The 576,716-nt window shown below is 38.4% G+C and overlaps 1 protein-coding gene and 1 non-coding gene across 2 annotated transcripts; one reads left to right on the top strand and one right to left on the bottom strand.

Annotated features, from left to right (window-relative positions):
* Positions 1-122,598: 122,598 nt before the first annotated feature.
* GUCY1A2 (guanylate cyclase 1 soluble subunit alpha 2) lies at positions 122,599-447,185 on the bottom strand. Its single transcript, XM_036065829.2, has 8 exons — positions 446,880-447,185; positions 417,327-417,388; positions 408,161-408,282; positions 374,348-375,066; positions 263,992-264,477; positions 238,466-238,609; positions 176,396-176,550; positions 122,599-135,393 (listed from the first exon to the last, which is right to left on the bottom strand). Exons 1-8 carry the CDS (start codon positions 447,162-447,164, stop codon positions 135,186-135,188), a joined length of 2,181 nt encoding a protein of 726 aa, XP_035921722.2. The 5' UTR covers positions 447,165-447,185; the 3' UTR covers positions 122,599-135,185.
* On the top strand, positions 381,631-381,750 carry LOC118518831 (small Cajal body-specific RNA 7). The gene has a single exon (XR_004908890.1).
* Positions 447,186-576,716: the final 129,531 nt, after the last annotated feature.

Genomic DNA, 576,716 nt, shown 5'->3' with positions numbered 1-576,716 from the left:
TTTTAAAATGAGAGTCATATAAACATTTCTAAATCTTTTATTAAAATCTGTTTTATTTTCTATAAAAAAGAGCTAATAAAGATACAGTAAATTAACACTTAATAAGGTAGAAATTTTTAATGACTAATGAGGGATTCTATACTATAATGGGGAGAAAACACTGAATTAAAATCAGAGGATATGATTGAAGAGTTGGAACTTTCAGCCTCAGCTCCCTGGGAAGAGGCTGGAGGTTGGATCAATCATCAGTGGCCAATGATTTAATCAACCATGCCTATGTAATGAAGCCTCCATAAAAACCAAAAAGGATGAGGTTCAGAGAGTTTCCAGGTTGGTGAATAGGTGGAGATGTGGGGAGAGTGGTGCATTGAGAAATGGCATGAAAGTTCTTCACCCTTTCCCCATACTTTGCTCTAGGCATCTCTTCCATCTGGCTGTCCCTGGAGTTACATCTTTTTACGATAAATTGGTAATCTAGTAAAAAAAAAAAAATTAGGGGTTGTGCATTCCAGGTCTGAATCTGTGCCTTACTAGCTGCGCTGACATTGAGAGAGTGATGTAACTCCTCTCAGCTATTGTTTTCATGTTAGTAAAATTGGGATAATAATATCTATTCTTTCTACCTCAGATAAGTATTATGTATCAAACCCGTGAAAACTGTAAAGTGCTTTAAAATTGAGGCACCATTGAAAAGTTATTTAAAAAGTATCAGAAAATAGACAAAATAATAGTTGAACTTGCTGGCATAAATTTAATCTGGCACTTTTTTTTTTTTTTTTACAACTCTCAGTTGTCCAAGATCCAAAGCATAAAGTTAGAAGGAAACTATTTCAAAGGACTTTTTAACTGTTGTGACTCTACTTGTGTAAACAATTACCAAAAAAAAAAAAAATCTATTTTCTCTGGACCACTAGAGCTTGAATTTGTTGCCATATTGCAGAAGGCTGATTGAATATCAAACACCAACATATGCTTCTGCTTAAGCATCCCATATGGAGAAAAACAGCTGACTTCACTGCTATTTTTGATAATCTGCTACTTTGGTAAATCAGATATTGTCTACTCCCTTGAAGGCTAACTGAAGTTACTTAAAAGGGGATCCATTATGACTTACAGATTAGTTTTAATTAGAAATTAGCATTTCATTCAGGGGACAAGAGCTCATCCTAACACAATTCTGTGTGTTGCACTCAAAGAGATTCTCTAAGAGCATTTTTCAGTGAAACAAGGATGGCCCACAGTCTTTGCCACCATTTCTTCTGATATCATTCTAGACAGCTTCAATATTCAGGAGAATGATTTTATTTTATTTTTTTTAGCCTCTTAGTTTTTTTGTATTTCTGGTCCTCAGTAGCCTCCCCATAAGGCACTTCTCCCTGGATCATATTCTTGATATTGTCTTCCTCAAATAATATACCACTTCTACAATATTGACTTCTCTAACTACTACCACCTGTCTTTCCAGCTTACCTAATTTGTTCGTTTCATTCTAGCAATTATTCACTCTCTGGAGACTTTTTTTTTTTCCATATTTGTTTTTAAAGGAACTTTAAATTTGAGACTAAATTTGGAGAAAAATTGTGAAGAGAATAGAATTCTCATCTAGCCCACACCTAGTTTCCCCTATTATTATTTTACTTGTGTAATTGAACCAATATTGATATATTATTAAACATTGTGTATACTTTGTTAGATTTCCTTAGTTTTTACTTAGTGTTAATTTTCTCTTTAAAGATTCCATACAGGATATTTTGATACATTTGGTCTTATCTCCTTAGGCTCCTCTTGGCTGTGACAGTTTCTAAGACTTTCCTTAGCAGTTTTGATGAGTCCTGGTCTAGTACTTTGAAGGTTATAGATTTTTCTGATTAGAATAAGGTTATGAGTTTTGGGGAGGAAGACCACAGAGGTGAAGTATTGTTCTCATCTCATCACTTCATATCAAGGATACTTATTATCAACATGACTTTTTGCTATTGATATTAGCCTTGATCACCTGATTGAAGTAGTGTTTGTTAGTTTCCTCTAATGTAAATCTACCTTTTTCTCCCTTTCCCATACTGTACTCCTTGGAAGAAAGTTAATATGCACAACCCACACTTAAGAAGTGCGGAGTTAAACTCCATCTCCTTGAGGTTGGAGTATCTATATAAATTATTTGGAATTCTTCTGTACTGAACATTGTCTCTTTTTCATATTGACTTAATCATTTTTACATCAGTATAAGCCATAGATACTTATTTTTTACTTTGGGTTATAATTAAAAGCTACATATTTTATTTTTAAGGTGTTTTAATTCCAGTCTACTTAATATACAGTGTAATATTAGTTTCAGGGGTACAATATAGTGATTCACTTCCATACATCACCCACCCATACATCACTCCTTAATCCCCATCACCTATTTCACCCCTACCCCCACTCACCCTCCATCGGGTAACCATCACTTTGTTCTCTATAGTTAATAGTCAGTTTCTTGGTTTGCTTCTCTCTCTCTCTCTCTCTTTTTCCCCCATGATCATTTGTTTTGTTTCTTAAATTCCATGTCTGAGTGAAATCATATGGTATTTGTCTTTATCTGATTGATTTATTGCACTTAGCATTATACTCTCTAGCTCCATCCATGTTGTTTCAAATGGCAAGATTTCATTCTTTTTTATGGTTGAACAATATTCCATTGTATATATATACCACATCTTCTTTATTCATCCATTGAGAGACACTTAAGCTGCTTCCATAATTTGGATATTGTAAATAATGCTGCAAAAAACATAGTGGAGTATGTATTCCTTTGAATTAGTGTTTTTGTATTCTTTGCTAAATACCAAGTAGTGCAATTCCTGCATTGTAGGGTACTTCTATTTTTAACTTTTTGAGGAACCTCCATACTGTTTTCCAGAGTGGCTGCCCCAGTTTGCATTCCCACCAATAGTGTATGAAGGTTCCTTTTTCTCACATCCTTGCCAACACTTGTTGTTTCTTGTGGTTTTGATTTTAGCCATCCTGACAGATGTGAGGTGGTAGCTCATTGTAGTGTTGATTTACATTTCCCTGATGATGAGTGATATTGAGCATCTTTTCATGTGTCTATTGGCCATTTTGCTGTCATCTTTGGAGAAATGTCTGTTCATGTCTTCCACCCATTTTTAAATTGGATTATTCATTTTTGGGTATTAAGTTGTATAAGGTCTTTATATATATTGGATACTAACCCTTTATCAGATAGGTCATTTGTAAATATCTTCTCCCATTCCGTAGGTTGCCTTTTAGTTTTGTTGATTGTTTCCTTCACTATGCAGAAGGTTTTTATATTGATGTAGTCCTAATAGTTTATTTTTGGTTTTACTTCCCTTGCCTCAGGAGCCATATTTAGAAAGATGTTGTTATGGTTGATGTCAGAGAAATTACTTTCTTTGTCAAAATAGTTGCCATTCACAAACATGCTTTCTATACTCCATAACTTCTTACCTGATATTTTTTCCTTAAATTAGTCCTTACATTTATTTACTACCACTTTAGTGAGATTTTGGGAAAGAGAAGAAATAAACATGCTCAATTTGCCATGGTTTATCAAAAGTCTCAGATTTCAATAATCCTGCTTTCTCAGATTAATGCTTCTATTTAATCACCTATTTCTTCCCAAACTTCCAGATTCCATCATCGATGGAGTCGAAGGACCAAATCTAGAGAGAAAAGAACTTTTGTCTTTGAAGCTCAGAGGCTCTGATTTGGATCCTAGTCAGTCTGTCTAGAGTTACATAACATCAAGATTAAGAGTGTAGTCTTTTTTTTTTTTTTTTTTAAAGATTTTATTTATTTATTTGAGAGAGAGAGAATGAGAGACAGAGAGCATGAGAGGGAGGAGGGTCAGAGGGAGAAGCGGACTCCCTGCCGAGCAGGGAGCCCGATGCGGGACTCGATCCTGGGACTCCAGGATCATGACCTGAGCCGAAGGCAGTCGCTTAACCAACTGAGCCACCCAGGCGCCCCAGGAGTGTAGTCTTAAAACAGCAGAAATTCTGTTTCACAATTCTGTAGGTCAGAAATCCACTCTCAGTGTTGGAGCAGGGCCATACCTTCTTCAGGGGCTCTTGAGGAGACTGCATTCCTGACCTCTTGCAGCTTCACTGTTCCTTGGCATGTGGCTCCATTTTTCCAGTTGCTGCCTTTCTCTTCACAGAGTCTTCCCTGTATGTGTCTTTCTCTGCCTCTCTTTTATGAGGACATTTGTTGTTCCCTTATGTCAAAATTCTTAATCCTTAATTTCATCTGCAAAGACCCTTTTCCCAAGTAAGTCAATATTTACAAGTCCCAGGGATTGGATCTTCATATCCGTGGGTAGTCATTATTCAGGCTACCACTGTAGGGGTGTCAGTAAGAGCATTTGCTTGTAAGCAACAGGAACGGACCCTGGTTGCCTTGGAAGAGCAGGAATCTATTGCAGGGAGGTACTGGAAGCTGACAACTGGAGACCTGAAATTCAATTTGAAGAAATGGTGAAGAACAAAGAGGGAGTGACCAGAGGCTAGGCAGTAGGTACATTCTGCCCCAGGACAATGCCACTGTGAATAAATTGTAATCTGATTTTTGCCTTTGAGTTATTTGATCAAGATTCAAAGCTTTCCCCGAGGGCAGCTGGTTGGCTCAGCCCAGGTCATGCATCAAGCGTCTGGTTCTCAAAGTCAGAGAGTTTGTGGCACTTGCCAAAAAGAAGTATCCCAAAATATGACAATGGGGTTGAAGTTAGGGAAAGAAGGAAAGGAAGGGAGGAAGGGAGGTGTCCACTGTAAGGAATAGCTATATTCCTCAATTTAAAAAGATGGAGAAACAGGTACTCAATTCAATAAGCGTGGAAAATAGGATCAAATTCCAGGGCTGCTAACTTCATAGTTTATATTCTTTCACTCACTGATGTTGCCTTCTGCTATACCAAAATTTGCTTTATTTATAGAATTTTGCATTAATAAAGTAATTAATTATATATATATATATATATATATATTTCCTAATTCACAGGGTAAATAAATGTCAAAAACATAAATGACTGGTTTGAAGGAAAGTTAGGCTCTTCCCCCTCATGGCATATAAAAAATATTCAAACTTCATCCTTCAAATAAATATTAAACAGTACCCATTCAAATCTAATTCTGAAAATCCTATTTTTTAAAATAGTGCTGTCATTATTCAAAACAATTTTAGAACTCCTATTTTTAAAATTAAGACCACAGTCCCCATATTGCAAGTTTGTGTCTTAAAGACCAATTATGCATGTTTAAATTATGTTATTGTGTCTACTGAAATATTTATTTTAAATGACATCCTGGCCAAAAAAATAAATAAGTAAAGATGCTTTCAAGAAACAATTTTTAGCCTAAATTTTAATCTGCAGACATCTCGTCAGAAACTGCTGGTTGCTACAGAAACCACTAAATTCAGATTTCAAGTTCTATAAAAAGTTAGAAAGGGAAGCCACAACCTTTATGAAGATACTCTTGACTTGCCAGCTTTGTAAGAAAATAAAATCTCTATTTTATAATTAAAGAAATTAAGAGAGTTTACATATATCTATTTCAAGATCTTAGAGCTATAAGCACTCAGAGCTTTTATTCTAGACTAACAATAAAACCCAGGCGAATTTTAAACTTAAAAAAATATAAGAGAAAGTAGAGTTATATCTCAATTTTCTTTGCAAGGAAGACAAGATAGCTTGTAAAATACAGCTAGGGGGAAAGAAATCTGAGTTTCTTTCTTTGTTTCTCTCACTTGAGGCAAAGTTGAGAGAATCTCTATGAGGCAGGGGGTGAGTGTGGGTGGAGAGATGGAGTGCACTAGGGAGAAGAAGGCCCCCTTCACTGGGGGTGGTGGGGGGTAGTAAATAATCCCTTCATGGTTTACCAAGGAAAAGCAAAACAAGGATTATGCTGTAAAATAAGTGCTTAGTGGAAGAAATACTAAATTGCATTAATTCATTCTTTCTTTTGCAAAATGGTCTTTACAATTCTAAGTTTAGTTTAGTTTTTTTTAATTTTATTTATTTTTTTCTTATTATGGTATGTTAGTCACCATACAGTACTTCATTAGTTTTTTTTTATTATAAAGATTTTTATTTACTTTTTGAGAGAGAGAGAGAGAGAGACAACAAGAGAGGGAACACAAGCAGGGGGAGTGGGAGAGGGAGAAGCAGGCTTCCCGCGGAGCAGGGAGCCCGATGTGGGATTCGATCCCAGGACCCAGGGATCATGACCTGAGCCGAAGGCAGACGCTTAACGACTGAGCCACCCAGGCGCCCCAGTACTTCCTTAGTTTTTGGTGTAGTGTTCCATGATTCATTGGGACCCAGTATATCCCTTAGGATATATATCCCTTAGGTATAACACCCGTGCTCATTGCAATACGTTTTTAATGAAGATGTCCCCTGTCGCTTGTTTCAAAAACAGTATACGAGAAGGAAAATACTCTTCCTTTTTTCTCTTAGTTATCTATTAAATGATTTTTTTTTTTAGGACATATAGTTCAGGCTTATTAGAGCACAGTCTCAAATATTTGAAATTCTGATTTCTACTTAATGGCCTGTTACATAAATAACTTGGCATATGCCGTAGCTGCGGACTAACCACGTCGCCCCTTTTTATCGGGTGGCTTCTGCTCACTCTTCCCACCCAGCTCACACTGCGCCAGCTCCGTAAAGCCTTACTCAGCCTTCCTAAGCAGAGTGCTACCACAGTACTTGATAGTATTGATTCTCTCTGAGTTATGTTATAATTACTTAGGAGCCTGTCTCACACATGTCCATGAGTACCTCAAAGATAGGAATTGTGTATTACAAAGTTTTTTTATTCTGAATGCCAAGTATAGCATCTGGTGCAATTGACTAAAGTTATCATAAATATTTTTTAAGTGGGTGCAGGATATCTGAGTGAATGAATGCAAGGAAAAAACTGAATGAGCAAAATTCTGTCTCGTGGGGTGAATAACGGAATACACTGATTCATGCAGTCAGTTATGTTTTTCCATTATGAGCTCTAGCTTTTATTTTCTGTAAGACTTGGATTGATTATTTTGTCCATGTTGCTGAGAAAATGGTAAGAAGGACAGCAAAAAATGAATATAAAACAGCTAGGAACCTAAGCCTGATAAGACAGGCTAGCTCTGTACTAATCCCTGCCAATTATTCAAAGGCTCCACACCAGTTCTCAGAGCCAGCTAAATGCCTGTGAGTTTAAAGAGGACTCACTTCTGAGCTGGGTGTCCAGGGCAGACTCTGATAGTCATGTGGCAATAGCAGAGCATATTTTAACTCTTAACAAGCCAAAACCATTCCTTGTTGTTTAGCAGATTTTCCCCACCCTCCTACAAAAGCCTTGACTTCTGCAAAGCTCTAGGTCATTAGAACTGAAGACTTACTAGAGAAAGAAGTATTTTCTTGTTTTTCTAAATATTAAAAAGCAGTCATTTCTGAGATTTTTCATCTGAGGTTTTGGACTCAGAGGGAGAAGTGTGGTGGGTGAAAATTCCTGTCGTCATAATGTTTTCGAGATAATGAAAGACACTTGTTTATTTCTCTCAGTAGACTGAGACCTCTGACATCTTCTATGTGAACTGGTAGCTTTTTTGTAAATATTTATAGGAGTTGGAAAAGTCATAAGGAAGGGAAGTGAATATATACATTTTCTCATCTGTTTGAAGAGACTGTAAATCCCCTACCAAGTTATTCAGCCAGGGAAACATCAAAACCATATGTTTAGGGAAAAATGATTGTTAAGTCAATTAGTAGAGAATCAAAACATTAGTGTATGCTATTTATATACAAATGAATTAAGTAAAATTTTTCTAGTTCTGCAATGCTGGAGAGCTTATAACACACTAAATTCATCTACAATTACTGGAAGAAGTCTGATTTTCCTTTTAATCCAAAACTTTTTAAAGACACAGACCATATCTGTTTTGTTTGTAGCTCTGTTGACACTCTCTAGCTTTATATATTCTCACAGTGGAGTGCTGATATTAACCCGAGTCAATTTTTTTCTTTTTCTTTTTCCTTAAAGGCTTTTTTCTCCTAATATTTGGGAGAAGCAGAAGAGAGGTTGCCTGAAGCTCTCTTCTACCTTATCCACTTAATCACTGCTCCTGTGAAATACTTGATTTTAGGTTGAAGTGAAGAAATATAGAAAAATAAGCCTGGAAAATCATTTTCCAGAAAATAAGAGGACTGTGAAGAGAAATGAGGTATTGTCGAAATGACCTCTCAAATAGGCTCTCACTGTCCAATGAAGGGACAATTTGAGTTTCAAAAATAATAATAACTGTGATTGATTAAGACACATTTAATATACAAAAAGGGATGCATTCATAATTGTATCTTAAAAAAAGAAAAACAAACCAAAACTCATTGAATTTTGGACATCCATTAGAGATTGTCTGGGCACCAATTCAATATTCTGAAAATTGGCAACTGAAGGGAATGAACTCAGCATTTACCTTGCCATCTGGAAGTAAATGGTATTTCAGGATATCCCATAGGTCCTATGGATGTAGGAAAGAATTTCATATAGAAGTGTTCCCAGTTAATAAATGCAGAAAGAATGATGGAATTAGAAAATCGTTATGCAACCATTAATGAAGTAACTAACAGGTAATCATCATCAGTAGATGATAAAATTATTAAATGTGAGGTTGATGAGTAATTTGTTGTCCAAACAGAGACACTTTACAAGTGGAAGATGTACTGTGAATAATTATGCAAGACAACAAGCATGAACTAGGCAATCCAGGCAAAGGTATGTCAGGTCATCCTATGATCAGGAACCTGACAGTGAAGAGAACAGCCTGTCACTGTCTGAATTCACTGATCAGTTTTAGCAGACCAAAAGACAATCAAACATAGTGTCCCTTCTGATGTGAGGTAGGATGAAGAACTCAGTACTATGATGCATTCTTGCAAAATAATGCATAGATGTGTTATTATATTATATAATTGTATTATGTGTTATATATGATTTATTATATATTATAATGTACATATTATATATAATTAGTAGAACGTTATATTATAATGTATACTGTATATGCATATATCAAGACTTTAAATCTTATCTCTAGTCAACGAGAAACACAGGAGATCGAAAACAAGTCAAATGATATCAGGGGAAGTACTTATCCAAATGCAGAATATGGGGTCTGCTGCAGTTTCCTCAACATTGCAATAGTGTTTTAGAAAATGATTAAAACGGGTTTAAAAGAGACTAAAACAGATTAAAATGGTTTTTAAGTTGACTTTTAAAAAGCATGATGCAAATAAATTAACTGAAAAAAAAAGGCAGTCTGGGGACTACTTGGGTGAATTTTAGTTGGGCATTAGGTGATATTAAAGAATTGTTGAGAAGTGTAGAGATGACACCATGACATCATGATGCTGTAAGAAGTCACTTGCCACCTCCAGGTGTTGAGATACCTGGGAGTAAAAATCATGATGACTGGACATTGTTTTAAACTACTGCAGCCAAAAAGGAGGGTAGTAGATGAAACAACTCTGGCAAAATATTGAAGGTTGTTGAAGGAAGGCAGGTGGGTTAGGGTTGGTGGAGCCCCTACATTGCTCCTCCATGTCTCCCAACCCTCTGCACTGTGCCACAGGCCACCACGGCCTCCTTTCTGCTGGCTGTGGGCTGGAAGTTACCATGGGCAGTCCTTAAATCTCATTTTCACCCACTACCACACCAAGTTGTACTGTTATATCAAACTTCATGAACGGGTAAAAGGAGAAGAAACTAAATGGAATGACAAGACAGGAAATAATGCCTTCCTAGCTTTTATTCTGATATCTGTTTTATAAAATTCCACATGTAGGGGTGGAAAACTTTTCCCTCCTCCCTTCTAGATTCTTTGGCTGGTCTAATGATTCAGTTGACATAAGATAGATTAACAGGAGAAAAAAACAAATTTTGTATGTATGGTAGCCCCATAAAAATATAGGACTCCCTCACAGTCAGGTAATTGAGACTTATATATCCTGAGCTAAGGAGTAGAGGGTAGGTGTCTAGAGCTTCAACAGGGAGGAAAGCAATTCACAGGAAAAAGAGAACAAATATTGGGTAAACAAATGTTAAAATTATCACTGGTAATAGCTTTCTTCCTGATACAGGCCCCCTATCTAAATTCTTTTAGTCACTTAAGGGGGTGGTTAAAAGCTCTCTCCAAATCTGCTGGGCCTTTATTGTCTTCAGCTTAAAATAATCCACATGCCACAGCAGCACATTCTGGGATGGCATATTCTGGGAAGTTGATGGTAAATTATAACTATTGTAGTACATTTCTCTAAGTCTGAGTAAAACTATTGATCTCACACAGAAGTACAGGTGCACATACACACACACCCCTCCTCCCAAGGGTTATCATGAATACTCTACCGTTTCATGGTCTACTGAGGGGGAAAATACGTATCTCTAACTGCTTCATAACTGCAACTCAGCTTCTACACTTAGTCAACTGGTCCTTTATATTATTATGCAGGGTGGTGGTAGTTCCTTCTCCTCAGTGGCATCTTGGTCCAAAATAAAGATTGTTGAACATACTAGAAAAAATAAAAAGAGTCCGTGAGCCACACACCCTTTAATGACATATCCCTTAGCTATAAATAGTTCATGTCATGGCTTTAAAATTGTAATTTGTAAAGACCCAATTATGTTCCAGACCTGGTACTGACCTTTTTCCCAGTCTGGTATGGAAGTGGGGAGGTGGTTTGCAGTCTCCCAGTTACATTAAGTTTAATCAAATTAAATTAAGTTAAATTGAATTGAAGCTCTGAAAGTCATGCTGTCATGTAAAGTTTGAGAATTGAGTGGAAAGTAGCATCAAAATTTTCAAAATGAGGGCAAGTACTACTCCATTTACTTCAGGGAATTAGACAGACTCTAGATAGTACTGATTCTCTTTCAACAGAAAAATTAGAAGCCATGGAAACAAAAACTGTAGGCTAAAGACTGCCTACATGAATAACAAAAGCTGACATTGAACCATATCCCACAGGATCACAGATTTAGGCACATTTTCTGTAACCTGAGAACTTAATGGGCTGGGAATCACACTGAAAGAAGCCTTGGAGTTAGAATGGAATGGAATGGGTGGTGTGCTACCTTCTTTCATAGCATGGGTTCTGAATCAACACTAGTAACCCGATAGTAGGCATTGGGCTAGGTCCTATATTTAGGACCTTGTAACATAAAGGGTACTTAAAATCATGTTACATAGATAAAACAAGCCTGACTGTATGAAAAATCAAATAGGAAAAGTCAACACCCAACCTAATTTTAAAACTAACAAAATAAGAAATGCTTTGAAAAGTAATATAGTTTTCAAGAGAGAAGTAAAAACAGTGAGTTCTGAAAAAGTTATAAGTGGACAGATTCCATTTTATCACAGGAGACCAGAGAGGCATTCTAAAAGAGATGGGATTGATGTTGGGTTTGGGGGGGAAAAGATAGAAAGCAGGGAGAAGGCCAGGCAGTAAGAAGAATAAGTGAAAAGCATTGAACAGTCAATGAAATTCTTCAGTTCACAGACTGACAACCCTGGAGTAGAGAATCAGCGGAAGTAAGAGTGGAAAGATGGGTTGGTAATATTGTCTTGGGGTCCCTTACACAGCTCCTCCTAAGCATTCAGATCCTGTCCTCTCCTGCATGCACACTAAACAATGTAGCTCAGTGGCTTATCAGCAAAATAGTGAGTCAGTCCTGTGGCTGAACATCATCAGACTTTCTTCTCAAATGTTTCTTTTCTCCCCTTCTAAAACATACCTAGACCTTGCCTGAGTCTTTGCCTCTTGGGGTTCCAGAAACAAGTCATTCATGAAATGTCCAAAACAAGTCCATTCCTGATATAACTTAGATGTTAAGTATTCCAGACTATAGATTTGAATACATTTATTTTATTTACACAAATCCAGACTTCAGACTTCTACTTTTAATGTGACTTTCCCATTCCCAAACTAAGATATTGGTTAATTTCATTTATTCACTGCTCCTTTCTTTTTAAATCCAGTTGTAATGTTCCTCATTACTATTTATTTTTTTACTCTGTCCAGTGGAATCCCATTTTCTCATTTATTTTAATTGGTTCAGGAGTTCACCTCCTTGACTATTTTTCCTGAAATGGGCTGATTTAAGAAAACTGGCCCTGATTGTTTTACCTAATTGCTTTAAACAATCTATTATGCAAAAACTTTGTTAACTTTTCCATTAAATGCATCCTTAACTCCAAACAAGCAAAGCACTATTCATCATCCCTGCCCCAGTATACTACCAACCTTGCCCACTGCCTGAATATAAGCAAATGACTGTAGGTTACATTAAAACCTAATTAGGTCTTTGGTCGCTTGAAGTTGATGGCTCATTTGTTTGCAGTGAACAAACATATTTTCACACTAAGTCAAGGAAAGGATACTTGTTCTACAAATACCAATGAACTAGAAAATAAACATTAACAGGGACTAAGGCAGCCCTAGGGATTGGCTATACAGTTTCTCTGTTACCACAGTATCCTCTTCTAGCTTCTTTGCTTTACTCTGTGGATCTACTTTAGGAACCTCTCTGTGTCAATAAGCATTTTTTACACTTGTAAAAATTCTGTTTCTTCAAAATTTCAACTTTGCTTTACCATGACCATTCTAGCCTGGAGGTTCCTCATGGGATTCCTCTAGACAAATTTTGTCTTCTCTTTAATATTTTCAATGCAATAATTCCTAGAGAGGAAATTGATTGCCTCAGTATACCTTTTCACACCAAGCCATGGATTTAAAAGTATAGATTATACAGTAATTTGTCGGCTTGCCAATTGGCTCACTGTACTTAGGTCAAGTGCCCAACTTTGTCTGACAGTCGATGACTAACGGCGCCAGCATATTCTGGTACAAAATTTAGTCACTATCCCCTCGTCAATGCCCTAGGTGGAGCTCTTTCTCTTCGAAGGGGAGGCAGACGTGGGAAGCCCTAAACCTTTGAAATATAGATGTACCACAGTCCCTGAGAAGTGGACCCATGAATAGTATGAAAGGACCGGACTTTGTACCCACCATGAGAAGAAGAGATTCTCAGCCCAGGGTTAGTCTTAGGAAAAATGGCAACAGGTTGTTGATTGTTTTAGGGGTGTGAGTGAGGCTCTGGATCTATTCAGACACTGAAGGATGCCTGAGGATCCTTTGAAGGTATTTTCTTCTGAATAACCACTCTCCAGGATTCCTGACAAGAGGTCATCCTGTTTCGACTTGGATACCTCGGGTGATAGGGAGCTCATTTAAAGGGGCTACGAGCCTTCTAAGGAACTGCTATCACTGAAAGGAAGAGTTTGTTCAGTTATGTTCAATATTTATGTTTTATTATGAAAAACAAGAATGTTCTCAGTTGCCTATGCATTAGTTAAGACATAAATAACAGAAACAGACTCTGAGAGCTAAAATACAAAGTAAATATATTGATGGAGTATTTGTATCAAAAACCCCAGAGCAGGCTTAGGGAAAACAGGAATCAGAGCGTCCATGGGAGTTTAAGGAGTCTGTAGAGCTTTCCTCTAAATAACGCAAGTAATGTTACTCAGTTACCGATAACTCTTACCCCTGTGTTTCCAAATTTAAAATTCTGAAGTCTTAAGAAGAATCATTTGTCCATAAAAGGGTCAGCAAATCCACCCTTCAGTAGTCAGCCATGGTTACAGGGTTAACCAGCAGAAACATGCTTCTTTGAGTCTTGCCCTGGGGAGGGAGTGGGCAGTTCTGGGAGAAGGGTGGTGCAGAACACAAAGTGGCCATCACAGGCGTGAGTAAACGTCCAAACTCTTTCAGACAGTATTCACATGTCTCAGGGGTCTTGTCTCAACCTCTATTTTCAGCATTGTGTTTTACTACTTATTTTCCCTGTCTGGCCCTTTATTTGGGTCACACATGATTGTGACTAGATACCGTTTATCATCATACTTTTCTGTTCATACTGTTCCCTCCACAGGGAAACCACACCCATAACTGTCCCATCAGCACCTGATTTTTAAATTTTCATTTCTATCCATTAATTTAATAGTATTTTAAAAAACAGATTGTCCTTACCTCTCTTCAATCTTATTTCTGCTTCCCAGAGGCAACTGTTTTCAACTGTTGTGGCTGCTACTTAGGATATTTACGTCCATATTGCCCCATATAAAATTTGTATCCTTCCATTTTACTTTATATTTTTATTTTCATTCATACTTAACTGGCCTCCCACTATGCGAGCTTCCTTCTCTGCCCACTTACACTTTCCCTCTCTTCCCCATGCTTCCGAGATTGTTTGTATGCTTGTAAGTTTTAGTGTGACAGCTGCTCAGCATGTACGTTATTATAACAATGTAAGTATTAATGACAACTAAACCACAAAGGGTACATTTATTTTCTTGTATAATCTTTTCTTTTTCATGGAGCTAAGGATTGATTGATTCTTAGTTGCTCTGTTTTCTAAATACTTAGCACTAACTTACCCACAATTTCTCTACCATTGATATAAATCTCACTGATAGGTTTAAAGGTACTGAATAATGTATCCATCTCATCTTTTTCTTTGAAACATTCCTTCTGGAGTCTTCTTTCTCTGAGTATGATCTAGATAAGCTGTTTTCTAGAACTGTGGCAACTCTGTTACCTTTGGACATCTCTTTACCATCTTCTTGGGGCTTCTCTTTCTTTCTCTCCTGTGTTAATGCCAATATCTTCCTTTCTCTTTGTGTACTCCCATATAGCTCCCCCCAAATGCATGGATGATTAGTTGTAAAGAGCTTTTATGACAGAAACTATCCTTATTCCATCCTAACCCTCGATTATTTTGGCTGTATATAGAATCCTGTGTTGAAATAATTTTTCCTCAAAAGTTTGAAAGCACTGAACCATATTAATGTAGCTTCCACATTTACCATTATAAATTTGATGGCATTTTAATTCTAGACACTTTGGACATAATCCCTCCCTCCCTCCCCTTCCTCCCCTTCCTCCTCCTCTCACCCTCTCTCGTGTATATTTCTATGTTTCAGAGTTTAGGATCTTCTCTTTGTCCACAGTGTTCTCAAATTTCATGATGATGTATATTGCTGCGTCCTTTTCTCATCCATTTTGCCAGACAATTGAAGGGCACTTTCAACCTGGAAACTTTGACCTTTCTGTTTTAGAAATCTCTTAATGTGTTATTTTGATGATTTGCTCCCTTTAGATAGCTGTTATATCTTTCTGGGAGTCTTATTTTCCCTTTTAGAAACTGTAAAGTTGATCTTATATTTTTTTTTTATTTTTTCTCACCTTTTTTTCGATCTTGCTCTTTGGTATTCTATTTTCTTGGAGATTTCTCCATGATAGTCTCTTGAAGGAGGGGATTTGTGGTGAATGTGGGTGTGTTTGTGTGTATAAGATTCATAATGCATAGATTGTAAACATTTTTACCAACAAAATGCCTCTATAAATTCTCTAACTCTTCCACATTCCTAATTCAGTTCCATCTACAGTAAAGATTTTTTCATTGGTGTTCCTTCATAGTGTACTGTTCAGAATAGCCAAATATTTATGGTTTTTATGTTCGAATCTAAACTAAGATACAAGCTTCCTAAAGGAAGGACAAAGCCATTAAAGTTCTTGGTTGTGTTGCGTATTATAAGTGGCACAGCATTTGTGGGGCCCACCACAAAATGAAAACACAGGTGACTTTTTAAAGTATTAAGAATTTCAAGATGATGATAGAAAAGCATTAAACCAAATGTGGGGTTAACGTGACTGTACATATTGCATGCTCACGAAGCCAGCTCTTGCCTCAGCCTTTAAACACCAAAATTAATCATAATGGTGCTACTATTAATAAAGACCTTTTTCCTATGACTATTTTCAAAGCCTGAAATGTGCCATGATTCCGCCCCCCCCCGCCCCGACTTCTTTGGCTCAGATGGTTTCTACTCCCTGTGTCTCCTGCCCTTCTTCCATCTTGACCCTGCTGCATCTTACTATTCCTTATAAACTCAGTTCAGTTATCTTCCACTCTGGAAATGTTTTTCCTGACCTCTCCCCTCCTCTTAACTTCCAGCTTTGATTACATGTCTCCTTATCATCCCATGTATGCATGTTTGTGGTGGATTCCATATTTAAATCGTTTGTATCTTTGTCTTTCTCCCAGGCTTGGGCTCCTTGCCGTACCCTTTGACGTCCGCAGAACCTCAGACAGTCTTGCTACAGAGTACGTGCATAATAAAAGATTATTGATTATAAAATTAAAAGTAAACTTATTTTAGAATTTAGAAGTTCAGAATTTTATTTCTGGGTTTCATAGCATATAATTCTTCCCCTTGCATGGAGTGAAAAGTACTTATTTTGCTACCATATACCAGCATATACTGTGTTAAAACTGTCTTCACTATATGTCATGAAGACTAGAGGGAATAATTTGACCTTTAAAGTTGATAGGAGTCTATACTACAGCTATTAAGTACCGAGTTTTAATTCAACATTTTGATGCGTCATACTGTAGCCTAAGGAATAATTAACTTTTCAGAAACTTTGCATATTTTAGAAATACTCTGGAGCTTTTTTATTGATTTTTTGTATGTTTCTTAGCTCCTTGCTAATATTATCAGTGACATTTAAAATCTAAAATTTATCTAAGATCCAGGGAAATGGATCTGTCAGTATTTCCTCTTTTCCCATGTTTGTTTTTATTGAAATGAATAGTGCTCATATATATGTGCATATATATAAAGTTTTGAAGATTTTTATTTTCCTAAGATACATATAAATGGGTCAATTGCATTACCAAATTACTCCCCACAAAAATTCTACCAATCTACATTGCAGATATCTATGCATTGACCATTTCTAACATTGTGTGTCTTCTTCTTCATCTCTTTTTAAAAAAATATGAAAATATTGTTTAAATATACATTTGTTTCATTACTAATGAGATTTATGAAGTTTGTACAAATGATATCTTTTATCCACTGAAAAAACATGTATCGAGCACCTGTGTTTCCATTGTTATGCTATGGACTAGAGCTAGAGCAATGGTTTTCTCTTGGGACCGGTCTTGCCCCCAGGGGACACTTGGCAGTGTCCACATAGGTGTTTGGTGTCTCACCCGGGGAGGGGAGGAATGCTAGTGTGTAGAAACCAAGGATGCTGCTAAACATCCTACAATGCAGAGGACTGCTCTCTATAACAAAGAGTTATTCAGCTCCAAATATTAATAATGCTGAGGCTGAGAAATCTTGAGATAAAGCAACAAATGAGATTGAGATAATCCCAGCTCCCAGATGGTCCCTACTTAGAGTGAACTTGTGGTTAGTTTAAAGTAACCCTTAAGAAGAAAAAGTTACAAGAGTGGCAACATGACTGTCAATATAGTTATGTCTGATTCCCATTACATTAAATATATATAGTATAGCTTTTAGCCCAAGGCAGGTGAACAGTGACCATATACTGAGTAATAGAAGAGGTGATACCAGCCTCCTTTGTTTCGCTCTGTATGTTGTCATTCAGGTATGGATATATGAATGTGTCTGTGTGTGTGTTTGCATGTGAAAGAACATGTGCTGTTGGAATGTCATGTTAATTTCTTTCAATAGCTTTATTGAGACATAATGGACATACAGGGTACTATGCCATTTGATAAATTTTGACATGCGTACACACCCATGAAAACTTTCAAAAGTCATGAAAATGAAGATACCCATCACCACCAAAAGGTTACTCATGGTGCTTTTTAATCCCTCATTACTGTTAACCATCCATTTTCTGACTCCAAGGCAACCACTGATCTGCTTTCTGTAAATTAGTTTGTACTTGCTATAATTCCATATAATGGAATCAGAAAGTATGTACTCTATCTTGTCTATCTACTTTCATGTGGTAAAAAATATTGAGAAACAACTTTATTCCTTGTTGTTGCCAAGTAATATTCCATTTTACAGATATACCAAAACTTCTTTCTATAGATATACCAAAATTCATTCACCCATGATGGACACTGGGACTATTACAAATAAATTGCTGTGAATACTCATGTGCTTTTGTTCATTTCTTTTGGATAAATAACTAGGATAAATATTAGGACACATATCCTATGATAGGTGTATGTTCCACATTAATATTAAGAAACTCCCAAATTGTTTTCCACAGTGGTGGTACTACTTTATATTTGCATCAGCATTATGAAAGAGTTCACATTTCTCCACATCCTCACTAACTTTTGCAATAGTTACCCTTTATAATTTCAGCCATTCTAATAGGTTTGTTGTGATTCATGGACCTGTTGGGTTTCAAATTTGGAAAATTTTTAGTCCTATTTACATTATATAATTTTGTCTTCAATTACACATATTTAGGCTGCTTGAACTTTCCCCACGACTCACTGATTCTCTTTTCATTTCTCTTCAGTTTTTTTTTTTCTCTGTGTGTTTCATTTTGGATATTTTTCATTGCTTTGTCCTCAAGTCCACGGTTTCTTCTACAATGTTCAATCCAATCTGCCATCAATTTCATCCACTGTATTTTTCAACTTAGACATGATAGTTTTTATCTCTAAAAGTTTGGTTTGCTTCCTTTTAAAATATATTTGCTGTTTCTACTCAATGTTTCCTCTGGTTTCTTGAACATATGGGATGTTTAAATGTCCTTTTCTAATAGTCTTTCCCTGGCCTTAGAAGGTTTCCCCACAAAGTTGTACTTGTAAGTTCTCACCTGAGATCCCTGGGAGGACCGTGTATCTATCTCTGGAGTGAGCCCTCTGTGCCTTCCTCATTCCCAGTACTCTGCCCTGTGAGCAGGCTGCGCTGGCTTCTTCAGACTTCTGTGTCTGTAACTCTGGCAGTGTGTCCAGGTCTACCTTGGTTTTCCTCCCTGTCCTCCGGCAACCAAGCATAAAAACAAACTCAGACATTAAGCTGGGGCAATTAGAAGATTCATCTCCTTTATTTTTCCTCTGTCAACATCACAGCCTTTTTTGTCTCATGTCCAAGCCATTGATTTTCCTAGTTTGTTCAGTTCATTTAGTTGTGTCAGTTGGAAGGGTGAATCCAGTCCTGGTTACTCTATCTCGACCAGAATTGAAGTCACTGTTTTTGGAATTTGATTATTTTGTCTCCTTAGATTCAGGTCTATCTAGATTCTGCTCTCGCTGAGCAGTCCATTTTGTATAATGTACCATCTTCCTTAAATAATAGTCTTTTAGAGACCAATATTTGATGCTCCCCCAAAGAGAGGGTCCCCATTTATTATATATTAGGGATTTCAAAACATGTATTATTTATATTCTGCAGTGGAATTACACATGCAATGTAATGCAGAAAATCACACTCTGTGTTTTAAGTTCTGTGATCCTAGTAACTAAAGAGAAGGAAAAATGATCAATTAAAGATGTTCCCATGCTGAAGGTATTTGCATATTAATATAGAAAATACAAAAGCACATATAAAGGCACAAAAATATGACAAGATGCATCATCATAAAGTTATAACAGTCAACTAATGGGTTTCTTAAGCTCTGACAAACTATATCTTCTTGGAGGAGAATCAAGAAAATCATTAGGAAGATGTCCACAAATTCCCACCATTACATCTACTAAATTGCCTGTTTCTGTACCCATAATCTCAGACTTCTCTTCTGTTACACATTCCAAACTCTGTGCATTACTTACTTTCTTTTCTATTCGTAAACATTGCTCCAGAAATTCTTTTAATTTCCTGCATCAACAGTTTTTCACTCCTCTTGTATCTTTTTCACCAGCTTACAAACCTACTTTTAATACTCCCATTTAAAAAAATACCTCTTGACAGTTAACTTCTTGTTCATCTACAAGGACATTTCTCTCCTTCCCCATGCAGTCAAATTCCTTACTTTCTCCAGTATCTCTCCTTGATATTCTCTTGAGTCCCACTCTAATCTGGCTTTATCAGATTTGCTATTATCAAAGTTACAAAAATATCTCTACTTTGCTAAATACAAGTATAAGTTCTCAGTTCTCATCTTCCGTGAATTAAGAACAATATTTCACACAGTTTATTTTTAATTTCAAGAAACAAAACAAGACAAGCCTTCTTTGCCTGCCAAAACACAATTCTCCAGGCTTCTTATCACTGAGGGTAGTCTTTTTCAGTTTGCATTGCCAGGGTCTCCTCTCTCCCAGCTTCTTGGGCTCAACCTCAAGGATCAGAAGTCTTGGTCTTTGGATCATTACTCTTTTTTTTTTTTTTAGTTTTTTTAATATTTTATATATTTATTTATTTTAGAGAAAGAGCATGTGCATGAGTTAGGGGAGGGCCAGAGGAAGAGGGAAAAAGAGAATCTTAAGCAGGTTCCACACTGAGCATGGAGTCCAACGTGGGGATTGATCGCATGACCCTGAGATCATGACCTGAGCCGAAATCAAGGGTTGGACGCTTAACCGACTGAGCCACCCAGGCACCCCTGGATCATTGCTCTTACCTACACTAATGTTCTTGATGATTGCATTCATTATCATTATATTAAAAATGTTTTGCTGAGTCTCAGTGTGTATTTTAAGCCTAGCACATTCATCTGATCTCTTCTACCTCTTTTGTAGCATTCATAGTATATTTTTTTAATATATAGTACAGGAAGACATAACGAAAACACTAAAATATCAAATTTTTTAGCTTTCCCTTATATAGGATTATATGTGTATATTTTATATGTTTATATACATGAAGTCTACTGCTGAACTGTAAGTCTCCCTATTCGATGTTTGTGTCCAGCTACCAGTTTTTTTCTATTTGTCTTTAAGTAATCAAAGCAATGATTTGAACTAGACCAAACTTCTTCCAGGCTCTACTGCCTCTAGAGCTTCTCAGATCTACAACTTTTTTATTTTTACAAAGTTCACGCACAGCATATTTCTTTCCCTCTTTTTTTATTTCTTGATATTTCCACTTTGCTTTATTTAAAACTAGCTGAAAAATTCATCTTTTTTATTAGTTTACATCTTCAAATGTTTTCCTTCCTTATGATTTCTTTCTGCATTTAACTTTACCATACTATTAGAAAACTGACAGCATAAATCACTTATTTCATAAGCCTTCTGTAAATGATGACATGCAAAATGGTATTTTTAAGTAGAACTTGCAACTCTGATCACTGATGGCAAATTTAAAACCTTGGCAACATGAGTGGGTGTGTTTTTCTTAGTTTTGCCAGCAATGATAGCTTTCCCTTTTAGGCTGCTTTCGGTTACTGATGAAAATATTAACCCAAACTAAACCTAAGTAAAATATACATTAGAGGCCAGTATCATCCGCTTTAATTTCTGGAAGGGAAAGCAAGTAAAACCAGTCAAAGAAATGAATTTATAAAATGCTACATTAGGACAAGTGATAAAGAGAAAATTAAAGTAGAGGAAAACAAACAAGGATTGTTTTTGGGAAGGGGAAGTTTGAGTTAGTGTGGTCAGAAGTGGCTTGAGGCGATAAAATTTGCCTAAAGAAGGTGAGGGACTTATGCTATCTGGGAAGCAATGAACAATCAGAAGGAATAATAAGTGTAGAGATGCTGGCCTGGAAAGTTTGAAAGACAGCAAGGAAACTTTGTGCTTGGAGATGAGTATAGCAGAGAATAAAAGGACATAAGAGCAGAGAAGTAAAAGGGAGCAGGTTATATAAGATTCTCAGGCCTTACTAAGAATTTAGGCTTTTTCTTACAGTCCATTTGAAATCTGTTGGGGAATGGGAGAGGTGGTTCAGCAGAGGAGTGCTATGAGCTGAGGTAGTTTTTGATATGGACTGAATGTTTCTGCCCCCCCTCCCCAAATCTGCATGTTAAAACCCTAATCCCCAATATGATGGTATTTGGAGATGATGCCTTTGGAAGGTAATTGGGTCATGGGAGTGGAGCTCTTACGAAGGGGTTAGTGCTCTTAAACAGAAGAGACAAGAGTGCTTGCTTCCTCTCTCTATGCCACATGAGGACACAATCAGATTTGAGAATCTAGATTTGAGTAAATTTCAGAATTATCAGCATATAGATTGTACCTAAAGGCATGATATCATGAGGTCACCAAGGAAATGGATAGAAATTGGGAAAAGTAGAAGTCTAAGCACTAAGCCCAATCACATGCTGACCTTAACGAGGTGATGAATTAGAAGGAACCAGTAAAAGAGATTAAGGTGGAGCAGCTAAAGGGGCAGAAATAAAACCAGAAGAGGGGTCTGGCAGACCCATGAAGCAAGTGTTTCAGGAACAGAGAACAGGAAATAATCAACCACGTCAAATGCTACAGCTGTATTGAGTAGAGAGAATTTACTCTTGGACTTAGCACTAGATCAAAGAGGTTTTAGGGGCATGTTATAAGAGAAAGCAAGATTAGAATGGCTTTAAGATAGAATGAGAGTTGGAAAATTGGAAATAGGAAGTACAGAAAGGTTTTCCAAGGATTTTTGCTGTAGAAAGAAAAAATGGAGCAGTAGCTGAGAGGTAAAGTGAAATCAAAGAAAAATTTTTTTTAAAGATGCAGGTAATAAAAGTACGTTTGTTGGCTGATAACAAAGATCCAATGAATCACTGGGGCCATAACCTTGAGTGAAGGAAAGGGGCTGTGGTCTGCTGCTTAAGTGTAAGGCGTCGTCTTTACTAGGATCACTGATACCCATACAGAGAGAAGGGGGAGCTGATTCCTTGGACACAGATATAGGCAGGAGGGAAATGTGCTGTGGGAATGGGGTGGAAACTTCTGATATTTCTACTATGTTCACAGTGAAATTGAAAGGAAGGTCATCAGCTGAGTATGACAATGGGGAAGAGATGTTGGAATCTGAGAGAAAAGGCGGTATGAAATAGTCATCTAAGTAGGAGAATGTGTGGAACAGACAAATACAGTAGACATCAACTAGGTTATCATGTGAATTCAACTTTTGGTTTGGTTTACAAAAGTGGATGCAACAAAGTGAAGGAGGGGCAAAAGAGTGGAGGGCATAAACAAGGAGTGATTATATTGATAATGATAGCAATTTAGCAAGTTGTGGAAGGAAAAGGGGAGTGAGGCATAAAGGACAGTGAAAAGTTGATAGGATAAATGGATTTTAGCTTCTTTGTTGTGTTGAAGAGTTGCTGGAGTTGGAGAACTGGAGGGAGTGAACTAAGTAGGAAGTGGTAGTTAAAGGCTATGGCACTTGAAATGGAGTCTACAGAGGGGTTTCAGTTACTGATAATTACATGGTAATAGGATGTGTCCACTGGCAGCACTGCCTGAAGTGGAGCGGAGGACAATGTTACTGGAAGAGCAGTGGTCAAGGGACTGAAGTTAATGTTGATGTTGTCGGTAGGTATCAGTAAGGATCCCATAAGTTGTCTCTTCCCCAGTTGCTCTGCTTCCATTAGCTGAGGTTCAAATTGATCCATAGGACTTGAGTGTGCTCCTGGCTAGACCCCTATGTCTAGCTGCTTGGTGACCATCAGACTTACCATGTTTTTTCTTCCTATTTACATATGTCACCACAGGAAGCCCAGGATTCCCTAGTCATGCACTGTCCTACAGACTGTAACTCCCAAATGGTTCTATACATTCCTTTCTCTGACACCATCTTCCACATTTACCTGTCTTCTGAATCCCTTCACTCCCTGCATCTCAGAATCAATCATCAACAAAATTTCCCATATTCTCTTTCCAACATCTTCATTTTCTTTCTCTAACATAAACCTGTCTCTCTTTTCTGAGCATAGCTTCTCTACTGGTCCTCTCCAGTGGTTGATGTGTTCTCTCCCATACCCCTCTTACCTCTGGACCTGGAGGTGGGGCTCCTCACTGCCTCATCCACTTATTCTCCTATCCGTTTTCTCATGAACATACCAGCTGACAATCTCATGTCATTAAACAGCACCACCCAGAAACCTTGCTTGTTTCAGTGATCTACTGGCTCTGTGTAACTCCTCCTTACTCCTTGAAGGTTTTAACTACATGCTACTTCTCCCTCACGTTCTCAAACACTACTTCTACCAAAATCCTTGATGATTAAAATATCCTTCAGTAACATGGCCAGTGTTGCATTAGATTACCAGTGGTCTGAGGTGATGTAGGTGTAATCTCCCTGGAAAATCAGATGAGGGACTAGATGCCATCTCAAGACTATTTTGGCACAAAAAATATGACTGGGTTGACTGAGGAAAGGAAAGATCAAGTGTTCTAAATAATTGTCTATCAAATATTTAATAAAGTGGTTCTCTATTATTATTATTTTTTTTAAGATTTTATTTATTTATTTGACAGAGAGAGACACAGCAAGAGAGGGAACACAAGCAGGGGGAGTGGGAGAGGGAGAAGCAGGCTTCCCGCAGAGCGGAGAGCCTGATGCGGGGCTCGATCCCAGGACCCTGGGATCATGACCTGAGCCGAAGGCAGACGCTTAACGACTGAGCCACCCAGGTGCCCCGGTTCTCTTTATTATTATGTTATATTAATCACCATACATTACATCATTAGTTTCTGATGTAGTGTTCCATGATTCATTGTTTGCGTATAACACCCAGTGCTCCATGCAGAACGTGCCCTCTTTAGTACCCATCACCAGGCTAACCCATCCTCCCACCCCCCTCCCCTCTGGAACCCTCAGTTTGTTTCTCAGAGTCCATCATCTCTCATGGTTCGTCTCCCCCTCCGATTCCCCCCCTTCGTTCTTTCCTTCCTGCTATCTTCTTCTTCTTTTTCTTCTTCTTCTTCTTCTTCTTCTTCTTCTTCTTCTTCTTCTTCTTTTTTTCAACTGAGGGTGATTTTGCTTCCCAGAAGATACTTGGCAATGTCTGGAGTCATTCTTTTGTTGTCACAAGTTGGGGGTTGAGTGTGCTACCAGCATGCAGTGAGTAGAGGGTGTGGATCCTACTAAGCATCCTGCAAGGCACAGGACAAATCCCCACAACAAAGAATTATCCAGCCAGAATTGTCCACAGCACTGGTTGAGAAATACAAGTTCAGGATGGTGAGTGTTCATTGCTTTAAGATTTTCACCCATGAAAATGCAGTGGTTTATCTCTTTAGTTTGAAGTAGGACACTAGCAGATTTAGATAGAGTAGGAATACAAGTAGCAAATACTTAAAAAAAAAAACAACTCTGAAAACTCTAGGGGATTAAAAGATTTTTTAAAAAAATATGAAAAGATCACATTTTTAGAGCCTCCAGGTTTTTATAATCCCCTCCCTCATGAGCACAGAAAGTCTTACTAGTGTTTCATCTGAAGTTGAAATGGGGCTTACTACATCACTCCAAGTTTCTGTTTCTTCTTTATTGCCTAAGCAGCTTTTTATTTAGCCTCTTTTTTCCTGGGCTTCCATTTGGAAGAAAAATATTTTGAAACAGAATGTGATGCCGTTGATAGAAACTATTCTGTTTGTGAAATGGGACTCGGGCTTGGTCCTTGGAGCTGCTTCCTTTCAGCGTGGGTAGAAGAGGAATGTTAACCTCACTGGTGACCAGTGGCATTACCCTGTAGAGTGGTTGGCTTTATTCCACTGTCACTCATTTCTATCCACTCACATATTTATTTCAAAAGTACTTGTTGAATTTCTACTCTACGCTAAGCAACGTGTTGGCTGTGAGTATATAAGGATGAATAAGAAAAGGGTTCTGACCTCAAGTTGCTTTCACAATGGTGGAGGAGAAAACCACAGAAAGTATAATAATTTAATAAAATATTATTTAATAAATTAATTTAATACATTAAGATAAATAATAAGAAGTGTTAGAATAGCACACAGAAAGAAGCGATTTATAATTCTGTGTGATGCTGGAAAGAAGTTCCAGCAGATTTATAAGATCAGATGATACTCGAGCTGAAATGTGTAGATTAAAAGAAAGGGTAATTTCATATTTTAGCGGTATTCACCATAAGCCAGATCCTGTGCAAGGCACTTTATGATCTTTTTCTTATTTAATTCTCACTATAACCCTGGATGGTACGTTATCTACATTTTATATATCAGGAAACAGGATCAGTTAGATTGGTCAAGGTTACCATGTAAATAAGTAGCAGAATGGAGATCGGGCTCTGTATCAGAGTCCTCATAACCACGTTCCCTCCAATAAGCCGGAAAGAGGGGACACTGAGGGTGCAATATACTCACATTTTGCCAGACTCTTTCTCGTAACCTGCTTTGCCAGGAGCTCCTGAAGCATGTGGTTCCCTCCCAGCTGCCAAGCACAGCTAACGTGACCCACATTGGACATGTCAGCATGCGGAGCTGAGTCAGTAAGATTGTCTCCCAAGAATGTCAGCAAAAAGAGTATATTCATGATGGTGTCCATGTGGTGACGGTTTGCTGCTCCAGTAGGACACGTCGTGACAAGGCTGACACAGACTGGAGAGAAGGAAGTGAACCGGAGTCATTTGTAAGCCAACATGCTGTAGGATCAGAAACCATGCTTGAGCAGAGAAAACTGTCAGAAGTAGAAGAGATGAGCAAAAAGAAGCTTCTGGAGAACAAAAGGCACTAAGACAGCAGCAGTTACAGTTCTTGAAGGAAGCTTTCTGTTTCCCATTAAGCCTGGCTGTACTTTTTCTCAATGTCCTGCCTCGTTACCCTTCTCGCCACCACCACCATATATGCAAGCCTTTAACTGGAGTTAATTTTTTTTTTTTTTTTAGAATTCCTGTAATAAAAAGAGATTTGAACTGAACAAACATTAATAAAGGTAAAAAACCAACAACTATGCGACAGTAAAAGATAGTAGCTTAGAATCAATGGAACAGAGTGGGCGCCTTGTTTACACTAATGAACCTGGAGAGGGATGAGGCCAGGGTGAGGATATGAACTGCTTTTTAGGTTTCTCCAAGGATTTGGACCTTCTTCTAAAAGCCTTTTGGAGACTTGAATGCTCTTAGGCAGTTTCTTGAGCTATAGTGGTTGGCTTTGTTATCCCTGTTATCAGTAGCACCTGGGTGAGAGACCTGTACACAATTTATGTTTAATAAATATTTGTTGTAATAATGAAACAAACATGAGAAATAAAACTAATCATGCAGTTCATTCATTCTCTTTACTAACACTGACCTCTTTGCTAGTCCTTGAAGACACCAGGCATTGTCCTGTTTCAGTCTTTGTACTTAACTCTGTTCTTTACCTGAACACTCTTCCCCAACATATCCCCTAAGCTCACTCCCACATTCCCTTTGCTTTCTGCACCATGTCACCTCAAGAAAGCCTCCTTTATTAGTATTTTAAATCACACTTCCCCTCACCCCAACATTCCCTCTCTTTCTTCCATTTTTTTAAAGACTTTTTTTTTTTCCAGAGCAGTTTTAGATTGACAGCAAAATTGAGAGGCAGGCACAGAGGTTTCCCATATACATTCTATCTGCACACATACATAACCTGTCCTGTTACCTGTGTCCCCTACAAGAGGTATGTTGGTCAAACTTCTATGCTTTTTTAATATAGCATTTATTATCACCTACTATACTCTATATTTTTCTTATTTTGTTTATTATCTCTTTTACTCTCCAAGATGACGCGAATGTATTCTGTGTGACATATTCGTTGGTTTCTCCCAGGACAGGTGCTCTCCACAGCCTCCCTTTCAGACCACAGTGAGTGTTCCACTGGATTACATCCTTACTGATACTCGGCATTGTCAGTCTCTTTCTCTTTGGCCATTCAGGGAGAGAGGGAGGATTAGCTCCTTGAAAGATGGGAGATGTTGTTTCTGGAAGAAGGAGTGTATACTATGGGACAAAAGCATCAGGATATACACACCAGCGCAGGGAAAACACCGCTCTATATTATACACAGGACTTGTAAAAAATTAAAATGTGGAATGAGCTCAATCCAGTCCAGACTTCTCTAGGTTAGGCATTCAACTGAATGACAAAGGGATAAAAATGTGGAAAATTTTAATGAATTGATGACATGTGCCAAATTATTTCTCTTGTTCTTCAGTGGGCACTGTCGAAAATCCCTGTCAGGCTTTTGGAATATGAGGCAGATAGTTGTTAATTTCATGCTTTTGCAAAGTTTGAGAGATTTTACAGTTCAGTTATTTAAAACATCATTAAGTTTACTAGAGCTAATTTTAACAGTGTAGAAATTCCTTATTTTTTTAATATCATTGAAGCAAAATTTAAATACAAGAAATTGCATTTATTATAAAGCTACAGCTCAGTCAATTTCACAAATTGAACACACCAGTGTAAATATTACCCAGATCCCAAAGTCAAATATTTCAAGCATTAATGGGTTTTTTTTTTTTTGCATTCGCTTCTACTTACTATCTCTTGTCAAGAATAACCACTATTTGGGCTTCTTCCTGATTACTTTTGTCTTTTTTTTTTTTTTTAAACCTTATATAAGTGGAATGAAATCATATTCACTATTTTGGTAATAGACTTCTTTTTTTCAATGTTATTTTTGTAAGCTGAATCCATGCTGTTGACTGTAGTCGTAGCCTATAATTGCGTTGCTGTATGGTATATAACAACTCATTTATCCATTCCACTATCAGTGGGTATTTGAGTATTTCCAGTTTGGGCTATTGTTCTGCTATTAACATTCTAGTGCGTGTCTTTGGTGAACACAACATGCATACACAACACACACACACAGTCTATTGTATATACACCAAAGGGTGGAATTGTTAGCTTATCAGTTACTGTTTAACTTTTTTTTTTCTACTTTTTTAAGAATACAAGGGTTTTACTTCATTTTTTGAAGTTTTTATTTAAATTCCAGTTAGTTAACATACAGTGTAATATTAGTTTCAGGTGTACAATATGGTGATTCAACACATTCCATATATCACCTGATGCTCATCATGATAGGTGCACACCTTCGTGCCCATTCCCCATCACCTGTTTCACTCATCCCCCCCTCCTCCACTCTGGTCACCATCTATAGTTAAGAATCTGTTTCTTGGTTTGCCTCTCTCTCTCTTTTTCCCCCTTTGCTCCTTTGTTTGTTTTTTTTTTTTTAAATTCCACATCCGAGTGTAATCATATGGCATTTGTCTTTTTCTGACTGGTTTTGCTCACCATTATCCTCTCTATCTCCATCCATGTTCTTGCAAATGGCATGATTTCATTCTTTTTTTGTGGCTGAATGATATTCCAGTGTGTGTGTGTGTGTGTGTGTGTGTGTGTACTACATCTTCTTTACCCATACATCAGCTGATGCACACTTAGGCTGCTTCCATAACCTGGCTATTGTAAATAATGCTGCTATAGATATCAGGGTGCGTGTATCCCTTTGATTTCGTGTTCTGATATTCTCTTGGTAAATATGCAGCAGGGCGGTTGCTGGATTGTTGGGTAATTCTATTTTTAACCTTTTGAGGACTCTCCATACTGTCTTCCACAGTGGCTGCACCAGTTTGCATTCCCACTGACAGTGCACAAGGGTTCCCTTTCCTCCACATCATGGGTTCAGCTTTAGATGATATTAAATACTGCTGACATTCCCACTTACTTCTTAAAATACATAGCGCATTTGCTTATAGGAAACAACCTGTTTTACTATGGGGTTAGTACAAGGATATAGGCAAGCTGCTGATATGTGTGTAATTTGTTTTGCAGTTATATACTATAACAAACCCTGTTTTTAGTTTATTTTCTCTCAGGGATCATAATCCTGTGCTGCCTATTGCCCAGGAGTTGTTTTATATATTGTTTCCAGTTTTCTTTTTTTTTTTTTCCCCAGCTTTGAGGAATAATTGACAAATAAAATTGTATATATTGAAAGTGTACAATATGATGATATGATACACATATACCTTGTGGGGTGATTACCAAGATCAAGATAAGTAAACATCCATCACCTCACATAGTTAACTTTTTGTTGTTGTCGCTGTGAGAATGCTTGAGATTTAATCTCAGAATTCCCAAGTATGCGATACTGTATTGTTAACTGTAGTCACCATGCTTCCCATTCAATCCTCAGAACTGTTCTTCTTATAACTGAAAGTTTGTACCCTTTGACTTAAATCTCCCCATCTCTCCCTCCCTTCAGCCCTTGGCAACCACCATTCTGTTCTGTTTCTATGAAATCAGCTTTTTTAAGATTCCACCAAGATTGTTTTCATTTTTCTATTTACATATAAAAAGAAATCCATCAATCTATCACAGTTGGAGGGCGCCTGGGTGGCTCCGTCAGTTAAGGGTCTGCCTTTGGCTCAGCTCATGATCTCAGGGTCCTGGGATCGAGCCCCCATCGGGCTCCCTGCTCAGAGGGGGCTCTGCTTCTCCCCCTTCCCCCTGTTTGTGTGCTCTCTTTCTCCCAAATAAATAAATAAATCTTAAAAAAAAATCTACCACAGCTGGAAAGGAAGTTTCCTTCTTTATCTTCTCGCAGTTTGTCTTGAAGTGTTCTATGTAGAGGTCTTGAAATTTATTTATTCCCAGATGTTTGATGCTTTTTAATACTATTATAAAATACATCTTCAATGGGGCGCCTGGGTGGCTCAGTTGGTTAAGCGACTGCCTTCAGCTCAGGTTATGATCCTGGAGTCCCGGGATCGAGTCCCACATCGGGCTCCCTGCTCAGCAGGAAGTCTGCTTCTCCCTCTGACGCTCCCCCCTCTCATGCTCTCTCTGTCTCTATCTCATTCTCTCTCTCAAATAAATAAATAAAATCTTTAAAAAAAAATAAATAAAATAAAATACATCTTCAATATTTTTTATTCTATTTACTTTTTGCTCGTATATAGAGAAGCACAGTTGATTTTTAAATATTACCCTGGTATCCAGCAGCCTTTCTAAATTCAGTGATTAATTCTAATAATGTATCTGTGGACTATTTTTTAATGTTTTAGGATACAGTTATCCATGTTACGGGTGCCCAGCTCTGACTGGAAGTCACAGAGAGGATTAAAGAAAGGCTTCGCAGTAGTGGTGACTCTCACATGTAACCCTGAGTAAAAAGCAAGAGTGCGCCAGGTAGAAATGAGGGAACAGGCATTTTAGGCAGAGAGAAGAGTTGGTCCAATGACAGAAAGAAGTGACTGGGAATGAGGGATCCTGAGATTATTAAAAAGCACATAGAAAGGGTAATAGGAGATGAAACCAGAGATATAAGTGGGACCCAACTGGTAAAAGTCCCTGTAAGTCAAATCAAGGAGTTTGGAGTCTTCCTATCGAGTCTTTAGAGTCACTAACAGAGTTTCAGGCAGGGGAATAAAGTGGTCAGTTTGAGATTGAAAGACGTCACTCCTGAGGCCCAAACTATCACGTATGACCACAAACATTATGCTTATACGGGTCCGGGAATGCCATTCACCTTGCTGCCATGGAAACGGTGGCCCCTGGAATTGTGTGCCTTGTGGAAGCATGGCAGATAGATTGGAAAGGTGCTCCTGGAGGCAGGGAGACATCTGTGAAATAAAAACAAATCTAAACTTCAATGAGAGACTGTATCTGAAAAGAATATGGGAATAGGGAGAAACTCTGACTATAAGATAAGTGTCTCAAGGTCAGACAGAAAAAGTCCTTTCTTATATAAGGAGGAGGAAGCGAGGCTAGAAAGAACCAAGATGAGTGGGTAGGACAGAGATGCATGGGAGGGGTCCTAAGGAAGAACAGTTTTGCATTATGATGCTGGGTCAGGCTCCAGTCAAATTTCAGGGTCATGTGGCGAGAGGAGAATCTCAAAATCAAATCCACAAGCATTTTGTTACTATTGACCAGTGGGGACAAACAGCTCAGCTAATCACTGATTAAGTAAAAATTGGGAATTGGGAGGGTCTGTGCGTGGCCTTGTCCTAAGGTGAGCAATGGGGCTGGTTATTCACAAGTCTTTCTAAGACATTTAGGAATCTTGGCTTCTTATGGTAAATCATTTATTTCCTAATACACAAGGGGTAGGGGAATTCCTTTAACGATAGCTGCTGTCCGGGATTAAGGGGCTCCAGTGAAGTTCAAAATTATCATTAGTGAGGAAACTTCTGTAAATGTCCAGGTAAAAAGTGGTTAGAAAAAAAAAAAAGTGGTTAGAAATTAACATATTTTAAGTGACCGTATTAAGGTATCCAGAGCCCTCTTGGTTTTTGAACCACAACAAGTGTAAACAGAGCAACATCCTTATCTTGCAGAGGAAAAAGGAGTTAATTCTTTTTTTGTTCATGGAGAAGATAAGGTCCCTGCCTCCAACTGTCCCAACAGCAGACCCCCTTTCTGCGGTTTTACCCTTTTACCCAGAGAACCCCTGATACTCTTTGCATCCCACTATCTTATTAGGGATGTTATAAATACTAAAAGTTATAATTAATGTAAAGTATTAACGTACAGCTTAGTACACAGTGAGCTCTCCATAATTGTTAGCTTTTTCTGCTTTCTTTGTTCTTGTTTTGCTGTTGCTGAACAAGGAATATGTTGTCCCTGAGTATGCAAATCCAGCCCACGGTCTATTTAATTCATGGGTATGGTAGACAAATGAATGCTAGACAAATTTGATTATTAATTACTGGTCAGGTTCTCTAGAAGCATAGCGCAGATCCACTGTATACAAGGCCAAGGGTGAAAGATAAATTCCTGCCCCCACCCTGCCCCGCCTGGTGCACAGGAACACACTTTTCTGCCGTGGGAACTCACGAGTGTGAATTAACTTCCATCCCTTAGTTTTCAAGTTACGTGCCACAGCACTGTATTCTGTTATAATTCATTGTCTACAAGTTGCTGGGCGGTCACAGGGAAACTTTTTCTATACTTTGTATTGTACTATTACCTCCAGTAAAAACCTCTAATTATGCCTCCAGCTGAGACAATTAGTAAATAATTACAAATTCCTTTTCTCATGATTTTCATCGGTGCTATTTAAATTCTGAGAAGCTGTGTTCATTTTGGTGGCTTTTAATAATTTCTCTCTTTTCCTCCCCTAAAAAAAAAAAAAAAAAGGTTCGGTGTTCTCAAAAGCTTTCTTAAGAGTCATTGCATATCAATGAATTGCATGCAGTAAGCAAGACTGATTTTCTAAGGGAAAAACCAGGCTACCTCAGTGAAACCACTGAGACCATAGAGTAGTTACAAGTTATATCTGAACAAAGAAAGGACCCTGAAGCATTCCATAAATATTTTTTTACATTCATAATAATTGAATGCATTAGTTGGACAGGGTCATATTAAACCACCCATCCATACATCTGTTGGTATTTTTCTTGAGAGAAAATTTTTAAAAAGAAAAAGAGAACAGAAAAATACTCATTTGCTCAAATATCCTGCCTTTAGCTATTACTGTATGTTCATTGAGTCCTGGGTGCTCTTATATGTAAAATTTAAACAGCAATTCAGTTTGCTGTCACAACATATGCAATCATGCCCCAATTCAAACCAATGAGATGACATATTTAATTTAGACTCTTGATCTCAAAGAGCTCACCCGAGAGCTTACTGGAATTTTAAAATAATCTCTGAAATTAGAATATGCACTTTACCAAGATCCCAGGTGAGGCAAATGCCTATAAAGTTTGAGAAGCTCTGCGCAAGTCCGACTATGTACATCCCAGTCACCTTAAAAAAATGCACCTGCCAGGTTCTCAGGCCGGATTTAATGGAAGCAACTCTTGAAGGTGAGATCTAGGAATTGCTAAAAAAACTTAAAAGGTGATTTTGATAAAATGCCAGGACTTGGAATTACTGATCTAAGGGAATCCTTAGTTACATGGTGATTTACCTCTGATGTAATTTGCTAAATCACTTACCTACACTTTAGAAAAGCAGACTGAAAAAATAAAGATACTAGATTCTATCTACTCCCACAGGCAAAGATCCAAATATAGAAAATATCTCAGTAGGATAAAATCAATACTTGTATAAACAGTTGTATCTTAAATAATTTTTGGAAGGGAGAAATAAATGAAAGAATCCTTGGTTGCTAAGTAGTGATCAGTCCATTTTGCTAAAATTTTAATAGATCATGTACAGAACCTGGGTTATAGTTGGCTGAGAAAAACTAGAGCTAAGTGACATAGACTTATTTGAATATAGTTTCAATACTAGAACCCAGAATGTGTTCATTTATTTATTTTTATTTCCTCTCATGTATTTATTCTGACAAATACTTTATTTCATTGAATGCATCCTAAGTGTGGACCTCTCCACCAGGCACTGAATAAGATGACATGTAAAACTCTGAATGCAACATAAATATTCTCTCGACTACTTTAGATCAGTGAGATCGGATAGATCTCTTGCTTGGATAAAGCTATAATTTTAGCAAATGACAGAGTAAGCAGAGTGACTCAACCCTTACTTTACTTCTCTCTTCTCTGCCATTAAGAACAATATACTAACAGGAAAGGGTAGATCAAACATTGTATAAAAGGAATTAAAACCCAAAAAGGAAATAAACTATTAAGAGAACACATAGTTATTACAAATTAACATGCCTGCAAAATTACCTGCCAATGCATGGCAGAAACTTGCAGGTGTGTCGCTAGAAATAGAGTAAGTGTTGAGAATGTTAAAATCATAAGCAATGTTTGCCTTAGGGTTTCGATTCCCTGTATTTTGCCTTTCTCACTGCACTATGCTATCACTACATCTCCTCAATATTCTTTCATTACAATTTCCTCAACAAATTCTTTCATTACAAACAGCACAAAATGGCTTTTAGCCTGGTTACACTGAAAGAATTATTAGTTTAAAATTATGGGACGCCGTTTGTGAAGTCTTAAATGTGTTATTAATGATGGCTTACGTTCAGTGGTATACTGGAGCAAGCTGATTGTGTGCCTCCCTTCCCAACCTTGGGTTCTGTGACACCCCATTGGATAACTTGAAATTGTCCATGTTGGGAATATTTACACTGGAAATCAGTAAGTGCTACAAGTGAGTGTCCTTTTTTATTTTGAGAGCTTGTTTATCAATACATCATTGGACATATTGAGTATGAGTGTGTTGGTTAAGACCAATAAAAAAAATGCACTGCAGAAACAAAAATTCAGGGAAACCTAAAATTTGTTTAATTTCCTTTCTTCTCCAGTACCAGCACTGTTTTTGTTTTCCAGACGCTATGATTCTAGAAGAGACCTTTATAGTTTCCTGGATAAGATACTGCAATGACCCGCTTAATTCTTGCAACTCTATGGATTAATTTATTGTCATAACTCCGTAAATTAATTATGGAATAGAATGTTGATGAAAATCTTATAAAGGGATTCATTCACTTTAAATTCTTTTTACATATGGCATCTTTTTTTAAATTGAAGTATAATTAATATACAATGTTACATTAGTTTCAGGTATATAACATTGATTCAATAATTCTATACATTAGTCAATGCTCACTCTAAGTATAGTCACCATATACCATTATCACAATATTATTGATTATATTCCCTATGTTGTACTTCTTATTACCATTATTAATTTATTTTATAACTAGAAGTTTATAACCTTTTAATCCCTTTATCTATTTCACCTATTCCCCCACCCCGACCCTTTGACAACCACCAGATTGTTCTCTGTATTTAGAAGCCTGTTTTTGTTTCTTTTTTTGTTTGTTTCATTTTTTAGATTCCACATATAAATGGAATTATATAGTATTTGTCATTCTCTGACTTATTTCACTTAGCATAATACACTCCAGGTCCATCCATGTTGACGTAAATAAGGAAGATCTCATTCTTTTATGACTGAGTAATATTCCTCTGTGTGTGTGTGTGTGTGTGTGTATTCCATTGATAGTGGAATTATTGGATGATATTATTTCTATTTTTGATTTTTTTGAGAAACCTCCATACTGTTTTCCACAGTGGCTGTGCCAATTTATATTCCTACCAGCAGTGCACAAAGGTTCCTTTTTCTCCACATCCTCACCAACACATGTTATTTCTTATCTTTTTGATAATAGTCATTCTGACAGGTGTAAGGTAATATGTCATTGTGGTTTTGATTTACATTTCTCTGATGACTAGTGATGTTAAGTATCTTTTCATGTGTCTGTGGACCATCTGTAATGTCTCCTTTAGAGATATGTCTGTTAAGGTCCTCTACCCATTTATAATAGAATTGATTTTTTTTGGTTTTGAGTTGTATAAGTTCTTTATGTATTTTTGATATTAACCCTTTATAGGATATCTCATTTGCAAATATCTTCTCCCATTTGGTAGGTTGCCTTTTCATTTTGTTGATGGTTTCCTTTGCTGTGCAGAAACTTTTTATTTTGATTTAGTCCCAATAGTTTATTTTTGCTTGATTTCTCCTTGCCTCATGTTTAGAGACAAGGGACATATCAGAGACATATCTAGAAAAATGTTGCTAAGGTCAGTGTCTAAGAGATTACTGCCTATGTTTTCTTTCAAGAATTTTATGGTTTTAGGTCTTTAATCGATTTTGAGTTTATTTTTGTGTATAGTGTAAGGAAGTGATCCAGGTTCATTCTTGTGCTTTTATCTGTCCAGTTTTCCCAGCTCCATTTATTGAAGATTCTGTCTTTTCCACATTTTATGTTCTTGCCTCCTTCGTCCTAGATTAATTGGCCATACGGGGTGTTGTGGGTTTATTTCTAGGCTCTCTATCCTGTTCCATTGATCTCTGTGTATATGTTTGTGCCAGTACCATACTGTTTGGATTACTGTAGCTTTGTAGTATATCTTGAAATCTGGGATTGTGATACCACCAGCCTTGTCCTTTTTTATCAAGATTGTTTTGGCTATCTGAGGTCTTTTGCGGTTCTATAGAAATTTAAGGATTATTTGTTCTAATTTTATAAAAAATCTTATTGGTATTTTGATAGGGATTGCAATTAAACCGTAGATTGCTTTGGGGAGTATGGACATTTTAATGATCTTCCTCATTCTTTGAGCATGGTATATTTTTCCATTTGTTTGTGTTGTCATCAATTTCTTCCAAAGTGTACGTCTTTCACCTCCTTGGTTAAATTTATTCCTAGGTTTTTTTATTCTTTTGCATACAATTGTAAATGGGATTGTTTTCTTAATTTTTCTGCTACTTTGTTATTAGTGTACAGAAATGCACTAGATTTCATTATTATAATTTTGTACCTGCAACATTATGGAATTCATTAGTCAGATCCAATAGTTTTTTGGTGTTTGGAGTTTTCTATATATGGTATCATGCCATCTGCAAATAGTGACAGCCTTACTTCTTCCTTACCAATTAGATGCCTTTTATCTCTCTTTCTTATCCAGTCACTATAGGTAGGACTTCTAGTACTGTGTTGAATAAAAGTGGTGAAAATGGATGTCCTTGTCCTCTTCCTGATCTTAGAGGAAAAGCTCTCAGTTTTTCACCAATGAATATGATATTTGCTTTGGGTTTTTCATATATGGTCTTTATTATGTTGAAGTATGTTTCCTGAAAACCCAGTTTGTTGAGGGTTTTTGTCATAAACGGTTGTTGTTTTTTGTCAGATGATTTTTCTGTGCCTTGTGAGAGGATCATGTGTTTTTGTCCTTTTATTAATGTGATATATCACATTGATTGGCAAATATTGAACCATCCTTGATTCTTAGAATAAATCCTATTTAATTGTGGTGAATGATTTTTTTAATGTACTGTGAAATTTGGCTTGCTAATAATTTGTCAAGGGTTTTGTATCTATGTTCATCAAAGATAGTGGCCTGTGGTGTGTGGTTTTTTTTTTTTTTTTTTGTAGTGTCTAAGTCTGGTTTTAATAATAGGGTAATGTTGCCCTTGTAGAATGAATTTAGAAATTTTTCTTCCACTTCTACTTTTTGGAATAGTTTGAAAAGAATAGGCATTAATTCTTCTTTAAATACTCAGTAGTATTCCCCTCGGAGGCCATGTGGTCCTAGACTTTTGTTTGTCAAGAGTTCCTTGATTACTGATTCAATTTTGTTACTCCTAATTGGTCTGTTCAAATTTTTTATTACTTGCTGATTCATTTTTGGAGAATTCTATGTTTCTAGGAATTTATCCACTTCTAGGTTGTCTAATTTGTTGGCATATAGTTTTTCATAATATTCTCTTAAAATCCTTTGTAGTACTGTGGTGTTAATTGTTATTTCTCCTTAATTGCTGATTTTAATTTAGGCTCTCTTATTTTCTTGATGAGTCTTGCTAAAGGTTGATCAATTTTGTTTATCTTTTCAAAGAATGAGCTCTTGGTTTCATTATATTTTCTGTTATTTTTATAGTCTTTATTACATTTCTATTCTAATCTTTATTATTTTCTTCCTTCTACTGGCTTTAGGCTCTGTTTGTTCTTCCTTTATTGCTCCTTTAGGTGTAAGATTAGGTGGCTTATTTGAAAATTTTCTTGTTTCTTGAGAAAGGCCTATATTGCTATAAAATTCCCAGTTTGAATATATTTTGCTACATCCCAAACAATTTGTAACATCATGTTTTCATTTCATTTGTATGCACATATTTTGATTCTTTCTTTGATTTGTTGGTTGACCCATTCATTGTTTAGTAGCAATTGATTGTCCTCCATGTGTTTGTCTTTCTTCCAGAATTTTTCTTGTGATTGATTTCTAATTTCATCCTGTATGGTTGGAAAGCTGCTTGATGTGATTTCAATCTTAAATTTATTGAGACTTGTTTTGTGGCCCAACATGTGATCTATCCTGGAGAATGTTCCATGTGCACTTAAAAAGAATGTGTATTCTCTGGTCTGGAATAGAATGTTCTGTATATATCTGTTAAGTCCATCTAGTCTAATGTGTTGTTGAAAATCACTGTTTCCTTGCTAATTTTCTATCTGGATGACCTATCCATTGATGTTAAGTGAGGTGTTGAAGACCTCTACTATCATTGTGCTGCTGTCAATATTTCCCTATGTCTGTTAGTATCTGTTTTATGTATTTAGGTGCTTCAGTGTTGAGTGTTATTATTTTATAATTGTTATATCTTCTTGTGGGATTGATCCTTTTATCATTATGCGGTGCCCTTCATTGTCTCTTGCTGAAGTCTTAGTTTTAAAGTCTATTTTGTCTGATGCAAGTATTGCCACCCCAACTCTCTTCCACCTGCCCCCCCATTTGCAGGGTATATGTTTTTCCAAACTTGCATGTCCTCTGGGTGTCTTTAAAGTGAAGTGAGTCTCTTGTAGGTAGCATATAGATGGGTCTAGTTTTGTTTTATTTTATTCATGCAGTCATCCTATGTCTTTTGTTGGAGCATTTAGTCCATTACATTGAAAGTAATTCTTCATAGGTATGTACTTACTGCCATCTTGTTAATTGCTTTCTGGGTTTTTTGTTAGTTCTTCTCTTTTCCTTTTTGTTCTATTCCCTTGTGGTTTTGTGGCTTTCTTTAGTGTTATGCCTGGATTCATTTCCCTTTATTTTTAGTGTATCTATTACAGGTTTTTGATTTGTGATCATCATTGGGTTCATATATAACATCTTCTATGTATAGCAGTCTATATTAAGCTTGTGGTTGCTGACGTTTGGACATATTCTAAAAGCACTAAATCTTTACTTCCCCCCCATACACATTTTACATATATAATTGCATATATTACATCTTTTTATTTTGCATATCCCTTGCCTAATTTTTCTTCATAATTTTCGTAATTTCTTACCTTTTCTTTCCACTTAAAGAATTCCCTCTAACATTTCTTGTATGGCTGGTTTAGTGGTGATGACCTTTAAATTTTATGCCTGGGAAACTCTTCATTTTTCTTTCTAATCTAAATAATAAATTTGGCAGGTAGACCATTCTTGATTGTAGATTTTTCCTTTTGGCCCTTTGAAAATATCATGCTATTTTCTTCTGGAATGCAAATTTCTGCGAAAAATCAGCTGATAGCCTTATGGGGTTTCCCTTATATGCAAATGTTTTCTCTTGTTGCTCTTAAAATTCTCTCTTCATCAGTACTTTTTGCCATTTTAATTAATATGTGTCTTGGTGTGTACCTCCTAGTGTTCATCTTGTTCAGGGCTCTCTGTACCTCCTGGATATGGATGTGTTGTGGGTTTTTCTTCCCAGATTAGAGAATTTTTCAGCTATTATCTCTTCAAATAAATTTTCTGCCCTCTTTCTCTTCTGGGTTGCCTAATGCCTAATGCAAATGTTATTATTCTTGTAATATTGCTGAGTTCCCTTAACCTGTTCTCATTTTTTATTATTCTTTCTTCTATTTGCTGTTCAACTTGGTTACTTTCCATTACAATGCCTTCCAGATCACTGATCTGTTCTTCTACATCCCAATCTGGTGTTGATTGCCTCTAGTATATTTTTATTTCATTTATTAAGATTCTTCCCTTCTGACTGGATCTTTTATATATTTTCTCCCTCTTTGCTGAAGTTCTCATTGAGTTTATCTACTCCTTTCTCAAGTCTAATCTTAATGAACATTACTTCAAATTTTTTATCAGGACATATTGATTTCTCCATTGCCTTTAGTTCTTTTATTGTGATTTTGCCTTGTTCTTCAATTTGTGACATATTCCTCTGTCTTACAATTTTGTTGTCTGTATGTGTTTCTATGTATTAGATAGGTCAGGTATGTCTCCTGGTCTTGAGAATGGTGGTCTTGTGTAGAAGAGGTCCTGTGGTGCCCTCTAATGTAATCTATCCCGGTCCACCAGAACCAGGCACTTAAGGAGTGCCCATTGTGTGGGCTGTGTGCACCCTACTCTTGTAGCTCAGCCATAATTGCCTTCACCCCAGCTGGCTGAAATGACCTACTTTGCTTTCTGTGGGTACACGGCAACATTTGTTGCCCATGCTGTTGAGAGATCTCCCTGAGGCCACCAACTGAGAGACTCTAGTTAGTGGGTAGAATCGGCAGTCAGCCTAGATTATACAATTAGGTTTTTGGGGGGGTTTTTTGTTATTTTTTTTTTTTTTTGAAAAAGTGTTCAACATCACTCAACATCAGGGAAATCCAAATCAAAACCTCAATGAGATACCACCTCACACCAGTCAGAATGGCTAAAATTAACAAGTCAGAAAATGACAGATGTTGGCGAGGATGCGGAGAAAGGGGAACCCTCCTACACTGTTGGTGGGAATGCAAGCTGGTGCAGCCACTCTGGAAAACAGTATGGAGGTTCCCCAAAAAGTTGAAAATAGAGCTACCATACGACCCAGCAATTGAACTACTGGGTATTTACCCCAAAGATGTACAATTAGTTTTTCTGCTACAGTTGCTGGAACACCAAAGGGTAGGCTTGTTCCATGCATAGGCAACTGAGAGGCTCTCATTGGTGAGTGGGGCTGGCACTCAGACTAGCTGTCCACATTAGCCTCTGCCACAGATGCTGAGCACTGAAAGGCAGGGCTTGCTCTCTGTGCCATCAGCTAAGAGGCCACACTGCTGGAACTGTGGGTACACTGGTGTGTAGTATTAATCCTCTCCCTCCCCAGGGCAGGAGTTACCTTGGAGGGGTGCTGGTCCCTGCTGGGGCTCCTGCAGGTTGTGGTGGGGCAGGAGCCATTTTGGAGGGATGCCAGCCAAGGTGAGGATGTTGGGCAGGTCTGCAGAGAAGCACTGTGGCAGGGCAGAACTGCCCCCTGCAAGTGTCTGGTCATCTAGGCGGGGGAGGCAGAGAAAAATGGCACCCATGGCAGTATTGTCCCTGGAGAAATTTCCTGAAGACCCTTGCCCTCCAGCACACATTCTTAGATTAGTCAGTAAATCTTCTTCACTTTACCTCAGGCACTTTGCAAACTGCTGCTTCTGGCTATGTCTTGGGCTGAAGTATTTATTATGTTGACTATTTAAGGGCAGGCATTCCATCTCCTTTCACCCTCTAGCTCTCCCACAATTAAGCTCCCAAATTAAGCTGGCTTTTGAAGCTCCCATAGTTAAGCCCTGCTGGTTTTCAAAGCCAGATAAGATGGGGACTCATCTTCCTCGTGTGGGTCCCCTGTGCCAGAGGTGACTGGTGTGGGGTCTGAGTCTCTTGCTTCTCCCAGCTGTGTTTAGTCCCACCAGGGGTTTGGTTCCCAGTCCCAACTCTGGCCCTCCTAGACTTTTTGATGTGGTCTCCTCTCTAGGATTAATTGTAGGTCTGTTCTATGAATCTTAACATTGTTTTCAAAGTTATTTGCATAGATATAGATGTTACCTCAGTGTGTCCATGGAACAATTTGATCTCAGGATCCTCCTACTCCACAGTCTTCTTGGCTCCCTTCCCCCATGTCTAGCATCTTTTGTTTAATGTTAGGCTATTAATATTTATCCATACTATTGCATTAAACTAGAATTTATTCATTCTCATTGCTGTATAATATAATATACAACATTTTTTCCCAACTACTATTGACAGACTTTTGAAATGTATCCTGTTTGGTGCTATTACAACTGCACATTTATATGTACTTTATTGGCTAGAGCAAGGCTAAAATACCTGGGTCAAAGGATATGTGTGTGTTTCAACTTTAGTAAACACTGCTAAAGAGTTTTTAAAAGTGCTGTAGCAATTTATATTCCTGTTCAGCATTCTATGAGAGTTGAGTTACTTTATATTCTTACATACACTTGGCATTGCCGGTTTTTTAAATTTTAGTCATTTTGGTGAATGCATAGTAGATTGTCACTGTGGTGATAAGCAAGGAGGAAAAACATCTTTTCGGTGCTCATTGGTCATTTGGATGTGCTCATTTTGGAAGTTCCTCTTCAAGGTTGTTGTGGGGTTTTTTTTGCCAATTTTTCTAATGATTTTACTTTTTCTATTGATTTGTAGAAATTCTTTATATCTTTTAGAAATGAGCCTTTTATCAGATGTAATTATTGAGAGTGTGTTCTAATTTGTGGATTTGCCTTGTCACTCTCTTAGTGGAATCTTTTTATTAATGGAAATATTTCAATTTTAATATAGTCAAAATAATGTTTTTTGTCAAGAGTAAAAATTAAAAATATAAAAATTATATTTTATGCTTTACTCTTCATGTTTAGATTTAATTTCACATGGAATTTATGTTTCGTTATGAGCTAGAATTGATTTCCACCTCCCCCACAGATAACTAATTGTTCCAACATTATTTTCTGAGCAACCTTTACCTATAACCCTATTTTTTGTAATCAAATGTCCATATATGTATGGGCCTCTTTCTAGAATCTCTATTTTAAATCATTGGCCTATTGTTTATCTTCACAGAAATAGCATATGACTTAAAGTAATGCATAATACATCTTGATATATGACATCGTGTGTCTTCCATATGTGCTCATCTTCATCAAGTTATTGGTGAAGTTTTACATATACATTTTAGAAATGGCTTGCCAATTTACACACACACACGCATGCACACACACACGCACCCTGGAATTTTGAAAGAAATCATGTTGAGTCTATGTTTTTCTTTTCCCTAGGTTTTAGTATCAAGATTACACAGATCACATACAACATCTTGGTAAGTGTTCCATTCTTACTTTCTGGAAAATATTTATAACAGGGATGTCATCATTTCTTTAACTGTTCATTAGAAATCATCAAACATTTGCAACAAAACACCTGAGCATGGAGTTTTCTTTTGGGGAAGGTTCTGAGTAATGAATACAATTTATTTCATAGATATAAGAATAATCTGATTTTCTGTTTCTTTGGGGGACACATTTGGCAAGTTGTGTTTTTCTAGGATTTTTGTCCATTCCATCCATATGTAGCCAGAAAGTTTTTCACTTTATCCTTACAGTATTACTTATTATTACTTATTATTTCTTATCTTCATTATTTTGTTCCTTCTATTTTGGGGGGGGTTAATTTTCTATTCTTTTCCCAATTTCTTGATATGGATGCTTAGGTAATTGATTGTAGTTTATAGTCTACACATGTGCATCTATAAATCTACGAGCATGAATTTAGGTATATATCATTTGTTTTCGGATATGTTGTTTTCATTATGATTCAGTTCAAAATATTTTTTAATCCTCATTGTGATTTATTCATTGAATCATGAGTTATTTAAAAGTACGTTGTAGAATTTCCAAATATGATAGAATTTTCTAGTTTGATTTTTAATATCATTCCATTCTACAGTAGTCAGAGAACATACCTGGTATGATTTGAATCTTCCTAAATCTGTTCAGACTAACTTACCACATTTTATATTGTCAATTTAGTAAATGTCCCATGTACACTTAAAAAGAATGAGTATTCTAGAACTTTATATACAGTGTTGTACATAGTATGTTAGGTCAGTTTTGTAAATATGGTGTTCCATATTTAGTCTTGGTAACTTTTTGTTGTCTTCCTGGTCTATAAGTTACTGAGAAAAATATACTAAAATACTCCACTACAGATGTTGCACATTTCTCCTTGTATCCTTTAATTTTTCCTTTTATGACTAGTTTGCTTTATTATTATAAGCCTCATCATAAATTAGCACCTTGAAGTAGTAGATGTGAAAGTCAAATAGATTATAAAGCAGATCTCTTCATTTCAATCTCTTATCAAACAATCATTGTTATACTGTACTTTATCTTGATTGACACAGTATGATGGACAGAAATGACCACTTTCCTACTCCTGCTCAATGGAAGCTCACAGTTGTATTAATAGACACTAATCCAGAGATCTGCAAGCTAGAAAAGACTAGATTCAGGAACACTGCTGGGCCCTGGCACTGGTGAGTAACAGGCAAGAGTTCAGGTTTTGCTGCTCATTCCATGAACCAAAATGTCTATGGTACTGCCATAGAACCACTGGCCACGGGTCAACTACAAATGAAGTATCCAAGGGAAAATAATCAGTTTCCTTAGGCTGCCACTGCAACACTGGAATATAAATTAGCAACAAAACTTACATAATTCTTAGGCATGAAGAAAACCTTAAATATTGGGTACAACTAGCAGAGCTCCTTAAAGACAGAAACTATGCCTTATGGATTATTTCAGTCTTAGCACTGAGTCTTCTCCTGGCATTTAATGACAGTCCATAAATATTTTTTGAAGGAAATTCTTGGTCCTGCTTGAACAGAAAGGAAAGAACAGTAGGTCACATTTCAATGAGCCTGGAAACCCATGACAGCACAGGTGGGTCTCTAAGGCTTTAACAATCTCAAGAAATAACACATGTTCTCTAGCAGAATACAAAAACTGCAAGACTAAAGCTACCTACACTAGGATAACCTCTCCTATGACTGTTATCTTCCTATGTCTTAGATCATTGGAGGAAAAGGTTACATTCATCAGCCCTGGAAATTGGATCACCTAGGCCAAGGTAAATCTAGGCAGCTTAATGGTTCTTCTTTCTTTCTCTTCCTCTTCTCCTGGTGTGCAAACTTAAAAATGGCAGCATCCATTCTCAAGAATGACTAATGAAATTTCAAAGGAACAAAGATATATTTAACCTAGAGCCCCACAGATTAGTCTCCATTGTAGTATATTTTCAGCGATAATTGTTTTGAAAGTAATACGCCCTTTTAAAAAAGTACCCTGATTGTGTGATATCAGTCCTTAGGAAGAGAGCAGTCTAAACACTGAAGAGTTCAAGAATCAAGTGTCATTGTTTTTGTACATTGAGCAATTTACACAAAACTTGAGTCAGGTGCATCTTATACTCAATGCTCTTATCTGTTTCCTTGCCTCCTGCCCTCTTCTCTTTCTTATTCCCCCCTCTCCTCCCTCCTTTTCCTGTCACTTTCTCTCTCTTTCTCTCCCTCTCTTGCTCCTCCACTCTTGCCTTGCCTTTATACTAAATTCTGAATAACCTGCTCTTCCACTCACCCCAGCCCCCATTCCACAACACACACTATTCCCTGCTTCTTGTTCTTTCCTTTGTTAAAACTAATTTAACCAAGATGTTTAAAACTACCTATTGCATCTTTTTTTTTTTTTTTTACTTTTTTAAGCTAACATTTATATATTAACAATGACTTTTATGTAATAAATCCAGAGTGGAGAAGACCTTTGGTCTAGCAAGACACAATAATGCTATAGTGACAAGCGTGAATTTTTACATACTAGAGAGAGAGGAGAAATATATTTATCAGATTGCTACACATTAAGCAAATGGGTGGAGAGAATAAAATAATTGTTTTGTCCATATTATCTCAGCCATCTGAGTGATAAAGACCTCAGTGGCATGGTATGCTCCGAGAGCCATGAAATCCCATAAAGTTAGCTTTCTCTCAGACAATTTCTTCGGATTACCTAGGGCTCCAGAAGAACAGTGTCCTAACCCCAATATTTATTGCAAATTGCAATTTTCATACATATATTTCTTATTCATTTGACTCAACTAGAATATTTTCCTTCAATCTTTGTATCCATAGAGTGATTGAGCCTTAGATTCCTCTTTTATAAATTAGGAACAACAATTATTTTAAAGGGTTATTTTAAAATGTAAGTAGAAAAACAGATGTAAAGTTTCTAACATAACTCAGCATATAGCAGACACTCTGGTAATGGAAGTAGTATTATCACCCCCTAATCCTTCAAAGTGATCACTCCCACCTCTGATCACCCTAATACTGGCATCAGTGTCTTTCTGCCTGGTCATCTTTCTTCATCTTTCACTGTAAAAATAATTTTTTTTAAAAAGTTGACCCCTTGTGTAGTGGAGCCCTGGAACTGAAGGAGAGTACATTTCCTCCCATCTCCCCTGTATTCTTTGGAACTTCTGGAGAGACAAGTAAAGAAATGTTCAGCTTTGACAGTATAGGCCAAGTGAGCTGAAGAGAATTTCCCTTAGCTGTTCAATATTTGGGGTCTTCATGACAAAATGTGGTATCCCCAGTGTACACCAGGGAATTTTTCTGTAGCCCTTTTATAGCCCAGAGGATGGAGATCCACTATGGAGGCCAGTGCACTGATATCTGTAAATTTGGTCATGATCTCTCAGCAGAAATGATGGCCTGGAGATAATTGTCTTTTAAGTAAAAAGTCAACCAGGCTGCCAAAATATTTTCATGGACCAAGACAGGTGTCATTCACCCTGCTATTTCAAAGAGCTTCCTATAATTCTTTACTTTTTTTTTTTTTAAGTCACTAGAGGAAACAATTCAAAGAGTAGGAATTGCTATGATCTTTTTTCAAAAATCACCTCTTTCAGGGAAACACCAACTGCTTCCTTTGGTTTATAATTGTCTCATCTGTGTTTGGCCACTGTCCACTGCTAAATATAGATGATCTGCTTCTGAGTGAGTTGTATCCCACCCAACAGATGGTGTTGAATCTGGGCACTGTATGTTCATAGTTTTGGACAGAGTTCTAGCCTAAGTACCACCAAACTACAGAGATAATGAAATTTGGCTTACTTATATTAGGGCAATGACTTAGGCTGAAAAAGTTGTTGGGTGGAAGTGACTGGTTGTAATATTAATATGTAAGTCTCTCTTGCCTTGCTTCTATGAGTCAAATACTAAACCAGTAGAGCCCTGAGACTCCACTGATTTCCCAAGAATCATTGTCCTTGCCTCCTGTCACCCAAATCCATTGCAATGACAAGTCCTGTCAAATTTACCTTCCAAATACCTATTGAATACACTCATATCTCTCCATCTCCACTCTCTGTCTGTCTCAACTACCACCTTTTCTACTTTGGTCTACTCTAATGTCACCTAACTGACCATCTGCCGTCCACTCCTGGCCCCCTCAACTCATCTCCTGTGCACAATAGCGAGAGTAATCCCTTAGAACATAACTGGGATTGTGTCACTGCTGAACCTAACACCCTTCAATGATGTCTTTCACTTAACTCCAAACTTATCATTGTGTTCCTCATCTTCTCCTTCACTGGAATGTAAGTTCCATGAGGGAGAGACTATATCTGTTTTGTTCACAACTGAATTACAGAACCCAGAATTAATTAATGGAGTCATTGTAACTAGAATCCAGCCTTCTATCCTTGCATACTCACCATAGCATCAGTGGAGTGGATTCCTAGCGCAATTTAGGAAAACTTTTCCAGACAAAACTCTAGAGACCTGGGCCCTGGTAGCCTGGGTACAAGAATAGTGGTGGCATTGCCCCTGCCCCATTTTTGCAGCATGAGAGATGATGGGAGAGTGAAGACAATGTCTAGAGAATTCTAGGCTGGACACAATCTAAAACAAGTCAACAAATCAAGCAGGCATAGACAAAGAATAGAAAGGTAGGGGGACACTTAAAATGAAGAACAAAGGGGATCTGAAAAAAGACCTTTTGAATCAGATGCTGGAAAACAGGGACTTGAGATATTCCTGATCCTCAGTGTAAGAGTCATAGACTTGAATACTCATGGCATGACCCTGCTGGGAATGAGTAAAGTGTCAGAGGCAGAGTGCACACAAGTTTTCAAGCCTCACTGCCATCTTTAAATACACACAGTGCACTTCACAGTGTACTTACTGTTTACTCATTCACTTATTCATTCACTCATTTATAATACCATATTTATTGAGAATTTGTGAATGTCTTTGGAAACTGAAATGCAGCGTATCTCAAAGCGTCATACTATCCATCCATAACAAGGCAGACTGATTTTTCCACTTCTAATACTATTCCTTCTTTCACTCATCCTCAGTGACATAGAGAACAAAAGCAAAAGCAAAAAAACTAAATGTCCTTACAACTTACAGCCCGCTGACAAGTCCTTGAGACAGGCAAAGTGACCTTCCTGTAGGGACTCAGCTGCCTCCATGTTAACATTTTGCTAAGAGCAAAAAGGCAGCCTTAGCTTAACATTAGCCTGACCCCCAAGATCCTGTAAGTCTACTTTAACATACATAAATTCCTTTGGAAACTTCCTTTATCTCTGCCCCCCAAGATATATGTTAGCAATCATCCCCAAAGCATATGGCCCACTGAAACACATCTGCAGGGTCTCATGACTAAGTCATGAAGGGTCTCATGACTAAGTAGTAAATGACTTTTTCCTCACAACAGCAAGCCCCTCAAGGTCCTGGAAACCTTGCTTCCAAAATTCCTTGGAGATTTATGCTACCCCTAACACCCTCTCAGCTTGAAAGTATGTAATCAGTCACTCCTCACAACCGCAGGGCTGCTCTGTCTGCCCATGGGTCCTGTCCCTGAGCTTTATTAAAACCACCCTTTTTGCACCAAAGATGTCTCCAGATTCCTTTCTTGACCATTCATTCCTGAACCTCAACATTTTCCCGTCACTCAGGATTCAGGAAAAGTCCCCCTGTCATCTAGGGTTTTTGGAATTTCCCCCGTTTTTCCCTTACCGGAGATCCATGCATATACAATGGCCTCACATCTTTTAAGCCTTGAAGAGTGGCTGTCTGTAAAATTTCCAGACTGTGTATACCTCAAAAACTGACACACTTTGTTATATCCCTGTGTTTTCCTCATGGAACTCAGATATGGAGATTTAGCATATGGTAAGTGCTTGGTAAATATTTCAAATCGGTTTGCTGCTTAGTAGAGTCACTGTCCCCAGGTTAGAACTCCAGTTGAGTTATTCCTCTTATTCTTTAGTTAATTTGGATTTATGAGAAGACCTTTCTCAGCAGTTTCAGACTTGTATTGCATCTGTCTGCCAGCCAGAACCCATTCTCCCTGTTTTCCCAACTCGCTCCTGTAATAGCTCTTTGGTTAGCACACTAAGCCAGAGTAGATTTCTGTTTGTACCATTTGGTTACCGGACACCTTGAATCCTTTACTGTAACCGATCCAGGAATTCACAAATATTAAAAGTAAATACATTTTAAATATACACACATGTATTCATTTAGAGAACATTGTTCAAATAGCATTTTTTTCAAGTTTGTTATACTTTTTCTTTTCATTTTAAAAGTAACACATGGAAATTAGAAATTTTTGCCAGAGAAAAGAAAATCTAATTCCAGCTTCACAATAAACTTTGCATCTGGAAGTATGATTGCATTTTTGTCCACCTCTCCCTCCCCTTTTTATCTATTCATTTTGGAGCCTGACTTTTTCTTTTCCACTTCATATGGAAATCTTTCATGATGTACTTATCAGTTCCTTCATATTCTTTGTTATCCTCTCGGCTTTGAGTCTGTCACCTTCCCTGGAGAGGTTTAAATGAAATAAAAGGGAGGTGCTATGTACTGAATATTCTATCAGGAACAATTTTCTGTGTTGTTGTATATCCTTCAAACAATTGCTTTTAATATTTCTGTGAACCACATGTATGCTGTTAATATTGTAGTCAGTAATTCATGTGCAGAGGCAGTGATGCTAACATGGGCTCATTTTATTTTGGCTTCTATAACTGTTTTCCTACTCCTAGAGGTCCATGGTCAGGTCGCTCACGCAAACCAACACCTGCAGGATGTGGCTCTGTGGGGGTGGTCGGGAGGGGCACATGGATCTCAGAAGAGAAGGGGAGGGAGGGCAGACAAAGCAGGATGAAAGCAACTCTGAAGTGGAATCCTCCTCGGGTTCAATTGCTTTTGCAGCTTTTACTCTTACTCTTTGTACAGAGTTGGAAGTGTGATATTTTAAAGTTAGTTTTTATAGAAACAAATGTCAGGAGAGGTGAGTCATCCTAATATCTCTAAAAATAAAACCAGGTTGTCAAAGAAATCAAAACTTTGTTCTCAAGTTTAGCCGGCGAGAGAGCAAGAGTCTTCCCACCGTGGGCTTGTGCAGCTGCTTGAGGTAATCCCAGAATCCGCGGGCAGCATGGGGCTGCAGAGGTTGCAAATAGGAAGCAGAGAGAACTTGGGATTTGGTTTTTAATTTAACTGGAATGTGGCCCTCAGGAAATGTACTATATTGAGAAAGAGAGAAAGGATTTGACTATTTCAAACGAGGGCCAAGACAGGCTTCCTAGGGGAATACCCTCCATTGTTCAGATTTTAGTTGCATCAGCAGCCTAGAAAGTTAACATGTGATCATCAGCATCCATAGTAGAATGAAATCAGAGGGAGAAAAAAAATTCCAAACCCCTCCGTGGAATATTTGGGATCCTAGGCTCTACCCAGTATGTGCCCTAATGTAGACACATCAATGTCAAAAGGGAATAAAAATTGAGTTCCAACTTCAGAGACGGTAAAGCCATCTGTGTTTGGTGTTCTCCCACGTTCCTTCCCTGTAGCCCTCTCTCTTCAACAGCCATCCAGAGGGCCAGTACCCTTTGGCTTTCTTGCCCAGGCCTGGCCACAGAATAAAAGAATATTTGCCCCTCTCTGCTGTCTTGAGAATAGCAAACGGTCAGGTTTCGTTGTTGTTTTTGTTTGTTTAAATCCAGGAGATCCCTGCATTGTGCTAGGGATTGATGATACAGTGCTGAGAAAGAAGAAGTCTCTGCCATCACAGAGCTTCCATTTTATTGTGAAAACCAGACAGTAAACATACTTACCATAAATATATAATATAACTGATGTGGGGTCATTGAGTGCAATGGTCAAGAAAGAATTCTTGAGCTATTTTATGGTGCAAAAATGTGCTTTTTATTATAGCACAGGGGCAGGACCCCTTGGGGATTGTGAGGTATGCCTGATTATATATTTTTAAGTTGGGGTAGGTGCGGGGGGTAGAGATAACTGAAGTCTCTAAAGGGATTTCTATATGTTAGAGAGCCCCTACCGGATCCTGGAGGTCTGGCTATTGTCAAGCTAAGATTGATTTTAGTCTCTAGCAAAGCATTAAACATTAAGGCAGCTGTGTGAGTTTCTTGAGGAATGTCACACTCTGCATGTCTCAGGTATTTATCAATGGGCTGCAATTTGTCAGGACATTTAATTTTATCTACATTTCTCTTGTCTTTGTTCTCCTCATTTTCCCCCCTGAGAAATTTTGACCCTTAAATCTTTAAGGTTGCTGGGAGTGGAAGGTCTTATCTCCTATAACATCTTCCTGCTGAATAGGGGTGTAGAGATGTCCCTACCTATGGGTCAACAGTGGTCAGATGAGGAATTTATACATTAGAGTTACCGAAGGTAGAGGCAGCCAAATGCAAGGCAGACAACGTACATGAACCTCCTTGAGTAGAAAGGATCATCTGTCATCTGGAAGTTATGGCAGAGAAGGAGTCTGGGCACCAGGCAAAGAGATGTCAAAAAACACAACAACATAAGATTAATATTATGAAAAAAATAAGCCTAATAAAAAGACCTGATCATTGTCCAAAACCCACCTCCAGTCCAGGAATATAACCAATCACTAAAGTAGAGATCATTTAAAACACCCATCCATCTCTTTCACGGTCCTATTATATTTTTGTGATAATCTGGAATAGACACAACATTCTGTTTTAACAATGGCTCATGTTCCTCCTTGTGCTGCTGACAAGACATCTAAGGCCATTCAATTTTGTAGGACTGCTTTACACATTTGAGTTACTTCAGTATTTAATAATGTAATGCTCTTTTGAGAATCACTTAAGGCCTTAATTGTATAGCAGGTGGGGTTAGCCATCATGTAGACCCTGTTTTGTTTAGCAAGCAATCAGGTAATTAAGAGAGGAACTTCTATGGAAACAAAAGAAAAATTTAAGTTAATGGTTGGAGCACATTACAAACCCAGTGTCTGAGTTTGCAGTCCTGCCAGTGAGGTTTTAAAGGTCAGGCTTGAAGCATCCTCGGGCAGAGTGGGAACAGGCAGCGGGGATCAGATGAGTTTTTCTGGTTTGTAATTCAGGTGTCTTTGGTGATCCTTCTGAATGGCCCATAGAGCGACAGGAACAAAGATTGTGTATACGTGAGTTTTGTGGTAATTTCTCTGAAGCTGACCTCAAGTTGTCCAGCATCAGTTTTCAAGGCTTCAGGAAAAAACGGCAGTTTTAGTTTTCAATGACGTTAAGAGACTGGAAACCTTAGTTTGGAGACCCATAGCCAGGTAGTGGAAGAAACCAGAACAATTCAGAATCTAGTCCCGTATACAATAAAGAGTACTTAAAATCTAACATTTACGAAGATGTGCTATTGAAACATATTTTCTCTCTATAATCATCCTCATTTTTATCAAAGATAGCCAAATCAAGACTAATTTGTTTATAAAACAAGTCCAGTTTTAATAAACTTGGCCTAATTATTTACATAAGCTTAGCAAGACTATTGATTGATCATATAGATCTTTTAAAATCCGCTTTGCTGGAACTTTTCAGAAGGAATCTCTAGATTGAACTGTTAATCATCTCTTGAGGCCAGAAGCCAATCCAAATACTTGCCATCAGGCTTGCCTGAAGTGCCTGTAGATTTGGGCAAATCCCTCTTCTCGAGGGCCCCAAAATATCCTGAGGTTCCTGCACTGGCCAGGAAGTGACATTCTCTACTCACCTGGTGAGGTTGCTGGGAACTCTGTAAGCAAGGTATGAGGCCGGCACTTCCAAGGGCTTTATGGCTCCATAAAGCCAACCTTAGTTCCTTAAAGCTGTCTGGTCATATCTGAGTCTATGCATGTCTCTCTCAAATAGGACATTCTAGTCAAAGCCTTGGTAATATAACCAGTGTTTCCAATGGTGTCCTGTTACAAGGAGAACAGATTCTCATTAAACTTCTGCAAATAATTATAATCGCCATGGAAGAAAGAATACTCACTGAGAGTTTATGAGTTTCAGAGGGTTCAGGTAGGAAGAAAAGTTAAATGCTCAATTTGTTCAGAAAGGAATGTTATATCATGTTTTTGTATATCATGGATGTCTTAAGAGAAAGTTTCCTTAGTCTGGAAGAGCAAACTTTAGAGAACCAGCAATGTTTCAAATAAGAGTCACAAAAACTGTAATCATCTTCCTCATTTCATTTAGTCCCATGTTAGTATTTCTTGTTCAGCTTGAATGCAGGTTTTTCTGTTAGTTCTGGAAATTCTTAGCCATTTTAGTTTGATGATTTTAAAGATATCAAAAACCTGTATTTGTCAAAAGTCATTTTCATGAATCTCCTTGAAGGTGAAACACATTTTGCAAGAGAGTAAGAACAATGACTATAAATGACAAAAGATTCAAAAATGGACATGGGTAAAGATCTGATTTGAGAGTTCATTATAATATAGCTGACAAGGAAATCTGGTTATTTCTGTGACATGTAACACTTCACTGATCAGAATATCAAGTGATGACCTTATACCAGAACATATTAAAACTTCAGGAATTTTATATAATTTCTGGAACAGTTATACCGTTTATCCCAACGATACAATGTAAAGTTTATCATCATTTATTTGACAGTGTTTCCCAAGTGACTTAATATAACAAATAAACAAGCCCAATTAGTCAAAAAGACTTCATTTACAATTCAAATCTTGTGAAGTTTGTTAAAGCCCTCAGAAAATTCTAAAGCTCAAGCCTAAATCAGATTACAGATGATAATAAAATTAGTATTTACATTTAACCAAGGTGGCAATAAGAGATTCTACAGCAAGTTATACAGTGTTAGTAAAACGTAGCTTCTTTAATATTGTGGAAGTTTTGACTTTATTTATTTATTTTTAGAATAGACATTTTGGCCACATTTATTATTTATAGATGCTTGGTATGGAAGTTTTGACTTTATTAAGTAATCAAAGATTTAAGAAAAACAAAACATAGAAACCTTGGTTTTCTGGGCAGATGAGGAATTATAAATAAAATTTTTTAGACCAACAATCCAAGAAAACTTTCTTTTTAACAGAGAGAAAAGCAGAATTTCGGTCTTACACCAGTGCACTTTTAAAGTCCATTCGTTTCGACCTTAATCCTGATCATACATAAAATTCTTTTGCAAAGATTTCCCTTCACAAACCTTCTACAACTTTCTTCTTCATTCACATTTTGTCCTAAGCTTTTTCTCTCTAAATAACCAGTCTCATTTTAGGGCAAAGTTACTTTCTTTTTCCTTCAACAAAATATATTCCTATTCCTCATATCTTTCTCATATATCTCCTATTTTCCTACATACAAAGTTGCTTCTTCCCTTATCCCCAGCAGTCTCAACCACATTTATTAGAACTTTTACTTTCAGAAACCTGTCTCTAGGGAAAATTAAGTGGTGACCAATTGTGAACTATTACACCAGAATTCTCTCTGAGATTTATAAATATATTTTATAGTACCTAAAAACATGCTTTTCCACAGTACAGTCTTAAAGCACAAAGCATGTTTACCAACAGACCCAAGGATCTTCAGTTTCTCTGCAATAAGAAGTCAAAAACACAAACCTACGTTCAGTAATCAATGCTTTAGTATTTTATCTTACTTGGAAAAGACTTAGATATCCAATGAACTCAATCCAATTTATCATCTAAGCAGAAGTTTAAAGTTTAAGGTTACCAAATATTTTGAAACCTAGAACCTTTTTATTTATTCAACCTACTTGTTTTTTAATAATTACACATGAAACCTTTGAGACAGACAAAATTAATCATCATTTTAAGTCATCTTTTTGCTGACAAATTGCAACAGAAATAACACGAGCTTATTTGACCTTCAGTAAACCTTGGTAGAATAAAAGTTTTACATTTGATGCTGATAACTCTAAAAACATGTCTATCTTAATTAAACTAACAAACTTTAGTTGCAACACAGAATATGTTGCACCCATGTCCACTTAAAAGTCACTCAATTTGGGGCACCTGGGTGGCTCAATCGGTTAAGCAGCCAACTCTCTTGATTTTGGCTCGGGTCATGATCTCAGGGTCCTAGGATCAAGCCCCACATCAGGCTCCTTGCTCAGTGTGGAGTCTGCTTGAGATTCTCTCTCCCTCTTCCTCTGCCCTTCCCACCCCCACCTACCCCCCTCACTCTTGCTCTCTCTTCTGGAATAAATAAATAAATCTTTATATATTAAAAAAAAAAAGTCACTCAGTTTGTCCCCCATGGTCAATTTTTACCTAGGTGCCTGTGGGAAAATCTGAAGTGGGTAGTTTAAGTCCAGGGAAGGTTTAAGTCCTGGATGCCTTCATATTGATTAGGGAGGTGTTCCTGTTTGAACCTCATAAGGAGGTGGCCCAACCACTTGGGGTGATTTTTGCTCACGGATAGAGAGGGTGGAAGCAGCACAGCCATTAGCACAACAGGTGTAGAGGACGGAATAGAGGCAGGTTGTGCACGCCATGCCCTTGGTGGTGCAGAAGAAGGACGTGGGGACAGGAAGCTGAAGAGGTGAGCTGGTGCTCGCAAGGCTGGAGGCAGATTAAGAGCCTAGAGGGCAGAGAAAAAGGATTCTTAGTCCTAAAGCTTGACAGCTCCGACATTAGACCCTTATGTTACACATATATAAAAATGGACTCAGAGTGAATCAAAGACCTAACCAGAAAAGCTGAAGCTGTAAAACTGTTAGAATTAAACATAGGAGTTCAGCCTTATGCGTGGCATTGGACCTGCCAATGACTTCCTGGATATGACACCGAAAGCACAGACAAGAGTAGCAAAAAAGAATAGATCGATAGGACTACCTCAAAATTTAAAATTTCTATACTTTAAAGAACTCAGTCAACAGAGTGAATACAATCTCTACAGAATAGGAGCAAATATTTGCAAATCAATCTGACAAAGTATTCATATCTAGAATATATAAAGAAAAGTTGTACAACTCAACAAAAACTCAATGTAAAAAAATGGACAAAGAATGTGAGTAGGCATTTCTCCAAAAAAGACATACTAATGGCAAAATAAGCACAAGAGAAGTTGCTCAACATCACTAATCATTAGGGAAATGCAAATCAAAACCACAATATGTTACCACTTCATACTCGCTAGGCTACGTATTTTTAAAAAGCAAAAAAAAAAAAAATTTAAAAAATGAGTGTTGGTGAGGTTGTAGAGAAATTGGAATCCACACACACTGGTGGTCAGAATATAAAATCGGGTAGCTACTAAGGAAGACAGTATGGTAGTCTCTCAAAAAAATATTAAAAATAGAACTACTACATTATCTAGCAATTCTACTTCTGGGTTTATACTCAAAAGAATTTAAAGCAGGAACTCAGATATTTTTACACCCACGTTCCTACCAACATTATTCACAATAGCCAAAATGTGGAAGCAACCCAAGTGTCCATCACTTGATAAATGGATAAGAAAAATGTAGTATGTGCATACATATGTTGGAATATTATTCAGCCTTTCAAAGGAATGGAATTCTGATACATGTTAGAAGATGCATGAACCTTAAAAAATTATGGTAAGCAATATAAGCCAGACACAAAAGGACAATTACTTTATTATTCCACTCACACGAGGTATAAGAATGGTCAAATCTATAGAGACAGAAAGTAGAATATATAATGGTTATTAGGGACTGGTGGGAGGAGGTATGGGAAGTTGCCTTTTAATGCATATAGATTACAGTTTGGGATGGTGAAAAAATTCCAGAGATGGATAGTGTTGATGGTTGCATAATGATGTGTATGTACTTAATGCCACTGAACTGTACACTTAAATTTAGTAGATTTTATGTTAGGTGTATTTTACCACTATAAAAAAGAAATAAAATGTCATAGTATGGGAGTAAGGAGGCATATAGGAAATTCAGTACTTCTCTCTTAATTTTGATGTGAACCTGAATCTGCTCTTTAAAAAATGTTATGCCATTTGGTTTTCTTCTGGTCGTCTCCTTGTAAAGTTCAAGGGTTTGAGATGAATTTTACAACATTTTGGCCAGAACCAACAATAAAGAAAAGTCAGTAGTCCATCATAGTCCCATCATCCCACTTGGAGGTGTGTGCTGCTGCCATTTTACATTGGCTGTACCATTCCCAAGTGGTTATACCATTTGCATTCCCACCAACAATGAATTAAGAGCTTCTGTTGCTCCACATTCTCATCAGCATTTGGTGTTATCAGCGTCCTGGATTTTGACCATTCTATTAGCTGTGTAGTGGCATGACGTTGTTTTAATCTGAATTTTCCTAATGGCATATGGAGTAGTATCTTTTTTAGTGAGGTGTCTGATAAGATCTTTGGTCCATTCTTTTTTTTATCTGGGTGTTTTTTTATTGTTGAATTCTAAGAGTTCTTTGTATATTTTCAATAACTACCCTCTATAAGATGTGTCTTTGCAAATATTTTCTCCCACCCTGTAGCTTGTCTTCCCATTTTCTTGACATTGTCTTTAACATAAGAGAGGTTTTTCATTTAAACGAAGTCTGGCTTATCAATTCTTTCTTTCACCATTTCTGCCTTTAGTGTTTTATCTAAAAAGGCATCTAGATTTTCTTCTATGTTATCTTCTACAAGTTTTATAGTTTTAGATTTTGCATTTAGGTATGTGGCTCATTTTGATTGTGTTTTTGTTTTGTTTTTTTTTGTGAAGAGTGTAAGGTCTTTGTCTAGATTCTTTTTTTTCTTTTTTTCTTTTTTTGCATGTGGATGCCCAGTTGTTCCAGCACCATTTCTTGAAAAAATCGTCTTTACGCCATTGTATTTCCTCTGCTCCTTTGTCAAAGATAAGTTAACCATATTTATGTGCATCTTTCTGTGCTGTCTATTCTGTTCTACTGATGTATTTGTTTATTCTTTCACCAATTTCACACTGTGTTGATTATTGTAGCTTGATAGTAAATCTTGAAGTTAGGTCAGATCAGTCCTCTAAGTTTTTTTCTTTTCCTTCAATATTATGTTGGCTACTTTGGGTCTTTATTGCCTTTCCATATAAACTGTAGAAACGGTTTGTCAGTCTTCTCAAAATAACTTGCTGGGATTTTGATTGGGATTGCCTTGAATTTACAGATGGGCGGAACTGACATCTTGAAAATACTGTCTTCTTATCCAGTTAGATTTATACTTTGGAATTTTATTTTATTTTTTGGAGAGCTAATTTAAATGGTATTGTGTTTTTAATTTCAAATTCCATTTGTCATTGCTGGTATGGGGGAAATAATTAACTTTTATATATTAACTTTATATCCTACAACCTTGCTATAATAACCTTGTTTATTATTTATTATTATTTATAAATCTTGTTTATTATTTCCAGGAGTTTTTTGGTAGATTCTTTCTGATTTTCCATATAGATAGTTTTATGTCATCTGTGAACAGAGTCAATTTTTTTTCTTTCCAATATATATATATGCCTTTATTTCCATTTCTTGCCTTATTGTATTAGCTGGAATTTCCACTATGATGTTGAAAAGGAGTGATGAGAAGGGGCATCCCTGCCTGGTACCTGATCTTATTAGGAAAGCTTTGAGTTTCTCACCATTAAGTGATAACTAGGTTGTTTTATAGAGATTTTTTATCAAGTTGAGGAAGTTTCATTCTCTTCCTAGTTTACTGAGAGTTTTTATCATGAATGGACGTTGGATTTTGTCAGTTGCTTTTCCTGAATCTCTTGATAGGATCTTGTGATTTTTATTTTTTTTTGTCTGTTGATGTAATGGAACATTTATAGATTCTCAGTTGTTGAACCAGCCTTACATACCTGGGGTAAAACCTGCTTGGTTGTGATATATAATTCTTTTTATACTTCATTACATTCAATTTGCTAATATTTTGTTGCATTCTTGCATTTTTGCATCAACAATGGCAAGGGATCTGGGCCCATGCTAGAGTTTCAAGCAGAAATCAGAGAGGAGAATGTGACCCCACTTCCACAGACCAGTCCTCACTAACAGATCATCCCATAGCTATGAAATACATGGTTTTGGTTAAGAATCTTGACTGTTCTAGCCTGTAGAAAGATGCTGACTAAATCAGCAGGGCTGTAAAAAAGCCTTTTAAAAAAGTCATTGGATACATTTTTCACTCCCTGCTACACTGTAAATTGCTGTGAGGTAACAAAGAACTCACAAAGTTGGGACAAACATGCTGAAAGAGAACTCTATCTTTAGTTTTGAACATTATGTGGATCGTGCGTTGCAGAAATAAATAATTTTGAATTTAGGAGCCACCTTAAATAATAGATCAAATACTAAACAATTTTTTTGGCTTTTCTGAAATTTTGGTTGATTTTGTATCTAATTTTTTAGATCATTGCCTTGGATTTAAATGGTAGAAAGTTGGTACCCATGTAGCCTTTTGAAATAGACTGAATTTACATGATTCTTTTTTCTACTAAGGTGCATAAAGTACTTTACATTATCAAAGTGTTCCATCAAATGCCCTATTGAAGGGAATAGAGACACCTTTCAATGGGGAAGTGGATGACTAAGAGATAAAATAATCTCCACCAGATTACAAAAGAAATTAGAAGAGGACACTTCTTCTAATCAGCACCAGCTGGGGACTTGCGAGAAATACAAATTCACAGACCCTTCTCCAGGACAGCTGAATCAGGAATGTTAAGGGTGGCGCTCCGCAATAAAAAAGAAGTATCACACTCTCAAATGGAATATGTTTTATGTGATTTAAGAGCTGCTGAAGAGCTGTTTCTGCTCCAAATTACCCTTTATTTCATTTTTTTAATTCTACCTGAAACTCTGCCAATTAGAGATTCATTTTAGATAATTCAGTATTAAATAAGAAATAATTCTAGGACTCTGAAGCTCTTTGTAGTTCACACATTTGTATGGTTTAGTTTTTTAGGTTTGTTTTTGTTTTTATTTTTGTGTTTGTTCTTCCTAACTGAGCTGAACAGTGCTGAAGAAAGTAATAGTGGATGATGGGAAGGGAGTGGAGAGATAGAGATAATTGAGAAGAGTGGGACATTTAATACGCTCTCATTAACCACTCTAAGGCAGTGGTCTGAATCCTGGCTGTGTGTTAAAACTACCAAGGGATTTATTTTTAAATGAAAACCACAAAACAAACAAAGATCAGTACCTAAGCTCTTCATCCCCCAAGGACAATTACATCAGAATCTTTGCAGGGGGAAGGTTTTCTGGGTTTCGTTTTCTTTTTAGTTTCCAGGATGATTTTAATTTAACACAAGAGATTGAGAACTACTCTCTCCGTCCTGAGGTCCAGGTTATATATGCCCTGTATCGATTAAATTAGGAAATCTAGAGCAAGGGAACTAGGCACTGTGGTTTTTTCCCCAAAGATCCCCAAATAATTCCACCGTGCAGTAGAGTTGAGGGACTTGAGCTTACATCAGAAAACTCGTTCAAACAAATATTGCTGAGTGCCATCCTTAACATTCCTGATCAGCTGTCCTGGAGAAGGGCCTATGAATTTATATATCTCACAAGTCTCCAGGTGGTGCTGATAACACAAGTGTGGGAATGCACTGGGTAGGACTATTTTGGAAACCTGTTCAGTACTAAGTGCTAAAGGTGGTTATACATGATTACCCAACAATTTTCCCCCCAGTATGTTCCCTACAACAATTCATATTTGTATGCACCAGGAAACCTATATAGAATGTTTCTTTGCAGTATTATTATTATTAGGTTTTTATTTATTTATTTATTTATTTATTTATTTATTTATTTATTTGACAGAGAGAGAGAGAGCACGAGAAAGAGCCCACAAGCAGGGGGAATGGCAGGCAGAGGGAGAGAGAGAAGAAGGCTCCCCGTGGAGCAGGGAGCCCAATGTGGGGCTTGATCCCGGGACCCTAGGATCATGACCTGAGCCGAAGACAGATGCTTAACCAACTGAGCCATCCAGGTGCCCTGCAGTATTATTTTTAATGACCCAAAACTAGAAACAACCCAAATACCCACCAGTAGTAGAATGGCAAAACAATTTGTGGGGTGTTCAAGTAATGAAATAACATACAGCAATGATAAATATAATAATGTACATATATGCCTATACACCACAATATAGATGATTCTTTAAAATGTAATATTGAACAAAAGAAGCCAGACCCATACACAAAATATATTCATTTATATAAATTTCAAATAAACTGGGCAAGTCTAAAAAAGTAATACTTGGAATTTATACTTCAGAGTTAAAACTACAAAAAAAAAAAGTCAAATATTTAATTAATTTCCTTAGTATAGACGTGGTTTTCTCTGGGGGTGACAGGATTTTATTGGAAAGTGCCTCCCAGGGGCTTCAAAGAAATGGCAATGTTCCATCTCTTTACTTGGGAGATGACTATATAGGTATTTTCTTTATAATTGCAAAATACTTGTTTTTATGTACTTTTGTATATGTCTACAATAATTCACAATAAGCCATAATCAAATATCAAAAAATAAAATTAGGAAGGCTGAGTCACTAGTAAAAAAAAATAGAATTAATGCTAAATTAAAAATTGAAGCAAGATGAATTTCAAGTTGTCTATATTAAGGCAAACTTTACTGAAATCAATTCTATGAACTAAGTAAAGAATATTTCAATCATTTTGTTTGGAAAGCGAGAACTGTTGTCATTGATTTTGATCTTTTAGGGGAAAATGATGACAGCCAGGGCCTTATTTGTGAAATAAACTGGTTTATACCTCTTGTCCTAGTGTATTCTTAATAGCACCATTTCATTCCCAAAGTGTCCTATTTGGGCAGTAAATTACAAGTTTATGTGTATTTGTAACATTATTTTGTTAGATACCTGAAACATTAGAGAAATATGTCTTTCCAATGATGAATTTTAGTCTATGCAATAAGAATTTCCAACTGGGGGTGGGGGGAGAAGAGACAGCTGGGTGGCTCAGTCAGTTAAGCGCACAACTCTTGATTTCAGCTCAGTTCATGATCTCAGAGCCATGAGATGGAGTCTGCTTAAGAGTCTCTCTCTCACTATGGACTCTGAGAAACAAACTGAGGGTTCTAGAGGGGCGGGGGGTGGGGAGATGGGTTAGCCTGGTGGTGGGTATTAAAGAGGGTATGTATTGAATGGAACACTGGGTGTTATACGCAAACAATGAATCATGGAACAGTACATCAAAAACTAATGATGTAATGTATGGTGATTAACATAACATAATAAAAAAAAAGTCTCTCCCTCTCCTTCTCTCTCCTAAAATTAAAAAAAAGATGGAGATTGGCTTATTCATATGCATATTGTTTTGGGGGAAAAAAAACACTATGCATTTTCAAAGCTATAGCTTTTCTTTTACTTTACAAGGTTTTCTCCTTTCTCTATATGTATAAGGTTTGGCCTAATTTGATAGTTCCACTGAAATTAATCAATTTAAGTACTCACGCCCAGTCTGCCAAAAAACAGACTTCTTCAAAAATAAAAAAAATAAAATAAGTTTAGAAAAAACCAAGTACACCAAGACCCCCAAACCTAATGATTAAATATTCAACATCAGCAGGGCCATCTGCTTTTAAATGTACATATCACTTTCAGAAGTTTTTCTGATAATCAGTGAAAATTGAAATCGTGCAAGAGAAATGCAACGAGGGGAAGGAAGTTAGGGAAGGGAGGTGAGCGTCAGAGCATAGAGGATTAAGAACCTGTGCTGAGTTTCTTCCAACTTGAACTTCCTAAGTAAAATCTCTAAGTAAAACACAGGGAACATCAACGTGTTCCCACATAGTCACCTCCTCCTCTTCTCCCACCCACTCTCGGGAAGGAAAAAGCTAAAGCTTTCAGATCAGATTGAAATAACTCAGCAACATTTATTAATACTCGCCTAATTCTTAGGCCCTCAGGATAAACTCCCATTGACGTCAGCAGGAGATTTTTTGTGTAGACAGTTGTGAATCCATTTTAGGAGGGAGCTTCAAAGACCTTACCTACCAGTGCTGGGAAATTGGCATCGAGAGTCCCAAACACCCAGATGCAGCACTCACTCCTGCTGTTCCTGAAGGATGCTGCTTGAATTTTGTATCTGCCAGGAAGAAATAGGATGAGAGTTTGCCTGATTCTGGAAAATTGTCTTTCATGGCCATTGTCAATTTGAAAGTGTAAGGACTGGCCAGTAGAAGTGATATTGTTGATTAGAGGAGCCAAGAGTCCATTTATACACATCCAAGCCATGTCTGCACACACAGAGTGGTTAGAGGACAGGGAGCTAGTTACCGTCAGCCACAGACCTTTCCAGAAATTAACATATCACCCTAGAATCAGGTTGCAAGGAATAAAGCCCATTTAAACTAGCTTAAGGTAAGGAGAGTTTAGTTTTAGCCTAAAATAGACAACCTCATAGGCATTTAAGGATAAGAAATGAAATAGAGCCTTGCTACCTGGGGACAGACACTAGAACAGAAAAATCTTTTGCATGCTCATTCTTTGTGTTTTTATTTTTTTTTATTTATTTTTATTTTTTTAAAGATTTTATTTATTTATTTGACAGAGAGAGACATAGCGAGAGAGGGAACACAAGCAGGGGGAGTGGGAGAGGGAGAAGCAGGCTTCCTGCGGAGCAGGGAGCCTGATGTGGGGCTCGATCCCAGGACCCTGGGATCATGACCTGAGCCGAAGGCAGTCGCTTAACCAACTGAGCCACCCAGGCGCCCTCATTCTTTGTGTTTTTAAAGCAAGAGAGTCTCCCTTATATCTGCTTCTTTCTTTTTTCTCTTGTTGAGTTTCATGTGGTTCCACATTCTTCTACTTGCCCTGAAATTTCCATTGTCCATTACCTTCTAAATAACAACCCCTACGTCTCCCAAGTGCAACTTCTCAAGAGAAAGAATCTAGTTAGTTCAACTCAGTCCCTTCACTGGTTCTTCTTGTGTTTGCATTCAACCCTAGCCTAGTCAGCTAGTGGTGAGGAGTCACTTCCTACAAAAGGGGCTGTGAATGGGATACATTCCAGAAAAGGTAGTGTGGCCTGGGTGAGTGCTCCTAGAATGTTTGCATAACAAGTTGATACAAATTACTTATCCTGTATCCTGTATGGACCTGTGTAGAGATGCCCAAAGTGCTAGCTCTTTTTCCCTTCTCTTCCAGATCAATATGAAATTCAGGAAATAGATAACCAGCTTTCAAATGACAGTGTTGAGGCCACAACTGGAGTTTTCAATCTCCTGCAATGGGGGTGTATTTTTAAAAACTAGATGATGTCTCCAATATCCATGTCTTTCTTTATCAAAAGGCCTCTGAGCTTGGATTGCTTCCGTTCCCTAATGAAGGTTTATACCTTTCTAACATGTTTCCGGTTAACAGTCTTTTCCCCCAAATCTGAAGTGAGGAGTTGCTTATATTTTACATTAATAATGATAAGAATGCATTTGGATTTTACTAGTAAATGTAAAGATTTCCAAAACATCATGCATTTGGGTCCTACTGAGATTCTCAGAATATATATGAGCCAATGGAGTAATTAAAATAATATTTGGATGCGCTGTTTTTCTGTGGTTTTAATTTCATCTTCTAGCTAATTTTTTCCTCTAAAGTTAGAATACTCAGTTTATTTTCTCTTACTTGAAGGAAAAACAACTATTAGTTATTTTTTTTGATCACGTCAAAGTTAGTTTTTGCAAAAATTACATATTCTGATGTGTGCTTACTGCTAGAGATTTACATATCAGATACAATATGCGTAACTGATCCATTTCCAGGAAGGACAAACTGCTTTTTCTAATGAATTCAAGGAGGATAAAGAAAAGTCAACAATGCAATGAAAAAAATTAGATTTCTTTTGACATATTTTCTTGGCTTTAATATTGTGGGAGTGGAAAGTTTGGGGTGATTTTTATCTTAATGTCTTAATATCTTACCTTAATGTGCAAAATTTCCATTTAAATTTTTAGACTTTTCAAGGTGTAGCTATCACCACTTAGGAGTGTAATGAAACTTAGTTTCACAGTTTATTTCTTTGTTTTTAACCAACTTGCCTTGTTCCTCGAAAGCTCAAGATCTGAGATGGGGTAAGGAAGGTAAGCAAGATCTTTCAGTTGCTTAATCTCCAGCCAGGAGATGTTATCTGTGGCCAAATGTTATCTGTGGCCAATAAATCAGTTCTGGGCATGGAAATAGTTTGGCCTCATATTGGAAATCATGCACGCTGAGTGTCTCCTGGCTACGCAGTGCTGCCCATGTCACCTGATGCATATCTGTGGCAGTTAACACCGAAGGAAATGTCAACTACTAAGGATGAGCTTTTTTTTTTTTAAGTGAGCAACTGATTGATGGATTTAACTTTATTCATTCTTTTATTTATTCAGCCATTTACTCAATGAAGCAGCAAATGTTTAATAAATGTTTATCGAACACCTACTATATACCAAGTACTCTGCCAGATATGGGGATACAGATGTAAGTCAAAATGATACAGTCCCTACTTTAGCTCAGTGGGGAAGACGGTCACATTGATCATTTTCGTGTGAAGGGCTGTAGAGAGCTGTGAGAGGGAGAGGAGGAAGGCATACCTGAGGTTGGGAATCAAAGAACACCTTTATGTGAAAATAGCATTTAGGTAAAGAAATGAATGTTAAGTAGGAGTTAGGTAGGATGGTTGTGAAAGAGGAAGAAAAATTTTGTATTTGGGGAACTGAAAAGTCAGAGTAGCTGGCCCATAGAAATCTCTGGATAAAGTGGCTCAAGGCAAGACTGGCCACAGTAGCCTGAGCTCCGAATCCCCATTAACAGGTTGGGGCTCCATCTATTCATGAATTCTGAGCCAGGGATGGCGAGATCTCATCACTGGAATGAAATAGAGAGAGTCAAGAGGGAATGTACAGTAAAGTGACTTTAAATTAGAGTGGGGGCAATGGAAATAAGGAATAGTGAATTGATGGAAGACCCCTTGGGAGTGTATCCAGTCTATCAGCCATTCTATTATTTATGAGTATAACAGAAGCAAAAACCATCAATGGGGTTGAAGCTGTAGGTTGCCTTGTAGTGCCATTTGATGAGATGGGGAAGATTGAAGAACGAGGGTGGTCTGAACTGAATTGTGCCCCGTCACATTCCTGTGTTGAAGTCCTAACCCCCCGTGTGACTGTAATGGGAGAGGGCCTTGTGAGGATGTGGTAAAGGTATGAGGTCATACGGGGTAGGCCTAGATCCCTTATAAGAGGAAGAGAACCTAGAATTCTCTTTCACTCTGCCACATGAGGACATAGTGAGTAGGTGGCCATCTGCTAGCCAGGAAGAGAGCTCTCATCAGAAACCAAATTGGCTGAACCTTCATCTTGGACTTCTATGCCTCTCTGAGAAATAAATTCCTATTGTTTAAGACACCCATATGTTTAAAACATCATAGGTATTTTTGTCATGTCATTTTGTCATGGCAGACCTAGCTGACCAATCATAGGGCTTCAGAGGATGCCTATAGATTGAGATGGATGTGCGCTAGTTGATATGATGGGTGTGGAGCTCAGAGTGAGGTCCAAGCCACACATCAAAATCTAGACATCATTAGCGTTTATAAGCTATTTGAAGTCACAGATGTAAATGAATCCTCTAACCAAGTCTATAGATAGAGAAAAGAGCATGAATCAAATCCTGAGTACCCTTTATATATAGAATTTGGTGCCGGAGTTGTAGCCACCAGCCAAATACGTTGAGAAAGAGTGGCCAGAAAGGTGGGAGATTGGTTATCAGGACTTTGTGATATTAGTTAGGGAAGCTAAGAGAAGACTGTATTAAAGCAGAACAGTAGTAGTCAACAATGGTGAATATTGCTAAAGGGTTAAATAAGAGGAAGACAAAGAAGCTACCATTAGATTTGCAGTGTAAAAGTCATTGGTGACCACTGGGAGAACAGTTTTGGTGTGATGGTGTAGTAGAATCCGTATTTGAGTGGATCAAAGGTAAAGAAGTGGAGGCATCTTTCATAGATTGTGTGTGTGTGTGTGTGTGTGTGTGTGTGTGTGTGTGTAAGATATTTGACTGTGACAGGAAGCAGACTAATAAGAGGGTAATTGATCTAATGGGGGGGGCTGGGTCTAGGATGAGTGATGTTAGTTGCTCCTTAGGTGATGAATGTATCTCTATATCTAGTACCCTAAAAATTAAATAACGAAGTCTTTCACTATCATCTCTTATGGAAAATTTACTTTCAGTATATTTATTTTGGGGTTAGGTTTTCAAGAATGCACCTCCTTCGTTATGGCAAGAGCTGTCTACATTTCCATTTCTTTGAAAATGGAAAACTTTTATATCCTCTCTCCAGTCAGGAGGTAGCTTTGTGCCCCTGAATCTGGCTACTTTGGTTGGATCCTTGTGACTTACTTCCAGACCTTTGGAGCAGGCTACCTACCTCTCCAGTCCTCTGCCTATTTCCTGCTTTTATCATTTCCTTATATGGATCTTGGCCCATCTTCGGTGAATTCTTTCTGCATACTTTGAGACCTCCATGATGCCAACCTGGCTTTCTGGATCATGTTCTGTCACCTGGCGTTTGGGCCTTCTTTGGCCACCTGCTCTGATTTTCCATCCTCATGGGATCCAGGCTGCGGACAGGTTACATGTATAGTGGGTTAAGAGTTCTCTAAGCCTAGGTAGGATCTTTCCCTGTAAAGGTTGCTGTGAGTGCTAAATTAAATACCAGCTATAACATTTACCTAAAACAGAGAAAATTCTAACTTAGTGGTGATTATCTCCAATAGTGACCTAAAGAAATTCTTTAGCTAGCTTCATTTGCCTTCTCAGATTTGTAATTTCATTTGTGTTATTAAGTCAGCTGGAGTCTAAATAATAAAAAAGGTGATCTTTAAATCTGTCTCACTTCTTCATTTTAGAAATTAATGAACTTTAAACACTCGGTAACACTGTTTTAAATGTAGTCTGTGACTTAACTCTTTTTTGTAAATAGGAGAAAAAAGTCTTCAAAAATGGTTCCTTGGTCATTCAATTATTTAATCCATTTACCATTTCTGGATTCTAGTAGAATCACATTCTCTAAAGTATAGGGAAGAACACAGGTGAAAGAGGAGTAAGTGATGTGATTAAGAAAGTGAGAAACAAGGGGCATCTGGGTGGCTCAGTCATTAAGCGTCTGCCTTCGGCTCAGGTCATGATCTCAGGGTCCTGGGATCGAGCCCCACATTGGACTCCCTGCTCGGTGAGAAGCCTGCTCCTCCCTCTCCCACTGCCCCTCCTCTCCGCTTATGCTGTCTTTCTTTCTCTAAAAATAAATAAATCTTAAAAAAAAAAAGAAAGTGAGAAATGAATGTCAGATTTACCACTACATTTTTCTTCCAACTCCCAGAGTTTGCTTCACTCTAGTACCGATTAAATGTTAGGCAAGCTATGCCCAGTAGGAACATAAAAAGCCACATATGTAAAAAAAATTTTTTATGAAATTTAAAATTTTCTACTAGTGACATGTACTTTAATAATTCACTTTTAAAAAGATTTATTTATTTATTTGAGAGAGAGAGAGCCTGAGCATGGGCAGAGATAGACAAAGAGAGAGAGAGAGGGAGAAGCAGACTCCCCGCTGGGCACGGAGCCAGACTCGGGCTCAATCTCATGACCCTGAGACCATGACCTGAGCCAAAATCAAGTATCCGATGCTTAACCGACTGAGCCACCCAGGTGCCCTTTAATAATTCATTTTTATTTACTTGTTTATTATTAATTTGTTTTTATCAGCTTTATTGATACATAATTGATCTATCATACAATTCACCCATTTAAAACCTATAATTTAGTGGATTTTAGTATACTGACAGAATTGTACAATAATCAGCAGAATCAGTTTTGAAATATTTTCATCATCCTCAGAAGAAACCCTGGAGGAGTTAGCTGTCACTCGCCATTTTGTGCCAGTCTCCTATGCTTGGCCCTGGACAATCATGAATCTGCTTTATCTCTCCACAGATCTATCTATTCTGCACGTTCTCTTTGGCTGTCATTCACAGTGTGTAGCATTTTGAATATGGCTACTTTATTTTATTATTCTATTTTTTTTAAAGATTTATTTCTTTATTTGACAGAGAGAGACAGCGAGAGAGGGAACACAAGCAGGGGGAGTGGGAGAGGGAGAAGCAGGCTTCCCGCTGAGCAGGGAGCCTGAGGTGGGGCTCGATCCCAGGACCCTGGGATCATGACCTGAGCCGAAGGCAGACGCTAAACGACTGAGCCACCCAGGCTCCCCATGGCTACTTTCTTTTAGCACAATGCATTTGAGATTCATGGGTGTTGTAATGTCTATCAGTAGTTCATTCCTTTTTGTTCCACTGTATGACTACATCATAATTATTCATTTATCTGTTGGTGGAAAATTGGGTCATTTCCAGTTGGGGTGAGTACGAATAAAGTTGCTATAGACATTCTCATATACATTTTGCTGTGAACGTAAGTTTTAATTTCTCTTAGATAATACTTTAGAGGTAGGATTGGTGGATCATAGAACAAGTGTTATATTTAACTTCATAAGAAATTGTCAAATTGTTTCCCCAGATGGCTGCCCCATATTACATTCTCATGGCACTGTATGAGAGTTTCAGTGGTTTTCTATTGTTGCTAGCACTTGGTATGCAGTGTTTGCTTTTGTCTTTGCCAGTCCAATAGGTGTAATGGTGTAGCCACATTTTAAAAAGTTTAAAAAGATGAAATTAATTTCAATAATATATTGTATTTAATCCAATGTACAAAAATGTTTATCATTTCAACAATAAATATAGCAATTACTAATATATTGTTTTCTAATATAATGATTATTTCTCATACCAAATTTGGAAATCTGGTATTTTCCACTTACAGCACATCTCAGTATAATTGCTAAATATCCACAATTAAAGTGAAGTAGAATCCTATCAAAACAAAGTTTGGTTTGACTGAAAATATTTTATACTGCTTCAGTTTTTCAATTTAAGTAGAAATATATTGGAATAAAATAAAAAGGCAATCCCTCAAGTGCACTAACCACATTTCAGGTGCCCCTTAATTACATATAACTGGTGGCTAGTACTATTGGACAGCAGAGGCAGAGATAGTCCCCCATTTACTCTCACCCACAGTACTTGATTGCTTTCCCAATCTCTGAACCATGGGGCCATCTAAGAGGCATAGACTTACTCAAGACTAAATAAGATTTAATGCCACCATGTTGAATTAAGTGCCTCATTTTGGGGATCCCAAAATTATTATGCTCTAATGATTTAGTTTTTACTCTTCTTGCTTAATCCAAGTTCCTTCCGGGCACACACTATGTCTTTATTTTATTTACCAGTGGATCCCCAGCACCTAGAATAGTACCTAGCACACTGTAGTAGGTGCTCAGTAACTGCATTGAAAGAACAAAGGAACAAATTAATGTGAAAATACTCTTGCACTACTGTAGTAACACTTGGTCAGAACAAAGTGAGTTTCCTACTGTATCTATGTACTGAGTCTGCTGGCACCCCGTTGAGGGTGGTCTTACCTGTCTTCAATAGTGAGGCTGGCATCTCACTGAATTTTTACTTCCCACTGAATTTTGTCAGTGTTAGGGAAACTCTATGTCAATCAGGTGCAGCCAGCTCATAGAATCCAGTTGTGGTCCAGGTAAAGACACTTGCTGAGTGAGAGCATGGGGCAACCTCAGAGGTGTTCCTTCCTGTCATTGGAGACCAGGAGCTATGTCTGTACCATAGGTTCAGGCTCAGGTTCAGTGGTGGATGCAGAGGGAAGTATCCGTGTAATCTCTGTAAGCAAAGATCTAAGAAGAGCACAGTGCAGAAGGCCTAGGGACCAGGCCAGTATTCAGAGAGAGGGCTGGGGTTGGGGAAGGGATAGCATTGCTCAGAATCACAAACAAATACACCACAGAAGAAGGAGGAGGAGGAGGAGGAGGAAGAGCAGGAGAGGAAAGAAAGGAAGAAAGAAAATAAAAAGCCCTCAGCAGACCGTTTGAGGAGACGAGTGGTCCGAGTCAGAAGCACAAGCATTAAAGGGATGTTGGGGATCGTGTGCTGAGTCTGGAATGTAGGCAGACGTCTTATCCCCATCTGTGCTCCCACAGAGCCCCTGGTCTACACTGTTACACCTGAGACCTCTCCCTGAGAAAGGTTTGCCAGAAGGAGTACAAAGCCACATCAGCCTCAAGACCAAAGGAACAATAACTGATTGGCAGTGCAAGTGAAATAAACAGAAATAACAGTCCACGCATAGACAACAGCCTTAAATCTGTGCTTTACAAGCCACTTTCATAGACCAGAATGACACAGTTCATACCAAAGAGGCAGGTGTTTAGGGCTCAGAATGATGCTTCTCTGTGGTTCAGTTTACGTCTTGTCCCCTGGGGGAGAGAGAGCACAGCCTAAAGGAGAAAGAGAACGCTTGGGCTGACCATAGCTATTGAGAGTGCAGGGGACTGCTCAGTGAGTGAAACTCCGGATACTAGACAGAATTGGGAACAGTCTCAGGCAACCAGGACATCGATTACCGTAGATGTGTTCTCACTTCCAGGCTGAATTGTGTCTCCCCAATTTCCTAGATGGAAGCCTTCACCCCCAAAGTGACTGCATTTGAACACAGGGCCTTTAAGGAGGAAGTGGAAGTGAAATAAGGTCGTAAAAGCAGGGCCCTGAGGCCTCAGCAGAAAGCAGCACTGTGAGCACCTTGCTGTTGGACTTGTGGCCTCTGGAACTGGGAGAAAATCCATTCCTGTTGTTTCAAGCCACCTCGTCTGTGGCTTTCAGTCATGGCAACCTGAGCTGACTAAGACAACCACCAAGTCGAATCTGCATTTCCTTGACCAGAGCCCCAATCTGAGTAGAGCAGATGATCAGGCCAGTGTTGCTGGCGACTCCCTGGCACGTCCTCATTTCAGAGGGATGGTGCTGAAGTGGTCCTGGGGCTGGGGATCAGTTTCTGAATCAGGTATTCTGTTTCTGTCCAGAAGGTATTCCTCTTAAAAAGAAAGAAAGAAAGAAATGAAAAAGCCAGGCTTCATCAGATATTCAAAGGATAAAATCATGGTTATTCAGTCCCAAACCCTGTTCCAAAAAAAGTCAGGAATTGGAAGGCAGAATATAGAAAGAACCAGGGGCAAACTGCTGTGACTTTGTTCAAGCAAAAGGCCACCTCATGGGAGTGAAAAAAGCCTGTGTTACTGTTTGGATAATGGTACTGACGATCCTCCTCACATTTGTGATGTGAGCTTGGGTACTAAGCACCCTTAGAAAATGAGTGAGATCCTTTCCTTCTGTTTAAATAAGGTATCTGCCATATGATAGAATATCATAGAGCTATACTGATGTGGGAAAATGTCCATGATAGTGTTAAATATATTTAAAAAGTAAACTTCAGACCTATTTGTATACTATTTTAAGTATGTAAACATCTATAGAAATCTAAATATTATCAATATAAATGCATATGCATGGAAGATTTCTGGTAGCACCGATTACATCTGGAGGGGAGACTTAGGGGTGGAGTTAAGGAGGAAGGAGAGAGTTAATTTCACTAAATACGGATTATAGTTGGTCTCCAGGAGAAGTTAATGAATTCGTCATCTAGTTACAGAAGAGATGAGTAAAAATAAGTGCAATAAAGCATTCTAAGTACTAAAAAAGAAATATGCATAGGGTTAAGCAAGGATATAAAGAAGGGAGTGTTCATTTTTATACGGAATGGTCAGAAATGACTTTTCAAGGAGAAATGATGCAGGAGCTAAGCTTCAAAAACTGGGAAATGAAAAAAGGAGCAGGGAAGCCCCAAATCAGGGAGAGAGACCCTGAGTTAGGAGACATCATGGAACATTTGAGAATCTGCATGTGGTCCTCTAAACCCACTGCAGCCAGTTGAATATATTGGGGGGGGGGCGGCAAGGCAGAGAGGTATGGCCATGGATAAAATCGATGAGGGAGATAATAATAAGCATATCTAAAATTTAATGAACAACGTTGAGAGGTAAATACTCTCCTAAGAGCTTTGTCAATACAGAGGGAGGGGAGGAGGTTGAGACAAACTTTGAGGAAAGGTTGAGTAGGCAACGATATCAACTAGTACATCAAGGATCAGCCCTAACAGCCTGGAAAGAGTTCTCTGTTTCTCTCTCTCAGTGTTCCGTGAGTTGAAGAATAACACACACTGTGGCCTGTGGTAGTAATGACAAGGCTGCCAGGTGGTTTATAACCTTGAGAGCTCAGGTCCCATGTAGGTTCCAGCTCAGGTCCCAAGGTGAGATAGTTAGATTGCCTTTGCCCCGCAGGTAGACCAGAAGTTGCTCAGTGACCATTTTCGGCCAGTGAAGAAAACTTCCTTCACAAGAAGTGACAGGAAAGGACGTTGACCTGGTGCTGGAACCTCCACAGCCCATGGTGGCTGGGTCTGCTACAGCTTCATGATGTTTAACCAGGGAGGCCTAGAGCATCTGGGGGAAAGGACCCACATGGCTGGGAGCCTGGAAGCAGCCTGGGTAAAACAGCCCTTGAATGAAATAGTTCTCTTTTGAGAGTTGTATAGGTAATTGATTATTTTATTTTTTTAAACATTTTATTTTTAAATAATCACTACACCCAACATGGGGCTCAAACTCCCAATCCCAAGATCAAGAATTGCATGCTCTATCAAATGAGACAGCCAGGCACCCCTTTTAGGTAATTTGGAACTTCTTTCCTTTGAGATTCCCATCTGGTTCTATCCAGAGCTATAAATAACTCCTTGTGCCTTAATTAAAATGTCCCATTGAATTCACTTTTGCTTTAAGATTAGAAACCAGGCTTTCATTGTTCCATACCCTGACTTAATAACACATGAAAAAAACTTGCTGTTAAAGTGACCTTGTGATGAATACCAAAATATGTTAGCAGAATAAAAGTTGTCTGAAAATACCAAACAATGAGCAATGAACCCAAAAACCTAGTGTTTAGGCATCAGGCCCACTTGGACTCCAACCTTGGCTTTGCCACTTGGCTGGGTGATTGGACTTCAAGCCTCCACAGCTCTGCCATGAATTGGGAGGAATATGTGAACTACCTCATGAATTTTATTTGGAAGAACAATTGAGAGAGGGTATTTAAAGGCCTAGCATAACATCATGCAGAATGTAAGAACCTCTAAAAGAGCTATATTTCATTACTATTATTTTAAGAATTTATCCCTTCATAATTTTATCTGACAAGTTTTGCTTGCAAATGTACTCAATATAATTTATTTTCAGGTGTGTAGTTAAAGGCAATCTCAGGTTTTAATAAATAGTACTCATGGTAAGCCATCTGAAATCCTTTGGGCTCTAAGACATATTATTTTTTTTAAATCTGGTAACAAAGCACTGATTGTGTATAGGAATTTATTTTCTTTGTACTTGAAGGGTAGTGAATTTATGTATTACTCATTGCACACCTTAAATGTATGTGAAATATCCCTTTGTACTGATTTGAGTGGTGTGGTATAGTAGAAAAATATAAAAGTGCAGTCACCATATGCCAGCCCATTGTCAGTTTGATTCTTACAGTGCATCCCTGAACTAAGTACTGGTCATTCCACTTCATGAATGAAGAATATGAGGGAGGCATTACATCCTTTGTTCAACGTAATAGGAAGGGAGGCGAGCTAGGATTTGAACCCAGGTCTTTGAGACCATAAACCCCACCCTCTTCACTGTACTGTATGTACTACGTACTGTCAGTAAAATAAAGCGAAAGAAACTCACTAGGCACAGTTACTATGAGGACTGATGTTAAATAACAAATATTCGACTAAATACATTTGAAGACCTAATCAGCTTTATACATGATGCCTGATTCGGGCAGCATCCCATCTAGCCAAAAAAAAAAAAAAAAAAAAAAGGAGCTGGGTTGAGCTGCCAGGAAAGGAAAGGTTTTTAAAGGCAGAGAAGGAAAAGAGAAAAGGAAATTATTAGCCCAGGATGCCTTGTTTTAGGTAACGTTTCCGTCCTGAGGGGAACAGAAGGGGTCTTTCCTTGGATCTCCTCCTAGTACAGAGCAGGAAACCCCGGACTGCCTGGTGAAAGGTCACATTCCCCGGGATTGAAACCTCCAGGAAGTGGGGTATTAAATTTTGGTTTGCTGATGTGGGGCCCTAACGTAAGTGACTCCATTTGGGGGCCGGTGAATTTCTTTTTAACACCGGTGATAATGTATGTCATTTCACACGGTAAACTTTAAATGTTAGCAATTTTTAAATTCTCATTTCTGAGAATCATAGTAATCTGAAATGAAAAAAAAAAACAACTAGGAGTGCCTGGGTGGCTCAGTCGTTAAGCATCTGCCTTCGGCTCAGGTCATGACCCCAGGGTCCTGGGATCAAGCCCCACATCGGGCTCCCTGCTCAGCGGGAAGCCTGCTTCTCCCTCTCCCACTCCCCCTGCTGGTGTTCTCTCTCTCGCTGTGTCTCTCTCTGTCAAAATAAATAAATAAAATCTTTAAAAAACAAACAAACAAAAAAAACTAATATTTTGGAATTCATAAAATACTCAAGTTTCCAAGTATACCCGGCAATAAAATGCATAATGTGGACAGAGTCAGGACTAAGAATGTCATAGATAGTGACGCATCAGACTTTTAATAAAGCAAAAAGAGGTGTTTACGTATGATGAGCAGAGTCCAATATTTAAATTTCTATCTGATGGCACATTTTACCCACTGCTCATTTTGTGTGAAATAAGGAAGAACTGACTGTTCTATTAGAATTTTTAATCTGCTTAACAAGGAATTTCTGTGTGTCCTTTTAAAAATGCCTTTCTTATTCAAGAAAACAAAAGTATGTTCACAGTATTTTGTTATTATTCTTTTTATATTTTAATCTTAATGTTTTCCTCTCTGTCTTTCCCACTTCTAGCTTGGGTGAACTCAGTGAGTACTTTACATGAGAGCAAAAAACCAACGTCATTTTCAAATACTTCAAATTATGCCAAACAGGTTGCAATTTGCCAAATATATTTTAAATGACAACTATTAGCATTGCTGTGTTTGTTCAACTTCAGAAAGACAAAAGTAGCCACACTGATGGTTTTACTCTACACCAAAAAAGTTCAGAGAACTGCTAATTAGTGAGTCATCCCCCAAACCCTGTCAAGTCCTCGGGTTCCATCAATGCTAAAGGACCCAGACTAACAGAGAGGAGAGGAGGTGTAGGGGAGTGAGGGGTGCTGCTCCCAGTCCATCTGGGAGTGGGCTTCCCATGTCTATACTGTGTAGAGTCCTGTCTGTGTAGCCCCCGCAGATTTCCCAGAGTCAAGGAAAAAACAAGTTTTAGTCTTGCTCAAGGAGCAAAAATAAATCCAGCCTCAACTCATGTATAATTTTGGATTTAGTCTCCCCCAGTAGGTGAATACAAAGTTAGAACAGCTCATTAAGGTTATACTAGGGGATGCGCTTACCCTCCAAAAGTAGAGATATGTCAGTTTTCACAGTGTGCTTGATCTCCAGGTCTCCGACCTCTGACAGAAATCATCACCGCAGCTGAGTTCCAATCTATGATCAATAATTGAAATAGCCAAACCTCTTTTTTTTTTAATTCAGTTTGGATTCTGTTGTTACATAAGTCTGTGTATTGTGGAAAATTAGCTAAAATGTTAAGTATTTGTCTAACACATTCTAAATTAGCATTTTCTCCCCTTCTTCCCTCCCTCCCTTCCCTTCCCCTCCTTCTTATCTTTTTTTCTTCTCTTTTAGCTCTTTCCTCTCTCTTTCTCCCTCTCTCCTTCTATTTCTTCCATTTTACCCTTTCTGCCTTCCTATCTTCCTATCTGCATTTTATTACATGTGTTATGGTTATAACATATTATGTATACCAGTTATCTTACACCAAATGATGAGGCAGGATCTTATCAAGGGACGCCTAACCCTCCTGACCAACTGGCCACTTAGTTTATTCATTACAAGCTAATCAAGGAAACCTTAAAGGATTTACCTAAAACTTTTTCAAGTACTGGACAAATCTTCGGTGTATTGCTACCATACAATGAAGAAAATAAAGAATATTTCAAGCCTTTTTCTCCATTCTAATGTAGATTTGTGCCCACACTTCAGAAAGCCAGGTATCTTGGGTCACAATTTTCTTCAAATTATAATATGGTTGTTGAGGAAACTAAGCAGAGAAAATGACCTCCCTCACAAAGCTTTTGTGAGACAGACAAGAGGTACCTGAATCAGGAAGAGACTTATTTTTCTATTATTTTCATCATGGAAATGCTAACATTGAAATGCTGTACGTATTTTTCTCCATTGGAGCTGGGCTTCAAGCGTTGTTCATCTCCTTTCTACATCACTGGTTGGGCAGGTGGCAATTTCATCAGGACAACTTTTATTGCAAAGTATGCTCTTAAATGAAATTCAGGGCAGATGAGCTAAAGCTAGGATGCTGTTGGTTTACCAATGCCAATCTTCTACTCACAAAATTCAAGTGCTACTTGTCTTGTAATTACAAGTGTAGGGATATATCTTCCCTCACTTAGAAGCACTCACATAGTACTAGATCATTATCAGGCAGGACAGCATATGAATCTTAAATTATCACCCATCCACGTTCACAGTGCAATTTGCTCTATAGTGATTTGGAGGGTCAAGGAGGAAATAAGTTTTGGATTTCTCTTGATTCAAGTAGGGGGCATTGAGTGGGTTCAAGTGTTAGTGTTCTTTTTGCAAAGACCAATATATTCTAATTTTAAAAATGCATACTCCATTTAAATATGAATAACTTGGTAGATTTTGACTTTCATTTGGGTTTTTTCCCTCCTAGTGCTAAGCAGTGTTCAGAGGTCATCATGTTATAGTTGGCAAGGGGACAAATGTCAAATAGAAAGATGAAGCAATGATGTCTTCCCAATAAAGACAGGCTGATAGTGAGGATGGATAGCCACCTCCTTTATACTTAATGTGAAATATGTCAATGTGAGCTTGTAAAAGAGCCAGTGTGCTCATGACAGGGCATGATCTTTCTTTTTCTTTGTTTCTGCTCCCTATGATGAAAGTGGAATTGAAAATGGCTACTGTGGAAAAGTAATCTAAGCTTTTCTTCCGGGGGATTGTAGACAAGTATTTAAAAGTCTTGCAAATGATGTGATGAGCACTGGGTGTTACACGTAACTAATGAATCATTGAACATTATATCAAAACTAATTATGTACTATATGTTGGCTAATTGAATTTAAATAAAAAGAAAAAAAGAGATAATTTAAAATGATCATACTCAGGGTGCCTGGGTGGCTCAGTCGTTAAGCGTCTGCCTTCGGCTCAGGTCGTGATCTCAGAGTCCTGGGATTGAGCCCTGCTTCGGGCTCCCTGCTCAGCGGGGAGCCTGCTTCTCCCTCTGCCTCTGCTGCCCCCCCCCGCTTGTGCTCTCTCTGTGTCTGTCTCTCTGTGTCAAATAAATAAATATTTTTAAAAATAAATAAATAAAATGATCATACTCTAAAAAAAAGTCTTGCTTGAAAATAGGATGTAAAACAAAAACAAGATGCAACCTGCAAGAGTTTGACACAGAATTAATCAAGAGCATACTGGCCTTTTTCACCTAAGGAAAAATACAGAGCTTGATAGATTTAGAATAAGAAAAAAATTTCTAATTAAGCTAGAATGAGATCAGTTAATTGAGCAACACTTGATGATATCTGTATTTGTGGGCAACCTTGAATCTAGCTGCTTGAATGTAGGCTTAGTAACATCCAAATATTGGTATTTTAAAAATAGGCACTATTAAATTCAGATTGCTTTAATTACCATATAATTGCATAATATTTAGCAATAGTCATTCATACAATTTTTAAGACTCTGCTTCATAAAATTTAAGACAACATCAGTTGCAAGACCCACTATTATTTTATGAACCACTGAGAAAAACAAAAATTCTGCCAAAATATGGCACAATGCACTAAAGAAAATTCTCCGTGATGCATGAATTGTTGACACAGCGTCTTATTGCTTAGAAATTACTTTCCTCTGTTCTAAGGATCATGGTGGTTTTCCCCAACTTCATTGTGATGCCTCACACGTTTGAGACAATTCTTCACGTTTCTCACAAACAGAATGTACCACAACTTCATCTATTCATAAGTGTCTTCCTTTCTTTGATCCTATAACAACACTTGGTCATTATTTTGAAAGACAATACGGAATTGTGGTTATTCTCCAAACAATGGATATTTGCTTCACTCATTTCTTTTCTTTATCATTTTGAATAGAGAGAAGCTTTTTCTTTTCTATAAAAACCCACCATGAAATCTTTCAATACATTTTAGATAAAACTCAACACAGGTAGTAATTGCCAATGTTCCTAACTCTAGAAATATATTTTCTAGTCCTAGTCCATCCTTGTAGAAAAAGAAGACAATGGCATGACTTCTGCCTGATCTCAAAGAGCTGAAAGCCACATGGATTTTTTTTTTCTTAAGATATTTACTTTTTATTCCCTCCAAATGGATTTTTCTTCATATATATATATTTTTTACCTTTAGGTACATTTGGGTTTTTTCTCCTTTTCTTTTATGCATATACACACACCCCACATATACAAGTTTGGATCCAGTTTGTTTTAGATATTTTGCATTGATAATTTTTTTTCCTGTGTATTTTTTTTATTATGTTATGTTAATCACCATACATTACATCATTAGTTTTTGATGTAGTGTTCCATGATTCATTGTTTGCGTATAACACCCAGTGCTCCATGCAGAACGTGCCCTCTTTAATACCCATCACCAGGCTAACCCATCCCCCCACCCCCACCAGAACCCTCAGTTTGTTTCTCAGAGTCCCTAGTCTCTCATGGTTCATCTCCCCTCCGATTTCCCCCCCTTCATTCTTCCCTTCCTGCTATCTTCTTCTTCTTCTTCTTTTTTTTTTAAACATATAATGTATTATTTGTTTCAGAGGTACAGGTCTGTGATTCAACAGTCTTACACAATGGTGAGCACTGTGAATTGCCCCATGGATTTTAACATATGTCCTTATTCCAAAGATTTTAAGATGTACCAAAAACTCATATGTTTTAGAATCAATGAAAAGCTTACTTACTTTATAAGAGTACTTACTTTACCTTCTTATGTATATCTTCACATAAGAAAAAATATATCCATTCCATAACTATATTAATAAATACTTTGGGAGCTTAGAGGGATGAAGGAGAAGACCATAAAAAAGTTCTCCAAGCCACCAGGGAAGTTGAGTGCTGGAAAGCAAAGTGCTCCAGAGGAAATAAACAAATTCTAGAACACTTCCTGCAAACTTATATTTGTAAAGATATGTCAATATAAAGGGATAGCAATCTATAAAACAGAGTGCTGGCACTTTGTTAAAAATATTAGGGTAAAAACTAGTAGAGTCAAGAGAAAATGAGGGAGGCAGTGTTGGGAATTACTTATTACCAATTACTGGAAACTAAATAATACGAATAAGTCAAGTCCAGCCCCCTGAAAAGCATAATCTAAGTCAGGGGTTAGCAGACTTTTTCTTAAAGACCAGATGGTAAATCTTTTCGGCCTCATTGGCCACATACATTCTCTGTCACATATTCTTGTTTATTTTTTACCATCTTTCAAATCATGAAAACCATTCTTGTCTCAGGGCCCTACAATGAGATTGCGGGCTAAATTTATCTCTGGCCTCAGTCTGCAGACACTGGTTTAGATCAGAGGTTGTCAAATTTTAGCTTGCATCAGCATCATTTGGCGGGTTTTCTAAAACTGACTGCCACCCCCAGAGTTTTGGATTCAGTAAGTCTGAGATAGAACTTGAGAATTTGCATTTCTAACAGGTTCCTAGTTGGTGTTGATGCTGAAGATCCAGGGACAACATCTGGAAAAATCCCTGGTCTGGTGGTAAAAAGTGGCCTGGGAGCAGTAACATTTAGGTTAAAATTCTCACCATTTCACTCTACACCTGTGAGAACTTAGGCAGCTTACAGAACTTCATTAAAATTGCAGCTTCTTCAGCTGTACAATAGACAGAACCTCCTTTTCTGGGCTCTTATGAAGTTTATTTTATTATTATTTTTTATATTCCATTATAGTTAACATACAGTGTTATATTAGTCTCAGGCGTACAATATAGTGATTCAACGATTCTGTGCATTACTCAGTGCTCATCATGATAAGTGCCCTCCTTATCATCCCCCTCTCCTATTTCACCCATTCTCCACCTTCCCTCTGGTAACCATCCGTGTGTTCTCTATGGGTCTGTTTCTTGGTTTGCTTCTCTCTCTCTTTTTTTTCCCCATGATAATTTGTTTTGTTTCTTAAATTCCGTATCTGAGTGAAACAATATGGTATTTGTCTTTCTCTGTCTGGCTTATTTCACTTAGCATAATACTCTCTAGCTCCATCTATTTTTTGCAAATGGCAAGATTTCATCCTTTTTGATGGCTGAGTAATATTCCATGGTATATATATGCCACATGTTCTTTATCTATTCAGCTATCCGTGGACACTTGAGCAGCTTTCATAATTTGGCTATTAGATGAAGCTGCAATAAATATCAGGGTGCATGCACCTCTTTGAATTAGTTTTTGTATTTTTTGGGTATGGGCTCCTGTGAAGTTTAAGATAATATTTGTAGGGCATTTAGCACAGTGCTTCATGCAGAGTACTTGCGACATAAATGTTAATAATGATGAATCCTATCAGGTGGGAGCAGATGCACACTCATGTGATGACATATCATGTTGAAGGAGCCCAAAATGGAATGAAAGAAAGAAGTTATAATCCTATACCTTACATCGATGTATTTGAGGTGAGGAAAAATATAAGTGAGAAAGTTTAGAAGAAAAACATAAAGGAAGTAGCAATGTTGGCATTTCTGGAAAAGATACCAGATTCTTTCACATGTGAAAAGACATGGCATTTTTCTAAAGGTGACTCATGAAATAAATGGCTAGATTTATAGTCCATGATCAAACCTTGTGATGACCTGAAAGCCTAGCAGGCTGTGGGAGAAGTGAAACAGCTCAGAGGTTCTTCTGCGTAGAAACGTGGAACTCATTTTTAGTGACGACACATGCAGTTAAGCAGCTGCTACTGTTTTGTTGTCCTCACGCTCCAGCCGTTCAGACGGTGCTTGAGCAATGTCTCTCCTACCTGGTATAGTTGTGAATGCTCCCTCTGGCTCTGTTTGGACTTGGTTCCTGCGTGTGGTCATTCTAACAAAGAAGTCAACAGCTCAGCTATCAAAGACACCTTTGGGAGTTGTTGAAAAATGATCCACCTCCACCAAGACAGAGATAAAAGGAGTGGGTTCCCCATGCTAAGAAGCTGGCCTCTTCTCTAGTGTGCCAAGTACAAAGGATGTTCTCACCACAAATAATTAGAATGAATAAAATGCTCCTAGCACCCAACGAATGGCACCTCTTTGGCAGATAACTATTAAAAACATTCATAGTGAAGCCAATGAACCACTTTGGCTTTGCCTTGGGCTACTTCCATCACGAGTGTGTATCTTCTAAGATAAGCATTTCATGTCCAGGCAATGACGTAGGGATAAAGGATCCCAGGCTTTGGGTCACATGATCCTGGACATGCATTATGAATCTACAGGAAGATCTTGGAATTGTTGAACGTGTCTAAACAGTGGTTTCTTCTGCATCATTATCTGTCTCATGCTTTACTCTTGCTTTCATAAAAGCCATCACCCAGAGTACATTTTTGAAAAGTAAATCCTATCAGTTCATTGCCTACTTAAAACCCTTCTGTGGCTTCAGTGACACTTGTAATTTTATATTAACTTCTTATCAAGACCTGCAACATCAGATCGCCTGGGAACAGAATTGCAGGCCCTACCACAGAGCTCCTGAAACAGTTACTATTTCTTAATAAGATGTCCAGATAATTCTTACGTACATTAAAGCTTGAGAAGAACTGGCCTATAAGGCCCTCCTGACCTCCCCATGAGTCTCTGACTTGACTCACTTAACCTACCCTTCATTATACTCCAGGCACTTGGTCAATCCTAGAATGCAGGACCCATAGGGTCTTTGCCCTCTACCTAGGATATCCAGCACTTAGATCAGCTCATGACTAGGACCTTCTTGTCATTTGAGTTTGAGCTTACAATTTGCTTTCTCAGAAACACTATTTCTTTGTTTTCTTTCTTATCATATGATTCCACCCAGTATAAGAACTGTAAGAGCTAGAATTTGACCTATCTTGTTCATTGCTGTATCCCTAGTACATAGAATAGTGCCTAATATATGGTATATGGTTAATAAATAGCTTTGAATATGTCAAGAAATATTCACCTCCCAGGATTGTACTGGGGATTAAAGTACATTGTAGTACATAGGGGTTGCTTACTTTACTTTTTCCTCCTGCATTTATCTGTATGGTACTGACATGCCTGGATTTACAGACCATGTCTGTGGTAACCCAAAGCATTCTATATCAAGATCTTAAAAGAGGCCTTATAATTGTGTCAGCTTTTGACTTCTCTGAGCTTCAGTTGCTTCTGAATCTAACCTTGACAATTTTCTCCAATAGATGATGGGTCAGAAGCACATTTAGTAAAAGGAATAACGAAAGAGGGAATAGAGGCACTTAGTCTAACAGATCCTGAGACACAGCTGCACCCTTTACTTGTGTCAGGACGGTCCTAGATCTCAGGTAAGGATGATCTGAGCAGGAGTATGCAGCGTAACTGTTCATTTACATAAAGGAAATTTGGAGTGCTGGGAGTTCGAACCTGTGTAGTTTATTCATTTATTTTTCTGAAGTTGGGTTGTCAGAATGTGGAACACAATGTGTGGCAAATAGAGCCAGTTATCTAGCCATGATACCTGAAATGGTTCACTTTCAGTACCCTTGAAAATACCAGGAAAATGCTGGAGGTTGAGAATTGTGGGGGTGAGACAGCAAGAATATCTGTGAAACTTGAGGAAGTGAATGGAGTGATGTGTCAATGAGAAACCGTTTGCAGGGGCAAGACCACAGGCTTTGAAGGGCTATGGATAGGTGTTGGGCTTGTCTGGTAACTAGGCATAACAATAGTAACTACTGTTGTTTACTAACTGTGAAGTATTACTTAATCCTTCTGGCCCGTGGTGCTCTAATCTGCAAGAGTTAGAAAATGTTAGTGCCCTGCTCCCAGAGTTGTAAGGAAGAGATGAGATCTGTGCGTAAGGCGTCACTGTGCACATGGCAAGCAGGCACAGCATCCTGCAGATCATAGTCAATCAATACACATTAGCAATTGCCAGAATTATTGGGAGCCAGAGAGCAGACTGACGGGGTGACATTCCTGCCGCCCCCCTATTACAAATACATGTGGATATCTTTCAGATGCCCCGTTTGTCTCTCCCTGTACTCTCACACCTTCCTCTGTCTCTCTACATTTATCTTCTTCCTCCGGACAGAAATTCTGCAACGACCAGATGGATGGGTCAGAAACACGGTTCGAAATGGGTAGAGTATAAAAGCGAAGGGACCAGGTGGATGGTAAACAAGCTCCCTTTTGTACCTTGTCCAGATGATAAAACCTAGGAATTCATTCCTCTACCCAGATATAATTGGCTGCTTCAGGAAGTAGTCGCCACCAGGAACAGTTTAGGGAATGTCTATGAAAGCCGTGAAAGAGAAAAATGAGGCGGAGTGGAGGAATGGTTTTATCTACACTGGGGTCATAAACTGCAAGAGCAATTCCTCCTTGGCCTGGCAAACAAAAATGAGATGAATATTCCACTTGATAGGACTTGAAAAATGAAACTAAAGTGTAACACAGTGGAATAATTTAAACAGTATCAGAATAAGTATATAATTTCTTTAATGTAGGAAGGTAGGCACTGATATTTTATTGCAATGAAATACCTGATTTTTTTCTTCCCTGGGCTAAGACAGTTTTTATTAATTACGGTGGTAATGTTGAAATAAATTTCACTTTTCTCTGTGAGGTTTTGTAAGCTTGTTTCTCTGCTGTAATGATAATGAGGAAAATCCTAAATATCTTCTCTTCTCACTACTCTTCACAAATTTCTAATTCTGTGGTATTTATTACCCATGAGCTATAGAGCTTTGAGCTATTTAGAACACTTCATTTATTACTCTCCCAATTAGCTGGCATAAATGTGGGCAAATAATCTGTCTCATTTCTGATAAACAAATGTGCCAGGTGTTCCATTAAAAATAATTTACTTGTACTCTAAACCCCACATTTTCTGATGAGATCTAGGAATAGGAATGATTTGCCCAAACACATAGGTATTTGGACTATGGCTGAGATTGCTTCACTTTTATTTCATTCCAAGCTCTTGTCATGACACCACATGGATTCTTTTTGCATAGAAATGTATTATACTTTACATGACCAATACTGGGAACTCCAGGGGTTTCAGCTTGAATTTTTGGTAGTTGGCTCCAGGCTTGGGGTTAATTCTAAAGCCTGCTAAAATATAAGCCAGTGAATGTCATTAAATCTCTTGACAAGGAGACTACTGTGCCATGAACAGCTTTATCAGACAGGGTGTATTAGCTACTTATTGCTGCTGTGACAAGTTAACCACAAATTGAGTGGCTCAAAATGAAACAAATTTATTACCTTGAAGATGTGGAGATCAGAAGGCGGGAATCAGTCTCAGTGGACTAGAATCAGCAGAGCTGCAGTATTTCTGAATGATCAAGGAGTGAAAGCATTTCTTTGCCTTGTCTGGCTTCTGGAGGATGCCCTCAATCCTTGGCTCATGGCCTGGCATCACTCCAATCTCTTCTTCTCTTGTCATGTTCTGATCTCTGACTCTAGTCCTTCTGCCTCCTCCTGTAAGGCCCCTCATGATATTATTGGACCCACTTGTGTAATCCAGGATAATCTCCTCATCTCCAGACCATAACTTAATCACCAATTCCCTTTTGTCAGGTAAGGTACCGTATTCACAAATTCTAGGAATTGGGATGTGGACTTCTCAGGGGAAGAGCATTATGCAGCCTCATACAACAGTCCTATAAATCTTCCAGTTTTTTGCCTTGGCCTAACTGGCTCACCCCCATAACAAATCTGTGCTGTAATTACAGGTGGAGGGGAAGGTGGTAGCCATTTGTAGGGACTTCCCCACCTCCATCCATCCATTCTGGGCTGTCTAGTTTGTGGCCATCTTCACAACACAGCCATCTCTAAGACACTCACCTAACAGCTTGACCTGTGAAGATGAATCAGCAATTCCTATATGTGAGTTTTATTCAGCCTGGCCACATTTATGGGGGAGGGGGAGGTTGATATTGCTTCTATTCTAGTCTGCGTAACTTGGAAAGTGTTGGGTCTGACTACTCAAAAAGCTAGTGTCTTCCATAGACAACTAACGTCATTGCCACAAAGAAATTGTCAAGAAGGGATTGCAGATTTCTTAGCTTGGCACAGCCCATGTGCCTGTGTTTCATGTGCAGCTCTCACAGCCCTCTGGAACTAATTTATATGTCCCAAAAGCTCACCCTACATTCCATATTCAGTATTATTATTTTTTAAAATTCTTCACATAAATTGCTATTTGAGAATTCATCATGGATTTATTCAGTGTTGGCTCTCTTCCAAGCATTGCCCTACACTCTAGGGATAAAAAAATGAATACACCATAGCATCTACCTTCAAGGAAGTGACTGTTCAATATAGGGGTTTTAAAAGTGTGACCTCTGGATCCATCAGCATCACCAGGGATCTTGATAGAAATGCACATTCTTGGGCCTCATCTAAGACCTACAGAATCAGAAACTCTTAAGGATGATTCCTAGCAATGTGCAGGTTAACAAGCCCTCTGGGTGATTCTGGTGTATGCTATAGTTGGAGGACTAGTAACTGGACTAATAGGGGAGACAGAAACATAAACAGATGACGGCACAGACACATAATCCCGGCTCTAAGAATAGTGTTGAGTATGTGGTGTAAAAACCCAAATGAGGTTACCAGAAAAGCTGAGCAGGTTTCACATCAAAGGTAACATTTGATCCGGGCTGGAATGGATAAGTAGAGAGCTTTCTTAGATTATCCTCCAAACCTTGATGTACCTTGAAGTCATGGAGGTTCCATATGGCTGATGCACAATGCATGTGGGGTAGAGTCAGGGTAGGTAAATGCAGGAGTTAGAAAGGACTTAGGTTTTGAAGGACATTTTATCTCAAGCTGAAACAAATGGGATGGTTTTCTTTTTCATTAGAAGACTCTGGCACCAATATGAACATGGATCAGAGAAAGTAGGTATCAGTGGCGAGGATGTCAGATAAAAGACGGAGGCAGAAGTCAACATGAATGATGAAAAGGGCCTGAGCTCTTGGTAGCTAAGAGCTTTTAAAAACATTTTGAGAATTTTCAAATAAACAGAAAAGTTGAAAGAATTTTCCAGTGAGCACCCATATGTCCACCAGCTACACATTATTGTTAATATTTGACTAAACTTGCCTTGTTACACATCCATTCCTTTATCCAACCATTTGTTTTATTTTTTTAGTCGTTCTAAACTGAATTCCAAACACATGCCTTCTCCCTGCATATCTGGTATGCACGTTGTTCCCCAGAGTTCAGTGTTTGATATGCTTTTATGTTTTGAAGTAACATTTATGTATAATAAATTACACTAACGTTAAATGTTCGCTGAATTTTTAAAAATACCTGTAATTAGTATTTTTAAATTGATAGATAACCTCTATCAAGACATAAGACATTGTCCTTACTTCAGAAAAAAAAATCTACCACTGCCCAGTCAACTCCTGTGTCCACTGCTACAGAAACATGCTACTCTGGTTTTCTTTCGACCATAGATTTTGTTTGGGCTGTTCTAGAATTTCATATCAATGAAATTATACAATATGTACTTTTTTGTGTAAGATTTGTTTCACTCAGCATAACTTTTGAGATTTAGCCATACTGTTGTATGTATTATGAGCACCTTTCTTTTCACTGCAGTAATATTCCTCTGTGTGAGTCAATATACCACATTTTGTTTATACGTTTTCCTATTGAGGGACACCTGAGCTGTTTCCAGTAGTTGGTTAGTATTAAGAAAACTGATGTGAGCATCCCTGTGCAAGTCATTTTTTTTTTAATGAACACATGTCTAATTCTATTCAATAAATGCCTAGGAGTGGAATTTTAGGGTCATAGGGTGGATACATGTTCAGTTTTATAAAGAAATAGTGAAATCATTGCTCAAAGTGGTTGTATTCCATGTACATCCCCACCAAACATTGTATGAAGATCCCAGTTATTCCATATTTTCACTAGTTTTGCAGTTGTTAGTCTTTTAAATTTTGGCCATTCTGATGGGTCCACGGTATCACCTGTGGGTGGCTCTAACTGGCATCTTCCTGATGAGTAATGGGGTTAAGCAGAATTTTATGTGCTTACTGGTTATTTCTATATCTTTGTGAAATATCTTTTTTACAATTTAATTAAATTCAATTAGCCAACATATAGTACATCATTAGTTTTTGATGTGATGTTCAATGGTTCATTAGTTGTGCATAACATCCAGTGCTCATCACATCACATGCCCTCCTTAATGTCCATCACCCAGTTACCTCATCTCCCCACCCACCTCCCCTCCAGCAACTCTGTTTGTTTCCTGGAGTCAGGAGTCTCTCATGGTTTGTCTCCCTCTCTGATTTCTTCCCATTCAGTTTTTCCTCACTTCCCCTATGATCCTCTGCACTATTTCTTATATTCTACCTATGAGAGAAACCATATGATAATTGTCTTTCTCTGATTGACTTATTTTACCCTCCAGGTCCATCCACATCAATGTAAATGGAAGATATTCTTCCTTTCTGATGGCTGAGTAATATTCCATTGTATATATGAACCACATCTTCTTTATCCATTCATCTGTTGAAGGGCATCTCAGCTCCTTCCACAGTTTGGCTATTGTGGACATTGCTGCTATGAACGTTGGGGTGCATAGGGCCCTTCTTTTCACTACATCTGTGTCTTTGGGGTAAATATCCAGTAGTGCAGTTGCTGGGTCATAGGGTAGCTCTATTTTTAACTTTTTGAGGAACCTCCACACTGTTTTCCAAAGTGGCTGTACCAACTTGCATTCCCACCAACAGTGTAAGAGGGTTCCCCTTTTTCTACATCCTCACCAATTTTTGCCATTCTAACTGGTGTAAGGTGGTATCTCATTGTGGTTTTGATTTATATTTCCCTGATGGCAAGGATGTGGAACATTTTTTCATGTGTCTGTTGGCCATTTGTATGTCTTCTTTGGAGAAGTGTCTGTTCATGTCTTCTGCCCATTTCTTGATTGGGTTATTTGTTCTTTGGGTGTTGAGTTTGATAAGTGCTTTATAGATTTTGGATATCAGCCCTTTATCTATTATGTCATTTGCAAATATCTTCTCCCATTCCATAGGTTGCCTTTTAGTTTTGTTGACTGTTTCCTTTGCCGTGCAGAAGTTTTTATCTTGGTTAAGTCCCAATAGTTCATTTGTGTTTTTGTTTCCCTTGTCTTTAGAGATGTGCCTTGCAAGAAGTTGCTGTGGCTGAGGTCGAAGAGGTTGCTGCTTGTGTTCTCCTCTAGGATTTTGATAGATTCCTGTCTCACATTTAGGTCTTTCATACATTTTGAGTGTATCTTTGTGTATGGTATAAGAGAATGGTCTAGTATCATTCTTCTGCATATGGCTGTCTAATTTTCCCATCACCATTTATTGAAGAGACTGTCTTTTTTCTTTCCTGCTTTGTCAAAGGTTAGTTGACCAGAAAGTTGAGGGTCTTTTCAAAACTTTGACCCATTTTATTGGGTTGTCTTATTCTTAGTTGTTGCAGTTTTTTTATATATACAGAACCCTAGCTATTTGTCAGATTTAGGTTTTGTACTCCCCAATAATTTGAGAATAAGCATGTATAACAAACATGGTATTGGCTGCCTGAGTATATTCAGTAGAATTCTGAGGCTGCAGAGATTAAGCAGGAAAGAGTAGATGATCCATTATCAAGGCCTGCCAGGAGTGTGGGAGAGAAAATAAATATATATATTTTTTATATTTTTGCCTTTAACTAATATAGTACTAGTGCAAATGGAGCGTGTCTTAATCAGCATGGGTTCTTATAACAGAATTCCAGAGACTGGTTAGCTTAAACAACAAACATTTATTGCTCTCCATTTTGGAGGCTGGGAAGTCCCAGATGAAGGCACTGGCAGATTTGGTATCTGGTGAGGGTCCACTTTCTGGTTTATAAATGGCACCTAGCTTTAACCTCACTTGGAAGAAACAAGCTGGCTCTGTGGGGTCTCTTTTATAAGGACACTAATCCCATTCATGAGGGCTCCACCCTCTTGACCTAAGCCCCTAATACCATCAGGTTGGGCATTAGGTTTCGAGGTATGAATTTTGGAGGGATGCAAACATTCAGACCATAGCAGAGGATAACAGAATGGAGACAAATCTCTGAGGTAAAATGCAGACAGTGGTGATCATAGGAGAGATGGTAGGACTAGAGAGATGACACAGTTGAATATGATTCTAGAATGCTAGCTCACACCACTCAAGGGCTCAGGTATAACTATGATAAAGAAAGAGGAAGGAAATATAATGAGATTGATTTGGAACTTGCTAAATTTTGCTATTTGGACATGAAAGTGTGAGATGTGTAATGAGTTGGACATAAAGATCTAGAACTTTTTATAGATGAGCAATTCCATGCTCATTTGACTGATTAGGAAACAAAAGTCCTAGAAAGAAAGAGTAATTCAATCAAAATCCTAGAACCCAGGGCTCTTGCTCCTTTATGTTGTGTTTTCCCTACCCCTCAGGGCACTCAGAGATGGCACTCCCACAGCGGAAGTCAGAATATTAGCGCATAAACAGAACTTTATTTGGTAAACATTTAAATCTTCTCTCCAAACAGCAGTGCACCAAAGGGAACTCCTAGATGCTTTTCTGTAGTTCATTAGCTGCTTTAATGCCAGGTGCTGGGTTTGCTCATCAATGGTGATGAGAGGTACAGGTTGTTTCAAACGATGCCAGGTGTAGTTCAAGTCCTTTGGCTCTTCTGCCTTTTGCTCTTTAAAGGAGATTAAGATTTGGATGCCAACGTGGTATAGCTTAATTGACTACCTGATATCAAATAAGCTTGCCAAAAACAGATGTTTGCTAAAGCAGATGCAAAAGTGAGAGAAACAAAATAATGGCTGTGATCTTATGTTGAAACAGATTGGCTCCACAGTCCATCTTTTTTTCAGCAGTTTTTTAGAAACAAAACAGTTTCCAGTTGTTCATGGCTAATATATAAAAATACAATTTAGTTTAGCATATTGATCTTGTATCTTGGAACCTTGCTAAACTCATTTGGTTCTTGTATAAGTTTTTATTTAAATTTTATTTAAATTTATTTAAATAAAAAATATTTAAATATTTAATTAACATACAGTGTAATATTAGTTTCAGGTGTAGAAATTAGTGGTTCATCACTTACTTACATCACCTGGTGCTCATCAAGACAAGTGTCCTCCTTCATCCCCTTCCCACCATCCCTCTGGTAACCATCTTTTTGTTCGCTATAGTCACATTCCACCTTGATTCTGATTCAGAAGCCAACGGTTTCACGTGTACTATTTTATAAAGTCTTGAACTTGACCTTTCAATTACTAAAACCAAGACCAATGACTACTTAGTAGATTGGCCAGCACTACAGACTCTGTCCACCAATTGTACAAACCTCCAGATTCCAAGCATTATTAAAATCAATTCATTTCCAAGAGTCACCTTAAGCATTCTGGGATTTAAAAAGAAAGCTCATGAGTATAATTTTATTATAGAGAATACTATAAATTCCAGCTGGAGGCTTTCTTATACAAGTAAAACAAAAATATATGCATGCAAACTTGTGAGAAGTTGGCGTTATACATGTGGCAGCAAGAATTAAAATACTATGTCTATCTGCTTATTAAATAGGTATCCTACCAGTGAGTAGAGAATGAGAGACTTTCTTTAAATTCAGATTCCAAATGAGAATTGAATAAGAATTCTAAGCAAAAAAAAACAAAAACAAAAACAAAAACAAAAAAAACAAAACAAAAAAAAAAGAATTCTAAGCAAATACTCTATGGTCCCAGACCCTCTTCCAAATTGACTCATTTCCTTGGTCAGTCTCTGCTTTACCAATTCAGAACTGTGACTCTTCTCCCCCATCTTTCCCTTACCTCTAACTCAGATAGAAACAAATGCTCGTGTAGAAACAATTGTACTTTGAAAATCATAATAATACATCTAAAGAAATTATTTTCCCTCATCACCTTATATTACCACTTATCTGGATTTCATCATTATAATCAGGTCCAAAAATTCATTTAACAAATATCTAAGTGCCAACTATGGATTATAAGCTGTCCTAAGTGCTAAATCCTATTATAAGCACTAAGTCCTAAGTGCTAAATCCTATGTCCTAAAGAACATAGCAGTAAACAAAATACAAAGAAAAATCCCTGCTACCAAGGGATTTATGTTCTACCAGATAATAAGTAATATTTGTATAATGCCTATTCTGCTAATGTCCTACTTATTTACATATTCTGTATTATTGACTCATTTACTCTCTAGCACACCCTAGTTAGCCTCATTATACGGATAAACTGAAGCACAGAGAGGGTAAATAATACACTCGAGGTCAGAAATCTAGTAAATATCAGAGCTGCTGTACGACTCACATCCTTGGTTTTCCTTTCTACTCATTTCATATTCATTCCCGTGAGTACTTCATCTAGTCTCCTGCTTTTAAATAACTGATGGGGCACCTGGCTGGCTCAGTTGGTTAAGTGTGTGCCTTCGGCTCAGGTCGCAATCCCAGGGTCATGGGATTGAGCCCCACCTCCAGCAGGCTCCACACTCAGCAGAGGCTGCTTCTCCCTCTGCCCCTGCCCCTGCTCATGCTCTCCCTCTCTAACTCTCTCTCTCTCAAATAAATAAAGAAAATCTTTAAAATAAATATATAGATAAATCAATAAATAACACTCATATGGCAACGGACCCCCAAATTTATATCTCACATTTTTTTTTTCTCCTGATTACTAGGTTCATATATCCCATTGCCTATCAACTATCTCTGCTTTGATTTCTATCAAATTTTAGTTCCAGATGTACCAAATTGATCTCCTGATCTCCCATAAACCTACTTACAGTTTTTTCCATCCCACTGGATGATGTCAGCATCTTTCCAGTTGCTCATCCCAAAACCTCTGTTTCTACTATGTCCCACATACATTTAGGCTCTACATTCAACAGTCTCTAATCTTCACAGCAGCCCATTGCTACGCCCATAACGTAAGCCACATCATCTCTCCCCCGAACTGTTGCAGTCTGCTTTATCGACACTGGACTTCCCAGTCTTCATTGAACAGACAGGCTTCTACCTTATGGCCATTGCACACAGTCCCTGCCCTCTACTAGGACATCCCCCCCCCCCCCCAGATATCCACATCTGAAATCTTGCCCCTCCGTCAGACCTCTGCTCATATGTTACTTTCTTAAAGAAGCCTATCATGAACTTGGTATTTAAAACTATAACATCCCCTTCACTCTGTATATCTATTCCTGCTCTAATTTTTCTCCCTTGACACTAAATCTCCTCTATTACTTTTCTGCAGAACTTTTCATCTCCTAAGGAATTACATAATTTACCTGTGTTATTCATTTTGTCTATTCTGCTAGAATGTAAGCTCTGAGCGATTTTTGTCTCTTTTGTTCATTAATGTATCCTGATAACCTACAATAGTGTCTGATACATAATAGCTGCTCAGTAAATAATTCTTGCATGAATTGATAAAGAGTCCTTTATAAGAAGTCAGGGAAAGTAGCATTCCAGAGTTAGAGAACAATTAAAGAAAAGAACTTAAGTGGGTGTGACCTTGGCATTTTTATGAAATTGAAAGAAGATCAGTGTAGCTGTACCCCGTAACTGTGGGGGGAGATGGTATGAAGTTGTCTTGCAGAGGTCAAGAGGAGCAAGGCTGTGGAGAGCTTTATAAGCAAGGGTAAGAAGTGTGGGCTTTATTCTAAATGTTGTCTGAATCATTTGAGGGTTTTTAAGCAGAGTAGAGACATAACCAAGCTTAAATTTAAAAATACAAACTGGCTGCTATGTGCAGGGTAAATTGTAGGGAGGCAAATTTGAAGGAGGCAGGTGATTTTGGAAAAATGCTTGGCATTATCTCCTGAGGTCAAACGTAAGTATATCCTAGACTGCAATTCCGTGCTTAGTTATGTACAGAAAGTTAGTGTTTAGTTAACATGTGCACTAAAAGGACAGGCAGAAGAAGACTCATGACAGCATTACTCATAATAGACAAAAACTAGAATCAACCCAAATGACCTCAACAGTAAATTGTGACATTCATGCAATGAAATAAAACATGGCCATAAAAAGGCCCTGAACTCCAACTACGTGGAACCACATGAATGAATGTCACACACATATTCTTAAGTAGAAGAACCTGGACACAAAAGATAACATCCGTGTGGTAGCTGGTCTCCAAAAATGGCCCCCAATGGACTAGGCCTCTAGGAATTTTATACAGGTGCCTACAGCAGTGAATATGGCCTCAATTATGACTACCTTTTACCCATAAATGTGGTAGAGGTGACGTGTGCCAACTCTGGGCCTAAGCATTAAGGAGGTTTCAAAGTTTCCACTTTGGTGCATCTGAGATTTATGAGCCACATGTAGTTACCCTGCTGGAGAGACCAGTTGGAGAGGCCTGAGACTCTCCTGGGCCGCCATCCGACGGTAAGCACGAGAGACAGCCAGAGCAAGAACCACCCACTGAGTCCAGTTCATCCACAGAACCATGAGAGACAGTCAAGTATTATTTCAATCCGCTAAGTTTGTGGATGGTTTGTTGGGCAGCAGTAAATAACTAAAACATGACTTGGCGCTGGGCTGCTGCTCTAATGAAACCCTAGACGTGTGTCATTAGCTTTGGGCATATGGGCAGCATACGGAGGCGAGACGGCCTCGCGGTGACTGTCCAAGGAGGCTGCAGTCAGTGACCATGTAACGTGAGGACGGATAGTGTCAACACTGTCATCAGCTTTAACGTGGAAGTAGAAGCTGTACCTCGCAAACTTGGTAGGTTGGGCTGAGGGAATTCCCATGCAGGATGCTGGCAGCACCATCCGTGCCCCTTTAGCTTCACGTAATAAGATGTAGATACAGAGAAAGGGACCAACTTTAGTGGGAACTATTTGGTTTTTAAGCAGACAGAGGAAACATTTCCAAGTCGGAACCTTCCGGATCCCTGGAAAAAGAATCTCCACAAAAGAAATGGCTTTGAGGGAAACAGGAAATTCAGAGTCTCTCACTTAAAATGTGATCTTCTGCTCAGGATCTCAAAGGTGGTCCCTTACAGACCCTCTCAGTGCATGTAGGGGCTTTGAAAACCTTAAGGGTGTGGTTTCCTAGCACCCTAACACTAAACCCAATGTAAAGAGGGCCCTGTCTTGAAGAGATGTGTGGGTATGGTTTTTGTCAAATTATCATTTGAAATCCCAGAAGGCTGACAGAGTTTTTAAAGGAAGTATAGCCTTTGGGACTGAAAAGGCGAGAGGCTATTCAAAATGCAAAAGGGTTTTGGAGGCCCTAAATCCTTATGGACAGGAAGCAGGCTGAGGCTATGAAATGGGTTATTTCTTTTGGAAAATGAAAAATGACCCAGAGGCTGGAGCCCAAAGGCATTGTAGAATGACTTCTATCCAAGGAACAGGATGGGCCTTTGTGGGGAACTGGCAACGTGTTCCCGGCCGCAGTTGACATTTGTTGGGAATGAGTGATTGCCTTCTGCTTCTGTGTTCTTCCTCCAGGTGAAGGGAGTGGCTGTTGTGGTCCTCTTGTTCCTGTCTCATCACCGTGTATTGGGGGGTGGTAGGACAGGACTCCCACCTAAAGAGCTTTATCCACACCAGGACCTCATTTAGAAAACAGGTTCTTAAAACCCAGCCCTTCTCCCCATGCTTTACAGGAATGAAGTTTTGGGGGTGGGACAAAGTGGGTTTATTTTACATGAGGGTTATGTGACCCTCTGGGAGCCATATGACAGACTGGCCACTCAACTGGAAAGATGGCTCCCCGGTGAATATTCCTGGCATTCACTGTACAGTAATTTTCAGGACCTCTTTGTCTGATTATTCCTTTCCCTAGCATCCTGTTCTTGATTTATAGGTGAGATATCTGTTAGTCTAACTAAAAATACTTATTTGAGTTATTTGCCTTTAAAGTAACATTCCCCTCCCCTGCCTTGAATTAACTCTTGTTTTACCTCAGGTCATTATCTTTTTTTCTAGGCATGTGTGTATGTGTGTTATTTTTTCTTCATGTTGAAATTTTCCCCCAAATAACAGGTGATGTTGGGTTGTCCATTTATATTTAAGAAGTAGACAATGAAAATGCTAACTGGAAACATAGATGGAGTTTGTTGAACAGCAAGACTTCATTTTAAGACCAACAGTTTTTCCTGGATCAAGAACTCTGTACTTGGGGTCACTGGGTTCTTCGGTCTGTTAAGCATCCGACTCTTGATTTCAGCTCAGGTCATGATCTCAGGGCTGTAAGATCAAGCCCCACGTGGGGCTCCATGCTGGGCCTAGAGACTACTTAAGATTCTCTCTCTCCGTTTCTGCCTCTCCCCCTTCTCTAAAAAACAAACAAAAAAAACCCTCTGTATTTGTTCTGTATAACTGGGAACTCCTTGAAATACATTTTCATGCCTAGTTTCTTTTGGTCATTGAGGTGTCCCTTCAAATGTCCCATATTCATCCATGCCTTCCCTGGGAAAAGTATTTATTACATACCACCATCACCACACACATACACACCATATCTCCCTACATTTTATACTTAGTAGGATTGATTACTATTTTAAGTGATCCTGCTGGCTTGCTTATTTCATGTGTTTGGTTGGCTGTCTCTTGCACTGGAATGTAAAACTATGAGATCAAGGATTTCAGCGGCTCTCTTCACCATCGTATCCTCAACACTTACAGCAAGGCAGTGCACACTGCATGTTCTTAATAAATATTGATTGAGAGAAGTAATGATCAAAGCCCATTCAGCCATTTTTTTTTAAGAGAGAGCAAGGGCAGGGAGGGGCAGAAGGGCAGAGGGGCAGAGGGAGAGGGAGAAAATCCCAAACTGACTTTGTCCTGAGCAGGGAGCCCAAGGCGGTGCTCGATCTCACAACCCTAAGGTCAAGACCCAAGCTCAAATCAAGAGTCTGATGCCCAACTGACCACACCACTCAGGCACCCCCCCCCATTCAGCCATCTTAGTGCTGAAAGTCTCACAAAGTTATCTTAACTCCTCTTCTACAATAAAGCCTCTGAGTGCCCTAATGCAATGTTAAGAAAATGACCATAAAATATTATAATAGATGCTATTGATGTCTGCTATAAAACTCTCTTTATGACAATACTACTAGATCATAAAAATCCAGGCTGAGGAGACTATTTTTAGCAGCGTTTTTAAAAGAAAGATGATTTCATACTGCGTTGTCTTTCAGAGCAGAAGTGAGGCATGCAAGAAAAGGGCTCAAGAATTAGGTCAGAACGTCTGTGTTTGAATTAGGCTCTGTCACTTATTAGTTGTGTGACCTTATTCAAATAGCTTAAGCTCTCTGAGCCGATATCTTTGTATGTAATTTAAGGATAATAACCCACAAACACAGTTGAAGATCTGTGCGAAAATACTCACATAGTGCATGTCACGAAGTAGTCAATGAACAATCCTTTGCTTCCTATACTATTACATTTGGAAGTATTCTATGATGTTTATGTTAAATCTCTTCTGCTCTTTGTTCTCTATTGCAAATGTGTTAACAGAAACTACCCTACAAATATGATGCTTCAAAAGTTTTACACTTTATAGTTTCATATAAATTTTGAAATTGTTCTATTTCTGTGAAAAACATGTCATTGGAATTTTGATACAGATTGCATTGATCTGTAGATTGCTTTCGATAGTATGACACTTTAGTTATATTATTCCAGTCCATCAGCACAGGGTATCTTTCCATTTATTTGTGTCCTCTTCAATTTCTTTCGTCAATGTGTTATAGTTTTCAGGGGACAGATCTTTCACCTTCTTGGTTAAATTTATTCCTAGGTATTTTATTCTTCTTAGTGCAATTATAAATGGGATTGTTTTCTTAATTTCTCTTTCTGATAATTTGTTAGTAGTGTATAGAAACACAGATTTCTATATATTGATTTTACACGCTGGAACTTTACAGAATTTGTTTATTAGTTCTGACAGTTTTTGATGAAGTCTTTAAGGTTTTCCCTATATAATATTTCATCTGCAAATCATGACAATTTTACTTCTCCCTTTCTGATTTGGCTGCATTTTATTTCTTTTTCTTGCCTAAGTGCCCTGGCTAGGATTTCCAATATGATGTTGAGTAAAAGCAGCAAGAGTGGACATCCTTGTCTTCTTCCTGATCTTAGAGGAAATGGTTTCAACTTTTCCCCACTGAGTATGATGTTAGCTGTGGGTTTGTCATATAAGGCCTTTATTATGTTGAGGCATGTTCCCTCTATACCCATTTTGTTGGGTTTTCAGCATAAATGGATGTTGAATTTGGTCAAATGTCTTTCCTGCATCTGTTGGAATGATCATGATTTTTATCCTTCATTTTTTAAAAATGTGTGCATCACACTGATTTGCAGGTGTCAAACCATCTTTGCATCCCCGGAAGAAATCACACTTGATCAAGTGTGTTATTCTTTAAATGTACAATTGAATTCAGTTTGTTAATATTCGGTTGAGGATTTTTGCTTCTATGTTCATCAGGGATATTGACCTTCCTTTTTTGTGGTGTCCTTGTCTGGTTTTTGTAAAATGAGTTGGAAGTGTTCCCTCCCCTTCTATTTGTTGGAAGAGTTTGAAAAAGATTGGTATTAATTCGTTGAATGTTTGGTAGAGTTCACCAGCGAAGCCATCTGGTTCTGGATTTTGGGAGGTTTTTGGTTACTTGTTGACTCTCCTTACTAGTAATTGCTCTGTGCAGATTTTCTGTTTCTTCATGATTCAGTCTTATAAGTTTGTAAGTTTCTAAGAATTTATCCATTTCTTCTAGATTGTCCAATTTGTTGACATATAATTGTGCATAGTTGTCCCTTATGATCCTTTCCATTTCCATGATATCAGTTGTAACTTCTCTTCATTTATTTCTGATTATACTGGGGGGGGTCCTCTTATTTTCTTGGTAATTCCAGATAAAGATTTGTTAATTATATCTTTTCAAAGAACCATCTCTTAGATTCATTGATCTTTTCTATTGTCTTTTTAGTCTCTATTTCATCTATATCTTCTCTGATCTTTGTTATTTCCTTCCTCCTAAACTTGAGATTTGTTTGCTTTTTCTCATTCCTTGACTTATAAAGTTAGGTTGTTTATTTGAGATTTTTCTTGTTTTTTGAAGTAGGTATTTATTGCTGTGAACTTCTCACTTAGGACAGCTTTTCTTGCATCCCATATCTTTTGGTATGTTTGGAGGCATCATGCTCCCTAATTTCCAGCTATATTACAAAGCTATAGTAATTAAGATAGTAAGGTATTGCTATAAAAATGGACACAGATCAGTGGAACAGAGTAGAAAGCACAGAAATAAACCCATGCATATATGGTCAATTAACCTATGAAAAAGGAGCCAAGAATTTACAATGTGGAAAGGAGAGTCTCTTTAATAAATTACATTGGGAAAACTGGACAGCCCCATGCAAAAGAATGAAACCAGACTCATATCTTACACCACTCATAAAAATTAACTCAAAATAGATCAATGACTTGAATGTAAGACCTGAAAATATAAAACTCCTAGAAGGAAACATAAGCAGTAAACTCCTTGACTATAGTCTTGATGATGATTTTTGGGTTTGTCACCAAAAGCAAAGGCAACAAAAGAAAAAATAAGTTGGATAACATCAAAGTAAAATGCTTCTGTACAGCAAAGGAAACCCACAACAAAATGAAAAGGTAACCTACAGAATAGAAGAAAATACTTGAAAATCACATATCCAATAAGGGATTAACATCCAAAATATATATAAAGAACTTACAAAATTCAGTAGCAAAAAAAAAAAAAAAATCCAATTAAAAAATGGTCAGGGGACACCTGGGTGGCTCAGTCAGTTAAGTGTCTGCCTTCAGTTCAGGTCATTCTCCCAGGGTCCTGGGATTGAGCCCCACGTTGGGCTCCCTGCTCAGCAGGAGCCTGCTTCTCCCTCTGCTTCTGTGCTCTCTCTCTCTTTCTCTCTCTCTCTCTGACAAATAAATAAATAAAATCTTTAAAAAAAGGGCAAAGGACCTGGATAGACATTTTTCCAAAGAAGACATACAGATGGCCAACAAACACATGAAAAGATGCTCAACATCACTCATCAGGGAAATGCAAATCAAAACCACAATGAGATCCCACCTCACACCTGTCAGAATGGCTAGTATTCTAAAGACAAGAAATAGCAAGTGTTGGCAAGGATATGGGCAAAAGGGAACCCTTGTGCGGTATTGGTGGGGATGTAAATTGGTGCAGCCACTGTAGTAACAGTATGGAGGTTCCTCAAGATATTAAAAATTGAACTATCACATGATCCAGCAATTTGGCTTCTGTATATTTATCTGAGAAATTGAAAACATTAATTCAAAAAAATATATGCACCCCCATGTTTATTGCAGTATTATTTACAATAGCCAAGATATAGAAACAATCTATCCATCAATAGATAAATGGATAAATAAATTGAGGGGTGTGTGTGTGTGTGTGTATATATATAATGGGATATTATTCAGCCATAAAAAAATGAAATCTTGCCATTTGTGACAACATGGATGGACCTAGAGGGCATTATGTTGAGTGAAATAAGTCAGAGAAAGACAAATGGAGTATGATCTCACATGTGGAATCTGGGGATGGGGGAAAGCTCCAACTCATAGATACAGGACACTTTGGTGGTTGCCAGAGATGGGGGTGGGCTGGGTGGGTGAAATGGGTGAAGGGTCTAAAGGTACTAACTTCCACTTCTAAAATAAATAAGTCATGGGGATGTAATGGACAGCATGGCAACTCTAGTTAATAACACTGTATTGCATACTTGGAAGTTGGTTACAAAGTAAATCTTAGAAGTTCTTGCCACAAGAAAAAAACTTCTGTAGCCACGTGTGGTGGCAGATATGAGCCAGTTACGGTGATCGTTCTGCAATGTATATGGCTATCAAGTCATTATGTTGTACCCCTTAGATTAGAAACAAATCTAATGTTGTATGTCAATTATAACTCAATAATTAAGTTAGACACTAGCTTTCTAATTAAGAGGGACAGCATTTATAAATAAAGTTTTATTGGAATATAGCCATGTCCATACTTTTACATATTATCTGTGACAAGGCTGCCTTCATGCTACCACAGCAGGGTTAAGCTATTGCAAGAGACTGCATGAGAGCCCAAAATATTGAGTTGTGGCCCTTAAAAAAAAAAAAAAAAAAAGGCTGACCCTTGTTTTAATCCATTGTCATGCTAACTTTTAAGAAAATATAAAATTTTAAACAGAATTTTTTTACAGTAACCTTCTTTAAAAAATAAGGCAAAAATGTGTAGAAGTCTTAGGCCATTGGCATGCAAAAAAAAAAAAAAAAACTTACTAAAACAGCCGATTCAGAAAAATATTAAAAACTTTAATTATTCAAGGGAATAAATCTTTTCCATGTGGAATAGGGGCTCACAGCGCGAGCAGCTCTGTCCCCTGGTGGGTATTTGGCAATGCTTGCAGATGTTGTTGTCGCAACTGGGGGTCAGGGTGAGGAGTGAGCGGAGGCCAGAGGTGCTACTGAACATAGCGCAGGAGACAGCTCCTACAACAAGGAATGACTCAGTCCCAAATGTTAGTAGTGCCAGGTCGAGATTGAGAAATCCTGCTATTAAATGAGCTATATATACACAGCTCCCCTGGAATCTGTTGTTTTTTCTAGTATGGATTCCAAAACATTCTTCCATGCCGACTGGCTCTGGAAGGAGAATCCAGAACGTTCACCCAAATGAGGCTGCCTTCTATTTATGATTTACTGGCAAGTAAAAACCTTATGATACTCTGTTACAAGGCAACGGATTTTTTTTTTGTTCACACGTTCCCATTTCCAGCGTGCAGATAGTTGCACCTTCTCCGTTTCCCAGACCTCTCTCTGCACCTGAGGTCCTGGAACAGACTTCCTCAGGTCATTAGACCCTCAATGCTGTCCCCTGTCAGGAATCATCCAGGTAGCGTCCAGGTGTTGTTGCTAGCCGTTCCTAGCCAGCATTTCCTTTATTCTCCTCATTACAAGTTGGTTTTAAATGTGGGCTAAATTATTTATTTCTTCTTTTAATCAGGCAGTAGGGAGAATAAGAAGCAGTGAGCACTCTCTGTGGAAATAGGCAACAGTGTTTTGTGCCCAAAATAGCATTCATACACCTGAAAAATGCTTTGGGGAGAACACAATCATTATAATGAGCATGTATTATATATCATTTTCTCCCCCACAGAATAGCAAATTGACAAATGGACAATTTGGTGCATCCTTAATGATTTTGCGAAAAAAATTAAAAATGTTTTTTATGGAAAGACTGTGCTAACAAAGGATCTCTGTGAATACATCAGGTGCATAGCATGCCCCACACCCCTTCCTTACGCTGCCTATGTTTGGATCCATGGCTATGTTTGGATCCATGTGCTTCCACACCAAGCTTGATTCATTTCTAAATGCAGCATCTTATGGTTGTAATATAAAATAATAACTTACTCTGAGTCTATTGTCTTCTTTAATGGCATAGATATTAATGAAATAGAATGTTTAGGGGCGCCTGGGTGGCTCAGTTGGTTAAGCGTCTGCCTTTGGCTCAGGTCATGATCCCAGGGTCCTGGGATGGAGGCCCGCATTGGGCTCTGGCTCAGCGGGGAGCCTGCTTCTCCCTCTCCCTCTGCTTCTACCCCTGCTTGTGCTCGCTCTTGTTCTCTCTCGCTCTCTCTCTGTCAAACAAATAAAATCTTAAAAAAAAAAGAAATAGAACGTTAATAGCTCAAAGTTATTCAAGTTCCTGTGATTGACTGTATCCCCCTCCCCAAATCCAATTACATGTACAAACAGGAAGTGCAACCCAGTACTTCTGGGCTGTATGAAGATCTGGGCTAGTCTACTGGTTTAGCCAGTATTCTTCAGAGAAACAGAACAAATAGAAAGTGGGTAGGTCGGTCGGTTGGTTGATCGATCTCAATAGGTAGCTTTATTCATCTATCATTTATATATAGAGAGAAGAAAGATTTATTATAAGTAATAGGTCTGCAGCATAAAGGCCTGAAAACCAGGAAGGATAATAGTGTCGAGTTCCAGTCTGGGTCCAAAGGCAGGACCAGACCTCTGCCCTAGCTGAAGAGTATCAGGCAGAGAGCCAGTTCTCTTTTGTTGAACTTTTTGTTCTCTTCAAGCCTTCAACAGATTGGATGAGGGCTGCACATATTGCTCAAGGCAATCTGTTACTCCATCTACTGATTCAAATGTTAATCTCACCCCAAAACACTCTGACATACCTATAATAATGTTTAAACAAATACCTGGGTACTCTGTGTCCCGGCTAAGTTTACAGAAAAAAATTAACCATCACATCTATGCTCACAGTATACCCCCTTCAGGGTAAAAATGCTATTAAAAACTATGGAACAAACAAACTGAGGGTTGCTGGAGTGATGGGGTGGTGGGAGGGATGGGGTGGCTGGATGATAGACACTGGGGAGGGTATGTGCTATGGTGAGCGCTGTGAATTGTGTAAGACTGATGAATCACAGACCTGTACCTCTGAAACAAATAATACATGTTATGCTAAAAAAAGAAGAAGATAGTAGGAGGGGAAGAATGAAGGGGGGGAAATCGGAAGGGGACACGAACCATGAGAGACTATGGACTCTGAGAAACAAACTGAGGGTTCTAGAGGGGAGGGGGTGGGAGGATGGGTTAGCCTGGTGATGGGTATTAAGGAGGGCACGTTCTGCATGGAGCACTGGGTGTTATACGCAAACGATAAATCATGGAACACTACATCAAAAACTAATGATGTATGGTGATTAACATAACAATAAAAAACTATGGAACAGGTTTGATAAAATGTAAATACAAATATGTGTGTATACATACAAAATTTAAACTGTCATTTGCTAACAGCGAGTTAGGTCGGACAATACTCGCTTTATAACCAACACTTGAGAAAATATTTTAAAATCTGCTAAAACAGAGGTGAAAATTCTTCAGAATAGCTTCTGTTCACTCAGTGACATTTTAGTTATTTGTGGCCAAAAACTAGTTTAATCTGAAGAAATAAATGATCACTATTAGAATTTTGGATATTAAGACATTGGAGGTGAGGGTGGCTATTGGCTTTCTGCCCCGTGTGCTGATTGGGTCAGCATTAAGCTTTGGCTTCCACCTCTATTTCTGCATCTCACATGTCTGTTAAGGATGGTGGAGCTGATAGAAACAAGATTAGTTTGATAGATCACAGTTCTGGAGTGCCACATTCTATTAATTACCCAAGACCCTGTCCACCGCAATCCTAGGCCTGGGATTTTGGAGTCATTTAGGAAGGCAGAATGGAGAGGATACCAAGTTAGCCAGGAATTTGCTTGTGAGCTGAAAGTGAGAAGAACTGCAGAAATTCAAGGTCATTTTTGTTATGCAGGAATAGCAGCAATAATATATTGCCATAGTGAAGTCTAGAAGGACTAGATAAACATGAGCATTTCCAAGAATATAAGAAAACTGCTACAGGGATATTTCTGTAAAGATCAAAAGGACATCCCTGTAACAAACCACTTAACAGCACTGTGTCAGATGAGAAGTACTGCAGGTAACAGGTGCATTTAGTGGCTGGTTTGAATTGAAAGAACAGCTCTCTGCAATTTCTTTTGGTAGAGTCATATCCTATTAAATCTAATATGGTTAAAATTTATTTTGGTAAAGTTTAAATTCAGCTAGTTGCAGCCAGACACCAAGATCCATTTGTTGCCTCTTACAAAATGATTTTTGTTTACATATACCAAACCATGATAAAGGAAGGGGCTAGAGTACTCGAAGAGATACAGAGCACATGATTGAAATTGATTCACCAAGCAGTTTATTTAGACCAAACAAAGCCAGGGATCTAAGGTGATTTGTTAGAGACAATTACAGGGACTTATGTAGGTAATACTTTATAACAGAAGCAATCTTGGTGTTAAAAAAAAAAAAAAAAAAGGAAATGGGAAGGGCTGGTGAATGCATTCATCGCAACTTAGTCATTTAAATATATTATGTGGTTCAGATAATACCCTTCATGCTAGTCAGTGACCCATGAACACAGTAGTTGAAATAAGTGTGTAGAGAATCTCTAAGCACACTAACAACCACGTGCATGTTAATAATGTTCCAAGGGTAAACCTTTAAGAATTATTTCTAGAGGGACGCCTGGGTGGCTCAGTTGGTTAAGCGACTGCCTTCGGCTCAGGTCATGATCCTGGAGTCCCTGGATCGAGTCCCGCATCGGGCTCTCTGCTCGGCAGGGAGCCTGCTTCTCCCTCTGACCCTCCCCCCTCTCATGTGCTCTCTCTCTCTCTCTCTCATTCTGTCTCAAATAAATAAATAAATAAATAAAATCTTAAAAAAAAAAAAAAAGAATTATTTCTAGAACTGGGAGTCTGTTAATTTTAAAAAGTAATATCAAGGGCAGCAAATATTTAAACTCTAAAAATTTATTTAACATTTGAGCTAGATTCATTAAAATACATAAGAGTTATTAATATGAAATATCCCCCCCAAAGAAAAAAACCAACAGCAGTTACTTTTAGAATGCTGAGATCAAAAGAGGAAAGAAAAAAAATGGACAAATCTAGAATAGATGAATTTAACACACTTTTCTTAATATTAGAAAGTTTCAGTGTGTAGCAAAATAGTAATTGTATAAAATCTGTAAAAAAAAATGTCATAAGGTGGCTCTTCTGGTTAAATATAAAACCTGAAATGCATGTAATGGAGAATACATTTTCCTTTTGAGTATACATGGAACATTTTTCAAACACTGACCATATGTTTTCACACACACACACACACACACACACACACACACCCCTCACTAGGATTCAAGAACAAAGAATACATAAAATATCCCCTGTCCGATGCTATAAACTGGAAATTTACAACAAAATAAATAATGATAACAAAGTAGTTCCTCTAACTGGAAATTTTACAATCCTCTATATTCAAGGAAAGAACTTTTTAACTATTAGAACTTGTAAAAATCTGGGGTGCCTGGGTGGTGCAGTCCGTTAAGCATCTGACTCTTGATTTCAGCTGAAATCAAAGTCATGATCTCAGGGTCCAGGGATTGAGCCCCAACATGGGGCTTGAAGAGAAGTCAATAGGAAATTTCCTAACTGAAATTCAAAGCAGAAAAAGAGAAGGAAAAAAAAAAAAAAAACCTATAACAGATTATTCAAGAATTGTGGGAAATTTTCTAAAAAATTTAACATAAACATAATTAGAATAGCAGAATGAGAAGAGAGAACAGAAGACATAATTGAATTAATGAATGAGAATTTTCAAGTATTAAGGATAGACCGCAAACCACAGATATAGAAAGTCCAGAGAACACCACAGAGTATAAACATGAAAAGTCTATATACAGGCATAATATACTTAATCTGCTGAAAGCCAAAGACAAAGAGAAAATCTTGAATGAAGTCATAGAAAGAAAACATCCTATCTTTAGACCAGGAATAAGAATTAGTTTGGACTTCTCATTTAAAAATCATGCAAGTAAGAAGAGAATGGAGCTATTTAAAGTGTTAAAAGATCTAGAATTGTATACCCAGTAAATTCTTCAAAAGTGAAGACAATGAAAAGATTTTCTAGACTCCCTCCCCAAATTAAGGGAATTACTAGCAGACCTGCCATGCAAGAAAAGTTAAATTCTTCAGGTAGAAGGAAAGCTATATAGACCAGACACTTAGATCTACATGAACTAAAAACAAATATTTTAAAAGGAATAAACGAAGGTATAATAAAATCCTGGGAAGAAAAAAAAATTCTCCTTTGTGCAGAAGACATGACTGTATGCCTAGAAAATCTTAAGGAATCTACAAAAAAGCTACTAGAACTTATATGTGCCAATTTCACAATATTTCAGGACACAAAGTCAATAAACAAAAATTAAATGCATTTCTGTGTACTATCAACAAACATTTAGAAAATTAAATGAAAAAAATACCATTTATAATAGCATCAAAATTATTAAATAATGATTAATAAAAGATGAGTAAGATTTTTATACTTAAATATATCAGTGATAGACAATAAAGGAAAATTAAATGGAGAGCAATACCATCATTATGGATTGGATGAGTTAATATTATTAAGATTTCAAGTCTTCCCAAGTTACATTAATTCAAAGCAATACCAATCACATTCAAAATATCAGGAGGCCTTTTGTAGAAATTCTCAAGATGATTCTAAAATTTATGTGGAAATGCAAATGATTTCAAATATCTTGATTAAATCATTTTTAAATACAAAATCAAAAGATTTATACTACCTTATGCTGCATAATTTATAAGACTTACTATAAGCAACATTAATCAAGGCAGTAGGATATTGATGTAAGGAAAACATTATAAATCAGTGAAATGGAATAGAGGTCCAGAAAATGACCCACTCTTACGCAGTCTATTGATTTTTGACAAAGGCACCAAAAGCAACTATGGAAAAGGACAGTCTTTTCACCAACAGGTTCTGGAATGGTTGTATATCCATATGGAAAACTAAATTTTAACCCCCATTTTCAAAAATAATTTGAGATGGATTGTAACATTCTTCTCCAACAAAACAAAGGGGAATATCTTCAAATTTTGGGTATAGGCAAAAGATTTCCTAGGACACAGAGAAGTATTTTGAACTTTGTTAAACTTAAAATCTGTTCAGGAATAAATATATTGAGAAAATGAGTAGACCATCCATTAATTGGAAGAAAATAGTCGCAATATGTTTATCTGACAAAGAAAGAATTTATATCCACAATATGTAAAGAACTCTTAAAGTCAATAATAAAATTCCTAAAAAAACTCAAAATAATGAGAGAATACTTCCAAAGGGAATGGCTAATAAACTCATGGAATCATTTCTAACATCATTAGTTGTCAGGAAAATTCATATGACAACCACAGTGAAACACAACTACACACACACTAAAATGGCCAATATTAATAAAATTGACATCACCAAGTGTTGATGAGTGTGCAGGACAGTGAGGGCACTCACACATTGTTAGTGAGAGGAAATATTGGAAAGCCAACTTGGAAAATTATTTCCAATTTAAACATACCTCTACCCTATCAACTGGCAATTCCATTTCTAGGTATTTACTCTAGAGAACTAAAACTGTATATCCACAAAAAGAATTTGTACAATATGTTTATATAACTCTTTAATCATAATAGCCAAAATCTAAAAAAAAATTATTAGAATGAATTAACTAATATATTCATTTAATGAATTTCTGCTCAGCAATAAAAAAGAATGAATTACTGGTATGTGCAACTGTATTGAGGAAATCTCACAAATATTATTTTGGGCTAAGAAGTGAGATAAATAAGGCTAATTACTGAATCTTTCATTTATATAAGATTCTAAAACACATAAAACTAATCTCTTGCAATGGAAATCAAAGAAGTGGTTGCCTTTGGGAAGTGGGAATTGATTATTAGCCATAAGAGAACTTCTGGGGTGATAGAAATTCATTGATAAGACAGTGAATGCATTCATCAACACTCTTAGAATTTTACATATAAGATTTGTACATTTCACTGTGTATAAATTATATGTAAAAAAATCAAATAGCAACACAAAATTATAGATGAAACCCATTCTGAAAAAAACTTGTTGATTTTGGCTGGCTGTAATATGGGGTGTCATTTTACTATGTTCTGGTTTTTGTATGTTTAAAATGCTTAAAATAAACATTTAAAGGAGACCCAAAGTCATTACTTCTTGTACCTAATATATGCAGAAAACACTAATGACACAACATTTTCAAAGTGTAATGTTACACTATTCTGCATCTCCTTTGAGAGAAGATGAGACTCATGCATTCGAATTACCCAGATTTTAACTTTCCTTCACCTGTCTCCTTAGAATGCTAAGGAACTCTTAGACACTAATTCAGCTTCTTGGATTCTGGGATCCTCCTGGCAATGCCGGGAGGTAGTTTGTGTTTCCCATAATCTCCATCAGTACCACAGTTCCCTCAAATAATGATACTGACAGTGATAATGAGGATAATAATGTTAGAAGATGTAGGTCTCTACTTAGCATAAAAGCAATGCATAAAACCAGTGTGCTTGTATACAAATACTACTTCAAAACAAATCCATGAGCCCTGCCTTCCTAGAGTTTGCCAACCCTAACCTCTCCTACATAGGTTCAGACCTGCAGTGGGAGATAAAATATCCTATTTTATCTTCAGCCCTCTCCACCACTCAAATGCTTCTATTCTCGCTTGCAAACATTTCTAGTGCTTGATGAGGGAAGTAAGAAAAGGCAATCACCCTTTCAGGCCAGTTCCAGGTATTTGATCTATCCCAGTTGTTCCTTTTGCTATCAGCACTTCTGAAGTCAGTAAAGCCTAGAAAATTCTGTGCTTGAGTGATGTTTACGGGCTCTGCAGAGGCTTCCTCGAAATATATTTCTCTGTGCACACTCTGTCCCCATGAGTGGACATTGAGATTTGGATGCATAGGAGTCGTTTACCTGAGAACAGAACATTTGCTTTGAACAGAAGAATCTGAGACCCCTCTGTCACAAAGTATTTTCTGAACGCTCTTCACAGCAGAAGTGTTCCCAGTCTCATCCCTTAATATGCTTTTGACATTCCCAGCCTCTTCCTCTAACTCCTCTCTGGGAAGCTTTTGATCCTTTTGGTTATCTTCAGAGACCTACAGTTCATCCTACTCGTAGAATGTCAGATTCTCATCTTAAACTAGCTCCTCAGGGAAAGCATTGTTTTTCTAGATTTTAGAAGAAAAACTTCTGTTTCCAATTTCTCAGCTTTCTGTTGTTGAATTAGTGATAGCTGACCTCTTGCCTTTCCTTCACGTACCAATATGCATACTTACCAAGAAGTTGTAAAACTGTACCATAAAAAACTTACGAGTTCAATCAAAGCTAGGATGTTAAATGTTACTCTCAGTTCTATTTCTGCTGCCATCTGTTCACATGCGTGTCTAGGGTAAGATAATGTTAATAATTTAATGCATCCAACAGTGGACTCTGAATTAAAAGGCTCTGTCAGCCTACCTTTCTTTCAACCATTATATTGTGATGCATTAAGTAGCCCTGAAGCACTTCAAGAAATGAAAAAATATTGGAACCACCAAAAAATTTAAAAAGCAAAATCTGCTTTTATTTGGATAAAGCTTTAGGATTGAATACATTTCATTTGACCTATTTATAACCTGACAATTTTTGAGTGGCATATACAGGAATTTATGTTAACTAAAATGTTTGATTAAACCCTACTATTTCAAAGGAAGAGTGATAGCCCAAGTATTTAACAAACAGTGCGGCCCCAGCCCTAACTCCTTCAGAATGGGCACCAGTCATAAGCCACCAGGTTGAGTCATACCACAGAGTTTCTAGTCTGCCTCTTCTTGGTGCTTTTGACTTCCAACATTTTTTCAGCGTTAGTAGGCTATTTCCCTAGCCCCCATGCTACTCCTATTAAGCTCTAAATATATTACTTAATGGCACTATGTTGAAACATCTCAATAAAAACACTTCACATATTTCAAGACATTTTCGATTACAGGATTAATTTTTTTTCTATAGGTAGCTATACCATCCAATTATAAAATAAATGTATGGTTTGTTAAATGACCTGAACATTTTGATCTACCCCTAATTTCCTGGGGTAGAAGTAGGCAATCAATATGTTATCTTAATTGATAAAATGGAATCCAGAGAGATTAATTAATTTGCCTAATATACTTGAGAGCAGACCTAGGATGTTAAGGAGAACACAGGTCTTAAAATTGAACTATTTTTCATAAAAGACAGCCCCATCATCTCAACTGCATTAACACTTGTTGACTGACTGTCTTCCCTGTTCCAAACACCCTGCGTTGGACACTAGGAAAATAAACAATGAGGACACAGTCCTTCCTTGAAGCTACTGTGCATCTTGCAAATGGATGATAGACCCATATCTCTGTGTGATAAATACTGTGTAGCTGTGTAGTTAAGATAGCATTTGTTTCTATGGGCCTCAGAAACAGGTCACAGACGAGATGATAGATACTTCAGGTGAATTCTGAGGATGAGTCAGATTTCACAAGTCAGAGAAGTAAGACCAGGATACCAGAACAGTCTCTGCTCTTGCCTATACCCATGGATGGTATCCTGCTGTGTCTGTTCCTATTTTTATCCTTACCTTTAATACAAAATTATTATTCGTATATATTTCAAACACATAAAATTATATAGAGAATAATATCATGGATACCATGTGCCATCCCATCATTTAACTTTATCAAATCCTGTCAGTTTTGCCTAATCTGCTTCACATCACTCTCTCTCTCTTTTTTTTTATTATGTTATGTCAATCACCATACATTACATCATTAGTTTTTGATGTAGTGTTCCATGATTCATTGTTTGCGTATAACACCCAGTGCTCCATGCAGAACGTGCCCTCTTTAATACCCATCACCAGGCTAACCCATCCTCCCACCCCCTCCCCTCTAGAACCCTCAGTTTGTTTTTCAGAGTCCATCTTCTCTCTTAAGAAGTAAAATATTAAGCCATACAGATAAAGTGATACCTTCTGGGCATCTGTTCCTGACCATCTGTCATCAGAGGTAGCCACTGTTGCGAATTTGAGATTTAACCACCTTGATTCTTAAAATTTGAGTTCTAGCTAATTCGAATGATACTGTATAACTTTATCATTCTTTATTTTTGTACTTATCTTCTTGTGCCCATATGCATGAATTTCCCCTGGATATAAACCCAGGTTTAGAATTGCTGGATTTGGAGATGTGGGCATCTGAAACTTTAAATTGGCTTTATATCCTTGCCAAATCGTGGTTTGTGACACTTTGTAATTTTTGCCAACATCTGGATTTGAAATGGGATATCTTTATTATCTTAATTGGCATTTCCTTGGTAGTTTTAAAACCCAACCACATATTTGTGTATCCCCAAAGAATACATTTTTAGATTTATCTCCTTTGAACTTTTTGGAACTAAAATCATATTATATGAATTTTTTGAAACATGTTTCTTTTGGTCAACGTTATGTTTTAGAAATGCATCAATGTTGAACCATTTTATTTCATTAATTTTGTATACTTTGTTGTAGATAATTTTAAGAATATACCATAAGTGACTTAATTTTTCCATTGTTGATGGGCATTTAGATAGTTATAGTTTTTTTCTTTGTAACAAGGCTTCTGTAAATATTCTTGAACCTGACTTATGGTGCATGTGGGAAAAAAAATCTCTAAGGTATACACACAATAGTGGAATTAATAGGTCTGAGGTTATAGGTTTATTTTGTATTTTCAACTGAATTAGTGATGTCAAACTGGTTTTCAAAATAGCTTTACTGTTTTACATTCCCATCAGAAGTGGATGAATATTTCTATTCCTCCACACATCCCAGCCATCACTTGATAATGTTTGACTTTTAAATTTTGCCACTCTGAAGAATGGAAAATCACATGGTGGTTTTGATTTGTATATCTCTAACTATTCATGAGATTTAACACTCTTCCTATGTTTGAGTCAGTTGTACTCTCTTCTGTGAAATTCCTTTCCCTTTTGTTTATTTACTGTTTTCTCATGAGTTGGAGTTAATATATGCTAGTTATAAATGTTCTGTTGATTATATGCAATGAAGATATAGTCTTCCAATTTGACATTGCTTTTCCACTTTGTGATTCTTAAAATGTATTTTTCTTTATGACACTTTCTGGGTCTCATTAAGAAATTATTTGCTGACCTAAGATCATACAGATTTTCTGCTCTATTTTCCTCTAAAAGTTTTATAGTTTTTCCTTGTACATTTAAATCTTTAAACCACCTGGGATGTATGCTGTGTATGATATGAAGTCTAATTTAAATTTTCAACACGAATGTTACAAGGATCAGTGGAAAGTTTTACAGTTTTGAAATTACAAAATCCAGTGATTTATAGGTCAAAGAACAAACATAAGGGAATTTGACTAACATTTAAAACTGAAAACTAATCCCTTGGAATTTGTTGAGACATCCTATGGCCCACTGTGGTACAATTTCAAACCTATGCACTAGAAAAGGAAGAATATTTTGCAGCAATTAGGTATTCTATATGTGGTGTTAAGTGTGTTATTTAAATGTTCCACATCCTTATGGATCTTTTATCTGCTCAATCCATCAATTACTGAGCAGTGTCCAAAAAATATCTTTCATTATAATTGTTGATTTTCTTATTTTACCTCTTAGTTCTGCCAATTTTTATTGGAATGTAAATATACTTTTATATAGAATTATAATCATATTTATCTTTAGCGTATCTAACACCATTTTTTACAAAGTTTAAGTTTACGATTTTACTATCTAGAAGTGACCAAGCATTTTATAATTACAAAAATCACTTTTCAACATCCAGTAATTTTTTTTGCCTAAATTGCTAATTTCCATAATACAGATATAGCTAAATTTTTTTCTGTTGAGATCTGATTTGGCAATTTGTTCAACAGATTTTATTTTTAAATGTTTTAATTTAAAAAGTTTTTATTGAAGTACAGTTGACACAATGTTACATTAGTGTCAGGTCTACAGTATACTGATTCAACAAGTCTCTACCTGTTAGGCTCACAACTGTAGCTACCACCCATAATTAACACTGGCTAATACTTCCTTTTGTCTCCATGACTTGTTCATTCCATAGCTGGAAGGCTGGATCTCCCACTGCCCTTCTCCCATCTTGCCCATCCCTCCATCACTCTCCCCTTTGGCAACCATCAGTTTGTTTTCTGTTTTTATAGGTCGGTTTCTGCTTGTTTGTTTATTCGTCTTACTTTTTAGGTTTCATGTATAAATGAAATCCTATGGAATTTGTCTTTCTCTGCCGTATTTCATTTAGCATGGGCCTCTAGGTCCATCCATGTTGTCACAAAAGGCAGGATCTCATCATTCTTTATGGTTGAGTGATACTCATGTGTGTGTGCACGCACACGTGCATGGATGCACATCCATGCCACATCTTTTTTATTCTTATATTGTTGGACACTTGGGTTGCTTTCATATTTTAACTATCATAAGTAATGCTGCTGTAAACACAGGGGTACCTAGAATATAGTTATATTTTTTAAGTATAGCATTTACTTAATATATCTTTTTTCTGCTCTTTTACTCCTACCTTTCTGTGTTTTTATATTATAAACATATTTTATGTAAATAATTTATAGATCCACCTTTTTCCCAGTCTGAGAATTTTTTCTTTTAACTTGACTTCTAAATTCATTTTGCTTTATTACAATTACTGACACATTTAGATTTATTTCTAACATGATTTTGTGCTTTCTTTTGCCCAGCATTTTCTATTTCTTTTTCTTTATTTTCTTGCCTTGATTGACTATTTCATTTTTTCATTATATTTTTGATCTGCTGATTTTGTTATTTCATAATCTATTCTTATTATTGTAATGTTATTCTATAAATTTAAAGATAATACATAACTTCCCAAAATCTCAGGTTAATCAATGCCTTTGTTTAGACTCTAACAAATAACACAAGGATCTAATTTTAGAACATTTAAAGATGTATAAATATCCTCCATATTATCTTTCTGATCAACCTATCCCAACCTATGTGCCATTGTTGTCAGATATTCTGGTTTTATCTTATGTTTTACAACCTCAAAATATTGTTATAATTGCTTTACATGGCAAATGTTTTTTATTCACAGTTTCTCACTTTATTATTTTTTTTAGTTTATTGTGGAGTCTCAGATTTTTTTTCACCTGAAGAACATCCTTTAGTATTTTTCTTAATACATTTCTGCCAGAGACAAACTTGGCCCATTTTCTCTTGCCTTATAAAAAGGTTTTATTTTGCTTTCATTCTTGAGAAAACTTTGTGTTGAATAGAACTCTCATTAAATTGACATTTGTCCTCCATCTGCCTATGGTGGAAACCATCCATTGTCTTGTGACTTCCATTGTTGCTGTTACTCTACTCTTCACTCCTTGGTAGGCAACCTCTTTTTTTTTTCCTCACTAATTTAAAAATCATTGTATCCGAAGTTCTGTCTAGGTTTAGATTTCTTCTTACTTGTTCTTCTTTGGTATTGTTTGGCTTCTCCTTGTTCTGAAAAGTTTAAGCCATTTTCTGTTTGTATATTACTTCTGGCCCATTCTCCCCCTGGGTGGCATTCCAGTTAAGACACATTAATTCTTCTAACTGTCCTTCATGCACCTGCTCTTTATTTTATATTTCCATTTCTTTGTTTTTCTGGTCTGCCTTCCCTTAATCTCTTTATTTTCTCCTTCATTATTCTTTGTTAAATGTATCCATTCTGCTGTTAGGCCAAAGATTGAGTTTTAAGTTACATTATTATATTATGCATTTCTATAAATTTTTCTTAGCTCTGTTTAAATTTTGTTTGCTCTTTATTCTCCCTGTAAGTCTTCTTTCAATTTCTTGACACATATTAAATATACTCATGTTATATTGTTTTGCATTAATTCCATCATCCAAAGGTTTCACAGTATCAGCTTTGCCACTTTTTTCTGCTGCCGCTTTCTCATAATAGTGCCTTATTTCCTTGTGCATTTGGTTATTTTTATCTGTGAGATACTACTTTCTTTGAAACTTATCTGAGCAAAAGTTTTTGTGGCCAGGGCAAAGATAAGTTCCTGTAGAAAATGTCTCTATGCGCTTCTCAGGTGTTTGGAATAGAGTCTCAGATGACTCAAAATAATTCTTGGTTTGGAAAAAATAATAACTCTTGGTTTGAGGTTATTTAGCCAACTCAGGGAGTGTCATTTTGGCTTGCACACCTGTGTGTGAGTCATAATATGGCTTTAATTGCTCAAGGAGATTTTTATTTCCTCCTCTAATCAGTATCAGTGAGTGAGACAGATGAATGTGTTTGCTATTTTCTGGTTGGTAGAATAGGGTTGGGAGGAAGAAATCATATATTAGTTCACCCCTACATTAACCGTATGGTTCTGTGCGTTTGAGTTGATAGAGCACAAGATGGATTCATCTTCTGTTTTCTGATATTACAAGTCCTCAACTTATAAATGTTCATTTTCACGGGGCATAGTGATGTGTTCAAGACGAAAGTTGGCTATATTTAAGAATATGATTTTGTTTCATATACACGATATTGATATATTTCACATTATTTTTTAGTTTTCCACAGGAGGGCCCAGGTACCTAAACTGCCATATTTCTAGAAATTGAACAAATTGAACATGTTTTTTCAATATCTAAGGTGAAAAGTCTCATATTCAAACGGGTGATATTGGTTTACATTATTGTCATTAGTCTTATATTTGATTTAGATACATTCTACTTTGTATCTTTTCTTGACCATACTTTATGCTTTTTCACCATTTCTTTGTATTAATTGAGTTTTCTTTTTTTCTCCCCTCCTTTTTTTCTATTTGGCAGTTTTACAACTTATTTCTGTTTCTTTCAGGTTTACTCTTCAGTTCTGACAGAAAGCTACCATAGCAAACCTAATGCTAACACTCATACCCACTTCTCAGACCATTGAAGACCTTAATGTACTTCACACTGATCCTTCACTCCCACCTCCCATGTCATTACATTTTGTATGAATCCCATCTCAACTTTTAAAAATCTCTTTAATTGGCATTATGGTTATTATTTATTTATATGGTCAGTGCCTGTTTGGATTCACCAACACATGCATTGGTATCTTTGCTGCTTATTCTCCTTATATCTCAGAAAGTTTTTCTGAGGTCCTTTGCTTTCTTGCAGAAGTATATTCTTAAGCTCTTCTAATGAGTTTATTTTTATGTAAAAACGTCTTTATTCTGCCTGAATTCTAAATTCAAACTCTTTCTCTCAGCACACTGAAATATGCCAACCTCTTTCTGGCTTATGTCATGGCTACTGAGACACATGCTATTTGTCTAATTATTGTTTCCTTGTAGGACATCTGCCTTTTCCCCCAATTGCTTTTAAGTTCTGTGCTTGTGTAAGATGATTCTGTTACATTGACTGAAATCAAGAACCCCTCTCCCTCTGTGTTTTCCCCCTATTGTTCTGTTTTGTTTCTTCCTGGTGGCAGTTTCCCCCGCCTCTATGTTTTAAAATTTTAGATTGTGAGCTAGGTTTGAGAAAGCTTTGTTTAGAAAAGCATTAATTTACTCTGGGTTGAAATGGTGTCACCGCAGAGATGCTTTGCATTTTCTCTTGATAGAAGCACAAGGGATGTCACCAGGACAGGAAACTTTTTATAGTAGTTCAACGTTTAAAACATACAATTCTTAAATTAAAAAAAAAAATTTAAAAATCCTAACTGGTTTCTGGTTATCAGTTCTTGAAGGAAACTATAATTTTTGTCCCACCTGAGCACTACTGAAACAGAAAAACTTCCTCCATGCAATTTTCCAGCTGAGGGTGGATTTTTTTTTTTCTGGTCTGTTTTTTATTGATAGTGCGATCCCATGTGAGTTCTGGCTTTATCCTGAGGGTATCCATTTCCGTGTGGCCTATCCTCATGCCTGTTGGGTATTAAAGTCCCTTGTTTAAAGAACCTCTCCAAGCTTCCCCTCCCCCTTCCCCCCATCCCACACCACAGTCAGACTTCTGCATGCTCACATATTCCTTTTATTTTGGGCTTCTACTTCATCTTCTTACTTTGTTCCCCAAGCTATCTACCTTATCCTTCATTTCTAGCCCTTTTTTTTTTTAGAAGAGTGGTTTCCGGTTGTCTCCTCTATCCCAGGGCTAGAGATCTTCCCCTACTATTTTCTATAGAATTCCTACTCACTCATCAGTTCTCAGCTCAAAATTTACATCCTCGGTGATGTATTTCCCCATCTCTATTATATACTATGACAGCACTTTGTAAGTTTTCCATTCCATATTATTTGCAATTTTTGATTATGAATCACTATGCAATTCTGATGAATCTTTGTCTCCTCCACCATTTACTCAGCTTCATCATGAGACAAAACATGTATATTTTGCTTACCCATGATGCTCCCAGAACCTAGTACAGTTTCAGGCACAAAGTTTATGTTCAGTCACTATTTGATGAATAAAGGAAGAGCCCGGAGGATGATAACAACTTAGCATATAACATTCAAGTGCTGGAATGGAGGCTCTGTAATGTAAGGTGAAGAAAATTGAAGCTGATTTTAAAATGAAGAAAAATGTGAAAAGGAAAAACAATGCCCCTCTGTAAGTGTTGGGAAAATACAGGGAAGGGCACTAAATCATATGGTTAGCTCTATAATTTATCAAGTGATTTTGGAAATGCCCATTGTCTTTCTATTTTTTTGACAATAATGCTCACCTGGTAAGGTTACTATGAGGATAAGTAAATTAAAGAATATACAGTAGGACCCAGCACATAGTCCAGATTTACTAGTAACTGTAGCCCTTCTTCATCTGGGAAAGTTTAGAAGAGAATTTACTCAGGTAAAAAAAAGTAGACTGGTTCTGAAGAAACCCCTCCTGAGTATGAAGATGTGCAGGAATGGACCAGCGAGGTTGGGGGGATTTGTTGGCTTCTGCTGGAGGCCTGCGTCTGGGGCCACTGTGAAGATGCCCAGTGGGTTTGAGTCATCCTGACTGGAGGTAGGGGCTGGACGAGTTGGCCATTTAAATATTTCCTACGTTTAAATATTTCCTACCTAGGAGTCTGGGGAGAACAGCAGTCTCATTGAAGATTTCACTTCATCTCACTAGCTGAAAAGCTTGTTCTATATTTGAAAGTGTTAATATTAAGCATTTCAATCACTTCTCACTGTCTCACATTAGCACTAATAAGCTCAGAGTTACATTATCTTAATAAGGCATCTTGATAATGAAGTGCTTCACCTGTGATCCTGAGAAAACTCAGCCTTCTGGCCATATAGGGACAGCTGTTCCCTCAAGTTCAGTATCCCCTTGAGCATGAACCTCCTCCCAGAGAGAGCATGCAGGACTCCTAGCTGAAAGACGATGAGCCGAAAGAAGGAAGAGAACTTTTTAAAAAATCTGTTTAGATTAAGGTTTTAATAAAATCTGTTTAGATTAAGGTTTTAATATCTCTTCACATGGTAGGTTCTGTCCCAAAGTCTCTGCCCTCAGTGCAGTTAATAATTTAAAAGTGGTATGATTTAGCAGTGACAGAAAACCTCACATTATATAATGTCTGCTCACAGAGGTGTGCATGCACAGAGCAGAAGGCTGCCTACATGATGTGATCTGAAGGACGCTGGAAACTGTCCTTCATCCTGAAGTGTCAGCCTCCATGCAACATCTCAACAGGGCAGCTGAGTCCTACTTTGAAATACAAATGCAAACATCTCTAATACGTTTAATTGGCCACACCGGGACGCCAGATGTGTACAAGACGCTGCAGATTCTTGGTGACCCATAAGGAGACTAAGTAACCCTGAGATATTTTGCACCATTATGGCAACCTCCCCAAATCCACTCCACCCCTTCCCCATTGGATAACAGCCAATCAAAAAGATGTTTCTTATTGCCATAAGCTAACCGTATAACCTGCTCCCTCTTTAAACCATGATTAACTTGTTTAGAAGGTCTCTGTCCATGAGAACTAGAGAACCAAGACACCCTCATGGCTACTGTCATAGGCACGGTTTCTGAAAGATTCCAGCTCTGTTTTTTTTTTTTAATTTTTTTATTGTTATGTTAATCCCCATACATTACATCATTAGTTTTAGATATAGTGTTCCATGATTCATTGTTTGTGCATAACACCCAGTGCTCCATGCAGAACGTGCCCTCCTCAATACCCATCACCAGGCTAACCCATCCTCCCACCCCCCTCCCCTCTAGAACCCTCAGTTTGTTTTTCAGAGTCCATCGTCTCTCATGGTTCTTCTCCCCCTCCGATTTCCCCCCCTTCATTCTTCCCCTCCTGCTACATTCTTTTTCTTCTTTTTTTCTTTCTTAACATGTATTGCATTATTTGTTTCAGAGGTACAGATCTGAGATTCAACAGTCCTGCACAATTCACAGCGCTTACCAGAACACATACCCTCCCCAGTGTCCATCACCCAGCCACCCCATCCCTCCCACCCCACCCCCCACTCCAGCAACCCTCAGTTTGTTTCCTGAGATTAAGAATTCCTCATATCAGTGAGGTCATATGATACCTTTCTCTGTTCGACTTATTTCGCTCAGCATAATACCCTCCAGTTCCATCCACGTCGTTGCAAATGGCAAGATCTCATTCCTTTTGATGGCTGCATAATATTCCATTGTATATATATACCACATCTTCTTTATCCATTCATCTGTTGATGGACATCTTGGCTCTTTCCACAGCTCTGTTTTAAATAAATAGGGAGACATGGCCAATGACGGACGGCTGCCCCATGGCTCATCAGGTGTAGCCAGCCCCGCTGCACACCCAGGAACTTTCTTCTATTTCCTGAGGAAGTTTTCGTTGGAATGATCCCACGTGCATGTGTGCATGTGTGCGTACACACTTTCTCTTTTTTCTGCCTCCTTAGTGTCACGGGCTCAGAAAAGTAGTTCTCAGTGGCATGACCTCAAAACAGCAGATGTCTATCAGAAGACTAGGACAGAAGATGAGAACAGCTCTGTTGGTGGACAAAGGACCGACACCCCCTTGGGAACTGCTAGAAATAGCTAGAAATAGATTTGTATAGTTGAGATCTCATGGTTATGGGGGAGAGGGCCAATACAGTAACAAAGCTAACTTGATTTTGTATATATTCACTGCAGAAATATAGGAACACGGGATTAAAATGGTCTTAGGTACGGGCAGCATCTAATCTAATGGTTGGATGAAGCACCCAGTGGGTGTTCAGCTGACATTTAATAATGACAGTAAAATGATCCCATTTCTCTGTCCTTTCTGGAAAGCAAACTGACCATAAGACAAGTGAATCATGCCTTTTCTGTGTGATATATATTCAGAGTGCATAAAACTATAGAAATGGTGACCTGTGCTGTTTGGTTTTGTAAGAGAATTAAGAGATCTCATATTGTAAAAATAAATAGTTGTGTCATTAACATCATCTGCAGCCATAATGATAATGCATTGAAAACATTCATTCATTTACTCTTCATTCGTATTTTTAGTCATTGTCACTCGGTGTGAAAGAATATGCTAAAAAGAATCTACAGACTCCTCTTTTTTGGTATCATTTATTGATTTAAATATTTTATAAGTGACAGTTTGGACTTAGAAAGTAAATAAATGCATGACTTAGTTTTGTAATGAATTATGTAAATATAACACAGAACTGTCATTTCCACTTTGTTTTATAAGAACCCCAGGCTTTCACCAATCATTTTTCATATACAAATTTACCTTATTCTGCAGTCTGTAAATACAAAGACATTTTTCATAACGAAACATGCTATTTACACTGTGTGTGATTTAGAATAATTACAAGTAAAAATAATCACATGAGTAAAAAGTGGTGTTACATGAAAACCAAAGAAGATACAGTGGATGTTTATAATCCTGTAAGTGCTTATATACTTTTACACGTACTAGTATTCTTAAAATTCTAGTGAAATGAGGCATATTTTATCATTTCATTCAAAAAAGGTCCTCTAAACCTGTACTACTAAAGGAAAATATTTTAAAATATAATATGAAACAAATGAAACTTTTTAATGAATGGTACAGGTTTAAGAGATGCATTCATCTTTAAAAAAAATAGCTTGACATTTCAAAATATATGCAATTTAACCATGCCTTACAGATATATTAGTATATTTACCTGATATTATTAATGACAGTGTAATTTAAGTTTGATAACTAGATTTTTAAAAGAAATGACTCACAAAGAATAATCTGATAGCAAAATAGCAGATGTACAATAGTATTTACATTGCAAGCCAAACCAAAAATTTAGACCCATGAAATTACAGCAAATGAACTGGCCAAAGGATTAAAATAATTAAGGTATCTCATTACAAAAAACCTACCCCATGCAGAGGAAGCGAATGAAGGCCTAGCACATTATAACTATGTGTTTTTATTGAGTTAGGAAGCCTATCGATGATTATAGAGTGCCAGAATGTTTGATGGAAATGCACTGGCTATTTATCTTATACACTGAAATGAACAGGCAAGTTTTGTTTTTTGGTGTTTTGTTGTTTTTTTTTTTTTATCTAAAGTATGGTTTTGGGAAATGAGACCCTTTGGTTTTGTAAAATGGCTACTCACAGTTGAAGAGTCAGAATTCAGGTAGGTTGATTTTGAAATGAAGAATGATATGTGTTATTTCTGGAATGCACTTAATCGGTACATTTTAAAAGCATAATGAGACAGTTCCGTGACTTGATTACCAAAGTTATAATGGAGTTACAGGCAGATGTTAGAAAACGTCAGAGTTTTTCCAAGGCCAAACTCTGAGGAAGATTTTTTTTTTTTTTAAATAAGGGAAAAGCTGTTTATCCATCTCTAAGAAAAATAAGAAAGTCTTTCTCTCCATGGTCCATTTTTCAAATTTGAACCTAACCTGATTTTCGTGGTAGTCAAAACCTGCCAGGATGGCTGAATTAATGTCCACACAGTTGGAATAATTTTTGCTTATCTCCAAATTCTTAAAGGAGACAGTGATTAGACAGTGATTTGCCAGTCTGGGCCTTAGATGCCAATTCAGCAGGAACAACAAAATGGAGAAAATAGGACTGTGGGCCACTGCTGTTCACATATGATCTTAATTTCTCCCGTTTTCCTTAACCATATTTATACTATTTTTACAGTGATTATTAAACATATTTCCGTCAAGAAATAAAAATGGTAAAGGCATTAAAGGCAAACAAGTATTAATATTTTGTATTATCTCAAGACACAGGCTTTCTTAACACTGGAAATCACAGGAAGAAAGTACTTTGTATTTTCCTAAGTGTCAATTTATATGGTAGCTGCCTCTTTCTTCACAATTTCACAGTAAGTCAGTGTGAAATAAATGTCAATTGACATTGAAATTTACCCTTTTCAAGTTTTTAATTTTTCTGAAGTTGTCATATCGTTCCCTGTACTGACCACCTGATCTGTTAGAGTAGAAGACCCTTGAGATGTACTAAAAAAAAAAAAAAAAAAAGTCTAAATGAGAAGTGAGAACCAAAATTCAAAGATATTTGACTTACAGAAGCATATCTTTCCAGAAAAATACAAAAGCTGTATTATTTCTATATAATTTTCTGTTAATTAACACAAACTTACATCATGGAGACTACTTGATAAGGAGTTTGACTATATTATTAATACACTAACAAAAAATGAAAATATTTTCAGTTCAGGGATTAAAGATTCTTTAAATCTTATTCAATACTTGCTCAAATTATTCTAGTGTTGAGCATACCTAAAATGAAAAGCATAATGTCTTCTTCATTTTTACTCTTTTAAATAAGATAATTCACTTCTTTTCCCTCAAGAATAAAATACTTTGCTAGAAATGATTGAATTTTCCCTGGGGAAAAAAAAAATGGCTTTGAATTGGGACTTGAAAAGGATCCAACCTGTGTCTGTCTGTATTGAAGAGCATGGTAATTAGTTAATTCTGGTGAGTGAGTGGAAATTGTGGTTATAAACAGCTATCTGAATATACACTAGGATCTCAAAGGCAGAGAGCTAAAAATAGGGGATACATTGTATATTGCTTTTTCAATACAGTAGACTTGCAAAATTGATGGCAAATGTTTTCAGACCCTCAAAAAAGAACCCCAAACACCATGCTATGCCAAACTAAGTTACAGAGGGGTACACAGGAAGCAGGACAGTATAACGGTCACCTCTAGATAAAGACCCAGTAAAATCAAGTAGCATTGGCCTTACTGGAAAGTCGTTTTTAAAAACCAATGTCCTTACAAGTGGAAGAAGCTTCTTTTCTATTTCAGTGATGAGCAGTGTGGTACCCAAATAAAAATTTACTATTTGAAAATAAGAGGATTTTCTAAATGAAGATGTCTGTGGGGCAAAAATAGGAGGTTGTCCGAAAAGCTTGACCCTGATACTTCTTGAGAAAGTTTTCAAATTCAGTGTAAAAGAACATAGATGTATTTTAATCTCCCATTTTGTGAACTGAGAAGCCAGCGTCTCAGTTATCTCAGTCATTTCCATCCCCAAATGATCTCTAAGAGTGCACCTTGTTTTTCTTATCTCCTGAAGCCACACTGTGCTCAGTAATGTGCAAGTGAAAAATAGAAGCCAAATAGTGAAACACTATTATCACATCTTTCATAAGAAAAGAAGAAAGGAAGGTAGGAAGGAGAAAAGAAGTGGGGAAGGGGAAGGAGAGAAAGAAAGAATGAAAAGAAAAAAAGCAAGAAGCTGAGGATGCTGGCCACCTTTGAGGGCCTGATTAGTTTCCTGCCCACAACACCTGGACACAGAGGCCATGCCCCTTACACTTGCCAAGAGCCTTCCTCAGAAACAATATCGAATTCTACTGATGCTCAAGTTATAGCCACACTTGAGATTTGGACCCTTTCACTGTTTCTCATTATCATAAAGACTATACTAGCATTTAGTGAGGACGTGTGGCAAATACTGACTGAAGACATAGTACCACATATTCCCAACAGAAGACAAATTCTGTATGGGGGTGGGGCGGGGGGCATCTATAAGGCAAGAAGTTCTTGTACTTTTAAATAGATTCATTCTGATGAGCATGTTTTTAAAGTTTGTTTATCAAAGTTTTGAAATGATGAACTTTGACATTCTGTTAAATATGAACACTGTATTTAAAAATTATAATCAGGTTCTTTTTTTCAGCTTTCTTCTGGGTTAATGGGGCTGGGCTATAGACATAATTTTAATGTAGGCAAAATTGGATTTTTCTGTCTCTCTTCATCTTCCCTATTGCTATCCTTTTTCCTGCAGTCCAGCTGAATCCAGCCACAAGTATTTAATAGATGCTCATAAAATAGGATACCTCCTACAGTCAGGTATCCATTTGCATGTTAGTAGGAGGATTCTTTTAGATAGGGAATAAAGTGTTTTTAAGGATCAAAAGTAAAAGCAATGAGGTCTCATTATTCCAGGTCATTGAGTGGTATAACAAAGAAAGGGATGGACTTTACAAGTGCCTGATGACAGTTGAAACAGATTTAAAAAAGGAATAATAATTTTGACTGTCATCCACTAATCATCTCTGTACAACAAGAGCAAAAATTAAAGAATTTTTAAAAACACCTCTCTGAATTAGTGTAGAAAGTTATACAGTCATCTAGGTTATTGAGATCCTCCTGGCTAGAATGAGATCTACCATAAGAGTTAATTTTTTCCTGATAGTTCTTTGTAGTCAAGTAATATAAAAATTCATCTGAGACTCCAAGCCAAGCTTTGGCTTTAATTTCAACATGGTAATTTATACCAATAAAATTTGGAAGTGGGGTTTCATGTTGTTGATAAACTTTCTGGCCACTCCAATATTTTGTTTCACTTCATGGAGATTTGAGTGAAAAAAGCAAAAAAAAAAAAAATGTTTTAAGTGGTTATACATAAATATATTGATCCAGATCACCCCCACCCTCAGAAGAAAGCTATCTTCTCTTGCTGGTCTTGAAAGTTAGCAATATTGAGCATAAAGGAGAGACCATAAAAGTAGAGCAGTTCTAGGATTTGATATCTCATTGGGTTCAGACATGTATAGATTCCTGTTAGTCAGAGGTGATGTAGAATATTTATATTTATTGTTCAAATGATTTGAATATAAATTAGCTTTGACTTAGATTTTCTGAGAATAATAGGAATATGGATATGAATAATCCTAACGTGAACAAGTCTTAATACAGTATTATTTGACTATTCTTCTTATCCCTTATGTCATTAAAAACAGCTTAGTATTTTAAGTAAAAGGATGTTGCCAAATTCGCAAACCACGGCTTAATGTCACAATTTGTAAGTCTGTTTTTGTGACCTCCTCTGTATCTTTTCTGTCACAAATGGAAAACATAGAGAAAAAAATGATTTAAATGCATTTTATGATTATATGTTATTTCCAGGGGATAAAGCCTTAAGGAATCCACCAATAAAATTCTTTTTCTTTCTCAGTGCTGAAGAACTTGATACATTTAGAAAGCTTTCAAAAGGGTCTAGCATTCTGACTTTGGGATGTAAGCTGACTCTTTCAAGACAGCAAATCTTTGTCCTACATTCTTTTTCTAGCTGATAATTCTGATGAAAAGTGATTCAGATTTGTTTACTCCCTTAAAAATTTTTCTGTTCTAAACAATCTCTGCCTGAATTAACCCATTACATATAAGTGAAACATCTTTCAGTGTAGATAAGAGCTATCTAACCGCTTCTAATTTCGCAAGACCAAGCATACCTCTTCTCTCCTGCAGAACGCCCCCCTGCTGGGGTGACTCCTCCCAGCTCCAACTCTGCAGCCTCCCTGCAGGAGCTGGGTGGGCTCGGGGTCCGAAAGGCTTCTATCTGAAGTCCAACACTTGTTCTGCTAGCAGCCCAAGCCCCAGCTGAGGACGATGTGGAGAAGAATATGGAATAGAGTATGGCTCCAAAAATGATCTTACTGATTTTAGAACACAGGGTATTTTTCATTCTTTGTGATTAAATTTCCCAACTAGGGAAAGATATCATTTCTATAATGTCAGAACACACAGAAAAAGGGTGTGTAAAATCATATTGTATTCTTCTCACTGAGTGTTAGCTCAGCCAGGCATGTTATAAACGGGAAAAAAAAATGTTTTAATATCACTTGCACACTGGTAGTTGGTTCTTTGGTGCTAATTTTAGCAGGCTATTCTGTGACCTCTGGCAGAGCTGCTATTTGGCCTCCTTTGTTCCTTCAGTCCAGATGTTGTGACATCTTCATTTACCTTCATCACAGTAACCAAGACTAGTTCTACCCGCCACCTTCAGAGAGTTTCTATCTATAACTCTGTGAGATTCTAATCCCAGTTGCACTGATCTGTGCAGCTGCTGAGAGGCTGACATTACCTCCCAGGAAAACTGAAAATGGCTTGTGAAGGATCTTATTTTCCTCTTTTCTTGTTAAAATAAGAATGACCAGCAGTCAAATAAGTCATCTGGTTTTCATCAAACCACATGTGTCTATTGTGGAAACTGCCTCTCCTTTAAGAGTATCTATACCTTCATGCAGAAAAAAATTAAATCTTTTTGCTCCATCTCTTCTAAAGCTCTGGCCCATCCCCACCCTCTCCATCTGTCCCTGGGTCCTGAGTCTGACGTACAACTGCCAGGCAGAAAAATACGAGGCTTGTCTTTAAAAAGTGGGGTGGTGTGAAGAAGCAATTCTGCACATTTCTGATAGTACCCCAATTAATGCATTATGGTCCTACTTATATTTAATTATATTTAATAGACCACAGTAAAAATAGATTTAGTAGAATCCCCTCTTTATCTCCAAATAGTGAAAAGGCCACAGAAGAAGGCTGAATATGAACTGATTCCTTTATTTTTAAACTATGCATCAAGACTCAGAAACAAGCTATTACTTAGGCTTGCTTTTTTTCTGCTTTCAAATAATAAGCAACAGTACATAAGCCTAATATTTAGAATGATCAGATCACCAGCTAGATGAATTAAATGAAAGGATAAATTCACTGTAATAGATTCAAATTAAGTATTTTCCATTATTTGTTAACAATGAAAAGCATGTTTATTAAGAATTCAGCATCCAACGATATGCAAAAAGATAATTATCAAAAACTTTCTCAGGGAATCAACAATGCTGCTGGATTTTTTACAGGGGGGTTTTCTAAATTGTGAAAAGAAGGATGCTACCTTAAGTTTTGCAATGGTTAACAGGAAGGTAAACTAGCAGCAAACCCACCCACCACTCCAATTGTATTCAGATTCATGATTAGAAGAGCGTTTACCCAGAGAGGAGAGGCAATAATAGGAGCTGTGATCTTATTTAGAGGTTTAGGAATGGATCCTAAATTTATATGACTTTGCTAAATAACAATCTGATGTTTAGAAATTCCTCATTGTAACATAAGTTTACCACCTGCCTTGAGCTATGTTATGCTAAATGATGGAGGAGTAATCTAACTATAAAGGACTGATTATTATTGACTATGCTATATTTGATTAAAATTACATTTTAAGGTTAAAAATATGAATTACTCATTTTGAAATATATAAGCTTTAGTGCTTTCATCAAAATAGTTGAGAAGAGCACGTTATTTCCAATATGGCTACCTGATCATTTCCAGACGTTTATTAACTATACCACAGATGATGTCCAACCACACTATCACACTTACTAAATATTTGCTATCATAGAAAACAGTAGTAATGAGCTCTTTTCATCTTTACTCTTGCATCTTCTAAGACCTTACCAAAGCAAGAACTGAATTAACTTATCCCAAGACCCATCTATATTTTTGCAAAGCCTACATTCTCAATCAACTCATCCAACCTACGCTGTACCTTTCCTCATTTATCCATCCTTAAATAGTCCTCACTATTATATTCTACAAAGATCCGAAAGTCTGGGCAACATTACATACACAGATCTCTTCAGAGGAACAGAAATCTATTATGATAGGTATTTTTTAAGTTATCCAGCAGAAATAACATGATGGGAGTCTATTACTTTACAGCATGTGTGCAAATGAATGGCTTCTGAGATAGATGAACCATGTCGTTTGCTCAGATAATTTTTATCCAAGTTATCACTTGCTCATTTTGCTGTAGGGGAGTCACGACTATCTTTTGAAAGTCCACACCCGCTGTATTATTGCTGTATAAAACACGTCTCTATTTCCCTAAAGGTTCTATGAAGTGCACAGAAGTGCAGGTTTTATATGGCATCATACAACGGCTTAAATTATTGCTTGAAGGGTTGTAATAAAGTATTGCTAGGAAATCATTTTTAGATGAATGCACAATTCAGTGTGAGAAGTACAGAGTGAGACTAAGTATTAAGTTGGTGATTTCTTTATAACATAAAAATCAAAGCATTCAGAAATCAGGCTGTCACTTTGACGTTCACTTTTCTGTCCCAAAGTTTGTAGTTCACAGCCTGGCGGTGCGGATCGGTAAATACTGTGAGCGACTGCACAGCTCTGCTGGTCGACTCAGGAAAAGGCACTGGGCCTACTGTGCCTCACAGCCCGAGAGTGAGCAGTAGTCTCTCCTCATGCTTATTAGTGCTGACTTCTGTTTCTACTAAGTTTGAAGTCTCCTGCTCCAAAAGCAGACTGTAAATTTGAGACCAAAGCTAAAATTAGAACTTGTGAAAGAAATAATGCTACAAAGCCCAGAATACTTAGCTTTTCAAAATAACTACAAATGAAATAATATACTACTCTCTTAGTCAACTTGCTTTTATTCCTGGTAATTGGGATTATTTGAATGCTCTTCAGTGATGCCCAAATCTGGCTTTTATTCTCATTACCTAGAGTGATTTTCTAAATACAGACTCCTAGGCCACACCTGCCACCTACTGAATCCAAATCTCTGCAGGTGTAAAGCTCAGTAATTTGTATTTCTGAAGGCTTCCTAGGTAATTCTTACAGGGGCAGCAAGATACTGTCATGCTGATGAGTTGAACCATTGAACAGGATCATTTCTTAATAAGGATGGGAATGCAATGAAGCACTTGACTGAAGTTGTGTTCTGGTCACAACATATTGGAAATAAAAATGCAAACTTCTCGACATTCCAGGCCCTTCCAAAATGTCACTCCTTTTAATCACGTAATATCTACATGCAGCCACACACATGCACACATGCCTACATCCACCCACAAAAAGGACTCATTACTTTAGAAAACTGAAACTATTTTACAACATGAGATTGACTGTATCATTGACTTTTTTTTTATGAAAGGGAAAAGGAACAAAGGAAGGAAACAGAAAGGTAGCAGGACAGTAATACTTAGGTTTCAAGTGTGAGAAAGGAATTTTGCACACTATCTCAGTGTATTCTGACAAGATTTCTGTTCATCTGTATATAATACCCGTGTCTGTTCTTCATTCACCACCTCGAGGACCCTCAAACTGAGTCCACTGCTGGGGCCAATTTATCCATGTAACAGTAAAGTTTGTTCAGTCATGTTAACACACTTTATGTAGATATGAAATCAGCTACTTGTGAATGATGTATATGCATATCTAGAGCTGCCCGTAAGGAATCGTCATGCAGACTGGCATATGTTAAATTCTCATTACTCAGTCTCTCATGCACCATGTTTTTCCAGCTGTATCTGGTAAGATAGGCTTATAGAAGCCCCTAAAATAACATAATTTTTATAGTTGAGGATCTGTAACCTAATAATAACAATACCTAGGTTGCTATTGACTGGTTCTTGGTTCTTGGACTTGAGTTTCTAGGCATTGTTGGCTAAAAGGCCTCTGGTGTCCCCCAAAGCCTATTCAGGACCATACATAATTCACTTCAAATGAATTTTTGGTAAAGTTACACCAAGTGCTTGGAGTCAGAGTGTTTTTGGAAGAAAAAGCACAGGGAAAAGCTTCAGATGTTAGCAATGCCCCAGCGCAAATGGGAATGGTTCGTCCACTTCAGAAGCACATTGTTACGTGGGTCTTCCTGTCTGCCTGAAATCAGCAACTCTTGCCATGGCTACGTGAGGTTCAGAGGTGCAGAGAGGCTAGTGTTTGTTGGGGCCGGGTTTGAGGGAGTGAGATGGTTTCCACTGACAGCACGGAGTAGACAGGGTCTGGGCATGGGCTCAGTAGTGCTCAAAATGCTTGATAAGACAGAAACCTACGTGTACAAGTTTTATTCTCTGCCCTAATGATCCATAACACCTTCCCTCAGCAAGCCAGGATCCCAAGGAGCCTTCAGTGAATATATTTAATTACAGTCGTGATCTTGATTTCCTTCTTGATATCTCACAACCTCAAATATGTGATATCAATTGGCAGCAATATTTCTGTACAAAACACAGAGTTTGGTGGTTTTCCAAACTCTGAGGCTTTGCCTTTTGTATATATCAATTTAATTTTGCTTTATTGCTGGAACTCTTTGGAGCATTTTACAGAATTAAAAGCCGGGCTGCACTTGTGAATGAGATTTTGTCTAAGTTGTTGCCTTGCTTTGCTCTGTGTTTCCCGGAGAGACACACTTTGCACTTTAACAACAGAACACTGTCTCTGATACTGTTATCCCTGGACAAGAGAACCAAGCGTGAGACTGTGAGAGCTCACATGTGAAGTGCTGAATCCATGGTCCCACTGCAAGCCTCAGGCAGAGGTGCCGACTCAGTCATAACAGGTCATGGCTCACTGGACTCCACAGAATCATATATTAAAAGGGAAATCCAAAATAATTTAAAGTAGAAGAAATGAATATCAAGGCAGGTTTTAGGCAGTTTGGTCACCTGTTATGTAGAAGCTTTATCTTCTTTCCCTCGCTGTATACCATGCTATAGAGTGGAGAGATGCAACGATTCGTGTTCTGCAGGCATTGAGGAGTATTCTTTTTTTATTATGGCTAATGGTACCTATTTATTAAGATTCCCAAAACACATCCTGTGCACTGTTTGGGGGTACATATGTGACTTTGTTGGGTAACTGATTTATTTGCAAATGACTTTGTTTCTATCAAAATAATACTGATGCCAATGTGAATCTCTGGTACTGATGCCTAGTCATAAAGTGACTTCTTCAAATTAGTTGCCTAAAAAAACCCACTAAACCAGAGGAGCTGTACGTACCAAATTATGTTTTAATGTGTCCCTTTTAGAGTGGGTTAAGGCCATTTCCCTAATTTAATATCACCTTGATTTCTAATAGGACATCCATTTACATTCTTTTTAATCTGCCACACTAAAATGCATGATGTTTGCAATAATTTTTAGGTAAGAATACTGTACAGATATTAGTCAAATGAAATACTAACTATGACCCAGTGTTGCAGTCACAATTCCTAAACGGAGGATATGTAGACTGTATTACATAGGACAAATAAAAATATAATAGTTTTTCACAGCTTCTAACTAACTATGAGTGCAGCTAGAATGAACAGCCACTTTATGCAGTAACTTGCAAACACATAGCAACAGTGTAACTAATAATTGGCAATATGGTAACAGATTAGACTATTGCCTCAGACTATAGCTTCAAGGATACATTTAGATTACATTGTTTGAAAAGTGTAGTTTATATTCTGTGATATATAATAGATCTCTGGTATATTTTTCATTGTAACATTTGTGACAAGGTAAATGGCTACCTCTTCTCTAAGTAGAACCATATGAACTAAAAGAGTTTGTTATTCTTTCGACAAATTGAATGTATATACAATTCGTGTCTTGGGCCCTATTACCAATTACTGGATAATGAAGTGGATTTTCAATGATGTTTTTAAAATATGCTTCCCACAGATATTCTTAAGTATAGAGAGAATGATGATATATCTAGAGTAGTTGCTTAGACAAATCTTCACAAAAAGCAGAGAAATAGATTGGATGATTACTGGAGGTCCCTTGCAGCCTTATGGTTATGAAACACATTGCTTACCACCAAAACATTTATTGATTTAGTTTATCATAATAAGCTCTAAGTTCCTACGCAAAATAAGCATAAATTATTTCAGGGAAGCTGGGTTCTCTCCCCATGTTCCTGTGCTGTACAGAGCACCTGGCTAAAGTGTTGTCTGTTTTCAGTGTGAGGACTGAGGTGCTCCCAGCCTGTTCCATTCACAGTAACTGTAAACCTCCCCCTTGTTCCCCGTGAAGGAAGTGGGCTAATTTCCCAGTCCTCTGAAGAAATTCCTTTGTAATTACCCCCATGAGAGCACCCTGTCCCCAGTCTATAAAACTCCCCTCAAATAAACACACTGGCCTTCTGGCCCCCCACGTTGTTAAAAACAGAGACCTAGACCCAGGGAGGAGAGGGATAGGCCAGGCTTCAGAAAGCTCATGGTCTAGATCCTGTCTCCAAACTGTGTGTTGCACTAGTGTCCTCATAAGCCTTGGGGTGAAACAGAGTTCAACAATTACAGAAGTGATCACCATTATAACAAATACTTTGCATATCGATAAATGTTTTCTAGCTACACACCTAGAGAACTGAAAAACACTAACAAGCCTCGCAGACTACACTGGACATCAGTTAATATGCTCCGTAGCTGAGTTACAGCATAAACAAATCATAATGCAGCCAAAATGCCTGACCAGAGAAATCACTCTATTACATTCAGTAGACATAAGCTCTCAATGAGTGTATCATCTGGAGAAAAACGGCCACTCCAAGGTTTCACGGAAACAAATATTTCCAGTTCATTAACCTCAGTAGAAACTTGGGTTTTAGATTAGATCCAAAATAGGAAAACTCTGGATGTACTGTGCTCCTAATTTCAGGGTGAGTGTGTGATAATATTTTCATGCAGTGCTAATTAGTGGGAACAGGTCTTCATTTTAGCACCACATGCGATAGAAGCCTATCTGTCACTATGGCAATGACTGGGCCTGGAGGCTAGACCTACTTCAGTGTTCATGAAGGTGATTCACTGAATTTAAAGCCACATCAATCAAACTGCAGAAGAAAAATTCCTTTTTTTTTTTTTTTAAATCTCAAAGCCATAAAACACAGGTTTTCTTCCCCCCTTATTTTGCAAGAAGCAACATTCTCGGCAAAACATCCTACAACCTCTTTCTCACTAATGCCAACATCTAGGAATTTGCTCCCAGTGTCAGGTAGCCCTTAGGAGGCATCCAGGGGGCAGAGTGGGTGGAGTGGGCAGAGGTGGGGGGAGGAGTAACAAGTCATGGATATTATTAGAATATAGTTGAGTACATTGTACAAACTACCTATTTTATAAGTGCTAAGTTGAAAAGGGTCCAATGTAGCAAAGCATTTCATTTTAACTGACGTTTTTTAGAAGATGGCAACAAGACTTTTCTGTAATCCTAATTACAGATAAATCTCTTACTGGGAAATTCTATTTCCTCTGGATTCCATGCTACATTAATTAAATCTAAAAGATATATTTACTAAGCAGACATACAATGCTTTCTCAGCATCTGAAGTCCTTGGTTATATGTATTCTCAGTCCAAGCACTAATCTGTCTAAATAAGTGAAAGTATATTTGATTAATAGGTTACAGTTACATAATATACCAACTACACAGTAGCAGATTCTGAAAATCGAGTAATGTTGTGTGAAATGTAATTATCTAGAAGAGAGATGTATAAAAATAGGTAATATCCCTAAAATATTTTGCTGAGTTACAGTTCTTCCTGCTGGGAAGTTGACCACACTGCCATGATGTATGTATGAAATGTCTGTTCAGAAAAACAAAATTAGAAAATAGTCCTCACACACCAACTCACTAAATGTAGGAATATATCATCAAAAATGGCTCTCAAAAGTGATACAGATAAGTGGGGAAAGATACCTGTATGTGTGACAAACAAGAAAACATGGAATCTATTTATTAGTTGTGAAAGGGGGCCCATACTTAAAATATATATATATATATATATATATATATATATGTATATATATATATACGACCAAAAAACACTCACATGGATGGACACATCTCATTACCTCCCCCCTCCATTTTTTTTTTTTAATTGACAGTCATCATCCACCTTTTTCTAGGATTATTGCCTAACATAACACAGAAATTCCGCTGCTTATTCTCAGCCAAGTAGTGAAAGAGAAACCATCTCATTCCACTCTCCTGTCATGACCCATGTTCTGGGCTTGTGCTTTTTGGAGGAGTCTTTGATCTGCGGTAGGTCTCAGAGGCTTGTCTCCCGGAGGAACATGGTGCCAATGTTGTAGGAAACTTTTTTTATCCTCGAGGAAGAAAGAGAAGGCTTTGGCTGCTTAGGACCAGTCCTTACCTCCAGGAAATAGCAGATCCCAGGGATTTCCTTTGGAAAGTTATCTGGAAGCTCTTCACGGGACCGAGGAATAAATGTGAAACTTTCTTCCCGTTTTAATAATCTAAGGAGAAAATACAATGTGAATCAAATAGGCAGGGCAGATGAGAATGAATGGACAGAAAATTTAAAGGCTTGGGAAGCCTATCAATGACAAAGTTCAAGGTAACACCCCTATTTCTTCATATGGATGTGGCCTTCACAGGGCTCCAAATGCTAGGAAATGTTTCTTGAGAAAGATACCTTCATATAATAATAATAATAATAATAATAATAATAATAATAATAATAGCAGCAGCTGTGCCTTGTCCCACTTGAAATGTTTTTTTCAAGTTTGATTTTTTTTTCCTAAACAAAAGATGAAGGAGACTGTGTAATGAAATTTTTATTCAAACATGTAGTATTTACCCTTTCTGTTTTTAAAACCTACCTAAATTCTGAAGCACACCTCTTATGTTCTATAGACTCTCCATAGGCTTTAAACATATCCTGTGTGTCAAAGACATCAAACAATTCCTGAGCATTGTAGAATAACACTCATGACTCGGAGTGTCTGCCATAGGTGATGGATTTCTAGCAGTTCGTGCATTGTGAGCTCCAGCATTTACCGGTCAGACGGCATCACTCTTCCCTCCTAGTCACACTTAGAGACCCTTTTCTAGCACACTAACACTAGAGACTTACTCTCTGTCCAGGTCCCTGACATGTTAAATTTGATACCCAGAACTCAAAACATGGCCCAGCAATTCACTTTAATTCAACAGCTCTTGTGGACGGCTTCTCATTGCCCAAGAACAATCTCCTAAGCACTCTTGTGAATATAATGTTGAATAGAATACCATGTTTTGTCAAGAGAGACAGAAACAGGGAATTAAAGAAGCATAAAAGACTGAAAAGCAAACAAGCAAAAGCCCAAGGTAATACAGAAACTTAGGATCAGTATCAGCACGTGTCCAACCTTTTGGTAGCCTTACAGAATGAGGGAAGAGAGCGAGAGTGAAGGCTGATAGAGTAGGGTAAGATGAAGTTTTGAAATACTAAACTTAATGTTTAGACTTTTGTTTGGAGCCAAACCCAACATCCCCTTTTTCCTAAAAACAACTCCTGTTCCTAAGACCGGTGGATGTTAACAGCAGATGCAAGTTGTGCATGTAAGAGGGGGGTCAGGGAGGAGGAACCGTGGTGACAGAAGGCAGAGTCAGAAGGGCGGGAGTGCGAGGAGAACAGAGGATGTGTGGAAGTGCGAGATCACTATCACCTTTACACAAAGAAGGGAAAAAATCATTCTTTGACTCTTAATGGATAAAAATATCTGAAAATAACAGTTGGTAGCACTAAGAATTCTCACAGTAGGAGCAATCTCTTTTTACTTTTACAAATGGGAGTTCTACCATTCTGCTTTATAAAGGATTTTTGTTTAAAGTTTTAACTGACCATTTCTTTAAAAGAGTTATACAATGATACACTAACTTGGGGTAAAGAAATGAGGCTCATTCTGATATTTCAGAATTCTTTCAGATACCTTATTTCATCCATATAACCCTATCTAAAAATCTAAACATGCTCTTTCTTCTCTGACAAATCTATGAAAGGTAAAAGTAGGTCCAGAATAAGTTAGAGTGATCTGCTCATAGGTGCAGCCGGACAGCGATGGCATTGGAACTAGAATCCGGATTTGTTAACTCCTAGTCAAGTTCAGCCCTACAAGAAATAGTAAGACTACACTAAGATCGCTTTCTTTCACAAAACTGAGATGTAGGTAAGGCATTAATGACAATCAGAATGAAAGTCGTTGGTATGGTTTGATTTCTTTCTGTTTTTACAGATGTCAGTTTTCTTTACATGTAACATATAAACAATTACTTCAGAAGTAAAATGTAAATTTCCTAAACAATAGTTAAATTTAGCATTGAATTCCACAATAATTTTGCTTAGCTCAAATACAACAGTCATCAATGTGAAATCTGGGTATCAATGATGTCAATCAACAAACATGTTGAGTGCTGGTGACATGCCCTAATAGTCCTCTGAATGGAGGAGAGGGCGTGGGGATGCGCAGAACAAGTTAGTATAGAACTAAAAGGGCAAGAAATACTTACAGGAACAAATTAGCAGCAATGCAAGACAGCATATAGGAAAACATATGATAAAATCCAAAGGAGTAAATTCTATAGGGTCCATGGAGAAATGAGGACTGTGGATCTTAGTACAAAAGTCAAGAACCAGAGCATAAAGTTCACGCTTACCAATTATAAAATAAAGCGTAACCCCAATCTTTGAAACAAGGCTCCTTAAAGGCCCAGGAAATAGGTAGGACTCCACATGAGCTGCATTCTTCTCTCCCTGTATGTTAAACCCTCTATTTTCTTCATGCTTTATTTGACACACCAAGGTCTTCATATTCTGCTGTACTTGAGATGTTCTGACAGTAAGAACGAGCACCGAGTTGACATCTACGGAAGTACTTGTACCTGACTGGAAAGAAGGTGTACTACCTGCTTGGGATGCCAGGACTTTTAAATAATTCACTGCACTTTGGTAGGAAACTCTTCACAATGACTTGATCTCCTGACATTTTAAATACATCTCCTATTTACTGTGCTAAAATGACAAAGACAGCAGCTTCTATGGGGCTTTATTCTTTTCCAGATAACCATTTTGGTATTAATAAACGAAATGCAATTTTAAATTTCAATAATATAAGTGAGAGCACAGAAGGGTAAATTGATCCAAGCTCCTGTGTTATCCAGGGTTTAGCAGCCTTTGTATGAATGAACACTCCTGTGCAATATTCAGATGATTTCCAATAGGCCAATCTGAATGAGCGACTGGTGGGGCTGTGCGAGAGGTCAGGGGAAATATTTCACACAGCATGCCTGGTGATGATGAGTCGTGGGGCTGAATAAATGATTAAATGTGTATACAGAGATTAGGAATTTATACCCTGATCACCCCAGAACCTCTGATCCCATTTCAGAACCTCTGATCCCCTCTGAAATGCTTTATTAAGTCCAAGTCCCTGGGCTGGCTCCAAAGCTCTGCCTAACAATCCCTTTCTTCAGCAACTCAGGACGGATAGGGAAGCTTAGATTCCACACAAATATAAATGAATCCCCAGCTGTAATCCCCAGCTAGTTGATATACAACCTGGGGGTTTTGGCAACATGTTTAATAAGTATTTGGAAGCCACACAAATCCTAGCTCACCTACCTGTAACTATTCCTCCTCTCAACAAAGTTTTTCTTAACCAATTGATTTTCATGATGAGAATTCATTGCTGCTTTGGATCACTGGATGGCCCCCCAGCATGTGAGGGGAGCTTGATACTTTGGAGGTCCATGGACCTGCACCCTCACTGCCCATCTCTGACTCATTCAGTCCTTGTTTGCATGCCCATTTCTGCCCATTTGCACCAAGCTCCGTGCTCTATCCTATATCTGTCCTGTAAATGACCTGAAACTTACTCACACAGAGGTACAAGTGACCTAAATGTAATTTACATTTTTAACACAAGACCCAGAGTTTTAAAAAGATAGTGAAATTACAACAATGACATTTCAGGCAACTCATTCTGGGATTTTTATCTTCTGCAGATCATACTTAAATTGGCTTATATAAAGTACAGCTTGGTTCTCTATAGGCTAAGGTCAGAATTCAGTCTTTTATTCTTCTATACACTTCTGTATACTTTTCTCCAACTCTATACATTGATTTCATTGTGAATTAGGGTGGTCTTCATGGCCATTTGCTATGTGCATTTCCCATACTGCTCTAGACTGCAGAATTAGGAAAGATAACCAATCATGTAATTCTCTTCCCCTTCATGCAGTCTTTGGTCAGTGAGTTCAGCAGCTGGCCAGTCCACAGTTATTAAACACCTTCTATGAGCTGAGTGCTGACCCAGTGCACGCCTGCTTCTGATCATATTAGTTATGGGACAGAAGACTGAGAGAGAAAGAATTTTTATTTTTGCTGAAGATGTCTTTCCATAAAGCGGTCGTATTTTTTATTTTGTTTTAGCTGAGTTGACACCGTAGACAATTCCATAGACACAGCTAACCTTGCTGAAATTAATACAGCTAGCCGTAGCCTCAAACAGTGACCAACTAGTATATGCGGTCCTCTAAGACCTGCCTGTATGAAGTCATCATGTGAGATTGGAAAACCTTTGTTTCAGCAACCAGAAAGGCCTGTGTAATGTGCAGAGCTCTGATACAGTGACCACCCAGAAGGCTATCTACCAGAGTGCTCACTAGCTTGTCCACTAATTACTGTGCTACCAAAAGATGCTGTAAGACCAAGGCAAGGTAAAGTAGTATGTGCTGCATCTTTCAGAGCTCAGGGCTAGGCGGAGTATCTGCAAAGTGGCCTTTTAAAGATCTGGATGTCTGAAATGTCTTTAGTTCACTCTCAGCTCGATTGGTTTCATTAGGCATTAAATTCTTGTTTGGAAATGATTTTCCCCTCAAAATTTGCTGCTAGAAATTCAGATGTCATTCTGTTTTCTCCTCCAGTGGATATGATTTTTCTCCTTGTATGTCCATCAGTCTGTCTCATCATCATCTTTCTGTCTCTGGTGTTAGGAAAATTAATGACAGTATATCTCAATGTATCTTTTTCTCTTTTTTTACTGAAGGACAGTTAACACACAATGTAACAGTTGTTTGGACAACTCTACGTGTTAGGCTACGCTCTCCACGAGTGTGGCTACCATCTTTCACCGTGCAATGCTATTACAGTACCACTGACTATATTCCCTGGACTGTATCTTGTATTCCCATGACTTATTCCGTAAGTGGAGGTCTGTACCTCCCCCTCCCCTCCATCCCCATTTTTATTTATTTATTTATTTATTTTTTTTTTTAAGATTTTATTTATTTATTTGAGAGAGAGAGAATGAGAGAGAGAGCACATGAGAGGGGGGAGGGTCAGAGGGAGGAGCAGACTCCCCGCTGAGCAGGGAGCCCGATGCGGGACTCGATCCCAGGACTCCAGGATCATGACCTGAGCCGAAGGCAGTCGCTTAACCAACTGAGCCACCCAGGCGCCCTCCATCCCCATTTTTAAAAAAGATTTTATTTGAGAGAGAGAGAGAGAAAGCACAAGCGGGGGGAGGGGCAGAGGGAGAAGGGAGATGCAGGACTTGATTCTAGGACACTGAGATCATGACCTGAGCCAAAGGCAGCTGCTTAACCAACTAAGCCACCCAGGTGCTCCCCCTACGCTTTTTTGCCAACCCCCTCCTCTACCAACCACCAGATGGTTTTCTGTATTATGGGTCTGTTTCTGCTTTTCATCTTTATTCATTTTTTAGATTCCACATGTAAGTAAAATCATAGGGTATTTGTCTTTCTAACTGACTGACTTTACTTGGGATAGTACCCTCTAGGCCCACTCATGTTGTTGCAAATGGCAAGATCTCATTCTTTTTTACTGCTGAGTAATAGTGGAATGTTTATATATACCACATATTTTTTACCATTCATCTATGGATATTTAGGGTGCTTCCATAACTTAACTATTGTAAATAATGCTGCAAAAATCTAGGGGGTTTCTCTGGGTAAATACCCAATAGTAGAATTACTGGATCATACAGTATTTCTAATTTTAATGTTTTGAGGAACCTCTATACTGTTTTCCACAGTGGCTACATTCCCAGCAGTGCATGAGGGTTCTTTTATATCCACATCCTCATCAATTCTTGTTATTCCTTCTCTTTGTGATACTGGCTATTAGGACAAGTGTAAGTTGATAACTCATTGTCGTTCTGATTTGCATTTTCTGGTGATCAGTGATTAGTGATGTTGAGCATCTTCTCCTATCTGTTGGCCATCTGTATCTTTCTTTAAAAAAATGTCAGATCAGGTCCTCTGCCCAATTTTTACTAAGACTATTTTTCTTGCGTTAGGTTGATTAAGTTCTGTATATATTTTGGATATTAACCCCTTATCAGATATATCATTTGCAAATACCTTCTCTCATTCAGCAGGTTGCCTTTTTGTTTGATGGTTTCTTTCGCTGTGCAAAAGCTTTTTATTTTGGTGTTGTCCCAATAGTTTATTTTTGCTTTTGTTTGCCTTGAACAGACAGATCTAGAAAAATGTTGCTAAGGCTGATGTCAAAGAGATTACTGCCTATGTTTTCATCTAAGACTTTTATGGTTTCAGGTCTCACATTGAGGTCTCTATTCCATTTTGCTTTTATTTTTGTGCATGGTGTAAGAAAGTGGTCCAATTTCCTTCTTTGGGTGTGTAGCTGTCCAGTTTGTTGAAGAGACAGTCTTTTCCCCATTATATACTCTTCTCTCTTTTGTCATACATTAATTGACCACATAAGTGTGGGTTTATTTCTAGACCATTCTATTCTGTTGATCTATGTGTCTTTTTTTGTGCCACTACCATACAGTTTTGATTAGTGTAGCTTTTAGTATACCTTGAAATCTGGGATTGTGATAACTCCAGCTTTGTTCTTCTTTCTCAAAATTGCTTTGGCTATTCAGAGCCTTTTGTGGTTCCATACAAACTTTAGAGATATTTGCCTAGTTATTTGGAAAATGCTGTTGGTATTTCTATAGCTTTGTATAGTATGGACATTTCAACAATATTTATTCTTCCAATCCATGAGCATTGTATGTCTCGCCATTCTTTTGTGTCCTCTGCAATTACTTTAATCAATCTTTTATAATTGTTGGGTACAGATCTTTAAACTCCTTTGTTCAATTTATTCCTACATATCTTATTCTTTTTGGTGCCAGTGTAAATGGAATTGTTTTCTTAATTTCTCTTTCTGCTACTTCATTATTAGCGTATAAAAATGCAACTGATTTCTCAATTTTGTACCTTACAACATTATTTATTTATTACCTCTAATACTTTTTTGGTGGTGTCTTTAGGGTTTTCCATATTTTCTACGTATCATGCCATCTGCAAATACTGACAGTTTTACTCCTTCCTTACCAATGTGGATGCCTTTTCTTTTTCTTATCTAATTGCTGTGACTAGGACTTCCAGTACAATGTTGAATAAATGTGGTCAGAATGGACATCTTTGTCTTAGTCCTGGTCTTAGAGGAAAGGCTCTGAGGTTTTCACCATTAAGTAAATGCTACCTGTGCGTTTGTTACACATGGACTTTATTAGGTATGTTCCCTCTAAAAATTCACTTTTTTGAGAGTTTTTGTCATGAAAGGATATTGTGTTTTGTCAAGTGGTTTTTCTGCAGCTAGTAAGATGAGTATATGATTTTTATTCATTTTATTACCATAGTGTATTGATTGATTTGCAGATACTAAATCATCCTTGCACCCCAGAATAAATCTTATTTGATTGTGGTAAATGATCCTTTTAATGTATTGTTGAATGCAGTTTGCTTGTATATTGAGGATTTTTGCATCTATCTTCATCAGCGATATTGGCCTATAATTATCCTTTTCATGTGCGTGTGGTGTCCTTTTCTGGTTTTGCTGGCCTCATAAAATGTGTTTGGAAGATTTTGTCTTACATTTTTTGGACTAGCTGAAGAGAATTGGTATTAATTGTTCTTAGGTATTGGATAGAATTCACCTGAGAATATATCTGGTCCTGGACTTTGGTTTTTTGGTAGTTTTTTTATTACCAATTCAATTTTGTTACTAGTAATTGATCTATTCAAATTTTCTATTTCTTCCTGATTCCATTTAGAAGAATGCATGTTCCTAGAAATGTATCCATTTCTCTGAAATTGTCCCTTTTCACAGTACTCTCTTATAATTCTTTGTATTTCTGTGATATAGGTTCTTTTCTGCATTTTAGATTTATTTGGTTCCTCTCCCTTTTTTTTCTTTAGGAGTTTAGCTGAAGCTTTATCAATTTTGATAATGTTGCCTTCCAAAGAGCCAACTCTTATTTTCATTGATCTTTTCTATTGTTTTTTTAGTCTCTATTTCTCTTATTTCCACTCTGTCAATTTTTAATTTTTATTTACTTTCTTCTACTGACTTTGGGCTCTGTTTATTCTTTCTTTGTTTCTTTAGGTGTAAACTTAGGTTATTTGAGATTTTTCTTGGTTTTTCGAGGTAGACCTGTATCACTACTAATTTCCCTGTTAGAACTGCTTGAACTTCATCCCAAAGATTTTGGACCATTGTATTTTCTTTTGTCTCCTTGTATTTTTTTGTTTTTGAATTTTCTCTTTGATTTTTTGCTGACACATTGGTTGCTTAATAATGTGTTGTTTACCCTTCATATGTAGGCCTTTTTTCCAGTTTTTTCTTATAGCTGATTTCTAGTTTCCCATGATTATGGTCAGAAAAGGTGCCTGATATGATTCCAGTCTTCTTAAATTTATTGAGAGTTGTTTTGTTGCCTAACATGTGATCTATCCTGGAGAGTGGTCCATGTGCACTTGAAAAGAATGTATATTGTTGGTTTTGGACAGAATGTTCTGGATGTATGTTAAATCCATCTGGTCTAATGTGTCACTCAAAGACACTGTTTCCTCAGTGATTTTCTCTCTGGATGATCGATCTATCCACTGATGTAAGTGGGGTATTAAAATCTCCTAGTATTATTGCATTATGATCAATTTCTCTGTTTATGTCTGTTAATATTTGCTTTATGTATTTAGATGCTCCAACGTTGGGTGCATAGATATTTATAATTATTTTATCTCCTTATGGGGTTGATCCCATTATCATTATGTCTTCCTTTGTCTGTTGTCACAGTCTTTGTTTAAAATCTATTTTGTCTGATAGAAGTTTTGCTTCCCAGGCTTTTATCTGCTTCCATTTGCGTGAAATTCTTTTACCATCCCTTCACTTTAAGTCTGTAAGTCTTTAAGTCTGAAGTGAGTCTATTGTAGGCAGCATTTGGTTGGTCTTGTATTTTCATCCATCCTATCACCCTATGTGTTTTGATTAGAGCATTTAGACCATTTACATTTAAAGTAATGATTGATAAGTGTACAGTTATTGGCTTTTTGTTACTTGTTTTCTGGTTGTTGTTGTTCCTTCTCTTGTTCTCTTTCCTTGGGAGTGATGGCTTCTTTAGTATTATGCTTGGCTATTTTTTGTGTCTACTATAGGTTTTTGCTTTGTGGTTACCATGAGGTCCTATACAACATCCTAAGTATACAGAAGTCTATATTAAGTTGATGGTCAGTTAAGTTTGAACACATTCTGAAAGAACTTCATTTTTACTACCTGACTCCACATTTCATGTATATGTTGTGCTATTTTATGTCTGATTTTGTGAGTCCCCTTAACTAATTTTTTTGATGTAACTGATTTTACTACTTTCATTTTTAACCTTCATACTAGCTTTATAAGTGATTGCAATTCTTTCCATTCAGAATTTTCTTATTTCTAATTATGGCCTCTTCTTTTCCACTTTAGTAAGTCCCTTTAATATTTCTGCTAAGGCATATTTAGTGATTAAGTCCTTTAATTTTTGTTTGTCTGGGAATCTCCATTTCTCTCTTCACCCTGAATGATAATCTTACTGAGTAGAACATTCTTGGTGGCAGGTTTTTTTCCTTGCTGCTAACTGTGAATGTATCCTGCCACTCCCTTCCAGCCTGCCAAGATTTTGCTGAAAAATCAGATGATGGGCTTATAGAGTTTTCACAGTACATAACTAGTTGCTTTTTCATCTTTAATCTTTGACATTTTAATTATTATGTTTCATGGTGTGATCCTCCTTGGGTCCATGATGGGTCCAAGATGAACCTCCTTGGTTCATCTTGTTCAGAACTCTCTGTCCTTCCTAAACCTAGATGTAAATTAAAGAAGTTTTCTGCTATTATTTTATGAAGCAATTTTTCTGCTCCTTTCTCTGTGACCCCCTATAATGCAAATGTTTTTTCACTTCAAAAGAACTTTACCTTTCCTCATTTTTTAAAAATTCTTTTTCCTTTTTGCTGTTCAGCTTGGATGCTTTCCATTACCCTGTTTTCCAGATTGCTGATCCATTTTTCTGCATCCTCTAATACACTACTGATTCCTTCTGGTGTATTTTTTTATTTAAGTTATTCTATTTGTCAACTCTAGTTCTTTTTTTAATATTTTCTCTTTGTTGGAGTTCTCATTGAATTTATCCACTCTTCTCTCCAGTCCAGTAAGCATCTCTATGAACATTACTTTGAACTCTTTATCAGGTAGATCGCTTATCTCCATTTCATTTAGTTATTTTTCTAAGATTTTGCCTTATTCTTTCATTTGGAGCATATTCCTGTCTCATCATTTTTCTTGACTTTCTGTGTTTGGTTCTACGAATTAGGCTGAACTAAATTTGAAGGAATACTCTTTATATGGTCATCTCCTGTGTACACTGTGTGTACCTGGTGACTTTGGCTAGCTGGTTGGAACTGTGGCTGTCATGACCTGGAACTTCCAGAGCATTCTGAGTTGAGACCACCCTAGAGGAGCAGCTAGAGCTGAAGTTGAATGCAGGCTGGGGAGGTCCTAGGGCTCTGCACAAAGGGTATGCTGGCCAGAGAGCTGGAGCTGAAGTGGGTGCAAACCAGGGAGTCCCAGTGCTCTCTGCACAAAAGGAAATTTGCAGGACAGCTGAAGTGGGCATTGCCCGGGGAGGACCTGGGATGCTTTAGGCAGAGGGCCCTTGGGAGGACAGGTGAAGCTGAAGTGAGTACAAGCCAAGAGTCCTGGAGTGCCCTACAACAGGGGCACCATGGTGGGCTAGCTAGAGCCAAGACAGGGGTGGGCTGGTGGTTCCCTAAGTGCTTTGCACAGGGGGTGCCCTGGTGGGAACAGCTGGATCAGAGGCAGGTATGTGGGTGGGAAGCTCTTGGGGAACTCCATGCAGGGGCCCTCTGGCCTGCTGGCTGGAGCCAAAACAGGCACGGATGAGGGGTTCTGGGGTACTCTGTTTGGAGCCAAAGTTGTGTGGACCTGGAATGTTACTGGCTGCTTTGCATCTCTGTCACCTTGGTGAGATGGCTGGACCTATAGTGAGCACTGATCGGGGGTGTCCTGTTGTGTCCCTTGTGGGGGCTGCCTAGGTAAAACAGGTGAGGCAAGTGTGGGCTTGATGCCTAGGAGTCACTGAGGTGGTAGGTTGGCAAGGAGTCCCGGACAGTGCTCCTGTCTTTGCTGTCAAGGTGTGTAAGGGGGTAGGGATATAAACTATGGTACTTGCCAGTCCCTTCCACATGGAGGGAGTTCCAGCAGCTCCCCTGGTATTTGGTAGTGCTCTAGGGCTGGATCCTTTATTTTCTAGTTGTTCTCTGAAACCATGCCTTTTTTTTTTCTATGTCTCAGGCTATCTGTGGCTGTTGTGGGGTAGGGATCCAGCTCTCACTGAAGCAGCTGGTTGGTTATTATACCCAGAGTCTGGTCTGTCCACGCTATCAAGTTGGAGAGGGAATGCAAACGGTGGCCCTCACCAGCCCCTCCACCATATGGCAGGGTTCTGGGTTGGGTTCTGTTTCCTTTATATTCTAGTTTACCTTCTTCAGTACTATTCCTCCCCACTGCTGTTTGTGGTGTTGGGGAGTGGGCAATCCTTTCATTACCATGTCCCTGTTTCTCTTGCCATTCTCTTAGGTGGTCTATCTTTTGTTGTGCAGATGCTGTTCAGTCAGCCCTCAGTTCTTTAGGAGGAACTGCTCTATAGATGTAGGTTTGGTGTGTCCATGGAGGAGGGGAGTGCAGTCTTTCTGCTTCGCCATCTTGGTCCACAACTCCCATCAGTGCACCTTTTTTAATCATTAAAATGACCCCTAGTGGAAGCTTTTAATATAGCAAGTTCTATCTTTCAGTTCTGGGAAATTTTTTGTTAATTCTTTGACAATTTCTTATGCTTTTTCTGTATGTGTTCTTCTTCTGTATTTCCGCTTAGTCAGATATTGGACTTGGTATTGATTCTTCAATTGTTTTCTTTTCTCTCTGATTTACTTTCTACTCTCTGCGAGATTGCCTTCAGTATTATCTTCTCATTCTATAGAATTTTAAAAGTCGAGCTATCACATTTTTAATTTCCAAACTTAATTTGTGTTACATGATTATTTTTTACTCTGCTGTGCTCTTAATTACCATCTGAAACTTATGACAATACTAATCATCTTTTTATTGATTTTTGGCTTTGGTTGTTTTTCTCTGTATTGTTTCTGCTTCTCCAGATGTTAATTGGCTAGTTGCTATTTTCGTGTTTATTTTGGTCTTTCTTTTCCATGTTAAAAGCATTCAGGAAATGACTAGTATGCTTGGGATTCTCTATTTAACTGTTAGGCATTAAAATTTGATTGGAAGCTTTATGATAAAAGTAGCTAGATTGTGTGGAATTGTAGATTTCCCCTGACCATGTCATTATGCTCTCTAAATATAAATACATTTAGTGGCTTTCCTTTGGGCTAATTTGCCCAAATACTAATATTGCAATCATGCCCACTGCATTACACCTAGCTTCTAGCATTCTGGATGCAGAATGGAGGAAATGAGCTAGAAATTTCACTGTTCAGTATGCGGACTTTTACTTAATCCCCTATATTCACCTACCGAAATTTAGAACAATTTTGGTTCAATATCTCAAGAAACACAGACCTCTTATATCCTTCTAGAGTTACTTGTCCCCTCAAATCTATTCTTTCTTAGTAATGGAGCTTCAGGTAAGCACATAACTACCCAACTAAAAAAACAAAACAAAACCGTACTTCTAAAAATTCCTGGCAACTATTTGTGTGTGATTATTGGGTTCTTAGATGTATTTGTCCAATATTTGAATAGCAGAAGTGAAGTAGACTCCATTTTCCTTTAGCAACAATTGGCATTGTCAAGATTAGAATTTTGCAGATGTCTCTAGTTCCTAGTTTCCTGAGTGTCAAAAAATGGCCCCGTATTGTTAACTTTCTCACCTAATTTTCTAATCACTGGAATGTATACATAAGGCATCCATTTTTCAGTTTCCTGATGTTCAGAGGCAGGTATGGTTGTGGCCATGGCTCGAGTGGTAACCTCAGGGGTTGGAGCTTGCCTAACTGGCCAGTTCTATATTTTAGGGGCATTGTTTAGAGATATTCAGTTTAGAATCTGCTCTTTTTCCCCTTTTATTGATTTTGTAAGCATATCACTCATTGTATGAAAACTCCTCCTGCTTAAAATACCTGGGCAGTTTCTCCTTCTTGTTCTTATTCCGGAAATCCTCTCAGTTTTACGCTGCACTTGGTGGATTAATCTGGTAATTAGTTCCTTTCTCTTATTGTGTGTGTGTGTGTGTGTGTGTGTGTGTGTGTGTGTGTGTGTGTGAATCAACCAATATTTAGATTTAGAGTGAATATGGTTGCTCCTTATCTGTACCTTTTTCATTTGAACCTGAGACTTCAGCTTTCGCCTCTGTACAAAGCCAAATACCACTCATGAATGCACCTTCCATCTTGCTGTCTTCCATTCCTTGTATGTATATGTTGGGAGAGGGCTATACTTCTTTTATATGCTTACCATCATGTTACTATTGTTTCAGAAAAAAATGATAAATTCAGGCATTCAATCTGCTGTATTAAATTACAGGTCTCTTTTCTAATTAGTCATCTGAATATCTTTTTGATAGTATTATAATGGCCTTAGACATGATACCTTTGAGTGCTGGAGAAGAATGACAGTTCTGAAAAATGAAAATAAAAAAAGATGGAGATTCTTTGTATTTTCCTAAGTATTCTGTAGGTCTTGAATTTTTCCTCTTCCTCTTCTTTCCAACTGAGTGGAAGAAATGGAACTCTGCTCTGTATTTTTGCTTTGTGCTTCATTGCTCCATGATCTGATGCAGTTTGAAGATAGGTCCAATGAAACTATAGTTATTGAGTCAGCTAGACAGCCTAAAATCCCTTGAAATTCAATAATTTGTGCTCTGGAAATAACATTCCTGTTCAAATAAGGAAAGTAAGAATCTAGCTCACTATGAAAACAGAAGGATCTCACCAAATTTGTATGCATTTTAAGGTTACAGACATTAGAAATTGCAGATTTTGTGGCAATTCTATAGGATTATCAATTTATGGGTATTAAAATTCAAGTTAAGTTCTCAAAAAGGGATAGTCTTCCTGTATGTTCTCTGAAAAGTATAGGGCAGAGAGCCCTACTCTGACACTGTGACTCATTTTTTTCTGGAAGCACCCATAGTTAAATATTGACAGCAAAGTGCTTACTATGGACTCCATAGTCTGCATGCCTGGTGCTTTTTTCTGGCATGCATTTCCTATTTGAAGGCCAAAATAAATGCCTCTTAAATTCATGAATTTCAGGATACTAAATAGCTAAAGATGATTCAGCCCCAGTGGATTCTGCAGACATTGTCAATTCTGACCTTTACCAGCCTAAAAACTCCATCTAACAGACCAAATACCAAAGAGATTTAAAATTCAAAACACTAAAAAGTTTCCCATGTCTAAGAGCAGAACTTAAGAGATGACAAATGAGAGATTAGAAAAGATAACTGTAGTCAGCTCTTGTCAATTAAATAATTGCCTCACATTTTTTCACTTCTCTCTGACCAAAATTATTTCTTAAAAACAAGTCCATCATCATACTGGCCATTTTGTATAGAAGGGACAGAGTAGAAAGAACATATGAACATTTATTTTGAGAAATGGACAATTCTCCATTGATTTCATTATTTTAAAAATTGCGACCACAGTCAATTTTAAGGAAGTCTTTGTTCTCTATTTTAAATATTCCTGAACCAATCAGATGTAGAATTCACCTAGATAAAGAGTTATAATGAGTTCAGACCCAAAGAAGGCAAGGCAGCATGAGGAAAATATTTAGAAGCTAAAAAACAAAAGTAAACATTCCTTGCAACTTCCCCTAAGGTCATGCTTCTCAAAAATACTAATTTTTGTGGGGAGCAAATATGGTAAGGGAGTAATAGAAATGATACAGGAGAAGAGGCTGGTAGATAAACTATGTAAATCTGATCTCTTAAATTTTAGCGTCCCTCCCCCATACAGGTGACATAAGAACAAATTAGCAAATAACCTTGATTAAATCACTTAAGTTCTCTGGTTCTCAATTTCCTTGTGGAAAAAGAGCCATAAATAAGCTTTGAAATAAATTCGATCAAAATATTTCTAACATTTAGTGCAGGTTGAGAATCCATAGATCATTCAATTTAGCTAGATGAGACTTTTATTGGCATATTTACTAGGGTAATATTAATGTTGCTGTCTGTAATTGGAAAAGTAGAAATATAATTCTTGAGGCACCACTCAAGTTTTCCTTTTGGGAAAACCATTAAGTCATTTGTCTTCAATGATTATTTTTCTTTTTCGTAAAACATCGTGTTTACTGCTTTGATGCTTCCATAAAGGATAAGATGATCAATAAAGTCAGTTATGAGGCTGACAGGACAGCATAAAATAACAGACCAAATACTTATTTTCTTTAAACATCGAGTGACTGGTGCATATGAGCATTTTGATTTTTTAAAAACAGGAGGCTAGAGGGAGAAAAGATGGCAGAGGAGTAGGGGACCCTATTCCAACTGGTCCCAGGAATTGAGCTGGATATCTACCAGACCACTCTGAGCACCCACAAAATCAGCCTGAGATGTAAGAAGATCTGGAAGAATATCGCAGGCGGTTGGTTTCAAGGTACAAAGCAGGGAGCCCTGATTCCACAGGCAGATATGGGAGGATAAATGGCAGTGGGAGGGAGCCTGGCCATGGGGATCCTACACTGCTGGTGAGCGACAGCCTTGCGTGCTGGGGATGGGTTGCAGTGGGGAAAGGACTTTAGGGAAGCCCCCCAGGACGGAAACCCTGAGTGGTGGGGTCGCCCATGCGAACTGGGAGCGGCTGGTGGTTTTAGAAGCACAAAGGGCAGAGACGTGCCCCGACCTAGAGGCAGGACTGGGGGCACTGTGGAAGGGCGCACAACCCAGGATGCTGCAGTTTATAGCAGCACAGACAGAAATGGAGATAGTGTGGCCTGGGGAGCTCACTGAAGAACAGCCTGCGATCTCTCTGCTCTGAGGCAGAGGGTTGGAAATGGTCTCTTCTGCTCTGACTCTCGGAAGAGACGTGGAAAGCAGCCAGGGAAAGCTGCCAGTGAACAAAAGCCCCCCCAAAAAAACTATTCCCAATGAGCCCATCCCCTGCTACAGGGGGCAGGTCAACTCTGCCCAAACAGGGTTGCCTGAGTAACAGCACGGCAGGACCCTCCCGCAGAAGACAGGCTGGGAAAACAAGAGGCCAGCAACCCTAAGGTCCCTAGAAAACAGGTGCATCTTGCTTGGGTTCTGGTCAATAATTTGGACTCTATACATCCCCTCAACCACCCATCAACGAATGACTAGGAGGAGGAGCCCCCAAAAGACTCAGAGATTATGACTTATGCCACAGATTTACAAATGGATGCAGATATAACCAAGATGTCGGAGATGGAATTCAGGCTAGAAACTGTGAAGACAATAGCGAGAATGGAGAAATTGATTAATGGCAACATAGAGTCTCTAAGGGTAGAAATGAAAGCTGAATTGGCAGAACTTAAAAATGCTATCAGTGAGATCCAATCTAATCTAGATAATCTAACAGCTAGGGTAAGTGAGGCAGAAGAACGAATTAGTGACCTGGAAGACAATTTAACAGATAAAAAGGGAAAAGAGGAGGCTAGGGAAAAACAAGGAAAAACAACTCAGAATCCATGAAAATAGAATCAGAGAAATAAGTGACACCATGAAACGTTCCAATATCAGAATTATTGGAATCCCGGAGGGAGTGGAGAGAGAGAGGATTAGAAGATATATTTGAGCAAATCATAGCTGAGAACTTCCCTAATCTGGGGAATGAAACAAACATTCATGTCCTAGAGGCAGAGAGGACCCCCCTCAAGATCAAGGAAAACAGGCCAACACCCCGGCATGTAATAGTAAAACTTGCAAATCTTAGAACCAAGGAAACCATCTTAAGGGCAGTTAAGGGGAAGAGATTCCTTACATACAGAGGGAGGAACATCAGAATAGCGTCAGACCTATCCACAGAGACCTGGCAAGCCAGAAAGGCCTGGCAAGACATATTCAGGGTACTAAATGAGAAGAACATGCAGCCAAGAATACTTTATCCAGCAAGGCTTTCATTTAGAATGGATGGAGAGATGCAGAGCTTCCACGACTGGCAGAAGCTGAAAGAACATGTGACCACTAAGCCGGCCCTGCAAGAAATATTAAGGGGGGTTCTATAAAAGGAGAAAGACCCCAAGAGTGATATACAACAGAAATTTACAGGGACAATCTATAAAAACAACGTCTTCACAGGCAACTTGATGACAATTAATTCATATCTTTCAACAATCACTCAACATGAATGGCCTAAATGCTCCCATAAAATGGCACAGGGTTGCAGATGGGATAAAAAGACAGGACCCATCCATATGCTGTCTACAAGAGACTCATTTTGAACCTAAAGATACATCCAGACTGAAAGTGAAGGGATGGAGATCCATCTTCCATACCAGCGGACCTCAAAAGAAAGCTGGGGTAGCAATTCTTATATCAGACAAATTAGATTTTAAACTAAAGTCTGTAATAAGAGACACAGAAGGACACTGTATCATTCTTAAAGGGTCTATCCAACAAGAAGATCTAACAATTGTAATATCTATGCCCCCAACATGAGAGCAGCCATCTACATAAGCCAACTGTTAACCAAAATAGAGTCATATTGGTAACAATATGTTAATTGTAGGAGACCTCAACATTCCACTCTCAGCAATAGACAGATCATCTAAGCAGAAAATCAACAAAGAAACAAGAGTTTTGAATGACACACTAGACCAGATGGACCTCATAGATATATACAGAACATTCCACCCTAAAACAACAGAATACTCATTCTTCTTGAGCGCACACAGAACTTTCTCCAGAATAGACCCACATACTGGGTCACAAATCAGATCTCAACCGATACCAAAAGATTGAGATTATTTCCTGCATATTCTCAGACCACAATGCTTTAAAACTAGAACTCAATCACAAGAAAAACTTTGGCAGAAATTCAAACACTTGGAAGCTAAAGACCACTCTGCTCAAGAATGTTTGGGTCAACCAGGAAATCAAAGAAGAACTTAAACAATTCATGGAAATCAATGAGAACGAAAACACATCGGTCCAAAACCTATGGGATACTGCAAAGGTGGTCCTAAGGGGGAAATACATAGCCATCCAAGCCTCACTCAGAAAAATAGAAAAATCCCGAATTCACCAACTAACTCTACACCTTAAAGAACTAGAGAAAAAGCAACAAATGATGCCTAAGCCACGCATTAGAAGAGAAATAATTAAGATTAGAGCAGAGATCAATGAATTAGAAACCAGAAACAGTAGATCAGATCAATGAAATGAGAAGTTGGTTCTTTAAAAGAATAAGATCAATAAACCACTGGCCAAACTTATCCAAAAGAGAAAGGACCCCAATTAATAAAATTATGAATGAAAGGGGAGAGATCACGACTAACACCAAGGAAATAGAAACAATTATTAGAAATTATTATCAACAACTCTATGCCAATAAACTGAGCAATCTGGATGAAATGGAGGCCTTCCTGGAAACCTATAAGCTGCCAAGACTGAAACAGGAAGAAACTGACAACCTGAATAGGCCAATAACCAGTAACGAGATTGAAGCAGTGATCAAAAACCTCCCAAAAAACAAGAGTTCAGGGCCTGATGGATTCCCTGGGGAATTCTACCAAACTTTCAAAGAAGAAATAATACCTATTCTACTGAAGCTGTTTCAAAAAATAGAAACAGAAGGAAAACTTCCAAACTCATTCTATGAGGCCAGCATTACCTTAATCCCCAAACCAGGCAAAGACCCCATCAAAAAAGGAGAATTTCAGACCAATATCCCTGATGAATATGGATTCCAAAATCCTCAACAAAATCCTAGCTAATAGGATCCAACAATACATTAAAGGGATCATCCACCACGAACAAGTGGGATTTATCCCCGCAATGCAAGGGTGGTTCAACATTCACAAATCAATCAATGTGATAGAACACATTAATAAGAGGAGGGAGAAGAACCATATGGTCCTCTCAATTGATGCAGAAAAAGCATTTGACAAAATAGAACATCCTTTCCTGATTAAAACGCTTCAGAATATAGGGATAGGGGGAACATTTCTCAAGTTCATAAAATCCATCTATGAAAAACCCACAGCAAATATCATCCTCAATGGGGAAAAGCTGAGAGCCTTTCCCTTAAGATCAGGAACACGTCAAGGGTGCCCACTCTCGCCACTGCTGTTCAACATAGTACTAGAAGTCCTAGCAACAGCAATCAGACAACAAAAAGAAATAAAAGGTATTCAAATTGGCAAAGAAGAAGTCAAACTCTCTCTCTTCACAGATGACATGATACTTTATGTGGAAAACCCAAAAGACTCCACCACCAAATTACTAGAACTCATACAGCAATTCAGTAATGTGGCAGGATACAAAATCAATGCACAGAAATCAGTTGCTTTCTTATACACTAACAACGCAACTGTAGAAAGAGAAATTAGAGAAACGATTCCATTTACAATAGCACCAAAAACCATAAGATACCTCGGACTAAACCTAACCAAAGAGGTAAAGGATATATACTCTAGGAACTACAGAACGCTCATGAAAGAAATTGAAGAAGACACAAAAAGATGGAAAAATATTCCATGCTCATGGATCGGAAGAATAAACATTGTTTAAATGTCTATGCTACCCAGAGCAATCTATACCTTCAATGCCATCCCAATCAAAATTCCAATGACATTTTTCAAAGTGCTGGAACAAACAATCCTAAAATTTATATGGAATCAGAAAAGACCCTGAATCGCCAAGGAAATGTTGAAAAAGAAAAACAAAGCTGGGGGGCATCATGTTGCCCAATTTCAAGCTATATTCCAAAGCTGTGATCACCAAGACAGCATGGTACTGGCACAAAAACAGACATATAGACCAATGGAACAGAATAGAGAACCCAGATATGGACCCTCAACTCTATGGTCAAATAATCTTCGACAAAGCAGGAAAAAACATGCAATGGAAAAAAGACAGTCTCTTCAATAAATGGTGTTGGGAAAATTGGACAACCACATGCAGAAGAATTAAACTTGACCATTCTCTAACACCATCCACAAAGATAAACTCAAAATGGATGAAAGACCTCAATGTGAGACTGGAATCCATCAAAATCCTAGAGGAGAACATAGGCAGTAACCTCTTTGACATCAGCCACAGCAACTTCTTTCAAGATACATCTCCAAAGGTTGGTGAAACAAAAGCAAAAATGAACTTTGGGGACTTCATCAAGATAAAAAGCTTCTGCACAGCAAAGGAAACAGTCAACAAAACAAAGAGGCAAACCACAGAATGGGAGAAGATATTTGCAAATGACACTACAGATAAAGGGCTGGTATCCAAGATCTATAAAGAACTTCTCAAACTCAACACCCAAAAAACAAATAATCAAGTCAAAAAATGGGCAGAAGATATGAAAAGACACTTCGCTGAAGAAGACATACAAATGGCTAACAGACACATGAAAAAATGTTCATCATCATTAGCCGTCAGGGAAATCAAATCAAAACCACATTGAGATACCACCTTACACCAGTTAGAATAGCAAAAATGGACAGGGAAAGAAACAACAAATGCTGGAGAAGTTGTGGAGAAAGGGGAACCCTCTTACACTGTTGGTGGGAATGCAAGTTGGTACAGCCACTTTGGAAAACAGTGTGGAGGTGCCTCAAAAATTTAAAAATAGAGCTACCCTATGACCCAGCAATTGCACTACTGGGTATTTCCCCCAAAGACACAGATGTAGTGAAAAGAAGGGCCATATGCACCCCAATGTTCATAGCAGCAATGTCCGCAATCACCAAACTGTGGAAAGAGCCGAGATGCCCTTCAACAGATGAATGGATAAAGAAGATGTGGTCCATATATACAATGGAATATTACTCAGCCATCAGAAAGGATGAATACCCAACTTTTACATCAACATGGATGGGACTGGAGGAGATTATGCTAAGTGAAATAAGTCAAGCAGAGAAAGTCAATTATCATATGGTTTCACTTATTTGTGGAACATAAGGAATAGCATGGAGGACATTAGGAGAAGGAAGGGAAAAATGAAGGGGGGGGAATCGGAGGGAGAGATGACCCATGAGAGACTATGGACTATGAGAAACAAACAGGGTTTTAGAGGGGAAGGGGGACTGGTTAGCCCAGTGATGGGTATTAAGAAGGGCACGTACTGCATGGAGCACTGGGTGTTACACGAAAACAATGGATCGTGGATCACCACATCAAAAACTAATGATGTATTGTATGGTGACTAACATAACATAATAAAATCAAATAATAATAATAATAAAATAAAAACAGGAGGCTACAGGTAAACTACTAGATAGGAATTTTCTGAAGCTCTTCGGCTATCTTCCCCCACATTATCTTTATGAAAAGTAAGTATATTGCAGCCAGCCCCAAATTAAGGCTCTAGAGTATAAATTTGAATTCTGACTCCCACATTTATTTAGCTGTGAGTCCTTGTCAACTGATTTAATCCAAGTTTCACTTTCCTCTTACCTAAAAAATAGACACTCATAGGCTTGCTCTGAAGATTAATGAGGTAATGATGTGAATGATTTGCTTCCAGAGAATAAGTAATTCAATAAACATTCGCTATTACTTTTTTTTCCTATCTTCTTTTTTTTAATGTATAATATATTATTTGTTTCAGAGGTACAGGTCTGTGATTCAACAGTCTTACACAATTCACAGCGCTCACCATAGCACATACCCTCCCCAATGTCTATCACCCATCCCTCCCACCCCCCACCACTCCAGCAACCCTCAGTTTGTTTCCTGAGATTAACAATTCCTCATATCAGGGAAACCATATGATACATGTCTTTCTCTGATTGACTTATTTCACTTAGCATAATACCCTCCACATCATTGTAAATGGCAAGATTTCGGTTTTTTTTTTTTTTAATGGTTGCATAATATTCTATTGTATACGTATATACCACATCTTTATCCATTCATCTGTTGATGGACATCTTGCTCTTTCCATAGTTTGGCTATTGTGGACATTGCTGCTATAACATTGGGGTGCATGTACCCCTTCGGATCTTATCAAAGTCAACACCCAAAGAATAATCCAATCAAGAAATGGGTAGAAGACAGGAACAGATATTTTTCCAAAGAAGACAACCAAATGGCCAACAGACACATGAAAAAGTGCTCAACATCGCTCAGCATCAGGGAAATCCAAATCAAAACCTCAATGAGATACCACCTTACTATTACCTTTTAAAGCTAAAAGATATTTTAGAGAGCATCTTGGTCACTATAGACATGAAGATTATAGACATGAAGAGACCAAGCCCAGGAACTTTACCTTGTTTGCCAAAAATTACACAGCAAATTAATCCCTGAACCAAGATGAGATTCCTAGCCTAGGACTCCAGAGAACTGGTTCTATGCATTATAATGACTCAAGCCTCCACAACATGGTTTATGGAGTGTTAAGCTTAGTGTTTTAAGTTAAGTATTACAAGTTTGGAAGTGCCTAGCTTTTTAAGAGATTATATGGTGGGGGCGGGTAGCTATGTCTGCAAGCAGACTGTGAAGTGAGGAGACAGCATTCATCTTTATAAAAATTCCATGTTTCTCAGAGCCACTCCTTAATCTCCTCAAGGAAAGGCCCCCACTACTTCTTAAATGGAGAAGTGTAATTCAGTCCTTATTATGGACTGACTTCATTTGTTCAAACCTTACCCTGCAGTGTGATGGTATAGGGCGTGGCACCTTTGGAAAGGAGTTAGGATTAGGTGAGGTCATGAACTTAGTGCTCTTATAGTAGTAGTAAGAGAACTGGCTTCCCCTCTGAGGATGTAAGAAGAGGCCAGCCACCTGAAAGCCCTAAGAAAGCTTTCAGCAGAACCAACCATGCTGGCACCATGATCTTGGATTTCCAGGATCCACAGCTGTGAGAAATACATTTCAGTTGTCTATAAGCTGCCCAGACTATGACAGAGCTATAGTTCTAGGCAGATTTAGCCCTTGGATTTTTTCTCTTGTTACTGGCAGAATAAACTACTCCCTCACTAAAAAAACAAACAAACAAAAAAAAAAAAAACAAATGCCCATGTCCTAATGTCTGGAAACTGAGTATGTTAGGATACTGGCAAAGATGAATTAAGGTTGCTGGATTATCCAGTGGACCCAGTGTCATCACAAGGATCCTCAAAAGTGGAAGAGGGAGGAAGAAGAGTCAGATTAAAGAGATGTGACAATAGAAGCAGCATTAGAAAGATGCGATATTCCTGGCTTTATGATGTAGGAGGGAAGCAATGAACCAAGGAATACAGGTGGCCTTGAGTATCTCCTAGAACTTCCAGAAAAGAATGCAGCCATCATGACAACTTGGTCTTAGCCCAGTGAGACCCATGTTAGAATTCTGTTCTACAAAACTGCAAGATAATGAACTTGTATCATTTAAGCCAAAAAGTATGTGGTAATCTATGTACCTCTGCTTAAATCTGGGGATTTGAAAAGAAAATAGGTTATTTTTTAAAAATCACATTACTATGACTTAGTCATCAGGAAGAGGCCTTTGCTAATAAAAACTTGTAGGAATAAGCTGATTGTAGCTCAATTCTGAGTCATGGCTTAAAAGGGCTTTGGCCAAATTACCAAACAGTGTTTCTTTGGGATTGCCAGATGAGGCCTGTAATCCAGCTATCACACATAATTCAACATGGCTAAATTTATAAAATGAGAGTCAAGTTCAGAAATAAGATGATCTATTCCTTCATGGAAATAACAGGATGGAGTTCTGGTCCCAGACGGCGATGTAGGAAGACCCTGAACTCACTTCCTCCACAAACACACCAAATCTACACCTACTTACAGAGCAATTCCTCCTCCAGAAGAACTGAAGGCTCACTGAACAGCTTCTACACATCAAACCACAGGCGACAGAGAAAATGGCAAGAGAAACAGAAACATGGTAAGGAAGGGAATCCCATCCCAACACTGTGAACTACAGTGAGGAGGGATAGTACTGAGGAACACTGAGCAGATATGTCTGCTTTGGGCCACACACAAAAAGTCCCAATATAAAAGGGCAACTAGAATATAAAGAAACCAGTCAGAAGCCTGCCAAATCATGGGGGCGGGGGTGGGGAGGCTGCTGCTGGAACTCTCTCTAGTTTGGAAGGAATGAAGAGCATCACTGTTTCTGCTAGAGCAGCCCTCACTACAGCTCGAGGCATCTCACCAAGGTGACACAGCACAAAGCATCATGGAATACTCCAGGCCTGTACCCCTCTGGCTCTAAAGGGCATGCCAGGTCACCCCCAGCACGAAGTAACACAGCACATCCCAGCTATGCCCACTTAGGCTCCCAGCAACTCACCAGGCTGTCTTCTATGTGGAGGAACCCAGAAACCCTAGCCCTTGCATGCCATGGTTCCAGCCACACTGCCAGACAGCACCCTGTGCAGAGCACCCTACCTTGCACCCACTTGAGCACTCCTACCTGGGTGTCCTTTGTGTGGAGAGTCACAGGATTCCCCCCATCTGCAACCACTTGAGCTCCAGGTGTCCTGCCAGGGCACTGTCTGCACAGAGAGCCGGGAACTGCGTCAGCCTGCAAGTGCAGCTCCATACATCCCCCCAGGGGTGCCCCAGCATGAAGTGCACCAACATCCCCAGTCCATCACAGCCGAAACTCCAGCCCACCAAAGTTACCAAGCACATGCAGTTTGCACAGGACACAACAGTCCACAAGACCATTTCTGACTAGTTCATGGAAACATAAGAAGTCAAGCAAAATAAGGAAACAGTGAAATGTCCCAAATCAAAGAACAAGATAAAACCTAAGAAAAAAGAATTAATATATGGAGATAAGCAATCTAGTTGATGGTCATAAAGATGCTCACCAGACTGGAGAGAAAAGTGGATGAACTTCAAGAGATAGAAAATATAAAAAAAGAACCAAAGTTGAAAAATACAGGGAATCAACAATACATTAGAGGAGGCAGAAAAACAGATCAGCTATTGGGAAGACAGGCTAATGGAAAGCACCTAAGCTGAACAACAATAAGAAAGAAGAATAAAGAGAAATGAGGATAGGTTCAAGCACTTCTAGGACAACAAGTGAACAAACATTCACATTATAGAGGTCCCAAAATGAGAAAAGAGAGAAAAAGACTGAAAACTTCCCTAACCCGGGAAAGGAAACAGACATCCAGGTCCAGGAAGCACACAGAATTCCAAACAAGATGAACCTAAGGAGGTTCACACCATGGAACATAAAGAGAGAATTTAAAAACAGCAAGTGACAAGCAACTAGTTACATACTACAAAAGCTCATAAGGCTATCACCTGATTTTTTTTCTGGAGAAACTATGCAGGCCAGAAGGGAGTGACATGATATATTCAAAGTGCTAAAAGGAAAAAAAAACCACTACAACTAAGAATGCTCTACATGGCAAAATTATCATTCAGAATAGAAGGAAAAATAGCTTCCCAGGCAAACAGAAATTAAGGACTTCATCATTAAACATGCCTTAGCAGAAATGTTAAAGGACTTATTCAAATGGAAAAGAAAATGCCATAATTAGAAGAAAATTATGAAAGGAAAAACCTTCATGAATACAACCTAACATAAAGGTGGTAGAGCAATAATTTATAAATGATGGTTAAAAAATAAAAGTAGTAAAATCTATTATCAAAAAATTAGTAAAACAGACTCACAAAATTATATGTAAAATAGGACAACATATACATGAAATGTGGAGGCTAGCAGTAAAAATGAAGATTTTTTAGAATGTGTTAAACTTAACTGACCATCAATTTGATATAGACTGCCATATACTTAGGATGTTATATATGAGCCTCATGGTAATGAAAAAACAAAAACCTATAATAGATACAGATCAAATAAAACCAAGCATAACACTCAAGAAGTCTCCAATCACAAGGGAAGAGAGCAAGAGAAGAAAAAAGGAACAGAGAATAACTACAAAACAACCACAAAACAATTAACAAAATGCCAGGAAGTACATACTTATCAATTACTACTTTAAATGAAAATGGTTGAAATACTCCAAGCACCCAGTGTGACAAAATGGATGAGAAAACAAGACCCATCTATATGACGAATACAACAGTATCAAGAGACAAAGAAGGGCACTAAATACTGATGAGAATATAATAAATGTAAACATCTATGCACTCAACATGAGAGCACCAAAATACATAAAGCAAATATTAACAGACATAAACAGAAAAATTGACCATAATCTGGAAATAGTGGGGGACTTTAACACCCCACTTACATCAATGGATAGATCATCTACGCCGCAAATAAATAAGGAAACAGTGTCTGCAAATGACACATTAGACCAGATGGACTTGACAGATATATACAGAACACTCTATCCAAAAACAGCACAACATAATTTCTTTTCAAGTGCACATGGACCATTCTCCAGGACAGATCATATGTTAAGCCACAAAACAAGTCTCAATAAATTTAAGAAGACTGAAATCCTATCAAGTCTCTTCTCTGAGGCAATTACAAGAAGAAAAAAAAACTGGAAAAAACACAGACACATGGAGATTAAACAATATGCTATTAAACAACCAATGGATCAGTAAGAAATCCAAGAAATTAAAAAAATTCATGGAGGCAAATGAAAATGAAAACACAATGGTCCCAAATCTTTGGGACACAGTGAAAGCACTTTTGAGAGGGAAATTAATAGTGATACAGGCCTACCTAAAGAAACAAGGAAAATCTCAAACAATCTAAACTTACACCTGAATGAACTAGAAAAAAAGGAACAAATGGAACCCAGAATTAATACAAGGAAGGAAATAATAAACATCATAGTGGAAATAGAGTAAAAAGAATACGAGAAAAGATCAGTAAAACAGCTAATTCTTTAAAAAGGTATATATATATATTGGAATATTATTCACCCATCAGAAAGGATGAATACCCACCATTTACATCAACATGGATGGAACTGGAGGGGATTATGCTAGGTGAAATAAGTCAAGCCGAGAAAGACAATTATCATATGGTTTCACTCTTACGTGGAACATAAGCCATAATAGGGGAAGGGAGGGAAATCTGAATGGGGAGAAATCAGAGAGGGAGAAGAACCATGAGAGACTTGAATCCACGAAACAAACCGAGGGTTACATAAGGGAGTGGGTGGAGGGATGGGGTAATAGGGTGATGCACATTAAGGAGGGCATGTGTTGTGATGTGCACTGGGTGTTATATGCAACTAATGAATCATTGAACACTACATCAAAAACTAATGTACTATACAGTGGCTAACTGAACATAAAAATAAATAAAAAGATAAACAAAACCAATAAGCCTTTAGCCAGACTCATCAAGTAAAACAGAGAGCCCAAATAATTAAACTCAGAAGTGAAAGAGGAGAAATAACAACCTACACCATAGAAACACAAAGGATTTTAAGAAACTAGGACAAAAACATTATATGCCAATAAATTGGACAACCTAGACAAATGGATAAATTCCTAGATATATACAATCTCCCAAAAGTGAATCAGAGAGAAATAGAAAAATTTAACAGACTAATTACCATTCAATTTTCTTACTAATGAAAAACAAAACAAAAAAAATAAAAAACTCGAGGACCAGATAGATTCAGAGATGAATTCTACCTAACATGTGAAGAAGGGTTAATACGTATTCTACTCAAACTATTATAAAAAGTAGAGGAATAAGGAAAACTTCCAAATATATTCTACAAGGACAGCATTACCCTGATAGCAAAACCAGATAAAGACACCACAAGTAAGAAAATTACCAGCCAATATCTCTGATGAATATAGATGTAAAAATCCTCAACATAATATTAGCAAGCCTCATTCAACAATATATTAAAAGGATCATTCACCAGGATCAAGTAGGATTTATTTCAGGGATGCAAGGATGGTTCAATATCTGCAATCCAATCAGTCGATACACCACGATAAAGTGAATGCTCATCTTAGTAGATGTAGAAAAAACATTTGATGAAATTCTACATCCTTTAATGATAAAATTCTACAAAGTAGTTTTAGAGGGAACATACTTCAGGCTATATATGAGGCCCACATGGGCCATATATGAAAAACCCACAGCTAACATCATACTAAATGGTGAAAAACTGAGATTTTCCTCTAAGATCAGGAACAAAATGAAGATGTCCACTCTTGCCACTTTTATTCAGTGTAAAGTCCTAATGACACAATCAAACAAGAAAAAGAAATAAAAGTCATCCAGATTGGTAAGGAAGAAGTAAAACTGTCACTATGGCAGATGACATGATACTATATATAGAAAACCCTAAAGACAGGGGCACCCGGGTGGCTCACAGTCCTTAAGCGTCTGCCTTCAGCTCAGGTCATGTTCCCAGGGTCCTGGGATCAAGTCCCACATCTGGCTCCCTGTTCAGCAGGAAGCCTGCTTCTCCCTCTCCCACTCCCCCTGCTTGTGTTCCGTCTCTCGCTGTGTCTCTCTCTGTCAAATAAATAAATTCAAAAATTTTAAAAAAAAGAAAACCCTAAAGACAGCACCAAAAGCTATTAGGACTATTAAATGAATTCAATAAAGTGGCAAGATAAACAGAGAAATCAGTTGCATTTCTATACATTAATAACAAAGTAGCAGAAAGAGAAATTAAGAAAATAATTCCATTTATATTTGCACCAAAAAGAATCAAATACCTGGGAATAAACTCAACCAAGGAGGTGAAGGATCTATACTCTGAAAACTATAAAAAACTGATGAAAGAAATTCAAGACAACATAAAAAAAAAAAAAAAGAAAAGATATACCATGCTTATGGAGTGGAAGAATCAGTATTGTTAAAATGTCCACACTACCCAAAGCAATCTAAAGATCCAATGCAATCCCTATCAAAATACCAGTAGCATTTTTTTCAAAACTACAACAGATTATCCTAAAATTTATATGGAACCACAAAAGACCTTGAATACCCCAAATAATCTTGAAAAAGAACAATACTGGAGGTATCACAATCATAGATTTACAGATCTACTATAAAGCTATAGTATTCAAAACAACACAGATAAATATAACAGGATAGAGACTCCAGAAATATACCCATACATACATGGTTAATTGATCTATGACAAAGAAGGCAAGTATATACAATGGGGTAAAGACAGTTTCTTCAATAAATAGTACTGGGAAGACTGGACCGCTTTCTTACACCATACACAAACACTCACAATTCACTGAAGATCTAAATGTGGGACCCAAATCCATAAAACTTTTAGAAGAAATACAGGTGGTAATCTCTTTGACGTCAACCTAATTATTAACATTTTTCTAGATGTGTTTCCTCAGGCAAAGAAGACAAAATAAAAAATAAAGTAGCAAGACTAAAAAAATAACCTTTTGCACAGTAAAAAAGTCAACCTACTTGATTGGAGAAGGTATTTGCAAATGTTATATCTGATAAGGGGTTAACAACCAAAATAAAGAACTTATACAAGTCAACACCAAACAAAAATATGATTTTAAAAACTGGTCAGAGGACCTGATTGGACATTTTTTCCAAAGAAGACATACAGATGGCCAACAGACACATGAGAAGATGCTCAACATCACTTACCATCAGGCAAATGTAAATCAAAACCACAATGAAATATCACCTTATACCTGTCAGAATGGCTAGTATCAAAAAGACAAAAAATTACAAATGTTGGCAAAGATGTGGAGAAAAAGAGAACCTCATGCACTATTGGTGAGAATATAAATTGGTGTAGATAATGTGGTAACAGTAATTCCACTACTGGGTATTTACCCAAAGAAAATGAAAACACTAATTCCTAAAGATATATGCACCCCCATGTTTACGGCAGCAACGTAAATGTCCATTAATAGATGACTGGATAAAGAGGATGTTGTATATATCCAATAGAATATTTTTCAGCCAAAAAAAAAAAATAATAATAACGAGCTCTTGCCATTTGCAACAACATAGATGGACTTACAGGGTATTATGCTAAGAGAGAGAAGAGAAAGATAAATACCACATGATTTCACTTATATGTGGTATCTAAGGAACAAAATAAGCAAACAAAAAAGCAGAAGTGGGCCCATGAATACAGAGAACAAACTGGTAGCAGCCAGAGGTAAGGAGTTGGGGATGGAGGAAATGGGTGAAGGAGAGCGGTAGATACAGGCTTCCAGCTATGGAATGAGTAAGTCAACAGGGATAAAAAATACAGCATAGACAATATTGTCAGTGGTATTTTAATAGTGTTATATGGTGATGGATGGTAGCTACCCTTGTGGTGAGCATAACATAGACTTGTTGAGTCACTATGTTGTACACCTGAAACTAATTTAGCGTTGTGTGTCAACTACAATTTAAAAAAAAAAGAATGGGATGAAGCAGTAAATGAATTTTGACTATGTTCAAAGTATTAAGAGATTTATAAACAACACGTTTGATCCAAACAATAATCATTAGAAATAGGTACCAATCTTAAAGATGAGAAAACTGGGTTCAAAGAAATTAAATTGCTAAATTTCATACAGACATTAAGCTTTAGACCCTGGATTCCAACCTCGGCACTCTGATCATGAAACTCGTGCACTCAACCACTACCTTATCGTATCTATTATAGGTCCCCTAATGTGATGAGCTATCCATATGGCAGTAGTCACATGGTGACTTGGTTTTAAGAGGAGACTTTCACTGTGAATGAAAAATAGGTATTTTCAAAAGCCGAGAAGTACATCAACTGTAAAATGAGAAAAACGAAAATTGTTTGAAGGTTAAGGAAACTATTTCCTATCACTGTAGTTAAAGAGTCTTTGCACATGTTCAGTTTGCAACTAGCAAGGAAATCAATTTTGCTTAGGCAAATCATTTGATAATTCATGCCATTTCAAAATTTGCTAACACGATCCTTAATATAATCAATTATTTTGGTTTCACAGATCAGTAACATAATGACAAGAGACAAGTGTTTATTAAGTGTGCACTATTTCAAAACTGGGATGAGTGAATAAAGACGGGTATAAACTTCACATTTATTGGAGAAAAAGGGGGAAAACATCAAACATAGAAAACTAAAATCTAATTAACTATTTCTCTTTTTTTCCAGAAATAAAACAAGCAATAACCTGCTCTAGGTGAAGAAGGAATGGTCCTTGGCCATTACTGCATGCAATAAAGATGACTCACACACAAAAGGTCTAAAAAAATGAAGACTTATCATATAGAAGTTATGACTATGATTCTTAAAACTTTATTCCTTATGTCTACAAAATTTTGAGAAAATACCCAATCATTCCAACTCTTGTATAAGAAACTCAATTTATATGATATGAAATGTAAAGTGGCTTAAGTAATTACATGTAAGTAATATTCACAGGAACACACTTTGTAATGGTTAAAATTAGGAAAAAAATGAGTGTTGATCAATAGAGGAACAGATGAATAAATACTAGAATATGGTGTGGTCATACAATGGAAGGTTGTATAATAATTAAAATGATGAACAAGTCTCATCATAGTATTGATCTTAAACATACAAAGTTTTGTTTAAATAAAAACCAATGTTAGAGAAATTTTCATATAGTGAGATATCACTTATGCAAATTAAAATATATAAAATTCTATTGTGTATGGATATTTTTGAGAAAGTTAATGCATAGAACAGTAAACTTCAAACACACCAAATTCATTAGGGTGTTTGTCACAATGAAAGGGAGTAAAAATTCCCAAGGAAAAGTTGTATTTTTTTTTTAAGATTTTATTTATTTATTTGACAGAGAGAGACAGAGAGAGAGAGGGAACACAAGCAGGGGGAGTGGGAGAGGGAGAAGCAGGCTTCCCGCTGAGCAGGGAGCCTGATGCGGGGCTCGATCCCAGGACCCTGGGATCATGACCTGAGCCGAAGGCAGACGCTTAACGACTGAGCCACCAGGTGCCCCGGAAAAGTTGTATTTTATTAAGTAATACCTGAGGCAAATACAGTAAAGTATTAAACCAGTGCTGAGATCCTGGGTATTATTCCTGTTAATTTTTAGTGCTCCAAAATATTTATAAAAGTTCATTGATTTAAAAAAATAGTATTTCAGGCAAAATGTATTTAAAATGAACAATTCAGAAAATTATTTCAGTTTATCATAATATGCAAATAATCCACACAATGTTTATCATAATCCTATAGTCTTATTAAAAATAAAGTCAATATAAACCTCTCTGAAGATTTTAAGATAACCAGACAATATTGGACGTTCTACAGGATTTAATTCAGGAAAGAAAACTGGAAATTTCAAGCTCTCATGAGCTAAACTTTCAATTTTAATTTACAAATTCCCATTTGCTCTAAAAAAGTGCAAATTGCCTCCTTATAGAGAATGTCCCTGAGAATTCAATCCTGGTGTTTAACTTTCAGCATCCTTGGAAAAGGGAAGTACTTTCTATACTTGCGGGTTTACAAGTCACCTTGTGCAGTGACTGAACTGTGCGAATTAGCATAGACTAAACCAACAGAAGGTACTTAGTCACACCAAGATCATTGCCAGGACCCAAGGTGCATTGTTTTTAATGGTATCCCAGATTTAAATGGATGTCAAAGGTCAGTGAGTCCAACTGCTCTTCCAAAGCATGGGATGACAAGTAGAAATAGCAAAAGGACTCTGCAGTATCATTAAGCTGTGCCCTCAATCAATGGAGTGCTGCCCCTCTGCACCCCCTAATCTGGTCTCCTTTCTATAACCTTGGTGATTTTTAAGGCACAAATCTGGTCAAGTCACTCCTCAGCTTAAAAGTCTTCAGTATCGGGCACCTGGGTGGCTCCGTCAGTTAAGCCTCTGTCTTCAGCTCAGTCTCCATCCCAGCACAGGCTCCTTGCTCAGGAGGGAGCCTGAGTCTTCCTCTACCTCCTCCCTTGCTTGTGTGCTCTCTCTCTCTCAAATAAATAAAAGCTTTAAAAAAAAAAAGTCTTCAGTATCTTTTCTTGCTCTTAGTATTAGGCTGAAAGCTCTAAACATGACCTACCAGCTTCATCTTAGCTCACTCCTCCTGCTCTAACACTCTAATTGGGGTTACTTCACCTCAGCACCAGTCTATTGTAATTAATTGTTTTACTCAGGTACATTTATCATCTAGTCTCTGGTCTCATCCATGAGGGGATAGATCCTATTGATGCTGTTCATCATCGTTATATTAGTGCCTATCTGCTTGGAATATAAGAGGTTCTCAGCAAGTGTTTGTTAAAAGAAGGGAAGGGGGGTGGGGAACACAGGGAAAGAGGAAGAAAAGGTGGGGTTTTTTTGTAAAATGAAGTAAATGTAAAAATATTTTTATAAAGCATTAGTAGGAATGACATGATTTGGGGCCAATCAGAAAAAATATCTTTTAGAATCTATCCACATGGCAGCTCAATGTGTTTGTCCATGGCTCCATTTGATTTTTTTGTGGGTGGGATTGGGGGGGGCAGACACTAACACAACAAAATGTTTTGGTGCCTACAGTGACTGAAATGATTCAGGCTGAAGACCTTACTGATCACCTCACTGAGGATCATCATAAACTCAATGTGAAAAAGAGTATGAAAGAGGTAGGACCCAAGGGCACGGGTCCTGTGTGGCTTGTGGGGGTTTCCTTTCTGTTCATGTGTAAACAAAACCATTTACAGCTATCATGTCTCAGCTCAGGGCACGAACTCCTCAAACAGTTAATGCATTCTTTACATGTCATTTTTTAAAATAGAAAAATTTTAACATGGAAACTGTCAGATCATCTGTATTATGCCCAGAATTGTGTTAGAAAAAGTGGAATAAGTTTAAAAGAGGCAAAACCCTCATATAAATACCCTTTAAATAACAGGTAGTTCTTAAGCAACTTTCTCTTGAATTTATATTTGAAATTTCAATTCCTTTTCTCATCACCTCAGAAATCTGGATATTTATTTCATCTAAAAGAGTAACTTTCTCTATAGAGTATCAAAATTTTCAAAGTATCACCATTTGATTATTATCAACTTTTGTTATCTATATATACAAATTTTTTGCTTCAGGTTTTTTTTTTAAGATATAATTTAAAAAATCAAGGGAAATTCAGGGAAGATTGACGAGTAGGAGGATCCTAAGCTCCCCTGACAGCAACTAACTCTGAAAATGACCTGAAGACTGGCAGAGCAAACCCTAAACAATTAATTCTTGAGAAGAGGCTACACTGAATAAGGGAGGAGGCATGGAGGTGTAGTTGGGAACCTAACTCCCAGCAAGACTAACTATAAGTGGAAAGAACTTCACAAGCATGGAGAGCAGTAGGAAACTGAGACCCCACCCTTCAAGAGCTAGTATAATAACTCACCCTGAGAAACAACACAGAAACAGCAGTTTGAAAAGAGCCTGGGGTATATGTGAAGGAGACTTATTTATTAATCTCAGAATATGGTCTGGACAGGCAGGGATCTTCAAGAGATTTCTCCAAGGAGAAAAGTGCTGGTGGGCATCATTTTTCTTCCCTCCCCTAGGTAGCTGGACACTTACAGGAGCCAGCACTAACACTTTCTATCTACATTGCTAGAACTGCGTACCCAGCCCCCACTTTCCTATGTGACCACCACAATTCAACCCACCGAACTTAGCAAGACACCCTTCCAAAGCAGCTCCTGCCCTGCCACACCTTGTAAATAGCTCCAGCAAGGGTAAGCACCACTCCCACCGCCCTGGGGAAGAGGTAAGATAACCCCACACACCAGAGTGCCCTCAATTCCAGCATCATGGCCTCTTAGCTGTCTGCAGAGGCAGGAAGCCCTGCCGTTCACTGTGCCAACAGCTGTGGCAGAGATGCTCACGCCCCGCTGAGAACCACTCGGACTAACAGGGAGCAAATCCTGCCCTCTGGTACTACCTGCAGTTCTGGCAGAAAGCCTAATTGCAGACAGTCAGCTGGACTTCCAAACTGGCCCACTAATGACCCACAGCAGCCTCAAGTCTCTCAACAGTGGGGAAACTAAACACTGCTCAGTGCAGCAACGCTAGGTAAAGCAGGTCATAGCAGCAGGCTGGGCTGGAGGCAATCACGGCTCAGCCACAATGGAAAGGGACATGTGGCCCACAAAAGGGACACCCCTGGAGCACCTACTTTTGGTGACCAAGGGGATATCCCGATAGGACACCACAGGACCTTTTCTACAAAAGACCACTACTTTAAAGACCAGGAGACATAACTGACTTCCCTAATACATAGAAACAAACACAAAGAGTCAGACAAAATGAGGAGATAAAAGAGTATGTCCCAAATGAAATAAAAAGACACAATCACAGTAAAATAACTACATGAAACAGAGATAAGCAATATGCCTAATAAAGAATTCAAAGCAATGGTCATAAAGATATTCACTGGATTTGAGAAAAGAGTGGATGAAATAATGAGAATTTCAACAATAAGACAGAAAATAGAAAAAAATAACCTCTCAAAGATAAGGAATTCAATTAATGAAATAAAAAAATACACTACATAGAATCAACAGCAGATGAGAGGATGCAGAAGAATGGATCAACAATCTGGAAGACAGGGTAATGGGAAGCAACCAAGCTGAACAGCAAACAGAAAAAAAAATTAATAAATGAGAAAAAGTTAAAGGAGCTCAGCAACATCAAGTATAATAACATTAACATTATAGGGATCCCATAAGGAGAAGAGATAAGGAAGGGAAAAGAGGGACGCCTGGGGTGGCTCAGTCAGTAAAGCGTCTGCCTTCGGCTCAAGTCATAATCCCAGGGTCCTGAGATCGAGCCCCGCATTGGGCTCCCTGCTCAGCAGAGAGCCTGCTTCTCCCTCTGCCTGCCGCTCCCCCTGCTTGTACTCTCTCTCCCTCTCTGACAAATAAATAAAATCTTTTAAAAAACGGGGGGAGGGGGGAAGAAAATTTATTAGAAGAATAGCTGAAAAATTCCCAAATCTGGGGAAGGAAACAGACATTCAGGTCCAGGAAACAGAGAACCCCTAACAAGATAAACCCAGTGGGTCCATACCATGACAAATAACAATTAAAACAGCAAAAAGCAATGATAAAGAATCTTACAGCTGCAATACAAAAACAAACAAAACAAACAAAATACAAGGAAAACCCCATAAGGTTATCAGCTGATTTTTCAGCAGAAAATTTGCAGGCCAGAAGAAATTGGCTGGATATATTCCAAGTGCTGAAAGTTAAAAAACAAACGAACAAACAACCAAAAACACAAAACAAAACAAAAATACCAAAAGTACTCTATCCAGCAAGACTACCATCCAGAACAGAAGGAGAGAAAAAGAGTTTCCCAAACAAAAGTTAAAGGAATTCATCACTAAACCAGCCTTATACAAAATGTTAAAGAGAATTCTTTAAGTATAAAGGTAAGGCCATAACTGGAAGAAAATTATGAAAGGAAAAAATTTCACAGGTAAAAGCAAATACATAGTAAAAATAGATCAATCACTTATAAAGTCAGTATTGAGGTTAAAACACAAAAGTGGTAATAAAATCAATTATATCTACAAAAATTAGTCAAAGAATACACAAAATAAAAAGATGTAAAATACAATATCATAACATGAAACATGGAGGAGAAATAAAAATTTAGTGCTTGGAATGTATTTGAACTTAAGGAACTATAACTTAATATAGACTACTATACACATAAGATGTTACATATGAACACACGGTAACCACAAATCAAAAACCTATAATATACACACAAAAAAATAGAAAGAAAGCCAAGCATAACGCTAATCAAAGCCATCAAACCACAAGGGAAAAGAGCAAGAGAAGAAGAAACATAGAAGAACTATAAAAACAACCAGAAAACAATTCACAAGTATATGCTTATCAATCATTTTAAATGTAAATGGTCTAAATGTTCCAATTAAAACACATAGGATGACTGAATGAATTAAAAAAACCAAGACCCATATGTATTCTGCCTACAAGTCTCACTTCAAACCTAAAAACATATGCAGACTAAAAGTGAAGGGATAGAAAAACATATGCCATGCAAATGAAAGTGCACAAAGGGTAGACTTCAAAACAGACTGCAGCAAGAAACAATGAAGGGCATTACATAACGATAAAGGGAACAATCCAGCAAGAGGATATAACAAATGTAAATATCTGTATACACAACATAGGAAAACCAAAATATATAAAGCAAATATTAACAGACAGAAACAGAAATTGACAGTAATACAATAATAGTAGGGGCTTTAACACCCCACTTACATCAATGGATAGATTATCCAGATAGAAAATCAAGGAAAGAGTGGCTTTGAAACACACATTAGACCAGATGAACCTGACATATATACAGAACATTCCATCCCAAAACAGCAGAATAAAAATTCTTTTACATGCACATGGAACACTCTCCAGGATAGATTACATGATAGGCCACAAAATAAGTTCCAGTAAATTTAAGAAGATTGAGATCATATCAAGTATGTTTTCCAACCATAACAGTATGATACTAGAAATCAATTATAAGAAAAATCTGGAAAAAAACCACACAAACATGGGCGCCTGGGTGGCTCAGTTGGTTAAGCGACTGCCTTCGGCTCAGGTCATGATCCTGGAGTCCCTGGATCGAGTCCCGCATCGGGCTCCCTGCTCAGCAAGGAGCCTGCTTCTCCCTCTGACCCTCCCCCCTCTCATGTGCTCTCTCTCTCTCATTCTCTCTGTCTCAAATAAATAAATAAAAAATCTTTAAAAAAAAAAACCACACAAACATGCAGAGGCTAAATAATGTGCTACTCAACAATCAGTGGGTCAACCATGAAATCAAAGAAAAAAATCAATAAATACATAGGGACAAATGAAAACACAACAGTCCAAACTCTTGGGATGCAACAAAAGCAGTAATAGGGAATTTTATAGCAATACAGGCCTACCTCAAAAGACAAGAAAATTCTCAAATAAAGAACCTAACCTTACACTTGAGGAGCTACAAAGAAAAAAAAAAAGAACAAACAAACCCAAGGTTAGTAGAAGGAAAGAAATAAAGATTTGTGTAGAAATGAACAAAATAGAGACTAAAAGAACAATGTAAAAATCAATGAAACCAAGAGTTGGTTTTCTAAAAAGATAAACAAAATTGAAAAAATTTAAGCCAGATTCATCAAGGAAAAAAGAGAGAGGATTCAAATAAAATCAGAAATGAAGGAGAAGAAATAGCAGCTGCCACCACAGAAATACAAAGTATTATAAGAACATATTATGAAAAATTATATGTTAACATACTGGATGACTTAGTCAAATGGATAAATTCCAGAAACATACAATCTTCCAAAACCGAATCAGGAAGAAATAGAAGATTTGAACTGAGCAATTACTAGTAATGAAATTGAATCAATAATCAACAAACCCCCAACAAACAAAAGTTCAGGACCACATGGCTTCACAGGTAAATTTAAATATTTAAAGAAGAGTTAATATCTACTCTTCTCAAACTGTTCCAAAAAATAAAAGTGAAGAAAACTTCCTAACTCATTCTACAAGGCCAGCATTACTGTGATACCAGACATTTTTCCAAACAGACTTAAAGATGACCAACAGACACATGGAAAGATGCTCAATGTCACTCATCATCAGGGAAATGTCAAAAAACAATCCCCCCAAACAAAACAAAACAAAAAACCCAAACACTTTACACCAGTCAGAATGGCTAATATCAAAAGGCTGAGAAACAACAAGTGTTGGCAAGGATGTGGAGAAAAGGGAACCCTGGCAACTGTTGGTAGGAATGCAAACTGGTGCAGCCCACTGTGGAAGATAACGTGGAGTTTCCTCAAAATATTAAAAACAGAAATACCATATGATCCAGTAATTCCACCACTGGGTGTTTATCCAAAGAAAAAGAAAAGACTAATTTGAAAAGATAGATGCACCCCTATGTTTATGGCAGCATTATTTACAATTGCCAAGATCTGGAAGCAGCCCAAGTGTCCATCAATAGATGAATGGATAAATAAGGGGTGTGTGTATATATATATGTGTGTGTGTGTGTGTGTGTGTGTGTGTGTGTGTGTGTGTGTGTGTGTGTTATTCAAACATAAAAAAAGAATGTGCTTTTGCCATTTGCAACAACATTAATGGACCTAAATACAGAGGCCACTTTTAGGCAAATAGGTTTTAGCAATGGGATGAGAAAAGGACCACATGGACCACTTGGATGACTACAGATATGCCCATCAGGAACCCACCCCACCTCAAAACATCCTTAGGCCCTAGCTGACCAATGGGCTACTTACAACCAGGCACAGTTACCAAAAAAGGGAGAATTCCATATGTTGCCATACCTCCTCACCTTCCGCCTCATGGTAGACATGCAGCCCTCACCCATTGCCTCATGGTAGACAACCACTCCTCTACTGTCCTGCTCACCACTCCCTTGTGGGGTATTCAATAAACTTCTATCTCCTTTGTTCTGCCTTGGGTGAATCCGTTCACCTCCCTTGCCAGCAGCTTCCAGCTGACCATTGCCCCACATTTGGAGGCCCCCATTTGATTCAGAGACACTCCAGCTGGGCACCACACTAGAGCATATGACACCAAATGAAATAAGTCAGAGAACAACAAATACCATAGGATTTCATTTATATGTGGAATCTAAAAACCAAAACAAAGAAGGAAAGAGACAAAAAAAAAAACCTGATGCTTAAGTACAAAGAACACTTGCTGGGTGCCATCAGGGATGTGGGTGAGAGGATGGGTAAAATAGATAAAGAGGATAAAGAAGTACAGAATTCCAATATAAAATAAATAAGTCACAAAGATGAAAACTACAGCATAGGGAATATAGTCAATAATATTATAAAAACATTTTATGGTGACTTATGATTGACTACACTTATTGTATGAACACTGAGTAATGTATGGAATTGTCAAAGTAATATGTTATACACTTGAAATTAATATAACATTGTATGTTAATTATACTTCAATAAAAAATAAAAAATATCGGGCGCCTGGGTGGCTCAGTTGGTTGGGCGACTGCCTTCGGCTCAGGTCATGATCCTGGAGTCCCAGGATCGAGTCCCGCATTGGGCTCCCTGCTCGGCAGGGAGTCTGCTTCTCCCTCTGACCCTCCTCCCTCTCATGCTCTCTGTCTCTCATTCTCTCTCTCAAATAAATAAATAAAATCTTTAAAAAAAAAAATAATAAAAAATATCAATGGTCACTATTTCCACTCTACAGTTTTACAGTATGATTTTTTAGTTATCCAAACTATGGCACCAATTAGCTTGCACAACAATGCCCAGCATAAAACCAATGTCTAGCATACAGGAGATAGTCATACCATCTTCCTAATCTAGAGCAGTCGATCCTACCAATGCATTCATTAATTCAACCAATATTTAGAGAGTGCTTATTATGTGTTAAGCATGTTTTATAAGTTCTGGGAATATAATGATGAGCTAAAACAGGCATGGTCCCTGCCTGTAGGAAGCGTAGTAACTAGCGGGTGAGAGGACCTCCACCGGGTAGAAAATACAGATGTGTTTGGCTGTCAACTGTGTGTGTAGAGTTGTCAAATATGATCTTTAAGATAAATAGAGTTTGAAGTTTTACTCTGTGCCCAATATATATTTAACTTTAGAGATTCATTATTTACCTTAATTATTCCAAAGAATAAAAGCAGATAAAATGTCTTTTCTATCTCATTCTTTGACTTTTATAAACACTGAGGAACATTTTGACAATGTGAGGACTCTGGGTATGAAGCCAATCTTCAACACTTGTTCTCCTGTATTTAAACAGGTGTACCTCAGAAGGACGGCAACTGTGGGAAATGACAAACCTATGTTTACCTCAGTCAAGTCAGGCTCTTCGTGCACTCTCTCAGGGTGCACATAAACGTTTATGTCACAATTGCTATCTTTCAGACTGGGTGGATCTACTCCTATTACCTTAGAGAATCACAGGATAAAAAAAAATATACAGGGTCTCACAAATGACAGGATATTATTAGCTCAAGGCAAGGCCAAAGACAGGAGGAGGAGAAGAGGTCAGAGAACACTTACTGGTAAGTGGTCGGGCTGACATTGATGCGCCGAGGGTGACTTCCTGATTCGAATTTGCTTGCCAGAGTGACATTATTTCCAAACAGGCAATATCGTGGCATTCTCACCCCAACAACTCCAGCGAGCACGGAACCCGAGTGAATGCCTATCCTCATCTAAAAAAGAAAAAATGAAAAGGATATATTTATACTTTCTTTTGGTATGCAGTTATTTTAGTGAAAGGTAATTTTGTAAGCCACTGAACTTGGATCTCCTCAAAGACAGGAACTGGGTCTTGGTCATTTTTGTGAGCCTGATATCTGGATCATTACAAAGACAATGAACATGAATACTGTGGAATAAATGAATAAATTAACTATAGGAAAAATTATGTTTAATTTGCTACATAAATCCAGCTATATTACAAGTCAAATCACATTTCTTTTGGACAGAACATGTTCTAATATATAAAAAATGTATTATTCTCCCTCCAGTTATTCTTATATATGACCCTATTTTCCTTTCACAAAATTAAGCACTATTATAAATTAAATATATTTCTGTTTATTTTGTTTAAATGTTGGATTGTCTTATGAGAGAAGGATCCATGTCTATTTCCTTACTGCTGAATATTCAGTACTTAGTATTGTACCTAGAGCAAAGCAGGCCCTCAACAGTAAATGATAATTGTTGATAAATTGTCAAAATTCTTCAATATTATATTAAAATGGAGTTATAGAGAATTTAACCCTTGAGTCAGTCAAGAAGTGCCTATTGAAAACCCTGGAAAATAAGCGCTGTATATTTTACTCTGTGAATCTGATAAATATTAGTCTGGCCCATGCTTTGAAGGAGCCCTCAATGTGTAGCTGATATACACTTAAATGTGATTACAGCAATGCAGTTGCTTCTACACAGTCTACACCAAAATAACTGAAGCTAATGTTGACCCAGTGGGGAATGATATCCTTAGTCCTAGGGGAATGTGGGCGAGAAGGAAGAGATCTGACCCCTAGATGCCTACTACGTAAGTAAAGTATCACTCTTCACTACCATATCTGCTTTTGCCCCTGCGGGTGTGAAGACAAGAAGTCATTCTGTGACTAACCTTTGTCATGGACTGGAGAGTTCGGTACTTATCAACTATTAACAAGACAGGCTGAAACCAATGTGATCCAGCTGCAACTCTTAATAAACCTCTTCATCTACTTTTTAAAAAATGATCCTAACATTTATTTGGAAATTCAACATGCTAGGAAGAATCAAGGTACATTTCAGAAAGAAGAAAGAATAATTTCCCTATTAGTATAAATATATCTAATTAGTGCATGGATATCATAATACTGGTGTATAGACAGAGAAACAGATTAAGAGAAGAGATAGGACAGGAAGACTTCCATACATATATGATTGATATACGATAGAGTTGGCATTTCAGATTGGTGAGAAAAAGATGGTATTTTCATTAGGATGCTCTGAATCAACTCTATCTTTATGTTGAAAAAAAAATTCCAAGTAGATTAAAGATCTTAATGTAGAAGGCACAAATTTACAGCTTTAAAAATAATTGTTTTAAATAAGGTAAAGGTCAATGTACAGTATCAATAATACTCTAAAATACAGAAACCCTAAAAAGTACACTTTTATTAGTCTCTCAGTAATAGTTTCCAGGTGAGTGGTCCAGATTGTCAGGAAGCTCTGTTCAGTCAGGGACCAGTTCCTTATCATCATGTTCCTCCTCATGCTTGTCACATATTCCTTGTTGGGAAACTTGAAGCTGAATCAGGAGCACCCTCATGTTCTAACTCATGATGGGGCAAGATAGACCCTTTCTGTCCAGGGGAAAAGTCATGATCGCCTTTTCAGGTGATCTTCATTCCTTTGGGAAAAACCAGATTTACGTCTGCTATCATTTTCCTTCTAAAAGAATTTCTTAAAGAATTTTTGCACTATAGGTCCACTGATGATGAATTCTTTCAGCTTTTGTATGTTTGAAAAAGTCTTTACTTTGCCTTCCTATCTGTCAGATATTTTCACTGGGTTTAGAATTCTAGGTTAATAGTTTTTTTCCCTATCCTTTCCGTACTTTAGTGATGTTGCTCCATTGTCTCCTCCTTTGCATTGTTTCCTATGAAAACATTGCTGCCATGCTTATCCTAATTCCTTTATATGTAATAGATCTTTTTTCTTCTGGCTGCTTTAAGTTTTTCTATTTCTTGCTAGTTTTGCAAAATTTATTTATGATTTATCTTGATGTTGTTTTCTTCATGTTTCTTATGTATGGGGTTTGTTGGGTGTCTTGGATCTGTTGGTTTATAGTTTTCATCAAATTTGGAAAAATTTCACCTATTACTTCTTCAAATATTTTTTCTATCCACCTTTCTGTTTCTCTCTCAGAGACTCCAAATACATGTCTATTGGGATACTTGAAGTATTTCCATGGTTGACTAATTTATTCATTTAAAATATTTTTCTGTTTATTTTGGATAACTTCCATTGTAATGCCTTCAAACTTACTAATCTTTTCTTTTGAAATGTCTAATCTTTTGTTAACCTCATCCAGGGCATATTTCATCTCAGACATTGGGATTTTCATCTCTAGAAGTTCAGTTTGGAAATTCTTTTTCTTTTTCAGGTATCAAATTACCTTTTGAACATATGGAATACAGTTAAAATAACTGTTTTAATATTTTGATAATTCTAACATCTGTTGGTCTATTCAGTTTTGATTGGTCTTTCTCATCATCATGGGTCATATTTTTCAGCTTTACAGTATGCTAGTAATTTTTGGTTGGATGTTAGGTATCATAAATTTGACTTTGTTGAGTGCTGGATATTTTTTATATTACTTTAAGATTCTATTTGAGAGACAGAGAGAGAGAGAGCATAAGCAGGGGGAGGGACAGAGGAAAGGGAGAAGCAGACTGCCTGCTGAGCAGGGAGCCCAATGCAAGGCTTGATCCCAGGACCCTGAGATCATGACCTGAGCCAAAGGCAGACGCTTAACCCACTGAGCCACCTATGTGCCCCTATTTTTTATATTTTTATAAGTATTCTTGAGTTCTATTTAGGGATGCAATCAAGTTACTTGGAAATAATTTGTTTTTTTCAAGTCTTGCTTTTTAAGATTTGTTGGGCAAGACCTGAGCAGTATTTCATGTAGGGCTAGTTTTCCCCCACTACTGAGGCAAGAATACCCTGTACCCAGTGCCCATGATTTAGGAGGTTCTCCAGTCTTCCTGATGGGAACAGGCATCTTTTTGTCCAGGTACTGTGTGAGTGCCAGGAACTTTTTCCTCTAGTCCTTACAGGTGTTTTTCCCTGTTGGGTTCAGGTAGTCTTCTCACACACAAACAATAACCCATGCAGAACACATAGGAGGCCCCTTGCAAGATCTCTGGTGGTGTCTGTGCAACTTTCTCCTTGCTCGTACTCTGTCTGTGACCTCTAACTTCTTCCATCTCTCCAGACTCTCAGCTCCATCTCTTCCACTCCAGGAGTTTGTTGAATGCCTCCTGGTTTGCTTCTCCTTGCACCATAGCCTGGATGTTCTCAAAGCAATATACCAGGGAAATCATATGTCTCATCTTATTTGTTTCCTATCACTCAGGGATCACTGTTTTCTACTGCCTAGTAGCCAGTGTCATAAACATTGTTCTACTGTATTTTTTCTCCAGATTTTTAATTAAGGTAGGAATATAAATCCAGTGTCTGTTATTCTATATTAAGTGGAAGCAGAAATGAGATAATACTTTTTTTTTTTGAGAAACCTAACTTTCTGAAAAATGTAGGCCTGTTTAGATGAGTGACTGTCTATTTGGGTTTAAAAAGGTAAAAAATAAATGCTGAATAATAATAGTCTTTTTAATCAAGATAATTATAAACCACCTTTCTCTAAAGTTAGCAAAGCATTTTGCAATAATATTATATTTCTTTAGGATTTTTTTGCTTTTATAAGGCCTATTTATATTAAACTCCCTTGTGTAACACAGGCTTGCCTGAAAAACACCCAGACCTCAGATACAAAGATTATCAGTTTGGGCCTATGATCACTGTACTGATCCCTTTAAGCAGGCGGCAAAAAGAAGTGAATATCACATTGACACACCTCACGGCCTCTTTATTCTGTGCTTTTTGTTTGAGAAAAAGACTCTACACCCCACACCAACTATATAGAAGGTTTATATGGTTCTACCAATGCCTCCTTTCAAAAGACCTGAGGGTTTTTTTAAACCAAATTATCAAAAGGAGAATTATTTTTTTTTTTTTAAAGATTTTTTATTGATATATTTGAGAGAGAGAGAGAGACAGTGAGAGAGGGAACACAAGCAGGGGGAGTGGGAGAGGGAGAAGCAGGCTTCCCGCTGAGCAGGGAGCCCAATGCGGGGCTCGACCCCAGGACCCTGGGATCATGACCTGAGCCGAAGGCAGACGCTTAACCGACTGAGCCACCCAGGCGCCCCAAAAGGAGAATTATTATAACCTGAAAAATGTTGGCAATAAAAACCCTGATATCCTTGGGGAGGGGGGTGGTTGGTGGATGGAGAAATGGTCATTTAAAAAAAATTATCTTTTAGAAGGCCACTTAAAACATGCACAAAAATATCAACAACCACACAAATAGCACAAATTTGTTGTCATTGTCTCTACCATATAATAAAACGGAACTCAGAGAATTATTTAATCTTGGAAGTAAGGAGATATCATTGGGAACTTACAAACTGAATCATCAGACTGTTCTATTTTGCATTTCCTTTGACAACTTATTGAGATTTCCGAGGAATTATTGCCTCGGAAATAAATGATTGCCTCCCTCAGAGTATGTCAAGAACATCTAGAAGTTACACAAAATAGTTGCATTTAACGCTCAAGGAGGAATTTAGATTCACTTTGAAAGGATTTAACATTATTTAAATAATTTAACCAGTGAGTCACATTGGCATCTCTCTGCCCAGTATGTCTTAACTAAAGAGGGGTACTGTGCACTAAACTGGTGGTTGTTAACGGGGGACATTTGCGCCCTTCAGTCAACATCTGGCAATGTCTTGAGACATTTTTTATTTTCACAACTGGGATGGGGAGCTGCTACTGGCATCTATTCAATCGAGCTAGAGATGCCCAGGACAGCTTCCCCACAACAAAGATTTTTCCAGTCCAACGTATAAGTAGTGTGGAGTCTGAGAAACCCTGCACTAAACAGACTTCTGGCAACTGATAGATACTTAGTAGACCAACACACATGCAAAATAATCAGATCAAAGCTTTGATGTGTAACACCAGACTTCATTTTTTAGAGAACATTTATGGAAAAAAATAGTATTTGTCCTAGGGATTTACTGAAAAACACAGTAACTTTTGGATCTATGCTGAGGTTAGGATATCTGTTACCCCATCTCCTATACCTATATGTGTGAAATACTACACAACTCTGGGAAACATCAAAGTCCCCAATTATCAAAAGATGCAGTTATTCTCATAATACTGTAGCGATCATTCATTAGCTGAGGCACATAAACAACTGCATTTTTAGATAACATTTCTCCCACGACTCCTAAAAATAGAAGGCTTATGCAGTTCAACCTCAGTTAGCCAAAACTCTCCCTGGTTTAGTCAAGAAGGAATCTTCGGGTTGGAAGGGCAGCACGGATTCATTAGTCAGGCTCATTTCACAAATAAACTGAAGTCCAGAGGAACACAATGAAAAAGAGCAATTAGTCCATAATCGGCACTTAAAAAATGTCAGTTCCCTTCCCATACCTCATGGTACCCATTGCACTGCTTATGGTGTCGAGGACGATACTACAGACCCATTTATAATTCAGTAAATAGATTTACTAATTCCCCAATGGCCAAATCAAACTGAAACCATGATTAACATGAGTTATGAGCCAGCAAGTTATTAAACAAATACCAGTTTGTGCTGAAATAGTCCTATTTGAGCAAGACAGAATTTCCACATTAAAACAGAAGGTCCATAGTAGAAAAAACAAGAAAGACTTCCAGTAGAAAAAGCCAGTTAGTGTTTTACTCATGTTTGCATTTAAGTATTATTCTTAGCTTCATGTAGTTAAGATTTTAAGCTGTTAAAAATAGTTAATTAACCGTTTTAATAGTCAGGACACTAAAATCACGATTCACATGGTTAGGAAACAGGGTTAGGAAATAAGTACTTCATCCTTCTATCAGTATTAACATGCATAAGTTTTATCATAAAATATTCCTTTCACTAATAAAAATAAATGAAATTTATCTTCATATTTTATCTTGTTATTAATAACCACTATCTCCCTGACAAGAAAATATCAATTAATGTTTTAAATTCTAATTTTAAGAGCTCAAGATTCTTAGGCAGAATACAATAAACCCATATAACCTATGTAGATTTTTACAATTTCTCCTTGTTTCCCCCATGTGCAAGAAAACAGGGAGAAATAATCTCTGTAGATATGTGGCATTTTTCCTTCTATCAGGGGACTCAGCCTCCAACTGGTGGTGTCAAAATGTCACATTCTCAAGTAATATGCTTGAACAAATAGCACTTTGGGCAAAATGTCTTACTGTGTTTACTTTAAACATTACAGAAGTACCATTCATAGATAATTTCAATTTACAGAAATATTTGACCAAAAAAAAAAATGGTTCTCATCACTGGTATGGTAACCTATAGTTTCAGACACAAGAAATATAGTTACTTCTATAAAATAAAATGGTGAAATTTCAAATAATTGGTACTTTAGAGTTAGGGGAGAAAGTGAATTTGTAATCTTGTTTATGTGTTTTTGATGGGGAAAGATAGGACCTTACAAAAGATGATTAGGAGGGCATGCCTGGAATCCTCCAACAGATACCACTGAACATGTTACTGGAGACTGTGAAGGGCATACAGCAATATAGCTCATCACCACCACCTTCTTATGGGGCACTAATCATTAAGTATGTGGTTATTTAAATTATTTAAATACATGCCTAATAAAAAAATTTAAACTTGACTGAACTTTTGGAGAGTTATTATTAAGGCCTCTAAGTTGAATCTGAAAGTTACCTTTGTGCAGGAAAAAATGCTTTAAGAATTGTTTCTCAAAGGGAGACACTGATTTAAAGCAATTGACATATTTAAGTTAAAAGTGCATATATTTAGGAATAACCAACATATAATGAGCAGTTGAGAAACATACCATTTTGTGCCAGAAATATGGACAGTTGATACATCCCTTAACATAGTGCTACAACTTAAAACATAAGGAACTGCTCATTATAATAACAATAGCAGAATTAAAGAGAATATTTTAGAAATTTGAGAAAGTGATTGATACTATTTTCTACCAGCATTTGATTTTCATTCTGACATGCAGAAAAGAATTCAAAACTTTTTTTAAGAAACATCCAATCTTGGCTATCTAACCAAGGATGCTAAGGAAACACTCTACTAATCATAACATTAATCAAATCATTGTATCACATACATCTTTGCTATTTAATCACACAGATTGAAATTTATTTCTAATATCATAAAGGCATTCCTTGTTAATGGCTTCATTTTTAACTAACAAAGTCTGTTAATTGCTTAAACTTCAAAGCTCTTAGAAGCTTCTATTTCAAGACTACCACTAAAAAATATTGCTACTAATTCTGTTAACTGATGTAAATCATTTTCTGTCAGAAAGCAGATTTTAACAGATAATCTGGAGCAAATTTCTAGTCTAAAAGAAACTTTACAATATTGTGGATTCAAAAAAATGATTTTAAAAAAGCTTAAATACGTAGAAATGGGATAATGGGATTTAGCAAAGAATTCTAATAGTAAGGAGTGTGTATTTATCAATTTATAAATTAATCCATCTAAACTGTAAGCAATTTATATTTATGTTTTTATTTATTTCTATTTTTAATATTTTTATCTATTTATTTATATCTTATTCTCAAGACCAAGGACCAAAGTCAGCCAATAGAATTACTTTCCTTTCAACAAAAATATCCCGAAGCTTGAGCCCTTTTAATAGTAACCTGTGAAATGCACAATTTCAAAGAACAGAAAATAACCCCAGCTTTTTCATACCTCAAAAGAATTGTAAGACACAAAATGTGAGAACTTGTTTGCCCTTCTCCCATCCCCCATTCCTTCCTTAGCTCCCATGTCTTCCTTTCCCTGCATACCCCTCTCTCTTTCTCTCTTCCAAAGGTTCTTACATAACAATTCAATCTCAAACACTTACTAGGCATTGTGGAAGACAGGAAGGACAGAAAGACCTTATTCACTTCAAGGAACCTCAGATCTTACAAAGTTAAGGAAAGACAGAAATCTTATTTAAGAAAAAAATACACATGTGGTCAACAAATACCACCTTCAAAATTTTAGATATTAAAATTACTATGTTACAAAAATTAAAAATAAAATATGCAAATACATGATTTTCCACTTAGATACTACTTAAAACAAAGTTCTTTTATGAGAAAATGGCATATATTTTATTGTGATGTCCATGCTTACTGCTGATAATCTAATTTCTTCAGGGAAAATTTAGTTCATTTCACGTCTTAAAAGTTCTATATCTCAGAAAAAAATGCACTTGATAGATGTGTTAAGTAAAAAAAAACTTTAATGAGCTTGATTACTGAACTTTAGTGATTATCCTCTTTTGTAATCCATACCTTTCTCATTTATAAGAATTGATGGCATGGACAAGTTCACCCCCCAAATAAAAGGAAAGTAACAATTAAACTCCTGCATTACAATGTATAACTCTTGGCTACACATCAGAATCACCTAGGGAGTTTTAAAATTGCTGTTTTGTTTCTCACTTCCAGAGATTTTGATTTAATGAGTTTGGAATGAGATGTGGGTGTGGGGACTTTAACTCTGGAGTTGCTAATGTGCATCCAAAGTTGAGAACCAGAAGTGTAGAACATCATTTAAGTTTCACAGATATATTAACAAATTATCAATACTGCAGGAGCCAAGTAGTTTCAAAGGCACTTCTCTTTCCCAGCCAATGGTTTTAGTCAACACAGTGTAAATACTTTCATATTCATATACTCATAGGCTTTCAGAAGACAACATTCCTGTGTATCTCTTGAAGACTTTTGAAATCAGTAAAAATATACATTTAATTAAACATCAGCAAATGTGGGGCACCTGGGTGGTTCAATCAGTTAAGCATCTGCCTTTGGCTCAGGTCATGGTCTCAGGGTCCTGGGATCAGGCTCCCTGCTCAGCAGGGAGTCTTCTTTTCCTTCTCCCTCTGCCCCTCCCCCTGCTCATGCTCTCTCTCTCTCTCTCTCAAGAAATAAATAAAATCTTTTTAAAAATTAGCAAATATGTCATTGAAAATAGAAGGACAGATAAAAAGCTTCCAGGACAAACAAAACCTAAAGGAATTTGCAAACACAAAACCAGCCCTACAAGAAATCTTGAAAGGGGTCCTCTAAGCAAAGAGAGAGCCTAAAAGTAACATAGACCAGAAAGGAACACAGACAATATACAGTAACAGTCACCTTACAGGCAATACAATGGCACTAAATTCATATCTTTCAATAGTTACCCTGAATGTATATGGGCTAAATGCCCCAATCAAAAGACACAGGCTATCAGAATGGATAAAAAAACAAGACCCATCGATATGCTGTCTGCAAGAGACTCATTTTAGACCCAAAGACACCCCCAGATTGAAAGTGAGGGGGTGGAAAACCATTTACCATGCTAATGGACACCAAAAGAAAGCTGGGTGGCAATCCTTATATCAGACAAATTAGATTTTAAACCAAAGACTGTAATAAGAGATGAGGAAGGACACTATATCCTACTTCAAGGGTCTATCCAACAAGAAGATCTAACAATTGTAAATATCTATGCCCCTAACATGGGAGCAGCCACTTATATAAGCCAATTAATAACAAAAGCAAAGAAACACATCGACAACAATACAATAATAGTAGGGGACTTTAACACCCCCCTCACTGAAATGGACAGATCATCTAAGCGAAAGATCAACAAGGAAATAAAGACTTTAAATGACACACTGGACCAAATGGACTTCACAGACATATTCAGAACATTCCATCCCAAAGCAACAGAATACACATTCTTCTCTAGTGCCCATGGAACATTCTCCAGAACTGATCACATCCTAGGTCACAAATCAGGTCTCAACCGATACCAAAAGATTGGGATCATTCCCTGCATATTTTCAGTCCACAATGCTTTGAAACTAGAACTCAATCACAAGAGGAAAGTCGGAAAGAACTCAAATACATGGAGGCTAAAAAGCATCCTACTAAAGAATGAATGGGTCAACCAGGAAATTAAAGAAGAATTAAAAAAATTCATGGAAACAACTGAAAATGAAAACACAACTGTTCAAAATCTTTGGGATGCAGCAAAGGCAGTCCTAAGAGGAAAGTATATAGCAATACAAGCCTTTCTCAGGAAGCAAGAAAGGTCTCAAATACACAGCCTAACCCTACACCTAAAGGAGCTGGAGAAAGAACAGCAGATAAAGCCTAAACCCAGCAGGAGAAGAGAAATAATAAAGATCAGAGCAGAAACCAATGAAATAGAAACCAAAAGAACAGTAGAACAGATCAACGAAACTAGGAGCTGGTTCTTTGAAAGAATTAACAAGATTGATAAATCCCTGGCCAGACTTATCAAAAAGAAAAGAGAAATGACCCAAATCAACAAAATCATGAATGAAAGAGGAGTGATCACAGCCAACACCAAAGAAATACAAACAATTATAAGAACATATTATGAACAACTATATGTCAGCAAATTAGATAATCTGGAAGAAATGGATGCATTCCTAGAGATGTATCAACTACCAAAACTGAACCAGGAAGAAATAGAAAACCTGAACAGACCTATAACCACTAAGGAAATTGAAGCAGTCATCAAAAATCTCCCAACAAACAAAAGCCCGGGGCCAGATGGTTTCCCAGGGGAATTCTACCAAACATTTAAAGAAGACTTAATACCTATTCTTCTGAAACTGTCCCAAAAAATAGAAATGGAAGGAAAACTTCCAAACTCATTTTATGAGGCCACCATTTCCTTGATCCCAAAACCAAAGACCCCAACAAAAAGGAGAATTACAGACCAATATCCCTGATGAACATGGATGCAAAAATTCTCACCAAAATACTAGCCAATAGGATCCAACAATACATTAAAAGGATTATTCACCACAACCAAGTGGGATTTATTCCTGGGCTGCAAGGTTGGTTCAACATCCGCAAATCAATCAATGTGATACACTACATTAATAAAAGAAAGAACAAGAACCATATGATCCTCTCAATAGATGCAGAAAAAGCATTTGACAAAGTACAGCATCCTTTCTTGATCAAAACTCTTCAGAGTATAGGGATAGAGGGTACATATCTCAATGTCATAAAAGCCATCTATGAAAAACCCACAGTGAATATCATTCTCAATGGGGAAAAACTGAGAGCTTTCCCCCTAAGGTCAGGAACACGGCAGGGATGTCCACTATCACCACTGCTATTCAACATAGTACTAGAAGTCCCAGCCACAGCAATCAGACAACAAAAAGAAATCAAAGGCATCCTAAATCAGCAAAGAAGAAGTCATACACCCACTCTTTGCAGATGATATGATACTTTATGGGAAATCCCAAAAGACTCCACCCCAAAGCTGCTAGAACTCATACAGGAATTCAGTCAAGTGGCAGGATATAAAATCAATGCACAGAAATCAGTGGCATTCCTATACACCAACAACAAGACAGAAGAAAGAGATATTAAGGAATCCATCCCATTTACAATTGCACTCAAAACCATAAGATACCTAGGAATAAATCTAACCAAAGAGGCAAAGGATCTGTACTCAGAAAACTATAAAATACTCATGAAAGAAATTGAGGAAGACACAAAGAAATGGAAAAACGTTCCATGCTCATGGATTGGAAGAACAAATATTGTGAAGATGTCAATGCTACCTAGAGCAATCTACACATTCAATGCAATCCCCATCAAAATACCACCCACTTTTTTCAAAGAAATGGAACAAATAATCCTAAAATTTGCATGGAACCAGAAAAGACCCCGAATAGCCAGAGGAATGTTGAAAAAGAAAAGCAAACCTGGCGGCATCACAATTCCGGACTTCCAGCTCTATTACAAAGCTGTCATCATCAAGACAGTATGGTACTGGCACAAAAACAGACACACAGATCAGTGGAACAGAATAGAGAGCCCAGAAATGGACCCTCAACTCTATGGTCAACTAATCTTCGACAAAGCAGGAAAGAATGTCCAATGGAAAAAAGACAGTCTCTTCAACAAATGGTGTTGGGAAAATTGGACAGCCACATGCAGAAGAATGAAACTGGACCATTTCCTTACACCACACACAAAAATAGACTCCAAATGGTTGAAAGACCTCAATGTGAGACAGGAGTCCATCAAAATCCTAAAGGAGAACACAGGCAGCAACCTCTTCGACCTCAGCCGCAGCAACTTCTTCCTAGAAACATCGCCAAAAGCAAGGGAAGCAAGGGCAAAAATGAACTATTGGGACTTCATCAAGATAAAAAGCTTTTGCACAGCAAAGGAAACAGTCAAAAAAACCAAAAGACAATCAACAGAATGGGAGAAGATATTTGCAAATGACATATCAGATAAAGGGCTAGTATCCAAAATCTATAAAGAATTTATTAAACTCAACACCCAAAGAACAAAGAATCCAATCAAGAAATGGGCAGAAGACATGAACAGACATTTCTCCAAAGAAGACATCCAAATGGCCAACAGACACATGAAAAAGTGCTCAACATCGCTCGGCATCAGGGAAATCCAAATCAAAACCTCAACGAGATACCACCTCACGCCAGTCAGAATGGCTAAAATTAACAAGTCAGGAAACGACAGATGTTGGCGGGGATGCGGAGAAAGGGGAACCCTCCTACACTGATGGTGGGAATGCAAGCTGGTGCAGCCACTCTGGAAAACAGTATGGAGGTTCCTCAAAAAGTTGAAAATAGAGCTACCATACTATCCAGCAATTGCACAACTGGGTATTTACCCCAAAGATACAAATGTAGGGATCCGAAGGGGTACGGGCACCCCGATGTTTGTAGCAGCAATAGCCAAACTGTGGAAAGAGCCAAGATGTCCATCGACAGATGAATGGATAAAGAAGAGGTGGTATATATATACAATGGAATATTATGCAGCCATCAAAAGGAATGAAATCTTGCCACTTGCAATGACGTGGATGGAACTGGAAGGTATTATGCTGAGCGAAATAAGTCAATTAGAGAAAGACATGTATCATATGATCTCACTGATATGAGGAGTTCTTAATCTCAAGAAACAAACTGAGGGTTGCTGGAGTGGTGGGGGGGAGGGATGGGGGGCTGGGTGATAGACATTGGGGAGGGTATGTGCTATGGTGAGTGCTGTGAATTGTGTAGGACTGTTGAATCACAGACATGTACCTCTGAAACAATACATTATATGTTAAAAAAAAAAAAAGAAGATAGCAGGAAGGGAAGAATGAAGGGGGGGAAATGGGAGGGGGAGGTGAATGATGAGAGACTATGGACTCTGAGAAACAAACTGAGGGTTCTAGAGGGGAGGGGGGTGGGGGGATGGGTTAGCCTGGTGATGGGTATTAAAGAGGGCACGTACTGCATGGAGCACTGGGTGTTATACGCAAACAATGAATCATGGAACACTACATCAAAAACTAATGATATGTATGGTGATTAACATAACAAAATAAAATTTTTTAAAAAATCAGCAAATAGGGTAGAACTGTGAATACTCCTCAGACTTAATGCATTTCAGTTGGTTGGTGACAAAGGTTTCTTTGAGAGGTCATCACATCTGTTTGTGGGTGGTTGGCAACCCAGGCTCATATATAGCATTTCATAAGAGTTTCACATGGCTAGGGGCAATAGGATTATAAAGAGAAACCATCTCATCTTGGAGTGTTGGTCATTAGAGGGGTCCTAGCGTAAGCATGGCAGCTGGGATGGAACGCACTGTAGGCTTATGGGTACTGAAAGGGGTGCTGTCTCTTTGGAAGTTGTCATACTGGGAATCTGACCCATCACTTCTTTGCTAAATGGTCCTGGGCAAATTACTTCTCTAAATTTTGTCATCCATAATATAGAGATAATGCATCAGCTTAGGTGGGTACCTAATAAATCTTCACTCATATCCAATATGAAACATTAGGATTATTAACTTGCACTGGGAAAATATTTTTTTAATCTTCTCATAGTGCAAGGGCTGGGGAATTTCCTGGTTCACAGACCTTATTCCACAAATACGAAAACAAGCAAAAGGGTAAATGGCCTGCTAAAGAACACAATTAGTGAGGATTAGACTCCAAGTGGAAACATAATTCTTACAGTTTCTACTGCATTAGTCTTTGTATAATAACATTTTGGTAATTCTCTTTCTTAATCTTTTTCTCATCATTATAAGAGAAGAAAATGCACAATGATAATTTATATTTATACAAACCTCCATAAAATCTGCTTAAATAGTTACACATTATTATCAAAGGAACAAAACAAGGGAAATTGTCTTCTGAAAATTTTTAAGAAATATTTTATAAACTAACAGAAAGTTACAATAAAATTCAAATATACAACAATTGTCATAACTAAGCCTAAGAAGATGTGATCATTAAATGCAATGTGCTATCCCAGATGGAACCCTGGGACAGAGAAAGGACAGTAAGGGAAAATTGAGGAAATCTGAATAAATTCTAGATTTTAGTTAATAATAATGTATCCTTGTCAGTTTATTAATTGTAACAATAGTGCCATACTATTTTGGGGGAAAAACTGGATGTAGAGTTTTGGGAACTCTTTGTACTATCTTTGTAATTATTCTGAAAATCCAGAAGTGTTAGAAAATAAAAAGTTTATTTTAAAATGTAAATCATATGACCCTCCACCAATAAAAGGACAAATGTACAATTTTTTTTTATCTTTACAAATATTACATACCCTAATCCTGTTGTGTTACTATTGTTGTTACCAACATTTATTCCATTTGGGCATTAGATGGCGCTCATGCTCATTTTACGGAGCAGGTTGGCTTCTGAATATCAGCAACAGATCTCTCAACTGGAGATGCATCTGGAAGATTTGGCCTAAAATTAATTTTAAAGGTAAACTGTTTGAAAACACAGTTAACCCCATAATAAAGTTTAAATAAACCTTGGGTTGGGAGGCAAAATTCAAACAATAAACAAAACTAGAAATTAAGAAATCATTAAGCAGGATTCATAAATCCCAAGGGGTCCAATGGTAGACTTCAAGGCATCTACAGATCTCCTGAAGATGTGCTTATGTGCTGTATCCATCCTTTTTATCAGTTTTATGAAAGAGGCATGGATACCCCAATATTTGAGAACCATTACTTTAATATTCCTTTCAGTTTCAAACCATGTCTGTATCTTCAACACCTACCACTCAATTTTGTATTTAGTACACAATCTTTAAAAGTTTGTTGACTGAATAAGTGAACTGATCAGAAGAATGAATAAAAGGAAATTCTATGCTGAACACAAACGTCCCCCTTTCCTTCCTCGAATAACTTACTGCAGTATATTTTTACCACTCAAGTTATTGGATACTTATTTATCTTTGTAACTCTCATCAATATTTGCAAACTACAAATGGAAAGCATCTTTTAAACAATGGACCTTGAATCAATGTTTTAGATATGACCCTGCCTCTGCTTGTCTTTTTGGTCTAGTAATTGATACAGTAACATCATCCCAGAACTTTATAAGTATCTTTAGATCATCCCAAATCTGGCTAAAAATGAGTAGAAACTAGTTAATGGCTGCAAAAAGAAAACAAAAAGCTTAGCAACTGGAGCTAAAATTACTATTCAAATCTCAAAATTGTTCTTTTAGGGCTGCTTCAGTCCAGCTGTGATGTTTTTATTTTTGATGGTGTTCTCTCGTACAAAATACAAGGATAATAGATTCTCATGAATCACTGAGTCCATGGACTAGAGTAAGTCATCTGATTTAACTAGGGCTCTGCCTTGAACCTGGGTTTTGAGAAAAAGCTCTGAGGTTTGAAATGAAAGGCTTTGTAATATTTACTTCTAATTAGCCTGGCCCTGACGCCATCCAAGCAAGCCAAAGAAAAAAGAGTAGGAAACTTTTTTCTTCGAAAAGGTAACTTGATAAATGAAGAATCTATACAAAGCAGTCATCAGAGACCAATTGTGTGTGTGTGTGTGTGTGTGTGTGTGTGTGTGTGTGTCGCACACAATGTTAACTGTAAGGAATCTCTTCACACATGAACTCCTGGAACAGTTAGCGTTTATGGATTTGTTTTGAACCCATTTTCTGAGCACATGAAATGCAGGATAAGAACTTGGTAGCTTTAACTAAACCATTTTTTAGTTTAAAAAAAAAAGGATTTCTGATTCTTACTTTGTGTTTATTAATGTATGACTTTATAAAACTATTAAAATATATATATAGTTCTTTTGATATATTTTATTAGGGTACCAAGTCACCTACAGGTACCTAAAAATACCAACCTGCTCTACTCCCCTGGGCCTTTATTGTTGGTTCTTTCCCACTTCTCTGGGGTAATTCCCATCATCTTCAGAGACCCAGCTTAGCCATCATCTGTGCCCCCATGCCTGTGCATCAGCTGCTCCCTCTGCTTCCCTTAATTCCTGACCTATCTGGATGGCTTCTCATCTCTCAGACCACAGCTTGTATATCACCTCTCCCAGGTAGCCTTTCATCAGGAAGACAGGTAACCCTGGCATGAACTGTAGTCACCGTATTTCCCCCAACAGTTACTACATTTTATTAATTTTTTTCATTATCTATCTCGTCTGCTTGGGGCTAAATCTGGGAAAACAGGATTGCATCTGTCTAGCTCACTGTTATAGCCCAACACCTACCAGAACGTTCTGCACATAGTAGTGGCTCAATAAATACTGAAGTGAAATATGAATAAGTAATTTCTTTAAACACCTCAGAATCTTACTATGCCTTCTGAATTAGATATGTGAAATGTATTTTGTTTTCTTCAACTGTTCCTCTTCATAAAAGAAATATCCCCCCCAAAAAATGGATTTAAGTAAAGAATAATTTGCCAGAAACTTGCCTAAGGTATTCCTCTATTTCTTTTCACTTTACTTCTTCTACCGAGTTAAAAACAATCACATGAACAAACAGAAGTAACTAAGTCAGGCTAAGTGAGTGTATCTGAGCAAAGGCACTTGCCCTGTGGAACAACCTAAGGGTTGCCTGTGAGAGTTGTAACCAGGAGCCAGGCACACAGCAAAATGCAGCCAAAACCTACCTTCTATGGACACTAGTCACTAAAATAGGGAGCTGTGATGTCTATTTGGTGTACGGCGGGGGACACAGATCTCCAACAATTACCAAAATTATACCAAATACTGCAATTTTAAACATATATATATATATATCTTAAAGCTATTTCAATTAGAGAAAGGTATTATCAAAACAAAAATCAAGACATGGTAGAATATCATTTTTAGTATAAAATAACACATTTCAATAGGTAATTGCTTTCTGTCACAATATTAATGAAGAATATATTCTCACTGAAAGGAGTCAGAAGCGTTTCAGAGTACTCTGAACAAAATATCAGAAATGTTAAGATACCAGTTTGTATTATGAACTCAAGAGGTAGATGGTAACAGACATTTGCATGTTAAATTAAGTGCCTGAATCTCTAGGGACTATCACAGTGACAGCAATGGACCCTAGCTTCTTACACCAGACTGTTTCTGTCCCTTCTCTATAGCCATGCACGGACTATGGAGTACTATTTTTTGGGGGGGGGGGAGAAGCCAAATAAAAGCATATCTTATCCAGTATGATTCCCATTTTTTCAATAGGTAGGGAAGAACAGACTGTGGATTTTATTTTATTTATTTATTTATTTTTTTAAAGATTTTATTTATTTATTTGTGAGAGAGAGAATGAGAGAGAGCACATGAGAGGGGGGAGGGTCAGAGGGAGGAGCAGACCCCCTGCCGAGCAGGGAGCCCAATGCGGGACTCGATCCAGGGACTCCAGGATCATGACCTGAGCGGAAGGCAGTCGCTTAACCAACTGAGCCACCCAGGCGCCCCAGACTGTGGATTTCAAATATGATAAGGACCTCTGATGTGATTCAGAAAGCCATCAGGACACTGAGACTCAACTGTGTCTGTCTTATAAATAGGTGACTGATAAATATTTATGTATTAGGCAAACAAGCAAAACTTAAGTTGTACATTGGCAGATTATATTTCTGACTTAGAGTATTAATATGGGCTACAGGGTAGAAAATGATTTTAGACTTTTGGCTAAGCAACCAAGACTACAGGCTAAAGGAGTTCTTAGTGAAATGTGAGAGTGATAATGCTGATGGAAACAAGGAGCCTTTTTACAGAGACATGTAGGCAGCCAATTGGCAGGACTTGGTGAATGAATGCAGGTAAGGATAAAAGAAGAATTATAGGGGAGGATGCCCCAAACTGGATTAGTGTGCTGGGTGTCATAAGGGCTATAGAAGAAAGAAGACATGCCTTTGGGAGAGATGAAGATTTGAATGGGAACATTAAACATGAGTTAGATTTGAATAGGAGATAGCCGCTCTGAAGCGGTTCCAGAAGCCTTGGCTTTGGCAGATTAACCAGTGAAGCATGGGGGAAGGAAAAAAATAGAGCTGGTTAAATAATTTTGAAGAACAAAAATATTTAAAAGATTCATAATCAAAGTAAAGCCAAGGATCTGAACCCAAGTCAAGAGTCTGAAATTGTAGAGCAGACATATGTAGGAGTTGTAGATCAGAGCAAAATGGCAGGACAAAACCAAGAAGTAGATGATGCATGAGGAGTTAAGTAATGAAGTTTGAGGCCATGAAAGAAAGGGGACTTTGATAATAAAGAAAACCTGTCAAAACAAGAGTCAGTCCCTTAGCAGAGCCTGCCTAAGTTCTGGAGAAAGAAGAAGGCAGTTAGGAAGGAATCTATGTTGTGGTGAGCAAAGTCTCGGGGACTCATTCTGACAATGGGAGACCAAATTCAAGAGATGTCCTGAGAAAGCCCATCTGGAGAGTTTCCCTGCTCAGAGTCCCCTGAACCAGACTCACTGCATCTGGCGAACAAAATCCAGCCACTGGCATTTTCCCACATCTGCAAGATGAGAACATGCAATGGAAGACATGAGCGTCTCAATTAGGTGACCTTCGTCTCTTGATCTTGGAAGGAAACCACAGACATTCTTAATTTCTTAAACCTCAGAAGAATTTTCAATGTACTAAACACAGCACTAAGGTCACATTTTTGAATTGTTCCTTTGCCCCAGTCATTTTAAAAGAATTCAACAAGAAGAAAAATACTGTAACACTTATGGAAAAAATATCACAGATCTCTTAAAAAGAAAAACAACTCCTATTCAGAAGCTAGACGTGGTACACTGAAATTACTTAGAAATCTCTATTTGGCTTCTCTTCCCCTTCCTACTGTTCCCACTTACCTGGAGTTGTCATTCTCTTACCTACACTGTCACAATGATCTCCTAGCTCGTCTACCTGTGTCCAGCCTGGTTCCTCGTCAATCTTCCAATACATAGCTGCCAATGGTACTTTCTAAAACGTTTTAAGACATTCATCTGAAAAGGTTTCTCCCCAATTAAAATCCCCCAATGGCTCCTAACTTCCCCCTGAATAATATCCAAACCCCTTTGCAAAGAATTCAGATTTTTTAATGGCCTGGCTCCTTGACAATGGTCCCATTTCATCTGATACTACTTACAGTTTTGCTCTTAAAACACCCCATGCTTTGTTGTTTTCTAAATTCACTGAATAATTTCACTTTTCTGGGATTTTGTATATGTTATTTCTTCTGCTTGTACTGTCCTCTCCACCTCAATTACCTGAGAAATTCCTATTCATTCTATTTAATCCTCACTACTCATTTCAAATTCCCTCTTAATAAAGATTTTCCTGCTCTCTTGACCTCCCTCTTCCCACCCTTCACCAGCCATAGTTTATCATCCCATTCTCTCCTGTATCTTGGTTTCTTGTACACTCTTCTACTTTACCCATGTATAAATAATAGTAGACTCTTAAAATTTTACTGAAGAGATGAAGACGGCATTCCTTTGGCAATCCAAACAAATCTTAGGAAATCTCTAAATTCACAATACTACATCATCAAATACTTTCTCCTGAAAATGTTTATTTAAGAAGGAGAAACTCTCTTTCCCTCTCCTTCTGCCCCTCCCCCCACCTCTAAAAAAAAGAGGGGTGTGCCTGAGTGGCTCAGTCAGTTGAGCATCTGACTCTTGATTTCAGCTCATGATCGCAGGGTTGTGAGACTGAGCCCTGCGTCAGGCTCTGCGCTCAGCATGGAGTCTGCTTAAGATTCTCTCTCTCCCCGCCCTCCCTGCCTAAAAATTTTAAATTTTTAAATTTAAATTTAAAAAAAAATTTTTTTAAAAGGAAACAGAACACAAAATGTGTAGATGGTGAACAACAATTCAAGGTCACTGACTACTCCTACATCTAGGTGAAAATATTATTTATGATGTATACCTACCCTGTACTCACTAGTGAATAATTGAAACTGAGAAAGTAAATGTTATAAATACCAAGAATCAATACGATAGCACTTACTTGTTTAAACATTTGCCACCCCATCTAAATCTACATTCCACGAGAAGAAAGACTGTGTCTATTTATTTTTATGTGAGAAATAGTAAATGTTTAATAAATTTTAAATGAATAAATGAACCAAATACCTGAAATTCAATTGCAATGTTAAAAAAAATCACAAAATGCTCATTTCCTTCTCCCCTGTTTCGAGAAGAATGTAACTGTGTCTTCCTATTTATAAATAGTATTATTGCTAGAAGATGTAATTCATTCAGTATTGATTTATTTCATTTATATATTCATTCACAAACCAAATATTTGTAGAGTTCTTAATATATGCTACACAAGGTTCTATGTATTGAAGAGACAAGAATAAATACAATAAGATGAGGTCTATGCTTTGATGACATCTGCATTCTAATGGACATATAATAAGCGAATAAAAATCTCATACTACCACAAATTCATATTTTTAAAAATTCATCTATTCTTTTTAAAACCTAATAAAAACTTAGATATGGGGGTTGAAGTTAGGAGGGAAGAACTGCTCCACTCTCTGCTGCTTCCACTGCACAAGGCAAACTCTGAGCTTTGAAATTTCAGATCTTGAATATTTTTCAAATCCTTGTAGTGTTCTGAACCTGTTTGTATAAATAGCATTGCCAACTGAATGACTAAAACAATTTTTCATTTCTCTGGGCTGGGTGTGTGACTTTGCAAACACACAACTTTGCCAGGAACCTGAGAGGTAAAAAGGTCTTCCTTTTGTCATAGGGAGAGACTTAGCTGAAGAAACCAAAGGGAAAAAATACGTAGTCATCTAGTGGAAACTTCCCTTTAGAAATTCAGTAAAACTTAATTAGAGACCATTTTCTACGATGACACAAGCCAGCCAATTGTTGTAAAATCAGCAAGGGAAAAAAATGACTCCTTCAATGACAAATTAGCTCTTTTTATAAATTTAGAGGATGTCATACCTGCCAGAATCATCACAGTTAATGATGGCAGGGCTAGGAAGATGGAAAACAGCCTGATAGTTTCTCACAACTCTCTCTCCTCTGGAATCAGTTCCCCTCTACATTCCTCCAAGATCCAGCTTAAGGAACCCATCTTTTGAACGCTTCTCTCATGACATTTAGTACCACTGTACTCTATATGTATTTCAACTGGTTCATTGATAACATTGTACTTTAATTATTTTTATAAGCCTGCTTCCTATTCTAGATTGTAATCTTCTTGGGCCCATGTATACCTTGAATCCCCAGAAGCTATCTTTCTGTGTTTCTACATTGGCTTAACCAAGCATATCATTTTAAAGTGATAAGGAAGAGAAGTCACTCCTTAAATGGCTATCATCCTCCTTTAATCAAAATACAGTATTTTTGTATTCACATTCTTCAATTTTAGGTACATACAGTTAGCTTCATAAGACATTTATCCACCTCTGCTGAATTTGTTCATGATGACAAAATGGAATAATAAATCTTTAACCCATGATATTAAATATCAAATATTATGATTGCCTTTCCATACTGCCAACAACATATTTAGGCAAAAATGATGATGATGAAGCATCTCCTTGAAGGAAAAAAAATATGTTATCCCTAACCCTGAAATGTTTAATGGGATTACACTTTGTGAGAAACCAATATGGGGAGCAGGAAATCCTTCAAGCTCTGACTTTAAGATGGATGATTTTTCTCACTACAGAATGTAAGAGAGAGTGGACTCATTCGTGAACAAGGCAAATGGATCCGGAAATCACTTAAGCAAAGGTAAGTAAGAACGAAGCCCAAGATAGGATCAAAGAGAGTAGAAAGTATAAACTAGATTTTATAAAAACAATACCCTTACTCTCTGTCTCTCATCTATCTGCTACAAAATCATGTGTAGAAATTTAGTCCCTGAGACAAAAGTAAGCAGGAATGGAAAATTCAGAATTGGAATAGTCACAGACGACTGTGATCTAAGATTATTTGTTACACTTTAGCACTGTAATGCTTTCTGAAATACTTATTTTCCAGCAAAGTAACTTACAGGCTTCCAAACGTATTTCTGATCAAGCTTGCCAAAAGAACTTATTTTCTAAATCAGTGCTTTTTAAACTGCTGCTTCCAATCTTTTAGTGAGTTGTAAGGTTAAGTTTTGTTTTATTATTCTTTTGTTTTAATTATGTATACCTTACATACACACATGAACATATACGTGTGCAGTGGGTCAGGGAGTAAAATTTATTCATTATGCCTTATAGTTAGACCATTTGAAAGCCATCATTTTAAAGAACATGAATATATTAACTATGTTTAACAGAAATGTTTAAATTCTCTGAGGCAACATTAACTCAAGGTATAAATGAACTAAATGAAGCCTTCTAATAAGTTGATGGAAGACTCTAGGCACTATTTTCTCAGCAAGTTTATTCCCTAACACTGGCCAAGGCGCCATGCTCTTTCCACCTCACCTTGAAGTCTCACCATTAGTGCCCCCTGCAGTTTTACTGAGATGTAACTGACACAGAACACTGCAACTTCAAGGTGCGTAACATGTTGCTTTGATTTACCACCATAGTATTAGCTACCATCTCGCTTCAGAGACATAGTTATCATTTCTTTTTTTGATAAGAACATTTGAGATCTACTCTCTTACCAACAAGTCAAGTACATGATGCAGTATTGTTAGCTATAATCACCATGCTGTGTATTAGATCCCTAAATTTATTAATCTTATAAGAGGAAATTGATACCCTTTGAACAATATCTCCTCACTTCCACTGATACTTCTTTAAGACTGAAAAAAAAGTCTGCTTCAAGATCGTTTTTAAAGTAATGATTTTTATTAAAATGAGATGATTTTTAAAGTCTACTTTATGATATTAGCTATTTAACAGACTGAAGCCACAGAAAGACTGGCTCCAAGGGAATAAGAGATACTGAGCACAAATACCACATCTTCCTAATGAGAGAGCCAATGGAGTGGTGGGGGGACCAGCAAGGGGCACTAACTGGTAAAGGAAAGGGCAGGGACCTGGTCTCCTCAATAGCCAGAAGGAAACAGTGAGGATGGTGGGCCAGGAGGAGGAACTTCAGGGAAGCGATGCCCTAACTTGAGTAGCAGAAGAAATCAGGGAGTATCTCTTAGAAATATTATCAGTCTTCTCCTGAGCATGCATTCATCAGCTCCTAGAGGAGTATTCCTCTAACTCCTGGAGCCTCAAACATTGGGCCACATATAGCCTGTAGATTAACTGGTCAGTCCTAGCATATGATTGTGGGTGTGAACAGAGAAGAATATATTAATCTTCCTCCACCCCATCTTCTCCAGACAAATCAGTCTGAGTTCCTATTTTATTGGTAAAACAAGAAGGACCATTCAATAGTAACTAATACTGCAGAGTGCTTTTCCAATGTGCTTTTTATGTAACCACCTTCTACAGAACACAAAGCAGGTATATTATTTTCCCCAGAGAAAACCCAGAGGGGATATGACCCATACAATTCAAAAATCCAGCAATTATTGAAGCAAGAACTAAAAACATGAGTCTTTGCACTCCAAATCCTTTGCCCTTTGATTGTACTGACCTGCTTTTCCATTTGAGAAAGAACAAAAGGAGCCAAAATCCAAGATACACTTTCCTTACTTCATGGCTTTGCCCTTGGCCCGCCGAGGCATTTCACGGCATTCACACTAAGAATATTCCGCAAACCTGACGATATTATTTGGGGCTTCATCTGTTTACTTATATTCTTTCACAATAGGTTGAAAAAACACTGTATTTCATAAACTCGAAGACTCAATAAGTTATAAGATGCATGATTATTTTATGTACCATTAAGAAAGGGGAAAAAAACACAAGCAATTAAACCATAACATAACTCTTTCATATCTCTTAGAATTTCCTACAACAAATACCAAAATATTTCTTTATACTTATTTAGGTATAAATTTTTTATCACACTCACTCTGCACACCCATAAAAAAAAAGTAGGAGCCAAATAATTGGGTGAAGCTATTCCTAAGAGTTCCTCATGTTCAGACTCGGACTCTTCTGACTCATTTTCCAAATGACTGTTGTCCATGGTTTCTCATCTGTGTCATCCTCTGTGACCACAGGTTCCGTTCCTCAGCAAGCACGAACGTTGAAAGGTCTGGATTTTACCAAAATGTGAACAAAGGATCGTTTGCAAACAATTACTATGACTCATAGTCTTTCCTCAAATCGTCTTGAAATGGTTGATAGATCGAGGTATCTAGGGCTGCATGTATGTACACACACCACCAGGAACAGTAACAACGCTACATACACACAGTCAGGACCAAAGACGTCAGCCTGGGGACGTGATGACGACACAACTACTGTAAGACAGCTCGGAGGTCCACCGACGTAACGGGGTGGGGTGGGGGACTCGGTGTTTTAGAATTCTTAAATAAAATACATTTTCCTTGTATTGTCTTTTTACTTTCCCTTTAAAAATAATCGGTAACAGGATTTCTCCAGGGCTCCTGGCAGGTTGGCCTCAGCTGAAGGTCTCCTTCTGAAACTATTCAGCCCAGCGGGAAAGTTCACGGCTCTGTTCCCTGCAGTTGATTTAGACTCTGCTTGGGCTGCTATGGCCACCACCTCTTCAGTGACACCATTGGCTGGGCTCCCCCAAATGCCCTGGGAGCCAGGGTTTTGAATTAAAGAATAAATGCGGGGAGGAGGAGCAAGATGGCGGAGGAGTAGGAGACCTGGATTTCGTCTGGTCTCAGGAATTCAGCTGGATAGGGATCAAACCATTCTGAACACCTACGAACTCAACAGGAGATCGAAGAAAAGAATAGCAACAACTCTCTGAACAGAAAAGCGACCACTTTCTGGAAGGTAGGACGTGCGGAGAAGTGAATCCGAGGCGATATTCGGGAGGATAGACGGCGGGGGAGGGGCCTCCGTCGGCCGCTTCTGGCAAGTGATAGAGCCGCGGGGCACAAAATCGGAACTTTTAGAAGTCTGCTCCGCTGAGGGACGTCACTCTGGTGGCTAAGCGGGGGGTGGAACCCTCGGGACAGTGTGGTCTCAGGACCCTCGGGGTCACAGAAAGACCAGGGGTGCCTGAATGCAGCAGAGCTCCCAGGGATCGGAGCGGGGAAGCCGGCTGCAGAGACGGAGCCCAGGCGCGGGCTCTCAGCTCGGGGTTGCCATAGACCGTGATCCGCGGCACAGTCGGGCCACTGCTCCTCCAGCAGGGACCCAACAAGCGGCAGATCCGGGGAGACTCACCTCCTTCCCCCGGGAGGAGAGGTGCGGGAGCGCACCGCGGGGATCTGCTGGGTTTGGAGACTCCACCCGGGGTCGGGGGCCAGATAGAAAGGTGCGGTCACAGGCCGGGTGAGCGCGGAGTGCGGCCGGAGACCGGGGAGATGGGAGTGACTGACTGCTTTTCTCTGGGGGCGCACTGAGGAGCGGGACCCCCAGTTCTCGGCTCCTCCGGGGCGGAGACTGGGAGGCCGCCATTTTCACTCTCCGCCTCCAAAGCTGTACGGAAAGCTTGCAGGGAACAAAAGCTCCGAGAGCAAACCCGAGCAGATGACTTAGCCCGGACCGGCAAGGGCGGGGCAATTCCGCCTCCGGCAAAGACATTTGGGAACCACGGCAACAGGCCCCTCCCCCAGAAGATCAGCGAGAACAGCCAGCCAAGACCAGGTTTACTGATCAGTGAGAACGGCAGAACTCCAGCGCTAGGGGAACACTGCACATAGAATTCATGGCTTTTTTACCATGATTCTTTAGTCTTTCAAAGTTAATTTTTTAAATTTTCTTTTCTTTTTTTTTATTTGAATTTTTCTTTCTCCCTTTTCAACCAACATCTTATCAATCCCTTTTCTAAAAAATTCTTTTTTATTTCTCATTTTGAGTCATATTCTACCCCTTCATAGTAGTTAACCTTATTTTTGGTGTGTATATATATATATATATATATACACACATATATATATGTTGTTCTCTCTTTAAAATTTTGGGATACAGTTTCTTCTAATAGACCAAAATATATCCTAAATCTCAGGTATATAGCTTTGTTCTAGTCTCCTGCCTGATCACATTCTCGCCCCCTTTTTTTTTTAAATCCTCTTCTTTCTTTTTTCAACCAACTTCTTATCTTATCAAATCCTTTTATAAAATCTTTTATAATTTTCATTGTTAGTCATATTCCATCCCTTCATCGTATTTATGCTTATTTTTATACATATATGTTTTTCTTTAAAATTTTGGGAGGCACTTTCTTCTAACAGACCAAAATACACCCAAAATCTAGTGTGTGGCACTGATCTATGCACTAGCGTGATATTTGATCATATTCTCTTTTTTGTTTGTTATCTTTTTCTTTTTTTTTTTTCTTTTTTCTTTCTTTCCCTTTCTTATCCCCTGATTTCAGGTCTCTTCTGATTTGTTTAGTGTATATTTTTCTGGGGTTGTTGTTGCTTTGTTAGCAGTTTGTTCTCTCATTCATCTATTCTCCTCTGGACAAAATGACAAGACGAAAAACTCATCTCAAAAAAAGAACAAGAGGCAGTACCGACTGCCAGGGACCTAATCAATACGGACATTAGTACGATGTCAGAACTAGAGTTCACAATGATGATTTTAAAGATACTAGCTGGGCTTGAAAAAAGCATGGAAGTTATTAGAGAAACCCTTCCTGGAGAAGTAAAAGAACTAAAATCTAACCAAATCAAAATAAAAAGGCTATTAATGAGGTACAATCAAAAATGGAGGCTCTAACTGCTAGGATAAATGAGGCAGAAGAGAGAATCAGTGATATGGAAGACCAAATGATGGAAAGTAAAGAAGCTGGAAAAAAGAGAGATAAACAACTACTGGATCACGAGGGCAGAATTCGAGAGATAAGTGATACCATAACATGAAACAATATGAGAATAATTGGGATCCCAGAAGAAGAAAGAGAGAGAGGGGCAGAAGGTATATTGGAGCAAATTATAGCAGAGAACTTCCCTAATTTGGGGAAGGAAACAGGCCTCAAAATCCAGGCAGCACAGAGAAACCCCCTCAAAAATCAATAAAAATAGGTCAACACCCCGACATCTAATAGTTAAACGTACGAGTCTCAGAGACAAAGAGAAAATCCTGAAAGCAGCTCGGGAGAAGAGATCTGTAAACTACAATGGTAGAAACATTAGATTGGCAACAGACCTATCCACAGAGACCTGGAAGGCCAGAAAGGACTGGCATGATATATTCAGAGCTCTAAATGAGAAAAATATGCAGCCAAGAATATGATATCCAGCTAGGCTATCACTGAAAATAGAAGGAGAGATAAAAAGCTTCCAGGACAAACAAAACCTAAAGGAATTTGCAAACACGAAACCAGCCCTACAAGAAATATTGAAAGGGGTCCTCTAAGCAAAGAGAGAGCCTAAAAGCAACATAGACCAGAAAGGAACACAGACAATATACAGTAACAGTCACCTTACAGGCAATACAATGGCACTAAATTCATCTTTCAAGAGTTACCCTGAATGTAAATGGACTAAATGCCCCAATCAAAAGACACAGGCTATCAGATTGGATTAAAAAACAAGACCCATTGATATGCTGTCTGCAAGAGACTCATTTTAGACCCAAAGACACCCCCAGATTGAAAGTGAAGGGGTGGAAAACCATGTACTATGCTAATGGACACCAAAAGAAAGCTGGGGTGGCAATCCTTATATCAGACAAATTAGATTTTAAACCAAAGACTGTAATAAGAGATGAGGAAGGACACTATATCCTACTTCAAGGGTCTATCCGACAAGAAGATCTAACAATTGTAAATATCTATGCCCCTAACATGGGAGCAGCCATTTATATAAGCCAATTAATAACAAAAGCAAAGAAACACATCGACAACAATACAATAATAGTAGGGGACTTTAACACCCCCTGCACTGAAATGGATACATCATCTAAGCAAAAGATCAATAAGGAAATAAAGACTTTAAATGACACACTGGACCAAATGGGCTTCACAGATATATTCAGAACATTCCATCCCAAAACAACAGAATACACATTCTTCTCTAGTGCCCATGGAACATTCTCCAGAACTGATCACATCCTAGGTCACAAATCAGGTCTCAACTGGTACCAAAAGATTGGGATCATTCCCTGCATATTTTCGGACCACAGTGCTTTGAAACTAGAACTCAAACACAAGAGGAAAGTCGGAAAGAACTCAAATACATGGAGGCTAAAGAGCATCCTACTAAAGAATGAATGGGTCAACCAGGAAATTAAAGAAGAATTAAAAAAATTCATGGAAACAACTGAAAATGAAAACACAACTGCTCAAAATCTTTGGGATGCAGCAAAGGCGGTCCTAAGAGGAAAGTATATAGCAATACAAGCCTTTCTCAAGAAACAAGAAAGGTCTCAAATACACAACCTAACCCTACACCTAAAGGAGCTGGAGAAAGAACAGCAGATAAAGCCTAAACCCAGCAGGAGAAGAGAAATAATAAAGATCAGAGCAGAAACCAATGAAATAGAAACCAAAAGAACAGTAGAACAGATCAACAAAAGAAGAAGCTGGTTCTTTGAAAGAATTAACAAGACTGATAAACCTCTGGCCAGACTTATCAAAAAGAAAAGAGAAAGGATCCAAATAAATAAAATCATGAATGAAAGAGGAGAGATCACAACCAACACCAAAGAAATATAAACAATCATAAGAACATATTATGAGCAACTCTATGCCAGCAAATTAGATAACCTGGAAGAAATGGATGCATTCCTAGAGATGTATCAACTACCAAAACTGAACCAGGAAGAAATAGAAAACCTGAACAGACCTATAACCACTAAGGAAATTGAAGCAGTCATCAAAAATCTCCCAACAAACAAAAGCCCAGGGCCAGATGGCTTCCCAGGGGCATTCTACCAAACATTTAAAGAAGACTTAATACCTATTCTTCTGAAACTGTCCCAAAAAATAGAAATGGAAGGAAAACTTCCAAACTCGTTTTATGAGGCCACCATTACCTTGATCCCCAAACCAGACAAAGACCCCAACAAAAAGGAGAATTACAGACCAATAACCTTGATGAACATGGATGCAAAAATTCTCACCAAAATACTAGCCAATAGGATCCAACAATACATTAAAAGGATTATTCACCATGACCAAGTGGGATTTAGCTCTGGGCTGCAAGGTTGGTTCAACATCCGCAAATCAATCAATGTGATACACTACATTAATAAAAGAAAGAACAAGAACCATATGATCCTCTCAATAGATGTAGAAAAAGCATTTGACAAAGTACAGCATCCTTTCTTGATCAAAACTCTTCAGAGTATAGGGATAGAGGGTACATATCTCAATGTCATAAAAGCCATCTATGAAAAACCCACAGTGAATATCATTCTCAATGGGGAAAAACTGAGAGCTTTCCCCCTAAGGTCAGGAACACGGCAGGGATGTCCACTATCACCACTGCTATTCAACATAGTACTAGAAGTCCCAGCCACAGCAATCAGACAACAAAAAGAAATCAAAGGCATCCTAAATCAGCAAAGAAGAAGTCATACACCCACTCTTTGCAGATGATATGATACTTTATGGGAAATCCCAAAAGACTCCACCCCAAAGCTGCTAGAACTCATACAGGAATTCAGTCAAGTGGCAGGATATAAAATCAATGCACAGAAATCAGTGGCATTCCTATACACCAACAACAAGACAGAAGAAAGAGATATTAAGGAATCCATCCCATTTACAACTGCACCCAAAACCATAAGATACCTAGGAATAAATCTAACCAAAGAGGCAGAGAATCTGTACTCAGAAAACTATAAAATACTCATGAAAGAAATTGAGGAAGACAAAAAGAAATGGAAAAACTTTCCATGCTCATGGATTGGAAGAACAAATATTGTGAAGATGTCAATGCTACCTAGGGCAATCTACACATTCAATGCAATCCCCATCAAAATGCCATCCACTTTTTTCAAAGAAATGGAACAAATAATCCTAAAATTTGCATGGAACCAGAAAAGACCCCGAATAGCCAGAGGAATGTTGAAAAAGAAAAGCAAAGCTGGTGGCATCACAATTCCGGACTTCCAGCTCTACTACAAAGCTGTCATCATCAAGACAGTATGGTACTGGCACAAAAACAGACACATAGATCAATGGAACAGAACAGACAGTGCAGAAATGGACCCTCAACTCTATGGTCAACTCATCTTCGACAAAGCAGGGAAGAATGTACAATGGAAAAAAGACAGTCTCTTCAACAAATGGTGTTGGGAAAATTGGACAGCCACATGCAGAAGAAATAGATGTTGGCGGGGAAGCGGAGAAAGGGGAACCCTCCTACACTGTTGGTGGGAATGCAAGCTGGTGCAGCCACTCTGGAAAACAGTATGGAGGTTCCTCAAAAAGTTGAAAACAGAGCTACCCTATGACCCAGCAATTGCACTCCTGGGTATTTACCCCAAAGATACAAATGTAGGGATCTGAAAGGGTACATGCACCCCGATGTTTATAACAGCAAAGTCCACAATAGCCAAACTATGGAAAGAGCCAAGATGTCCATCGACAGACGAATGGATAAAGAAGATGTGGTATATATATACACAATACATAATACATAATATTATGCAGCCATCAAAAGGAATGAAATCTTGCCATTTGCAACGACGTGGATGGAACTAGAGGGTATTATGCTGAGTGAAATAAGTCAATCAGAGAAAGACATGTATCATATGACCTCACTGATATGAGGAATTCTTAATCTCAGGAAACAAACTGAGGGTTGCTGGAGAGGTGGGGGGGTGGGATGGGGTGGCTGGGTGATAGACACTGGGGAGGGTATGTGCTATGTTGAGCACTATGAATTGTGTAAGACTGTTGAATCACAGTCTTACAAATAATACATTATATGTTAAAAAAAAAAAAAGAAGAAGAATGCAGGAAGGGAAGAATGAGGGGGTGGGAATCGGAGGGGTAGACGAACCATGAGAGACTATGGACTCTTAGAAACAAACTGAGGGTTCTAGAGGGGAGGGGGTTGGGAGGATGGGTTAGCCTGGTGATGCGTATTAAAGAGGGAACGTTCTGCATGGAGCACTGGGTGTTATACGCAAACAATGAATCATGGAACACTACATCAAAAACTAATGATGTAATGTATGGTCATAACATAACAATAAAAAACTAGTGATGTAATGTATGGTGATTAACAGAACATAATAAAAAAAAGAATAAATACCAGTTTTCTAAAAAAAAAAAAATCATAATCAGCGACAGATTTGGATGAAGACACTTAACCAGCCCAATTCCTTGTTGGGAGTCAGCCAAAGTCAGAAAAATATTCAAAATTCGTTAACCAAGAGTGGTCAAACATAATAGCTGACAGTTACTGAATACCACAAGGTACCAGACACCGCATCTCATGTTATTTCTAATTCTTACCGGTCTGCATGGGAGGCTTTGTTCTACATTTTACAGATCAGGAAACTGAAACTCAGAGATAAAGCAACATGCCCCCGATCAAAAGGCAGTGCATGCCCAAGCCTGCATCCAAACCCTCAAGACACCCCACTGCCTCAGCTATGACCCTCACTTCTCTCTTATCCTCTCAGCCTCTCTCATGGGCTTATCTCTGTCTATAAAACATTCCTTTTGGAAACTGCCCCCCCACCTTCCTTCATTCCTTTCTCTGTCTCTATCTCTTGTGTTCACTTTCCTCACTCATGAAATACTTTGTTGTGAACACTAAGCTATCCTAATTCTCAGGAGACACACTACTAGGAATCCTGCTCTCCTCTTCCCATTCCCTAGGGGGGTTACCCACAGGTGTCAGGGGAGCTGCATCCTGCCTTCCCCCCTTCAGGAGCCATAAACTGAGTTGAGCTCTGCATAGTTCCCAACCAGCAGGACTGACCAGTGCTTCCACAGTCCCTCGTCCCCATCCTCACCCGCAGGGCTGGGCTGGCAAGAGGCAGGCAGGCAGGGGAGACATGCTGCTCAGGGCCACTGCTAAGGTCTATAAATATTTCCCAGACAGATGTTCAGTTTCTAAGGAGATGGGATCAATAACACGTGAGGAACCTACTTCAGCAGCCTTTCTTGTCACCAGGCCTTTACCAGTGTGGTTTTCTCTACCAAAATGCTCATGTCCTGCTCTTAGGATGGTCGAAGATCCCTCCTCGGGCGCTCTGTCAGAAGCGATGGCTCACTGTCCTCTTCACACCCTTAGGTGGATCTTACCACATGATGCTGATGGTGTTCCCCTCACCTCTAGTTCTGTCACCTCAGAGCAGAAAGCATGACATTTTTAACTCCAGTGACATTTATTGCAACTCTGTGCAAGAGAAATGCAATGCACACCACATACGAAATTTAAACTTTCCTAGGAGCTGTATTAAAAATCAGAAACAGGTCATCGTACGTTTTATTTAACCTAATATATCCAAAATACAACATTTCAAAGCGTAATCAAATTGAAAATTGAGATTTTATATTCCTTTTTTTATAGGAAGTATTTGTTTTGTTTTTTTTAGAAAGAGAACAAGCAGGGGGCAAGGGCAGAAGGAGGGAGAGAGACAATCTCAGGCAGACTCCCCACTGAGCATGGAGCCTGACCTGGGGCTCCATCTCACAACCTTGACCTGAGCAGAAACCAAGATTCAGAGGCTCATCAGAATGACCACCCAGGCGTCCCTTATAAGAAGCATTTGAAATCTGGTGTTTTTCATTCACAGCACACCTCAGGTCAGAGTAGCTATGTCTAAATTGCCCACTCGCCACTGTGGCTCAGGGCTGGAGTACCAGACAGAGCAGCTCAAGAGCTACACACTGAAGCTCGAATAGGAGGCAGACCTTACATTTTTACCAAATGAAGATGGCAGTGCAAAGAGAAGATCAGCAAGGAATCAGAGATGGTGTTTCCTTAGTAGGAAGAGAGAAATTACTGGAACCAGAGAATTTGAGGGACTAAAATAAGAGGTGGTAAGTTCTATGCTGCTGTCAAATTATTCTGAAGGAAAGAAATATAATGCTTTCTGCAAAAGTGTGGTACCTCTTCTAGCATCACCCACATATAGGCATTTAGAAAAAAATTTACTATGGTCATGACAAATACATGTGACCTCCCCCTGTGCAAACACAAGCAATGACAGCAAACATGATGGATTTTACCATTAAATAAAAATGTCACAATCAAGTGCACTGAATCCTTTTAGTTCTTAATTTAGATAACCGCTTCCTGAATGGGACTAATATTCATTTCTATATAGTGCATATGGCTAAAGAGACAAGCCTGAATAAACTTATGACATATGAATATGTAAGAAGCCTGCTCGTTACTCTTTCCTCAGCCTAACAGATTTATTATTTGATAAGAAGAAATGACCCCACCACATCTACTTAGTATCACTTAGCACTTACGGTCTTTCAAGTGACTATCATTTGAGCTATTTTGCCACAGTTCATGTTGTTATCAAAATACATTCAACAAAATCAAATAATAAGTGGAGGAAAAAAAAAAAACAAGCACCCAGAATTTCAATTGAATGACATCTCAATAGGTAGAGATATTGAAAATGCTGAGTTTCAGAAGTGCTCTTTCCATGAAGATCCAATTTTCATTTGGTATTTTTTTCCTTTGGTATTTGTCTGTTAACCTAAACATTTTCTTCAGGTTTTAATAAAAAGGAAAAGTAAGTGAAAATGGTCTTTTGGCCTTTGATAGCTTCCTGTTAAGGTCATAGTATAGCATCACTCAACTGCAGCCACCCAAGCCAGGATCCTGGGAGCATTCTTCTGTTCCCGCGTGCACCCTGTCTAATCAAAGAGTGATTGCTGTCAGTTCAGAGTCATATGTGGTTTTGAACCCTTTTTCCTTTCCACCAATACTGCTGCTTTAGTTCAGACTCACATCGTCTCTCACAGGACTCCTACAATAATCTCCTAATTTATCTTTCTGTTCTCAAGATTCTCCCTTCAAATTCATGAGCCACAGAGCTACCCGAGTGGTCCTTTCCCTGCCTGGAAAAAGTCGTGCTCCTCAGCCTGACTGCAGAGCCCTCCGTGATGTGCTGTCTGCCCTCTACGTCTCATTTCGTGTCCTTGATTACCCTCCATTCACTCTGTGCAAACACTGAACCTGTGTTTTTCCTGACTCTAGCTTGGATTTGGGTCCTCCTTGATCTTTCATATGTTATCCACACACTAATTTTTCACTTACATATCATCATGTGTTTATATGCCTGTCTCTCCCACTAGTTTGAGCTCACCGAGGTCAGGGAAAGTCATTAATGTTTCTTTTAATCTTTCGTTCCTCACATAATTTAACATATACCAGGATCTTCTCCATTCAAGAACCTAATTTCTCAGAACAGTGTTTCACACCTAAAAGACACTAAGTACATGTTTGTCAAAATGAATTAAATCTATGAACATGCACAGAGTTGGAGACAAAATTCCAGAGTTTAATATAATATTCTGGAAACTAAAACGTTACCTTTTTTTTTTTAGGTCCCTAGTTTAAGAATCCCCCCCCAATCTTAGATGAATCATGTCCCAACTAAAAACTAAGTCAGAAATGCACTACCAAGAAAATCCTGGATGTACAATGTACATCGTTATTAAACGATGAGTGTACGTATCCATCACCCATTACTTCATTAAGGGGAGAAAATGGTTCGCAATCACTCAGGACTGTTTCAGAGCACTGAAGACAAGGCAGTTGGGGAGTGTGTAAGAAACTTTGGAAACTTTCATTTAGCAAATATTGTCCTGTGTGTTCATCAAAATGAAGGGTTTTTTTAAATTAAATTTTAAATTAAATTAAATTAATTTTTTAAATGATCAGATCTGTTGCCTTCCTGAAGGATTTAACTTTATTTTGTACACACTTGCCCCACGCTTATTCTTCTGACCCTTACGTTTTCTTAGGCCTTTTTGAAAGACATGCTTATGAAAAGTAGTGAGTAGAAGAGTTTTCCTTGTCATGTCATATAACGAGCCTGTTTTATGAGCTGTTTGAAGAGCAATTGAGAACCTGTATTAGTGAAAACAGAGGCACCTAAGACCTCCTTAACATTTGAGGATCATGATTTGTCATCACAGAATGATGACCTGGGGGCTAGGGGCAGGATTCATTTTATGGTCCACAGAAAAACAGCTAATTACATACTTCCTCAAAAACCATATTTCAGTATGTACTTACATTGTCAAAAGTGGATAAGGATTGGCTTTTCTTTGTCCTTGAACTGCTACCTTTTAAATTATGTTTCTACCTTGACGTTTCCAAAAAGCTTGCCCAAATATTTTCTTCTTTTTGTTAAGCTCCTGAGTGTAAACCACTTGGTATAAAATTATTTAAAATCCTAAAACATTGTTAATCACACACACAAAAAGAATAAACATGATTAGATTGTGGAAAGAGAAAAGTAAGTTAAATTCTCCACTAGTTAACAGAGTATGTACAAAGTAAAGGAAGGACTGAACTGTTCGGCACAGATTCGCTCATACTCCACAGTTCACAGCAAGTGGGACTAGCAATTACCAGAATATAATATTCAAATTAAAAATTATTTAGCTCTTGTATTTTTATTTAATGGTATCTTTACTTAAAGAGTCTTACTAGACTCCACAATTCTTGGGTAACGTGTAGTGAGAGTTGTACACACGCACACGCGCACGCAACACACGCACACACACACACACACTTTTAAAAAAATAGATGTTTTGTCTAATTAGCTTTTGCCTTCTTCCAAAAAATACTTATTAGCCATTTTATTATACCACTGTGTATTACATCCCTCATTAAATTGCATCCCACTTTTAAACAATGAAATCCTATCAAGTATTTAATTATCCCTTGTTGCTACATACCAGTATTTCAGTGGATTGAGATTTTCATATTAAAATGCCTTTTATGACATGGCATAAACATTAATCAGTGTTTATTCCATAACAATAAAGGCTAATGGATACTTCCTTTCAACTAGTCACCCATTTGTACACAACAGATACTCGATAAATAATAAGTAACCGTACAAGAAGACTGCCCTAATATGCAACACAGCCACTGTTAGAATAAACTGTATTTGCAACTTTGGCCCCTCATGGTCAATGTAATGTCTTGCATCTGAATAGCAATTTATATCTTTTGTCAATAAGTTTCTCAAGCATTCCTTAAATGCTGCCAAGGTTCTTCACTAATAACAAGGGGATATATTTTGAGCCCAGAAGATATGTTTACCATCTAATGTAACTCTAAATTATACCCTTTCTTAGGCCTTTGTTTTCAAAACTGCATATTTTCAATTATTTTGAGAGTCACCATCAATATCTGTTAGAGAAACACATGGTGAGTTTCCATTTTTAGCCCCACGGTTAAGATTCAAGAATAAAAGTGTTTTCTTTTTGGCTCGAAGTTCAGGCACAGTCCTGGTAAAGCAGAACCGCGACGTAAGCTACTGAAATCGGGGAGCATGTCAGCACTGATCGGGGAGCATGTCAGCACCGGGCACCTAAGGGGTGTTCAATACTGGGGAGCAGCAGGTCACGGCGGGGGAAAAAGTTCCATGCTCTAATGGCTTAGGTTTGATTTCTGGCTCTGCCATTTATTACCATGTGAGTGAGCGAGTCACTTCATTGATCTGAGCCTATTTGTAAAGTGAGAAAAGCAAGGCATACATTATGGGCGTGCTGAGAGAACTAAAGAAAATTAACGCTGACATATGTTCTCACATGTGCTTGGCATGAAGTGAACACTCAACCAACGACTAGTCCTCCTACTAACAAAATGATGATGATGATGATGACAATGTCTGAACGGATAAATGAAGATCATCATCAGAGAAGTAAGGTAATAGCCAAATGCACATCTATATTCTGTTTTCCTTTTCCTCAGAGTGTAGCCCCTCACCCCTCCAGCACCCAAACTCTATTAGGCTTTCACAGCGATCCAAAACTGCTGGATGGAGGGGGGGAAGCAGAGGAGTTCACTCCTCTGCAGTATGAAAAGCCATCTTGATGTGCCAAGTGAATCAAAGGACAAGAATCAAGGATCAATATTGGAACTTTTTAAATCTGCATATACAAATAGGCATGATTGTGTAGTTTATAGCTAATAGCACTGACATAGACTATGGGGATACGATAAAGCAATTATCCAGCAGAGGAAGCCTTGTTTGAAGGGATGAGAGAGTTCCCAAGTGAACTGAAGACAAAAAAGCATTGTAGAAAAAGCGATGGCAAGGTCATCTAGGAAAAAAACAAAATGGCACTCTGGTTCCAACCCTGTTTTCCATACTGAGTTATGCAAATAACCACTGTCTTTCAAGATATCAAAAGATGGTTTATGAAATAATATATCTGGGAAATACTGGGTTTAAAAAGTCAAATTTCTTAACCTTGAGACTTGTCAGAATCTTGAAGCTGCTCACCTGTTTTGCAAGCGCTCGTGCACTAGGCAGCACCCCCCGAAGTCACGTCAGGACCGAACTCAGGTTTCAGATGAAACCCATATAACGTCACATGAAGTCAGTTTCAGGGCTGTTGTACTAAAAGCTCCACTGTAATGTGAAGAATGCAACAGCTACCCAAGGGTTACTACTAAAGATGCTTCTTAGAAACAGGTGTGATCCCAGTTGCAGAGGACATCCAGCAATAAATGGTAAAAGGTGCTTTCCATACCCCCACCAATCCCTTTGTTTTTTTTCTCCAATATTGGAAGATAATCAATTACAACTGGAATTTTATGAGCTCTTAATACTGATAAGTGACCTGCAGATTTAGTGGTGTGTGTGTGTGCGTGTGCACGCACGTGCATGCACGCCCATGTATACATCTGCTATCTTTCCCATGAGATGGATTTACAGGAGTGCTGGTGGGGGGAGCTCCCAGAAGGGGCTGTCTACACCAGCAAAGGTGGTGTTCCTATATGTGAAAGACCTTATGAAAAGGTTACGGCTGATGCGAGGGTTACTATCCCCTCTAACAGTGCCCTTTTATTAGAATGTGTTATAACTGCTGTTGCTTATGGATTCCCACGGCAATGATTTTTTTTAGAGAGAGAGTGTGCAGGCAGGGGGGCATAGGGGCAGGGGAAGAGGGAGGAGGGGGCTCTCTGCCTCTACCACCCCCCCCATGACCCTGAGATCATGACCTGAGCTGAAATCAAGAGCTGGGTGCCTAAGAGACTGAGCCAGCCGGGCGCCCCATCCCATGGCAAAGATAGTCTTAATCACAACAGCTAACAGCGAGAAGAGGCAACCAAAGCTCACGGAAGCTTCATGGGATTTCCCAGATTCTCGATCTCTCACTTCCTCCAAAGAACATGAAGAAACAGGAAAGAATGAAGTAGTTTCTTTTTCAAGAAAAGCACCATTTGATTTGGAGCGTGAGGTGGGTGGTTGAATTATTATGATACACCTTCAGAGCATAAAAATTACAGGTAATTTTCTCCTTTCTGAAAGGTGATTATGATAATAGGTCTCTGCTCTTATGAGACTAAAAGCTCTTCCTCTATGAGAGGAGAAAAGAAGCTTAAAAAATGACAACTGTCAAAACAATAAACCTGAAACAAACATAAAATGCAAAAGGATCCCGAGGTAATATACCAGCTAGCTCTAGTGACAAGCAACATACAGCTGGCTGTGAATAGATGCACGGACCCACGCAGAACGTGCATGAGGTCTCCTCCTGCATACACATGCACTTGGACAGCAGGAAACAAAGCGGCCGAGGGAAAAACAGGAGACACAGCACCTCATTATTCAGCCCTTCTGTGTTCCCACCCTGTTCGTTCTCTTAGGGAGCTAGATGTTCTTTACCCATTTATAGATTCTGAAACACTGACAGATGAAATTTAGAACCATGGAACATGAACCCAAGCAACCCTATTTCCTAACTTCTTAAGAATTCAGCCTACTCTTTTAGCTGACCTTGATAGTATGACCTTGATTTCTAAAAATTTCCTTGTATGTGGCTCCAGTTCAAATGATTTTAATTATACTAGCATGCTATTTTTTTTAACTTCTTAGTAAGTTAGTTTAATTATCTTTTCAGCCAGTGTTTTCCAAACTATGGATTAATTTCAAAAATTAATTTAGAATTATGAACAGCTGTTTTATTTTTTTTTTTTTTAAAGATTTTATTTATTTATTTGACAGAGAGAGACACAGCGAGAGCAGGAACACAAGCAGGGGGAGTGGGAGAGGGAGAAGCAGGCTTCCCGCTGAGCAGGGAGCCCGATATGGGGCTCGATCCCAGGACCCTGGGATCATGACCTGAGCCGAAGGCAGACGCTTAATGACTGAGCCACCCAGGCGCCCCAAGAACAGCTGTTTTAAATTAAGAAGAAAACAGAACAAAATAGCAGCATAGTACAGATTAGATTGCTTTGTACACAGTTAAAGGTATACATTGTTCAATAAATTTTTGTCTTTGTATGCCCAGTAGATTCATGATATATATTTTTTCCTTATTGTTGTTCATAAGGAAAAAAACATATTTGAGATCTGTTGTTTTAGGTGATATTTGGGTGTCAAAGTTTTCCTTTGTGCCGTGGAATCAGCAACAATCCCTATCAGATCCTTCCAGTGCCCCACTGTGCAGCCTCTGAGCCACCACTGAGGTCAGCCGTAGTTTTAGAGGACATTTCTAGAAGCTCTTAGACTCACTCCGCATTGCTAACCTCACACCTATCCATGTTTGTTTTCTTTGTTTGTTTTGTTTTTTCCCCTGAAATTTCTCTAATGCTGTGGCGTTCACTGGGGTGATTTAGTGCAGCCTGGAAATGAGTGGTAGTTAATACCCTTGGGGTAACCTTCAACCCATATAGGATGGAGCCAGTGGTCTATGCTTTTGCCTGCCTTTCCCTAGACAGAGAGTTTCAGAGGCATTCCCTATGCCCTCTGGGAGGAACCCCCAGCAGAATCTAGTCCACACTGCTCACAGGAGTGTGACCTTGAAAATGTAACCTTATGTTGTTCTTTCCTCCTTCTTGGTCTCAGTCTCTACTCTCACTTCTGAGTGCTGGTATTACCTTCCAAACAAACCACCTACACCTAAGGTCTTATTTCGGACTCTTCTTTCAAGGAACTCATGCCATTACATCTACATTTCAACCTAGAATTATCAAGTATTAAGTTTGGGAGGTTCCTGAGAAGTCATCTACTTCCAGGATCCAACTTGGGTTAACTTCACTGACAAAGGGTCTTCTATTTATCTTTGAAGTAGCTGTATTTCCAATTTATATGCACACTTCTGTCAGTTGCACTAATATTTAGTAGTAAATACTTCTGAAATGTCTGAAAGAACCCGGTGCAGTTTTCATCAAGTATTTATCATGCAGCTTAATTTTTATGGAAATATTCTAGGAAACTATCTTTCTACTTATTATTGTCACTAATAAGTAGAAATAAGAAAAATATAAAGGAGGGCTGAAGGTTTCTGTTGTTTGTTTGTTCGTGTGAAAGGATATGTTTCCTTCAATCTATTTTTGTAAGTGCAGGAGAGTGAAGCTTGGGACATTGGAATTATATCACCATTTGCCCTTATTGAAAAGCAGGTGGGGAAAGTTCAGTATCTGTGAGGTAAAGAAATGTACTCATCAATTTCACCGATAGCTCTTCATAGAATCACCAAAGTATTAATCTTAAATAATGCACAATAAGCCTTTTTTCAAAAAATTTTATGGAAGAGACTGAGCATCACCATTTTTAGAGTGACATTATATTTCAAAAGGTTTGAAAAAGTAGCTGCCAACCAAATAAAATCTCTAGAAGAAATGTATACTACATGAAGCTAGGAATTCCTCAAAATCCACATGCAAAAAAGACCATGCAAGCTCTCAATGAAATTTTTACTTAAAAATATGGCATTTAAGATGGACAAAAATCACAAAGGTTGGTGAGGATGAGTAAATATTAAGGTTGGTTGGTGAGGATGAGTAAACATTAACGTGGCTGGTCAGAATGCAAAATGGTGCAGCTGCTCTGGGCAACAGTGTGGCAACTGCTCAAAAAGTTACAGAGTTACATACGAGCAACTGTTTTCCCAGGCATGTACTCAAGAGAGTTGAAAATACATCTTCACACCAAAGCTCCTACAGGAATGTTCAGAGCAGCAGTATTTACAGTGGCAAAAAAATAAACAAAAAAAGAAAACCAAAAGCACAACCAATGGATGAATTACTAAACAAAACATGGTAGGCAGAGCCATACAATGGAGTATTGTTCAGCCACAAAACCACAACACGGATCAACCTTGAAAACTTCATGCTAAGTGCGAGAAGCCAGTCACAAAAGACCACTGACTGTATGATTCCATTGATATGAAATGTCATAAAGAGGCAAATCCATAGGGAGAACGATCAACAGTGTCAGAGGCAGGGAGAGGGTGGGGAAATGAGAAGTGACTGCTAATGAGTAAGTACAGAGTTCCTTTCTAAGATGGCAAAAATGTTCTGGAATTGGATAGTGATGGTCGAACAACGTTGAATACTAATTAAGTATACTAAAAACCACCAAACTGTATACTTTCAAAAGGTGAATGTTATATGTTAATTAAAGCTCATTAAAAAAAATACAGTATCAAAGTTCCAGTCTTTCTTACACCAAGACAGAAGGACATGGAGCGATAAAATGCCACAGAGAACACAGGCCCCAAAGCTGCACTTCTGTCTGTCTGTCTGTCTGTCGGTCTCACTGACAGAAGTGGGTGATGAAAACCACATCTACTCACATGGCTTAGATGACCTCCAGCAGAGCACAGCCACATGCAAACACTGAGAGCTAAAGGTACCAGTAATAACAACATAATAAAATATTGACTATTTCAATAAGCTATTACAAAACTAAAATTCTGAATTCTTGTACAGGAAAGATAAGCCCTTCCTGCAATTACAAAATAAAGTACCAATTCCAATTGCATGAAAATACAGAATGACACCACTAAAAATTAAATGAATTATGCAGTACCATAAATGGTTGCCAAGTAAGAATGAAGTATTTGATTTATACCAATCATCCCACAACTGAGGCATTTTCCAGTCCAGTGGTTTTAGCACCATAATGGATATAGAAAAATGTCTATATTTTATCTTGAATATGTTCTTAATCAGAAAGGCTGTTTCCGTTTTTTTCCCCCTCCATATATTTCTTTCTTTTCTCTCAGGAAATATTTTCAAGGTGCCCCTGAATTACAGGAATAGAGACATACTTGATGGGTCCTACTTGTCAATCAAGTTGACAGCCATAAAGTAAAATCAGTTATTCTGCTACAGTTTAACTTCTAAGGATGAATTTTTAACTCAGATTTAATCATGTGAGTGCTCCTTAAATGAAAAGATGATGCCTGGTTAATTCTGTGTCCCTGCATATTAATTCACATGTCTCCTCTTTAAGGATACTGTCCTAATAGGATAATGTCGCCCTGTAAAATGTTTGAAAATCTCAGCCATTAGTACATTTTGTACTTTTCAATGCAAAGGGCTGATAATGACTCTAATAATAGTTGATGAGAGAAAGGGCTAATTATTCAGTCTTTGGTAACTTCAGTGAATTTCACAAGCAGCCTCTAGATTCAAGACATTAAAATGTACACAAATCAAAAGGAAGAATCTGTTCTATTTCTAGAGTCTTGTCAGCTTGGGCAGTAAAGGATGTACAATAGAAATGGACATGATCAGTTTAATTAAGCCCAGTTTATGGGACTCTCTTATGAAGTTTTGCTCTCCTTCGGTTAGTGGCATCCATCTGGTCATTAGATTATATCACCTTTCTTTTTTTTCTAAGTTTTTAATTCTAGTTAGTTAACATACAGTGGTATATTAGTTTCAGGTGTACACTTCCAAACATCACCCACCTATACACCACTTTTCTAACCCTTCAGGGACTCCCTTCATTGGACTTGACATAGGGACCTGGTTTCCAATGTGTCTGACTACTGATATGAATAGTACGATGTTACAACCCAGGGTCCTGAGCTATGGTTATTAACAGACCACATGCAAACATCACAAAAAATTTCTGACTTATTTTAAAAAAAAAAGCTTTGAAAAGATATATGCACCCCTACGTTATGGAAGCATTATTTACAAAAGCCAAGATATGGAAGCAACCCACATGTCCATCCATAGTTGAATCAATAAAAAAGATGGAATGGAATATTACTCAGCCATGACAAAAGAATGAGTGCTTGCCATTTCTAACAGCACAGATGGATCAGGAGGGTAAAATGCTAAGTGAAATAAGAAAAAGACAAATACCATATGATTTCACTCATATGTGTAATTTAAGAAACAGAACAGATGAACGAAAGGGAAAAAAGAGACAAACCAAAAAGACGAACTACAGAGAACAAATTGATGGTCACCAGAGGGAAGGTGGGTAGGAGGATCGGGGAAATAGGTGATGGGGTTTAAGAGTGCACTTATCATGATGAGCACGGAGTAATGTAGAGTTGTTGAATTATTATATTGTAGACCTGAAACTAATATAACACTGTATACTAATTATACCTGAATAAAAAATTAAAAGAAAAATATGGGGGAGAAGGAAGATAGGTTGTGCAAAATAATTATTAATATATTCAAGATAAAATTATAGAAGTTCACAAATACATTCAATTAGATGCATGTCTACAAAAAATTATCAACTTTTTTGTTTTAGTTTAAAATATAAAGTCATATAGGGCGCCTGGGTGGCTCAGTTGGTTAAGCGACTGCCTTCGGCTCAGGTCATGATCCTGGAGTCCCAGGATCGAGTCCTGCATCGGGCTCCCTGCTCAGCAGGGAGTCTGCTTCTCCCTCTGACCCTCCTTCCTCACATGCTCTCTCTCTATCATTCTCTCTCTCTCTCTCAATAAGTAAATAAAAATCTTTTAAAAAAAAAAAAAAGGGCGCCTGGGTGGCTCAGTTGGTTAAGCAACTGCCTTCGGCTCAGGTCATGATCCTGGAGTCCCTGGATCGAGTCCCGCATCGGGCTCCCTGCTCAGCAAGGAGCCTGCTTCTCCCTCTGACCCTCTCCCCTCTCATGTGCTCGCTCTCTCTCATTCTCTCTGTCTCAAATAAATAAATAAAAAATCTAAAAAAATAAAATAAAATAAAATAAAATAAAATATAAAGTCATATATACTACCCAAATGCTATTGATGCTATCGTTATGGATTTATTTATAGAATGAAATTATATAATAAATTGCATTTTTTTCTATACCTATTGAATATCTGGTATCAAACACAGAGTAGTATCTTGACAAATATTTTAGATGGAATAGCAATGTATGAAAAAACAAAGAATTAGTAAGTATATATCAGGATATTATTTTCCCTATTCATCAGAATGAATATTCTGCATTAGTGTATTAGTTTTAACTTAATTCAACAAATATTATAAATCGCTTGCAGTATAATGCACAAAGATGAAGACACAATTCCAGATATGAACATTCTTACAGTCTAATTCATAACACACAGGAATATACATAAACAATTTTTAATGGTAAATCCCAAAATTTATTATTTTAAATTTGCTATGTAGCAGGACATTTTACTACAGAGCCCATAATTGGTGACTAAAATATACATAAGCAATTTATTTGCAAGATAGTATATGATAAATATCAATAGTTAAATGTGGCAAAAGTAATAGATTTCCTAAAGCATCAGCAAATAATTGCCATTAAAGAGAACACAAGCGTCAGTGATGACTTTACAGGAGTTAAGCTGGGCCAAGAAGGATGGAGAGAATAGGAAAAACAAACAACCCAGTAACAGTATGGCTAAAGTGAAGAGGCAGGATTGTACAGAACAGCAATTAGCCTGCTTTGTTAATGCCATGATATTGTGGTGGGATGTTACTTATTTAACTGGATGGAGGTCTGAAAAGATAGCTGGGGGACAGATTGAAGGTATTGATGAGGATTCAGTCCCTCGTTTACAGGCAATCAAGAGCCAACCAAATGGCTTTGTTGCTGTTTGGTCACAAACAGAGAAGCAGAATATGGCATAGTTAGAGAGGAAAGCTTTCAAAGAAAATGAAAATTTTAGGTTAATAATAGAAGAAATTTTGCTGACACATGGGGACAAGTTGAGGAGTAGAGATGAAAGAGGCAAAGGAGAAAACACCTGAAGAAAGAACTGGCGAGCAGTGTGGAAGAAAAGGTGAAATCATTCATATTGAGATCTTCCAACATTTCATTCAATTGGGAAAGCAAGAGTCTGTTAAGAATCAAAGCAGCAAGGATAAGAGACAAACCCTTTTAAAGAGTGAAAAATATTAGCAAGAGTCACCAAGAAGGGATAGTAAAATGATATCCTGGAGAATTTAGGGACCAGATGCATTCAAAGGTATGCATTTGTAATGGATATTTAATTACCATGATTGTGTCAGTTTCTCCAGTAATGTTCATTAATTCCAGACCCAGAATGGTCTATGTTGGTAGTCCAGTGTGACAGGGGATAATGAAGAGTAAAACTAGAAGGCTGTTAGGAACAGTGTTGACTGGGATATGAGATAATGGGAACCTGGCTAGATAAGGTGTTTATGGGTTGGATTGTGTCCCACCAAATTCACACATTGAAATTCTAACCTCCAGTACCTCAGAATGTAATGTAATGTAGGAAATAGGGTCATTGCACATGGAACTGGTTAAGATGAGGTCGTACTGGAGTAGGGTGGGGTCCTCTAATCCACTAAGACTGATGCTATGATAAAAAGGAGAAATCTGGACACAGACAGACAGGCAAGCAGGGAGAACACCATGTGGAGGCCTGAAGTTATGCTGTCACAGCCGAAGAACTACAGATGGACGCTTTCCAGGTGTCTTCAGGGACTTCTGGCCCTGCTGATGCCTTGATCTCAGATTTCTAGCCTCAGAAGTGTGAGACAATAGAATTCTGGTATTTTAAGACACCCAATTTGTGGTACTTTGTTATGGCAGCCATAGCAAACTAACACAGAAGGCAAATAGCCAGAAGACAAATTACAGACTGAAAAACTATGAATGGATAAGCTTGGAGGTCCCGGTGATCAGTGGGAATGGCAGAATACTAAATGGCGGAAGAACAAGAGGTCGTGAGAGGGCAGAACATCAGGAGGTGGAGCAGTTCTAGGCTCTGATGCGTCCTGAGGCATGGCTGTGTGTGGATTTCTGAAGTGGGTTCTAACAACAGGCGAATGTAGAATTATCATTCATGTGAGCATAAATTTTTAAATGGTCATAATTTTTCCTTAGAATAGCTTCTTATAATAAGTTCATAGTATTTATAACTTGATACTTAGGCAAAGTGTCTAAAAATAATTCTTCTGTAATTAATTTCTTTGATAAATTTGAAGAAGATGACAATAAATATAAGAGATAGGAAAATTTTCATACCCGAAGACACATCACGACACTCTACTATTTTCAAAAATAAATATGTTGTTAGAGAGGAGACGGAGAGGCATGGGTGATTCAGAAGGGCACTCACGTACTGATGTTTTGCAAACTAACAACTGACCCAGCTTACAGCAGGAAAAGCTGAAGGTTAAAAGAAGAAATCTACTTGTCAACTTTGACCGAGTTCTGTGGGAAGAGTTGCCCCCAAAATCATAATGAGGGTCTCTCACAGAAGGAAGACTCAGGACCTGGGAGAAAAGAGTTTTTACAAGAATTAAATGAAATGGTAAAAATGGCAATAGTCTTTTAATAGACAGAAATGACACTCAAGAGGTCAAAATAATTAGACTTCCCTGACACAGCTTTGTGCGATGTTTTCTACTTCTTTAATATAATAACCTCAAAAAGACTCCAAATGATATTTCTTCTATCACAATGAGCAGTTGCTGGGACAAAAAACAGAAACTGCAAAATTATTTTTCCTGCTTCTGTCTGGCCTTATTTTCTTCATTAGCTTTCTTGGTAAATCTCAAATGTTGAGATTCCCCTGCTAACTAGTTACCTAATTTTTTCTACCTGTTTTATTGCATGTGGAATGAGAGAACTGTCCTTCAAATTTTCTAATTTTTACAATCAACAATTACCAATTGTTAATTATTCACAACTGAATCTCCTAAGCTCCCATATAATTATCCTTTTGTAAATTATCTCTGGTTAGTTCTGGCTAAATTAGACTAGAAGAAAGAAAAACAAAAAAAGGAAGGTCATTTTATACCCAGCTTAGTAAAGCCAAAAACCTGAAATTAAATTAATGGTTGTATGGCTTTACCAGACAGCAACAGCAAATCAGAAAACATCTGGAATCTTCAGACAAATGTATATGGCTCTAGAATCTGGCATTAATTGGCCATCCGAACAATGCCATAGAGCTGGAGAGAAACATGTTCGCTTTCGATAATTTTGCAAATCAAAATACTAATCTATTTAACACACTACTAACTTTTCCAACTGAAAATAAGGATTAGTGATTTTGGAGCAAATATTTGAGGTCATAAACAACCCTTGAAGCATCCACCTTAAAAGGAAGCTTTGCCATTGTTGTTTATGGCCAATAGAGTAGGCTTAGACTCCCGATAGAGTGTATGGTATGGCACAACTCTTACTTCCCTGAGCATGCCTTTTTAATCATAAGATAATAAGCATTTTCATAAATTAGAGTTAAAAATAAAGAAAAGGAAAAGGACATTTATAGGCAATAATGTTTGGATATAGCTTCCTATAATAGCACAGCTAGAGTAAAATGATTTCAATATAGCACAGTGCAGAGACTTCATCACAGTGGATCATAACCCCATAATATATATCCTCAGGATCGGCATGATGAAGAAGTCCTACTTTGTTTCATTATATTTTTGATAGCACGATTACTAATTTCTGCCTTAAGTGGTAAAGGTGAAACAGGGGCCTGGGATACAGTTAGCACTTTTCAAAAGATGTAATTCGGAATACGAAAACCTAGAAAACAAAAGAGTAATATGAGAATATCAAAAAAATGGAGACAACTCTAAATTCATACAAACACCAAAAGTCAGTGCATCTACTTGTACACCAGGTAAGTGACATGGCAAAAAATTTGCAAACGTAAAAGTATATTGACTTGTACAATGAAAGACCAGAGAGAAGAAACTGTATACACACAAGCAAAGTAAGATAGCTATCAATATCGTGACAACTAAATTCTTTACTTTCTCCTTTCCCCACTTGGTAAAATTTAATTCCATTTATTGAGCACAGATGTCTAGAACATCAAATAATTCCTATGACTAATAAAACAGTGACAGTTTGAGGCATTTGGATTCCAGCAAAGAAATACAACAAATGAAGGCAGCAATTTACCAATGCTGAAGTTTATCATGAAGAATTTTCTGAACTAATTGCCATTAAGTAAATTTAATTCCTTGATCTATTCTCTATATAACACAGTTAAACTGATTCTAATGCTTTACATTTCTAGTTGTATTCCTCTGAAAATATTTTAATTGGCATCAATTCTTTCCCATTTAAAATTTACAGTGACGATTTGTGACTCAGTAATCAGACCTTTGCTAATATTAATTTCTGCCAGCATACTTTTCTTCTATGACCATTATTTCTACCAACCCTCATTTTCCTGGCCAAATGCTTTAGTGCACAATTTTGCCAAAGATTACTTTTTAGCCAATAAAATTCTTCTGCTCTGTTCAGTTTTAGGCATGATCTGCTGGATTACTCCTTATGAATTGAATACACAGGTGAACATTTGGGCTTCTTCATTTTTAAACTATATTTATATTTTTAAAATCATAGATACCTATAAAGAAGTTAAGAAAAGCAGTCCATTATAGCACAGCTGGGATAACTGTTATGGATACTAAAAATGAATATATAAAGTAATCCATGCCCACATTTGGAAAATTTAAGCAAATAGAAAACTTGAAGGTTAAAGGTAGAAAAGGCCCCTTCTCCTAAATGAACCAGTATCAACGGTTTTATGTGCATGAGTCATAACGATATTATTTTGTGTAATTCTAAGGTAGCCCATGGGAGAATGACAAGCACATTTATGAAATGGGAAGAGAAAGGAAATATGGGGGGTCCCGGGGGTCTGGTGGGCTAGGGATGGGGAAAACAAACTCACAAGCCGGCAACCAGAACGGACAGCAGAGAACACCACACCGGTCTCTGCAAACTCTGGACTGAGGGCCCCTGAGAAGCAGGACTTGCCATTTCTCTCTTCCATGTCTGCACCTTTCCTTAGGTGAGGTGCCTGCCAAGCACGATGAAATAGCTACATACAGGCTACTGACTACTTGACATCGCTTTCAGATAAACTAATAATTAAAGCAAACAAGTTGAACGGAATCCTAGACTCTGAAAATCTGGGCGGCTGATTGCATTTTTGACTGAATGGATTTAAGTGACCAGATGTTGTGGTATTGTGTAGACAGAATTTTTACTTAATGAGAGCCAAGGAAAAAGCAGATTAGTATTTGGCACTCCCGCAGTGCAGTCTGCTACTCAACTATGTAGTTTTGTACAGGAGAGAAATTCAGTAAATGCTTGCTGGCTGGGTGATCAAACCATTTTACTATATTTTTCCACTTCCCATCAGTGCTTTGGTTATTGTAAACAAAAAAGTGATCTTGGATAACTTAACATACAAAAGAATCAACAGATACCATCTGGAAAAGAATATGTCTTAAAGAACAATATTTCTTTTGGATTCTCTGCTATGGTTTTAAATCTCTGTTTTCCTGGTTTGGGATTATTACACTGCCACAAAGAAGAGATTACATCTTTTTTTTCAGAGGAAGCTAATATTACAGAAGTTCATATTTCAATATTATTCCCAAATTAATTTTTCCTTCAGAGATTTTGAAATTTTATAAAACTACCAATTTTTGGCTCCCTCTTTTTAAATGCAGACGTAATTATCCTCATTATTTTAACATCTTCACGGACAGTTATAGTCAATAGAGTTTGCCCCAAATTAGAATGCCTTCAAGTCATTGCTCTGCTACTGCATCTGAACATTTCTTTTTTCTTTTTTTCAAAGATTTTTTATTTATTTGACAGAGAGAAAGCCAGCCAGAGAGGGAACACAAGCAGGGGGAGTGGGAGAGGGAGAAGCAGGCTGCCTGCTGAGCAAGGAGCCCGATGCGGGGCTCGATCCCAGGACCCCGGGATCATGACCTGAGCCGAAGGCAGACGCTTAATGACTGAGCCACCCAGGCGCCCCTGCATCTGAACATTTCTTAAGGAAGACAGAAAACCAGTATTTTTTTTTTCAAGGGAGATTAAAGTTATTAGCTTAGTCGTAAGATTAGAAAATCATACGTTCTCATTATATTGCGGAGGCAGTGTAGGGAGATGGTTAAAGATCGTGGACTTTGAAGTCAAACAGATTTAAATTCTAATTCAGAATCTACTCTTATTTATCTATTTACTCTTATTTGACAATAAATCCCTTAACCTCCCTGAGTCTTGGTTTTCTCATTTTTAAATAAGGATGCCATCTTATTCATGGTCCATGGTTGTTGTAGGGCTTACCTGATAATATTCAATATCTGTATATTTCACAAATATGAAGACATGCTTATAACACACATGCATACATGTAAGTCACACATATGTATATGTACATATGCATGTGTATAGACAGATAAGAGAAAGAGTGAGCATGCACACACTCTGGCTTAGCACAATGCCAGGCACATAGTAAGTGCTCGATGAGAGGGAACTCTTGCTAAATGTTGAGATCACAGAATTGTAGCCTGGGCATTCTGGCGAGGTTCTGGCCAGCTTGGTAGAAAGAAGTTCAAGGATTTTTTTTTTTCCCAAGCAGACAGATCCATGTTCAAATTTAGTTCTGCAATTGACCAGCTGCATAATCTTGGTCAAATCATATAAAGTTCCTTGCTTTTTTTAAGATTTTACTTATTTATTTCAGAGAGAGAGAGAGAGAGAGCACAAGCAGGGGGAGTGGGAGAGGGAGAAGCAGGCTCCCTGCTGAGCAGAGAGCCTGACCTGCGGCTGGATCCCAGGACCCTGAGATCATGACATGAGCTGAAGGCCGACACTTAACCAACTGAGCACCCAGGCGCCCCAAATCATGTAAACTTCTGAATCTCAAATTCTTTAAATGTAAAATAAGATTGAAGAATTAAATAATAAGATTAAATGTACTTTGCAGGGTTTTGGGGGTGGGCAGGATTAAAAGAGATAAAGTACATAAAGCACCTGGCACAAAGTCTGACATAGAGAAGAGGCACAATATATATATATTATTTTTCCATGATCTTACACAGATTCTTTAACCCCTGACATTTCACTTCATCTTTAAAATGTATAAAAACTGCACCTGTAAGCTTCATAGGATTGTTGCAGAGACTGAATGGGACGATACATAAACTATCAACCCAGCTACCGGCACACACTTTGTTTTCATTGTCTTTCCACTCCAGTTCCCTAGATACATACAAAATCTACAGACACCAAAATAATGTAGATCTGAATGCACAGCAACAGTATCTTGAATCTCCTAAGAAGAATTTAAGGTCTTTGCTACATATTTTCAAGAACCTAACAAAAATTTCTCACTCAAGATGGAAACAGTACTGAGAAAAATCCACGTGTCTATTTCCACTCGATAACTGAGTCCTTCATTTATAGGTGTTGGCTCCATAGACCGTAATTTCTGGGAGGGTCAGGGCCATATCCGGTTTAATTGCCCTTACATCCCCAGTGCCTAACCAGTGGTCTAGAAAATAATCAGTACTCAAAACACATTTGTTGAACAGGAGTAAAAGTCACTCCTGGCAATGCTCCAGCCAGGATCACACAGAATCAGCAAACTGCAAACTGCCTCCGAAGAAAAAGCCCTTTTGGCCCCTGAGACATTCAGAGCAAAGTCCAGGCCTATGTTCCTACCAACCTGCTGATTACCTGGTCATCTGACCATTAAAATTAGTCTGTTTCTTCAACTTCGCCAGGCCTCGGGCTAGGAACTATTTGCAAGTATTTCGGACATTGTCATCAAATTCACCATATTTCCCCGAAGAGTACAATCTGAATTAATCAGGTTTTACTAAATCTATTTTTTATGGTTGGATTAACCTTTGAATGAGCACATTAAAGGCAAGTGATAAAGCAGTATAATTTCTTAGAATTGAATCTACATGTAAATTTGATGTTGTAACATTTACACACAAGGTGACAATTTCTGATGCAGTAGAAAGCATTACAAATGTGCTGAAATCAATTCAGCCATTAGGAAAAAGCGAGAGTTGCTAGGAAACCACATCCCAAATGAGGAATATTATAGTGGTGACCCAAACAATCACCATATGCTTGACATGACATCAACACAAAGCGTAACAGATTTTTAAAAGCACTCGTGACACTGAATTGTTCCTACCACATTTGCAACTCAGGTGATTAAAGAGTTGCCTTGCCGTGACTTGAAAATTCAACTGTCAGAACAGGAAAATGCAAAATCAAAGTGAGTTAAGAACAACGAGAGATGTTTCCTAGGACTTCCCAAGTCTCCGCTGTGTATTTAGGATGCAGGTGTATCCATGGTATACGGCCACCTAACTTTACTTCATTGAAAGAAGTCCATTCAATTTTTAAAAGAATCTACTTTTCAAGTCTGTAAACTCTATTTCTATGTGTTTGTGTATTCACGGGAAAAAAAGCCTTTTAGAATATGCAACAAAATTTAATATGTGGTTATGGTGTGTTGGTAAATTATAGGTGATCTTGACTCTCTTCTGTGTGTCAGTTTTCGGAGGTCATTTTACCTTTTGTAGTTTCGGAAAATGAAAAAAATTACTTTGAAGTAATTTTTAAATTTTTATTTGGAGCTAGATATTAGATTTCAAGGCAGCATAACAAACCCAAAACATAAATCCTAACAGTATGGTCAGCATTGCAGAGAGCACATTACTCTCTTACATATTATTCCATCTTGCTATTTTCACATCACTTTTGGTATTATAAGATCCGAGCTACTGGTGTTGGCATACATATATGTCCCAATTAACTCTAAAAGAGATTAAGTTAAACTGGCAGTAAAAGATAAAAGCTCTCTTGTTCAATAATGCCAGAGAAAGAGACCATATTCTAAAATACAATGGGCTAACCTACCCCCAAAATGGGTTGGTAAAATCACAAATTAATGTCTTTTTAGGGGCAAGACTTGGCAGACAAAGATTATTATTCTTTACATAAAACTCAGATAAATAAAAACATGAGCTACCTAACTACTCAGTGGCTTCATACTTCTGGAACATACCACACAAGAATCAAATAAAAATGAACCCCTTTACAAATATAATTTTTAGCCTCTTCTTAGGACATTGTACAAATATTCCTGGGAGGGACCCTCTCTGCAGACAGGCTAAAGCAAATGAAACAGATTGAAACTTCTTGAGGCTTGTTTACCCCATAGTCATATTATCTAACAGAGTAACTTTATAAAACATTTAAACTGTGCCTCCGCTAAAGAATGCATTTCTCTTCTGAAAATGTGCAGCTGTGAAGACTGGTACACAAAACCAAGCTAGCAATTTTGTATTTTTCATGCACAATTTCATGCAAATCAATTTAGCTCTCCCTTCCTTGCTTGGTTTTGTTTTCCCTTTCATAAACTTATTATTGCTATTTTTCTTTCATGTAGCAAAAACAGGCAAATACTTTCACAAAAGGACTGCTTGGAAAATCTGTTGGACAAAAATCATAACAAAACTTTTCAGCAAGCCCAGCACTTTCAAAAGTGTGTGCCTGATAAACTATTTTTTTCCACAGATTGAAAAGGTGATCAACAGTCTAATTAAATTATTATTAGAATCAATCACGATTAAAGATAAAAGCTAAAATCAACTAGCAAGGGAATTCTATCTCACTGACATACACATCGCATAAATAATAATGTCTATTAAATCATTAGGCCAACATTTTATAGAAGGATTGTTAAGGCAATAAGTATGCCCTATTACAGCACAATACTTCAGCATCACACCAGAAGACCAATTCTGTGATGAAAACAAATTTCTGGTGCAACATATAAAAATAACTAATTTGAGTATAAAACACCACCTTAAAATTCAAAGACTACCCTATGGAAAAAATGTAAATATAACATTTTGAAATATGGACCTTCTGTATTAAAATCCACAATAAACAAAGGGAAAGTAAACAGAAAAAAAGAATGCAGTAAATTGGCTGATGGGTGCGTCCAATCAATCTGGCTGGTGATTCTAATTTTTGAAAGAATGATGGGAACACAGCCATTCCCTGCCCATGCACACATCACTGAACTTACCTCTCTCACTTTATGATTTTAAAAATTAATCATTTTGGATGGAATATCTCTAAAACACATTACTCATTTCCATTCTCTTGAAGAGGACATCTAATGTAAGTTTACATTTTCTTGACTGGAGCCATGAAAAGTCTAATTTGTTAGTAATGGAATATGCAAGCAGTAAGAAAAATTTGACAATATGAAATTTATTTACACTTCCATTTAATAAGTCTATAGAGTGCAGTAATTAGGAGTGCTGGTTAGCTAAATTTTTTTTATTCTTTTCTTCAACTGTCAAATGGAAATAATAGCAATACAGTCCTCCTAGATTTGTGAGACTCAGAAGAGCTACAATGAATCGTGGATCACTACATCAAAAACTAATGATGTATTGTATGGTGACTAACATAATAAAATTAAATTAAATTTAAAAAAAAAAAAAAGAAGAGCTATTACATGGCAAGGACTTGGATCAGTGCCGCCTGGCACACAGTTAAGTGTTTCAATAGATGTTTATTTATTGTTACTCTACAGTAGCTAGTTTAAATACAGTTAGATGTTTTTGTCTTTTCTATTTAAAGATAATGTCATCTGTGACTTGGGTCGAAAATAGGCACAAATGTAGATTAGTGAGGATGAATCATTATTAGTAAAATAAAACTCTTATAAAAATGTACATGACTTTGAACTTCTATTTCTAGTAAGAGCAGATTATATAATTTGAACACCCTCCGGCAGGTCAGCTCACAAGGCAATGAAAAATTATTACACCAAGATAAGGAGGGAAATCAACGTCAAGGAGAAGTCAGTGCTAAATCTGAGGGTGCTTGTCCACTCCAGGTATCTTCTGACTTCAGAAAGGTTAAGGAACTGAGCAGGACCTTTGGTACCGTAACAGTCTTACAGAACCATGGACACAAAATCCAGAGTCTGAGGGTTGCCAAAGGGGGAAGCCTCAGTAAACCCTCCAGACTTTGAGATGAGACCTTGACAGCCAACACCAAAGGTATAAGGGTGATACCAGAAACAGAAGGTGACTCTGAACTAAGCTGGTCCCCACAGAGAATAAATCCTAGCATTAAATCTTCTGATCTCTGATTGCTAGAGCTCCTACCATTCTTCCCACCAGAAGAACATGTAAAATTTCCCTACGGGAGGGAAATTATTTCTATAATATTTTTATACACAATCTCTAGCACTCAAACAAAAAATAACAATAATTAGGCACACAAGAGATGTAACATGACCAAAAATGAAGTGAAAGGACAGATAATGTAATAGACCACAAGACTCTAGAGAAGGGATTTATCAAGCAAAGAATTTAAAATTAATTACGGCTGACACAGTCAAGGAAATAAATAAAAACAGTATGAAAATTTTTGTCAGATGAATGGAAACTTAAAAAACTATCAACTGCTACCACATTAAGTATCAAGTGGATGGGTTTAATGGATGAATTTCATAACCATTTGAGGGGAGTATTAATGAGAAGATCTGGACAGAATATACAGACTCAAGCTCTAGTAATTAAACAGAAGCAAAGAGGAGAATCTATTATCATCTCATGTATTGGTAAACTCTCAATGAATACTTTAAACATATTCTTTAAAAAACAGAAACATCTTTCTAGTACCAAATAAATTCACTATACGGAACAGATTAGAAAATATATTTAGCCATAAATTTCACCAATAATATTATAGTAATTTTGTATAGTATTGCTACAACAAAACAGTAATTTACTAAAATTACAACGATTTGCATTACCTAAAAGATTAAAAGCAATTTCAAATGTGTCTACTGGATAAACATGGGAGGTGAGAATAGCTGGGCTCAGTATCTTAACTAACAGTGAGTTCATATAATGCCTAAGTAGTTCTTTCTGAATCCTTAGGTTTAAATTCTAAAGATAGAACATTTTAGGTAAGTATACATACTTCAGGGTAAAAGTACATATTAGAATTTTATCCACAGTTATCAATTAGTTTTTTTTTTCTAAATACAATCTTCGGTTATATTCTCATGGGGTTAATTTAATACCACAATATTTGCAAAGAAGAGATCCCTCCAAATATTAAAGTAACAACATCAGATTTCCTCTATAAATAACAAGTATTTAAAAATTAATTGGAGAATAATTATTTCATAATCTCAAAAAATCCTGTAAGCTCACTAGAAGACTAAGTTGAAGCTTAAAGGAGCTACAATTTAATGTATTACATGCAAATTGTAAGTATATGTAAATTGTGTGTTAGTATTCCTGCCTTTGGACTATGCTGTTAGAAAAGATACACAGCGTTTCCCTGATTTGCAATTAAGATTGCTAAGCACATTAGTATTACAACATGATTATACATTGTTTTTTTAACTCTCTCTCACCATCTCTGTATAATTGCCTCATTATATAAAATGTACTGTTCTCTAAACTGATGAAGCAAATTTGAATTATGTGCCTGTGTGATAAAATTCAATGAAAATATTTTTTAAAAACTGAAGTCCCGAAGTAAAACTTAGATATTTGGACACACTACTCAATCTTCTTCAAAAGCCTTAAATCACGAAAATGCTACTTGTCTTTCCAATATATATTTAATCACATTCCCTAGTCAGTTCTCAGTTCAGCTTCTCTTTCCCTATCAACATTTTCATTTTCAAGGAATAAAGCATAGGCAGTAATAAACATTTTGTTATTTTCATTAAAGAGTGGTTAAATTATTAGTAAAAGTTAGCCTTTCAGCATTAAAAACTAGTCAAAATACTTTGGTAAGATTAGGATCACAAGGTTAAAGAATAGCATGAAATCATACAATTTTTTAGTGAAATCACAATATGGCTAGCTCAAAAGAGAAAGAATATAAACTCGATATTACTTTTCTTCAAGTGTCTACTGTTGAAGGTGTAAGAAAATCAGATTTCCTCTAGGGAGGGAAAAAATGGAATAAGCATGATGCTGACATTTCTATAAATTCAGCCAGTAGACTCCAACACTGTTTGACAAAGTATTAAAAATTCTAATCATTATTTTTAAAAGCACTCTTAATTAAAGTCCCTTTGGCTGATTTTTCAGATTTGCTCTATAAATAGACCATGTTTGTGTTTGCTTTGTAGACACAGTCTAACTAGCCTCTGAGTTTCATTATTTATAAAAACTGATTTGCTTGAGTATTATAAAGCTAATAAATGAAATTTTCTTTTGTTACTTTTAAAATTGTTTAAATTAACCCAATTTTAGATTTAGTGATTCAAGGACATTACCAATCATTTGCAAGCAATTATAATTGATAATTCGGGTACCTATTTCCTGTCATGAGGGGTGCCTGGAAGGTTTATACAGTCATATAAACATTATCAATTTATTTTTCAAAATGTGAGAGGTTTGAGGGAGTTTTCTTTTGAATAATTATTGCAGCTCAAATAGCTTAAATTTTAAACACAGCCTAAAACTTACACAGTTTGAAGTAAATAGTCAGCTGGTCACATAACAACCCTACTGCACACTCAAGCATTTTTAATAAAAGATTCTTTCAATAAGTCTAGAAATGTTCCAATGGCACCAAGTTGGAAGCCAATTCAAAGTCAAATTAATATGCCAAAAACAATCCCAAACCATGCAAATAATATGAATTAGTAATGAAGCTAAAATTATTAAGGTGAATTCTCTTTCTGCATTCTTATTAAATCTTTATAGACATTTCCTCTTCTGATTTTATAAGACTATCTGACTCATAAGACAGAGTCACGTTATATCCCACAAATGAAAATATGGATGAGCCCACGCAAAAACACAATTCCCTGGTTTTGTTCTACGGTAATTTAAATTTGCTTTGACAGGGCTGAATCAATACAAATCATCTATCTCCTATAAAAGAAAATCCAACATAGAAAAACAATCCCAAATGAGAAGACTGCCCAGCTAGTAGTCTTAAAAATTTAAGAACTGATAGGAATTCGATCTGGACCGTGTATATTTGCAGTTTGCAGCAGATCTGAGGTGGCATCCCTCCGGTTTGTTTTTCCTGGCCGTGGGAGAAGTGTCATGCACATACTTGATAACTTGATAATTATGTCCTGAGGGTACTTAAACTATTTTTTTAATGCTCCATGCTTTCCTATTTTCACTACTGATAGGAGTGGTTAGAAAACTCTCTTTCCACATTTTAAAATTGCCAAACGTAAACGTATTGTATACACATAATAGCGATAAAAGGAGTCATTCTGTCCTCTACCCCTGTCTGCACTTTCCCGACTGCATCCTCCCTCTTCCCACCATCTTCTTCCTCTCCCTTGGAGTGAAGCACCACCTTGAATTTGCATTAACCATTCCCTTTTTTCCTTTACACTTTTCCCATCAATATGGATATTTCTAAATAACATATTGTTTCAATTTTCCCAGTTTTGAAACTTAATTAAATGGAATAATACTATAGCATTCTTTGACAACTTGCTTCTTCTGCTCACTATTAAGGTTTTGACATCCATCCATGCGGATGTCAGTAGCTAAAGCCATTCATTTTCCCAACTGTATGGTATACCATGGTATAAATCTATCACAGTTCATCTATTCTATTAGAGGGTTATTTATTTCCAGTTTGAGGCACTTATCAAAGTATTGCTGTGAATACTCTTGTGACTTTCGCTGCACCTGCACCTACTTCCCTGGGCAAACATCTAGGGAAGGGACTGTTGGGTGGTAGGAAAGGCACAAATTAAACTTCACTGGTGAATGCCAAGGACACAGTACCATTTACACGGCCACCAGCTGTATGTGATTTCCTGCTGCCCCAGAGCCTCACTAACGATGGCATGGTCAGAGTGTCAAAGTCGGACCAAACTAGTAGGTGGGAAACTTGGGGTATGGCACTGTCAGATACTTTTAATGGTTAAATGTGCTGCAAAAAAACTCTCCTAGGGGCGCCTGGGTGGCTCAGTTAAGTGTCTGCCTTCAGCTCAGGTCCTGATCCCAAGGTCCTGGGATCCAGTCCCACGTCAGGCTCCTTGCTCCACGGGGAGCCTGCTTCTCCCTCTCCCTCTGCCCCTCCCCCTACCCGTGGGCTCTCTCTCTCACGCTCTCTCTAACAAATAAATAAAATCTTTTAAAAAAATTCTCCTAGTCTGTGGTTATCTTTTTGTTCTTTTTAGGTGTTATTTGATAAACAGGAAGGTTTTAACTTTAGTGTAGTAAAATTTACACATATTTTCCTTTATGATTTGATAATTTTTGACTAGACTGGTTTACAAAAAAAAATTGTTCCTTCCTCTAAGTTAAAAGCTCCAAATTATAGATTTATAGTTTAATAGTATGGCCCCTCACATTTAACCCAGATGGAATTACTTTATGTGCAGACTCATGAAGTAGAGATCCAGTTTTAATACTTTTGTCCATGTGCATAACCAGCTGTCCCCAACCTTTCCTGGAACAGCCCATCCTTTTACCACTTATCAACGTCACCTTTGTCGTTGAGCCACTCCCCCTTTTCTCTGAGGCACTACAGCATTATTAAGACATGTTTAGTTTTGAATTCCTATGATTTACCTTCATAGAATCCCTTAGGATTACTGTGTCTGAGAACTGACTGATGTCTTTTAATTGTTCCAGAAAAAAAAAAAATCCTTTTTATGCATTCCTTCTGTACCTACGTTTGGAAGCCCAACTGAACATACATTTTCCCACTCTGTACTCCATACCTCCCACATATTTTATATTTCACATTATCTTATTCATATTTCCACATTTTTAACTCTCTGGACCGAATGATGTGTAATTTCTTCAGTTCTACCTTTCGGTGTACTTATTTTTCCTTCAGCTGTGTCTAATCTGCTTTTAAACTCATCCACTGACCATTTTCTTTCTGAAGTATTATGTTGCTGGATTAGGAGTTCTCTGGTTCTTTTTCAAATCTACTGTTCCTGCCTCACATTATTAAGCTTCTTCTTTTTTTCTTTAATTATATCAAATATTGTCATTTTGATTCCATCTGAAAATTTTGATATCTGACAACACTCCACTGTTTTTCTTATCTATTGTTCCCATTGATTCTCACCCATAATACTTTGAATTCTTGTGTGAATGTGTGGGTTTGGGGTTTCTTGGGGGGGGGGGGGAGGAAGGAGTTATTTTGTTTTTAGTATTAGCCATTCATTCCCCAGAGTACTTTACCTGTGGAAATTCTTTGAAGATGGGATTGAAGTTGACCTCCTCCAGAAAGAAGTAGTGTTTCCTAGTTTCCTGTTACCACTGCTCATGACAGAGCAATTAATTTAAATTCACCACTTAGATTTTGTCAGTTTACACATGTAATGCAACTGGAACATTTTTTCCCATTAGTTCGGTGATGTGCTCAATAGGTTTAAAAATGTTAAATAGTGTTAAATATTTTTTAAAAAATTTTGACACAGCATTTTAATAATTTTAGTCAGAAGGGACACTGAGAATATCTAATTTGCCATAACTCCAGAATTAGGAATGTACCACATTTTGAGGCTTTCTTTTCTCTATATTTTTAAGTCAAATTTCATGAGCTGTTATAAAAGGGCTGCCTTACATTCATGGTTACTTCTCCAAATACACGATTTCTGGTTTATAAGAGTTCACAGTAATAATACTCCTGGGATCCACTGGGTCCTGGCAAGACTATAGGTAGGTGACCTCATCCATTCTTAGAGGTAGATCTTAGATTGCAGAGAGCCATCAGTCCCAAAAAGAGTACAGTGTACCAGGAGCTAATTTTCTACCATTTTTAAATTTCCTCAGTTACTGGGCTCCAACCTTCAAGCTCTGCCACATTAAAAAATAAATAAAATGCAGAAGTAACCCTGAGTGCTGAGGCTTCATAAAGAACATCTGTACATTACCTGAAGGAAGCTGTTCAGATCCACCATTTTCTTGTCTCTTCGTTTCGTGCTTTTTTGGATTATCTCTGCAACTCCGATTCTCACTACCATCCTTGGTTGGTAGTGTTGAGTTGGTCACTGACAAGTTTTTCCTTTGTCTAACACTTTAGCTTTCTTTTCTCCAAGGCGATGAGCCTTTCACATACATTTTCCCATTTTGGACATTATTCCATCTGTTCTTTTCTTGGATCTATGAGTTATCTCTAGTTAACCCTCATCCTTCTTGAGTAACCTACTTGTTTAAATGTGTAAGTTACATAAGTAGAACTCAGAACAGAATTTCTTGCCCCCCCACACCCGCAGTTAAAGGTATGCTACTACTCAAACCAAACTGCAGAGAAGGTTACCTGAATTGGTCTTCCATCAGGTGTCAGCACCTCTTCTGAAAGTCCCATCATCTTGAGCGCCATCAGAGCAATGGGCTTAGCATGGCAGAGGCTTTTCCTATGGAGTCCTGCAGCAACACAGTACGCATCACCTATTGTTTCCACCTGCAGCCATCAGACAAATCAAACGCAAACATATGATAATGAGCCAGAAGAGAAATGATGAGTCATGTGCAATCACAAATGTTGCTGAAAACATGTCAGCAAAACATCAATAAATTAAGCAATTAGACAACTGAGCGTAATCAGAGCAGTTTGCAGACAGCTAGTCAAATACTGACATCTCACTCTGGGGCTGTTCATCCACGTTATCACCATAGATGATCACTGAAATTGGGAACAACTGGAATATAGAACAATTATCCTCCACAAAAAAAGAATTGCCAGTATTTTGCCTGAACAATTTCCAAATAATGACCTTTTACAAAGCCACCCTCTTGTTTCCTTCAAACTTCCAATATTGGTAATATTTAAGAGATGAGAAACTGATGTGCAGAAACCCATCCATAATCTTACAATTAGAGTGAAAAGACACTGCCAGAGTCTTTTCAGACCCTATTCTAATTTCATTGTCAGCATCCATTCCATTCTAAATAGCCACTGCTTTTGTTATAATATTTTAAGTATTTACCCCAGACTAAACTCCTCAAATTTCCAAAGCATATAGCATGGTATAAAAACTGGGCACAACTTATTTTCAGAGGAAAGTTCTCTAATTATCCAAAGTATATGGTGGTATACTTTGGATAATCTGCAAATGATATAACTAATAAGGGGTTAATATCCAAACAATATAAAGAAATCATACAACTGAACACTAAAGAACACAAATAATCCAATTAAAAATGGGCAGAGGACCAGAAAAACCCTTTTCCAAAGAAAACATACAGATGGTCAACAGACCCATGAAAAGATGCTCAGCATCACAAATATTCAGGGAAATCCAAATCAAAACCACAATGAGATATCACCTTACACTTGTCAGAATGGCCAAAATCAAAAAGACAAGAAGTAACAAGTGTGGGTGGGGATGTGGAGAAAGAGAAACCCTCATACACGGTTGGTGGAAATGTAAATTGGTACAGCCACTGTGGAAAACAGTATGGAGGTTCCTCAAAAAAATTAAAAATAGAACTACCATATGATCCAATAATTCCACTTTTGGGTATTTACTGAAGGAAAAGGAAAACACTAACTCAAGAAGACATATGCACCTGAAGGTTTATTGCAGCATTATTTATAGTTAGTCAAGACAGAGAAGCAACCTAAGTGTCCATCAATAGATGAACAGATAAGGAAAACATGGGATATATACACCCCAGAATATTACACAGCCATAAAAAAGATGAGATTGTGCCATTTGAGACAACATGGATGGACCTAGAGGGTATTTATGCTAAGTGAAATAAGTCAGAGAAAGAAATACCTTATGATTCCAGTCATAAGTGAAATCTTTAAAAAAATGAATAAACAAACAAAAAGCAGCAGAACTATAAATACAGAGGACTGTTGGTTGCCAGAGGGGAGGAGGGGGGGAGGTGGGTAAAATGGGTGGAGGGGAGTGGGAGATACAAGCCTCCAGTAATGGAATGAGTAAGTCAAGGGAATTAAAACAGCATAAGGAATACAGTCAATGTTACTGTAATAGCAATGTAATGGGACAGATGGTAGCTGCATTGTGGTGAGCACAACATAATATATAAACTTGTCAAATCACTAAGTTGAACACCTGAAACTAATGTAACATTGTGTGTCAACTATACTGAAATTAAAAAGTATATGGTGATAAAATCCTCGATGATTCCAATATTTTAATTAGAGCAAAGTGATGAAACATTTTATTAAATGTCCAAATCCAATATCACCTTTTCTACGAAACCCTCCATGGTCCTTCCATTGGTTTTTAGCAGAAGTAACCATTTCTGCTGTTCTGTTTCAACAGCACTTTTCATACCTCTCTGCTACAGGCTTTCATCATAGGTTATAATCAAGATGTATCCCCAACTGTGATGTCAGCTCTTTAAGAATGGGACTATTTTTTTCATCTCTATATTCATAATGCTTATCATGGTTTCTAAAATATAGCTATTTAATAAACACCTACCAAATAAATAAATCAACCATGTTTATCATGATTTTAATAAGTCATTCTAATTGTGTGTTCATTTTCACCATTCATTTCATGAGCACCATGTACATGGGTGCAGAAAAAAATTGTCTCTGAATGACTAGAGATGCTTCTATCATAAATATACCAAAACTTACAAAATATGCTATTAAAGATTTAATAACCATAATTAGATTTCATGCTGAATGCATTCTAACAATATAGTATTAAAAAGATGTACTGAATTAAATTCTGTGGGTGCTAATTTAGGGGATAAGGTGAGAACAGTTAAGCTAGGAATGCCAAAAGACCATTTGGTCACCAAAATCTTATAAGGAAATATGCATCGAAAATTGTTCCGATAGCCTCAGACCTATCATTAATTTCAACATTTTCACTTCAAGACCTGTTTTCTTGTGCCAGAAAAATGGAAATAAAATCATAGGGTAAGAAAAGAAAAACAGTGCAATGTGAGTCAGCAAAGTTTTTACTCCAAAGGCTGAAATATACTTCCCCCAAGGAATTCCCACTGAGGAAGATATCCAGTAAATAATAAATGTCTAAAATGTGTCAATTTGGGGCACCTGGGTGGCTCAGTCGGTTAAGCGTCTGCCTTTGGCTCAGGTCATGATCCCAGGGTCCTGGGATCGAGCCCCGCGTTGGGCTCCCTGCTCAGCGGGAAGCCTGCTTCTCCCTCTGCCTCTGCCGCTAGCCCTGCTTGTGCTCTCTCTGTGTCAAATAAATAAATAAAATCTTTTTAAAAAGTGTCAATTTACTGTTTTCCCCCTAGAAACACAGTGATTTCTTCTAATCCTATTTATCTCATCCTTTTGTATTTCTATACACTTTGATTTTTTATGTTTTTATATAAATGCCAGGTAACACACAGTGTAATATTGTTTCAGGTGCACAATACAGTGATTCAACACTTCCATACGTCACCCGGTGCTCATCACGTAGGTGCACTCCTTCATCCCCATCACCTACTTCACCCATGTCCCCATCCACCTCCCCTCTGGTGACCATCAATGTGTTCTCTGTAGCTAAGAGTCTGTTTCTTGGTTTTTCTCTTTTTCCCCTTAGCTCACTTGTTTTGTTTCTTAAACTCCACATATGAGTGAAATCATATGGTACTTGTCTTTGACTGACTTCTTTTGTGAAGCATTATATTCTTTAGCTCCATCCATGCCATTGCAAATGGCAAGATTTCATCCTTTTCCATAGCTGAGTAATATTCCATTGTGTACATATACCACATGCTGTGAGCTATGTGCTTTGAAACTAACTTCTGATCTTCAGATATCAGAACACATAGGCAATTATTTGTATAAACAAACTGCTTTACAGCCCCTGTGAACATGCATGCTCCTGGAACATGACCACTTCTTGAAATCCCTATCCTCTTCTCCCTCAGCAAATATCATCCTCATTATCATTTTAGCAAAAGTTTATTGAGTTCCATGAAATGTGTATTTCTAGAATTTGTACCATAAGAATACAGGTGAGTTATATGTTGCACTTTCTCTTTTAGCAGTATATAATGTAGGAGTATGGAGAAGATGGATCAATAGGTTACCAATGGATATGACACATAAATCTAATAAAGTGCAAGATAAATGTGTACACAAAAGAATAAATTCACATTAAAATCTATATGTGATCATGCAAGCTTTTACACTACTTAGTTCTCAAATATTTGAAGTCAGTTTAACTCTCAGAAACAACAGGATCAAGAACTAGGCAAGAAAACAGACATCAAAAAATAATGGCCCCTATCAAGATGTACAATTCTCATAATAAATGCCCAACATATAGAAAAAATCTAAAAGATGGTTCCATCATGCTAGGCTAGATTATGTTGCAATCACAACCTAACTTCCAAATCTGCATGCATAACAAAGGCTTATTTTTGATTCATGCTATGAATTCATGTGGATTAAGGGATTGGAGGACAGGGGAGAAATATGGTGCCATGTCTCTTCACTCCAGGAACAAGGCGAAGAGAAGGTCCCCAACTGGGGCTGGTTGCCATGGCAGGGAAAGACAGGTTCTGACAAACGGTGCACCAGTTCGTGCAGCTTTCTCCCAGGAGTGACATATAGAGCTTCTCAGGATTCATTCACCAAAGCAAGTCACATGGCCATGCTTAATGTAAAGGAGATGGAAAAATTCAACCACCCTTGTGCCCAGACACGAGCCAGAAATATTTGATGAGTAGCACTAGTAAGCACATGAACGAATAGGTAATAGCTTAAAATTTTTCAAACATCCAGATGTCGGTAAAGTGCAGGTAATGTATCTCTATGATATTTTCTCTTTCCTTACAGATATATTCAGCATCTTAACCTGAAAATCTTGACAAAAAAGCTACCACATTAGTAATACATCCTTCCACAAAAGTTCTATTTTTCTCTCCTCTCCCTTCATTTAATTCAGATCTGTGCAAGTTTAGCAGAATTAAGTATATGTGCAAATTTTAGTGGATTCCCCTCAAAAACATTAGCTGATTTTGCTTCACAGGGAGCAGAAAAAGTGAAAACATTAGATACCCATTACATTTGCTCCTGAGGTGGTTTCCTTGAGTTAAACCAGTTAAACAGGTGGACATTGTAAACATACTAAAAAGACAAAAACAAAAACCTGTCTGGAAAGTTGACTATGTTCTGAATTCCTTTACAATTGACTCAGTGTTTTTAAATAAGATCTTAAATACAACAGACACCATCTAAAATAATGCATCTCAGTTATTTTTGATGTCTCCAACCTGTTCTTGAACGACATTAGAGAAGAATAAAGATTGGCTAACCTAGTCATGGAGATGGAAAAGATAGTCCTTGCATCCTTTTCTGAACACAGAAGAGGAGGTTTATGCACTAAAAATATTATGTACAACTGTTGCCCCATATATTATTATAGATGCTTTTATCATACTAAAAAATGTACCCATCTTGGACTATCATCTTTTCAACCCTTTATAGTAAAAGTCTGCACATTATTCCAGAAATAAAGGTGATGCAGATAAACTTCTTAGAGCTGTGCACTTATCCTTTTTATTTATTTTATTTTGATTTTAAAGTAATCATTTAAAAGAATTCCTGTAACATTCTTTACCCTCCCCTCCAGGCTACTGCTCATGAAATATCTACAAGGTTTCTTGGAAATTTGGGCACAGTGAGGAGGCAGCAGTGTCTGTGTGTGTTGTGGTATTGGGCTAGGATGAGCCTAAAAGAACACTGCATATAATGGGGCAATGAATAATCCCAGTCCCACAAGACTCACACTCACCTCAGTCCTTCAATCCCACAGTCCTGGGTCTGTCTTCTTTTGAACTTTCTAAGACACGTAAAAGAAAGCTTGGGGAGAGGGTAGAGACATCTGGCAGCCTATGTTACTGACAACCTCCCTCTCTCCCTCTAGATAGTATCAAGAAGAGAAGCAAACGAGCAAGTCTGCCATCTAGTTGTTTGCTTTCTGTTTTTGGTCCCTCAAGTCATTAAAAACAGAAAGAGAAGGAGAGAAAGGGTGAGATAGAGACAGAGAAGAGTAGAGAGGTATTGCAGAGAGGTGTAGGCAGACAGATGAAGTCTACAAATGAAACACGTCTTTTCTCTCCAGGTCTCTCCACGACTTGGTCACCCAGTTGTGATCACATGGGTGAAAGGGGGCTAAGAAACATGCCACATTCTTCATGGGCTCATTGGCTGTGGCTAAGAACATGGGATTCCTAGAAAGGATACCATATTCACCCTTGCTGAGAGCATGGATGTATGTCCAGCCCAATCACCTGTCTGTCATCAGGTGTGGTTCCTGAATGACAGTGAAAGGGGGCTAGACAGAAGAGTTTTCCAGTGGTTGGTAGGGAGCCTGAGTCCACAGGAGGTTCTGAAGGTCCCCATCACATAGAAACCAGACAATGGGGTTGCTGGTGGTCTGGACACAGATTATCCAAAAGGCTGGAGAGAAAAGGGAGAGCATGGAACAGGCCTCTATGAAGACTTACCAGTACCAAAAACTCAGGAAAAACTTGGGACTTGGGTAGATTGAGGTCCCTTACATACTGCCCTTTACCTCACACAGGCTCAGCAGCTTTCCATTATTTATGTCCCTGTTTTCTCAGATACTCAGCAGGGTGGGTGAAATGAGCGCCTGTCCAAAGATGAAAATTCAGGTGGTGGTCACCAACCAGAGGATTTAGGGCCATGGAATGATCCCCTGGAATCTGAGCAACTTGCCACAGACATTAAACATGAACCCAGCTTTTCACTGTTCTGGAGGTTGGGGTTCTTGAAGATACAATGATCCTCTTTAAATATGATTCTTAAGAACCTAAGTTAGAAGCAGGTGGGTGGCTCAGTCGTTAAGCGTCTGCCTTCGGCTCAGGTCATGATCTCAGGGTTCTGGGATCGAGCCCCACGTTGGGCTCCCTGCTCAGGGAGGGAGTCTGCTTCTCCCTCTCCCTCCCCCCACCAGCTCCAGCACATGCTCTGTCTCTCTCAAAAATAAATCAAGAAGGAGAAGGAGAGGAAGGGAGGAGGAAGGGAGGAGGAAGAGGAGGAGGGAGGGAGGAGGGAGGGAGGAGGAAGGGGAGGAGGGAGGGAGGAGGAGGAAGAGGAGGAGGAGGAGAAGGAAGAAGAGGGAGAAGGAGAAGAAGGTGGGAGGGCCCTGACTCAGACAAGGCTTCAAGCAAGTAGATGAAGGTGCTGTTGTCTTCAGCGTCATTTCCTTGGCTTAGACACAACGATGGCCACGTCATAAGAGCTACATTCCTGTGGACGAGAGCGCTGAAGGGGGGGTGGGGGGGTAACAGAGAAGCCAGCACATGCACACCACTCCTGCCCACACAGAGGTCCGACTACTCATGGCAGGTCATCTGGAGCAAGGACAATCTCCAAAGGTAGAAGTGACTCACACTAGCACCCAAATAACTTGAGTACCTCCGTGGGCCACCCTGCCGAAAGTAGTCCGATTTTCCTTCACACAGTAGGTGGCTTTGTAGGAATTGGGCCACAGCTCCCCTTTAGCAATAACAGCCACTCGTCAGAGTCAAGGAGGCTGTAGTCTGAGGTGAAGAAGGTGACAGAGAAACAGGGGCTGTCCTGCTCCTGCAAACGAAAGACTGGAGCGTGGGGTCCTGATCCTAGGTTTAGAATGGAAAGGAAGGACACTTGTCCAGAAGATCTGACCTCATCGTGTTCTGTAATGATCGCCTTGTTTCTGCAGTGAGTTTGTGCCGAAGACCTTGAACTTGTAGCCTGTCCTGAGATGTCTGAACTCATTCATCAGTTACTGGTATAAAACCTTAGCAAATCTGCTCTGTGGCCCTTGAGCATGGCTGTTAGGTGGGGGCTGGTTCAAAAGGTGGGGTCTCACAACACAGGTATATTTTGGTTGACGAATCTCATGGCCTCACCCAAGTGCCACTGCGTTTACCCCAACCTGGGCTCCAGCTGGAGGAAGGCCCTGTCAGCCTGGGCACCCACTGTCCCTACTCCACACTCAACAAAGTTCTTGAAGAGACCACATTCAGGGGCCGGACCTTGCTGCTCCCTTCACTTCTTATTACTTCATTTTCCTTCACCATCTCTCTTCCCTTCACAGGAACATCCCTCCCTTGTCTTCTGCTCTACATCCTCCTTCAATTTTTCCTTCTCCAGCATTCCTGTCTCTCCTCCAGCTTTTCATCCACTCCTTGCTTCTGCTGCCATGGAGAAGGTGGCACACCTCAGCTGTCACCTGAGTCCTCAGTCGTCACCTGAGACCTCTAGGACACCATGAACCAGATCTCTGCAGGCACTCCACCTGACATTAACAGGGTGTGGTGGGGGGACACCCTCCTGAAGGTAGGTCACTCACCAGGACCAGAGGTGCGGGACAAAACTGAGGTTTCACAGGCGATGGCTGGCAGGATGGGGTAGCCTGGATATTGCTACACCCCGGCCACCCCAGCTCTAAAGGAGGGGGCACCACTGGTCCCAGTTCCTGGGATTAGACAGAACAGGAACTTCAACTCAGCAAAAAGAGGTTCTATCTCCCACAGAGGGGGTCAAGAAGCAGCCTACACCTCCTTAACATATTCATTTAATTAGACATTATATTGGGAATCCACCTGCACATATTAATACCCTTCCTATACAATATGGTTATCAGAAAGCAAAATTATTAAGCTGTCCTTTTTAGTTTTTGTAAATAATCTTGTAGTCATCCAATATGAGCACCTTCATTATAGGGTCTTATTTCATGGTGATAAAGGTTGATATTCTGGAAATTATTTTGATGTATTAATGAGTTAATGTTGCAAAGGCTAGCACTCTGTACTGGTCCTTATGCCGTCTTTGTGATGAGTCATTAAAGTGACCTCATAATACTTCTAACTTTCTATCTCTATCGATGTTACCCCTTGTCACACGGGAACTGAAAGTCTTCATTTGGCATAGTCACTAACCAGACTGGCACTTCAGAGTGAGGAGTCTCCGTACACCGACACCGATTCTTTGCACACTCTCAGGAAAATAAAAGGTCATCCGCTCCTAAAGTCCACTGTCATTGCTACCAGTGGATGGCTGCTTTCCCCAGGATAGCTTTTAAGTCACAGCCTGATTATCCTCAGAGATCCTGACTCAGAGGATGGGTTGAAACCAGGTTTATTTACTCTTTTGAAACCTTGAAAACCTCGTGGATATGCTCATTATTTTGAAAGATGTCTCACAAAGAGAAGACGAAAAACTATTTCTACCTCACTGGGTACACAGCTTTTAGGGCACGTTCCAGCACAGCAAACTAGACAAACAAAGTCTATCTCAAGAAGGAGCCCTTACTTTCAAGTTTTTTTTCCCTCCTTCTGGGTCTGTAACTGGAATACACATATCCAATGGATAAATTTCTCTTTCTGGCACGATATCATGTTGGTGTATGTGGGTGTGTTGGTGTGTTTATATTCTACCCCTACTAGATACTTATTTAACTTTTTCTATGTCTGAACCCTAGCACAGTAGCAAGATGGTCTTTAAGAGTTTTATTGAGTGCTTTAAACTGTATCTAATTTCTACATTTATAGGTTGGAATTGTCAAGTTTTCAAATACAAAACTCAGGACCACCTATATAAAAATCACCCAGAGGGTAACTTGCTCAAAATGAGATCCCCAAGGCCTCACACCCAGATCTACTAAATCAAAATATAGGTATAAGGCCCAGCTATCTGTACTTTCACATGTTCTCAGGTATATTTTATGATTTCTAAGGTTTGAAGACTTCTGGTATATTATGTGAGCTAAAAACACTACAATTTTCACCCAGATATTCACCTTTTTTTTTTCAAGACCCAAAGAGCTCTTGAAAGGAAGAAAGAAAAGAAAAGCACTGCTACTCTTGAACCCGAGCCATCCTATATACTCCTGCTCTGTCTGCTACCCTATCCGCAGGGCAGTAAACTTCTCTAGACATTTCCTTATCTGCCAGAACTTTAAACTACAACTCCCAGCCCAGACATAACCTCCATCCCGCCAACACACCCAAAATGCTGAGCCATTTGGCAGAGTAGGCATTCAGTGACCCAAAGAAAGTTTGTTGAGTTCAATTAAATACATCCACGTCAATTGTGTATAATGGTTTAGCAGTTCGAATGGAAACAACTTTAAGGAATTACTAATAAAAGCCATTTCAAAAAATCCCTCATTCTTTACAAAAAAAATCTGTCTAATTATATTCATTTTGGTTGATTTTCTGACCCAAATACTACTTCTTTTAAGGATGTCTCTACAGTGCTCAGCCGATACAGCATTGGAAAGGAGGTCATGGATATAAATAGAACAGTGATTTGGCCTGTGAACTACTCCCAAATGAGGGAAAATAGATTCCAAATGACTGCCTATCAAAGAAAGCTTTTTTCCTGATAAAACACTCAGTAGATCCGTCAGTGCAAACTCCACTTTCTTCCCAGGGATCTCAACCATGTGGAATATGCTGTTGTCAAGCCCCAGGTTATTTACAATAAAAGTTATCGAATACTGGGTCATGTGAACAAAGAAAAATACATTGAAACACCCAGTCAAAATTTCTTTCTAATTTCTTGTAGGATCATCAATGACAGGGCTCCAACTTTCCACTTTCATCCCGCACCACCACTTTAATTTACTCTATGCTCCAATCAAAATGAATAACTCAAAGTTCTTGGCAAACTCTCTGTATCTCCCATCACCATGTTTATACTGGGTTACTGTTCTACTTGGAATCATCCATTCACTCTTTAGAAAATAATTACTGAGTCGATTATTTTCAAGAAAAGTTTTCTAGAGATTCCTGATTTGACAGAACTTTAAACATTGTCCCTAGAGAACAGTGAATGTCTGCTATATTTTCATAAACACATTAAGAGTTAAATGTTGTTGAATTGATGTCACAAAAATAGTTTCAAGACTTACAATAAAGCTATAGTAACCAAGGCACAATAATACTGAAGGAATAGACAAATACATCAGTGGAACAGAACAGTGAATCCAGATGTAGATTCCCATTAATATAGGCAACTGATCTTTGGCAAAGGAGCAGGGGAAACACAATGGAGCAAAGATAGTCTTTCAACAAATGATGCTGAAACAAACGGACATCCACATGCAAAAAAATGAATCTAGACACAGACCTGACACACTCCACAAAAAAATTAACTCAAAATTAACAGACCTAAATGTAAACTGGAAAACTATAAAACTCCTAGAAGATAAGAGAAAACCTAGATGACCTTGGGGGTGGTGATTGATGCCTTTCTAGATACAATACTAAAGACATGATCTATGAAAGAAATAACTGATAAATTGAAAGTGCACTTAATTAAAATTAAAGCCTTCTGCTCTGTAAAAGATAATATCAAGAGAAATGAGAGGACAAGCCAGAGACTGGGAGAAAATATTTGCAAAAGACATATGTGATAAAGGACTTGTAAAACTCTTAAAACTCAACAACAACAAATGACCCAATTAAAAAATGGGCCAAACACCTTCATAGACACCTCACCAAAGAAGATATATAGATGGCAAATAAGCATATGAAAAGAGACATCACATCATAGGTCATCAAAGAAATGCAAATTAAAACAATAATGTAGTAGTTACTACATGCCTATTAGAATAGCCAAAATCCAGAACACTGACAACACCAAATGCTGACGAGGATGTGAAGCAATAGGAAATCTTTCATTGCTGTTGGGAATGCAAAATGATAAAGCCTCTTTGAAAGACATTTTGATGGCTTCTTACACAACTACATATACTCTATGACTGATAACATATGAATGATCCAGCAATTGCACTCCTTGGTGTTTACCAAAGGAAATGAAAACTTAAGCCCATACAAAAACCTACCCACAGATGTTTACAGAAGCTTTATTCATAACTGTCAAAACTTGGAAGCAACCAAGATGTCCTTCAGTAGGTAAATAAAAAAATAAAGAGTGGAACATCCAGAAATGGAATATTATTCAGCACTAAAAAGAAATGATCAAACCACAAGACACAGAGACTTAAGCGCATATTACTAAGTAGAAGAAGCCAATCTGGAAAGACTACGTACTGTATGATTCCAACTATATGACCTTCTGGAAAAGGTAACACTATGGACACAGTAAAAAGATCAGTGGTTGACGGTGACTGACAGATAAGGACAGGGATGACTAGGCGGAGCACAGAGGATTTTTAAGGCAGTGAAAATACTGTCTTAAAATAAGGCAGTGAAAATGATGAAGATATGTCATCTTACATTTGCCCAAACCCATAGAATGTGCAATACAAGAGTGAACTGTAAGGCAAACTATGGATTTGTGGTGATTACGATGTGTTAATGTAAGTTCATCATCGGTAAAAATGTACCATTCTGGTGACTGATGTTGATAATGGATAAGGCTACGGGGGCAGGGAGTATATGGGAAATTTCTGTACTTTCCTCTCAATTTTATTGTAAACCTAAAACTGCTCTAGAAAAATTAAGTCTTCTTTTAAAAAGTGAACAGTACAGCCCAATGAGCAAATCAAATGGAAATATGTCATTACAAATTTGTTTCTTTTTTTTTTTTTTTAAAGATTTATTTATTTATTTATTTGAGAGAGAGAGAATGAGAGACAGAGAGCATGAGAGGGAGGAGGGTCAGAGGGAGAAGCAGACTCCCTGCCGAGCAGGGAGCCCGATGCGGGACTCGATCCCGGGACTCCAGGATCATGACCTGAGCCGAAGGCAGTCGCTTAACCAACTGAGCCACCCAGGTGCCCACAAATTTGTTTCTTAAAGGAATATGATCTCCATAAATCCCAATAGCCTCAGGTATCGATGGAATTATTATCTTTTTTCCTCCTAGATTTAGCTTAGAAAACAAGCTTTCCCCAGCCCCTCTTCCATGAGTCAAACATGTCACATGCTTCCAAGTCCATTTTCATGCTGTATCTTTTCTGATCCTTCAAATCCTTCAGTAGAATGTTATCTTTGCTTTTTGTAGAAACTCAATAAAGCTTGGCTTCAGCATATCATACACTGCAGTCATCTGTGTTGGTACTTTGTTATCACCCTGTCTAGATTACTAGGTCGTTTACTCTTTAAGGCGAGGATAATATCCTGGTTATCTTTGTAAGTCCTGCAGGGGCTGATAGAGTGCTAGCACAGTAGATGCTTCGAGAATTATGACCGCATCAAATTGTATTACAAACATCTCCATCAAGAGCTAGCTAGGTCAATATAGATAATGTCTAAATTACTTTTCAGAATCAAAGTCATTGTTAACAATCAACTCAGGTTAAGCCTACATAATACCAAATCAAGAACATATTCAGGTGATCAGGCGATTTGCATGAATAATGGAAGTATTTCTATTAAGTAGACAAAATTAACCACTTCCTTCAGGTTTCCAACATTGACTCAAGCCTCTCATACACACCTGCCGCCCCAGGGAATGCTACCACCATTTCTCAGTTGAATGATGGTAATAATATCCTTATGTTCTGCTTTTGCTCACTAACTCCCCACCTGAGATCTATACCCCACATAATTTTTGAAGTGATTTTTATGAAGCAAATCTACTTGTGTCACTCCTCTATTCAAAAATCCTTCAATAACTTCACTTTGTTCCAATGATTAAGACCAAAATCCTTAAAATGGCTAAAACACCTATAGGTTCTAGTTCCTACCTACCTCTCTATCTTTATCTTGTGCTACTCTTGCATTATTTAAGTTTGACCATGGTGATCTTCATTTAGTTGTTCCAATTTCATCATGTTCCTTTCTGACTCAGAGCCTTTACATATCCTGACCCCACTGCATAGAATCCTCTACTCCCAACATCTTTCCTACCCAATTAGCTCCTTCTCATCCTTCAGATCTCTATTTAAAGGTCATCTCCTCAGGGATGCCTTCCTGAACTCCTAGACTAAATCAGGTGTCTCTACCACGGGCTCTCATAACACCACATAATTTTTCTCAGTCATTCTTATGGTAGTTTATAATTACATATTTTTTGAGTAGTGATTAATCGCTGTCTTCCTCATTAGACTGTGACCTTCATCATCGGTAAGAATGTGCCATTCTGGTGACTGCTGTTGGTAATGGATGAGGCTACGGGGGCAGGGAGTGCCTGACAGACCATGTACCTGACGTGGTATGCGCTCAAGAAACATTTCTTTAAGGTATAAATGGGTGAAAGTAGTTGGTCAAGTTGTGGACCACCTTAAGATCATGAAATTTTGAGACCTCCCCAAGCACGCTTCTGGAATGGAAAAAGCCTGAACAATGCTCAACCCACCATCTATTAGCTTTGTGACCTCAAACAAGTTCTTTAATCTTTTTGTCTCATTTTCATCTTCTGTGAAAGGCAGATAATATCTATTTTACAAGGCTGCTGTAAAGATTAAATAATTTTGTACCTCTCTAGTGATAACCATAACTTTAATTAATCATTAACTGTCTATGTAATTATTTGTTTAATGTTTAACCCCAATGCTCAGTTATAAGCACCTAAGAATTTGGACCATGCTTGCCTAGGCAGCACTATGCTCCAAGGCTTATTAGCTTAGTCTGTAGAATACAGTAGGTGATCAATAATTATTTGTTGAAGATAAATCAATAAGCATATATAAAGAATTTAGCATGGTACCTGGCACATAGTAGGCATTCAACAAATATCAATGTAGATTGAATGTTTGTGTCCCCCCAAATTCCTATGTTGAAACCTAATCCCCAGTGTAAGGATATTGGGATATAGGACTTTGGGGAAGTGATCAGAGACCTTTGGGAGGTCTCTACCCTCATGCATGAGATTAGAGCCCTTATAAGAAGACCTCAGAAGGTGAGCATCCTTGTCCCTTCCACTACGTGAGGACACAGCAAGAAGACAGCCATCCATAAACCAGGAAGTGGGCCCTCACTAGACGCTGAATTTGCTGACAACTTGATCTTGGAATTCCCAGCCTCCAGAACTGGGAGGAATAAAATTCTGTTATTTGCAAGCTACCCGGTCTATGGTATTTTTGTTACAGCAATCCAAATGGACTCAGACACTCTTCTTCCCTCCCTTCATAGCAAATTCCCCACGATACTCTCTAGCCCTGATCTTCTTTCATTTGAGTGGAAATGGAGTCAGCTGCTTGCACTGTTCATTAATTCACAAGGTATTTAATTTATGTGTCCACTGTGACAAAAATGTTAGATCAGTACTACTGTTCCCACTTTGTAGAAGCAGAAGGTATGTGATGTGACTTAATCAAGTAACAAGACAGAATTAAAATGAGCTTTTCAGGGGCGCCTGGGTGGCTCAGTCGTTGAGCGTCTGCCTTCGGCTCAGGTCATGATCGCAGGGTCCTGGGATGGAGCCCCGCATCGGGCTCCCTGCTCAGCGGGAAGCCTGCTTCTCCCTCTCCCACTCCCCCTGCTTGTGTTCCCTCTCTCGCTGTCTCTCTGTCAAATAAGTAAATAAAAATCTTAAAAAAAAAAAAAAAAAGAGCTTTTCAGGCTTGATACCCAATACCCTTCCCCCTACACTTAAATGTCACTGCACAGTCATAAGCAAATTCAACAGTCTCATCTGGCCTCCCTGGGAGAGTCAAAGAAACTTCTTTCATCAGCAGGGCATGAGTAATGAAATTAGGTTAAGTGGAAAAAGGGAGAAGTAGAAAATTTTCTTTCCATGACAGAAGAAATCTATACAGTATCAAACTTTGAGTATCCAAGGAAAATAGGAAATTAAAAAATATTGCTTTGGACTATTTTAAGAACAGCATTATCTTAACAGGCAGCTTTCATACATTCCAACATTTGGATACACAGCTGAATCAGCAGTCCAATAAGAATTTTGCTTCAGCTGATTTCTTACAGTTTTCTAGATTATTAAAAGTCCTGTTAACAATTTCAAAGCTTGAAAAATGTATCAAAATAGGCAAATGTTTATAATCAAATACTTGAACTTAAGATAACAAATTTAAATTCTCATTTTTCCACTTTAAAAAACCTTTACAAAGGGGCGCCTGGGTGGCTCAGTCATTAAGCGTCTGCCTTCGGCTCAGGTCATGATCCCAGGGTCCTGGGATCGAGCCCCACATCGGGCTCCCTGCTCAGCGGGGAGCCTGCTTCTCCCTCTCCCACTCCTCCTGCTTGTGTTCCCTCTCTCGCTATCTCTCTCTCTGTCAAATAAATAAATAAAAAATCTTTTAAAAAAATTTAAAAAAAATAAAAAAAATAAAAATAAAAATAAAAAACCTTTACAAAAACAAACCCAAATCATTTCAAATTTGCCATATATGAATAACCTATTAATAGACAATCAGCAGGGTTGATTTTCACTTTGGGAACATTTTCCTAGCCAACTACATATAGCTCTAACACGAAATATTTAGAATCTTAGAATCTCACGGAATGAAGTGACCTTTTGAGATTTCCTTCCACCTATTCCATCAAAAGACTGTAGTTTGTGCTTGAATCACTCCAGTGACCAGAGTATACAGCTCTAGCCAATCTATTTCATTTTTGGGAACACTGACTTTCATAAGGATATTCTACTGTGCTTAAAGTATTTTTTTTTAACTTCCGCATAAAGATTCTCTTTAACCTCCCGGAACCAAAGAGACCGAGTCTTTATGAAATCCAACACATAATAAAAAATGGTACAGATTTGCTGAATGCCTTTAAAAAGGAGACCTAGTTATATTCTTAACTCTAGGCTAAAATTCAAATGGCAATTTAAAATTTCAAACTCATCCTTCAACTATTATTTCAAGAGCCTTGTGTTCATGATAAAGGGTTCTGGCTATTCTTTTTGCTCTCTCAACAGTCCTGTGACATACCCAATGTTCTCATTGTAAGGTATGAAATTTGTCTTGTGATTTTCAGTTACTGGATGCAGGATACCAATTTATGAAATACACATATATAAAAGCTGGAACAATCTTTGATCCTACTTCTGCATCTAATTAGGAATGGCAGCTATTTGATACATGACTGACTTCAATCACTGTTTTCTACAATATAAACTTTTAGCTGAATCAGAACTAAATTCAAATGACATCTCTGCTACTTACTAAAACTCATCTTCAAAAGGGACATAAGCACACCAATACCACAGTGTTCTTCTGGAAAATACATAAGATATCACAATTAAGGCATTTAGCACTGTGTTTAGAACACAGTTTAGAGGGGCGCCTGGGTGGCTCAGTTGTTAAGCGTCTGCCTTCGGCTCAGGTCATGATCCCAGGGTTCTGGGATCGAGCCCCGCATCGGGCTCCCTGCTCGGCGGGAAGCCTGCTTCTCCCTCTCCCACTCCCCCTGCTTGTGTTCCCTCTCACTGTCTCTCTCTCTGTCAAATAAATAAAATCTTAAAAAAAAAAATAGAACACAGTTTATATTTAGTATATGTGAATTCCACTTTTTAGTTCCATTTTGCCTTCAGAAATTTTCATATTTAAATCACTGTGTTTTAAGTGGTAAAAAGTGGGAGATTATGTACTACATTTCTGCTACATAACAAACATTAATTAAAGGTTGGTGAGGAAGGTAACAGAAACAATCCAATTCAAAAAGATTTGCAGACTGCACTGAGGCTATCCTATCAAATAAGTGACAGGCAGTTGTCCTGTCTAGAAGATCATTTTCCATTTTAGTAAACTCATCCAATACCCAGGTATTACAAACCTTGATGGGAATACAACTGACATATTCACATTCTAAAGCTTGCCAGAAATCGTCGGCTAAATGGCCTCAGGGTAACAGAAATGATTATATAATGACAATAATTTTTTACAAAGAAAAATTGATATTTTTAAAATGAAATTTTTGAATAAACATATCGGAGTAACTCACGGACTAGGTGGTAAGCTTAGAAGTGCAAAAGGTATACAAAGTAAAAGCTAGGTGCTCACAGCGTTCTGATCAAGGTGTTAGTGACAAGGGCAAACATGCTGGTGAGCTCAGAGCTTAACTTCTTCACAGTTTATTGAAACACAACAGAAATAAACTCTGTAATAACACAAGCTCCATAAAGGCTAGTGAAAAATCTTTCACTTGGTCCATGGGGTAACATTACCCTTACAGATACAGGAAATTCTAGCAACATGGGCTTCATATAATAAGAAGACCTGCTAGATTCTTGTGTCATACATTTCCAGACAGTTTTTAGAGTTGAGAGACATTTCCTTGGTGTCTTATTCCACTCAGGCTGCTATAACAAAATACCATAGATTAGGTGGCTCAAAAAACAGGACTTTCTTTCTCACAGTGTTGGTGGCTGGAAAATCCAAGATAAAGGTGCCGGCTGATTCAGTCCCCGGGTGAGGGTGCACCTCCTGGCTTGCAGATGGCTACCTTCTCCCTGTGTCCTCACTTGGCAGAAAGAGAGGGAACTCTGGTCTCTTCCTCTTCTTATAAGGACCCTGATCCCTTCATGGGGTCCTTTCCTCAGAACCCCATCTAAACCTAATTAATAACCTTTCCAAAGGCCCACTCCAAATACCATCACATTGGGGGTTAGGGTTTCAATAAATGAACTTTGGGAGGATGCAAATATTCAGCCCATAACACCTGGTAGCATAAAAATAAAAAACACCAATCTCTTAGCAGCTGCCACCATTCTTTAGAAGATTAAAAATCAATAGGGGTAAAAAGAACCACCCACAAACACTTTGTTTGATAAAGTCAGCAAGACACTTCAACAATTTCAATTTCTGCTTGGTGATCCAAGTTATTGTAGCCTTCTCTGTGTTTCAGAATTTGTCACAACACAAAAGAAAATGTTTGAATATAGAAGGAACATCATTTGGGATGTCAGATTAAAACATAAAAAAAATAAACATTTTAGGTTCAGTGTCATAGTGTTGGTCATAGACATTGCATGAGTGAATATTATAGAAAAACACTGTCATCTTCATAAATTCCATTTGGTAACTTGGGTTATTCAGATAAAAATGAAGACAGACTATGGACCCATCATCAGGAATGAGGATCCACAAGGACCCAGTGATGATGCTACAAAAAATGCGTGTCAGGGAGCTTCTCTCTTAGCCCCTACTTTGACCTCTCTCCATACCCTTCCCTCATCCACTTTCTCTGGTATACAATGTAATTCTAATAACCTGAAAGAATGCACCCAAGCAAATGAGCATTTCATCTATTTCTAAAAGCACTGGCTCCACGGTATTTATATACAAACACACACACATACAAGCATGTGCATAGAAAACACATACCTACTCACCATCTATGCCCAGAAACACCTATTTGAGAAAGGACAGTTAGCATGGATATTTACTACCATGGACCAGACACTGCAATAAGCACTTTACAGGTCTTTCATTTAAAAGCTCATAAAATATAGCTATGAGGTAGATGAAATTAGTTTATTTACAGATGGTGAAACTCAAGCAGAGATGGTAAGTAAGGGGTTAAATGTAGCAGGACCAGAACTCCGAGGAATGCAGGGCAAGTTAGCAGCAGAGTTCAGCAGCTCTGGCTGAAGGCAGAGGTGGGAACATGCAAAAGCATCTGCCCTTCCCCTTGTTCCTCCCTAATCTCCAGCCTAAGTACTTGCTCAAGGCAAAAATTTAAATGAGGCAAAACTCTGGTCAGGTAATTTTTAGGGCATTAATGTATTTTGAAAGTGACAATACAATCCCCCTAGTAGAAAAGATATCAGAACAGAATGCTTATCTGTGACTTTCACCTTACCTTGTAAAGCATATAAATTAGTTCTTCTCTACTCATTAAAATTGGGCTAAAAATATATACTAATTTCCATCACATTTTATAAGCTTCCATGGGAGTCATACCCTGTTATCAAGCGAGTGAGTCAAAAATGTTTATTAAGTGAATGAATGATATGAAAAATATATATATATATATTCACTTCAGAAATTCCTGTTTTCTAGACTTATGAGAAGACACTGTGACTTCATTTCTAGCAAAAATCAGTGGCACTGATATTGATGGAAACCCCTGAGAAGAACTAGTACAAATCTTTGGTAACTTTAATTTCAAAAGTATGTGCACTGATCATTAAAGCAGAAAATATGTAAATCTCAGGGGAAAAAAAAAAAAAATGAACCAGTCACTCACTCGTTACCAAATGGAACTGGCATTCTGTGCTGGGAAATGGAGTAAGATGATAGATACATATTTCTAAAATTCCAAGAATAACCTAAGTGCTTAAGTATTTTAAAAGGCTATTTTATCATAAAACAAACCAAGGGGGAAGAAAGGCATTTCAGTATATTTTTTTTTTTTTTGTCCTGCAGAATCCAATTCATGCTAGAGTGATATCCTTGAGATTCTGCTTCATTTTCTGGAAGCCGGCTGAAGGTCCAGTGAACAAAGGCTGTGGGAGTGCTCCATATTGTCAAAAGACAAGACAAATCAAAATTCTCGAGGCATCGAGTTCTGTAGCCTGGTGAGTTTGCGAAATGTCTGCTTTATCCAGTTTACAAACCACTAGCTTATCAGTGCAAAGCATACGCAGTCTTCACCAAGACATCTGAATCCAAAGGGGTGCCTCTCAGTTTCCGTGGGGTATTAACATGCCTATTCAAAACTGAACTCTGTCCACCTGATATATAAGCCTTTCTATTGTGGATATTTATCACCTTTTACTTCTGTGTTCTGTATGCATTTTTAGGATGTACAGGCTTTTTCCACAAAACTGTTCAGGAGCTACAGTTAAAAGGAGTCTATAGCTCAAAGACCAAAGCAGAATAATCTACTTATATAAATTATGTGAAATGCATATGATCCTAATGGATTTCTAGCTCTTTTTATTGGTGGTGTATTTATAGAAGTTTGGAAGTTATAAAGTCAACAGTGTTTCCACTGGTTTTCAGAGATTTTCAGAACTCAAGCTATCTGGCAATTTTCAAATTATATTAATGTCAAGAGTGTCCTTCCAAATACGTTCTATTCATTTTCAAGAATGGATAGAATTAACTGGCTAACTCCAGTTTCTCTGTGGGTCTAATCCCTGTTTCAGCATTTAAAAGCTCAGTGGACATCCCTATATCCTTCGATGAGGCTGCATTATTTGGTTACCCGTTGACTCTACAGAGGGGGTCCTATGCATCCGCTGGCTCTCAGGCTGGTCCCGGAGAGGGAAAAGACTCTGGTTCTGTATCAGTTGGTCCTGATGCCTATCTTCATATTTGCTGCCTGGACACAGTGCCCGATTTCCAGTTCCTGGAATCCAGTCTCCTTATGCTCAGTGCCGAGGTCTTGTTCCCCTAAGAATGAGTCTGGATTTCTGTTCCTTCCTACTTTGCTGTACTCAGCTTTTCCACATTAACTTAGAATACTTGCATTCCCTGTCAATATGAATTTTGTGTCGTTTTTTAGATGATAAACATCAGGTTCCTTGATCCAACAGATCTTCTGGCATTTTCTGGCTGCTCTGTCTTGTTCTTCTACACCTTCTCCCCAACCCAAGTTGGACAGTGGGGCTCAATGTTTAACTTCACTGACATCTGCAAACCAAGCTTGGGGTTTGCAATGGAAATGCTCTTTCTACCCCCACCACAAAAGAGGAGAAGATTTTATTACTAACATTTTTTAAGGGTTTCCTGGGCAAGATGATTTTTAAAAATCAACTTTTATTCATTTTATTATTTTAAAACTATATTGCCTATTGCCCGCTGTTCCATTCTCGGTATGTTGTTTCTGCATAAAAAGAATTAGGAGAGAAGATGCTACGGGTTTCCGACAAAAAAGGAGGATGGCAGAGGGGAGAGTCCGCAACTTTTTTTTTTTTTGAGAGAGAGAGCGAGTGGAGAGAGAGGGGCAGAGGGAGAGGGACAGAGAGAATCTTAAGCAGACTCCACACCCAGCATGGAGCCCAATGTGGGGCTCGATCTCACGACCCTGAGATCACAGCCTGAGCTGAAATCAAGAGTCGGACGCTCAACTGACTGAGCCACCCAGGCGCCCAAGAGCCCCCAACTTTTAAACGCAGCTTCTCAAAACTCTGAACTATTTGCTACTAGAAGGGAAGTGGGAAGATTTGGGCAACGCAATCACAGAACTTTTCTTCAACAGCTGACAGCCTAATTCTAGTTACCGATCCTGCAACAGAGTTTTAAAACCAGTTCCACTTTTTCTTTTTATTATTTTATCTTTGTCTAGATAACAGCCCAGACTTGTGAAAATATTATAGGCTTTTAGAATCAGATAGAATCAGCTGTAGTTCAAATTCTGATTTATGAGTCACGCTGTCTGGATTATTTAACCTTTCTCAATGGACATAATGAAACAACCCCACATGTTAATCATGGGAGATTAAGTGAGATGATTTTTCATTCTTTTGTCATCAGCACTGGGTGCACTGTTACACACATACAAAAACGCACAGATAGTCACATATTCACGTTCCGGTAGGTCCAGACGCACCTGGCCGAGAGCTAACAAGGACAGCTCCCAAGGACATTCACTCCTACTCCTATTCTAAGCACTTTGCCCCTATCAGCTCATTGAAATACAACGGGAACTCTGGGGTGGGGACATTTAGTATCTTAACTTTACAGGGGACAGAAATGGAGAAACTGCAGTTTAAAAAGTCTTTAAAGGTGCAAAGAAGAGATGTCTAAGGAATACATTTGAGATAGCACTGGGGTGCGGTACCCTCGGCTCAAAGGAATGAGAGGAGCATGAAGGGCTCACTAACCCTTCTTGCTTCTCCCTTATTTCTAACCAATGGTCTTGCCAGAGGCAAAAATATAAAATAAGGCAAAACCCTCATTAGGTTGCTTCAATATCCAATGCCATCATCATCATCATCATCATTATCATTATCTATATGCCAATAATAAGAAATTTAGAATTGCCGGTTCTTTGTTCATCCCCGATACCCTATAAAACCTAAAGAGCAAAATATTATACAGCGCGCTCTTTATGTTGACTTTTTACTAAATATTTGCTTTTCTAATTATAAGAGGATCAAAATTATAACCCATGCTTCCTTCAATTTACCTAGCTTTTATGTAGCATTCATACACCTGTAACATCTTGGCAGCCAAGCATTGTAAAGGCTTTAATTTTCCCCATGCCTGAAATAGGCACGGTAAAATCTATAGCTTTCTCTTACACCTCCTTCTGTGTAGAAGGTGTGTTTCTCATTATGGCCTAATTTAGCTGAATTCTACCCCTGGAATCTATCTCTGCATCATCTTCCCTAACGATAGGTAAACACGGAATAATAAGATGATCAAGAAAAGGACAACCATCAATTTGGAAAGTGGAGTCTCACTGGGCAGGAACAGACTTTAAATGCCCCCCTGTGGGGCACTCTCTCTAGGTTTTTCCCGGCATTCAGTTCCACCTGGTTTCCTTTCACATTTCTAACGTAAAAGTGGGCTCCACCGTATTTGTCTCTGCAGTATGATTATTCACAAATATTTTAAATGTACTTTAAGTCCAGCAAGTACTTATGAAATCAGTGGGTGTATGGTCCTTTAAAAATTCTACTTTGGAATTTTTTTTTCAATAGCCATTAAAAATCTAGCAGATAGCTCATGGTATAAAACAGCACTGTATAAATTTTCTAAAAAAATAAGCTAGTCTATTTATGATGATTAGAAATCTCAAATTAGGCATGTAAGAGGATATCTAATTTATATTCCTCCTAATGCATTTCCTATAAGGTACATTGTTTTATCCTATGCAAGGGTAATATTCTCTCTTTATTTTGTCTTTCCCTCTCTCTGGCCATGTCATCAACACTCCTGCCTCAGCACATAACATGTTTCCTTGTCTGGACCCTAAACTCAACACCCATAAACCTGAGTAAACATGAAAACTGCCTCAGACACCTATTCAAGATACAGACACCATCATCAAAGGGATGTTAAAAACACCTGGCCTTGAAATTGTATTACTTTATACATTTATTGCTGAAATTTCATAAGCAAGTTCTGTTTAACAGAATTTGTGAACCAGGAATGTTTTGTTTATACATGAAGGATGGAAAGCCAGTCTTGAGTATCGGGGAAATTGTAAATCCATTTTATAAGTTAAAACTGGCTGATAGTTATGTATCACTATATGGAACTGTCCGTGGTGTAAAAAACATACAGAAAAATCTGAGGATCCTGCAGGATATTGCCATGCATTTTTTGTGTGTGTGTGTGAGGTGTCCTAGCTTATCTGAAGGGAAAGGAAACTTGATGTCTGTGAAATCCGTATTCTTAAACCTTGAGGCTGTTGTGGTATCCTCAGGAAAACACCACATTTCTTCTTTTCTCAAAACCTGATGCTTATATTTAACTTACGGATTCCCTTGCTTTTCCAAGGAAGACTCTATTTATCTGCTTATCACTCTCATTCAGTTGTAAGAGTTTAGGGCCAAAATAACATGACTACTTTAGGCCAAGAAAGCTAACACAGCAAATCAGGGGTTCACAGAGGAAGGGGACCGGTCGTTGCTGAGATTAGTGCAGTAGAGTCCCAGCCTGGAGAAAGCAACGCACTGGCAAATTCTGGCCAATCGCTCTACTTCCTGGAAATGACTGAGTGTAACAGTGACAAACTCATTGTAGTGTCTCTCTGGTTTAGGATCAGACTTCCGGCTACCTCTATCATAAATTATATAACAATAAATTATAAGGAAGTTGAAGATAATTTATAAGAACTCATTTTGTACAAGGCAAATCCCTCCTATATACCGCACAGTGAATGTTCACCCCTCCGAAGGGACTCACTAAAATATTTACCACCGGCTGCACGTTATACATAATGGAACTACAGAACATGTTTCTCTAAAGGAGAGACACCTTAATGAAAACACCCTATGGGATAATAAGATGAAACTACAATGTTTCTTTCCAAGTCTTCTTATGTGTAGATCATACTATAACACAAAGGAGCAGTTTAAATGGATTAGTAAAGAGAAAATAAAAGCCTACAGTTCACTACTATTTATACTAAAAGCACTTTCTGTCCTTTATATAAAAAAAAACCCACGTACCCCAACATTGTGTAATCATGTGAAATTATGAAAAGTTACAGAGTTATTCATTAGGTAGATATGAGGCTGAATCACTCAAGAGATTGCTCTGATTTTAGTAAGAAATTCATTAGGAGTTCAACAAATCAGACCCAAAAAATGGTGATGGGTAACTATTTTCAAAGTTCTTCCACTATTTAGTTGGACAAATTAAAGTGCTTCCACTAAAAACCACTGGTCATTTGGTAATAGCTAGAATATTTACAAGTATTCCTTCAGAATTAGAGGGACCTACCTTATTTGACAATGCAGTGCAAAAACACTGATTAATCATCATTTAACTGATAATGCAATGCATATTTTAACATAATTTACTTCTTATGAACTGTCAAAAGAAAATTCTTAGTTTATATTGGAATCCTGTTCTCTAAGAAAGACTAATTATGTTTGAAAAGTTGCCTAGAGCTCAGCAATTTAATTCTGTAATGATAATGAACTTGAAGAACTAGCTCTACAGCCTTTTGCCGTAGTGAGCAATATTAGGATTCAGTTAGCTATAGTATGTCAATACCATAAACTGACTGATAATGGAAATTGACTCATTCAACAGAAATACCTATATTCTAAAATTTCTAAAGAGATTTCCATCATTTACTACCAAGTTTAATTTAAAAAAAAAACTGCATCCTAGCAATTTAAGATAATTTATGATTAAAAAATATTTGTGGATGTTGCTGGAGTGGAGGGGGGTGGGCGGGATGGGGTGGCTGGGTGATGGGCGCTGGGGAGGGTATGTGCTATGGTGAGTGCTGTGAACTGTGTAAGACTGATGAATCACAGACCTGTACCCCTGAAACAAATAATACATTATATGTTAATAATAAATATATATATATATATATATATACACACATATATAAAATATTTGTGGATGAGTAACTAAACCCCTTTACCTTATAAATATCCAAAAATCCACACTGGTGGTCAAACCTGGTGTACAGTTCATTCAGCATGCTGATCACCTGCATGGGGGTGCACTGAGCACAGATGGCTGTGAATCCAACAATGTCCGAGAAGAGCATGGTGACGTCGTCGAACTTCCTGGCCTGCACCTGCTGCCCCTGCCACAACAGCTGGGCGACGTCACCGGGGAAAATAGAATACAGAAGATCGACTGTTTTCTTCTTTTCTTCTTCCAGGGCCTGGTGAGTTCTTTCCAAAGTTGCCTTTAACTTATCCATCCTCTTCTTCAAGCCATCCTGTGCCTTTGCTTGCTCACCAACCAGAATGACGTCTCGGGTGGCGTCATGGATCGGGATGTCCGAGAGATGCAGCCCTCGGCCCATGAGCTCGTCCAACTTGTCCACGCACGGAGAGCCCAGGAATAAGATGGAATTTGATTCCGGGACGTGGATCATCTGTCCTTTGACTTCCATCACCTGCAGAAGGAACATGAAATTTTAATCCGTGCTCTTCTTCACATAGTAGGTTCACAAAAATTTAACTTACTATCTGATGAGGAGGAGGAGCAAGAAATGTACCATGAGCTATGCTGAATTTCTGCATCTGTAGGAGCAAATTTCAGTATGGTTTACAGCCCATGTAAAATTCACCGTTCTGAACGGAAATCTTTGTTACCACACCCCACTTTGCCACTTTTTAAAGACAAGGATGAAACAAAGAGTGAGATCAATGAGAAATGAACCTGGGAAACATGTTTTATTCAAAATGAAATTACACTCAGCCACAGCACGAAACGGGCTCATGAGTCAGTTTAACACCTTTCAGCCTGCTTAATAATAAAATTAGGACAAATCCATCTGTCAGAACAACTATAGTCAACTGTCATTAAAATAACACTCAGGAAAAAAAGGCCAGAAGATTAAAATAAATCAAAATAATTGTTTTGCCTTAAGTAAGTCATTTTTCAAGCAGTTTGTAGACCTTTGAATATACAGTAGTTCTTGCACTGACTAGGGAATGATTCACTTAATCTTAAAAATAAAAATTTAAACGAGACATGATAAGTCAGGATTATGAGGAAGCAACTATCAGTCAACTGGCATGTTCACTATAAGCTGAAAATAAACCCCCAAGTCAGACTAGAACTAAAGGAATTCAGGTAAGAAGATAAAGAATCTGAAGAGGGTCCCTCCTTTCTGTGCTCTTTGACTGGAGAACTTGGGGGACTGATGTTTCGTGTTTTCCCTTAGGGAACAGACTGATGCTATCTCAGCTTGGCGCCCTACAAGGCCCTCCACGCAAGGAGCAGCCGCAAGAAAGGAAGCACACTTAGGCTGTGTCTACACAAATACAGTTATCTGGGTCAGAGTAGGGTATCTCAGCACACCTGGAGAGGAGACTGGGTGGAATGACCTAGAAAGGACAGCCTCGGAGCTGACCAGCCAAGACTGCACATCTGTTTAACCTAAGTCATCTTCCACTGCCAAGTGGAATGTGCTCAATAAATTTATTTTCCTCTATTCTTTTTTTTTTTTCAAAATATTTTTTTTAAAGATTTTATTTATTTGTCAGAGAGAGAGAGAGAGAGCAGGAGAGCACAAGCAGGGGGAGTGGCAGGCAGAGGGAGAAGCAGACTCCCTGCTGAGCAGGGAACCCGACGCAGGACCCGATCCCAGGACCCTGGGATCATGACCTGAGCCGAAGGCAGATGCTTAACCAACTGAGCCACCCAGGTGTCCCATTTTCCTTTATTCTTCATAAGCATGAAGTAGTTAGGCTGGTTGATGAAACTAGAGGCATAGAACAAATATGCGGTAAAACTGCACACATTTGGGTTTTGAAGCCTACATCTATCTTGTACTTCGTTCCCCCTTCACCATTCACTAAGATCCAGTACAGGCAAGGACATAAAATTGAGTCCTTGCTTGACGCTATAATTTTTACGAAATGAAATGTTCGCTTCATCCTATGTGAAGTTTCTGCTAGTATTTCCTCCTTTGGTACATAATACTCTCATTTGTTCATTGAAATATCTGTTTTCTCTTCACTCACACTGCTCTGGGTGATAAGCATAAAATGATAAAAGAAGATTCCCCATCTCCGAGATACCAAAGGATGGTGCTGGGGGCCAGAGAACAGTGTGCAGAAGACACTTCCAGCTCCCACGCAAGGTAGGCTCCCAAGCCTGCAGCCTATGGTCTGACTATAGACAGAAATAATTGTTCTGAGAAGAATTTCCAGGTTGTTTTCTACCTACCTAGTATGCTTTTTGGGGGAAGGGTATTGTTAATGATACATACTTCCCCATTGTTGGGATGGTGAAGGTGTCATAAGGAAGACACAAAATGTACAACATCGTAGCTAAAAACTGAGCATATTCAACTTATTCTTAAGATTTAAGGTAAAAGCAAACCTCTGATACTCAGGGATTTAGACTTGTGTGTGGTCTCTCTATTTCTCTCCCCCCCCCCATTTCTAGTTATTCTCTTTTTCTTCACCATCTAGCTTTCTTCTCCCTTCCGTTCTGGGGACTTACACTTCCTTCCAGCATCCTCTCTCCACTCAGTCTTTGTCTCTTCTGCTGCCTGTCTCCCCCTCCCCCACCATGCACTCCCTCCCCCTTCCCTCCTTTCCTCAATGCCTTTCTCTTTGCTCCTCCTTCCAAAGTATCAACCTCCACGTGTCCCATCACAAATGGACCCTCTTCTTTTCTTCCTTTGCCTCCATCTCTCTCTTTATGTCAAATGTGGAATCAGCCTATGTGTATATGCACTAATAACATTATGTATTATTTGCTATATGTAATAAATAATAGTGTTTTCATTTAACTTACAAAGAAGCTGAGTCGAATATCTAATATTCCTATCTCAAGAATATAAAACATAAATAGGTTCATGATCTATGTGTGGCCATTAGTTAGTTTTGTTTTTGTTTTTGTTTTTTTGAAATCTCTGAATCAGCAGAGCCTGAGAGAGGAAAAAGTAACTGCTTACCTCCTACACTACAGAATAGCAACTCATAAAGAACCCCAATGTACCCAAGAAATAACTTCCTTTTTTTATATTTTTCATCAGTGAATTTTTCCCGTATTTAATAAATGGGCAAATGCAACTGGAGTATGTGTCTCTATCATAAATGCATTTTTACTTTAATTGGTAATAACATAAATTATTCCTCCTGAGTTCCTTCTGTTCCATTGTAATTATAAATTCAGGAATTCACCATGATCCTCACTTGTTCATCTAGCAATGTGCAAAACTATTATAGAAACTATATATTCTTATGTAGAAGAAGATTTGTGGAAAACTGCATAAAATGGAAACATCTAAGTTTTTACTGCATCTCAAATTATACTAAAATTTAAATGAAAGAGCATAATGCCTAAGAAAAACTATCAGATTTAAAAACTATCAGATTTCAAAAACTAGTAAGCATCATACAAAGGAGTATTTGGGCAAAAGGGTTAAAAGTCATCCTTTTACAAAGTTTGGTGATCAGGTTCTATTAAACCAGGTGGGTTACTTTTATTTTTATGCATAGATAGCTCTACAAAAATATTTACCACTATAAATAATAATTAATTGAAAATTGAATATGTCTGGATCATACAATTGTACATCCTTGTATTTCTGCATATCCTGAACATGAACTAACAAACCCATGCTCCCATGGAGACTTAAGTCTCGCCAAGATAATCATTGGTGGCATGGTTTTGTACAATGGTTAGCAAAGAGGATTTGTAAAAAGTCCGACCTGGGTTTGAATTCCAGCTCTCTTGACACTTATATGGGCAAACTGACTCAGTTACTTATACTTTCAAAGCTTTGGTTTATCTCTAAAATGGAGATGAAATGATAATGATGTTGATGAGGACATGCACCCAGCTAATTCATCACATGGGCTGAGTGCTTGCCACCAGCTAGGTACTACGCCGACTTAACAGACATGTTGTTATTAAATTTTACTTTACCCTATTACTGTCCTCATTTTTTAGATGAGACTTAGGGAAGTAAGAGACTTGCTCAGAATGCACAGGCTAATAAACAGCAGGGTCAGCATTTAAACCCAAGTTGGATGGACTCCAGAGGATGTGCTCTTAACCACTGAAGAAGCAGGATGGATAAGGGTGTTGGGTGGGGGCCGAGGGGGCAGTAATAATTCTACACGCAAACCAATGTGATAGCAAAATACCCTTAATGAGATTCACAACAGGCAGGAGAAAAGACAGAAGTTGCTGCTCTTGAATCAGATTTAAATAGCTACCTGCATGCCTCTCGCCCTGCATCAGTGTAGTGGAAGAGTCACTTCGAGATGTGATTTTGGATAGTTCAGATCTTTGGGATATAGCTTACGCAAGCAGAGGCAGAACGATTCGTCCCTGGTGTCCAGGTGGGCCTTTGTTCTCACAGAGTAACATTCACTTTGAAGAATTAGATCCAGAAGAAAAAGAAAGAAAGAAACACTAGCAGACACATGTGCAGCCTGAGAAACTTGTACGTCCTCACAGTGCTGAGATTCTCCTGCTCTCAAGGCCCCTCCTGAGGCACCACATGGCTGGAGCCACCAGGAATAAGGATCTCGCCGCCAGAGCCCCGTCAAGAAGTACTCGTTTCCCACATGCTTGGGAAAAACCCCCTCTTTTGCATAAAGGTACCAGGGCACCTCACCTCTGGGAGCTAGTTCTTCCCCCTCAAGCAGCATTAACAAGAGCCAGTGGGAGCCCCAGATGCATTAAATGAACCCAACAGATGAAAAGAGCACCCTGTAAGCTCTGAAAATTAGTCACTGCAGCCACTGCCCACGGAAGGAGGCCAGGACCCGCGTGCCAAACCTAAACAGAGCGACCACCTGTGAAAATAAAAACTGCAACAGGCTCTCCTATCTTCTAACATAACAGCCAAACTGTCCAGGCTGCAATAGGAAGCCACGCATCATAATACGAACCAGGAAAATCACATCTTGAATGAGAAAAGGCAATCAATCCATGCTAACGCTGAAATGGATCAGATACTGGAATTATCTGTCAAGAATTTTAAAGAACCCATCATAAAATGTTTCGACAAGCAATTACAAATTCTTTTGAGGAGAACAAAAAATTAGAAAATCTTAGTAAAGCAATAGAAGATATAAAAATAACCAAGTGTTGATCAAAGAGCTGAAAAATGCCACGAAAATAGAAAATTGGCTGGGTGGGCTCAAAACGAGAGTAGACATGATGGGACAGAATCAGTGAATTTGAGGATAGTTTGAGAGAATTTACTCAGTCTGAACAGAGAGAGAAAACAGACTAAAATAAATAAATAAAAATAAACAGAGCCTCAGAGACCTGCAGAACAACAACAACAACAACAAAAATCCAACCTTATATTATGGGAGTCCCAGGAGGAAAGGAGAAAGAATAGGACTAAAAAAGCATTTGGAAACATAATGGCTGAAAAAGTCTCTAATTTGATGAACAATATAAATCCACAGGTTCCACGAGCTATGTGAACCTCAGACAGGGTAATTGCAAAGAAACCCACTTTAATTCATACCCTAATTAAACTTCTGAAAACTAAATTCAAAGAAAATATCTTGAAAACGGCCACAGAGAAAGGATGCATTACTTGCAGAGAACACTAATTTGAATGGAAGTGGGTTTCTCATCTGGAACTATGGAGGCCAGAAGAAAGGAGCACGCTTTCTTGAATATCAAAAGAAAAGAAGTGTCCATGTGAATTCTACATCTGGGGAAACTATTCTTGAAGAACCTAGGGAAAACAAACCCATATGCAGCTGAAGAAAAACTAAAAGTCTGTGTCCTAACAGACCTACTCTTAAAGAATGGCCAAAGAAAAATTTTCAAACAGAAAGATATTAAGAGAAGGAATCTTAGAGCATCAGGAAGGAAAAAAACAAAACAAAACAGAAAGACTAGAAATATGGGTAATTACCAGAGAGTATCCTTCTCCTGAGTTGTCTAAATTATACATAATGATTGAAACAAAAATTATAACACCATCTGCACTCATCCCAAGTGTCCTTATAAGAGAGAAACGCAGGGAGATTGTACACACACACACACGCATGCACACGCACACGCATGCACACGCACACACACGCACACACACCACGAGGATGTGGAGGCAGAAACACAGGCAGTAATGTCACTACAAGCCAAGAAACACCAAGGCGAGCCAGCAGCCACCAGGAGCAGGAAGACTCAAGGAATAGATTCTCCCCCAAACCCTCTGGAAACACCATGGCCCCACCCACACTGTGATTTCAGACTCCAACCTTCAGGACGGTGTAAGAATAAATTTCTGTTGTTTCACATTCCCAAGTCTGTGGGAATTGGTTACAGTAACCATGAGAAACTACTACATATTGAAACAACAAAATGAGCCAATACGATGTTACTGACAGATATAGGATGAGCCACCTAACAGCAATACGGTACGCATTTTTTTTTCAAGAACTCATGGAGCATACTCTAAGCCAGACCGTATCCTGGGCCACATAAAAAAGCAACCCACCACAACACTCAGGTCATGATCTCAGGATGCTGAGATCAAGCCCCGCGTCGGGCTCCGTGCTCAGCGGCTTGTCTGCTTGAGATTCTTTCCCTCTCCCTCTGCCCCATCCCTGCTCACACATGCTCTCTAAATTAATTAATTAATTAAATCTTAAAAAAAAAATTGTTTTAAATTGAAAGTATATATAATATGTTCTACACCGAATAAAAGTAGAAATCAGTCACCGTAAGACATATTCACAGTGGCCCAAAGTGGAAATAATCCAGATGTATTTTAGTGGGTAAATGGTTAAACGAACATGGAATATTATTTAGGAATATAAAGAATATTCTACTGACATAAGCAAAATTGTGGATTAATCTGTAGGGAATTATACTAAGTGAAAAATTGCTCAGTTGATAAAATGGCAGAGTTTCGTTTTCCTGCTTTGCTTATTTTTATCATTCACTTGTTTGTGTTTCGATTCTTAAGACTATAATTATCTAGAGAAATAAAGTGTTTTGAAATAAAACCAATTTTCTCCCAGGGGACTATTGGTTTTTCCAAATTCTAACCTACTATCTGCATTTATAATAGCTGTAATTTTTAAAAACTGCAAAATTTGTTTTGATTATCTCTGACAAGAATCCTTCATTAAATATTCTTCCCTAAAGAGGCAATATGGAAATTCTTAAGTACACTAAATATAAAAGAAATTAAAAGCATTCACTTATTTATCTATTCATCTGTTTTACAAATATTTACTTAATATCTACGACCTATCAGTACTATGCTACTTACTTTAAATATGCAGGAATTCAAGCAGAACATCTTTGCGGTTTTAATGAATTAAACAGCAAATTTAATAGTAAAGTATATATATCTGGGGGAATATTAATATCTGAAGCTAATTATGATACTTATTCTGTAGACTGAAATGAGACACAATAAAATTCATACTGTTTCTTGATGAAATCAGCAAAAAAAAAAAAAAAAAAAAAAAAACCCAACAACATAACCCTCCAGAAGATTTTATCTTAGAATAGAAATGCTTAGCATTGGAATGCTTGCTTTTCCCCCCAGTGTGTTTGTATTTACTTTCATTGCTATTCTTGCAATCTCAAAACTTCATTCTATAAATGGATTTGAATTCTGTTTTGATAGATAAGCCAGTAAACCACATAACAAAGTCGATTTAATGTTCCATGATTAGATGCCACTTTTCCTTTTAAATCACAGCAGGATTCATATAATATTTAAGGGAAATAGGTTTATGCTTCATAGTCGAAAGAAGTGCATCAGCAAATGTTTTGGTATTCTGTTGTGCAAATTTTCCAAATGTAAAAGGCTTATGTTCTGCTTTTAGATTCATTTTTTTTTATTTAACAATCTCACACGATGTGGGGAATATGAAATTGATACACGGTTTTGAAGACCTTGCGTGCAGAGATTGCCTTTTCTCCCAAAGAGCGCAAATGATTTTTCATCACATTCACACAATCAGTAAATCACACACATTCAAGGAAGAGCGCTGAGTCCTCCCTCCTTTAACACCCACAGTGAGCCTCACCTCTGGGGCGCCTCCGTCACCACCCTGCCACTTACACGTCCCATGGGAGATTTGGGTTACATTTCTATAAAATGAGCTGATAAAACTACACTTCAGAAAGCTGTAGTAAATTTTTGGAACCACCACTAAAATATTCTGCCAAGAGGGGATATTCTATAGCCTCTTCAAGGAAATAGTACAAAAATAATCCTGCACAAAGCACTACCTCATTGTTAAGTAAGTATGAAGGAAGCCTCCTCATAGTAACAGAGTACAAATAATTAATAAGAATCTGGATTATAAAAAATATTAGCCATTCTCACCCAGCCCATTTAATATGAGAATATTCTGATAAGGCCTCAAAAGAAAAACAAAACAAAACAAAACAAAACAAAACAAACCCCTAACTTCCAATTGTCCAATTCTACTGTTATTTATGTATATGTGTGTATTTATGTTAAAATATTTGTTCTCCCATACCTCACTTCGTTCTTGTGAATCAGAGGTCAAATGGAAGATCGAGGGTGGCTATTTTTAGTAATAGGAATAGTGTTTTGCATTTTGACTCAATTGCATTAAACATTTAAAAGAAATAACTAGGGTTTGCGCTTAGACTCAGGTTGGCAAAACCCACTGTTACATACTGAGAATCGGGGCTGTTGGAAAAGCAGAATTAAGGATATTGGCGTACAGAAGGAGTTTCCTAATGGAATAACCAGGCAGTTGCTCAGTGTAGGGCACATACCATGGCGAAACACATACGGACAGCTGCAGAATCTAGTTTTTGTACAGAGGATGGAAACCTTTATATAGAGGATTACTATCCAGGAGATCTTTCTGAAATGATGAAAAGAGGATGACCAAAGAACTAAATTTTAAGTTTTACTTGATTTTCATTAATTTAAACTAAAAGGCATATAGCCACATAAGGCTACTCGCTAATGTGTTGGACACCATGGCGCTGAAGTAAAATTCATGGCTCCGATATTCAGTCCATCACTTGGTCCACATATCATTTTTCATTTCCTTGTGGGTAAAAAATGAATTGGTATTTGGGTCACAGAGATGTTTTTGCTTTTAACAATGTCACATAGAAGGTTTGAGAATGTATTACATATAGGAACTCTACTCAGTACTGAAGATAGAATTGAGTTTAAGAGAATCAAGGTCTCTACCTTCAAGGAGCTTATACTCTAACAGAAGAGACATATATTTAAAAAAAGAAAGAAAGAGGAAAGAATGGACAGGTTATGGAGAGCTAAGGGACCTTCCTGCTGCAGAACAAGTTGCTCGTGATGAAAACATCCTATTGAGGCAGTGGTGATCTTCTAAGAGGTAGGAGAGGTTTCCAAGGACACTCCCACAGACACACACCAGAAAACAGAACAACCAAATAAAAACAAAGGAAACAAGTAAGCCAACAAAAAAATTGAGATGTTGAGCTGGATCCCTGAGAGGAGCAGAGAGAAGCCAGGCTGCCCTGAGAGCCAAGAGGAGAGGGCACTGCTCTGGGGACTCTGAGACCTGGGACATGTGCATGGTTAGGGAGCCTGGTTTCACACTCGGAGCTGAAGCTCCACCCTCAGAGAAGGCTGCAGTGGTCCTCAGTCACAGGCAACTAACCCCTCCCCAACTTAGGCTCTCCAGACTCTTGATTTGAATAAGCTCGAGCAATAGGCAAAAGCATGGAAACAATGAACACAAGATTCAGATCTCCAGGATTGTCAGGTTCAGAACCTAGAGCTACAACATACGTATAAGTAAGGATACAATCACAAAGAAACGCAAGCCCCTGGAGCCTGTTAGCAACGAGCAAGCAGTGAAAAACCTGGCATAGGTCATAATGCGAATCAGAATAGCATTTACCCCAAACCACTGTAATGATACAAAAAGTCCTCTACACCATGTTGAGCACAATATCTGGCACAAATTAGCCTTCACTAACTGTTAGGCAACTCACTGTGGATTCTGATCCTGCCTCAAAGGTCCGGAATCAGAACACCCAGTTGTTGGGCTCAGAAATGGCTTCTTTTTTTACAAGACCTTCATGTGATTCTGAAAATTGGCTAGACTTGGGAACTACTGTCTCAAATGTCGTCTTGTCCGATCCATCCATCTCATACAAGTAAATGAAGAAAAGGACACGTGGGGAGGACAGCTTGCATGAGGGTGCCACGCATGTTGGTAAAAGTGCAAGGACTCGAACCAGACCTCTCAACATACACAGACTCACTATGTATAGTTCAGTATCGGAAGATGTGTTCTGAATAAAGCAGGAAGGAACATGAAGTTCAGGGATGGCTCAGAGCTAGGACATCAACGAGCCCATAAATTCATTAATCAAAGGTGAATCCCAAAACTGTTTCAACAAACACTCTAGACAGTATTTGTTGTGACAACTTTATGAATGACTTCCCTCTATTTTTGTGGAACCATTAAAGGTGTGAAGGGGGTCCCTTACATTTTTTTTTCCATTGGCACCCCACTGCATTTTACAAGAAGAATGTTTTGTTATCCAGTTTAGAGATTTGAGTTTTCCGGGTGTATCCTTAACATTTGCCAAGGGTCTGCTTGACAAAGCCTATTTGTGACCCAGTAATCTCTCTTCATTATCCCTTGGAATCGTACAAGTTTCAAAATGTTTCTCTAGACACTGCTGCCCTTTGCTCTCTGACACTGGAAGGAGCACACCATCAAGGTTACTATAGTTAGGGAAGCTGAGACCAGGGAGGCCTGAGTCCAGAGATCACACAGTAGGTTAGTTAGGAGCCCTAACAGGAGCCTGGATGGCCCGACCAAGGCATAGTGTGGAGCGATGGATGAAAGGAGTGAAAGCTTTGAAACTAAAAATGATAGTTTAGAGCCTAATTCCACCACTTGCTGGCTGAGTAACCATAGACAGATCACATGGCCCCTTGGGGCCATAGCAACCTCATCTGTAAGACTGGAATAATAACAATTCTAATGGAATAGCATTAGGATGAAGTTTAAATTAGGTAATATGCATAAAAAGCCCAGCCTAGTACCCACAGATGCATGCACTCAGTGATTATTATTATATTATTGTTACTCTTGTTATTAAGCATTATGACAATGGTAATGATGATGGGGCTGATGCTAGAGACACACCACAAATAAGAAATGATAATGCAATTATGTTGAAGAAATTATCATGAGAATACATTTTATGAAGCTATACTGAATAGGCATGGGATATGGGTTAAAAATACATCCCTTTATTCACTGCAGCATTTTCAGTAACAGTAAAAAAAATAGTAAGCAACTTAAATGTCTGTAATAGATTTCTACTTAAATGAGTTATGTCCCATCAATTAAAAAAAAAAAAGTTTCACAAATCATACAAAATGCTACCATAATTAAAATATCACAATGAAGGCTGACTTTGCACTGGCAATATTTCTCAGACACACATAATCAGTATTTGTCTTTGTAAACATCGCCAGGAACATGAACCATGTGTAAGAATTCCTTGTCAAGATAATAGCACTCGACTGAAGAAGCGTGCTTTGGAGGCTGTTCACGACGGTGAAAGGCACAGGTGTCGGCAGGTGGCAAGGGAAGCGTTCCAAGGTGGATGAAGGCCAACTCAAAAGCCCAGAGAAAACAGAGGGCTTAGCACACTGAGGGCACTCAACAAGGTCTGGACTGATCACAACAGGGAGCAAAGGGGTCTAGTCAGGTCAAGGCCATGCAAGTGAGTCATGACCACTGGATGTGAGCCTCGCCATGTGACTCTCCAGTCCTCCCTCTCCTCCCTCCTCTGTAACCATGGAGGACACATGTCCAAGATGGTGGAATAAGAAGGAGGAGCCTGGGTTTCGAAGTCTCTCTTGCAACCCAGCTGCTCAGATACCTAACCAGCCCCCACACCTATGATGAGAGCAAGAGATCAATCTTCACTGTGTCAAGGGAGTGGGATTTGAAGATTGTCACGGCATTATTTACCTCGACTAATGCACCAGGTCTTGGTAAAAGATCACTTTCCCCCATCTCCATCACACACTTGAGAAAGGGTCTAGAGTTATACCACCTCCATTCTACGACCTTGGAGAAAAGAATCCATCATGGCAACCTGATTTTATTCACTATCATTCTAGTTAATATCACTCCCTCTCTAAGGTTCTACACCACCAGTGAATTACAAGAAGAGTCCTGGGATTAACACATAGTTCAATCTATAATTCTGAATCTAAAGCTTTGTATAAAGGACTAACATATGGTTGGTTTTATGCTTACCCAACATGAATCATAACTTGCTATCAACTTTTTTATCTCTTTGAAACTAGATTACATGTGTATCTTTCATTCCAGTGAGATGATATCAAAGCCTTTCAAGTATATGATAAATAATTGAAATGAGTTCTTAGATCTAAATGTTTAAAGGATATAAATTAATACATTGTGGAGATAGTGAGGGGATAGTTCCTTGAAAAATAAAAATCTCTAGGGCAAACTATGGATTGGAGACTATTTCTTTGTTGTTTATTTTTAAATTTAAATTTATCCTCTGATTTGATTTTACAGTTACCCAGTTAATATGAGCAAGTGTAAGAATGGAGATGGAAGAAAGCTAAGTGATGTACCCAAGGTCTGTGGCTAAGGAAACAGAAGTGGGACTAGAACATGGATGTCCTCATCTTGGGCATGCCTTTTCCATGCATCTCTCACTATCACCAAAACAAGACTTCAAAAAATTGTGTGTTTCCATGTGTGTGGGAAACCCTCAGGAAAATCTCCTATTCAAGGCCCAAGAATCTCTGCATAGTCATGTAAAGTTTGTTCAAATGTTTTTCTTCTCTGGGGAAGTAGATGGCATGACCAAAATGTGACTCCACATCTTTAAAATGACAATAATGGGCGAACCTCTGTAATAGGATTGCTATTTGGATACATACTGGCTAATATTTACAAATTATCTAGAATAGTCACTGGCATATAATAGACATTATATATTCATTAAATAAAAACCTCCCGGCTCATACTAGGCTATCAGCAGTTCTTGAACTCTTTTGCTTGTCATCTCCTAGTGTCCAACACACTGTGAAGCTTTAGTTATAATGAATTACTGATTGTCTTGGTTTGTGAGGGCTACTTTAACACAGTACTGCAAATGTGAGTGGCTTGAACAACAAAAGTTGAATGTCTCAGTGTTCTGGAAGCCAGAAGTCCAAGATCAAGGCCCTGCTACTCTAAATGCCTCTCTCCTAGCTTCTGGGGGAGCCTTGGCTTATGGCAGCATGACCCTCATCTTCAAGTGGTGTTTTTCTTCCCTGTGTGTATGTCCATCTCTGTGTCCAAACTTTTCTGTGTTTATAAGGACATCAGTCATACTGGATTAAAGCTGTCCTAAACACCTCATTTTAACTAAATTACTTCTGTAAAGACTCTATCTCTAAATATGGTCACATTCTGAGGTACTATGGGCAAGGCCTCTAACACCTCTTTTTTGGAGGACACAATTTAACTCAGAACACCAACTTCCTAAACGATCTGTTCACCTGACCATGGGAGTGTTCCGGCCAAGACACATCAGACCAGGTTCTAAGGTTCATTAGCCAAGTGCTCAGAACCAGCAAATCCATCTATCTGTCGTTTTCTTAGCCCCACCATACTTTATTCCTCTTGCAATGTTTACTGTTCTCCCTAGCCCTTACCATCCTCCCATACTATCTCCCTACTCTTCCTTGTTTATGTCTGTCCTGAGAATAGAAAGGAAGATCTGTACGTCTAGAGACTTCTAATTGTGCCTTCCTGTGTTTTCTATCATATGGAATACTATGTGCCATATAGTGGGCAATCTACAAATATTAATAAAATTATTAAATAAATTGATATGAAAGGAACCATGCCTAAATGGATAAAGATTTTATTACCTAATGGAAAAATGGACATATGACATCTTTGGCCTGACTTCACAGATCTGAGATTTCTTATTGGACCAACTCCCTCTTTTCCCTTCCTTTGAACATTCTAAAGCATATTAAAATAAGGCAAACAGAAATTTTAATAAGAGTTATCCACTAGTAGTCTCCTAGTCTCCCAGTGGTCTAGTTATTTCTTCTGTAGAACAAGAAGATTTCAAATATTTTATTAATACAATATTTTGGGTAATATCTAAAAGGCACAAACTAGCAAGATCTGGTATAGGTAACAAAACCGGACAAATTAAAATGCCAAATTAGTGTTTGTTTGTTCTAAAATATTCCTGTTTGTCTTATTTATATTGACGAAAGTATTTTGGTATTCCCATATTGCTACTGGGCTACAATGATCTATCATTCAGCTTCCAGGAGCAGGCAATTTTCAGGCTCTAAAAGAGTATCTTGAGAATAAAAAAAGTAGATCCTGTACAAAACGTAATTTTTATAGCATTGCTGAGCTTTAAATAGGTGCAGTAAAGCTCCAAGGGGCCTCAGCAAAAATAAAAGCCCTCATCTTGAGCTAAAATTTTAACCGTGAGCTATAGTGCAAACTAAAGGAGTAACTTGAGGGTGAACGCCAACATCAGCACCACGTTCTGGAGATACAGCTTTCCATTAGCAGTGGGAATGGGGAGGTGAACCTGAGATGCTTGGATTATACCAGAGACCCTCAAAGGGTTTCAAATGGTCCCAGTCTGCAATGTCCCCACAGTCCCTGTGGAAACACACAAACCCTCTCTCATATGGAACACACACTGCATTCAGGCTCCAAGTTCTTCTTCACAATAAAATAATGTCAAACAGGAGATAACAGCCAACAATCACAAAATGTTCAGGGAAACTACCACTAGAAATGAGACTTGGAAGAAATGAAAAAAAATAGATTCAGACCACCCAGGACATCAGATACTGAGGTCTCAGACTTAGTATTACAAAATATGTATGAAATGTTTAAAGAAATAAAGGGTAACACCCCAAACATGCAGTGAGAGATGACCAAAACTGACTAGGAAGGTTTAAAAAAGAAGAAAATATAAGCTTTATAATTGAAAAATGTAATGGTTGAAATTTAAATAAAACCAAAGGGCAGATGTGTTAAAGAGAGTATGAGATGCCACCCCCCAAAAATTGGTGAACTAGAATCTGAATATAGATCTGAAAATCCTGTGACATGTCACACAGAGAGACACAAAGGTAGGAAATATGGAAGACAGATCAAGTGATATATAAGAAAAAAATGTGAAAAATCTAACCTAACTTTAACCAGAGTACCTGGGAGAGAGAATAGAGAAAAAGAAGTAAAGGTAATATTTGTAGCACTAATGATTGTGAATCTTCCTGAATGAATGAAGTATATCAATCCACACCACCAAGCCCAATATCCAGGAAAAAGAAATAGGTGGAAATCCAGAACTAGACACTTACACATTACAATGAACCTGCAGGATACCCAACTTTGACAAAGATCATAAGAGTAAACAGAAAAGATCACCTGCAAATGACAGAATGACAACAGATAGCCACATTAGGAGCCAGAGACAATCTAATAATATTTCAAATGGACTGGGAAACACTAACTGTCATCCTAGAATGGTGTACTCAGAAAAAACTATATTTTAAAAATGCTAATGAGATAAACATAAGTCAACAGATTTATGAACAATAAACACACACACACACACACACAATATATATATATTATTGGAGGGAAAAAAAGGAAAACAAACCCAGAAGGATGATCTACAATGGAAAAACAGATGGTAAACAAAAAGGAGGTAATTCTAAAAAAAAATATTGTCTATGAAATAGGACATGAAATGTTTATAGAAATTGTAGTATTCTACTTTTTTACAAGCAACCAAGATGGTTTTTTTTTTCCTTACTGGATATGCTTAAGAAACAATGATGTAATGGAAAATGTTTTACAGACCATATAGAGGTAATAAAAAAAGTAAATTGTGAATGAGAAAAGTAGAGTGAAAAATCAGGGCATGTAAATTTACAGTCACTGCTACCTTACAATTCTTTCTTTCTTGTAAAATATATAGTAGATAAATAATCCCCAGGGCATTCTCAGTTTCTTCCTAAGAAACCTACCTCTGTTATTTCTTTGAATAGTTAAGTTTTTGTTCATTTGCCTGTTGCAGAACAAGCAATCTAGACACCATTCCAAGCCTTCTCAAGATCCAATCTTACTGCATACTTTGCATCCTTACTTCCACTATGCTCCTGACAAAACCAAACCACTCTGTTCTAAGCACATAAGCTATGCTAATACTTTATTCACAGACAGAAATGTGCTTTTCTCCAATCCTACCATGGCTCAGTCCTATCCTTTCTGAGAGAGGCTTTCCAACTGTCACTTCCTTTAAGAAATCGTTCCTGACCTCCAGCCCTACCTTCTCAGGTAGAAACAACCTCTCTTACCTCAGAAGCAGCATGGTTTCGCTCAAGCTTCTCTTTTGGGACTTAGCTCATTCTCTCTTACAATGACTCTTCACATCTCATCTCCCTACTAGACTTCATGCTTGTTGAAAACAAGATCTATTTAAGAGTAGATTTTAAAAACAGAACCTAGCATGGGACTTTACATAGAGCAGGGTTTCAATATTTGTGGAATGAATAAATGCGTGAATGTATGAAATGGAAAACATCTCTAAAACAAGTAAAATTTCACGAACAATATGAGAGATCAATCACTTGCAAACTATATAGACTGTGTATATACATTTATAATTATATATCCATATTTATATTTAGCAAATAACTAATGGGCCAATAAGATTCCATCTTTATAAACAAACAGAGACCCTGAGAAAATGGTCTAATCTATTATAAACTACGTATTAGAGAAATTCCACATTTGGCAAGATCAGAGCCTATTATATACAACTTCTCCTGTGCTCTTCATGATGTGAAAAACATCTACTTTAAAATAATTTAAAATGAGCTACTGAATCCATAAGCCTTGAAAAATACGACACCATAAGCTGGTTAAGAAATCATTCCTTCTGTGGAGAAACTGAAACCATCATACATTGCTAGTGGGAATGTGAAATGCTGCAGCCACTGCAGAAAACAACCAGGCAGTCTTCCAAATGCTTAAGTAGAGTGACTTATGACCAGCAGTTCTACTCCTAGGCATAGGCCCAAGAGAACAGAAAACATGTCTACACAAAAACCTGTACACAAATGTTCACAGCAGCATTATTAATCATAGTCAAAAAGTGAAAACCACACAAATGTCCATCAACTGGAGAATGCATAAACAAAATGAGGTCGAACCATACAAAGGAATATTATTCAGCCATAAAAAGGAACAAAGGGGAGGCCTGGGTGGCTCAGTCGGTTGGGCGTCTGCCTTCAGCTCAGGTCATGATCCCAGAGTCCTGGGATCGAGTCCCACATCGGGCTCCTTGCTCAGTGGGGAGCCTGCTTCTCCTTCTGCCTGCTGCGCCCCCTGCTTGTGCGTGCACACTCTCTCTCTCTCTCTCTCTCTGATAAATAAATAAATAAGGAACAAAGCACTGATACCCACTACAACATGGATGAACCTCAAAAACATTAAGCTGGCTAAAGAAACCAGGCACAAAAGGCCACATATTGTATAAATCCCTTCACATGAAATATCCAGAATAGAAAAATCTATAGTGCTGGAAAGTAGATTCATGGTTTCCAGGTGCTGGGTGGCATTGGGAATTGATTTTGGTGAGCAAGAAGGACCTTTCTGGGGTAACAAGAATGTTGTAAAACTAGATTTTGCTAGTGTTTCATAACCTTGCAAATAAATTTAAAATCACTGAATAGTGAAAAAGGAAGAAGAGGAAGAAGAGGAGGAGGAGATCATTCCTTCAATCATATCCATCCATGTATAGATTCATGTCTGAGAATAATATATTACCTCTCATCAGCACCAACAATGACAGTTCTTGGTATTGAAAGAAATAAAGTGTTACTGATTGCATTATTTATTTCCCTGTGTCAGGATCCATCAGGACTACTCTAGTGGTAAAAGAAAAAAAAGGAAAAAAGAAAACACTTGGAAAAGTAAGACAGAGAAAAAGATGACTGGCAGCATCTGCAACACTTCTGATAGTGCTCTTATGATAGAATTTTACAATAAATATTTCTATGAAATAATAGTGTCTGAATAGATGATTCTAGCACAAGAGATACTCTATGTCCTTTTCAGTTGGCTAGCATTCAGAGAAATACATATTGACCATAATGTATCTTCTCCAGAAGGCAAAGTAACTGCATTGTTATAGACGCATCAAGTGCCAGAGGTGGATGATGAAGGACCCTTTAGGTGAGCTCTATTACCGATAAAGAGAATTAAGAATTTTCAACAATAAGCATAACACACACACACACACACACACACACACAGAAATAGGCATGGTATTTACTTGCTAATTGTCAACCTGATTTCTCATCCTACTTTGGCAATAACCAATTAAACATGGTTCTATCTTCATAAGGTTGTTAATAAAGAACACTGTCATAAATTTCCTTTAAAAAGATATTATTAAAGGGGCACCTGGGTGGCTCAGTCGTTAAGCGTCTGCCTTCGGCTCAGGTCATGATCTCAGGGTCCTGGGATCGAGCCCCGCATCGGGCTCCCTGCTCAGCGGGGAGCCTGCTTCTCCCTCTCCCACTCCCCCTGCTTATGTTCCCTCTCTCGCTGTGTCTCTCTCTGTCAAATAAATAGATAAAATCTTTAAAAAAAAATATTATTAGGTTGATGTACAGCAAAATATGACAGAAAATTCAGAATAATTCAGCTATTTTCCTACATTAAAGGAAAAAATTAAACTTGGGGAAAGTTTTGAGAAAAATGCCTTTCTGTCCTTTTCAGAAAAACTTCCAGTAGACAATGAATTCAAGTTTTAGCTGAAGTGGTAATAGTAAATCCAATATTTTATATTCATAATTTTCCCATTTGATCAAGTGATTCACTAATTATAATATTTCAATAGTTTCACACGGCTTTATGGTACCATGCTTCCTTTGCTTTCTGTTCCATGTGTAAGAGGTTCTCTTCCGTTTGTTAAATATGGCATATTCTGTTCTCTCTAATCCTTCTGAGCTTATGATCTGCTCTGGTTGGAGCACCCCACGCTGCCTTCTCTCCGGCACCCACACACATCCTCACCTCCACTGCTTCCCTCAACCGCCCTTCACCATCACTACCCTCCATTACCTGGCTGACTTCCTATTTCTATTTCAGATCTCAAATGCCTCAAGATGTCTTCTTCTGGATCTCCGGTCTAAATTAGGTATACCTGTTATAAAGTCCCAAAGAACCCTATATTTCTCTTTTCATCATACCTGAACTATAACTATTATTAATCTTCCCAATGAGATTATAAATTCTGTATGGATAGGGGCCATATCATTTTTGACTCATTATTTCTGAAAAATTTAGTCACAAAGATATTGTTTGGTATTCAGCAGATGCTTAATAAATACTGGCTGAATAACTGCAACTGAATAAATGCAACTAAATATATACCATATGTATATTCTAGATTTATTTCATCTTTTTGCTTTTAACCTATAGTAGCCTGAAGATGGGGTCCATGTTTTGTACCTGAGTGTCTTTAATAGTACCTATCAAAGAGAATGCATTTAATACAGATTAACATCATTCTGTTTTTTTAAAACTTTTCACAGAAGTATAAAAATACTTCAAAGTGCACATTCTGCTACCTCACTTTTTCCTAGAAAATTATTCTTGCTGTTTAATATACATTTGTGTTACACATTGTATAACATACAATCATATATATATATGTATGTATAAATATATATGCAAACAAACAAAACAAACCTTTCCATTACAATTTTACTCTATTTCCTGTTATCCTATTTACAAATCCAACCATCTTAGCTACTGTGTCGGCCATTCTAAATGTGTTCTCCAGAATCACTCACTTACGTTCTGTACCTTGCTCTGTGCCCCAGGAGGACAGGTTATATGGACTTCATCAATTGGCTCTCCAGTTGCATTCTGGTTTCCATTTGGGTTTGGCCAATGGTAGCCACCAGGAGGTGAGTAAGAGAGTGGAAAAAGTATATTTTATTTATTCTTCTGGTTTGCTCCATGCTGATGTGTGGTATGGCAGTGTTTGTATCCTTCTGCCTAAAGCAAGAACTTCTGTAGGGGGCCCCTCCTACAGTTGAAGCTCTCCCAAGGTACTTTTCCTTTCCTTGCTCCATCAAGATTAGGAGTGTCAATAGTTCCCACCACTGCTAGTCGCTGGGCACTTCACCATCTCTTATTGGTTCTCTTAACCCCGCCCACAACACTGTAAATACCCCTTCTATTAGAAAGGCTTGTCAATTATCTTAGTTGAGTATGTCGTTAAGTTCCTGCTGGGCCCTTGACTGATAGACTACCATACATAAAGACCATCACATAGTCCCTCCTTGAAACAATATTGTGGAACGGACAGGGCACTGGACTGTGTGTCGGTGAAATCAAATACAACTCTGCGTTCTTGACTCCAAGACTCTAAAAATGGCATGGCGTCCACCACTACTTGTTCTTCTCGCCCAGTGGGCTTCCAGCTGAGGATTGGTCAGTGTGGTGCATCAAAGGACAAAAATGTACCATGAATCCCTGTGGGTTAACTAGTCCAGTAGTTTTCAAGTGGAGTTCCAGGCATTTCTAGAGCTGGGCTTCTCAAACTTTACTGTGAAACTTATCACTGCTGCACCTATTAGAATGCAGACTCTGATTCAGCGAGTCCAGCGGGGGCTTGAGATTCCCCATCCCTAACTAGTTTCTGAGGTTCTGTGTCTCCAACCAGCTGCTGCTGCTGACCACATTCTGAGGGCCAATATCCTCCAGTGTCTGTGGTCCTGCCTCCAAGTGGGTCTCAGAAGTATGGGGGAGCCGGGGAGAAAAGACTTCCTCCCCTAACATCTTGACTTTCAACAGTTTTACATATTATGATTCCAAATAAGATTTCATGACTATCTCTTTAAACATTTATGAACTACTCCAATACTAGCCTGATGCTCACTTCGCAAGTGACATCAAGAGGTAAGATGATTTACTCTAAGTCATAGCTAACTGGTGACAGAGACACAACTAGAATTCAGGTCCTGACACAACAACCACTTAGTCTTCTTTACTGACTCTGATTCTTTTTTCTTCTCTTTTTCTTATTTCTATTTTGAACATTGCAGTACTTTGGAAATTGTGAGAAAAATCTACTCATGTTTACATGGGTTGTTGAGTCCCAGCATGGACTGGACCCATCTGGGGGCACTGAGAACTTTCCAGGGAATGGGGTGTAGCATTGTAAAATAATTTATAATCCTCTCAGAGGGCACTCAAAGTAACTACCTTCTTATAAGGGTGCATATTATTCTAGATAATGTTGGCAAATGCAAAGAAAAAATAGTGCTTATGTTTCAAGTTTGGCTGACATTACTTTTCCTCTGTATTCTGGAATATGTGAACTAAATATTTTTAGCCTCAGGACCCCATACTGCCTGCTATTCTGCTTATCTGATTCTCTAAAACTTGTGCTTTTCTGAAAATATAATAGAGGAACAGGAAACATTTCCAAAGGGATTCTTTCCACCTTTTTACATAATATATGTATTTTTACATTAGGAATATGTGCAAAACCCAAGAAACACATCACTAGAAAAATTTAATAGTTTGTAGTATCAGTATTTATTCATATTCATCTTCAATTTTGTCATTTTCAGTAGATACCAAAATTGAAACCTTACTCTGATCTGAAGCCCTGACATGGTTGGTTTTATGCTTTTTATCCACTATCCGTGACTCACTGCTCTTGATTAATATCCCTTCAAAATATTTACATTCTATTTCTTGTGTCTCATAACCAGTATTTACAAGCTTGAAATCCACTTTTCAAACCTGTGGCTAAAGCAGAAACATGAAAACCAAGCTTGGACTTTTTTGACTTTTACAATATCATAGCTATGTCAGGACATATTTTCAATAAACCATGTTTTGCTTACTATCTTGCTACCTAGCAAAGGCTGTAATGTCCTGCAAATGGGCCTACCAGGACTGAGGTGACAGGGCTTGCTATGCTACAAAGGATAGGCTGGATATCATTATCAAGAAGAGGATCTTAATCTTCTCTAAATAACGCAATCACAGCAATCCTTCTGCCTGAGCCTTTCAAATGAAAGAACCTTATTACATCATCTTTCAAGTTACCTTTCAGGTAAACGTGCCAAGAAAAAAGATCTCATAGAGGAAAAAGAAGAGCCAATCTTTGCCATCAGGCAGTTCGCCTCTGCTCATGTGCCTATCTGCATTTGGAGGGACCTCCCTCAATCTCTATGTTTCCAACTTCCACCTATCTTTCAAGCTGAGCTACTTCTTCTTCCCCTAATGGTTCTCAGCCCTGGCTGCACATTAACATCATTGGAGAGACATTCAGGTATCAGCTTCCAGGCTCCAGGTCCACACCAGTCCAAGGGAATGAGAAAGCAGCTCACTCATGTTTCATGGATGCAATATTCTCTTCTTATTTAAAAGAGCCAAACAAAACAAACACAACAAATAAAAAAAAAAAAAACTTGAGGCAGATGTTTTCTCAAATACTCTCTCCATTTTCCTGCAACAAATCAATTTCTGAGTCCTTAGGGTATCGGTCTCCCTTATCTTTTGGAATAATTTTAATATTTGGCACTGGATATTTCTTTACTTTTTACTTGAAGGAAGATAAACATATCTAAGCCTTAGCACCAGAGAAAAACATGTTATGTGGATTGTCTTTGTTTTCCTTAAAGATTATTTATATGCTGGTTGAATTCCCCTCCCATATTGGAAGTTAGAGCGCAGGTTAATGTAAGTACACTTTATCTATGTTCCTGGTGTCCAGCAGACATCTATCAGCACTTAAGTCTTTTTTATTAAAGAGATCTCATGCCAATCCACTGGACAGAAAAAAGAAGCAGCTCAGCATATTTTTGCTTCTCGGTGTCATACAGTAGGAGGTACACAATATTGCCATACCAATATTCTTGCCAAAAACCTTTAACCTGAAGAAAGAGAGAGAGAGAGAGAGAAACCAAGACACAGACTCTGAACTACAGAGAACAAACTGATGGTCACCAGAGGGGAGGTGGGCGGGGGGATGGGGGAAATAGGTGACGGGTATGAAGGAGTGATGTATGGGTGGGTGACGTATGGAAGTATTGAGTCACTATATTGTACACCTGAGCCTACTATTACATTATATGTTAACTATACTGGAATTAAAATAAAGTAAATTTTAAATAAAGAAACAAAAAGTGTTCTGTGGTTTTAATATACTCAGATAATACTGTGAAAGCACTTTAATTGGCGTTAAAGAAAAAAAACTTTGTGATAATTAAAAAACAAACAAAAAACACCTTTAACCTAATCTGACTCATGAGGAAACAACAAGAAAAATTCAGATCATGGAACTTCTGAAAATATGCTAAAGTCATAAAAACAATAATGGGAGTCTGTTTATTCTTTATTTTTTTTAAGATTCTATTTATTTGAGAGCAAGACAGTATAAGAGAGAGAGAGAAAATGAGTGGGGGGAGGGGCAGAGGGAGAAGCAGACTCCCCGCTGACCAGGGACCCCAACACAGGGCTCCATCCCAGGACCCAGGGATCATGATCTGAGCCAAAGGCAGCCACTTAACTGACTGAGCCACCCAGGCGTCCCCTGGGAGTCTGTTTAGAATAAAGGTGGTTAAAAAACACAAAAACCAAATATAACATATAATGCTCAATTGGATCCTAGGGGAAATAAAATTGGGGGGACAAGTGGGGAAATTTGAATATAAATTATATTTTAGATAATGTACTTTCCAAGTTAAACTCTGGGGGTTTGACAATGGTATTATGACCATGTAGTTGAATCTTGGCTTTGGGAGAGAGATGCTCAAATCCTAGGGATTAGGTGGTGGGACTGAATCTCAAATACTAAAAAAGTAAAACTCTCACTATTTGCATAAAACATGATATCACGTAATGGAAAACCTTAAAGATTCCTTCCAAAAACTGTCAGAACTAATAAACAAATTCAGTTAAGTTGCAAGATACAAAATCAATGCACAAAAATCTGTGTGTTTCTGTACACTAGTAATGAATTATCAGAAAGAGAAATTAAGAAAACAGTCTGATTTACAATTGCAATCAAAAAGGAATAAATTTAACCAAGAAGTATTAAAAAACTACCAGACATTAAAGAAAGAAATTAAAGAGGACACAAATGGAAAGATATTCCATGCTAACGGACCAGAAGAAATAATATTGTTAAAATGTCCATACTACCCAAAGCAATCTACAATAGTAGACAATGAGAAGATAAAGGCAGAAAGGTCATCAAAACAGAAAGTGGATCTCCAGTCTTTACCAACTTGTGCCTACCTAGATGAGACAGTTATGCCTATTTTATTAAAGGGAGCTGCTGTGCTTGCAAAAGAAAGACCGCCAAATCCCAAAGAATTTCTAGCATTGTACCTTTTAAAAAACAAGGCACAGTTTGAAGATCAAAACTGACTTACTGGTAAGAACAGAAAAATCTGGTTTTTACTGTAGGTTTACATGATCAAGAGGCAGCTTTCATTGCCATGAGTTTTCTCCTTTTTGGAAGTATAAGACCCTTCGGGACAACAGAACTTATTTCCAGAATTGCAGAAGAAAACATATTTCCCTTATTTTCATTTAATCACCATACTTAATGAGTGTATTCTGTACAATTTTTTCTCAGATTGTCTTTAACTTTGTTTTAAAATGACCTTCAAAATAAACTGTTAAAATGTCTTTTTTTAAAAGCTATAGTAATTAAAACAGTGGGTATTGGCATAAAAACAGACATGTAAATCAGTGGAACAGAAAATAGAGAGCCCAGAAATACACCCACACATACATGGTCAATTAACTTACAACAAAGGAGCCAAGAATGTACAATGTGGAGAAGACAGTCTTTTTAAAAATGGTGCTGGGAAAACTGGACAGCCGCATGCAAAAGAATAAAACTGGACTATCACTTTATGCAACACACACAAATTAACTCAAAATAAAGACTTGAACTTAAGACCTGAAACCATAAAACTCCTAGAAGAAAACATGGGAGGTAAATTCCTTGACAAAGGTCTTGGCAATGCCACCAAAAGCAAAAGCAACAAAAGCAAAAATAATCAAGTGGGACTACATCAAACTAAAAAGATTGTGCACAGAAAAAGAAATCATCAACAAAATGACAAGGTAACCTACTGAAGGGGAGAAAACAATTGCAAATCATAGATCTGATAAGGGGCTAATATCCAAAATTTATGAAGAATTCATACAACTCAATAGCAAAACAAAACAAAAAAAACCAACCTGATTAAAAAACAGGCAGAAGATCTGAATAGAAATTTTCCAAAAATATACAGATAACTAATAGGTACATGAAAAGGTGCTCAACATCACTAGTTATCAGGGAAACACAAATCAAAACAATGAGATATCACATCTATTAGGCTAGGATCAAAAACACAAGAAGCAACAAATGTTGGCGAGGATGTGGAGAAAAGGGAAACCTGGTGCACTGTTGGTAGAAACGAAAACTGGTACAACCACTATGGAAAACAGTATCGTGGTGCCTCAAAAAATTAAAATAGAACTACCATATGATCTAGTAATTCCACTTCTGGATATTTATCTGAAGAAAATGAAATCACTAATTCAAAAAGATGTATGTATCCCCATGTTCATTACAGCACATTTATAATGCTTAGATAGGGAAACAACCTAAGTGTCCCTCAATGGATGAATGCAAGATATATATAATGAATTTATATATATGAATATATATTTAACTCAACCATTAACAAAGGAAATCTTGCCATTTGTGACAACATGTATGGACCTCAAAGGCATTAGGCTAAGTGAAAAGTCAGAAAAAGACAAATACCATATGATCTTTCTTATATGTGGAATCTTAAAACAAGAACACCAAGCTCATAAATACAAAGAACAGACAGGTATTCATGAGAGGTAGGGTGTACAAAGAAGTGGAAGAAATGGGTGAATGTTGTTTTTTGTTTTAGTTTAAGTAAGTAAAATAACAACTTAAAAAATAAATAAAAAGACCCTATATAATCTCACCCTGTGTAACACCTAACCTACAGGTTAGGTGTTAAACACAAGTCAGCCCATAACAGATACATGGGGAAAATACAAAAAATGGTCTAATATACATGTAAAAAGAACAAAAAAATCTAGCAAATTATGTCATAGATCACTCCAATTAATTTGAAAATATTATTCTCAAGGATGCAATAAGCTACAATATTAATTTTTTATTTTATTATTATCTAAAGAGTATTTTTTAAAGTTTTTATTTAAATTCCAGTAAGTTAACATACAGTGTAATATTAGTTTCAGGTGTACAATATAGTGATTCAACACTTTCATACAATACCTGGTGCTCATCACAGCAAGTACTCTCCTCAATCCCTATTACCTACTGAACCCATCCCCCCACACTCCTCCCCTCTGGTAACCATCAGGTTGTTCTGGACAATTCAGAGTCTGTTTCTTGGTTTGCCTCTCTCTCTTTCTTTCCCTTCGCTCATTTGTTTTGTTCCTTAAATTCCACATATGAGTGAAATCATATGGTATTTGTCTTTGTCTGACTGACTTATTTTGCTTAGCATTATACTCTCTAGCTCCATCCATGTTGTTGTAAATGACAAGATTTCATTCTTTTTGATGGCTAAGAAATACAATGGAATATTACTCAGCCATATAATATTAATTTTAAAACATTTGTTTTACTCCTAGTGTCACAGTATTAATATACCCATTAGCTATGATTCAAAAGGAGTTAGAAGCAAAATAAAAATTACATTTAATAAGATTAGAAAATATTTTTAAGAAGAAAAAAGTTATTTTGATATATAACAAATTTTTAAATGCTATCATGTAAACCAGAGATTGGAAAAAATGACCCTAATTACATGAAAAATCCCTAACTACATGTAAATTATGAATATAGCTAAAATGATATTGCTTTTCTGACACCAAGTATTTATTGTTTTGTGAAATCAACACTCATGATGACTCATAAAAAAATAGTACAGTGTTAACAATCAGTAAATCTAGATATCAAAACTGCATTTTGCTAGTTTCCAACTTTTCAAGAAGCTTAAAGCTTTCTAATAAAAGTTTGGTGGAAAAAGTTTCAGATTTTGAGTTAGAGTATTAACATCTTCACAGAAATTGGCACATGGTAAATTCACACTAAATGACTGTTAAATACTAATTTTAAAAACCAGTTAAAGGAATCAGTCCTCGATTTGTATTGCTGCAAAGATTCTATGATGGTTAACACACGTTAAGGAGGTATTCAGGGGAAGTGTTTTGGGTGGGCTTCCCAGACAGTCTGACCTTTTCAACAGTAATTATCTTGAACTCTATATATCACAATTGTTCCTACTCTTTGCTCTTTCTAATGCCCAATAACTTTGAACATCTAATCATTTTGTATTTCCCTGAAATAGAGAATGAAACAATGAAATATAAAACTATTCAAAGCTATAACACAGGACATTTTTGGTGAAATAAGGAGAGAACTCAAACTTCAGACAAAAATGGCATACCATGTATCGGGGAAAAGCTTATTAAACTTCAAGATTAAATACAAAATTCTTCAGGCACTCAAGCAGTGAAAAAAAGCAAGTCTCTTCAAGGGATCAAAACCAGGCTTGTTTCAAACATCCCTGCAAAGAATTAGATGCCAGGGAAAAAAATTCCTTAGGAGAAAAAAATGTGACCCACGGATATCTTGCCCAGAATAATTTGTTTGATTTTTCATTCTGGACAGAAATAATCTTTATAAAAACCACAGTGCCATGCCATATACATATGTGTATGTGTATAATTTATGTTTATAAATATATATTTAAATGTATAAAACATATATTTATATATGATATTTATATGTACACAATATTTTATATATAATATCTATAGCCATATATATGTATAAGATAAAATGAAGATGATCATAACACTGTCAACACAAGGTAGTTGTAAGAATTAAACAGGATCTTATAATATCAATGTCTGGCTCTAAGGAAATGCTTAATCAAGAGTCATTCTTAATTTTTTATTACGTAGGACGACTAAGAATTGCACACACAATGGAACACTACATTTAAAACTAATGATGTAATGTATGGTTTAATGTATGGTGATTAACATAACAATAAAAAATAGGTTAAAAAAAAAAAAAAGAATTGCACACACATAACTCCAATAAGGCAAATGTTTAAAAAGCCAAGACAGCTCTGGGGACCCAGAGGAAGGGCAGATCATTTCAGCTGAGCCCCATCAGTGGAGGCGTGATCAAGAGGTGGGGCTTCTTTCCAGACACCCTTCGTAAATTTCTGTGGCGCAAAGACAGATGACCTGTTAATTAAACATTTGAGTTTGTGGAGGAAGAGCCCTAGAAAAATTTGAAAGATGTATAAATCCATTTTATTTTCTTCCTTTTTTTCAGCAAATGTGTGTTTTTCATGGAATAAGATGATAAAGGAAAGGATAGGCAAAACAATGAATAACAAGTTTTGAAAGCCACTAAGAGAAATAAACACTTTTTGAGAATGAGAAATGCCACCAATTTATTAAATGGGGAGGCAAGAACATGATAAATGACTCTAGAAAATTACAGACTTTCAGCAATACCTTTTAACTCTCTGTGAAGGTCAGCTCTAATTACCAGGACAGTGTCGCTGCTGTGAAGATTGTAGGAAGCCACAACAAAACAGGGAAGGATAGAGACGCTGATTACTTGAACTAATTAAGTACATTCAAATCTGTAGTCCCAATGATGTTCTCCACACAGACATTTAGAAATGAGCTGAAGGCATCAGCTCCACACGTCAGACAGGGAAGGCACAGTAGCTGGTGAGAACCATGCAACAAGTTTTCTTTCAGTCATTATTTAGATTTTGTTCTTATGATGAGGCAGAAGGAGATAAATGAATAGAACATATGCCAATATGAATAGATCGAATGCCATTTCATGAGCAGGGAAAAAAAGAGTTCAAACAGCAAGCAAAGAATCAGTATGTGCATACTATGAATGTGAAATAATTTACTTTTGAGAAGCATATGAAGATATTGTTAAAGGAGTATTATTCTCCTCAAAGTAATACAAAGTAACATAAACATGATAGTCAGTCAGTCAGTCAAGCAACACTGACCTGAGTGGTCAAAGTGTGCCTGGCAGTGAGCCAAGAGACCCATTTGCTATAGGGCAGAGCTCAAAACCCATTTTTAAAACTGTTATTGGTAGCACGTCGTCCTTCTTTGTGTGTGGATATAATTTTGGAAGAACCCTAAAGTGATTTTGAGCTAGCCTAGAATAAAGTAGTTGACTGACTTGAGTAATATAATTTTGGTTACCAACCAGATATGACTAAGCAGTACTAAGAGGGCTTACTCATGTAATTTGTACAGTGGCTTTGATAGAAATTTCAAGAGGAAAACCCAAAAATTCTTTTGTAACCTCACCATTACTGAAAAAAAGCATGTCACCTGCCAAGACCCTGCTCTGAAAGATGCCTACGTGAATGTTTGGTCATTTATTGAAAATTCTATCTTACTGCTATATTCCACTTGCATATGTATAGGAACTTAACCAACATGAAGTATTGTCTGCATTTGTTTTTCACTTTGAAATATGTCTGGAAGGAAAATTTATATTTTGAAACTTATTTAGAATTCGACGGAGTCAAAGTCTTCTAGGCCAGGTGTATTTTACAAAGAGTTACCATTTTCTGGATAAAAAAGCTGACCACTAAATGATGAGCCCTGTAAGAGGGTAGAGAGCATCCTTAATCTTCATCCATTCTATAATTTTCTGAATTACCAAAAAGGCCACTCACAGGGATCAATACTCAACTCCTCCTCCCTGGTGTGGAGACTGGCATATCAACTATCCAACTAAAACTCTTACTGGTTAGCTCATATAGAGAGAGAATTGTTAGGTCTTCAAGAAACTGAAAAGTTCTGTCTTCTACAGACTTACAATATTAAAATGTAGTTGAATATATAGGATATGTATATGTAATACATATTATATACAAGATATGTAAATATACATATACATATTGAAGTCTCTACAAGCCCACATATGCTAACTGACAAATTCTGGGTAAAAAAAAAAAAAAGGCACAGAGGTTCAGAAGAGGTAGCAATCAGTATAGCTCATGAATTTAGCTGTTGTATTTCCAAGTTAGTAAATAGCTATTATAGTCAATTTATTCGTCTGTATTTTAAGAAATAAAGTAGAAAAACATGTGCCACAAAATGTAAATCATCCTTCCTCCCAGCTCCAAAATTAAATCTTTGATCAAACGTCTGCAGCTATTTTCAGAATAACTGTATACTGTTCCAAAGGAAAGGTGGCTCCCATTTAAAGACTGTTTTTTGAGAAATGCCTGATAGAGCCAAATCTACCTGATAATTTCAGTAAAAGCAGAACTGGTAATTGGTCTCAACTAGGCATAATATTGGAGAAAATTTAGGAGAAATCTCACGGGCTAAAGTACGTGATACAGAGGTGAGGAGACTCCGTTGTCTTCACTTTAAACTGTTTTATTGAGATATTATTCATGTATCAAAAAATTCACCCCTTTAAAAAGTATAATTCAGTGGATTTTATAGTACTCTCTTGCAACCTTGATAAAGTTGTTTGTTAGTTATAATTTTTTTGTGTGTGGATTCCTTAGGGTTTTTCTATAGAGAAGATCATACCATCTAAGAATAGAGATCGTTATACTTTTTTTTTCCTTTTCCAATTTGAACGTCTACTGTATCTTTTTCTTAAATCATTGCCCAAGTAAGAATTTCCCATGCAATGTTGAATAAAAGAGCAGATACATTTGTGCTGTTCCTGAAATTAGGGGGAAGACAGGCACTCTTAGCTACGATCTGCACTTTTCCCCGATCCTCTTCAGCAGGTTGAGAAAGCTGCCTTGTTACAGCTAGCATACAGAATATCACTATCTTGGAAGGATGCTGGTTTGTCAAACGCTTTCTCTGAATTTATAAAGATGCTGGTGAGGCTTTTGCCTTTTATTTCATTACTTGGGTGTATTACACTAATTGATTTTCAGATGTTAAACAAACCCTACGTTCCTGGGATGAATTTTACTTGCTCGTGGTGTATCATCATTTTTAAATGTTGCCACATTCAGTTTACTAGTATTTTGCTAAGGATTTTGCAACTATATTCGTAAGGGATACTAATCTGTGCTCTTAGTTCCTTGAGATGTCTTTGTCTGATTTTGGTATCAAGGTAATAATACTGACCTCATAAAATATTTCAGTTTTGCCTCCTCCTCTATTTTTCAGAAGGGGTTATAAGTGTCGGTATTAATTCTTCTTTAAATGTTTGGTAGAATTCACCAGTGAAGTCTAGGCATTGCTCTGTTTCATTGGTTTTATATAAAAATAACATGGTAATAGAAAGATCTACAGGGAATAGAGAAGACCTGTGTTTTTGTCCTTGATTCTGCTATTGAGAAACAGACTTTTTTTTGGCAATCTAACGTTCTATGTTTGTTAGAGGTGAGTTAGAGAACATAGAGTTCTATGTTTCTATGTTAGAGGTGAAACTATCCATTCTATCTATTTTCAAGGACTATTTTTGAAGATTAAGTGAAACAATAGATGTATGAGCTTTCTGTAACCAGGAAGTGCCATTCCACTAGACCCCATTCTGTTCAAGTCTTCTTGGCTCTACTATGGAAAATTCTATCTGCAGACAGTTGGAATTTTCATGAAGTATCTGACAAGCAAGCCTGGTACCTTCACCTTTGTCCCTGGGGCAAATACGGCAACCGCAGAAGAAAGAAAAAAACTGTGACAAAAAGGTTAAACTTTTGCTTGCTGACTGTGAGCTAAGCCTCTGAGCAGAGTGCCAATCAGCCAGAGTGGCTGCCACACTCTGTCCTGAAAGGAGTACCTGTGGCAATGTACTACCTGATTTCTTTTGTTCCCAGGACTCGTTCTCCCAAACGTTTTACTACCAAAAGTGGAAGTCAGAGCAGTGCCAAGTTCCCTACTCACCAATAAAATTGTCTTCATAAGAAAATCAGCCATTACCTGGACATTTTTTTTCAGTTAACCTCAACAGTGAAGACTAATCCCCATCATGCTTTTCACTGTTTAGAAAAAAAGCCAATCTCCAAATAACTTTTTTTTTCATAAAATGGACTATTTCCTACCTACAGAATTACCCAAGGAGCTGCTACATATCTACCTGTATGTCCAAACCTAGCATGAAGTGAATTAATGTGTTTATTGCTCTAACCTTGAGCAAACAAATAAAGTTTGTCCCCTACTTACACGTGACTACATAAAATCAGTCAGCAATGCTGCTCATATCCTGCCCTCCCAACCCTTCCCTCTGTTGTAGGTCTCATGGCCTCTGGCAAAGTCGTCATAGTTTTTGAAGAATGTATGCTTTAAGAAGAGGAAGAAAGAAAAAAACTATGACAAAAAGGTTAAACTTCTGCTTGCTGACTGTGAGCTAAGCCTCTGAGCAGTGCCAATCAGTCTGGATGGGCAATGTGCCACAGAACTACCGTGTTCTTATGTTGTCTACAGCCTTTCTTTCGATTTATTTCCTTGCCTGCATCTTCAACAATTAATTATATTGAAGAAAATCAGAAATCTCTTCTTAAAACACAAATAATTCTTGAAGGGCTATGGCTCCCAGTGACTCAGAGCTTAGAAAAACTTAATATAATTAAATTGCTTTCCTTCTAAGTTCCACCTGAACTCCATCCATTACATTGAAAGAATGAATAATTTTATTTGGCAGGGGAAAAAAAGGTAGATTAAGATCATTTAGAATGAGAAGCAATTTGTAAGGTTGAAAAGATTGGCAGGATACCATAGTAAAGGACTTAGGGTACCATAATGGTAACAATTATCACATACTCACAGTATGTGCTAGGCACAATTCCAAGTGAGGTATTCCATTTAATCCTCTTGACAACCTTACGAAATAGGTACAATTATTATCTTTGTGTTATAGAAGAGAAAACTGACACAAAGGGAGATTAAGAAACTTGTCTAAAGGGGCGCCTGGGTGGCTCAGTTGATTAAGCATCTGACTCTTGATTTTGGCTCAGGTCATGATCTCAGGGTCGTGAGATCTAGCCTCAGTGCAGAGTCTGCTTGAGATCCCTTCTCTCTCGCTCTCCCTCCACGATTTCCCCTACTTGCTCACTCCCTAGATAGATAGATAGATAGATAGATAGATAGATAGATAGATAGATAGATAGATAGATGATGATAGATAAAATCCTAGGAAGGAAGGGAAGGAGGGAGGGAGGGAGGGAGGAAGGAAGGAGGAAAGAAACTTGTTTAAGGACACATCACCAAGAGGTAGAGCCAGAATTTAAACCTAGGTCTATCTGAACTCTACTTTTAAAAATTGAAGTATAATCTGCATAGAGTAAAAAAAAAAATCACCCCTTGTATGTAGGGAAAACCATTTTCTTATACCAAATTTTCTATAAAATCAATCTCTGCCAAATAATGAAAGAGGAAAATTTCTAAAAGCAGTTGTTAAGTATTTATTTGGATTTCCTCCTCACTGAACACTGTAGAAAAATTTGTACTTAAAGACACAATAAGCTAAAATTGAGAAATTATGTAGTTGGCCTCTTTCTTCCTCCTAAAAGGAAGCAAGCTGTTTCAACAGCGTACACAGATGTCCTCAAGTGCACCGTCTGAGCGACACACAAGGAGAGGAGCTGCTCCATCCATCCCATCAGCAGATGTGGAAGGCGAGCTTGTTCAAGAGAGGCAAGGCTGGGAGTGGAAAGAGGATGTACGGATGGGCTTGGAAGTCAGGGAAGATACTTGTTTGAACCAAAGACCTATTACTTATTGACCTCAGAGAAGTCACTTACCTCTCATTTGTAAAACGGAAGTGATTGTAGCACTTTTATATAACTGTGGTGAGGATTAAGTAAGATGTAGAAAATACAGACAATGGGTTAGTTTCCAGTACCAGCAAGGAGATTAAATGGTATGGTGGCTGGTGGTGGCGTTAGCATGCAGCTACCCTCGTACCCCAGCCAGAAGCATCTCACTCTTCTCTGAACAGCTGTTGAATGTCAGGCAATTCTTTCTGAAGAGACACCCCATGGTGAAAGCCAGAGGAAGCGGTACCTCCCTGAGAGGAAGAAATATCTACGACTTCCTTTGCATCCTAGGTGATACCCAGAGAAAGACAGTAATTGCTTTCTCCCTTAGAAAGTTAATGCTCTATTATACAGTTTTGCCACAGTGACTAGAAATTCTGGTCCAATCCTTTCCCTGAGCACAATATGGGATGAGGAGGGAACTGGAGTCGGAAGTTCTCTGGTTCCTTTCTGAGGGTTGGGATTTAAGAGAAGGAAGGTATGGAGGGGGCTCTGTAAACTCATCAGACACCTCTGGCTGGATGTTCAGATCCATGAGGATGAGGAACTTGGTCAGCGTGAACTTTTCTTTTTTCTATGCTTCCACAGTTGCTCTCTTTTATTTTGACTCCCAGAGAAGACTTCTTTTGAAAAATGCTATACTTTGTAAACCAAGGTGGGGGAGGGATTCTTCCAGCTTTGGAGCATTTATGAATCATCTCTGACCAGGGGCTGAGGTGGATGTGGTTGGTGCTGACTCTGCCCACCCACTCTCCCCGCCTGGGCCTCTGGGTAAGCTGGTAATAAAGAGATATGTAATAAGACAAAAGCAGAGGGAAGTAAAAGATGACCCTAGACTTAAATCCTGCTTACCTAGGATTAAAAAAAAAAAAAAAAAAAAAAGGCAACGATCACATATATGTGACTTATTGCCTCTGGTTGAATGCAAACTACTTGAGCAAACAGCCTCTGTCTTACTCGCTTCCCGTGGATTATAGCACCTTACAATGCAGGAGGTGCTCAGGCTCACAGCATTTGCTTGTATTATATGGAGGCAACATGTACGCTGCAAAAAGACCCGGATCAGAAAAATGTAGGGTCTAGTTCTAGCCCTGGCACTGCTCAATCTATCTGGGCCTTCATTGCCTCAAATTTAAAAAGTTGAATTGGATTATCTCTAATCTAACTTTGAGCTCTAAAATGAAGGAGGGAGGGAGGGAGGGAGGGAGACAGGGCGGAAGGGTGGGAGGGCGGGAGGAAGGAAGGAAGGAGAGAAAGAGGGCTTCTATCAGACAAAATTCAATCACAGAAAGCTCCCTAAGGAAGCATACTTGTCAGTTAATGGCTTCAGAGAATGGGAAAGTTACTGCCACTGTTTTAAGACAGACTTTGGTGAATTAAAAAGGATTTGGACCAAGAATGAAATTTTCCATCCCAGACAGATGCAAGACAGGGAATGTGGATGAGCCAGTGAAAATGACCCATTTCCAGTCATTCTGCAAGTTGGTGCTGCTACGTTGAGTTAGCCCATCTGTACCTTTTCTTTTCTTTGGCCTGTGGTAACAGTGAGGCGTTTCTCTTTACTTGCTAAGGCCTGAGCATCCGTCTAACTCCTCGTCTTTGTAATTCATAAGGTGAAGAGAGAACCAGTGGATTAAAATGCACAGCATCAGGACTGTGCACTTTCATGGTTTCGAGTGTCTATGCACTGCTCCACGGAATAGCGCAGGAAAGGAGAGTCTTTTCCGAAATGCAGATAACAAAAATCTTATCTTGCAGTAACAACCTCCAGCAATCAATTATGTTGCTACTAGCTGATAGTAGTAAAACCTTTTTCAATACATGAAATTTATTTTAAAAGACAGCTATCATATCTGTCCACTAAATTTCCATAAGCCTTCAATACTCCCTTCCCTTACATTCAAATGTTAACCGATATTTCTTTCAATGACTACCTGTGTACTTTGACACCTAACTTGAATTTCCCCCAATGAATGAACTGGTTAATTAATTAATTAAAAAGAAAGTGCTACTGGGCTCACTCCTTTAGGAAGCTAAAACATCTGATGGTTCTCAGAAGGAGGTAATTATCGATGTTTACTATAGTTGGCTGACTATAAAAATGTAGGATTTACTTTTGAAACATCATCCAAAGGATGGTATGTGGTAAACACTACACAGGGAGGGGAGCTGGGTGGCTCAGTCGGTTGAGCGCCCAACTCCTGATCTCATGGTTGTGAGGTCAGACCCCACGTTGGGCTCCATGCTAGGTGTGGAGACTTCTTAAAAAAAAATAACAGAGGGAAATAAAAGAGACGTAAAGACATTTAGCAGCCTGCAGTCACAACCTCAATCTTATTTTCTACTACCCTCCAGTGTGAAGACACTGAACTATCAGGGAGACAGACACATGCATCAGGCCCTAACATACACCATGAGCCAGAGAGGCTCCCCAGTTAGGAAGAGAAAGCAGAGCACACACTGAAACATAGTCACTTTCTAGAGGAGATTAGTTGAGAAGTCATTTCAATTTCTCAATGTGTACAGAATCCTCTAGAGGTAAAATTTACTCAGACTGGCTAATTTTTAGTATTGTGTCATTCAAGATTCAAAATTCCTAACCAGCATCTTATACCATATTTATACATACACAGATACATCTTATACCATATTGAACATAAAATGGAACCAATTAAATCCCAGTTCAAAGTCCCAGTATGAATGCTAAGGGCCACTGTAATACTTTACAAGCAAAGTTCAAGTTAAATAGATTGCTCAGAATAGTTAAAAGTTCCAAAACAGAGTTAGACCAAATGAATTTTTAATGTAAAGCACTATAAATACAGCTGATTTTATACCAAAGACTAAGAGATGAATGCACTGGTTTAACCACCATATCTAAAGAATACCTCTTCTAATTTTTGAAGCATTTAGAACACAAGAGAAAGAAGAAGAGTGAGGAGATTAAAGTGTTTTTACTGCCCGTCTTGTGGTAGCTCAGTGCTGGTAAACACAGGATTATTTATTAGCTAGTCTGAATATGGAATAACATGAATTCCCAATTTATTCTTGAATCTATGTAAGATTTGCGTTCTCTCACCATCACTCCCTCTCCGCATAAAAACTTTCCCCTGGTCTGGTTACAGATACCCAGAGCAAATTTAAAGGAAATCCTGAGAGTTCTATATATCCCTTAGATGAGTCACGAATATAGACTTTTTTTATTTCATGAGATCCATGATAAAATACTAGGTAAAACTAGATAAAATCCAGGCCCAGGGACATAACCTAAGAACTGGTAGCTACAGGGGTGTCTGGGTGGCTCAGTCAGTTGAGCATCCAACTCTAGGTTTCAGCTCAGGTTGTGATCTCAGGGACATGAGATCAAACCCCGTGTCCGGCTCCACGCTCACTGCAGACTTGGCTTAAGTTTCTCTCTCCTTCTCCCTCTGCCCCTCACCCCTCACCCCTGTTCTCTCTGAAATAAATAAATAAATATTTTAAAAATAAATAAATAAAAATAAAAACTGGGAGCTACAAAGCCATGCCTGTATTTGGAAAAGGCAAAACTGAGTAGGTAAAGCGATAGTGATCACAGTAAATGATTTACAATTAAGGAAAACTACACCTCATGTATGTAACCTTACAAGCAGCACGGTTTTGATCATAAATACTGCTTGAGAGTACGCAGAGGTCCCAGAGGAATACAATGACATTGAAAGATAAATGTGATGACCATAGACACAGTCCTTGAAATTCTCAGTGAACAGTGTATTGTTGACAGGTGGCTTTTAGAACATCTTTATACTTAATGTAAATATTTAATCAAGGGATGTAAAGCTCGTTGAGAAGTATCCGATTCCATGCAGACCAAGGGAATTAAAGCAAAATTTTCTTTTACATTTTAAAAAGATTTTTTTTTTTTAAATTCCACAATTCCCATATTGCCTCAGGAACATCCTCTGTTACTTACAAAGTCTAGGTCTGTGAGGTTGGCTAAGGAAGAATTCCTCAACAAGAGTTTTCTAATACAGCTCCTATACTGAAATTATTTTGTTATATTAATATTCACGTTCAAGAAAGATTACATTAAAATAAACACTTTTATATGTGAATCCCTTCTGATTTGGTATCTGGATAGCTAATGCTATTTACAAAGATTATATATTTGAAATAGTTCTCTTTTTAAAAAAAATCTGAAATCCAATTTATGTTATCAAAACTATAAGACGGTTCAGAGTGTCAAAAAACAAACCAGAGGCATTATTAATCAAAGCATTGAGTATAAACAGTGCAATTTAGAATAACTTGAGTACACAATATAGTTTAATTTCAAGTAAAATTCACCTTTAGTGTCAACTAAAACAAATTGTAAGTATTGTATCCAGTTATAAGTTACAGTGTTTTATCAAGTCTGTGATGATCAGTGCTGTCCAGCATCATAGCCACCAGCCACATGGCTACTGGGCATTTGAAATGGGCTCGTGTAACTGGTAGCTGAATTTTAAATTTTACTTTAATTAATTTAAAATTAAATAGCCCCATGTGGCTAGTAGTTACCATATAGACAGCACAGTTCTGCACACTGAAAACTTACATAACTTATTATATAAGTATGTTAATTCTGCTCTCCAAAGATAATAGTCAAGCTCAGCACTGAAAGTGATTGACTCATTACCTATAAAGACTTAAACTTTAGGAATTTTTAACCCACCACTGGTATTTTTAACCCACCGCTATATCCTCAGTAATTGTCAGAATGCCTGAGCAATTACTGTATACGTGAATAAATATATAATGCTAAAAGATGAAAAAAAAAGAAAATATTCCTATTTTGCCCCTATTTTATTACTAAGTCTTTGCTAATCATGTGGATCGTCTTCAAACTGGAAAGAAGGGAATGAACCTGGTAGTGACTAGGCAAGACCAGTTTAAAATGCTGCTTTAGCATCTCTTGCTTTAAAATGCCATCATACATGGGCGCCTCGGTGGTTCAGTCGGTTGAGCATCAGACCCTTCACTCTTGGTTACGCTCACGTCATGGTCTCGGGGTCATGAGTTCAAGCCCCACTTCAGCCCTGTACTCAGGGCGGAATCTGCTTGAGATTATCTCCCCTTCCCTCTCCCTCCCCCTCTGCTCCTCCCCCAGTTCACCCTCAATCTCTCTATTAAACAAGTGAATGAATGAATAATCTTTAAAATGCTGTAATACAATATTTTTCCAAATAGGATCAATTGACAAACTATTTTTAACAAAATGTTAGTCATGTTATAGAATACATTTAGTATAAGCACATTTTGAGTTATAAGTAAGAATTAAACAATTTGGGATGCCTGGGTGGCTCAGTCGTTAAGCATCTGCCTTCAGCTCAGGTCATGATCCCGGGGTCCTGGGATCGAGCCCCATGTTGGGCTCCCTGCTCAGCGGGAAGTCTGCTTCTCCCTCTCCCACTCCCCCTGCTTGTGTTCCCTCTCTCACTGTGTCTCTCTCTGTCAAATAAATAAATAAAATCTTAAAAAAAAAAGAATTAAACCATTTAAGGGCTTTTGTATTTGAATTTTTGTTTTCTTGCCATAGGTTTATGAGAAAAACACAGATCACATCTGTGCTAAGTGAAAGAGAGAGGTTATCAGAAAGGATGTGATGGTGAAGGTTTTACAGTGGCTCAAAGAGAAAAAGCTGGAGCCAGAAGTGAGTTATTCCCTGACTGATGGTAGTAACAACTAGAGTACAGCTAATAATGCTACTAGTTTGGCTACAGGTTTTAAAACATGTAATTGGGAAAAAGCTATGACTTTTGTTGAGTTATTAGTTTTTTCTACTTCCTCTTGTTAAATAGTGAAGAATTTGCCTTGGATAGTGTTAGTTTTTACTCCTTTTTGTCCCATTATGAAAGTTTTAATACAAAAGAAATGTATTTATGTCACAGATTTTCATTAAGTTTTATTAAAAATGCCAAATATACTCTTGGATTTTGGTAGACTGGAAAATCTCAGAGGGGAAATTGCATATTTTCATCCAAAGGTTCATAAGAGAATGCTGATTTTATCAATGTTGCGTGGACAGGTTAAGAGATGTACTCACATAAAAGCACTAATTAAAATTTTTTAAAAAACAAATTTATAGTATAGCAGGTGTGATTTAGCCTCCAAAAATCATTTATTTTCACATTAATATTTAGAAGTTGAAATAGATTAGTTTTATGGGGTTACAGTATTTTGATTATAAATTTATTTTCATTGTATATGAATTATATGCATAAAAATTCTAGACACTTTTTTAAAAGATTTATTTATTCACCTTAGAGAGAGAAAGAGAGAAAGAGAAAGTGCTAGGGAGCAGGGGGAGGGGTAGAGGGAGAGAATCTCAAGCCGACTCCCTGCTGAGCGCGGAGCCCCACACAGGGCTCCATCCCAGGACCCCGAGATCATGACCTGAGCCAAAACCAAGAGCCAGAAGCTCAACTGAATGAGTCACTCAGGTGCCCCCAAAATTCCAGACACTTCTATGTCTATGCATAACTAATTAAGGTTAAAGCAAAAATAATTTAAGTCAAAATTGGGATTAACAAAGTTGTTTTGGTTTTCCACTGTTCTTTGCTTCCTTTGGAGGAGTCTGGCTTAGTACTCAGGTTGTTTGGAGGGGCTGACAGTAACTTTAATGGCTGCCTATGACCTTCAGAACATCCAAACTCTATCATGAAGGAGCTCTGGCCACCTTCTCCAGCCCTCTCTCTTTCCTGACATGGACCCTGCATTCCCAACATATCCACTTATCCAAATTCCCAGAAAGTTTCTTGTTCTTTCATATCTCCATGCTATACCTAATGCTCTTTCATTCCTCGGATTTATTTTTAATTAATTAATAAATATATTCATCTATTTATTTTGGCTTAGGCTGCTGCCCACATCGCACTGTATTCAAACTTAAACTCAGGGCTATGGTAAGCTTTCCCAGGTAGGCATATTCTTCATGCTTTCTCCTGGGACTACTGGTACTCCTCTTTCAAAGGTTCTATGTCGTACTGATATTTTAACTGTCCTATCACCCTTATTTATCCATAAACTCTTCAAGCCCAGGAAGGTGTATTTCCAGTGCCTGGCTGATTCCCAAATACACAGTTAGCAGCCATAGTTTTAAATGAGTGAACAGTGGGGTGGTAGACCTCACAACTTGAAAATTGTGTACACCTAGAGAAATTATATCCTAGAGGATTAAAATACTTGGAAATGTCATTATCAATCCATCTTCACTCTTTGGAGAATTACAGAGAACTAAAACATTGCCAAAAGAATTCAGATGAGTATATATTTTGGCCTAACTTCAAAAAGGGGGTACAAGTGAATTCTGGACACTACGTCCATGCCTAGATGTATTAGTTTTCTAGAGCTGCTGTAACAGAGTACCCCAAACTCAGTGGCTTAAAACAGCAGAAACATTTTCTCTTACAGTTCTGGAAGCAGGAAGCTCTAAATCAAGGTTTTGACAGGGCCATGCTCTCTCAAAAGGCTTAGGGGGAGCATCTGTTCCATGTCTTTCTCTTTGCTTCTGATGTTACTGGCAATCCTTGGCATTCCTGTGCTTGTAGACACATCACAAAATCTCTGCCTGGACTGTCATGTGGCCTTCTTCCTGCATGTCTGTCTCTGTGTCTCTTCTCCTTCTATAAGGACACCAGTCACACTGGATTAGGGCTCACCCTAATGACCTCATCTTAACTTGATTACAACTGCAAAGACCCCATTGCCAAATAAGGTCACATTCACACAGAAAATGAAATGGAAATTTCTGGGACTTAACAAATGTTCAGTAAGAACAAAGGGATGCCAAACTGACAATATTTTCATTTGCTTTAAGGCTATTATACTGCTTGACCTGGATAATGTCAAAGACATAGTGTGCTTTGATTTAAAAAGGCATTTAACATTATCATTATTTCTACTTCGTATTTCTGCTCTCCTAATTAGCTGGTTTAGGTGAATTCAGAACTGGTTAGCCAAATTCCCAAAATATGCATATTGCATATTTTGCATATTATCAACTTTGATGGGTAGTCTATAGTGCTCTGCAGGATGTTATACATACATACTTGGAAATTGTTTTATCAAAAATTTATATCAGGGTATGTTTATCTAACTCATGGATGATTCAAAAACATAAAGGGTTGATAACATAGAAAAGCAAAATGAATATTTAAGCACCTCTACACATAATTGTGCTAGACCTGTATTAAATTTAAATCAATTGAATTGAACAAGGATATATGTGCCTATTCTTCTAATTCTGTAAACAGGAAAAATATGAGAAGAGGAATCATCAACCAGGTTCCAGCTCTCATTAAGACAATGAAATTCTATTTTCCAAAATGCTTTCATTGGTGTTACTAATAATAGTATCATATTTGCAGAGACTTTTATGGCTGCAAATTATCAGGAGGTAGTGAGAAAGTCCAGGTCATTCCCACTGAGAGTAAAAAGTGAGCAAACAGGGCAAACACTCTGAAGACCTTGGTCAACATTCCAGAGGAAAACCTTGAAGAGAACACGGAGCCCAGGTGAGATTCTAGGTGCTGTATGTGTATGGTATTAGAGTGGAATCCTAATTGAGACTGAGAGATGTAGGACTAAAATCAGTTTAAATAATGAAGAAAATATACTGGTTTATAAACCAAAAATGCAAGGAAAAATTACAGCTTTGGTCATAGTTGGATCCTAGGGCTCAAATAATATCACCAGGACCAAGGCCCTTCCTTCCTTCCTTCCTTCCCATGAGCTTTGCTTTTCTCTGCATTGGCTTTATTGTAAGGGAAGCTCTCTCTAATGGCAACTTTCAGCGGCCCAGACCTATACCCTACCAGCTTAACCACCCAAGTAGAGTGGGCACTTCATCCTCAGTAGTTCTAGCAAAAGTCTAACACTCACTGATTCAAATTAGGTTAAAAGCCAGCAGTATAACTCATGATTTTGACACGAATTGGCAATCAAGAGTGGGTTAGGGAAAGGGCAAAACTCATGGATTGCAGTAGGAAAAGGATGGGAGAGCCTATAGATGCTAGACAAGCAAAAACAATAAATATCTCCCATACATACAGTCCTTTCCCTTCTGGCGCCAGAGCCCACGTGGCCCTTCACACTCATGTTAAATAGAATTCAGCCTCCATGGCTTTGTAACAATGCAAACAAACAAACAAACAAAAAACACCACACATCACAGAAGATATGCTATTACAATTAGAAGGATTAATATTTCTTATCCTATTAACTCTTGAACTTTTCCAGTTAAAAGCAACAAAAGCTTCAGTTCAGATGCATTTAAATATCCGGTCTGATAGGAGTACCTTCCATCTGTGAAGAATAAATCAATTAATTAATTTAAAATTAAACAGCCCCATGTGGCTAGTAGTTACTATATAGGAAGATAAATTAATGAAGATAAGAATTGATGACGAAAATGTATAGCAAAGTCAAAAGACATAGCTGATCATTCTTTACAACAAGTTACTTCCACAGAAACAAGGGAGATTTCTCCAATTGAGAAAAAGAGCCCCTTCAGACTAGCCATTGAAATACAGATGTCAGGGGGGAACACCAGACTGTGAGAAACAAGGAAAAAACACAAACTAATCCCTGAGTTAGAGCCTCACTTCAGAGACCATCATGGTCGCGAAAGAACCATGACTAGTGTCCAAATTTAGATTAGACCTAAAATTACGGATATGTGAGACGTTCAATGACTGCCACTCTAATTGAAGTCTTTGATCAAATGATCTACAGATGTGTCTTAAGTGTCCCTATGTGTAAAGGATCCGGCAAGGAAACATCCAAGTCAGTACCGGCTGGTCTCACTGCTTCCATCTCCGTCTCTGCCGGGCTCTTCCACAAATCCCACCTGCCTAATCTCTTATAAATACTATTTTCACAACGCTAGCTGCTTTACAAAACTTTGAAATGATTCCCTGGTAGTAAGTGCATTAAACCTAAATCTCCCATCCTCGGTTTTAAAGCCCTTTTGTAACTCAGACCTGCCTCGCAGCCAGTCTGTTCGCCAGTCCCTAACACGTACTCTACATCTTGTTTTGATCATTTTACTGTTCAACTATACACTCCGTGCTCTTTTCTACTTCCAGGACTTGGCGCACGTTGATTCCCTACTAGGGTAGGAAGAATTATGTCTCCATAAAGATTTTCCTGTCCTAATCCCTAGCACTTGTGACCATGTTACCTTTATGACAAAGGGGATTTTGCAGGTATCATTAAGGATCTTAAAATGAAGAGATTATTCTGGATTATCCAGGTGGGCCCAATATAATCACAGGGTCCTTCTAGCAAAGAATCAGAAGGGTCCCAAGGCAGACAAAGGTTGCAGGGATGTGCATTAAAAATACAATAAAGGGCCACAAGCCAAAGAATGTCAGCAGTGTCTGGAAGCTAGAGAAGGCAAGGAATGGATTCTCTCCTAGGAGCCTCCAGAAGGAATGCAGTCCTACCAATACTTTAATTTTAGCCTCATAAGAATGACCTCCTGAACTGCAAGCTAGCACCTCTGTGTTATTTTAAGACACTGGGTTTGTGATAATTTGTTACAACGGCAGTCAGAAACGAATATATCCACCAACACCATCTTCACTAAGTAATAATTTTCCACACTGTATTCTTTACGAAGACTTCTCTGACTTCTCTCTTTTACGGACATGTCCTTTATCAAGGGCTTAGATACAGAATGTTCTTTCTTTTTTAGTGTGCTGTCTTGAGTGAACTGGAAACCTCTTGACAGAAGGGATCACCAGAACTAATGCTTCACATTCTCCACTGGAGTTTTGTACTACGTGCACAAGGCAGGCTTGCTGGTTCTATCATGTAGTCAGTCAGCCAACATTCATCGAGAGTAGGATTCATACAAAGTAATGTGCCACAACCTGGGGGACATAGTACAAAGAACTAATATCCTTGTCCCCTAGAACACTATCTTGGGAGTGATAAAACACACACTCAACCAACTCAATGAGAATCCAGGACAGGCTAAAGAAAATGACAGTTAAGAAGGAAAAGTTTTAGGAGTTTAGATGTGGAAGAGTCTTCTTGTGAGATCCCAAGATAATCTCACACAAGTAGCATACTGTCCTACTTAGCTTTATCATGCCTATGTTTGATGTCCTTCCTTCCTATCTACTTCCCTCAAGCTAATCCTCTTCCTCATGACACTTTCTGGTATTTTTATTTGATTTGGGGATCACCCCAGTGAGCCAAGGACAGGGCTCAGAAACCTATCTCTCTGAAGTGGTTCTGACTCCTCTCCTCTCTCCTCTTCGGTCTGTTTCCACTACCCAAGCCTACCACCTATATTTACCTCATAATTTCTACCATCTTCATCAGCATGCTCAGTTTTCATTAAAGAGAACCTCATGCTCTCTCCTCAGTCCCCTACTATGCCTTGAATGCGAAGTTTTACAAGCACTTATGGAACACTGACCTCCTTATTGAGAGACTGTGTATGTCAAGGTGGATCCATAGGCTCCGTATCTGTTAACCTAATTTTAAAAACTGATCTTTCTGGGTGCCTGGGTGGCTCAGTCATTAAGCGTCTGCCTTTGGCTCAGGTCATGATCCCAGGGTCCTGGGATCAAGTCCCGCATTGGGCTCCCTGTTAGGCAGGAAGCCTGCTTCTCCCTCTCCCCCTCCCCCTGCTTGTGTTCCTGCTCTCGCTATCTCTCTCTGTCAAATGAATAAAATCTTTAAAAAAATAAAAATAAAAAAAATAAAAACTGATCTTTCATTTGATTAGACTGTGTAATACAAGGTGATTTGACTAATTTTATGTCATTCAAACTTCTTCAAAATGTACTGTTTCATACAATAGGGCTTTCGTTGTTGAAAAATTTGGGCCACAGTGGATTAAACAATTAGAGAATCCTTTACTATAGAGCTTCTCAGAGCCTTTATTACACTAAAGTGCCCTGTAAATCCACAAGAGGGGTATGGGATGCAATATATCAAAAAGCTACTCCACCACAAAATCCTAGTTTTGTTGTTGTGTTAGTTTTGTTTGTTTGCTTTGGTTACCATTCATATCAACAATTTTGGAGATGACAGTTCAGTAACTATCAATACAGTGAAGAAAGCTCTGCAATCTCCAAGTACTAGCTCTTCCACTAACTATCTATGTGGCTAAAGCTTCTGGGGACTGTAATTATTTCCCCATTTATAATTGAAGGGGGAAATTAGATCATCTTCCAGCTCTAACCTTCTATGATTCTATTTTCCCAGGATTAATCCAATTGCCCAGTGGTTTGGATTGTGTGCAGACAATGAACAACTTTCATTTTCAATTACACTTGATTCTAGAAAAGGCACCTCCATTTTAAATATTGGAAGTCTTATAACTTCATGTACATATAAAGCAGGGCTACTCACAGCATCAACTGCATGTGAACATTGGCTACTCCATAAGGTTCAAAGGATGAATAAATTACAAGTGATCCAATTACTGGTCACACAACTGGAGGAGCCCTCAAAAACGGCCATACCTCAGTCAATCTGACTTCATGAATTATCATGTCTATTGTTTTGGGTGTTTTTTTTTTTTTACACAAAGTCCAAAATGACCCAGAATAATTATACAATTTGCTAACTCAAATTCACAAAACTAGGGACTATTAAATCTGCCTGAAAATGTAGTATTAAAATTTTATTACTCATGAAAAGGGTAAGACAACAAATACCCATTTACACATCATCCACCTAAAGAAATAAAATGGTGACAATAAGGATGAAGCCCCTTAGGACTCCTCTTTCTGAATGCATTCTTCCTCTTCTCCTCAGAGGTAACCAACCATATTTTCAATAGTAAGTAAGACAAAGAAATTAACGTGAAAAGCTCTGAAGTAAATACTATTGCAACCAGTTCTTCAGAATTGTCCAGAATAATTTCTGATATATCAATTTTATTCATTTCAAAATTCTCTGCATGAACACATTTTGTTGCATAGGATTTTTGAAATGTTAATCACTAATAAGGATGTACTTGCTATATATTGTTATATAACTTACCTGAAAATGAGTGAGGAGTGATACAAACGTCATCGCAACATATGAGAAGAGCATCTGTCGGAAGCTCCTTCATAACATCCCAGACTTTGCCCTGATTTATCAATGGCAAAGCATGATGAGTCACTTCCCCCCATTGGAGATTTTTGCCAAGCACTTTTCTCTCTTTCTCTTTCTTCTTCTCTCCCTCCCTATCTTCTCTCTACCTCCCTCAAGCCCTTCTCCTTCCCTCCCTCCCTTTCTTTCTTTCCTTCTCTCTCTCTCTCTCTTTCATTTCTCTTATTTGCCAAAAGAAAATAAAAATTGACTCAGCTCTCCACACTCCATTTCAGTACATAATACCTGGAGGTGGGAGGTTTAGAGATGTATCACCATCATCCAAGTGGCCAAAGAATTTACTCAAGGTTATTATGTAATTTGTGGAGATGCTAAAGAAAAGACACAGTGAGTGGGATAGGACTTGCCTTATTCAAAATGGAATTTTACATGAACCAAATTATTCAGATGATTTGTCAACTGTGCATCTCACTTTTCTCTAATGGCTCTAGTTTCCAAAATACTCATGTAAGAATTTATTTAACACGGTCATGATATATAACAAGCAGCTTAAAACAAGGTGGTGTTTGGGGGGGGAGGAAGATAAAGGATTGTTTAAACAATCACTAAATTACCATTTCCCAATGGCTAGGTTAAGATGAACTGTGTATTTGAAGATTGAAAATATCTAGTGAAAACAGGCATAAAGTATTCCCCTAGGACTTCATAAATATAATCTACAGAAGAAACTATCTTGAACTTATGGCTGAGCATGGATGTTCATTCTCATTTGACAGTATCTTCAATTTTCCCACCATCATTTCACAGTAAATGGACATGTTGGTTAAATTTACATCTAAAAGACTAACTGGAGCTAACCGGGTGAATATCTGAGAGAAGAGTATTTCAGGCAAGGAGAAGGGCATGACAAATGGTCTGAGGTGAGGAAGACAAGACAGAACAAAAGGTGGTTGGGGAGAGGAGAGGAGGGGAAGAAGGGCTCAGAAATAAGCCCCATCCCATGGCTTCACGGACAAGGATGAGCCTGTAAAGTAAACCAAGAAGGGGCAAGCAAGTCTTTGGAAAGGGAGGTGGGGGCGGGGGGAAGAAGGCAAAGTTATAGAAACCAAAGGGGAAAAAAAAGTCTCAAGATGTAGAGAGAATTTAGAAGGAGTTGATGTTAGGAAACAGAGAGGTATGATGAGGACTGACACATTCTTGGAGATGGTTATTGTTAGTAAAAAGCTGTATTTCTAATTTCTACCAATATTTACTAAAAACAGAGGAACTCCATGCCAGATCATCTTGTCTGAACTCTTGATTAGTCATCAGTCTGTTTCTTATCAAAGGAGAGTTTAAAATTCAAACTAAGTCGCTTAAGTTTTTAACTAAAATTTAAACCATGTCACTTAAGTTTTTAACTACAAATTCAATCTTTTCAAAAATTGTGCCTCAACTTCTGGCCCAGTCAGTGACTCGATGGCTTGCCTTGTTGCCCTTTGCTACTTTTAAGACGAAGGTATCCTCAGAAAGTTTACTCCTATAGGTAATAGGCTAAAAACACTCTGCATTAATTGGAAGGACCCATGAATGAGAAATTATAAACTATATCCTCCTAAGCAATATATGGTGTCCGCACGAAACACATGGATTTGAGTCAGTTACTTAAAGTGTTCACTTCACTTTTCTGAATTATTTTGCACAGTGAAAATGTCAAAAGACAATTAATATGTAGATCCATTTTATGTGTTGCCCTGGCAGGGAAGTGATTGATATTTACATTAATGAGCAACCCCAAACACTTGAAGTGTCCTGGTGGGAAAAGGAAGCAGTCACATCTATGGGAAAATGCAATGCTCTATGTTCAAGATATCACTGCTCAGGTAAGTGAGAGGAAAAAATAGATTCTTGAATGCTATGTTTTCAAATGACAAAAACATCATGTCCATTACTAGCATACATTCATTCAAACTAAAATATAAATTATTTTCTAATTATCCTCTGTTTTCAAAAATCCATGCCATTATTCCCTTAATTAAGCCCTAGAGCAGGGGGCCAATGAACACTAATTCCAGTTTCAACATCAAACCATATAACTCCATTTCTCTGGCAATAAAATGGGGAGAGTACTATCGTCCTATTTACTTTAGAAATGCTAGATTGAGTATATGAGGTGGATGTGTGAGGTGTGAATGTACTTAGTAAACATTTTAAAATATCTATAACAAATGCAATTGACTACAATCATCTCATGTAGTACATACTAAGCCAACTCTAAAAAAAATCATTTGGAAAATGCTTGTACTTGCAAAATGTTATTACTGTCCATAAAATATGTGATTTTATGTGTCTCCAAATGGAAGAACTTCTAAGAACATATCAACTTCATACACGCACAGTCCCATATTATCTAGAGAGAATGACTGGAGGGGGAGAAACTAAGCACTTCTCTGTGGCAGGACTGCTCACTCTCACTGCTGTATTCCTTCCTCCCTTCTTCCTCATCGGGGAGCCATCACTGTTAACCGGGCGTATTGCCATCCAGAACAGATAACATTTTATAGCTTCTCTTGCAGCCAAGTGAGGCTGTTAGACTAAATTCTGGTCAATGGGATGTAAGTTGAAACATCAGGTTTAATATGTCCTTAGAGTACAAGGGTTCTTAAAGTAAAGGTTATCTGTTTCTTCCATCCCTTCGTCCTTTCTGTTGGAATGTGTATATGATGCTGGAACTCAAGCTGACATCCAGGCCATAAAGAAGAGCCTAGAAGCTGAGGGAGATGGAGCAAAAACATAAAAGGTGTCTGGGTTCCTGGTACACAAATACCAACTCTAGAGAGCCTACACGTTTTTCATGTGAGAGAGAAATAAATCTTTGTTATGTGGGGTCTTCAGTTATTCACAGGCAAACCTCAGCCTATCTGCATGTTGTATTTATGAGCATGTGTGCTCACATTATCTCTGTTTACATGCACAACCATTTATAAACACAAGCACAAATATTAATACATATATATACATATATCTGTACACACTTAACGTAAAACAAAAAGACTATTTCTATTCAAATGTTTAGTGGAACAGATACTTTGAGTGTGGAATGCTCCAAAAGGCCAACAGCATTAAATTCTCCAATATAATCTCTACGCAGCTAATAAAAGAGTTACCAGAAATTCTAATTCCAAATCTGGCTGTACCACATCCCATCTTAAAATCCTCCAATGGCGCTCTAGTTCCTTGAAGATAAAGTCCAGTACGACAGCAGGCACATGGGACCTTCCTAAGGAAGCACCCTGAGTCCTCTCCTGCATGCATCCCAAAATCCAGCCTCACCTTGCCTCTCTAACTGTGCACAGAGAGGCATTCTTCCTCTTGGGAATCCCTTTCCCCAGCCTCTAAATCTAGCTGGCAGATGGCTAACCATCCTTCAAAATTCAGCTCAAATCTTAGCTCCACTAAATGTTTTTCCATGATACTCTTCCTTAGTCATTCCCCTGCTATCCTTGCTAAGTTAGTTCCTTCAGGCCCCTTAGGACTTCAGGCAAGTGCTTATCCTTCAACAAAAATTTTTGTAAGTATGTACTGAGTAGCAGGTACTATCTTATCTCTATCATAACCATCAAGCATACTGTGATTGATTTTCTAATCTGTTACCAACCATCTTAGGGATTAAAAATAGTATGTTTCCCAATTTCTTTCATGCTTATCGCCCCATACGGATGTTCAGTAATTGATCAAATTATTTGGAGTCAGCTCTACTCACTCTTTAGCTGGATGACCATCCAGTACCCTGTTGTCATAGTTCCTTACTCCATTTATTTCATTTCCCTTCCTTTCCCCTCTTACATGGCCTCAATTTAGACAGGCTCATCCACAAAGAGATCTTAAATCTCAAAATCTGAAAGCTGTCTTACTCATCCTTCCAGCCACCAAACACCCTTAAGCAACCAATCCCTTGACTTCATGATTTTCTCCAGTCACTAACTCCACTCCCACTTCACTTCCATTCCTGCCCAACATGGACCTCAGCTCAAACATTTCCATCGTCCTCCCCTGCACTTTTAATGCCCTCATTCCTCTCATCTTTATGTTGTGTCACACCTACCTCATTGTTACACCTGGTTCAAATTCATCATTGTTTACAATGCCACGTGCTGCCAGAATACGAATAGGTAGCTGGTGACGGAGAGGACTCTTAGGTTAAGTGGCAGGCGTCAAAACTAAAGCAGGTCATTTCTCCTTTCTAAAATAGTCTAAGATCTTGACATTCGGTAAAAGCCAGAGAGTTAAGTCCCTCAAGTCAGAAGTAATACTAGCCTTATTTTCTCATTTTTTCACGACAGATTGTCAACTGCCGCAATTCACAGGATCATCTTCATCTTTGCGCCAGTAGGGCTGGCGTCCTGCCTGGTTCTTCATCAACCTCTGATGGTTATTACCCTGCTGATTCTGGATAAATCACTTAAAAAGTTGCCTGAGAAGGTCTCTCTTTGAAGGGAAAAAGAATGAACAGTGACCTTCCCTAACTACTCTGTTCTCAGGGTAAGTTGTCAGAAGAGAGTCTTGTAAAGATGCTCAGACCTAAAGCAGATTCTGAATGAGCACACTATTTTTAGTTCACAGGCTCTGCGCAGGAAGTTCATCACCATGTGCTGTTGGGAAAGTAACACAACTGTTTTTATTTCCCTTGCCTTTTGCTTTCGTTTAAGGGCTATGCTTTTTCTTTTATAGCCAACAGGTATTTGGGCCACAATAAGGATAATGATTTAATAAATATCTAATTCATCACTTCTGGTTGCTGGATGGTGTGGTTACGGCAATCTTTTGCTTGTCTCATAAGAATAGTTGGAAAAGTTCATTTCTTCGGTGCCATATTCTCTTCGATCATTAGAAAAGCAATTGATTTCCTTTCCAATTTGGCATCTTGATGTATCCTCCTAATTTGGTCCATTCCCTACTTTAGAACAACCAATTCTTTTAAGATTTATTGAGGACAGGAAGAGCAGCATGAGTCATAGATAGTACAAAATGGCTATTCAAGACAGCAAAAAAAGCTCTCTTCAAAGGTATAACATATAAGGTTGTATTTTTTTAAAGATTTTATTTATTATTTGACAGAGAGAGACAGCAAGAGATGGAACAGAAGCAGGGGGAGTGGGAGAGGGAGAAGCAGGCTTCCCGCTGAGCAGGGAGCCTGATGCGAGGCTCGATCCCAGGACCCTGGGATCATGACCTGAGCCGAAGGCAGACGCTTAACAACTGAGCCACCCAGGCGCCCCTAAGGTTGTATTTTAATCCAGCATTCTTTATGTTTTAAAAAGAATCAAATTGTCCATCATCTAAAAAGAAATTATTTGCAGTGCACTGTACTCTTCTTCACAGAATACACATAAATTAAATGGAAACTGGGTCCTCTCAGTGTTTTTCAACGCCATACCTCTGGAGTTTGCATTTTCTATTCCTTATTCTTCTTGATAATTTAAAGTCATTTAATATTTCCTGGATAAAATGTACTTTAACTCTTGTCTCTCACATCACACATTTCACAAAGGGTTAGGCATCATGTTTTTGGTATTTTGTTTTGTTTTCTCCAGGATGAGCTCCCATACGTTTTAAAAGGTCCAGAAAGGGGGCACCTGGGTGGCTCAGATGGTTGGGCGTCTGCCTTCGGCTCAGGTCGTGGTCCTGGGGTCCTGGGGTCCTGGGATCGAGCCCTACATCGGGCTCCTGGCTCAGCGGGGAGTCTGCTTCTCCCTCTGCCTCTCCCCCTGCTCATTCTCTCTCTCTCTCTATTTCTGTGTCTCAAATGAATAAATAAAATCTTTAAAAAAAAAGTCCAGAAAGAAGCTTGAAGGACAAATCAAAATCACATGACAGCAAATAAACTTTTTTTTTTAAGATTTTATTTATTTATTTGACAGAGAGAGACACAGCGAGAGAGGGAACACAAGCAGGGGGAGTGGGAGAGGGAGAAGCAGGCTTCCTGCAGAGCAGGGAGCCCGACACGGGGCTTGGATCTGAGCTGAAGGCAGACGCCTAACGACTGAGCCACCCAGGCGCCCCGACAGCAAATAAACTTCTGAAGAGGTGTAGAACCTTGGCTTTCTAATCTTGGATCTGCCTAAATCCAACCCGTATGGCAAGCTCCAACCTCTCAGTTTCAGGCACTTCAAAATCTATTTCTACTAGCTCATGGCTCACTCCTGCAGCACTGACGTATTTATTACAGGACCTTTGAAACCTGAAGTAATTTTAGAGCAAAGATGAAACATGGGAATTTTATTTTACTCCAAATGCTAATTTTTTTAAATTTCAAAATCTCTTGACATGTCTACAAAATTATTGTCTGTCTTGGTTGCTTTACCTCCTGCCGTCCAATAAAATTTCAGTTGTTTCATAGTATCGGTCAATGACATCTTGTACATGTGGTTCTATATTACTTGCTGTGAAGTGTTGAAAGAAACAGAAACCGGGCGCACCTGGGTGGCTCAGTTGGTTAAGCGACTGCCTTCGGCTCAGGTCGTGATCCTGGAGTCCCGGGATCGAGTCCCGCATCAGGCTCCCTGCTCAGCAGGGAGTCTGCTTCTCCCTCTGACCCTCCCCCCTCTCACGCTCTCTCTCTCTTTCTCTCTCTCAAATAAATAAAATCTTTATTAAAAAAAAAGAAACAGAAACCAATGTTAGAAGCAAAGTTCCTTCAGCATGACAAAGCATATGAGTTTTTAGCATTATGCAATTTCTTATCTTCACAGGATTCTTACTGAGGATTTTTTTACTTATAATAGAAAAGCAGTTACCAAAACATGCAAGCTCACAGAAACTTTCAAACAGAGCACATCTTATGTAAATAAAAGTATCAACCTCTCAGACCCTCACTTTGCTAAAATGATGCATCTCCAATTACATGCCAATACTGTTTCTATTGTATAGTACACTTTAATATCATCACCTAGTTAATCAACCGAACCTGCCCCAGGCTGTCTTTTCTAATTTTAACCATCCCAATTAAGTAATAACAAATTGTCAGCAGATGTCCACTGCCATTAAATCTGCCATTGTGTTTTCTGTCTTTAAGGCCAAAATGTATTAATTTATTTTCTATACCCAATAAACCTACTCCATTAAAACTCAATCCTCCACTAAACCTTTCGCTGGTCTTACATTTGTGTTTGCATAGCCACCAACCTATCCTCCCTAAATCCTGTGACTTCTCCTCTATTATGCTTCTCAATCTTACTACCTAATAATAATAGCAAGAGGGCACCACTAACACAACCCTTTCCTTCTCTGCTGATATCCTTCAGCATGCTGGTTCTTGCTCTCTGGCTAACTCCTCTTCACTCCTTCCAAGGAAAGCTTGAGTTATCTAAATGGCTAAGCAAATGGCCATCATTACATTGCTTCTCTACTCTAGGAAGTTCAAGATTCTAATTTCCTATATAGGTGATGGTTCATGACCTTAACCTCCCACCCTTCAGCACTGTATTTCTTTTGGCCACAGAATAGCACCACTTGGATAGTATGCTATCCAATCATCTTCTACACAAAATTTAATCTAGTAAGGTTACCTGTAACACCACCTAGCATGTAAATGCAGTCTTCTCAGCTCTATGTACCTGCATAAACATTGTGGGGAAAAAAAAAAAAACAACACCATTTGAAGAACATTAGGCTTCTGATCAAGATGGCTCTTTAAGTCTAGAGAAACTACTGGAGTTGCATCATATAGCAAAGTTGGACAAAATAAAAAAGAACATTGTAATGTTACAACCCACTAAAGAACATTTGGGTAATTTTCAGGTCTGTGTAGTTGTTAATAAAGCTACTAGCAATATTCCTGTGCAAATACTTTCATGAACATCACCCTTATTTCCCCTGGGCATATTCCCAGCAATGAAATCATTAGGTCACACGGTAGGAATATGTTTAACATTATCAGCCATTACCAAAAAAGCTTTGCAAAGTGGTTGAACCAACTACATCCTCTATTGTATGTACAGAGTTCTATCTCCTCCCCATCCTTGTCAACATTCAGTACTATTGGTCTTTCTAATATGACTCATTCTGTAATGGTACATCATCGTGAAGGCAACCATTTTAAGTGTCTTCTACACTTTTTGTCAACTTACAAAAATGTGTGAGCAAAATTTCTGCCCATGTTTTCACTGAGTTGTCTTTTTATTGAGATACAGGAATTCCTTATATGTTGTAGATACAAGTCCTTTGTCAGATCTATGCATTCCCAGCTTATGGATGGCCTTTTCACTTTCTGCTTTTTGATAATAAATGTTTTTATTTTTGATGAAATCCTATTTAAATTGTTTTCCATTATTGTTAGTGTTTACTATGCCCTTAAGAAATCTTTGCCTTCCCTAAGATCATGAAACTATTTTGGGGTTTGTTCTAGAACTTTTATAATGTTAGCACTTACATTCACCTTTACAATCCATCTTGGATTAATTTTTGTTTATATAGGAGATCAGTGTGAAGGTTCATTTTTTTCCCATATGAAATATCCAGTTACTGCAACACCACTTTATTGAAAGTTCTTCTCCTCCTTATGGAATTGTCTGGGTGCCCTTTGTCAAAAATCATATATATGTTTGGGCCTATTTCTGAAGTCTCAATTCTGTTCTACGAATCTATTTGTCTATTATAGTGCCAGTACCCCACTGTGATAATTACTGTCACTTTGTAGTAACTCTTGAGTCTGGCATGTTCTCCAATGTTGTTCTTTTCCTTCAAGACTATCTTAACTATCCTAGCCATTTTGCATTTTTGTATAAATTTTAGAATCATCCGCTTCTACCTGTAGTTTGATTAAGATGCCCTGAACCAACAGATCAATGTGTAGAGATTGACATCTTAATAACAGTTTCCAAATCCATGAAACATAGCATATTTCACCATTTGTTTAAGTCTTCCTTTATTTCTTTTACAGTCTTGAGTGCAGAGAACTTGTACATCTTTTATTAATTTTTTCCTAGTCATTTCTGTCCAATGATAGCCCAGATACCTAGGTATCCTAGATATTTCCTAGACATTATTTATTGCTATTGAAATGGTGGGTTAAAAAATTATTTATAGTTATTTATTGCATTTTCCAATGGTTTGCTGTAGCACATAGATTTGTCCATAGTGACGCAGTAAATAATAACTACAAATTTAGGGATATTTCCCCCCGACTAATGAATCTCTCATTAGGGCTGGCAATAGATTTGCATTCATCCTCCTAGCCAGATTATAATGAAAATTTTCTAATCATTTCTTGCTTTTAGGATTGCCAACTCAACTGAAATGATAGTAGAATCATTATTTTTCTTTTTTACTTGATATGAGTTTGCATTCCCAAAGATACTTACTTATCAAATGCTTTTCTCCAGAAAGTATCAGGGAAAATAGTTAAGGGGCACTTTAAAGTGATTTGTTCTTTTCAACATTTCAAGTACACAAACAAAAACCTGATAGATAATCTTTAAAGATCATCCCTGAAGTTCTCTGTAGGTCTAGGGAACTAGCATCACATGAATGACACAATTTAGACAAATCCAGAAAGGGATTTGACAGTGGAAAGCACCACATATTTATTCATAATTGCTGAATCAAAAGTATGTTGGCTAAAGGTATTTGGTTAAACTCAAAATACGCAAACTCAGAGTAAGAAATGAACTATTTGGTGTTTGAAAAAAATATATGCTTCTTCAATATCTGGGGGAAGCAATATTCCAACTAATTCATTTTGTTCTATTATTTGTGTCATATAATAGCCCTAAGCTCTAAGCCAAATGTAAGGGACATCCATAATGAAATACAAAACTGTAAATTACATGAGATACATAACCTTAAAAATATATGGTGGTGATTTCTGATTCTTAATTCATCTAACAGGTAACAGTTTGTTCAGAATAATAGAAATAATGTGTCTGATTATGTTTGCTTATATATAAGTGAAAAGAATAATGGCAATGATAAAAGGGATGAGAGGGAGGAATTAGAAATATTTTGAAATTAATAAGGTACTCCTATTACCCTTAATAAACAATACAGTGTTACTTGAAAGTGGATTTGACTTATAAAAATACATTGCAAACTGTAGAACCACTAAAAAAAATAAAAGAATACCTAGTAACTAAGAGAGAAAATGGAATCTTATGAAATGCTCAATTAAAACCAGAAAAGGGAGGAAAAGACTGCAAGAAAAACAGACAAATAATAAGGACAACAACAGAAAATAGTAACAGATATAATAAATATTAATCCAACTATACTAATAATCAATTTGAACATCAGGGGTCTAAATACACCAGTTAAAAAAGAGAGATTGGCGTACTGGATTTAAAAAAAAGAAAAAAAAAGACAACTATATGTTGTCTACAAGAAACACACTTTAAATATAAAGAAACAGATTAAAAGTAAAGGGATGGAAAAACATACTTTATATTAACACTAATCAAAATAAAGCAGGATAGCTATATTAATTTCAGAGAGAAAGGACTTCATATCCAGGAAAGTTATCAGAGATAAAGAGGGGGCATTATTATAGTAATAAATGGATCAATTCTCCAAAAAGACATAACAATCTTTAACGCGTATGCACCTAACAACAGAGTGTCAAAATACATGAGGCAAAAAATGACAGAATTGTGAAGAAAAATACATGAATCCACTATTATAGTTGGAGATTTCAACATCCCTCTACTAAAAATGGATTGACCCAGCAGGCAGGATTAGTAGGATATAGATGAACTCAACAACACTATCAATCAACTGGATATAATTGACATCTATAGACTACTTCATTCAATAGCAGAATATAGATTCTTCTCAAGCTCACATGGAACATTCACCAACATAGACCACATTCTGAGCCGTAAAACACATTTTAACAAATTTAAAAGAACAGAAATCATTGATGTCAGCTCTCAGACCACAATGGAATTAAACTAGAAATCAGTAATAGAAAGATAAGTAGGAAATCTCAAAATACTTGGAGATTCAACAAAAACACTTCTAAAAAACACGAGACAAATTTCAAGAGAAATTTTAATATATTTCTCACTATATGAATATGAAAACACAACTTAACAAAATTTGTGGGCTACAGTGAAAGCAGTGCATGGAAAACATATATAACAGTGAATGCATATATTAAAAAGAAAGATCTAGAAGACCTAAAATCAGTATCTAAGCTTCCACATTAGAAAACTAGAAAAAAAAGACCAAATTAAATCCAGAGTAAGCAGAGGTGCCTGGGTGGTTAAGCATCTGACTCTTGATTTTGGCTCAGGTCATGATCTCCAGGGTGTGTGGGATCAAGCCCCTGAGTGGGCTCTGTGCTCAGTGGGGAGTCTGCTTGAGATTCTTCCCCTCTGCACCTCCCCCCACTCATGCTCTCTCTCCCCTTCTCTCTAAAATAAATAAATAAATCATTTTTAAAAATCCAGAGTAAGAAACAAAATAATAAAAATTAGAGAAATAATTTTTTTACAATAATAATGAAATTGAAGACAGGAAATTAATAGAGAAAATTGACAAAACCAAAAGTTGGTTCTTTGAGAAAAATCAACAAAATAGATAAGCCTCTAGCCAGGCTTACTAAGTAAAAAGGGGTATACAAATTACTAATATGAAAAATGAGAAAGGGGACATTACTACAGACTACATGGACGTTAAAAGGATAATACAGGAATAGTATGAAAAATTCTGTGCCCACAAATTTGATAATCTAAATGAAATAGATCAATTCCTTAAAAGACACAATTCAAACAAGAAGAAATACATGATCTGAATAGGCCCATATCTATTAAAGAAACTGAATAATTAATAACCTTCCAAAACAGAAAGCACAAGGCCCAGAGGGGTTCACTGATGAATCCACCAAACATTTAAATTAGAAATTATACTAGTTATCTACAATCTCTTTCAGAAGACAGAAGAAGAGGGAATTACTAAGTCATTATATGAAGCTGCAGTACATTAATACCTAACATTAAAACCATATAAAGACATTATAAGAAAACCACAAACCAGTATTTCTCATGAACAAAAATGCAAAAATCCTGAACAAAACATTAACAAATCAAATAAAACAATGTATAGTAAGTATTATACACCACAACTAAGTGGGATTTATCCTTGATATGTAATGTGGTTCAACTGATTCAAAATCAGTTAATTCAAAAATCAGTTAATGTAATCCATCACATCATCAGGTTAAAAAGAAAAAATAACATGATCCTATCAATAGATGAAGAAAAATCATGTGACACAATTCAATACCTATTCAATAGGTATTTTTTCAATACCTAAAAAATTCTCAAACTAAGAAAAGAGAGAAACTTCCTTAAGTTGACAAAGAATACCTCCTACAATTAACATCATACTCAAAGGTAAACAATTCGAAGATCAGGAACTAAGAAAAGGACATCCTCCTTACCACTCCTTTTCAACATTGTACTGAAAGTCATAGTTAGTGAAGAGAGGAAAAGTAAGTAAAAATTACACTGATTGGAAAGGAAGAAATAAAATTGTCTTTGCTCACAGATGACATGATTGTCCAGGTAGAAAATCTGAAAGAATTAAAAAGATACTCCTGGAACTAATCAACAATTATAGCAAGGTGACAGGATATAATGTTAATACACAAAAGTCAATGACTTTTCCAATATACCAGCAACAAACAAGTGGAATTTAAAATTGAAAACACAATACCACTTATATTAGCACCCAAAAAATACTTAGGTATAAATCTAACAAAATATATACAAGAGCTGTATAAAGAAAACTAAAAATTTCTGATCAAAGAAATAAATGGAGAGATATTCCATGTTCATGGATAGGAAGACTCCATAATGCCAAGATGTTACTTTTTCCCAACTTGACCTACAATACATTCCCAATCAAAATCCCAGCAAGTTATTTTGTGGTTATTGAAAAACTGATTCTAAAGTTATATGGAGAGGCAAAAGCATCAAAGCAGACAATATTGTAGGAGACAGTAAAGTTGGAGGACTGACACTACCCAACTTTCAAGGCTTACTATAAAGCTACAGTAATCAAGACAATGTTGTATTAGAAAATGAATAGGCAAACAGATAATGTAACAAAATACAGAGCTCAGAAACACACCTTTATAAATATAGTCAACTGATCTTTGAAAAAGAAGCAAAGACAATACAATGGAGAAAAGATAGTCTTTTCAACAAATGGTGTTGAAACAACTGGACACCCACATGCAAAAAAATAAACTAAACAAAGATATTACACCCTCTATAAATATTAACTCAAAATGGATCCCAAACCTAAATGTAAAATACAAAATTATAAAACTCCTAAAAGGTAACAGGAGAATATCTAGATTACCATGGGTTTAGTGATGTCTTTTTAGACACAACATCAAAGACATGATCTATGAAAGAAAGAGTTAATAAGCTAGACTTCATTAAAATACAAAGTTTCTACTCCTCAAAAGACACTGTCAAGCCTTGGTGAAAATACTTATAAGATACATACCTGATAACAGCTGTTATACAAAATATACAATGAAGACATAATGATAAGAACACACTCTGATTTTTAAATGGGCCAACACCTTAATAGACATCTCACCAAAGAAGATATATAGGTAACAAATAAACATGAAAAGATGATCCACATCATACGTCATCAGAGAAATGCAAATTATAACTACACTGAAATACCACACATTTATTAGAATAGCCCAATCCAGAACACTGACAACTGCAAATGTTGGCAAGAATGGTGCACAACAAAAACTTTATTTTATTCATGGAGGGGCAAGCAAAATGGCACAGCCTCTTTGGAAGACAGTTTGATGGTTTCTACAAAACTAAATGTAATCTTACCATATGGTTGATCCAGCAATCATACTCCTTGGTATTTACTCAAAGGAGTTGAGAACTTATGTCCACACAAAAGCCACACATGAAAGTTCACAGCAATTTTATTTACAGTTGACAAATTTGAAAGCAATCAAGATGCCCCTCAGTAGGTAAATGGATAAATAAACTTTAGTACACCCAGACAATGGAAAATTATTCAGTGCTATAAAAGAAATGAGCTATCAAGCCATGATAAGACATGGAGAAATAAAGGCATATAACTAAATGAAAGGAGCCAATCTGAAAAGGCTACATATTGTATAATTCTGGTTATTTGACAACCCAAAAAAGGCAAAACTATGGAGACAGTAAGATCAGTGGTTGCACAAAGGGACAGACGGGAATGGATGGATGAATAAGCAGAGCACTGACAATTTTTTAGAACAGCGAGAAACTCCTCTGTATGATGCTATAATGGGGGATACATGTTATTACACATTTGTCAAAACCTATAAAATGTACAATACCAAGAGTGAGTGGTAATGTAAACTATGGACTTCGAGTGACTATGATGTGTCAATGTGGGTTCATCATTTATAACAAATACCACTTTGATGGGGATGCTGTTAATGGAGAAGGCTCTGCAGGTGTAGGTACAAAGGGTAGATGGGAACTATCTGTACCTCCCACTTGATTTTGCTGTAAACCTAAAATTTGTCTCAAAAACAGGCTATTAAATGAATACATAGAGCCACATATTTAAAATTTGGGCATTTTGCTGTATGTAAGTTATACTTCAATAAAAATAAAAATACATCATGAAATACGTACATAAAGTACACTTAAGTCCCCCAAATGAGAATTTTTTTTCAAGGAAAAGATACCAAGAAATATGAGAAAAATATTGGAATATGGTATGACAAGGACATCAATCCACACAACAAAAACCTGAATCATTCAAAATGCATTTTTAAAAGATAATTAAGCTTTACTGCCTCTCCAAAAAAAGTTTAAATGAAACAATATAATCTAGAAGAATATAGTTTTAAATGTAAAAGCGGAAATGTCCTGCATGTGGGAAATTTAATAGCAACCCAAAACATGTGGTTTCCATGGAGCAACAAATAGAACAAGTGTGGGTGAGTTTCATGTATTGTAAATTAATTCAGACACAATTAAAGGACTTGCACTTTGTCTACATAACGCCAAACAACAGTTACAGGGAGAAAATTCAAGCAACCAGTTGTTTAATCTATTCTGTGTTAAAAATCATATTTTCTTCCCCAAAGAATTGAAATAAAGTATATGTAGCCACTTCCTTAAATATAAAATAGCCAGGAGTACATATTTCTAAGAAAACTTTTTGGTAATCAGATGGACCTTCTCCTCATAAAAAGTTACATACAAAATTTTGCATATTAATAATTCAGGAGCCCCTAAAATACATCCATATGTCCTTGTTTAAGAACTTATGACATATGTAGTCAATCAATGCATGATTTTTGGTAACTGCTATCATATTTTAACAAAACATGCATAATTATGAATCTGTTAGCTGTAATTGCATGGCCCAATTTAGGAAAAAAACAATATATTTATACTCAAATAAACACATAATACCTATAGGAAATCTGAAGAAGAATCTTGGTGTTTCTAAGGATAAGGCTTTTTTTTTTTTTTCTAAAACATCTGTATTTTCAGGTTGCTACAATCTCCCATGAGATGCCTATATAAATGCAATATGTTTTAAGAAAATATATGAAACTTAGTTTCATCACCAATCAAAAAAACATTGGTTAGTCTTACACTTGATCAAAACACTGTGCAAGTATTATTTTTCCAAAAAGCTACTGTCATTCTTCTAAAGGAGAAAACTGGAAATTTAGGCATTAAGGAAAATAAACAATCCCTGAGGCTATGGAATTTAGGGACTTTTCAAAGAAGAGAGTTGGACTTTCAAAATCAAAGAGAAGGAATAGCTAAAAAGAAACAATATGCCTTCCCTCCTCCTTGGATATCCTACCTAGAACTTCCATACTTAAAATGTGAGTCTCGGACCTCCAGAATTTTTAGAAGTAATTTCAGGGAATCCACAAGGTAAAACTTGTTTTCAAAGTAATACCAAGACATTATTTGCCTTATTCACTGTATTGACATTTTCATGGATAGTTCAGGAAGAGTGATGGATAAAACTGCGGTCACCTTAACACAAATCAAGGCAGTGGCCCCAAACTGTATCAGATGTGCAAGAGTGCCTGTTTTCCATTATAGTCATGAAAACATTCACATGTATCTTGATTACGAAAGTAAGTCCTGCAAAGACTGTTCAGATACACACATTTTAACCCAACCTCTAACACATGTCCAGTGACCTATCCTCAAATTTTGATTTCATTCTTTATAAACTTTCAAAAAATAAAAGTAAAACCTGTAGTTATACAGGTTAAGTAGATGCCACCAAAGTCCCAAACACAGGTGAGTCTTAAATAAATGTATTTAACAATGATTATATCCATTCAGATTATTAAAAAATAATTTTCATTACCAAGTTCTCAAGCTTTGTATGGCCAGACTCCATTTCATTCTACTGTTGCCCGGCCATATCCAACTTTGTCCATTCAAACGCACCACTTCCCTATCTTGATTCAATCTAAATTTGACCTTTACTGAACTGTCTCTAAAGAAATAATGATATAGAATTTCTTTGTATTACATTTCACCTTTCCATGACCCATGATGGCATTATCTTGCACCACAACATGAAAGTAAGGCCACTGGGAATCTTACAGAATTTCCCCTGGAGGCCAGTAAATTTCAGTTTACCACACCAAAGAAGTATTTGTTTCCCATAAATTTCCCACAACGAATTTCAACTTAACCAGAACCGAACTTCCTTTTCAGACAAAACCATGAATGTTTGGTCAGGGTTCGTTTTAAATATTCATAGTCCTCAGGCCGTGATGGAATCTGTTGCTAACCACCCCAAGGTAAGCCAGGTTTTTTATGACTTTGCTACCTAGTTTGGAACTGCTAGATACCAACTCAAATGCAGATTCAAGAGGTTTTTTTTTAGACTTTTTTGAAGGGCTCTTTTAGGTTCGCAGCAATATTGAGTGGAAGGCTCAGAGGTTTTCCATATACCCCTTGCCCTCACACATCTATAGCCTCTCCCATTATTACTGCTCCCCCCCCCACCAAAGTGGTCCATCTGTTATAACTAATGAACCTACAGGGACTCAGCATAATCACCCAAAGTCATAGCTTACACTAGCATTCACTCTTGGTGCCCTACATTCTATAGGTTTTGACAAATGCACAATGACACGTATCTATTATTATGGTATCATACAGAGTAGTTTCACTGCCCTAAAAATCCTCCATGCTCCACCTGTTCATCCCTCCCTCCTCCCTAAACCCCTGACAACCACCGATCTTTTTACTGCCTCCACAGTTTTGCTTCTTTTTCAAAACGTCATACAGTTGGAAGTATACACTATGTAGCCTTCTCAGAGAGGCTGCTCTTAGTATTATGCTTTTAAGCTTCTTCCGTGTCTTGTCATGGCTTGATAGCTCCTTATTTTCAGCACTGAATAATATCCCATTGTCTGGATGTACCCAAGTTTATTTATCCATTCACCTATTGAAGGACATCTTGGTTGTTTCCAAATTTGTCAACTGTGAATAAAGCTATCAGCATCCATGGGCAAGCTTTTGTGTGGACATAAGTTCTCAACTCTTTTGAGTAAGAACCAAGGAGTGTGACTGCTGGTAAGATTACATTTCATTTTGTATGAAATCACCAAACTGTCTTCCAAAGGTCTGTACCATTTTGCACTCCTGCCAGCAATGAATGAGAGTAGGATTTTTTTTTTTAAATAAAAATTCTGAAATCTATCATCAACTAAATAGCAAAGGAAACAAAATCCCCAAGGGCAGGGAAAATGTTAGAAAAAGACAAAGCATTTTCTGTGAAGTATTACCTCTAATTTACCATCAAACTATAGCAATGGTCACACTTGGGTAAAATTGTAATTGCTGGCAAGCCTTCTTGTAAAAACACAACATAGTACCCCATAATTCCCAGGTAATCATATAAAAATGAAACAACTATTGTAGAATATTTTCTTACAGGGTAAGAAGCATTTTTCCACCCCAGCTTCAACGCCCTTTTTTGTATCACAAACTGACTACATATAGCAAACTGAAGGAACCAGAATTATTCTCACCACCTTGCAGAAACCTTTCAAGTCACTCATAGCTATCATAGTTTATTGAACCTAAGATTCTTTCTAAGCAATCAAACTTACTGGATAGTGAGACAAAGCCAGAGTTATTGATGTTAATAGTCTCAAAACAATCGAACAAACAAAAACTCTGAACAAACTATTCCCCATTTGACCTGCACTCTGTCCTCGGGGTAAAGCCGTGGCCACTTTCCCACAACGTGGAGTGCAGCTCTGGGGGACTTGTCTGGAGCACTTTCCCTGTATCGTACCCAAAACGGAGATGAGTAACCTCCTGAAAGTGTTTATCACAGGAAGTTTTCTCACCTGCTTTCCTTACCTCCCATGACAATGGTAGTGTTTCAATTCCTATAATGTCTCAATATAGCATTATGTTGATTAGATGTTTAGAATATGTAATCATTGATTATTTTGTTAATAAACATCTCTATCCCAGTAACTCAGAAGTTTTCACAAACCTCTTTGGAGAAGTTGCCATAATCATTATTCTGTGAGAAACACCTCAAAGTCAGAATACTACAAATTCTCACATGGATTAATTTTGATATGAAGTTTTTTTAAGTTGTTTTATATGTATAACAAATAATATATCCACCATGGATATATATTCCAAGCATGGAAGAAGGTGTTAAAGAAAGCTAAATAAAGACAAAATTTCTTTACCATACTTATGACGAAGCCCATGGTTGTTTTTCGCTTGTTTGTCTTAAGATTTTACTTACTTATTTGTCAGAGAGAGAGAGAAAGCACACAAGCAGGGGGAGCAGTATGCAGAGGGAGAAGCAGGCTCCCCGCTGAGCAGGGAGCCCGATGTGGGACTCAATCCCAGGACCCTGGGATCATGACCCGAGCAGAAGGCAGACACTTAACTGACTGAGCCACCAGGCATCCCAAGCCCATATTTTATTTAAATCCCAAATCTACTACCAATTTAATATATTCAATCAGAGAATGAGGTCTCAAAAATAGGTATGCAAAAACATCGGATTGTTGTAACATACTCCCTTGAGGAAAAATATGTATAATACCAATTGATATCAAAAACAATAAAAGTGTAATTATCTAATTTTCTAGGTAGCTCTGACTCTTGAAATGGCCCCTGATCTGGGGCAGGGGCGGGGGCGGGAGGAGACATACAAGCAATACTATTTTGCACTTCAAAAGCCTAGGTTACTAAAGCGTCTCAGGTGACCTAAATAAATCAGACAGCAAAATAATTTCATAGCTGGAGTGTCAGAAAAGCCAGGAAATGATGCATAAAGCCAAACCATGATATAAGGCACAAAGATGGCTAGTAAATGTTGTGGCCATTTCACATAGTTCATTAGGAGTCAGCAAACAGGAACAGATACAACCCATGGCTCATTTATTTTCTTTAATGCCTAAACACGCTGGAACAAAAATAGACTCTAATAAAATGATTTCTAATGGAAAGGTGACTCATTACTCTATGTGCCAGAGCATTAATTAATACGGCAATCATTTGGATGTCAGACTTAGTGTGTTAGCTCAAACTGCCATAACAAAATACAATAGACTGGGTGGTGTAAACAACAGAAATTGATTTTTTTTTCCAGTTCTGGAGGCTAGAAGTCTGAGATCAGGGTGCCAGCATGGTCAGGGGCTTGATGAGGGCTGGGGAGGGTCTCTTTCTGGCTTGCAGACAGCTTCCTTCTCGCCGCATGCTCACGTGGCAGAGAGAGGTCTGGTGTCTGGTTCTTACTAGGGCACCAGTCACGCAGGACCCAAGACTCCACCCTGATGACTTCATCCATCACCTACTTAAAGGCTCTATCTCCCACACAGTCACATGGGGGGGGGGGGTAGGTCTTCAACATATGAATTTGGGGGGGGCAACATAATTCAGTCCCTGGCACTTAGAGAACTGAGACGACCACACATCACTGGCATAAAAAAAGAAGTCCAAATAAGCCGAGATCCACGGACCTGGGACCATTCTAGCTATAGTTATGACACGGCTATGGTTATCTTCGTGCAAGTAAGTTTATCCAAGCAATTTCAAGAAACTAGAGAGTTTCAAATCCTTTGGAGAGACTGCTATAATTAAAATTTATTAAAAAAAAAACAATAATAAGGGAACATTTACAAGCATTTTAACAGAAACCCGTGTGTAACTGTTACAATAATCACCTAAATGTTAGTGCGTGTACAGCAATATGCACGAAAAAGGCAGTAAAAATAACTGAGGCTTGGATACTGAAAGCATCATCAAGAAGACATCAGGCAAACGACACTAGGGCTCCCTTATCGCAAAAGAGACCTTATCAAGTGTATGCTCTATCACGTAGACCTTTCTTTAGGAGGCATGTACTACATATAGTGATAAACTCAAGTTTTCTCAAATTAAAAATTCAGTGCAATCCTAACCAAAATTCTAGATAAATATTTTAAAGGCCTCAACAAATTTACTCAAATTTATATGAAATAATAGAGACCCAAAAATAACCATGTCGTTTAAACAGATATAAGACACACAGGACAATAACCTTTCTGGAAATGTGAAACACGCACAGAACACGACAGGCTCTACACGAATCCATCCGCGCCCGGAGCAGAAAACGGACCCTGGGAGCGGGAGTCAGCAAGAAAGAAGAAAAGATGAATAGGGGCACCTGGGTGGCTCAGTGGGTTAAGCGTCTGCCTTCGGCTCAGGTCATGATCCCGGGGTCCTGGGATCGAGCCCCGCATCGGGCTCCCTGCTCAGCAGGCAGCCTGCTTCTCCCTCTGCCTCTGCCTGCCGCTCCCCCTGCTTGTGCTCTCTCTCTATCTCTCTCTCTGTGTCAAATAAAAATAAATAAAAATCTTAAAAAAAAAAAAAGAAGAAAAGATAATCAAATGAATAAAGTATGAAAAGAAGAACTTGGCAAAGACTGATAATAGAAAAGGGTTATAAGCTGAGACTATAAGGAATAGCATTAATTCAGTTCTCCTGTGTAGAACAACGTGCAAAACAAAATAAGATTCTATTTTGATAAAAGAACAGTCTTGACAGCATTACTTATTGACCCAGAGCCTGTAAGTAGGTACAGAGGGTTCATTATGCACTAAGACAATCAGGAACGCTGCAGAAGTCCCTTGGCAATTACTCTATGTCTAAGGAAAAAAAAAAAAAAAACGCAAATTTAAAAATGAGGCTGAGGTCAGAGCTACCCCAGAGACATGTCAGTGAAAGATTCATGATCATATGTCCAAACAACAGGGCTAGAGGAAGAGGAAATATTTTTTAGAATTGCAGTTATATTAGAAAAAAATGCTAAAAAGTAAAAGAAGAATATGGAAGCAAGAAATAATAAGGGCTCGCCTGTATTTTAAAGGTTTAACTACCAGCTGGGAAGAGTAGGGATTGAGTGAGAAAGGCACAATTTCCTAATTACAACTACAGAAAACCTTACAGACCTCAAACAACAGAACTTTTATTACATAGAAAGTACTAAAGCTATATGATTAATTTGCACATTGTTTTTAATAAAACTTTTTTATTTTGAGAAGACTATAGATTAATATGTGGTTGTAAGAAATAATAGAGATCTCATCTGCCCTTTGCCCAGTTTCCTCAATGATGACATCTTGCAAAACTTTATTATAATATCACAAACTGAATACTGCCATTAATACAGTCAACCACTGATCTTGTTCTGATTTCCCTACTTGTCCTCAATTGTGTGTGTGTGTGTGTGTGTGTGTGTGTAATTAGTAAATCTACAAAGAGCAGGAGCACTTTTTGTAAACTGGAAATGAAAAGGCCAGAAATTATATTTTAAGATTTTTTAATTGAAAACTAGTTATAATAGAGTGTATCTTTGTGAAAGCTACTGATTAGTTCTGGCTCAAGATGGCCATCCATGACTGTGATCCATGACCATTAACTGTAGATCAAAATCCATTCCTCACTTCTAGAAAGTGAGCTTGATTACATTTCTGTTTTTCTTGCACGTAGTGTGAATCTGTGAATGGAACTTATGTATACTGTCCCAGGTCTGGTCCGTAAACCTCTCCTGCACAACACTCCATGCTTTCTTCCCCATTACGTGGACTGATATGGCAAACGCCCAAAAGCCATGCCTCAGCCTGGGTCCCTCAGTGACTAGGAAGAGCAGATCCCCATTCTCCTGATTTGGAACATTTGCCAGGCACTGTTATTTGAGAAGGACTTCAACTTTTCTTGAGCTATCATATATTGGTGATGGTTGTTACAGCAATATAGCTTAGCCTAGTTAATATGATGACTCTGCGGGAGGAGGATTCTACTTGCACTGAAACCAGTCAGCAGTTCTATCCAGAGACACATACTTGATTGTGCCCTTGGTTTGCCATGAAAAAAAAAAAATTTCCTCCAGGAGGTCCACCGTTAAGAAATATGCAGACATAGACTCCTGACACATAGATGACATTCAGTGTCTGTTATGGGAAAGGAGGGAGGAAGGAATGAAGGAAGGAAGGAAAAATGGAAGAAAAGGTGCTTGAAGAAGGAAAACGCACACCCAGGAAAGAAGTTCAGACTGAAAACAAACTGCCCAATTTGAAAAATGTTTACCCAGGGGAACCTCAACATATATACTAAATATAAAAATATATTTAAAATGCTTCAAGATCTCACAACAGCCACTTTGAAAACTACAAAGAAGCCAAGCCCAAAGTAAAAGCAAATTCTTTCCTATCCAGGAAAATAGAACCGTCAGTTGTCTGAAAGCCAGAGAGCTGATCTGGTGAAGCCCCACTTGAACTGCTTTGTTTAAACTCTTTCTCCAAAAACTAACCATCAGTCATAAAATTAACTAATTTTTATTGCAGGCTCTAATTTTTCCTCCCTCTTCCTCGGACAAGATTCCAATTAGCAAAGAAATAAACAATAAACAGAAGCAGAAGTTAAAGTACAGAATTTAGATAATCCTCAGATTTGATCATCATCCCTTAAATGCCCAAACATTGGTTTTGCATGTAAATTATAATGTGAAAAATCCCAAGGGCTATAAAGACTAAGGGTTTCACAAAATGATACTAAGTTGTGTGCACAGCATTTAATATTTTTGTTTACCATCAAGAAGACTTTAATCTCTGCAAACATGAACTATGCTTTGAAAATATTTTTTAGATGTTCATTTTTTTTCATTTTAAAGCAAACTATTAAAAGCTATGCATAAACACATAAAATCAGCTTCAGAATTTAGAGGTTTCTAAAATAAAATTTTAAGTTTTACTCTATAGTCACTGAGATAATGTTTTAGATGAAAAGATAACCAAATATTCTAATATTTCTGATACTTCAATTAATCACTTGCACTGGATTGAGTTGCTCAAATTATTGAATCCATCTAGTGTATTTAAAAGAACTGATAGCTTTATCATTAAGAATTAGTCTGTGAGGAAATCCAAAATCATAGGAAATCTGTATTCTATAGTCACTGCCTATTCTTGGATATTCCTCCAGCAAACTAGCTGCTGGAAAAAATAACAAGTTTTATACTATAAGTCACCTGAACACTTTATATATACCTAACAATTCACATTAACTCACAGGTTCTTAATTCATACCTAAATTCTACATCAACTCCATCTTTTTTTGTAACCAGCTCTCAATGCAAATCCATCTCAAAACCACTAACTGGAGGGTATTATGCTGAGTGAAATAAGTCAATCAGAGAAAGACATGTATCATATGACCTCACTGATATGAGGAATTCTTAATCTCAGGAAACAGACTGAGGGTTGCTGGAGTGGTGGGAGGTGGGAGGGATGGGGTGGCTGGGTGATAGACATTGGGGAGGGTATGTGCTATGGTGAGCGCTGTGAATTGTGTAAGACTGTTGAATCACAGACCTGTACGTCTGAAACAAATCATACATTGTATGTTAAAAAAAAGAAGATAGTAGGAAGGGAAAAATGAAGGCAGAGAAATCAGAACAGGAGATGAACCATGAGAGACTACGGACTCAGAAACAAACTGAGGGTTCTAGAGGGGGGTGGGAGGATGGGTTAGCCTGGTGATGGGTATTAAGGAGGGCACGTATTGAATGGAGCACTGGGTGTTATGCACAAACAATGCATCATGGAACACTACATCAAAAACTAATGATGCAATGTATGGTGATTAACATAATTAAAAAAAAAGAAACAAAAACCACTAACATAAAATTTTCTCAAAAACAATTCCCATCCCAGCCTAGAATGCTGCCCTCCACTTAAAAAATATTTTAAAAATACTTGAGCTATTCACTGGTTCATGAATTTACCCATTTTGAAAACACACTGGTTCAAGGAAGGCCAAATTTTCAATTACACCCAAGCCTTCCCCTCCAACACAGATATTCTTTGTGTTTAAAAGGATATTCTCTCCTGAACTCTATCAATGGCTCTGAAGGATAGGGAACAAGGTAAATCTCTATTCTTGAGTGTTTTCTACCTACACACACTCGGGAACTAAATTTTCCTCTTCAAGTTGAGATAACTGCAGTAAAGGTGAGGTTTGACTCTGATTCTCTATTTTCAATCACAGTGAAGGCTTGGGAAGGAGCTCAGCACAATCCTGTCAGCAGAATAGATTAAATGCTCTCTCCAAGCCCTAACTGCACTTGGATACTAAAATGATGCAGATGAAATACCAACCTTTGAAGAGAAAAAAGCAAGAAGAAAATTGTTAACTGTGCCTACTAATGATCCCTGTTTCCCTGTCTGGCTGAAGTTACGTCTGCAGAGCACTAGAACCATCTGAGGAGTAAAACACAGCCAAACAACTAGGAGCTTGGTCTGCTTGCTTCCTACACCGACTGCTACCACTACATTCATCCTAACAACCAAATATTTTTGCATCATATAGACATAATCTATTTGCATTTGGCAAACCCCCTGTGAAGATGTTTGCCAAACCTAGGGAAACATGTTGGCTTTAGACACAACATTCTACACATAGTTACGGAAGTAAATTGGTGATCTGCTTATGCCATGGAATGTTTTTGTTTTTTTTTTAATAGAAACATATCTAAAAGCAAATGTTTCAACACAATTTGAAACACACACCAAAATACAGTTCTTCAAAATACAAATCCAGGAGCCATGTGAGGTTACAGAGGTGTGGACCTAAGGTACTACGTAAATTTATAGTCATGACTCGCTTTATCTCAAAATTATTTAAATAAAATAGTGAAGTTTATTCCAGTAAATTATTCTCAAATTTCAAATAGATTTCCTGTAAGGGAAAACGCCCTATATGCGAGGGCCAAAATATTCCGTAGCCACAACACAGAAAATGTACTAAACCTGATTCAGTACTGCCCCTCATGTATAATTTGGGTAAAGACGAGAAGAGTTCTCATGTTTGTCAATCGTCAATTCATATCAGATATCAGGAAAGGGCGAAAAAGTGGTCAGAATGGGAAACAGGCAGGTCAGACAAGCAAATACAGTGCAGGAAGTATATGCCGAAGGCTAGGGGAGCATACATATTAACTTACCGTGAGGGCATCAGCACCTACACAGATTTCCTTCCAGAGACATGGCCTTGAACTTCTTAGACCACACCACCCCATAGGTCTTCTCAAAAATATCCGTCCACAGCTCCACTATGATCTACATAAATCATGGGATATTGACTCTATTTCAAATTTTTATAGAGAGAAAATTTAACTGCAGAAGGACTCCGGTGCCATTAGCAAATGATGCTAACAGACATGAGGGCTCACGGTTAGTCGCCTTAGTCAACTAACACAATCAACAGTCTCCAGTTGGCATGTCATTTCGGTGTTTGATTTTGAGATATTTTGAAAGTATTACTAGCCGTGACATGTCCATTAAGTGCAAACAGAGTGACAATACTAAAAGTGCTAATAAAAAGAGAAATCAGTACCAGGGGGATTAAATAAAGATTTAAACAATTAAAATCTGAGAAAACTAAGACGACTGTATGGGGTTTGGAATTTTCCAATAGTAAGAAGTATTTTGAAGGAAAAAGAGTAAGTCACAAGGGGACTTCCATTTTGTGAATGTAAAGAGTCCGGAAGTAATCATCCCATCTTCCAACAAGAAAAAACCTGAACAAACTGAAAATCAACAACTTTTCTTGGATCAAATAATGCAAATAAGAAGAGAGGAGGGTGAAGTATTTAGTGTCAAAATTTTTAAAAAATAAACTTAGAATTCTATATCCAGCAATCCTTCAAAAGTAAAGGAGACATTAACACTTTGTTAGATCAACAAAAACTGAGGGAATTCATTACCAGCAAGCCTGCCCTATAGGAAAATGTTAAAAGACGTTCTTCATGGAAGAGCAAAATGATATAGGTCAGAAACTTGGATCTATATGAAGAAAGAGTGCTAGATAAAGAATAAATGTAAAATAATTTTTCTCATTCCTAATTGACCTAATAGGTAACTTCATTCAAAACAGTAACAGTGTATTGTCTGAATATAGCACAGGGTAAGTGCAATGAATGACAACAGTGTTACAAGGGATGGGAGGAAGGAGTGGGGCATCCTCTGCTATAAGGTATCTATGCTAAGTGTAGGAGTATAGTGTTATTTGAAAGGGGATTTAAGATTAGTTGTAAACAGATATTGCAAAATCTAAAGCAACCACTAAGATGAAGTCACAACAAATGTGAAAATGTCATGTTTATGTAATCAACAATTTGTCATGAAAAAAGTTTTAAAAGTGTGACTAAAAGGAGCACCTGGGTGGCTCAGTTGGTTAAGCAGTGGACTCTTAATTCTGGCTCAGGTCATGATCTCAGGGTCCTGGGATCGAGCCCCACGTGGGGCTCCATGCTGGGCATACAGCCTGCTGAGGATTCTCTCTCTCCCTCTGCCCTCCTCCACTCCCACTCTCAATCTCTCTCTCTTTCTCTCTCTAAAGTAAGTAAATAAATCTTTATAAGCGTGATTATAATATTGCATACCATAGAGTTCTTATGTTAATCCCAGGTAAGGTAAACACTTACTCATGAACATGAAGGAAACACAGTGACAGTCTTTCTGGGGACTCAGTAGCCACTGAAGCACTTTTTTTTTTTTTAAGTTTTAAAAATACATTTATTTATTTTAGAAAGAGTGTGAGCATGTGCAAGTGGGGGTGGGGCAGAGGGAGAGACTCTCAAGCAGACTCCTCCCTGAGCACAGAGCCCAGCACGGGGCTCTGTCCCATGACCCATTAGATCACAACCTGAGCTGAAACCAAGAGTTAGCGCTCAACCGACTGAGCCATCCAGGCGCCCCAGATTAGTTTTAAAATTATTAATAACAACATTCCTTTTTAGATTTTTACAGATTAAAGACATTAATTAAAGACACTTAGGGACATATGAAAAAGTACAAAGAATACATGATCAATATCTAAAATTCCATTTCATAGAAATAACCATTGCTATATGACATATCCATACCTCTGAAGCCACTGAAGCATTTCTAAGTCGCTTCTGGAGATCTCCAAAAAGGGGACTTCTTGCTTCAATTCAATTTCAATATAAACCAGGTCAACCAAGTGAAAAAAAGACTATGCCTAATTTTAAGATTTCATACTATTTGTACATTTTAAATCTCACACATGTTTGTGAGAAATACATTTGAGCACTACAAGATGAAATCCCTTAGCCACACTGGACTTATCAACTGGGGGTGGAGTGGGGGGGATCTTCTGGAACCTAACCTGAAACAGAGGAGCTTCTACATACACAGCATATTTAATCTATCATGGTTAACACCGCTCTCCCTGCAAAAATACATAAAGGGGAATATAAGCAGCCGGAAAATTAAGATACATAAAGAACATGATCAAAATATACCAACAGCAACACACTAAGCTGTGAGTTCGTTTTGGAAATCAGCTTTCTAAACACTGGTCACAAGAAGCATTCCTTTCATTAAAGCTTAAAAGACAAAAGATTCATTTGACCGCTTAGCCAAACACATAAATTGCTTTTTAAGCTAAATATTAAATTTAGACTACTTCATAAATCACAAATGACAGCAGCTGTTACATCAATCCTCTTCATGATCCACTTTAGTTATACAGGAAAAAATATCTGTTTAGCAAAAACTAAATCTTAAAAATCTCATTGTTGCAAAGTTATCAGTCCATATATTCAAAATAAATATTATAATTTACTGACTCTCTATAATTTACTCCCCCATCGGTAAAATGGGGATATACCACCTATCTCATTCTGCTATTCTATTAAATGTAATCAATCAAAGCATCGAGCCCTGGGCCTGGATCATAATGTAGTCTCTCAGTGATTAGCAGTTAATTTTTAGAAGTGATTTTGAGATGTCAGTTTGGCTCCTCCTTAGAGAATCGTAGATAAACTAGTTAATTCCTAAACTCAAAAATCTCTGATATGATTACATTCTAATAAAGCTCAGAAATAATATACACTAGGGATAGATACATATGTGTGTATGTGTATATATATATATTATTAGAAGGCCATTAAAAACAAAACAAAACCAAAACTTACAGGAGTGATAACAATGAACCCAGGATGATTAATTATCTCCTAGCAGGTGGAGTGATGTGGGATCAAAGGGTGGGGCAAAGAGAGTAAATTCAGCAAGCTGCCCAGTAGAAAACTGGAAATGTTTTAATTGTCACATTAAGGAGTAGATTCACAGGTTATTATCTTATCTTTATTTTTCCTAACTTGCATTAATGTTACAGATATATTCTTCTGTCTGTATAAAGTATCATTTAACAAAAAATTACTTAAGATAAAAAGAGAAAAAAAAATTAGTGGTATTTAAGTGTTCAGGGAAAAAAATCTATCCCTCACACTGAACATTTTGGTCCATCTAGCCCAAATTTAACACTGAAATCATACAAACTATTTTAAAGCTGGGGGGAATTTTACAAAATCAATCCATGTTCCCACTTCTAGACAAGGGGCAAATCCTTACACAAATAAAGGAAATGAATTCAAAGTTCCCAAATAATAACTGCTAAAACTTACTAAATTTTAATATATATTTTTAAATTAGACTGACTCTTTCAATCCCAAACTAGCAATAGTTTGGGGAAGCTAAAAGGAATATTATAAGCAATTCATAATTTATTATTTAACAAATACTTTTAAAAGATGAACCATCTGTTTATATGCCTGGCACATAAAAAGTGCTCTATAATTTATGAATGAATACAGAAAAAATTCATGAATGAGCTTCAGTTACTATAAAAGTGTGTATATGGACTTTTCAAATGATTTTTGATCATTCTTTCTTTTTATTCACTATTCAGTGTTCCCATTAAGTAAAGTCTTCCTAAATACTAAGAGTGGGATGTATGTATCTGAAAGACAGGGAAAGAGAGAGAGAGAAACTATCTTCCATTGAAGAGTATTTTAGAAACTTATTTTATGAAATTATACTTTCAGCTTTATAGAACTTCTGGTCTGTACTTTTCTACTCTACCCAGTTTTCCTCTCTATTATGAATTTTAGGATGGATTCTTCCGAGATTCTTACCACTTTCATTTCCATAACCCACCATCCTTGCTAGAAAGAAACAGGTCTAGAGAACTGATCCAGCCACACCATATTTTCATTCATGTGTTCTAAAAGATAGAGTTTTCACCAAAGCAGGTAAAATAATTTACACCATGTGCTGTGTTTTCAGTCACATTGCCAAGAGACTGTCAAAATGAAGGGGCCTCCATGGATCTCAGCTGGATGTTCATTTAACAATTTCTGCTAGGGAAGCATCAGTCACATCTTCTGGCCACCTTCTCCTTAGAGTATACGCCCATCAAACCACCACTTCAATTTATCTCTTTTTAATTGTACCTGTAATGCTTTCATGTTTTGCCTAATGGGTTTACATAGAGATCTATTTCTTTGTTCATCTGTGTCTCTCGTTCCTGTTTCCTAAAACAAAATTTACCTTTCAATGGAGTTACAATGCTGCTATCATGGGACTGTAATGTATCATGCTTCCTATTTCAATATATTATCACCCATCAAATGTGTATCACTGTATATCTATCAGAAACCGTAATAATTGTTCTTGACTCCTCTCCCCTGCTTTCTCCTGTCAGTTATTATGCAAAGGCATTTTCCTTTCTCTGCCTTCTGACACCCTATTTTCCAAAATTTGTCTAAGCTTCACATTAATTACCAACTTAAATTTCAATTAAAGACCTCTTGGGGGACACCTGGGTGGCTCAGTGGGTTAAGCGTCTGACTTCGGCTCAGGTCATAATCCCAGGGTCCCAGGATTGAGCCCCGCATCGGGCTCCCTGCTCAGCTGGAAGTCTGCTTCTCCTCCTCCCTCTGCCCCACCCACCTGCTCATATACTCGCTCGTTCTCTCTCTTTCTCTCTCTCAAATAAATAAATAAAATCTTTTTTAAAAGACCTCTTGGTTAGGTCATTGAGTGGGCTACTAAACACACTCATTGGGGCCTTTGAGATGTGTACCCTATTCCTTCCTACAATAGCAACCCCTGATATCATAAGCCACGGTGTGTAGAACACAATTCTGGTTTTAGCACCATCGATTACACTTGACTTTTCTCCTTACACTTCTTCCTTTCTCTTTGTCAAGGATTTTCCTTCAATTGGCACAAGAAAGAGTAGCTCTCAATATATTTGGGGTCTTTTTTTCTGTAACTACTACTTGGTTCCCTTGAATAATTAGAACTTGTCAGCAGTCTGGTGGTATGGATGGATCTTAGGAAGAATATGCACTTCTGAGTCTTCCAAGCCAGGACTATATTTGACTGCCTCCGTGGCTCTCAAAGAGAAAGCATTTACACTCTTAGTACCTCTTCCATCTCGAATTTAGGAAAAGATTCCTCACAAATGTTAGTGCTTGTAAATCCTTCTGCAATTCTATGAGGGAGGGCTTTAGCGCTGGGGCCCTAAGACCTGATTCCACAGTTGGCTGTCTTCAGAAGCCTGGGGAAATCACTTTAGTTCATTGAGCTCCAATTTCCTCATTCATAAAGAAAAAAAATTCAAACTTCATAGCAATGTTGTAAGAATCAAATTAGCCACATTTTGTATAACTACCACGTCTTGACCCATAGGATTTATTTAGTGCATATTGAATGAATTAAGGGCATGGTGGGGGACAGTCCTTTAACCGGACTTCACTCCCTCCATCCCTTTCCTTTCTATTCACGCCACATCCTTCCCCTTACCCACTTCCCGTTAGAAAGTTAATTCAAAGACATGGCTGGTGAGTGACTTGGGAAGGAAGAGATGGCACACACTTTCACTGGCCACTCATAAACCTCTCCTGGTGACCATCCCCACAGTGCCTCAGGCCGAGTCGTTATGGCTCCCTGAAAATTGCCTGTTTCTGCACCTGTTCACCACAGGGCTGCTGAACCATGCAAATACCAGTTTTATATCTATTTGCTAAAATCTGCAACATGTTGGGGATCATTTCTCCCAGGCAAGTGCCTGTCCAGCCGACTTGGGTAAATGTGTGCCTTAGAAAGCCATGCACACGGTTGCTCATCCCGTCCATTCTTCCAGCCGGCCAGGCTCCTAGTCTGTTCACTCCTAACCAAGAAGTCCTCATTTTCTCCTGAAAACTGTAGAAACCTTCTTTAAAACCAGAGCACAGCATGTTTATTTTTTAAAGTTTAAGAGATCGATGTTATTTTAAAGGCGGAAAAAGTCCTTTATATTAAAAATACTAAAGATGAGAGAGAGAAGTAGTAATCTCCCTCCTAGTTAGCTGTGCATTGGCTTACTTTGGGCAACGGCTCATAAGAATAACCTAATCATCATAAACAGGAGTCCACAAATATCTTTTAGCCAGCTTCATTGACCCAGTAACATTTTAAAGCAAATGTAAACCTTTTAAGAGAAAAAAAATTTTTTTCTTGACCAAAAAAAAAAAAAAAGCCACCCAAGAATTACTTTATTCTTTTTGATTCACATTTATCAAGAAAAAGCAAGAATAAATTTCTCCTATCGGAAAATGAGGTAAAATCAAATTGAAAGGAGGTAAAACGTGAGAAAGTTGTAGAGAACGAGCAACATGTCAGCTGGGCTCTAGAACAGAGACCTGGGAGCAGGGGAAAGACTGTGCACTCATGCTTTCTCATTTGATGACACATACTGAGTGTTTCTGCGGCACCTGACTTTGTACTGGCACAGAGAGAGGACTATGGCATGGCCCATCACTCGGGGAAGGGACACTGGACAGATTCTGCATAAATAGATGTAAGAGTGTTTCTACTCTGCTGCGTAACAAGAATACTTAGGAGTATCATCGAGTATTACATAAGTACTCTGTGAGAAATGTGGGCAGCACTGAGGGGATTTAAAGACAGAGTGGTTGTTCAGTTTTACCCGAGTCAGGAAAAGCTTCATGGGGGTGGGGGAAGGAAGGATTTCCTGAATACTGAATGACAGCAAGCAGCTCCTCACTATGTGGCTGGGTGAGGTAGAGCATAATCCAATACAGTTTATTTACATCTTTTCCTGAAACTTCAGAGACCATAGAAACAGACATTAAAGCCCTAGAGACTAAATTATAGGAGATTTAAAAAATAATAATAATCAAAGAGTATATAACCAAGAGACTATAGAGAAACAAGGCTGATTTATTGCTTAATACTGACAATTTATGAGCATTTTGTGAAGAGAATTAAAAGCACTGTGAAATCCATCACTAATGTAATTACAGAAAAGAGCTTTCAACTGTCAATCATGGCAACAATCACATAAATGCATTTACTAAATTCACTTAAAAATATTTATAAATAATTAAAGTAGGGAATATAGGTTAGCCTGGTAGAAAGAAAAAATATTTAGCAAGGATGTTGTATATGCTTTGAAAAGATGTATCATGTAATTATGATGCATTATTGCTCGTAGTTACCTCTGAGAGCACATATAAATATGAATGGAGATTTTTTACCATGTTGGAAATGGGAAGTAAACACTATATAATACCAACAATTACTGTTAAAATGTTCACAATGCCATCATTGGATAGGTTTTTGATAGAATTTCCCTATTATATTTTCCCCTATTTCCCTTCTCTTCTTGAAGATATGCTAAAATGCAGCCTTCCAGAAGGCATTTCTAATACACTAATGACAGAATCAATGTTCAAAAATACTCCAATAACTAGAGCAATAAGCTAAAACTATGACGATGAGATTTCACAGTGATAATTTACACAAAGACAAAATTCAAAGGCAAACGGAAGACTTGATTTAAAACAGTTTACTTCAAAATGATCTGGGCATGGAAACTGACTACCAATCTGACAGGAGCCCAAAGCATATGTTTCCGGGGAGCAGGGGGAGGGAGGAAGCACTGATGCCTTAATGGAAGAAGCCTGATTTCCACACCAAGCGCTCCCAACCCTTCCAACCCAGACTACATCTAGACTATGACATTCATTTCAGGACCAGGTGACAAAATGAGAGCCTGTCCATTGGTGAAGCAGGCTGGATAATGCAACCTCTTAAAACCCTATCACATGAGCAAGATCTTAAGAAATCTACAATTCTAATATAACATAATAAAATAAAATAAAATTTATTTTAAAAAAAGAAATCTACAATTCTTAGTCCCCCCCCAAAAAAAATGACTTAGAGTTACAGTACTTTCACGATCTTTCAAAAGGTAACTTGAGAATAGGTCAGGCTGTCTATATTTACCCAGGATAAGCAGACACACTGAAGACAGATATACCCAGGATTAGGGCGGAACTGAGTTAATTAGCACGCAAAAATGCAGACTCAATGCTATACTTCTATCACTGGAAATAAATGAAAAAGTCATTAAATCACATTCCATCAATTCAAAATGTATAATATATCAGTGTGGGTGAAGTGTAAATTTATTAAATCTCATTAAAAGTGTAAGCAAAATTGCTATTTCAGGGCAATTTTAATCTAGTAAAAGAGACTCAACCATGTTTAATGGCTCACCATTTCCAACTGTTTGCCATTTGTGGAATATAATGACATAGGACACGTTTACAGCCGCTATAGCAAGTCCTACAAGCTGCTTTTCACCTACACTGTGTTAATAGTTCAAGTGAGCAGCAGAACATTAACCTGCTGGTTTCTTTCACAACGCTGAATGAAGCTGAGTGTAAGAAAATTGCATTTCTTTTTAAAAATATCTCTATTTCATGAGTCCCCTTCTTCAGACTGTCCTTATTGCAATTATGCTCAAATAATGACACTTTCAGTACTTCATTAGAAAGCAAGGACATTCTAGTAACAAAAAGCAATGGAGCCTCTTTCTCTGAAATTTGCACTATATTTGAATCCTATGATGAGCCTAGCTTTGATTTTTCTTTTCGTATTTTATCATCAATTTGATATATGTAATACATCCTAAAGCCTAAAGCCAGTGAAAGGTATCAGGTTATAAGGCCAACCGCCACCTACCGTTTTACACAGTCCATGTGCCATGAAATGTGATTATGTGACATCATGGGAAAAAGCCAGGGACAGGGCATGGAAGTCACCTATTTTTAAATCTTGTTTATGGATTTCTCATCATTATTTCCATGTTCACTGAACTCAATTTCCCATATCCTGAAATGCTCCAAGACCAGAACTTGCAATATGATTTCTGTTCCTTCTGGACCTGACCAGAAAAAATCCCCCAGATGTTTCCACACTTACAGCCAACTGGAACATTCTAAGATGGCCTTTCCTCATGTTCCCAGGGATGCGTGCCAGAAATGTGATCCTCAAGACAAAATGTGATCCAAACATGGCTTCGAAGATGATTAAAAGAATAGAGTAATTCTGGTGTAAAACTGCCATATATTAAGAATATGCTTTCTTTTTTTTTAAGATTTATTTGTGTATTTTAGAGAGAGAAAGAGAGAGCACACAAGTAGGGGAAGGGGCAGAGGGAGAGAATCTTCAAGCAGACTCCCGGCTGAGCGTGGAGTCCAATGCAGGGCTATATCTCAGGACCCTGAGATTACGACCTTAGCCAAAGCCAAGAGTTGGATGCTTAACCAACTAACGCCCACCCCAGGTGCCCCAAGAATATGCTTTCAATTAATCTCTCAAGGCTCTTCCTTGACCAGTATTATAATGTCCTTCTTGTATTCCCAATTTCCTTCTCCAATTCCTCTGTAAAGAACCTATGATCCAGTCCTTGATGATTTCACAAAATAACATTTACATCATCTATTTTCTTATCTGTAAAATGGGAACAGCGGTTTGACCTTAGAGGGCTGTTGGAACAATTAAATGAGACCATAGAGACAATGTGTCCACTCCAAGGTCTCGTTCATGGTAGCACTTGACAAAGAGTAACTAAGGAGGGAAGCCAGAACTAAGGAGGCAAGCCAAGTTTAAGGACTACCACAATGTACTGGGTATTTACCACCATAAATTTGGTCTTGCCCTTCTCCAGGATGGAAACTCCTTAACGACAGATGGCTTCTTCATCACTGTGTCCTTCACATCAAGCACAAGCTGGTGACTCGTACAAAGTAGCTTCTCAAGAATTAGGAAAGTTACTGAATTGAAGAAGCTCATTCCTTTTTTCAGTTAGAATCTGGTCATCAGGAGCACATCAACTCAACTCCAAAAAAAGTATTTGTCCTATAAAAGTTCTGAACAATTAGCTTTTGCGTAGGGCTGCCTTCCTCATGGAAATGATGCTGGGATTAGCACAACATGCGGTAAATCATTTCTATCATGGGCCCCTCTGTTTCTTCCACAATAAAGTAGTGGTAACAAATACCCGCCCTCTTTAAGATGTGAAGGTGAAAGAAGAATTTGAACTGAGGTTTATGCATGAAATGGTTTTACATGTGCCCTCCCAATAAAGGATGAAGTCTCTGTGAGTTTATTCATTCAATCGATGATGGCATGCCTATTTTAGGCCAGGCACTGTTTAGGAGTACTGAAGAAATACAGGTGTATAAGACAGAGTTTGTGTTCTTACACTCACAACGAGAGAGAGGGAGAGAGATAGGAACAAACAATAATGATAAAAAATATATGCAAATGGGTAATGAGCCCTTAAGGGTTGGAACTGTGTCATTCATATGTGTGCTCCCACAGGCTTGAAACGAAGTGTTCACTGAACGCTCTTGCACTGAATTGTGACCTAATAGGTACAGGCAGTAACAGCAAAGGAAGGAGGAAGATAAACATGACAAGGGACATAAGGTCAAAATTTGGAATACCCATTGTAGAAACATGCCAGATGATGAAGGAGAATTATGTAATAAGACTAACTTACTTATGTTTTAGGTAATGATTGAAACTGGACTAATAATCTATAAATGGGGGCCCATTATCAGAAAATTACTTTATTAGGATTTTTACTTGTGATCCTTTTCTGGCCTTTTCATCTTATGCCAGGCAGATTGTGCAGACAAGTAAATTAGAGAAATATTGTTTAAGTAGTCCAATTATTTTCCATTAACAGTGAAAGTTTAAATATGACCACTAATTATAGAGTGAATTAATTTTATCTAATAATACTTCCCAATTCAACAGTACTTCACAAAATGCCATCGCATGTATCCTCACACTTTGGCCTTAACAAAACAGAAGGAATCACACAATTTTTCACTCCCTCCCTCAGCAAATACTTCCTGAGGGCCTGACTCTGATGTGAAGGGGAAGACGAGGCATGATGCTGGGTCATACATACGTGAGATGAACTCACATGCCAGCACTTCTTTGGAAAGCCCAAAGTCACATCCCCCTAAACATGCCATTGTCAAAAGGACATGAATCATGGGCAGAAAATCCAATCTTATGGGAACTTTTTTTTAAAAACATATGACAAAAAGATGCACTGGAAGTGACTTTTTAAAAATTTTTGATTTTAGAAAATATTAAAATATGAAATGGGGGTAGTAACAATATATCAAAATTCTACTGAATAAAAGAGAGGAGGATGGTAGACTTAAGATTTTAAGGATATCTTATAAAGCCATCAAGGTAGTATTAGAATTTCCTGCATGATTTTATAACAGATAAGAAACAAACTTGAATTAGCACAGTTTGCTCATACCACAAAATAATAAAAATAATAATAATGATAATAATAATAATACAGTTATTTTGTTATCATTTATACTTGTGTTCATAGGACAATCAAAAGAATTACCTAAATGTGGTATTTAAACAGAAAGTTAGCATCTCTCAAAGAAAACATTATAAGCTCACACTGACATTAAGTTAGTCAAGAACTTCTTTGTATCTGTATTAATTACGACCTTCACAAATATTTACTTCCCAAGTTGATCTATGAGAACACAAACTTTGTAAGTGCCTGTAACAGTCCCTTTTGCAATAAATGCTCAAAAAACACCTGCTGTTTTGGTACACCTTCAGCAGAATACGCTGATGCAGCTCATTCCAGGCCCTGTCCTGTAGGAGAGGCTCTGGAGCCCGACTGCTTGGGTTCAAAGATTGGTTTTGCCAAGGACTAGCTCTAGAACCTTGGCAAAATTTTGAGCATTTTTCTACTTTACTTTTCTCATCTATAAAGTGGTCCTTAGTAACAGCACCTACCTCACAGAGGTGTTACGGGAACTAAACAGGACCATACACAGAAAATGTTGACAAGAGGACCTGGCCGTGAGCACACGATACGTCACATCATCGCTGCCGGCATAATCCTCGTCCTCAAAAGGGTAGCAAAGAACTATGATGTAACCCATCAGGCTATTATAAGCTGTTTTCCCAAAGTACATTAAAATCCTGATAAAGTTTTCAAAAGGGTTAGTCCCATAGATCAATGTTTTGTTTTTTTTTTTAATATAGTGATTTTTGACCAGAAACTGGAGGTCACTAATTTTAAAGAAATTCATATTAGTTTTAAACCTTCAATTAACTTCATTAATCCTCTACAATAACTGGGGTGCTTGGGTGGCTCAGTCGGTTAAACATCTGCCTTCAGCTTGGGTCATGATCTCAGGGTGCTGGGATAGAGAACCACATGAGACTCCCTGCTCAGCGGGAGCCTGCTTCCCCCTCCCCTCTGCCCCTCCTCCTGGCTCATGCTCTCTCTCGCTCATTCTTGCTCTCTCAAATAAATAAAAATCTTAAAAAAAAAATCCTTCACAATAACTGCCACACAAAACCTGTTTTATACCTGCACCATCAGTGATAGAATTTTAGAGTACATTCTTGTCTCTCCTACAGTGAGCCAATTCTATACCTATTGTAAATTATCCTTTGTTTTGAAAGGGTAAATGGTATCAGGAGTTCTAGGCCTCACTTTAAGTTAAATAAAAATTGATTTTTTAATGTTTTGATTAATTCTAGTGGGTAAAATAAATAGAATAAATAATTTTCTACCCTAATTCTTGACAAGCTGAATGAAATGATTTTTGACATTTTATACTGATAAGAAAAATATCTTCTACACTATGACACATAATAGTTCATAAATAGATCAATGGTCAGTCTAATACTGACTTTTGGCATCTGTGCTATCAATACTATAAGACTTCTTCTCAATCATCAAGTGTGCTTTTGAAAAATAGACTCAAATTTACAATATGTAAAAATAGTGTCACAGTCAACCCAGCTATGCCAAACCAAGAAAACCAACCCAAACACTGAATACAAACAATGAAAAAGGAGACAGATCAAATTAGGGAATGGAGTATCTCAAATAAAATAAATTTAAAAATTTAAAATAAACCATAAATTTTGGTGATAGCAATTACTGTTAAGATATAAAGTGAAGGGATTATAACCCAAAGTTAACCCACAAAAATCCTCATGCCTTTGATAGTATAATAGGTAAAAGTAAATGTAATTGAGGTATTATGACTCAAGAGCTATTAGGATAAAAACAGGAAAATAATAAAGTACTTAAGTCAATTTTTGTAAACACAACAGGAGCATTTCAAAATTTATGAGAAATTTTTTGCTCCAGGAAACATGTGACCAGACCTTTGTCCAAATTATGAAGAACATTTCATACCAGACCCACTTAATAATTTCTTCCCCTTGGAATTATCAAATTAGTGGTTAAGGGAAACAAAGCAGATGTACATATACTCTATATTTAGACTTTAAGAAGACTCTCAAAACACATTTTTTAAATTAAATTACTTTAAATTGTTATATGATAGTGGTGAGAAGCAGCCATATAAATTGAATATTGGCAGCCCTCACAAGGTCACACTGCAGAACAGTGGCTCTCTTCAAAGAAATGCCTAGGGAAAGCTGAAGAGACCAACTAGATGAAAAGTCTCCAGGATAACGTTCTTTAAGAAAATCAAAGGGGCGCCTGGGTGGCTCAGTTGTTAAGCGTCTGCCTTCAGCTCAGGTCATGATCCCAGGGTCCTGGGATCGAGCCCCACATCGGGCTCCCTGTTCAGAGAGAAGCCTGTTTCTCCCTCTCCCACTCCCCCTGCTTGTGTTCCCTCTCTTGCTGTCTCTCTCTCTGTCAAATAAATAAATAAAATCTTTAAAAAAACAAAAAAGACTTTGATTAAAAAAAGAAAATCAAACATATTTTTATAGTGTCCAATGATCCTTACCAGGGACAGAACATTGGAATCCTTTTTCTCATACAGACAAAATTATTCCTTGTCAGGGCGCCTGGGTGGCTCAGTTGGTTAAGCAACTGCCTTCGGCTCAGGTCATGATCCTGGAGTCCCGGGATCGAGTCCCGCATCAGACTCCCTGCTCAGCAGGGAGTCTGCTTCTCCCTCTGATCCTCCCCCTCTCATGCTCTCTCCCATTCTCTCTCTCAGATTAAAAAAAAAAAAAAAAAATTAAAAAAAAAATTATTCCTTGTCTTCTGTAATTTAGTAATATGGGTTCAAATTTAAAAAGGCCCAGCCATGGGAATAAGTTTCAGCCATGCAAGAGGAGTAAGTTCTAGAGATCTGCTGTAGAACATTGTCCTGTGGTTAAGAATATTGTATCATACACTTAAAAATCTGTTAGAGAGTACATCTTATATTAAATGTTCTTACCACAATAAAATAAAATTTTTAAAAAGTATCTACTTATGAATGGAAAAACTGACAGACATGTAAAATCTAAGAAATACATAGTCCCATATATCAAAAGGATTAGAGAGAAACCAAAAACAAAACCTGTAAATAATTTATTAGATATTATTTGTATCTGTAAATGGGGGAGGTTAACAAATAAGGACTCTAACTTCACAAAACTTTATTTCCTTTTGAGTTTATATAAAATATAAATATTATGTATAAAATAACGTGTAAATTATTTCACAGAATAAGTATGGAAAATAAACTACAGAGCAGATTTGAATGGTAATTAAATCACTGAAAATAGTTGTCATAACTAGTGTCGGAAAGATCTTAAGATTAGAATAATGTATAACCTACCTAGGAAATGCATCCGAGTAGCCAAGAATCCTTTCAATGTAAAATGCTTATAAAAATTTCTGACAATTGTTTACTGAAATTCTAGTGTTAGAGGTACATGTATTGCATTTCTAGGAATATCTAAATTAGGAAATATGGAAATGCAAGGTACCACAGATCCTAGTATAAATTCTCCGTATATGTAGATGGAGACAGATTCTAGGACATCATTACTAAAGTGGTAGTACTTCTGAAGCTGGTGTTCAATGCTCAATAGATAATTATTCCATTCATTCACTCATCATTTTGAGACACAAAACTTAAAATCTCAATCCTTTTAAGGAGTTGTACATGTTGTCATAAGCATTCTTGATATTCACCATCAACAACATCACAGATGAGTCTGTCCTGACAAGATACAGTTCTTGACCTCTCATTCAAGGGAGAGAGTTTAGGGATTCACTTTCTTTATCTGCTTGTCTCTGGAGCTAAGATCAGATTTTGACTCCTCTGAACCTCCATGAAAAATACACATGCTGTCTTAAAGGAAAAGTAAAAACAAAAGACAACTGTGTGATTCAAACACAAATACTGTGATTCTTTTCAGAAAAACACAATGTGGTGAACTCTACTCCTTCTCTCACAAGATAAGGAAACACTGTGAAACATGACCAAGGGTTCTCCATCTTATTTTTCAAAAGTACCATAGAAACAACCTAATAAGAAATCAGAGTCTTTAACCACCAATACACTAGAAATTGAAAATTGTTATTTTCTAATAAATAAGTCTCAATAAAACTTATGAAAAACTCATATCCTAATGATTTATTTAGTATTTCAAGACTGCCTAAAGGTTCAATTTCATAGGTACTAAAAAGCATAAATAACTTTCTTATAAAGTACTCCTGTAAGTTGAAAATGTTGTAAAGGTAGCTTTTACTATGTTTTACTATCCATAACAGATCACAGAAATCAAATTTTCATTGCATTTTGAGCAATAAAAACTGGCTGCTAAACTAGGTGGCATTTTAAAGATACTTTAGTGAGTTGAATTTTGCAGGGCACCATGTACTACATTTTAAAAGAACAAGGACTGATAAATAGAATTACAGCTTTTACAAATCTATTTCACAAATTCATGAGTTTTCTGGGTGAAATCATATCTACAATGAAAATAAAATGGTATCAATGTTGACCCTCATAATAGCACAGAAAGTCCATAAGTTAGGTACCACTCCTGCTAAATGAAGTAAGGCAGATTTAGAAAGACAAATACTGTATGATTTCACTCATATGTGGGATCTCAAGAAACGAAAACAAATACACCAACAAACATAAAGCAGAAACAGACTTGTAAAGCCCGGAGAACAAACTTTCAGTTGCCAGAGAGGAGGGGAGGAGGCAAAAGGAGTGGATGGGAGGGGGATATGCAGTGTCCAATTTAATGGTAGCTGCCCTTTGGTGAGCTAGGGTCATGTTCAAGGTAGTCATACCATCACACTGTACACCTGAAAGTAATGTAATACTGTGTGTCAACTATACTCAAACTAAAAAAATTTTGAAAAAAAAAAAAAAACCTTAGCACAGTGCCACCTGTCAAATGGTAAGCATAGTATGTAAGCATAATGTTGTTACTGATAGACATAAAGTAAAAGATAGGTACTTTTATTTCCTAAAACAGCATTTTAAATATAATATGGTATTATTTACCTATGAAGATTTTGGGATTCCCTCTCTGAATCCTCAATAAAATACCTCTAATAGGTTGTCATTTAAGACATTTTGGAACTCACAAGTATTGCAGAGCTGACTATCTCACAAGGCAACTCACTCTGTTTTAAATACATCTAATTATTGAAAAGTTCCTCTTAATCCTAAACTAAACCTACTTCCTTATAATCTACAATTTGATCCTGGTTTTGCCTTCTGGAATAAAGTAGAATAAATAGTATCCTCCTTCTGTTTGATAGCTATTCAAGTATTTGAAGGCAGTTTCCATATCTTTCTTATGAAATATTTTCATGCAAGGCATCTAATATCTTTCAGTATCCCAGATATGGTTTGAGTGATTTGCATGAATACAAACACACACACACACACACCTTTTAAATATTAAACCACATTAAGAATGAATAACACTCAAATTTAAGAACAGGAGTAGGGCTTAATCAAAACCAAGATTTTTTTAAATCAATTAACAAACATAGAGTACATCAAAACCAAGATGTAAAGATACAGAAAACCACCAAGGGAATGTTAAATAAGTTTGTTGGTAAAATGGAAACAAGCGGTAAACTTATCTGTAGCCATCAGAAGAATGTGATACTTGTTGCAAGGAAAATGGGAGGGGACAAGAAAGGCGCACCGGCCAGGAGGCTGGCAAGAAAAACAAGTTTTTAAAAGTTAAATTGCTCAAGGTCATCCAGCTAGTAAATGACAGAGACAGTGTTTGAACTTGGGAACTTCTGCTCCAGAGCCTACATTCTTAATCACACACAATACTGCCTCTCAACACCCATTCTGTGCTTGCTCAAGGAAGATGCCCAACCAAGACACATGTAAAGCTAACTCTTTCAATCAAAATCAAAATAAGCACATACTATCATAAAATCCACTTGAAAAAAGAAAGACAATATAGCTTAAAGAACGACTTAGGAAGATGGTGGAGGAATAGGAGACCTAAATTTCATCTGGTCCCAGGAATTCAGCCGGATAGAGATCAAACCATTCTGAACACCTACGAACTCAACAGGAGATCGAAGAAAAGAATAGCAACAACTCTCTGAACAGAAAAGCGACCACTTTCTGGAAGGTAGGACGTGCGGAGAAGTGAATCCGAGGCGATATTCGGGAGGATAGACGGCGGGGGAGGGGCCTCCGTCGGCCGCTTCTGGCAAGTGATAGAGCCGCAGAGCACAAAATCGGGACTTTTAGAGTCGGCTCCGCTGAGGGACGTCACTCTGGTGGCGAAGTGGGGGGTGGAACCCTCGGGACAGTGTGGTCTCAGGACCCTCGGGGTCACAGAAAGACCGGGGGTGCCTGAGTGCGGCAGAGCTCCCAGGTGTCGGAGCGGGGAAGCCGGCTGCAGAGACGGAGCCCAGGCGCGGGCTCTCAGCTCGGGGTTGTCATAGACCGTGATCCGCGGCACAGTCGGGCCACTGCTCCTCCAGCAGGGACCCAACAAGCGGCAGATCCGGGGAGACTCACCTTCTTCCCCCGGGAGGAGCGGCAGGAACGCACCGCGGGGATCTGCTGGGTTTGGAGACTCCACCCGGGGTCGGGTGCCGGATAGAAAGGCGCGGTCACAGGCCGGGTGAGCACGGAGTGTGGCCGGAGACCGGGGAGACGGGAGTGACTGACTGCTTTTCTCTGGGGGCTCGCTGAGGAGCGGGACCCCGAGTTCTCGGCTCCTCCGGGGCGGAGACTGGGAGGCCGCCATTTTCACTCTCGGCCTCCAAAGCTGTACGGAAAGCTCGCAGGGAACAAAAGCTCCGGAGAGCAAACCCGAGCAGATGACTTACCCCGGACCGGCAAGGGCGGGGCAATTCCGCCTCCGGCAAAGACATTTGGGAACCACGGCAACAGGCCCCTCCCCCAGAAGATCAGCGAGAACAGCCAGCCAAGACCAGGTTTACCGATCAATGAGAACAGCAGGACTCCAGCGCTAGGGGAATACTGCACATAGAATCCATGGCTTTTTTACCATGATTCTTGAGTCTTTCAAAGTTAATTTTTTAAATTTTTTCTTTTTCTATTTTTTTTTTTAATTTTTCTTTTTCCCTTTTTCAACCAACATCTTATCAATCCCCTTTTTTTTTAAAAAATCTTTTTTATTTTTCATTTTTAGAGTTATAGTCTATCCCTTCATTGTAGTTAACCTTATTTTTGGTATATATATAAGTTGTTCTCTCTTTAAAATTTTGGGATACAGTTTCTTCTAAAAGACCAAAATATACCCTAAATCTCTAGTGTATGGCTTTGTTCTAGTCTCCTACCTGATCACATTCTCTCCCTTTTTTTAAATTTTTCTTCTTTTTTCAATCAACTTCTTATCTTATCAATTCCTTTTATAAAATCTTTTATAATCTTCATCTTTACACTCATATTCCATCCCTTCACTGTAGTTACCCTTATTTTTCTACATATATAAGTTTTTCTTTCTTTAAAATTTTGGGAGGCACTTTCTTCTAACACACCAAAATATGCCCAGAATCTAGAGTGTGGCACTGACCTATTGACCAGCCTAAATATAGTTAATCATATTCTTTTTTTTTTTTTCTTTCCCTTCCTTTTCCCCTGGTTTCAGGTCTCTCCTAATTTGTTTAGTGTATATTTTTCTGGGGTCATTTTTACCCTGTTACCATTTTGTTCTCTCATTCATCTATTCTCCTCTGGACAAAATGACAAGACGAAAAACTCATCTCAAAAAAAAAAAAAGAACAGGGGCACCTGGGTGGCTCAGTTGGTTAAGCGACTGCCTTCGGCTCAGGTCATGATCCTGGAGTCCCAGGATCGAGTCCCGCATCGGGCTCCCTGCTCGGCAGGGAGTCTGCTTCTCCCTCTGACCCTCCTCCCTCTCATGCTCTCTGTCTCTCATTCTCTCTCTCTCAAATAAATAAATAAAATCTTTAAAAAAAAAAAAAAAAAAGAACAAGAGACAGTACCAACTGCCAGGACCTAGTCAATACGGACATTAGTACGATGTCAGAACTACAGTTCAGAATGATGATTTTAAAGATACTAGCTGGGCTTGAAAAAAGCATGGAAGATATTAGAGAAACCCTTTCTGGACAAATAAAAACTAAACTCTAACCAAGTCGAAATCAAAAAGGCTATCAATGAGGTGCAATGAAAAATGGAGGTTCTCATGAGAGACGATGGACTCTGAAAAACAAACTGAGGGTTCTAGAAGGGAGGGGGGTGGGAGGATGGGTTAGCCTGGTGATGGGTATTGAGGAGGGCACGTTCTGCATGGAGCACTGGGTGTTATGCACAAACAATGAATCATGGAACACTATATCTAAAACTAATGATGTAATGTATGGGGATTAACATAACAATAAAAAAATTAAAAAAAAAAAAAAAGAAAAATGAAGGTTCTAACGCTAGGATAAATGAGGCAGAAGAGAGAATCAGTGATATAGAAGACCAAATGATGGAGAATAAAGAAGCTGAGAAAAAGAGACATACACAACTACTGGATCACAAGGGCAGAATTCGAGAGATAAGTGATACCGTAAAAAGAAACAATATTAGAAAAATTGGGATCCCAGAAGAAGAAGAAAGAGAGAGAGGGGCAGAAGGTGCATTGGAGCAAATTATAGCAGAGAACTTCCCTAATTTGGGGAAGGAAACAGGCATCAAAATCCAGGAGGCACAGAGAACCCCTCTCAAAATCAATAAAAATAGGTCAACACCCCAACATCTAATAGTAAAACTTACGAGTCTCAGAGACAAAGAGAAAATCCTGAAAGCAGCTCGGGACAAGAGATCGGTAACCTACAATGGTAGAAACATTAGATTGGCAACAGACCTATCCACAGAGACCTGGCAGGCCCGAAAGGACTGGCATGATACATTCAGAACACTAAATGAGAAAAATATGCAGCCAAGAATACTATATCCAGCCAGGCTGTCAATGAAAATAGAAGGAGAGATAAAAACTTTCCAGGACAAACAAAAACTAAAAGAATTTGCAAACACGAAATCAGCCCTACAAGAAATATTGAAAGGGGTCCTCTAAGCAAAGAGAGAGCCTAAAAGTAACATAGACAAGAAAGGAACACAGACAATATACAGTACCAGTCACCTTACAAGCAATACGACGACACTAAATTCGTATGTTTCAATAGTTACCCTGAATGTAAATGGGCTAAATGCCCCAATCAAAAGACACAGGCTATCAGATTGGATAAAAAAACAAGACCCATTGATATGCTGTCTGCAAGAGACTCAGACCCAAAGACACCCCCAGATTGAAAGTGAGGGGGTGGGAAACCATTTACCATGCTAATGGACACCAAAAGAAAGCTGGGGTGGCAATCCTTATATCAGACAAATTAGATTTTAAACCAAAGAGTATAATAAGAGATGAGGAAGGACACTACATCATACTTAAAGGGTGTATCCAACAAGAAGATCTAACAATTGTAAATATTTATGCTACTAAAATGGGAGCAGCCAATTATATAAGCCAATTAATAACAAAAGCAAAGAAACACATTGACAACAATACAATAATAGTGGGGGACTTTAACATCCCCTGCACTGAAATGGACACATCATCTAAGCAAAAGATCAATAAGGAAATAAAGACTTTAAATGACACACTGGACCAAATGAACTTGACAGATATATTCAGAACATTCCATCCCAAAGCAACAGAATACACATTCTTCTCTAGTGCCCATGGAATATTCTCCAGAATAGATCACATCCTAGGTCACAAATCAGGTCTCAACCGGTACCAAAAGATTGGGATCATTCCCTGTATATTTTCAGACCACAATGCTTTGAAACTAGAACTCAATCACAAGAGGAAAGTCAGAAAGAACTCAAATACATGGAGGCTAAAGAGCATCCTACTAAAGAATGAATGGGTCAACCAGGAAATTAAAGAAGAATTTAAAAAATTCATGAAAATGAAAACACAACTGTTCAAAATCTTTGGGATGCAGCAAAGGCGGTCCTAAGAGGAAAGTATATAGCAATACAAACCTTTCTCAAGAAACAAGAAAGGTCTCAAATACACAACCTAACCCTACACCTAAAGGAGCTGGAGAAAGAACAGCAAAGAAAGCCTAAACCCAGCAGGAGACGACAAATAATAAAGATCAGAGCAGAAATCAATGAAATAGAAACCAAAAGAACAATAGAACAGATCAACGAAACTAGGAGCTGGTTCTTTGAAAGAATTAACAAGATTGATAAACCCCTGGCCAGACTTATCAAAAAGAAAAGAGAAAGGATCCAAATAAAATCATGAATGAAAGAGGAGAGATCACAACCAACACCAAAGAAATACAAACAATTATAAGAACATGTTATGAGCAACTCTATGCCAGCAAATTAGATAATCTGGAAGAAATGGATGCATTCCTAGAGATGTATCAACTACCAAAACTGAACCAGGAAGAAAGACAAAGCCTAAACAGACCTATAACCCCTAAGGAAATTGAAGCAGTCATCAAAAATCTCCCAACAAACAAGAGCCCAGGACCAGATGGCTTCCCAGGGGAATTCTACCAAACATTTCAAGAAGAATTAATACCTATTCTTCTGAAACTGTTCCAAAAAATAGAAATGGAAGGAAAACTTCCAAACTCGTTTTATGAGGCCAGCATTACCTTGATCCCAAAATCAATCAAAGACCCCATCAAAAGGGAGAATTAGAGACCAATTTCCCTGATGAACATGGATGCAAAAATTCTCACCAAAATACTAGCCAATAAGATCCAACAGTACAATAAAAGGATTATTCACCATGACCACATGGGATTTATTCCTGGGCTGCAAGATGGTTCAACATCCACAAATCAATCAATGTGATACAATACATTAATAAAAGAAAGAACAAGAACCATATGATCCTCTCAATAGATGCAGAAAAAGCATTTGACAAAGAACAGCATCCTTTCTTGATTAAAACTCTTCAGAGTGTAGGAACAGAGGAAACATACCTCAATATCATAAAAGCCATCTATGAAAAACCCACAGCGAACATCATTCTCAATGGGGAAAAACTGAGAGCTTTCCCCCTAAGGTCAGGAACACAGCAGGGATGTCCACTATCACCACTGCTATTCAACACAGTACTAGAAGTCCCAGCAACAGCAATCAGACAACAAAAAGAAATAAAAGGCATTTGAATCGGCAAAGAAGTCAAACTCTCACTCTTTGCAGATGATATGATACTCTATGTGGAAAACCCAAAAGACTCCACCCCAAAACTGCTAGAACTCATACAGGAATTCAGTCAACTGGCAGGATATAAAATCAATGCACAGAAATCAGTGGCATTCCTATACACCAACAACAAGACAGAAGAAAGAGAAATTAAGGAGTCGATCCCATTCACAATTGCACCCAAAACCATAAGATACCTAGGAATAAATCTAACCAAAGAGGTAAAGAATCTGTACTCAGAAAATTATAAAATACTCACGAAAGAAATTGAGGAAGACACAAAGAAATGGAAAAGCGTTCCATGCTCATGGATCGGAAGAACAAATATTGTGAAGATGTCAATGCTACCTAGAGCAAGCTACACATTTAATGCAATCCCTATCAAAATACCATCCATTGGGGGCACCTGGGTGGCTCAGTCGTTAAGCGTCTGCCTTCAGCTCAGGTCATGATCCCAGGGTCCTGGGACCGAGCCCCACATCGGGCTCCATGCTCTGCAGGAAGCCTGCTTCTCCCTCTCTCACTCCCACTGCTTGGGTTCCCTCTCTCACTGTGTCTGTCTCTGTCAAATAAATAAATAAAATCTTAAAAAAAAAAAAATACCATCCACTTTTTTCAAAGAAATGGAACAAATAATCCTAAAATTTGTATGGAACCAGAAAAGACCCCAAATAGCCAGAGGAATGTTGAAAAAGAAAAGCAAAGCTGGTGGCATCACAATTCCGGACTTCCAGCTCTATTACAAAGCTGTCATCATCAAGACAGTACGGTACTGGCACAAAAACAGACACATAGATCAATGGAACAGAATAGAGAGCCCAGAAATGGACCCTCAACTCTATGGTCAACTAATCTTTGACAAAGCAGGAAATAATGTCCAATGGAAAAAAGACAGTCTCCTCAACAAATGGTGTTGGGAAAATTGGACAGCCACATGCAGAAGAATGAAACTGGACCAGTTCCTTACACCACACACAAAAATAGACTCAAAATGGTTGAAAGACCTCAATGTGAGACAGGAGTCCATCAAAATCCTAAAGGAAAACACAGGCAGCAACCTCTTCGACCTCAGCCGCAGCAGCTTCTTTCTAGAAACACTGCCAAAGGCAAGGGAAGCAAGGGCAAAAATGAACTATTGGGACTTCATTAAGATAAAAAGCTTTTGCACAGCAAAGGAAACAGTCAACAAAACCAAAAGATAACCGACAGAATGGGAGAAGATATTTGCAAATGACATATCAGATAAAGGGCTAGTATCCAAATCTATAAAGAACTTATTAAACTCAACACCCAAAGAACAAAGAATCCAATCAAGAAATGGGCAGAAGACATGAACAGACATTTTTCCAAAGAAGACATCCAACTGGCCAACAGACACATGAAAAAGTGCTCAACATCGCTCGGCATCAGGGAAATCCAAATCAAAACCTCAATGAGATACCACCTCACACCAGTCAGAATGGCTAAAATTAACAAGTCAGGAAACGAGAGATGTTGGTGGGGAAGTGGAGAAAGGGGAACCCTCCTACACCTTTGGTGGGAATGCAAGCTGGTGCAGCCACTCTGGAAAACAGTATGGAGGTTCCTCAAAAAGTTGAAAACAGAGCTACCCTATGACCCAGAAATTGCACTACTGGGTATTTACTCCAAAGATACAAATGTAGTGATCCGAAAGGGTACGTGCACCCCAATGTTTATAGCAGCAATGTCCACAATAGCCAAACTATGGAAAGAGCCAAGATGTCCATCGACACATGAATGGATAAAGAAGATTTAGTATGTATATACAATGGAATATTATGCAGCCATCAAAAGGAATGAGATCTTGCCATTTGCAATGATGTGGATGAAACTGGAGGGTATTATGCTGAGCGAAATAAGTCAATCAGAGAAAGACATGTATCATATGACCTCACTGATAGAGGAATTCTTATCTCAGGAAACAAACTGAGGGTTTCTGGAGTGGTGGGGGGTGGGAGGGATGGGGTGACTGGGTGATAGACACTGGGGAGGGTATGTGCTCTGGTAAGCGCTGTGAACTGTGCAAGACTGTTGAATCTCAGATCTGTACTTCTGAAACAAATAATACATTATATGTTAAAAAAAAAAAAGAAGATGATGATAGCAGGAAGGGAAAAATGAAGTGGGGGGGGATCAGGGGGAGGGAATCAGATGAACCATGAGAGACTATGGACTCTGAGAAACAAACTGAGGGTTTTAGAGGGGAGGGGGGTGCGGGATGGGTTGGCCTGGTGATGGGTATTAAAGAGGGCACGCATTGAATGGAGCACTGGGTGTTACATGCAAACAGTGAATCATGGAACACTGTATCAAAAACTAATGGTGTAATGTATGGTGATTAACATAACATAATAAAATAAAGTTTTAAGAAAACTAATGATGTACTGTATGTTGGCTAATTGATAATAAAATAAATAAAAATAAATAAAATAATGAATTAAAAAATAGAACGACTTACAAGTCACTACACAATCAAGAAATAAGTCCTGATTGGTGTTCTGGAACTCAATAATAACAAATCTCAGAATCTTTAAAGAGCAAAGATGTAATGTGTTTAAAGGAGTAGACAAAATCTAGCATATTGTGTTGCCAGGCCTCTGCTATCTCCAGGAAGGCAGAGCAGTTATCAGGACCATCCAAGCTACCTTCCCACCGCACAGCTAACAGGATAACTGGCAGGTTCTGGGGTCCTCCTTTGATGAATACGGGGTGAAGTTTACTCTGACAACTGTTGTGTGTTCTCTTAGTGACACATCCTGTTGTAACAACAGTGACATGTCAATAATGTTTAATGATCTTGGAGTAATCCACCGGCCCCCTAATTCAGTTGCTGCTCAGAGGAAAAAAGGGAAGTCCAAAGGTATGTACTGGCCTCGTGGTTCAGCCGCAGCAGCAGGGTTCCCATACGGGCGGATTAAAAAGAACCCAGAGATACACCTGTCATTTCAACCAATGCTATGAATAAAAAAGACAAGGTATAAGAGAAGGAGATACTAAAATATACAAATAGTGTTGACTGGTAAAGGCTAGACTTACATTTGTACAGAACAGAAGTTCCTGAGCAGAAGTTTCTCCATAACTACTTTTTACAGGTGAGTAAATTAAAGATTGTACTAGACAATTACATGGGAACTAACAGGGATAGGGTTAGTAGATGTGCTGAAATGTTAGACTGCTCTGAGTAACCAGAAAATATGACACACAAAAAAATAACTGCACTACTAAAGACAATCTAAAAAAAAAAAAAAAAAACTGTAAAGACTAAATTGGCACAGGTTACTCTTTTATCAGAAAAACAATTTTTAATCCAATCATCTACAACTACATAAATCATGAGTTTTATAGGAAAAAGAAAAACAGGTAAATCAAAATGTTATCAGTGGATATTTCAAAGTACTAATAATAAAAATAGATTTTTTTCATTGTGTTCTGCATTTTCCAAATTTGTACAAAGTATAAACTATTTCATAACAAAAGAACTTAATAAAGAGTCCAGTAACAAATTGAAAAAATATGATCAAAAATCTGCAGTAGCCAAAAAAAATATGTAGCTTTTATTATTTAAAATTTAAAAAAAAGAAAAAAGAAAGAAATTATGCTGGATGCCCCCAAAGGAATATTTAACAACGATACAAAATGTGTCAAATGGTGTAATGATGGAACCACGTGGGGAATCCTATTAGTACCAAGATATGAGAGAAATTCATGAGCCACACACACACACCTGGAATATATAAAGGAATATATATGTATACATATATATACATATGTATATATTATATAGATATATTCCTTTAAAAAATCACATGCCACATTCACAGTGAGGTCTTCTCTGCCCAATCAATCTCTTCAACCCCTAAGACCACTCACTCTCTGTTAATAGCCATGTGCTATGTCCTTCCTAAAAATAAAGAGGAAGAATGATACAATTAGTGACTAATTTCTCACTGGAAACAAGAGGCCAAAAGACACTGAACTGAATATTCAAATTGCCTGAAAAAGAATACTGCCAATCAAGAATTCTACAACCAAATAATCAAAACTGCAGGTAAAATAAAGATATACCCAGATAAACAAAAACTAACAGAACTTGTTGGTAGTAGATGGTATTAATAGTACAAGGTATACTAAAGGAACTCCTTCAAGTTGAAAGAAAATATATGAATACATGGGAAGAAATAAATAGACTGGTGATGGTAAATGTGTAGATAGATATAAGAGTATATGACTGATGACTGGGTAAAGATGATGTGGTATATGAATACAATGGAATATTACTTGGCTGTAAAAAAGAAAGAAATCTTGCCATTTGCAATGATGTGGATGGATCTAGAAAGTTTTGTTTTTTTCTTCTGGAGCTAGAGAGTATTACGCTAAGTGAAATCAGTGAGTCAGAAAAAGATAAAAATCATATGATTTCACTCATATGTGGAATTTAAAAAACAAAACAAACAAGCATAGGGAAAAGGAGAGAGAGAGAGGCAAACCAAGAAACAGACTCTGAAGTATAGAGAACAAAGTATGGTGACCAGAGGGGAGGTCTGAGGGGGGATGCGGGAAATACGTGATGGGGATTAAGAAGTGCACTTGTGATGAGCACAGGGTGATATATGGAAGTACTGAATCACTAAACTGTATATCTGAAACTACTATTACACTGTATGTTAATTAACTGGAATTTAAATAAAAACTTTTAAAAAGAGTATATAACACACTGGAATATATTTTTCATTTCTTTTTCTAACTCCTTTTAAAAAACAAATATATAGTTACAATTATTACACATAATTATTATCACATACATAATAATTATTATACATAACTAGGTTTATAACATATAAAATATACTATAAAAGGTGGTGGGGAGGAGGAATGGAGCTATATAGAAACAAAACTGTCTACCAACACTAGGGCAGTGTTAATTTGAAAGAGACTATGTTAAGCTAAATTACATTGTAATCTCTAGAGTAATCACTAATAAAATAACTTTAAAAATGTATTTGTAAAATCAATAAGGAAATAAAATGCCATACTAAAAATATTCATTTAATACAAAAGAATTCTTAAAAGAGGAATAGGGAACAAAAAGACATGAGACACAGTATAAACAAACAAAATGATAGATGTAATTCCAACCAAGTCAACAACTACATTAAATGTGAATATACTACAATTCCATCAAAAGGCAGAGATTATGAGACTGTATAAAAAAGTGAAAGCCAACTATATCTGTAAAAAACACCTTCAGATTCAAAGACAAACACAGGTTGAAAGTAAAAAGACAAAAAAAGATACACCATGCAAACTATTTATCAAACATTCAGAGAAAAAAATGGTAACAATCCTACACAAAGTCTTTCAGAAAAAGAGTAAGAATAAACTCTTCCCAACTCATTCTCTGAGGCCAAAGACATCACAGGAAAAAAATTTTAAAAGAAAGGAAAAATTCTACATACCAATAGCTCTCATGAACAAAGATGCAAAAATCCTTAACAAAATATTAGCAAACCAAATTCAGCAACATATAAAGAGGTTTATAACATATAAACATGACCAAGTGGGATTTATCCCAAGATTTTTAGTTCAACATCTGGAAATTGTTAATATAATATGTCCTATTTACAGAATTAAGGGCAAAGCCATAAGACCATTTCAATACATAGAGAAAATAGACTAGACACAATCTAACACCTACTCATGATAAAAAGTCTCAACAAACTAGGAACAGAAAGGAATTTTCTCAATCTGATTAAGAACATTTCACACCTATGGTAAAAGACTGAATGCTTTTCTTTCTAAGTTCAGAAAAAGGCAAGGATATCCACGATCACCACTTTTATTCAACACTGTACTTAAGGTTCTAGCCAGTGTAATAGGTAAGGAAAGATTGAGGTAGGGGGAAGGGAGGGACATAGGGAAGGAGGGAGAAAAAGATAAATTTAAAAGTTAGAAGGACAACTATCTTAACTCTCAGACTACACGGACTCTTATGTAAAAAAAATCCTAAAGAATCTACCCCCCCAAAAATAGCATTTTTTCTATTCTATAATATTAAACTATTCTGAGTTTAGCAAGACCATAGGACTCAAGATCAATATACAGAAATAAGTTGTATTTCTATATTTTAATAAAAATGCAATTTCAAAACATGCTCTGTGTTACAGTAAGAAAGAAAAAAACAAAATAGTGCAAGACCTGCACACCAAAAGCTATAAAACCTTTGTCGACCAGGATGCCTGGTGGCTCAGTCAGTTAAGCCTCCGACTCCTGATTTCAGCTCAGGTCATGATCTCAAAGTCCTGGGATCAAACCCCACGTTGGGTTCCTCCCTCAGCAGGGAGTCTGCTTGAGGATTCTCTCTCTCCCTCTCCCTCTGTCCCTCCCCCCACTCACTTGCACACACTTGCTCTAGAATAAATCTTTAAAAAAAAAAAAAACAACAAACGTTTGTTGACAAAAATTAAAGAAGATCTAAATTAACTGAGAGAGATATCTTCATGGAATAGAAGACTCAATATTTCAAGACAGCTATTCTTTCTAAATAAACCTACAGATTCAGTGCAATTGCTATCAAAATCCTAGAAGCTGTTGTAGAAATTGACACGTGTATCCTAAAATTTACATGGAAATACAAAGGACCAAGAATAGCAAACACAACTTTGAAAAAGAACAAACTTGAAAGACTTAAAACACCCAATTGCAAAACTTATTTGGATATAGTAATCAAAACACTATGTTATCACCATATGGTTAGATATTTTTTAAAAATGGAGAAGAACAGAAAGGCTAGAAAAAAACCTATGGTCAATTGATTCTTGATAAAGTTGCAAAGCCAATTCAATGGTGAAAATAGTTTTCTCAAAAACTGTGCTGGGACAGCTAGATGTCCATGTGCAAAAAAATTAAACAAAAAATTAAAAAAAAAACTTGGGCCCTCATGGTATACACAAAATGTGTCTCAAAATGAATCACAAATCTAAGAGTTAAAATTATAAAATATCTAGAAGAAAACAAAGGGGGAAATCTCTGTGGCCTTGAATTATGCAAAGATTCATTAGTTATCAGACTAAAAGCAAATAATAGTACTATCACAGTACCTTTGTGCTTCAAAAGACAGTTACTTTTGAAGTCAACATAATATACAGTTACTTTTGAAGTCAATATAATATCCAGAATGTATATATTTAAAAAAAATACAATTCAACAGGAAGACAAACAACACAGATATGGGTAAAACATTCGATTAGACATTTAACCAAAGAAATTATACCGATAGCTAATAAGCACAAGAAAAGATGCTTCACATCATTAGTCACTGGGGAAATGTAAATTAAAACCCAGGATTCTACTTTACATTTACCAGGATGGTCATGGTCAAGAAGAGTACCAATATCCAGTGTTGGTGAGAACATGAAGAAACTTGAACCCAAATATGCTGGTTAAATGTGAAATGGCATAGCCTCTTTGTTCAACAGCGTGGCAATTCCTTTAAAAAGTTAAACATAGCATATGACACAGCAATCCCTCTGCTAGGAATCTGTCTAGGAGAAATGGAAATATATCCAACACAAACACTTATATGCAAATGTTCACTGCAACATTATTCCTAACAGCCAAAATCTGAAAAGAATCCAGTGTCCATCCACTGGTAAATGGGTTAAAAAACAAAACAAAACTGCAGTATATTTGTGCAATGGAATACTGTACTAAAAATGAACAAGTTACTCATGCATGCAACATGGATAAACCTCAAAAACATTATGCCAGACAAGAAAAGATGACATATTTGTATGATTACATTTTTAAGAAATGTCTTCAAAAGACAAATCTATGCAGATGCAAATAGGCCAGTGGTTGCCTGGGGTCAGCAGTAGAAGCAAGGATTGACCACAGACGGGCACAGGAAACTTTGGAGGGTGATAAAATGTTCCAAGACTGTATTGTTGTGATAGTCACACAATTATATACATTTACCAAAAATCATTGCACTGTATGCTTATGAAAAACGTTCGTGTGAATCAAGAGAGCACCATCAAAAATGAGGGAGGCAATGAATTCAAAACAGCTCTTCAGCTTTTAAGACTGAAAGCTACCAGTTAAAATGAAATGATTCTAAGTTAAAAACCAAAGGAGCAATTAAAGAAAGATTCTGAACAATTTGTGACTAAAAGAGCCAATCCTCCCCACCCAGCACGTACCACAGAACTCAATAATGTCTGATCTATGATACGAGGCACCTCCTTTGTAAGTTCAGGAGTGCAATCTTTCCTAACAAAAATAAAAACATGGAAAATGGGCACTTGAAGCATGAAGATCACTGTAGGGAATATATAATTCACCATGTAACATCCACCTTGTCCTCTGACTACACAGAATTCAGTAACTATACAGTAACATAGCACTGTATGGGGATTTTAACATTATAGGGTTTTTTGTTTTGTTTTGTTTTGTTTTTTTAGTGAAAGAGCCAGAATGAACCTCAGCAACAACTGCATCTGAATCTGAATTTGTCTAACCTACTTTAAAAGGCAGTTTATGGTCAGGGAGCAGTTCCAGAGAAAAACCAAAAAAAAAAAAAAAAAAAAGTAAAGAGCTCATTTGTAATTACAAAAGCAAAGAAAACTCCAGATAATTTTGAATGAAGTTATTTCTATGTTCTCTAATGCTAATTTATAGAGAAAGCCCTAATGACATTTTGTCCATCACGAAAATTATTGTTCAATATTTGGAATTCTCTAACAGAATGTTCTGACCTGAAAAGAGGAGAAATGCTCCCCTTTTCCCAAATTAAATTAAATTTACGTTGAAGTCAAATATGTATTCTTGACAGCCGGGTGAAATCTGTCTTTCAATGGTGTCATTAAGGTTTGGTAAGATTAATAAAAACATTTTCAACTTTTTAATCATCCTGTCAGAAGACGGGCCCATGTCCAGGAAAGAGAAAGGACTAGTTTGAAACCTGATCTGGCCACAGAAAATCAGAGGTTAATTCCTCCTTTATTCTTTGAAAATGATTTCCCAGCATTTGTTTTGCAGCTTCTAATTAGTAAGACAAATGTGAGAATATTTCTAGGGATTGACAAAGAAATGTGTTGTTGTTAATGCTTTTCCCCAGTTCCCACCCTGAGACCAAAGGTGAAGATGAATAACAAGGCCATCGCGCCATTGTAGGGATGATGTATTTCAAAAGCTGGACTCCTTCCACAATGTTATTAAAGTTCTTTGAAGCGTTGCTACTAAGAAAAAAATGTCAAAAGAACTCATGTTGTTTATTATTTCTCAAATCCACTGCTATTTCAGGTTGTGCCTACGCAGACCAGTCCATTTGAGTTTGGAAGGCAACTGGCATATCCACAGGTAAGAAAAACTTGATTCCAAACTTTAGTGAATCTGAAAAGGAGACTAGTGATTTTAAAACAATAATAGTCTCTAAAGAAAAAGCAGATCCCTAAGTCATATTTTAGGAAGATGCTAGGTAGGCTTGATATTTCTCTAAAATTATCAAAGCTACTGAGTCCAGTACTTTCTTCTCTAAGGCAGTAAGTGAGGAGGAAGATGGATAGATAGGAAGGTTACAAGTGTGAAGAACAGTAATAATGGTAGAAGTAATAATCAACATTTATTCAGTGATCAACGCTGAGGCTGAAGATAGAAAAATGTTACAGGGACTGTCATTTAATCCTCACAAATAAGTGAGGGAGGCGCCTAAGCTGTCAGAGAATTACTTTAACTTAGTCCTGATAATAGGATGAGCTCTTCATGGTTGAAAAGTCAGATTCCCCTCTGCTTCTCTTTATTTTTTTATTGTTATGTTAATCACCATACATTACATCATTTGTTTTTGATGTAGTGTTCCATGATTCATTGTTTGCGTATAACACCCAGTGCTCCATGCAGTACATGCCCTCCTTAATACCCATCACCAGGCTAACCCATCCCCCCAACACCCTTCCCTCTAGAACCCTCAGTTTGTTTCTCAGAGTCCATAGTCTCTCATGGTTCGTCTCCCCCTCCGATTGCCCCTTCATTCCTCCCTTCCTGCTATCTACTTTTTTTTTTTTTTAAACATATAATGTATTATTTGTTTCAGAGGTACAGGTCTGTGATTCATCAGTCTTACACAATTCACAGTGCTCACCATAGCACATACCCTCCCCAATGTCTATCACCCAGCCACCCCATCCCTCCCACCCCCCACCACTCCAGAAACCCTCAGTTTGTTTCCTGAGAAAAGAATTCCTCTATCAGTGAGGTCATATGATACATGTCTTTCTCTGATTGACTTATTTCGCTCAGCATAATACCCTCCAGTTTCATCCACATCATTGCAAATGGCAAGATCTCATTCCTTTTGATGGCTGCATAATATTCCATTGTATATACATACTAAATCTTCTTTATCCATTCATGTGTCGATGGACATCTTGGCTCTTTCCATAGTTTGGCTATTGTGGACATTGCTGCTATAAACATTGGGGTGCACGTACCCTTTCGGATCACTACATTTGTATCTTTGGAGTAAATACCCAGTAGTGCAATTTCTGGGTCATAGGGTAGCTCTGTTTTCAACTTTTTGAGGAACCTCCATACTGTTTTCCAGAGTGGCTGCACCAGCTTGCATTCCCACCAACAGTGTAGGAGGGTTCCCCTTTCTCCGCTTCCCCACCAACATCTCTCGTTTCCTGACTTGTTAATTTTAGCCATTCTGACTGGTGTGAGGTGGCATCTCATTGAGGTTTTGATTTGGATTTCCCTGATGCCAAGCGATGTTGAGCACTTTTTCATGTGTCTGTTGGCCAGTTGGATGTCTTCTTTGGAAAAATGTCTGTTCATGTCTTCTGCCCATTTCTTGACTGGATCATTTGTTCTTTGGGTGTTGAGTTTAATAAGTTTTTTATAGATTTTGGATACTAGCCCTTTATCTGATATGTCATTTGCAAATATCTTCTCCCATTCTGTCGGTTGTCCTTTGGTTTTGTTGTTTCTTTTGCTGTGCAAAAGCTTTTTATCTTTGATGAAGTCCCAATAGTTCATTTTTGCCCTTGCTTCCCTTGCCTTTGGCAATGTTTCTAGGAAGAAGTTGCTGCGGCTGAGGTTGAAGAGGTTGCTGCCTGTGTTTTCCTTTAGGATTTTGATGGACTCCTGTCTCACATTTAGGTCTTTCAACCACTTTGAGTCTATTTTTGTGTGTGGTGTAGGGAAATGGTCCAGTTTCATTCTTCTGCATGTGGCTGAAGCAAACCCATGTAGCATTGATCTATGTGTCTGTTCTGTGCCATTCCTCTGGTTTCTAACAGCCCTATTTACAAACACAGCCTCCTCCACACAACAAGGCTTTGGAACCTATGTTAATTTTTTATTTATATGACTAGATGTGATCCCCCAAACTACACATCAGACTGCAACAAATTTCTTCTTAAACTCACAGTGATGCCTCAAAAGATTTAGGTGATTAACTTCCAAATTCTCAGAATAATAGTGAGATCTGAATGACCTAACAATTCACAGCACAAATTAAAATAGATTCATAATTCGCCGTGAATTCCCAATGCTGAATCTGTTCTTTTTTAACAATGAACTAATTCATTCATCTCTAATACTTGACATCAGATAAGGAAAGATGACGAAAAGAAGTTGAGCTTTAAGGAATGATAGAAACGCGGCAATGCCATATGGGAGGACAAGAAAAGAGAGAGAGAGAAGACTATGTAAGACCTGGGTGATCGCTTAGAAGATGCACAGGAGCCAAATAATGGGACTCAAAGCTTGGTCGGTCCATCTGGAAGAGTCCCTTCTGACTTCAGAACTCTGTTGAGTTGTGACCTGCCAGTGATGACTGCGTCAGATGTCTCTCAGTGACATTCTCCCTTCTGGTAACCAACCCTTCTGTCTTTGTAACTCATCACTGCACAATCAAGAGGCAAATTCTCTACAACCAGGATCCTGGCTTTCTGTTTCATTTGCCTATCACCAAATTGCTCACAAGCGTGTCCTACCTCCTGTCTATAGTAAACCAACGATTGACGGCAAAAATGGAAAAGATCATGGTTTAGCAAAAACATTACAGTTCATTCTGCAAATGATTTATTGTCACTCAGCTGCATGATTAGCTCTTGTTGTTCATTTTTTGCGTTTGTTTTTTTTTTCTGGACCGCGGGAGTGGTGGTTCATTGGTATTAAGGGCATAACCAAAATAGTTAAATTATCATGAAAGCCTCCATTGTTAGACAAAGGAATATCCTAAATTATTTTTAAAATTGCCCTTTCTGGGGTGCCTGGGTGACTCAGTTGGTTAAGCGACTGCCTTCGGCTCAGGTCATGATCCTGGAGTCCCTGGATCGAGTCCCGCATCGGGCTCCCTGCTCAGCAGGGAGTCTGCTTCTCCCTCTGACCCTCCCCTCTCTCATGTGCTCTCTCTCCCTCTCTCTCAAATAAATAAATAAAATCTTTAAAAAATTTTAAAAAAATAAATAAATAAAATTGCCCTTTCTTACCAAGGCCCAGTAAACAATTAGAAACTTTTGACAACATGGAGTTATTTATTAACAAGAAGAGCTCTTATGGGGAAAATAATGAATATCAAGATCAAATTTATCAACAGACCTTGATTTTTTTAATTTTTAATTAATTAATTTAATTAATTTTTAAACTTGATTCTCTTTCCTCCTTCCATGTCTTCCAAAAATATAAATTTGGGATTTGGAAACATAGTAATTCAAAAATGTTACTCATCTGATTAAGACTCCATGCCCTAACTTTATTGACTACCATTCCAATTTGGGCCAACAATGGCTTCCCAAATGTCCCACGTGGCAAACCCAGGTGAATAAACAAAACAGAAACATAAGGATGAGAGGATTGCTATCCTTATTCTAACTAAATATCCTGCCTATTCTTTTTAAGCTGTCACTGCCATATTTAAGTTATAATTTTATCTTCTCAATGAGAACAGTGCCTTATTATTGGAATTGGCAGGGGGCCTTGACATTTGAGTCATCATTTCATTATGCCTATTCCTTACCCTGGTATACAAATTAAATAGAAATACAAGCCAGATGAAATATAGGGGGGAAAATCCGAAGCAATCGCTTTAAACTGAATTAATTTTTCTCAAATCTACAAATATAGAGAGCAATTAACATGAATAATAATATATTCCACCTCAGGCACATTTTCAAAAATATTCACTCCAATTTCAGAGGCCAAACCTGCTCAAACCCTTCTAGCCAACACGTCACTTCTGCAAAACAGAGCCGACAGCTTTAATATTCTCTAAGTTATAAAGATAGAATAATTCCCCTTTTAAATCAGCTACAACTATGGGGAAAAACACACATTTAACAGCTTTCCTCTTTTTCTAAACAGCTTCAAAAATGGGTAGCAATCACTGAACATATAAACACATATATATAAAATACGCACATGTGAAAAGTATTATTTAAAACGTGTAATCGCATAGAAAAATAACAATTCATTCAGACTAAAATATCCAAATGTGCCCAGCTGGAATTTCAGGTTTATCCGTAGATGTTTTGAAATCACTGAACGTAAATGATGAAAAATGGTAAGTCACAGGACCCAGACATCCTGAATAAATGGGCATCATTCCCTAGTTCTCAAGCATTTTGTTAAAAATTTTTCCACTGAATTTCAAAATGATAAAAATCAGTTCTAACATGAATGCTATATAAAATCCTCAAAAATGTCTTTGGCTCTGCTTCCAGGAGGCTATTCCCTTGTTTACTTATGATGGCAGGTGCTCCAGAATATGTGATTATTCATTCACTGAGTTTTTAATCGTCTCTACAATTCTTCCTTTAGCCCAGAGCAGACTGTTCATTTCTTTTTTTTTTTAAGATTTTATTTATTTACTTGACTGAGGATGAGACACAGCAAGAGAGGGAACACAAGTAGGGGGAGGTGGGAGAGGGAGAAGCAGGCTTCCCGTGGAGCAGGGAGCCTGATGCAGGGCTCAGTCCCCGGACCCTGGCATCATGACCTGAGCCAAAGGCAGAAGCTTAACAACTGAGCCACCCAGGCGCCCCAAGCCTGTTCATTTCTAAAAGCCAACAGCTTTCCCCAAAATGCTTGGGAACAAGCTGAATCACCTAAAAGAACTTTATTGTCCTCGATACAAAATACTGATTAGCTCTACTAGAAGCTGAACACGCATATATGCAAATGTCTACTCTGGAACAGTATTATTTATATTATTTATTATCCTATTTAAAATAGTAATGACTAACTTTTCTTTACATTTTATTATTCTAATGTTGACTTCTCCTAAAAAAAAAAAAAAATTTACCTGAGGGAACATATTTGTGTAAACGAATTCAAGATTTAGCTTTTAGCTTTTTGTTTCTTTATAATTTATAACCCAGACTTTCCAAAAAGGGGATTCAAAGAAATTCACAATAATTCCTAGTGTTCACCGTGTTCTCCAAGCAGTGAGCATGTTCTGAAGGAAGGAGTCTGCTTTAATACTAAAATCTATTTAGAAAAGAAGTCTTGAGATCGTCCCTTAATTTTCCAACTTTTAGAAAATCCATTCTTCTGCAAACTGAGACAAAAATAGGATATAAACCAGATGTTCCTCGATTATGAAATTTAGAGCAGAGCACATTCAAAGTGGAGCTTGCTTTTCACCCCTATGTATTTTAGAAGGCAAGCAGGCCCCACGATGTGGGATTCTGTCTTACCATTTGTCTTGTAGTGTGACTTCAATCGGTAGAAATAGTCATGGGTTTACAGTATCAGGCTTTAAGGGAGTCCTATCATTTCTGTAATTACTATGGCTGGTATTAATAAGTATCTTCTTTTTATATGCTGAAATAAATTAATGGAAGAGGCAGACACTATGCAAAATGGTTGGGAAGAAGGCCAAATCTTTTTACATACATCCAGGCACCAGTGATTTCCAAAATGACACTTTAAGCTCTCTTCCCTAAATAATTACAAGGACAGCCAGCCAGCATGTAATTTACTGACATAATTACGCACTCTTCCAGTTCCCACCACCCAGCTCCAGCCCGTGGCCACTTACCTTGTCTTTGTTTTCAGTGCCAGAAGCCTCGGGCTTGGTCCTGATCACGAATGGGGTGGACAGGCGCAGCAGGACCCTCTCGAAGGCGGCATGAACCCTTGGAGACACGATCTCGAAGCAGTCCTGGAACTTGAGCACTTTGTGAGCATCACATCGAAGCTGCTTCCGCAGGCCTTCCCCTAGCTGAAGGACGGACATGTGGGGGTCGAACATCAGGTGGAAAGGGAAGGCTCTGCAAAAGGTGCTGATGCTGATTCTGAGGTCCGCAGGGACTTGGGAGGTGCCCTGGGGAAGGTTCTTCGTGATGGTGGTGCTTTCACGTTCTTTGATAAGGAAGGTAAGACAGCCACAGTTGCCCGGGTTCGAAGCCTCAGAGCCCAGCTTCTCACTGGCAACTTGCTCCACCGCCACGTCCAGCCGGTAGATCTTCTTGGCTGCGGCCTTAATCATCCCGAGCATTGCGAACCCCACAGTATGGTGAGGGTGGAAATAGTGGAGCATCAGAGTGCCTTCAGGGAGCTCTTTGCATAGGAATGATGGCGACTCCAGAGTGGCCTGTTTTCCGAAAGAAGTTCTAATGTGTTCCAACAAAGCATCAAAGCCATTAAAAAAATCCTGCAATGTGCCGCCCACAGCTCGAAGGACTCTCTCATTCTCATCAAAGCATATATTAAAGAACTCCTCGCCAAATCTTTCTTGGATTTCCTCAAACTTCAAACCTGGAGGTAAACGGGTAGGAAATGTTAGAGAAGTATAATGAAATAATCGAATTTATAGCTTTTTTTTGATGCTTACCAAAGGAGATAACTAGTGAGTGAGGCAACAGAAGTATTTCCCTTGGGCCCACAAATTCCCAAAGAGATGAATTCATTTTGAATTAGAGAAAGTAAATTTCAATTCATCTTCTGGAGGCTTCTAAGATGTTAATAAGCATAAACTTGTTTTAGTATTTTTGTTTGTTTTTAAATAGTCTTATTTTTTTAGAGCAGTTTTAGATTCACAGCAAAATTGAACAATAAGTATGGATATTTTCCATAGAACCCTCTCTCCACAAACACACAACTTCCCCCTCACCCCACTATTAGTCCTGGGCTACTCTGATACATGTGTTACCACCAATGAACCTACAATAACACAGTATCATCTCCCAGAGTCCATAGTTTACATTAGGGCTCACTCTTGGTGGTGTGCACTCTCGGGTTTGGACAACTGTGTAATGATATGTGTCCACCATTATAGCATCATACAAAGTAGTTTTGCTGCTTTAGAAATCCTCTGTGCTCTGCCTGTTCATGCCTCCCTCCCCTGAGCCCCTATAGCATAAACTTTCCAAATGCTGCTAATCTAGCTGCTCACTCTTCTTTTCAATACCCTACTGCATTTGCTGTAATCAGCAGAAATAAGATCATCTTAATGATTTCCCTCTTCGTTAGAGTAACTTTTTAGAAGCAACTATAATGTTGTGTCTCTATTGCACCCATCCACTATTACTATCTTATCAAAATTCATTTGTTAAGTGGGAAATATCACCCAGAGAGGGAATTTATGGTACCTGAGTGGGGAAAGACATCAGTTTATCTAGTGTCAACAGAAATAATTAAGTTAGACCCCAGTGAGAGAGAGACCAAACAGGGAACTAAAAATGGCAGAACTGTGGGCTGATTTGCATTCTTTCACCCGCAAAAATGAGAGTAGCCAAGAGTGGAGTAGGAATCTCACTAGAAAGAGTTAAAAGCCTTTGTATTCTCAGTTCATACTTCCATATGCCATGGCCAAAGGAATTCTATGTTACAGCAATGGAATTATAACAAAAAATACATACATACATACACACAATGCATGATGTAGAAATTAGAACCAGTCACACGTGATCTAGTTAGATCCACCCTTAAGGATGATCTGAGGAAAAATATGGAGGGAATTTATGGTCCAAAGAGGAAGAGTACAATGCATATATGAGAGTTGAGTGTATGTGCTAAAGGAATCTTCCATATGGAGTCATTCTACTGTTTCTCCTTTGACTTTGGCTGAAATCAATACATGTAAGTTTGTGTATTCATATTTTCTTGCCTCATCTACTGCATCTTACAGGGAGGTCCTGAAGGTAAGGCAGGATTGGGAAAAGACAGAGGTCACCTTGCTAGTGTCCTGTTCAAGTACAGAGCAGTCTGGGTTGTCTACAGCTCGGTTTGCTGTTCCTACCTTTATCGTTCCCTAAGGGTTCTCCCCATGCAGAAATGCAGGAATAGAACAGTCAACAATACCATTTGAAAAACACAGTCAAAACCCATCAAATATTTTTTGAGGGAGTCCTACAGAGTATAAACATTGTGATAGCCAAGTGAAGAAATCAGTTTGACAAAAAAAGTTCTTAAAAGCAATGAAACAAGGGGCACCTGGGTGGCTCAGTCGCTAAGCGTCTGCCTTCGGCTCAGGTCATGATCCCAGGGTCCTGGGATCGAGCCCCGCATCGGGCTCCCTGCTCCGCGGGAAGCCTGCTTCTGCCTCTCCCACTCCCCTATCTTGTGTTCCCTCTCTCACGGTCTCTCTCTGTCAAATAATAAAATCTTTAAAAAAAAAAAAAAAGCAATGAAACAAAAAGCAGTAGAAAATCTAAGTGAGAAAGAGTCCTTTTATTAAGAAGAATTTCACATTAATTTTGGTTTCATAGATCCGACATGCAAGTCAAGCTGAGACAGTCACCTATCGAGATTAAAAACATGACTGCGCATCTTACATGGTCATGGTACGAGACTGCCCTTCAGCATGTGCTGCATTCACTAACAGTAATGTCAGCCCAAACGGAGAATAATAGCGTTCATCTGTCCAGTTCTCCAGTGTGGAAGGAAAAAAGCAAGGTGAGGACACTCACTGCAATTTGGCTTCTGTTCCCACTGCTCTGTTGAAACTACTTTTGCAAATGCTTCAGGCAATACATACTGCTCGATCCCTACCTTAGTTAACCTTGTTCGCTGTTTTTCTTTTAATTTGACTCTACTGATCATCTCATCCTCCTAAATCTCCCTTCTCTCTGGCTTCTAAAACCTTACTCTCTTGGTTTGATGACTATCTGTCTGAAAATTCCTTCACAAAAATACCTTCCTATGCCAAATCCCTGTATCATCATCACTACATAACTAAAAAGTCCTAATACAAATTAAATGGATATCCCTTCAAAAACAATGTTCTTGGTTGCTATTAAGTTTTTTCTTTACAAAAGTCTAATTAAAACTAAATTCCAAATAAATAAAAATTCCTATAAGCTGACTATACTTGCTAAACTACAGAATCCCATGTGCCATTAAAAATATTTCACGGATGGCTTCTATCCTTTGAAGAGTTCGATTTTAAAAGGATTCAGGGTCTTTATGCACAGAAAAGGAAAAGCGAATTTCTTCTAACTTGCTTTTTTCATAACACTGAAAATGTCCTCAGTTATTAAAGAACATAGATATAAACATAATACAGTAAGCTTATGCTCTATTTCCAGCACCAGAATCCCCCCAAATCATCCAGAAAATAACAAGTAAATTCACCAGAGGCACAAGCTAAAAACTACTCTGTGAGTACAGCATTCCATCAGCTAGAAATCCCCACTGTCTTACAAAGCACTTTGGTACAGGGTTGTTAATTCTGCAATGATGACACCAAGACCTACAAGGATGCTAGAGTAAATTGTATCAATAAAGAAAAGCTAAAATGTTTTGAATATTACACTCAAATCCTATACATGGCAATTCTATAAAATCACAATCCTTGATTAACTAATAAAGATTTTTGTTCTCACAATTATGAAAATGTACAAGATCATAAAAGAAGAAAAAACTTCTTCCAGTTGGAAACATGGAAAACTAGTGAAAGATCACGTAACTCTTGCAAATATGCTATAAATCAATAGCCAAGACTTACACTTTAAACCTTATCTCAAAATTTAGGAAGCACAGAGAAAGTATTTCAGCTCAGACAACTGGTGCAGGTCTCACTTCCAAGCCTGTACTTACGATTGATGCAAACCCCCTACTTATAGTAAATCACTTAAAACATATAGACAATGCTCATCTTCTCATAACAGAAAACGCTATGACAGCTTGACATTTGGGTCTATAAGAATACATTCCTCTAGGGGCAAAACTTAAAAAAATCTGCTTTCATTAACAAGTAAGTTAGAAGTTAGAATTTTAAATTACTGTTAATTCACCTCTTGAGAAAAATGAATAGCCTAAACGTGAAGTCCTTTAGCTGAATATAATCTATTCATCGATGATAAGAATCTTTTGTCCCTCATCTGCTCTCCATCTGACTTCACATTGTGCACTTCTTAAGGACAAGGACATTATCCCCTTTATGTCTGCATACCCATCAATAGCATAATGCCTGGCAACATAGACACTAAGATTTCATTCACAGAAACTAAGCTTTCCTCTAAGTATTTGTTTGATAAATATAATAAAGCTTTAAAGCTACACTTGTGCCACATTTAAGGATACCTAGACAACTAGACACATTCTTTTCTGATATGAGACTCTACAGATAATTAAATCACAGTGGGATGTGGGCTGTAACAGAGGCACATGGGAATACCTATGAAGGTATGCAGAAAAGAATGTCTGACTCTCTCCTCAGAGAGATAATGTCTGAACGGAGACTTGAAGAAAAAGTGGGTGTTCGAAAACCCAACAATGAAGGAACAATCACATTAATGAATGGACACTAATGGAATACCGATGAGCCAGAGAAATGGAATGGCGTGATCAGGGAAGGGCAAAAAGTAAGTGGATACATCTGGGGAACAGGAGTGAGGGGATGAGTTGTTAATTGATGAGCAATGTAGAGGCTGGACTTGAGGGTGCCAAGACCAGAGTCAAAGACACCAGCCAGAGAGACGCTATAATGTCTTTAAAAGATTATATGGCCTGAATTAGAGAAGTCCCAGTGAGAAGAGTGTTAAGCAATGTGCTGAACATTTTCATAGATCACTTTACACTTTAAAAAATTCTCCTCAGGTAGGTATTTTTAATTGTCCTCATTTTACAAGTGAAAAATGTTAAGAAATTTGCCCAAGCTCACACAACGGTAGGTAGCAAAGGTAGGTCTCAAGGTGAAGCATGTCTAATACTACATCTTTGAAATAAGCACAGTATTTCAAAAGAGAAAGACATCTGGGTGGGGGGTGGGAAATGCATGTCTTGCTCAACGTTATATGATCAATGCCTAGCATTCTGCGTGACATTTAGTAGGTGCTCAATAAATATTAGCTAGATGTTGAATGAATTAATGCATCACTAAAGTCAACAGAAAGGAGTTACAAAGAACAGTCAACAGTTACCAAATGCCAGAGCAATGTCAAGTAAGGTAAGGACAGAAAACTGTAAATTGGATCGGTCAGCACTTTGGGGACTTTGACAGCAATTTCAGTGGACGGGAAAGGGCAGAACACCGGGTGTAAGGGGTTAAGGAGTGTGTGGCAGGTAAAGAAATAGTTTTCAGGTGAATTAATACTAGTATTGGGATGCTAAAATTACTTACTTTGTAAAACCGTTATAAATCTGACCTCTAGACTTGGAAAAGAAAATATTGCCTTCATTGAGAATCAAGTAAATAGAGTGAGAAGGCACCAAAGATACGGCATAAACTAGGGTCCTGGATCCTTTAAGGGAAGATCTATCAATAAAAGAGGGTTTTTAGGTCCAGAGACCATCCTTGTCACCCAGCGAGGACATTGGTCTCCACTAACACAGAAAAAACACCAAAGCAACAGGTGTATCCTTAAGTGGCATAAAGTTCAACTGAGGAGCGGAAAACCTGCCAACTACACACTTCTGTGAGCTGTAGACACCCTATAATTATTTTTTAATTAATTAGGCTTCTTAAACCTAATATCTAAATGATGTAACTGAAGCACAACTCTATCTCAAGTCCAAACTGTAAAGAGATTTCAATATATATTAAGGAGATAATTATCTTTTCAGAGAAACATTTTTTTCAGCTTTACTCAGCTATAACGAACACATGACACCGTATAACTTTAAGGTACACTGAGTGTCCTTTTGATACATTTATATATTGCAAAATGATTGCCCCTGGTGTGTTAACTAACACCTTCATTATGTCACATAGTTCTCATTTTTTTGTAGTGAGAACATTTAAGATCTACTCTCTTAACACTATTCAAGTATATAATACATTATTGTCAACAATAATCACAAAGTTGTACAATCAATCCCAAAAACTTATTCATCTTCTAACTGGAAGTTTGTGCGCTCTGACTAACATCTCCCCAATTCCTCTACCTCCCAATCCCTGGTGACCACCGTTCTATGAGTTTGGCGTTTTTGGATTCCACATACATAAGTGATAGTATATAGTATTTGTCCAGAAACAATTCTTTTATCTAGCAAGTCCCTAAGGTTTTTGTCAGCTAGTTTGATGACACTTCTATAAAACTATTATTCTAGTGTCAAGCTAACCTACAAAGAAATGACTGAAGTTGGTCTCGGCCACCCAGAGGAGATTTAACAGTAAATATTATACACATAGGTCTAAATAATAACAAAGGAGAAAGGCTCTTAAAAAATCCCACTGCCTGAAACTAATTTTAAAGAAAATTGTTTTCAATCTGATCTATCAATACAGTTTCATTTGAATCTCTGTTGGAGTGTAGTTTTTTGTAGTTTCAGAGTATTCTGTCATTAAGTAAGTAGAAGTGTTAGGATAATAATGCAAAGAAGGACCCCTATTAATTTTGGTCTTAATCTATGAAGAGTTAAACAATGCTTTTCTACTATTTTAGAGGCATGTCATTCTCCTTTCACTGACTTTGTGGCATCTCTGTGACCCTCCAAAAAAGAACACAACTTATGTCACGTATTCATTTTTAAGTATAGGTGAACTAAAATTAGTTAATAGTTTTAAATTTTATGATATACTTAAAGAAAACAGGACATATATTCAAATTCTTAAAAAACAGGGTTTTAATATCTTTGAGCTATCAAAGAATTTGCTAAGAATAACAATGGGGGACCCTCTAACAGATTTAACATTAATTCTTGAATACCCAAAGGAATAGGCATTATCAGAAGCATATTAAGTGCTTTAGGAACAAAAATATTTATGATGGTTAAGTCTCAAGTTTTTAATTTTGAGAATATGCTAAGATCTGCTTTAAAATATGCATAGCATATAAATTTTAATAGTGAGAAACATGGCACAATGGAGACGAAGCCAAACTGAAAAGTCTGGAATACGTTTTTCACCCAGAAACTACATCTAAAAAGTAGATCATATGGAAATGATGAAATAGAGATAATTGGGGGTTGAATGTTGTATGACTGGAAATTTTTAATATGTATGTAATTAATCTAAGTTTTTTTAAAAAAGCAGAGCATCATAACATTACACTCCAGTATTATTAGTTGCTACTCTTTCCTTTCAAGTAGCAAAGCATATATAAAATAGCAGATATTCCCTTGTATTATATATATTTGTCTGTGATTCCTCTGTTGACTGCAAACAGATTTAGTAGGACAACTCTTGAAAAGTACAACCTCTAAACACAGTGTGATCTGGAATGAGAAAAAGAAACCAATGGAGGAAGAAATGTAACTAAAGCAAAAAATAGAGATAATTTCCCTCTGAACCATAGAAAATCCTGAGTCTACAAATGGAAAGGCACAAGTTGCAGTCAGGATTGATTGATATAGGTTAAATAGAAATTAATGAAACAGAGGGAAAGAAAAACTGTTGACTCCTGTGAGGTGCATCTTACCCATAATCTGGAACTAAACCATCTCGGGAAAACATGTGTGTCTAATTTGAATAACAGCAAAAGGAAGATAACCAAAAATGGGAAAGCAGAGTAGAACTTTCAAATTATGAAGGTAAAAATATATATACATAGGCTAATTCAACTTGATCAATACAGGAGAAAAAAATAAGGAAAAAGGATGCAAAATAAATAATCAAAAATCAAGATGGAAGAAAGTAAATCAAGTAAATTATGTATTTCTGTAAATGTAAACAAATCCTCCCATCCAGTGGCAGGAACTCTCACTTCTCCCATAAGACTGGCACTTATAAGAAGCGATTTAAAAAATAAAAGGTGGACAGTAGGCAAAGAATTCCAAGAAACTAGAAGGAAGGAGCAATATTAATATCAAACAAGGTAGAATTAAAGTTAAAAATGTGAATCAGGATAAAGAGAAACATTATATAACAATTGACAATTTATAAAGACCTCAGAGACACAAACCTGCATAAACCAATCAACATTGCAGCTAAATATACAAAGCAAAAACAATTAAGAATTGATTGCTAATGTATACATGCTTTTTTACGGAGTGATAAATATGTTCTAAAATTGCTTTAGTGATGATTGTACAACTTTATGACTACACTAAAAACCCTGAAGCATACACGTTAAATGGGTGAATTGTAAGGTATGTAAGGTATGTGAATTATATTTCAGTAAAGCTCTTATATATTTAAAGAATTAAGAATAAAAGAACTCTATACAATTATTTTGGGAAACTTTAATACACGTCTCTCAGGATCATATGGATCTAATAGACTAAAAAGCAAAATCATAGAGAAATTAAATTAAAATATATACAATAATAAATAAACTTTATAAAAATAAAAGTATACTGGAAAACCTGAATGTGCCTTTTTCAGAACCAAAAAGATCAAAGATTAAAAAAAAAAAAGTCAATGATTAATTGAATACATATTAGCAATAAAAAGCAAAACCTAATAAAAAAGTCAGAGAAAAAATGAAACTAAAATAAAATTTAATAAACAAAATTCAAACACATATGTATATGTACACAATGTATATATCTATGTACTTGCATATATGTGTTTGTATGCATATGAAGAGTTATAAAAATTCCTCAAATACTGGGCCAGAAAATTCCCGTAAGGTATTTTTAAGTAAAGATTTTGCAGATCACATTTTCTAATAGTAACAAAAATAATATTTACAAATAACAAAAAGATGACCAAAAATCATATCTAATTAGAAGTTAAGCAATACACTCCTTTGAATTAAAGAGAAAACCAAAGTTGGAATTATAACTTCTAGAAATCAATGAAAAGACTACTTCATACAAATCCTGAGGCACAGAAAAAACTGTACTGAAAAAAAAAAAAAGAATACATCATCAATGTTTTCAGCAAAAAGCAAATAAAAAGCTTCCAAATTAAGAACTGTTGAGCTTTTAAAAAACTAATAGGTAAAAGCTGAAATTAAGAGAAAAAATATACTAAACTAGGAATGAAAAAGATGACATAGCTACATATTAATAAAAAATAGAGGAATAAAAAAGTCACAATGTTTTGCCATCAAATGTATAAATGTAATGCTAAATAATTTTATGGCAAAATATAAATGACCAAAATTCACCAAGAAATGGGCAATCTGAGTTCTGCCTGGTCTTTAAAATAAATTATTAGGAAGTTATTTAAATATTTCCAGGCCATAGAAAGAAAATCAAAACTACTCAATTATTTTTATTAAGACCACATAACTTTAATGCCGAAACTTGAGGTAGTATGGTAAAAACCAATTTCTCTCATGAGTATTTGTTGAAGAAGTAGCAGATAGAATCTATAAACTTATAGAATAATACATTCTGACCCAATAGTGTTTATATCAGAAATGAAAAGGTCTGGGGCGCCTGGTGGGCTTAGTCCAGGGGAGCCTACAACTCTCGATCTCGGGATCTTGAGTTCCAGCCCCACATTGAGTGTAGAGATGACTTTAAAAAGAATCTTAAAAAAAAAAAAAGGTAGTTCAATATCAGAAAATCTATCTGCAAAAATTACCACATTCATAAAATTGAGAAAATGATTGTATCAGTAGTTTTTGAAAAGTCTAAGATTTAACTGTTTTAATAAAAATTTTGAGTAACATAGCGATATAAAGAAACTGCTCAAGAAATATTGCTTTCCAAAAACGAGAAGCAAAGCTTCTTTTAAAGGATAAAACACTAAACATGTTTCAACTAAAACCAGAGATGAGATCAGTGTGCTTGCTATCACCATTATTATTGAATGTTATATTGGAGTTTCCGGCGCATCCTAGGAGATCTGCAAGTAAAATAATTGGTATACACACTGGAAAGAAGAGTAAAATTATATTTTTGATAATGAAGAAGATTGTACATTCAGAAAATCGAGAAAGTCTTCTAATTTGGAGGCTCTTTCTTGCTTACTTGCTTTCTTTCCCTCACTTTGGTGCTCAAAACATTTAGAACACACATTTTATAGAAAAAAAAACTACGAGAATTTTAAAACAGTAGTAAAGTAGCAGAATATGAAATATAGAATCAATAGCTTTTCTCTGTATTAGCAGTAAGAATCTAGAAGTAGAAATGGGAAAATATTCAAAGTAGAAATAAAAACTGTAAAGTCATATATTTCAAGAGAAAGGCATAGAACTTATGTTAAGAAAACTACAGCCAACAAAACCTAACAAATGGAAAAATACTCCATATTTTAGAATATGAAGACTTTCTATTATAAAACTATCAATTCTCCCAAAATTAATGTATAAATGTAATGCATTTCCTGTTATAGTCTCAACAAGGCTTCTTGCCAGTACAATCATTTTAAGACTCATATATAAGAACAAATGCCTACAATAGCCCCAAAATGTTTGAATAGAAAGACTACTGGGAGGAACCAGATACAAGAATAAATGAAATGGACTCCAGCTACGTTTGTTGTTTCCACAGGAACAAACAAAGAGACTGAGTTAGAATAGAGAATTCAGAAGTAAATCTGTGTATACGAGAAGTTTTAATGTAGTACCAAATACCATTTTAATTCAATGGTGGAAAGAATGGTTTACCTAATAAATGACACCAGCCATGTGGAAAACAAAATTAAATCCCATCTCACATCACAAACAAAATCAAATTTTAGGATCAGTTAGAAGCTTAAGATGTAAAAGACCAAACAATAAATACTGTAGAAGAAAATCTAGGAGAGTACATGTATTCCTTAATTTAAAGTGGCAAACCAACACAGAAAAAGACATAAAGACATATTTGAGTTGGTAAGATACAAAGCCAAATTAAAACTGTCAGAATAATGTATAGAGTACAATTTTATTTTAGTAAATACATCCATGTGTATGTGTATGTGTGCATGACTCACCTTCCCTGCCTGTCTTGTCTGTCCTGTCACTTTGTTCAGGTTGCCATGATCCACAGACTAGAATTATTTCAACAGCCTCCTAACTTGTCTGCTTTCCAGTCTCTCTGCAATCCATTTTCTATACACTCCTCAAAATCATAAATCTTACATATCATTTCTCTGCATAAAGCCCTCCCAGGATTATCCACAGCCCTTAGGATAAAAGACAAGCTCAGCAAAGTTTGATCCAGCCTTCACTCTGGGCCCATCCTCATCTCCCCCAGTTTGCCCGATGCACATCCCTACGCAAGCCATCAGGAACCACTGGGAATTTCCCAAACATGCCCAGCAACCTCTCTCTCACATGCAGGCTCCTGCATGTGCTTTCTATTTTGTTTTGTTTCTTTAATGGAATTCTGTTCTCCTAACCCACTTAGCTAGTTGTCTGCTTAGACTCATCTTGCAGATCCTCACACCTAAATTCCTCCAAAATGCTTTCCCTGACATATACTGAGGTAGTGGCCGCTGCTTTTCTGGCTTCTCAAGCACATTGTGATTACCCTCTAGCATTTATCACACAGCACTTGCTTGTTTGTCCACCGCTCAGCCAGACATGACCTCTGTGAAGACAAGAGTTATGTCCTATTCAACATTTATTCATTCCTTTATATAAAAAAGAGAGAGACAGAGAGAGAGAACACCTGGTCAGGATCAGTCTCAGTGCTGAGTACTGGGAATACTATAGTGACCAGAATAGACATGGGTCTTCCCTTTACTGAGCTACATGAAAGACTGAATAATCCAGAAATTGAACATATATTCCAGCAATAATCCAAAAGAAACCACATGATGATAGTGTTATAATAAGCGGCACAGTGCTTGAGAGCTTATATCAGGGACCTAATGAAATCTACTGGGTCAAAGAAAGTGTCCTTTAAAAGGGACACATCTGAAGGATAAATAAAAGTCGTCTAGGCAACCAAGAAGGAACAGACAGAAAGAAAACCATTCCAGACCAAAAGAACATTATGCAAAGTTCCTGGAAGAGAAACTCACATGGAATTTTAGAGAAGCAAAGTAAAGACCACTACTGGAACTCTAATCACTCACACACTGGCTTGCCTGCAGTGGATTTTTTTGATTAACAGATAAAAAGAATAAATAATAAACGAATAAATACAGCTGTAACTACCCATATATATAAAATATATAACATACGTATAATATATAATATACGTATAATTTTTCCATTGCTGCTTTTCCATCCCCTTCAATACTTGCTGGCAGGCCTTTTTACACAAGCTCATTCCCCACAGCAGCTGGACATGCACCTGCCTCAGCCCTGTACCCACACCGGGCCCCTGCTTCTGAAAGGCAGTCTGCCACATTGCAAAAATATGGCAGTGGCCCGCAGGCTTTGGAATCTCCCTGCAGAGACCTACTCATCATCTCTCAGACCTGTACTTCTACTAGTCTTTCACCTGATGGCTAAGAAGGTAGGGGAGGGAATTACGATGCACATGCATGGACTCTGGCATCTGTAGAGGATGACGGGCCCTGTTCAAATCGGAGGCCGCAACAGCGGCAGCGGGAGAGCGTCATTTCCACCAGGATGGATCCTCAGAGGGCTTACTCAGAGCTGTTAATCACTGCTAATGCCTCTTTAATTATTACGCTTTCTACGATCGCTAAATTGTGATTCACCCTCCTCAACTGCTCCAACCCAGTCTTGGGAGCTCTGCTTCTGTCCAATTTGTACAGAAAGGATTCATATTTTTGGAACCAAAGCTGTGTTGTAGTAAAGAAATAAAATTGATGGGAATCTGAAAATGTTTACAACGTTCCAAACGAATTAGGTAATAAATAGTTAGCCTAAGGCTAAAATATGTGTTTCCTTAGCCAAATAGCATCAGATTTTAAGTGTGACAGAAATTAGTGCATCATACATCCAAATGTGGCTTTTATAGTAACATATGGCAGAGTTAATGGCATTCACAAAGAAGCAATCCTAATGGTTTTTTATTTCTGGAGGATAATAGCATGGGATTATGTCTAGGTTTGTGTAAAAGAGAATTTCTTGCTACACTGTTTCACAGAAGATCAACACACGAGGTCACCAAGTACACTAGAATTGCACTGGTACCCAGTCTAACCTCCATCAAAATACAATGGTCCTCATAAATAGCCCCCTTTCCTCTACTTCAACACCCCCTGTGATGAGGAGCTCCTAAAGCTTGCTCTCCCAATAGTATCTCTAGTAATCACGAAGTTCCTTCCTTCTTCCACAGAGGCAAAATCCATTCCTATAACTTTAGTCCACTGGTTCTATTATATCCTCTGCTCTCCCCCACAGAAATCCTTTAAAGCATCTGAAAATAGCCCACATGCTCTCCTTTGTCTTCCCACCTTGTTTTCAAAGAACTAATTCAAAATGCATTAAAGGCAGCTCAAAAGAACTATTTTAAATAGATAGGAAAAGCAAGAGTACATTAGAAAGAAGAGAGAGTAGGTGTGATCTGGAAGGACATTACAAGTTATGATGTCAAACAAACAGGCGAGCAGCAGAGATAGAAGAGGTCTGCTTCAGATTAGAGAGCTAACGCGAGATGCCTTTACACCGGGCTTGCGGTCTTGAGGGAACGTGCACTCTAACTTGGGGAAATAGATGTGTTTGTTTCTCCTCACTAGAGCATACACTTCAGACTGGTTTTCAGTGTCATATTTGATTTATTCGCCCTGCTCCATCCACATTTTTCATACTCAGCTCTCTTTGGATCATGCATACATAAGACGTTAGGCTGGGTCGGGAAGCAATTTAGGGCTGTTGGGGCGGGGGAGGTACTGACGGCACAGGTAGGGACTGCACGCATACCGACCGCCTCTTCTGCATCATGGGGCAGGCCAGCCTGGGAAGGGATGAAAGGAGCACCCCACGCACAGCGACTGTTCATGTGTGTTAGCATCTTGACGTGAAGCTGACAGGAACCCTGAGCTCTGTTCATCATGTTCCAGAAAGAGAACACAAGGGAAAACCTGACCCATGCAAGAATTAACAAAAATGGTCATCTTCTTAAATCAAGAGAGGAGGAGACAATATACACCGGAGTTCTTCCATTACTGTAAGCAAACCTACAATCTGTTTGGATTCATGGCTTATTTGGTGAGAGATGGTTACGTTCTTAGGACTTCTTTCACTCTTGTAATGTAGCCATGTTCCTTCTGGTTTTTGTATATGCCCACACGTACTTTACACGGTTGGATTCATTATAAATACCAAAGCACTTTGTTTTTGGCTTTTTTCTTCTCATGTAATATTTTCTCTCTAGCAGATGCGGGAGGTAATTTTAGCAGTCAGCCCTGATCCGAGTCTTGCTCTGGAAATTGCCTTCAGCTGAAGAAAACTGCCTGGTCCAATGTCCTGTCCCTTCCCCAGGGCAGCACACAGCCAAAGACGGTTGGTTTGGAGGTGAGCGGGAATACTAAGATAAAGGCTTCCCTGCCTCCTGGAGGGCGATTCTGAAAAGTTGAGCCGAGACCTTTGCTTGACGGCACGTGAACACCAGCTCAACCACCTCGACACACACACTTTTCTTCACAACCTCACAAGGAAGTGGCCTGGTGAGACGTGGAAGGTGCAAACACATCTACCTAACTCTAGAAAGAAGGATGACTGGAGGGTGGAGCTGTGAGCCACATAGTATTATTCTCAGGACTTGAAACCTAATGAAGTTTGCCTGGTTGGGTCATTGATCCTGAGGGATCCTGAGCACAAATCTTCATCAGAGTCTGTTTCTCGGGGAACCAGAGCTATGACAACATCATAAACATTCCCCCATGCTATAGCATAATCTTGTCACATCGCTCTCATTGCAACAGCTGCATAATGTTCTTGGAAGCAGATTTATCATATTTTAATTGACCATTTCCTCATAGTTAGACTGCGGGTTGTTGCCAATATTTTGCCATTATGAAGAGCATTCAATAAACACCATGAAGCCATTTTTTAATGTTTTCTCTTGTTTTGAATTATTTCTTTACAAAAAAATCTTAAATGTGGGCCATTACTAAGAAGATCTGAAGGTTCCAGTCTATTGATACCAAAGCTTTATAGATTATAATATTGGACACCTAAGTCTAACAGTAAGATATACTAAGGAATTGGGCAGACTATTTTCTATATTATAGTATCTTGACCCAAGACTCAGAAAAGGAGGCTTCAGAGGCCCAAAGAGAAAAAGAGAACAGAAGGGTCTACAATTAACTTACACAGAATTCTACTACAGTTGCCTGAGTAAATCAGAACCTACACAATGTGCCCAGTGGGCAACAAGTATTTGTTCAATAGATGTACGAATGAATAAATGAATATTTAGATTGCTTTAAATTTTTAACTGAAATATAAGGGGGCTCATCAATAAAGAAATGTAGATTATGCAAAAAACATGGACTGGATACTGATAAGCCTTTGGCTTTAAGTTCTTAAATTGGTCCCATTCCAAAGCCAAAGTGATGGTGGTAGTACCAGCGACAGCCTGTGTAGGCATGTATTAAATCCTTTTTTATGTAGAAATTAGCAGAAGGACCAAAGAGGAAAATTTAAGGAGAAATAAAGTAATAGCTAATAAAAGCACCCAATCAACCAAAAAACAGTAAGCCACATTTATTATCATCACAATAAGTCACATACCACAAATTCATGGAAAGGAGGGCCAGAGACTGGAAGATTTTAGTGAAAATCCAAATCATTATATTTGAGGCAGATGGGAACGAAGAGGTGAAGTTCAACATGGTACATCTACTGAGATGCACTGGCAGATTCTACAAACATAGTGTAAGAATCTTGTCCTGTTCTAGTCTCTTAAAATGTCCCAGCAAGAATCATTTCCCAAATCAGGCGGGTCTCATCAGAGCCTTGTGAGCGTGCCCTGCTCATCCATCCCATGTCCTGTCACCGGGGTCACCAAAAGAGAGCAGAGGAGGACAAAGAAGAGGACACGCCACTCTGAGGGAGGGGAGGGAGGGAAAACCACATGATGTAGGAGATGCAGAAGGAAGAAAAGAGCAGCAAAAGCTTAGTTTATTCTTACAGATATCTTAATAAGCAGTTTCGGGGCTATTTGACCCAAAGGAGACGTAACACAAAAATGTCTGAATTCAGAGCTCTTCTTTTTCCCATAAATGTTTATCACTTCCCCACCACTCCCTAACTCCTAAAGAAAACAAAAGGTTATATGAGAAATCTTTCTTAATATTTGAAAGCAAACAAAAATGCATTATCCAAAGGTCAACCAAATCCAAGACTTCACAGGAAGAAGATATTACAGAGCTGTAAGATCTCAAATTTATCATCAACGAAAGATGTCACATTCTTTTCAAAGCACTTCTTCAATGCGCTGTAGAAAAAGTCATAATCAAAAGAAAAAAAACCCAAATACTGGCTTTTCTCTCTCCGGTCCATTCCCAGGAACTCACCAGAATACTGCTATTTCCTTTCCAGCTTCCAGAAGGATGTCAACGGTCAACATAGTTTGTTTTTTCTATCCCACTGACAATGAAGTGGTTGGCCTGGTGCCATAAATGCCAAATAGATTTTTTTTTTAAGCTTTGTGGCCATAGCAACCTTGTTCTAAGTGCAAATCTCACAATGTGGGAGATCTTCTAAAACAAACAGTGAAGCAATAAACTTAACTTCTGCTGTCTACAGAATCTACACTGTAGTAAAGCTTGCTCACATCCCTATTTCACTTAGCAGAACTATCCAAATACTTGGGTAAATAAGACAAGAAGGAAGCCAAGAGCAGGCCAGCTCTTCTGTGCTTACTCTACCCCACAGATCCCTCCTATTTGCCCGCCATACTCAAGTGGAAACAGGGACACTGGTTTCTGAGTACCACTGTTACCTGGATTTCCACCTTCCATCAGCTCTTCATTTAAGTAAAACCTGTGTCTCTTAAGGATCAAGATTGTCAGGTATGTAACAACATGAAAATGTGTGTGTGTGGGTGCTGGGTGGGAGTAGATGGTTAAGAAGACCTGAAAAGACATGAAATGACATATATCTACCTCATAGGTTTGCTTATGATCCTAAAAAAGTTTCACACTTGAGTATAATTCACTACATTTTATAAGAGTACATTTCTAGGGGCACCTGGGTGGCTCAGTCATTAAGCGTCTGCCTTCGGCTCAGGTCATGGTCCCAGGGTCCTGGGATCGAGCCCCGCATCGGGCTCCCTGCTCCGCGGGAAGCCTGCTTCTCCCTCTCCCACTCCCCCTGCTTGTGTTCCCTCTCTCGCTGTGTCTCTCTGTCAAATAAATAAATAAAATCTTTAAAAAAAAAAAAAAAAAAGAGTACATTTCTAGGGCGCCTGGGTGGCTCAGTCAGTTGAGTGGCTGCCTTTGGTTCAGGTCATGGTCTCAGGGTCCTGGGATCGAGCCCTGCATCGGGCTCCTTGCTCAGCGGGGAGCCTGCTTCTCCCTCTCCCTCTGCCGGCCTCTCTCCCTGCTTGTGCTCTCTGTGTGTCAAATAAATAAAGTCTTTAAAAAAAAAAAAAAAGAGTACATTTCTATGCAACAATTAAGATTTTAGAGAATTAAATAGATATTTAATATGGATACAGTCTTCCAAAAGTATTCCATGTGACCAACAAGAAAATGAGCATCTAGCATGTGCTGGATGCTCTGACCAGTCATGAATTTAGAAATAAGTGGGTCGTGGTCATCATAACCACAGATAGTTACCATCACCGGATTTTCCACCACCTTCTAAATAGTTCACTTCAAACTCGTATTCGCTCAACTTAAACTCTCGACAGCTCCTTAGTGTGATGTCCTGCTTCAGGTGGAAATCCTGTTTCACTGTCCACACTGGTACAGAGAGAAGCAGAAATCACTGCTGCTAAATACAGAAACACTTGCATAGCACACGGCAATAGTATTTAACGACTGATGGCAGACCGTGAAAAATAATTTACCCTGGGCATTTAAAATGTCAGGGAAGCAATCAAAAAAATCAGTCTACAGAAGAGATTATGTCAATGACTGATGAGGCTTTTGAATCCAGTGAAAGTATTTGGGAAGTCCAGGAATGTCCTAAGAGTAGAAGGATTCAAGGAGAAAGGAGTGTGTTCTAGTATAGACATCATTTACTAGAGCATCAGGAAAGTACGTAACGAGCAATACAAGCAGTCAGCAGTTTTATCGTTTTCATTGTTTGGAAATGGATGCTCTCATTCTTGAATATTTTTCTATGTGGGAAAACAGTAAAATGACCTGGGAGACAGAGGAATGAATCACCCATTCTACTATCAATTCTTTGCAATATTAGATAAACAGAGTGGGATTATGTTCAGGTAACTATTCTAATTTCATCTTCAAGGTCCTTATCACGACACCAGGTTAATAAGTAAGACCACAGAACTTGAAGAAATACGCTCCATAGATGCGCTCCAATCTGGATGTTGATTATACATATAAACTTTGGTGCTTTCATGGCTGATATTAGAAAAAAATAGAACACACTGAAATATAAAAACAGACTAAAAGCTCTTAACTCATTCATGTGTTTTAGTTTAGGTTTGGATTTTTTTTTAATTGGGACTACAACCAAATAGAAATAGAAAGTCCCTTTGGACTTATCTATCTTAATTATAATTTTGTTCAACAGCTTTTGGAAATATTTTGATATGATTTCAAACTTAGAGAATACCTTCAATAGTCCCCAAAACTCCCGTATTCTTTTACCAAGATTTACCAATTTGTTAACAATTTACCCCATCTGTTTTTATTCTCATTCTCTCTCACACACACACACACACACACACACACACACACACACAATTTGAGAGTGATAGCACACATCCTACCCCTTTTCCCCCTAAATACTTCAGTGTGTATTTCCTAACGAGGAGGCTCCTGTACATAACCACAGTACAATTTTAATTTTTTTTAAGATTTGAGAGAGCAAGAGAGCATGTGCATGAGTGGGGGGGAGGGGCAAGGGGAGAGGGAGAAGCAGGCTCCCCGCTGAGCAGAGAACCCGACACAGGACTCAGTCCCAGGACCCTGAGATCATGACCTGAGCGGAAGGCAGACGCTTAACCGACTGAGCCACCCAGGCGCCCCCACCATAGTACAATTTTAAAGATGAGGAAATTTAACTTTGGTAGAGTATTATTTAATCCACAGTCCATATTCCAATTTTGTTTATTGTCCCCATAATGTTCTTCATAGCTACTTCCTAGTATAGGATCCAACACAGGATTATTCATTGAATTTGTCTTGTGTCTTTAGTTTTCCTTCCTCTGGAAGAGTTCCTCAGTCTTTGTCCTTCAAACAATATTTCTCAAACACCTACCCTTCCAGGCCCCCTGGCTTGTTGGGGTGGTTACAAAGGATTAAACACAGCACCTAAGCACCAGGTACCCACAATCCAGGTGAAGAGAAAGACGTGTAGACGATAAGGAAGTACACCATGAAATGTGCTCAGGTAGAAGGATAAGCTGGATTCCTCCCATTTTTAGCAATTCAAAACCCTTGCTCTCTCTAGATCCCTGTTTATTTTTCTCTCAATAGGAAAATACTTCTATAGCCAGAATCATCATTAACAAAGGCTATTTGTAAGACGTCTTTTAGTTCAAAAAGTTGGCCGAAGTAATATAGAGCACTACACGGCAGTTTATGGTAATACGTGCATGTGCACACACACGTTTTGTTTTGTTTTTTCATTTTTGCTCTTTTTAAGAAACAGGGATGGTTCTTTTAAATAGGAGATGTGTTAAAATTACTCTTTTCAGAAACAAAAATGTGACATGGTAAGAAGAACTAGATTTCTTTTTCTATAGTTACAAAAGCTATATTCAAATCAAACCTCAATCATTTATTAGCTAAGTGATCATGGGTAAGTTACTTACAATGTGGGCTTTAATGATTTCATCTGTAAAATGGAATGACACTAGCCAACTATAGAGTTTATTTTTTTTTTTTTTTAAAGATTTTATTTATTTATTTGAGAGAGAGAGAGAGCGCAAGAGGGGGTAGGGTTAGAGGGAGAAGCAGACTCCCCGCTGAGCAGGGAGCCCGATGTGGGACTCGATCCCGGGACTCCGGGATCATGACCTGAGCCGAAGGCAGTCGCTTAACCAACTGAGCCACCCAGGCGCCCGCCAACTATAGAGTTTAAAGTTTAACAAAATACAAAATAATATATATGAAGTTTTTATAAACAGTAAAGCACTGTATAATGTATGTATGTGTGTATACATATGTGTCTACAGATCTACTCTAGTGTGTATATGTATACATGTGTATGTAGAGACAGAACAAGAATGAGTAGGAGAAAGCCTAAGGATGCATTCGATTTATAATTTTTTTTTTCTAATGGGGTTCTCCCTATTACCACACAAGAGTTTTGAATCCCAAATTTCTCAGCCTATTTGGGGGGTGATGTTCTCACTTCTCCTGGAATGGCTGTCTTCCAACAGCCAAACACAAGCAGCCTTCCATTCTGCTCACTGAGCAGAGAAGTTCCTCACATCACCTGGTCTTGCCATGAGCTTCCTAAGACGGACGGTGCCAGGCAAGCAGAGATTACGTTTGCCTTACTCACGGTCTGATCTCTAGAAGCAGCACAGACCTGGTACGTAGAGAGTACCCACCAAGGATCTGTGGGATCGTAACACCCGCTGGGACCATTTCCTGCCCAAAATACTAGGACATAGCATCACTGCCTCCTTCTGGAGGTGATGGCTACTGAGACATTAGTGGAGAAACCTGAACTTTCATCAACCTCCTGAACCTTAGGGCAAAGGATTAAAAAAAAAAAAAAAAAAAAAAAAAAGGTTCATTCCTGAAACTTTGAATCCAGAAATACCATTGAAACACTCTAGTCACATAGAAATTCCATTATAATTATTTAAATGGATTAAAAATTATTATGAACATATTAATTATTTAAACTCTTCCCACCCTCTTGTACATCCCATGGTCTTATTTCTCTTCACAGCACATATCACTCTGAAGGTGCTGTCTTTGTTATTTGTGTGTTTCTGCAGTCTGTCTCCCCACTTTGTTTTCCTCCCTGATCACCAGCACCTAGAACGGTACCTAAATATTCGCATTAATGCAACAAAATACTTGCAAACTCTTGCATGAGACGAACATTCTCTACAATGTTATATACACATCTCTGGATTAGTAAACATTTCCCTGTAGTGTAGCCCAGCTCAAATCCCAATGATCATGGAGAACCTTAAACAACTTTTATAGATTTGCAACAAGTTAGTCTCCTGATTAATTTGCCATCTAAAATAACAAGCTTAAATAGGACACGAAAGCAGAAAATAATGACAAATTAAGAGAAGCCAATTTTTAAATGCTTGGCAGGTTTGCACTGTTCCTTTTGGTTAATATGTAGGACCAAGAATCAGAATAATGAAGAGAGGGTGTGAACACAAACACACAAACAGATAAATGAGGAACAGTGTGAAGTACCAGATGTGCACAGAGAAGGAAAAGGGGGCAGACATTGCAGGAAGTACACAGACTCAGGAGCAACAGAATTAAAAGTCGAAAATTGATGGCAATCAGGGGTATCTTTAGTCAAAATGTTTCTGGGCACCAGTCACTCAGCACAGTAACTCCTAAGAATCAGGATCATTTGTCACTGCTCTGCTTGTTCTGGGGCTGAAATCCCTCCTGGTCTCTCCTTTGAAAAGATCCTACAGTGACTCTGCTCTATGAAAGCTTGCAGACAAGAATAAACTTCTGCTTCCCATGGCAGCTGCGAACTCATTCTCCTGCCCACTTTATCTCCCCCTAGGCCAACTCTGTCCTCTGGTGATTATTAGGATTTCTGGTGCTAGTATGATGGGGGAGGAAAAGGTTACTAAAGCCGGCATTTTACCAAACCTACAGTATCTGACACTGGATGAACAACCTACCACACGTCTTTGCAAAGCTCATGATGTAGGATGAAGAGAGGGAGAAGTGACCCTTAACTCATATGCCCATTGATGCAGAGACAGAACAATCGGGGGGAAAAAAAAAACATGGTATCATCAATGTATGATACAAAACGGGGCAGTGGAAGCCAGCAGTCCTCAGCATCAGAAAGATCTGGCAAAGATATAAAGAAAGGGAAAAAAGCAAGCAAGCTTTACTGGAGCAGAGAGCATCTAGCAGGAGGCATTAAACCTTTATCTGGAAGACAAAGGATAGAGAATGGAAGCAGGGCCCCTGTTCCTGTTCAGAAGCAGAACTGAAAGTCCTGAAGAGAAATAGAATAAGTGAAGAGAACCGAGTGGTGTACAAGGCAGCAACCACTCCCAGAAAGAAGACAGAAAGAGAAACCCAGATTCTAGAACCTCGGCTAGCAGAAATTAACTGGGTATCAAATTCCCTATGAATTCAACAAAGTGTCCTAATAAGCACACTTGCCCAAGAGCAGGGTTAGCCTTGGAATTAAAGGATCAAGACATGCCCGCACACCAGAACTCTCTGGGGAGCTTATTTTTAAACATACAAATGCTTGGTCCCCATCCTAGATGAATCAGAGTATCTGGTATTTACAGAGTATATAGTGTCCGCAGGCTGGTTTCTTTGTTGTGTTTTTGGTTTTTTGTTTTTGTTGTTTTTAGTTAATGTCTCCAGATGATCCTACCGTACCCACTAGCGGAATCCACTGTTTTAGACTCTGGAGTAGAAATAATTACTTCTGGGATTAGGATTCAACTCATTAATGCAAAACACATCTCCCTAGCAAAGACAAAACCATAAATTCGTAAATGTTAAAATAAAAATAGGTACTTTCAGATTTGGCTTTTCCTCTTTTTTTTCCTCATTAGCTCTGTACAATGCTCAATCTTGGCCAGTGTGTAGGAGTCAGGAATTACCTCAGTGCCCTTGCTTATGAACATCACGTCTGCTTTTTCTTCAGCTGACTGCTATTAGGGCTCTGTTGGTTTCTTTTTGCATCTGTCACTCACTTCCCTTACCTCAAGTAACGCTCTACCCTCGCTATACCATCCATGATTGCGACTCACCACTGTGGTTCTTCTGACTCCCACGTTCAATGTGGTGAGTGCAGCCCAGTCCTCCAGTCCCCAGCCATTCCTCCCCCAAGAACCTACCCCAGCCAGATCTGGATGGTAAATCTGGTGGCCAACAGTGTCCATGCTGCCCACAAGGGCTAAGTAAAATTCATTTATATCACAGGGGGCTAGTATTTCCAGGTCTACATCTTCTCTCTCACTCAGGGAAATTACCATTTCTCATTTCAAAGCTAAGACCAGAGTTGGTCGAAATATAGGAAAAAAACAGGATAGGCCAGAAATTGGAATTTGGGGCCCAATCATGCTACATCGGAAATGGATCTCATAGCACTTGACCTATCATTAGGGGGAACAAAAATAGGCAAAAAGGACTCTAAAGTACCTATAAAAATCCTCCATGATCCAGAATCCTCCCTAGATCCCCACATCGAAAATAAAACATATGGGCATCTTTGAGCAGGCTCACGAAAAACAAATCAAAAGAGACTAATACTTTCGCTTTTTAAAAATAGACTAACAGGGGCGCCTGGGTGGCTCAGTCGTTAAGCGTCTGCCTTTGGCTCAGGTCATGATCCCAGGGTCCTGGGATCGAGCCCCGCATCGGGCTCCCTGCTCCGCGGGAAGCCTGCTTCTCCCTCTCCCATTCCCCTTGCTTGTATTCCCTCTCTCGCTGTGTCTCTCTCTGTCAAATAAATAAATAAAATCTTTAAAAAAAAAAAAAAAAAAATAGACTAACAGTGAGATAATAAAAGGAATGTACCATACATAAAAAGCCTTAATTGGAGTAACATTTTTATTGTGACTCATAAAACTCTACTCACCAAATTAATTTAAATAGCTCATAGAAATACTGTCAAGAACATTTAAAACGGACGCAAGATCTGAACTCAAGGCAATAAGAATGACAACTTACCTAGCACAGAACCTAGGATGTTTGAATTTAACTCTAATCTTAATTTTCATTAATTTTCAGGATATTAAATGGCATATTAAAATGTATAGTCAAGTCAGAGTTCTGTAGCAGAGCGCAATGAAAACAGAACATAAGGTACTAAATTAAAAAAAAAAAAGTAGACCTCCAGGTAGAAATGATTAATCTGATGAATAAAAGCCATCACATAAAAAGGAAAAAGTGAAGGCAGAAGGGGAGGTGGTGTGTTCATTTGAGTGAAAAGGCTCCAAACACAGTATTTAGATTAAAAAAGGAACTGTGCCAAATCACTATGAAATGGGTCCAAGGATGGCAACAAAAATGGGCTCCGAGTCTGACATAGGCAATGCTCTGGGCTCACACTCCTCTTTCTCACACAGTAAGGAAAGAATAAGCTTCTTTCTAACTCAGAGGAAAAGCAAAAATGGCCATTACTCTTTTCTGACATAGGCAGTGGAGGGGTCCGTCAACAATGCCACAGACTCTCACATGGGAGCCTCACAATCTCGCTGCCCTCCCCACGCGCTAACAGGGTGACCCTCTGCGAGCAGCCTGACCTATCTGCGCGTCCATTTCTTCTGCTCTAATTCACACCAAACTTGTTCCCATGTTAGGAATGTTGCAGATATTAAATGCAAGTGTACTATCTCCTGAGAAGTGTAATAGGAGATTGTTTAAGAGATTTGAGAAACATGCTTGTGAGAATGACCTGAGGAATAGGAGGTTTAGTTAAGTGAATTACTCACTGGCCACGGATAGTGTTGAAAGGAATTCAAACTACAGCCCTCTGGGGGCTGGGGGCACAAAAGATGTTAAGACTGTTTGTGGGCATCTCCAATTTTTAACACTTCCAACAAATAGGATTACAAGTGATGTCACTTAAATTTATACCCAAATTCCTAAGATTTCTAACTGACTGTTCCAGGGACTTATTTTTACTAAACCAAAGATAAAGATTCTACCTATTAGTACCATGGCCAATTTCTGCCCTGATTAAGAATTCTTCAAGCAGTGTGTCCATTCAGTCACAAGATCTTGAAAATGGATGACAAAACAGGAAAACAAAACTCTTAACTCTCCTTTGTATATGTTGAAATTGTAAGACAGCAGGCCTTGTTTATTAAAATTTCAAGGGAAAAGGCACATCAATTAGGATTATATAATTTTAAAACAAAACAAAACCTGGCAATACCAATTTCTGGATAGGATGTGCAACAAATGGTACAGCCACTTTGGAAGACATCTTAGTAGTTCCTTACAAAGCTAATAAAGTGTAGCAATCATACTCTTGGATATTGACCTAACGAATTTGAAAACTTCAGTCTACATAAAAACTTGCAGTTGAATGTTTACAGCAGGTTTATTCATAATGGCCAAAAACAGAAGCCACCAAGCTGTCTTCAAAAGATGAATGGATAAGCCAACTGTGGTGTATATGTATGATGAAATACTATTCAGAGATCAAAAAGGAACCGACTATCAAGCCACACAAAGTTGTGTATTAATCCTAAATGCCTACTGCTAAGCAAAAAAAAGAAAAAGCCAATGTAAAAAGGTTAAATATTTATAGGACATTCTGAAAAAGAAAACTACAGAGAGACAAACAGATCCGTATTTGCCAGGAGTTTGATGCAAAGAGGAGGGCAGGGCTGAATGGGTGAAGCACAGGGGATTTTTTTTTTTTAGGACAGTTCAATATTCCATATGACACTGCAATGGTAGATACAGGATGCCATGCATTTATCAATACTCAGAATTTTCCAACACAAAAAATAAACCCTAATGTATGCAAATTAAATATATATATTTTATATTTATATAAATACATTTCTATGTTATATGTTGCTATATAATATATATTTATATATATTTTAGGATACACAGAATCATGGGACAGAATTAAGGGTATGATAAAAGAATGTTACTGTATTATACATGTATGAAAAACCACCTCACTGGAGGTGGTAGAGGAGAAAGGCACTGACCTAAGTAACACTGGAAATGAGTGGAGTCTCTGGAACTCCATACGTAACTTCATACCCCAAAAATGGACATTAACCCTATACTCTGGTTGATAAAATCTTTTCCCATGGGCATACATATTAACAAGTCTGAAACAACTCTACATGCACACTGCAATCCAACTATTAAGTAGACTGATGGGAAGGCTAACGAGAGCCAAGTTTGTCACCGGTGTAGTAGAGGTTACAGACAAGCAAGGGGAAAAGATTAGAAGGATCCCTATGGTTGGATCACTATGGACACACATTTAGCATAAGAGAGATACAGAGGAACACATACAGAAATATTTACTGGTAGGCATATGTACGTGAGTTATATACATATACATATTTCTCTGCTCTGTCAGCTGAGAGGGCTTGGAAACAAGAATACCCCAATAGCAATAGTACTCCTAGCACCCAGATTTTGGTTTCTAACACCGATTCTCCAATAAAAGGAACCAGGACTCCTTGGATAAGCAGCTGATTCCAGGACTGGAGCAGAAAATACACAAGATGAGCCTGGGGCATCTTATAGTGCTAGAAAGTGAGAAAACGTTCAAAACACACACACACACACACGTCAAAGCACAGAGCAGACAACTCCAAGACCTGACCAGTGCTCCTCAAAACCATCAAGATCATCAAAAACAAGGAAAATCTGAGCAAGTGTCCCAGACAAGAGGAGTCTAAGGAGATATGACAAGTAAGTGTAATACGGAATCTTGAGTGGGATCCTGGAACAGAAAACAGGTTAAAAAAAAACCAAGGATATCTGAATAAAGCATGGAATTTAGTCAGTAATAATGTAGGAATACTGGATTCATTAACTGGGACCAAAGTACCATCGTAATGTAAGGTATCAATAATAGAAGAAAGGAATATGGGATATATGAGAACTTTATAAACTATCTTCACAACTTTTCTATAAATCTAAAACTATACTGAAATTTTTTAAAAATTTAAAGGGAAAAGGAAAACAAAAACCACCTACTAAAAATTCAGCAAAGAGAACAACAGTCTGAGGAATTTAGGATGTGAGAAGTTCCCCTCCCATGCAAAGAAGTTCCAGACAAAGTTGGTAGTGGCAGAGAGACAATGCAATAGAGATAAACAAAGAAGACCAAAAAAAAAAAAAGGAACAAAAATGACGGTCATGATTTTCTAGTAAGGAGTAGAAGCTAAGTGTGGAGAAATCCAGCAGGACCAATGGGAAAAGGCTGGTCATAGATTCAGAAGAAAATGCTCCTAAAATAAAAAAGATTATCTATGGGAGGAGAGAAAGCACTTCACATCTCTGTTCAACACACTTCCACCTTCTAAAACTGATCTGCACAAGTGAAGTTTCCATTTTTATTAATTTTACACATATTGGAGCCAGTGTGGGTCCCCCCCAGCGTCCCAAGCGGTCTCATTCCTTCTCAGACCTACCTGCCCTATCTAATCACTTCGGGCCAAGTATGCGAGCAGAGAGCAGAAAACAGAAGTTCGTTCCAATTTACATGGACCTGCTCCTCAAGACCTTGATTAGGAATTAAATTGTGTTATTAATTCATGTTATTAAATAAGACACTGTAACAACTTTCCTAATGAGATACTGTGACAGTGTTCCTATAAACTTTAATAGGCAACAGCCATTAAAAAAAAAAAATGGCATAAGAAATACAACCTTTTAGAGGCTTTGTACCCCCGCAATGAGGTCTAACGTATTAAGCCACCTAAACACCAAGATCAGCTTGAAATCTCAGCCAACAGAACTGGCATACTGTTTACGACAGCATAACTGAAACCCTGTTTGTGTCATAAGGACAAACACATCACCCCTCATTTGCACGTCAACACGTGAAATCTAAAGGAAAATACTACTTCTAAACTGAAAAAGATCCAAATTATGAAAAAACTGCCCTCTCCTCAGTACCAATGAGAAAAGTTTTGGATACTACTCGTCACATACAAGCAAATATCCCAGGTACACGTTTGAACGGTAATGAACTAAGTAAACTATGCACAGTTCACAGACCCAGAAAGCCTTGTACAATTAGCAAGAGACAAGTGATAGAAAGTGCAGTCTCAGTCTGACGACTCTGGAAGGCTGCATAAACCACTGGAAAGAACAAGAGGTTTGCAATCAGACTGACCTGGGTTTAAATCCTGCTTCTGGGCCTCCTCATGGCTGACAAGGAAACCTGACAAGGAAACCTAACAATTTAACATCACAAAATATCCACTTCCTCACCCACAAAAGTGAGCAACATAGACCTCCCAGGGCTGATGCAAACTTTATTCTGTGAATATCCAATACTAAGAGCAAACACTTGTGTAGCATTTGTTATTTCTCGGGCTGCCTTAAGTACTTTATATAAATTAAATTTCATCTTCCTAACAACTGTAGGAGGTAAGGAGTTATATTATAACCATCTTACAAAATGAGAAATGTAAAGTATGGGAAAGATTAAGTAACTTGTTCCAATCCATACAGCCACTAAGTAGCTAAGCTGCAAATTCAACCCAAATAGTCTGGCTCATTTTTACTCTGAACCACTAGTATGCTATAATACCATTATTAAATCAATTAATAAATCAAGTCTCCTCCAAACACCTTAACTCTAATCCATTTCATAAACATACTGACATGATTTACTTTCAGTAAAAGAGAAAAATTATCAGTCACCAAATTACAGTAACAAGAATTATATTAGTAGAACGTATCTGTTGCTATTGATCTTAATTCATCAATGAAAATGTTAGGTGGTTATCACACCAACTCGTTCTCCAAGACTCTAAATACATTAATCGTGTAATTGTTTAGTGAATTGGAGTATGTGTAGGAGTTATTCCAAGAAAACCCCCAAGGTAATCTTAACCCTAAGTAAGGCTAACTAATCCTTCACAGTTTTATGGTCATTTAGAAGGCTGCTAAATGCACATTCCAAATCATAATATAAACCAAAAAGCACATACAAGTTAACCTATAAACAACAAATTATTGCTTATAAAAACCAAAAGCTCTATAACCGCTAATGATTCTGGAATGGGCGGCACATGATAGAGAGCTCCGCATTCAGAGCATTTCAGAGTCCCTGATGCCAGGAAGAGGCTGTGAGGTCTAACCCCAAAGGCCAGATCCTCCATCCTCCTCATTAGCACTTTCCCAACAAATATCCCCATGACATCAGTCCTGATTCTGACTTAAGATGTGCTAAAGTTTTTTTGGAGACAATAAAGCCCTACTCTCCCAGAGGACCTTTAAAAGAGAGAAAAGTTGGATGAATATTCTTTCACCGTTCATGTTCTTGTGAGTATTTGGAGAGCAAATGCACTTAGCAAAAGTAGCAGACAACTATACTTTGTGAATACTTGCTAAATAAATGCTGTTACTCAAACAGCAACCCCGAGTTTGCTCTCCGTTCCCCAGTAAGTGAATTACCCAGAGCGCTCAGTTCTGATTTCTATCCTACCGTGCAAGGACCTTTTTCCTACACCATCTCCTCCATCCTACAGCACCAGACACTCTCCAAATGCCACACCCACAACCCCTTCAACGGAAGGCAAACTGGCCAGGACTGAAACAGCCCCACCAGAGTACAGGACCAAACTTAAGGCCACGTTAACATCTTTTTTTTCTATCTCCAAGGCTAAAAGGAGGCTGGGGAAGGCACTGCTCTGAGTTGATTAGGGACTTTTCACCTTGCCTATTTAGGGAGACACATCATTGATGCCCTTCTGAACAGAGAGGGTTACTTTGTTGCAAGGAAACAATTGAGAGCATGAAAGTAGTTTGGTATCCATCCTTCTGTTGTCAGGCTTATCCTGAATGTCCTAGACTCTGCCTGGGTTGATAAGAAAAAGCCAGAAGAAAACAAATAACTGAAATAGCCAAAACCTTCATTTATTTGGCATTGCATTATGTAAGGAAGCTATGCAATTTATTGTCCTTCTCCCTTAACTCTCCCTCCTCCATCTCTGTCCCCCAGTATCACCTAAGCCACAGGGCCAGGTGCTAACACTTTAGCAACAAACATGGATCACGATATTGATCTTTTAACGCTTTCTCATAGATACTCCTTTGTACCATTCAAGCATTTCGATATCCAAGAAAATACTCAATGTCGCACCTAAGAATATAAATACATTTTACAACTTTTAATTGGAGCTAAAAATGGGCTTTGCAGATTACGACTGGAAAAGCCATAATTTTTCAGGCAACTAAAATTAGATCATTTTGGTGAGCAGAAGATATATTCCAAATAAAGCAGTAAATTTCACACAGAAAGCCTCCAGCAGGGAGGGCAGAGTTCACAGCTATATTTCTCTGTATGGCCTTTCCCAGAGTTTAAAAGCCTCTTTGGAGTATGGTCCCGCATTACCACAGGGACGTCCAGAGCACCAGCCAAAATGAGGCAAATACAGGACTCTGAGCAGTCTGTACTTAATATCCCTAATTTGTAAATGATGAGGCAAAAAAATAGCAACAACCAGTTTCTAAGCCAAAAAAAAAAAAAAAGAGAGAGAGAGAGAGAGAAATAAATGGCAAAAAGTTGATTGGGAAACAATTCTGTCCCGTTACTATAGCAGGGGCATGAACCACTCCATGATGCACATGTTTCCAGGGAGTCCTAGGGAGGAAGCCACAGAGCAAATACAGGGCAGAGGCCAAGCTGGTTTTCTGCAGCGAGATTTCTCCCACTCTCTGCAACCTAAAAAGCCAGCACATGATCAAACCCTCTAGAGGAATACACACTAAGCTGATAGATATGATCATTTTGAAAGAAGAAAAATTGGCTTTGCTAGTCCTTTTTTCTGACCTAAGGTCTTTCAATCTTTCTGGATAATAAGTGAAGTGTAAGTAACATACAGATGAGTGAACACACACATTTCTCGTCTCTACCACAACCTCCTTGTTAAGAAGACGAGAGAAGTATGTATTCCCCCATCCCAAGACACCCATCTTCTAACCATGCTCCCCAAAGGCAATGAATGTAAATCATACGGTTGGAAAATCACCCTCTGCACCCACCTAGAAGGATTCTCTGACCCTGGCTGAGACTCTCTATTCCCAGGCCAAACTCCCTCACTCAAACGATGGCTTCCTCTCTCATGTCCTGCTCTTCTGTTCATGGAGTTGATTGATTCTTGCATTCTCATAAATGATTGCACAGGAGAATTTAAATGTCACTTAACAAGAGGAAATCTGAGCAAGCCGAGATCAATCATAGTTCAGTGACTTGTTGAAAACAAAGCTTTCATTGGCTCTGACCAGTAAAGCTGTTACCTTTGTCCTGGGCAGTCTATATTGCAAGAGTCATGAAAAGACAGAACTCAAAAGAGAAAAGATAACACTCAGGCACCTCATTGCCTGTGGGATCCATGCCAGTCTCTGGTCAACAGATTGCAGACATTTGGTTTTATTCTTCAGAAATGTAAGTTTTACAAGATTATGCTTTTTACATTTTAAGAACAACCCATTAGTACTAAGGGGAAGATAAATCTAACCTCTCAGGGCGCCTGGGTGGCTCAGTTGGTTAAGCGTCTGCCTTCAGCTCAGGTCATGATCCTGGAGTCCCAGGATCGAGCCCCGCATCAGACTCCCTGCTCAGCAGGGGGTCTGCTTCTCCCTCTGCCTCTCCCTCTGGCTCATGTTCTCTCTCGTTCTCTAATAAATAAATAAAAATCTAATCTCTCTTGTCTATTAAAACCACTCCTTCCCTAATAGCATCAGGTAGTACTGCTTGAGGCTCTTCTCGCTCACGACTGAGGGAACTCCACAGGCAACGAAGCTGTGCTTGGTCAACAGCGTCCCCTGGTGGTTACCGCACCACGGTCGTCCCTAGAGTTTGTGGGACTCGGGGCACACCCATGTGCAAGCCAGTGCAGATGCCTTTAGCATCCTCATAGACTTATCGTGAACACTTCCCACCCCCTCTCATTGGCAAGGTGGGGAGCATAAGGCAAGGAGGTGTGAAGGGCAGTGAAATATTTACAAACTGAGTAAGTCAAGAGCCACTTTTCAAAACAGTATACATTCCTCTGCCAAGATTCTCATGCATCCCTTCGTGGGGCATCATCTTAGCCCACCATGTCTCAAGAGCAATAAATGTTAGTGATGGAGCTGGGTTTTTTTCCTTTTTTTCGTCATCAATCTAAATTCATTCCATTTAAATGCCCATCTTTTATTGGAGGTTAGGCCTTCCTATTTTGGAGAGAGTTAAAATGTCCCTTCTTTTATAAAATGGTGGCATTAAAACATGATCACTTTAACAAATTATCCTTACTTGACGAAGTTGGCAACCTTATTTTGTTTTTGTTTTTTTTTTAACTGATGGACAATTCTTGAAAATAAAAAAACTGTAAAAAGCTCTTGGGTAATGCCAAACCCCAGCGCCCATTTATTCTCATCCCTCCTCTTCTGCAATAATTAAGTTTACTGGGGTAGCAGGACATCCCTGCAGTCGTAGTGAGACTAAGGTAAATAAATCCTTGGGCTTCCTTTTCACTGTCCATCACTCCCTTGCTTATATTATAGACAAACCACCCCTCACAAAAGGTCCAAGTTCTTAATAGAATATTTTGTTTGCCCAGGATGAAAATGTTATCACTGGGTAGATGTCATCAAGACTCCAATGTAAAAGCCAGATCTACCTCTGGGAGTCAGGTATGTTTAGAAAAACCTGGACTAGGACTAGCAAAACCTAGACTCATGGTTTGAGGTCACCTGGAATCTGTTTGTAGGAGGGAACCCGAGGTCTCCCAAGAGAGCACTTACTCTAAGGGGGAAAAGAAAATCAGGCAAACAAGTTTGCTGGGTCTTCATCATCAGACCCTGAGGGAAAGGGGATTCTGAGTTCTACACAGAGTCGGTCACTAAGACTTGTTGTTCCCCACCAACATTCCACAGATCCGTCTGAGTAATAAGGAAAAGGGAGGATTCCCCAAAAAATTGAAAAAGCTTTGTTTTCTTTTTTTAAACTAAAAACCCATGTAAGACATTAGGGCAAAAAATACCCCTGCAATGATATCTACTTTGCATATAATAAAACGTAGCTATCACACACCAAGAACATCAGATAGTAAGATAGGACAGCTCACTCACGGTGCCTTAAGGCAGCATGATTCGGTACGCTTATAACATCACCTCTTAGCCCTGTTGGGAGCATCCAGCAACAGTCCTGCTGTCATGAACACTAGGATCTTCAACATGGACACACGCACACGCAGGGACAAAGATCTCAGTAGATGACCTGCCTCACTGTCTCTGAGTTGTTGAGTCCACTAGGAGGACGTGAGAGCCACCCTTCCGCTCCAACCACGGCCTCTCACAAGTAACAGAGTGATAATAATATTAGAAATAATAAGATATTAGAAATCATGGGCTCGGAGAGGAAGATCCCCAACTTCAGTCGAGGTTAAGAGCCAGAAAAATATGGATCACAGGAGGCTAATACCAACATACCAATTCCAGGTTTCCCTGGAATGTGAGTATTCTTATTACTATGTTTTTCAACCTCCAAGTAAATGGCAGGCATGTAATTTGCACTTAAACATCTCCAGGAGTGTCAAAATCAAATCACTTGAAGACAAGGTCTTCATCTTCCTTTGCCTTCACCTCTAAACCTCCCATTAGTAGAAAATAAATGTTTATACCTTACTTTCCACCTTCCCCTCATTCCCTCTCACCCATATTAATATATAGTTAATATACCGAGTACATTAGCAGCGCACTGAAGAATTCCTGAGACGTCTTCAATTTCCTCTTTGTTGGAATGGTCTGCACGGGAGCATCTGTTGGAGATATTGTGGAAATTCCTTTCTGCATCCCTGTAACTAAGAAGAAAACAAAATTAGCATACGGAGACCATTTTTAAACCATCTGCGAATGCACTTGTATGCGTACACACAAGCACACGCTGTCTGTGCCCCCGGGGAAATTGCATTTTAAAGTAAGGGCAGCTTTGAGACACCTTTTCGGGCATAAGCCACCACTAACACCAGCATTCACGGTGCGGACCGGGAACTGGAGGCCGCCGTTAGTAAGGAAGCTCTGGGCGAGAAACACAAAGCAGGAGAGCCGGAAGAGCCCGCAGTTTGCACGAGTGTTTCCATTTCACCGCAGTGGGTAATCCGTCCCTATAGGGAAGATGCCGAGCAAAAAGCGTACCTCACAGTCCTTGCTCGGTGCATGGGCGCGGGGTTACAAGTAAACACGTCTTAACCTCTCGCACAGTCAAGGGGGGAGCAACGTGGTGCACGGATGACAAATTCACTAAGTCTGACAGAACGTGAATAGGGTCTTACCATTGTCTATCTGGGAGACTTGGGGCCAAGTGACCTCATGACTGTGGGTCTAACTAGCCTCCCCCATAAAATGGAGATCCTCCCCCGCCCCACGTTCTTGCGAGGACAGAATGACAAAATGCCCGTGTCATCAGGTGTTGCCTGGAACTTCTCCAGTTGCCTCTGGATTGGAGCCAAGGCACCAACGCTGAAGACAAACAGGGACCTAAGGCTCCACGTTCCCCAAGAGTAGCCGTTCCCGCCAGAACTTAAGAAAGGACTCGAGTCACTGCCATTGAGAAGCAAAGGAATGAAACAAATTTGAAAGGCAATCCTTAGGGGCACCTGGGTGGCTCAGTTGGTTAAAACGACTGCCTCCAGCTCAGGTCATGATCCCAGGGTCCTGGGATCGAGCCCCACATCGGGCTCCCTGCTCAGCGGGAAGCCTGCTTCTCCCTCTCCCACTCCCCCTGCTTGTGTTCCCTCTCTGTCTCTCTCTGTCAAATAAATAAATGAAATCTTAAAAAAAAAAAAAAAGAAAGAAAGAAAGAAAGAAAGGCAATCCTTAGAAGAGTGAGGAACTGGCCTAGGAAGATAGTGCAGTTATTATTCCTCCCCTCTCCTCCAAGAAAAAGAGAAAGGACAAGTTTTCTGCAGAAGCCCAGCTGGGGAAAGAGGGTCCACCCTGACTGAGATTGGGGGCTGGGTATCGCATCCCACCATGAACGCTTGCCGAGGTAGCCTAATTCCTGAGTGGAGGGAGAAGGTTCCAGAGTTATTAATGGGGAAAAGAAAGAGAAGCCAACGAAGCAGCCTACCATACCTCCACTTGGCAAACAACAGGCGTTTCCCACGGGTGAGGGAGATACGAGGAAAGAGACGGGTGCTTTCCTTGTCCCCGCTGACTACCTTCCCCACCTAGAGGCCGCCAGCAGGAGAGGGATCCCAGCGGCCAGAGTGTGGGGTACAGTCCTCAGGGCCAGGAGTAGGGCCATCCGATGCAGTCCAGGCAGGACATGAACCTGACTGACGGCATCACAGCCAAGACAGGGCTGTCACAAACATCAGTGAATTAAAAAGGGTTTCTGCCATTTTCCATTTCATTCCTGCCTGATACATCAGAAGAGAGGAACCCAGAAAGGGGCAGCCTGGACCGCAGCAGTGAGAAACCACAGGATACCCCCTCTACACTGCATTCCCAGTCCCTCAGGCTAAGGCCTGACACAGGCAGAGAGGGGAGTAAGGGCGAGATTGGATATGGGATTGAAGGTGTGAACTCAGCTGGAGTGGACTTCATACTCCCTGGAAATTCCCAGAAAGCAGGGCAATCTGCCCGAGCTAGCATCACAGGGGACCCGTCCTCGCATGTTTGAAATGACTGAAGAGAAAAAAAATAACACGGCCTCGTGTTTTCACATCTCGCCGAGATCAGACCCCAATAAACCAGGTTGGCAAAATGCTCAATACGGTTTCCAGAATGCAGGAATCACTCAATAAAAGGTGGAATGGGGAAGGCAGTCATTAAAAACAGACAAATACAGGGTTATTGTAAAATCAGGCTCCCTCATTTTAACTGGAATGACCACAGACAAATTATTTTTTCTCATAGCCTCAATTTTCTTATCTGTAAAATGAGCTTTATACAATGATCTTATGAAACAGATGATCAGGATTACAGAAAAAATAAGATGTGAAGTGCCCAGTACATTGCCTCAAAAACAGTGATCAATCAATAAATAATAGCTTTTACCTAACATTGTTTTCATTCATTCAGATAGATATTCTCTGTAAATATATGAAAAAGAAGCTAGATCACTTTCTAGATAAAATACTGTAGAGCCACACAATCTGACCATGACCATAAAACAGCATTCGAGTTTGTTTCCAGAATAATCAGGCTTCACCCACTTCTTGTGTTCTATGGAAATTACTGTAGCTTAATCCCTATTCAATTGTCCAAAGGAAAAAAGAACAGAAGGTTGGCTGTGTACAAAACAAACACGGGGCCCACAGTGATAACTGGAATAACAGAATTTAATTTTATATGACTATAGGAAATGTTGTCCCAAACTAATAGGTTGGCAGCAGGCCCACCTGTGATGGGCATAATGATGCTTATGCTTGAAAAAAAAAAAAAAAAGGACAAAATGAGTGGCATGATTCTGAACACCTATTTCTTCATACTTCAGTTTTTAAAATATAAAATGATTGAACATTACATCCCAGGAAGCCGGATTATCATGTGTTTTCCAATCGTAGTTTTAAAGACATCTCTGCTTTGTCTGCACTGTCCTAATCCCAATCCATCCTCAGGAGCTACGGACGGGGAGGGAGTCTCGCAGTATAAACACGGGTGAGAGTGGCTGATGAGGCATTCTAGACGCAGAAATTTAGATGAAGGAAAAAAAAAATCCAAACTCTGACAAGAAGCTGCAGCTAGAAGACGAATGGAGCATGTTTAGCTCCTGATGGTAAACAAAGGATTCCAAACTTCTACAGACTCAAGGATCACAGGGCAATAATGCAGAGGGAGGGCAAAGGGGAAGACAATCCAACAGTGAGGTACGGAAGAGTCAGAGACTAAGAGTGGCAATAATAATAATTCAGTGAACACATTGAGGACTTTTGTGTACCAAGCACTGTAGTACTTTACATGATTCTGTGACCTGAGGTTATCATTATCATTTCATTTAACGTCAGCCCAACCAACCCTGCTATTACTACCATCTTAAAAATGAGAAAACGGAGGCTCGCAGAGGTTAGGGCATGTGCCCTAAACCATTCAAAAGCAGAATCTGACTTTAAATCTAGTAAATCTGCCCTGTGGTAGGTCTACTCCCAAGGCACGTTTTCCCAGCCCTCGGCTGTAAACCACAGGACAAAGATGCACAGGGACACAGCATAATGGCAAGAATGACATCAGAGGAGAGAGTCCTCATAAACCAGACTTCCCTCAATCCCGGTGCCTTTGAATTCTGAAGGTGAGCCCGGCCTGCCTCCCACTTACCCCTTGTTTCCCACTGTTCTTTCCAAGCCACACTGTCCGGGAAGCGAGCCCATCCCCTAGAAGCCTGAGTTACAGAGACGTCCACGGAGATGTACGCTCAGCGCCCCTTTACCTCATTTTACATCGAGGCCAGAAGACGATGCTAGAGGACCAGGACGCTGTTCGGGTGAGTGCACTCATGCAGTTTACAGAAAAAATAAATAAAAATATAAGAAACTTACCACGAAGTCAATCTGACACACAGCGGCAAAACATTAAGCATAAATGAGAAATTAAGCAAATCAGTAATATGTATGCTCTACAGGAAAGGCTCTTGGCATTAGAAATGTAATGGATCCTGGAGAGCATTTCGAGCCCTCCTTTTATACCCCCTTCCAAGAACAATCTACTCTTTTATCCACTGTACACATACCTCCATGTATTTACCTCCAGGGTGCATTTCTTTCATTTATTCACTCCCCCCTCTCCCCAAAAAACCATGTAAGTCCCTCCTATGAACCAAGCAATTACAAAGGCATAGGAACACAGAGGTAAATCATTTCGATAAGTCAACAAAACAAACTCTGATAAGCACTACAAAAAGTAATAGCAGAGAGGAATAGAACACAAAATGATCGGGGTTGGAGATGGAAGTAGGGGAAGGAGGGTTTCTCTAGATTGGGTGGCCAGAGTACATTTTTCTGAAGATAATGACATTTAAACAGAGACCTGAACGTATAAAAAAAGTAACCCATGCACACATGGGGATGGGCCATTCCAGGAAAATGGAATGGTATATGCCAAGACCCTGAGGCTAAGCAGAAGTTGGGAAACCCACAGCCGCCTGGCCGGGCAGGCAGGGAGTGAAAGGGGAAGCGGAGGGGGTAACAGAGAGGTGAGTGAAGGCAGATCACAGGAACAGTTCAGATTGCGGTCTATCACAGTAAGTCATGACATGGGTGAAAGCAGGGATGTCACAGCGTAATACCTAGCCCCACCGCACCAGTCAGCAAGGTTATCTGGGAACCGGCTAGAAACGCCACTCTCTGCGAGCACGGGATACATGGGGTCAGAAGCCCTGGGAGTGGAGTCCAGCCATCTGGGTTGTAACAAGCCTGCAGGTGGTTCTAATGCATGTTAACACCTGAGAACCGGCGGTCTGACGTGAGAAAGTGGCATGATCTAATCTGTTTAACCACTTTACAGTGGTGGACATGCCATGAAGGGGTAGAAGCCACAACACTAGGTCGGGGTCTGGATCTAGAAGCCGCGGTGACAGTGCAAACAACTTGAATGATCTCTATGAGTAAACCCGTCAATGAGAGATTGGACAAGTTGAGGAACAGAACAAACGTTTAAAGACAAAGTTCCCGGGGCGCAGAGAGGCTGTCTCCCTCCCTGACAGAGGCTCCACGGGTTACTCCCTCCCAGTCCTCCATCTGCGTGATCCTTTGAACAGCTGCTCCCTGCAACCTAGTCTACATCGTGGAGACGAAAAAGCCTCAGAGAGTTTCTATGATCTACTGGTGTGAGAATGCATCGAGGAGCAGTAGACAATCCCGAGGCTCTGATAAATAAAGCAGGTCCAAGGGCAGTTTTAAAGGAGAGAAAAGGGAGGCTGGGAGGCCAGTAATTAGAGGCTGACTTAAGAAATTAAAAACGGGAGGGTTAGTGCCCTTCTGGACATGGATGGAGCTAGAGAATATCATGCTAAGGGACATAAGTCAGTCAAAGACAAATACCATATGATTTCACTCATATGTGGAATTTAAGACACAAAACAAGGGAGCTGAAAGGAAAGAGAGAGAGAGACAAACCAAGAAACAGACTCTTAACTACAGAGGAAACACTGATGGTGACCAGAGGGGAGGTGGGTGGGGGAAACAGGTGATGGGGATGAAGGAGGGCACCTGTGGTGATGAGCACCGGGTGATGTATGGGAGTGTTGAATCACTGTATTGTACACCTGAAACTAATATTACACTGCTAACTGGAATTTAAAGTTTTTATTTTAAAAAAATAAAAAATAAATTTTAAAATAAATGTTTTATAAGAAATTTTTATTTAAAAATTAAAAATTAAAAAAGAAGGGCTAGCTCATACTCCTTGTTACCCAACCTGATTCATCCTCACAACCTAAGGCACCTAAAAGCTGAATTACTTCAAGACAAACCTGAGGCAAAGCCCTGCTTTAGGGATTTGGAAAACCACCTCTGTCCCATCCTCACCCCGCCCCCCAGAACTATGTAAACTAATACTCAGCACTTCTTATCAATTGCCTGAAATCCCTTTAACTGGAAGGAATACATTCCTTTTCAGTTAGAGATAAAGAGCCTTACCTGTGTCTTCCCAAGAGGAACTGCACACAGGTGTGGATACTTAATTCAAGTGCTCATCATAATAGATGCTCTCCTGTTTCAGTAATAAAGAGAAACAGCAGAGACAGGGAGGTGGACAGGGATGCCAGGACAGGCGGAAGAGGGAAGACAAAGTCGCGAAAGGCAAACGTCACAATCCTGCGGCTAACCCGCTGGTTTTCTCTTCATGAGCACGCACATGACTAAAGGCAGTGAGCAGCCCACACCCAGGTGAAAATGTGTTCACAGTTCTCTTTGGAACCGGCCGGACATCAAGACACCTCTTCATCATCCGAGTCACGTGCACCGTTTTCTTTACACTGTGTCTGCAAGAAGCAGAACTAGAAAAGACCATTTTGGGGCCACGAATCACCACAGGCTTGGTGTACGCAGACAGAGCAAACAGGAGAGTTGAGACAGTAATTTAGATAGAAGAGAACTCCATCTTGATGCGGGAAACAGAGGCAGAAAAGAAATTATTAAATGTCCTTACTATCTACAGCCCATTGACAAGTCCTTGAAACCAGCAGAGTGACATTCCTCTAGGGACTCAGCGGCTTAGATGTCAATGCTTTGCTAAGGGCAAAAGACAATCTTAGCCCAACCCCCAGGATCCTGGAAGTCTATCTTAACATAAAAATTCCTTTGGAAACTTCCTTTAACTCTACCCACCAAGCTACATGTTGGCAATCATCTCCCAAGCATGTGACCCACTGATAAACATCTGAAGGGTCTCATGACTCAGGTTTTATTAAACAGTAATAAACGCCCTTTTCCTAACAACAGCTAGCCCCCTCGAGGTCCTGGAAAGCTTGCCTCCAAAATTCCTTAAGAGACTTACGCTCTCCCTAACCCCCTCCCAGCTTCAAAGTATATAATTAGCCCACTCCTCACGACCCCAGTGCAGCTCCTTGTGCCCACCAGTCCTGTCCCCGTGCTTTAATAAAACCACCTTTTTGCACCAAAGACGTCTCAAGAATTCTTTCGGCTTCAAGCCCTAATGTCTTTTCCTATGTCACATGTTACTAATGGAAAAAAGAATCTTCTGCTGATTATGATAATATAGTTTAGTTACCTCTTCTGATCATAGTTCTAAGACTCCCATTCCAATTTGCCGTGAAGACATAGCTTGGTTCGCAAATGAGACTTGGACCGGTTATGATTTCATTTCAAAACAGAGAGGGCATTCACTATTCCAGGAAATGCTTTGCATTTGATTACTGGTATTGTCTTAAAATATTAAAAATAATAATAATAAACATAAAAGCAAACAAATACATAGTGCTCACCACACACAGGAAACTGTTCTAAATATATTGACTAAAATTTAATCCGAATACCACACTGTGGAAGCAGCAGATCCAATGAGAGCGATTAAGTTTTATTTTAGAATATGTGGGGAGAGATTAATTTGACATCATTTACCTCCATTAGGAGAAACCATTTAAAATCACAAATGGCCTCAAATTAAAAGCCATCTCATGAGTTTAAATAATATGCTTTTCCTAGTACTGCACTTTTGAGAATTGATGTGACAATGTTTCAAAGCAATTCCCTTTGAAATGACAATTAACATAATCACCAAGTACTTAAGGTATACAGCATTGTACTAGGTACCGAGATTATTTTTCCACCATTTTCTTCTGTTTTTGTTTAAAAAAAAAAATCACACTATATCCCAATAACCAAAAATGCATCCTTAATCCCCATGGCATTGACTATTAGCCCCAAATGTTAAATGATGCTCAAGAGCACCTCAAGACGTATCAGGGTTTGAATCTTAACTCCTCAAAAGTTCTTACAATCTTATACAAATAAGTAACGGTAGTGCATACAGAACACTAATGATGTGAATTTAAAATATGCACCACCTCTCCTGTCCATGAGTTTCATTCCTTTATTTTAAGCTAGATTGCATCAGAAAGTGAATTTAGGCTTCTGTATTTCCAACTGCTTCCTCCCATAGCCAATCGAAAGTATACCTTACACTGATTTGGAGCTTTCTATGTACAGAATATGCTCATTGAAATGACCTCATTTAAGAGCTACCCTACAACCCAGCAACTGCACTACTGGGTATTTACCCCAAAGATACAAATGTAGGGATCCGAAGGGGCACGTGCATCCCAATGTTTAAACCAGCAATGTCCACAATAGCCAAACTATGGAAAGAGCCTAGATGTCCCTCAACAGATGAATGGATAAAGATGTGGTATATATATACAATGGAATATTACGCAGTCATCGAAAAAATGAAATCTTTCCATTTGCAACAACGTGGATGGAACTAGAGGGTATTATGCTAAGGGAAATAAGTAAATCAGAGAAAGATAATTATCATATGATCTCACTGATATGTGGAATTTGAGAAACAAGACAGAGGATCATAGGGGAAGAAGGGAAAAATGAAACAAGACGAAACCAGAGAGGGAGACAAACCATAAGAGACTCTTAATCTCAGGAAACAAACTGAGGGTTGCTGGAGAGGTGGGGGTAAGGAGGGATGGGGTGGCTGGGTGATGGACATTGGGGAGGGTATGTGCTATGGTGAGTGCTGTGAATTGTGTAAGACTGATGAATCACAGACCTGTACCTCTGAAACAAATAACACTGTATGTTAATAAAAAAAAAACGACCTCATTTATCCATGGCATCTAATCCTCAATTAGTTGTTACCATCATCGTCATCCTTTGCAAAACAGGTGAAGTTACTTTAAAGTTCCACGTGCTGGTGAGGCCATGAGCTCCTGTTTCTTCATCTTGTCTTCTTACTTTACCCCGTATCACAACGATGTCAAGAAATGCAAGATGAAAGAAAACTAGGTAGCATGTGACTCTAAACCAATGCCTCTCGCTGAACCATTAGGCTTGTAATGACTTTGAGTAAAGTTTACTAAAGAATTCTAAAATCCCATTTAAAGCCTCTCGGTTGGTACCATTAAACCTTACCGTAATCCCAGGGCAAAATCATCAGATTCAATGGATGGGAATAAGAGGGTAAGAACACAAGAAGGGAAAAAAAAAAAAAAGGAAAGGCCATACCAAAAGGGAATTTCACTGAAAAGGATTAAACACAAACAGGCCAAAGGAAATCACTGTAGGGGTCCCGATGAGCCCCCAGCCCACCCTGGGAGCACAGCCAGTGTGAAGTAAGACCCACCTAGGTGGCAGAAAACCACACGCTCAACAGCTATGTTTGAGTAATTATCTTTAATTTGCCCCAAATAATGACCAAAATCCATTTTACTTACCCAATAACTTGGTGCTCGTAATACTGCAGGGTCCTCTTGAGAGTCTGCTGTATCGTCTGAGGCTGGAGAATAATAATAATAATAAAATATATTATCAGCAAAGCAGTGCCATTCCCATTCTGAGTATCAGAGGCAGCTATGTACCTTCTGATTGATCTCATACACGTTTTCGCTTTACAATATTAACCCATTACACATTTTGCCATGTATTTTCCCCACAGGAACTAATACGAGGCACTCAGCAATTACCCAGAATTTCTCAGTTTCAAGTATGATAGCATCTCCTGGCCATATTTTTTCCAATTCTCTCATACCGGGTCTTAGGTTCAATAAAACATCCACTGGCTGCCGACAATAAACCAAGGCCTTGGGGGCAACGGAGGGGAGGTGTACTGAAGGAAACGTGGGCCGTGCCCAGGTCAAACCTGACTTCTTCAAGGACCCAAGAGATTCCAAGCAAGGGTTCCAAAGCCTCGTGGAGGGGCCACAAGTGCTCTGGGCAAGAAACGGGGTCTGTGGCAAATATCTAACCGAACAGTAGAATCCTCTCCTCTCCATGACAGCTAAAGACAGCCTTTCTTAATTCCAGATCAAGACATTTTTCTTAGACTTACTTAGGCAACAGAGCCTGAGCTTGGAGTTTCTGACCCAGGGAGCCGTGAAGATCCCAGAACAAAGATTTAATTAAGAAATCGTGGTAAGAACCTAATTTTCAGTGGCAAGAGTGTGGATTTTTTAAATATAAAAATGCAGAGTCAATCGGGCAGAGCATAGTCTATCACAGGCTTATCAAAAGATTGATTCATTATAGCCATGGATGAATTTTAGGGGAATTTAAGGACTCCGACACTCTGTTCTCGAGATGTGAGGCCGCACAGTTGGCCATCTCGTGGGCTGTCACTGATTAACCACACGAACCTGGATGAGGTCTAGAAAGGTCACTGTCTTAAAACAGGCAATTTAAAAAAGACTGCAGAGGTTGTTGTCCAGGTTCCCTTGAACGCCTTCCCTATTCACCTCTCTATGGAAACATCCAGGACAGAGTTAGCAACCTCCCTACCCAATACCCTTCCAAGTTTCGGCCTCCATCTTGGCAGGAAAGGGTTATTCTAAAGCCAGGGGAAAGTGAACTTCGATTAAATCAAGGGCATCCACTGAAATCTATTCTACGCTACCCTTTCACTGAGCAAATCTAAGGCTCCCCTTTAGCCAAACCAAATCAGAAATTAATTTTAGGAGGAATCAGCCTCCCAATGTTCAAGGAAATAGGTACCGGGCGAATGCTTTCAACAGCTGTTTTTCATTTATATCACGTTAAAAAGATGAACAGGAGGCCTCAAACTGGTACAGATGTTTCTGCTCTTCGGGATGGAATCAAAGCAAAGTAAATAGAATGTACCTAAGGAAAAAAAATCATGTCTGAACCGAGAACTAATGGAGCTGCTGAGAAATCTAAGGAGGACGAAGCGGACGCAGCAAGCCTAGTGCACAGGAAAAGCGTGCTTTCACAAAACTGGACGCGAGGCCAACCCAAACCAAGTCGTTATCAGTCACTAGCTCAGTACCCCTGGGATCGGGGCCTCTTGCACTGGCTTGGCAGTTGGTGAGCTAAGATAACTTTCTCTTTGGCAACATGCCCTAAAAGCAGTGAATATGCACAGAGGGATTATCCTTCCAATAACCTCTGGTCACAAAACATGGAACAGAAAGCAGGAACTCGAGTGCACAGGGCCAGTAAAGACCAGAATGACCTCATTTGTACATAAGGACATTTTTTTTCCTGCACCAGGAATTTCCCAGTCATTAAAAAGCACATGATTGTAAGAGGAGTGGAGCCTTTTAAAGAGCTGACTTTTTTCCTTTTGTGAAGCAATTACTTTTCTTCCCCAGCAGGAGTTAAATTTATAGTTTCCAAATACATTAAAAAGAAAACATTCTCTGGGCATATCCAACAAAGTTTCAACTTGGGAAAGCATTTACATACTTCCTGTGGCTTGCCGAAGCCAATGGGCACGTTCTGAGGGTCTAAACCAGGAGCCTGGAAGCTGGGTGCAGAGTGTCTCCTCCTCGTCAGCAAGCCACGCTGACTTCCACACGCACCTGACTTCCCAGAACATCTTATCACCGTGGATTCAGTGAATTCTCTCCAGAGTTTCCCTGACTGCTCAACCAATGGCTCTTATCAGTGAGAGACATCTTCATGAAATCTCAGTGTCTCTCTGACCTGAATAAAACAGCATGAAGTGAAGACCCACATGGGGGCCAAAGCCTTCCACAGGGGTGACTCCTTCCTGGAGAGTCGTAGGGTACATTTCTTAGTGTTCACGTACACCAGTGATGCAAGTCAGTGTGTTAGTGGGAAAAACAGGGGCTTTGAAGATATGCCGACCTTCTCTTCTTTAAGAATGCAACTCTGCACCTGTCCCCTACTCAACAGGTCCGCAGGCCAAGATCCCATTCCTCTTACCTGTATCTGTCCCTTCCTTGAAGAGGGAGTTTAGAAACACGATTTTAGAAAAGAAGATTTAATATCAAAGTGAGTTCAAAATCCAGCTCTGTGACTCACTAGCTAGATGACCTTGCGCAGTTTACTTAAGCTCTCGAGATCAATTCCTTATGTAGACATTATTTTTCATGGAAATTAATTCAAATAAAGCAAAGTCTCTGATGCACAGTAGATACATAATAAATGATAGTTATGACGATGCTCAGCTGAAAAACATGGCTCCTACCCTCAAGAGTCTTGTAATCTAGAGGAGGAGCACAAGTTAGGCTGTCCACCCCCCAAGTGTAATGTTTCAAGATTCTTATCACCTAAAAAAATCAATAAAGCTACCATTACCGCTACCCGTGAGAGAGTGCCAATTTCAGTAGACAGAAGAAACAATTTAAAAAATGGCAGCAGAAAGTATAAATATTTCCAATGAAAACTTCAGATCAGTCCAGAGATGGTGATAAAAGCAGAATTTTGAAAATGAAGATTGAGGACAGACCCAGAAAGCAGGCTGACAAGTGGGAAGGACAATGAGGCGGCACAGCTAAGCTCAGGACCCCAACATTAAGCGTTACAGGAAGTAAGAAACAAGCCATGAACCACCTTCTCAGACACAATGTGCAACAGAAGAACCAGGTGGCCTTATAATTTCATAGCCAGATGCTGGAGGATCTGAGAGACAAGGATGGGGAAAAAGACAAAAATCCACTCTTCCTTTCACAAAAAGACAATCAAAGAGATCTGTGATTCTTCTCTGCTCACCCCAAACTAAGAGAGAGAGAGACAGTGGTCTCCTATTGTCCCTGCTCAACACCAAGAAGCACCGGACAGGAAGACCGCTGGACAGATGAGGCAGCTATCTGGGTCCTGCACAAGGCTAGTCTGGGGTTAAACAGAAGCTACTCCGAAGCTGCCATCACGTAGCCACCAGGAGCCATCTTCATCTCTAGTCTCAGGAACAGCTTCACTCTGCTTGGCCAGCAGTGCTGACCCCGCAGACTAAATGTGATGCTCACAGAAGGTCATGGGATCCAAACAACCAGCCCTGAAACAGTCCCAGCAGAGCCAGACGAGTGGTCCCCGAGGAGTGGGAGGAAGCCGTTCCCAGCAGCGGGCCCTGCAGGCTCAGCAGCCCCGCGGAGCCTCCGGCAGTCCCTGCTCTGGAGATGCGCACCAGATGGACGGGGGACCGGGCAGGAGGCAGGGAATCAAGACGCGTGCGTGCACAGGAAACACACTTGTCACCAGATAGAGCAGACGCTCACCTCAATTTTAGAGATCAAGAAGTTGTGGCTCAGACCGGTTAAGTGAACATCCCGTGATCACAAATCTAGTAAGTGAATAAACCACTGCCGGCCAGGACTGGCTTCAAAGTGTACCCTGCTTCTACTAGATGCCTTGAGGGTCCCTCTTACCTTGAACATTCTGGGATTCTATATTGTTTAATATTGGCAGCACTTCATCATGCCAAAAACAGACACAACCTCACACAATTTAAAAACAAACTTCTCCTTTCTGCTTTACGGCACAGATCCATCTGCTATAGAATTAATGGAAACCATACATCCATCCTCCTTTAAAGAAATACCTGTAAATAGCCATGTCATTTTATTTACTTAAACATGAGAAAATTAAATGAATGTCAGAAACTAAATGATAGAGATATACATTTAATGACTGATGACTAAGCCAGTGGTTTTCTATTCTATCTGCACATGAAAATCATCTTGGGGAGCTTTTAAAAAAATAACAGTGCCTGAGCTCCACCTCCAAATTTTCCAATTCAACTGGTCTGCTTCTAATGTGTGGTCAGGGTTTAAAACCTTTCGTTTAAGGTATAAACATGATGATCAAGACCAGTAATCCTCCAGAAACCTTACTTGAACTGAGTAAGTCAGTGGTCATGAGAACAGTTTCTTTATTCAAATATCAAGAGAAGTAAGCTTCTGAGAGCTGTACATACATAACCATCAAATTCAACACAGTTCGTTCATTAACTGTCACTAACGGCTTATAATCAAATATGAATTTCTTAAACAAAGAGCTATACTGCTTGAGGCATAAATACAGGATTTTTTAAATTTCCACGTAATTCACTCCCATGCACTTACGTCAGCATTAGATTTTGTGTGGACACATACATACAACATAACGGCTAGTGGGACAATTACTCACATCATGAGACGGGGGTTATTATTTTACAGCTAAGAAAACCAAGACACACAAAGTTTAAGTTGCCCTATGCTCACGCAAAAAGAGACAAAACCAGGGTTGAGTCTCAGGTAATCTGCTCCAGAATCCAAGCACATAATCTCCGACCTACACTGCACATAACATTTAAAACTGTATTTGGTTGAGCGCTTTACAGTTCACAGTTTCTAACGCATGTTATCCCAACTGACCCTTGCACCAGTCCAGTTGAATAGTCCGGCTGGTGCCATGATCACCATCTGACTGAAAAAGAACCAAAGTTAGAGACGTTACGAGTCTTCTTTTGCAAGGACAGCATCTCTTCCCTTAGGAAATTGTCTTCAATAAGATAGCATTTTTTTAATGTCAACATACAATTAAAGAATCACATGGATCCAAATTAGTTGTCTGCTTCTTAAGAACACACTGAACATTCTTTCCACCGAAACTGCATACACAAAGAACGCCATGGGCAAACTCGCCGAGTCATCTAAGATTCACTTCCACTTCTCCTCCCTTAGCTTCTTCTCCTCCTCTGGCTCACCCCTTCCCTACCAGCTGGACGTCTAATACATTCAGGCTGCATTCTGATGGACCAAATCCCTACCCCCATCACCTAAACTCCCAAAACAGGTCTCCAGAAATCACCATTACATATTCTCCTTCCTTTTCTCATCAAAATTGTCAATCCCTTTAGTACCCTGATCTCCGATGGTTCTCAGAAGGAGTCACACCTCCATTTCCTCAAAAATGTGATCCCCGGTCCTAACATAGATGTTGGTAAAAAATGAGCTTCCCTACAGGATAAAACATGGTCTGAACCACTAACAACGGGACTGTGGTAAATAGGCTTTTCAGTGAGAGTTAAACTGGGGCCAGGAGCACTTCTCTTCCTCGACATCACACTACGGGGACCGCCACATTCTCCAGGACGTAAGAGCATTTCGTGTATTAGGACATGATGTGCCAAATTCCGTCATTGAACGTGACCAAAATTGTAGCTACCCGGTCTTTATGGCTAAGCCTGTAGGCACCAATGGATCAAATGATATGGTTCGTATTACTAATAAAATTAGTCCAACAACAATAGGTCACTTCCGACAAGCTGCTCAACTATTTTGGAAAGAGATGTAATTGCAGTAATCATCAATCTTGCTAAATATGCAGACAAAATATTCACTTTCCCAGCCTCTGACTAAAGTTACTACATATAAACCCCCCCCCCCAAAAAATAGACGGCAAATTAAATATAGAACTTTGATTCAGGACCTCTGAATTTCAAGCCCAGCTGTGCTACTGACCTTTTTATAAAATTAGCCAACATCTCTTCACCTGGGAGTAGGAAACCTTGGGAAAAAAAAAAAGCCTCTATTTTCCCATCTGAAAAAAGCTAGTAAGAAGTTCGTAGTTCTCAGGGTCATTTTGAGGAAAAGCATTGCAAAGTTAAGCACTTGAAAACAGAGGGTCAGATCCACCATCTCTCAGGAAGCTGGGCAGTACCATTTCAAGTGAATGATGCCAATAATTTGCTAAACAAAACTGGTAGTCCAGATAATTAATCACAAAAAGCAAAAGTGGTAAGTGTGCTAAAAGAAAAAAAAAATGAAAGCTAGAAATGCCCTCTAAGGTAGAGTTCTTCCTACCCACACTGGTGGAAAATCTGCATGATTTCCTTCAATCTCAATTTCATTCTCCTTGTGAACACAAGTATACATCTGAGTGGCCCCACGAGAGCTTAGGGTGAAGGCTGACATTATGCTGATTGACCCATACAAGGCTTCAAACTGATGACCTTGGCCTTATTAGAAGTATGTTCTAATTAGCAAAGCACAGTGGTTATAATCATTGTAATTACTGATTGTAACTGAATATACCTACCATATAATCGACAGTATAATTAAGTCTTCCTATACAAAGTATGTTTGCTTTCCAAACATTTCCCCCTTTGTTATTTTAACCCCTTTCCAAAAATAGCCACTGAATTTCAATTTGATACAAGACCTAATACCAACAACACCCATTTAAGCTGAAAACACACATTGCTTAAACTGAAAGAGCTCCAAAGGGTGATTTATTCAGTCCTTCCCCTACCTTCAGGCAAGAGCACATTTAAGTTATCCAAGAATTTTGGATGTTTTCAACGAATAACACCACCACCTTCAGTTTGTAGAACACTTCACAGTTTACCAATCACTTTCTTTTCTTTCATCTCATTTGATATTCACAACAACCTCCTGAGTCTCAGATATAATTATCCACACTCTACAGATGAAAAAAACGGAGATCCAGAGAGGTCAAGGTGTTTTGCCTCAGCTACAAGGCTGGAAAGAGCCACCAACAAGACAAAAAGTTAGGTCTCCTGTGATTTTTCTCCACATCTTCCCCCATTTAGTAACTTACTTGGCTCTGCTAACTATTAAAATAGCCTTCCATGTATCTATCCTTTGTTTCTTTTTATTTGTTTTTAATGGATATGAAAACAATGTCGTCATAGTGTTTTCCCAAATTCACAAATGTTGTTACTGCTATTTAAATAGTTCTGGTAAGATGGTTAACTTCTTTATCCAGTAACTTTGGAAGAAACATGCTTTACTGGTCACATCTTGGTCACTTGGCCGTCTGAATAAAAATCATGACCGAATAAAAATACTGAGACAAGATGGTACTGTTTCTAGACACCTTCTCGGGGCAGCGGATCATGCTATCCTACAAACCTGTGGAGAACATGGCTCTAGTCCTAAACGCTCACACCAAAAAGAATCTCACAGAGCACCCAGGGTTGACTCAGTCCACAAAGTGAAATAATGCTGGGCTTTCTGGATTAAACACGCTGTTGACTGCTAAGGGTCAAACACTAAGCCCAGCATGTTACATGCAACACCTCATTGAGTCCTCACAAAAATCCTGTAAGAGAGGAAGAAGTATTACCCCAATTTTATAAATGTGGAGGAAACTCATCCCAGACAAGTTAAAAAAACATGCCCAAAGTCACGTAGGTAGCGTCTAAGTCAACTTACCTGCCTCCAAAGAGCCAAGCTTTTAATCTGCTTTTCTAAACTGAAATACCTTCTTCTGTCTTCAAGGCAGAAAAGGTTACAGTTGAAAGGAATTAACTCTTGGCTAGATGGTGTGACTTTGGAAACAGCATTTTATTTTTCTAAACCTCAGTTTCCTCTTTTATGAAATAGAGAAATTCCTAGCATAACTATTGCCCAGGGTTGTTATAAGGTCAAAATGAGATAAAAGTACAAAGTATGATACATATGCGTTATATGATGATTCTATGAAAAAAAAAAATCTCTTGATGAGCAAGTAGTCAAAAAATTGTTAAATTGAACTAAACTGCCCATGTCTAACGTCTAGGATGGTTGCCAGACATGCCTCACAGCCCAAAGATGCCAATTAGATGCCGCAAAGCTAATTAGTGCCATTTCGACTCCTGAATACCCTACCGGACAGCAATGGTCCTCATGTCAGGAAATAATTTCTAGCTCTTTACAACCTCTTTGCAGCCTCCGCTTGAGCATTTCCAAAGAATTCCCTATTGTTTCCAGGGCTGGGGAGCCACAGGGTGGTGTTTTCCCAACAAGAGCTTGGAAATAAGGGAAGTAATATTTCCTGCCTGACAGTTAAATTACAAAATTAACACAGAAAATGGGGAAATGTTTTGTCAACCTTAAATGCACCAGCTTAAACAATAATTTGTAAAGGGGTAACAGAGAATTCTCTCCAATCATCCAGCCCAAGGTGCAGCTCCAGGCAAAGTGGGCCACCGAGCCACAGAAACATTTGTAAAGGGGACAAAAACAGGGTGCAGGGAAAGAAGGCCAAATTAGAGAGGGCAGCCCAAAGGAAAGAGAAGGGAGGGGAATAGTTTATGAAACATTATATCCAACACTGTTCAGGGGTATACTGGCCCTCTGTCACATTGAGAAAGATTATTTCTAAACTGAGGACATTCTCCAACCACCTTAACTAAAAGGGACTCTTATGAACGGCCCTGGAGTATCAGGTCTCTTTAGCAAGGCTGAACCCTACAACCGGAGAGCTAGCTCCTTAAACCCGATTGAAGAATTTGGCATAAAACTCATTTTGCTTTGACTCCAAGTGGATTAAAGCAAATTTTTAATGATGACTTGGTTCCTCGTGTAAGAAATGTACTGATCATACAGACTGAGTAACAAGCCTCATTTCCCAGTCACTTCTCACTGTAAATAAGTAAATTGTCGTGCAAATGCCAACCAAAGTGACAAGGGGCATTTTGTTTACCCAGTTAGAGGCTGCGAGTCTGGTGATTTCAGAACACTGACAAGAACAGGTCCTTGGAGTTTAAAAATCTCAGATACTGAACCATGCAGAACCATCCAAATACTACCCCGGGTGGGTCTTGTCCAGCTCAGCTCCCTGGGAAGATAAAACCCAACAAGGGACTAAATTATCATCAAATCTAGTGTTAACTACAGTCTGATGATCCAAACGGATATGAAACGTGCTTACTTGGCAGATAATGAGGGTGACGTCATCAGTGTTTATGATGCACTGCATTCCTGAGCAGAGGTACAAAATCATCACACGTCACCCTGGAAAAAACACGCAGGCAGGAGAACGCTAATACCGCATGATGTGAAAAGCCTTACTTTTTTTCATTGAACACTACGTGAGCTCATTTTTTTAATCTAGGGATCACTCCATCATATAATAACTATTACACTGCTTCCCCATTCCTTCGAGCAAAGTACTTAATTACACCAAGATACGTGTATGGGTGGGTTATGCACAATTATATGCGATCTGTGAAGAGAATATATATACCCTCACTTATGTAACGATTTCTAGGATTACTCTGGCTTCCTTCATATTCAGAAATCAAACTACAAGTAACGCCATTGCTCTTTGCAGACTCTGCAGCGTAAGCTAAGCGGTTGGCCGTGATGATGGTTTTTGTCACTCCGTCACGGCTGCCTTACCCATGGGAGCCTGGAGTGCACAAACATGAGACGGACGGGAGAACTAGGTCAGCCTGGGAGCAGAGCCCCGAGGAAGAAAGAGCCCTTGTGGTTTCTAACACAGGTCTATGTGGGACTCAAAGCCCGCTCAGGAACTCAGCAACTGGCAAGAGGAGATTAGGTTCAGGAAAACCAACAGGAAATTGCTACCAGCCGTCCCTTAGCAAGTCACACGTAGGAAGCACACGAGGGGCGACATAGGCAGTCTCTGCTGTACATTGTGGACGTTGTATGTCGAGGTTGGAACAACTCGTGGGCACGTGGACAGACGTGGACGTTGTATGTCGAGGTTGGAACAACCCGTGGGCACGTGGACAGACGTGGACGTTGTATGTCGAGGTTGGAACAACCCGTGGGCACGTGGACAGACGTGGACGTTGTATGTCGAGGTTGGAACAACCCGTGGGCACGTGGACAGACGTGGACGTTGTATGTCGAGGTTGGAACAACCCGTGGGCACGTGGACAGACGTGGACGTTGTATGTCGAGGTTGGAACAACCCGTGGGCACGTGGACAGACGTGGACGTTGTATGTCGAGGTTGGAACAACCCGTGGGCACGTGGACAGACGTGGACGTTGTATGTCGAGGTTGGAACAACCCGTGGGCACGTGGACAGACGTGGACGTTGTATGTCGAGGTTGGAACAACCCGTGGGCACGTGGACAGACGTGGACGTTGTATGTCGAGGTTGGAACAACCCGTGGGCACGTGGACAGACGTGGACGTTGTATGTCGAGGTTGGAACAACCCGTGGGCACGTGGACAGACGTGGACGTTGTATGTTGAGGTTGGAACAACTCGTGGGCACGTGGACAGACGCGTCATGGTGGAAAGAGCTAGACACAAGACAAGTGGGCACTAAAATGCACATGGTTTCTGGCTCCTTCACTTTAGGCAAGTCACTGCTCCTCTCTGAACTCCGGTTTCCTTATCCTTAAATTGGAGTTAATAATAATCCTTGCGCTGCCTATCTCATTCATTTCCTGCATGAATCGGGGGGGATAATGTGTGTTAAAAACATGCCTTGTAAACTCTAAACAGACGTCACTCATTGCTAGTGGCTTTTCGGTATGGAAAGTGTAGGTCAGCACATCATTCCCTCACAGTCCTGAAGTGGGGACAATTAAGAAGGAAAAAAAATGTCACTAGTGCTTTGCGTTCTTGGGTGTTGAAAAAAAATTACAGTTGGTGAAAGCCCCTGATTTTTCAAAATTCTCTTCAAATCGGCTTACCCTAAAAACTAATAAAATAAGCCATTTATCACAAAAATGGCCATCATAATAAGAACTGATGTGGTCATTTTAGAAGAACTCCAACAAAAGACATCAAAACTTGCTCATATGAGAACCAAACTTTCAGCTATGTAGTAATTCTTAGCCATTTGTTTGTCTCATTACCGAACGGAAAATTAGTAACTGGGAAAAGAAGTGGGGGGTAAAAGGATGTGAGTAAGAAAGGGATATTGGGAACAGCTGCCTACAGAAGAGAAATGTTTCTGGCACAGTATTATTTTTTTCAAATTCTTTCTAGAATACTACACGAGTTTTAAATGTCTTACTCTGCCATTCAGCTTTACAAATACCATGTTGACCCACACAAGTCATGTCTACACATTCACACCAAACAACAGAATTGTAATGATATGATGCTTAGGAGCAAGGTACTGATGGGACAGCTTTCAGTACTTCCCAGCTCCAAAAACACTTTAATTTCCTGATGTGTACCAGGGCTCTTCACTGGAGTTTCCAAGGCAAACCCACTGCAGTGGCATCCGTAATTGGCACAACACGTATCAGTCCATAATTTACTCATTTAAGGAGCAAAATCTCCAGAATCTCTAAGCATTATAAAACATAAGGACACCATCTGCCTCATTTGGCCCTATGAGCTTTATTTCAAATAAACCCTGAAGTAGCAGTAATAGCTCTTTAAAATAACACACAATACTTTATGATACCAAATTAATAAATATACCACATAACCAAAAATTATTATATGTGTGTGTGTATATCTCCCAATATATCTACTTGATTTCGACAGACCAAGAACATTTGATAATTTACTGTAGCTATAGGAGACCTCCAGATGGCTGCCTGAGAAGCAGCCAGACATCACTTCTATACTCATCAATATATGTTGGAGCTTTGTGAGACCAGACAACCAGGTTTGATTTGAGGATTTTGGGGGCACCAAGAGCATTATCTCCAGTCCATCCATTCCCAGTCCTCTCCACCCCAAACTTAGTTTCCACTCCTTTAAGGTGCTTAAAATCAAGGGAGGTATCTTTCAACTAATAATTTAATATAAGATATTTAAAATATACACAGTCTAATTTGTCTGGTGGGAGAGACTTATGGTAGATTTTTGTGGCATGAGATTTTGATAAGAGAGAGAGAGGGGTTGAGAATAGGGACAACCAGAAATAAATGTCCTTACTTCACAATTCTTCTCAACCTTAACTCCTAACATATCAGGGTTTAAACTACTACAAAACACCAAGGCAGAAACTTTGATATGCTTTACTTTGATATGCCCTCCACTTCATTTCTGTTAGTTACTCTGGAAGAACAAAACAATAAACTTTGTTATCTTAGGTTTTTAAGATGTTTCCAGGCAGGCATATCTTGATTTGATTAATAAATCACATAAAGTAGCTGAATACCTTATTTAATGGCCAAGAATTGTCAGTCTGATCTTATTTTTAGATTCACACTTTTAGCCTCATATTTTGTAGTTTTACCATAAAAATGGTAACATTTTTATTGACCTGTATTTGAAAGTGACTTAGTAATATGTATTCTTTGAAAAATTATTCTGTCTCCTGGGGTAACTTGTAGTAAAATGCTTTTTCCAATTACATATCCAATGGAATTGGTAATTTCTTTCATTACTGTCATCATTAATGCCATTGATTAAGATGATATATCCCACTGCTATAATCAGAATAATTGGATATCTGTGTTAACTAGATATTTGAGACCTCAATTTTTCTCAACAGTCAAGAATGCAAGGCTAATGGTGGAAAATTACACTTACAACTTAACTTAGTATTTGATTTCTGCCATCTTCTCCTGACTCCCATCCCTAGAACGCAGCTGAATAAGGAGAGAAGTGCCCAAGTGCTTAAAACACCAGCAGGCAGCAGCTCATACGTCCGATTTTGCACAGTTGGTTCCTTGCAAGCTGTGGATAAATCCCATCCATTCTCCTGCAGCACCAAAGTTAGGTTCGTACTTTGCAAGCACACTTTTGGATAATTTAATTCAGAACAAAAGGAAAGACTGGTCTTCTTTGAAATGTGTTTAGAATGGCAGTAAGTTTACACAAGAGAGAAGCGGGAAAAAAGGAGATTTCATAGCTTGCAAACACTGTCAGGTCCACAAAGTGTTTATTGATCTTTACATCAGGAGGAAACAATAAACCTCTCTTCTCCAGCATCCATGCTAGAAACTCCCTCATATGTGTCTGAAGCTTCAGATGCAATTACAATAGTCAGTTGTTAAAATTTACTCTTTCCCTCAGTCTGGGTTCCATTACAACACAATTATCTCATCATTACCACTCCTTACAATAAATGCCTTTATAGGCAGATTCTTTTGTTAAGGAGGTAAGAGACAATTTCACTACTTGTGGCAAATTTTTAAAAGACACAATGATAGTAATTACAGCTACTCCAGATTTCTACTGAATGGCATTTTTAAATTCAGAATCCAATGACAGAGCCATTTCCCCTCTGCCCTACATAATCAATAGTAGATAGATACACAGATCCATACATGCACACACACACACACACACACATTTGTTACACAGATATGTAGAGATAAATAGGTAAATATCAAAAATGTTCTTCAAATAAATTCAAGTCTCTATCTGTAAATACCATAATGAAAACAAAATTTGAAACAATCCCTGCATCCTTTTCTTTGTGAAAAGCAAATAAATAAATTCCTTAAACTAAAAATCAAATAGTTCATAAGAGAACGTTCAAAAATCAAGACATCCCTCATACACAAATTTATCCAATCACACAAGGAAAACGTGAAGTTGGAAGACAGAGTAACCCTGTCATGGGAGAATTCGGTCAACAGGAGTTTAAACAAAATACTTTTTTCTTTTGTTGAGGTCTCCAGAAACGTACTGAATTAGGATGACAGGCTTCTTGCACAGCAGCAGGTTCTCCTTAAATTTGCTGTTGGGGTAATGTGAATTTTTTTTCCGAAAGTTCTTGCTTTCCCTTGGGAAGACTTTACTCAAGAAATTGGTTGGAAGAAAGATAAAATCTTTTTGAGGATTCAATCCTGAAATGTTTGCAACAGATTCACAAGAAAAAGTGGGGCAGGGGAGGTTATAAGTGTTCTTCCCATGTAAATAAGACATCGCCGATTTCTGGCACAGAAAAAGCCAACAACAAATATCTATTTAATGAAGTAGTGTTGAACTCTTTTTTTAAAAAAAATATAGTTTGATCAAGTAGAAAAAAACTTATTCCTTCCTCCCAGCACATCATGTAAGCGGATGAGTACTTACGGAAAACCCAACACTATTTAGTTTTCAACTCTGCAGATTACTAGCACCATTTTCTCCTCCACAGATCTTGTGTTTTGGCTCATGACACAATAAAGTCAAGCATGTACAGTGCACATATAGTAAATACACAATGAAGGAATAAAAATAAGAGGACATAATAATTACTTACATCTGTATAATCTTATTTTTTGTTACTGCTACTGATTTTAATCCTAAAGCGCATTATTTATCAACTCACTTATTTCTCACAACATTTGTACAGTACGGTTGGAATAAATATTCTTACATTCACTCTAAATGTATTCATTTAACAAATATTTATTGACCAGCTACTATGTGCCAGGCACTAGAAAACTGGGGATATGGCAGTATATAAAATAGACAAAAATCCTTGTTTGATGAAACTGAGCAAAATTCATCCAGAAGAGGAAAAGGAGAGAGCCAATAAGCTGCATTTGATTGTGTATGCCCTGGCTGGCCTTATTTTACCTTCCACATGGCCTTTCAACTGTGTGAAATACATTTGATATAACAACAAAGTAGAGTCCTATTCACTTGGCTCCTAATCCCCAGAGACTTCCTTCCATTAGTGACCTTTCCATCAGGGTCAAGAAGAGCTCTAACACTAAACAAAGTTATATCAGACATGGCGAGGGTAAGAATAGGGGTTATATATATAAAATATATATCTGAAATTACCTTTAAAACTGCAAGAGAACACACTAATACAAGCACAATCAAAACACAGCTCCTCCCACAAGCTGCTCAGCTTACAAAATCCTATCTTTAAAAGTATTTTTTTTTTAAAGTCTGACGTTTCAGGTTGATAAAACAACCCGAAAGTTATGTGCAGTAGAATACACAAATGAAAAAAGGTACTTTATGATCTGAGTATAAAATTTCTGAAGGGTGAATTACTGACATTTCTGGCCTCATTTGACACCCCATCATCAGTGCAGTTACCATAGTTAAAATGTACCTAGAGAACTGCAAAGAGCATGACAATTTAAATTCAACACTCGTTAGGTATAAAAAATCACTGACCAATCAGAGTTATAAAATCAGGACCAGACTGTAATAAAGTAGGTGTAAGTAAAACCAAACTCTGCCCACTGCCTTTGCACCAGGCCCCTAGGGCGCCCGCCACATTGCTTTCCCCTTGGGTAGAGAGAAAGTATCCTCACGCTCGGCAAAGGGGCTCACAAAGGTCACTAGATTAATACCATCCTTTCCCAAAGCCTATTTCTCTCATCCATCTCCAACATTTTTTGACTATTTTGTTACCTTCAAACACGAGTCTCCACCTTAGTACACTTTGATTTGGCCTCACAGACCCTACCGTTTCTCTCTTTTTATTTGTATTGCCAAAAGTCTTGGATGAGAAATATATGCTTATGAAATCCTTTGCGTACTCATCAGATATTCCCTCTTTAAGTAGGTTTCTATCTCAGAGGTGGGATGGACATCGTTTTTCTAAGGCCCCCAGCAGAATCTTGGTCTGGGCTTGAAAATATCATCCTTAATTTCTCATCACTTCACAAATATCGACCACTACAGCCCTTGCTCCCAGCCACCTCCCACACCCACAAGCAAACAAACAAAAAGCTTCTGGGCACCTACATTCTGCTGGTTCTCTTTGTAGAGTGCTTCTCAATGCTCTATTATTGTGTTTCTCTCTCTTTCCCTCAGAGAGTTTGTCAGTTTTCAAGATATTAGCTACTAACTCCACGAGCTCTTACCAAAACCCAATCCCAGATCTCTAACGGTGCATTTCCTGAGTGCCTGCCTACCGTGCGGCAGTGCGTGTGCTGAGGCTGGTGAGCGGGTACCACCAGGCGCCCTCAAAGAACTCACGCAACAGAGCCAACCATTTGCACCCAAATTCAAAAACTCCAAATCCAAGGTTATCATGATAGTTCTCCCAAATGCCACCCCCCCCCCCCATTGCTGACTGTGGTGCTTTTATTAACGCTGTCATGGCTCTCAGACCCACTGTCACAGGTCAGGCTCCCGAGGAAGCACTCTCTGAGATCAGCGTGCAGAAAGCTTATGAGGAGGTGTTCCTGGGATCAATACCCAAGAAAGACTATAGACGGAGGCAGAACAGGAAAGAGGGAGGAGCTAGAAACAAATAATGCAATATATGTTAAGAAAGAAAAAAAGAAGAAGAAGAATGTAGCAGGAGGGGAAGAATGAAGGGGGGGAAATCGGAGGGGGAGAAGAACCATGAGAGACGATGGACTCTGAAAAACAAACTGAGGGTTCTAGAGGGGAGGGGGGTGGGGGGATGGGTTAGCCTGGTGATGGGTATTAAAGAGGGCACGTTCTGCATGGAGCACTGGGTGTTATGCACAAACAATGAATCATGGAACACTATATCTAAAACTAATGATGTAATGTATGGGGATTAACATAACAATAAAAAAATTTTAAAAAAAAAAAAGAGGGAGGAGCTAGACTGTGGTGCAGGCTCCGGGGAGGCCTCAGGTGACCCTCCATGGAGCTCTGCCTTCAGAGCTGGCTGAGTGAGGACGGGGAGATCAAGCCTTCACGGCGCCATGCTCAGTAGTCACTGGAACGGAGCAACTTTGGGCAAGGCAGCTGGCTCCAGTCCAGGCAGTGCATCCAGGGGACGGACAGGGGAGGCTGGCTGTTAGCAGCCTGGCTAGCCTCGAGGGGAATAAGCCCTTCATTTCTAAAGGGGCATCTGGGGGCTGCATGGCAATGTCCACCACGCTCACAGAGGCTCAAAACACACAGTACAGTGGAAGGAATACACGGAGGCAAACACGCCAAGATTCTAATCTTATCTCTCTATCAGTCATTAACTGTGATCATTAGGCAAGTTACTCAACTTCTCTGAATCTCTGATAAGATTATTTTACAAATTCACAGATACATATTAGGAAAACTTAAATGCCTAACACTTGTTAATTCTCCTCCTCCCACCCTATAAGTTTAGTGTTTGTTTTTTTTTAAAACGATGTTCTTTGTCTTCCAAGTGCTATGACTTCTTTTAAAATAACACTTGCTCATTCAGTCCATAAAGATGCACCTCAAACCACCCTCCAGCTGGGACTATTCAAGGCCCTGCAAAGGCCACTGACCACCGAGAGCAACCAGAGGCTGTCTCTGCCCCGGGGCCAGACTTAAATTACAGATAACACATATGCAAACAGATGGGGAGGATACCTTCTGAAGGTGAGTGACCTGATGAAAAGAAAGGGATGTGCGAGAGCTTGGTGGGGGAGGGCAGCTGTCTGCCGAGCCTGCAACCGCTTCAGAGCAGAAAGCTGAAGGAAAAGCAAAACAGTTGCACTGATGCTTCAGGGAAGCTCAATTTCAAACCAACCTTTTTCCTCTCTCTTCCGCAAACCTCCCCTCCTCCCTCCTTACCCTTACCCTTTTCTTTCAGGAACCCGGTACCACCCTAAAAACATAGGACTAATACAGCACATACACAATTCCTGTCGAAACTGACTAGATCTGGGGCGCCCGGGGCAGGTGCGGGGGGGCTCAGTCAGTGAAGGGTCTGCCTTCGGCTCAGGTCATGATCCCCAGGTCCTGGGATCCAGCCCCAGTCCTCGGGCTCTTTGCTCAGCGGGGAGCCTGCTTCTCCCTCTCCCTGCTCTGCCTGCCACTCTCCCTGCTTGTGCTCTCTGTCAGATAAATAAAATATTTTTTAAAAATAAAAATAAAAATTAGTTTAAAAAAAAAAAGAAACTGACTAGATCCTGTACTTCCCTATAAACCGCCCCCCCAGTCCCTTCCCCCCTCCCAGCGGGCTTGCAGTTTTGAAGACCTTAGCTGCTGCAGTCTCCTTCCCCGCCCCCCCCGCCCCCCTCACCCCCGCAAAGCAATAAAGCTGTTGTTCTTCTTTATACCCGAACTCTGCCCGAGGTCAGACAGGTAGGCTCTTTGATGTCTCGTAGACCATGGTGAGGCATCACTCCCGCAGTACTGTTAGAGTATCTAATTAAACAAAATGTGCACGGCACTCAGCACGGTGCCTGGCATGTGGTAAGGGCTTGATAAATCAATACTATTATTATTACTATCATCATCATCATCATTGTAGCTTCAAATGGTCTTTTTACACACAAACCGTTCCTTTGTCCATATATCCTCTGCATCATGCCAGATAAGGAAAAGTTGGGTAGGATGAAAGGAAAGAGAGGGAGGGGCCGAAGTAGCTGTCATGGACATTATTTGGTAATTTTTAAATGTGCTTTTATGTTTTTTTAATCCAAAAGGACCATATGGAATTTCTGTCTGAATGTCCTGCTTCATGCATGTGGTTTAACACACACTGAGCACACGCTGAATGAATCACAAAGTGCTCATCTGCTAAATACGTGCTCTCCGGATGAATGAATGCGAGAGGTAAGGGAATGCATGAATGAACAAGAGGCCAATGAGATCACGTTTGGTTTTTAGATTTCTAGGACAGAATTCCTGGAAGATTTCATAACCCTGAAAGGTTGCATACCCAAAAATGTTGAAAATATTTCCCATAAAAAGCACAAGAATGATGAATAAGATACTCCCTATAACGAAAGGGAGTATCTACAAGATTTTGCCAAAAATCGTGACTGAAGGTAACTGAAAGTATCAGGAGATGTGATTAACAATATGAAGACTGGTAAAATAGCTGATAAGTAGGGGCTGGAGAAAGGTGCTAACACTGATTATTTACTGTATTCAAAATACTATGCTATCATTATCCTTCTCATCTTCATAATCCAATAAATTAAGTATTACCTTCATTTTATCAGCACCATGCTCTAACCAACGGAGCTAACCAGCCACTCTACAAAAGTCATTTTATAGATAAGAAACCGAGTCTCATAGAGGCTTATCCAAGAATGCACAAAATAATGACCAGAGTTCGTGTCTGAACCAAAACCTGTTCTTTTCCCAGAATGCAGGGAGTAAAAGAATCTGAAGCAAGCATTGGTTCTCAAAAAATCAGCGTAGCAGCACAATGAAGTAATTCATAAAAGTTAAACACAATGTCTCCAATTCACTATTCACGTTTTATTACATATTTACCCTTAAGTAAGAGACTCATATTATTACATATGATTTCAGAGATGGGAAACAGAGACGGAAGTTATTTCCCCAAAGTCAAATTAAAACAAAAATCAGAATGCAGCATTTATTGAATTGTAGCTTCTGTCCACACACACACACACGAGGCATTTTTCAAGAAAACAAGACAAGCACATTAGCCAAATGATACAGAGAACTCAAAATTAAAATTTCTTTTAAAATCCACCCCTACTCTGCCTCCCCTTGCCTAAGAGACCCCTGCTGGAGTGTGAGGAACTCCCTGAGGCCACAAGAACCGTGGAGCTCTCCGGTGCCTCCATGTGGAAGAAACGTCCTGTTAGTAAGCGTCTGGTCATCTAGGACTTTCCACTTGCCAGAATGTCCACACACCTACAGCACGGCGGTCATTACAGTGCATAATGATGACACGGAGGCCCTGAAACCCTCAGGACAGGCTCTGGGATTATCAAATACTGATTAACACAACAAAAATTGCTTAACCCTTAAGAGTATCTTATTGAATTTCATCTATTCACAAATTGCTACTGCATATGCAACAGTTTACTTAAAATGATTGGTTCACCAAAACTAATTTTTTTACCTTTTCAGGTAAGAAAATATCTGCTAGGAAAAGGAAGGAAGGAAGGAAGACAGACAGACTACTGTGTTCTCCAATATAATAAGAAATGTATTGGTAGCCACCATTACTCTAAGTTCTGTAGGCTCTCTTACTCAAGAAGCAATGTATCAAGTCCGAGTGGAGGAAACCTTATTGTGTAGCAACTAGGAGCCCACAAATAATGAAAGAATGATGTAACTGAATGTTCTTCTATGTTTCAAGGATTAATTCTAACTCTGAAAACATAAGGTAAATTCTAATCAAGCATTTAGAACTGAGTTTCTCAATCACTAATTCGATATGACTTATTGATTCTGGGGGTTTTTTGCGGGGGGAGGATGACCTGGGGGACTAATCAGCTATTCTAACAGAATCAATTCACTAGCAAAAGAATAAGACCCAGATATAAATTAAATAAGCTTGATATCAGATCTGCGTCCAATACAGGATGGCTAGAAGTGCCTTTGAATATTACAGTCTGCCCTATTCGACATTCACTCTCATTATTTCCCAAGACAAAAACCCTCCACTTCAGTGATTGCCCCCAAACACCAAAACTCAATCTGACATATAGGCCTTTTAATATACAATGCATACCTTCACCATTTCATACCTCTCCAAGTCATACTCACCATCTCAGTTTAGGCTACAAATTTATTATCTCTAACCTCACCTGGGCCCTCAAAAAATACCCAATAATACATCTACCTGATCCTGGTCAGTTTTCTTCTCCATTCCTTCTATCAACAATTTCTAACTTTACCACTTTCCCAAGGACTCTATCCCTCCAGGGCCATTTTATATATATATATATATATATATATATATTTTTTTTTTTTTTTTAAAGCCTTATTTATTTTAGAGAGAGAGAAAGAGAGAAAGCACAAATGTGGGGAGGGACACAGGGAGAAGGGGAGAGAATCTTAAGCAGACTCCCCACTGAGCGCAGAGCCCAGCGCGGGGCTCAGTCACAGGATGCTGAGATCATGACCTGAACCGAAATCAAGAGTCCACCACTTAACCGACTGGGCCAGCCAGGCGCCCCAGTGCCATTATTATGTCTATGGTGGTGACTGTAGGATAGGTATGTGGATATAGGTATGTGCTGGTTTGTGAAGATTTTTATTTAGTAGACTGTTTGATAACACAGGATTTCTTATGCTTTGAAATAATAATGAATAAAATAGCACAGTGGAGATATTATTTTTGTATCTTACAGAGATCCACATCTCTTTAACAGAAAATATACAAACGCCTGTAAGTGAGAGTACATATGTTCCCCCAAACAGTTACTGTGTCTTTAGGCATTTAAGATAATTTAAGATAATCATACAAACTAACTGGCATAAAATCTATAGATTATTGTGAAGCTACAATAAAACACACCCTAAAATATGTTATAACTATATTTACTCTTCTTTTAATTCAATTAGCCAACATATAGTACATCATTAGTTTTTGATACTCTATTTACTCTTATTTGTGATTGAGCAAAAACTACAAACAGAGCAGTTAAAATAACCAACTAAAATACAGCAGCACAAGGGGCACCCAGGTGGTTCAGTCTGCTGCCTTCAGCTCAGGTCATGATCCCGGGGTCCAGGGATTGAGACCCCCAGTGGGGAGTCTGCTTCTCCCTCTCCTCCTGCTTGTGCTCTCTCTCCCTGTCTCTCTCTCTCCTTCTCTCTCTCTCACTCTGTCAATGAATACATAAAATCTTTTTTAAAACATAAAATAAAATACAGTAGCACAAAATTATGGTAGCCTACAAAGCATTACCAGATACACCACAAACTCTACAAGGATTTATTCAACATTTATTCATTCTCCTAACATTTATTGAGTGCCTTTATAAATCAGACTTTCTGCTAGGCATGAACATACGTAGATCTCTGTCTCAAGGAGGCCGAATAAACCAAAATCACATTACAACACAGCAAGTCCTACTATAGAGATGTGAGCAATAACTTAGTGTTCCATTATAGGGAAAATAATGCAGTGACAAGAAACAAGATTGATGTGCGTCTGTCTGTCCGTCTGTCTGTGCTTGTGTCTGCCTAAAACTCATTAGAAAAACCATTCTCTCCTGATATTACGTTGGAGGGGCCATGCATGAAGAAGCATGGGCATAAAGCAACAAGAAATGGAAGCATGTTTTAGAACGTTTTTACTTCCTCCGCCGGGCACTGCAGACTCACACATAACCAACATAGTACAGTGAAAGGAGTCAAGGTGACTTCAAAGACTTACAATTAAGATAACATCAGGATTTCCACACAGACAGCCTCCTCTCATGACAGACTGGTTCTAGAGTTTTCTGTAAATGGAAATTGCTTGAACTGTTGGATCACCATTTATTTGGAGAGTTCAACTGGACTCCTACCCAACTTAGCCCCTGAATGAGAGAGAAAGACTAATTGGCTATGGATACAGATATTAGTGACCATTATTGTATTTGCCATGCTCTGGTAGGGTTTGAAGGGTGGTTCTCTATGTCTGCTATCTGAATGTCCTATTGCTTCTTTTCTAGGAAAACCTTTTTTTTTTTTTTTCTGGCATCCAGATCTGTCTTTTTTTTCTCCCTTCACCTTTAAAAAAGAAAATGTATTGGCATACAAACAAGTCATTGCTCCAAAAGGAACCAGTAGATGGAACATTTGAGAAATGCCATGTCAGTCTCACTCTGAAAACCAGACACAGAGTGTAATGTCAAGTGGACCCTCGAAACAACCCTTCTCCTCCCTTCTCCTCTACTGTCTCCAACAGTTTTGAATAGCTGTTTCTGTATTCTGAGGCAAGAGGGCACAGGACATTGATGGCAGTGACATGTGACCTACTGAACATGAACTTGGGAAAGCTAACAAAGCATCCTCAGGGAAAACACGAAGAGAGTCACAAATAATGAAACCTGTATACCTCGGATACTTTCTACCACACAACCAACAAGATTATTTTGAACACAAACGATACAACATAAGATGTGGCTCCAAGTCACCACCTTTATTCTGTTCCTCTTAGGGCAGTAATTGCCCGGGACATATTCACCCCAAAGGAATCACTTCCAGATTCATTCCTTCCAAAAAAAAAAAAAAAAAAAAAGTCAGTCTGCAGAGCTCACTGAGCCTAGATCAATGACCCTGAAGGTACAGAATTCAGTCTCCTTTCGGCACAACTTTGGTGCGCCTAAATCACCGGGAGTATGGTGTAAAATTGAGAGTCCCGGCCCCTCCCCAGAGCTACAAACTAGACCTTCTGAGGAAAAGGCCCAGGAATCTGCATTTTCATACCTTTCTTCAGGTATTCCTTATGTTCACCGAGGTTTGATAACCACTAGCATAAAGGAAGAGCTGTTTAATAAGCCTCAAATAAAGCCTGTACAGAAAGTGACTTCTCACTGTTCTATTTATAGGAGTGTTCACTGTTTCTCAATTCCCCACCACAGCCCAACAAATCTCTAGGCTTCGGAGATATTTCCAGCTCCCCTGCTTCCTAAATCACTCTAGTCTGGAATTTTCAATTTTATGAGGTGCTCTGAACTTACAGCACATACTTCTAGGTCTTCGGATCCCGTCCCGAAGCAATATTTGGGGAGCAAGACTATGTCATTCCATCCCCTAACAGTGCATTTTTGGCAACAGTAGCCCACTTGCTGACAAACATTTTTCTCTCTCACTGGGGAGAGAACTGTACAAAAAGTCTAAGCAGAAAATATAAGGAAGTGGAGGAGAGTCATCACATTTACCTAATTTCTTAAAATACAAAAGAGCCACTCGACAAGTTCCAGGGGGAGGAAACTCTTCCATCTGCTGTCTGTGAACACGACTTCATCCTAAAGTTTTGCTTTACGTGGCAGGTGTAAGTAAAATTCCAACAGGTTTGCATGTTTGAAAGTATCTGGGCACAAAATCTAAATATTTTGTTTCGATGGCACCAAATATAACACAAGAAACATCAAACACAATAGAAATAATATAATTGGACAACTAAACAAAGAACTTCCATTCATTTGTTCTAGCATTTTATGGAACACCCATCAGGTACCAGGTACTGTGCTAAATATGGGATAAACATAAGAGCATCAAGGTAAGAGAATTCAGAAAGAGGAACTTTAAATTTTGAGCTCTCTAGCTCATGCATCAAATAAGGCCCTGCAGAGAAACCTAGTCACCAGATAGCCCTAGCAAATATTCTCCCTGCTTATGTCCGTTAATTTTTTTTTCTTCCTAGACAGGTCTGAAATTCCAAAAGAGATCATTCTATCTTCTTGCTAACTCACAGCAAATGACGTGTATATCTAGAGACAATGCATTTATTTTACTATCATACTCAATCAAATATGTATTTTTTTTTCAATTTTTACCTTCAGCTCCATATGATACAGGGAACACAACAAAATAGAGGAGAATGACAAGAGTGATGATGACATAGAGGGAAATACATAACAGTACTCTCCCCACCCATCCCCAAGTATTTCCAGGTAGATAAATCACATACTAAGAAGGAATATATAATCACTTATCACCTCTGCCTACAAACTAATAATCACCACCAATGGCATTTCCCATTGTCAAAATTCATCTTCAGAATAAAGGCTTAATAACTGAGCCAGTAGCCAAACAAGAATAGAGTGCTGTGCACAAAACACAAATGCCATTAGCTGGGTAACCACTGCATGTCCGTTGCCTAAACCCCTGAACACACGTGCAAACTAGTTTGAATGCAATGGATGGGGAACGCTTGAAATGCTCAGGCAAATAAAAGAAGCAGTTTCTCTGTCACCTCTTTATTTTCTTTCTAATCTTGGAGTGATTTATTGTGAAATACCCACATTCCACCAAATATATATGTCCTTGTATTTTTAGAGAATTTACAGGAGTGGTTTTCATCTTGCCACATAGCATTCAGCAGTTTGCTGGAAATATTTGAAGCTGCAATGATTACAGATGCTTGTTCACACACAGGAGTCCTAGCCAGGGAGCCAAAATGGGACTCCAGTTTTAATTTTTTTAATGGATTGGCTGGGCAATGCCAACAATATAAACTCCTTCTTATCACCTTTTTTTTTTTTTTTTTTTTTAGTATATGACACCAGTTAACCCATAAACTCTTTCCATAAGGTTACTAGCAAGTAAATTATAGCAGCAGAAAGAAATAGAGAGAAAGGAAGGAAGGAAGAAGGAAGGAAGGAAGGAAGGAAGGAGAAAGAAAGAAAGAAAGAGAAAGAAAGAAAGAAAGAGAAGAGAGAAAGAAAGAAAGAAAGGAAGGAAGGAAGGAAGGAAGGAAGGAAGAAAGAAAGAAAGAAAAAAAAAAACTTTAGACCATTTGGAAACATTCAACTTCAGTTAAAATTAATGGATCTTGGTCTGAAACTAACATTTTACTGAGTTGAAGCAATCTCACAAAGAATAGTGCTCCTCCTCTTTCACAACAAATCTACAAAGTAATTATTATTCATATGCCACAAAATACAAAACCAAGGCTCCGGGAATATAGGAGTTGCCTTTCCAGGGTCTCACACTTCCTAAGGGGCTCATCAGAGAGTTATTCAAACCCACAGCTGTCAAATTCCCAATCCTTCAGCTCTGCCCTATTGTTTCCCAATGATTAGGGAGGAAGTAGAGAAAAGCCCTAGATGGCCATTAAGTTCTGATTTCAGATAACAGTATCTAATTTCTACAAATATGAAAACATAGAACTACTAGAATACCTTTGGCCTAACTTTTTAATTCTAATGAATGTGTTGCTCAGAACTTTATTAGCCAATTGAGCCCCAAACTGTAAAAACTTCAATAAGATATGTAAATTGATAAAACATCCTATCTCACAAATATACTTTATTTTTCATTATTTACATGCTAGTAACATGGTCACATTCTAAGCGTTTTTTTAAGTATTTATCCATGTCAGAGAATTCATTTCATTTAATATCAGGGGAGGCTAAATATGTATATTTTTATGTCCTTCCACTTTTTCCTAAGCATGTATCAATATCATTTCCTTTCCACAAATAATGAAACAATGTCTGGTTTTTCTTGCTACTTGAATCCAGACTTCCCTTCCATTTTCTTTCCTCGCTGTTCTCTCAGTTTCTTGGACTATTCTCTGTCAGTAGCTTTCCTCCCCTTATGTGCCACCCTTCCAGTCTTGCGACTTTTCTTCCTGCCATTCTGCTCCCCATAGCCTCTGGAGTCTTCAGGGCCACCTGCAAGGCTGTAACAGCCCATAGTTCTCTGACAAGAAAACTAGGGAAGCCATGGCCTTAAGTTGGTCTCCTGGAATATCTTCACTGACAGGCTGACATTAGCAAACCCCAAACCGATCAGTAACAGGGGTCTAAGTGATAGGGTTCTCAGCAACTCCCATTTATAAGAACAAAATAGAAATAAATGAGTTACTAAATTCACCCTTGATGTAAAATCCCCAGCTGTTTCTCCATATGTGTTCCCAAGTAAATGATTTCAAAATAAATAATGTAATAAGCAATTTGTGCATCTTCAGCCAGGTCTTTAGGTTTATTTTTGTTGTTATGGCGGTGCCCCAGAGATTCACAGGGAACAAAATTATCCAAAGTGAATGATGAATGAACTTCCCCCAGACAGCTCCAAGACAGTTGGAGTTCTTATGTTTTCCTTCAATACAGCTTCCTTAAAATAAAGGCCATAATAAAGACGTTCCATGAGGTCAAAGAATGGGAATGTTTTGCTGGAAGTCGTATCACCAGCACTTTGCGCAATACTTGCCAGGCAGGATGGCCACAGATATTTTGTAATCATTGCACAGAATTAACAGAACCTTGAGGTTCCTACTTAGGAAAGTAATCTACTCTCTTCAAGGTTTTAAAACTCATAGGTGGGTGCCTTCTTTTCTTTTATATGCTCTTATAACAGTTTATCAAAAGCTTGAAAAATATGTCTTCACAGAATGCGAGAGCAGGGAAGGATCGTAAGTATAACACCTTATGGACGAGAAGGCTTCCAGAGAGTGAAAGTCATGTGCACAGAAATATGTAAGTAGCTAGTCATCCAAGGCACGGGGAATGAGAACCAGGTCTCCCAAATTCTGGAATTTGTTTCAATTTCATCAATTCATTTTTATCATTAAAATGGTGTGAAGTATTGTAATATTTATAGCCAATGCATCTAAAAATGACTGTCAAAATGTCAAAAACCTGAGTTAGCATTTTCCAATGATCAAACAACTAGCTTAATTACTTGGCAATATCCTCGTGTTTATTAAATTCATTTCCTCCTTGCCAGATTATTCTGAATATAGGACCAATCTCCAGTGATTGAGATGACATTCCATGCTGAGGCCACTAAGAAGGCAGGAACTTGCACAGCAAGGACAGTTTCTCCTGAAACATACTGTGACAGAATGTAGAAAAGCTTCCCAATACTCAAAACAGCTAGAAATTCCCACCTCCGAATTATAACTATTCTTTACGAAATTATTTATTTAAAAAAAATAGACAGCTCTAATGAAAGAGAATGGAGAAGACATCATTTGTCTCCCCAAGTGTTTTCAGAGAAGTTTAGAGTGCTGGGCATGTAGGAAAATGAATCTACTGAAACTTCTTGAAGCAATGTTCTAGATTGCCAAATAAAAACAGAGGGGTGGAGATCACAGAAATAAGTTACTGCTTTGAAATATAATCTTTCTGTCATCTTTGTGTTACCAAGTCCATAGGTGATATGGTTAGCCAATCCACATTTGCTTATCCATGCCTTACGAGGCTGAAAAGATTTATATTATATTTACCTGTATGTTGTCAGCATGCTAGCTAATAGATTTCTTATCCTTATCTTACCATAACCATTACGTGGGTACGTGCTTTTTATCCATCAAAAAGCTAGCGTCATTCAAATTTGACTTGTAAAGGTAAAGGCAAGAAACTATTTCCTCCTTCTTATTCAGGCAGTAAATACTCGGATTCAGTTTAGTTTATCTACCTCTCACATAAGTTGTTAAGAATAATCTTCAGTTACATTGGCATTACCAGAGCACATGCCATAGAGATTTGTAAATTCTGATTTGTAGGCAAAAAGAAAACTCAGAGATTATAAGAACAAATTCCCCAAACCAGTCATTATCTTCAGTGAAATCACTGTATCGGATACGAACGTGTTGTACTGAGGAATTACTACACTGCACAAATGTTACTTTAGATACTAACACAACACTACAGATGTGCAGGATTACTGTCCTGCTTTCATAAGGCTTATAATTTCAACAATTTGCAACATCAAATAGTTCCTAAGATTATGCTTCTTGGGAAATATTTGCAGTAAAGAATAGCAAACAGTAGCCAACCCATTCTGAGTTTTGTTATTAGGTTATCAGTGGGAGACGTGGCAAAAGATACGCTGAAGAGAAAATGCACAAGGCAAATAAGATGAGTGAGAGTAGTTTCATTGCTAAAAGAAAGAAAAGGTGATTCTTCATTAATGCAAGGGCCATGGAGATATTTGTAGGACTGCCTGGTACTAATACCCTGATCAGGATCCCACTCTTTCTCAGGTCCCTCCCACCCTCGACTGCAAGAGTACTTTGAAAAGCGAGACTCCACAGTAGTCAAATAAGATCAACGTTCCCATTCATTTTGGAAACTTGGGAAAAAGTAAGAAGAGTCCCAGAGGTGCAGAGCTAAAAGTTCTGTCAGCAATTGAAGCCCTCGGACCCAAGACCGGCATGAGAATAAAAGGTGGATGGAGGTTTGACACTGAATCTCCTTAAGATTCTGGCTGCAGTGGAGTGGATTCCTTCAAAACAGAGCTCATCGGTCAGAGAAAGACTGGAACGGAGGTCTGGCATCCCTGAATCTGTAAAAGTCAAGGGTAGCCGAATAGCCTAAGCAGGGATGAGGCAGAAGTGCTCCGGAAAATGTCTAGAACGCGGGGGCATCTGGAGCACACCTTGAACTGGACACAGACGTCCCGGACGAGCACCAGTTTGGAGAGCGCTAGGAAGACAGCGATTAATTCAACAGATAGTTATAAGGGTCTGACAGAAGGTAGGCACGACAAAAATGAGGGATAAACCACTGAAGAACCAGGGAAAAGGCGGTGAAGGAGGAGGCAGGGGTTCAAGAAACACCAGACAGGTTTAGAAAAGCAGACACCAGGTTTACCCAGAGAACAAAGCTGAGCCAGTAAATGCTCAGGGGAAAAAGAAAAAGGCAGGGGGTTGGGGAGAAAACAAGGGGCCAGGGTTTCATCATTTGAAGGCAACTCAAGAAGTATCTGACAGCCAGTTCCTGAAGATCCTTGAGAAGAGGGATGCAACACAGAAGGCAGAGAGCCTCTGGAATGCAAAGATGTCAGACGAGGTCACACGAAGACCAGGAGAGTGTGGGAAAGGAGCGGAAGAGTTCCCCGGACGGGGTGGGGGCTCCTCTGGGATCCTGGAGACCGGAGATGAACGGCCCGGAGCGGGGGGTGCAGAACACGCCGCGGGGAAAGTCCGGGGCAGGAGAACAGGGGGGCGTGAAGGCGCTGGGGCCCGCCCGGTGAGCGGCCCACGCCGGGTGCAGGCCGGGCTCAGCACCCCGGGACCGCGAGCCCCCCGCCCGCCGCGCTCTCACGCCCCCCGGCGGCCGGCTCGGCGCGCTGCCCCGCTCGGCCGGCGCCAACTCCCCGGTCCCCGCGCCCCGGCCCCGCTCACCGAGGGCGCCGTCAGGCGGCTGATGCTCTCGCCCAGCGAGTCCAGGTTGACCCGCCGCCGGCGCGGCGCCCTCCTGGTCCCGGCCGTGGCGGCGGCGGCGGAGGCGGAGGCGGAGGCGGCCGGGGCGGCGGCGGCGGCGCGGGGCTCGGGCGGCCCGGGCGGGCTCCGGCTGCCGTTCCAGCAGAGCCTGGACAGGGGGCACTCCGCCTCCTCCTCGGGGCTGGTCTCCAGGCAGTCGGAGCCCAGCGAGCTGAAGGACTCGGACGAGATCTTCCTCCGAGACATGCTGCGGGCGGCGCGGCGGCGGCCGAGGCGGCGGCGGGGACGCGGGCGGCGGCGGCGGGACCGGCGGGCGGCGGCGTTAGGCGCGTCGGGGCCGCGGGGCTCTGCGGTGGCGCCCGGCCGGGAGGGAGTCGCCGGCGCCGCGGAGCCCGCAGGGGCGGCTGCTCATGGCGGGAACTTGGGGCCCGGGCGCGGCGGCGGGCTGGGCTGGGCTGGGCTGGGCTGGGGGGGCCGCCTCCGCTGCTGCCCGCGCCGCGCCGCCTCTGCGCTCGCCTGGGCGCCTGGCCGTGCGCCGCGCTCCCGCTCGCGGGGCGGCTGCGAGCGTGCGACCGCGGGCGGCGGGGCGGCGGGGCTGCGGGGCTGCGGCCCGCGCGGTCCGGGAGGCAGAGCTGCTGCCGCCCGCGCCGATCGCGCCCCCCTTCCCCTCTCTCCGCCCGCCCCGCGCCGCCCGCCTCCCTCCTTCTCCCTTTATCGTCCTCCCCCCGCCCCCCGTGCGCTCCCTCCGCCGGCATCACGTGTCGCCATCATACTCATTGCGAGTCTCTGCCTCGCCTGTCGCCACGTTTCAGGAGCAACGAGGACACTTGGTCGCCGTCCTCTGTGCGCCCTCCCCGCTCCCACGTCCCCCTCCTCCGAGGAGGAGCGCACGGCGGCTTGGATCAGGCCGGAGGCCCCAGCCCCGACCGCCCCGGCCCTCGTCCGCGGGAGCGGCAGCCGCCGAGCAGTCGGGCGGCGCTGGGCGCTGTGCGGGAGAGGGGCGCGGGGCGAGGGCCGGGGACCGCCTTCTGGAGCCACCTCGGGGAAGCCTGAGGGCGCGAAGTGGGGAGTTGGGGCCCATTGCTGTCCTTCCCCTGCCTTCCTCCGAGTTTATTTAAGTTCTGAGGCGAAGGGGGAAGGCCAGTGGGTCCAGCGCGCCCATTCCGGAGGAGACGCTTACAAGGGAAGGGAAGGGAAGGGGCAACGTGTTCGCACCCATCCTGCTGGAGCAGCTCGAGGGGCTGAGCGTTCGCCGGGGTCGAGGCCGCGTGGCTCGCAGCGAGCCCAGGGCCGGGAGGCAGCGAACGAGGACAGCCTCTGCTGGGCGAGAGCCCTGTTGCTGAGCGTCCGCGGGCGGGGCGCGGGGCCCGGGGCTCCCGCCGGCTCCGCGCTGGTGCTGGACAGCTCCGCCCGCCACCTGCAGCCGCCTTGGCCGGCGGCGCGGACTGGGGGACAGTTCCTCCGTAGACTCCACTGCCTAAGACCGGCACGGGGGAGGGGGAACGCCGGGGAGGGATTCCATGCCTCCCATTCTCCCTGCTCTGTGCGCCAGACATGCGATCTGTGTGCACTTGGCTGCAGATGCTGCTCCGAAAGCTTAAGGAGAATGGGGAGAAAGGCTTTTTCAAGTCCAGGAACAGACTCTCACCACGGCGCGAGCCCATCTCTTGCCGCCAGTTTGCGGTGGAGCTCCTTCATTCCACAAAGCTTGCCTCATGGCAAACCAGCAGCCGCTCTCAGCGCCCGGCCCCACTGCGCCTGTTTAGCTCCAGAAAAGCCTTGGATTTGTTCTGACATTAGGGGAAGGGATGGGAAGAAGGGGCAAGTAAGAGTGTCACCAAAAGAGGGGTCCCAGGCTGTGCGTCCCCCTGCAGCAAAGCAGATGAGCACCTTCCCCGCCTTCTCCACTCCTGGAAAGAAAAGTTCAGGGGCTCCAGCTTTAGCTCCTCAAGGATACAGATGCCAAAGTGTTTTGTTTTGTTTTTGTTTGTTTTTGTTTTTTAAGAACTGGTTCTTCCAAGGTGAAAGCAGATGAATTTGTTTGCTGTGTTTATTTAAACACACACACACACAACTTTACTCTATACCCAACCCCAGTGTGCTTTTAACTCTAATTCTTCCCAATTGTTTATGAGGACCCAAATAAACAGAAATTCTAATTGAGGTTTCCTTTTATATTTTGGAAACATCCACTCAGTTAATTCAGAGACAGCCCTTATTCTCAGATTTTAAATAGGCATTAAGGTTATAAAAAGTGTGTGCTCTCACATGCGTCCCTTCAAAAATATATATATTCTTTCCTAACCTGCTGAATAAACTGCTAACTGCATAGGTTCTCTTAGGACGGGAAATTCAGGCCTCTCTTTTAAAATAATAATATGATTATTAGAATTATAGTTATTATTATACATAATTATACATAATAGTTATTGTAATTATTACTATGATTATTTTGATTGTGTCATGTATCTCCTGTTGATTTTTCCATTACTTCCTTTAATTCTATATGTATTTGTTTCCACTGAAAATTAGATACAAATTATACTTTTTATCATCAAGAATAGTCATCGATTCTGTGAAAAAGTTTCTCTGGTCTTTCTTTTTCTGAAATTCAATGGATGGTTCCTTTGAAAATTACATTATTCCAACTTGGGAGAAACTGTTTAATAATCTTGCTATGCGGTATCCATCACAGCATAAATTGTACTTCTTAGTTCTCTTCTTTAGTAATGATGATGTAATTGGCCAGTTCTTCAGAGTCACAGGATTTTAGAGCTTCTATTAAGGATACTAAATAACATACCCTTCACATTCTTCTACTGAACTACTGCTCTGAGCACATGCACAAGCACACAAGTTCTTCTATGGTAATGGTAAATACCTGTACATCAAACTTGAAACCAGAACACTTCCTAAACTTTCCAACTCTTGTCTCAAAGTGAAAATGACTGAGTACAACTGCAACGAGTATCATTTGTTTCTAAAATCCACAAGAGGCCTGAGAAGTCTTCCTGTTTACACTGGAAGTTTATTGCCAGAAAGAGCTCTGAACCATCGGGACATTTCCGCTTTGTGTGAACCATTTGAATCAAAGACTCTTTACAGAACCTCGCCAGATGAAGTGGTCTTACAATATTCTGTATAAATTACCCTGCCTTTCATCATGATTTTCCCACTGATTTTTAAACTATAAACAAATGGAGGTCTAAATATAGACAGTAGATCATCTGCATTACTTTCAAGAGTTTCCTTTGTATTTCTGTGCAGGACTAGGGTTCAAAAGCTCTCAATATGAAGAATGCTATGTTCTATACTCAAAAGAAAATACAACCTATTCTCATAATCTAAAAACAAAACAAAACAAAACAAAACCTTAGGCCTCATATAAGGAATTCTAACACTTTAGGAAAGAATGGTCCACTGAAAATGAAGAGTTTGTGCTCTGATTTTAGGGAAAAGAAATTTGCACAAACTCATGCCCACAGTCCAGTCCTGCTGGATGTATCATGCTTCAATAAATTCCTTAAAGCACAGTCTCCTGCTGGAAAAGGAAAATACAGGAATGTACTTCGTTTGTTTATGAGGCTGGTGAGGGCACCTGAGGATTCACTTCAGATTGATCAAGCATTGGAAAGGATTCCTTATTAAGAAAGCAGATTCTCATGGTTAATTAATTTATGGCAGATGAGCCAAGAATACACAACGGTGAATGGACATTTAAATGGTGTTGGGATAACTGGACAGTCACATGCAACAGGATGAAACTAGACCACTATCTTACACCATACACAAAAATTAACTCTAAATGGATTAGATGTGAATAGAAGACCTGAAACCATAAAATTTTTAGAAGAAAATAGAGACAGTGAGCCTCTTGACATCTTAGCAATGAATTTTTGGATCTAACTCTAAAAGCAAAGGCAAAAGGGGTACCTAGGTGGCTCAGTCAGTTAAGCATCTGCCTTCGGCTCAGGTCATGATACCAGGGTCCTGGGATGAAGCCCCACATCAGGCTCCCTGCTCATCAGGGATTCTGCTTGTCCCTCTCCCTCTGCTGCCCCCCCACCCCCGCTTGTGCAGTCGCATGCACTCTCTCTCGCAAATAAAAATCTTTAAAAAAAAATAAAAGCAAAGGCAACAACACCAAAAATAAACAAGTGGGACTACTTCAAATAGGAAACCTTCTGCATAGCAAACTAGCGACATAATGGAAAGGCAACCTACTAAATGGGAGAAAATATTTGTAAATCATATATCTGTTAAGGGATTAAAACCCAATTATATAAAGAACTCAAACAACTCAAAAACAAAAACAAAACAATCCAATTAAAAAATGGGTAGAGGATCTAAATAAACATTTTTCCAAAGAAGACATACAGATGGTCAACAGACACATGAAAAGATGCTCAGCATCACTAATTATTAGGGAAATGCAAATCAAAACCACAGTGAGTTGTCACCTCATACCTGTTAGAATAGCTATTATCAAAAAAGACAAGAAACAAGTGTTGGAGAGGATTTGGAGGAGAACCCTTGCGCACTGCTGGTGGGAATGTAAACTGGTATAGCCACTATGGAAAAGGGTATGGAGGTCCCTCAAAAAACTAAAAATAGAATTACCATATGATCCAGCTAATCCACTGCTGGGTATTTAACCAAAGAAAATAAAAACACTAATCTGAAAAGATACATGCATCCCTATGTTCGTTGCATCATTATTTATAATAGCCAACATATGGAAGCAACCTAAGTGTCCAGCAAAGGAAGAGTGGATAAAGGATATGTTAGTTATAGATATAGTTGAATACTACTCAGCCATAAAAAGAATGAAATCTTGCCATTTGCAACAACGTGGATGGACCTTGAGGATATTATGCTAAGTGAAATAACTCCAACAGAGAAAGAGAAATACTATATGATTTCACTTATATGCGAAATCTATAAAAACAAAACAAAGGAAAAAAATTAAACAAATCTCATAGATACAGAGAACAGATTGGCAGTTATCAGAGGGGGAGGCAGGTAGGGGTAGGTAAAATGGATGAAGGGGGTCAATTGCATGGTGATGGATGATAATTAGATTTACTGTAATAATCACTTTGTAGCATATACAAAAACCAAATTATTAGGTTATACTCCTGAAATGAATATAATGTTATATACCAATTTGACCTCAATAAAAAAGGAAGGAGTGTTCCAAAATATTTTTTAAAAAGCAAGCAGATTCTCCACCTTAATTAAGATGGTGACTAGTCCCCCTTTAGACATAAAACTGTTGTGTGTGCCTTACCTTCATCTACAACATCACTATTTATAAACTCCTTTCACTTACATTTCTCATTTAATTTGATGTTCATCCTTCCCAGAGTAGTTTTTTAAAAAAATCACCTCCATCAAATTCAAACAAAACTACAGTCAGTCCTCACCCCCCCAAATTCTTTGCATTTCAGAGCTTCAAACTCTTTCCTAATTTCTTTTCATCCATCTAAGTCTCCAGCAAGAAAACTTGCAATATCTGCATAAGTGTTCCCTGGAGCAGAGTTCTTCCTGAGATCAGAAACCTGAGGAAATCTCTCCCTGTAGTCAGTCTTTACATGAATCTGGCACCTCCCAGGAACTGTGCATGTAACATTAAAGCAAGTTCTCTAATGAAATGTAGTAGCTGGTGAATTCTTAACTAGTGCAAGTTTTTCTGCATCCCTAACCTAGAAAATCACACAGACACACACACACACACACACACACACACACACACACACACAAATCCTCACCTGCAGTTTAACTCCATGGACACATCTCCCTGAAAGAGATTTGTCTATACCTCCCACTTTCTCACACTCTCCTTTTGAAAAGAGGGCAAACACACCTTCTTAGTGAAAGTTGGTGAACAAATAAGAGTGGAGATACCATGCTTCATATTTTTGCATAATTTTGTAAGTGAAACAATATTAAGGATCATATCAACTTGAGAAGAACCATCGCTTTGTTCATGTGTGAAAGGACACATGGAAGACAATGCAGACCATCATCCTATGGTTCTATGCCATCATAAAACCATGCTGAAATGATGAAGTACTTGTCGCTCAAAACAAGAAAAGGCAAAGGGGCTTGGTGCTGGAAGGAAAGTAATAAAGTTAATGCAACACTTAGTAGAATTTGCACCAGAAAGATACTTATGAGTTATGAGTGGGATGGCTGCTTCTTTTTGATGCTACTATATCCAAGAAAGTTAAGAAAAAGGGAAAGTAATCAGTGTCTTTTGGTGCCTTGACAGACAACACTCTCTTTCTTAAGTGGCTCTAAGTGGCTTTGCGTTCTCCATCATGCACTGCGGAAATCTATCCTCCTCTAAAGAAAGACCCTAGAAGTCAATGCCTCCTATAATTCCCAGCCATTTTGTCCTCAGCATCATTAGCTCTCTACACTTTACTTAAGTTGGGATTCTTTTTCAGATACTAAGCGCAGACTATATTTCAAAATCATTGTGCCATTTTCTACATGTTTTTGTAGACCACAGAATTGTCCTTAGAAGTCTAATAAGAGCAATATTTTGTCAATAAGTGATTCAGTGGTGGTCCACCCAAGCCTTTACTCACTTTCCTAAATATCTCTTTCCCCCTTTTACCCAAACCTTTTATCTTCCAAATTATTTCCAAACCATTGCCTTCCAAATCTATGTAAGCCAAGGTGAACTGAAATTTGTTGAGAACCTACTATGGATCAGGATCTGTTCATTTGCTTCATTTAATCTTTTCAATGCCACCATAGGATGTATTATCCCAGTATTACAGATGTGAAAATTCTTGCACAGAGATTTTAAATATCTTCCCCAGGGTCATGGAGCTGATAAATACTAGTCAACATTCCAGTCCTGAGTCCTAAGTCTATGCTTAGAAACGGAACACCTTTCCTGCCTGCCTCTTGTAACTGTCCTCAAATGACCTAAAAACACAGAGAAAAACAAATCTGATTAGTTAAAATCACAATGTGAGTGGTTTATTGCATTACAAATAAATACTGCATACACAATTAACATGTTGGCATTATTCCCTGGCACAAAATGTCATGGAAAGCCACTGATCTGTGCAGAAGCTCTACTCTCTAGTAGCTGCACTGCTAATTACTAGCCATGTGACCAAAAGTAAGTTGCTTAACTTCTCTGGGACCAGACCCCTCACTTCTAAATGATCAATCAAATCTTGGGGTATGATCAATCCCCAAGATTTTATAATTTTTCTATTTGTGTAGTTACTCATTTCATTCCAGACATACCCTGTGTGCCTAGAAAAATTCCCCCCCACACACATCATAAGGTCACCTTCTCTTCCTCCCTATCATATCCTTTCTGAGAACACAGGTCCTCAGCAAATCACTTCCTTAACTGCCTAAGACCTTCTCCTTACACAAAGCTGCCATGAACGTGGTCCACAGAACTAAATGGATAAAAAAAAATTTCAACTCAATTGTATTTGGTTAGATGTTCACCATCTCCCTGTCTTTTCATAACCTAATTCTTCTGTCTGCTTTATTATATTATAGAAAGGAATCATATCTTCCTGTCTGCAACTTATTAAGCCTGACAGCTAACAATAATAAGTATGAATTATCAGTAAGAGTATGTTGGTATAACCTTGTTAATGTTAACAGACATTTACTTAAATATGCCCAATTTGTCATGAATATGCAATCTATTATTTAATCATTGTCTTAAAACAACAAATCTATTCTTTTAAAATCCAATTTTAATGTAAATACAAGAATTCTTAAAAGTATTGCCATTAAGAATGAAATGTGCCCTGTCACTAGATATAAAATAAACATTACGAGCAATGATTAAATGGTAATGTACTTAGATCCCTTAAAATAATTAATAGGAAAAATTATTTAAGAAATCAAGAAATCACAATTTGTACTCCTGTTATAATCATTTCTGGAAAATGTTTCAAGGTTGATATTGAAATGAGTGACCTCAGGAGTGAAAAGATCACTTCAAGCACAAACAGTGGTTAAAATAATTCTAAAACATTTCCCCACCAAAAGATGTGAAACTTTTTAAATAAAGCATATGTTTACTCATTTCTGACAGTTCTCCTTAGAGTGAGCAAAATGAGCATTAATTCCTGTTTTTGGTGGACCAAAATAGATGGGCCTCTGTACCACCATAGTGAACTAGAAAATGTTCCATTTCTCTAATTCACAATAAGGTTTCATCAGGGCCATAGAAGCAGAGAACTCCTTGGTTCTGAACAAGCACCATGTAACTGGGTAGACAGGAACTCCAGAGCCCACGTCCTCTGCACCAAGATCCCACCCGTGACTCTGTGTCTCTGTCCAGGTTAAGCAGACATAAACTGGACCTATCCCTGCTCAACCCAAAAGCCTTTGCACTTCCTTTTTTTTTTTTTTTTAAGATTTTATCTATTCATTTGAGTTAGAGAGAGAAAGAGAGAACAAGCAATGGGGAAGGGCAGAGGGAGAGAGAGAGAAGCAGACTCCCTGCTAAGCAAGAAGTCGGATGCAGGGCTCTATCCCAGGACCCGGAGATCACGACCTGAGCTGAAGGCAGATGCTTAAACCGGCAAAGGCGCCCCAAGCCTTTGCACTTTCATCTCTGAGAAGAAAAATCCAAAATTTTCTTGGTTTTCAGGTTTTCTATATAATTTTAACAGCACCCTAGACCAAAACAATAACTAACAATTCAATTTATAAGGTATCCTGCACCCAAACAGTGTAATAAGCAATAACTCGTATCCTAACAACTGGGCAATTAAAAATATGTGTAAAGTGAAAAAAAAGAATTCATTCTTAAATAATTGTAATTATTTAATTAATTATTTACACTAACTGATTAATGAAGTTGAGGACTGCACAACTTCTCAAACCTTGGGATGGGAATGAGCCATGTCACCCTCATCTCCTCTTCCATGCTGATTCTCCCGTGGCTTTCTGCTTTTTATCAGAGCAACTTCCAAAAACCCAGCTTTGCAAATGCATGAAGTGAGTGAAATAATGTGGCACAATCCAGCATTAAAACTATCAACTACTTCAAGCTAAGAGTCTGGTCAGTTTTCAACAGATGCTAAGTATAGGTGTGTTTCCCTCAAATGTTTAATTATCTCCCCCTGCATCCCTGTGCATTCGGCACAGCATCCAGGGATCTGTTGTTGCCCAGTTTGGGAACCAGGATTCAGCCCTTCCAAAGTTCCCAAAAAAGCTTGCCTTTTAACTCGATTTACAGACTCTGAGTAAATAGACATGAAGAGCTTACAAATGAAAAATGAAAATTGTGCATCTTAATGTCATTTTCTGCTATAATAAGTTTGTGTACAGATTATTACCTTAAGTATGATTTATGTATAGCACATTATTCTATGATTTTAAAATGTATAATATTTCAACTCATTAATTGTCTATCAACTAAAGCTTTTAATACCTAGTAAGAAATAAAATAATTTGGAAAGACACATAAAATATTTGCTTTTGATATTCCTTATACATATAATTTTTTACCAAAAGCTGTATATGCTAATGGTTCAGCAGAACAATATTATCTCATGAAATACTTTTTAATGTTTTTTTCTTTTTAAAAACTGACCCTGAAATCTTGGTAACTATTCTCTGTTTGACTAGAACAAGAAAGGCAAAGGTAGGGCTCATTATTCCCTCTAACGTCTGCTGTCAAGCAGAGGGAAGAAGAAACTTTACTGTATTTGTTGATAGAGAAATGGAGGTATTCAGAGATTGAGGGACCTGTCCATGGTCCAAAGGCACATAGTTAATCACAGGTAGAGCTCTTAGCACTGTAAAATCTCATTTCATAGCTCTATTGTAGAAGACTGTTTCTGAGAAAAACTCCCTTGGGGAGAGGGAAAAAAAAAAAGGCTAGCTCATTATTTGTAAAGGATGTTATCTGGGTTTTCTCAGGGAGTAAAAATAGGCTTGCATTAATCCAGTTGCACATGCCCGTTATGGCTAAGTTAATTCACCCATATCCATTCATACTCAACATATGCGAGTAACTTAAAGTACATTATTAAACCAAGGAGAGTGGACATTATAAAGACAAAACATGGTCCCCACCTTTGAAGAATTTATACTCTAAAAGCATAAGGAAATGTTAAATAATATCAAAACTTAAATGGCTGTACAAAATAGGACCAGATTAGAGGTCCTATGGAAAATAAGTTACAGTATTTTAGAAAAAAAGAAAGATGAACTCCTATTTCCAAATAAAGGGAATGAGACCTTTGAATGGGCCTTTGAAGAATGGGTAACATCTGAAAAGATGGAAATGCACGAACTGGACATGGAGGAGAGAGTATGTTGTGTACACCGTTCAAACAAGGGAGGAGAATAAATACTGAGCGATCATGGGAAATGGAATAAGAAAACAAAGACCAGATTGGAAAAGACCTTACTCTGGACTTTCTCTGGCAAGCACTGAAAAAACTTAACTTTTTGACTGGAAAGTGACATTAAGACAGTGTTATACAGCTACCCATTCCTCTCTAAACTCCATTATTTCCAAGAACATAAATCAGCAAAACAGACTGCCTCAGTTGTCCAAGAAATCGGCTGCATGTGATTAAAACTACAGTATGTCATCTCTTCATGATCTCTCCCCTCCAAATACACACACACACATGCACACACATTCAGACAACCATTTTCCATATCACTCAAGTTTGGCGCACACTTGCTATATATTATCTGCCTATGATACGATCCAAGAATATAATCCAAGCCGATAAAGTACATCAGCTTCCTATTTCAGCTTCCTATCCTCTAAAATGACCAATTTTCAAAGCCCATCAGTCATTAATAAACCAACAGGAGGAACAGCTACCCTCTACAGAAACCATGTTTTAAAAAATGGAACCCCTAAAAGACCCAGTAAGTGCCCACTCCTGTGTTAGGGTCAGTGTTGTCTTGTACTTCACAGACAAACACAAAAATCCATCATTTGGTGTCTTAAGACAGTCACATGGTTGACTCAGTGAAAAGGATTCTAAACCACACTGGTCAAGAAAAATAATCCCACCTTGCTTCATAGCGAATACATTGTGCTCTCACATTCAATCTAATACATTTCCCTTTTCTATCAGAGAAAGATTGTGAGCTTGCTGCCTTTGGTTTCCTCAGCTGAAAGAGAATGTTCATCATGCAAACTGAAAAGATTGGCTTTCAGGAATTTCTTGTCAGTTAGTGGGCCAGTGCAAATTATATTTGGAAAACATTGTCAGCCAGGTCCTGGAGGTCCTAGAGGCAGGAAGGAGGAGAGAGAGAGAAAGATGGCCCTGTGAATACTGGGATTGTCAAGATGACTATAAGGTAACTGGTGTGGGGCAGATATCATGGAATCAGCATGAATACAAATCTAGAACAAATACTGGCCAACAGGAGTGAAGACGCTGTGTCTGAAATGACCAGTCTAGAAGGAAAACTGATGCGTACTAGTTAAGTTTGCCAACTGAGCTCAACATGCAGAAGAACATCTTAGGGAACAGCGCCGCTGAACACATTAATGAGCACTTTCACAATTGGGATCTCTGCTCAGAGACAGCACAACTGAGAGTGTTCATTACTTGTGTGTGTGAAAACAAGTGAAAGGTGGTTATGAAATTAAGAGTCATCTCAGCGGGTGCCTGGCTGGCTCCGTGGGTTAGGGGTCTGCCTTTGGCTCAGGTCATGATCCTGGAGTCCCGGATGGCACCCCAAGTGGGATGGAGCCCCCTGTCGATGGAGCCCTGACACCTATTGAGCCCTGGGATGATCAAGCCCCCTTGTGGGGCTCCCTGCTCAGCAGGGAGTCTGCTTCTTCCTCTCCCCCTCCTCCCTGCTGCTGCTCTCTCTCTCTCTCAAATAAATAAATAAAAATTTTAAAAAGAAAAAGAGTTATCCCCAAAATGTCCCATAAACACTGTCCATTTTAAGGAAGTAGCCACCATTTGCAACTTTGTTCAAAAGTGCCTCAAAAAGTTCTTCAAATAATTTGACTCAAGTATAAATGCAAATGTCCTGTCCAAATAATCACAATTAATTGCTTCCGAACTGTTCTTTCCACAGGATAATTAAAGTACTTTCAAAACCAAAAGCATTCAAGCGACCAGAGGAAAATGCTCATCTTGCTCCCCATCCGTGGTTCTCATTGCTCCTTCATTTGTCTTAGTTTACACGACACTTGTATTTCCAGGACGTTATGTAATGAACCATAATAAAATTAATTGTCTCCAGGCTGATGAGGTCATAGATGCTCAGTGTCCTTGATTTCCAGTTATCTTAGCAGAATTTCTTCCTCAGTTGTTCTTGCTCTATTTGGTGTCCTAATTCAAAAATGAACACCTTTGCTTTTGCTGTTTGCTTTCTGTTGGTAGCTTTCCATTAGCAAAAACAAAACAAAACAATAAAACCAATATATTTATTCTTATTATACAAATGACATAATTTCTGTGCTATCTGGCCAGATTTAAAGGGAAGTCAATAGTCATCACTAAAAAAACTGTGTCAATTTATAAAATAGATCATAATATTCTTCATACACTTGAAAATTAAGTAAACATCAGCACTGGCAAAGTTAGATTGTCACAATCAAATGCTCTGGAATACAGCAATCAGGGACAAGTTAGCATTCTGCCGTGGCAAGTTACAATGCTCTAAAGCAAAGTAACACATTTTGTCACAAAGAAAAACAAGCTCTTCTTTTTCTCTAAGTTATTCCTACCCGGTTCCTAAGCTACAAAAGAGACATATTTCTGTTATGTAAACTGATCATTTGGAACAAGTTATTGATACTTTCATGCTTGAATGGATACATATACAAACAGGAAAAGATTTCACTTCTACCATTAGTTAGTTATGAGGAATATAAATTGCGTGAAAAAAGGTTCTTTACATTTGCTCTTCGTTATACCTTCAACTTATTTAAACAGGAAAAAAATAAAAAACACTTTCTTAAGGGTAATAAAAGCATTCTTCCTCCTATTTAACATTAATTTCATGATTTATTTTTATTATTTTGTGTGAAACAATTCCTTATAAAAACAGGAATCCATATCAAGAATGGAATTAAGTTTCCTTTTCTCCAGCATGGTAATTGCCTTTACTACTATTATTATTTAAAGACTTAGAGATAATGGCTTCATACAGAAAACACATGGACTGTTTCTGGTTTTATTGAGAAAATAATAATAAAACTAACATACATCTGTTGATTCATTCCTTCCTCTACAAGCATTTATTCATATTTTGTGTCAGGCGCTATACTAGGTGTTATAAAGAGAAAGGAGTATAACACAGTCTTTTTCTTCAAGGACCCAGCAATTGAGTTTAAAAAGGAAAAAAAAAAACAAAACAGCAACAACAAAAAAACCTCCTTGGAAGAAATAGACATAAAAAATGACAAACAATTTTTAATGGCAAGTTTAATAATGGAGATACACATAGGATACAGAGAAGTACCTAATACAAACATAGAAGAAAAGAAAGTTTAAATGCATTCTTGAAGATGAAGATGTCTAAGCTGAATTTCACAGAATAAACGGGACTTTGAAGGCAGAGGTGTTCAAGGGCAGAGTATCCTAGGCAGCGAGCTAGCCAGAGGAAAGGCACAAACTCGAGAACAACATGTGTGCGTCAAGAAATACAAGGAGCTCAGAGTTGCTGGAGTGTGGAGTAAAAGCAGGGCTGGGCAGGATATGGTAATGAGAGGAAGAGCGGTCCCAGATCACAGGGAGTCTTGTGTATCTCATTGAGGAGTCACATTTGCATATTAAAAAGATCATGTGACTCTGTGAAGAAGAGCCTTGAAGAGCCTAAACTGTTATCAAGGAAAACGGTTCAGAGGCTATTGGAGTAACCCAGAAAAGATATGAGGAATTTAACTAGAGCTGTAGAAGAAGCTGGACCCCATGGTTAAATCCCAACTCTCTCACTAGGTAACATTACACAAGGTCCTCGTCTCCCTATGCTTCAATTTCTTTCAGTGTAAAGGTGGCATAATAATGCCTATAAGAATTACACACTAGGGGCACCTGGGTGGCTCAGTCTGTTAAGCATCACATTGGTTTCATCTCAGGTCATGATCTCGGGGTCATGGGATCGAGCCCCTTGTCAGGCTCTGCGCTCAGTGGGGAATCTGCTGGAGATTCTCTCTCCCTTCCCCTCTGCCCCTCCCCCTCCTCGAGTTTTCTCTCTCTCAAATAAAATAAATAAATCTTTTCTAAAAAAAAGAATTACACACTGTCATTCCATTTTGCAAATGAGGAAACTGATAATTGAATATAAGAATGAATTAGAGTGGAAAGATTAGATAAATATAGAGAAGTTAGGACACAGTGGCTGATTTAATATAGGAAGTGAGAGAGGGCTGAGATTTAAGAATGACCCCATGTTTCAGTTTTGGAGACTGTCAACTGATACAGAGAACACAGGAAGAGGACATGGTCTGGTAAAGATGATAAGGTCCCTTCCTTATAATTGAATTGGAAATAGATTCAGATGAAAATGTCTAGCAAGCAGTGAGATATACGGATCTTGAATGCAGGAGAGTGAGCAGGATAGGAGATGCAGATATGGGAATCATTAGCATTTGGATTTTAATCAACACCATAAGAATAAAGGCAACTGATAAGACTGTGGTAGGCTGAATAATGCCCCCCACTCCACTCCCAAGGAATCTGTGCTGGTTTTTGTTTATTTGTTTTTTATCTGAGAGAGAAAGAGAGAAAATGAGCACGAGTGGGGGGGGGGCAGGGCAGAAGAAGAGGGAGAAGCAGACTCCCTGCTGATCAGGGAGCCCACTGAGGTGGGATTCCTTGATCCCAGGACCCTGAAATCATGACCTGAGCCAAAGGCAGACGCTTAACCAACTGAGCCACCCAGGCACCCCGAATTTGTGCTGTTTTAAGCCCCTAAGTTTGTTGTTAATTTGTTACATCAGCAATATGGAAACCAACACAGGGAGAGATTACTGGGAAAATAGAAACAAAAATACTTGAGCAACGCCACATTCTAAGAACAGCCCTCAGAGGAGAAAGAGGAAAATTGATCAGACAAGGGCCAGAAAAAAATCAAGAGAATGTCAACTCACAGAATTTTAGGAATGGAGGACAAAACAGTCAAACATGGCAGAGTGGTCTACTAATAATTTTTTATATGGACAAATGTATATCCCCCAACTACTCTGACAAGTGATACTCAACCAGTAAAGGTCTTGGGTATCCAGTCAAATACTATAGGATGGCTGAGGAATTTGAACACATACAGGATAAGAATCTGTAGAAGGAAGAGAAAAAACAAAACAAAAAGAAACAAGAACAAAGCCCTACAGTATAGAAAAATGCATAGAAAAAAAAAAAAACATTCAGGCAGCAACAATAACAACAACAAAAACACTGATGGGGAATAAGACCCCCAGATGCCCGAAATTCACTCTGAAAGGAGAAGAAGAAATAAGTGAATGTCTCAAAGACCTCAACATTAGTAAACATCACTGGAGCAAGATCAGGGGACTATGATCAGTTTAACCAGCTAGATGGATAGCTGGTGGAAAGTGGAAAATGGGTTCGGGTATGTAAGTAAGGTTTTATTTCTAGCTTTATTCTATGAGATTTTTTTTTAGTGGTGAAAATATTAGGACTTATTAGGTAAAGAAAAAAAGAGTCAAATCTGGAAACATAAAAAAAGATAAAAGATGGCAAATAATCATAGGATTAGTGGAAGAAGTCCTTGTGGTAGAGATAGTTTTCAGATTAAGATCTTAAAAGAGAAGAGCTTAAAAGTAATAAATTCTGTTTTGAAAAAATAAACATCAAAATATAATTCAGTCGTCTGAAAAATTAGCCCAACTCTCTATCAGTTATTTGTCAAGCCTCTAGCACCTGCGTCCGCCAAAAGAAGCTCTAGCACCTGCGTCCGCCAAAAGAAGCTCTGCACCCTGTGGCCACAGGGTGTGTATTTTCCATCAGTCTTGTGCCTTTCGTAACATTGGCACCGCCCACTGTATTTCCAGCCCAGGTATTTCCCAAGCCATTGAGAAACGTTCTGCTTCTGTGAAGGAAAAGTCCGTATTATAACTTAAATTCCACAGAGAAGTTTAAGTATGGGAGTCAGTCCTCAAATTCATATCTAGCTACTCTACCCATGAAAACTCTACTTTGGCTACTAAACTCTCTTGAAAATATAAAGGGCACCTATATACCAGCACACATAGAGTACTAAACAAAAGAAGAGCAACAGAGGAAAGAATAAGCATTTTGATACAAAAGATGATTGGCATAATGAATTACTTATAATAAAAGTGTATGGCATAACCTCACTGAAGGCAGTAGAGGTGAAGAAAGTTTACCTAAGTAACAAAACAGCGTTTTTACAGGGATGCCTGGGTGGCTCAGTCAGTTAAGCTTCTGCCTTCAGCTCAGGTCATGATCCCAGGGTCCTGGGATGGAGCCCCACATCAGCTCTCTGCTCAGCGGGGAGTCTGCTTCTCCCTCTCCCTCTGCAGCCGCTTCCCCTGCTTGTGCTCTCTCGCTCGCTCGCTCACTCTCTCTCTCAAATAAATAAAAATCTTAAAAAAAAAAAAAAGAACTGTACATAAACACAGCACACTAGTCAGTGAATTTGTTTCTCAGAGGAGTATCAGTTAATATTCTGAAACTATTTTTTATGTCTACTAGGATTGAAAAAAATAAGCAAATAAATGCTAGATACATAGGATCTAGGTTTCTCACTATCAGAGAAAGAAATTACAAATAGCAGTCATGGGGGGGTGTCGTCTAGGATAAACTCTGTGGTACTTGATTAGAGTCAGAGACATCAGTATGAACTAATGTTCTGGATGGTCGGATGCATGGATAAGGAGATAGATTAGATAGATAGATGATTGATAGATAGATTACAGAGAGATGTTTATACATTTTTTAGTATACGTACACATGTTCCCTAGCTCTGTCCTCAGCGAGAGCCTAGAGGTCGTGATACTTCAGTACCAATACGCACACCCAGTGCTCAGATCTTAATGCTCTAAATACAATTCTCCAATAATGGAACTAAGGATCCTTGAAGAAATAACTGATTCTAGGGCTGCTATGGAAGAAAAAACAAGATGATTCTAGAGCATCTTCCAGTGTCAAAAAGAAAAAAGCACTGAAAAGGGAAATAAATAGGGGATATGTAGGTCAAAAGAACACTGGAGCCAACCTAAAATAGCTCCCAATGACCAACACCAGATAAATTTGAAGAAAAATGTATTTTTAGACTATAACCCAAAGTGTAAAATAAACACTGATGGTCCATACTGATATAAATTATTGAATAAATAGAGAGAAACTACATTTTCTTTACAGAAAAATTCCAGATAATATAAGTAGATCTTCGCTCGCTGCACAAGATGAAACTTAATGTCCATCCTCCACAACCTCTACCATAGGCACACATGTGTTGAGTGTGGACTGAGTTTAATGACCCACTTCCAAAGAACAGAGTATGAAAAGGGAAAAACAGGAACTTCACATGGAGAAATATGACAGATACCACCTCGTCCAAGCGACCAAGCTCAACATCAATCACCAGTGTTAAGTCATATTGATATCATCTATCTCTGAAATGATATGACGAGGACACTGGACCTCTGTGATATTTGTCCCCCCAAACCATAATCCTTGCCTAATCATGTGGAAAACATCAGACAACCCAAACTGAGGGACGTTCTACAAAATATTTGATCAGGACTCTTTAAAACTATCAAGATCATGAAAAACAAGCAAAGACTAAGAAATTGTCACAGATCTGGGGAATCTAAGGATACATGACAACTAAATGCAAGGTGATATTCTGGATTGGATCCTGGAACAAAAAAAGGACATTAGTGGAAAAACTGGTGAAATCGAAATAAAGTCTGAAGTTTCTTTTATTTTTTTTTTAGTTTTATTTTTAAGTAATCTCTACATCCAACATGGGGCTTGAACTTCCACCCCAAGATCAAGAGTCGCATGCTCTACTATAGAGTCTGAAGTTTAGTAGCAGTAAACTATCAATGTTAATTTCTTACTTTTAACAATTGCACCATGATTATGTAAGTTTTTAACATTAGGGCAATCTGGGTGAAGGGTATATGGGATTCTTGTATTATCTTCATAACTTTTCTATAAATCCAAAATTATCCCAAAGTAAATGTTTATTTTTTATTTTATTTTATTGTTTTTTAAGTAGGCTCCATGCAGGGCCTGAACCCATGACTCTGGGATCAAGACCTGAGCTGAGATCAAGAGTCAATCGATCAACCGATTGAGCCACCCAGACACCCCAAACGTTTATTTTTTATAAAGTTCGTTGGCAAGTTTTAAAATTCAGAATTTAACATTTGAGATGGTGAAATGTAAGTACAATGATAAGTGATTTTTTTTAATGCCAAGATCTAAATATATTAACTCCATCATATCTACGACCAGTAAAAGTCCACCAAAATGTTTTGATGACCTATGGTAGCAATAAATTCTGTATTCTACTTTAAGTAGGCATTATGTTTATCTTACTATGAGATCTAGAAAAAGCCCCTCTCCGGCTATGATTAAAAGACTATTTCAAAAGAGAATATCCCATCTGTAAGTGAGGCTGTGTAAAGGGCAAAGTGTGAAGAGTATATTTAATATTAGGATACACTCTTCAGGATGAAACATCTTCTATGACTAGGCTTAGTTACTCTAACAGAATATAACCAGCATTTTAAGGTACCATATGAATAAGACAAAGAAGAGGTTCTGGGCTGTCATAACTTGAACGTTTCACCATCATGTAGACACTTTGTAAAGTTTAAACTACCAGTTGGGCTACACAGAGCTAAACGTACCACGTAGGTGATATCTCTCCTTGCACCTACCTGCACTTTCAGTGACTCTTACTTAGCTGCTCAAATTGAAGGACTTGGATCATCTATCCCCTCTTACCTATAATCTCATCCCAATGCTACTTTGTTTTTTCTCTACAAGATTCCTCTTTTCACTCTTAACCTCCCAAGTTTCCCCACCACGCCCTCCATGGCTACGGTAGTATGGTTAGCAATTGACTTATGTGCGCATCTTCACAGTGAAATGCTACTTTATACCCCCTAGTGTGGCTAAAATCACAACTGGCTCTACTTAATGTTGGTGAGGACATGGAGCAACTGGAAATTTGTCATATTATTGTTGAGAGTATAAAATGGTATAGACACCTTGGAAGACTATTTGGCAATTTCTTATAGAGTTAAAAATATACCTATTCTACAACCCAGCAATTCCATTTTCAGATATTTAGCCACAAGAAATCGAAGTATATGTCTGCAAAAGATGTGTACAAGAATGTTCATAGCATCCTTTTTTGTGAGAGTCAAATACCATAAGCAACTAAAACATCCATCAGCAGTAGAATGGACAAGCAATTTGTGGTATACTTATACAACAGAACATTACAATAAAAACTCACATTATTGATTCACCCAACAACATGGATAAACTTCAAAAATGCTATGCTGAGTGAAACAAGTCACATATGAAAAAAGCACATGCTATTTCTATGAAGTTCAAGAAGAGGCCAGGCTAATCTATAGGGATAGAAATCAGGATGGTTGCTGTAGGCAGGGGGTGGTCAGGGGGAAATGTCTTAAAATAGATCGAAGGGACATGAGGGGACTTCCTAAGGGGATGAAATGTTTGTATCTGGACTTGGATTGTTGGCCCCACAGATAAATATATTCTTCAGAAGTCATCAAACTGAAAATTTATCGTGCATTTATAAAAACTTGATGATAAAAGAACTCATGTCTGTCTTATTAACTTAATATATACTTAATACCTATAATTAATTTACATATACTTAATAACTAATGCATATTTAAGATACAGGATACTACCTGGCTAAGAGTCAGTGTTCAATGAATAGTTGATTAATGAATGATTATCAATATAATTTATTTAATTTTCATTGACATTGGGCACATAAGAGCAGACCCCAAATCCTTCCAATGCATGCTCCTTCCGACCCAGAGAACCCCTTCAGGTCTATCTGAGCATGGCTAGCTCAGCCTTTTCATTCACAGTGGTGGGAGGAGATATAGGAAATGACATCCTTAGCATATTAGTCATCTGGTAAAAATGGGAGACAGATGGAAAAGGAGACAGAAAAAGGAGGAGTGGGAGGAGGAGGGATAGGAAGGGAGAGGGAGGAAAGAGAAGGAATGGGGAAAGAAAGCTAGGACGAGGTATTTTATCTTAAGGAAGGCTATAAAAGATCTCTTTAGAAGTACCATTTTATGCTATACATGAAGATGCATAATCAGTACAATAATTCAGGGTATCTATATAGTAAATGCAAAAACTCAAACTCATTATTTGGCAAGAAAAATTTATATACATCCACTAAAATCAAGATCATTTGGAAAGAAGAAATACTTCTTCCAGAGTTGTTTTTTAAAATATTTCAATTGCTAGTTAAAATTTGTAACCTTTACATTGTTATAAACTCATCCTCCCTTCCCAACCGCAGCACCGATGCAAAAATAAAATTAGGCAGCTGCTGGCTCTCATAAAGCCCAAAGTTAGCCAGCTTTCTTATAATTTAGCCCCATCTTGTGGTAGTCTAGCAAACTGTGGCTAAAGGCTCTCACTGTCCTATTGTGTTTTTGAAACTGTAGGCATAAGTTATGTTTAAGCCAAAAGAAACTGGGCTAAAAGTGATTGGAAAAAGTGAGTGAGCTAGGCAATAGAGACATTCACGGGTGTCTATTAACTATTGTGGATTCCTTGAACAAACCACTTCTCACAGTATAACTGTTTTCACAGAAGACCAGTCTCAAAACAAGTCTTCATGTAACTTTTTGGTTTTGGGCTCAGCAAACCAAAAGTCAGCCCAAAAGGCATCTCCAGGAACTAGATAAGGAAAGTTAAAACATTCAAAAAGACCAGAAATGTGTTGGTCTACCATCTCTCCAACCATTATAACTTTGGAGTGACAGTTTGGGGCAAAGATTCCTGCTGATCAGTGACATTCAGCTAAAAGATGAAACTGAAACTTACTTCTTTGATTTCCTTTTTTGCATTCAAAATTATGTGGAGAAATGCATTTTTTACTGTCTTTTGGCAATAAAAGCGCTACAGTTTTTGGAAGTGCCATTTAAAAATGTCTTCAGCCTGACCTTTCAATGCTAAATGAAACTTGTTCTATGCAATCCAAAATAGATATTTCTTTCTATCTAATTTAGATAGTTAACCACACTATGATTCTGAATATCATGATTACTCATATATAATTATCAGAATGAGATTTACTCATACATGACCATATAACTGAATGTGATTAAATCAGGTACTTCAGTAATTTACAAAATTATTTATATTTGGATCTGTGTCAAGGTGGCCTGCAAATTCAAGCATGAGGATAACGTGAGTTATGAACATACTTTAATATTGCCCAGCATTTGATTTACTGCACCATTGAGACAATATAATAACACACAGTCCAAGAACCCATTTCATATATTACCATTTCATTTAACTTTAAAAGGAAACATATGTAGCTAAATATAAATGACACAACCTTGGAGAAGCAGAGACACTTTAATTTAACGTACTAAAATAGGTTCTTATAATATACTCAATTACTTTGTAGGTTGGGTAATATTTTCATACGAATTAAATGACATACTTAATCATACATTTTCACAGATGTTTTATTTCTAATTGATAATTCATGTATAAATGTACTAAGCATCCATACTTTAAAAGGTACCCACCAAAAAAGCTCTGCTGAAGAAAGAATAATTTTGGAATATAAAGATTCTTTTTTATCAGCTTGACGCATTTAATTATCCTTTGGAGGATTTCTTAAAATAAGACAAATCATAAACACAAAGTTGTACAGCTTCTAACACTTCTTTTCCACTGGATGATATAATTCCCATAAACTTCTCCTCACTAAATTTTATCCCAAATAACACTATTGGACATTCACTTCCATAGACCAATGAATCGATTAACTAAATGTTGTTCTGGAGAGTTAATAAACAGTCCGGTAACTATAGTTAATAACACTGTATCGTATACTCGAAATTTGCTACAAGAGTTGATCTTGAGTGTTCTCACCATACATACCAAGAAAACCCCTTAACTTTGTGAGGTGATGGATATGTTAATTAGCTTGATTGTGGTAATCATTTTACAATGTATATGCATACCAGAACATTACCTTAAATTATCTTAAATATACAAAATTTTTATTTGTCGATTATAACTTCAATAGAGTGGAAGAGAAAAAAGTGGGTCACAGAAGATCACATAGTGTATGAATGCATTTAGATGAAGTGTCCAAAACAGGCAAATTTATAGAGATAGAAAGTAGATTAACATTGCCTAGGACCAGGGTGGGGGAGGGGAAGGGACTGACTGCTTATGGGTAGGAGGTCTTTTAGGGTTGAAATGTGTACTTCAAGCGAATTGTATAGTATGTGACATATTTCAATAAAGCGATAAAAATTAAGGCTTTCTGTTTTTTTAAAAAATGAATGAGAATTTTGATTTATACATTTGAGACATCTTTGACGTGTGTGTATGTGTGTGTATGTGTGTGTGTGTGTGTGTGTGTGTGTGTGTGTATTCCCACTGACTTCCATTTTGCAGGTAGGTGTAATTCTTCCACATTTCACTCTCCCTGAATATATAGTAAAATCCCTTTTCTTTTCCCCTGGCCCCTTGGTTCTACTCTCTTCTCTCTTCATTCATCCTCTGATTCTCTTTCTCTTCCTCCATCTCTCTTCCCTGTTTTTAATTCCTTTCTTTTCCTGGCACATGGTAAAAAATAAATGGTATAATTCCTCTATCTCACTCATTCCATCTTTCTTTTTCTCTTGACAGTCCTCTGTTTTTTCTTAATTGCCCACACTATAAAACTGACTTAATAAGTGCAGTATATATGTGTATGTTAATAAATTACGTATTAAAAATAATTTTAATGATAGGTCAGTACAGAAAAAATATATTAACACTTAGAGCTTCTGATTATAAAGTATTTTTAAAATACTTTAAAATTATAGAGGGGGCGGAGCAAGATGGCGGAGGAGTAGGAGACCTGGATTTCGTCTCCTCTCAGGAATTCAGCTGGATAGGGATCAAACCATTCTGAACACCTACAAACTCAACAGGAGATCAAAGAAAAGAAGAGCAACAACTCTCTGAACAGAAAAGCGACCACTTTTTGGAAGGTAGGACGTGCGGAGAAGTGAATTCGAGGCGATATTCGGGAGGATAGACGGCGGGGGAGGGGCCTCCATCGGCCGCTTCTGGCAAGTGATAGAGCCACGGAGCACAAAATCGGAACTTTTAAAAGTCTGCTCCGCTGAGGGACGTCACTCTGGTGGCGAAGTGGGGGGTGGAACCCTCGCGGGACAGTGTGGTCTCAGGACCCTCGGGGTCACAGAAAGACCGGGGGTGCCTGAGTGCGGCAGAGCTCCCAGGGATCGGAGCGGGGAAGCTGGCTGCAGAGACGGAGCCGAGGCGCGGGCTCTCAGCTCGGGGCTGCTATAAACCGTGATCCGCGGCACAGTCGGGCCACTGCTCCTCCAGCAGGGACCCAACAAGCGGCAGATCCGGGGAGACTCCCCTTCTTCCCCCGGGGAGGAGAGGTGCGGGAGCGCACCGCGGGGATCTGCTGGGTTTGGAGACTCCACCCGGGGTCGGGTGCCCGATAGAAAGGCGCGGTCACAGGCCGGGTGAGCGCGGAGTGTGGCCGGAGACCGGGGAGACGGGAGTGACTGACTGCTTTTCTCTGGGGGCTCGCTGAGGAGCGGGACCCCGAGTTCTCGGCTCCGCCGGGGCGGAGACTGGGAGGCCGCCATTTTCACTCTCGGCCTCCAAAGCTGTACGGAAAGCTTGCAGGGAACAAAAGCTCCGGAGAGCAAACCCGAGCAGATGACTTAGCCCGGACCGGCAAGGGCGGGGCAATTCCGCCTCCGGCAAGGACTTTGGGAACCACGGCAACAGGCCCCTCCCCCAGAAGATCAGCGAGAACAGCCAGCCAAGACCAGGTTTACCGATCAATGAGAACGGCAGAACTCCAGCGCTAGGGGAACACTGCACATAGAATTCATGGCTTTTTTACCATGATTCTTTAGTCTTTCAAAGTTAATTATTTTTTTTAACTGTCTTTTTTTCTTTTTTCCTTTTATCTTTTTTTTTGAATTTTTCTTTTTCCCTTTTTCAACCAACATCTTATCAATCCCTTTTTTAAAAAAAAAATTTTTATTTTTCATTTTTAAAGTCATATTCTATCCCTTCATAGTAGTTACCCGTATTTTTGGCATATATATATAAGTTGTTCTCTCTTTAAAATCTTGAGATAGTTTCTTCTAACAGATCAAAATATACTCTAAATCTCTAGTGTATGGTTTTTTTCTACTCCCCTGCCTGATCACATTCTCTCCCTTTTTTCTTTCTTTCTTTTTTTTTTTTTTTAATCCTCTTCTTTCTTTTTTCAAACAACTTATCAAATCCTTTTTTAAAATTTTTTATAATTTCCATCTTTACAGTCATATTCCATCCCTTCATCATATCAACCCTTATTTTTGTACATATATAAGTTTTTCTTTCTTTAAAATTTTGGGAGGGACTTTCTTTTAACAGACCAAAATACACCCAAAATCTAGTGTGTGGCACTGATCTATAATCCAGCCTGATCATATTTGATCACATTCTGTTTTTGTTTTGTTTTGTTTTGTTCTGCTTTTGTTTGTTTTTATCTTTATCTTTTTCTTTTTTCTTTTTTTCTTTCCTTTTCTTTTTTCTCTCTTTCCCTTTCTTTTCCCACTGCTTCAGGTCTTTTCTGATTTGTTTAGAGTATATTTTCTGGGGACGTTGTTACCCTGCTAGCATTTTGTTTTCTCATTAATCTATTCTCCTCTGCACAAAATGACAAGACGGAAAAAATCACCTCAACAAAAAGAACAAGAGGTAGTACCGACTGCCAGGGACCTACTCAATACGGACATTAGTACAATGTCAGATCTAGAGTTCAGAATCATCACTTTAAAGATACTAGCTGGGCTTGAAAAAAACATGGAAGTTATTAGAGAAACCCTTTCTGGAGAAGTAAAAGAACTAAAATCGAACCAAGTAGAAATCAAAAAGGCTATTAATGAGGTGCAATCAAATATGGGGGCACTAACTGCTAGGATAAATGAGGCAGAAGAAAGAATCAGTGAGATAGAAGACCAAATGATGGAAAATAAAGAAGCTGAGAAAAAGAGAGATAAACAACTACTGGATCACGAGGGCAGAATTCGAGAAATAAACGATACCATAAGACGAAACAACATTAGAATAATTGGGATCCCAGAAGAAGAAGAAAGAGAGAGAGGTGCAGAAGGTATAATGGAGCAAATTATAGCAGAGAACTTCCCTAATTTGGGGAAGGAAACAGGCATCAAAATCCAGGAAGCACAGAGAACCCTCTCAAAATCAATAAAAATAGGTCAACACCCCGACATCTAATAGTAAAACTTACGAGTCTCAGAGACAAAGAGAAAATCCTGAAAGCAGCTCGGGAGAAGAGATATGTAACCTACAATGGTAGAAACATTAGATTGGCAACAGACTTATCCACAGAGACCTGGCAGGCCAGAAAGGACTGGCAGGACATATTCAGAGCACTAAATGAGAAAAATATGCAGCCAAGAATACTATATCCAGCTAGGCTGTCATTGAAAATTGAAGGAGAGATAAAAAGCTTCCAGGACAAACAAAAACTAAAGGAATTTGCAAACACGAAACCAGCCCTACAACAAATATTGAAAGGGGTCCTCTAAGCAAAGAGAGAGCCTAAAAGCAACATAGACCAGAAAGGAACACAAACAATATACAGTAACAGTCACTTTACAGGCAATACAATGGCACTGAACTCCTATCTTTCAATAGTTACCCTGAATGTAAATGGGCTAAATGCCCCAATCAAAAGACACAGGCTATCAGATTGGATTAAAAAACAAGACCCATTGATATGCTGTCTGCAAGAGACTCATTTTAGACCCAAAGACACCCCCAGATTGAAAGTGAGGGGGTGGAAAACCATTTACCATGCTAATGGACACCAAAAGAAAGCTGGGGTGGCAATCCTTATATCAGACAAATTAGATTTTAAACCAAAGACTGTAATAAGAGATGAGGAAGGACACTATATCATACTTAAAGGGTCTATCCAACAAGAAGATCTAACAATTGTAAATATCTATGCCCCTAACATGGGAGCAGCCAATTATATAAGGCAATTAATAACAAAAGCAAAGAAACACATCGACAACAATACAATAATAGTGGGGGACTTTAACACCCCCCTCACTGAAATGGACAGATCGTCTAAGCAAAAGATCAACAAGGAAATAAAGACTTTAAATGACACACTGGACCAAATGGACTTCACAGACATATTCAGAACATTCCATCCCAAAGCAACAGAATACACATTCTTCTCTAGTGCCCATGGAACATTCTCCAGAATAGATCACATCCTAGGTCATAAATCAGGTCTCAACCGGTACCAGAAGATTGGGATCATCCCCTGCCTATTTTCAGACCACAATGCTTTGAAACTAGAACTCAATCACAAGAGGAAAGTCAGAAAGAACTCAAATACATGGAGGCTAAAGAGCATCCTACTGAAGAATGAATGGGTCAACCAGGAAATTAAAGAAGAATTAAAAAAATTCATGGAAACCAATGAAAATGAAAACACAACTATTCAAAATCTTTGGGATACAGCAAAGGCAGTCCTAAGAGGAAAGTATATAGCAATACAAGCCTTTCTCAAGAAACAAGAAAGGTCTCAAGTACACAACCTAACCCTACACCTAAAGGAGCTGGAGAAAGAACAGCAAATAAAGCCTAAACCCAGCAGGAGAAGAGAAATAATAAAGATCAGAGCAGAAATCAATGAAATAGAAACCAAAAGAACAGTAGAACAGATCAACGAAACTAGGAGCTGGTTCTTTGAAAGAATTAACAAGATTGATAAGCCCCTGGCCAGACTTATCAAAAAGAAAAGAGAAATGACCCAAATCAACAAAATCATGAATGAAAGAGGAGAAATCACAACCAACACCAAGGAAATACAAACAATTATAAGAACATATTATGAGCAACTCTATGCCAACAAATTAGATAACCTGGAAGTAATGGATGATTTCCTAGAGATGTATCAACTACCAAAACTGAACCAGGAAGAAATAGAACACCTGAACAGACCTATAACCACTAAGGAAATAGAAGCAGTCATCAAAAATCTCCCAAAACACAAAAGCCCAGGGCCAGATGGCTTCCCAGGGGAATTCTACCAAACATTTCAAGAAGAATTAATACCTATCCTTCTGAAACTGTTCCAAAAAATAGAAATGGAAGGAAAACTTCCAAACTCATTTTATGAGGCCAGCATTACCTTGATCCCAAAACCAGACAAAGACCCCATCAAAAAGGAGAATTACAGACCAATATCCCTGATGAACATGGATGCAAAAATTCTCACCAAAATACTAGCCAATAGGATCCAACAGTACATTAAAAGGATTATTCACCACGACCAAGTCGGATTTATCCCTGGGCTGCAAGGTTGGTTCAACATCCGCAAATCAATCAACGTGATACAATACATTAACAAAAGAAAAAACAAGAATCACATGATCCTCTCAATAGATGCAGAAAAAGCATTTGACAAAGTACAGCATCCTTTCTTGATCAAAACTCTTCAGAGTATAGGGATAGAGGGTACATACCTCAATATCATAAAAGCCATCTATGAAAAACCTACAGCGAATATCATTCTCAATGGGGAAAAACTGAGAGCTTTCCCCCTAAGGTCAGGAACGCGGCAGGGATGTCCACTATCACCACTGCTATTCAACATAGTATTGGAAGTCCTAGCCACAGCAATCAGACAACAAAAAGAAATCAAAGGCATCCAAATTGGCAAAGAAGAAGTCAAACTCTCACTGTTTGCAGATGATATGATACTTTATGTGGAAAATCCCAAAGACTCCACCCCAAAACTGCTAGAACTCATACAGGAATTCAGTCAAGTGGCAGGATATAAAATCAATGCACAGAAGTCAGTGGCATTCCTATACACCAACAACAAGTCAGAAGAAAGAGAAATGAAGGAGTCGATCCCATTTACAATTGCACCCAAAACCATAAGATACCTAGGAATAAATCTAACCAAAGAGGCAAAGGATCTGTACTCAGAAAACTATAAAATACTCATGAAAGAAATTGAGGAAGACACAAAGAAATGGAAAAACGTTCCATGCTCATGGATTGGAAGAACAAATATTGTGAAGATGTCAATCCTACCTAGAGCAATCTACACATTCAATGCAATCCCCATCAAAATACCATCCACTTTCTTCAAAGAAATGGAACAAATAATCCTAAAATTTGTATGGAACCAGAAAAGACCCCGCATAGCCAGAGGAATGTTGAAAAAGAAAAGCAAAGCTGGCGGCATCACAATTCCAGACTTCCAGCTCTACTACAAAGCTGTCATCATCAAGACAGTATGGTACTGGCACAAAAACAGGCACATAGATCAATGGAACAGAATAGAGAGCCCAGAAATGGACCCTCAACTCTATGGTCAACTAATCTTCGACAAAGCAGGAAAGAATGTCCAATGGAAAAAAGACAGTCTCTTCAACAAATGGTGTTGGGAAAATTGGACAGCCACATGCAGAAGAATGAAACTGGACCATTTCCTTACACCACACACAAAAATAGACTCCAAATGGTTGAAAGACCTCAATGTGAGACAGGAGTCCATCAAAATCCTAAAGGAGAACACAGGCAGCAACCTCTTCGACCTCAGCCGCAGCAACTTCTTCCTAGAAACATCGCCAAAGGCAAGGGAAGCAAGGGCAAAAATGAACTATTGGGACTTCATCAAGATAAAAAGCTTTTGCAAAGCAAAGGAAACAGTCAACAAAACCAAAAGACAACTGACAGAATGGGAGAAGATATTTGCAAATGACATATCAGATAAAGGGCTAGTATCCAAAATCTATAAAGAACTCATCAAACTCAACACCAAAAGAACAAATAATCCAATCAAGAAATGGGCAGAAGACATGAACAGACATTTCTCCAAAGAAGACATCCAAATGGCCAACAGACACATGAAAAAGTGTTCAATATCGCTCGGCATCAGGGAAATCCAAATCAAAACCTCAATGAGATACCACCTCACACCAGTCAGAATGGCTAAAATTAACAAGTCAGGAAATGACAGATGTTGGTGGGGATGCGGAGAAAGGGGAACCCTCCTACACTGTTGGTGGGAATGCAAGCTGGTGCAGCCACTCTGGAAAACAGTATGGAGGTTCCTCAAAAAGTTGAAAATAGAGCTACCATATGATCCAGCAATTGCACTACTGGGTATTTACCCCAAAGATACAAAAGTAGGGACCCGAAAGGCTACGTGCACCCCGATGTTTATAGCAGCAATGTCCACAATAGCCAAACTGTGGAAAGAGCCAAGATGTCCATCAACAGATGAATGGATAAAGAAGTTGTGGTATATATATACAATGGAATATTATGCAGCCATCAAAAGGAATAAGATCTTGCCATTTGCAACGACGTGGATGGAACTGGAGGGTATTATGCTGAGCGAAATAAGTCAAACAGAGAAAGACATGTATCATATGACCTCACTGATATGAGGAATTCTTAATCTCAGGAAACAAACTGAGGGTTGCTGGAGTGGGGGGTGGGGTGGGAGGGATGGGGTGACTGGGTGATGGACACTGGGGAGGGTATGTGTTCTGGTAAGCGCTGTGAATTGTGCAGGACTGTTGAATCTCAGATCTGTACCTCTGAAACAAATAATGCAATATATGTTAAGAAAGAAAAAAAGAAGAAGAAGAATGTAGCAGGAGGGGAAGAATGAAGGGGGGGAAATCGGAGGGGGAGAAGAACCATGAGAGACGATGGACTCTGAAAAACAAACTGAGGGTTCTAGAGGGGAGGGGGTTGGGAGGATGGGTTAGCCTGGTGATGGGTATTGAGGAGGGCACGTTCTGCATGGAGCACTGGGTGTTATGCATAAACAATGAATCATGGAACACTATATCTAAAACTAATGATGTAATGTATGGGGATTAACATAACAATAAAAAAATTAAAAAAAAAAAATACTTTAAAATTATATCTGTACAGTCAATTCTCATTACTTGTGTTATTCATGGTGTGTAAATTTGCTAGGAACACTGAATTAGCAAATGCTAAACCATTGCTCCAAGGAGAAATCCAGTTAGGTTCCTATGAGCCTCTGGTCACAACATTTTCGTCAACTGAACAACATATAACTTTTTTTGGTTGTTTTTCTTTAAAAATATATTATTTAATATATATTGTTATTCATTAACATTGAACTCATGCCAACAGCCAACTCACGCTTGGATAAAGCCTATTGAACACATCTATACTCCCCATGAGGGCATAGCACAGTGTTTGTGAGTTTAGAAACACTAGACAGCACTTTTGCATTACACTTGGAAGCTATTTTAAACAGGGAAATCACCAAAAAAAAAAAGAAGCACAAAAATATGAAAAATGTGGCAACTAAACAGACTGAGAAAAAAGACCTTTGTTTATAACATGAGAGGGGAAACAAGAAGGCAGAGCACCATCTCCTTCAGCCTCAGCTAGCAACATGCACCACGGGTAAGTCAAATTTTTCACTGCTCTGTGATGGCGAAAAGTGCCACAAGTATTGGTGTGGGGCTTACAAATAAATTTTAGTGAGGAAGTGAATTTGCAAACACAGAATCACAAATAATGAGAATCAAGTATATTTTGTTTGCAAAGACATAAAATGTTCTGATTAATAAAATGTGTTTGAGTATAAAAACTTTACAATAATATTCTATGGGTAAATGGAATAAAAACACAAGTCTAAAGAAAAGAGTGATGTATAATTTGTGATTTTTTAAAAAAGATTTTATTTATTTGTGAGAGAGAGAGAGAGAGAGAGCACAAGCAGGGGGAGGGGCAGAGGGAGACGCAGACTCCCCGCTGAGCACAGAGCCCAGACATGGGACTCGATCCCAGGACCCTGGGATCATGACCTGAGCCAAAGGCAGACACTTAACTGACTGAGCCACCCGGCGTCCCTGTAATTTGTGATTATTAAAAAAGAGCTTGTCCATGCGTTTGGCAAGTGGATAATAATCACAATCACAATATACTATCAGATGCATTCAGAAGACCGCTGTAATGGCTTTCTAGTTAAAATGGAAACATCTACAATATGCTGGAAACTTTACATTTGTAACTCTTGAAACTTGTGATGAAAAGTTTTATATATCCACTTAAATTTTACAGAGCCGCTTCCTGCACTGAAAAACACATGAAGGGGTGCAGAGCTGTTCAAAACTTCTAGAATGTACATGACCAAAATGTTTGAAAAGGAGCCTTGAACCTGACTTTGAAGCTGCAGTGTCAGAAAAGCTACGTGCTATTGGTCGAGTCATTTGTATTCTCGGACTCACAGTTTCTTCCTATTATGGGAACAAAATATTTACCTGAAGAAATTATTCTGATGAGTTAAATAAGACAACAAGAAAATTCTGTATAAAAGTAGAAATTATAAGTGTAATTAACATTAATAATGAATAATCACATAAAAGCTATGTGATGCTACAACACTGGTTATTCAGAGTTGCCTGTAGTCTAAACTGCCTGGACTCCTAGGGGCCCAGGAAGGCATTAATAAAAGCTGGAGAACTGTTTTTCATTATTTTCAAAGAATAATTCATGGAAATTACACTTTATGTCTAAAACGTCAACAAGACCCTAACTAAAACATCACTCTTTTTTTCTTTCTTAGCGATAATTTTAATAACTGATCAGAACTTGTGAGTTACGGCTGCTATTATTAATTAAAATGGGAAGAAATTTTACTTCATGCATACAGCTTGATAGACAACAATTTTCAAAACATGGTATGCTTGATGGAGAGAAGAAATAAAAGAGATTCCTGGGCGCCTGGGTGGCTCAGTCAGTTAAGCATCTGCCTTTGGCTCAGGTCATAATTCCAGGGTCCTGGGATTGAGCCCCACCCCCCCCTTTCAGGCTCCCTGCTCAGTGGGAAGCCTGCTTCTCCCTCTGCCTACCCCTCCCCCTGCTTGTGCGCTCTCTGTCTCTCTGTCTCTCTCTCAAAAATAATAAAATAAAATCTAAAAAAAAAGAGAGAGAGAGAGAGATTCCTAATGATTACAATATAGGAAACCCTTGATAATCCAGAGTTACTGTTTTAAAATACCAGAGACCCGCCAGGATTTTGCCACATCTCCCTTAGAGCTCTCTCCAACACATATTCCGATGAAAAATGATGCTTTGTTGGGCAAAGAGTAAGCCTTCTAAAATGTAAATGAAGACAAATCTGTGGCTATTTATAGCAAACAATAAGCTGGTGGCATGTAATTAATTGCACACAGTAATGAGGAGATGCTTCTGTAGCTCAGGAACACTGTTAAGACCATTGCTTCCGCAGCTGGGGGAGACCATATCACTGACTCCCATCTGGCTCATAGAAAATGACCCTCAGCTCCTAGCGCACAGTGTGCATCCTCACAGTCCTGCAAACGTACTTGCCCTCAGCAACAAAACTCACTTGGCCAAAAGCACAGAAATAGTGCAGCAGATTATAATCAAGCTTCTGGGTCCCAGGCCCGAGGTTGGTAATGCTTCTGTCTTGCTTTTGTGCTTGCCCTTATTTTTTTCTGGAAGCTCCTTAAACCTGCGCCTGTTCCCATCCCAGGAATGCAACACTTACATACCAACTTGCGCGTTAAACACAGTCATTAAGGTGATCAAGGGAGATACACGACTATCAAGAAACTATTCTCGGTCAGTTTCACACAGAGCCCGTTATTAACGCCACATTTGGGTCAGGCTTATTAAAGACACAGACTAAGTCAGCGCTCTGCCACAGAGCATCTCTAGGCTGCCTGGCCCATGGTTCGCATTTGAGGAGTAAGATTCAGTGTTCACCATCAGTCACAAGGGATAACCCTACACCAGAGGCCGCATGCAATACCCCGGTGATCTTGGCATCGCGATACTCATCCTCCTCACTCCAGGATCTTCCTCTCTCACGCCCATTCACTCCAGCGTGGTGTCAAACTGATAACAGACCTAAATGAAAACCGCTCTTCTACAGGAGGTATTTTATTCATTTCTTTCTACAGATAAGGAGCTTGAAGTGTGAGAGACTAAAGGGAAGTTTCTCAGGTTCTATTTGTGGTAATTACGAGCACAAAAACTCAGCTGGCTTCAGCCGGGACTCAATGTGTTCCTCCGGAGACATCCTCAACCTCGTCCTAATAACCATCACCAGAAAAGAGGCCCAACATAAAAGCGTGAGGAAAGCCACTGAAACAACCAAGGAGCCAATCCTACTAGCGTTAGGCCGGTTTCCAATTTCCAAGGCACTGACCTCAGTCTCATTCTTGCTCCAAGCAATACACAGCAAAGCTGAAAATGAGCAAGAGCAAAGAGAAGCAGTATGTGTGTGGTCCATCCGACAAAGCAGTGGTGACCAGACATGAGCCAGCAGAGCCTGGTCTGGGGAAGAATGTAGAAAGTTTTGTACATTTTAAAATTCCTAGTCCTGAATGCATGAGAATGCTTATCTTCCAAAAATCGAGGTTTTTTACACCACAAATCTGTTCCCCATTTTATATACATGACAACACTTCACCTTTGCAGCTACCAATTATGCCTTGTTTCTTCACCAATCCACGTCCCGCTTTATTCACAGCAAATTATTCCCACCTTCTCAGCAATTATTTGTATTAGGTTAATAGATCCTTCCCCAGCCTAGCTATCCTTCTACAAATGTTAATGTTCCTTTTAAATTGTAATTTGGTATTTAGTAAAACTTCACTTCTCTGCTACACAGAAACAAAATAATAACTAGCATTTCCTACCTCTTTTGGGTCCTGGACCCAATTCCAATGCCTGGGGGGGGAGGGGTTCCCACAATGCCAACAAATGATTCAGGGACACCAGAAGGGTGTTCAAGGAGACTTCAACTCAATTCTGACAGTATCCACCTGCAGAGAGCAGCAGGTTCCAGAGGTGAAGGGCTCACTCTGCCACTTTAGACACCAGTTACAAGCCCAGGCTGTCCCCTGTGCTTCTGACCACCTGGCTACAGACTGGGGGTTCCTACAACCCCAACCCTGGACTTCAGATGCCAGCCCCAAGTCCAGGTTGTTACGTGGCAGACATCAGAGGTTCTCACGACCCCCTTCTTGGGCTACCTTAATTTGCTAGAGCAGCTCCTAGAACTCAGAAACATTTTACTATGATACTCGATCACCAGTTGATTATGAAAGGATCTATCTCAGGAGCAGAGAGGCATAGGGAAAGGTATGGAGAAAGGAGAGGAGCTACCATGCTCTCCCCAGGCACACCACTTCCCTCCAAATCTCTGCAAGCTCATCCACCCAGAAGCTCTCTGAACCAAGCCGTTTGGGGTTTTTATGGAGGCTTCATTGCACAGGTGTGGTTGATTAAATCACTGGCCATTGGCAACTGATTCAACCTCCAGTCTCTCCCCTCTGGAGGTGGGAGGTAGGGGTGAGGCTGAAAGTTCCAACCCTCTAATCACGTGGTTGGTTTTCCTGGCAACCAGCCCCACCCTTAATCGGGAGCCAAAAGTCACCTAATTAACATAACAAAAGACATCTTTATTGCTCTCATTACTTAGGCAATGCCGAAGGTTTTAGGTGCTCTGTGCCAGAAACAAAGACCGCACATACATTTCTTATTATAAATCATAATAGTCTAGGGCCCTTACAGTGTGCCATTCAGTATGCTAAGTGCTTTACAAGAATTCTCTCTTCTGATGCTCAATTAATCATTATGATCTCAGCTTACCAAAAAGGAAATTGAGGTGCAGGGAGCTTAACCAAATCCTTCAGTAACTTACAGCCACTGAAGAGCCAAGAGACAAATTCGGGTCTCTTTGACTCCAAAGCTTTTGTTACAAAGTGATGCAACTGAGTTGATACCAGTGAAATATGCCATTATATTTGGTAAGCCACATTATAATATATACCATCTTATTGCCCTATTTCCTTGGTTCTAAGGAATGTTTTTTCCCTCCACATTTTCAAGTTTGTGCAATCAGGGTATCTCCTAAAACTGGTGTGGACGTCTAATGTAGCTGTGTGGACTTGCCCCCCCCCCCAACACCCTAGCAAAAGAGCTGTTATTTAGGAAAAATCACATCTTACAATTAAAGTAGAATCGAGGCAATATCTGATTTATGTCTCATTGTTTCCAGGTCTCACCCCCCTGTCTGCCTCCAGATGAAAAGCACATCGGTCATCATCATCGTCAGTACGGATTGCCCCATCCAACTCTGGCAATACCTCAGCCCTCTGGAAAGCGCCCCAAGGGTGTTCACACTCGTGTTCACCAAGTTCTCCAGAGCTAGGCGCCAATACTGCCCATCTGGGCAGAGGCACAGCTTACAGCCCCATGTTTCCCAGATGCCTTTGCTAAAAGAGCTTCTGCAGCATCTACCTGGAGTGCTCTCTCCAAAGAGTCTGACCACTGGGCCAAACACGGACGCATCCTGGCCTCCCTGCCATGCCTAACCACAGATGCTCCTGCAGAAACTTCCTCCCATTTTTGTTAGGAGATAAAAACGTAAAGCCTTTGTAGCATTATTCACAGACATTTATGGAAACAACCTAAATGTCCATCAATGCATGAATAGATAAAGAAGATGTGGTGTGATAAAAGCTCCGAGAAGCAAGGAAATCCTGCCATTTGCAACCACATAAGTGGACCTTAAGGAGATTATGCCAAGTGAAATCAGTCAGAGAAAAAAACACCGTATGGTATCACTTACATGTGGAGTCTAAAAAAGCCAAATTCATAGACAGAGGGTAGAGAGGTGGCTACTGGTGGCTGGGAAGGGAGGGAAATGAGGAGATATTGGTCAAAGGGTTCAGAATACCAGATACAAGGTGAGTAAGTTCTGAGGATCTAGTGTACACTCTGGCAATTATAGTTAGTAACACTGTGTCATATACTTGAAAATTGCTAAGAGGTACCTCTTCAATGTTCTCACCACAAAAAAGAGAGAGTAATTAAGTGATGTGATGGGGATGTCAGCTAATGTTACAGCCGTATAGAAGCGTATCAGATCAACACACTGGACCCCTCATGCTTTCACAGGGATATCGGGCAACTGTGTCTCAATGAAGCAGGAAAAAAAACTCTTCAGACTTTCCTCCCCAGGAAGTTTATTGTTCAACCCTTTAGTCGTGTTTCCTTCTATTAAACCCTCAAAAAGCTTTTGAGATTGGATGCCTCCAAATTATTCGAGGAAGCAGTTTGGGAAAGGACTCAGTTGTCTGGCAAGGATCCAGTTGGAACTGGTCAGGGTTTCCTGACGAAAAATCCCTTTATTAGAAGATCCCTTTGTAAGATATAAATAACATAATTCCTCTGCTTAAAGCTCTATTTTGTATTCCCATTACACTTAGAATAGAACTCAAAGCTCCTACTGCACAAGTCAGGACAGGCCTAAGATAGAAGGAAGGTGCTCTAACCTTATCCTCCACTGTCCTCCCCAAATCCCTACTCACCCCACTCAAGCAACTCTCACCTCCTTGCTGGTCCTTAAACATGGAAAGTTTGTTCACCCCTCAGTGCCTCATTTCCTCTACCTGGTGCCTTCCCTGCCCCCCCCTCCCCCCAGTGCAATGTCATAGCCTGGTCTCATACTTCATCCAGGTCTCTGCCCAAATATGTCCTTTTAAGAGAGGTCTTCTGTTTCCACCACACATAAAAACACCTCCTGCCACGTCAGTGAATGTCCCTGTACCTTCCTTACTTTTTAGAGCCTTCATCACTATCTGAAATTCTAGCACATCTTATATCACGTGAGAGCAAAACACATGTGTTCATCTGTTTATTGTCTGCATCCCTCCCGCCCCCATCCAATCTAGTCTTGTCTGTGTCCCCAGCTCCAGAGATACTGGCTGCATGGAGACATGAGCTCATGGATCTTTGTTTATTGTATTAGCTGCTTTGGGAAAGGCCATCCACACACGTCTTCACCATTTCAGGCACAGGAAACTGTCGTGCGGGACAACTGCAGGAAAGACCCCCAATTCGGGCCGACTGGGGATGGAATCTGGGCTCTTCCAATTACATGAGCTTGCTGCAGGGCCCTTAACCTCGTCATAGCCTTGGTCTCCTCTTTAAAAAATGGGGATAATAAAAATGATCTACTAAGCCTGTTACCAGGATTAAATTACATTTTCTATGAAATCCATGTTCCACAAAGGGGGATTTTTATCTATTTCTTCCCAACCTCGATTAGCCCCTGGCAACTGTCTATCAGGGATCCTCACTGAATGCTCTGAATGTTCAATTGAATGAGCATGCGGTGGTGCCCAAGATGCCCAGGAAACGTATCAGAGAATTCCCTCCCCGTCCTCTTAATGTCAGACAGAGAAAAGTCAGAACATCTGAAGGAGAATGTTCCCGATGAGGAAATTTTGCAAAAAAAAAAAAAAAAAAAGTACAAACCTATGAAAATGACCAATATGTTATGGAAATTATGAAAACTCTCAGTGCTGAGGCCAAAAATTCTTGTCCTTTTCCTCTGGGGACTTTCCAGCCTACTTTTTTTTTTTTTTCCAGCCTCCTTTTTAGGCAGAATATTTTCTGGTAACATAAAACAAATATTGAAGACTCTAAGATTCATGTGTACTTGGCACACTCACTATCAGCATTCGTGTTACTTACCTGTCGAGTCCTGTCCTCTCTAACCTCCAACCCCAGCCCCGCGTCCAGTCAGACCAGCACACCTCCCTAAACTTTATCCCACAGATCCCTGTGGCACTGATGGCCGGAAGCCAATGTCAGGTACCAAGTCACCTCCTGGGTAAGATCGTCACAAAAGGCATGTGGGAAGGGTCTGGCATGGCCATAAAAGATACGTCAGGCCCTTTTAAATACTGTGGTCTATAAACTCAAAGAATGTGTTGAGCCATTTAGAAACACTTAAATGAAACTGTGTGAGTAGGGAAGGATAGTGTGAGAAGAAGCAATAATTTAGGGGCGCCTGGGTGGCTCAGTTGGCTAAGTGTCTGCCTTCAGCTTAGGTCAGGATCCCAGGGTCCTGGGATCAAGCCCCATGTCAGGCTCCCTGCTTCTCCCTCTCCCTCTGCTTCTCCTTCTCCTTCTACTGCTTCCCATGCCTGTGCTCTCTCTCTGTGTCAAAGAAAGAAAGAAAGAAAGAAAGAAAAAAAAGCAGCAATAATCCAATGCTAAAGTTGACTATTGTCCCTTTAACAATAAGGATGATTGCAAATATCAGTTCAACTTTCCGAAGTTTTCTCCCCTCTGGATAACTTAACCATTTTAGTCTTCATTCCTCTTTTTCAATGTAACATGTGCTTCTGCAGAGGGAAAAAGGAAAGCTGTGCTCTTTAGGGAAAGTACTTAATAAGGATGACTTACAGAAAGAAAATCATGTAACCAAACAAACACTTAGTGTGACTCAGATGGATGTGAAGTCCAGTTCTCTCTGATGGATGCACGCCATCTGGCTCATCAGGCACCAGGATCTATAGCCCAAGCAAAGATGGTAAAGGACAGGCTGTCCAGCATGATAGACTTGGGCAGCTGGGAGGCACTTTGGTCATTAAATAAATATTCATTCTTTTAAACATTTTTGTAAAAGCAGTACTAATAAAAATTACCATAAAACAAAAGAGAGATCTTGTCAATATGCATGCATAATTTTAAGTAAGTATAATATAGCAGAATACATTTTATATTATTCATTAGCATATAGGATAACCATTTTTCCAAGTGGGTTTCACAATTATCATATCTGGTTAATATATAAGGTTCCACTGAGAAGAGGAATCATAAATTGTGTAACTCCCCTCTTCTGGCAGACAATTCAGATCATTTTTGCTGTATCCTTATTTAGAGTAATGTAAGAAATACCCATGTGAAGATAACTTTTAATGCTTTCATGTGAATTATTTTATTTATAAATGTTCAATATTCATTTTAAATGATTCACTCATTTTCCCAAGAAGTGTTTATAACTTACTATTTTGTTCAAAGTACAAACAGCAACACTTGCTCGAAAAGGATTTCTGTAATGACTTTCATCATTTCCTAATGTGTCATAAAACTGGCAGGGAACGTGCTCTTAAAAAAAAAAAATCTCTGATATCAAGAACCCTGAAGAAATAGATTTCCTCTGTCCACAAATTTCCGTGTCTTCCTCTGCTCAGGCTGCCATAACAAAATACCACAGACTGGATAGCTTAAACAGAAATGTATTTTCTTACGGTTCCAGAGGCTGGTAGTCCAAGGTCAAGGTTCTGGCCTATGTGACTTCTAGTGAGGGATGCTTCCTGGCTTGGAGAAGGCCACCTTCCTGCTATATGCTCCTACAGCCTTTCCTTGGTTGCGTGCACGCAGAGAGAGGGAGCTCAAGAGAGCAGTCCAGGACCTCTTCTTCTAAAGACACCAATCCTATCGGATGAGGGCCCCACCGGTAGGACCTCATTTAACCTAATTACTTCCTTCCAAATCCCATTTTCAAATACAGCCTCACTGAAGATCAGGGATTTAACATATGGATTTGAGGGGGGGACACACGCATTCAGTCCCTAATATTCCACCAATATGCAGGACTGTTGTATCGTGTTAGGCAGAATTATGACCTTGCTATTATCTGCACCTGGAGATTAAGTACGGCTTAAGAAAAGGTGTAGGGGTGCCAAATTGGGACCACTGAATGCCCATGTATTTGGTCAAACATTATTCTGAATGTTTCTATAATGGTGTTTTTGGATGAGGTTAACATTTAAATTGATGAACTAAGTAAGCAGATGCCTTTCCTAATGTAGGAGGGTCTCATCCAATCAGGTGAAGGCCTGAATAGAATAAATAGATGACCCTTCCCCTTCCCCCTCCCACGCCCCCCCACCCCCCGCCGCCCAACAAAAGTGAATTCCTCCTGCCTGACTATGTTCAAGCTGGGACACTGTTTTTTTTTTCTGCCTTCAGACTTGAAATGTAACATCTGTTCTTCCTGTGTCTCAAACCTGCCCACTTTCAGACCAAAACTACACCATCAGCTCTCCTGAGCCTCAGCTTGCCCGCTGTGGATCTTGGGACTTATCAGCCTCCATAATGGCAAGAGATAATTCTTTAAAACAAATCTCTTTATATATGTAAATATGTGTGTGTGTGTGTGTATATATATATATATATATACACACACACACACACTCTATTGGTTCTGTTTCCCTGGAAAACCCTAATATACCCTTCTGTCAAGATGCTTCATAAAACAGATAGAAACATCTTCAAATTTAAACTGAAACCTGCCTTATTTAAGAAGCAGCTGTATTAGTAACTAAGACTGAAATATAATGCCACAGCTCTGGGGTCAGGAAAACTCTGGATGCATAAATAGTCAGCTCTGAAAAAGAACCATGGTAGATTTTTCAGAATCTGATGGAGTTCTATTCAGGTGCAAGTCTTCCACTTAATTTTACCCATGGCAAGACGCTCAAATTATTTCAAATGAAGTGTCATAACTAGTCATGACCTCATGAATATTCTAAGATAAACCTCAGCTTTGGAGGTGTGCAAAGCAAAAAATTGACTAAGCCCTGGCCTTTGTTTTCTTCAAGAACAAACCCTAAGAATTTATCCCCTCTGCCTATTCCAACAGAATACCAAAGGTTAAAAAATATGTATTTTTACACGTACATGCACACACATATATATGAATTATTAAATATTAGTGGATTTTGAGGTATTTTAGAATATATATAAGTATATAAAATTTATATGTCCCCTCTATATTTTTATTATAATATATAGTATATAATAATTATAATATATAATTATATATATTATATATTACTATATACATAAAATTGAGAGTGAAATATACTTGCTACCTCCTCTTTTCTAAAATTACATTATAATATATATAATATATAATAAATATAGAGAGAGAGGGAGAGAGAAAGCCCACATTAAAAAAATAAACAACTAAAAGCATCTTTTTAAAATTTCCACATCAAGAAAGGAATGAACACTACATTTATTCTATATTTTAGCTTCAGAGCCACAGATCACCTTTGGTAAAGACAAGGAACAACTCTAAAACTTAGAGAGAGGGGGAGCTTTAAAGTCATCTTCTTTTCTATCTTCTGCCTGCAAGGAAGGTCAACTTAAAATTATTAGGTCTTGGTCATCTGATCTTTCTGACTCACAAGTCAGGAAGAAGGAAAAGTTTGAAAATATTAACAAAGAGAAATTCTTTTAAGGGAAAAGCCATTAGAATATGGAAAATGGTTTTTGTAGATTTGAGGTTGAAGAATAGAGGCAAAACCACTTCTTTTGAAAATGCCCTGCTCACTCCCAGAAAGAGACTCTTCGATCACCAGTGATCTCTGAAATATACACCCACAAACATCCTGTGAAATGTGTCAGATAATTTTATTGTCACCCTCTGGACTCAGAGAACATGCAATCACTTATTCTTTTATTGATACATGAACTATCTATTTATTCAACACATATTTATTAAACAACTTCTTTTCTTTCTTCCTTTCCCACATCCAAAATTCTAGAACCTTCCATCACCAGCACACCCCAACACCACCAGCTAATGCCAGGGTGATTTTAAAGACCTATTTACAGACTTCCTCTCCCTGAGGTGTTCTAAGTTCCAAGCATGAGCTTCAACATCTCCTCCCCAAAATGCGTTCATGCACACACGCACACACACAACCTCCCAGCTCTTCAGCTAGGTTAATATCTCTTTTGTGAAAGACTATAAAAAAATTTACCCATAGGGGAACATAGGAATTCATAAATATTAATTAACGGATTATGAGGTATTTTGGAAAAGGGATGATAGCAAGCATATTCGACACACAACGAATACCACCACCCATAAACATATCCTCCATCACACATACACGTACACACCCACGTTGTTAGAAGAAGAGGGATTAGAACCTTAGGAATTAACTTGGAAAAGCTTTCTATTTCAAAAATGTTGCTAAATTTGTTTCTAAAGTAACAAATCACTGTCTAATCTACAAGGACAGTGGAAGAAAACAGTCTTTCTTGGCATTGAGAAATACTTAAATATTCCAGTTTATCTAGATATCTAACTAAAAGGCAGGACTGAATTATTCCTTCCTCGGTATTAACATCACTGTCATCATCATCACCTCTTTAAAGGTGAGTAGAGAGAGGACTGTCTAGTCTACACAACTTTCCTGAACCATTTGGGTTAGTTTAATCACAGACTCACAACCTTGGATACTACGCATTTTTCTCCCTTTCCAGTTAACAAAATATTTTAGGAAGAATTCACATTCACTGATCATAGTAACCAATCACGAAGATTAAAAGATTAAAAAGTGAGTCTTCTTTTGGCTTCACTTGCCTATATCTTTGGCTGTATATCAAAAGCACTCAAGCACTCAATTTTGGCATCGTAATTCTTTAATAATGTGGCTTGTAGTATTGATTTCAGTAAACAGACCCTAGAGAGCCTAATAGATTTTAGAGATTTTATGAATGATAAGTAGGCCCATTTGGTCATGTCTTACAGGGTAATAAATGTCTGAGCCAATTTCCTTTGCCGTTGTACATGCAACATCTACTCTGTCTCATACAGGCTTTGAAAGGAAGTGAAATTGGCTGATTAAGAAAGAGCTCAGCCTCCAGTACCTGACTACCAGGATGGGATCCTGATTCTGCCACTGACTAGTAACTTTGGAGCAATTTATTCATTCATTCAAAAATATTATTCAATCATTCAAAAATATGTATTGAGTACTGGCAATGTTCTAGGCACTATTTACATGCTTGAGATCCAACAAAGAACTAAAATCCTGTTGGAGGTTACATTCTAACAGGAAGAAAGAATAAACAAAAGTTAAAATAAAGAGGCAAGTAACTATACACAGCATGTTAGAATGTGTTGAGTGTAATGGGGGGAGAAAATATAGAGTAGGATGAAAGGGATAGTAAGATGAAGGGATTGTCATTTTTAATAGGGTGGTTGCGGTAGGCTTTATTGACATTCAAACAAAAACATGAAGGAGGTGAGAGACTTAGCCATGCCTGAAAGTTCAAGGAACATTACAGAAGCCATTTTGGCTAGTGTGAGCTAAATGCCAAGTAATAGGGAAAGGACAACAAAAAGGTAGAGGGGTGTTTGGGTGTGCAGATCATATAGGGTCTTGGAGGATATTATAAGAGTTATATCTGGGTAAAGTGGGGATAGAAAGTGTGACTGCATGGCTTTGAGCAGAGGAGTGGCATAATCTGACTAACGTTGGAAAGAGTTACTTTGGTTTCTGTGTTAAGAATGGACTGGGGGAGGAGGCTGGGAAGAATGGAAACAGAGAGATCTGTTAAGAGGCTACTTCAATAATTTGTGGAAACACAAAGATAATAGCACTAGGAATATGAGATATGGTGAAGATATGGACTGATCTCGAATGTGAGATATGGTCTGATCTCAAATGTATTTTGAAGGTAGAATCAAAAAGATTATCTGAGAGATTGGATATGGGGATTAAGGGGAAAAAAATAATCATGAATAACTGTATCTGGGTTGAGCAGCTGCATGAACAAAATAATGTTGCCACCAGTTGAAATGAGGAATGTTGTAGGTGGAGCAGGTTTGGGAGGCCAGTGAGTTCAGTTTGGGGACATACTGAATTGGAGGTCTCTTAGTGAACATGACAAGTAGGCAGTTGGAAACATAAGTCTGGAGTTTGGGAGAAGTCTAGATTGGAGATCGCAGTTCTAAATCATTGTCATCAAGTGATCACCAAAGGAGTCCATACACACAGGAAAATAAAGAAAACAAAGGACTGAGCCATGAAATAATTCAACATTAGGAGGTGAAGGAGAAAAGGGTGATCCCCAAAGACTATAAAGAAGCAATTCTCAAAGTAGGAAGAAAACCAGGATAGCGCAGTATGCTGGAGTCCAAAGGAAGAAAGTATACAAAGCAGAACAGAGTGGACAACTCCAAGTGCTGATAAAAATTTGGTTAAAATGAGAACTGAGAATGGACTACTGAAATCAGCAACAGGAAGGTCATTGGTGACACTGACGGGAGTAATTTAGGTGAACTAGTGAAGGAGAAAGCATACTTGAAATGGGTTTAAGAGACAAAGAGAATAACAGGAAACAGTGGAAATCCTGAGTACCAACAATTCCTGTGAGGTGTTCCTGAAAAGGGGATGTAAATAAATAAGTCTGGAAGGGAATTTTGTTTTATTTCCTTTTCTCTGTTTTTGTGAAAGAAGAAATAACAATATGTTTGCATGCTGATGAGAGTGTTCCCGTGCAGAGAAACAGTTGATCGTGTAGGAGAGAAGGTGAGTTGCTGGAGCAGGACCTCTGAGTAGGTAAGACGGGGTGAGAGAGGAAAGTAGTCAGCAAATGGCAAGATTGATCTTCAATACGACTATGAATAGGTCACATATGGTAACAAGGGAGAGAGCAGAAAATGTGGACACAGGTTGAGTTGAGAGAGGTGGATAAATGTGGGAATGGTAGTCCGTGTCTGAGGTAGATCCTGTCTGCGTACTTTCATTTTTTAGTGAAGTAGAACATTTCATAAGCTGAGAGTAGTTTGAGGAAGGGGACATTGGATGTGTAAGGAGAGAAAAGATCTGAAATAATTGTCTAAAGAGTGTGAAAATGACTGAAAACAGAGTGTCAAGCAGCACTAAGAGAATGCTTGGGGTTCATGGACGTGAGTTTAACAAGAGGGTTGAGGGAGTCAAAGAGCATACAAGGGAGTGACTATAATAATTAAGCATAAAATGTAAGCTGGGGAATGGGGGGGGGGAGGACACCAAGGGGGTGAAGATCAATGAAAAGGAGGTAAACATCAGGCAATAGATTGGTGATCCTAGTGGAACTAACGAATGTTGAAATTGGAGTACTACACAATGAGGTGGAAAGAGAGATGATGGAGGGTGGCAGTATAGCTGTTAACGAGATCCAGGTTATGTGCCTGAGAAATGTGCTGCTCGGGTACAGGGCCAGACCCTTGGAGAAGACAACCTCAAGGAATGGGTGTGCAGGTATTTAAAAAATAGGGAAAAAACCAACAGTTCTGGTGAGCTGCATAAGAGAGTTCCAGTTAGGCAGGAGCTAAAATGGGGGGGGGGGGAGTAGGTAAAAGGCTTCAGGGGAAGGAAGATAAAAGAAACGATGAGAGGTACTGGGTAACATAATCATGAGAGTCAGAGACGGACATTTATTAGAAGGGGAAGAGTGAGTGAGGTCTGAAAACAGCAATGGAGGGCACAAGGGATTCCCCATCTCCAGGCCTGCGGGCCCATGGGAGTGAACATGAGCGCCAGTGAGGATCTCTTTAGGGAAAGCAGGACCCTCTGGGGAGGGCCAGATTTCAGTTAGAGCAAGAAGGAGAAAGGGGCGTTCAGAGAAATTATTAAGATATACAAACGTTTGCCATTAATGGACTGTGATTTTCAGAGGGCACAGTGGAAGGATTTCAGGAGTTGAAGAGACAGAAGAGAATGTAATAGGAGATGCACAGGTGCTTATGAGAATCTGAATATGGGAATGAGAAGACAACAGGGAACCAGGGTCCTAATAAAGACATGACATGGATAATGATCATAAGATTATTCCTGTAACTGCAGATCACAGAGTGCTGTGAGGACACAGTGAGTGTTGAACGATGCAGAATAATATAATCAATATGTATTCACCATCCAATTTAATCCATCCAATCTGGTTTCTGCCCCAAATCCCACTGGGAGTTTCCATGAGGATCACCAGCGATGCTCATGGGCCAAATCCAGTCCTCATATACTTGTCTTCTCACTAGCACTTTATAGACTTGACTTCTCCCTCCCTCATAGAATCTCCTCTCTTGGCTTCAGCAATATCATTCTATCCGGGATCTTCTCCTCTTTCTAGCTATTCTTTCCCACACTCTTTTGTTGGCTCTTTCTCTTTTAACCTGGCCTAAGCCAGAGTTTCTGACTCTGATTCCTCTCTGCTTGATCTCAGTGACTGAAACACCATCCAAGCGACACCTTACGTCTGAGCTCCTGACTGATACATTCAGCTACCCACCTACCAGTGAACAGCTACAACCTGACGTCTCTCAGAGATGTCACCAGTTACATGTCTGAACTAGAACTAGATTTTCTCTCACAAAACACCCCTGCCGCCAACAGCAGCTATCTTCATTTCAGTGAGTAACATGACATCCGCCCAACCACAGAAGTCAAAGCACAAGTCAGTCCTGCAGCACCCACATCCAGGACATTAAGTCCTATCAACACAATCTCCAAAATATCTTGCAACTGTCCACTTCCCTAGAGCTCCCCAGCTACCACATTAAGCCAGCCCTCACCACCTCCTTCCACCCACCTGCCACCCAGCAAGTCTCTCTCTCCACATCCACCCCTGCTCTCCTCAGGTCCACACATCACACAAAACCAAACATGAGCTCTTAAAATACAAGCCAAACCAAATCATCTCCTTGCTTGAAACCATTCAAAATAATAGTTCCAGATAAGAATATAGTTGAGTTTATTTATAATTTATTTATAATCTGAAAATGGAAAAGTTCTTTTAATCATGGTTTAAATCTGGGCACCATAAAGACCAACTTGAAAAATATGACTGCTTGAAAATCAAAACTCTGGATTGCAAAATATCAAACTAGGAAAACATATTTGTTACAGTATCACCAGACATAATTTCCTTTTTTCTTTAACACTTTATCTATTCATTTGAGAGAGAGAGATTAAGCATGAGCAGGGGGGAGAGGCAGAGGGAGAGGGAGAAGCAGGCTCCCCACTAAGCAAGGAGCCCCGATGCGGGACTCAATCCCTGAACTGAAGGCAGACGCTTAACCAACTGAGCCACCCAGGTGCCCCAGGAGGTAGCAGTTTTAACAATTTAACAATTCAGCAATATCCTTCAAAAGTTTAAAAACACATAATAATGTTACTCAATAATCAACTTGCAAAAGTGCCCCAAGATTTATAATCAAAGATGTTTTTTTAATTTTTTATTGTTATGTTAATCACCATACATTACATCATTAGTTTTAGATGTAATGTTCCATGATTCATTGTTTGTGCATAACACCCAGTGCTCCATGCAGAACGTGCCCTCTTTAATACTCATCACCAGGCTAACCCATCCTCCCACCCCCCTCCCCTCTAGAACCCTCAGTTTGTTTCTCAGAGTCCATCGTCTCTCATGGTTCGTCTCCCCTTCCGATTTCCCCCCCTTCATTTTTCCCTTCCTACTTTTTTTTTTTTTAACATATACTGCATTATTTGTTTCAGAGGTACAGGTCTGTGATTCAACAGTCTTGCACAATTCACAGCGCTCACCATAGCACATACCCTCCTATCACCCAGCCACCCCATCCCTCCCACCCCACCCCCCACTCCAGCAACGCTCAGTTTGTTTCCTGAGATTAAGAATTCCTCATATCAGTGAGGTCATATGATACATGTCTTTCTCTGTTTGACTTACTTCACTCAGCATAACACCCTCCAGTTCCATCCACGTCGTTGCAAATTATAATCAAAGATGTTTTGGGGAGAGCCTGGGTGGCTCGGTGGATTAAGCTGCCGACTCTTAATTCTGGCTCAGGTCATGATCTCAAGGTTGTGAGATCAAGCCCCACATCAGGCTCTGAGCTCAGCAAGGAGTCTGCTTGAGGATTCTCTCTCTCTCTCTCTCTCTCTCTCCCTCTTCTTCTGCTCCTTTCCCCTCCCCCCACTCTCTCTCTCTCTCAAATAAATAAATAAACCTTTTTAAAAGGATGTTTTTGGCAGTATTGTCTGCTATGACAAAACCAAATCAAAAGGAAAGCTACAAAAATATCTATCAATAGGTAATTGGTTAGAAAAAAGATCATACAACCATAAAATAGAATATTATGCAGCTTTTTATAAGAATGCAATATTCTGCATGTCAATATATTGCTCAGTGAAAAGATACAGAACATAATGTAAACATGATCCCATTTGTTTTTTATATATACAAATATTCAAGTATTTGCATAAAATTTGAGGGAAACACAAGAACCCTTAATAGTGACTATCCTTGGGAAAAGGGCAAGAGCATCAGAACAAGAGAGCCAAACATACGTGTGTGTATTTAAATGTATAAAAACAAAACTTTTCTTTTTAATCAAAATATTAGGCTATCTGGGCAAGAAGACTGAATTATTTAATTTTTGCATTTCTGTGTATTAAAATACAAACAACTAAATGCTATACAATTTAAAAAGAGAAAATCTAGGCCTAAAAATGACAATTACAATTGTTTTAAAGTATCTTCGATGGCTTGCCACTATCTAGAATAAGATCCAGGGTTCTTACTATAGTCTAAATCCTAGACCTTGCATGATCTGGGCCCTGTCCACTACTCTTCTCTGCTGATAAACAACATCCTCATTGTATTCTTTGAATTTCTCAAATATACCATAGTACCAGAGCCTCAGGGCCTTTGCATCTGCCAGAGATATTTTTCCCCTGACTTTGTATGGCTAACTCCTCACTCCTTAGGTTTTCGCCTAAATGACACCTCCTCAGAATGTCTTTCTCTAGTTACTCTAAAGATGTTCCTTCATCCCCAATTATTATCTCAGATCCCCATTTGATTCCTTCATATTACTCTAAATTTTTGCTTATTTTTTCTGTGACTTTTTTTTTGGAGGGGTGGGGATTGGGAACCATGTTTGTTTTGTTCACTTCTGTGTCCATCTCCAGAGCCTAGCATATAATAGGCGTTCAGTAGAGTAACCAGATCATCCAAGCAGGGACTTTTTTTTTTTTTTTTTTGAGAGAGAGAGAGAGCATGTGCAAGCAAGAGGGGAGGGAGGGGCAGAGGGAGAGAGAGAGAGAGAGAATCTTAAGCAGGCTCCACACCCAGTGCGGAGCCCGACGTGAGGCTCAACCTCACGACCCTAAGATCATGACCCGAGCCAAAATCAAGAGTCAGACTCTTAACAGGCTGAGCCACCCAGGTGCCCCCAAGCAGGGACACTTTTGAGAAAGAAGGGGAGAGATTAAAATTTTTTCCACAGTCACAAGTATTAACAGGGGAATCCTAATAAACTTAGAAATGTATACACCCTATAAAAAACACATTTTGAAAATTGCATGAATGACTATTGATAATGAAAAGCTTAAAGATCCATTAGAAAAAAGAGCTCAAAATAGAGGCAAGTATTAGAATTTGTTTTTAGAAGTTGTTTCCTGATCCCCTCCTCTCTTCCCTTCACACTGTTGTTTCTTATTCTTGCTATGCATAAACAACAGTGGCAAGACTTCCAATTTTCCTTTTGGCTTGGCCTTCAAATTTAATTCAGCTAGCTAATCTATATGATCCGCCTCAAACTATAATTCTCTTCAATTCTAATTATTGCCCCTTTACTGCACTTGATTGAAAAATAATACCATGCAAACAGTCCTCAAGAAAACATTTCTAACTTAGAGCAGGACTTTGTCAAAGCAGAATTCAGAACCACAGTTAAATATAGTGCCAATTACCCTTTAAGTTGTGATAACTAAGTTAATGAGAATCAATTTTATTTTCTACTGCTCAGCCAGAATAGATTACAAATCAGTAAAGATTTAGCCCCCTATCTTCCATGATCAATCTTATTAAATAACTCAGCCTCCCACAATCCCCTGGAGTTCCACTCATTTATCAAACCTATTACAAACACATGTTCATTCAAACACACACACACACACACACACACACACACACACACACACACACACACACAGAATAAAAGGCAGGCTGCAAGACCATAATTCCTAAAATTCAGGATGCCCAAACATTTCAAGGGGACAGGAATATGCCCTCACAAATTTTTGAGATGATCGCATGAGTTGGATGAACCTAAGTTCAAACCAGGCTCAAGCAATAACTACAGAACCATTTAGACTTTCTCCCTCCATTTCTCATCCTTCCAAATGAGATCTGTGTTCATCTACGTGGTGGGGTTTTGCGAGGATTAAGTGGGAAGGAAATAGCAGCTCGCACAGCACCAGGCTTATATTCCATGGTCAACAAATGTTAGCTGCTTCTGGGTCTTCTCTCTTCACCCCAAACCTCCACAAGGGACCAGCTTCGCGTCCACAGGCCGCATCCACCTACTGCGGTGATTTGGGGTACGGAGGAGGGTGTGAGGGAAGAAGGGGAAGGGTAAAGAGGTGCCGATCAGCGACTCCCTCTCCCGTGGAGCTGTTCTGCCTTCTGGGCTCTGCGGTCTCTGCACCCTGTACTCGGACACATGAGAGCCTTCTCTGAGCAGCTGCGCCTTCCAGATACGGGATGTTCTCACAAGCCGACTTACACAGGCACATCTCCACGTTTTAACTTGACCCTAAGAAATAAGCAATTACACTTTCAGTTTTTTTTCCTGTCAAGTACTAGGTGTAAAAGAACGCCCTCCCTCCTCCTGGGGAGATAGGAGTGACGCCCCTGAGAAGCGGGAGTAAACATCCAAGACAGGCCACCAACAGCGGTGGGTGAAGGGTCTGGATGGAATGACAGCGCAAGCATTTGCTGGCTCTGCTTAGTGACACCACGAGCAAGAACCTGAAGGTTGTTTTGAAGATCATGAAATATCCATGATATCAAATCAGACACACGAGGTCCTGTCCCAGCAACTCCCATCAAGACTGGACATGCCGACCCTGTCCTCTCCAGGTCAACCCCTCGGACCCGATCTCAGACAGAAGACGAAGAGCTGACTCTTTCACTAAGCTTCCAAAAGGGTAGGCTGGCCCTTAAATTTTCTAGCACTTTGGGCTAGGCTGAAGTCATTACCATTTAAAGGACACAACACCCAGCCAAATTCAAGTCCAAGGAACCAAGAGGGAGCTTAGGAACGACAATTCTGTGGACTTGACTTTACTGGTTGGTACCAGCACTGACTCTTCCTACCATCTCCCCCACCACTACTTTATTTACAAACCTCAGCCCCGGTGTCTCAGAGTGCCTCCATCAGCCATGGTGCTGTATATGCTCATGTTAACAGAGCTCTTAATAGACCACCCTGTTTTCCCAGCCCTCCTGAGGGGGCCACTCAGATTAGGGTTCACCTTCTGGGACTCTTAACTACCAAAAAAAAAAAAAAAAAACAGCTTCAAATTTTTAAAATTCCACAAGGGATTTAATGCCATAGTTTGAATCTTGTCAAATGTATCTGCAACTCCTCCTGATTTTTTTGGTGCAAAATAGGAATGTAATTAGTAATCAGTATTTGAAGTTTCTCTTTGTCTATGTAAAGCTCCAGCTCAAAATATTTTAGTATCTGTTCTTTCCTTCAGCAACGTTAAATGAAGCATCAGAAATTTAGCCTTACACATGATGCTTTTTAAAAAAGAAGTCCCAGAAAGATGTAATTATTTAAATTCAATTTCATAAAGATTGTAACTGCTTGGAAAAAAAAAAGGAAAATAATTATGAAAACTGTCCCTGGTAATTTTGGCTAACAACATGCAACAAAATAGAATAGGCTAAAGCCTGCATGTAAATGCATTTAATGTAAATGAATGATTTGCTGTAAAAATGCATTTTTTTTAAAGATTTGTAACAACCTCCCACTTCAGGGCCCCTCTGTAGGGACAATAAATTAGGAATAGTAAGAGGCCAAATGGGGTGTAGCTGGCAGTTCATTTTGTCTTAGAATTGGCCAAGCTGCAACAGATCACACGAGCAAATGGGATTAGGTTGATTTCCTCTCATTCTTAGCTGCACTGATGAATTCCAGTCTTCATCCTGTCTCTCTCGAAGCGCACGCTCCCCTCCCCACAGGCCTCTTGGGTCCCCCGCACAACATGTTAGATCAAATGTGCTCACCTCTTCAAAGTCCTCTACACCTGGAATAACCTCCTACATGTTCATCCTGCTCACCTTAGGTTTCAACCCAACACGTGAGGGAGGAGTAGTAAAGTGGAAAGAGCTCTGGCTTTTGAGCCAGGCAGATCTGAACTCTTAGTCTCTCTACAGCTTTTTCTACCTATGATTCCTTGATCGACCTATTAACATCTCTGAATTTGTCTTCACATCTTTAACAGAATGGTAATACTTCAATATTTCATGGTACTCCTGCAAAGATTAACTAGACTAGTATATAGGACAACCCCAGCATGGTGCTACCAAATTCTAAATACTAAATGAGAGGAAATTGCAGTCTCTAGGTGACCTCCTGGGACCCTGGTCTTCAATAAGATTTCAAGTAGTGTCAGTCAAATATTCATCATTTCAATCTAACCCAAGGTGCTATAAAATGAGTAGTGATGGTGGCTATACTGAAATATGGGCTGACAGTCATACTGACCAAGTGAACTGCCTCTCTGTTGGATGAGTTATCATCAAAGATAAGGTTCCTGAAGTTTTACTAACAGAGGACCACTCAGCATAGACCTTTATTTACCTTTACCCTGTTCAGAATGTTATAGAAAGCTCCTGTATTTTTCAAACAATCTATTTGTTTATCTATTGCTGTGTAAAAAACTAACCCCAAAATTTAACAGTTAAAAATAACAACAACAAAGCAATTTCTTTGAGCCAGAAGTCTAGGAAGGGCTTAGCTGGGGGCCTCTGTCCCAAGGTCTCTCACAAGGTTGCATCCAAACAGTAAACTAGGGCTGTGGTCTCATCTGAAGCCTTGATGGGAGAGGAGGACTGAGGGGTCCACTTCCAATCCCATTCATCTAGTTGTTGAGAAGGCTTGGTCTCTCACCAGGAGGCCTCTCCCCAGGATAAGCAATCTAAGAGAGTGAGAGAGAACCCAAGGTAGAAATGCGGTTTTTTTATAACCTCATCTCACAGATGACACCTCACAATCTGCCATACTCTGTTCCCTACAAGTAAGCCCCTCAGTCCAGCCCACAGTCACTGAGAGGGAATGGCACAGTGGTATAAATGCCTAGACGTTGGCATCACTGGGGGCTAGCCCTCAGGTAGTCAGTGACACAATCATTTATATCTCTGAAAGCAAGGCTAGCTGACTGCTCTGTGATGGGAGCCACTTTGTTGAGTTCCTGAATTGGCAGAGCACCATGGCTCTCTCCTCCACGTTTCTTCCAAGTGTAGAGGAACTGGAAACCCACCCCTTTTAGGAGAGTTCATATCCAGTAAATACATCACAGTGCTTTCAGACCATGTTTATAGCCGATGCAGACTTCATGCAATTTCAGGATGTGCTTTCATGGAAAAGGTAAGTGGGGAGCGTGATCCAAAAGATCCTCTGTCACCGATATATCTTTCCAAATTCCACCCTTGGCCAGACTAATACAGTGTAGTTGGAACCCTGTGCATTCCCTAGACTGTCCTGGTATTTACAAGCCTTCCAACCTAAGCCTGAATATTTCCAAAGGCATTAGTTCAGTCCTTCGGAAAGCCTGAAAGGCCACAGTGGAGTACACTAATGTATTAAATGTAGAGATGTTACCCTTGGAGTTTGCTAAATGTTTCTCTTGTGACTTGAAAGAGCTAATGTGACATACATGGCCTAACTTGTAATGAGGGTGGCACTTGAGCACTGATGATAATAACACTTTTTTTATTGGCATCCTACTGAGCTCTTGGTTAGAATTTTTTTAAAACAATGCACAAGCATATAATGACTTTTTGTTTTGTGTCTGGAGAACTAGAAATAATATTTACCACTTCAAGTCAAAGATTACCAACAAAAGAAACACACTGTTAATCTGAAAGCTAAATACCTTTACTTCAAATGCCAGAAAACATGTATTACTATAACTCATGAGGAACCGACCAATTATGGCCATGAAGGCAAACTAGTAAACCATGATTTTCAAACCATGGTTAATGGAGTTCTGGGATTCCTGAAAGATGCAACCAAGGACCCACAGGGAAGGGAGAGGGGAAGCCAACTCGACAGGGCTGTGGCCCTCCCCAGCTAGACTCTCATCTCAACTACAGCTCAGCCTCCATCTGTTCTACAAACTGAGCTTAGCTTAAAATGTCACACAAAACTGGTAATTTGCAGGACTGGCAAGTTTATGAGAAGTGCAGTTTTATACATCGTAGGGAAGAACACAAATTATTACAGCAGTTTTGGAGGGCAATTTGACATAACCTACCAAAGTATAACTCTGGTACTTTGTGTCCCCAAGATTCCATATCTAAAGTACCACAATGAGCTAGGAGTTGAGTCTGGTGCGGCATAAGCTCAAGCAGGGTGATACATTTACCAGGAGAGTGAACGCTGTTTGACCGTGGAATGATACAGCTCCTGACTGATTTTGTGAATTAAATTTTTATTTCCCTGTATTGAGACACTGTGACACCTAGGTATTGACAAAATTTAAAGGGAAGACCACCTTCAGGACACTGTTTCTCACTCAATGGGCAGTAATTTCTTTTTGTAAAAGGACCGTTGTTTGTGTTTTTATATCCAGTAGCAAGACCATACCCTGACACAAAGAAAGTACTAAAACTGTTCCCTGAGCAGGTAAGTGAATAAATGTTAAGCAATATGTAAATACAGTAAGGTATCAATTATGTACGCCTGTATAAAGAAAAAGGGATAATGACTATCTTTCTTGGACAGTGGAGCTGGAAATGCTCCTTTAGGAAAACAAAACATTTCTTATATATTCTCTCACCCATTTTCAACTCAGATCAGAAGGAAGGAAGGAAGGAAGGAGTGAGTCATGGAAATGATAGGTTAACCAGATTGCTTCAAGACCATGAAAATAATTATGTTATATACCTACAACAGTAGCAGCTTTAAAATTACGTCCATTGTCATGAGGGCAAGAACTATTTTTTGACATCTCCAGGAAATCAAAAAATATGTACAGTTAGTTTTATATTGTCAGTTAGATATTGAGTTACCAAAATTATAATTCTACTCTATATTTGAAGTGATAGCATAGAGGAAAAGTTTGCCTGATCTGAAACATAATTTTCCTTGACACACTTGGTGTCATTCCATAAATATTTTTGTACTTAATGGACAAGATACAGAAATACAGCTTTTTATCACATGCCCAGAGAAACAAAGTCTATGCTACAATGCCATCTACCTTGTATTTCTACCAAGAAGTGAAATAAAGGTTTAACACCCCAGTATAATATGCAAGTATTATTTCAACAAGGACAGGGAATATATCTATTTAAATTTTATATTCAACAGCTAATATGGTATTTGACATGTGGTAGATGTCAATAAATATTTGGTGTCAATGATGCCCCAGTGGTCATTACACACACTCTATTCAGTATCATTTGTCTTTTCTGCTCCACTCCCATCAAAGAGCTTTATTTGGGTATAACTGACATGCCATAAAATTCATCTGGGTGGTAGAATTTATATTCTTTACTAGGTGGTCCAAATCTCTGAAACACCTATTATGTGCAAATCTCCTTCTAAGGGACTCCTGCCTAGGGGCTCCTTCTTAACTACTTTCACACCATGCTACTACCACATTGCCCCTCATATTATGAATTAGTTGATTTAATAAGGAATGAACTCTAGACCCAAAGGCAGTCAGCCCACAGAATCCCTTGGCCCATGGAATGAGTTAACAAGGAAGTTCTGCCCAGTAGGGAAGGTGGTGACCCCCTGTACTGATCATATACTTCTCTGAAAGTCCAAACAAAAGACATAGAGAATTGAAGACCCAAAAGCTAAACTACAACACCCAGAATATAGCAGAGACAAAGTGAGAGGCTGCTATCACACTAAAGGGATAGGATAGGATAGGATAGGATAGGATAGGATAGAGGGGAGGGGAGGGGAGGGGAGGGGAGGGGAGAGGAGAGGAGAGGAGAGGAGAGGAGAGGAGAGGAGAGGAGAGGAGAGGAGAGGAGAGGAGAGGAGAGGATCCCTGCCATGAGAGATGAATGAGAATATCTGCTCCTAGAATTGAAAGACTACTCCAACCCAACTCCATGGAGGAGTGAAGGAGCCCCACCTAGGAATGGAGACACAAGGTTTACCAGTGTTCGCTGTTTAGCTGAGGCTGTAACCAGTCTCCCAAGGTATCCTAACAATAGTTGACCTTGACCCTGGTTATGCCCATTTCAGCAACTTTGTACACAGTCCTTGATCATATCATACAAGCACCAGAGGCTTGTCTATTGCCTTGGGCTGGTAGCTCAACTGGGGGTTCAGTGATTTATTTTCCCCTAAATCATTGCCAAAACAATTTTGCTTCTAATGAAAATGATAGTAGCAATACCTTACATTTATTTGTTGAGCACTTATTCTTTATTAGGCAATATTTTTTGGATTGAATTTTTCCCATTAATCAAATAAAGTAAGATTGGTCATTATTCCCATTTTACAAATGGCCTAACTAAGTCTAAGAAAATATGAAGTAGCTTGCCCAAAGGCACAGAGCCAGTTAGTAAAGTCAAGATTCAAGCAAGGACTACCAGATGCTATGAGCCAGAACACCCAGCCACTAAGCATATGGCCTTGAATTTATTGGTTCCAAAGGGTATGAGTATGATCTGGATCTCCCATGGAGAGGTTAAGGTCAAGAGAGAACCTAGAGGGCGCCTGGGTGGCTCAGTCGTTAAGCGTCTGCCTTCAGCTCAGGTCATGATCTCAGGGTCCTGGGATCGAGCCTCACATCGGGCTCCCTGCTCGGCGGGAAGCCTGCTTCTCCCTCTCCCACTCCCCCTGCTTGTGTTCCCTCTCTCGCTGTGTCTCTCTCTGTCAAGGAAATAAATAAAATCTTAAAAAAAAAAAAAAAAAAAAAAAAAAGAGAGAACCTAGAAAAATATGTATAGAATTCCCTGGTGCTCTGTCAGGATTATGACTTAAAAGAAACTATACTGCCTTCCAGTTCCCTTGAGATCTAGCTTTGTGCAATATCAGCTCTTCTTCTTAAAGGCTAACTTTGAGAGAGAAATTACTATCTTCTTGATGTCCGCATAATAAACTCACACTACTTAAGGCAGGGTGAGTGTGTCTCAGCTACTTGAAACCTTGAAACAAACAAAAAAGCAAGCCAACAACAACAAAAAATCTAACTAAAACACATGCTGTTGCAAGGAAAAGGCATTCATCCTTTGTTTCCTTCAAATAAAGAATGGATATTAGAGTGAGGAAGACAGCAAGATGGTGAACATGGTGATTATATCAGTCAGGGTCCCAGCAGGAAAGAGCTGGTACACTCAAATGGGAGAATCAGAGGAGAGTTTAACAAAGGGGTTATGCACAAAGGTTTGAGCAGGCATCAGGGAAATCACACAGAATGATGATGGTGAGGGGATGGAGACATAACTAGAATCTGGAGACACAACTGTGTGGGGAGGGTCCTGTGGAAGGCACTGCGGTCTTTCATCATTCAAGGAGGAAGCAAGAAGCCCAAGGTGATCTTGAAGAGAGGGACCCAGGGGAATAAACACCCTGACCTTACCACTCCCGACACCTGCAATTCTCCATCAGCCAAGTTCAGCTTGAATCTCGAGGAATAGGAAGCCTATTGCTGTGGGTCAGCATTCTGGGGCAAAGAAAGGGGGGAGAGTGCATATGGAAGGGAAAATTGGAAGATACCTGCATATAGTGGTAAAAAACAAAGGGTTGGTGGAGATCAGATTTAAGAAAAAAGGAGAAATTGTGACAATATGGAACAGGTAGTTACACAAATGTGTTAGGTTAGTGAATGGATACCCCCCAAATCCTTTTGCACCATCTCCCTTTGGCTCCTTGGGACCGTGGGACCAACACTCTTGTTCATACTGCCTCTGCAAGATCCAAGGTCAGTCACTAGCATAGGCCCTATTATAAGACTGATTCTAATGAAACAGTCTTCCCAAGTTTCTCCCCACTGTTAAAACACTTTGTCCCTAACATTTAAAGAATTAGCACCAAGCCATCTCAAACTCTTCCAGAAACTTCAAGAGGAGAGAACACTCACAAACTCAATTTTTTAAGGCCTCACTACTTGAATACCAAAGCCAGATAAGGACATTACAGGAAAAGAGAACTACAGGCCAATGACTCTGATGAATATAGATGCAAAAATTTTCAACAAAATATTAGCAAACTGAATTTAACAGCACATTAAGCTTGATCTATGATCAAGCAGGATTTATCACGGGACGCAAGAATGTTTCAACTTACACAAGTCAATAAATGTGATTCACCACATTAATAGAAGGAAAGATAAAAACCATATGATCATCTCAATAGATGCAGAAAAAGCATTTGATAAAATACAACATCCTTTTATGATAAAAACTCTCAACAAAGTGGGTGTAGAAGGAACATATCTCAACAAAATAAAGGCCCCATATGACAAGCTCACAGCTAACATACTTAATGGTGAACGGTAGAGAGCTTTTCCTCTAAGATCAGAAACAAAACAAGGGTGCCCATTCTCACCACTCCTGTTTGGTACAGTATTGGAAGTCCCAGCCATAGCAATTAGGAAAGAAAAAGAAATAAAAGGCATCCAAATCAGAAAGCTAGAAGTAAAACTGCCATTATTTGCAGATGCTATGATCTCATATATACAAAATCCTAAAGACTCTACCAAAAACTGTCAGAACTAATCCAAAAATTCAGTAAAGTTGCAGGATACAAAATCAACATAAAGAAATCAGTTGTCCAGCTGCCATAAAACAAAAATGCTGATACTAAAATTTATATTTCCTAAAATTTATGGGAGCCAGGATAGCCAAATAATATTGAAAAAGAACAAAATTGGGGGACTCACACTTTAAAAAGATCAATAAAACAGATAAATCTCTAGTCAGATCAATATAGAAAAAAAAAGTGGAGAATTCACACTTTACCAATATCAGAAATGAGAGAGGTACATCACTACAGATCTTCCATCTATTCAAAGAATAATAAGAAAAGAAATGGATGAATTCCTTGAAATATACCAACTACCAAAGCTCAAGAAGGAATAGATAAAGGGTTTATTTATGGATTAACCATAATGAGCACGTATTATTGGTGGTGGGTGATAGGAAATTAAGGGTTCAGTATGGTATTCTCTCTGCTTTTGTGTATCTTTTGAAAGGTCATCAATTTATGTTTTTATGTTTTTATTTTTTTATTTTTATTTTTAACATTTTTTTATTTTGTTATGTTAATCACCATACATTACATCACTAGTTTTTGATGTAGTGTTCCATGATTCATTGTTTGCATATAACACCCAGTCCTCCATTCAGTACATGCCCTCTTCAATTAATGTTTTTAAATAAATAGATACAGCACAAAGCAAAACAAATATTTATCAAATGTTCAGCTTTCTTTGATGAGATTCTATGTAGTCTCTAATCTCCACCAGCAAATTGGATGGCCTTAAGCAAGCTATTTAACTTCTTTAAATTTCAGTTTTTCTATTTGCCAAATGAAGGAATTGACCTAAATCATAGGATTCCTTCTAGCTCTCAAGTTCTATGATTTTTGAACTAATGAATTCCAAGACTTCCTATAAACGCAAGTTTTGCTTGGTGGTTTCACTCTTTATATTTCCTATGAAATAAGACCCCTCTGACAAAATAGTCCATGTTATCCAGAGTTGTTTCTGTACACGGATCCATCTATCTCCGATCTTCTTCTTGTCTAGGGTGGGCGTTTCCCTAAGTGCTTTTCTATGATGAGAAGGCCAGGAGGTGACTGTGTGAGTATGTGTGAAAAATGTTGAAATGTGGCTTCCGTGGGAAGACAGCATTTTACTTCTTTCCAAAACAAACCAATCTGTGGAGAGCATCAAAGTCTAATGGGTTGCTTTGTTGTGCTTAAAGTATTTCTGGCAATCATATTGGGAAAAAGAAAATATTTCTCCTCTGAAACTCAAATTACTCTGGAATGGGACCTTTCATAGGCTGTTTACGTTGTAATGTGTCTGTAAGTTATCTCCAATCTGAGTTCACAAAGGGAAGGGATGGGAGTATGTAGCTTTTAATAATTGCTTTTAGCTCTCATGTCCTGATCAAAGACCAGTTTTGATAACTGCACCTTGCTCTAAAATTCCTTCCATATTGAACTGGACGTAATATATTCATTTATTGTTATAAATGGCAATGTCTTACTATCTCATGTTTTAAGGCTGTCCTTCTTCAGCCCTGGGCCATTTTACACATGAATGCAGTTAATCTAACACCGGTGAATTCATAGCACTGTTATGTACAAAAGCTCCTTTGGGTTCAGGTTCCTTAGCTTTCAGTTTAAATTCCAATCTTTAATTTTAGATAAATTTAGCACTTCCTTAACTCATTAGAAAGACAACTGGTTTTATTGGATAAAAGCAAAATTCTGAATATTATTAATGAGGAACGAAAAAAATGGGAAGAATATGAAAATGAAGATTGCAAATATGGCATGCCTCATCACAAAGTGATGATTTTAAGAGGACTACTTTAATCATGAGAGTTATTCTTTATTAAATAAGCTCTATTTGATTGCAAGGAGCAGTCACTCTTAACTAATGGGAATACTGGAATGTTAACGGGTGAATCGAATGCTGAGAATTTAGCTAAAACTGCTCCATACCTTTGCAGCCTCGGCCTCCGTTCTGTGGGGACAAGGGGCCTGCAGGGGCTGTGACCTGACACGAGCTGCCCTCCCCCCACCACACCCCCAGAGCATGCACTAGATAACAGCCCACAGAGTCACAAGCAAATGTGATTTCCTGCTATGACTGCTCCTTAGGCCCTTGAGAAAAGCATTCTCCCTGTCTTCTGGGGCCTTCCCTTGGTGTACCCCTTAGAAAAGACCTCTGCGAAGCTCACCAAAACCCAGCGCTTTTTGGTTTGTATCGACCAATCTGGCCTTAGCCGGGGGAACTCCAAAGCACTTCACCCTCGGACTGTAAAAAAGGCACGTGCCCCAGATCCTGCGGGGTGCTCATTGCCTGCATGCTGCCTCGACCTCCCCACATGGCCCTGCCAGGCATGCCCTGCACCTCCTCCAGGACTTGGCAGTAATAAACTTCTCTATTTTATTTCCCTTGTGGTCCTTTGTTAAATCCATCTGACACACTGGGGCTCTACTGAACAAATGTTAATTTAACAAAGTCACAACAGTACGTAAGACAAAAAGCCATCCCAGAACTCATGCTCCGGGACTGGGGGGGGATGGGGAGGCTGGGGGGAAGAGAACACCATTCAATATCCTTCAGAACACCTAAATCACCCCAGTGATCCTACAGCAGCTCTGCCCCAGTAAACGTGCCATTCCTCAGAAACAAGCTGTTACTCCATATTCTGGTGTGTTTCTGCCTTGTCTGTGTCCTATTTACCTTTCTCTCTGTGTGGGCTCACTTCTACTACCTAATATCCCTGCATCTAATAATGCCTACTGCCTTTCCTCTGTGTGGATCATATCTTCTCCAAAGAGAGAATCTTAGTGGGTAAGAATGTCTTCATCCTTGATGATACACCCTATTAAGCGCAATTCTTCCATCAAGACAGACATCCTACAGACCTTTAATGCAGCCTTCAGCTGAGTAGATCTTACTCTCTCAGGGGTCACAAGAAACTTAAAGAATGTTTCTCAAAATTGTAATATCTCTGGATCATTAGATGGACATTTGTATATATGCTTCCAATAACAATTTTAGGTAAACATTTTATGAGAATTATAACACATTTAAATAATAAAAGCATACATTTTACATATTAATAATATTTTACTAACAATATTAGTTGTTTCAGTAAGAGGTAAGATAATAGGTTTTTATACAGACTACTGAGAGCTTGAACCATGGGTTCTTATCCAGGAAGTTTCTTAATTTTTACTTCTACAAAATTAAAAATCTAAACTCAAAATAATATTGGGACCAGCAGTAAGTGTGTAGTGTCTTTCTTTTCCAGACAGCTTTGTCTTTTAAGATGGAATGTGGATTAGAAACTATGGATTCCAGAAGATATTAAAGAGACTAAAAATGATATTCATATGCCAGAAGATTGAATATTCCAACTTTAGAGATGGTGGAAGTAATTGGATTCCTTTGGCTGCATTCAGTTCTGAAAAGGATTTCTTCATGCTCTATTACAGCATATGAAGGTGATTTTATTTTAAAATACGCCCAATACTGTATTAACAGTGTCGATCTGTAGGCAGGCAGAAGTTTCAAAATGTCATTAATTCTTTTATTTAATCTTAAATAAAAATTAAAACCTCAAAATCATGAAGCTCAGGAAAAGAATCACAATATCTAAGAATATTTAGACGATGAATATGAAAACAGAAGAGAAAAATATAAAGTTTGGTTCTTAATTTTGCATTTGTAATTTCATATTATTTTTCTTCAAGAGGGTTCCTAAATTGTATAAGCTTGAGGTTCCTCGATATCTGGATCTGACACTGCATAAGATAACAAAAATCAGACACAGTGGCTGACAGTGTATCAGATCCTATCACCATCAACAGGGAGGCAACAGGAAGAGATCAGTAGAGACATCAATTATTCTTTGAATGAAAAAGCTGTGTATAGACACACATTCAGCTACAACCTCTTATTTGTATCATAAATCCAATCTCACTTCATATGCAGTTATTTCTTTAGCCTTAATTATGGCTCACCTAATATTTGTTCATCCCAACCAAAAATCTCCTCCCCTGGAGTGTAAGTTTTCATAGAGAAGAGAACAACCAAAATCACTGATATTTCTTATATAAGCACCCTCTATATAACATATCTAATTTATAATCTGAGACCTATGGGATTCAATCAACTCTAAACTGAATGATATGCTAGTTTGTAAACATACCAGTTACTGCTATTCCACAATTGGTGTCAATGTGAGGGAATTTTGCCAATACTTCCATTTGGCTTTTTTTTTTTTTTTTTTTTTTAAGATTTTATTTATTTATTTGACAGAGAGAGACACAGCGAGAGAGGGAACACAAGCAGGCGGAGTGGGAGAGGGAGAAGCAGGCTTCCCGCTGAGCAGGGAGCCCGATGCGGGGCTCGATCCCAGGACCCTGGGATCATGACCTGAGCCGAAGGCAGACGCTTAACGACTGAGCCACCCAGGCGCCCCTTTTTTTTTTTTTAATTTTATTATGTTATGTTAATCACCATACATTACATCATTAGTTTTTGATGTAGTGTTCCATGATTCATTGTTTGTGCATAACACCCAGTGCTCCATGCAGAACGTGCCCTCTTTAGTACCCATCACCAGGCTAACCCATCCTCCCACCCCCCTCCCCTCTAGAACCCTCAGTTTGTTTTTCAGAGTCCATCGTCTCTCACGGTTCGTCTCCCCCTCCGATTTCCCCCCCTTCATTTTTCCCTTCCTACGATCTTCTTTTTTTTTTAACATATATGATTTGTTTCAGAGGTACAGGTCTGTGATTCATCAGTGTTACACAATTTACAGCGCTCACCATAGCATATACTCTCCCCCATGTCTATCACCCAGCCACCCCATCCCTGCCCCCCCGACTCCAGCAACCCTCAGTTTCCTGAGATTTAGAATTCCTCATATCAGTGAGGTCATATGATACACGTCTTTCTCTGATTGACTTATTTCGCTCAGCATAATACCCTCCAGTTCCATCCATGTCATTGCAAATGTTCCATTTGGCTTTCTATTCAAATATAGTAATGGTCATTAATGTTGGGTTCATTTTCGTTTTTATATTCCAAACATATAGAATAATACAAGAATAATATGACAAATGCTTTCCAGCTTGGATAAGCATGGGGTTGATATTAACAGTAACACTACAGATAGTTAAAATATCAGACTATTTGCTACAAACGTAGCTTGTCTGTGTGGTTCTTTGCGTAGCCCTGTCTCTGCTTCTCTGAACCAAATCTGGTCCAGGAGGGTGTCTGCCATCTTCTACTTACCCACTTCCTGCACTTAATACAGTTTACTAGAAATACAGACCCATTTCACTTTGCTTCCTCCTGGATAACCTCTTCCCTTACACGTAATTTAAATGCACAGATAATCACTCTCCAGATGCCACCTTCCATATATCAAGTTTCAATAAATATGGGGCTCGTTCTGAGGCCTCTATTCTATTCTGTCAATCTATTTTTGGATCAAATAGTATACTATTTTAAGTTTTTCCCAAGTACATTATAGTTTTATTGTCATTGTAGACATCAACCTTTTAACATTATTTTCAATTTTTCTGGTCTATAAGAATACAATATTATTTTATAATACTGGGAGGCTCAGTTGGTAAAGCATGCAACTCTTGATCTTGGGGCTGTGAGTTTGAGCCCCATGTTCGGTGTAGAGATCACACTGTTTAAAAAAAAAGATGGGGCGCCTGGGTGGCAGAGTCAGTTAAGCGTCCAACTCTTCAGCTTAGGTCTTGGTCTTAGGGTCAGGAGATCGAGCCCCAAATCGGGCTCCACACTCAGCTCAGAGTCTGCTTAAGACTATCTCTCTTTCTCCCGCTGCCCCTCCCCACTGTGCTCTCTTTTTCTAAAATAAATATTTTTTTAAAAAAGAAAGAAACTTTGCTGTATTCTCTTCACTCTAATTATGTGCCAATTATCTTGGAGTTTCTATGTGGACATTATAGTCTGCAAATAATGACAATTTTGTTTCATTGTTTTTAACTATAAATCTTACCCATTTTCACATCTTAACTGCAATGGCTGGGATCGTAACAGGAGTAATAATAATCATTCTTGTTTTGTTGCTGACTTTAATGAGAGCATTCAAACAAAATTCATCATTTTAAGTGATATTTCCTGTTAGTTTTACACAGATTACTCCTCACCAAATCAAGGACATCACCCTCTATGCTCAGTTTGTCATTGTTTTTTCCACACAAATGGCTGTTAGGCTATTATGAAATGTCTTATCTATATCCACTGAGACAGTCATATTTTTTCTTCTTTTATAGGTTTAAATTAGGCAAATTAAAGAAACAGTTTTCTCTGACATTGGAATTCTTGCTTTGCTGCTCCACAAATTCCATGTGATATTTTCATCTAGAATTTTATTTCTACCTTATTTTTAAAATTCTCAAATTAATCAGTATTAAAGATTGTTTTCCACAGTTGGTGTTTAGTTTTAACTCTCTGTTGACTAATTTCTTTACTCACCTGGATACTTTTGTATTCCTTTCTTGATTCAACTTTCTTCATCCTGAAGCAAACTTTTAATGGATTTTTCATGGAGGATTAATCTCTGATTAGTAAGCTCTCAGTCTTTGTCTTTTTTTTCCACTATTATTCTTGAAAACAGTACATACATAGAATCCTCAGTTGATAGTTATTTTTTGCTCAGAATTTTCAATATATTCCTCTGTTATGCCCTAATTATGTCTAATTATGCTTAATTCCATTATGCCACTATTTTTTCTGATAAGAACTCTCGTGTCAATCTAATTGGTACTTCTTTCAGATGATCTTTCTTTTCCGGTGGCTTTTTAAATGGTAAATCTTGTTCCTTGAGGTACTGCAAGTTCACTATGTGTCCAGGTTTCTATTTATTTTTATTTATCTAATGAATTCTTGATTTCTGGAAAATTCTTACGCACTACTTCTTTCCATATTACCTCTCTTGTATTTATCCTTTTACTTAAAAAGATTTATTTATTCATTTGAGAGTGTACATGCACACGCAAGCAGGGGAGGGGCAAAGGGAGAGGGAGAGAATCTCAAGCAGACTCCTGGCTGAGTGCAGAGCCTGATGAAGGGCTCCATCCCAGGACTCTGAGATCATGACCTGCGCCAAAATCAAGTCAGCTGCTCAACTGACTGAGCCACCGAGGCGCCCCATCTCTTATATTTATTCTAAAATGTTTTCCATGTCTCTCAGTCACTCTTCAATACTTTCAATCACTTCATTCTGTTCTCTACATGACTTCCTTCAGTGCCAATTTTGGCTTCTTAATTCTCTGTTTAATTATACCTAATTTACTACTTAATACATTCACTCTTTTTTTTATTTAAATTCCAGTTAGTTAACATACAGTGTAATATTAGTTTCAGGTGTACAATATAGTGATTCAGCACTTCCATACAACACACAGAATGGTTTATAATTGTTTTGTTATTGTGACCTGTTCTTCTAGGGCTATTTTTTCCTGGACAGTCGCAAGTACTCTGGATTGTAGAAGAGTTGCTTCTATAAAGTTCTGCATTTCTACTGCAAAAGTTCTAAAGCCTTCACTAGTCCTAGATCAGTAATTTTTTTAAATTGTATTAAGTATAGCTGGCATAAAAAATAAAATCCACATGAATAAACAATTTGATAAATTTTGATATATTCATGCACTCATGAAATTATTACTGTAATAAAAATCATTAACATATTCATCACCTAAAAGAGTTTCTGGTGCCATTTGTAATCCATTTCTCCTTGACCCACACCCTATTCCACCCCAATGTAACCACTGAGCTGCCTTCCACCACAATAGATAAGTTTGCATTTTCTAGATCCTTGTACTAATGGAATCACAAATTCCATTAGTTGGAATGGAATCTTTGTTGACTTCATTGAGCTATAATTGTTTAAAGATTCAACCAAACTGTTTTTTTTTTAAGTTTTTAATCAATACTTGGTTTCTTGTGATTTCTGAGTAGTATAACACTGTATGACTGTTCTACAGTTTGTCAGTTCACCTGCTGTGGGCACTTGAGTTTTTTCAGTTTGGAGCTATTATAAATAAAGCTTCTATGGACATTCTTGTACAAGTCTTTGTATAGACATATGCTTTCATTTTTCATGGGAAAATATTAGGAATGGAGTGCTGGGGTAATATGAAAGGTATATATTTACATTATTAAAAATTTCCAAACTGTTTTCCAAAGTGGTTATAAAATTTTACATTCTTGCTAACAGTGTATGATGGTTCCAATTCATCCACATACTCATCGACACTTGATACAAACAATCTTTTTAATTTTAGCCAGCCTAATAATTGTATCATGGTATCCCATTGTGGTTCTAATTTGCATTTCCCAAATAACTAACTATAAACGTGGAGAGCCCCTAATGCTTTGGCCCCAAGAATTTCTCCCTCTTCCTCAAGTCCACACAGTCTTCAGCAACTCATCCAAATTGCCATGCAAGTGTTCCTACTAGAGTTGAAGGTTCCAGTGGTTTCTTTTCCAGGTAAGCAGATTTTGATTTCTGTATCTCTCTGGATGTGTCCATCTCTCCAGATTTGGGGGTAGCAGTTTGCCCTAAGATTTCACCTTGCTAAAAGGCCCAAGAAAAGTCTTTAATTTTCCATTTGTTCAGCTTTTTCTCATCGTGAGGATCTGAATGATAAGTTCCACACTCATTACATGTCAGAGTGGAAACTGGATGACTATGGTAAAAGGTTAACTAAAGGTTTTAAACAAAATTTAATTTATTCTATAGTTATAGGGCTAATCTGGTTATCTGGTGTGGGTTTTTTTTTTCCTTTTGTGAGCTGTGAAAGTTTGTGTTCTCAGGAAATTTGCTCACTTAATTTTTCATATTCATTGGCATTAAGTTTTTCATATATTCCCTTAATATCTTTAATGTCTGTAGAATCTGTAATCATGTCACCTAACTCAATACTCGTATTAATGATTTGCATCTTCTCTGTTTCCTGATTACTTTGGCTAGAGGTTTATCAATTTTATTATCTCCTCAAATAATCAACATTTACTTTCATTGATTTTCTCTGTTTGGTTTATGTTTCAATATTATTCATTTCTTCTTTGATCTTTATCATTTTCTTTTGCTTAACTTAGGTTTCATTTGCTTTTCTTTATCTAGCTTCTTAATAGATGAAAATTAAGATCACTAATTTGAGAATTATTTTTCTTTTCTAATAAAGTTGTTTAGTGTTACAAATTTCCCCCTGCATCTCACATATTTTCATAAGTTGTTTTAATTTCCATTTAGTTCAAAATATTTTTAATTTTTTATTGCTTCTTTGAAACTTGGATTACTAGCAGTATGTTATTTAATTTCTTTAATTAAGGTATAACTTATATAACAATATATGAATTCAGGTGCATACAACATAATGATATTTGTATATACCACAAAATGATCACCACAGTAGGTCCCGTTAACATCCATCACCATACATAGCTACAAAATTTTTTTCTCATGATGAGAACTTTCAAAATCCATTGTCCTACTTCCTTTCAAATATGCAATACAGTATTATTAACTGTAGTCACCATGCTGTATATCCCCATGATTTATACATTTTGTAGTTGGAAATTTGTACCTTTTCACACCCTTTCACTGATTTTGCCCACCTTCCACTCTCCACCTCAGGCAACCACCACAATCTGCTCTTTATACCCAAGAGCTCTGGTTTTTGCTTGTTTTTTGTTTTTTTAGATTTTTAATCTAAATTTTTTTTAGTTTTTAAATATTGTGGTTTTTCCTGATCTCTTTCTGTTATTGGCTACTTATTTAAAATTAAATTTTGTTCAGAGAACATTACACAGTATGACCTGACTCCTTTAAAAGGTATTCAGATTTGTTTTATGGCTCAAAATATGGTCTACCTTAATAAGTGTTTGCTTTCACTTATTCACTTGAAAAGTACCTGTTGTTGGGTAGAGAATTTTATAAAGGACACAGTTCAAATTGGTCAATACCCACTTCAAGTCTTTATATCTTTGTTTTCTACTTGTTTTGTTAATTATTGAGATAGGGCATTAAAATATTTAGTAATTGTGGATTTGTCAAGTACAGTTCTACCCAGTTTTGCTTTATTTATTTATAGAGCTCTGTCATTAGGTACACAAACATTTAGAAATTTTATTTCCTCTTGATAAATTGACCCATTATAACATTATGGAATTACCCTCTTTATCCCAGGTTATAGTCTTTGCTCTGAAATCTAAAATTAAGATAACCACCCTAGCTTTCTTTTGATTAAAGTTACTATGGTATATATATTGTATCCATCCTTTTTATTTTTAACCTAGCTGTGTCTTTATATTTAATGTTTCTTGCAAGTTTCTTATAGGTAGCATATAATAATGTCCTGCTTTTTTATCTAATTTGACAATCTGTACTTTTTGATTAGGATGTTTATACCATTTAATGTGATTGGATTGATTGATTGATTGAATTTTCTTTAGGTAGGCTCCACGTCCAGCATGGAGCCCAATGCGGGGCTTGAACTCACAACCCTTAGATCAAGACCTGAGCTGAAACCAAGAATCAGATGCTTAACTGACTGAGCCACCCAGGTGCCCTTTAATGTGATTTTTAAATACCTTTGGGTTTAAACAGACCATCTTGTTAGTTTTGTTCTATATACTCCAACTGTTCTTTGATTATTTTTTTCTCTTTTTCTGTCTTCTTTGAGACTGAGCATTTTTAATTTCATCTCCTTTTTAACAGCTATATACATATGTATATATATATATACACATATATATACACACACATATATATATACATATATGCTATTTTAGTTGTTACTTTAGAGCTTATATCATACACTTTAAAAATTTATCACAATTTGCTTCTAGGTGATATTTTATCATTTCTTTTATAATACAAGAAATTACAGATTTTTTTACAAAACTTCTTTAAAGGAAAGTTTCCAATTCTCTTCTACCTTTATGCCTTTATGCTTTTTCTTTCATACATTTTATTTATGTATGTTATAAATTCCAATGCATTTTTATTTTTTATTGAAGACTTAATCACCTTTTAAAGTGTTTAAAGTGAAAAAGAAAAGTCCCTATATTTACCCATGTAGTTACTGTTTCTGTTGTTTTCCCTTTCTGTGTGCAGATCCAGGTTTCCATCTGATATAATCTACATCTTCTTGAAGGACTTCTCTTAACATGTCTTACATTGCAGATCTCTGTGTGAAGAATTATTGCAACTTATGTATACATGAAAAAAGTAATTAAAATACGTCTTTAAAATTTTTTTAAGTTTGTTAATTTCAAAAACCTCACTACTGGAATAAAGAGTTTAATACAGTTTTGTAAAAAAGGAAGCCCCCATGAGGTTTTCACTAGGATGAAATGGGATGAGCTTTGTAGTTCTCGATCCTCTTCACAGAAGAATGCAATTTCAGTTTCATTGGAGATTCTCACAGATTCTCACAACTTTGAGAGTGTTGCCTTCTTCTAACAGGGGTCTGTCATTTTTCAAATACAAGTTAATTTGTCTTTGATTTATGTGCTTGATGAGTTATCTTTAGTTTATCATATTTGTAAGTTCTGAATGGTGGTGCAGGCTGGTCCTTAAAGAGACATCTTGCTTTAGAAATATTCTAAGTTCCCTCACAGTTTGGTCCAAATTAACTCCATGATATACGACAGGTTTGTAACTGCGATGCTCGAATGAATGAATGAGACAAACTCACTTCTCCAGAAGTCATGTGAAGAAATTCCTTTTGATCCAAAATTTCATTCACAGGTAGGTTCCCTAGGGAATCTCTCACATACGTGCACAAGGAAAACTCTGTTAATATATTTTGCCCAGGGGCGCCTGGGTGGCTCAGTCGTTAAGCGTCTGCCTTCGGCTCAGGTCATGATCCCAGGGTCCTGGGATCGAGCCCCGCATCGGGCTCCCTGCTCTGCAGGAAACCTGCTTCTCCCTCTCCCACTCCCCCTGCTTGTGTTCCCTCTCTCGCTGTGTCTCTGTCAAATAAATAAATAAAATCTTAAAGAAAAAAAAAAAAAATATATATATATAGCGCCCATTTGGTTTTACTTTGACCCTCAGCAAATGAAGCCTGTGAATAGTCAAAATTGGTATCCCAATATTCTTTTCTGAAGAATATATTTGATGGATATGTAATTGTAGGCTGATAGATTTTCTTCTTTCAGTGCTTTAAAAATACTGCACCTTTATTTTTTCTTCTTTCTAGTGAGAAACCTATACCTTTGTTCTTCTGTACATAAGGTATATATTTCCTAAGGGATTTTGAATTTTATCACTGGTTTAAGCAATTTGATTATCATGTGACCTGGTATAATTTTCTTTGTGTTTCTTGTACTTAAGATTCTTTTAACTTTCAGGTCTACATGTCTATAATTTTCACCAATTTTTGATATATTTTAGCTACTTTTTCTTCAAATATTTTTTTCAGTCCCCCTTCTTTATCCTCTTCTTAGGGAACTCTAATTAATGTATACTTAGGTGCTTAAATCTGTCTCATGGTTCACTGACGCTTTTTCACTTTTAAGTATTTTTTCTCTGTGTTTCATTATGGATATCTTCTATTGTTATGTCTTCAAGTTTATTAATATGTATTTTGTGCTTTATTATCTAATCTTCTGGTAATCCTATCCAGTGTATTTTCTATCTCAGAAATCATAATTTTTATCTTTTGAAGTCTGATTTGCTCAGTCTTCCCCCCAGCTTTTTGAATATATAAAATAGAGTCATGATTAATCTTTTATTATCCTTTTTACTAAGTTTACCATTTGTGTCACTTCTGGGTTTATTTTCATTGATTGATTTTTCTCCTCATTAAGGGTTGCATTTTCCTATTTCTTTGCATGCTTGTTAATTTCACTTAGATGCAAGCCATTGTGGTTTTTTGGGGGGTTTTGTGTGTGTTTTTTTATAGTCTTAAATGTTTATTTTAAAGCAGGATATAGACAAACTGTGATGGACCCACAGGCAACATCTGGCCTGCAGCCTGTTTTTGTTTTTTTGTTTTGGGGTTTTTTATTTCTTTTTTTTTAAATTTTTTTTAAATTAACATATAATGTATTATTTGTTTCAGGGGTACAGGTCTGTGATTCATCAGTCTTACACAATTCACAGCGCTCACCATAGTACCTACCCTCCCCAATATCCATCACCCAGCCACCCCATCCCTCCCACCCCTCTCCACTTCAGCAACACTCAGTTTATTTCCTGAGATTAACAGTGTCTTATGGTTTGTCTCCCTCTCTGGTTTCATCTTCTTTCATTTTTCCCCTCCCTTCCCCTATGATCCTCTGTCTTGTTTCTCAAATTCCTCATATCAGTGAGATCATATGATACTTGTCTTTCTCTGATTGACTTATTTTGCTTAGCATAATACCCTCTAGTTCCATCCATGTCGCAGCAAATGGCAAGATTTCATTTTTTGATGGCTGCATAATATTCCATTGTGTGTGTGTGTGTGTGTGTGTGTGTGTGTGTGTGTATCAATCACATATTCTTTATCCATTCATCTGTTGATGGACATCTAGCAGGCCATTGTGTTTTATATCTTGTTGGGTGCTAGATACTTTTGTATTCCTATAAATATTTTTCAGCTTTGTTCTGGAACATAGTTATTTAAAAACTATTTGATCCTTTTGGGTTTAACTTTTAAACTTTGTTACATGGGAACAAAGCAACATTTAACCTAGAGTTAAATTTTCCCACTACCGATACCCCATTAGTTACTAAGTTTTTCACTCTGATTGTTGGGCCATAAACACTATTCCCAGTCATTTGTGAGCTCTAGATAACTGTTCCCTCTACTCATTTGGAGTATTTCTTCTGTATATTTTGGGTAATCTCCTCACAAGCATGTACTGTATTGCATATTTGAAAGAGTGTCTCTGCTGATTTCTGAAGTTTTCTCTCTGTGCAGTTTTCTTCTCTATGTTATCCTGCAAACTCTAGCTGTCTTAGCCTCTCCAAAATTCCACATCTGTCTCCTCAACTAAGGGAGGAGGCTCCTCACTGAACCTTGTCCAAGCAATAAGCTGGGGCAATCACAGGGCTCACTTAAGGTCTTTCTCATATCTAAAGATCAACATTCTTAACTGCCTGATGTCCAATGTCATGAAAGCCTTTGATTCTTATATTTTGTCTGTTTTCAGAAGTTTCAGGATAAATCTCGTCCCAGTTACTCCATCTTGGCCAAATGAGGAAAGCTTTTCAGAGTAGTTTTATATTAATTATTTCTCAATTTGATATACTTGCAGCATGTGTAATATTTATCCTTGAGCTTTCCATGGGCTAGGAAGGGAGGTTGATTTCTTAAGGGTGACTTTTTTCTACCTCTGTTGGATTCTTGAGCTGAATAAAAACAAAACTACACTTCAAGTTCCAAGGATGTACACAGAGGGATTTTTCCCAATTTACTTTTCAAAACCTGAAGTTATTTGATAATCCCACAAAATGGGATGTGGCTGCAGTCTGCTGTGTTGGGAAAATAATTTCACTTAAATTTGCAGCTTGTTTTAGGTTTCTTGGCCATACTAAAACACATATCCTTTTTCAAGGTATGTGGAGTATAACTTCATTTATGATCTATTGTTTTGTTTTGGCTTCTTCTCTGCATTTAATATCAAAATATATCAATTTTATACTGGAAGCAATATGTTATGCTTATTTTGGAAAAATGTGATTTTACTGGAGAGGTCACTGTGTTTTGTTTGAGAATGACATGAAAACCTCTCAGAGTTCATGCCATGTCTTTCAAAATTTTGTGAGATAGGTCTAGGGCCAGATGGTTTCAGACAATCTTTCATTGTACTCTTTTTTCTTTTTCTAATCCTTAAGAAAGTTATCACACTTTATATTCTATTATTCAAGCTCACAAACCCTCACACTCCATACTGGCAGTGGAACCTTGTCCACTATGTACATTTGGAATATTCTTTAAAGTTGTAATATTTAAATTACTGTAATTTTGAGATACAGATTCATCTTTTGTGAATTGCTTATGTAATACAATTCATATAATGTAATAGCAAAAAGGTAAATTCAGCAGGCATAACAATAGCATACAAATGATGTAAAAATAGGTTAACCATTTTAAAGTTCACCTTGATTATTGAATATTTAAAAAGACTGATGAATGTAGTCCTAAATCATCCACTGTCTCTAAGGACATAATGATTAAAATAAAGAATAGTGTATTTCTCTACACTATTAAAATATGAGCAATCTTATATTTCAAATGTATAATGTATTTGTGTGCATTTTTTTCTAAAAATTGCCAAGAGCCTGCTGAGTACTCTATAGTCTTACAAGGATTCTGAGTTGTACCTTAGCTACATTTTAGAAATGCTGCCTTCAAAAATTCAATAAAACTGTAGAGGCTCTCAAAGAAATTTGCACAAATGTCCCTGAAATCCATTTGTAGACCTCAGGCTAGGAATCACTCACATGTTTACTTTGATTAAGGCACAGATGCTCCAATAAATGTGTTATGGCCAAGATAACAGAATATTTTGCCCCAAAGCCTAACAATTTCTTACAAAACAACTACCTGGGGTTATTTTTCCAAAGGGGGGTTGTGACAGGGCAAACAATTGCAATTCCATGGGCTGTCCAGTCTGAAAACCAAAATGAAACAAATCTGGTACACTCCTGTATCAGGCACTCTGGCAGTCAAATACCATTCACGGCAACTGATTATCAGTTATATGTGCTCAGCTTTAGAGAAATAGCTAAAGCTCTTTAAATAGTTCTAGACTAGAAATTACTGGAAAGGCTGCATGATAAATCTAGAATACTAGAAAGGCCAGAAATACATATAAATGAGGCAATGATGCTTTGACAAAACAAAAACACAAAACCTGATATGAATCTTAGTGTTTTGGCTTTGCCATTAGTGTAGACCCTCTTGGAAATGAGTCTTGTTTAGACAAGAATAGAAAGAGGACATTTAGCCAAATTGCATTCACAATTCAGATGTTACAGGTTTTAAACTCACTAGTTACTATCCACATCTATGATCCTTTTTAAAAGCAAAAAGATAATATTCTTTTCAAATGGCACTGCAACCAGATAACCTAAGTGAAAGTGAAAAACAAGAATACTTCCTTTAAGGTTGAAATTAATTTGAGTGTAAAAATAACAAACAAAGATGCTTTGGAGAGGAATGATTCAAGATTTATCTAAGTATGGTAGAATTTGGTTTAAGATGGTTGTTTAAGCCCCTCAGCCTACATCCTCCAGTAAACTGAGTTACAGTCTGAGACCTGTCCCATGTACTGACCTCAAATCAGCTGACTTTCATGAAATATTATGATCCTTTATTAATATCTCCAAATGCAGGTGGACATATTTCAAAGATACCTTTAAGAGATCTCAAGGAAATAATTTCCCTACCTACCAGACATAGCATAGTACTTCTGATAATTCATGGAAATTTTACCATCTCAGTAGTACCCAGTCTTTCTCAAGGTAGGGTGAAAATTGAAACAATATCAGAAAATTAAAGTCAGCCCTGCAATCTTTACAACACAAGACTATTAATTTGTAGACCCTCTAACTCAGTATCTCACAGCTGGATAATTAACATATCCTGGTTACAGTGGGAACTTTCCAAATCTCTATTCCTTGATGACTTTTTAGAGCAGTATCAATAAAGCATTTATAAATAAGCACAGATTTTCCCCATTGGCTTCATTCAAAGTCTGAAACTGCCTTAGTATGAGCAAAAAGGACTGAAAAGTTTTTAAATATTCACTGGCAGCAGCCACAGTGTTCCAGAGCCTGGGGACATAATAGAGAAAAAAACAAAACAAAACTGAGCTACTCCATCTTGACTAATTTAAGAAGTTATCAGAGGAATGCATATAGCATATACAAGACTTAAAAATAGAGTGATAGAGCCAGGGAAGTGTGATTGGAACTACTGTATTGAGAGAGGAAGAAAACATGGATTAATCAGCATAATCAGACTGCAGCCTTTTGCAGTGGAAAGCAGCCTGGACTTAGGTCAGAAGATCCGAGCCCCAGCTCAGCTATAACATTATCATCTATATGGCCCGAGGCAAGTGACTTCTATTCTCTGATTCAGTTCCCGCAGAAATAATAAAATCCTCCTAGGACAGTTACTAGAGATGATGATTTTTAAAATAAAATAAAAGCACCTGGGGTCTAAAAAGATGGTTTTTAATCTTAGCTCTGAAATGTCTGATTAATGTCTTTGAATATGTCATTTAATCTCTCTCAACTTCAGTTTCTTCATACGCTATATAAAAAATTGCTTGTGTTCAGGTAGACTGCTGGAAAGCAAATGTGCACCAGATCCATACCAAAGGGATTGAGACTTGAAGAATGAGAACCAGAAATGACCTACACTAAATGGACAATAGACACCAGTGTATTATACTGGCAAAAAGGATGGTTCCTGGAAACTGGTGAGTGAATTGTAACTTTGTGAGTGTATCTTTCCCAGGAATTTGTAGTCCTTTTCATTTCAGATGGCTTAGAGACAAGCTGTTTAATACGACAAAGTTTTTGGTGATCTTTGCAGGACACAAATGGGATCCATGTAGAGATTCTTGCAACGTTCTTCATAGCAAAGTTTCCCACCCCCCCACCCCACTCCCCACTTTGCTTTCCTGTTTCTTCTTAAACATACACTGACACAGACAGGAAGACAGAAAGATGATCTCAACATCTTAAAGTTAACTAAGGTGGAATAATAAAGGTTCTATTTAGTAGTATTTGTCCTTTTACAATGTCCTTTCTGAAACCAAAACTAGTAAATATAAAACAAAAAATGAGAAGCAAAAAAAAAAAATACCCAAAAAACAAAAAAACCTGCTCCATCTGTCTGATACAACTAGAAAAAGCTACACCTCTGAGTCATAATCTATGGTGAACGGTGTTCAAATACAGTACAATTTCAACCAAATGCAGGAAAAATGCTGAGAGCAGACATGGCTCTGTACAACTCTGGTAGTGCCCCAAATCCACCCAAAGTGGGTGGCAAAAATGATGTAACAAACCAATGATCCACTACTTGAAGTAGCAAGATCTAGGAGCCTGAGCACAGGGAAGGTCCCTGAGCCACGCAAGAGAAGAAACAAGGCACAGAGAGGACTCCTTCAGACTTGCCAGCTGTCAGACAAGCACACTACGAGTGAGGCAGAGTAGAAGAGGAGCGCATGGCCATCAGTCCTGCAATGTATAAAGAAGTCAATGCCAGATTGTCTAAAATATTAAGAGCTGATGAGATGCATGGTTTCACCATTAGCCAGATCATTATCTGGTCAGTCAGAGCAGATATATAACTGAGAGACCCCATCATGAATAAAATTAATAATTAACCTTGCTTTCTGCTCCAGCTTCTTACCTTAAACTTTCCCTTACACTGTTTTTCTTTTAAATATCAGGCAAAGAAAAAATGGTCCCTGTTTAAAGATCAGTGATGTCTGAAACAAAGAAAAAGAAACAGTACATACATCATATAAGAAAGTAAAAGCAAATAGATAAAAGGTAAACAAAAGTTAAAAGTATTAAAAAGATAGAAAAACCTTGAATAACCATCTCCCCATGAACTAAACAAAATATCATCTCTCTGAAAAAAAAAAAAATCTCAAAGAAGAGATAAGAGATAATAATCTATCAAAGTAGATTCAAAGTGAGATGCTGTGAATTCAAATAAGAAACATAAGAGAAAAATAAATAATTATCAAGATGAAATTAAATTGAAAGCCACAAAAAGGAGAACAGATATAGTTAGGTCCAGCACATGGTGAACAGCATTGTAAAGTAGAAGAAAATGAAATTTAGAAGACTGGAGTTGGGTGATGGGCATTCAAGGGGGCACGTGATGTGATGAGCACTGGGTATTATACGCAACTGATGAATTACTGAACTCTACATCTGAAACTAATGATGTACTATATGTTGGCTAAGTGGATTTAAATTTTAAAAAAATGAAAATAAAATAAAAGACTAGAGTTAAATAGAATTAAATATAATAAATATAAAATACATATATAAGCCAGCAAAAGTCTAATGGGTGTTCCTGAAGACAAGAATAAAACAAATGGAACAGAAAATAAAATATTCAAGGATACAATAGCAGGAAACTTTTCTGAAATAAATGAAAACTTGAATCTGCTTATTGAAAGGACATACCATATCTAATGTAGAAGGGGGCATATCACACAGAAAAGCATACAGTAAGATATTTCTGGGTCAAGAAAATTACTGGACTTGAATGTTAAAATGTAATACTGAGGGGCACCCTGGTGTCTCAGTTGGTTAAGCATTTGCCTTAGGCTCAGGTCAGGATCTCAGGGTCCTGGGATACAGCCCCACATCCAGCTCCCTGCTCATCATGGAGTCTGCTTCTCCCTCTCCCCACCCTCCACTCCTGCTCTCTCTCTCGCTCTCTCTTTCTCTCTCTCAAATAAATAAATAAAAATCTTTTTAAAAACATAATATTGAGACTATTCAGAAAGAAAAAAAAAATCAACCCTAATTGGCATGAGACTTCTTAGCAACATACAAGCAAGAAGACTGTAAAAGAATATCTTTAAATCTTCTGTTACAATAAGCCAAACTTTCCCTTTTTTAAATTTAAAGGCAATAATATTCCAGGACTTGGGAAATGGGATGAGGTATTCTTTAAAAAATTACTCAATTATGAAATCCAGCCATCCAAAAGATGGATGGAGAAACAAATGTAAGACAATTGGTGGGGATATCTACTTCTGCCCCAGATAGAATGAGAGAGGCTGGATTTATTCTCCCTTTCCAGGGAAAAAAAGCAAAAGGACAAAATAGATGAAACAATAGATTTCACGTCACTGGACATTAAGTAATGAAGGGCTGTAATCCCTGAGAAAAAAAGAAACAAAAGAGATAACACCTACAATTATCCCAGCTTAATGCCTAAAATGTCCAGGTCACTGTGCAGGGATGGGAAACACAGACAGAGCCAGAAGATGCCCTATGTTGAGGAGATGGGACTGAGAGTACAGGAGATTAAAACAACTGGCATTAATAGGACAAAGAATGAAAGAAGAAATTGTTGGAGACAGAGACAGAACCCCAGAACTGCCGTAGGTCCCTCTCTAATATTCAGCAGAATGGTTATAAAGCATTCGTGTAAGGAAACTACCTGAAGCCCAGAAGAAATATCTAAACATTATTAGAGAACAGTGCTTGCTGCTCTCACGAGGCCAGGAATAGTGCCATCTTCCATAGCAAGATTGGAAAAAACTCGTAATTCATGAGGTATTAATAGGTAGACTCCTCAGGAAGGTCTTGTAGTAGGTCCCTTGTAATAGGGAACAATTAGTCCTAGCTTGAGTACTATTTCAGACGTACCAAAAACATCATTCAAAAAGACACAGAAGAATCAAGTTGTTTCAAAGTAGGTTAACTGCATCATAGGATAAAGACTGAGAATATTTATAAGAATAAAAAATATCTATCAACCAACAAAATAAAATTCACAATGTTTGGCCTCTAATTGAATACTACCAGGCATGCAAAAAAGTAGAAAAACATGATCCATAATGAGAAAAATTAATTAAAACTCACAAGGCACTGTCACAGATGTTAGAATTAGCAGACAAGGACATTAAACCATTATTGTAACTCTATTCAATATGTTTAAACAATTAAGGAGAGACATGAAAGATATTCAAATATATATTTTTAATATATTAAAATATATGTGTGTGTGTGTGTGTGTGTGTGTGTGTGTGCGTGTGTGTATAAAATCACCAGAACCATAGTTGGTTCTTCTGGCCACACTGGTCAGAAAAAAAAAGAGAAAAGACAAATTACCAATATCAAGAATGAAAAAGGTGACATCACTATAGACTCAAGAGAACTTAAAAGGATAAGGGAATGCTGTGCCTAAGCATTTAAAAACAGATGAAATGGGCAAATTCTTTGAAAGACAAAGCTCACTTAAGAAGAAATAGACAACATGAATAGCCCTATATCTCATAAAGAAATTCCATTTGTAATTAAAAGCTTTACATTACATTAATTACATTTGTAATTAAAAGCCTTCCCACAAAGAAAACTCCAGGTCCAGATTATTTCACTGGTAACTTTACCAAACACTTAAAGAATATCAATTTTTCACGAACTCTTCCAGAAAGTTGAAAAAAAGAGGAAACTTCTCACTGATTCTTTGAGCCCAAGGTTAATCTGATATCAAAACCAAACGTATTACCAAAAACAAAGAAAAAAACTCTAGACCAATAAGTATATGAATATAACTGCAATTTTTTTTAATTTTAGCAAACCTAATCCTACAAAATATTAAAATAATGTAGGGTTGGTTTAAACATTAGAAAATCAATCAATGTAATATAAAACTGTAAAATGTAAAACCAATGTAAAAACTTCATTATCATCTCAATAGATGGAAAAAAAAAAAGCATTTGAGAATATCCTAGATCTATCCCTCATAGAATCTCTTAGAGGACTAAGAATACAAAGGAACTTCATCAACCTGATGAAGGTCATCTATAAATAACAGGTTATATCATACTTAATGGTGAAAGACTAAATGCTTTCCCCTTGAGATCACAAAGAGGAAAAGAATGGCCACCCTCACCACTCTTATTAAACATTGTACCGGAGTCCCTCGTTGTACAATCAATCGAGTAAAGGAAGTAAAATGCATCCAGCTTAGAAAGGAGCAAACTATTTGCAGATGATGATATGTTAGGTTTATGTAGAAAATTCAATGGACTCTAAAAAAGAAGGTATAGAATTAATAAGTGAAATTAGTTCCAGGATATAAGACAAATATATAAAATCTAATGTATTTCTATATACTAGCAATAAATAATCAGAAATTGAAAGTAAATAAGCCCACTTAAAAAAGCATCCAAAATTCAAATACTTATGAACAAATCTTCCAAAAGATATGCAAGACCTGTACACTGAAAACGTGTACATAAATGAATCTCAAATAATTATGTGCTGAATGACAGGAAATGAGTATGAGTATCTACTGAATTGTTTAATTTATTTAAAATTCTAGAAAATGCAAAGTAGTTTATAGTGCCAGTAAGCAGATGGGTAGTTGACTGCAGATGCTGGGAGGTCAGGGTGGGGGCACAAAAAGGAAGAATTTACAAAAAGAATTGAGGAAATTTTAGGGCAAATGGATATATTCTTTAACTTGACTCTGGCTATGGCTTCAGGTCTATCTCATATGTCAAAATTTATCAAATTGTACACTTTAAATAGATGCAGGTTATCGGAATAACATGCCTCTATAAATCTGAGAAAGGAAGTGGTATTCTGCGTATATGGCATTCAAGGTTTGTGAAACACATTTTAGATAATTTTATAAACTTAGCTAGTATATAATATTTTGATAACTCATTACTATGTGCACAGTTGATCATTTCAAATGCAAGAGAATTCATTGCAAAGTTTCTTTCTTTTCCTCTCTCCTCTTTTTACCTTGGATTAAGCCCTGTTTGACATACCTATAAAAATTCAGAGTAACTTCTGGTGGTTGAGATAAGTTTTATAATTCGTGATCTCTGCTGCAGCTGTTTATGACAAACTGAATTAAATAGAAGCATTTCTGACAATTTCTAAGTCTAAAGCCAACACAAAGTCTCATTTTTCCAAAATATGACAGCCCAAGATCACATATATGTCATAATAAAAATGAGAAAAACTGAACTATTAAATGGAAAACATGGTCAAGACTGGGTCCAAAAAAGATCCAATATTTTCTGTCCATAAGAAATAGATTTGCAGGATTAGGAGCAAGAGGTGGAGGAGTAGGAGACCTGGATTTCATCTGGTCCCAGGAATTCAGCTGGATAGGGATCAAACCATTCTGAACACCTACAGACTCAACAGGAGATTGGAGAAAATAGCAACAACTCTCTTAGCAGAAAAGCGACCACTTTCTGGAAGGTAGGACGTGCGGAGAAGTGAATCCGAGGCGATATTCGGGAAGATAGATGGTGGGGGAGGGGCCTCCGTCGGCCGCTTCTGGCAAGTGATAGAGCCGCGGAGCACAAAGTCAGAACTTTTAGAGTCCGCTCCGCTGAGGGACGTCACTCTGGTGGCTAAGCGGGGGGTGGAACCCTCGGGACAGTGTGGTCTCAGGACCCTCGGGGTCACAGAAAGACCGGGGGTGCCTGAGTGCGGCAGAGCTCCCAGGGATCGGAGCGGGGAAGCCGGCTGCAGAGACGGAGCCCAGGCGCGGGCTCTCAGCTCGGGGTTGTCATAGACCGTGATCCGCGGCACAGTCGGGCCACTGCTCCTCCAGCAGGGACCCAACAAGCGGCAGATCCGGGGAGACTCACCTTCTTCCCCCGGGAGGAGAGGCGCGGGAGCGCACCGCGGGGATCTGCTGGGTTTGGAGACTCCACCCGGGGTCGGGTGCCAGATAGAAAGGCGCGGTCACAGGCCGGGTGAGCGCGGAGTGCGGCCGGAGACCGGGGAGACGGGAGTGACTGACGGCTTTTCTCTGGGGGCTCGCTGAGGAGCGGGACCCCGAGTTCTCGGCTCCGCCGGGGCGGAGACTGGGAGGCCGCCATTTTCACTCTCCGCCTCCAAAGCTGTACGGAAAGCTTGCAGGGAACAAAAGCTCCCGAGAGCAAACCCGAGCAGATGACTTAGCCCGGACCGGCAAGGGCGGGGCAATTCCGCCTCCGGCAAAGACATTTGGGAACCACGGCAACAGGCCCCTCCCCCAGAAGATCAGCGAGAACAGCCAGCCAAGACCAGGTTTACCGATCAGTGAGAACGGCAGAACTCCAGCGCTAGGGGAAGACTGCACATAGAATCCATGGCTTTTTTACCATGTTTCTCTAGTCCTTCAAAGTTAATTTTTTTAAACTTTTTTTCCTTTTTTTTTTTTGAATTTTTCTTTTTCCCTTTTTCAACCAACTTATCAATCCCTTTTTTAAAAAACATTTTTATTTTTCATTTTTAGAGTCACCTTCTATCCCTTCATAGTAGTTACCCTTATTTTTGGCATATATATGTAAGTTGTTATCAAAATATACCCTAAATCTCTAGTGTATGGTTTTGTTCCACTCTCCTGCCTGATCACATTCTCTCCCATTTTTTCCTTTTTTTTTTTTAAATCCTCTTCTTTTTTCAACTTCTTATAAATTCCTTTTATAAAAATTTTTATAATTTTCATCTTTACAATCATATTCCATCCCTTGATCATATCAACCCTTATTTTTGTACCTATATAAGGTTTTTTTCCTTTAAAATTTTGGGAGGCACTTTCTTCTAACAGACCAAAATACACCCAAAATCTAGTGTGTGGCACTGATCTATGCACCAGCCTGATCATATTTGATCATATTCTGGGTTTTTTTGTTTTGTTCTGTTTTTATCTTTTTCTTTTTCCTTTTTTTTTTCTTTTTCTTTTCCCTTTCTTTCCCTTTCTTTTCCCCTGGCTTCATGTCTTTTCTGATTTGTTTAGAGTATATTTTCTGGGGACATTGTTACCCTGTTAGCATTTTGTTCTCTCACTCATCTATTCTCCTCTGGACAAAATGACAAGACAGAAAAAATCACCTCAACAAAAAGAACAAGAGGAAGTACTGACTGCCAGGGACCTACTCAATACAGACATTAGTACGATGTCAGATCTAGAGTTCAGCATCATCACTTTAAAGATACTAGCTGGGCTTGAAAAAAGCATGGAAGTTATTAGAGAAAACCTTTCTGGAGAAATAAAAGAACTAAAATCTAACCAAGTCGAAATCAAAAAGGCTATTAATGAGGTGCAATCAAAAATGGGGGCACTAACTGCTAGGATAAATGAGGCAAAAGAGAGAATTAGTGATATAGAAGACCAAATGATGGAAAATAAAGAAGCTGAGAAAAAAAGACATAAACAACTACTGGATCACAAGGGCAGAATTCGAGAGATAAGTGATACCATAAGACGAAACAACATTAGAATAATTGGGATCCCAGAAGAAGAAGAAAGAGAGAGAGGGGCAGAAGGTATATTGGAGCAAATTATAGCAGAGAACTTCCCTATTTGGGGAAAGAAACAGGCATCAAAATCCAGGAAGCACAGAGAACCCCTCTCAAAATCAATAAAAATAGGTCAACACCCCAACATCTAATAGTAAAACTTACGAGTCTCAGAGACAAAGAGAAAATCCTGAAAGCACCTCGGGAGAAGAAATCTGTAACCTACAATGGTAGAAACATCAGATTGGCAACAGACCTATCCACAGAGACCTGGCAGGCCCGAAAGGACTGGCAGGACATATTCAGAGCACTAAATGAGAAAAATATGCCGCCAAGAATACTATATCCAGCTAGGCTGTCATTGAAAATAGAAGGAGAGATAAAAAGTTTCCAGGACAAACAAAAACTAAAGGAATTTGCAAACACGAAACCAGCCCTACAAGAAATATTGAAAGGGGTCCTCTAAGCAAAGAGAGAGCCTAAAAGCAACATAGACCAGAAAGGAACACAGACAATACACAGTAACAGTCACCTTACAAGCAATACAATGGCACTAAATTCCTATCTTTCAATAGTTACCCTGAATGTAAATGGGCTAAATGCCCCAATCAAAAGACACAGGCTATCAGATTGGATTAAAAAACAAGACCCATTGATATGCTGTCTGCAAGAGACTCATTTTAGACCCAAAGACACCCCCAGATTGAAAGTGAGGGGGTGGGAAACCATTTACCATGCTAATGGACACCAAAAGAAAGCTGGGGTGGCAATCCTTATATCAGACAAATGAGATTTTAAACCAAAGACTGTAAAAAGAGATGAGGAAGGACACTATATCCTACTTAAAGGGTCTATCCAACAAGAAGATCTAACAATTGTAAATATTTATGCCCCTAACATGGGAGCAGCCAATTATATAAGGCAATTAATAACAAAAGCAAAGAAACACATTGACAACAATACAGTAATAGTGGGGACTTTAACACCCCCCTCACCGAAATGGACAGATCATCTAAGCAAAAGATCAACAGGGAAATAAAGACTTTAAATGACACACTGGACCAAATGGACTTCACAGACATATTCAGCACATTCCATCCCAAAGCAACGGAATACACAATCTTCTCTAGTGCCCATGGAACATTCTCCAGAATCAATCACATCCTAGGTCACAAATCAGGTCTCAACCAGTACCAAAAGATTGGAATCGTTCCCTGCCTATTTTCAGACCACAATGCTTTGAAACTAGAACTCAATCACAAGAGGAAAGTCAGAAAGAACTCAAACACATGGAGGCCAAAGAGCATCCTACTAAAGAATGAATGGGTCAACCAGGAAATTAAAGAAGAATTTAAAAAATTCATGGAAACCAATGAAAATGAAAACACAACTGTTCAAAATCTTTGGGATGCAGCAAAGGCAGTCCTAAGAGGAAAGTATATAGCATACAAGCCTTTCTCAAGAAACAAGAAAGGTCTCAAGTACACAACCTAACCCTACACCTAAAGGAGCTGGAGAAAGAACAGCAAATAAAGCCTAAACCCAGCAGGAGAAGAGAAATAATAAAGATCAGAGCAGAAAGCAATGAAATAGAAACCAAAAGAACAGTAGATGAGATCAATGAAACTAGGAGCTGGTTCTTTGAAAGAATTAAAAAGATTGATAAACCCCTGGCCAGACTTATCAAAAAGAAAAGAGAAAGGACCCAAATCAACAAAATCATGAATGAAAGAGGACAGATCACAACCAACACCAAAGAAATACAAACAATTATAAGACATATTATGAGCAACTCTATGCCAGCAAATTAGATAACCTGGAAGAAATGGATGCATTCCTAGAGATGTATCAACTACCAAAACTGAACCAGGAAGAAATAGAAAACCTGAACAGACCTATAACCACTAAGGAAATTGAAGCAGTCATCAAAAATCTCCCAACAAACAAAAGCCCAGGGCCAGATGGCTTCCCAGGGGAATTCTACCAAACATTTAAAGAAGAATTAATACCTATTATTCTGAAACTGTTCCATTTCTATTTTTTCTATCCAAAAATAGAAATGGAAGGAAAACTTCCAAACTCGTTTTATGAGGCCACCATTACCTTGATCCCAAAACTAGACAAAGACCCCATCAAAAAGGAGAATTACAGACCAATATCCCTGATGAACATGGATGCAAAAATTCTCACCAAAATACTAGCCAATAGGATCTAACAGTACATTAAAAAGATTAGTCACCACGACCAAGTGGGATTTATCCCTGGGCTGAAAGGTTGGTTCAACATCCGCAAATCAATCAACGTGATACAATACATTAACAAAAGAAAGCACAAGAATCATATGATCCTCTCAATAGATGCAGAAAAAGCATTTGACAAAGTACAGCATCCTTTCTTGATCAAAACTCTTCAGAGTGTAGGGATAGAGGGCACATATCTCAATATCATAAAAGCCATCTATAAAAAACCTACAGCAAATATCATTCTCAATGGGGAAAAACTGAGAGCTTTCCCCCTAAGGTCAGGAACGCAGCAGGGATGTCCACTATCACCACTGCTATTCAACATAGTATTAGAAGTCCTAGCCACAGCAATCAGACAACAAAAAGAAATAAAAGGCATCCAAATTGGCAAAGAAGTCAAACTCTCACTCTTTGCAGATGATATGATACTTTATGTGGAAAACCCAAAAGACTCCACCCCAAAACTGCTAGAACTCATACAGGAATTCAGTAAAGTGGCAGGATATAAAATCAATGCACAGAAGTCAGTGGCATTCCTATACACCAACAACAAGACAGAAGAAAGAGAAATTAAGGAATCCATCCCATTTACAATTGCACCCAAAACCATAAGATACCTAGGAATAAATCTAACCAAAGAGGCAAAGGATCTGTACTCAGAAAACTATAAAAAACTCATGAAAGAAATTGAGGAAGACACAAAGAAATGGAAAAACGTTCCATGCTCATGGATTGGAAGAACAAATATTGTGAAGATGTCAATGCTACCTAGAGCAATCTACACATTCAATGCAATCCCCATCAAAATACCATCCACTTTTCTCAAAGAAATGGAACAAATAATCCTAAAATTTGCATGGAACCAGAAAAGACCCAGAATAGCCAGAGGAATGTTGAAAAAGAAAAGCAAAGCTGGCAGCATCACAATTCTGGACTTCCAGCTCTATTACAAAGCTGTCACCATCAAGACAGTATGGTACTGGCACAAAAACAGACACATAGATCAATGGAACAGAATAGAGAGCCCAGAAATGGACCCTCAACTCTATGGTCAACTAATCTTTGACAAAGCAGGAAAGAATGTCCAATGGAAAACAGACAGTCTCTTCAACAAATGGTGTTGGGAAAATTGGACAGCCACATGCAGAAGAATGAAACTGGACCCTTTCCTTACACCACACACAAAAATAGACTCAAAATGGTTGAAAGACCTCAATGTGAGACAGGAGTCCATCAAAATCCTAAAGGAGAACACAGGCAGTAACCTCTTCGACCTCAGCTGCAGCAACTTCTTCCTAGAAACATCACCAAAGGCAAGGGAAGCAAGGGCAAAAATGAACTATTGGGACTTCATCAAGATAAAAAGCTTTTTCACAGCAAAACAAACAGTCAACAAAACCAAAAGACAACCGACAGAATGGGAGAGGATATTTGCAAATGACATATCAGATAAAGGGCTAGTGTCCAAAATCTATAAAGAACTTTTCAAACTCAACACCCATAGAACAAAGAATCCAATCAAGAAATGGGCAGAAGACATGAACAGACATTTTTCCAAAGAAGACATCCAAATGGCCAATAGACACATGAAAAAGGGCTCAACATCGCTCGGCATCAGGGAAATGCAAATCAAAACCTCAATGAGATACCACCTCGCACCAGTCACAATGGCTAAAATTAACAAGTCAGGAAATGACAGATGTTGGCAGGGATGCAGAGAAAGAGGAACCCTCCTACACTGTTGGTGGGAATGCAAGCTGGTGCAGCCACTCTGGAAAACAGTGTGGAGGTTCCTCAAAAAGTTGAAAATAGAGCTACCATATGATCCAGCAATTGCACTACTGGGTATTTACCCCAAAGATACAAATGTAGGGATCCAAAGGGGTAAGTGCAACCCGATGTTTATAGCAGCAATGTCCACAATAGCCAACCGGTGGAAAGAGCCAAGATGTCCATCGACAGATGAATGGATAAAGAAGAAGTGGTATATATATACAATGGAATATTATGCAGCCATCAAAAGGAATGAGATTTTGCCATTTGCAATGATGTGGATGGAACTGGAGGGTGTTATGCTGAGCAAAATAAGTCAATCAGAGAAAGACATGTATCATATGACCTCACTGATATGAGGAATTCTTAATCTCAGGAAACAAACTGAGGGTTGCTGGAGTGGGGGGTGGGGTGGGAGGGATGGGGTGGCTGGGTGATAGACACTGGGGAGGGTATGTACTATGGTGAGCGCTGTGAATTGTGCAAGACTGTTCAATCACAGATCTATACCTCTGAAACAATGCAATATATGTTAAGAAAAAAAAGAAGATAGCAGGAGGGGAAGAATGAAGGGGGGGAAATCGGAGGGGGAGACGAACCATGAGAGACTATGGACTCTGAAAAACAAACTGAGGGTTCTAGAGGGGAGGGGGGTGGGAGGATGGGTTAGACTGGTGATGGGTATTAAAGAGGGCACGTTCTGCATGGAGCACTGGGTGTTATGCACAAACAATGAATCATGGAACACTACATCAAAAACTAATGATGTAATGTATGGTGATTAACATAACAATAAAAAATTAAAAATAAAAACAAATTTGATTGAAAAAAATAGATTTGCAGCAAAGTCATTTAAAAAAATTGTAAGTTTAAAAAAATAGGCAGAATCAAACTAGGAAAACACACATACACATACACACACACTTGCACACAAGGAAATTGGATACTAATACTGGATTAGTTGGATATTAATATCAGACAGTGTCAAAAAAAGGAGTAAAAAAGGGAAATTGATAAAAATAAAGCATAAACTTTTATATATTTGTTGCATCAAATAGCATAGTATCATCACTCAAAATGCCAACCAAAATAACAATAACAGAAAGTAGAATAATGTTAATATAATTTTCATTCACCTCTCTCAGCTCATAAAAACTTAAGTATATAATACAAATAAGTAACAATACAGAGAAGACTTTCTCAAAGTACAGTCCAAGGTCACTTGCAGTGAACTCTGCTAGAAGTCTTATAAAATAGAGTGTATTCCAAAACCCTACTCCAGCATACAACCTTAGACTAATATATTTATATATAAATATACACTAAATAGAATATATAATTTATAATCAAATGACCATAGAATATTTACAGAAATTGACCAGAAAGTGCCATGAAATAAAAAAAAGTAGAAATAATGAGGAACACATTTTTTTCAAGAATTTAAGAAAAATAGAAAAGCTAGAAATTAATGTGTTTTTTTGTATATTTTATTTTATTTTATTATGTTACATTAATCACCAAACATTACATCATTAGTTTTTGATGTAGTGTTCCTAGAAATTAATGTTTTTTAAAAAGAAGGAAATTACATCTTGACCAGATGAAAATTTAAAACTCTCTCTCAAACAATGTGAGCCAAAGAGAAAAATCCAAATCAAATTTCAGAAAGGTTAGAAATTAAATTGATAGCAATGGGACACATCAGAATCATGGAATATAATTTAAAAGGTTTTGAGAGATCTCATAGCCCAAAGTGTTTAATTACTAAGCAAGATAGAATAATGGTAAGTAAATATGTAGTTCCTCTCAAAACTTAGGAGTGTAACAAAAAAATAAAACCAACAAAAAGAGAAGAAAGTAATTAATACAGATAAAAGATTAATGCATTAAAAGTGAATCCTAAGGGTACCTGGGTGGCTCAGATGGTTAAGTGTCTGCCTTCAGCTCAGGTCCTGATCCCAGGGTCCTGGGATTGAGCCCCATGTCAGGCTCCCAGCTCAGCAGGGAGTCTGCTTCTCCCTCTGCCTCTGCCTGCCTGCCGCTCCCCCTGCTCATGCTTTGTCTGTCTGTCTCTCTCTCAAAGGAATAAAATCTTTTTTTAAAAAAAGTGAATCCTACTATACATAACGCATAATAAACACTAGAACTGTTTCTTAAAAATAGTAAAATAAGTACTGAAGATATTAATAAATAAAAATGAAAACAATCACAAACAAAAGATTACATATTATATGATTCCATTTATAAGAAATTTTTTATTTTTATTTTTTTAAGTTCCAGTATTTTATTTTTTTCTATTTTATTTTATTATGTTATGTTAATCACCATACAATACATCATTAGTTTTTGATGTGGTGATCCACGATTCATTGTTTTCATGTAACACCCAGTGCTCCATGCAATATGTGCCCTCCTTAATACCCATCACCAGGCTAACCCGTCCCCCACCCCCCTCCCCTCTAGAACCCTCAGTTTATTTCTCAGAGTCCATAGTCTCTCATGGTTCATCTCTCCCTCCAATTTCCCCCCCTTCATTTTTCCCTTCCTTCTCCTAATGTCCTCCATGCTATTCTTTATGTTCCACATATAAGTGAAACCATATGATAATTGACTTTCTCTGCGTGACTTATTTCACTTAGCATAATCTCCTCCAGTCCCATCCATGTTGATGTAAAAGTTGGGTATTCATCCTTTCTGATGGCTGAGTATTCCATTGTATATATGGACCGCATCTTCTTTATCCATTCATCTGTTGAAGGGCATCTTGGCTCTTTCCACAGTTTGGCTATTGTGGACATTGCTGCTATGAACATTGGGGTGCATATGACCCTTGTTTTCACTACATCTGTGTCTTTGGGGTAAATACCCAGGAGTGCAGTTGCTGGGTCATAGGGTAGCTCTATTCTTAATTTTTTGAGGAACCTCCACACTGTTTTCCAAAGTGGCTGTACCAACTTGCATTCCCACCAACAGTGTAAGAGGGTTCCCCTTTCTCCACAACCTCTCCAACATTTGTTGTTTCTTGCCCTGCCAATTTTTGCCATTCTAAATAGTATAAGGTGGTATCTCAGTGTGTTTTTTTGTTTTTTGTTTTTTTTGTCACTGACACCATGCGTTTATTTTTTTTTTTTGAAGATTTTTTTTTGTTATGTTAATCCCCATGCATTACATCATTAGTTTTAGATGTAGTGTTCCATGATTCATTGTTTGTGCATAACACCCAGTGCTCCATGCAGAACGTGCCCTCTCAATACCCATCACCAGGCTAACCCATCCTCCCACCCACCTCCCCTCTAGAACCCTGTTTGTTTTTCAGAGTCCATCATCTCTCATAGTTCGTCTACCCCTCCGATTCCCCCCCTTTATTCTTCCCCTCCTGCTATCTTCTTCTTCTTCCTTTTTTTTTTTTCCTTAACATATATTGCATTATTTGTTTCAGAGGTACAGATCTGAGATTCAACAGTCTTGCACAATTCACAGCGCTTACCAGAGCACATACCCTCCCCAGTGTCTATCACCTAGTCACCCCATCCTTCCCACCCCACCCCCCACTCCAGCAACCCTCAGTTTGTTTCCTGAGATTAAGAATTCCTCATATCAGTGAGGTCATATGATACATGTCTTTCTCTGTTTGACTTATTTCGCTCAGCATAATACCCTCCAGTTCCATCCATATCGTTGCAAATGGCAAAATCTCATTCCTTTTGATGGCTGCATAATATTCCATTGTATATATATACCACTTCTTCTTTATCCATTCATCTGTCGATGGACATCTTGGCTCTTTTCACCGGTTGGCTATTGTGGACATTGCTGCTATAAACATTGGGGTGCACATACCCTTTCGGATCCCTACTTTTGTCTCTTTGGGGTAAATACCCAGTAGTGCAATTGCTGGATCGTATGGTAGCTCTATTTTCAACTTTTTGAGGAACCTCCACACTGTTTTCCAGAGTGGCTGCACCAGCTTGCATTCTCAGTGTGGTTTTAATTTGAATTTCCCTGATGGCTAATGATGATGAACATTTTTTCATGTGTCTGTTAGCCATTTGTATGTCTTCTTTGGAGAAGTGTCTGTTCATGTCTTCTACCCATTTTTTGACTTATCTGTTTTTTGGATGTTGAGTTTGAGAAGTTCTTTATAAATCTTGGATACCAGCCCTTTATCTGTAGTGTCATTTGCAAATATCTTCTCCCATTCTGTGGGTTGCCTCCTTGTTTTGTTGACTGTTTCCTTTGCTGTGCAGAAGCTTTTTATCTTGATGAAGTCCCAAAAGTTCATTTTGCTTTTGTTTCACTAGCTTTTGGAGATGTATCTTGAAAGAAGTTGCTGTGGCTGATGTCAAAGAGGTTACTGCTTATGTTCTCCTCTAGGATTTTGACGGATTCCTGTGTCAGACTGAGGTCTTTCATCCATTTTGAGTTTATCTTTGTGTATGGTGTTAGAGAATGATTGAGTTTCATTCTACTGCACGTGGCTGTCCAATTTTCCCAGCACCATTTATTGAAGAGACTGTCTTTTTTCCATTGCATGTTTTTTCCTGCTTTGTCAAAGATTATTTGACCATAGAGTTGAGGGTCCATATGTGGGCTCTCTATTCTGTTCCATTGGTCTCTTTGTCTGTTTTTGTGCCAGTACCATGCAGTCTTGGTGATCACTGCTTTGTAATATAGCTTGAAATCGGGCAATGTGATGCCCCCAGCTTTGTTTTTCTTTTTCAACACTTCCTTGGCAATTCAGGGTCTTTTCTGATTCCACACAAATTTTAGGATTGTTTGTTCCAACACTTTGAAAAATGTCACTGGAATTTTGATCGGTATGGCATTGAAGGTATAGATTGCTCTGGGTAGCATAGACATTTTAACAATGTTTATTCTTCTGATCCATGAGCATGGAATGTTTTTCCATCTTTTTGTGTCTTCTTCAATTTCTTTCATGAGTGTTCTGTAGTTCCTAGAGTATAGATCCTTTACCTCTTTGGTTAGGTTTATTCCGAGGTATCTTATGGTTTTTGGTGCTATTGTAAATGGAATCGTTTCTCTAATTTCTCTTTCTACAGTTGCATTTTTAGTGTATAAGAAAGCAACTGATTTCTGTGCATTGATTTTGTATCCTGCCACATTACTAAGTTACTGTTTGAGTTCTAGTAATTTGGGGGTGGAGTCTTTTGGGTTTTCCACATAAAGTATCATGTCATCTGTGAAGAGAGAGAGTTTGACTTCTTCTTTGCCAATTTGAATACCTTTTATTTCTTTTTGTTGTCTGATTGCTGTTGCTAGGACTTCTAGTACTATGTTGAACAATAGTGGTGAGAGTGGGCATCCTTGATGTGTTCCTGATCTTAAGAGAAAGGCTCTCAGCTTTTCCCCATTGAGGATGATATTCGCTGTGGATTTTTCATAGATGGATTTTAAGAACTTGAGGAATGTTCCCTCTATCCCTATACTCTGAAGAGTTTTAATCAGGAAAGGATGCTGTATTTTGTCAAATGTTTTTTCTGCATCAATTGAGAGGACCATATGGTTCTTCTCTCTCCTCTTATTAATGTGTTCTATCACACTGATTGATTTGCGAATGTTGAACCACCCTTGCATCCCAGGGATAAATCCCACTTAGACGTGGTGGATGATCCTTTTAATGTATTGTTGGATTCTATTAGCTAGGATTTTGTTGAGGATTTTGGAATCCATATTCATCAGGGATATCGGTCTGAAATTCTCCTTTTTGATGGGGTCTTTGCCTGGTTTGGGGATTAAGGTAAAGCTGGCCTCATAGAGTGAGTCTAGAAAACAGGTGCATCTTGCTTGGGTTGTGGTCAATAATTTGGACTCTATACATTCCCTCAACCACCCCTCAACAGAATGACTAGGAGGAAGAACCCCCAAAATAGGAAAGACTCAGAGATTATGACTTATGCCACAGATTTACAAATGGATTCAGATATAACCAAGATGTCAGAGATGGAATTCAGGCTAGCAATTGAGAAGACAATAGCTAGAATGGAGAAAGCAATTAATGGCAACATAGAGTCTCTGGGGGCAAAAATGAAAGCTGAATTGGCAAAACTTAAAAATGCTATCAGTGAGATCCAATCTAATCTAAATAATCTAACAGCTAGGGTAAGTGAGGCAGAAGAACGAATTAGTGACCTGGAAGACAATTTAATACATAAAAAGGGAAAAGAGGAGGCTAGGGAAAAACAACTCAGAATCCATGAAAATAGAATGAGAGAAATAAGTGAAGCATTCCAATGTCAGAATTATTGGAATTCTGGAGGGGGTGGGGAGAGAGAGAGGACTAGATGATATATTTGAGCAAATCGTAGCTGAGAATTTCCCTCATCTGGGGAATGAAACAAACATTCGTGTCCTAGAGGCAGAGAGGACCCCTCCCAAGATCAAGGAAAAGAGGCCAACACCCCAGCATGTAATAGTAAAACTCGCAAATCTTAGAACCAAGGAAACCATCTTAAGGGCAGTTAGGGGGAAGAGATTCCTTACATACAGAGGGAGGAACATCAGAATAACGTCAGGCCTATCCACAGAGACCTGGCAAGCCAGAAAGGCCTGGCAAGACATATTCAGGGTACTAAATGAGAAGAACATGCAGCCAAGAATACTTTATCTGGGAAGGCTTTCATTTAGAATGGATGGAGAGATGCAGATCTTCCACACCGGCAGAACCTGAAAGAATATGTGACCACTAAGCCGGCCCTGCAAGAAATATTAAGGGGGGTTCTATAAAAGGAGAAAGACCCCAAGAGTGATATACAACAGAAATTTACAGGGACAATCTATAAAAACAATGTCTTCACATGCAACTTGATGACAATTAATTCATATCTTTCAATAATCACTCTCAATGTGAATGGCTTAAATGCTCCCATAAAATGGCACAGGGTTGCAGATGGGATAAAAAGACAGGACCCATCCAAATGCTGTCTACGAGACTCATTTTGAACCTAAAGATACATCCAGACTGAAAGTGAAGGGATGGAGATCCATCTTCCATGCCAGCAGACCTCAAAAGAAAGCTGGGGTAGCAATTCTTAGACAAATTAGATTTTAAACTAAAGACTGTAGTTAGAGATACAGAAGGACACTATATCATTCTTAAAGAGTCTATCCAACAAGAAGATCTAACAATTGTAAATATCTATGCCCCCAACATGGGAGCAGCCATCTACATAAGCCAACTGTTAACCAAAATAGAGTCATATTGACAACAATACGTTAATTGTAGGAGAACTCAATACTCCACTCTTCAGCAACATACAGATCATCTAAGCAGAAAATCAACAAAGAAACAGCTTTGAATGACACACTGGACCAGATGGACCTCATAGATTTATACAGAACATTCCACCCTAAAACAACAGAATACTCATTCTTCTCGAGCTCACATGGAATTTTCTCCAGAATAGACCACATACTGGGTCACAAATCAGATCTCAACCGATACCAAAAGACTGAGATTATTCCCTGCATATTCTCAGACCACAATGCTCTAAAACTGGAACTCAATCACAAGAAAAAATTTGGCAGAAATTCAAACACTTAGAAGCTAAAGACCACTCTGCTCAAGAATGTGTGGGTCAACCAGGAAATCAAAGAAGAACTTAAACAATTCCTGGAAACCAATGAGAACGAAAACACATTAGTCCAAAACCTATGGGATAAGACAAAGGCGGTCCTAAGGGGGAATACATAGCCATCCAAGCCTCACTCAAAAAAATAGAAAAATCCTGAATTCACCAACTAACTCTACACCTTAAAGAACTAGAGAAAGAGCAACAAACGATGCCTAAGCCATGCATTAGAAGAGAAATAATTAAGATTAGAGCAGAGATCAATGAATTAGAAACCAGAAACACAGTAGATCAGATCAACGAAACTAGAAGCTGGTCCTCTGAAAGAATAAGATCAATAAACCACTGGCCAGACTTATCCAAAAGAAAAGAGAAAGGACCCAAATTGATAAAATTATGAATGAAAGGGGAGAGATCACGACTAACACCAAGGAAATAGAAACAATTATTAGAAATTATTATCAACAACTCTATGCCAATAAACTGAGCAATCTGGATGAAATGGAGGCCTTCCTGGAAACCTATAAGCTGCCAAGACTGAAACAGGAAGAAATTGACAACCTGAATAGGCCAATAACCAGTAATGAGATTGAAGCAGTGATCAAAAACCTCCCAGAAAACAAGAGTCCAGGGCCTGATGGATTCCCTGGGGAATTGTACCAAACATTCAAAGAAGAAATAATACCTATTCGCCTGAAGCTGTTTCAAAAAATATTAAGAAATTTTTTTAAAAGGCAAAACTATAGAGACAGCATATCAGTCATTCCCTGGAGGTGGAGGTGGGCACAGGGACTGACTGCAGATGGGCATGAGGGAAATTTTTGGGTCATGATTGCACAAAGTATAAATCTATTAAAAATCATCAAACTGTATACTTAGAATGAATAAATTTTATGTGTAATGGCATAGTTGTACTTTAATGAAACTGCTAAAAAATATGTTGATAAAAGATCCCACTTATTGTAGCAATAGAAAAATGGAATACCTAAAAATGTGAAGATAGTATTTTTTGCAGGACATTAGCTAAGATTTAGATGGATAAAGAGATATGACTTGTTCTTGGATAAAAGAAAGGATGTTGGATGAAAGACCTCAATGTGAGACAGAAATCCATCAAAATCCTAGAGGAGAACATAGGCAGTAACCTCTTCGACATCAGCCACAGCCACTTCTTTCAAGACATGTCTCCAAAGGCAAGTGAAACAAAAGGGAAAATGAACTTTTGGGACTTCATCAAGATAAAAAGCTTCTGCACAGCAAAGGAAACAATCAACATAACAAAGAGGCAACCCACAGAATGGGAGAAGATATTTGCAAATGACATTATAGGTAAAGGGCTGGTATCCAAGATCTATAAAGAACTTCTCAAACTCAACACCGAAAAAACAAATAATCCAGTCAAAAAATGGGCAGAAGACATGAACAGACACTTCTCCAAAGAAGACATACGAATGGCTAACAGACACATAACAGACACAGAAAAAATGTTCAACATCATTAGCCATCAGGGAAATTCAAATCAAAACCACAATGAGATACCACCTTACTCCAGTTAGAATGGCAAAAATCAACAAGGTAGGAAATAACAAATGTTGGAGAGGATGTGGAGAAAGGGGAAGCCTCTTATATCGTTGGTGGGAATGCAAGTTGGTACAGCCACTTTGGAAAACAGTATGGAGGTTCCTCAAAAAGTTAAAAATAGAGCTACCCTAAGACCCAGCAATTGCACTACTGGGTATTTACCCCAAAGATACAGATGTAGTGAAAAGAAGGGGCACATGCATCGCAATGTTCATAGCAGCAATGTCCACAATAGCCAAACTGTGGAAGGAGCCGAGATGCCCTTCAGATGAATGAATAAAGAAGATGTAGTCCATATATACAATGGAATACTCAGCCATCAGAAAGGATGAATACCCAACTTTTGCATCGACATGGATGGAACTGGAGGGGATTATGCTAAGTGAAATAAGACAAGCAGAGAAAGATAATTATCATATGGTTTCACTTATATGTGGAACATAAGGAATAGCATGGAGGACATTAGGAGAAGGAAGGGAAAAATGAAGGGGGTGGGATCAGAGGGGGAGATGAACCATGAGAGACTATGGACTCTGGAAAACAAACTGAGGGTTTCAGAGGGGAGGGGGGTGGTGGGATGGGTTAGCCCACTGATGGGTATTAAAGAGGGCCCATACTGCAATGAGCACTGGGTGTCATACGCGAACAATGAATCATGGAACACTACATCAAAAACTAATGATGTACTGTATGGTGACTATCATAACATAATAAAATGTGTGTGTGTGTGTGTGTGTGTGTGTGTGTATATACCTAAATTTATCTAGAGATTTAATGCAATCTCAACAAAAAAATAAAATAAAATCATAATTAGGCAACTGCATTTAATTGGATGAAATACGATTGTTCAGTGGATGGTTGGGATGACCATTTAAGGAGGGACTAAAAAATATAGTATTCACTCCCAACAATCTAATAAATTCCAGATGGAGAAAAATGAGAGGATATTTTGTATAATTTGAAATACAGAGGTTTTACAGGGAGCACACATAACCTAAAATCATAAAGGAGGAAATGGATCAAATAGACCACATAATAATTAAAACGTGTTAATGGTGAAAAAAAGAAATCTATATTAACATACTATAAAAATTATCCAACACATTTAACAAAGGTTTGATTTTATTATTGTAGAAATAACTTTCAAGTTCCACATCAAATGTGTTATCAAATCCTGTTGGCTCTAATTCCAACAGATAGTTAGCCTCCGAGCATTTCTAATCACCTACATGCTGCTACCTGGATCCTGTCACCATCATATCTTACCTGGATGATTTCGACAGCCCCCCCACTGGTGTGTCTCTCTCTGTGCCCTTGCTTCCTTTCAAACTATTCTCAAACAGCAGCTGATATGATCCAGTTAAAACTCTGTCAACCCACTCTTCTGCTCACAAGTCTCCAAAGGCTTCCCATTCAAATGGTTTTCCTATCTTTTTTCAGAATAAAAAGGTGTTTTGAGTCCCTACACAATATGGCTTCCATATCTCCTACTTCCCTTACTCACTCTACTCCAGCCACTCTGGTCTAATTGCTGGTCTTGAGCTTGACCGGCATATGTCACTTCTGCATGCCATCTCTACCTGGTGTTCTGTCCCTCTAAACACCTTACGGATTGTGCTCTCACCTTCTTTAAACCTGTGTTGAAATACTTTCCCAGTGAGGCATTCCCTGATGATTCTCATTTAAAATCACAAATCGTACCCTACTCCCAGCACCTCCTTTCTTCCCTCCTTTTTCCTCCCCTGGCATATTATGTATTTTACTTACATATCTGTTTCTCACTACTAGAAGGTAAGCTTTGTGCGGACAAAATTTTTGGTCTATTTTGGTCTCTGCTATATTTTTAGCACTTCAAAAAGTGCCTAGAATATAACACTCTCTCAAAAACCTTTGTTAATTAATGTGAAAAGATGCCAACAACCCCATATAGGGAAATCAGTCAGAATACATGGATGTGATGAGAGACGATGGACTCTGAAAAACAAACTGAGGGTTCTAGAGGGGAGGGGGGTGGGAGGATGGGTTAGCCTGGGTATTGAGGAGGGCACGTTCTGCATGGAGCACTGGGTGTTATGCACAAACAATGAATCATGGAACTCTACATCAAAAACTAATGATGTAATGCATGGTGATTAACATAACAATAAAAAAAATAAAAAAAAAAAAAGAATACATGGATGTGAAGATGTCCAACCTCATCCGTAATTGAAGAAGTACAAACCAAAATAACTGAAATAACTGTTATTCACCTATCAATTGTAAAGATCATTTTATGTAGATTAAGGTATGGGAAATTGAATATTTTCAGACATTATTAGAGGAATGTAATTGTTGCAACCTCTCTGAAGAAAATTTGATAATATCTTTCACAATCTCCAATGTACATATCCCTTAAGAATTGTCCCTAATACCAGGTTTGCACATTTGTGTACAAGATGTCAATTGCAAAAGACTAAATATTTATCAGCAGATATATAATTGTAGGTAAATAACTGTGAAATTCAATCATATAATGTGCGTGTATTCATGCAGCAAATGTTTCCTGAGTGTCTTTTATGTGCCAGGTATTGTTCTAGATGCTGGTAATACGAGATAGATACTGGTCAAAGAACAGATGAATGGATCAGTAGAACAGAATAGAGAACCCAGGAGTAGACCCACACAACCACAGTCAACCAATCTTTGACAAAGGATCAAAGGCAATACAATGGAGAAAAGATCATCTTTTCAACCAGCGGTGCTGGAACAACTGGACAGGTACATGCAAACATCCTTACATCCTTCACAAAAATTAACTCAAAATGGATCACAGACCAAAATGTCAAATGCCTAGCCTTCTGGCTAGAAAGGTCAATGCACAAGTTTAACATTACAATCAAATTATACCCAGTGAAAATGAGGTTATTTTCTAAAAGCAAATTAGGATGCTTTTAGGTAAGGGAAATGGATACTAGTCAACCAAAGAAGAAAAATGACTAATTGGATCCAAAGAGAGCATAATAATAAAATTTCTGTTCAGATGTACCATTGTCTTTTCACTGACAGTTCCATTGCTGAATCAAAATGGGGACGTGAAAGCTTATTTAACATTCATTTAACAGATTTAGGGACATTCTGAGTTTTTCTAGTAATGCATCTACTGCCTAATTAACAGCTAGAGGTAATTAATGATGTTGACATTTACACCCCTCATTTGTGTCACCAATTCCTCCATCATACTAATTGGCATTCAGAGCCACGGGAAGCATGATTGTGAACTGAATACTAACACCATTATGCTGTTGCAGCTTTTTTTTTTTAACTCAAAGACCTATTGTCCTGTTGACAAATTAGTATCATTTTCTAATTGCATTTGCTTAGAGAAATTACACTGAAATCATGAGAACTTTGAATAGGTAAATGTTATGTCTACTTTTACAGTTAGAAGTTATCAATGTGAGTTTACTCCCTAGGGTACTTTTCAATATAACAAGCATAACCACACAGACATTGGGGTTTAGTAGCAAAAAGCTATTACCAGTACTGGTAATTTAAGAGAAAAAAATTATCTTGCTGAAAGGTGCATAGGTAAGAACACTGGGCTCTTGAGCCCCAAACTGCCAGACTGTGTCCCTTTACTTTGCATAACTGAAATAAATTGGTTTTTGTACTATTTGACATGTTGAGTTTACTGGACAGTATTTGAGTTTATGAAAAGAGAGGGGAAAGAGGTTGGAGGAGAGAAGACAGAGAAGACAGAGGAGAGAAGGAAAGGAAAAAGGAAAAAAATGAATAGATATCAGGAACATGATCACATGATGATGCAAAGCACCATTAAGGAGAAAAGGGGTGTCACCCTCCAAAGGGGTCCCTAAAACAAGTACAGCTTCTCCAATCCTTTCTCATTTATTCATAATCCACCCCCAACATCCCCTCCTCCCCCACACCGAAAGAACATGTAGAAGGAAAGGTGAGCCCTGGACATAGCAGTGTCCACCAGGGAAGCACAGAGGCAACATAATTCACACAAAGACAGCGTTTTGTTTTATAGCTCAGATGCCAAATCGTTCTTAACAGCCACTGAATGAATCATTGGGTGTCTTTCACCTTTCCCTGGATGCAAAATTAATTTTTCTAAATCCTTAATCATCCTTCCTGACAATACTCCGAAAGAGAGCCATCCCCAGCAGTACTCAGTCTAATTAACTACCTTGGGTTTTACCTACTTAGGCATTCAAATTACTCCTTTGGTAACAGATAATTTGCTTGCCAACGTTTAATTCTTCACATCCAAAGTTAAAACTGATCTGGACCATTAATCCATAATACTTTGATACCAGGGAGACTATAATTCTATTCAAAAAAAATTTTAATGTATCTCTTTTCATAAAAACATAGGGACTCGGCATCAGGGAAATCCAAATCAAAACCTCAATGAGATACCACCTTACACCAGTCAAAATGGCTAAAATTAACAAGTCAGGAAATGACAGATGTTGGCAGGGATGCGGAGAAAGGGGAACCCTCCTACACTGTTGGTGGGAATGCAAGCTGGTGCAGCCACTTGGAAAACAGTATGGAAGTTCCTCAAAAAGTTGAAAATAGAGCTACCCTATGACCCAGCAATTGCACTACTGGGTATTTACCCCAAAGATACAAATGTAGGGATCCGAAGGGGTACATGCACCCCGATGTTTATAGCAGCAATGTCCACAATAGTCAAACTGTGGAAAGAGCCAAGATATCCATCGACAGATGAATGGATAAAGAAGAAGTGGTATATATATACAATGGAATATTATGCAGCCATCAAAAGGAATGAGATCTTGCCATTTGCAACAACGTGGATAGAACTGGAGGGTATTATGCTGAGCGAAATAAGTCAATCAGAGAAAGACATGTATCATATGACCTCACTGATATGAGGAATTCTTAGTCTCAGGAAACAAACTGAGGGTTGCTGGAGTGGTGGGGGGTGGGAGGGATGGGGTGGCTGGGTGATAGACATTGGGGAGGGTATGTGCTATGGTGAGCGCTGTGAATTGTGTAAGACTGATGAATCACAGACCTGTACCTCTGAAACAAATAATACATTATATGTTAAAAAAAGAAAAAAAAGAAGAAGAAGAAGATAGCAGGAGGGGAAGAATGAAGGGGGGATATCGGAGGGGGAGATGAACCATGGGAGACTATGGACTCTGAGAAACAAACTGAGGGTTCTAGAGGGGAGGGGGTGGGCGGATGGGTTAGCCTGGTGATGGGTATTAAAGAGGGCACGTTCTGCATGGAGCACTGGGTGTTATATGCAAACAATGAATCATGGAACACTACATCAAAAACTAATGATGTAATGTATGGTGATTAACATAACATAATAATAAAAAAAAAATAGGGACTCTTTTTCTTCTTCTTTTATTTTCCCCCAACCCTCATTTTAAAAAAAGAAAGAAAAATTCAGATGAAAAATGTTTGCCTCATATTCTTTTGAGATGAAAACACCTTCAACCATTCTATCTTAATGCTGAGCAAAATAGATGGACACCCAGACAGACTTTGTGGACTAACTGCTCATTGTAAAATGGAACCCACAGAGGCATGGGACCCTCATTACATGCAGCAATGGTCACCTGAAATCCAGGTCTTTCCTTGGATTCCCAATTCTGTGCTATCATGCACACACATCCAATTAATTCCCAAATCCTGCTAATTTTATCTCCTAAATACTTCTCCAAACTACTAACTACCTTTGCCTTCATTAAAGATTCTATTTTCCATCCCACCCCAAGCTATAACAGGTACTTCCTAAGTGGCCCCTTTATCCAATCTCCTTCCACTCAATACCATGTCAACCAAATGACCTTTTTCAAGCTCAAATATAATTATGGGGCTTCCTTGCCTAAAACTCCTTAATGTTCCCCACTGCCTACAAGGTAAGTCCAAACTCGCAAACAAAGCCCACATGGTCCTCCAAGACCTGCTTGTGCCCAGCTCTGCATCCTCATGTCCTTCCCAAAGCCTGCATCATGTCACATTCTAATTCCCTGAACCCATTATGTACTTTCACACCTCACGCCTTTGTTCATGTTGGCTTTTTGTCTGGAATGCCTTCTCCCCCTTCCTCTGTCTTTGCCTACCTCCTTTCATTCTTTAAGACCCAGTTCAGGCCTCACCGCATCCCCAAACACTACCCTCCCTCCAGTACCAGCCCCTGAGGAGCACTTCCTCACACTCCTGCAACCTGCGTGCATTCTTCTGCCCTTGCATTTCAGACTGTAATCTTGATTCATCTAGAAAAGTCTATTTCCTCTACTTAAGGGCAGAAATTATGACTCCATCTCCGTCATCTGCCTGTGACCCAAAAGTGCCTGTGTAAGTTTTTGTTGAATAAATGTAGGAACAGTTGCTACACAGCATCTTTCCTATAAGCTGAGGTTCTTTGCTGTTGCTGCCCCAGCATGATACCACTGCCCATTACATGGTTCATATTTAAAATGAAAAGTACATAAAATAGAACAGACGTGATCCCACAACTGAGACTTTCTCCCTGAACATAATGTTGAAGTTAAAATAGAGTGGTTTATACTGAGTGTGATCTCTGTTTCTAGTAAGGGAGACAAGAACAGAATCACCATGAAATCACATAAACTCAGGGCAGGGAAGTCACTTTGTCCAAATCCCAGCTACCAGAAGAAGAATGAAACCATCTTAACCTGCCCCAGGAGGCCTCTCTACCCTTGTCACCTTGTCACCTTGTCAGAGAGGCAGATGGAGGTACAGCTCAGCTCCTTCCACGAGGCACTTGTTCCTGGATGACCCACTTCCATGGGAGAGCAGGTAGCAAAGGTATGAAAGCCAGGAGGCTCACTTCAGCAGCAAAAGCAGCATCAGTCCAGGTCCCTACCAGCAACTAAGCAGATGAATTATTCTTGACATTGACTCCATAAGAGCATCTACTTTACCTGTCTGTTCATTCAGGTACTGCCCAGCACTAGCTTTGTGGATAAGGTGAGACAATCAAGACATGACTGAAGGGGAGAGGAGGGAAAGCACAGCAAGGCTTTAGGAAGTGCAAATGAAGTGAGTCATTTAGGGGGAAAAGGTTGAAAGAAAGGACAATTCCTTGTATGAGTTTGCAGCCAATATAATGCAGAGGAGGAAGACAGCCTTTGGCCTAAAGAGAGGGGGGTGTCCTCCTGGCCAGAAAGACTGAACCCAACTTTAGGACCTCTCTGTCCCTCTAGCGTGGCCTGATCTTTGCATTTTGCACCCCCATGGGCTTCCATATCGTAGGTGTGATGGTTCTAACTCCAAGGGAGCAGGGAAGGCAACGCAAACAAGTTTGAGGGCTTTTTAAATACCCTTATTAGTTATTACAAAAGTGTATGTTTATGGTAGAAAAATGTTTATTACAAATAAGTGGAAAAAAATTTATATCGTCCATAATCACACAGCTCGGCAATTAATACCTATGGAAGATGAAAGTAGAATTAGAGTACTTAGGAAATTTGCTTTTCAAAGTTAACAAGTTGTGAAGGTGTTTCCAGTGTTGTTCAGTGTTCTATTATAATGTTATTTTTAGTAGCTAAATAACATTTCATTGTACAGATGGACCATGATTTAGTTAACCAAACACATATTGATGGGCATTTAGATTAGTTCCAATTTTTCCTATTATTAGCACTTCTGTGATGAGCATTTTTATCAATAAAACTTTGACAAGCTATAATAATTGCTTTAGAAGGAGCTACTGTATATAGAAGTACTAGGTCAAAAGATAGGAACATGCTGAAACTTTTTATATGTGAAGCCAAATTACCCTGCAGAAAGGTGGTACTAATTTATACTCCCACCAGCAGGAGATTAAAGTGCCCATTTCCCAATTCCCTGTAGAAAGTTTCGGAAAGCAAAGTAACCGAAAATCCTCTACAAAGCTCCTATTTAGAAACCAGTCTATTGATCACAGACAGGTTATTCATCCACTTGGATTTGATTCCACAATTACATAGAGAGCCTTTCCTGTGCTAAGAGTATGGACAGGACCAATAGGTTTAATTAGTCTAATGATGCTCTAATCAATTTGGCCAAAATAGTCACACTGGTCAATATAGAAACACCCTTAAAAATTATTTTCAAAGTATTTTGTGCTCAAAATTTCTATTCTGAAATCTACCCTTCCATAGTTTCTGATGCTCATGCAGCCTCCACCTGACACAGTGCACCACTGGACCAACCCATGCCCAAGGTCAGAGCCTTTCGTTACAGAAAAGATCACATTGAACCCAAAATTTCTCTATAAATTCCACATATTAGTCACTATTATTACCTAGGGAAGAGTCCATTTTCTCTTCAAATGTTCTCCAGGCAAACAGCCCTAAAACCTCCCACATTTCCTTATATTACATTATTTCCAAGATTCGGTTTCAGTCACCTGGAATGCCTACAGTTATTTTCCTTCTCTTCCCTCCATCCTGGCGGTTCCTATACCAAGGGGACCTTGTTCTAAGTTCTGCACATGAGTCACTGTCCATGATCCTTCACCCACCCTACAACCTCTTCAGAATTAATGATTCCCCTTTCTGCATTCCCATAGCATTTTAGACAGATCTTTACTATCAGGCTTAATGACTTAATGTTTTAATTATTTGTTTGCGTGACTGTCTTCATGCCTCACCTAGGACCTCTTTGAGGATAAAGACCATGTCCAAAGCACCTAAAACACATCCAAAGTACCTGTTTAACATGGTAGTTTCTAAAGAATGCCTACCTACATTAAATAAAATAGTCAAAGTTCACCAACTGTCAGGATAACTGAGACATGAATATAAATAACTATAGTAGAAAATAGAAGATACAGAAGGCCGCAAATATCAGAGGATGATTAGAAGTAGGTTCTGCGGAAAAGAAAAGAAAAGGCAGAAAGGCAAATGGCCTCAAAAACCAAGCTGAGGTCATTGGCTTCTCACCATAGACAAATGTGGACACATTTTCAACAGAGGATGCAGGACAGCTCAGAGGGAGAAGCAAAGAAATAGTCCACGAGCAAGCTAATATGGAGTCTAAGCCAAGATCAATAAGAATAAGATGAAAAGGACAGATGAGGGAAGCATGGAGAGAGAAGCCTTACATTTGGCCATGAATGAAATGACAAGAAAACTAATGATGGGGGGAAGAAAGGAAGGAGAGAAATTCCTCCAAGATGTCCAGCCTGAGTAATTAGGATACTATTGTTACCCAAAGTTTGCAAATGTATAACTCCCATGAAAATGACACTTAGAGATACGGATTTTACAGTTCCTACTCAGAGTGAACTTTTTCATTTGAAGGCCTATATCAGTGGTTCTGTTACCTTCAGCACATCACAAGTGCCGCCACTCTCCTTTGTCTCAGACTCAGGGAATTTCACTCACTTCCATTTTGTACTTGGCACCCCCAGGCATTTAAGTTTGTGATTTCCTAGTAACAATAACTGAAATTTTAAAAAGTCAAGAGTAAAAGGAATGAGTTCAGGACAAATTTGGGTAACTCAGTGGATTCCAAACATTTTTTCAACATTGTCACCCTTGAAAAAAATGAAATCTTGCTTGGAAGTCTCACATATCAAACAGAAGAACAAAGGTGCTCCAGGTAGTTGAACTGGAAAACTGGGCCTCACTCTCACAACCACTAGGCTTACCTCCAATTAACACCTAAGGCATTTCCATGAACCTAAGGGATCTGGAAACCACAATTCAAAAACCTATGATGGAAGTGTTGAATCATTATATCGCACAGTTGAAACAAATATAACACTGGCTGTTAAGTACACTGGAATTAAAATTTTTAGAAAATTAAAATAATTTTTTAAAACCTGTAAATGATAAATTGAGATTTAGATATGTTGCTTTTGAGGTATCAAAAGATCCAAAGGTGAAAACAACAAGAAAGTGCACAGAGAAAACAGGAGATTGGGAGAGAGTTAAGATCTGGATAAAGATTTGGGAGCCATTGGTGAGAAGGTGATATTTGAAGCCATGGTAATGGACCATGTGAGTGAGAATAGGAGTGGGCAGGAAGATGAAAGAATACAGACTTTGGGAAATGCCTACATTTTTAAGGTGGGCAAAGAAGGAAACTTCAGCCTAGCCGGTGGATGAATAATCTGACAAGTAGCAGGAGAATCCAAGTACTATAAAATGTTAGAAGTCAAGCAAGTCATTGCAGGAAGAGAAGGATGATGCAGAGTGTCACATACACCAGGAAGAAAGATGAGATTGAGGGAAGGGAATTGGCTGGAGCATCGTGAGACAACTAAGAACATGGCCTCCCAAGGAGCAACTTCAAAATCATAGTGCAGACAAGAGGCAGAATGCAAATGGGACAAGGAGTGAACAGGCAGAGTGTCTACTCGTTTGAAAAGTTTGGAGGTCAAAGAAAAGGTGTCATGACAAAAAGGACCCTAGCCAGAAATATGGAGAGGCTGCTAAGAAATGTTGTGTTACAAGAAAGTCAAAAACATTTTTATGGCAAGCAGCTCAACCCAGCAGAAAGGTAAAAACGTACACCAGCTGTCTATGTGTGATCCCCAAATTATTATAGGGATAGTTAGGACTGAAGTGCTAGTGATGTATCTACAAGCCTTGAGAGTCTGTGGTTGTGTATCAGATAAGACCTTAAAGCAGTTTTAACCTCTCTCCAATAGAAATTATACATCAATAAGAACAAGTGAGCTTGTTTTGTTCATGGGGAGACAGAGGAAAAGGAAGCACGCCAAGGTGTGAAAGTGAGTGAACCTTCTACAGGCTCAGAGACATTCTTCCAGTACAGGCCAATACCTGCTAGGATAATTTAGCCCTGCTCCAAGTTGTGAAGTCATGGTCCTGGTTTCAATCCCGATGTAACAATACCCATTTCTTTATTTGAGCTGTGAATACATCACATTCAGGGCCAGTGATCTTATAAATGTTCATTGCTGAACATAAATAAAGTCAGGAGAGAGAGAGAATGTGTCTGAACAAACTAGCCTACCATGGAAAATAATTCAAAATGATGGTGCAGTGATAGTAGGTCAGAAGAGACAGTTTCCTTTGTGAAATTTCTTACTGAAGCCAAACCCAGAGTGAGAGGAGTTGGAATATACCATGTGGATTTCAGAATCTTGGAACTGTAATCATAGAAATATAATGCCAACAATTTGATGATGAGAATGACAACAATTATATATGGATCCCCTACTATGCTTCAGGCACTTAATATACCTTGCCTCATTTAATCCATACAGAAATCACATAAAGTAAGCATTTCAAAACAGGGATTCACAGAGGTTAAATAACTGCAAGGTCATTTTGTTGATAAGGGACAGAGCAGGATTGCAAATCCAATCTCTCTTATTTCCATGTCGGTGGTTCCCCACTAGTCTACACCGCCTGATAGTAGTGTTAGATGGAATCCTCCACTCCCCATGTGCAGGTTGACTGAGGTCATTCTTTGAAGGTCAGCCTTCCACCAATAGACCCAAGTATTATGTGCCAGCTCCCTGCCCCTCCAGGGCTGTCTGCATCACTGGCCCAGACCACGCTTTATGTGTCCCAGAAAGGCAGAGTATTAAATAAAGATACAAAACAATTTCATTCTTGGAGCATGCCAGAGAAGAATGGAAATGCGGTTGGTAATCCCCGACACCCTGGAGAAGTTCCAGATCGGCAGAGTGAGCTTCCCCAAGTGATGACACTTGAAAGCCAAGACTATTCTTGTAAGAATTACATGCATATGGAGCTTTTCCTTTTTTTTTTAAGATTTTATTTATTTATTTGAGAGAGAAAACAAGAGTACAAGTTGGGGGGAGGGGCACAAGGAGAGGGAGAAGCAGATTCCCTGATGAGCAGGGAGCCCAACGTGGGGCTCGATCCCAGGACCCTGGGACCATGACCTGAGCCAAAGGCAGACGCTTAATGGACTAAGCCACCCAGGTGCCCCTGTATGGAGATTTTCCAAATGAGAGAGAGCTGATCTCTGTTTCTTCATACAAACTATTTTTCTCTACCAAAGTCTTGGGAGAGAGGGAAGGGAAGGGTTCCACTCCACCCTGTGCTGGCAAGTGTCAGGACATGCTGAGGAGACCTTCGTTCATGACAGTAGGGGGCAGAGATGATTAATATGGACAGCACGGGTAGGTGGATAAGATTTCACTCTTGCTGCCAAGGTTTACTAATTGGTTTCTCCCATGCTGGGCTGGTACAGATCCCAAGATTTTATCATTTCAATTTGAAAATGTGCACAAATCACACTAAAGGTTGCTGCCCAGATATATTTGGTTCCTCTTACCAAAATGGGCCCCACACAACACAATAGGTAATTAAGAGAAAAGAAGACCACCACATCCTTCTCATTCCTCAAGGAGATTCAGGACATCAAAGATTACCTGGTTCTTTCCTCTGTGCTTTACAAGGAAAGATCACGGGGCCGCCAGGGTGGCTGAGTCAGTTAAGCGTCCCACTGGTGATTTCAGCTCAGGTCATGATCTCAGGGTCATGAGATCAAGCCCCATGTCATGCTCCATGTTCAGCAGAGAATCTGCTTGAGATTGTTTCCCTCTGCCCCTTTCCCCCCCAACCCCCGCCGCCTGTCTCTCAAATAAATAAATATTTTAAAAGGAAAGATCATGGTTTGCTTGTCCTCATTATGTTGCAAAGTTGAGAGCATCCTGGTCGGGGTGGGTGCTGTGAGGTGTAAACTGCTTGTCTTAACTGAGGTCAGGAATGGACAGAGTTCTCTGAGTCACAGAGAAGCTGTAGGCTCCCTTGGTATCTGGCCAGGCGGGGGCACTGAGGGGAAATGGAGCAGGTGAGGAATGAACTGGGCCAGTGATATCATAATAGCTGTATTACATTTCCTCATCAGTAAATAAAGGATACTTTCCAGCACCAACCTTTCATGAGTCAGGAAACAGCCCACAGATAGACCGTGCCCTCTAGATACACCACCACCTCTTCAGAATAACCAGAAATTTTTACTACTTAACTAGAGCAAGATGCAGCTGTACTAAACTACTTTCTTATTGCTGCAGTAGACAAGCTTTCATGTCAAAAATAAATAAATATCCATAGATCCATGCTGATATAAATAAATGAATAAATAAATGGGCAGAAGAAACAAATCCCCTGGTGGAAAAATTTCAAATTATTTATGTAGATATTTCACCTTCAAAGAAACAGAGCTTAACTCCTCACCCCTTAAACATGGGCTGTACAGTAACTTCCTTCCAAAGAGTACAGTAAGGAAGGGGTAAAAAAAAAAAAAAAAAAAAAAAAAAAGAATTACTTTATGGTGGAGAAACCTACCATAAACCACCTCAGTCAGGTGATAAAAGTCAATTTCCACAGCAATGATTTATATTGATAGGATCGATCCCTGATAGATCTATCTATCCCTGATAGGATCGTGATGAAAATGGCACTTTCCTTTGGAGGATCTTCCTTCCAAAAACCCATAACAGACTAGTCTGAGAAAAACATGAAACAAATCCCAATAGGAGGACATCCTACAACATACCTGACCAGCATTCTTCAAAACTGTCAAGGTCATCAAAAGCAAGGAAAGTCACAACCAAGAGGAGCCTACCGAGTCATGGTAAGTGAAGGTGATATGGTATCTTGGATGGGATCCTAAAATAGAAAAAAGGACATTAGGTAAAAACTAAGGAAACCTGAATAAAATATAGACATTAGTTCTTGCTAATGCATCAGTATTTGCTCATTGATGGTAACAAATGTGCCAGACTCATGTAAAATGTTAATAATGGGGAAACTGGGTGACATGTATATGGGAACTCTTTCTACCATCTTCATAATTTTTCTTTAAATCTAAAACTGTCATAAAAAAGTAAAGCTTATTTTTAAAAAGGAATGAATAAATAAATAAATAAAAATAGTATCACCTTCTTTTTTTAAGGCAGAGAGTTGGAATGGAAAACAAGAATTGAGTGTGTGCCCTGTTACTGGGTCTGCGCCAAGCGGGCTGCCAAACCTTCTCAAGCCCTCATTTCCACATCTGTAAAAGACAAGTGTTGTGTAATGGTTAGGATGCCCAGCCTCTGGGGTCAGACAGTCCTGAGTTCGCAGTCCTGCTCGGCGTCTTACAAGCTCTATGACCTTGAACCTTCGTTTCATCATCTGAGGATAATAACAACATGTAAGGATTTAATGAGATAGTGTGCATGTAGAGACATGGAAGTATAAAAGTGTGAGACATGATTCACTGGAGGAAGCTGGACCCTCAGCAAGAACAAAGCCCTGTGATCACTTGCATGAATGGACAGAGTGTGTCAGCCGTCGTCAGCAGTGACTTGTTCTCAAAATCAAGCAACAGAAAATGCAGGGACTGTAGGGCTAACCCTGCACTTTTAGAGACCGGGCTTGGGAGAGTAGGACTCTTTCTTCGGTCTCCGTTAGGCACCAGTCCTGAGAGTCTCCCCTCCTCAGAAAGACTGAGAGCTAAGGAAATGAAGCTGGGCTGCTTGTCTGGACCTTTGGATGAAGAGGAACAGCCTGACAACATGGTCTTGGACGATTTATAAAGAAATCCGCTAACCATTTTATTTATTTCAGCTGCTTAATGGAGCACTTTTTTTTTTTTTTTTTTTTTTTTTTGGTCAGGGGATATTAAAATTTCTTTCCTTTCAAAAGAATGATTGCTGCACCTTCCTTTTTAGGACCGCTCACCTCGTGTTTAAGACCTGGCTTTGGAGGAGAATGAAACATTTTCCAGAGCAGGTAGGAGTTGGAGCTTTGGCAGTAAGTTTCTTCATTTAGCTGCAGAACTCAAGTCAAAGAATGTACTCCAAGCAAGCCTTGGTCTCTGCACCCTTGTTCCCTGCAGCCAAATTTCCAGGAGTCCTAAGGCAGCGCTACCCTGATTTCCCCCTGCCAAAGATGCAAAATTCAGCCCAATGCTCACGCTGAATCCTTTGAGGGTTACATAACCCTTCATAAAATTCGTCCTTTTCCTTTTCAGCATTTGAATTCACAGCCTTTGGTGATCTTTGTCTACGATCCCATTGGGGTCATGGAAAGACCTCAGCAATTATGACTTCTCAAGTACTGAATGGCAAGAGTCAGAGAATGTCTTTGGAGTAAGAGAAACTGGAATTAAAACCCTGGTTCTGCACCTGTTGGCTTGGTAAACTTTCAGGCAGCTTGTTTATCTTCTCTGAGCCTTACTTCCCTTGACAAGACTCAGATTGGATGGTGAATGCAAAACACTTAGCGCAACACTTGGTACCTGCTCAACATTCCGTAAACAATATGTTTATCATAATATGGATTTCAAATGAAACAGAGATGGTTCCAGAAGCCTTTGGGAATTTGCCTGACATGGGAGGAAAAACAAGGTACAGAAATGGAGCCTAATAATTTGAAATTAGTTGGTTGAGAAAAAAATTAACTCTTAATGAGAGTGTGAATCATCCCATTTGGTTGATTGGGCTTGTTCCCAGTTTAGTTGCCATGGTTTTAATTTACAAAATGAGAAGTGAACTGCTTCTGAGAACTAAGAGAGCAACACAAGGGCAGTCTGATCAATCCCTACCACCGTCCACCACCCCCTCCCGTGACCCACACAGCCAACTAGCATCCCTCCGTCTTCCCAGGAGCCTCTTGGACAGCTCTGTGCCTCTAGAAACAGGATCTATTCATATATATTGTCATAATGGAGGCCCATGGGCCCAAAGAGGATCCCATCTGTTCCTGTCACAGGTGAAACCCTCCCAGCCAGAATCTTCAAAGCAAAGCCAGTTCTGTGTACTCTTTCAATGCCTTCTGGCTAGTTCAAGACCTGCATGAAGGCTGAAGAATTCAGGACTGATTGATAACAATTTCAATCCCCTTAGGCTCCTTGTTCCTTTTTTAAAAATGTCAGTCTGCTTAGCAGCTGCTTCTGTTCATAAATGCCAGTGGAACGGTGGCACCATATGTCTTCTGGTTATCTGGGTGTCTAATGAAAAATGTATTTAAAGGATTCATCAGATCTTAATAGAAAGGCTAGAATGAGAATCAGCCTATCCCAAAACTGATGTTCTGGCTTCCTGGCCCGAGCTGTGCAGCCACAGGTCCTCCCAGCCTGTTCTCCCTCCCTCTTCAATCTGCTACTGGTGCCTGCCATGGACATTTGCATGGAAATACATATCTAGTAGATACGTATTAAATTTAAGGGAACCATGAGTAGAGGGAAGAGTTGCCTTGAGTTATCATATTAATATAAGTAGAGAGGTTTAAGAGAAATTAAGTTCTGGAAATGTTATTTGCTTATGATGAGTGACATATGCTTATATATTTATGATTTTTTTTGATGCACGGACTTGAATGCCTTGCTCCCAACTTATATATTGGAGGTGACTGTTTTTATTTACCACTGTCTACGGGCGACCATAAACCCTACTTCTCCTACCAAAAGACTCTAATTGGCTATTTACAAATAAATAAACTACGTTATGAATTTAAAATTAATAGTTAATAACCTTAAGGGACTTACTGAAGAAAAAAATGCTTGACAGTCTCAGAACTTTATTCCTTGTCTTTGGCAACTCTTCTAGAATTGCAGTTAATTGGTCTCTTTCCTGGTGATTTCCCCACACACCATAGAGCCTTAAGGGAAGAGACCGCCTCTACACTTCTCCCCAGCACAGAGCACGGTGTGTGGTGCTTGCAGCCAGAAATACGGAATAGGGGAAAACCTGAGACAGGACCAAGGTTAACAGTTTTTGCAATGCTCAAGGCAAGTGATAAAGGACCATCCTACCAAGAGCAGTGGATGCTACAAGAATGACAAAACAGGGGGCCTGGTCAATTATCTCTTTCTGCATGAATGTAGCATCCTGTCTTTCCTTGTGTGAAATCTCCACTATGTGCCACTTTCCAGGCTGGGCAGCAAACCCATAAAGAATATCTTTGCAAGCTCACTGTTAAAACATGGTATCTGGGGATATCTAGCCTTTTAGCATCTTTGCATTCTACGTTTTGCTCAGAACCAGCCACCGGACCCTCTCGGCATGCAGGCAACACTGAGTAATCCAAGTCCTAAGCATATCCCTGTCCTTACACGTCACCTTAATGCAAGAGAAGGATGAGGCCAAGCCCACTTCCGCCAGGTCCCAATAACAGAGACAATCTCACCTCCTCTCCTTCCAATTCCCACAGGCTGCCAGCCTGCCAGCCTCACTGTGGTGTTTTATAAATTCAGCTCTTACCACAGACATGCCGACTGGGGAAAGGGGGCTCACGCAGCAGAGATCTGGCCTGAGTTAAATGCCTCTCCAGTGCTTCTGAAAGTGTCACATCTCGTCTGATGTGTATTAACCCCAGCTGCACAGTCCCCTGGCAGGAGGAGCGTGGCCCCACTTCTCAGCCAACCTATCAGCTCTGAATCCCTGACAGTCAAGCTTCCTCGTGTCTGACTTGTCCCAGCTCCTGCAGGGAAATGCTCTGTTTAATGCAACCATGAAGATGGTATCGGTGGAAATTCATGGGCTTCCTATAGCAGCTGTGTTTTCTCAAAGCAAGAGTAGGGGTCATAGGTTGGTTGCTTTGATTGCTTTTATTTTTAAATAACTTGTAGGCGAGTATGCAAAATATTTGAAATGGTGTGCTATCAAGTTAAGCAATATCTAGCCTAGAGGCCAAGGCAATTGAGGGTTAGCCAGAAAGGATTTCAGGGGGCCTAGCTGAAACTTCCTCTTACTTGCAAGATGGCAAGGAGGAGGAAACCAAGAGTGACAGTCACATTTGTTGACTCAGCTGTCCTGAATTAAGATGATATTTATTAAGGATTTCAATACCCCACACTCAGGATGTTGTGAAAAGTTGCAAGAATGGTTTTCCTGAAACCAAAATTCTTAAGAGAAATTTCAGTTCTATGCATCACATTACAGCTGAGAATTCTTCTTTTTTTTTTTTTTTTTAACTTTCAGCTTCTATTTTTGTAATAGGCTCCTAGAAGCAGGAAAATACCATTCATTTCCTTTCCAGCTTCGTCCTGTTCCATTTAGCAGGCCATGAATTCTTGCCCCCTAGAAGATGATCCTTGTGGAGTCAAGGTGATGAGGCGGCTGTTTACCTCCAGGGTCCAAGGCTCTGAGGCCACTGCATAGTCCAGGATGGGTGGGCACCTCTCAGAAAGCGGGGCAGTGTTCGTGGTTACTTGATTCCTGAAGAGGGGAGAGGGTGCTTAGAAAAGTAGTGGTTTCTCTCTGACTGAATAGATTTTAGATACTCAGACAGAGCTTTATCTGTGTAGACAACAAAGAAGCAATCCCACTTCTAACACCTAGGGACAAAAGAGTTCTCTTCAAAATCAGAGGCCACTGAGGATGAACAGTAGCTGAGAAATAAAGGGGACCTCATATACATGACTTAGACTGGCAAGGAAAACAGATTCCAACAGTTAGATGGGGGTTAGCCTTAGGTAAGAGACCTACTTATGGCATTAGATCTCCTCCTCTCCCCCTTCCTCTTTCCCCACCCCTCAAATCTCTTCTATTTTCCAATCTCTTTCCCCGGTCCCCTCACCCTGCCCAATTTAAGCTAACTGGGAGATCACACAGATGGCAAAGAATGAGCTAAGACATTTAAAAAAAAAACAAAAAACCTTAAAATGGAGAAACACTAAATCTGTAGCTTTTGAAGGGTCCTGGGGCAGGGGCAAGGGTAAATCCATGAAGTGGGTAACTGTAAGCTTCAGAAAATCCCCCTCCCACCTTTTCCTGGTTGTTCCCTTCCTCCCCTGGCCAACCTGTACACGGGGGCGCCACCAATGAACGAAGAAGGCCACATGGATGGTGGGGCTGCACAGATCAGCCTCCCTCAAGTAGATTCTTTCCCCAACAACCACTTCTGGGTTGTCCTTCTGGAATCTTCTTCCCTGCATCCCAAGCTCCTCTACCCCTACATCCACCCGCCACCGCCCACTTCATTACCAGGCACAGTCTGGAACTCCCGGGGCTACAGCTGCCGTCCAAGGCTTGCTCTTCCTTCCTGGAGGCTGCTCTCCTTGGCTTCAAGGCTTCAGTGTGGGACTCGCAATCCCATGAAGAAAAACCCTATTGACTGGGTGCCTAAAAACCACAGTCTCACTTGGGGACTGTTCTAGGAGCTCATCTTCAGCAGTTAATTCTTTTGGAAGTCTAAGCTACTTAAGGCTGACTCCCCAGAAATTCTCCAGCAAGAAGGCTTATGGTGGGCTTTGGCCCTCATGCTCCGGGGAGTAAACATTAAATCCCATACAAGAGAAGCCTGCCAGCTGCACACACACACCCCACACACCACACCTCCACAAGACAGCATGTGTCCTCAGAGCCGGCTTGCTCCAGGCCCACACTGAAGTGAGAGTATCTCCAGACTCTGCGCAGGCCCTGGTCCGGGCTTTCCACTGTTATGCGGCCAACGGCAGGCTCCTGCTTGGTTTGACCTCTGACTTCCAGGTCATGCCCAGGGCTTCTCTACAGAAGAACACAGGTCCCCTTAATTACATCCATTACTTGAAAACTGCCGTTAAAAAATGAGATCTGGCCTTTTCTGTCTCTATCAGTTTGGAAAGAATTGAAGGTTTAATAATACACAAAATGAGTAAGAATATGAGGAAACAAGTACACCTATACATTGACTTGGAGTAGAAATTCGGATCGTCTCTTCGGAAACCAATGTGGCAATTTCTCTCAGCTTTCCAAACGTCCCCATATATACGATGATGTGTATATATGTATATAGGTAGCAGTGTTATTAATAACATAAAACTGGAGGGGACTTCAAGTTCCACCAGTAGAACCCTGGTTAAATACACTACGGTATGTCCCTACAATGGAATGACTTGCAGCTATTTAAAAAAAATTGACAGCTGTCAATCTACACAGGCTAATAGGAAAGATCTCCAGGCTGGATAGTAAAATAGAAAGGCAACGCATAACTATTATGACCTCATTTACATAAAAAAAGCTATTTATGCATATGACTATAGAATCATAGAGAATTTCTGGAAGAATGTTGTGTATCGGTCAGTGTCCAGACAGAGAACAGACTACTGTGGGTATTTCCAACAGAAGAACTGAACACACTTGTGGAACCCACGATGATGAAAGCTGAGATGCTAAATGGTGTAGGGTGAGATGCTGCAGAATTTAGCAAAAAAAACAGGAAGTCTCTATCACCGTTGGTTGGAGGAAAACATAGAGGAGAGTGTTACCAAATCCCCGGTGCTGGAGCCACCCCAGAGAAGCTGCAACCACGATGGGCCCGCGAGAGGAAGACAGGACCAGAGAGGAGATGCACTTGCCTTAGAAATGCCACCTGAAGCCAAAGGGGCACCACTCAGTGTCCTGCCGGTATAGTCCATCAGCCAAACCTTCCCAGAAACCTGAGGATAAACCAGAGGGTGGGCAGTGAGTTCCCCGCCACACAGAACAGACGAGAGACGGGATCTGAGGGCAACCAGGCAAATGTCTGGCAGAATAATATAGTAACTCCCTCACTGGAGTTACCTCTTGGGAGTGAAATGTGGGTTTAGTGATAAAGGAAGACTCTTCTTCTGTACTTGTTGAATACTTCTAAAAGTACACATATTATTTTTAACAAATTTTAATATAATAAGTTGCTGTTTTAAAAGACTGTACATTTTTTTACTTTATTTTGTTATGTTAGTCACCATACAAGACTGTACATTTTTATATTGTATCACTTAAGTTTATTATGCTTTCCTACAAGAACTCGCCCCTCTTAAGAGACCACGTGACCTAGAGTCCAGAGTCGCCAGATGGAACCATAGGAAACTGTTCAGCTGAGCAGAGATGAACTTGAGCATAACGAGGGACACAGAATCTGTACATTTTTTAAAACTAGGCAACAGGAGGTGATTTTTCAATTCTGGGACCATGCAGTGAGTCAGTCAGGCCCACCAACTGCAGTCATTCCCTTGGTCCAGTTTGGCAGCAAGGGACTTTCAAACAGTTTTTGTACATGCAAAATATCTTCCAAGAATTCTGTGGGTAAGGCACTACGGAAAAATTGAAGCCTCCTTTCCTGGACGATTCTGAGATTATTTAGGTTTGCTATAGCTGTCATGTCTGGGTTATGTGCCTTAAAAGAAAGTATCACACCTGGAGAGGACCTTGGGATGCATCTTTTTTAGATCACAACTTTATTAAGACACAAATTACATAACATAAAATTCACCTTCTTAATATGTACAAGTCAGTGGTTTTCAGTATATTCATAGAGTTGTGCAACCATCACCACAATCTAATTCAAGAAAATTTTTACCAACCCCAAAAGAAACCCTGTACCTACTAGTCATTCCTTATTCTCCTCTCTCTCCAGCCCATGGCAACAGCTAATGCACCTTCTGTCTCTAAGAATTTGCATATTCTGGACATTTCATATAAATGGGAACTAAACAATGACATACAATATAATATGCTTTTTGTGACTGGCTTTTATTTCACTTAGCATAATGGCTTCAAGGCTTATCTACATTGTAGCTTGAATCAGTACTTCATATTTTTTTTTTTACAGCTGAATAATATTGTATTATATGAATATAATACATTTTATTTCTATATTTATAGGAGTTATTTCCATGTTTTTAGTCTTATGAATATCCCAGGTATGAATATTTGTGTACAAGTTTTTGTATGGATATGTTTCAATGCTCTTGGATGTATACTTAGAAGTAGAATTGCTGGGTCATATGGTAATTCTATGTTTAACTTTTTGAGGAACTGCAGACTATTTTTCAATGCAGCTACAACTTTCCATCAGCAATGTATGAGGATTGCAATAATTCCACATTCTCACCACTACTTCTTATAACAGTACTTTTAGTTTTCAGTGTATATACTTTTTTCTAGTTTTATTGAGATATAATTGACATACAGCATTGTATAAGGTTAAGGTGTTCAGCACAATCATTTGACTTACATACATTGTGAAATGATCACCACATTAAGTTAATATCCATTATCTCATAGTTATAAAAAAATACATATTTTTTTTATTTTATACTTCTTTTGTTAAATTTATTCCTAAGTATTTTATTCTTTTTTATTCCATTGTAAATAGAGTTTTCATTTTCTTAATATCATAATTGCTTTTAATTTCATTTTGAATTATTCCTTGCTAGTGTTTAGAAATATGGTTGATTTTTCTATGCTGATATTGTATCCTGCAACCTTGACGACTTATTAGTTTTCAGCTATAAATTTACAATCACAGCCATAAATTTCCCTCTAAGCACTGATTTTCCTGCGCTCCAGTAATTTTGAGATGGACTGACCCACTTATAAAGGGCAATAAGATAGCCTTGTTTTCTCAGTCACACTTTTCTGTTGTTAAAATCTGTTTTGCTTATATTAGTAGGGCCCCTTCAGCTATCTTTTGGGTATTGTTTGCATGGTATCTTTTCTTATTCTCTTATTTTCAGCCTATTTGATCTTGCTATCCAAAGTGTGCCTCTTATACAGGAAGGCAGTTGGATTATATTTTTTATTCATTTCCGCCAACCAGTGACTTTTGATTAGAGTGTTTAGTCCACTTACATTTAATATACTTACTGAAAAGGCAAGATATATTTCTGTCATTTCGCTATTTGTTTCCTGTAAGTATGTGTCTTTGTTTGTCTTTTCCTCCATCACTGTTTCTATTGTGTTTCACAAAGATTTTCCTAGTATACCATTTCAATTCTCTTGTTTCTTTTATGATTTTTTTGAGTGATGTGAATAAAGTAAATTAACATCTTAACTTACAATCTTCTAGTTAGATAAGCACATAATCCATAGTATACAAAAGTTTTGCTGCAACACAGCTTTGATCCCACCTCCTTTGTGCTCTTATTGTCATACAAATTGGATCTTTATGCGTTATAAGCCCATTGACACAATAATTATTGCTTTATGCAGTTCTTTTTCAGATAGGAGAAAAAAAAGAACTACAACTACAAATACACTTATATTGTCTTTTATACTTATCTACACAGTTATCTTTACTAGTAGTATTTTATCTTCTTGTTGATTCATAGTACCATCTATTATCCTTTTGTTTCAAGATGTACACTCTTTAGTGTTCCTTGTAAGGGAGATCTGCTAACAACAAATTCTTTCAGCTTTTGTTTATCTGGAAATGTCTTAATTTATGCTTCATTTTTGAATCACAGTTTTGCCGGATATTGAAATCTTGGTTAATAGTCTTTTTCTTTCAGCACTTTAAATATGTTACTTCACTGCTTTCTGGTGTCCATGGTTTCTACTTTTTTTTTTAGGATTTTTTTTTTTTTTTTTGAGAGAGAGAGAGAAGAGAAAGTGAGCATGAGTGAGGGGAAAGGGCAGAGGCAGAGGGAGAAGCAGACTCCCCACTGAGCAGGGAACCTGACACAGGGCTCAATCCCAGGACTCCGGGATCATGACCTGAGCCCAAGGCAGATGCTTAACTGACTGAGCCACCCAGGCACCCCTGATGTCCACGGTTTCTGATGAGAAAAGTCAGCTGATAATTACTGATAATCCCCGGTATATGATGAGTCACTTTTCTCTTATTGCTTTTAAGATTCTCTGTTTGGGGATTTCAAAGCTTGACAGTTTTTAATCACTATTTCTTCAAATATTCTTTCTTCTGCATTTTCTCTCTCCTTTCTTTTGGGGGTTTCCATTATGCATATAGTGATGTCACAGACCTCTGAAGTTCTGCTTATTTTTCTTCATTCTTTTGTACTTTCTGTTCCTTAGATTGCATAATCTCCATCAATCTACCTTCAAGTTCTCTGCTTTATTCCTTTTCCTGTTCAACATGCTATGGAGCCCCTCTAGTGAATTTTACGTTTTATTTATTGTACTTTTCAACTGCAGAATTACTATTTGGTTCTTTTTGATAATTTCTCTCCTTATTAATATTCACTGTTTGGCAAGACATTGTTCTCATTTGTTCCTTTAGTTTTTTAGACACGGTTTCCTTTGGCTCTTTGAACATTTTTTAAATAGCTTATTTAAAATCTTTGTGAGTGTGGAATATTACTCAGCCATCAAAAAGAATGAAATCTTGCCATTTGCAATGACATGGATGGAACTAGAGAGTATTATGCTACGTGAAATAAATCAGTCAGAGAGACAAATGCCATATGATTTCATTCATATGTGGAATTTAAGAAATAAATCTGATGAACATAGGGGAAGGAAAGGAAAAATAAAAGAAGACAATAACAGAGAGACAGACAAACCATAAGAGACTCCTTACAATAGGGAACAGAGGGTTGCTGGAGGGGAGGTGGGTGGGAGAATGGGGTCATTGGGTGGTGGGTGTTAAGGAGAGCACTTGATATAAGGAGCACTGGGTGTTATATGCAATTGATGAATCACTAAATTCTACCCCTGAAACTAATAATACATTATATGTTAACTAACTTGAATTTAAATAATTAAAATAAAATCTTTGTGTAGTAAGAATGTCTGGTTTTCCTAGGGGTAGTGTCTAGTGATGGCATTTTTTTCTGTGTATGGACCATACTTTCTTATTTCTATGCACGTCTCTTAATTTTCATTAAAAACTAGGTATTTTAAATGATATGCTTATTTAATTTCACAAAAATCTGATCTTCCCTGCCCAAGGTTTGTTGTTGTTGTTGTTTGTTTAGTGACTTTTCTGAATTAATACTGTAAAGTTTATATCCTTTATTGTATGTGGCCACTGAAGTCTCTGCTTGAGTAACTTAATGATCAGCTAAAGAATGGACAGAGATTTCCTTAAATGCCATGAACCAATAAGTGTCTTGGTCTTTGCTGAGAGGTTCTGTGCATGTATTGGGACACGCCTTCAGTGCTCTGGCAGGCAGTTTACAACCCTCCCTTAGCCTTCATGTCCTACCTGCACAACCTCAATGTCAGAGAGTTAAGGGCCTTTTCAGGCCTTGCCTAGGCATGCACACATCCATGCACATGCATGTGGCCTTCTAGACTCCAAGATATGCTGGAGTTTTTCAAAGCTCCATGTGGACATCTCATTCCCAACTTTTTCTTTTAAGTATTGTAGTCTGCCTTTTTTAGCCCTAACTGGTTATACCACCTTGGCCAGTGTTAAACAACTGCTGATTATTTTTGACAAATGCTCCAGGGATAGGACTATCGACATAGAGTGAGTCCTGAAGTCATATAAAGACAAGCCCTGGGGATGGAGATTTTTAGTGAGCTACCAGACAGGTCAAACAATGTCAAATTTCTAGGTAATGGGACTTTTAGAGAGCTCCAAACCCATATCACCCCCTCCAGGAGCCACTAGTTTGCTGGTTATTACGGCTACTGTAGTTGTCAGGGTGTCCGTTTTCAAAGTTATTGTAAATCTAAAAAAGAGAGAGAGAGGTGAGAGCAAGTTAAGGCACCACAAAGCTCAATGTTCTTACCATGACCCAGCTGACTTTCTTGAACAGATGCTCCTTAAACTTTGCAATTCTGTAATTTCCAGAGTTCTGTACATTTTCATTTTGACAATTTTTGTCAGTGTTCTTGTTGCTTTTCTGGAAGGACGAAGGGACTGTTAAAGGTTCTTAACTTCAGCATTTTCAAAGTGCTTCTCTATCTGACTCTTGTATTCAATTCTGCATTTTCAGTAGATTTCAAATATCTCTCTTTACACTCATCATTTCACATGTATTTAATAAATGGCATTTACCTAAAACATATGCTATTATGAAAAAGGCATTTCTCACTTATTAAGATGCTATGGATCTTTCCATATCAATAAGTTTACCATCACTTTTAATGGATACATTCCACTTAAGGCATATTTCCTTCCTCATTTTTAAGAAGATTATATTTGATACATATTGCATATATTTAAGTTATGAAGCATAACCCCAAAATGCACACCCACAAACTCAACACTCAACTTAAAAAAAATAAAACATTTTAAAAAACATTAAGGCTGAATAAATTAGATATAGTCTATGTTCACAGATAGAAAAGCTCAATATTCTAAAAAATGTAAATTCAACTTAAATTAACCTACAGAATACTGTAATATCAATCAAAATCTCAACACAGTTTGTTGAGAAACTTCACAAATTGATTCTAAAATTAACATGAAATACCCAAGGCCCAAGAGTATTTGAGAAGAATACGGGAGACTTGTTCTCCTAGACATCAAGATTTATTACAAAGCCATCATAATGAATATATTTTATTGAATAAGACCCAAAAAAGCACTAAGCATAAGATAAAGATTGATATAATTGGTTATTTTAAAATCAAGAATGTATTACTCAGCCATCAAAAAGAATGAAATCTTGCCATTTGCAATGACGTGGATGGAACTACAGGGTATTATGCTAAGTGAAATAAGTCAGTCAGAGAAAGACAAATACCATATGATTTTACTCATATGTGGAATTTAAGAAACAAAACAGAGGAACATAGCGGGAGGGAAGGAAAAATAAAATAAAAACAGAGAGGGAGGCAAGCCATAAGAGACTCTTAACTATAGGAAACAAACTGAGGTTGCTGGAGCGGAGGTGGGCAGGGGGATGGGGTAACTGGGTGATGGACATTAAGGAGAGCATGTGATGTAAGGAGCACTGGGTGTTATATGCAACTCATGAATCATTAAATCCTGCCCCTGAAACTAATAATATACTATATGTTAACTAAATTGAATTTAAATTAAAAAAAAAAGAATGTCTAAAAGAACATCATAAAGAATGTGACAAACAACAGGGATTTAGGTGATAGTAAAGTAGGAAAAAGAGGTCCAGTTGTCAAGGGAATACTGACATTTCAAGCTAATGCTTCCCACTTGATTTCTTTATTCTCCAAAAAGTTTCATAGCTGGTAAAAATCTATTCTTATTTTTTTGAGTTTGTTGACCACAGAATGGAAATACTGAGAACTATAAAATGGAAGCCTGTCTTCAAGGAAAAAAGAAGAGAATGAAAACTTCCTAAACACTTACTACGTGCCAGGCACTTTCTTTACATTCTTATTTAATCGTTTTGTTTTATTTTGATTTAGTCCTCATAATTCTTTGAGCTTAGGCATTACCCCTTCCTTCAGAAAGTTAATGATTTCTCCGAGGTTAAGTATTTTTTGGAAATAGCACTAAAAATAATGTTTAGTTTTATTCCAAAGTGCAGGTTCTTTCCACCTTATCATGTTGCTTTGTTATAAATTCCTTAACATTCATTATTCTTGGGAAGACAAAAAAAAATCAAATCCATATGAAATATTTTTTTTTAAAACTGGATGATATATTGATAGGATTTCACTTCTATGGATCACTTTGGGGGGAATTTACATCATTACAATATTGACTTATTTTCCATGAAAATGGTAAATCTTTCCACTTATTTAGCCATACATGGACTTCCAAGGAAGTTTATAATTTTTATAACTTTCTCTATACATCTCTAGCACGTATTTTTAATTCTGTTTTCTGTTTACTTCTTGTATATAGAAATCCAATTTATTTTTTATAGTGGTCTTTTATCCAGTCACTGCAGCAGATGCTTGGGGGCCCTGCACCACATTTTGTCATCCTGTTTCCAATTTTAGCCCAACAGTGGTGGGAAATTTGATGTATGTAATACCAGGATCCTATCTCAGACATATACTTTGGTGACTCTCCACCAACATCCCATGTTTGGAGGGATAGTTCTAAGTCACTGTCTACACAGACCTTCAGAGAGTCATCAGTGGGATTAAACTGCAGTTGCCCACAGCAACAGCTAACTCAATAACACACCATGTATTGGCTTTTCTTACTCCCTGTCCCATTCTTCCAGCCACTTCACTGCTACTTCCCTGAGGTCGCCACCCAAAAAAAGCCATGCATCCCAGCCCCTTTCTCAGACTCCACTTTGAGATAAACACCTGTATTGTTTTTAATAATCTCACTGTAGATTCTTTTGCATTTTCTATGTATTCAATCATAGCACCTTTGTCATTGACAGATTTGTTAGTTCCAATTCTTAGGCATTTGGTACAATATATTCTCTTACACTACCTGGGCCCTCCAGAAAAGGTGACATGGGCATCTGTATCTTATTCCTAGTTTCTAAATAAATGCTTCAAACAATGTTCCATGAAGAAGGATATTTGCATTCAATTTTTGTTAGATATCTTTAAGTTAAGAAAGTTTCTTCATAGTCATATTTCACTGAGTGTTTCTCATGAAAGGATGATGATTTTTAAAAAAATAAGTCTGCGTTTTTTCAGGTGGTTATATATTATCTTCCTACTTTCATCTGTTAATGAGAGAAAGGACAGGGCGCCTGGGTGGCTCAGTTGGTTAAGCGACTGCCTTCAGCTCAGGTCATGATCCTGGAGTCCCTGGATCGAGTCCCGCATCTGGCTCCCTGCTCGGCAGGGAGTCTGCTTCTCCCTCTGACCCTCCCCACTCTCATGCTCTCTCTCTCATTCTCTCTCTAATAAATAAATAAAATCTTTAAAAAAAAAATGAGAGAAAGGACATCTGTAGGTTTTCTGATATTAAACCACTCTTGGATTTCTGTATTAGACCAAACTTGTTTATTATAGGGATGCCTGGATGGATCAGTCGGTTAAGCGTCTGCCTTTGGCTCAGGTCAAGATCTCAGGGTCCCCCTGCTTGTGCTCTCTCTCTCTCTGACAAATAAATAAATAAAATCTTTTTGAAAACTTGTTTATGTTATCATTTTATATAGTGTTAGATTTGGTTTGCTAATAATTCTTTTTTACAATTTATACATTTATATTCACAAGGGAGATTTGTAGATAATTTTCTTGCTCATGCTGTCCTCACTTGGTTTTGCAATCAAGGTTCTATTTAGCTCCATAAAATGATTTGGGAAATATTCACTCTTTTCCTGGGTTCTGAAAGAGTTTGTGTAAGCTTAAAATGATCTTTTAGGCACCTGGGTGGCTCAGTCGGTTAAGCACCTGACTTTGGCTCAAGTCATGATCTCAGGGTCCTGGGATTGAGCCCCAGGTAAGACTCCATGCTCAGTGGGGAGTCTGCTTACCCCCCTCCTTCTGCTCCTCCACCTGCTTGTTGCTCTGTCTCTCAAATAAATAAAATCTTTAAAAATAAAATAAAATGATCTTTTCATTTAAAGTTTCACAGAAACCATATTTTCCTTGTGTTTTCTTAATATTTTCCTTGTATTCTTCTAGCAATTTAATTTATTTAATGATTGCTATGGACTGAATTATGTTCCCTCCAAATGTATGTGTTGAAGGCCTAACAACCAGTATGCCTGTATTTGGAGTAAGAAAGTAATTAAGGTTAAATCATGTCATAAGGGTGGAGTTCTGATCCTAAAGGATTAGTGTACTTATAAGAGCTGTTAAACAGCTACTTTTTTTTCTGCCATGTGAAAGTACAGTGGGAAGGCAGCTGTGTATTAGCCAGGAAGAATTCTCACCAGGAATAAAATTGTCTAGCACCTTGACCGTGGACTTCCCAACCTCTAGAACTTTAAGAAAATAAATTTCTGTTGTTTAAGCAACCCAGGCTATGGTATTTTTTTTTACAGAAGCCTCAGCAGACTAATATAATGGTTATAAAAGTATTGAGGCTTTCTATTTCTTTTTAGGTTTTATTTTTTTAGGATTTTATCCAAATGTATTGGTATATGTAACATTTTCTTTCATAAGTGATCAGATTGAAGCCTAGAGAAGCTAAGTGACCTACTTAAAGGCACAAAGTCAGTCAGTGGCTTGATTGAAAAATCAGGTTTTTAAAAAATTGTATTGTCGGTTAATAATCCTTAAAAATATACCAATGCAAAAACAGGTTTAACTAACAATTCTGATGCTCCAAACTCCGTGGACTAGAAAGTCTAACTTTTAATAAATATTATTTGAGATTGCATATTCAACTAGTATAACCTTTGGAGAAAAGTTTAATAATCATACTGTGCATTAGCCAGCTCATTTCTTTCAAATATTTTCAATGCCTAAACCCCAAAGAAGAGATAGCTATTACATGGGCATTAGCCAATTATCTCTCCATAACATATTTCAGAGCTATGGGTGGATCTGTCAAAAATCGTACTTTAGATGAGAGTGAGGGAATTGAATGACATAAACAATTTCCATGAGTAGCTTATAACATGGCTGGGTGTCATGGCCATAGCTAAACAACCAAAGCTGGGAAAATAGCCAAATCCATATGGTAATGATTTGTTGGCTAATAAAAGATGAAGTCCAGACACAGGAATCAAGCATTCACTTTGATTACAGAACAGGCAGTAGAAGCCTGAGGGCAGAGATCATCCAGGTGAACATGGTAGGAGTGTAGTTCCAGAAGTGTGGAGAGAAACTAGGTGAAAACAAACAAACAAAAACCAAACAGCTTCCTTGACAAATCCTTCTAGAAGTGTTGTGCCCGCAAAGTTAGACACAGAAGGCTGAAATTCCCAGTCAGTCAGATGGAGACGGAGCCTCATTCCACCTCAAACCCCTAGTTAGGTATCTGCATTCTGAGGGCCACAGAGAAAATTCAAGAGTCTGTAAAACCTGAGAAAAAGTAAGATTGATAAACATGACAGCCACTATGGATAGATTATCAAGTCTTGGCATGATGCTTTATGTGCATCATTGCATTAAATTCTCTCAACCACTATATGAAAGAACTGAATCTGTAAGAGCCAACATCTCCCAGTTTACAAAACCTCATACAGACGTCAACTCCATTGGACAGAAAATAGACTTGGATTTTCCCAGCTCCACAGAGTGAAGGTTCTTGATACATGGACATGCTACCTCCTTACTCCATCAGAAATATGGCAGGAACATCTGCTCATAAATGACCACTCATCCTGACTTCTGGAATGGAACCAAGGTAGGGCAAAGACAAACGACTAGCATCTCCAAATTTGACAAAAAGCAGTGTGTTTCATTATCTATCATGTACGATAAACCACTGCAAGATTTAGGGGCTTTAAAACAATTATGATTCACTGTTTCTCACAATTTTGCAGTCTAGGTAGGCTTTAGCTGGCATTTCTTCTGTTGGGGCTGGATTATCCGAGATAACTTCTTTTGCCTGTATGGTACCCTACTTAGGATGGATGAAACCACTGGAACTGTTCCAATTGTCTGAACATCTCTCTCTCTCTCCCTCCCTTTCTCTCTCTCTCTCCACATGGTCTCTCCAATAGTGCAGCCAGACATCTTCACTTAGTGCCTCACGAATCTAAGATTGAACAGTCCAAGAGTATAATATCCCAGTATGTAAAGGATTCTCAAGACTCTGCTGGTGTCATGTTTGCTCATGTCCTATTGGCCAAAGCCCAGAATTAATATCAGAGGAAACTACATAAAATGTGAATATCAAAAGTTATGGTATACATGCTGTAAAAGTTATAAATGGTATTTCTTCTATCTCAGGTAAAGCTATAATAGGCAGAAAAGGATGGAGAGGAACCTGAAGTCAGTGCACCTACTAAAAGTAGTCTGTAAGGGGAGCAGGAGAACCTCAACCACACTGCAAATTATCTAGAGTCCTCTTCCAGCTTGGTCAGATATTGTAGCAAGAATTGTTCCAGGATATCAGCCAACCTCACATGAGTCTAACATGAGGAAAATGGGTTTTTAGAATAAACATACTATACACATAGCATGGCAATATGGAATCCAGAAGCAAATAATGTTCAGGAATCAAAAAGGCAGAAAATTGATCTCAAAGGAGTAGATCCAACCATGGAATTCTACTTCCTGACAAATTTCAAGTCAAGAGGAATTAGGAATACTAGAGCTGTGATCATGGCATAGCCTATGGAAATGGGGATAAAACAGTGTTAAAACACTCAGAACCCAAGTACTTGACAACAACTTGGTTTCAGGAACTAGACAGAAGCCTAATTTCTGAAAATGTGAAGCACCATGAAAGCTGTACTAGTCAAAATATGGCTTGATTCTGAGTCCCTGAACATTAATTTGGAGATGCTTCAATTTCCCCAAATCACAGATATGGCTGCCCAGCCTCTATGGAGTAGACAATGTCCTTTCATATTAATGCGTCCTTTCCTTTAAAAAACCACCACTAACCCCTTACACATGGTTTTGATGGGATTGTGCCTGGCTCTTCCATACACAGTGACAGCGATGGGCATGCAACCTTGTCAATGATAACTAATTATCCTCTCAGTGGGAGACATTTATCCGAAAGTGTGAGCCCCTGTTCTAAGCAGGGCTAATCAGAGTCCTTCTCCAGGGCTGATTTTTAGACATGGGAAACAGAACTTGCTGTTGGGATTGCTGGAATAGGAGAAGGTAAATCTGAGTGGGAGTGGTTTTTTCTGCCACATGGAGAGTCTTTCAAGAGGACAAAATTGGGGCGCCTGGGTGTCTCAGTCGTTAAGCGTCTGCCTTCGGCTCAGGTCATGATCCCGGGGTCCTGGGATCGAGCCCCGCATCAGGCTCCCTGCTCAGCGGGAAGCCTGCTTCTCCCTCTCCCACTCCCCCTGCTTGTGTTCCCTCTCTCGCTGTGTCTCTGTCAAATAAATAAAATCTTTAAAAAAAAATAGGACAAAATTAAACAGGCACAAGCACACACAAAAAAAGATAGCGTGACTGAGCAAGTCTTGGTGGCTTTCCCTGAGGCTAGACTTCCTACATCTCTTCCTTTAAGCCTGTGAGTTATGCCATTAACTCTTCTACCACGTGAGTGACTGTATTCATCTGCTTGGCCTGCTATAACAAAATGTCATAGACTGAGAGCCTTGAAAACAACAGAAATTTATTTTCCACAGTTCCAGAGGCTGGAACTGTGTCTAAGATCAAGGTGCTGGCCAATCTGGTTTCTCGTAAGATCGCTCTTCCTTCCTAGCGTGCAACAGAGAGCTGCCTGCTTGCTGTATCTTCATGTGGTCTTTCCTCTGTGCATGCAGAGAGAGAGGGTGCGCTCTGGTCTTTCTCCCTCTTCTTAAAAGGACACTCATCCTATCAGATCAGAGCCCTACCCTATGACTCAACTACTTTTACAA

The sequence above is a fragment of the Halichoerus grypus genome, chromosome 11 (assembly GCF_964656455.1).
Source record: "Halichoerus grypus chromosome 11, mHalGry1.hap1.1, whole genome shotgun sequence".
Classification (NCBI taxonomy): domain Eukaryota; kingdom Metazoa; phylum Chordata; class Mammalia; order Carnivora; family Phocidae; genus Halichoerus; species Halichoerus grypus.
The sequence above is the reverse complement of the archived record's forward strand: the minus strand, read 5'-3'. Positions and strand labels throughout refer to the sequence as shown.

Coding starts and splice junctions, on each gene's coding strand:
- GUCY1A2 (XM_036065829.2), bottom strand. CDS start 447,164: ATGTCTCGGAGGAAGATCTCGTCCGAGTCCTTCAGCTCGCTGGGCTCC. Junction 264,478..374,347: donor GCACTGAAAACAAAGACAAG/GTAAGTGGCCAC, acceptor TTCCTTCTGCAG/GTGATGGAAGTCAAAGGACA. Junction 176,551..238,465: donor CTGATGGAAGACCAATTCAG/GTAACCTTCTCT, acceptor TTTCTTTTTTAG/ATGAGGATAGGCATTCACTC.